Source organism: Malaya genurostris, chromosome 3 (genome assembly GCF_030247185.1).
Source record: "Malaya genurostris strain Urasoe2022 chromosome 3, Malgen_1.1, whole genome shotgun sequence".
NCBI classification, from domain to species: Eukaryota; Metazoa; Arthropoda; class Insecta; order Diptera; family Culicidae; genus Malaya; species Malaya genurostris.
In genome coordinates, this window is record NC_080572.1 from 229,929,856 (window position 1) to 230,398,609 (window position 468,754).

The 468,754-nt window shown below is 37.3% G+C and overlaps 12 protein-coding genes, 2 long non-coding RNA genes and 3 other non-coding genes across 21 annotated transcripts; 10 read left to right on the forward strand and 7 right to left on the reverse strand.

Annotated features, from left to right (window-relative positions):
- The first annotated feature begins 10,383 nt into the window (after positions 1–10,383).
- LOC131437277 (PRA1 family protein 3) lies at positions 10,384–11,590 on the forward strand. The gene is made up of 3 exons (XM_058606518.1): positions 10,384–10,513; positions 10,586–11,048; positions 11,119–11,590. Exons 2-3 carry the CDS (start codon positions 10,622–10,624, stop codon positions 11,253–11,255), a joined length of 564 nt encoding a protein of 187 aa, XP_058462501.1. The 5' UTR covers positions 10,384–10,513; positions 10,586–10,621; the 3' UTR covers positions 11,256–11,590.
- LOC131437276 (zinc finger protein 888-like) lies at positions 11,580–13,720 on the reverse strand. Its single transcript, XM_058606517.1, has 3 exons — positions 13,441–13,720; positions 12,648–13,384; positions 11,580–12,591 (listed from the first exon to the last, which is right to left on the reverse strand). Exons 1-3 carry the CDS (start codon positions 13,591–13,593, stop codon positions 11,679–11,681), a joined length of 1,803 nt encoding a protein of 600 aa, XP_058462500.1. The 5' UTR covers positions 13,594–13,720; the 3' UTR covers positions 11,580–11,678.
- Positions 13,721–20,389: 6,669 nt separating this feature from the next.
- LOC131438374 (zinc finger protein 62 homolog) lies at positions 20,390–22,825 on the forward strand. Its single transcript, XM_058608374.1, has 3 exons — positions 20,390–20,632; positions 20,905–21,680; positions 21,743–22,825. Exons 1-3 carry the CDS (start codon positions 20,480–20,482, stop codon positions 22,752–22,754), a joined length of 1,941 nt encoding a protein of 646 aa, XP_058464357.1. The 5' UTR covers positions 20,390–20,479; the 3' UTR covers positions 22,755–22,825.
- Positions 22,826–28,209: 5,384 nt separating this feature from the next.
- On the forward strand, positions 28,210–30,922 carry LOC131438574 (zinc finger protein 479-like). The gene is made up of 3 exons (XM_058608676.1): positions 28,210–28,438; positions 28,499–29,247; positions 29,306–30,922. Exons 1-3 carry the CDS (start codon positions 28,280–28,282, stop codon positions 30,228–30,230), a joined length of 1,833 nt encoding a protein of 610 aa, XP_058464659.1. The 5' UTR covers positions 28,210–28,279; the 3' UTR covers positions 30,231–30,922.
- A 57,137-nt stretch (positions 30,923–88,059) lies between these two features.
- LOC131436782 (uncharacterized) lies at positions 88,060–103,199 on the reverse strand. Its single transcript, XR_009230666.1, has 3 exons — positions 103,123–103,199; positions 102,937–103,044; positions 88,060–88,269 (listed from the first exon to the last, which is right to left on the reverse strand). It is a non-coding gene; the product is annotated as an uncharacterized LOC131436782 (long non-coding RNA).
- Positions 103,200–115,771: 12,572 nt separating this feature from the next.
- LOC131436719 (zinc finger protein 782) lies at positions 115,772–141,918 on the forward strand. 2 transcript variants are annotated; one of them, XM_058605591.1, is made up of 4 exons: positions 115,772–116,608; positions 138,828–139,822; positions 139,886–140,058; positions 140,320–141,918. In XM_058605591.1, the coding sequence occupies exons 2-4, from the start codon at positions 138,840–138,842 to the stop codon at positions 140,910–140,912; spliced, it is 1,749 nt and encodes a 582-aa protein (XP_058461574.1). In that variant the 5' UTR covers positions 115,772–116,608; positions 138,828–138,839; the 3' UTR covers positions 140,913–141,918. The 2 variants fall into 2 exon arrangements, with proteins under 2 accessions (XP_058461574.1, XP_058461575.1); XM_058605592.1 differs by lacking the exon at positions 115,772–116,608 and adding an exon at positions 124,379–124,989.
- A 6,683-nt stretch (positions 141,919–148,601) lies between these two features.
- Positions 148,602–148,674, forward strand: Trnav-uac (transfer RNA valine (anticodon UAC)). The gene has a single exon. It is a non-coding gene; the product is annotated as a tRNA-Val (tRNA).
- A 1,547-nt stretch (positions 148,675–150,221) lies between these two features.
- Trnav-uac (transfer RNA valine (anticodon UAC)) lies at positions 150,222–150,294 on the reverse strand. Its single transcript has one exon. It is a non-coding gene; the product is annotated as a tRNA-Val (tRNA).
- A 15,797-nt stretch (positions 150,295–166,091) lies between these two features.
- Positions 166,092–180,509, forward strand: LOC131433708 (collagen alpha-1(I) chain). Its single transcript, XM_058600256.1, has 9 exons — positions 166,092–166,695; positions 174,616–174,716; positions 174,779–174,879; positions 174,943–175,041; positions 175,099–178,745; positions 178,805–179,004; positions 179,061–179,186; positions 179,353–179,426; positions 179,482–180,509. Exons 1-9 carry the CDS (start codon positions 166,627–166,629, stop codon positions 180,246–180,248), a joined length of 5,184 nt encoding a protein of 1,727 aa, XP_058456239.1. The 5' UTR covers positions 166,092–166,626; the 3' UTR covers positions 180,249–180,509.
- Positions 166,798–166,870, forward strand: Trnav-aac (transfer RNA valine (anticodon AAC)). Its single transcript has one exon. It is a non-coding gene; the product is annotated as a tRNA-Val (tRNA).
- On the reverse strand, positions 180,493–226,744 carry LOC131433709 (coiled-coil domain-containing protein 102A). 2 transcript variants are annotated; one of them, XM_058600257.1, is made up of 7 exons: positions 226,212–226,744; positions 191,054–191,164; positions 189,598–190,374; positions 189,331–189,540; positions 188,997–189,271; positions 188,143–188,854; positions 180,493–181,134 (listed from the first exon to the last, which is right to left on the reverse strand). In XM_058600257.1, the coding sequence occupies exons 1-7, from the start codon at positions 226,305–226,307 to the stop codon at positions 181,126–181,128; spliced, it is 2,190 nt and encodes a 729-aa protein (XP_058456240.1). In that variant the 5' UTR covers positions 226,308–226,744; the 3' UTR covers positions 180,493–181,125. The 2 variants fall into 2 exon arrangements, with proteins under 2 accessions (XP_058456240.1, XP_058456241.1); XM_058600258.1 differs by lacking the exon at positions 188,143–188,854 and having other exon boundaries at positions 226,212–226,743.
- On the reverse strand, positions 199,051–199,713 carry LOC131433712 (lysozyme-like). The gene is made up of 2 exons (XM_058600262.1): positions 199,369–199,713; positions 199,051–199,300 (listed from the first exon to the last, which is right to left on the reverse strand). Exons 1-2 carry the CDS (start codon positions 199,670–199,672, stop codon positions 199,170–199,172), a joined length of 435 nt encoding a protein of 144 aa, XP_058456245.1. The 5' UTR covers positions 199,673–199,713; the 3' UTR covers positions 199,051–199,169.
- LOC131433713 (lysozyme-like) lies at positions 208,405–208,999 on the forward strand. Its single transcript, XM_058600263.1, has 2 exons — positions 208,405–208,729; positions 208,784–208,999. The coding sequence occupies exons 1-2, from the start codon at positions 208,426–208,428 to the stop codon at positions 208,912–208,914; spliced, it is 435 nt and encodes a 144-aa protein (XP_058456246.1). The 5' UTR covers positions 208,405–208,425; the 3' UTR covers positions 208,915–208,999.
- Positions 214,967–215,683, reverse strand: LOC131433711 (lysozyme-like). The gene is made up of 2 exons (XM_058600261.1): positions 215,331–215,683; positions 214,967–215,270 (listed from the first exon to the last, which is right to left on the reverse strand). Exons 1-2 carry the CDS (start codon positions 215,632–215,634, stop codon positions 215,140–215,142), a joined length of 435 nt encoding a protein of 144 aa, XP_058456244.1. The 5' UTR covers positions 215,635–215,683; the 3' UTR covers positions 214,967–215,139.
- Positions 224,852–226,114, forward strand: LOC131433710 (lysozyme-like). Its single transcript, XM_058600260.1, has 3 exons — positions 224,852–225,056; positions 225,131–225,295; positions 225,359–226,114. The coding sequence occupies exons 1-3, from the start codon at positions 224,918–224,920 to the stop codon at positions 225,496–225,498; spliced, it is 444 nt and encodes a 147-aa protein (XP_058456243.1). The 5' UTR covers positions 224,852–224,917; the 3' UTR covers positions 225,499–226,114.
- Positions 226,745–234,654: 7,910 nt separating the features above from the next.
- LOC131435640 (homeodomain-interacting protein kinase 2) lies at positions 234,655–466,734 on the forward strand. Of its 3 annotated transcripts, none has more exons than XM_058603742.1 (13): positions 234,655–235,270; positions 235,684–235,927; positions 236,218–236,825; positions 247,088–247,750; positions 394,390–394,718; positions 429,560–429,880; positions 449,824–449,924; positions 450,006–450,215; positions 450,289–450,735; positions 450,811–451,401; positions 460,466–461,775; positions 461,847–462,439; positions 462,502–466,734. In XM_058603742.1, the coding sequence occupies exons 3-13, from the start codon at positions 236,486–236,488 to the stop codon at positions 462,616–462,618; spliced, it is 5,022 nt and encodes a 1,673-aa protein (XP_058459725.1). In that variant the 5' UTR covers positions 234,655–235,270; positions 235,684–235,927; positions 236,218–236,485; the 3' UTR covers positions 462,619–466,734. The 3 variants fall into 3 exon arrangements, with proteins under 3 accessions (XP_058459725.1, XP_058459723.1, XP_058459726.1); XM_058603740.1 differs by having other exon boundaries at positions 234,655–235,119; XM_058603743.1 differs by lacking the exon at positions 235,684–235,927 and having other exon boundaries at positions 234,655–235,119.
- Positions 443,224–444,018, reverse strand: LOC131435641 (uncharacterized). The gene is made up of 3 exons (XR_009230520.1): positions 443,888–444,018; positions 443,665–443,826; positions 443,224–443,371 (listed from the first exon to the last, which is right to left on the reverse strand). It is a non-coding gene; the product is annotated as an uncharacterized LOC131435641 (long non-coding RNA).
- Positions 466,735–468,754: the final 2,020 nt, after the last annotated feature.

Genomic DNA, 468,754 nt, shown 5'->3' on the forward strand with positions numbered 1-468,754 from the left:
GTTGAGAAAGACAAAAAATCGTTCATGAAACTCTATATCTCGTAATGGAACTGTCTTCTACTTGGTTCATTAGTTCATAGCTTACAAAATTCCATATGCATTTTTCGCAGTGTATGATTATGAGTCAAAAATGTTTTACCACAGACTAACAGACAGGACACTCAAATTAGATTCTTCAATCTTTTTAACGGTAATTTCGAATATTCCTTTAGTTGGGATAGTACACGCATATGTCATGATGTCGCCACGTTACCCTATCAAAAACATCCTGTCTGTCATCTAGACTGTGTTTATTTTTTTATTTACCAACAGAGTTGCCATTCATACAGAATTACCTGTACTGTATTAATTTGTATACGTCCATGCGAATTTCATGCAGGATACAGATTTAATACATATTGCCAAAACTATATACATAATTGTGCCTACTTCTCATCCTCCAACGCAATACAAAATCGAACCCGTTTTGTTACAATATTTACTTGCTTCTGGTCTGCCGCCACTTAATTTCGGGTGAAAACTACCAACACAATAAAAAATAGTCTAGATGAACAACGTTGAATCCAACATCGCGAAAAAGTTAAATATATTATCAACGTAATCCAATAATTTATTGTGACGATTCATTTTCAAATATTTTGATGAAATCAGGCATCCCTGCAAGCAGCTGATCGGTGTTGACAAACGAGGGGAAACCAACTAGTGAAAAAACTTGTACATAACACAAGGGGTGTACAAATAGTAAATAGTTCGCGCAGTATAATATAGGTGGAACTAGTGCATCACGAAAAATTATTTTACAAGAATTTACTCATACTGTCATGTCTGTTAGTCTGTGGTTTTACCTCAGTGTAAAATTGAACCCACAACAAACTTTGACTTCGGCTCGCACACATTCTAATTTCGTATATGAATAGATCTGCGCACTCTGCATCGGTGTGAGTAACAGAAACGTCAAATTGCTCAATAACTGATAGTCGTATCGATCCTGGCTCTTCAAATTACACCTTCCGAGGCAGTCCAACGCGATCCAATTGGGCTATAGCTGTATTAGAATTAGCCATACATCCTCATTTAGCACAGAACCCAAGTAACAATTCAAATGCCTTATGGTTTTGATTATAATTTACAGGAGTTTTGTAATTGATTTTTCAATCACTATCTGTTTTATGACAACTATAATAAGTGTCTCTTTGGACAAGTAATATCATAGTTTTTAAAGCTTCTATAAAACCCTGTACCTAGACTAACAACTGGACTAAAACTAAAACAATTTGTACTAGAATAAAACCATGCAAACACTTAGGCTGTGAACCATTTCGCGATTAATTCGAACTTTTGATTAAAATCTGACACTCGTGCGGTTAATTTGATGTTGTCAAAAATAACCCTGCGATGGTGCATAGTTATTTTCGACAGACCGATGGTTATTTTCCGACACTGAAAAAAATCTTGCAATGAAAATTCTAATATTGATTCTTTAGTTGAATTTATTTCCAGTGGGCCGCAGTTTTAGCACAGACTAACAGACATGACAGTATGAGTAAATTCTTATAAAAAAAAATTTTTGTTATGCACTAGCTCCACCTATATTGTACTGCGCGAACTATTTACTATTTGTACACCACTTGTGTTATGTAAAAGTTTTTTTACTAGTTGGTTTCCCCTCGTTTGTCAACACCGATCAGCTGCTTGCAGGGATGCCTGATTTCATCAAAATATTTGAAAATGAATCGTCACAATAAATTATTGGATTACGTTTATATTTAACTTTTTCGCGATGTTGGAAGGTAACCATTTATTTGACTCAACGTTGTTCATCTAGACTATTTTTTATTGTGTTGGTAGTTATCACCCGAAATTAAGTGGCGGCAGATCAGAAGCAAGTAAATATTGTAACAAAACGGGTTCGATTTTGTCTTGCGTTGGAGGATGAGAAGTAGGCACAATTATGTATATAGTTTTGGCAATATGTATTAAATCTGTATCCTGCATGAAATTCGCATGGACGTATACAAATCAATACATTATAGGTAATTCTGTATGAATGGCAACTCTGTTGGTAAATGAAAAAAATAAACACAGTCTAGATGACAGACAGAATGTTTTTGATAGTGTAACGTGGCGCCATCGTGACACATGTGAGTACTGTCCCAAATAAAGGAATATTCGAAATGACCGTTAAAATGATTGAAGAATCTAATTTGAGTGTCCTGTCTGTTAGTCTGTGGTTTTAGTAAAATTTAACTACTCGACAACACTGCACGTTAAAAAATAGTTACTCAAAAATGGGTAAGATCTCACTCATCTATAGAAAAAGTGGAACAACTCTAATTTACACACAGAGAAATGGAGCATGTTTGAAATAAAAAAACAGTTAGTAGAATTTTTAATATGACTTATGTTCATTTCAAGCTAGAATATGATTGTTTTGAGCCAATTTCTCCCTTAAATATAAAAAATGTTCACTGCTTGATTTGCATCTAAACTTTGGCTTAACCAAACGAAAAATGTATTTGCTCCCAATGAATTTTGTGGTTGAAATAAATTAACTATTTATTACATGTCAACCAAAGTTGAATTGATGTTATCGAAATATCCGTGTTGACTCAATCCTGCTGTATTTTTATTTCAAGAAAAAAATAGGTTCAATTTATCTATGATCTTATTTGTGTACTGATATAACTAAGTTTACTGTTCAAATGAACCGTAATAGTTTTATTTGCAATAGACAAGAGCATTTTTCCCGCGAGAATAATCCAGAGAATTTTTTTATCTCCCGCGGATAAAGTTTTTTACAAGTTTTATAAATAAACGTTTTCCTGCTTCGTTAATTAACTAAGGGATTTTCAACAATTCAAGCGTATGTATCGATAATTGGAAAGATTTTGAAAATTGCATAACATTACATAACACATATTCTTTTCAAAAAATATTTCATGCAGGATCCCTATTTTGACTGATGGAGCACCGAATCGTTGGATGCTATAGAAATTTAAAAAATCAGGGCTTGATAGTGGGGTATGTAAATAATTCGATCGTCTAGCGACAAAACGGCTCACAGTCTTGAAAAAATGCAAAATTTTAAACAAATGTATATTAGGAAATTGAAAACAAATAAAAGTAGTATCAAAAATTACTTCGTTAAATTAGTATGAAAGAAATTATTTTATTCTTGAAATCAAACAAAAATGTATGGTTTCAACAATAAAAAGCGTAAGTTGAAATAACTAATTTTAAGTAAATTTATTTCAACTAAAAGGTTTTGTGAATTTAAAGCGTTACAATTATTGACTTTAACTAGAGTTCGTTTCATTTAAAACTATATTTTAAGTTGAATTTACTGTGAAATTGTTTGTCGAGAGATTGACAGGAACGCGCAGGTAAAATATTTGTTATTTTTATCCAACTGTTTATTGAAACAAACTAATCCACCAAGAAATATAAACGATCATGTTTTGTAGTTTCAATTAGCAATATTTACAATATCAAACCAGATTGTCTTTTGTCACTATTTCAACAAAAATATTCGTTGGGTGAAACCCAAATTTGGTTATTTTTACAATTTTTTTCTCTGCGTGTAGAGTAACTCCGAAGTTACTCAAATTTGAGTTCTTCCACTGGAAACGATATTTGGGTAAAATCTACTCATTTACTGAGTAATACTTTATTTGTACATGTACCAAAAATAGAGTAGCTATCACTCAAATTTTGAGTGAAATTTTATTTCACATATACCAAATTTGCAAAACATTGCTCATTTTCTGAGTGTATTGTATTAAAATATTAGGTAATTGAACGCAATGCTATATCAAGTGGTGAAAGCAAATTTGCTCAGGCACCAATCATACACTTATTCCTCATAAATGACATTTGAGCATATTCGGTTTCATTCTAAAGCACAACACGGAGTTTATCATTCCGGTTTTTGCAGACACAACACCGTTTGTGTTGAGTGACTCACCCTCGAAATACGCGATCTCACTAACAAAATATGCAACCTGTTGCTACAAATGGTTATTACAACTTTTAGACTGATCTTGCGAATAGTAACAAAAAAAACGAGTTATTGCGTTAAACTCAAATTTAGAGTAGGAGTTACTCAATATCATTGATGATAACTACTCAATTTTTGACGTTTCCATGTATCATTTGAAAATGAGTAACTAGTACTCAAACTTTGAGTAACTTTTTCTAAGCGTGTGAAGTGTCAGATGTCAACCAAAAGTTAAAATTAACCGCGAAATTGTTCACAACCTTAATATTGAACAATCCAATCAGCGTGGTCACCACGAGATAGCGTTATGGTGATTATTTTGACATATTCCATGTATTTAGAAAAATTTTTGACGAATTTTTCAATTTACTTGAGTTTGAAAGAATGCAGATGGCAAAACCTTACAAATATGGGTAAGAAAAACGATTATTCACGTGTTGTCATCGAACATATGATTTCAAATTGTCCTATACTCTTGACAATCTCGGATGAAATTTGAAATTTTCAGTCCACATGCAGATTTTATATAGATGATAAAACATGAGTAATTAGACTAGTGATAAAACTTTTGATCATAATTTATCAATTAATCTCAAAATCCAACCCAAAAAACAAAGAATATCCCAGATATGAAAACAGTACCCAACCTCACTTCTTCGAATTTGATATTTCATCTTACGATTTCTCCATAAATATCAATCGAACATACCACGGAAAGTTACTGAATCATTAATGATCGACTTTTTTACCAAATTTTCACACGTTTTTGTATGTTAGTATTCGATTCATAAGAAAAAAAATAAAAAACCGTGCATTTTGTTCGAATCTTCAAGCAAAATCTGAAAATTATCACCATCGCTTAGTTCAAAGCTCGCCACTCGGGCAGCGCATCGATCGCAAAAGATTTGGTTGGATTCTTCAATTGCTTTCAAACATTTTATCACAGACTAACAGACAGGACACTCAAATTAGATTCCTCAATCATTTTAACGGTCATTTCGAATATTTCTTTATTTGGGACAGTACTCACATGTGTCATGATGGCGCCACGTTACCCTATCAAAAACATCCTATCTGTCATGTAGACTGTGTTTATTTTTTTCTTTTATCAACAGAGTTGCCATTCATACAGAATTACCTGTAATGTATTGATTTGTATACGTCCATGCGAATTTCATGCAGGATACAGATTTAATACATATTGCCAAAACTATATACAGAATTATGCCTACTTCTCATCCTCCAACGCAATACAAAATCGAACCCGTTTGGTTACAATATTTACTTGCTTCTTGTCTGCCGCCACTTAATTTCGGGTGAAAATTACCAACACATTAAAAAATAATTTAGATGAGCAACGTTGAGAAAAATAAATGGTTTCCTTCCAACATCGCGATAAAGTTAAATATATTATCAACGTAATCCAATAATTTATTGTGACGATTCATTTTCAAATATTTTGATGAAATCAGGCATCCCTGCAAGCAGCTGATCGGTGTTGACAAACGAGGGGGAACGAACTAGTAAAAAAAACTTTTACATAACACAAGGGGTGTACAGATAGTAAATAGTTCGCGCAGTACAATATAGGTGGAACTAGTGCATCACGAAAAATTATTTTTATAAGAATTTACTCATACTGTCATGTCTGTTAGTCTGTGATTTTATTTCAAACATTATTGTCAGTTAAATTTCATAAATCTAGTTTTGTGTGTGTGCTTATTCATTGGATGACAGTTTCACTCAGAGCAAATTTGAGGGTTATAAAATACATTTATGACACATTTTTTGTGGCTTTTTGATTTATTGCTTCTTAGGTTAAGTGTAATTTGCATTATTGAAAATTTCATAGCCGCCATTATGATGCCTTATGCCGTAGCATTTATTGACATAAAAACATTCGAAATGTTAAAACGAGGAAATATGTTGGACTTTCACGATTCATTTTCAGAACGCCACGAAATAGTTTCATTCAAAATTGACGATAAATCACAAAAAAAATATTTTCATAAACCATTCGCAAAAACGAAAAAAAAAAGCCTCAAACTCGATTTTAAATCTAATATATTCTTACTGATTGCATTCAAAGCAGACATGACACACACACCGTCAAGAAAAATATCATCAAAACGACAGTTTATTCATAGCAGAATTCATTCCATCCGAATAAATTTAGTGTTGATCATAAAGCTGGTTTCAAAATTTTCTTGAATTTGGAGATTTAACACAGGTTTATGCTGATTCTTCACTTTGCTTTATAAACCTTATGAAGAATAGTCCACTTGGCAGGAACATGCTCTTGTAGAGGTTTTCAGCAGGAGTTTGAAGTTTTAATGCAAGATTTATTATGTAGCATTGAAGACAGCTACAAATATTTATTAATATTAAAAATGTTACTTGGGAAGCTCAAGATTGGTTTAAAATGACATAAGCAAGTCCAAGTTCATCCAGGGGTTAGCCAAATTTTGTGCTAGGGAACAAACCCGATTTTGATATGTTTACGTTTCGTCTTTGACTCATCAATGCATAGCAGTTCAAATTGAACTGCTGTATGTGAAACTCGGCAGTTAAATTTGAACCGCTAAGTAGACGTAAACTTTTTGCTATTTGAAGAACACTTTTTCTTTGCATCGAAATGCAATGCTGTTGTTTTATAACGCACAGTGGGTAGTCTCGTTTTTCAGGTTCTGTCAAAATGAATCATTTATTGTTTTTAATTCGATCTCAGCAATTTTTCAAAATTGGTACCATGTACACTTTGCACTTCGAAGCAGCGTAGAGAGAAAAATATGCCCAAAAACATCTCGAATGGGTTGATTACTTTGGATTGTGTCTGGGTGAATTGAAGACATTTGGGCTCAACTGAATCGAACTTGAAATTTGAAATGTTTCACAAATTTTGGAGGTCATTTTGAGAAAAATACGCTCAAAATCTCCAAAACAATCACAAAGACATCCTTCGAAGGTTTCAAGTTATTATTCATGCTGAATATGAATGAATTTGCTATTAATGTATTTACCCAAAGTAGAAATATTGGAAGAAGTTTCGCTTATTCGTAACAGCGATTATGATCTAATCTTGCAACTGTTCTGTAAACTGTAAACAAAAACTGTTTGATGCAAGATATCTCTATCTTGACAGAACTGCAGTTTTTAATTTGATTCAAAATTTTGATTCGAATCAAACAGAGATCATTGTTGGTTTTGAAGAGAGAATGAACCGTTTGATTCCAAATAATCCTATTCTAGCTTTCATTGATTCTACAGCATAAACAATCGATTCACAATTAGATCTATGGGTTACAATACATTTTATTGTATCATGACAAGAATTTTCTCATTTTCGACGATTCAATGTATTGTTTCTACGATTACGAAATTGAATTTATTGTACACGTGGTGTTCCTAACAATATGCAAACTGTACATTTGATTGCTTTCCAAGCTAATGTGTATGAGAAAATTTTATGATTTGAATTGTTACGATATTTAACCAATGATAAACTCAAGATATTTCTTATATATCATTTGAATAGGACCTCTCGATGAGCTCGGTTCACTGTCTGATTCAGTCTTTTGAAGCCAAACAACAAGCGCCGGATAGCTAGATGCGTCGTAACTATGACAATGATTGTTTATGTTTGGAAAAATATTAAGTTACAGTATGAACGATATTGAGCAATTTTGCCTTATATCCAGCAGTGCGGTAATCAATCGAATAATATAAGATGAAAATGAAATTTATGGCCGCTGACCGTCAGCATATCCCTACTAATTCATTTGACTTTTGCTACCATTTCCAAGTGAAGCTCCCGGAATTCATCGTCAGTTGATTAATCGTTGATAGTCATTTGAAGTTTTGCTTGCTCAGTTTCAAGTGCCAAGTAGTGTAGCTCCTTCATTGCCTTCGCTCTTGGTAGTAAGCAAGTTCGAACGAATAGAATTATAAATGAAGTAAAGTATTACAAAATGAAAACTGAAGGAGGAAACAATTAATTTATGTGTATTCTGTGATTGATATTTCAGCTATCTGGTTTGTCTTTAATCTATTATCTTGAACCAATTCGAATGTTTACATGAACCTCATTTGAAGGCCGCTCTCACACTATTGAAAGAGATATTTTGTTACTTCAAGAGATCAACTGACGGTGGTTAAACTGAGACTCGATTGAAGAGAAACAAGTGATGACTGAATGCTGCCCGTTCGGGCCGTCAGCAAACATTGTGTGTGTCAGAGAGTGAAGTTTACTGCATTAGAGAGATCGTCAATGTGTTCCACATTCAGTTTCAATTGAATTGAATGAAGTTTTACAGCACTGATATCCAGTGATTTTTACAATAAGAAAGTAGAAACTACTTAGAAGCATTGCTTAGAATTTATTTAGTTTGTTATTGCCTCATCCCATGAAGCATTAAAGGCAGTTGTGGTAAGAAATCATTATGTGCTGAATGTAAACATATGTTTGCTTCCTTTGTAACTTGTATTATTTCCATGACGCTTGTTAACGGAGCGTCAATAAAATTACATTATTACTGAATCAACTGGTTCACGATTACTGACCCAACACCTTCCAATGAATCGTATGGGACATTGTAATCTTGAGTTTATCTTTGACTTAACATTCTATTGTAAAAAACATGTTCAATTAATAAAGCAACTAATTTAATATTAAACATTAAAATATTTTTCAATGGTCAAAGCAAAATTGTGGAAGGTTTTGTAATAACAAATCGTATTGTTTTTCTACAAAATTTTTTATTCGGGTTGAAATGAACATGAATCATATTCAAAAATTTACTGTTTTGTTATTATAAACAAGCTCCATTTCTATAAGTGCATATAAACAAGTTACAGTTTCTCTTTGTTTACTTTCTCTTCTATTAATTACAGAGCGGTTTCCACGTTTATCACTCAACCGACGACACGACCAGGCACTCCGAAGAAAAATCGAAATAAAAAGTGTCTGTGAGTGATTTCCGTCAATTACCACAAATATAGCGGCCCCTTGATAATGATAAAATTATTCTTTTTAGGCAACACTGTTCTGGTTGCTATGCGTTATTTGTCAAGGAACCGCAATTATAGAAATAAACAAACAAACTGGAAAACTATCCCGTTCCATTGCCACGAAAATGCAAGAAAAAGGATTAATTTCGGAATAAAGCGATCTATTCTCTTGTGTGCGGCCACATATTTCCAAATCTGTTGCAATAAAATGGACACAAGACGAAACTGAATTTATTATAATGTGTATTTGCTAATAATCAAGTAAAATTACTGTTTCTAAAAAAAAAAAAAACGCGGAGCAGGATGTTTATTTTGTTTATTATGCATTCAATTGAGACCAAAACCATTATTTCGTAACACTAGAAGAACCCTTACAGAAGTTTAAATCAATGGGAAAAGAACGATAATGAAATTGCTGCGTTCTGTGATGTCGATTTGAAACACCAGTATTAAATTTAAGCTATTTTCAAAGATCCTTTATACATTGAGTCAGTAACAATAAAATGCATTTATCTATGTCATTTATCTGCTAAATCATGCTAAAAAGATTGATTGTTTTCCATGAAGATCTTTATTGGAGATGCGTTTCAAGTCTTCTCAAGAGAATTTTCCAAGAATTATCCAGATGCCATACTAAAACTATTCTAGGGTTAGCAAAAGTCATAAAACAAAAGTTTGCTCAATGGCGCGAAAAAATAGTAATGCTAATGATACGATCTTAGAAGAAATTCATAGTCGCATAATTTGAAGATTTTATGAAAACTATGCAATGGTGTCAATTCATTTTTAAATTTTTCTAATGGTGTGAGATGCTGATGTAATTGATTGGTAACTGCTTTGGTATCAAATTTCCGGTGCATACAATTACTGGTGGTGCAAATAACATAATAAAACATATCCGTATCGCAAAAACAAAGCGCTTCACTTAACTTTAAGGGCCGATTCTTGTTTTTAGGCACAGTAGTAAAATGCGCGACTGGTATATATCGATTCGGAGTTAGTTTTGTTTATCTACATAAACATGTTTTTGAATAACAGTATCCAAGGTATCTGTTATTCGAAATCAATAATTTATCAAATCGAGTTGCCAGTTCTAACAAATTTTCAAGTAATTTCGTTCTGACATTTCGAGTTACTGAGGGGTAGTCAGATTTGCGATACAGTTTTAATAGACGAGTGGCAGGTCGTGTCGTCGACTCAACTCTTTGCATGAAACGATACCCGAAACTTTCGACTTTCAAACAGAATAGTGATATCAAAGAAAATCTTTTTAATCACATCACAATAATCGAAAGAGAGAGTGATTACAGAGAAACTGTCACTTGCTCATACGCCCTTTTGAAAAATTACCTGAGATATGTCAGAAAAATCTGGAACATTGGCAACTCTGCTCTTAAGTTGTCATCAGGAGGTGAATCAGAATATCGCAGCTTTGCTACTTGGTGACATATAGATTAGCTAGATCATCCACAACAGCAATAGAATTATTGCACTCGTTGACAAATACTGGTAAGTGTAGTCGCCCATAGGAAGAAGTAGATGTTATTTTTAGAACTGACTAAATATCATTTGAATGTGCAGGATCCTTTGCATCGCAGCGAATCTTAAATCATCACAATGACCACGCAACCAGGAGGTAATTTCCAGCTGGCTCCTCTCAGATCGGTGAGCGATTTTCTTCTGGAATCGGCTCGATTTCAACTACCTAACGTTCAGGATTTCGAGAAATGGGGAAATCGAGTTGTCAAAAATTTGCTTTACTACCAAACCAACTATTTTCTGATGAGTGGAGCAGTGTTTATACTGATTGGTTTGATACATCCGTACAAGGTCGTCCTCGGGGTCACGATCATTATGGCTCTCATGTACGTGTTTGTCAAGTTCTTTGCTGCTGAGGCACGCCGTTCTCTGAGTGCCGCTGCTGGACAGCAACAACCGAATAAATGGGCAGTTCTAGGTGGAGTCCTCGGATGCAGCTATTTGGTTCTGTTTGTTTTCGATGCCGTTCTGATTGTAATGTTTGCTATATTGTTACCATTCTCACGTACGTGTCTTGCAGAGGATGATATCATCTATTTGAGTGTTTTGATCAACTGTTTTTATTTTAATTTCAGTTACGTTTATCCATGCCTCATTACGTCTAAGGAACATTAAGAACAAGATTACCAACACTATCGAGATCGTTGGAGTGAAACAGAGTCCCATGGGACAGTTTCTGGAAGCAATGGGTCTGATGCCTGATGCATTCTAACTCAAAGTTTCTAGTAGAAATACAATCAGGCAGCTTAAGTTTAATAACGAGTCTTTCGCCAGTCGGTGTTTTTCGCATTGAAAAAACAGTCCAATGTAAGCTCTACCAAACTAAACATTTCTAGTTTTGTCTGTCAATGACAAATATGCGAACTGCTTCAAGTAAGAATAACTACGGTTCCATATTAGTGCATAAATCTCGAATGAAACACGAGAATAAAAAAATAATTCTTGTTAGATACTAGTCATTACTCACACAAATCATCGCTGAAAATGAGAAATGGTTTTTTCCCATTTTAGTAATAAACTATTTTGATATCGTTAATTGAAATTTAATATTACTTGTTTAGTATTATTAAAAGCGAACACCATGTTACATACTCGTTAAAATTCAACACCTCATTAGTATTCACGACAAGCTCTCTTACTCCTTATCAACTGGCTGCCCCGGGTGATGCACTTTGCAGTGTTTATTCCGGTTATGTGCCGTTGAAAAGTATATTTCGCAGTAAAAACACTTGAATGGTTTTTCCTGCGTGTGCCAGTGGAGATGGTTCTTCAGATGTTGACTACAAATATATGACTTCTCACATGAGTCGTAATGGCATTTGTACGGTCGCTCGTTGGTGTGATTCGCTCGGACGTGTTTTATCAATGCTCCATTAGTTTTATAAGTCTTTGGACAACCTTCGTACGGACATTGGTACGGTCTTTCATTTGTGTGAGTTCTCCGATGAGTTGCCAGTACGCTACTGGTACTGCATCGCTTGTCACAGAACTCACACTTGTACCTGGAATTTTGCTCGTGCCGGAACCGCATGTGAGCTTTAGCTTCACTGGATGTTTTGAAAGATGCTCCACATTTTTCGCAAACCACACGTTCTGTACAGTGCACTCTTCGTGTATGATTTCGTAATGAAGAATTCAGCCGGAAGAGTGCACTACAAATGTTACACTTGAATTTACGCTCCTGGTCGGAGTCTGTAAAATTGTTCGTTTCGCCTAGCTTGTGAACGGAGTCTGTGTGCAATTTTAAATATTCTCCGTTGTAGAATGTTTTTTCACACGATGCACATCGATTTACATCTGACCATTGCCTGATAGCAAATTCCACACAATGTATCTGGCTTCCATCGCGATGCTTTTTCTCGTGCATCTCAAATTCTCGGCGTCCAAGGAAAGAAGTCGAACACTGACGGCATTTGTACATTTGTTTATCGTGTTTTTTGCGGAAGTGATTGACCAACTGCTTGTAGTCCTTAAAGGCTTCCGTACTGCCACATAGATGACATGGCGAATGGAGATGCATTTCACGATGCTTTTTTAATCCATTTTTGCTGCAAGAATGATAATTTATCAAATTCGAATACATAAAATTAAAAGTCCTATTTACGTTTGAAATTCCTGCTCACAAAAGGCACACACGTATTTGGCGTTTACTTGGCCATGAACAGTCAACAAATGATTCTTTAGATCTTGATCTCGATGAAACGATTTGGAGCAAACGTCGCAACTGAGCAATAGGTCGTTTGGTTTGTGTACTGCTGCGTGCGACATAGCGTTGTAGTACGAATTAAAAACCAACCCGCAGATTTTACAGTAAGTGCGGTGTTTTTCTTTTACATGTTGAGTTGCTTGACCGGTGATAACCGGTTCGCATCCCTCAAGTAAACAAGGACGTTTTCGTATCGCTTCAATTCTTTTTCGTTTTTTGGTGGGTGTTAGTGCAGTATCTTCACTAAGGACTGTTTCTTCTCCTATTTCGATTTTTATTATCAGTTCGGTACTTTGTTCGTCTTCTGCGGTTACGTATTCTGTTGTTTCAGGATACAACTCATTCAGTGGTTGTGGTACATTTTTATCGAGGTCTGAATTGAGTAAGCTTTTTACTTTCAATGATTCGTCCATCAAATCATTTAATTCCATTATTCCTAGGCGTAATAGTGTTTGGCGGGATTTCTCTGAGCGTAACAATTTTTCAAGCAAAGCACATTTACCAGTGGTTTTTGCTTCGATTATTGCAAACAACAGTCGCAAATTGGACACGGTTTCTGTTTGATACTGAAGAATACTGTCGATTCGTTGAGCACAACTAAGGCAAAGACGTTTAGGTAGATGTTCGTCAATACTCTGGAAGTAACAAACTTTTAGTTTTTTTTGAATTTGTAAGCACCGAGTTTGTGTACATTGTCGTTGCCTTGTGAATACCATTCATGTAAAAGATCCTGATAGCTTTTCGCACTGGATTCTTCGATGACGACCACCGATACTGAATCATCTTCGCTGATATAATTCAAACATGCACGACAATTATTTGTCAGATTGAGTAAATCGAACATTTTTTTGAATTTTTAGTTATGGAATGGAAGTAAGCCAGTTGTTTATTTCGAAATTACCAAGAAAATTACGAAACAAAAAATTGCATGTTCAGTTTTGTTTATGTATAGTTTTATTACACACTGATAAAAATCGACACGTTGTGCAAAAGTCTGGCAACAATGCAACAACCGTTTCCGGCAGAGAATTTCGCCTAGCGGTTATTAACGGTTCTTTTCTGTCGGATTCTTGCCATACAAGATTGGCAGAGCCGTTTTGAATCGGTTCTACATTTTAAGCGTCTTGGTTATATTTTTTCAATAAAAGATACATATGAAAGGCCATAAGTTATTGCCCTTCATATATACTAATCATGTAAAATGTTATTGCCAATAACATTACTTTCTCACTACCAAACATACCCATATTTCAATCTCATTTACCTCGTCTCAAGATTCGTTTTTTGTATGTACATGCGGGAGTGACGAATATCAAATGAAGTCGAATAAAAAAAAAGAAAAAAGAAAGGGGAGGGAAATAAACAAGACACGTACGGCGAGATAATGACGCAATTTCGCCTGGAAAATTTTGACAGCAACCGGAATGCAGCCATCCTTCTGACGGTTGCCAGAATTCCTCACAAGCGGGGATAAGTGTTAACCACTTTAAATCTCATTTTATTACTAAAATTAGTATTAAAATGTACAAATGTAAATTCAATACATAACCAAAGCAATTTTTTACGATGTCATATGCAAATTCACTAAGATGCAAGAACAGATTATTTTTCACTTAGCTTTGATATGTTTTTCCTTTGAATGTGATATGTTTTGCTATTGATTCGAACTACATGTGCCAAACACTTCATTTTCTAGTGGAAATGAGTACAGCACAAATGTATGTGCAAAACTCTTGATTCGGTCAACTGTGTTTCAATTGAAATCTATGTGAAAAACAATGTGACATTCATATGTAATTAATATAGAATCGAGAGGTAAATATATATCTTATCGTTTTGATGTACATTTCAGATAAATGTAGCATGATTTTCACTTAATATCAACAGGTTTTTTAAAAGATATTTTTTATTCAAGCTTTACGTGGCCGAATTAGCCGATTTTTTAAATAAAGCTTTTTTTGAAATGGATCTCGTTGTCACTCTTTTTCTAGGATGAGAAGAGCTTCCATTTCCCTCCTGCGTGGGTTGAGGGACACATTGTTCGTGACTCGTCTCGTCATCCATTGCTGCATCGGTGGTTTTGTTGTTGAATTCCGTCTTCTTTTTCGTTTTCCTTGTTGTTCGCAGTCTTGAGCTCGTTGATAGCTGCTGTAGATGCGCCTTGTTGTACATTGGTTGCAGTTGGTGGTTGGTTTGATGGTGAAACAGGAGTACTACGCTCACTAGTTTTCGTTGTTGAACGGTTGACCTTGTCTTTGGTTGAAGATGTCGTTTTCGCAGTTTCAGTGCAAGGTTTACCGTAGTGTGCAGGTTGTTCTCATAACTGACATGTAACCAGCTGATTTTCATAGGTAATCAGCGTTTTACACGGATGTGTCCCGCCTTGACCACAAATGATGTAAGATGGAATTACCTTACGTAGTTGCTGTGCACCTCGTTGTTAACCGAAGCGAATGCAATTGCATCGCTTTCACGTTTAAACATAATGTACACACAGTTAGACGCCTTGTTGAAAATAATCTCACTTACATTATTAGCACAGACTAACAGACAGGACATTCAAATTAGATTCTTCAATCATTTTAACGGTCATTTCGAATATTCCCTTATTTGGGACAGTACTCACATGTGTCATGATCAGAGATGCCAGATATTTTCAGAGAAAATCTGTATTACCTTGTATAAAAAATTTGTATTTATCTGTATTCACTATTGAAATGAAATCACAGACTAACAGACATGACAGTATGAGTAAATTCTTATAAAAATAATTTTTCGTGATGCACTAGTTCCACCTATATTGTACTGCGCGAACTATTTACTATCGGTACACCCCTTGTGTTACGTAAAAGTTTTTTTACTAGTTGGTTTCCCCTCGTTTGTCAACACCGATCAGCTGCTTGCAGGGATGCCTGATTTCATCAAAATTTTTGAAAATGAATCGTCACAATAAATTTTTGGATTACGTTGATAATATATTTAACTTTTTCGCGATGTTGGAAGGTAACCATTTATTTGAGTCAACGTTGCTCATCTAGGCTATTTTTTATTGTGTTGGTAGTTTTCACACGAAATTAAGTGGCGGCAGACCAGAAGCAAGTGAATATTGTAACAAAACGGGTTCGATTTTGTACTGCGTTGGAGGATGAGAAGTAGGCATAATTCTGTATATAGTTTTGGCAATATGTATTAAATCTGTATCCTGCATGAAATTCGCATGAACGTATACAAATCAATACATTACAGGTAATTCTGTATGAATGGCAACTCTGTTGGTAAATGAAAAAATAAACACAGTCTAGATGACAGACAGGATGTTTTTGATAGGGTAACGTGGCGCCATCATGACACATGTGAGTACTGTCCCAAATAAAGGAATATTCGAAATGACCGTTAAAATGATTGAAGAATCTAATTTAAGTGTCCTGTCTGTTAGTCTGTGATGAAATTTCTACAATGAAATGATGTTGAACGCTAGTTCAACAGATTATAGTTAAAGAATGAGATTTTCAATGAGCATTTATTTTTCATATCATCGTAGTTCACAAAAATATGTAAAGACGAAATTTAATATGAATGTTTTTTGCAACCACAATCAAATTTCAATTCCATATATATTTCTAGATTTACAATTTGACATAATACGCAACTTCAAGTCAGGTCATACAACTGAATCGAGCTGGTGGATGGCATTAGCAGACCAAAAGAAGGATATGCTTCCCTCTTTTGGTCTGCTTATGTCAGCAAGCCAAAGGGCCCTGCTAATTCAGCAAGCCAAAGGGGCCCTGTTAAAGTGCAAGTGATAAATCTGCTCAGCTTTCCATCTGACAAGATCCTTTAATTTACTGTAAGCACAGACTAACAGACAGGACACTCAAATTAGATTCTTCAATCATTTTAACGGTCATTTCGAATATTCCTTTATTTGGGACAGTACTCACATGTGTCATGATGGCGCCACGCTACCCTATCAAAAACATCCTGTCTGTCATCTAGACTGTGTTTATTTTTTCATTTACCAACAGAGTTGCCATACATACAGAATTACCTGTATTGTATTGATTTGTTTACGTCCATGCGAATTTCATGCAGGATACAGATTTAATACATATTGCCAAAACTATATACATAATTGTGCCTACTTCTCATCCTCCAACGGAATACAAAATCGAACCCGTTTTGTTACAATATTTACTTACTTCTGGTGTGCCGCCACTTAATTTCGGGTGAAAACTACCAACACAATAAAAAATTGTCTTTATGAACAACGTTGAGTCAAATAAATGGTTATCTTCGCGAAAAAGTTAAATGTATTATCAACGTAATCCAATAATTTATTGTGTCGATTCATTCTCAAATATGTTGATGAAATCAGGCATCCCTGCAAGCAGCTGATCGGTGTTGACAAACGAGGGGAAACCAACTAGTAAAAAAACTTTTACATAACACAAGGGATGTACAGATAGTAAATAGTTCGCGCAGTACAATATAGGTGGAACTAGTGCATCACGAAAAATTATTTTTAAAAGAATTTACTCATACTGTCATGTCTGTTAGTCTGTGCTGTAAGTGCATTACTCGCTTTGGTCAGAATCAAGTTTGGCTCTGATTTATCGTGCTCACTCTGTCTAAATGTTTTTTTTTTGTGTTGATCATCAAATATCTGCAGACCAATTTTTACTTCAATTTGTGATTTGTCCGTTGATTAATAAACTTTCATCTCGTCACTGCAATCAAATACTAAAAGATAGCTCAGACAAAAACAATTTGATTTATCTTTTCTAACTTCTTGTGAAATCTGTATAACCTGTAATTTCATGCAGGATGCAGATTTAATACATATTGCCAAAATTATATACATAATTGTGCCTACTTCTCATCCTCCAACGCAATACAAAATCGAACCCGTTTTGTTACAATATTTACTTGCTTCTGGTCTGCCGCCACTTAAACTCGGGTGAAAACTACCAACACAATAAAAAATAGTCTAGATGAACAACGTTGAGTCAAATAAATGGTTACCTTCCAACATCACGAAAAAGTTAAATATATTATCAACGTAATCCAATAATTTATTGTGACGATTCATTTTCAAATATTTTGATGAAATCAGACATCCCTGCAAGCAGCTGATCGGTGTTGACAAACGAGGGGAAACCAACTAGTAAAAAAACTTTTACATAACACAAGGGGTGTACAGATAGTAAATAGTTCGCGCAGTACAATATAGGTGGAACTAGTGCATCACGAAAAATTATTTTTATAAGAATTTACTCATACTGTCATGTCTGTTAGTCTGTGTTATTAGCGTCTAGATGCATTCGTTCTTTAAGTAAGATTTCAATTTCATTTGCTGCTGGTCTAACTTTGCAACGCTTGAAATCTATACAAATTGAATTTGGTAGGCCAAGTTTCAGGCTTCGTTAAATCGTATTTGACCATTCTATACACTCTATTGTTCACTGCACTGCATTGTCTTTGTTTCTGTTGTTTCGACCGTAAACGATTTTCGACTGTGTCGGGTGAGATGCGAGCACGAGCTGGATGAACAGGTTTTACCATCATAACTTATAAAGTTAAGTGCATGAATTTCATGTGTTCTACAAGTAGTTATCTGAAAATAAAAACATCTTATGAGGTATACTAAAAAATGAATTATTTCTTGGTGAATTTCACAAAAGTTCGTAATAGCAAGTGATAGTTCATCTTTTTGCTTCGATTATTGTGTTGCGATTGATATTCGAGGATAGTTGCGAGATGAGCGTGGGAACGGTTTAGAAACTAATAGAAATGAAAGTAAACAAAAAGGAACTGTATCTGTCTAAAACGTTGTTTTTAATCACCAACAATTTATTTGAAATATATGTCGTAAAGTTACACACTTTTACGAGGTGTGACAATAAAATAATGATACTGATTTTATTGTCGTGCTTGTGGTTAGTCCGTGATCTCCTCTTCCCTTCAAACCTTCTCCTCTCCATTGATATATTTATCGTCGCTCTAGCATGTTTCGCCTGCTGTGTCGTGTTGAATAGACGTGTGTTAGTGGTGCTCGTCACAAAATATAAGCGACTCTTCTCAAGAGTAATGCGACTCGACAAAATTTGGCCCCAGATTGAGCGAAATAGTTTCGCAAACGTACACTAAAATTTTTAAAGTGCATGATAATAGTGTTAAAGCATAGAAGACGACGCGCGGTGCGGGAGACCAGTCGAGGTGCGGAGTTACCGAAGTTAAATCGAGGCAACCGTAAATCACGTCTACTATCACCAAGTACTCGAAAGATCATAAGCGTGTCCCAGTACCCACATTATCAGATCCGAATGGATTCCGAATCAATTCCGAATCGGCGAGAAATTTTCATTCGGAATTCCATGTGGAAATCATGTGGAATTCCGAATCAATTCCAACTCCAGTGCAACAACCGATTCCGAATGAATTTCGCCTACAACCGGTTGATTCGGAAATCATTCGGAATTGAGTGAGAAGATGCGGACTCAAATGTCATTTCGTCTTCTTCTTCTTCTTCTTCTTTCCCGATTTTGCACGTTTTCGTGCTTATTTTCAGTTTGTTTTTAAACGAAAACATTATATAACTGAATATAAAAATATAAATCTTCATGTTTTTCGGATATAGAGAACTAGTAAATAACCAATTCTTCTTAGAATTCTAACATAAACTGTTGAAATTCGCTGGAAATTAACAAAACGGCCTACCTTAGTCAGCATCATCCATTCCTCTAGCTGGAGTGTAGTGAAATGGCTTGAGTCGCCTAAATTTTACACTAACACATTCATAAAATGAGCGAATATTCAATGACATTTATAATGTCACTGTCAACCAGGTTGATCGAGCAGCCAGCTCAGGCGAAAATTCTAGCACTGAACCGATCGAGCACTAAAAAATCATGCAGTCGAGTAAGAATTCATTGCTCATTCCGTCATTCCGATAATGTGGGTATTTGGTATCTAAAAGGATCACCATATTGCAATATCCGCCCACCCAGTGACTATTTTTGTTCCCTAGAACAAAATTTGTGGTCAAAGGAACCCATTTTGGGTTGATTACGGAGATCCAGGCGGCCGTGGCGAGGGTAGTCGATGACATCCCAGTCGAAGCGTTCTAAGGCTGTGAACCATTTCGCGGTTAATTTTAACTTTTGGTTGAAATCTGACACTTGAGTGGTAATTTTGTGTCGAGTAGTTAAATTTAACAAAAACTGCGGCCCATTTCAAAATTTGACGAACGGAAATTTATTTAGGTTTATTTTCCACTGGAAATAATTTTAACTAAAGAATTAATCGCAAACGTACACTAAAATTTTGAAAGTGCACGTGTAGTGTTAAAGAATAGAAGACGAGGCGCGGTGCGGGAGACCAGTCGACGAGGTGCGGACGATGACGGAATGTGACGAGCCGACTGAATGGTACTTAACTCGTTTGGAATTCAGTATGATTTCCAAATGGATTCCGAATCAGATACAACAACCGACTCCGAAACGATCCGAGTAATATTAATTTCAACAGCTTCATATTTCTGTCGAGTTAACTGGGTCAGAAATAAAAAAGATAGTGTACTTTTTTTTTCAGTGCAACAAAATCAATTGTTTTGAAATTTTAAACAGCTGACAGAAGAGCGTTCATAATCATAAAAAATATGTAAACAAAAAAAATCAGACTTCAAATTTTATTTAATAATGTTCTTAGGGTTTCAATTATCCTGAAATGCAATGGATATTTTAACCAAGTTACCTACCCTATGTCGTATTTGTTTCAAGCCAGCCCGTGAATACAGCATTGCAATATCTGTGGAGGGAGCACCTGAAGGATTATATTCAACGTATGGAGATTTATTGAATGAAATTAGTTTTATTCCGCCACAGGTATGATTTTCGAATTATTATTAACATTAGAAATATTTGCCCTTCCGCTCAGTTAGTTTAAAATAAGAAAGATGACAATGTTCTAAAAAAATCATCCATCGTCTAGCCCTATAGAATCTAATCCAATGAACACAATGATCAAAACATTTCTTAATTTAGTTTCACAATGAGAACGAAAGGCTCTACGAGCAGTAAGCTTGAACAAATAATCAATAGCTCCTTCAAATGTCTAATGTTTATACGTAAATTCTATATTGTATATATATTTTTAGGAACTCGCAGAAGAACTTCCTTCAAATCTCTGTGGTGAGTGTATTCTCAGGCTGAACGATTTTGTCAAATTAAAACAGCAAAGTACAATTATTTTGCGTTTTTCTGTCGCTATGCTGAATGGTACAAGAAGCAACGATTTTCAACCTTTGATTGATCTACTCCGTACAAACAGTGAACTGCTAAAGCAACGGTTATGTTCACTGAATAACATTAAAGAAGAAGAATTTTCAGTCCAACAAATAATCAATAATTTGCTTATAAAAACGGAGCAATCGAACGAAAAGCAATCATTTTCCGAGACCATGGAGGTTGAAGAAATTGAAGTTAATGAATTGGATGAAGAATACACATCGCCCACGGAATTTTTCGAAGATGGAATGTCAGAAACCGAAGCAGAAAATGTGAAAAAACGAAAACGCAAACGAGATCAAACAGCACCAAAATCGGAACGAGAAGTTATCAGGAGAGACGGATGTCGCTACAAGATGTGTGGATTGAATGGTTGTAACGTAGAATATCAGCTTGGAGATCGTGGTTTATATTTGTTACACGAAAGGACCTTTCATCGGTGGGCATGTAATTTGTGTGGGCGCGTGTTGGCATCTAGGACTTCGTTTCGAAATCACGTATTGCTACACGATGGAGAAAAATCGAAATGTGAGTTCTGTGAACGGACCTTTACCACGAAAGGTAGCATGATGACCCATGTACGAGAATATCACAATACTTCCGGTGTTAACTTTACTTGTTTTTACTGCGGAATGGGTTTTATGGAGTATGTTGAGTACTAATTTTGTAGAATATGTCATATTTTAGGTTTGTTCTGGTTTCTTTCAGACAGAAAGATCATTTCGCGCACATGGTCGAACATCGTGAATGTAAACACTGCAATAAAAAGTTTTCAGACACGGCCAGTTGGATTGCTCATACACGAAGAAAGCATCCAGATATATTATTTACATGTGATCAATGCGATCGGACATCTTTGAGCCAGTTTTTTCTGGATCGCCATAAACGCATGAAACATTCTGCAGAAAGTATCATTGAACAGCAACCAAAACGGTTCACCATCATTGCTATCAACGGGGCATGCTTTCATAACTGTCCGCAGTGCAATGCACAGTTCATAACTGAACCATTACTGTTGCAACACAACGAAGAAGCTCATAAACGTACGGAGGCTGAAAAACAGGACAACACCATAAAACGTAGACCTAAGGAAGAGCGAGAAAAATTCGATTACCGTTATAGCTGCGACATCTGCGGTAAACGGTACAGATTTAAGAACTCTTTGTGGTCTCACAAAAATAAAGAACATCGTGGAACAGAACAGAAAGCAATTTGCGATATTTGTGGAAACCGATATAAACACCAATCGTATTTAACGGCACATCATGCCAAAATACACGCCACAGAATTCCCATTTAGGTGTCATCTTTGTTCAAAAGCATATTCGCAAGCTTCTTACCTAAAGGAGCATATGAAATCTCACGATCCGGAGAAAAGTTTCAAGTGCCATCATTGCGATTACCGGGCGAGGCAGGCACATGTTCTTCAAACACACATAACTCGAAAGCATACTTCAGAGCGGCCGATTCGTTGTCCAGAATGCGACAAAGGATTCATTTGCAGTGCAGATTTGCGGAGACACATCAGCGTACACAGTCAAGAGTTGCCCTTTCGTTGCGAAGAGTGTGCTGAAGCGTTTCGGCGTAAATGTGACCTCGGCTGGCATCGGTCGAAAGTGCACCTGGGGCTGGGATCTAAACAACGAAAGCAGCGGGATGATCTAAAAGGACAAACAGATGGTGATCTCGACATCTCGGAACAGAAATTAGATACTGCCTAAATATTGATGAAAAGTATAGTTTTGAAATAAAACTAAGTAGATATTTTTCACTATCAACTATATTTACCATATTCGAAATTAAATTTTGATTCAAACCGAAATTGCTATAAGCGTCAATTCTCTTGAAAATACGTCGCTGGATGGTGCAGTAACTACGCTATATTGCAATTTAATTTGGGTTTATAGTGCAATAGACTTTTTTTCACCGAGTTACAAATGAAAAACAACATCCAGACGCTACAGTACGGGTGAAATGTTTTTCTTGCAAAATACTCAAATTTTCTCCGCACTAACACGATACCACGTGTTCCTTCGTTGAGGGTTTCACCGGAAGTGAATCATGAACTAAATCCGTTTCCCGCCAACCCCGCCCCAATACACTGTTTACATAAAATGGATTTAAACATTATGGAGAGACTTTCGATCACTTTCGAAGGGCTAGCAATCCACGTGTACGGTGTATTTAGTTTATATTCTTCTAGTTTTATATATCAAAAATATTTTTGGTCCTACCGACACTCCAGCTTGCTTCCAGTGTCTTATTACCTACCAATCGCAAAACAACGTATATCTATCAGTTTTGCTCAAATTCAGTGAGAATAAAGCATAAAACATCGGGAAACTTTTTCACGGGCTCAATATTCCCCACTGGTGGTGATCAACGAGCGACAAGGCACCACTTTTGCCAGTTGTTTATTGTTTATTATTGTAAAATCAACAGACACATTGTAGTCCTAATGATAATTTCTAATACTAAGTAAAAAATTTGCTTGAATTGTTTTCCGTGAAAGGTTGAATTCAAATCCAGATGATACACGATTGAACGATCTTTGCAAGCCTATAACGGCACCGTTTGTTCCATAGTTGGTGCGACGTAGAGGTAGTCGAAGAAAGGCGTTGTTACGGAGAGCACGGGGACGAACATTAATATTAACCTCACGGAGCAAAGCGGGGCAGTCAATCCTATCACTCAAAATATCAGCTATCATCAAAGCACGCGACAGCTCTCGTCGTACTTGTAGTGTGTCAAGACCAATCAGCAATCCGTGACTTTCATAGCTCGGCAGTTGATGTGGATTATCCCAAGGTAATCGTCGAAGAACAAAACGTACGAATCTACGTTGTATAGATTCTATTCTATGAGCTCCATTGAGGTAAAGAGGGTTCCAGACTACTGAGCAATATTCCAAAGTAGAACGAACGAGTGTACAGTATAGAGTCTTCAGGCAATAAATATCATTGAAGTGCTTAGCCATTCTAAATATGAATCCTAATGTAGCGTTTATGCCTCGTTTACACTTCTGCTGGTTCCCAGCATGCTGCTGTCAGTGTTCTGCCCTCTTAGGAAAAAACGTTCTACTGTGGTCCAATGATCCAAAGTATTAGACCAACGAAGGACCACCGTTGAACGTTTTTTTCCTAAGAGGGCAGTACACTGACACCAGCATGCTGGCAGCCAGCAGAAGTGTAAACGGGGCATTACACTTCTGCTGGCTGCCAGCATGCTGGTGTCAGTGTACTGCCCTCTTAGGAAAAAAACGTTCAACGGTGGTCCTTCGTTGGTCCAATACGTTCAATCATTGGACCACCGTTGAACGTTTTTTCCTGAGAGGGCAGTACACTGACACCAGCATGCTGGCAGCCAGCAGAAGTGTAAACGGGCCATAAACAGCGTGAAGCTTTCGCAACAATGTAGTTAATGTGCTGTTTGAATGATAACTGCTCATCGAGAAAGATGCTGGAGGGGGCGCTGTCATGAGGTAAACGTTTAGTCTCGAGTACGATGTGTAGCGGAGGATGATGTCGAACACATTTCACTAGAGGAGACGGCGCAACGCAAATGTTGGGTGCGATATCGGTTTTACTGGAGAAGCAAAGGTCGAGCATTCGGCCATTCTCATTAACGATGTGGTTGAATTGCCGCAGCAAGTTGAGATTATAACCATCGAGCAAGGTAGTTATGCTAGCGTGAAATGCTGAAAGTGCGGGATCAGCAAATAAAAATCCAGCAGAAGTGGCACACCAATTCAAACTAGGGAAGTTAAAGTCTCCAACAACCAGGATTTCGTCGATGGGCAGCGCTTGATTAGATGCAATATCATGCAATGACTCGATATGTGACGTAATCAGCGACACATCACGACATCGATCCGGAGGAATGTAAATCACGCAAATGAAAAGCGAGAAATCAGCCAGTTGAACATGAACCCACACCTGCTCGACACAACGTCCCGGTGTGCTCTCAACCAGTTGAGCTTTTAAACGACGGTGAACCGCGATGAGCACTCCGCCTCCTATGCTCTTCGAACTGTTATGGGAGCTGCGATCGGTACGGAAAATTTCATAATTTGACCCATATCCCAGGACGGATATCGTATTTTCGTTGAGCCACGTTTCCGAAAGAGCAGTGATGTCGTAACAATCATCCGCGCATGCCAATCGGTAATCGTCAATGCATGTATTAACGCCACCTACATTTTGGTAGTAAACATACAAAGAACGACTGAAAACGGAAAGCGGGTCAGTGCTGGAAGCGTTCACACCATGCTCATACTTGCCGTCAATAGTGGTTTGGAAGACCCCTTCCACGCTCTCACGCACAGGACCGGGACGACTGGTGAACGCAGGCTGCAGAGGCTCGACTGTGGAGGGCGTATCAGGGGCTTCCATGAAGCAGATTTCAGTGCGTCCCAGTGCAACATCTATTTGTGCGGTACGCTCAACACTAGAGCAAGACGGCAGCTGATTAGGTACCGGAGGATGACAACTGGAAATGCGAAGCAGGTCAACACTGGAAAGCGGCTCATCGTAACTATACTTGCCATGAAGTGATGTTCGGAAGATTCTCTCACCACACTCGCACACAGGACCGGGACGACTGGAGTACGCTGGCTGGAATAGCTCGACTGTGGCAAGGGGCTCGAGAACTTCCACAGTAGCAACTACATCGCGTCCCAGTAAACTCTCCTCATCGTACGATCACAAATCATTTGTTATTCTAGGTGGTGTTCGCAACAACGACATTGATGGCGAAGAACCGGGTACCATTTCTGCGTCTGTAGCATCGTCGGGAGATGGCGGTAGTACACTGATTGGCGGGCACCAGATATTCTGGTTGCGATTGTCCTCAAACTCGCGGAAAAGTACACCTTGGGGCCACGAATCTGGATCAAGTGCAGCGTCGCGAAATTTAGGAAGCAGCCCGACTTTGAATGAAACGAAATTCAGGCTATTGACGTCGATTCCTTTTTTTACCAACGGTACAACCTCAATCTCGTCTTTACAATTGAGACCGTCTCTAGTGATCTGTTCTACCATTTCTTTGGTAACGCTAGGATGAAACCGGGACAAATAAATCCACACTAACGGAGATGATGAAACCGTTTGAATGTTGCAGTTATCAACGTGTTTCCGCCCAGAAAATAAAGAATTGGCGGGTTCGTATCCGTCTTCGCGACGACGCTTAGCAGTGGGATGAGATAAATCAGTGTTTGTAACACTCTTATCGTTTTTTCGTCCCGGCGTGGAAACAGATACTTTGCGGGTAAGACGAGATATTTGCTGGCTATTTTTCGAAATTTCGACCTTCAGTTCAGCACACACCGATTCCATTCTCTCGGAAATCGCCGAAATCGCACATCCAACAGAAGATATAGACTCCCGGAAACGAGCGAGTTTCATCAATTTGCAGCACTGATCACACATCCAAAACAAATTGGGGTTTTCAGAAAGTACCTTCAAGAACGGTTTGTTGAATCCGGCACACTTCATGTGGACCACATGATTACAAAAACCCGAGCACGAAATGAAATCCTCATCAGAAGTGACGGTTTTAGCACACCGATCACATGCATTGGTCATATCGCAATGATCTGAGACAGATGACATTGAAACACAGATGGCGCTGCAGTCACGTAAAAGCTCTGGGAACTGGATGTCTTACTGATGTGTTGACTATGATCAGTTATATTGTGCACTCAATGAATCACCAACGGCTGCAAAAAACTGATCGAAAAACACTCTCCAAGCGCTGCACTCCAGAACCAGACAGAAGCCAACCAAATAAGCAACCGAGTAGCGCACCACGAACAGAATATAAACGTTCAATAACCAAAAAAAAACAATAGTTTACTAGAGCTCACGGCACAGCAACAATGGCGGTAAGTTGTTTACAAACGTATTTGCCGTTTAATCCCTTTATCAGAATCTCTCGTGCTAGAACTAACTATGGCTTTAATGAACCTTTTTCGAGTATGTGCCGCGTATTCAGTACTTGCTCTGATGAATTTGATTTCAATTTATCTCGTAATACCATTAAAACCCGTTTTCTCCGAATCTTTTCCCGCTAGTTTTATTAAGATAATTAGACGATATCAATATTTGTTAGTTAGCTTTGTAGTTTAAATAAGGGTAATTTAAGATTTCGTTATGTTTCAATTGGACAAATGTTGATACAAAAGATGAGAAGGTTATATGCCTGCTGGAGAAGGAGAACAAAAAGCTCATCCCCAGCGGGCTTTTCCCTTACCCCTAAATAAATAAATAAATGTACGCAATGTTTACTAGATTCTTCAAACCTGAGACCGTTCCGAAATACGCAGTTAAGTTATATACTTTCAGTTACGACGCATGTAGCAAAACCGTAAAAAAATAAACCATTGATTTTACAGTATAAACGATTGATTCACATGTAGATCTATGGAGTACAATACATTTTATTGTGTCTTGACAAGATTTTTTCATTTCTAACGATTCAATATATTGTTTCTACGATTCACAATTGAATTTATTGTACACGCGGTGTTCCAAACAATATGCAAACTGTCCATTAAACTGTTTTCCAAGAAAACATGTATGAGAAAATTTTATGATTCGAATTGTTACGATACTTAACAGCCTCTACATTCTATTGTGAAAAGCATGTTCACAATTAATTGAATAGTGTATGACAATACATTAAAATATTTTGCAATGGTCAAAGTAAACTTGTGGAATGTTTTGTAACAACAAATCGTATTGTTTTTCTATAATTTTTTTTATTCGGGAAGTCTTGGCATTACATTCCTTTAGTGGAATTTGGCCTTTCTGTTTCAACAGACTTCGCAGCCGATTCTTAGCGTACAGAGCCGTTGCATGGCGCTGGTCTTACAAGCCAGTTGTCATATGTTTGAGCCTCAACCTGGAAAGATTCATAGTGTCAGTAAGATCATAGTACTAGCCATGGTAAGTCTGTTGGAATAGAAAGGAGAAATTGAATGTAATGCCAGGACTTTGCTTTTTACGACGCATGTAGCAATCAAACGCTTGTTATTTTGCTGAAATGATAAATTGAAAAACGCATACCAACTTTTTATTGAGTTTATATTTGTTTTTATCTCAGTGTCTTTTTTATCGTTGTACGAAAAATCAATTGACTTACCCCTCGGTTGTTTTGATTTGCCGTCAAATCATCGTGTATTAAAATATTTGGAGTCTGTATGCAGAGTTTGTAATTTCAAATAATTTGATTTAAACAAAAAATTCCAATGAGTGAACTATTTAACATTGCAAAAATAGACTCGTGTTGTCAGGTTTGTCTGAAAGAGAGTAGCGATGTGTCCCAAGTAACATTGTTTGATCAATTTTGCACCACTGCCAATCGAATTCGGGATCTTCTGACTGAAGTATTCTTGAAGCCTTTTTCGGTATTATTAGAATAATTTACCAGTGTATTTCAAAATATTTCATTCAACTTTTAAATTTAGCTTGTTAAGTCTGAAGAGATGCCAAGTTACCGCATTTGTCAATCCTGCTGCCTCAAACTGGAAGATGTTCATTACTTTAGAAATCAGTGCACGGAAGTGTATCAATTTTACACTGCAGTAGATCTAGCGAAATCATCTTCCAGTGAATTACCTTTAGTGAAACTACTGGAAGAAAAAGATAACTTCAGTCTTCTTGGGCATTTAGAACAATTAGGCATAGTGTCTAGATCGGACCTTACGATTGATGAGATATTGGTGGAAATAGGGTTTGTCAAAGAGAAAACATACAATGAGCAGGATGATGCTGCATCCAATTCTGATGTTAAAGATTTCAAATCTCAGGATAGCGTCATCGAGCCTACAGGAAGTTATGTTTCAGATTCAAGCGATGACAAACCTCTTGTTACGATGAATAGAAAAATTGGCGCGCCTAAACAGGTGAAATCTATTGAACGAGTTGATACTTGTGCTATTCCAGACTGCAAGGAGTTACTTGGTAAACAGCGTTTTGCAGATCATTTGAAGGAGTCTCATATTTACGGGTGCAAGGAGTGTGGTCTAGCGTTAATATCAAAGTATACTATGGCGAAGCATGTCACGCTTCATGTTAATAAACCCCCATCAGTAAAATGTTCCTTCTGTGACCGCATGTTTTCTAGTGTCGCCAAAATGCGCTGTCATGCAATAGATGTTCATCTGCAGCGTCCAAATAATTACGAATGTGAAGAGTGCGAGGAAAAATTCGAAAGGTTTAATTCGTAAATTGAATATTAAATGTAATTTTTTAATAATCGTTTGATTTTTTAGTCGGAAACTACTAAATGCACATCGAGTGAATCATTTGCCTAAAAACTGTTCTGTTTGTCAATTAAACTTCGACACTTCATACAAGTTACTCTATCACATTACAAAACATCACCCTAAACAACTACTTCGCTGTAGACATTGCTCGCGCAAATTTTTGAACCAATCTTTGTTTGATCGTCACACGTTAGAACACTCCGAAACCGTGGAGAATACTTTAGAGAACGGTTACGAACTGTTAACCGTCAAAAAGATAACTCTTTCAACGTGCTTACAATGCTCTAAACAGTTTATCACGGAGGCACACAAACAGGCGCACATGTCCACACATGATCCAGCGAGTCGACCCAAAGTGATAATCAAGAAACGCTCTAAAGAAGAACTGAACAAATTGGAGTATAAATACCACTGCAATCAATGTAATGCTTCATATCGCCTACCAAAGTCGTTGGAGTCGCACATGAAAGCTCACACGACCACACCGTTCGTTTGTGATATTTGCGGAGCTTCACTAAAGACCAAGACCTATCTGCAGCAACACATCACATACCGTCATTCGAAGGATTTCCGCTATATCTGCGACTTTTGCCCGAAAGCTTTTGCCACTAGTTCTGACCTGCAGCGTCACCGGCGGGTGCACACAAATGAGCGGCCGTATAAGTGTGACCAGTGTGAGGCGAGGTTCAAAACTAACGACGGCTATCGGAAACACCTGCGATCACACTCGGGGGAAAAGATCTATCGCTGTGATCTGTGCGATCGCAGTTTCATGTGCCACAGCAGCCTGAAAACACACAAGACTTCGCACACGAACGAAAAACCGCTCAAATGCTTTTATTGTGAACAGCACTTCAATGTGCACAAGAATCGACGGAGGCATATTCTTCGATTGCATCCTGGACTGCCGACTAGGGAAGCACCCGGATGAAGAATATTTTGCCGGTTGTCCAGAGTTTTTTTTCATCCTGTTTCAAAAAGTCTATTTCGAACAAATGTTGAACATTTGGAAATAAACTTTTTTCAGCTAAAGATAAAAAAATCTGTTATTTTCCTAAATTATCTTCTTCGTTCACCAAACTGTTAAAGAACTAGGCAAATCTGCACAACAAACTGTTTTACAGCTGCATGATGATTGCCAAGGATTATCCGTCGTTCAGTAATAAAGCTACGGTTCATCTGTTCTGAAGTTTCTCATAAAAAAACTTGTGGTTTTGTTCAGTGCAAAAGTAATCAAACTTAACCTCATGCATACTAATCAAATCATTAGCATTTTTCAAACACAACGAAAGAGTACTTTTATATCTTGGCCGAAATAATTGACATAATAAACCGCTTACGACCAAAACGATAAAAACAAAAAGTAATCCAGTGAACAAAAGACAATTATGAAATGGACAAAATTTACTAACAAAAGGCATCAGCACTTTATTCTTTAGTAAAAAAAATGTTTTACTTAAGGAGCAAATAGACGTCGATCAAAAGCAAATGAATTTTCTTCAACTATACAAAATCAACAGTGTTATATACGTTTAATCATATTCTAAGCGCAAATAAATTGAATTCGCTAACGAAAGCCATAATATGCACAATTAAAAGCATGCACAGGTCTAACCGATGAAAAATATCTTCATTTCAATCGAAACCCTGTGCGTCGAGCTCTTGCTTCTTCGCAGTATGAGATAAGCAAAGATAAAGGCCTATAATTTCCGGAGTTTTGTTCCGATAGGCTCGAAAATTTGATAAAATATTCTTAAAAAGTTTTACTGTAAGAAAATACAAAGAAAAATTTAACGATTTTTCAACCCGCCCCTTAAAGAAGACTATTCATTCTTTTGTGATTCATGATCTGGACTCAATGTTCCCATTTAAATCGCTGGTCACCTACGACAATCTAAGCTGGCTAAATGTCAGGAAGCTGTTCACTACTGTAAGTCTCGCAGGAACTGGTAGGTACCTGTGAATTACTAATTTTAGTACTCTGTAATACGAAAAATATGGTGAAATATTCTACGCTACCCGTTTCGAAAAAAGAAATCCCAGTTATTTCGAGGATCGAGGAAATGTGAAGTTGACTTTCTTTCACTATGTTGAAAAGCATCTAGTCACTGTAGTTTTTTTGTAGTCATTTAAGATAACTACAATATAAACAAAAAATCTGCTTTAATCCACCTAGTGGTGTAATGATATTAATGATGAACATGTTTTCATACATAAATGTGTGGTTTTTTGTAGAATAATTTTCTGTGATTCTTGAAAAAAAAGGTTTGTCCATCAACTAGTATAACCTACAGAGTGAAATAGTTCTCAGATCGGTAAGACCATCTCTGAGAACACGAAGTGAGTTCCACTATTGGTGGTAGTTCCGGAACCGGAATCCAGGAACCGGTAAAATCAAAGTCGGTTCGAGAAAACTGACTGGAATCCATTTTTGAGTCAATAGTCACAATATCCGGTCGTTAATCGAAAACCGAGAATCAGGAAGCGGACATCAATTTGTTCGGCTGTCTACTGACAATAACTATAGATTGAAATAGTTTTGAGGGAAGCTTAAAAATTAGTTTACGTGTTTTATTCACCGCTTTGAGTGACGGATGAAATTCAGTAATTCAAGTGAGGAAATAATTTGAAATTGTGAATTTTACACTAATCATCCTGTAATTCCGGAACCGGAAGTCGGATCAAAATGAAATTCAGGAACATTGTATAAGACATTCATACCTTTATACTTTCTAATTATGTTAGAATCGGTTCAGCCATCTCTGAAAAAAGTTATTGGACTTATTTTCATTTTTTTGCATATATCATCCCGTAATTCCGGAACCGGAAGTCAAGATCAAAAAGAAATTCAGGAACTTTGTATGGGGCTACAGAACCTTTCATTTGAATTTAAGTTTGTGAAAATCGGTTCATCCTTCTCCGAGAAAAGTACACAATGAACTGAGTCGAATGGTATATGACACCCGACCCTCGGTTAAAAAGTCAGTTTTCACAGTGGTTGTATAACCTTTCTATACGAAAAGGCATTTTATGAGATTCATAATAACTGAATGGATTTGTCAACTCATGAAGTTGTAGTGAATAGCCATATTTTTACTACTTGTATTGTATATAGCGGACCTTACACGATCATTAAAGTGTCATTACTAATGAATTTCAATGAACGTGTACCCAGAGCGGCCCTGGCCCATCCCAAAATAAAAAAACATATAATTATTAAGAATGTCTCAGACATGTGTTACAGAAATAACAAGACAGTAATAAACGTAATGAAATGTAATACAATATCAGTTCCAGTGGAAAAGTTTAAAGTGTATGTTAAAAACAGCCGTAAAAGACACACCGAGAATTAGGTACATAAGCATTCTTCATTACATAATATTATTTTTTAATCTTTGGGCCCCTCCCGAAATGAAATCCTGGGTACGGGCCTGTGCAGTAAAGGCGAGTTTTCTATGCAAATTTGAAATATCATTACTTAATCATCATTAAAAATGACAAAAATAATTCTCGTGTAAGAGCCGCTTATGGAAATTACCATGTAACCGAGTTAAAGAGTTTTTGAAGAATTACATAGATGCACATGTGATCAGTCGACCACAACAAGTGTCACACTCGGCATTAAGAGCGTGAGCTTATGAACAGAATAAGCAGTACACAGCTTATGCCAAAGAATTTGATCTATAATTTCACTACAGACGAGAAAATCCATTAAAAGATCATTTTGGTTATAAATTGAATGACTAAATGAACCGTCTTAAACAACATGCACAATCATGTTTCCCTCACATTAGTCAATACTCATGCTTCATAACCATTCATAGTTAGTGTCTGTTTTACTAGCAAACAAAACGTATCGTAAGCCCATAGCACTAAATCACTGAAAATATTCTGTATATCTATGTGTCGGTTTTGCACGATACGCTTTGTGCGATGATTCGTTCAATTCATGTGTTTGGAATTTTGCGCCCATTATTTTGGCCCTGCATTCCATTTTAATGCTCGTTCATAATAAACATTTTAGAAACTTTGAGATATTTTAGGATATCTCATTCTACTACAAAAATGATCATAATCTACTGAACATATTTCCGATGGTATGTAGAAGAAATTATGTTGCAACCTTAACAGTTCGGCTGAAAAGTTCGTATCGTTTAATAGAAACACACATTTTTTGCCAAAATTCGTTTTTATTATTCAACATAATTGCCATCAGAGGCGATATAGCGATTATGGCGATCTTCCAACTTTTCGATACAATTTTTGTAGTACGATTTGTCCTTTGCCTCAAAATAGGCCTCAGTTTCAGCGATTACCTCTTCAATGCTTCTAAATTTTTTACCAGCGAGCATTCTCTTGAGGTCTGAGAACAGGAAAAAGTCACTGGGGGCCAAATCTGGAGAATACGGTGGATGAGGGAGCAATTCGAAGCCCAATTCGTTCAATTTCAGCATGGTTTTCATCGACTTGTGACACGGTGCATTGTCTTGATGAAACAAAACTTTTTCCTTCTTCAAATGAGGCCGTTTTTTTTTTTTAAATTTCGTCCTTTAAACGCTCTAATAACGCTATATAATAGTCACTGTTGATGGTTTTTCCCTTTTCAAGGTAGTCGATGAAAATTATACCATCCCAAAATACAGACGCCATAACCTTACCGGCCGATTGTTGAGTCTTTCCAAGCTTTGGGTTCGGTTCATCGCGTGCAGTCCACTCAGCTGACTGTCGAATGGATTGCGGAGTGAAGTGATGGAGCCATGTTTCGGCCATTGTTATATATCGACGAAAAAAATCGGTTTATTTCGATATAACAGCTCCAAACACTGCTCAGAATTATCAATTCGTTGTTTTTGATCGATTGTGAGCTCACGCGGCACCCATTTTGCACAAAGCTTTCTCGTATCCAAATATTCGTGAATAATATGTCCAACACGTTCCTTTGATATCTTTAGGGTGTCAGCTATCTCGATAAACTTCACTTTACGATCATTGAAAATCATTTTGTGGATTTTTTTCACGTTTTCATCGGTAACAGCCTCTTTTGGACGTCCACTGCGTTCATCGTCTTCGGTGCTCATATGACCAGTACCAGTTTTTTTTCCATTTTTTTTTCACAATAACAAAAGTAGCTTCACTCAAAATGCAATATCTAACAAACTAATAATCAGACAGCTTTTAAATTTATACACGTATCTTTTGAAGGTTGGTACTAACTGAAAATGGTGTGGATTTAATTCTAGTGGCGCCCTCTCATAGAAACGATACGAACTTTTCAGCCGATCTGTTAGATACAACAACAGATATTCTAAATATTGAAAAGGGCCCCATAGTAAAGTCACAGACTAACAGATATCACAGTGTGAGTAAATTCATATACAAATAATTTTTCGTGATGCACTAGTTCCACCTATATTGTACTGCGCGAACTATTTACTATCGGTACACCCCTTGTGTTATGTGAAAGTTTTTTTACTAGTTGGTTTCCCCTCGTTTGTCTACACCGATCAGCTGCTTGCAGGGATGCCTGATTTCATCATAATATTTGAAAATGAATCGTCACAATAAATTATTGGATTACGTTGATAATATATTTAACTTTTTTAGCGATGTTGGAAGGTAATCATTTATTTTTCTCAACGTTGCTCATCTAGATTATTTTTTATTATGTTGGTAATTTGGTAATTTTTATTAAGTGGTGGCAGACCAGAAGCAAGTAAATATTCTAACAAATACATTACATACATTACAGATAATTCTGTATGAAAGGCAACTCTGTTGGTAAATGAAAAAAATAAACACAGTCTAGATGACAGACAGGATGTTTTTGATAGGGCAACGTGACGACATCACGACATATGCGTGTACTGTTCCAACTAAAGGAATATTCGAGATGACCGTTAAAATGATTGAATAATCTAATTTGAGTGTCCTGTCTGTTAGTCTGTGGTAAAGTAGCCATAGTCACGACAAAAGAGTGTATCAATGCCACCGTCACTCATTCCTCTATGACAAGACGAAACAAAATTAACGTCTACAGGGAGAATCAGTTGAATTTCAGCTCCCATTCTTTCATCGATATATTGAAAATCTGTGACGTTTGGCTATTAAGAGTGTCTAAAATATGATAAATCGAAATAATTACATCCCAGAACCATTGGAAACCAAAACTACCATAGATTCGAGCACCAATAGTTAAAAATCATTGTGAATCGTTTTCTGTCATAATCGATTCTCAAAGCTTCGGTTGACTATCGACATTGCACAGTATACGATTTTCAATGAAAACCAAAAATGACTGGAAGGGGAAATGAGTGAAAGAACACAATTTTGAAACTACTATTCCGTTCATGTCGTTGGCTGGACATGAGTTTCGTTCTTATATTTTGTGTGCAAAGTTGAGAGTGACATTTATTTTCGTCATTTTCGTTTATTTCGAGTAATCGTGGTGTTAGTATTATATGGGCTTAATTCTTATAACTTGTACACTAATAGCTTAATTAAATAACGAATTAATTAATAAAACGTTGTTTTCTACAGACCGCACAAACAACCTGCATTAATTCTCGCTAATCCAGGAATGTGCTTATCGAATAATAATGTAGCATCTTTAGTAGTCTGCCACCTAGTCGACTGTTCGCCGCGATCTTTCAAAACGTTCCACTACGTTCCGGAACGATAACAAAATTCTCCTGCCTAGAAATATTCCAACTATAACAATATTAACACTTATCACACGATCTCCTTAAGTGTTCAAGACAACTTTATTCCCATGTCGCATAAATCACACGAGAATTCGATCGGAATAAAACAAAAACAAACTTGTCATTTTAACAGAGATACCAGGTAAAAAATTTCAAATATCTTCAAACAGGGTTGGAAAAGTCTGTACATCCGAAAAAAAATCTGCATTACAAAAATCTGCATTACAAAAGTCTGTAAATTTTGACGAAAGTCTGCGAAAAACTCGATTTTCAAAAGTCTGCAAAAGTCTGCATGACAAAAAATGTCTGAAATCTGCAACTTTACAGACAAATCTGCAGATCTGGCTTCTCTGCAATTCAACCAACAGCAAAACAAAAATCTAACGTGAAGTGAATGGTGCACCCAAAATTGTGGCTCATGCGAAAGTGCAACAATAATCGAGGTGGTACCTCGTGTCGATCGTGGTAACATCTGCTAGTGATCGCCACGCTGGTTGAGCAAATTTTACATACAGTTCATATGTGAGCCTGTATATCTGTTATCTGTGACGAAACTAATCAAACCATTGCACAGTTGCCAGTTACAAACATTTTCGCATACACTTCATTGTCGAACTGACAAACCTGGGGATATTATTATTTATATTTCGTTGTAGTATAACTAACGCAACGATTTTCATTCTACATCTAATTGATTGCATTAAACAGGCTTAGTAAATCTTGTAATTAAAATTGTAATCAATGGTTTTCAATGAATGGTATGAATTTACGATGAATTTGAGTACGATGTCCCATTTTGTATAACAAATGACTAATTCGACATCAGATATTCTCAGCGCTGTTGTTTATATCTTGTCTCTAGACTGTTATATCTTGCATTTCTTCTAAGAACATATGACGGCATTCATTACAATCAAATGAAAAATATATTTCATTATAACGAATGTGGCACGTTCGTGTTATGCCACAATTGCACTCTTTAATGTTATTGCAGTTCCACCCCTTTTCTAGACTTGCTTTCTGCCTTATGCAAATGATTATGTTGCGGAGAGTAGGAACAAGACGCCTGTGAAAGCTAGTCTTAGGACATACGCAGCTCATTACCGTCCGGTTTACCCAACCATTGCCATTGTAGACGAAAGAGAATCGGATTCGCCGCCACCGCTGAAGCGGCCACCCTGCGCCGGTGGCGGCGAAAGGAACTTCCACCGGTGGCTGGCAATTGCATGTGTGCAGTTTTCATTCAACCGCGGCAAGTGCAGTGCTGGTGCTGGTACTGCGTACGCAGCGGATATGACGATGTGGCACGCACATCAAGCACTTGCGGTTGATCTTCAATGCTTGCAAAATTGCGGTTCCACGGATGGCTGCCGTTGCACTTGGCCCCGCCGGTAGTCAAGTCAGTTCTAAATTTAACTTTATCCATTTATGCGCACTTTCCGTTCTAAGGGACGGGTTCGGAAAAACAACAGGCAAGAAAAAAAGGTGGCTATAAACCGCCCGACTGGCGACCGACAGGAAAAACTTCTATTTCAAAGGGAAAACCTGCTCTAAAGTAAACATTTGGGCGGCGATACAGATTGGCCCCGGCTAAAAAACAAACAAGCTGCACTCTTTGGAGATCTGGTTCCGATGCATTTCTCCGAAGTTCACGATGTAATGGCGGTGCTGCACGATGCTATGGATTACAAATCTACATGGTCGGGCGGCATCTTGGTAGGTAACTGCACGCAGGTTGTACGTTATAGGAAAAAAGAGAAGCATACCATATTTTAAATCGTAATTTAAACAATTTTATTTGAATAGAGTAGAAACCTTTAGTCCGGTGGTTCCTAACAATGACCGAAATGAAAGATGTTATTGAAAAAAAAAACATTCGTTTCCTCACAAAATCACATATCAGACATATTTAAAAAAAACTATATTTATATTGTTCAAGTTTACTGCAAAGAATTTAGCTTGCATGACACTCGGCGTAAGCTATGAAAAGACGGCAATCAATAGCATTTCATGTGTTAATATAGAAAAAAAATACTAAAGAATTCATAAGTTAAGATTTCTCTTCTTATAGAAGACAAAATTTCCTTATTGTTATTCATCATAGTCAAGGTTGAGAATCGGCCTGTCCATTGTTTTTATATAATATTGCGATTTTGAACAGTTTCTTCAATTGATACTAATCGAATAAACAACAAATGTGCATTTTAGGTTTAAGTTAAATGTATAATCAATAAAAAACCTTTTTTTAATCCACCTACTGGTGTAATGATGCCTTTCTCATATTACTTATGTTTTTAAATCACTAGAAGATTCGGTATTTTCTTTTTCAAACTTGTATAAAATCAAAAAAAAATCTTTGGTGTAAACTACCATCATCATTTCAATGTGTAATGTTAATATATGTCAAGTTAATATAGATTTAAATGTGGCAACCCTGCATGCTATACAAAATTTAACAAAGCACGTTAGGTGGGTGCGTTTTCTTCTACTTCCGTACCAGCACGTACCAATGCGCACCGATTTTTCATAATTTTGTATGAAAGTTTGAAAGTTTTGATACTAACTGCCCTATAATTTCGGAACCGGAAGTCGGATCTAGATGAAATTGCACAGTGTTTTTAAAGACAGTGAGAGCTTTAATTTCAATCATGATTTAATCGTTGCTGAGAAATCGAAGTGAGTTCCGTTTTTGGAGCTTTTCTTTACTATTACCGGTGCTTTCGGAAGCGGAAACCGGATACTAGTAGTCCCAAAGTAGATTTATATATTCACCAACTAACAAGATCTGCCAACTAGATGAATTTACCAGGAAATTTTATATAAATGTGCTCCTCGTATCGCCATCGGTTGTGAAAAAATACTCACGAAATTGAAAATTTTTACTAATCGCACTTTAATACCGGAACCGGAAGTCGGATAAGGATCAACTTTTAGGAGACTTTTCAAAGAGTTTCAAGACCTTTCATTTGCATCTTGAATCTTAGTTTGATAAAAAACGGTTAAAAAATTTCCACATATTGCCTTGTTTCTTTCGGAACCGGAAGTCGGATCGGATTCAATAGCGATCTATGGGACCGTAAGACCTTTCATTTGAATCTGAGTTTGCGAAAATCGGTTCAACGATCTCTGAGAAAATCGAGTGACATTATTTGTCACATATACACATACATACATACACATGGACATTTACTCAGTTCGTCGAGCTGAGTCGAATGGTATATGACATTCAAAAGTCGGTTTTCAGTGTGATTGTATAGCCTTTCTATATGACAAAGACAAAAAAGAAGAGACGTTTTTTTTCAATTCAATTTTTTTAATTGTTAAGAGTTTTGAAAGTATTGAAGTTTTTTTTTATCAGTGTATATTTTCATAACAGCGTCTAATCGACACTATTTTTGAACGATCAACAATTTCCGAGGTATAACGATTATAAGAAAAACGGTGCAATAAAAAATGAATCTGTTTTTTTTTAAAAAGCCAAAATATTTTTTGAACACACAAAAATATAACGCTGGTTATCTTTAGAAGTTCGATGGTGAATTTAAAAATTTTCATTTAGGGGTTAGCCAAATTTTGTGCTAGGACACATAATCGTTTTTATTATTTTTGCGTTTCGTCTTTGACTCATCAGTGCAGAGCAGTTCAAATTGAACTGCTTAGTATTAATAAAAACGGTTATGTGCCCTAGCACAAAATTTGGCTAACCCCTAAATGACCAAACCTGCATCGGCCATAAAAAGTCGAAAACACGTTTTCGTTCGGCACGTCAGAAAAGACATTGCACTTCGTTGCAAAACAACAAGTGTTCTGTAAGTAGCAGAAACTTTACGTCTGCTTAGCGGTTCAAATTGAAGTGCAGAGTTTAGCACTAAGCAGTTCAATTTGAACTGCTCTGCACTGATGACTCAAAGACCAAACGTAAAAATAATAAAAATTTTCGTTGGTTCTTTTTCGCAGAACTTTAAAAGTTGGAAGACTTTAATTGAAAAAGAGGTAATTCCTTTCAAGTTAAAAGGTAAATTTGTCCATCTTTGCGTAAATGTACTGCATGTTATGAAAATATAACATGTTTTTTTTATCAACAGCTAAGTTTTGTTATGCGAAAAGCTGAACAATAACAAGTAAAATTGTATTTGATGGAATTTCATATATTTTTGTTTTCCTCATATAGAAAGGTTATGTCAATCACTGTGAAAATCGGTTGTTGGACCGAGCCCCGAAAAGCCGAGTGTCATATACCATTCGAATCAGTTCGTCGAGATCAGCAAACGTCAGTATGTAATTTTTTTGACCTAAATATTTCCAGAGATGATTGAACCGATTTTTACAGACTTAGATTCGAATGAAAGGTCTTATGGTATTCTACAAAGTTTTTTAATTTTATTTGAGTCCGACTTCCGGTTTCGGAAATACAGGGTGATGTGTACAACAAATGAAAATATGTGCACTAACTTCTCTCAGTCATATGGTTGACCCGATTTTCACAAACTCAAATTCAAATGGAAGGTATATCATCTTGATACGACTTTGTTTTCTCTCTTGAATGGCTCAGACCTACTGGTCCATATTAGACTGGTGTGAGTGATAGGATGTTTCAATTGACATACGAATTAGCAGTTATATTTTGATTGATTCAAATGAAAATATTTTTGGCCATATACAAAACTCGATAGATTCTATGAAAAAGTTTTTGGCTTTCTGAAAATATGAGTAATATTAAATAGGCATCTAAAACTACTAGATGGATTAAAACAGGTTTTTTCATATGTTCATTGATTTTCCATTTTCCATGTATTTAAAACCCATCACAAAGCTTACTTACTTTGCGTATTGACTAGGAAGTTTATCTAAACGATTTAGTCCCCTACAACAAATGATGTGTAATGGAGACTTTTACAATCGTTTCTGGGACTGGAAGGAAAAACCTTTTTTAATTCATCTAGTGGTGTAATTGTGCCTTTCTAATATCAATCATAATACAGGGTCCGGCACTCGAAATGTAACCAATTAAAAAGGCCATAAATTCAGTTTGGAAAATTACTTTTACTTAATTCAAAGTACAAAATGTGTAAAAATAATACAAAATTCAGAATCAATTCACTTTTGCTCGATATGACCACCTTTTGCCTTGACTATGGCCTTGAGACGGTCAAAAAACGAATCGCAAGTTGCCGAATGTGACTTGCAGGTATTTAGGCCCACTCGCGGACAATAACTTTTTTCAGCGCCTCGAGACTGGTGTATCTTTTAGTTCGGACTTTGCTCTCCAAAATGGCCCAAAGAGAATAATCCATTGGATTCGCATCTGGTGAATTCGAGAGCCATTGTGTGGACGTGATGAAGTTCGAAACGTTCTTTTTCAGCCATTATTGGTTCACTCGAGCTTTGTGAGACGGTGCCGAGTCCTGCTGAAACGTCCATGGTCTGCCACCGAAATGTTTGTCTGCCCACGGCTTCAAAGCAACCTCCAGAATACTTTCCCGATAATATGTCGCATTTACCTTGACGCCAGGCTCGAAGGTCTGAAGTTGGTTACACTTCGAGTGCCGGACCCTGTATCATTTATAATACTGTGGTATTCTTAAAAATAATTTTCTTCGATTCCTGAAAGAATAACCGTAATCAGTTTGTTTGGCCGTCTACTGATAATGACTACCGATTGAAGTTGTTTTGAGGCCGATTTAGAATTTTTTTACGTTTTTTGTTTCGCCCCTTTAACTGATGCTATAAAATATTTAACACACTTTACCGTATTTCAGAAACAGGAATTCGGATCTGGATGAAGTTCAAGAGTTTCATATGGGACCACAGGACGTTTCATTTGAATCATAGTTTGTGAAAATCTATCATACCATCTCAGAAAAAAGTGAGAAAGTAATTTGAAATTGGAATTTTATACGCAACCACAATTCCGAAACCGGAAGCCGGATCAAAATGAAATTCAGGAACTTTTTATGTGACCATAAGACCTTTCATTTGAATCTGATTTTGTGAAAATCGGCTCAGTAAGTACACATATATTCCTTTTTTTTGCACATTTCACCCCATAATTCCGGAAGTCACATCCAAACAAAACTCAGGAATTTTGTCTGGGATCGTAAGTCCTTTTATTTGAATCTTAGTTTGTGAAAATCGGTTCAGCCATCTCCGAGAAAAGTTTGTGTACTTATTTCCACTATTTTTTGCACATTTTACCCCATAACTCCGGAATCGGAACTTGAATCCAAATAATATTCATGAATATCGTATGGGATTACAAGGCCTGGCTGTATGATTATCTTGTGGATTTTTTTTTCAAAAGTTCATACTTTTAAAATAACATGACATTAAAATAAAAAACTTTTAACTTGAAAGTATTTTTCTTATACAAACAATACGCTTTCAGATACTCAATTTTTCGATTCTTTTAAATAAAAAGTCGACTATCTACTCTTAGAAACACATTTTATGTTTTGTGTTTGTATTAGAAAAGTTATTATGAGAACAATTATTGCTTTAGACCTGTAAAATCATTATCAAGAACTAATAATTGTTCCAGTTATAACTATAAAACTTTTCCAGAGAGGGCGGGTATAGCGTGATAGGTAAGTCGATACCTTTCACGCAGCCCGCATGGGTTCGATTCCCAATCCCGCACAAAGGGCCAGAAAGTTTTTCTGACCCGAAGAGGTGAATGACCTCGAGGCTAAAACGTTTATAATTGAAACAAAAAAAAACTTTTCAAGAGACATTAACCTCAATTTTTTTCATGAATTTATTTTGAGCCTAGTTTTTGATTTATTGGAAATGTGTTTTACTTTTTTTTCAGTGTGTAAATATTTTAAAGTGCCCAATCGAATTTTTAACATTTTTTTCTTGAAAACATTTTGCTACCAATAACAGCCTCCGAGTTACAACGATTTGAAGAACTTTTCAAACAAAATTACATTCCCCCCTCTTAAAAATTAATCTTGAGTCAAATTCATCCCTTTATCCGCGCAGAGCAAATGGTTTGTCATCCTGAGGATGTGTGCAGAGTTTCGCCAAATCGAAGCAAGTCGCTCTTGGTTATGCTACCACTGTTAAATTCTCTAACTGTTCTTTGTTTTTACAAACATTTTACTCAAATTAACGTCAAATGTTGGTTTTTTAACTATGCTAAAATAAAAAATATTGCGAAAAAATGAAAGATGTGATTATATTTTCATTTTATTTTTTCGATTCACTTTCGAATTATTAAAAAAAACATTTACCTTTTGATTTGATTTCACGTTTCGTCTTTGACTCATCAGTGCATAGCAGTTTACGGCTCACCATAAACCGCTAGGCACAACTTTTTAAGAGTGCTCAAATGATTTTCAACAACTGTTGGACATCATCTTTATCGAGTTGAGACTATTTGAAGAAGGTGCATGTCGATCAAACCGTTTTCTCTGTCCATGCAAAATTAGAGGTTTGTCATACTGGAAGTCGCATACATAGTTTCATCTAAATCGGAGAATGTTGATCATGATTTTAACATCTTTTCTGCTTTTAATTGCTATGTAGACGTCATCATTGTTTGAATCAGGATGAATTCGCCTGGCAGTGCACATTCTTTAAATATGAATTAGGTAGAACGGCTTGTGTCGGTTGGTAGGGGTTACTTGCTTGTGACAGCTAGATTCCTGATATTTGGATTCAAACAACATATTGTTGAAATTGTAAAAACAATAAGAAATCAAAGAAAGGATTATTATAACAATTTGAAACAAACAATACGTAATCTCGAACGTCTTTACAGGTTGAACAGTAGGAAATAAAATATGTTTTTTGCTTAGAGGTTTATTTACCATCTCATTCGTTAGGCAAAACTAAGCTGATGAGGGTTTCATACCTAACAAATAAGTGAAGAACTTTTAGCTGGATAGATTGAATTTCAAAGATTTTGTTTTCTTAATTTTTCAAAACAATTATGAGATTACGTTGATTTGGGACAAAAGTTCTCCAACGCCCTCGTAGGCAATCGTAGGCTTGTTTGAAAATCCCCATGAGATATAACTATTCATTCAGATTTTTTTTCAGATCAACAACTCGAATAACTCGAAAAACATTCGGAAGCGATCAAAAGTCGGAGATTGTCAGTAAACTTTAATTTTACATCGTTGTATCTAAAACCAGTGTTTAGAACATTTTTTGTTGTACATGCCTCTCTTCAAAATTCTGTCTTTCCTTGCATTATTTTTACATCTTGACTTACAGCAGAACATGTCAGCTTGGAGTGAAATCAATGTTTAGTTAAGCAACGTCATCGCACGGCATCACATTCAATCAGAGCGGCACATTGTCAGTCATGTCAAATGACCTTGACAGACTGACTAAAATCATCGTTAATTGTAATCGCTACGGTCAAAGTGTCTGTCAAATGAGGTATTCGATAGTTCTATGACTAAGTAGAAGTATACTCAGTCAAAGACAGACGACTGTTTTGTTTTTCACTCATTCTTCTATTCCCTGTTGAAGTAAAAAAAAAATCCATGAGAGTACTAACATAAACATAAATTGATAAAGTTCATTGTTCTTTGCAAAAAGTCGTCGGACTTCGGAGTTTATTGGTATTAATGAATTTAATTCAATGTTTATGCTGCTTGATTAATATTTAGTCACATCGTAATCAAGCAGTGACAGGAGAAATGAAGATAATATCAATCGCATCGGCAATCAATGAGCGTCCTGGTGAGTGTAATACCAAGAGAATTAAAGTTATGACAGATCGGCTCTCAGACACTCAATATATGATGATTGGTAGAGGTAGACATTTCTCTCCCCTACTTCTACGTACGAGATTCGATGCGGACTCACCTGAAGGTGTCGTACTCGTCATAAAGTGTGTTGCTGTGAGAGCTGGATACCTTGATAGTATGATGACTTTGTTTACAGTGTAATAAACTTCATCAGTTGTCAGCTACAACATGTTAGATAAAAACAAAACAATTTAGAGTAAATAGATTTTGAGTGTTATTTTTAAAATAAAATTTGAAAATCTTTCTGGACATGTAGACTTTGTCCCAAAATGTCACATTGCATGGTTTGTTCTTCCAAAATTGATCTGGACTGCGTCGCTTCTCGGCTGGTGCCAAAAATTTCATTCAAAAACAGCGTCGTGTTGATGTGGCCAAAGAGATGATTTCCAACACAGATAGTGACCCCACATTCATGGAATGCATCATAACTGGTGATGAGGTGTGGATCTATGAATATGACGTCGAAACCGCACAACAATCGACCGAATGGCGCTTCGAAGGCGAGCCGTTGTTCTAAATTTTCATCCATTATAAAAATCGCCACACGAAAATTTTTCAACTTCTTTGTATAGACGCCAAACAAAAAATAATCGTACGATATGCGTCAAAATTTGACAGAATGTGTATAAAAGTGTTGCCGGCGTAGAGAGAATAAAAGTTTACCGATTGGACAAGCGCGGGAATTTTAAAATGAAAATTCCGGTTCTTTTTTGATCATAAGGTATGAAAAGTGAAATCACTAGTATAACATTTTCCTGTGGGTTTTGTTATTTTTTGACAAGAATTGTTTGATAAAAAACTGATAAAAAAGTTAAGTCCTTTTCAAAAGACAGTCTAGATCAATTTAAAAAAAAAACAAAGTATGCAAAGCGGTTTTTTGTGACAAAGTCTACATGTCCCGAAAGTTTCAAATCGTTAAGTATACTTTTTGGTCATGAATAATACTTATGCATAATTTGAATTAAATCAAAAGTCACAAAATATCAACCTTCGGATTATCTTTATTTTATCTTTTATTTTATGTATCTGCTCGAATACACAACATACGCATAGTTTTGCTCTTTCACAATCATTAATGCTAATGAAATTTGAAAAAATTTGTTCCGAAGAGAGAGTAAATTCTAGTAGTTGGCTGACATGGTCCCGCAATGGACGTGAATCCAGCCCGCGATTGCACCGTACACAGAACGGATAGCATAAGGAATACCAGTTTTGAGCGAATTGTGCCAACTGCAGCCTCCGAAAGCGCACTTTGTCACACCACACGTGCTAAAAATGTACCACCCCGGTTCGACAGCCGCCACCGCCACCGGATTTTCAGATGCCGTTTTTCGTTACGGGCCCGGTGTCGAGAAGCAATAATGGCTTACTCGTGTACATACGCACCATGCGCGTGTCCTTGATTATCGCATGTCCGCTGCACCGACTGGCAGTGCATGGACCTGGAGCGGAACGGAACTGAGCAAACGGCGAAACCAAAAGACGCAGCAGCCGCGTGCAGCCACAACTCATTAAAAGTGTGTTTAATAATAAAATCCGGGCTTGCACATTTGCTCTAATATGTTTGAAACAAAGAGGTAAAACGACAACCACAGCATCATTATGCCGCGAAACAGAAAACGGCGGATGATTATTGCAAATGTCAGCTAACTGTTGCATTTGCCGCTCCAAGTGATGGCGAAAGTTGAAATTGCAAACACTTTTTAGTTTTCTTTTGCATTTGCAGCGGATGCCGAGATCTTTTCAAAGACACCCGTCTTTCAATCGCTGCTTCAGCTGCCGATGAAGGAGAATGTGTTCGTAGATAGTAGCATGCGAAAGCTAAACCCGGCAGGATGATGTTAATTGCAGAACCTTGATGCCAGCTTAGTTTCGGAACAATATCCGAGTTCACCATAAAATTAGCTAGACATTTTCGGACAACGAAGTGCAACATTTAATCTCTCGAAGGCTAATTTTAATCCCGCTGTTGACCGATTTAGAGTTATGCCCAGAAACTAGGCCGGAATGCGTTGTGGACTAGTCTTGGGTGTTCTTGAAAATGAATTCAGCTATGTTTGCTTTGCTTGAGTTTGATAATTGTCACGATGGCACGTAATGGGAAATTATACAATAACAGAAAATTTGCACGATTTCTATAGTAAGTCGGCGTTTGTTTAGAGGCATTTGCTCAAAGCATTCCTTGTATTCGCCGATCAAACAAAATTTTTGCACTTTTATCAGGTGTAGTTGAAGTTCATACTTAGCACCCTGACATACAATATTCATTAACTTTGCACCCTAAATTCAATATTGATCAAAGTAGTAGAAGATGAAGAACGGAGAGTTCTCCTGATACAGTGTTCCCTCCAATCAAAAATGAAATACAAACCGCTTAACAGATTAACAATATTTAATTGAAAAAAAACATTGAAAACTTCGTCTATCTTTAATAAATTCTTTTTACCTCTGTTTGAAATGTTTAACTGCTCCTATTTCCTCGTTTACTTTGATTATTATTGAATTTAAGTTGCAGGTTTAATGAATACTGTATGTTAGGGTGCTAAATATATATTGGAGAATGAAAGAACATGCTTTTCTTTAAAGTATGTTTCATATAAATTTAAGCGAATGTAAGTTGTGACTAATAATTTTTCGAATAGTGTTTTGATCATATTTTCAAATTTTGTTGAAATTGGTTCCACATATTTCCACATTTTCGAGATATTGACACTTGACTATGTAATATTTTGAAATTAAATTGTTCAAAAACTTTTTTGTTTGTAAACTTAAAAATATGTAACCTTTGACAAAAATATGTATTTTGATAATTAAAATATAATTGCAGAACATTTGAAAATTCTAAAAATTCATTGAAAAAATTTATTATGGAAAAACTTTATTCTGGGGGTTTCTAATAAACAATGCATCATATCTCGACACCAATGCATTTTAAAGTGTTCATGTGTTACCACGATTATAGTGAAACCTTGATGTAGATAAAAATAATCTTTTTGAGCAACACTGTTTAAGTTGCTACGAACTCGTTACCAAGGAACACTAGGAGCTTAAATAAACAAACAAACTGAAAAAAATGATCTGCGTTCGGAAATTGCCCTGCTTGGAGTAAATTGAAAATATGTTTTATTTTTTCCGATCAGGGCTTATTATTTTTTAACCTAGCATATCTCTAAAAAACGCATTTTTCTGCTCTGTTCTTCGATTTCTTAAAATCCGTCGACAGAGTAAATTTTGAAATAAAGGTTAAAGATTTCAATAGAAAAATAACTTAATAAATGCTTCAGAAGGAATATATGTAATTTTTTTCTTATGTATTAGTTTATTGAATGATGGTAGTGAAAATTTAACGAAGAGTCACCCTGAAAGGATTTCCGCAAATGCACTAATGTGGATCTTTTGAAAGCGTGCAAAGTACAGAAAGTATAAAACAAGTAGAGCTTTCAGTTGTTTCTCGAACTTCGATTAGTTGAGTTTCATACTTCTCCAGAGTCACCTAAAATCTTTCGGAGATACATACAATTTATGAGTTAAAACACAACTGTGAGACAAATTTTTGTTTCTCTAAGTATGATATCTTCTTGTTTTCATGCATTTCACTGTATACACTTGAATCAAATGTTTTTATTTCTCCCTATAAACAAATTCCAAAAAAAAATCAGATCACATGTTTCTTGTTTACATTGATAAATGGAACCAAATGCGTAACCAAGGTTATGGTAACTGTTTTTCGACAAACAACATTGTTTCGACTTGTGTTGCCAGTTTCGAACATTTTTCAAATAATATCATTTTGACATTTCGAGTTACTGAGGGGTAGTTAAATTTGTGATACAGTTTTCAAACACGAGTGGCAGGTCGTGTCATCGTAAATGCTCTATTTCGTATTGTGGCAAAATATTTTTTTTAACTCACTTGTAGGTGGATTAATGACAATTTCGAGTATACTTAAAGAAGCGGACTACATCAAACAGAAATTCTTCTGAAGACATAAAAGATCCAAAATCAACCCCTGAAGCACAAATAAAAAAAATGCATATTTTGACATGATTGGGACCACTGTGCGACGGTCAAATTCTATTCGGTAGTGGCGTGCCATCTAGTGACTAATAGTCATTACAGTGTTAACGTTGTTTCGGCGACAGTGCGCCATATAGCTGAAGATTGCAGAAGCCAATTTAACCATTCATGTTGGTTGAAAACAACATTTTATTTTTCTAATTCAACTAAAAAAATATTTGAATGCAAATGAAATGTGTCTTAGCTAAGAACTGACAACACGTTTAATAGATTAATTCAACTAAAAATATAGCCATTCCAACTAATATTACTATCATTATTAAAGGAATGAGAATTAAGTTATCTAAATTAGTAAAGGTAAGATTTTTTAGTTGTCTCAAAAAACCAACCAAAATCATAAAATTAGCTAATTTTTTCCCCAAAATGCTAATTTTGGTCTTTCCGTGTGGAGTAATCAAAGACTATTGTCTGGTTAAGGAGCAAGACTCTTTGCAAGCGTATGAGTAATGCCAACAATGTGTGCATAAAAACAAATTCCGGCCCTTCTTTTCCTGATTTTACTCAATAAATCTTCCATGCACACTTAGAAAATTTCGCAGTATTCGGTAATTTTTTACCGAACTTTCAACAGCTGAACGTTCGGTAATCAGTTCGGTAATTGAATTGATTACCGATCGTTCGGTAATTGCTGAACTGTCAAACAATTACCGTAGACTGTAAACCAAATGGATCTAACAGATTGTTCGGTAATTTTTGTTTGTTTGATTTCCTTTGGTTAAAATTCTGGATTTTCGGATTTCAAAAAACAACACATATTCACAAAAACGAATGGAGAAAATGGTTTTATTTCACGAGAAATTTACAAAGTGTCAGATGTTCCGACTGTCCGGAATTATGAGCGCCTTCCAAAACACTGCACAATCCGTCGAGTTCAACAAAAATTACCCTTGAACGATTTGTGTTGGCAGCAAGTGAACAAGTGATACAAAATTATTTTCTGCCTACAAGTAAACAAAAAGCTGTTAGTGGCTCTAATGTCTTAAAAACTTTTATCACATGTACCTCAATCCATTCGATGAACCCTTCAACATTTTTTTCGTTTGGTTAATAAAAATACACTCACTGAATATTTTAATAACTGTTTGACAGTTAGTTTCATGACAATCAGTTTTGACAGAAGTTCGGTTATTGGAAGATAACTCTACCAAACGGACAGTACGATTTTTACCGTATTCGGCGACTATTCAGGTTTACCGTGTCAATTGTATATCTAATACAGAATTCTGTAATGAAAATTCACGTTAAACTGATCGTTCGGTGAAAATTTGGATAATTGTTGTAAAATAAAACCCATGTACCAAATATCGGTTATTTCTATAGATTACTGAAAGATCTCGTCAAAAATATTACCGAACAAAGGAATTAAATCTTAGTGTGTATGGTTGAAAAATAAACCAATCGGTTCATACTGCTTCAAATTGCAATTCAAGAAAAGCGAAAATCTTAGTCTAAAACTCTTCCGTTTTCCTTAAAACTGCTCGAGAAAAATTATTTCAGTTTCAGCTTACTTCCACTGACACATTTGATAAGCAACAAACACATTTCTATATGGATTTCCTCTTGCAGAAATTATTGCGATATAAAGATTTACGTATCTTCTATAAGTAAACCCGCAAAAAAGGAACTTTTAATTTAACACGCGAAAGTTAATGGATATGGAATGTTGTCGAAAAACTATTTATTTTTCCGGAAAATTGCTTTTGTTACAGAAAATATTTAGTTTTGTTTATTTTGTGTAGCGCAATGTAATACGAATGCATTGAAGCAGTGTTGCTAACTTTTTTATTAGGGAATTAAAATCTACATTCATAAAATGTAAGTAATTTTCCATTAAACGTTGGTGAAAAATTGATCAAAAGTGATATTTCATTCAAGATGTCAGGTTACATTTGATAATAAATTATTGTTAAAAAAGATTGTTTGAAACTCAATCGTGCAATCCACTTTGAAAAACTTGGTGCACTGCATATATGAATACACAGATCTATGGCATACGTACCAAATAAAATGTACGTAATACACAAATTACCAACACAAGTTAACTTGGTTTACTCTTGATCCTTAAACGCTCTCTTGTTACTAACTAGGTGGCGCTAGCACCTAGTCGACGCCGTAATATTAACCAAATGTCATGACCAGGGATGCAAACTGCCTCCCTTTTTTACCTTTTTTTTATAAATATAAAAAATAGGTATAGAATTCGCTCAAACTTTAAAAAAAAAATTCCGAGGCCCGGAGGGCCGAATGTCATATACCAATCGATTCAGCTCGACGAACTGAGCAAATGTCCGTGTGTGTGTCTGTATGTGTATTGTCAACTAAGAGGTCGAGATCTCAGAGATGGCTGGACCGATTTTGATCAAACTAGTCGCAAATGATAGATCTCCCGTCACCCAGAACGCTATTGAATGGTTTTGAGATCGGATGTTTACTTTGTTTTGTTTTGTTTTATGTCAAAATTTTCAGTTTTTTGACAGTATCTGTCACATTTGACCTTGAAAACAGAATATGTTTCCAGACTTAGATTCCGCATGGTAAAAGCTATCCAACAAGCCATAGATTGTTAAAATCCGTTCGTTTTTAACGGGGATATCGATATTTTTGTGTAAGCGACTTTTCCCCCTATTCCAGTAGTAGGAATTTTGAGCGCTGTATGACAAAGCAATACTTGGGAGCAACGTAAAACACGATTTTTTATACTGTTACATACAATTGTTTCTAAGTACCAAAAAGACTGTGTACAGTATCCTTTTTCATGACATTTTGCCTCGGACCGATTTTAGCACGGTTCGTTTTTGGCAACATAATTGTTCGAATATGACATATGTAAACCAAATGATGGCAGTATTTTCAAGTTGAAAGCAAGCAAAGCAAAGCCCTGGCATTACATTCCTTTTGTGGAATTTGGCCTTTCTGTTTCAAACGACTTCGCAGCCAATTCTTAGTGTACACAGAATCATTGCATGGCTAGTACTATGGATTCTACTGACACTAAGAATCCTTCCAGGTCGGGGCTCGAACATACGACAACTGGCTTGTAAGACCAGCGCCCTATGCATTGAACCACCAACCCGGGTCAAGTTGAAAGCAATTCCATAATTATATTGATTTAAATCAAAGTTTAAATCAAAACTTTCATATTGATTTAAACTACTCACAGCAATAAATGCTGGAATAACATAACAACCATGTACCATTCGCATCAGTTCGCCGAGATCGGCAAATGCGTGTGTGACAAATAATTTCACTCAATTTTTTTGCTCCTAAACAAGGTTCCTGAATTATGTTTGGATCCGATTTCTGGTTCCGGAACTACAGGATGATATGTGAAACGAAATGAAAATTGTGGACCCATTTTTCTCGTAGATGGCTGAACCGATCTAAAATTCAAATGAAAAGTTTTAAGATCCTGTAAAACATCTTTTTTTTTTTTTTTTTTTTTTAAATAACTATTTATTGGAATATGAGTTAAAATTAAATTATTAAGATTTAAATTGGGTGTTCAGCCACAAGTGGTGACTTTTCAGCCCTGTTATATATATATATATATATATATATATATATATATATATATATATATATATATATATATATATATATATATATATATATATATATATATATATATATATATATATATATATATATATATATATATGATTTGGTTATTACCATGAAGACATCATTTGCTTCCGCAATTCTGAGATTTTTGTGTAGGGAAAATTCTAAACCTACTTGTATTGTGTAATGGGGAAAAGGAACTTATATACTAACTTACTAACTAATACAGAGAGCGAATCGATTCAATTGAAGATTGCATCGATTTTTGTCGGAATTTGCTTATAATATTATGTGACATTACATCTAATGGTTCTATATTTGTGAGTCTGTGTAACTCATTTGTACTAAACCAGGGAGGACGCTTCAGAATCATTTTCAGAATTTTATTCTGAATCCTTTGAAGCGTTTTCTTCCTGGTGGAACAACAGCTTGACCAAATTGGTACCGCATAAAGCATGGCTGGTCTGAAAATTTGTTTATAAATTAACAATTTGTTTTTTAGACAGAGCTTAGAATTTCTGTTTATAAGAGGATATAAACATTTAATATATTTATTACACTTTGCCTGGATTCCTTCAATGTGATCCTTGAAAGTGAGTTTTTTGTCATACGTTAAACCTAAGTATTTAGCTTGATCAGACCATGTCAATTCCAAGCCATTCAATTTGAGAATGTGATTATTGTTTGGTTTAAGAAAAGAAGCTCTTGGCTTGTGAGGAAAGATAATTAATTGCGTTTTTGCTGCATTTGGTTTAATTTTCCATTTTGACAGATAATCACTGAAAATATTTAAACTTCTTTGTAGGCGACTGCAGATCACTCTTAGATTTCTACCTGTGGCTAACAGACTTGTGTCGTCACAGAATAGCGATTTCTGACAACCAACGGGTAGATTTGGAAGATCAGAAGTGAAAATATTATACAAGATTGGAGCTACACTCGAACCCTGCGGAACACCGGCTCGTACGGGTAGCAATTCAGATTTACAATTCTGATAGCTAACCTGAAGAGTACGATCAGTTAAATAATTTTGAATCATTTTGATCAAATAAATAGGAAACTGGAAATCAGACATTTTTGCTATTAAACCTTTGTGCCAAACACTGTCGAATGCTTTTTCTATGTCTAGAAGAGCAACTCCAGTGGATAACCCAGAAGATTTATTTGATTTTATCATGTTCGTTACTCTGACAAGTTGATGAGTAGTTGAATGTTCATGACGAAATCCAAACTGCTCTGGTAAAAAAATTGAATTCTCATTTATATGAGTCATCATTCTTAACAAGATAATTTTTTCAAAAAGTTTACTGATAGAAGAAAGTAAGCTAATTGGGCGATAACTTGATGTTTCTGCTGGGTTTTTATCAGGTTTTAGGATAGGAATTACTTTAGCGTTTTTCCATCTTTTTGGGAAGTAAGCTAATGAAAAACACTTGTTGAAAATTTTAACCAGGAGTCTCAAGGCAACATCGGGAAGATTTTTAATAAGAATATTAAAAATTCCATCATTACCAGGAGCCTTCATGTTTTTAAGTTTTCTAATAATTGATTTAATTTCATCAAAATTCGTCTCAATAATGTCATCGTGTGATAACACTTGAGTTGAAATATGATCATATTTCAGTGAGACTTCATTTTCAATAGGACTCACAACGTTCAAATTAAAATTGTGGACACTCTCGAACTGCTGAGCAAGTTTTTGAGCTTTTTCGCCATTTGTAAGAAGTATTTGATTTCCTTCCTTGAGAGCAGGAATAGGTTTCTGAGGTTTCTTAAGAACCTTAGAAAGTTTCCAGAAAGGTTTAGAATATGGTTTAATTTGTTCAACTTCTTTAGCGAAATTTTCATTTCGCAAAAGAGTAAATCTATGTTTAATTTCTTTTTGTAAATCCTTAACTATGTTTTTCATAGCAGGATCACGAGAACGTTGATATTGTCGTCGACGAACATTCTTCAACCGAATGAGCAGTTGAAGATTGTCATCGATGATAGGAGAATTTAATTTAGTTTGAGCTTTGGGAACTGAAAGATTTCTAGCTTCGATAATATAATGATTCAAATTATCAATTGCTGTGTCGATATCCGCAGAATTTTCTAAAATAGTTTCATGATCCACATGATTTTCAATGTGAGATCTGTAATCCAACCAATTTGCTCTATGATAGTTGAAAATAGAACTAATTGGATTAATTATAGCTTCGTTGGAAAGTCTGAATGTTACAGGAAGATGATCTGAGTCAAAATCAGCATGAGTAATCGGTTCACTACAAATGTGACTTTGATCTGTTAGAACCAGATCAATTGTAGACGGGTTTTTCACGGAAGAGAAACAAGTAGGATTACTGGGATGAAGAACTGTAAAGTAACCAGCTGAGAGTTGATTATGAAGTATTTTACCATTACTGTTATTTTGCCTACAATTCCACTGGACATGCTTAGCATTTAAGTCCCCTATTACGAAAAATTTCGATCGATATCTTGTAAGTTTTTGCAAATCGCCTTTAAAGAAATTTAATTGTTCGCCGGTGCATTGGAATGGCAAATATGCTCCAGCGATGAAATAAATTCCATGAATGGTTTCAACTTCGATTCCCAAGCTTTCAATAACTTTAGTATTGAAAGAAGGTAAAATTCGATGTTTAATTTGCCGTTGGACAAAAATGGCAACTCCACCACCAATTCCAGTAAACCTGTCAAATCGATGAACCACATAATGTGGATTACTTTTCAATTTTACATTTGGTTTAAGAAAAGTTTCTGTCACAATGGCAATATGAATTTTGTGATCTTTGAGAAAATTATAAAATTCATCTTCACTCGATTTCAAAGATCGAGCATTCCAATTTAAAATATTCAAATAATTATTTAACATCACTGTTAAATTTTAAATTCATTATAATATTATTTGCAAATTTCCATCCGATTTGAAATGCTTCAAAAAGTGATGAAGTCGAATTCATTTGGATGATCATTTGAAAAAGTTGATCTTGTAGGTAGATCATTTTATTTTCAGTTATATCGCCTAAATCGACTTCATTTAAAGAAGCGAATGGCATTGAAGGAATATTTGTAGGTAGACTGCCATTAGAAGAAGATGATTTGGCCGGTCTACCTATTAATAAATTGTTTTCGTTAGAAGAAGAACTGCAAGGCGGTCCTGTGTTTTGATTATTTACATTAGAAGAAATAGGAGATAGATTTCTACCTAATATACCAGCATAACTGACATTAGAAGAAGATGATGACGAGGTCGATCTACCTGTCAATAAATTGTTTTCGTTAGAAGACGAATTGGCAGGTGCCTTAGAAGAATTTTCAGGTATGTTCTGTAAATTTAAGGTCGTTGATTTGACTTGTTGTCTAAGCGAACGAGCGTTTAAAATTTTTTCCCTGACAGGACATTTCAAATAATTGGATTTATGATTTCCATTGCAATTTGAACATGAAAATTTATCAGTGGTTTCATTCATTGGACAAGCGTCTTTCGAATGCGATTTACCACAATTCAAACACCGTATATCCATATGACAATTTTTGGTTCCATGACCGAAGCCTTGGCAACGACGACATTGCGTTAAGTTTGCAATACGATTATGCCGTTTATAATGTTCCCAATGAATTTTAATGTGGGAAATGTAACGTACTTTTTCTAAAGTTTTCAAATTGTTTACATCACTTCGATTGAAGTGTATTAGGTAAAGTTCATGGGAAATTCAGAGCGTGGTTTAGAAGTACCATTCGCTCTTTTTTTCATAAGTATTACTTGGGAAGGGGCAAAACCAAGCAATTCTTTTAGTTCATTTTTAATTTCATCAATACTTTGATCATTTGATAATCCTTTCAAGACAGCCTTGAAGGGTCTGTCTGATTTTATATCATATGAATAAAATTTATGAAGTTTTTCGGACAAATATCGAATAAGACGTTCGTAATCTTCCAATCCATCCACCAAGACTCGACATTCTCCTCTTCGTCCGATTTGAAATGAGACTTTTACTTCCGGGAGAAAAGTAGAAAGCTCAGTACGGAATGCTTTGAAGTCGGAAATCATCACCGTCACTGGTGGCATAGATTGATGTTTCTTCCCAGAACGACAAGCGTCCATTTTGGGAATTTTTGAAGAATTTTCTTCTATGTCGCTACAATCGGATTCAGGAAGAATCTCGTAAATATTGTTAGACGGCATAGGATCAACGGAAGGGAAATCCGTCCGTTGTCTTTTATTTTTACATTCAGATTCTATAAGATCGTGAATGTTATTAGAAAAATGTTGAATAACGGATTGTGATTTATTCCGTATTGAATTATTTTTAGCCTTAGGCTTGTTGCCTTTCCGGTTGGACGCAGGCATTTTTGAAATTAATGAAATTTTAAATTAAATTAACTAGGCTAAATTAGTCTTCGATTAGACTCCTAGCTAGCCTTAAAAAAGGCTGATTAATTTCTTAGTCACTCTAATATCACTCTTTGTATCACTTAGTCACTCTAATATCACTCTTTGTATCACTTAGTCACTTAGTTAGTGATTCAGGTAGCCTTGAAAAAGACTGAAGCCTTGAATCAATGAAACTCTAGGTAGCCAGAAAAAAAAATTCCAGGAGCCAAGAGCTATACGCGTGCGGTGCGAACGACTGTTCAACACCGACCCTGTAAAACATCTTGCTTTTCAGTCAGATCCAACTTCCGGTTTAGGGGATACAGGATGATTAGTATAAAAATGTCTATTTCACATAAAAATAATCAGGTTTATCGGGTTTGCAGATTTGGATAGTCGATAACCAAATAAACTTATTTCAGTTTTAGTGGTATTCAGTTTACGATTCGGATTTAATTCGCACTACGATTTCTCAAAGATGTTTATACTGATTTTCAAACATTTTGAAACAAATGTAAACTAAACAGCTACTCAGATGAATTTATCTGACTTCGGCTAAACCGATTTTCAAATTCCGGTTTCAGTATCGAATCGTTTCTCGAAGCTCAATCGTTTTCTAAAAAAGCCAGCTCTACGAAGACAAAATTAATTAATATTTTTCAATTCTGACTTCCGATTCTGGAATTATAGAATGATGAATTTTTAAAATTCAAACCGGCCCTGGAAGCACCTTAAATTACCTTAAACTCTAAAGTGGAACTTACTTCTACATATCATGGAATGTTCAATCGATTGTCACACTTTTTGATTCAAATTCTATCTCTTTTAGGTTAAATCCGGGTATAAATAAACGATATAATAATAATAATAATAATAAATTCTATCCGATTTGCAGTTTTGATATTACAGAGTAATGAGTAATTAAAATCTCAAATTGCCGCTTAAATCGACGGTCATTAAAATAATGTCACCGAAGAATATTCATGCAAAAAAACACATGCGGATTGATAAAAAAAGGTATCATCTCACTGCTAGGTGGATTAAGCACGTTTTTATTACTGTAGTATGTTAACCCACATTTACATTTTCTATTATTCGTACTGCATCCGAACTAAAATTCTATTACAGTAGGCCTGCGAAGCAGTGTCGCGTTGAAAACTACCGCTGCGTGAAGTAGGTAGAAATTCTATCTTTCTAAATTTTACTGCCTCCTTGTTCGCGCTACTGTAGCACAAAAAATGTAACTCGCTACGGTAGAAAAATGTACTTTACCGCGGTAGTTAACAATATCAAACAGTAAACGCAGCACATTGCCTATATTCTTCGCTATTTCAAAGATGATTTTCGCTTATTCAGAATGTTTATAAAGTAGTATTGTTAATATCATTTATTTAACCCGGGTTTTAAGCTTTTGATCGCTGCCAGGAGATATTAATGGTTGGTTTTGCCAGAAGGTATTAGTGAAGTATTTTTCTCGAACCTAGTGTTATAAAATATCTAGTATATTTACATACCTAGAGCCACTTCAGTAAACTCGAAGAAAATTAAATCTCTGATACACAAATAATTTCAACTGCACTGACTCTGTTAAACGGAAACCTTTATGATAATTGATAGGTTAGGTTAGGTAGAGATAACAAGCACGAAGTTTGGGCCACCCTCCTCTAATAAGAAAAAATCGGTAAAATATTGCTGACTTTCAAATAACTCAACAATAAGATCAGTAAATAGTATCATTTACCGATCGATCGGTAGAGCTGAGCTAAGACTGTTTTTTCATAATTTTATACTGAATTATTTATCACTCCATACTGAAGTTTGGGGACATTTACATAAAAATTGTAAATATACGAGATTGGTAAGCTGTAGAGCCTTACTGCTATGTTGGTCGGTTTGGATGAAAACCTGGTAAAATATCATCTTTGGTCCCACAAAATCGATTTATTTAAATGTGCTCGAAAAAAACATTAGGTTTACTGCCCAAAACATGGAAAATATTCAGATATCGAAGACTATATCTTTCTGAAATTGTTATTAGCTTTTCAATTTCGGTAAATTATGTAATTATCTGAAATTTAGTTTGTGCTGATGATGATCGCTAGAAAGCATCCTAAGTATATTAGTAAAACAAAAGTTTGTCATTTGTATTTTTTATCCTCATGTTTACCGGAATCAATTGAAAATCAACCCACCTTTTATAGATTTTACGATGAATTATTCTTTTGCTTTGGATTTACTGAAAAAAAAATTTTTTGACGAAAAATGATTTCCACTTCCAGCCACTAAAATTCTAAACGTAGCGAAATACTTAACGATTTTTTTAAACTTGACGTTTGATTTTTCTAGTTGGGAGAGAGTTGTACAAGCAATACTGATCGTTCAATAAAAATACATTTTTAAAGATAGTAACATCGACAAAAGGTTCGAAAAGGTAATCAAATTTCTTCTTGTCCTTTTTTTATTAAACCTAGCTTCTATTGGGTTGTAAACACAGCCTAAATATATTGTATGCATGGCTAGATTACAGGAAAAGGCTTCTGTGTTTCCGTTGAAGAGAATTAAAAAAGTTCTTTGAATAATCCCTTAGAAATGCATACGTTTGAAATAAAGATATAACTTGAAATAAAAATGCAAGAAAAAATGAAATTGCTCGCTTCAGAAAACTTGATTTTTTCTTAGTAGGGTAACTGTACCTTCATTTATTTCAGCTCTGTATCTCAATAAGTTGAAATACGATGCATTCTGAGTGCATTCGCGAAGGTAATAACACCACTATTATGCACAATTATGCCGTAATCTGATTTTCCAGAACCGAAACAAAAATATTTCATCCGATTTTATCATAATTTGTTGATTGGTAGTCGCGTAATCCTCAAAATAACGTGGTCTTGATACCAGATAACGAATTGCATCGTTCAAAAAGATTATCAATAATATCAACGAATTCCTAGTTCAATAAAATATAATTAGTTGTTCAAATAGATAAATAATTCGTTTATACGCAAAAATAATACTTATGCATGTGAAAGATCAATTTAATCAACATTTCACTACGCACCTTCTGAGCAAACACAGTAAAGTACAGCGGTAGAATACATTTTCGTCCGCAGCTGTAAAGTATTTTTTCGCCCGTAGTAGAATACATTTTTTTCCTTGGCGGTAGGAAGCTACAGTACATTTTAAAAAATTACGAGAGTTTCAAGCAGCAGTACAAGGCCGTACCATCAAGAAACGGTAGATTGAAGTAGAAAAAAATTTAGTTTTACCTGTAGCGTTCTGATTGTCGCTGGTACTTTCTCTGCGGTAAATGTACCATCGAGCAGTTGTAGCAGGCTGTAGAATTTTGAATGTGTAGAATGTACAAGGATAAATGTATTCTACCGCAACCGTTTGCATCCCTGGTCATGACAGACACACGGGGAGGCTTGGAGATAAAAATCATCTTTTGACGAATTGTTAAACTGCTTTAAACTTGAAACTGCTTGTCACGTCATTTTTTCAAAATTTAATGTGTTGTCACAAGACAAAGGGGCGAACATTTGGATATAGAGAATGGGTTTGATAAAGTAATCACATTGAAAAATAATCATATGGTTTTTATTCCCAGAAGTTTTGAAAAGAAAAATGGAATGGAGAAAAATAAACAACCGAAATACTAGCAGAAAAAAAAACACAAATCTTCTTCAGTCAAAGATCAAGTTTGTGTGCTGATCACCGCATGTTCAACCCACAATACATGCGCTGATGAGTGCTAAATTGGTGTCATAATTTAAAAGAGGTAGGCGCAATAAAATACCGCAACATCCCTACATTTTGATTTATATGTGACAGTTCTCGCTAAGGAAGCAAAGTCTCCAATTCTACCATTTCAGTATAGCGAGCCAATGCTCGTCAGTTGTCTTTATCTTTGCATTTTATAGAATGATAATTTCCACTAATGATGAGACTTTTAAACACATAGCCATTCTAGCGACATGAGGAAAATTAGAGGACATGTTGTCGGAAAATGCGTTGGCCCGTCTGAGCGAGTGTCACCGTAGAATCGTTCCGACTAAAGGTCAATTTGGATCTGATGGATGCTCATGGGTAACGGACTGACTTTTTACTATTCACATACCTACCTTTTTCTATAGCAAGCCGTCTTAGTTCAGGGTGATGGTCCCGGTGACGACGGTTATGACTACCAGCTATGATGAGACGCACATAGATCTGTCGGCAATTCTGGGTGTGTAAGAGCCGTAATGCTGCCACACACCGTGAACCTAGCATATACATAGGATTGTATTAACAAGATGACGTCTCGGCTGGCGATAGAAATGTGAAGGTTATTTATGGGAAGGGTTAAAGTACTGTTGGTTGGACTGGAGGTATATTTTTTCTCTTACAAAAAGAACTTATTCTGCCAAGGACCACGCAGAGAATAGTGCATCTAAACAACAGTTGGACGTTCACCCGGTTGTTACTCATTTTGCGAGCCATGCAAACTCCTTTCCAAACAGTAAAATAATGTGTTAATTTTATGGCAGAATAAGTAAACATTTTACAGTTTATAGTTCGTGCATGTTCGGCAGGTACCGATGAACAGTGATGCTCAATAACTAATAGTACTAATAGTACTGAATATATGTTATTCTGATTCAACAAACTCATACGTTAGTGCGGATCATTTATCTATGCCCGGTAATAATTTTAGAAACTGAATAGCTACTAGCTAGAGGCAATCAAGGAAACCGGGATAGAAGTTCATTCACCTCTCAGTAAGAAAAGCCAGCACAGGTTCATCAGCTTCACGGTTCAGTGGCCCTATTTTCTCCGAACACATCCTATACAGCATCGTGTCGGCCACGTAGAAGTTCTGGACTATTTATAGCGCCAATTCCAAAAGTCGATGCACTATACTAAACTACATGTTACGGTTGTTGCATAGTTTTTCTGTAAACCGCACACGGCAATTGCGGGGTCTTATTCGATGTGTAGAGTGGTTTGCCTTGGAACGGAGTACTTCTCCGCAAAAGTAGAAAATTTTCATCGATTGGAAAATGCACTTTTCACCATCTGCCTGCCGGGACCCTATGCGGTATGTAGATTGCAACCAGATTTCGTAAACAAGCAAACAAATAGCGGGGTGCGAGAGAAAAAATTCCACACTCCACATAAGCTCTGTTGTTGTCCATGTAGGATCCATGCTATTTCATTGCGCAAGTGAACAACTCGTTCGCTAGTTCGTTGGTTGGGATCTTTCGGAGAATCAGGCTGATGTTTTGGTTTTGTTTGGGTGCCAAGCCAATGTACCAACAACCAGAAAAAAGAGGAGACTCACAAAATAAACACTGTAAAATGATAGGCCCATTAGAATGGTTGACGAATCGATGCCGGGTAAAGTGATATCAAAAGGCAATATTTTCGTGATCGGATTGAAATCCATTATCTATACAAACATTAGCGTAAAATGGGGTTAGCCCCCTGTAGTCTGCGTCAATTAGTGATTTCTTCAAATTAGCTCTGGTGACACACTCAATGGTATTGTGACAACGATTTGACGCATCTCATGTCCGTAGTGTGAGCAGAATCATTTTTAAATAGTCTCTTATACGACATAATGATAATAATAATAATAATAATAATAATAATAATAATAATAATAATAATAATAATAATAATAATAATAATAATAATAATAATAATAATGATAATAATAATAATAATAATAATAATAATAATAATAATAATAATAATAATAATAATAATAATAATAATAATGATAATAATAATAACAATAATAATAATAATAATAATAATAACTTATTTAGACCAGTCCAAAAATCAGAATACGAACTGCAGTACTACTCAAAATATTGTAAAATTCAAGTATTATGGAATTTAATTCTTCCAGAACAGAAAATGACCTTCGAATTAGGAAAAAGTGCAGAGACCATCGCGTTAATTTTGCTTGCATGTTAACAAATCAATTTTTGTAAATATTTTCAAAAAGTGTAGATGAAGAATTTCATTACATGTAAACTAATCAAAAACTAAAAATTTAAATTAAATCTCACCTCAGCCACGTCAAAGTGATATTCTACCAAAATTGCAGCAGCCAGTGTTGGTGATTGCCGAAAATTTGACAGAAGCTGCTCGATATTTGTATATACAACATTTTCAGTCCGGTAGAAGATGCTACAAGAACTCGAGTCTCTCAATGCATGAACCGCTAGAGAATTTTTCTACATTTTTTCGCCCCACTTCATACTCTGGGTGTTTCACGGCCCTTAAAAAAATTTACAGTCTGAACTTACCAAGAGAGAATCGCAAGTTGACAATTATCGCAGAAAATCGAATCGATGATTCAACTTGATGATTCTCATACTAGTTAGGTGCAATATTTCAAAACCCTTGTGTGAAGTATTCACAGACATTTTCATAGACACAACTTATACAAAGATTATACGCGCATAATTAGAATCAGCGGCAATGGTAAAAAAATTCTATCGCAATTAGCAACTGCCCGTATAGAATCGGATCGCGAAACGAGAATAAGCGACCGTTTGTTGCTTCAGAGAGAATCCCCACAGAAGCGAGCTAATTCTCAGTCAGGTCATCGAGAGAAAATTGCTCTCGCACTTGTGTCTATTCTATGTTAAATGAACCATGCCAGTTTTTTGTTGCTGCGATGATATCCGTCTCCCTTTGATGGCACTGATTGAATCGTGTGAAGAGTTGCTAGTGAGCGTTCTTTGATACGATAAAAGCCATCCTTGGCAGCAGCCATTGCATTTTCCGAAATATTTTACTGATTATTCCTGAATTCGCAAAAATTCGGAAAATCATACCGATACACGGTTTTGTAAGTTACCATATCTGACATCTAGAGTAATCCCTCGCCGCGCAGTAATTTAGTTTAAAAAATTAGAGGGTTGTATTCAAGACACGACCGAGCACAATAACATTAAAAATGGAACGTTTCTAGGGTCTTCATAACATATACAAAAATAAAGAGATGATGATACACTAAACTAAAAACTTTTTCAATTGAGTAATTACAAACTTGCTCTAGTTTAAGCGCTTAGATTGTTGGCGAATGATAAAATTGACAATTAGATTCTTTCTTGATAATTAATTATATTCAATTTTGATCCCTTTCCACAATTTTTTACATTGTTAAGATTTTGAATAACGTCCTTTAACTAGAATTCAAAGTTACTTGTAAGCTCAATTTTAGATACAAACAACCTAAAGATTTAATCCTGAACAAATGAAACTGTTTTATTTTATGACAATAATCTTCGAGAAACGTACAAACTTATTAATTTTATAAACAGTTAATCCATCCAAGAGAAGATTTTATTTATTTTAACGAAAAATGTTGTACCAGTAAGCTCAGTAATAGTGTAATTTTATTAAAGTCTTCTTCAAAATCGTCGATAATCTTCGGAAAGTGTCGGTAAATAATATGGCAACAATACGAGGAAGAAAAATGTGAAAGAGTCCGCATAAAATATTTAGTTACATTGATTTTCGCTTTGGCATATTAGGAATATACGAAATGGATACGCAACAAAATTCAGAAATTTTGTTCATATTGTAACTTGATGTTATTAATACATGAATGAACATTGTCATAGTTACAACACGTGTTTTGAAGCGAATAATAATTGAACTGAAACTGGCGGTTAACCAAATTCTACGAGGGTTGCTATTCAAACGATACATGTAAAATCGCAAGTAAACTTACCTTTAGTTTATCTTTGATACTATATGATATTGCATCTAATTGTACTGTATATGTGAGCCTGTGGAACTCATTTATACTACCAAACCAAGGAGGCCGCTTTTAGATAAGTTTCAGAATTTAATTTTGAATCTTTTGAAGCGTTTAATTCCTGGTGGGACAACAACTTGTTCAGTCACATTGTCACGTTTTGTTCGTATGGGAATGGAGATTTAAGTATGCAAACCGATCCGTTGACAAATTAAAACATTTTTAAGCTTACAATATTGAAGCTTTGGAATCATTTAAATGAGAAAAATCCATTAACAAATTATCGAAGAACAAGCGCTGCAAATTAGATCCGAATTAGATCTATTGCCGATAATACTAAATTAGCCTGATAGTTACCAGAGAACCAACATAAAATACTCAATTCAAATAAATTTTTCAATGGAATGCAATTTAAATATTCAAATGACGTTTTCTCATAAGTTTAAGTTAAATGTTTCCGAATCGATTGGTTGTTGAATTTTATTAATCCATCAACAAATGACTGAGGTATGAGCGTTCTAAATTATGGCAGAAAAATGTTACGCGATTAGTTTTGCATGTTTTAATTTGACACCCAGCCTCGTGAAGCGAAGTGTAAGGCATTTTTAATGGCAAAATCGACCAAAAATTTGCTAAATACATGAGATATTTCAAAAGAACCGATAACCACGCTGATTCGGTTCTTCAATAGCTAGATGATATATAATATCTTCAAGCGAACACGGTGTTGCGCAGACAATAGGATATTTCACCAATACATAATGCAAAAGCGACAATCCAGCAAGTGAACGCATATACAATCCAGTCATCAGCTCACCGGACGAGCTACTTGTTTCATTCGCAGTCAAACATCAACTAGGCAAAGAAATATTGTGCAGCCTATATTTATAGATTTCTCTTCATACTACGTAGAACGATGCGGTGTTTTTTATGCATGACGCAAAGCCTCCTATGCCGAACAAGAAGTTGACGTCATTTTGTAAAGCAGGGATTGGTGGATGAAAACATAGGTCGATTCCAACAATTTTTTCAATAGTATGCTATTGAAATACTGAAACGACGTCGTCATACATGTTTAAGTTAAAAGTTTCCGAATCGATTGGTTGTTAAATTATAACAATCCATTCACAAATGACCGAGTTATTAACGTTCAAAATTATGACACAAAAAGGTTACGCGGCTATTTTTGAAACTTTTAATTGACACCCGGCCCCGTATAGTGAAGAGTAAGGCATTTTTAATGCCAAAAAACACGATTAAAGAGTACTTACTACTTACATTTTGTAAGCGGTGTATGTGATCTAATTGCCGAGTAATCTGCGATGCGTAGGAGATGCGCATGGTTTTGCCTAAGTGGACTTATTCTGGTCTCAGCAAATAAAAATCAATCCGATAAATAATCTGCTTAGTGAAGACATTTAGCCTTCGAATTTTGAGATCTGTATTGTCATCAGATCGGATAATTTGTTATGTATAGAATCATTTACAGAATATTTCAAACTATTGAAGGAGTAACCTAAATGTGAACCAAGTATGCTGCACTTTATTTCGATACAATTTCTCAAAAACAAAAATCTTTCTTTAAGAATGCCTCGGTAAATCAATATTTCCTGATCGAAATTAAATTACGCTAAAATTTTATTGACAAGAACATTTTTAGAAAATCGACGAAAATCTAAAACTTTTTAGAAGCGAGTTACCGTCAATTGTGATACTTACAAAATGTGGTCACCATTTCGAAACTTTTTCCACCTGATCAAATTTGAATGGAGGAACATAACTGTGGTTGTCATATTTGTTACTTCGGACTTAACTACAAGAGCAATAACAATTGAAGGCAGCTTCTGAAACTCAGAAACGTTTTGTTCTTTTTTTTCAATTCCAAATTTATGCTCATGTTTATATGCCTACTAGAAAAATGGCAAAAAGAACTTTGACGTAACATAATTTTGACAACATGATATAAAACTTAGCGAATCTACCGTACCAATAGATAGGACAGAAAGATAGAAAAATTAATCATATCAATGAAAGCAGTACTTTATTTTGAGGGAATTTAAATGAAAAATAAAAATAAAAGTTTTTATGTCAAAATTATATATCGGAATATTGGATTCATGTTTTGGCTGATTGTTCCAAGAAAACTCGTTGTTTAATCCGTGCAAAATTTATTTTATTTGTTCATTGTCTAAAAGCAAATGAAACTAAAGAACAATTTTAGACGAAGTTGAAAGGCGCCTGGTTCATAGCAAACCAAATTCTTAGCCATTTGTACGATTGTAACATAGGAGTAAATATATCTTATGTGGGTGCATAAGTGAATAAGGGCATATGGGTAAGAATGAAAATCGATCGATATTCACCATCAGAAATAAAAACGTAATCAATTCAATACCTATTCAATGGATCTATCTTCTGAGAAATGTCTAAACGCAGTCCAGGATAGTTGAAAAGGTGGAGCAACTTCAGTGATCGGAAAACGTTTACAAGTTCGATTTCTGTTTCTGAAGAGAACCTTTTCTTGCTGATTACTTTACGTTACAACGAATAAAATCAAATGAATCTCAAGGAGTCGTTGGTTTTACTGCGGCCCTTCAGATTTTTTGTAAGTCCGACAACCGAAAATCGGGTAGTCATCAAAGTAGTCCTAGTTTTATTTAGTTCAAAATTGATGTCGTTTTTGCATGATAAATCTGGACTTAAACAAGGGTAGTTTCTTCACTTAGCAACGAGACTGTAATATAAGGATCATTGTTCGAAACTAAGTCGAACTTCAGTTCAACGCCGTTGAAACTAGAATCGGAACTGGCTTGAAACAAACGGTTTGACAGCAGTCCGTATGAAAAATAGGTTAGGTTTGCCATCAAACGAAAACGACATTTTCAAAATGAAACAAATAAGGAAATTCGATAAGTTACTTTTTAATTTTCAGTTAGTGGATTAAGTAGAATTTATTCACAAAACAAGTGTAATTGTGACAATTTAATATGTTTTTACTGCAAGGAAGCTGATATGCTAACGATTTAATGAATAAGCCATAATAATTAATTTTCTACTTGAAAACAATCAGTTATGCCGAGAAATATTCTTCTAAACTGTACTTACAGCTTATTTTTTCGTGCAGGGTATATCGAGAAATATTCCATATATTTGGAATTGTTTGGTTCAGTGTACTGATTGGGAAAACTGTCATATGAGCATTAAAAAAATTGTAGTGTATTAGTAACCTTTTTTGCCACCGCACTTTACACTTCACGAGGGACATGTGAATCGCAGGAGTGATCCATATTGATATATAGTATATTTGTTGAAAACTTTAATAGCCCTATCATATGGCGTTATTCATTGAGAAACACTGGTGGCGTGAATTGCTCTGGTTTTGCACTTTCGAGCAGAAATGGCAATGAAAAACCGTCAATATATTGCATTTCTGCTCGAAAGTGCAAAATCAGAGCAATCCACGCCACCTGTGCTTTTCAATGAAAAATGGCAATAGATTATCATTGATTGCTAGCAATTCGGAAGGTTGCCAAGAATCTTCAGAGTTCCAGAGCTTACGCGATTTGATTGCAGAGCGGACAAAACAAACTATTAGAAATATAGAAACTAGGGTAAAATCAATACCGAACAGGATATCCGTACTTTAAAGAACCAGATACTTCCTCGTGTTTTGGCCAGCGATGTAAGATCTAGGGAAATCTCCGTAGATTTAGGGATCCGAATATTTCCTACCAACAACTTACAGTACGATACGTTCAGTCACGTACCTAGAGGGAGAGCCCGAGGGGCCCTGACCCCTCCCGAAATCAAAAACAGATATATAATTCTTTAGAAGGTCTCAGACATGTGTTACAGAAATAACAAGACTGTAAACGTAAAAAATGTAATACAATAACAGTTCTAGTGGAAAACTTTAACGTGTCTGTTAAAACACACTCCAGTAGCATTATTTTATTATCTTTGGGCCCCTCCCGAAACGAAATCCTGGGTACGGGCCTGGATACGTTACAACTATATTCTCATAAATTGTCACACACATAAAAATTTGAGAGTTGTTATTAGTTGTCACAGTGTTTTGATCGAGACCGACTTTTTTGCGTCATTTTTTGCATTTTTATCAATACTACTTCTACCTAAAGCGTATAGAAAAATTAGTTGTGACTCAACATGAAGTTATGATAATGAAAAATTTAACATAGTTAGAAATGATCGCTCAGTATCGATTTCAATACCTTCGTGGATCGACTATACTATCAAAGATTGTTATTTCGAAAAAAAGAGTTGCTGTAACGAACACCAAACGTGATGACTCATTGACTGATTATTCTGCTTGACAGCTCGCTTCAAAATAAGCGTAATCTGGTGAATGATTAATAACAATAACCACTCTATCCCTCTAATCGTAGACTTAAAACGGCATCTACACCAAAATAGTTTTCTCTCTCTCTCTCTCTCTCTCTCTCTGCAAACCAATTCAACTAACTGTTCTAAAATACCACATGGAAAGCTAGCTCGTTCTAACAACTTGAAGATTTCCCAAAAATAGTCTTCTTGGCAGTAACGTGCGCCGGTAGCAGCCGATCTATTTAGTGGTAGCTGCAACTAGCGTACCCGACTGGAACGTGATTACAAAATCAGAATCTACGTTAGACAGCTCTTCTGTTTGGAAACTGGAACCGCCACGATTTTGAAACAACAGAAATAAAGACGATTTTTTGGAACTTTCGACATTGATTTTTAAACAGCAGAAACAATGGTTAATATCTTGTCAATACGTTCAAATTATTGATGATTGCAAGTTCGTTGAATTTGCTGTACTTTAAGGATAATTGAAATACAAGGGGAGGGGGAAGAAACCTGACTCATTTATTTCAGCAATTTTCCAATTTTCGTCCAAAAAATAAATTTCCGAGAGGGGTGCAAAACCTTTGGGAGTGCTGAATTTTTATTGATGAATCATGTTTCGGTCGGGCGAATAATTTCCATGGGAAAACAATTGAAACAATTGCGTTAGAAAACCGATACCATAACCGTTGGCGATCCAGTGAATCTCCCTAGACCACTTTGGAGCACTCGTGTTCGCTTTAGTCCATTGTCGAGTACTCATTCTGTTCTCTGCCATGTATTAATGGATTCAGGTTTCACCAACAGTTATTAATCGAAGCCAAAAGTCCACCCGATTTCGCTCAAAGCACGCTTCCGATGTGTGCTCGCGTTTATGTTTTTGGTCAGGAGTCAGTATACACTTTGGCATCTGCGGCATTCCACCCTGTATTCATCCTAATGCCTACGCTGGCTCGTGTACCTTCACATTTCGATCGGTATTCATGTATCTTTTTTTTGATATTGATTTTGATTGGGAAATTTTTGTTTTGATATTGATTTTGATTTGGAAAATTTCTGTAAATTGACGTCTCGATGAATGCACTTTAAAGGGGCGTCTAAATTCACTATAGTTTACAACCCAAAACATGTAACAATAAAACATCTGATTGACTTCACAGCTAAATTGGCTGAATTTGACATCGAAATTGATGCTAAATTAAATTTTTATGTTTACAAATGATCGCTTTTAATAAACCACGAATTAATCTGAAATTTTAATCAAGCAAGAAGACTCGCACTGACAACATCAACGAGAGCACTTTTGTATAAAGTGTGCAAGCATCATGAGAACGCGTGATTATTTTCTTTCACCTCTAGCACTGGATCACACCAAATTGGTAGATAAGAGCTCTCAAATTTTCTTAGTTAGACGTAGATATTTTCACCGAAATGTACGCATAAGAGAAGCTTGGGGCACGCATATTCAGCAAAAATACAATTTATAGTTCATATTCATAATCATATATTTTTCCATGCTTTCCAGTTTCATAGCTAGATCAGTCTGTAAATTTAAAAACTAAATCTTAGAAGTGTTCGCTCACCAGCACGCGCCAGTGGTCACTTGTGTGTATTTAGGCGAGAGCGCGTGAGAGCGACTCATGCGAAGAGAATGTGGTTCACTCGCGCCAGTTTTTTAACAACAAACACACACAATAAAAGTCTGTATATTCTGTATTGCACTAACTTTTCTCGGAGATGGCGATTTTTGCAAACTAATATTAAAATGAAAGGTCCTGTGGTCCCATACAGAACTTCCGAGAATTCGACTTCGGTCCCATACAGAACTTTCGAGAATTCGACTAGTTGTGGGGAAATAAGTGCAAAAAATTATAAAAATAAGTGCACCACTTTTCTCGGAAATGGCTGAACCTATTTTCACAAACTTGGATTCAATTGAAAGGTCTTGTGGTCCCATAAAAAAATCTTGAATAATTTTAAGATCTGACTTCCGGTTGTGGAATTATGGGGTAAAATGAACAAAAAAAAATGAAAATATCTGTACACTAACTTTTTCGGCTGAACCGATTTTCACAAAATTAGATTCAAATGAAAGGTCTTATGATCCCTTACAAAATTCCTGAATTTCCTCTTGATCCGACTTCTGGTTTCGGAAGGTAAAAATTCCTATTTCTAATCACTTATTCACTTTTTCAGAGATGGCGTGAACGATTTTTACAAACTTAGGTGAAAACATGAATTATGATCCCATGCATAACTTCTGATTTTCATTCGGATCTGACTTCTGGTTTCGGAATAATAAGGTGATGAGTATCCAAAAGTTCAAACCGTCTTATGAAGCGCACCGGTAAGTACATACAGTGGTACGGATAAAGAAAACACAACACCGCCTGAATGAACGAAACATGCTGTGTTCGAACACCGCAATTTCGTACGCGCGGAAAAGAAAACGAAAACCAACACCGAAGCTCGATTCAGAAAACACATGAGCCCAAGTTCTCTACCGTTTTGAAGAAAACAGAATCACGACACAGACACGAATGTGGTGTATGCTGTGATCAAAATTGATAAAAAAAAAACTACAAGGATCAGCCCCATGACCGTTTATGTTTTATGACCGACGAAATTACACCATTATCTCAAATATATGCAATTATATCTTTGTACATACTTGCGATTTCGATAATTAAGCTTGTTTTCGCCAAGCTTGTGTTCAAGTTTTTTATGCAAGCAGTTTTTTAGCGTTAAGTTCCTCTACCATTCTGCGATTTCGGTTGAAGCGATAAACTATTTCTCATTATCAATCGAGTTCATCTAATATAAATTAGAAATTAATCTTAAGCACTCAAAATTTATCCAGAGGTAGTTGTCAATTTCTCATGGGGAAACGAAATAACATGGAATTCCGAGCTTGCATGATACAAGATCAGAGTATACCAATTAAAGGCTTAGGCCAGTGTGTTTTAGGGCGTTTTAAAGGGCTATTTTCACGCATCGAATCTGATTTTCTCAGAAACGGTGACGAATATAAAAAAACCCAACTGACAATCTCTTAGAAATTTAGTTTAGATTATTCTGTGAAAATATCAGAATGATTGTTTGACTTTAGCGGTCGGGAAAGTCTTTTTTCTGAAGGAAGAGTTGCATAACTGAAAACGGCAACTTTCAACTTGTTCATTGAATATCTCGCCTTCAAAAGCATGGATCAAAAATCTATCCTAACAATGTCTAGATAATTTAGTTTAGATGCGATTAGTGCATAAAAACATATATGTTATCGCGATAAAAATTAAGTGAATGTTATTTTTGTAATGGTAAGTACGTTTCTATGGCAGCACCATTTTTTTCTGCTCTTGTATCCTGGTAACGTAACGAAACATGAGAGAGAAATAAAATCGGTTCATCAAGGCTGCCAAACAAGCGGTAGCTTTATTGGATTTTATGTGATGTAATCAAACTTGTAACCGAAAATATCAAAACTTTCTTGGCCACCCGGCCACATCGAGAGTCACTTTACACATTTAAGAGAGAGCATGAAGAGAAATGTAACACGTACAGCGAGCGACACGGTTTTACGCTAACAACTGGCATCAGCCCTTAAAGCTTCAAATCGTTTTATGGCACGTTTTTGTCTTGCTGTCTAGCAACAACCTACCTTTAGCATGCTAGGAGTAGGACTGAAACGTTAGCTTTAATTTCGCTTCTATTTCTAGATTCGCGTGCTGGTTTATGCAACTGATTAAAAAATAATACCATTTTTAGCTCGAATTTCATATATAAAAGTAACATAGGTGCAGGATTTCGCTTGGTTCGTTTGTTTTCGAATAACTGGTTTAATCGAAATAAAGCATGAGAGGTAAGTCAAACAACTGGAATTAAAACAAAGATTTTTTTCTCTAATTATTATTTGGAATGAAATAATTTTTTATTGAATTGGTTTTTAGAGGGTATTGAAAATAAAACAAATTACTTAAAACTAGCCAGTAAATTCTTCCAGCATGTAGATCTTATTAGCTTATAACCAAACAAACTAACCGAGACTGAACCGGTCGAACATCGATTCAAATAAATATCTTAACATCCTACAGAATGAGTTTGAATTTTATCCGGATCCGACTACCAGGATAATGTGAGATAAAAATATCCTTCATATAGTTGACGACACAAAAAGCTACGAATTTTCGAAGCAGATTGTAAAACTATACGAACTTGTAGGTCTGGCTTTTTAATTGCCTAAAAAACTTACTGCAATTGCGGCAGTCTCGCGATTCTGGTTTCGGAATCAGTTATTCAAAATGTCTAATATGAAAGTTGCATCGATTTCTCGTGAAATGTTAATGAGAAAGGTTTCATAACTGCACTAGGTTGATTAAAATAGGTTTTTGTATGTTGATTTCGGTCGGGACTCAATGCTAGACGAAACAACAAACCGCAGGCGAATATTGTCAAAAACTGGCCTTTCGAGAAATCGACCAAAAAGGTGAGTTAGCAAAATAATTCGTGAATGGTGGAGTTCCAGAATAATCCGATGTCATATTGTGGTATTAAATTGTGATACTTTGTTTCAATCGGGACAGTTATGGCGAACCGCCGATGCGCACTGCTTTCCACTGCATCAGTTCGTTGATCGTTTCTGGATACTCTCCTGCAGGATAGCCGGTGTGTTCAATGAACATTCCTTCGGTGCGGTCGAGCTCGAATTCGAAAACATGGCCGTTTGCGTCGCAAGGTCAAAAACCTGTACGTAATCTGCTTGGAACATCGAACTTAGGGCAACGTGATGCCCATCACTATTTATAGTGAACGCATGTTTCCCTGAAGAGCGGTGAGAGTTTGGAATGCTCGGGAAAGTTGTCACCGCGTGTCACAACTTGCGAAGCGAATTTAGCATTTTATGAGTTCATTACCTGACTGATTTTCTATACTTTGGTACCCAACTATTCCTATATACTGACGGTGACTGTATAGTGCAACTAATCTCGGGTTTCTTGCCAGCAGATGTTCTAAGAAGAAAAATGGCAAACGGAAAGCAGCCGACAGCCAGCAACTCAGTACTGGATAATTCATGGGGCGCACCGTTTGGATGTCGTCAGTGATTTTATGGCCATGTGTTGTAAGGAATTACCATGCAGGAAATAAGGAAATATCATTGCAAAACGGAAAAGATACTACTCGGTGATGGGAAATGAGAAATTTGTACCTGTCACATCTAATAAGGAATGCAAAAGATGGTTTATAATCAGAATGGAGCTTAAGTTTTCTCTGCAATCTTTTTGCACTTTTTCTTTATTATCAAAATCATGTCATTTTCATCCGGTGAAATGTAGCGATGAAAACTATCGGTTATATGCATAAGACGACGTATTTCAAAGAACACGATTTCCATGAATTAGATTTCTGAAACTTTTTTGACCTCATGCAAGATGTTCTGTTCCACGACCGGGAAATGACACTTTCTACAGAAGCAACTGCCACTGCCACAACACGTTCTTCGAGGGAAGGTAATGTGATACCCTCATCATCACGAATGTAAATGAATCGGAAATATTGAACTTTCAATCACTTTTCAGCACTCATGCTTGACGATGATAGAGCTCTCGTGATTGAAAAGACACGAGAGGTAATTTGTCAGAATTTTAACCCGTTTGCGCGTATGTACATGCACCAGACGTCAGAAGCGGAAACCAGTTGTCATCAGTCATAATAGCTTGGATTTTCCCGGTTAACCTCGGCCCCCGAGGCCTATCTCTAGCTGTCAGTTTTACTTTCCCCATGAACGGAACCATGCGCTTTAACCCTTTTCCTTGGCCGGGATCATTCGCCCCGGGTGAGAGCAATTCCAGCTAACGGGGAAACAAAGAAGGACCTCTCGCGAGACCTCATTACACTTCACACTTCAGTCAGCGGATTTCTGGAAGCCGCTATGCTGAATCATGTACGAGTTTAGGGAGCAATTAAAGTTTTATTTATGGCCTTTTAGGTGATGGAAATGCTCGGCGCGTTCGAGTGTCACAGGAACTAAAATTAGACTTAGCCAAGAGTTTGGTTTGGTGCTTTGGTGTTGGTTTCCTGGAACGTGGCAGATCAATGCTTGCCTCGTCGTACCAACGGGAATCGAAAGTTAAAACATTTTTTAGGAACGAGACATAGCAACTGACTGTTTGGGCGCAACAATAATAGATCACCTTGAATCTCGCATCTCCTTGGAAGAATGCACCGTCGGCAACCAAGCAAAACACCGAAAAAATGCATTCAGTTTCATCCAATTCTTGCGCCGACTGTGAAGGCCAACTTGGAGATAAATCTATACACTTTTAGATTTTCCCGGGAAAATGTGGCAACCAAAAAGAAAATCATTCCTGCCACCGGAGTTGATAGTCGAAACAAAAATCCCCCGGGTCTACCGACCATGGAGGCCACGGTTTTTCGAGACTGCAGACAGATGGCGCATTCTTTCTTCAACTGCAACGGTTGCCAGAACTGAATCACGCCCCACTAAGTTGATATAAAAAATCACGACTCGCTGTAGCTCGAGTGCTGCTCTAATGATGCGAATCATGTCTAGAAATTCATAGACGGCAAAAAACTGTGCATCCGCACATGGAACCTTCCAGAACCTGGTAGCAACGTTTGGATTATATTCTAACAAAAATCCCATCCGAGTGGCGCGCGCACAAAGGCGCGTTTTGCGCAGACGAACCAAATATTCGGGACGAATTTTTAAAGTAGCCCAAGTGATTTCCACTCTCCACAATAGATCACATATCATAGCTCTTGAATGTTTGTTTTTGTCTTCTTGAGAAGACAGAGGATTTTGTCGCGTGCCAAGCAGATGACGGCTCTTATGCTGCTGGTGTTTTTGAGAATGCCAAGTTGGCTTAACATTGGCTTGGGGAACTTTTCTCGTATCGAGTGGTTTTCTCTGGAATACTATGTCTGCCCTGTTTGGTTGGAAATAAACGACTTAGACGTTTACAGTTAATGGTGATTGAGACGGAGCTCTTGGTTCACTGATTAGCGTTTTTGTTCACTTATGTAAAAGAACCGAAATTCTACAGCAACGAGAAATATTAAAATGTCGAAGAATATATGATAATATTCAATGGAATAAAAAATGTTGAGGACTTTCTTGAACGGGAGAAGACTAAAGCAACGTTCAGAAAACACGGTAAAAAGATGTTCCGAGCAAATGTTCAAGAATACCCCTATTGTGCTCTTGCGATAAGCTGAGGTTAAACTTACCAAAAAGGGAGTTCATATCATTCAAAACACGATCGGGCGACATTTACAATTTTCTCTCTGGCTCGGTTACGGACAAACATTTTTATTTTTAAACGGAATCGGGTCGGGTCAGTCAAGACCCGAGTTACACTGGCCCCTCCCGAAATCAGAAACAGAAGCTTGAGAAATATTGAAGGGCTATTGATCCTGAAGATTACCCCGTGAGTTGCGTGATGGTCAAAACTCCACTGCCGATAAAGCACGCAGCGGCAGGCTCTTCGAAGCTGAACAAAGTCAAAACCACATAAAATGGAAAATGAAACTTTGGTAAAATTAATGACAATAATAGCAATACATAAAATACATAAAATAGTAGTTTAATTTTCTTCGCGTGTCGCCTTCGGCTCATCAGTGCTTAAAGCAGTTCAAATTGAACCGCCATCTCCGCCTAACAGTTCAATTTGAACCGCTAAGCAGACGCAAAATCCACACTATTTATGTGACCCTTTAGGGATATGACACTAGGTGCCATATCCTATCTGACGTCTCGGACGAAAACGAGTGACGACTGACTACTGACCGCCGCAGAATTTGAACATTTAGGGGTTTTTGGTTTGTACGTAAAGTACATATTTAGTTTCGATTTCTAGTTTAGTTTTTGAAGCTATATACATTACGAAGTTTTTTGAGACCTATCTGAGTCAACACCTGAGTAAAGATACTGCGGGAAATTTTTTTTTGTTCCGATTCTAGAAGTTTTAACCTTGAGGTCATTCGCCTTTCCGGGCTAGACTGACTTTCTGACCCTACGTGCGGGGTTGGGAACCGAACCCGGCGGGTTGCGTGAAAGGCATCGACTTACCCATCACGCTTTACCCGTCCCCAATTTGGAAAAATGTTCCATTTGACGAAGCGTTTCACACGATATTATCGCGTTTTTTTAGTTAAAAAAGTTAGAAAGCGTTATATATGATAATTTTCTTGAATTGAGGGTTACAAATCATATGAGTTCATTCAGTAATAGCCGTTCAACCGAGAAGGTTGTGTATAGAAGCGTACAGTTTAATAACGCTGGTTAGTTTACACGCGTTGAATACGACAACGGTTGAACTACAGGTAGATACCTGTTGGCAGCAGCCGTTAAAACGTAAAATCGTGCTGCATAAGAGAGCCCTAGTGCTGGTGAAGGAAACAACAAAGGGCGTTTCCCGAGCTCTACCCAGGCCACAATATACAGCCACAAGTGCTGAGCAGGAGAGTGCAAAGGCACATTGAAGAAGAAGAGTGCAAAGGCACACAGAAGCAGGAGAGTGCAAAAGCACACCGGTGCGAAGGCACTTCGGTGCAGAAGCATATCGGTGCGGAGCACAAGGAAGAAGGAGACAAGACAACTCGGTCTTTCCACTGCCATACAACACGCAGGTATACACCGGTGACCTGCGCTGGTTGCAGCTGGCGAAGACAAAAGTAAATCGGAAATCGAGTGGTGCTGGATGTCAGGTAGCAGTAGCATCACATCCAACAATCAGCATCCAACAAGAACATCTAGAGCAACGAGGATCTACACGGCAGTGCAACGGAGATAGACAACAATTTCAAGGTAGAAGTTTTTTCTTTTCCTTTTGATTGAGTACTGTGTAGTGTTGGTTTCAAATTTTATTTTAAAGTTTAGTTAAAAATTTTAATGTAATGGATGAATCCATGGACGTAAATCCTAGCATGAATCCGATACCCCCACGAACGAAAAAATATCAGGAGAGCTCTTCTGGGCCTTGGATAGTCTTTTTTAGACGTATATCAAAGCCATTAAACATTTACCAAATTTCTAAAGGTTTGACATCACGATACTCTTCAATCAAAGAGATCATAAAAGTAAATAACGATAAAATTCGTGTTGTGGTAAATAATTTGAAACACGCGAATGATATTGTCTCTTCGGAACATTTCATTAAAGAGTATAAAGTTTACATACCCTCCAAAGATGTCGAAATTGACGGTGTTGTTACCGAAGCGAGTCTTTCGGTAGATGATTTACTCAAGCATGGTGTTGGTCGTTTCAAGAACTCTATGCTTGAGGGTGTGAAAATACTGGAGTGCAAACAACTGTACTCAGTAGTTTATGAAGAGGGAAAAAAAGTTTATCGCCCATCAGACTCGTTTCGAGTGACATTTGCCGGATCTGCGTTGCCGTCCCATGTCTATGTCGATAAAATTCGCCTCCCTGTTCGGCTTTTTGTTCCAAATGTAGTGAATTGTACGAACTGCAAAAAATTCGGACACACAGCTACTTACTGTAGCAATAAACCAAAATGTATTAAGTGTGAAGGACCTCATAAAGATAATGATTGCAACAAGGAAATTGAAAAATGTATTTATTGTGGGGAAAGTCCTCATGAGGATATTTCAGTATGCACTGCATTTAAAGTGCACAAAGACAAAATTAAGCTTTCTTTAAAAGCACGGTCTAAGCGCACATATGCAGAAATGCTTAAAACGGTCATTGATGTCCCCCCTTTGGAAACCGAAAACGGGTTTTCAAATCTAGAGGAAACAGAGGACTCTGACTCTGACGAAAATAGTCAAGGTAATTCGTTTATCACTACCCAAGGGTCAGTTAAGAGAAAGAAGTCTTCTTCCAAATTACCAAAAAAGACACCTAAAGTTTCATCTTCAAAAAAGGATCCCCGTGTTAAACAAAAAAAGTCAAACCCAAAGACTGTGCCTCCTGGTTTGTCAAATTCACAAACCAATCCAGGATCTAGCACAGAAAAAGGTAATAATCCTGTGGGCTCCATTTCACAGCCACCAACAGGATTACTGAAGTTTTCGGAAATTGTTGAATGGATTTTCTCAGCATTCAATATATCTGAACCCTTAAAGACCCTCATAATGGCATTCCTTCCAATAGCTAGAAATTTTTTGAAGCAGTTATCAGCTCAATGGCCAATTGTCTCAGGTTTTGTATCTTTTGATGGATAATTTATCACCCGCCGCAAATGATACAATCACTGTCCTGCAGTGGAATTGTCGAAGCATCATGCCAAAACTTGATTCATTTAAAATTTTATTGCATAGTCAAAAATGTGATGTATTTGCTTTATGCGAAACATGGCTTACTTCAAACATAGCTTTAAATTTTAATGATTTTAACATTATACGTCTCGATAGAGACTCTCCGTATGGTGGAGTGCTTTTGGGAATTAAGAAATGCTGTTCCTTTTATAGATTAAACATCCCTTCAACTTCTAGTATAGAAGTTGTTGCTTGCCAAATAAACATTAAAGGCAAAGATATTTGCATAGCTTCGGTTTATATTCCTCCAAAAGCACAAGTTGGACAGCGACAGCTTAATGAAATGGTTGAAGCCCTTCCTGCTCCACGATTGATTCTGGGGGATTTAAATTCGCACGGAATGATGTGGGGTTCCGTTTACAATGATAGCAGATCATCTCTAATATATAATATTTGCGACAATTTTAGCATGACGGTACTAAATATGGGTAGCATGACACGGATCCCAAGACCTCCTGCACGTCCAAGTGCATTAGATTTATCTCTTTGTTCGACTTCAATTCGACTAGATTGCACCTGGAAAGTATTTCCTGATTTACATGGTAGCGATCATTTACCAATCATCATCTCAATTAGCAGTAACAAAGGCATTGCTAATTCAGTTAATATTCCATATGATTTGACAAAAAATATTGACTGGATTAAATACCAAAGTAATATTTCAAGTGTCTTAACTTCAATGGAAGAGCTCCCCCCACTTGAAGAATATGACTTCCTCGTTTGTTCGATTCTGGAGGCCGCAGAACAAGCCCAAACCAAACGATTTCTTGGTCCATCGTCTAACAGAAGGCCTCCAAACCCTTGGTGGGACAAAGAGTGTTCAGATGCTAAGCACGCGAAACAAAATGCTTTCAAGACATTTTTAAAACGAGGAGGAGGAACTCCTCAGAATTTTGAAAATTTCTTGACTTTAGAAACCAAGTACAAGAGCATACTTCGGGCCAAGAAATGTAGCTATTGGAGACATTTTGTCGAAGGTTTGTCGAGAGAAACCTCAATGAGCACTCTTTGGAATACGGCCAGACGAATGAGGAATCGTAACGTGGGCAATGAGAGTGATGAATACTCGAACCGATGGATATTTGACTTTGCTAGGAAAGTTTGCCCAGATTCTGTTCCTACGCAAAGCATTATACGGGAATCTCCTCCAAATAATGGTTTTATTAATAACCCATTTTCAATGATAGAATTTTCTATAGCACTCTTGTCTTGTAACAATAACGCCCCTGGGTTGGACAGAATTAAATTCAACTTGGTGAAGAATCTGCCCGACCTCGCAAAAAGACGTTTGTTGGAATTGTTCAACAAGTTTCTTGAGCAAAATATTGTTCCGCCTGACTGGAGACAAGTGAAAGTTATCGCCATTCAAAAGCCGGGGAAACCAGCTTCCAATCACAACTCATATAGACCCATTGCGATGTTGTCCTGCATCAGAAAATTGTTCGAAAAAATTATTCTACGACGTCTCGACACTTGGGTCGAGACGAACGGTTTGTTGTCAGATACTCAGTTTGGCTTCCGTAGAAATAAAGGGACGAATGATTGCCTTGCATTACTTTCGTCTGACATCCAAATTGCCTTCGCTCAAAAGCAACAAATGGCATCTGTATTTTTAGACATTAAAGGAGCATTTGATTCAGTTTCCATTGATGTTCTTTCAGACAAGCTCCACCAACATGGACTTCCAGCGGTTATAAATAATTATTTGCACAACCTTTTGTCAGAGAAGTGCATGTATTTTTCACATGGCGATTTGGCAACATTCAGAATTAGCTACATGGGTCTCCCGCAAGGCTCATGCCTCAGTCCGCTCCTCTATAATTTTTACGTGAATGACATTGACAGCTGTCTAGTAACCCCATGTACACTAAGACAATTGGCAGATGATGGCGTGGTTTCAGTTACTGGACCCAAAGCTATTGATCTGCATAAACCATTGCAAGATACCTTAGATAACTTGTCCGATTGGGCTGTTCATCTTGGTATCGAATTCTCTGCGGAGAAAACAGAGTTAGTCGTCTTTTCAAGAAAGCATGATCCCGCGCAGCTTCAGCTCCATATGATGGGAAGAATGATCCAACAGGTTTTAACTTTTAAATACCTCGGGGTGTGGTTCGATTCCAAATGCACGTGGGGAGGACACATTAGGTTTCTGATAACAAAATGCCAACAAAGAGTAAATTTTCTTCGAACAATAACAGGATCTTGGTGGGGTGCTCATCCGGAAGATCTAATAAAATTGTATCAAACAACGATACTTTCAGTGATGGAATATGGATGCGTTTGCTTTCGTTCCGCTGCAAACTCTCATATTATCAAACTGGAGCGAATTCAGTATCGTTGTTTGCGAATTGCTTTAGGGTGCATGCATTCGACACATACAATGAGTCTTGAAGTTCTGGCGGGAGTTCTTCCATTAAAAGATCGATTTTGGGAGCTTTCATCACGCCTGCTAATAAGATGTGAGGTGCTGAATCCCATGGTAATTAATAATTTCGAACGACTAGTCGAGCTTCGATCTCAAACAAAATTCATGACAGTATATTTTAACCATATGTCACAGGAAATCAACCCTTCAAGATATATTCCTATCCGTGTCAGCCTCCTAAATGTCCCTGACTCAACTTTATTTTTCGATACATCCATGCAGCGCGAAGTGCGTGGAATCCCGGATCATCTACGTTCGACGGAAATCCCAAAAATATTTTCAAGTAAGTTCAGGCATATTGACTCTGAGAAAATGTTTTACACGGACGGATCGCGAATTGAAGAAGCGACAGGGTTTGGTATGTTCAACAATAATGTTTCGGCCTCATTTAGGCTTCAAGAACCTGCATCTGTTTATATAGCAGAGCTAGCAGCAGTTCATTATAGTTTGAGTGTAATCGTCACATTATCTCCAAACCATTATTTCCTCTTCACAGATAGTCTGAGTGCAATTGAAGCCATTCGCTCAATCGCTGCTGGCAAAAATGAACCGTTTTTCTTGGGTAAAATAAAACAGTGTCTGAACGACATATTGAATAATAATTATCTAATCACTATAGTCTGGATCCCGGCTCATTGCTCCATTCCAGGCAATGAAAGAGCCGATAATTTAGCCAAACGTGGTGCTATTGAGGGTGAAATTTATGAGCGACCGATTGCTTTCAACGAATTCTATAGTTCGTCTCGCCAAAGAACACTTGCCAGCTGGCAAACATCTTGGGATAGAGATGATCTGGGTCGGTGGATGCACTCAATTATTCCGAAAATATCGACAAAGGCATGGTTCAGGGGACTGGATGTGAGTAGGGATTTCATTCGTGTGATGTCCAGACGCATGTCCAATCACTACACGTTAGATGCACATCTCCTTCGAATTGGGCTCTCCGAGACTAATCATTGTGCTTGCGGAGAAGGTTATCGGGATATTGATCATGTCGTTTGGACATGCGTGGAGTATCGTGATGTCAGATCTCAACTAATAAATTCTTTGCGTACCCAAGGTAAACTATCCAATATCCCAGTTCGAGACATTCTTGCTTGTCGTGACCTTTCATACATGAAACTTATTTATCATTTCATAAAGAAAACTGGAGTTTCAATTTAATAAAGGCCCCTTTCAAGACTTAGTTCTGATCCCAGCTGCGTCCATGAGTTCAACCAATAGCTAAATTAGAATAAAAATAATGTAATGATACAAACAAACTCGAAACAGTTTATGAAATTATCAACAAAATGTCTGAAAATAACAGCTTATTTTATAATTTATAGAAGTTAATCGTTTGGTTCAAATAATATTTCCGAGTAGATTTCATAATTAATGACGAGTTACCTAAGATGATATTTAAGTAATAAGAGAATATGTTTTAATAAATGCAAAACGTTGTGACTATGTTAGAATTAAATTAGGATAAGAATATTATGTAAAAGTGATGCTACGGCGAAGAAAAACTTATGTAAACTGCCTTAAGAAATAAACGTATTTATGAAAAAAAAAAATCATATGAGTTAGTTTGTTGAAATTATGAATGTCAAATACCGTTATAAGGGTTAGATTCTAGCGGTAAACGTGTTACGATGTGTTACTTTGAAGGAAGTTATAGGTGTTACGAAGCGTTACATGCGTTATTGTTTTTGTAAGTTTAAGGTGTTACGAAGCGCTACATTCATTACTTTTTTATAAGTTAAAGGCGTTACTTTTTTCCTTTCTCATATAGAAAGGCTATACAATTACTGTAAAAACCGACTATTGAGCCGATGCCCGAAGGGCCGAATGTCATATACCATTCGACTCAGCTCGACGAGCTGAGCAAATGTCTGTATGTGTATGTGTGTGTATGTTACAAATATTGTCACTCGCTTTTATCGGAGATGGCTTAACCGATTTTCACAAACTTAGATTCAAATGAAAGGTCTCACGGTCCCATACAATGTTCTTGGATATCATTTAGATCCGACTTCCGCTTCCGGAATTACAGAATGATATGCACCAAAAATGTGAAAATAATGCATTGAAAATGTGAAAATAAAGTCACTCACTTTTCTCAGAGATGGCTAAGCCGATTTTCACAAACTTAGATTCAAATGAAAGGTCTCACGGTCCTATATAAAATGCCTGAATTTCATTTGTATCCGACTTCCGGTTCCGGAATTACAGGGTATGATATGGTACTGATATGCACAGAAAAATGTGAAAATAATGCATTCAAAATAACAAAATAATGCCACTTACTCTTCTCAGAGATGACTGAACCGGTTTACACAAACTTAGAATAAAATGAAATCAAATGAAAGGTCTTGTAGTCCAGATCAAATGAAAGGTCTTGTAGTCCAGAACAGTGTTGGTGATTGCCGAAAATTTGACAGAAGCTGCTATATTGCTATCTATATTGTATACAACATTTTCAATGCGGTAGAAGATGCTATAAGAACTCGAGTCTCTCAATGCATGAACCGCGAGAGAATTTTTCTACATTTCTTCGCTCCACTTCATACTCTGAGTATTTCACGGCCCATGAAAAAATATACAGTCTGATAATGATCGTTGCTGTGTGGAATTTCCCAAGAGAGGATCGCAAGTTAACAATTATCGCAGAAAATCGAATCGATGGTTCATCTTGATGTTTCTCATACTAGGTTCCAATATTTCAAAACCCTTGTGTGGAGCATTCACATACATTTTCATAGACACAACTTATACAAAGGTTATATGCACATAGTTAGAATAAGCGGCAATAGTAAAATGATTCTATCGCAATTATCCACTGCCCATACAGAATCGGATCGCGAAACGAGAATAAGCGACCGTTTGTTGCTTCAGAGAGGATCTCCACAGCAGCGTGCTAACCTTTGATTCTCAGAAATGTCATCGAGAGAAATTCGCTCTCGCACTGGTGTCGATTCTATGTTACATGAGCCATGCCGGATGTTTGTTGTTGCGATGTTTTCCATTTCTCTTTGATGGCACTGATTCAATCGTGTGAAGAGTGAAGATTGAACGTTCTTTGATACGATAAAAGCCATCCTTGGTCCAGAATTCGGATCTGGATGATATTCAGAAACTTTGTATGGGTTCCTGAATATCATCCAGATCCGAATTCTGGTTCCAGAATTACCGGATGATATGCATCAAAAATGTGAAATTAATATCACTTAATTTCCTCGAAGATGGTAGATCCGAGTTTCACAAACTTAGATTCAAATTAAATGTCTAATGGTTCCAGACAAAGTTCTGGAATTTCATTTGGATCCAACTTCCGGAATTACAGAGTGATATGCATAAAAATGTGAAAATAATGCACAAAAAAATGTGAAAATAATGTCACTCACTTTTCGCGGAGATGGAAGTTCTTAAGATGTCCCAATTTTCGTTCGGTTCAAACCCCTGGTTTTGGGGATAGGGTGCTCAGTATGAAAACGTCAATTTCAGGAATAACACATGGATCAATAAGTCCCGAGACTAACAATGGAAACAACATTTTTTTTGCAAATTTTCTTTTTATTCATCAACATAAACACCTTCTAGGGTGATACAATGGTTCCAACGTTTTTCCAATTTTTCAATACCATGTTTATAAAGAAATTTATCTTTCGCTTCAAAATAAGCTTCAGTTTCAGCGATGACCTCCTCATTTGAGCCAAATCTTTTTCCCTGGAGCATTTTTTTAAGATCAGCAAAGAGCCAGTAGTCACTGGGGTCAAATCTGGCGAGTATGGGGGGTGGGGAAGCAGATCAAAGCCCAATTCGTTCAATTTCACCATTGTTTTCATCAACTTGTGGCAGGCTGTTTTTGTTCCATCGAAAGCAATAGCGGCACCCACTTGGAAAAAACCTTTTTCATGCTCAAATTTTAATGAAGGACAGTAAATACACTTCCATATGATATCTGTGTCATCTCAGCAATCTCACGGAGCTTCACTTTACGATCTCTCATTATAATTTTTGTCACTTCACTCACATTTTCCGGTGTAACGGCTTCCACAGGTCTACCCGAGCGTTCCGCGTCATTTGTGTCGGTACGACCACGTTTACACTCGGCGAACTACCGACAAATCGTTGCTTTTGATGGACAAGAGTCCGGATAACATTTTTCAATCCATTGTTTCGCTTGCACGGTGTTTTTACCCATTAAAAAACAATGTTTTATCAAAACACGAAATCCGGTTTTTTCCATTTTTTAAACAAACTACAAAACGACTTTACTCCAACCTCGATAACTCAGCTGTTTCTGGTCGGATCGATTTAAAATTTTGACCCGTTTCAAGCAAAGGTTAGTACTCTAGAAAGACGTGGTTACTGGTTTACTACGAGCGCCATCTCTGCTTTAGTCTCGGGACTTAATGGTCCATGTGTTACTTTGTTCATAAGCTACCTCTTTACATTGGCTAGTGATTTTCTTTAAATTGCAGACCATGAGACTCCGCAGACCAAATAAACTATTGATAGTCCCATAAATGATTTGCAAAATTTTATCCTGGTCCGACTAGCGATACATTTTTTCCCACATTCATATCGTCATACAGAACCGTAAATGTTAGTATACCGTTGAATGAACCGAATGTCACTATGCTGATATCCAGCTTTCGGTTCCGAAAGTACCGGCAATAATAATCAAATATGATAAAATGGAGCTCACTTTACTTTCCCACATATTATTGAATAGATTTTCACTAACTTAAATTCAAATGTAGTGTATCAATGTAGTAGTATTATGAAACAGAAATCTTCAAAACTTTTTCTGAACTGTAAGAAAGGCATCACTAGGGTGATTAAAACGGGTTTTAGACGTTACGAAGTGTTACAAGCGTTACGTTTTTGTGAGTTATGATGTTACAAAGCATTACAAGCGTTACTCATTTGTAAGTTATAAGCGTTACATGCGTTACTTTTTAGTTGATTTAAGACGTTACGAAGCGTTACCTTTGGTAAGTTACAGGCGTTATAAAGCGATACTTTTTGTAAGTTACAGGTATTTCAAAACGTGACATGCCTTAGGTCACAAGTTGTGTGAGTTGTAGGCGTTACGTGCGTTACTCTTTCGTTAATTACAAGCATTACGAAATGTTACATTCGTTACATTTGAAAATTTCATGGGTTGAAATCGAATGAATTAAAAAAAATAAAGATAGATTGCAAAAGCACGACTCGAAACGCGAAACATTAGATCACAAAGCACATCCGTTAATCGACTGAGATTTCTGCTTGATGAATAATTGAAACATATAAACCCATGCAGCGTCACTTAGTAGCCGAGTGCAAATTACACAGCCTACCTCGTTTTACGAACCCCCGTTTAGTTCGAAAATGGAAGTTTCGGTGTACTGGTCGGTCTTCAAAGAATTATTAATCTACCTGTTCACGTCAAGCACTACGTGATGTGTTAATGTGGTTTTTTCTTGAGAAAACTGACACTGACGCAGGGTAGTTTCATCAAACAACCACTTTTCACGAAACTGTGTTGGTTTCGCACTTAGCAACGGGGATGTGAGCAACCCTGATATAAAAACCAGGTTCGAAACTGATTCGATTTTCAGTTCAACAACGGCTTGACAGCAGTTAGGGTGGAAACTGCGTTGGGTTTGGCATCAAGCGAAAACGTAGTTAGTTACTAGAAATCGCATCCTCAATTTTCTTTGCAATATTTTTTGCAATATTTTAGGCAATTGATTTGCTCACAGTAAAGTTTCTCCTAGAAGTAACAAAGTTACAAGGATTTGGAGAAATTTCAATGTAAAAATACATCTGCGCTTTCTACAATTCCGCCTTAAGCTGAGTTGGTATCTGCATCCGTGTAACACAAATGGTTTGCTATATCGAAAACGTGTGCGAAGAGTTTCATCCAAATCGGAGTATGTGAAGCCTGAAGACGTGCTACCTTTTTCAGGAATTACTCTGAATGAAGATCACAAACAACTTAGAACGTTACGCCAACAAGTGTAATAACAATTCTCTGCAACTATTTTTGTGCACCCTGAATGAAACTAGAGAATCAACATTTTTCTAAACACCACTAGACGATCCGGAATCTCCATTCCTATTCGGCGGGTATTATATAAACTGTAATACAAAATTTCAAAACCATAATCTAGCTCCGAATCGCCGTGTGTAACGCAATAGCCCCTAGAGCAGTGAGAACACATAGCCTTTGATCACGAAGATGAATGCATTTCCGCAACCATTAAGTGGCAGTAAGTGACATTTCCGCTCATCGGTCCGTCTATCTGTTGTATCCTAATTCGATACCATTACTACAACTGTCACCATTGCGACAGACATGTGAAAAAGAAATTATTATTCCCCGACCGCCCATGAATGATGTACTATATATTAATACTTTGTTTTGATTCAATTTGTTGTAAGTAATTTTCCTTCGGCTACGGTTTGCTGTTGGTTGTGTGCGTACATACTGCAGGCCTTCATTCAGAAAGGAGCACAAAGAAATTCAATTTGTTAGACAAGACAATAATCAGCTGGCGAGACGTTATTCGTCCGTCGGTGTAGTCTTCGTCATTGGCACGGCTGAACTGGGCTGAGCGTCAGTGGAGACGGAGGGTTATTTGTCCATCGATAAGTTTCTTCGGAATAGGCTTATGTGACCAACTGGACTGTTAGCCTGTAACGAAAAATGTTCGGTAATTTTGAATATCTTCTTAAAAAAAACATGTAACTACTGCCAACCAGTGCAACACAAACAAAACAAAACAAAGGATATCGGGTACGGTATTGTTATATATCTAATTCATTCTGCTCTAGCATCAACTAATTCAAACTACCACAGCTGTGAATAAGTTGTACCACCACACACTGTTTAACCGATTTAATGTCTGTTTACTTGCCTTCGCCAGAATGGATGTATAAAGAAACCGGAATCATCACACAAAATCTCCGTCGATCCATCGAAACAAGAATAATTACAGAATTTTTTTTTTGGTTTGATTGTATGCAATATATATATATATGGATCTGAATCTAAATTATTATACAGCTCTAGTTCAAAGCAGCCCTAAACTGTGGTGGCCCATTATTTTTTTTACTCCTTTTACGAAACTTTGGGGAATCGAACGACCAACCAGCATTCGTGTGCCACACAACAACAATATCGACTACCGAAACCGTTCTGTTCTGTTCGGCAATAAAAGTTTACGCGTTATTAAAAGCGCATAAAAACGCCGTCTGCTACCGTCATCACCGCTCAGCAGCCACCAGCGCCGAGGATGAGTACCGTGCGTGAAAGGATGATCAACAGAAAAGGGTTTTACCGGGAAAAGGGCGAGAGATACCGAGAGAGAGAGGAAAACGCAGAAATGCGACTGTAACAGATAAAGTGCGGAAACGACGTTTTCCTCCGTTCCGTGTGGTTCGATGAAATCACTTGTTGAAATGTATGGAAGCAGGTATCACTTTATGTTATTGCCAGAGTGCAGCCACTAGTTGGTGGGTGATGTTCGAAGAAAAATGATGACGACGACGACGACGATGATGATGATGATGATGGCGAGGGAGAACACTAGTAGTATACACTACCGTTTGGCTGAACAGGAAACGTGACTGTTGCATGTGTTTATTTTAAACACATCGCTAGGTTGTTGAACCTTGCCGCAGCAGGAAATCAGGTTTAGGCATGTGTTTCGGATCTGTTCCGCGGAGTGATTTGTTATAGGTTACTGAACTGATATACAAACGCATAGTGTTTGTTGAATATCATTGAAGTGGTTGATTTTTACCTTTACTAGAGAGAGACGGGGATTTGAGAATTTGTATCAAATTTTAGCATACTGATATATTTTACTACAGTTTTGAGAGCACATAATACTGCATCAGCCCATTTACTACTTAATTCGTTGATTCTTTTGATGTTCAATTTATTATGAGTCAAAAGATTTCAGTATATTTTGTTCATTTGATATTATGTTAACAAAAATTTTCCATTATGAGCTGTTAATGTGGTTAATGTCAGTAGCTGTCCTTGTATGACTTCGCTTTTATATGAAAGCTGTTTTAATCCAACCAGTAGTGTATCGAAGGGAACCTCGGGCGTAATGTTTTAGGGGAGCGACAAATCAACCATTGCACCAAGGGGAAAAATGGACTAGAAACGCGACGATTTTTTTAGAGGTATGATGCAGATACCACAAAGCAATTTTTTGGTGTAAAATCGATTCCATGTATTTAGAATGGCTGCACGAAACGCCATCATTTCACCCCAAGATCCCTTTCCGTACTGTATTGTGTTCAAGCCTAACTATATAACATAAAACCGAAGTACTTGCAGAAGAGCGAATAGAGTGTTTCTGATGTAAAATAGTCTAACAAATCGATTGCACATAGTTTTTATGACAGCAACAAACTCGTCGTACCGTTTTACCCCATTTCTTTCCTAGCTATAATATTCAGTTAAAATATGATCTACAATACAAAAGCAGATGATTGGTAAACGACTGGACAATGCGCAATTCAGGTCCCAATGTGATTCATAGCCTCTTGTCCAGTAACTCCTATTCCTACCTCCCCGCGGTGCCGGCTGGGGTACGAGTACCCATAGGCAAGATCGGGTAACCAACCCCGGTGGGACCTTGGTCGTATGCTGACATGGAAGGGGGGGAGAGCAAGCCTACCCGAGCGTCTGTTCCCCATGTTGTGGGATTCTAAACAGTGCTGACACGATGGCCCTCCGACGAGACCTGAGGTTGGTACAGGCCTAACAAGCTGCCCGGAAAACACTTGTTACGTATAATCAAGGAAGAAATACGACTCGGAATAATTGGCAAAGACCTACGCGACGAAATAAGGACTACGATTGGAAGCTTGGCACATGGAACTGCAAATCGCTTGGCTTCCCAGGATACGACCGAATGCTGTATGATGAGCTTCAAATCCGCGGCTTCGATGTCGTAGCACTGCAGGAACATTGTGGGCATCGAGCGGCTACCTTCTACCAGAGCTGTGGGAAAACCAGCGTTCTAGGAACGGGATTTGTAGTGTTGGGCAAGATGCGCCAGCGCGTGATTGGATGCCAGCCAATTAGTGCTAGGATGTGCGTATTGAAGATCAAGGGTCGTTTCTTCAATTACAGCATCATCAATGTGCACTGCCCACATGAGACGAGACCCGATGATGAGAAGGAAGCATTTTACGCACAGCTGGAACGAACCTACGACAGCTGTCCACGGCGGGATATTCATCCCGCAAAGATATCCACAAAGCCACCTGGAGATCACCTGATCAACATACGGAAAATCAAATCGACCACGTTCTCATCGCCGGGCGATTCTTCTTCGACTTCATCAATGTCCGCACCTACCGCAGTGCCAACATTGATTCTGACCACTACCTTGTCGCACAGGAACGCCGGGACTCAATCTCGAGCAGCTACGTAGCGTTCGTACTGCAGAGGAATACGCGCAACAACTGGAGCAAGTGCTACCAACGGAAGAGCAGCTTGATGCGGCGACTCTTGAAGACGGCTGGAGGAAAATAAGGTCCGCCGTGAGTAGCACTGCTTCAACCCTACTAGGTACGAGGTTATCGAATCGAGGAAATGACTGGTTTGACGGCAGTTGGTCGAAGAGAAGAATGCAGCAAGGGCGAGAATGCTGCAACATTGCACTAGAGCGAACGAGAAACGATACAAACAGGCACGGAATAGATAGAACACGGTTTTCCGGAGGAAAAAGCGCCACCAGGAAGATCAAGATCGCGAAGCGATGGAACAGCTGTACCGCGCAAATGACACACGGAAATTCTATGAGAAGGTGAACCGCTCACGTAGAGGCTTCACGCCACAGGACGAAATGTGCAGAGATACCAGTGGTAACCTTCTCAGGAACGAACGTGAGGTGATCGACAGGTGGAAGCAGTATTATGACGAACATCTGAATGGCGAAGCACAAGATACAGAGAACGGAACAGGGACCAATCTGGGTGCACGCTCAGCCGACGACAGATTCGCAGACCCCGATCTGTCGGAGATAAGTGAGGAGATCGGCTAGCTGAGGAACAACAAAGCCGCGGGCAATGACCAGTTACCAGACGAGCTGCTCAAACATGGAGGAGAGGCACTGGCAAGAGCACTGCACTGGATTATTTCTAAGATTTGGGAGGAGGAGATTCTACCACAGGAATGGATGGAGTGGTACAAAACCGTCTACAAAAAGGGCGATAAACTAGATTGTTGCAATTACCGCGCAATCACATTGCTCAACGCCGCTTACAAGGTACTCGCCCAAATCCTATGCCGTCGTCTATCACCAATAGCTAAGGAATTCGTAGGGCCGTATCAAGCGGGATTTACTGGAGCCCGCGCCACTACGGATCCCATATTCGCGATAAGACAAGTACTCCCGAAGTGTCGTGAATACAACGTACCCACGCATCACCTATTCATTGACTTCAAAGCGGCATACGACACAATCGATCGAGAACAGCTATGGCAGATAATGCACGAATACGATTTCCCGGATAAACTGACGCGATTGGTCAAAGCAACGATGGATAGAGTGATGTGCTACGTCCGAGTATCTGGGACGCTCTCGAGTCCCTTCGAATCTCGGAGAGGGCTACGGCAAGGTGATGGACTCTCTTGTATGTCGAGCGAGGATCGACACGAGTGGCACGATATTCCGAAAGTCCGTACAACTGTTTGGCTTCGCTGACGATATTGATATTGTGACACGTAACCTTGAGAAGATGGCGGAAACCTACATCGGACTGAAAGCTGAAGCTAGGCGTATCGGACTGGCCATAAACGCATCAAAAACAAAATAGAAATAAGAAGAGGCCCTAGAGAAGAAACACTACGCCTCCCACCACGAATATTGATAGACGGTGACAATATCGAGGTGGTTAACGAGTTTGTGTATTTGGGCTCACTGGTGACCGCCGATAATGACACCAGCAGAGAAATACAGAGACGTATTTTGGCAGGGAATCGTGCGTACTTTGAACTCAGGAAAACCCTTCGATCGAGAAAAGTACGCCAACGCACGAAATTGATCATCTACAAAACGCTCATTAGACCGGTTGTTCTCTATGGCCACGAGACCTGGACTTTGTTGGCAGAGGACCATCGCGCCCTCAGTGTTTTTGAAAGAAAGGTGCTGAGAACCATCTATGGCGGAGTGCAGATGGACGACGGAACGTGGTGACGGCGTATGAATCACGAATTGCAACAGCTGCTAGGAGAACCACCCATCGTACGGACAGCTAAAATCGGACGTCTACGATGGGCTGGGCATGTCATAAGAATGTCGGACGACAGCCCAGTGAAAATGGTTCTTGAATCTAATCCGACTGGTACAAGAAGAAGAGGAGCGCAGCGAGCAAGGTGGATCGATCAAGTGGAGGGTGATCTCAGAAGCGTCCGTGCCTTGAGTGGCTGGCGACGAGCAGCCATGGACCGAGTTATGTGGGGACGTATTCTTGATACAGTAAAGGACAGCCCAGGCCTATAGCTGTTAGGTAAGGTAAGTACAAAAGCAGATTCAGTACGATCTATCATTATTGGTTCCTATTACGTACAAAATATCTGTGGTCCAATTAAATACAATGGGAGTGACAGTAGTAGCCTGTTGACCTCATTTTACCCCAATTTATTCAATCAATTGGTTTAATTTTCTTTCACTTTCTTTTATTATGGAGAAAGACCTAAAACTAACATTCTTTCTTTCTATTATTATGGAGAAAGACCTAAAACTAACATTACAAATGGATTCAATGACCGCACGTACCGTGGTATACCGTTTTACCCCAGTTAATTGAAAAAAGTCGTATTTCTGATTAAACTTTTTTTCACGTACCAAAAGGAGGCTGCCCAGTGAAATTTGTAGACCCGCATAAGTCCGATCATCGGTCCGATTATCGGACCGATTGAGCACGATATAGGGCCGATCGTAGCGCTTCAATCGGCCCGTCATCGGACAATTCTGCACCATTTGCATCAACCGCGTCGACATAAAAAAAAGCTTTATGTTTACATTATGCATCGCTAGAGAAACAGAGCGAAGGAATATCAAACAAGGCATTTTCGAGCCGACATCTTCCCGATAGGGTGTGAAAGAGTGTTAAACATTCTTTTGTTTTGATCATAGAGGTTTTAACCTTTAGGTCATTGGCCTCTTAGGGCCAGAAAAACTCTGACCCTATGTTCGAGGTTGGAAATACAACCCCGATATATCTCATCACCTGAGTAATCAGACATCCGCTCTCTGCTTTGGTATATCTTCACTCTTTTGTTCTACCGATACACTATGCAAGCTCGAAACGCAATCAAAAGCTTTCTTGCACGATGCGTCCGATGTTCGGATTTACTGGGTGGTTGCAGTTAATTATTATCGTTTGATATTACAGAGAAAACACTAAAAAGTAGCAATTGGGGTAAAACGGTAAACAATGCTCATGCGGTCATTGAATCTATTTGTAATCTTATTTTTAGGTCTTTCTTCCTAACATCAATCAACCGTAGTTAGTATCCTATCGGAATACGAAAGAAAGTTCATCCAGAGATACAACTTATAAAATGAAATGGGGTAAAGGGGGTTAGTACTGTCATTCTCATTATGTGAATTTTTTTTCTACGTAATATGGACCAATATTGATAGGTCATATTGGATCTGCTTCGGAATTGTAAATCTGAATTCAACATAAAATTATGTTTGTAAAAAAATTGCGGTGAAACGATGTAGCACGATTCAGGCGAGCATGGAAACTATCCTTTAAATTTTTTTTGTGAGATTGTTTGTGAAACATAAAACTGTCTTGATCAACTATAATTGGTCCAAACACCGATCAGTAGAACTTTTATTTCTGTAAATGCATGGAAGAAGATGACTTGAGGTAAAACAGAATAGAGGTATTTGCGGTCGATCTTTCTAAAAACATATAAATCCTACCAATTGGAATAGTTTTCTGCACATTTGGCGCATCAGAAGTCGGATCCGGTTAGATTTGATGAATTTTTTATGGGATCAGAAGACCTTTTATTTGATTTTAAGTTTGTAAAAATTGGTCCAACCATCTCCGAGAAAAGTGAGTGCACAAAAAGTTATATACTCACAGACATTTTGCGACAAGCTGAGTCGAATTAGACCCTGTCAGCTTGGAACGAAATCAATCTTCAGTCCAACTTCAGTGCTTAACCCAAAAACATATTTTTTTCTACAAGCTATCGGGAATATGATCAGGAATTTGTAATTCAATATTCTACAGTATGAGATAATCATAAATAACTCAAAAACAACCTTTTGCGCAATTCAGCTGGATACTGAATACTGGATCTGTATTCGGGAACTAAATTTTGGATAGATGAATTATTAAACTAAATTGCGAATCTATTCTGGTACATCTGACTTCTAAACTTAATGTCAGGTTTAGAATTTAGCGTCAAAATGTAGTTTCAAAATTCTGTTTTAGAATTGATATGTATTGTATTATTATATTCTGTAGTATTGATATTCCCAAAGAACTATATGAAGTTTAACTACAAGGTAAATCTACAAAAACAACTACAACAATGTTGCATTTTAACTGATATTTGAGCGGCCCTTTGGTCGTGAATACGAGTTACTTTACTATGGGTTAAGCTCAATCGTAAATATCTCTTGTTGTGTTGGCAGTAACAATTTTTTTACCATACCATCAAAAATATGTTCAATAATTCATGATAAAATTTTCAGTAGTATGATATATCTAAAAAAAATTACTCAAAGTTGAAGTTTTCTAAAATGTATGGTATGACCAAGCATTAAGGTGTAATTCAGTGGTAAAATAAGGTGCGCCGAATTCCAAACACATGAAATGGACGAATCATCGCACAAAGCGTATCGTGCAAAACCGACATATAGAAATACAGAATATATTCAGTGATTGAGTGCTGTGGGCTTACGACACGTTTTGCTCGTTAGTAAAACAGACACTAATTATGTTTATAAATCATGAGTATTTTTAATTGACTAATATGAGGGACATATTTCATCTGAGTGGTGTGATACTTGTTGTGGTCAACTGATCACCTATACATATATGCAATTCATTAAAAACTCTTAAATATAATATAATTTGGCTATTGATAACGATATAGGGTAAGGGCTCCCTATTTCATCTCATTTGTAAGGACGTCGACTTCAAACCCCAATTTAGCCACTAAAATCACTGTAACTATTTCATATTACTGCTTCATTCGCCTTGCTCCACGTTAAAAATTGATTCACATTCCTTGAAAATTCAACTAATATTTATAAAACAGCTAAAAACACTAATGATGTTTTCACTAGTCTGCTCCTAATTTCATCTCAATGGATTTTTATCCATCCTATCGTTGATCTTTTATTCATCCTATAAATTAGCAATGGCGCCAGCAATCAAAACAAAATATTCCACTATTACACTCTCACCCGCATTCGCATGGCTGCCAGATGGCTGACTAAATGCTGTCAGCTGGAAAAATATGGCTTGCAGACATTCTGGTGACCGACTTCCTTACCGCTGCCACATATACAACTCAAACGATACAACCGTACCCACCAGGATTTTTCCACATTATTATTATTGGTAAAAAATTTACTCGTTGAATTATCTAATTAATGGGGCAATGACTTACGGAGATCTAAAGAATTATCTTTTAACATCATTTTATTAGTGAAAACAGATAGAACAGATATAGACTTTCTATGCAAAGTAATACATATTTTCTATGAAAATATTTGGCATCTCTGTGCACAGCCGATGAAACACACACACACACTTCACAGCGTTATGTTGGCGTATAGCAGAGATGCCAGATATTTTCATAGAAAATCTGTATTGCTTTATATAAAAAATCTGTATCTATCTGTATTCACTAAAGGAAGGAAATTTCGGAAATAAAATGATGTTTAAAGATGTTGTTCCATTAGATTATTGTTATAGAATGGCAGATGCAAGGAGCATTCCTTTATATCGTAAGTCCTTGCCGCACTGACAAGAACATTCAACGACGAAATTTAATTGTTTTTGGTATCAACCACAATTGAATTGTAAATCCATATACTTTTTTCGTTTGAAAATGATGACTTGGAATTCAAACGCCCAATACGCAACGTCAAGTCAGGTCATACAACTTTTCAGTCTGACAATAAAGTTTCATGACGCTGCACGAAAAAATTTTCATTTTAATATGGGCAATCAAACACGCTCAGACGGAAAAGTTTCATTATTTCTTTCTTACTTTTTGTGGTATCTGTATAAATCTGTATTTAATTTGAGAAATCTGTATAAAATCTGTACTCTGTATTAAATCTGTATACGCATGTAAAAATCTGTATAATACAGATAAATCTGTATAAATGGCATCTCTGGCGTATAGCGAAATGAAACCAGTGGTACTAGATTTGCCACAATGGTTATTTCATTAGTATTTAACACGTTCTTTCTGGTAATATTCGAAGCAGAAACAGTTTTATTGAAATATTAATATCAATAATATAATTAAACTAATGTCACGGATACCAAAAACATACTTTTTGATGATAATTTGAAGAAGATAAACAATTTTTGTTTTGTAACATTATGAGATAACTTGGCAACTTTGCGAAACCAAATGAGATGAAAACAAAGCGCAATCAAGTGAACGAAGTGAAAAACTTTCATCTCATAGTTTTGAAGACTTTTATTGCTTGTCGGGTAAATTTTGAAGTTTTTAATCGTTAACTAAACAAGTGGCAAGTGAACATAATTAATTATGAAGTCATCCAGCATTCAATGGTAGTGTAATTGTGCGAAATAGTGATCATGTTTTTAAACGAATCGATTAGTAGATATTCAGAAACATGACGAACTGCAAATCTTGAGACGAAAGTGTGTCCTAAATTGAAAAGTGAGTTTATTTTATATGAAAAAAAACGATCGCCGAAGAATTTAAAACCATTTCTTTCAATAGGAAAGTGTGACAATAGCTTTTCAAATCATTTTAAAACATTTCACAGTTTGCTTCCGGTAGGTTGTAAAATATTATTCATGTTCAAAGTTATGAGGTGAAGGGATGAGATGGAAATAGGAGCTCAGATGAAATAGGGAGCCGTTGCCCTATTAAAACTTTATTAGTAGACAAATCCGATCAGTTATTATGAATGCTTCATAAAATGCTTTTTTTAATACTCTTCTGAATTTCGAGGTGATGGTCTTTCGTGTCTGCTATTCAACATTGCTTTGGAGGGTGTGATAAGAAGAGCGAGGATAGACACGAGTGGCACGATTTTCAGAAAGTCCGTCCAGCTACTTGGTTTCGCTGATGACATTGATATTATAGCACGCAACTTTGAGAAGATGGAAGATACGTACATCGGACTAAAAGCTGAGGCCAAGCGGATCGGACTAGACATCAATGTGTCAAAGACAAAGTACATGAAAGGCAGGGGCTCGAGAGAAGATAACGTCAGCCACTCATTATGAGTTCTGATTGGTGATGAAATCGAAATGGTCGACGAGTTCGTGTACTTGGGCTCACTGGTGACTGCCGACAATGACACCAGCAGAAAAATTCAGAGACGCATACTGTCAGGAAATCGTGCTTACTTTGGACTGCGCAGGACGCTTCGATCGAGCAAAATTCGCCGTCGTACGAAGTTAACTATCTACAAACGCTGATTAGACCGGTTATCCTCTACGGGCACGAGCCCTGGATGGAAGACGGTACGTGGAGAAGGCGAATGAACCATGAACTGCACCAGTTGCTGGGAGGACCAACCCTCGTCCAAACGGCCAAGGTCGGGCATGTTGTTAGAATGTCGGAGAACAACCCGGTTAAAATGATTCTCGATAATGATCCGATAAGAAATGGTATAAGAAGAAAAGGCGCGCAGCGGGCAAGGTGGATCGATCAAATTGAGGACGACCTGCGGACCCTTCGCAACTACCGAGGCTGGCGGCGAACAGCCATGAACCGAGTTGAATGGAGACGCCTCCTGTATACAGCAGAGACCCGCGTGGCCTACGACTGAAAGAATAAGAGTAAGTAAGAATTTCGAGCTACCAAACTAAAAAAAAACAAACCGAGCAGATTCTAAGAAATTTTGTTTCATTGTATCCTCTTATTTATAATATAAATAAATAATAAGTAATAAATACTAATTTTTCTCTATATGTTCCAGATACAACAATTTATTAAATATGTTTTGACATTTCCCAAAAGGTGCCCCTGAAAATACAAAAATTGGATTGGATTGCATTATAATTTCAAAATATGAATAGGTATAGAATGCGCTCAAACTAATGAAAAATTTTCAGCAGCGTGGGCTATTCGTGTTCACGTTATCCAGTTATGACTCTGACATTACTCACTCGTTTTTTATCTCAAGCTCAATATAATGAAGTAGTTTGTTATTATAACGATCAGGTAGTCGATATTTTCATGATAGAGTAAAAATATAATATATTATATCCAGAATATGAAATTTATTTCACTTGTGGGGGTCCGCTGAGATCTATAATGATTACAAAAAGGTCTGTGATACGCAAAAGGTTAGGGGCATTTTACTAAACTAAAACAATTTTACAAACGAAAAACCCCCAAAATTTCTGCAGAAAACGGAAAAATCCTTCTAAATTTGGCTCCAAATAATTTTAATTTACTGCTTATATCAGTTACTAGCCAAACGAACAGATTTCAGCTATGAAGGTTCTTAGTTCCCGGTTTCGGAAGAACCGGAAGCAGTGATCCAAAAATCAAAAACAAAACTCTCTCTCTATTTTCTTAGAGACAGCTGAGTCCATTTTCTCAAACTTATACCGTTTTCGTATATTGATCAGAGCAGCCCGAGAGCTGACCCAGAGTCGCCAAAACAACTTTTGATGAGTTCGTTTTAGCTGGGATCGCTCTAGATCGGACTCAAATCGCGTAGTTTCGCTCTGCAAATTTTCTCAGGTCGCACTACACATCCATGCGAGTTTGTTTATTTTTTCTTTTTTATATGAGTTGTTGTTTAGGGAGCGTACCACGTGTTCGTTTTATTCGGAGTCAGAGTCGCCCGCGTGTAGATTCTAAAACGAAAACAGTATTAGACTCAAATAAAAGGTTTCATGGTCTCATACTGGCCCGTACCCAGGATTTCGTTTCGGGAGGGGCCCAAGGTAAAAAAATAATGTTACTGAAGACTGCTTATGTACCTAATTTTTGGTGTGCCTCTTACGGGTGTTTTTAACAGACACTTTAAACTTTTCCACTGGATCTATTATTGTATTACATTCGTTTACGTTTACTGGCTTGTTATTTCTGCAACACATGCCTCAGGCCTTCTAAATAATTATATACCTGTTTTTGATTTCGGGAGGGGCCCGGGCCCCTCGGGCCCCCCCTCTGGGTACGTGACTGGTCTCATAGACTACTATTGACTTTTGTACGTACCTACTTCTAGTTCCGGGACAATAGGGTGAAGCGTGCTTAAAATTTCAAGCCGTCGCTGAGAGCGATAATGCAAATTACCAAAGGATTTTTCCAAACTTGACTTAAAACTGCTTACAAATTCGAAAGGTTATGCTAGTTTATGTCCAAATAAACTTTCTTGTGCTCAGTTAATATTCAAAGAATAGTTTTATAAAGAATCCCTTAAGAAAATTTATAAAAATGTATTTCTTATTAGATCGTTAATTAGGTTTTTAATTAGGTCGTTACAATTACTTCAGTGATTTTTATCCGGTACGAATAGCAATTTTACGTAACATACTACAAGATAAGGTCAAGTAATGATTTAATATTGGTTACCGTATTCGTTGTGATTCAACATAGAAATACGAATACAGTGTCGGTCGAACGCTTCCGTACATTTTCTCGGATAATAATATTAAATCAATAAGTAGAATCAGTAAAAAATGCTTCAGTTTAAAAACATTGGGTATAGTTAAGTCTGCGCTTATATGCAATTTTGTTTCGTTTTGGGAAGTATACGCTCTCTACCAGAGAGAATAATTCCACACTTTGTCACGGCAGTGTATGCGTGGAAAAACATATGCAAATAGCTACCATTATAACCAGTGATTTAAATATTCATTAAATTACAAAACATGCAATTTTATTCATTGCGTTTGATTAACTGTTTTAGCTTTGGTATATAAAAAACTAATATTAATCAAAAAAAAATTCTACCTGAATACATTTCGCCTTTTTAGATCTTAATTTCATATGACGGGAATAAAAATATGAACATTATTTTGTATGTCGATGTTCTAAAACCCAAAACATTGGGCCGTATGAATAAAATGTAGTAAAGTTTGTTGTTTGTAGTATCTTCTCAAAAACGAAGTCCACAGAGTAAAACACGTTTGGTTTGGTTTTAATTTTTCTACTTCACTTTATCAGCAAACACACGAGTAGCAACCTCTGGAGCTACCTACCGAAAAATTGTAGTAAATACTACATGTTCGAACGTTGTTGTGTAGTAAAGTCTCTGCTTTTGACAGGAAGGTGATCCACATGTAGCATTTACTACCGAAATTCAAGCATGCTACGTTTTATTCATGCGGCCCATTGCCTGTGATAGATCAACGTCACTAGTAGATAAAGGTAGAAGGTAGGATGAAAGATTTTTCATAATAAGACCTTCAAAAAAATCGTACTAATTGATATTTAGTATAAGCGAGAAACAAATTTAAAAAAATCCTACAGAAGACTAAGTCCGTTTTTCATAAAAAGTGAATGGCAGCCAGTCAACACATTACGATATATAATACATTGTGACCTGAAATCGAAGTAGGGAAAAATGCATCAGTAGAGTATAACGTTTGTCATTGATGCAATACGGCCGGGACAGCCTGTTGTTTCATATTGACGTTATCCCATTTCATGTAGAAAAAAAAGTATCCATTCTCCTTCCAGTGCATTGAAGCCTTTCTAATACACGTATAACGTGATTATGGTGATTGATGACTTGTGATCTAAAGCCAATAAAATCAAATTTGACAAATTTTCAAAAATTAGTATTTTTAATAATTTGGCGGTTCATGTGTTGCTGTGCTTACCAACTCATTACTTGGACGTTAGAACAGAGAACCGTCCAGAATTGTTTGAGATTTTGTTATCAGTTTTTGAGACTTATGAGTAACAATAAAGGATCCTCAGAGACTTGATTCTATTGTTGATGTTTCGGATGATTACTTAACACTTCCTAATGAGAAAAGCATAACAAGAAAGTGAAAGTGGTTGTTGGTTGTTGATGCGCCAAAAATTGATGATACATTCTTTAGACAAAAAATTAAATATTATTCTCGTCACCATCTGGTGCACTTTTTGCTAGTTGCCAGCTTCTGTTTGGGGAAAAATTTGGGCCACCACCTCGGTCGCTGTCGAAGTCGCTATAAATCAACCCACTTTCGATACAACAAAGAAGATCCGCCCGGTTGGATATGTTGGCCGTTCCGCTTGCATACGCATATGCACACAGCACGAGCGAACCGAGGGAGGATGTTGTGACAATCTTAAGCGCTGACATCCGTGAAAAAGAAAATTGTGCTCCGTCTGTGGCCGCGGACACCTAAAGCTGAATCATGTGTCCGCTCCAGATCCCGAGAGACGGTTTAATTTTGCCAAGTCTGTCCGTTTTTTTTTTCGACTGCAGAAAATCAAGGGCAATTTTTTTTTTCGGGCGTCTCCGGCATGGAAGGTGCCAGCGGTGACGGCCACCGACTGGTTTATTAGTCTTCCAATTATGGATCACAATTGTGAACTGAAACAGACAGATTTTGAGGCAGGATACGAGCATTTCGTTGAAACATTCACTCAGGTTTAAGCGATTTTTCGCGTAGGAGAATTAAGGATTTATGATTATTCTTAACAGATGTTATTATTATCCCAACAAGCGAAAAGAGCTAGCCAGCCATGGGTGGGGATTTTGAATGGAATGTTTATTATTATCAGATTGCTATTCTTATAGATTCTTTATTATCTTCGAACCGTTCCGTTAAAAAGATTATTTGAATTGTGTGTGACATTAGAGCAATATTAGACTTCGACGAAATTTCCCTAATAATGTTGCTTTGGTTCATCTGAAAATTGCATGCTGTTGCGCGAGAAAAACCACTGACCAATCAAAATTTACCCGAAACACCGACTAGTCAGTGGTCTTTTCCAAGAAGTGGGGTTTTGGCTATGACGGCTCTACAGAGAAAAAATAAACCACTTGGCAAAAAACACGGAACACCGTCATCGTTCGTAGTAGTTCGGCTGTACACGAGCCAAGAGGTAGGTGAAAATACACTGTATATATTCATTCATGCTTATAAATAAAATTCAGGCATATTCACATTCGATGATATTTACCTCCATCAGAGTACTTTTTTTCTACTACACCGTGGGGTTTGAATGTAGTTTTTCGAACATCAGATATTTTATTCAGAATGTCATCACATGCTCGTAAACAGTAAGCACCTGACTTGCGTTGACAAACAGCAGGAAAGAAAAAAAAATGATCACAGTACGCTTTGACCAATTTAAAAACATAAATACCGTCAATTTGAGAGGGTAGCATTTGCGATCCAGCTTTCATACTGCACAATTTTTGGCAACCGTCAGGGAAACACACCTGTTCCGAAGAAGTTCGAATCGTGTACTGCAAAAACCTGACCGGTCGGATTGAAAACAGATCATGTGCGAATCAACTCTCACATTGCATCTGACCAGGCGGTGATCGTTGTGCGTTTGAATGCGAGTATCGTTTTCGCGATGATGGTCGGGTTAATGTTTGTGATTTATAACCTGCTCGTAAAAATGCTCAATTACGTGGCAATAGAGTGGTAAAACGGTCGTGTGAAAAGCTGGCGGAGATTTTGGCCTCGAAGGTAAGGTTAGATTTTAAGCACGCCACCAGATTTTTGTCGATGATGATGAGAGGGGCGGCATGGGAGTTTTATTGACTGTATGAAATTGCAAACACCCAAACGGTTGAGATTGGCTGGTGCTTAGGCAGTTTAATTTTGTGTGGAAAATTTTCTGGCAAGATGCGAATCACTTGTCCGATTCGTCGTGGGGACTAAAGCAAGTGTATCAAATTCATTATCTCATGCTGGTGGAATCTCTGAAATGGAAGAAAACTAAAGAAACTCTAGCTATTCAAACAACGACTATTTCCATTCCACTGTTTGTAGTCATCCCAAACCTTCGTGACATATTACAGCATATGATAGGTAGCTTAAAGGTAAAGTGAGAATCTGAAAACTAACATATCTGTTGATTTTGTCATAACCATACAGGTAAACGAAATTGATGTATTCGAATGCTGTCACTTGGCTGAAAACGAGTTAATTATAAAATAAGTGTTCCATGTGATCGATAGTTATTCCTACAGTATAAATGTTTTAATTTCATCTGCGATTTATGTATTTTCGGACAGTTCATGTCAATGCAATTAACTACGCTTCACACTTAAAAATAATTGCTGAAGTAAAGCGATAGTATTTATAAGGAGTGTATCGATAAGTAGTTAGCAACATTCAAACAGTTATTACTCTGAAATGGCCTAATTTTCTGCAGCGTGTTTTGCGGTGACATGTTTGTTTACATGTCAATAACAGCTGCGCAATCGATTGGTTTCGGTACGGTTTATCGTTTCAATGATGAGTCGAATTGATCCGGAAACGCGAAAGAAAATTCTGCACACTTGGTGCTCAGAAAGTGGTGTCACGTACAATGAAATTGCAAAACGGGTAAAAGTGCACCACATCAGTGTCAAAAATATTACCGAGAAGTTCGGTAAGACCCTTTCCATGAAGGATTTGCCCCGATCCGGTAGGAAAACGGGTCCCAGCCAGCCCGGCCGGGACTTAAGAGTGGTTGAGTACATCAGGAAAAACCCATCGGCGTCGACGCGGGATTTGGCCAAGCAGTTCAACACCAGCATCGGGATGATTCAACGGATCAAAGTTCGGAACTCCCTGAAAACGTACAAGAAACAGAAGGTGCCGAAAAAGTCTCTGGTACAGCAAGTTCAGGCCAAAACAAGAGCGCGAAAACTGTATAACCGGATTCTACAGAATAAAGACGGATGCATCCTGATCGACGACGAAACATACGCCAAGGAAGACTCTCGAGCGCTGCCCGGACCGCAATATTATACGAAATCGGTGTACCAGGACGACGCTGACACCACGGTGGCGATGGAAAAGTTTGGGCAGAAGGTGTTGGTCTGGCAAGCAATTTGTACCTGTGGTTTGCGGTCGTCGATTTTCTTCACGAAGGGCACAATTAACGCCAAGGTGTACGAGGAAGAATGTTTTAAGAAGATGCTGCCACTGTACAGAAAGCATAAGGCTCCTCCTCTCTTCTGGCCGGATTTGGCTTCAGCCCACTACGCCAACTCCGTTCTATAGTGGTTGTCAAATGATAATGTACAATTCGTGGAAAAGGACATCAACCTACCGAGCTGCCCGGATCTTCGGCCAATTGAAAGGTATTGGGCAATTGTCAAGCGGGACTTTCGGAAGGAAGGTACAGTGTCCCAAAACATGCAGGAGTTCTAAAAAACTGGACAGCTGCCACCAGGAAAGTCACAAAAGTAACTGTGCAGAATTTAATGAAGAATGTCAAGTCCAAAGTGCGAGTGTTTCACTGAAACTAGGATTTTTTTCAATACAATCAGTTAAATGGATAAATATGTAATTTTTCTACAACATATCGAAAACGAATGTCAAAATATGTTTGTTTTCGCTTTTTTATTCAATAATCAATGTTGCTAACTACTTTTCGATACACTCCTTATTTTCATGAAAGTCCACCTCTAGCATTAGGCTTATCAGCTACATTCTTGAAAACGGAATCTTGAATCTTTTTTTGCATTTCTATATCATCTGTGAGTTTAGTGATAAAGCTATAAGCAGCTACTTAGGCAAAATTTCGTTGTTCTAGCGGTGAGCGATTATCTTTATTTTTTTTATGAAAATTCCGTAATGAATTAACTATCACGTTGATAGCATTTTTATGGAAAATGTGTGTGTCATGTCGTTTTAGATGGTAACATACTATTTACTATTTTGAGGCTTTCGCTCAATGTAAAAAGATTATGCGTTCTCATATTTATCGTGAATATGCGGATAAAAAAGGAATTATAACTAATCGCCTTGAAATTAATGCGGATTTTGCAAAAATATGTTTAAAACAATCAATTGCAATTCTTCTCAAACACAATTTTTGAGGGACTAAATCTTAAGATACTCAAAACTTTCACAAAAATGCGTTTTTTAACCATGCGTGTCGAAGATTCCGATGCGTTTGGGGGTTTAAGATTGTGTAATGGCACTAAGCTAATTCAGGTCAAAGAAACGTAAGACCGTTGTGTATATTTTGCATACGTGCCTATTGATGATTGACATCTTGTGTTTTCTAACGTCTTCTGGGACATCAAACTAATGATGCTGCCATACGTCTCGTCATTCATAATGAGACAATGTGGTTTTGTCAATATCTATGTGTACAGGTTCCATGCACGTGATTTTCCCACTGAATTCTGCCGTTCATAACGATTCGGTGCCTTTGGAAATCTGTACGTGTGTTTTTTCTTGTTTTGCCCAAAAGTTTTACTGAAATGCAGTTTTTTCCAAAAGAAATGTTTGGATTCCTCTTGAAGGCTTGAACTTGCTTGTAGTAGTTCGCTTGTGATCCTTTTTACTAAACGGAAATCCATTTTTCCGATCAAAAACGTTCACTGCACCGATTTAAAACACGAAATACCATTCATTGTGCGATTCCCAGCTTCCTGTCGTTGACGCGATGGGAGAGATTGGGATTTTCAAGGTGCACGAGCGAAATTATTGTTCTTCCAGCTTCAGATACAATTTCATTGAAAACGGTATCTGATTTTGCAGTCGCTTACATAAAATTATCGATTTCGTTTAAAATAGTGAACGGGGTTTAACAATCTATAGTTTGTTGGAAACCATAATGAATCAAAATTTCTAGTTGTACAATATTTAATAGGTCAACTTTGACAGGTATTGTAAAAAAACCGAATTTTAGAATTTACAGTCTACAAATCTCAAAACCTTGATCAAAAACTTTCCGGAATTTATTCAGAAAATAAAAATACAAGATTTCTCATCAAAATTGATACTATCCCCTTCAAAGTACTCCCCATCGACTGCAACACACTTATGCCAGCGCTTGATCCAATCCTCGAAACATTTTTTTTATATTCAGTTTTCGGTATTGCCATCAGAGCCATCAGTGATTTTTTGCATTCCAAGGAGCGGTTTCATGAGTTGACCGAATAGGAAAAAGTCGCAGGGAGCCAAATCAGGAGAATTCGGTGGTTACTAAATGGTTTTTCTTTTCGTTTGTAGCCAAATGTTCACGGATAACGATGGCATTGTGTGATGGTGCGTTATCGTGGTTCAAGATCCATGAGTTGTTTGCCCACAAATCTGGTCTTTTTCGGTGAATTGCTTCAAGCAAACGTCTCATAACGCCCAAATAATACTCTTTGTTAATCGTCTGACCTTGTGGAAGGAATTCATGATACACCATACTCTTGTAATGAATAAAAACTGTGAGCATTCTTTATCGACTGAAAACGACATGGTTTTTTCGGTCGTGGATCATTCGGTGTACGCCACTGACTGTTTTCTTCAGAGTATCGTTACCGGAACACTCTTTTAACATTTGCAATATCGTCGAGTCATTGAAACCGTTTTAACACAACATTTAATGTATACTCGTTGTTGCAAATTCAATTCCATTTTGAAAATTGTACAAAATCGAGGACACGAACAATCGGAGATGTACTCAATACAGCGTAACTTCTACAAATGTCCAGGTATCAAGCTGAAAATTTTACAGAATATCAATGACAGATGTGACAACCTAAAAAAAAATAATCGGGTGACTAAATGCGTCACACGGTGGTGATTTCGGGAACTTTATGATGGCTTATAGCCTCTTTGCGTGCTACTGAATGTTATCAGGATGTAAGAATCCCCTGCAGATATTTTTTCAAGGCGATGAGATTTCCAGTCAAAACTAAAGCACTCGATGAGAATGATCGGAACACCAAAACTTTGCTAGTTCTGAAATTGTTGTAAATTTTGTTAATAAATTTCAAAGATAATTCTCATGAGTCATGAGAAATGGCAAAGAAGTTTTAGAAAATGGAACTGATATCTCATGCAAATTGTTTCAAATCTGCTCTAAGTACTCTTACTGTACTAGTTTTGTTAGCACAGAACTACAACCACGATCCGTCAAACATCAAAGAACATCAACAAATTTTGCATTTGATTCGGTGACACCACGGTATCCGTACTGACAGGTGAGCCATTCCGCCCGTTCCAAGATATATGTCCTCAAATTAGAGACACCTACTGAGCGTAGACAGATCCCTGCGTGCCGAAAAGACATTCATCATCGAGGTGCGGCGTTATTTTTCACGAACCGGAGCAAAGTGTCAACAAAATTCATCTTACCACTATTCGAGTCTGGTCTGAGTCGCGTGCGTGTGTGGGATGCCACCTCGAAGCCATCCTGTTTCACTATTTAGAGTAGAGCGGCAGAAAAAAAAACCTACACAAAAACGCCTTCGCATGGAAAATGCCTCCAGCATGAATTTTCTCTATGCACCCACAAAGTGCAACATGCGGGCAACGATGCTGAATCGTGTCTGTTTTCCACCGTTCGCAATCGTTCGTGGCCGCGATCAAAAGCGAAGCCACACACTCTCTCTCTGTACCACCACCACGGCAATGCAGGAGTGCAAGATGCAAAAAAATAACAAAACATTAGAATTTAGGGATTCCACATTTAAATTCTTCGACTAGAAAGTTGGTTTTAATGATGTGTCATTGTGCAGTTGTCTGAAAACGGTTTCAGAAATTTTCAAGTACCATTCCAACTTAATCATTTCAAAATCAAGATCATTTTAATTAAAACTTCATGACCACCCCGCGGACGCCATTACTAGGACACATCTGCTGATTCCGACGGCGAAGAGAGCGTCCCCACACTAGGAACGTTCGAAGCAGAAATAATCCTCAGCACGAGAGCATATCTGGATTCCTTAGTGTCCAGGTCCACCGTACCCACACTGCGCAACAGGCAACAACAGAAAAGACGATCAGGCGAGATCGTGCTAGATCGGGAAAAGATCGCGTTGATCCGCGTGCGCACAAACGAAAGTGTAGCATGTTTTGCTTTGTTTGCGTATTTGGTGGTGTTATGAGTACGTTTGTGTGTATGTGGTGTAAGTAAACAACTCAACTGCTGAGATGGGCTTGGCTCTGCGCATGTCCTTTACTTGCGATGCCGGTAGCGCACCACCATCTGTTTTTAGGGTAACCATGTGAGTATTTTTTAGGTTTTTTTTCTTCTTTGTTATTGGTTGCATAGTGTGTTAAAATGTTGAATACGTGGCGAGCAGTTTCGATTAGTTAGATCTGTTTGACAGAAAGGTTACATACAGAGAGCGGGTTGGGATTTTATCGAAACTAATGTCTTCGTTTAGGCTCTGAGATGCGATATCACAACAAAACCAGTGCGAAGTTTCGTTACAACGACACAGAGTAAATTCTTTTATTTCTTCTCATTTTTAGCCAATGCATCGAAGAAATATCAGATTTCGCTCTCATCAATTGTTCCAAAGTATGAGAGAAATCGTGGAGCTGAGATGACAGTTACCCTTAATTTCTTTTGAACTAGATTGCGAATAGATCTCAATATATTTCAGAAAAGGTTTCAATAACGCTTAATAATATACTTTAATATACTTTTTGTTTGAGAAAATAGACGGTCTCACTTTCAACCAGCGACGATTATGCCTCGATTGGGTAACATATCGATTTTTCATTGTCGCTGTTGTTATCATCATAGGTATTCCTTCGAACTTATTTATGTTGTTATTATTTATTCATGAGTATTTCGAAGTGGAACACATTTTTGTTTCCTCTATGAGGGTACGCTAATTACGGTCTCTAACTCGGCCAATTCTGTATTCATTAGAAATATTATTATTTCATTTTATTTTTCTTCGCGTTTCACCTTCGGATCATCAGTGCATGGAGCAGTTAAAATTTCACTGCCATCTCAGCCTGGCAGTTCAATTTAAATCGATAAGCAGACAAAGCAGCAAAGTTTACACAATTTTTGTTATACTTTTTATTTTTTTTAAAATTAAATGTTAATTCAGTTTTATTTGCGTACAAGCTTCATGTGGCTGATTGAACGATTTTTTTATTGGAAAAAAATATTTCATAGGATCTCGTTGTCATCCTTTCTGTTTGGGGAGAAGAGCATCCATTTTCATCCAGCGAGGTTTAAGGGGTACTTGGTACGCGGTTCGTCTTATCATCCATTGCTTCATCGTCAGTGTTATTTTTGTCATTTTTTCAAAAACTATTAGTGTGAGTGGTTCACATTTTCTTTCCATTCTCATTGTTGCTCGTAGTTTTGTGCTCGTTGATAGTTGCTGTGGGTGCATTTCTTTGTACAATGTTACCGTTGTTGAACGGTTGTCCGTGTCTTTGGTTGAAGACAGGCACGTACCCAGAGGGGGGGAGGGGGGGTCCGAGTGGCTCTGGTCCCTCCCGAAGTCAGAAACAGAAACAAAAAAAAAATGTTTGATACGAAGCGAACAGTGTCAAAACTAATTAAAATGAAAATAAATACAGGGTAAAATAAACTACAATAATAATAAGACACTTAATTGTTCTGGATGGCTGGAAAGAGAAAGTGCACGAGCTAACCATAGTTGGGCAAGATTCTGCAAATGAGAAAAATATTCTGCCGCTGGATCTCGCACATACTTTATTTAAACTAAAAAGATGAACGCAAGTGTACTTTGAGTACATGTTTGACTGAATTCATTATTATACGCCAGAGAAATAAATGATTACTCGACAATGGACTGAAGTCGTTGCGGCACGACTGCTTGGAAGGGAGGCTCAACGGGTCGGAAAGATCATGATGCCGGTTTTCTGGGATTGTCATAGTATACTTTTGTATTACTAAAGTGATTAAAAACGTAAAGCGAAATCGCTGTGAAAGGGCCTTATATGAAGCACATGAGCATCATTATCATAGTTAAAATCAACGGTTTAATGCTCCAATTACTGGTGGATGGGTACACCTAGTTCACCTGTTTTGGCCTCCTAGAGCTGTTATCTATTCACAGACCTGGAGTCATCTCTGAGAAATCGATGTGAATTTCGTTTCAGAATTTTAAACCGCTACTTCCGGCACCTGATATCGCAATCTGTACAGCTAAAGTAAGTTTGTATGGCCATCAACTAATATGACCTACACATTTAGAAGATACTTTCCGTTCTCCACGAATCGAAGTAAGGGAGCTATCTCTAGAAATGGACATGGAAAAGGTCTTAGACATATGGTATTGAAATGGCATGACAGTAAACGTTAAGAAATGTAATACAATAACCTTCTCTCGATCACAGTCACAAATTTTATTTAAATACCTAATAATGATAGTTCCAGTGTAAAAGTATAAGGTGTATGTTAAAAACGTCGGTAAATGACGCACCATAAATTATCTACTTAAGCAATTTTAAGTAACATTATTTTTTCATCTTAGGGTCCCTCCCGGAACGAAATGCTGGGTACGGGCCTGGTTGAAGATGTCCTTTTCGCCATTTCAGGTCACAGTTCACCATAGTTAGTAATTTTTTCACAAAACTGACATGTAACTAGCTGATTCTCGTAGGTAACCAACGATTTTCAAGGATACCGGAAAAAAATCCGCGTAGGAGTTATATCCTTTGATGTCTCTGACGTAAACGAGTGACGGCTTGAAGCACTGGTGAGCCGAAACGCAATGGAAAATGAAATGAAATATGTGCTTTTTGCTTACTTACCGTTTACTTCGTCACCAAAAACCCCTGAATATTAATTATTCGACTACTACTACTACCACTACTACTAGTAGAGAATTTATCACAATAAACAAAAATATATATTTTAAACAATCAGGGATTGAAATATTATTTAAAAGCGATTCACCGTTCAAAGAAGAAGTGAAACAATGAAAAAATCTGTCTTATGAACATAAAAGCATTCGCATTACTGTGCCAGTCTCCGAAAATATTCGTGGTTCATAGATTCTTCGAATATTTACACAACAAAAACTTTATGTGGTGAATAATGCGCAATCGACTTCATAAGTTTTAAATCATTCTTATGTAATAATTCACATTCATTATAATGCATTACGATAACAGATATTTGATTGTAGTCTATTATTGAGAACTTTTCATAGACTAATCGTTTAGTTGTTTTATACAATCGGGATTGCGGGGAGTGGCATGATGGTATGAACGGACTATTACGAGTAAGTATTGCTCTAGTTTAGTGAGTCTCAAAATGAAACCTGATCTGAAAACGCTGAAAAAACATTAAAACAACATATTTAGTAAGAAGATATGTGTGCTAGATCAATAAAATTGCGGAAATGGTTCTAGTGGAACAATTTTACTGCTTACAAATCGCCATATTCGAAAAACGAGATAAGGGATGCGGACAAATTGAATTCACCACATTCCAGACGACATATTGCATTAGAAAACCAAATACAAAATTCATAAAAGCCTGTGAAGTCAAGAAAACTACAAACAATAACTAAGCGAAACACTTTCAATAAAAGCACCGCTAACGAATCACCACATCAGAATAAACGATGAGAAATGCGTATTACTTGAGCTCACCACCTCAACCTGTAGTGTTGATGAACGAGAAATAATATGAAAGTAAAAAATATTTTTTCCGGAGCTCGAAAGAATAGATAAGAAAAAATTCTTTACGTTTCGTCTTAGACTCGTCAGTGCGGAGCAGTTCAAATTGAACTGATTACTGCAAATTTAAACAGAAGTTAAAGCACTTTGTTGAACGAAGCGATAGTGTAGTGAAAAAGTGTTCTGGTAACTGAAAAAAAATCTTGCAATTGTGGCCTTTTACAACATAGAAGCAGGAATCCAGTTGATCTACTGTTGGTTACATTTGGTTGCCGTCGGATTCCTCACAGCCTCTCTTTACTAAATGTATCTCCTTTTGGACTCCAACCTCTTAAGACAAGTATGAAGATAGCAGATAATCTATTATAATAAAGGGTGATTTTTTAAGAGCTTGAGAACTTTTTTAAACAATAAAACGCATAAAATTTGCAAAATCTCATCGGTTCTTTATTTTAAACGTTAGATTGGTACATGACATTTACTTTTTGAAGATAATTTCATTTAAATGTTGACCGCGGCTGCGTCTTAGGTGGTCCATTCGGAAAGTCCAATTTTGGGCAACTTTTTCGAGCATTTCGGCCGGAATAGCCCGAATTTCTTCGGAAATGTTGTCTTCCAAAGCTGGAATAGTTACTGGCTTATTTCTGTAGACTTTAGACTTGACGTAGCCCCACAAAAAATAGTCTAAAGGCGTCAAATCGCATGATCTTGGTGGCCAACTTACCGGTCCGTTTCTTGAGATGAATTGTTCTCCGAAGTTTTCCCTCAAAATGGCCATAGAATCGCGAGCTGTGTGGCATGTAGCGCCATCTTGTTGAAACCACATGTCAACCAAGTTCAGTTCTTCCATTTTTGGCAACAAAAAGTTTGTTAGCATCGAACGATAGCGATCGCCATTCACTGTAACGTTGCGTCCAACAGCATCTTTGAAAAAATACGGTCCAATGATTCCACCAGCGTACAAACCACACCAAACAGTGCATTTTTCGGGATGCATGGGCAGTTCTTGAACGGCTTCTGGTTGCTCTTCACTCCAAATGCGGCAATTTTGCTTATTTACGTAGCCATTCAACCAGAAATGAGCCTCAACGCTGAACAAAATTTGTCGATAAAAAAGCGGATTTTCCGAATGGACCACCTAAGACGCAGCCGCGGTCAACATTTAAATGAAATTATCTTCAAAAAGTAAATGTCATGTACCAATCTAACGTTTAAAATAACGAACCGATGAGATTTTGCAAATTTTATGCGTTTTATTGTTTAAAAAAGTTCTCAAGCTCTTAAAAAATCACCCTTTATAATAAATAATTAATAAAAAACACTCGCTGCTGTAGATTGTTTAATGACACTCAGTTCGGAAGATTATTTCGTTGATGGTACCAATCGTGATATCTGTTGGCTCATCTTACCACAACTTCAAAAGGCTTGCCAAATCTTTTGTGATGCAATACTGTCATTGTAATCATTGCACTCTTAGTTAATTTCCGTAGAATTTTTACCAACTCACAAAAAAATTTTTGTTCTTGAACTAGCTATAGCAATTTAGAACTAAACCTGGTAATTTGGAATTAATCAATTTAACCACTTAACACTAAAAGGAAATATTTCTCCTTTTTATGATAATCGTTATCGATTCTTCAATTATTATTAAATCGATTTTTTAACTGAATGTTGAAAAAGTTAATGTCTTTTTATGTGCCTAATTCTCGCCATTTGCGGGAGGTTTACTTTTCTGTTACAATTCGAAAAAAAAAAATGCAGCTGAAGCGCATCGAATGCTCTCAGAAACTTACGATGATGTTGCTCTGAGTAAAAAAACGTGTCGGGAGTGGTTTCAATGTTTCAAAAATGGTGATTTCGATGTCGAAGACAAACATGATGGTGGAAGAGAAGAAACCTTCAAAGATGAACAACTAGAAGCATTGCTTGAAGAAGAGCTCTTGAAACCGGATGAAACCATCACAGGAGATCGCTACCGAACGCAACTGATGCGCCTTAGTCGCGCGCTAAAAGAAAAGCGGCCACAGTATCAAGAGCGACATGGCAAAGTCATTCTCCAACACGAAAATGCTCGGCCTCACGTCGCAAAAGTGGTCAAAAAGTATCTAGAAACGCTGAAATGGGAAGTCTTGCCCCACCCGCCGTATTTCCCAGATGTCGCTTCTTCTGACTTGCACCTATTCCGTTCGATGGCACACGGCCTGGCAGATCACCGAAGAGTTGGAAAAATTGATTGCTTCATGGATAGCGTCAAAAAAGGACTCCTTTTTTCGAGTCGGGATCCGAAAATTTCCGGAAAGATGGGAGAAAGTTGTCGCTAGCGACGGACAATACTTTGAATAATACATCTGTAAGCACTTTTTCGCAATAAAGCTTCAAATTTTGGAAAAAAACGGCGGAAGCAAAGTTGTACACCTGATAATGCAATCTGATTCACAGTATGCGTGATCATGCTCATCACCTCACCTCTCGCAAAAATTTAGAGAGTGTGCTACAATTTAAGGTTTATTTTCTGAAGGCTTTTGTTTAGAAGCAACAATTTCATCATTTTAAAATAAATTTGAAAATTTCCTTAGACTATCCGATTTTCATAAAAGTTCTCGCATCTTCAAACCATTTTCTGAAGTTTTCACTCTTACTTCAACTGAACAATTCGTTTCTTTCCGATACTAACAAGAGAATAGTTAGTTTGATTAGAATCTAAAAATTCTGACATCGCGAAAAATAAAATTCTATTTCTAAAATCTATTCTTTGGGTAACATAGAAAATATGTTTTGAAAATGCATGGAAACTGTTTCTGAACTGTCAAAACAAATTTGTACACTAACCTATTTAATTTTCTAGTATTTAACATAGGAGAAATGAAAAATTTTTATTCACTGCTTCAGGATAAAATCTTACCAGTGTTTAAAAACAAACCAATTTGAAAGCAAAAGCTGAAACCGATTAGATTACTAAATAATTAAAATATCGATACCATAAAAACACTAAAGTATTTCATTCATTTTTAAAGTGCCCGTTTTCACCGCCGTTCCCCTATATGCGTTCTGTTACAATATAAAAAATATCTTCGCGGCAGGAGCCTTCATCAAGGAGAGCATGGGATGGTGTTTTTTTCATCCTTCTTTCGTGCGATATCCAGCGCTGCAATTGCTACAACACATGTAAGCTAATTCTCCGCGATCGGAGTGAGAAAAAAATCGGAAAACAAATCCAAGTAGTGTTCGCTGTGGAGGTACAGCGACTGTCTGTCTGTCTGTCTGTCTGTCTGTCCGTATGCCTCTCTGCCTACCGCGCTCGAAGATCGTTGCGCCCGTCGAGAGGACGACTTGTAGCTCATACGCTTCGAAATTTACGTACGTGTGCGGCGATCACTGTGCCGCTGTTGGTGATGATCACGGAGCGATTTTCCTCGTGCTTCTTAGAAGAAAATTCAGCTCCTTGACGATTAGTTCGTGCCGGAGCTGCCAGGAGTAAACATCGCAGAGCAGTTTTCCTCTGCTTCAAGACCGATCAACTGTTTAGATGTGACTTTGGTTCACGCGTTTCATTTCACAAACGAACAAAGGTGATCTCGATCCGGGCGTGATTGTGCTAGATTTTCCAATCTTTTATAAACAAAAGGGGTTTGTGTGGTTTTTGTGTACGCGCAGAAAGGAAACCGCCAGGAAACTGCTTGATGAACGTCGCCGAACAACGGCACGATTCGTGAACAATCGATCAACGGCACGTGCGTTTTCCCCCGCAAAAAAAAAATCATCAACGGCAACGACCGCTCTCCACATTTCTGGTTGGATTATGATCGTTTGACGGAAGCTTCAAAAGTTGAACAAATTTCCCTTGTGTCGCCGCCGGCGTTTCTTCGCGGAAGATCTCAGTCCGCCGGGCCCAGCGCCTAGGACTATCGCACGTACGGTAGTGACCTGTGGCAACGACGGCGTGCGGATGTCACGGAAGAGTTCGCGGTGAAATGTTGTCATCGTAATTTTTCACATGCTTGTTTGGACAGTTGGACGCGATCGCTGCCAAGCCAAAGTCGATGGTGGTGAACCTCCCAGATTCGGGTGGCAGAAAGTAAAAGTGTAAAATTTATGTACTATTCCGAGCGTAGTGCTGAACTGTGGAAGGAGTGACATTTTTACGACAGGAAAGAAAAGCCGGCAATTTGTTTTCGTGTTTCATTTTGCGCTTTACAAAGGTACTACTAATTGGTAAGGTACCGGGGGTACGCGTAGTGTGAATCGGTTCTGATCGAGCGACGCAGGCGTTACAGGTGAGCAATTTTGAGTTTACATATATTCGAAGGAAAGTTCGTAATCATGGACAATTTCCGGAATGCGTCATTTGCGTGTTCTACTTGTGAAATTCGGGAGAAAAAGAATTCAAAAGTGATAGGCAGATGCTTGAAATGAATTTATATTTTTACTAACGGATCAGCTGCTGCTGCTGCCGCTGATACAACACACGGCAACTGTGCGGGTGACGCATTAGTTTCAATATGATGTATATTCAAGATCGGACTTGAACTTGGTCAGCGTGATTTATTTATACGTCGATGACTTAAGCGGGAAATTAGATCGTTTGAAAAAATGATTAAGTATTCGGCACTTGTGATAGAACTGGGCATTGGCAATAAAGAGCAATTATATGATAATTTGAAGGCAATAATTTAGGGAATTTTGATAAATTCCATAAATTCACATGAAGTTCAGGTCAATCGTTGTATTGAATAATGGCAATGGGATTTTTGGTGGTAAATTTTTTACTGCATTTCTTCCTAATGGCGGAATTGAGTCTAGTTTGTGAAACACACAATGATAATTCAGAATGGTTTTAAGATTTTTTTGAAATAAAAAATCGAAGGAATTTAATTTTATACTAAGATCTCATTGTTCGAGCGATCAGTAGAATTTTATTCTGATTCAATCAGAAGTTGAGCAACGTGACAGAAAAAAATATGTTATCAAAACCTCCATCGTTAACTTGAGATTGTGGCCGTGTGTTGTCTTGATGAAAAAATACTGACTCCATTATTTTTACGTTTCGTCTTTGACTCATCAGTTCAGAGCAGTTCAAATTGAACTGCTTAGTGCTAAACTCGGCAGTTCAATTTGAACCGCTAAGCACTGATGAGTCAAAGACGAAACGTAAATAAAATAAAATCGCTTATGTGCCCTTGCACAAAATTTGGCTAACCCCTAAATGACTGACTCCATGCCTGGATTTTTTTCTTCATTTTGTGACTCAAATCTCGCGAATAAGTTTTATCGTACAATATTTTATTGCTGGTATGACTAACGATCGCATGTTTTTTTTTTTACAAAAAACAGTACATTTTGCGTAAAAAAAAAATGCAGTACATCAACTTTGGAAAAAAGTACATTTGACAGCATGCATTTAATCTCACAAAAGTGAATAAAAAACAAAAACATATGATTATCAGATGATTTCTTTCCATAATTTCAATAATTTTTTTATTTCTCTTTTTTAAGGTATTTTTTAGTTCAATATAAACCAAAAAAATGCACGAATTAATCACCAATTTGCACAAAAAATCACTTTTTTTTAACTTTTTGGTGGAGGCAATTTTCTACTGTTTCTAATCTACAGAATGTAGTAAAATTATTGTGATGCGCTCTGAACAAGAACTAATTATAAAAAAAAACCATGATGAAAAGGAAAGAAAGAGAAAAATCCATTTATTGTTTGCATGTATTTATATTGGGAGCGGGTCATTTCGTCGAAAGTCGTTTCGCCGAAAAGGTCCGTCGAAAGCGGCAGTCTCTCGCATACAATCCTGTAACCGCCTCGTTTACCCGGTCTACTCAAAGCTAGGTTTCTTTGCTTGAGTTGGGGTCGGACAGTACACGAACCAAAACGAGCGAGCGTTAGTCGGCAAAGTGATCCTGACCCATTTATACTCACTACGTGTTATCACTTTTCATTCTGACATTTTGTATTGCGGCAAGTCGAAATTCGATGCGTTAAAGATTTAAAACTCTTTAGTAATTTCTGGTACCAACAATAAAGTATATTTTAATGGGAAAATACAGTCCAAATAAAAATACAGTATATTTAAGCAGTGTTGGTGATTGCCGATAATTTCACATAAGTTGCTCGATATTTATCTATATTGTATACAACATTTTCAATCCGGAAGAAGTACCCAAAAGAATTCGTGTCTCTTAATGCATGAACCGCTAGAGAATTTTTCTTCATTTCTTCGCTCCACCTCGTACTCGGAGTATTTTACGGCCCTTACCAAAATAGATACAGTTTTCCAACTTAATGATTATCATACTAGGTTACAATATTTCAAAACCCTTGCGTCGAGCATTCACATACATTTTCATAGACACAACTTATACAAAGGTTATATGCACATAGTTAAAATAAGCGGCAATAGTAAAATGATTCAATCGCAATTATCCACTGCCCCTATAAAATCGGATCGCGAAACGAGAATAAGCGACCGTTTGTTGCTTCAGAGAGAATCCCCACTGCAGCGAGCTAGCCTTTGATTCTCAGACAGGTCACCGAGAGATATTCGCTCTCGCACTGGTGTCTATTCTATGTTAATTGAACCATGCCGGTTTTTTGTTGCTGCGATGATATCCGTCTCTCTTTGATGGCACTGATTGAATCGTGTGAAGAGTTGCTAGTGAGCGTTCTTTGATACGATAAAAGCCATCCTTGCATTTAAGGGTAAAAAACAGTACGCAATATTTAGGTAAAAAATACTGTACAATACTGTAAATTTCAGTACGGATACGAGCCTTAGGTATTATCAATCGGATGTAGCTCGTAGTATGACATTATCATTACATTATCTACGTGTATATTTCACACCGATGTCGATTTTTAGAACCCAATATCTTAAGCATTACTGATTTGTTGCCCAATTACGGAGACGATCCGAATAATATCGAATTGTTTTACTTTGTATTTTCCTTCCAAAACGTATAAGCCGTCTTAAATTTAGTTCTACTTGTATCAGTACTCAACGAGAAAACAAAATTTAATAAACGATCTTCTGCATTCCCGCCATATACAAATCCTTGAAGATTGCGCACATCGACTAGCCGGCGACTGTTCCAGGTATGTTATTTGGCATCACTTTAGTGTTAACTCTCTGTCAATATTTCGTTTCCGGATGTACACAGTCAAGTACTCGGTAACTATTTCGGCAATAGAAATAAAAACGCGGATAATTCAAGCTCTCCGAAATTTGCCAATTGTTAGTTACTGCCTAAATCGCCAGTGTAAATTTGACTGTCTGTTCGTTAAAGTATTTTCTGATTGCTCGACAAAAAATGACGAAAAGTATATTATGATACTTTTACGTCCGAGACATCAGGAAAAATATGACATCTCAGTGCAACATCCATAAAATTTTACTTAAATAGATTATGATCGAAAATGTGTAACACAGATGGTACACAGATTTTTCAAGTTGAAACACAGATTGACAACTCTGCTCATGAGTGCTCTAAAAAGTGCAAATTGCCACCTAGCAGTTCAATTTCCCACTATGCAGACATAGTGGGAAATTGAACTGCATAGTGGGAAATTGAACTGCTAGGTGGAAATTTGCACTTTTTAGAGCACTCATGAGCAGAGTTGTCAATCTGTGTTTCAACTTGAAAAATCTGTGTACCATCTGTGTTACACATTTTCGATCATAATCTGTGAAAATCTGTGAAAAACATTTTGAAAATCTGTCATTTATATGCAATATTCATACAAATCTGTAGAAATCTGTGAATTTTGAAAAAATCTGTGTTCTGTGTTCAGAATCTGTGTGGCAAAATAGGCAAAAAATCTGTGGTTTTACAGAAAAATCTGTGAATATGGTAACTCTGCTCATGAGCCGAAGACGAAACGCGAAACAATTCGATTCAAACAGAAAATTATTTCATTTCCATTATAAGTCGATCTAGTTCTTTCCACTAACCAAATCTTCACTCAAAAATAGTTTTTGAAGAATCCATTGCCGAGTTATCAGCAAATGAACGTATGGAAAATATAAACAAAAAACAAAGTTGGGATTTAATTTATTAAAAATTAGACATACTAATATAACCAAACATATTATGGTTTTGAATTCAGTCGGATTTTTTATCAACAAACAATTAAAAATAATATATAGCTAATCAAAGAAGAAATTTACTGATGTAATTTTCACTGAATATGTCGTGAGTTCTTACATCTCCTCTTCTTACTAGTTAAAAAATTATGACTATTTTATTATTAAAGCAGGTTTCTTGATTTTTCGACAAAAAAATGGCATCTCACCAAATCTTAAGAGAATCTTCTCAACGAAACTTGATGAAAATCACATTTGTTACAGAATATTCAATAAAATCTCATTCTGTCGCTCTGATTTGGCATTATCTTATGCAGAACATGATAGTTTAAAAACCGATTTTTTTTTATTCAATATTATAATATAATTTTAAGGCACACTGCTCAAGCTCTTAGATGCCAAGGGTATTTACTAATCTTAATTACGACTAACTTAAAACTAGAATAGTATCGTTATGTAATGTAGTGGTAGCGGATTCTCGAGAATTCAGCTTTCAGCTGGCGATCGGTAGTGGCCGGTGAATTGAATATTGCATGAGGGTCTTCCATATGGCGTTGGCGAATATCCATGTTGGCCGCATCCTTCGGTCCGTGTGGGTCCGCGGGAAACACCCCCAGGCTACGAAGGCCCGGCGGGTGGCCCGCATGCTGGTTTTCAACTGGAGCGGTCTTCCTTGGACGATGATGGTGATGTTACGGAAGAGAATGAAAAAAAAAGTAAATATTGTGGAAACGGGGTAAAATAAAAACAGATTTATATCGGAACCACGTTAATGCAATAGAAATTTTAAGTACTTAAAATGAAGGTCATATATTACATTTAAAAAATAACAAAAATATTATTCCGATTTTCTTTTGATGAAATCCCGAGATTTTCTTCAAATACCAATTATCACATTTTGGATATTCTGTTGACTAACCTGAGCGGCTAGTTGAGTATGTTTCGAAGAAATCCTCATCATTGTCGCGATACTACTGTAGCACTTCTCTGCTTCCCAAATCAGGCTAGTCTAAGTGTAGAGATGGTCGGGTATTTTTCAAGCCCGAACCCGACCCGTACCCGATCGAAAATAAAAAATATTAACTCGCACCCGACCCGAACCCAAGATTATTTTTCCAAATCCGAACCCGACCCGTACCCGGTAAAAAAATGAAAATGTTTACACGTACCCGACCCGAACCCTAAATAAATCCCGAAACCCAAAAAAAAAAACAAAACCCGACCAAATTTTTTAACCCGAATCTGACCCGTACCCGTTGAAAATGAAAAAAATGGCACCCGCATTCGACGCGAACCCGACAAACATATTGTTTTCCGGACCCGAACCCGACCAATACCCGTTGGGTACGGGTTCGGGTCGGGTTTCGGGTACAAATAGCCGAAACCCGACCACCTCCTGTCTAGTTGTGAGCTTCCATGTAAGGAGTGTATCGAAAATAAGCTATCCACAATTTTTTCTTTCAAATTATGATAAAAAACGATATTTTATTCAAACTAAAAATTGATCTTTTATTGTACGAGGTTAAACTTGAGCATAATGAAAACCGGATGAAATTTAAGTTATTCCTTCACGAATTTTCGAACTTTTGATCGAACGCTCTTCATCAAGTTCCGGACAAGTGTTGCATCGCATTTTCTGGACGCTTGAGAACAAATTTTTTTGAACTCCTGCATGTTCCCAACTGCTTTACCAGCCTTCTTGAAGGCCTTCTTCACGATTGTCCAGTAACGGTCGATGGGTCTGAGTAAAACTGAGGGCAATTTGGTGGATTGACATTTTTCTCAACGAAATTTATACCCCTTTCCTCAAGCCAATTGAGAGTTGTTTTGGCATAGTGAGCCGAAGCTAAATACGACCAAAACAGTGGAGGTGTACTATGCTTCTTATATAAAGACAGCAATCGCTTCTGGAGACACTAAGATCGATAGATTTCTGCATTTATAGTTCCGGTAGTGTAAACAATGGTTGACTTCAAACCACAGGAACATAGTGCTTACCATACCAGTACCTTTCGACCGAATTTCTCCACTTGAATCGACCTGTCTGCATCGCTTACTCGTACATCTTCCCCAACGACGACAGTAAAGTTTTGTGGACCTGGAAGGGTTTTTGAGTCCTCCTTTACTAAAGTCTCATCGTCCAACAAAACGAATGCATCCGGACACTGCAAAAGATGCGAATACAATTTCCGGGCCTTCTGTTCCACACTTTGTTTCGAGATTTTCGGCTTCTTGTAGGTCTTCAGGTGATTTCGATTGTTGATACGATACCATTCCGACACTCGTTCCTGTTCTTTTGGCCAAATCACACATTGACATTTGATTTGTTCTTCATGATTAGAGATACCACTTTCTGGTCCAGTTTCGGGTTGGAAGAACCGAGTTTTCTGCCTCTTCCTGGTAGCTCATCCAAAGAATAGTGTTCCCCAAACTTTTTAATGATGGTTTTAACACTGACATGATGAATTCCAAACCGCTTCGCAAATTTTCGCATAGTAATACCCTTCTCGCTTAGCCATGTGTCCAGAACCTTTAATTTCACTTCCTTTTCAATACGCGACATTTTGAAAACGCAGAATTTCAACCGCACACACAAGTAAACAAACGAAAGCTTACAGCCACCACGCACAGCATGCTGTGATCTGAGCATAAAAAACCATTACAAATACATGCGTACAACACAAATGTATGTGGATAACTTATTTTCGATACACTCCTTATTACTTTAATTATCTAGTAAAGATATCGAAACGTTTGGTCTACTAACACTAACTTTTCTGATCTACTCTAATTGTTTCTATCTTTGTCGATGTTACGCATGAGAATGTATCAGAAAATGTCTGATCAAGATTTAAAAAAAAGTGAAAGTGGAAATAAAGTATAATATTTAGGTATTGTAGAATTTGATTAAACAAAATTCGAGAAAATTGATTAAAACTTTATTGGAATCGATAGAATGATCAATATAATTTAATGTTTGAAAATGATTTCATGCAAAGCGGAGCCCGCATTAGATGGCCCAAGCGTAAGGTCCAACTTTGGTACACTTTCTCCAACAATCGGCCGGTATTTCACGAATCATGCCACCGGCCCATAATCCACACCAAACAATGATTTTTTTGAAATGCATTGGTATCTCTTGCACTGCTTCTGGTAGGTCTTCACTTCAGATGCGACAGTTTTACTTATTGACGTATCCATTCAACCAGCATTCAGAATTGAGGAACACATCACATGAGCACTCATTGCGATTTTAGTGTTTTCTCGACGGAAGATTGGCTTTGACAGATTTTTTTATGCGTCAGACAAAGGTTCCCTCTATCAATAAAAAAAAACTTATCGATCGCAAGCTGTGATGGACACGCTCTTACTTAACAGACTGTAATTTTCAATAAAGGTTGTAACTTTCTAAATTCTTCACGTTTAAAATGCTGAAAAGTTTCATTATATGACCTTCTAAGATCTCAGATTGAATTTGAAACAAATAATTTAAAATTAAAGTGGTTTTTCATTGGAATTCAATACGAATGGAATTTCCATTCGTGTGCAGGAAAATTCAATTACTAATTAATATATTTGGCTTCGACTCTGGTGAGCAAAAAATGTCAGTCTGACACTGTAAACAGCATTATTATTTTCCTAATGGTGTTGCTTACGTTGCACGAAAATTTTCACACGTCAGATATGCGGAAAGACGAAAATATCTTTCCCTGTTTTGTTTTCCCGAATAAATTCGTTCTAAAACATTCCCATCAATGTCTGCCCTAATGGCCCCTCCCACCCTGGATGGCAGCGACGGCGGCTGGTGGTCAGTGCGGTGGTCGATTTGCTGTTAATAAGGTAGTATTGTCTAACCACCATGAAATCTTCATCAACGATGCGGCCTGCAGCTAGGAAGAGTGTACTCAAAAGCATCAGTTAACGATCAACGGTGGCGGTGATTGATTTGAGTGAACCAAACAGCGTTCGAAACCACCCTCACAGTAGCTTAGTAGGCCACAGGTGGTGGAGTGGCTTGGTGAATAACTGTTGCGCGCCGGTGGCCGTTAAAATATTACGCATCGGTCCGAAAAATATCGACATTTCGAGGTTCGCGCCACTCGTCGCACGTCGGGGCCTTTACCGCGTTTGCCATCGAGAAACGAGAAACCAGCTGAAACGAAACGAACCGATCTATCGAGTGGCAGAACAGTGTCCTATTTTTATCCTGACGGGGGCGTTTTATTATTAATCTGTTATTTATACCTTTCCAGTGGTTTTCTCAATCGGACGCTATTAACTTTGCTATTGGTTATTTTGGAACACGACCGTATCCACTTAACTCGACGTTTGAAAACGGCGGTCTGCCATACTTCGGTGGGTACGTGAAAAACGGTTTCAACACGAGTAATTGTGAGCTGGCCAATAATTATATGTACGTGTCAATTGAGAAGGCCATCTTCTGGACTCGATGTTCGATGAAAGTGAGCTCGCTGCGAAATCGTCGAACACTTTCAATCCATTTGTTTACAACCGATCGATTCCTTCAGCGCCAACATTCCGAAGTGTTGGAAGCTGAATGATATAAGGTAAATAACATTCTCCAAACGGAACTACCGTAAGTAAGTTTGGTTTTCAATCGTAGGAAAAGCTATTTTTAGAATCACCCTTCTATCCAACCACGTTGACCGATAATGCCTTGAGGAAGCACAAAGAGCATTGCATATCGTAACTTTTCAATTAAATATTATCGGATCGTTAACTTGATTCACTCTTACCAACAACGTGAGAGTAGTTTCGTACACACACGCACACAGAAAACTTTACTAGAGTACCGTGTTCAATCAAAACATAACCTATATTGAACACAATAATCGATTATTCTCAGACAAGAAAAACAATAAGTACTTTTTCGATCATTGAACAAGATGAAATAGCTTTGCTCTCATTAATGGAAAAAATCAAAATACCCAATTTAAAGGCAAACTTGATAGAAACAAGAACAACCGCCGCACTCCGGTGAAATCGAAAAAAAATCCCGAATCCTTCCTCTTTTCAACAAGTGGATGGATGATGATCCGATGAGCCGGTGGCTAAACCTCGCACGGTTTGAAGCAGATCAAGCGCGCAGATCATTGCGGAAAATTTTGCTCCTCCACCACCACCTTACCAACCCGACATCCAGGGCACCACGGTCTACGTCAAACGGTTGTGAACGCGGAAAATCAGGGCAGTAAAGTGCGACGTGCAAAACGCTAAAGGTGATACAACCTGCTAATGCCGATGGTTGTTGATTTTTGGGGGAAAATAGAGAGCAAGCTGTTTGAAGATGTTTTTCGCACACTTGCTGATGAGCCGATTCCCGCAGAACGCTGTACAGCCGGTGCAGTGCGGTCGGATGTTCTCCTGCCGATAGCCAACCGAATCGACGGCCATTCGGCAACACTGGGTCACTTTTTAACGAGTTCTCCGTGAAAAGGCAGAAATGCGTCAGAAGCGCTTTTATTTTGGTAATTTTCAAAAATTGAGCACGCCTCGAATCCGAAGAAGGGGTACCGACGGTTGGAGGTACATTCCGGAAAAAAATAGTTTACAAGAGCTTGGAGTTAGTCCAAAACTAGCGGAACGTAAAGTGACGTAGATGGTTGGGGATTTTCAACCACTGTGTGGTTTTGCTGATATTTCGGAAGCATTCGGCTGTGGAAGACTCAGCTGGGAATCCATCGGAAAGTTTTTTTTTCGGTATCGAGCAAGGTTACAGCTGGTTTACTTTTCCGCGAACGGAGACAGCAAAATGTTGGTTATTATATTTATTACGGAACAAAATTGTGAGAAATAACAAATGATGCAATTTTTTGGAAATATCTTCAGAAATGCTTGTACAATGTGGATGGTTTCTACAAAAATATTTCATCCATCAATCTAGGAAGCTATCCGTCAGGATGGGCTCCTTTCAACGTGGTGGACCAGGAAGTTTCCGTCAAGCTGCCTTCGAATCCATCGGAACATCTGGCCACACATCGAATGGCAGAACCGGACATTATGCAAACTTTCCTCGGAAAGTTGGTTCATTTTCTTCGAATTCTATCTGCTGTTCTCTTCTTGCCGTAGATTGAATTAACATTTTTCCACTGTCACTCATCACCTTGTTTCACACATTTTCGCCTAACGACACCCGTGACACGTATCATCACTCACTCGCCCGGGAACTAAACTACAATGTTCGCATTACATTCAAGCCGTGCCGGGAACTTTGTTTGGTTTCGTTGATTGATGCGGCTCATAATTTAAAATCAACGTCCGGCATTCGTCCATGTGTGAAGTGTGCGTGTGTGGTAACAATTGGCTGTTTTGATAATGTTTCACTAATAGCATGAAATTCCTCTTGCTCGGACATGATTTAATGAACGCCCCTGGAGGTCGACGGTTCTAACTAATTTATTAGGTTGTTAGTCAGCGTGGACACATGAATGACATAATTCGATCAAACTTTCAGTTTATGATCGATAATCAGAACAAGAATCAAATTACATGAATTCAAATTATTCTTCGCAATCCGATTTAAATCTGAATCTTTATTTTATTAGTCCTGTACACTTGAGCGTCGGCAGTGAAGTCTGTTAAAATAGAAGATCAAGTTTCGTTTTGGAATGTAGAACCCTTATTTCGCTTTTTATTCAAGAAACGTGACTGATTTTTAAAGTTTGTGATTCCTAGAAGTAACCATGAGATAAGAGCTATATTCGAAAAGTGAAAGTCGTTTTGTCATAAAAAAATATAATCATATGAAATAGGTTTGATTACATTTGATGTCCAACCAATCTACTTCACTTGTTCACACAATCGCCAGTTACTTCTATGAATTTTCCTAACCACTTTGCATAGAACCGCCTTCCAGTTGAACCACATTTCAACTGTGAGTGAGCTATAGTGCATCCAAAGTGAGGAAACTTATTAGTCAGGGCACTAATTGTCAACTGATGATTAGATCACAATTTTTCTACAGGTTTTTATACTCCGGTACTACTCCGCTTTCCGATAAAAACATTTGTTCATGCATTTTTCAAATCATTACACCAACTTTTCCTTTACTAATTACAGTAGAATCATTTGCACACAAAAATTATTCACAGCTAGCGGAAGTAACGATTATCGTGGACACTGTTTCTTGTACGCACAGATAAGCGCATGACTGCTGAATCAAACGAACACATGAACTAGCAGTACGAGTAGTGCATGTACAAATATGCACAGCTGTTTTAATCTGTCGAGTATGAAACGGTGCTTATTTTTCCAAGACACCTCGTATTTATACATGGAATTCACTGCACCCTAGTTTTTGTTGAATTTCGTTTTTCAACATTGATCTAAATCAAATATAAAATGACTTATAGCATGTTAGCACTGCGCAATGCAACAGATATCTGAGTTCTTTGAGTTTTCAAATCTGAATATCTCGAGAATGGCTACTGCTAGGAAAAATGTCACCAAATTGTTCAAATTGTTTAAGCTGTTCTGGAGAAATTTGTCACTCCCAAAATTCAAATCTTAACACAAATTATTTTTGGCATTATCATTAATTCATTCGAGTTCGAATCGTATTTAGACTGCAGAATTATCAAAGGATCTAAGTTATTCGCATTTTACTCCAAATTTGTACATTTATAAATTGAACTCAGTACTTTGTTTGAGATAATCTAATAAAGCTCAAGTACTCTCTTGTTTATTTCTACTCACGTATAGCCATAAAAGTTGTTGGAATAATTCAAACGATATGCGAAAACTTCAGAGAAATGCTATTTTTGTATCTACATTCTCCTGAAATATTTAAATCGAGTTACGTTATTTTAAGTTTTATATTTTTGAAGGACGTGCTCAAATTCTAGTGTTGCACTTTGAAAAAAAAAAACAAACTACTATTGTCAGTAGAGTCAACAAAAAGAGTTTGACATATTTGTGGTCCCGAGCGACATTCGAGCACATTGCAGTAATAAAAACTTCGAAATCGTAACAATATATTTTACGGTTCAACAACTATATGTTCTTCTATTCCATATCGAGCTCTTAATGTTTTTATATCGGTGCAATTTTGTCTTTCGAAAATCACGCAAAAAACGTCCAAACAACTTTTCAAAAATTCACCACGTTATTCTAGAGCAATTTTAAATCAACCGTTGTGCTTGGAAATTATCATTAGAAACCAATTTCACTTTCTTGGTCACTTTGAATACAGCAAAAAGTAGTTCAAAATAGGTATTTGTATTGTAATTATTACACCTTAGTAAAAATTGGGCGAGGTAACGGATATTAGAATTTAATTGTGATAAACAACGTGAAATCAATTCAAAATTCTACCGAAAGGTCAACACAAGAAGATGATTTATCGTTTCAACGTGAATTACTATTATGTTTAGAGTTGGGCAGATTTAACGTTTGTGATTTCGGTGATAATTTGACTTTACCACTTATATTGCACCTCAATCACATTTTCTTTTTTAAATGACAGTTTAACGCATTGTGACAGTCTGAAAGTTGAGTTTCAAATTGTGAACTAATGAAGATCCACGTTATATCCGTTATAATGTATATTAATGTGTTTGTCAAATTCCGTATATTGTTTTCGTGTGTCTATACAGGACTATTCAATACAGGGTCCGGCACTCGAAGTGTAACCAATTAAAAAGGCCATAAATTCAGTTTGGAAAATTACTTTTACTTAATTCAAAGTACAAAATGTGTAAAAATAATACAAAATTCAGAATCAATTCACTTTTGCTCGATATGACCACCTTTTGCCTTGACTATGGCCTTGAGACGGTCATAAAACGAATCGCAAGCTGCCGAATGTGACTTGCAGGTATTTAGGCCCACTCGCGGACAATAACTTTTTTCAGCGCCTCGAGACTGGTGTATCTTTTAGTTCGAACTTTGCTCTCCAAAATGGCCCAAAGAGAATAATCCATTGGATTCGCATCTGGTGAATTCGAGAGCCATTGTGTGGACGTGATGAAGTTCGGAACGTTGTTTTTCAGCCATTCTTGGTTCACTCGAGCTTTGTGAGACGGTGCCGAGTCCTGCTGAAACGTCCATGGTCTGCCACCGAAATGTTTGTCTGCCCACGGCTTCAAAGCAACCTCCAGAATACTTTCCCGATAATATGTCGCATTTACCTTGACGCCAGGCTCGATGAAAACGATTGGAGAGCGCCCATCTGCGGTTACAGCGGCCCAAACCATTATCTGTTGCGGGTGCTGCCTCCTGGTGGCCAATCGATGACTCAAATTCTCTAGCATGGATTGAGTGGAAATTATCCAATTCTATACAGAACAATTTTTTAGATTATCTCCACTTTTCCGATGGATTTTCCTTAGGCGGAAAACATAAAAAAGAATTACACATTCCCGTGCAACCATTCTGGATTGATGCCCGTACATATTTGTTTGCTTATTTTCAGTGCAGTAAAATTTCATTCAATTCAATTGAAACTGAATGTGGAACACATTGAGGATCGCCCTTCTGCAGTAAACTACCCACTCTGACAAACAAAACTTTTGCTGACGGCCCGAACGGGCAGCATTCATTTCATCACTCGTTTCTCTTCAAATCGAGGCTCAGTTGACCCACCGTCAGTTGATCTCTTGAAGTAACAAAAAATATCTCTTTCAATAGTGTGAGTGCGGCCTTCATGTAACCTTCGAATTGATTCAAGATAATAGATAAAAGACAAATTAGATAGCTGAAATATCATTTACAGAACATACATAAATTATAAGTTTCCTCCTTCAGTTTTCATTTTTTAAACTATTCTCCATTTATAATTCTATTCATTTGAACTTGCTCACTACCAAGAGCGAAGACAATGAAGCAGCAAGCTGAGCAAGCAAAACTTCAAATGACTAGGTACGATTATTCAACTGACGATGAATTCTGGGAGCTTCACTTGAAAATAGCAGCAAAAGTCAAATAAATTAGTAGGAATATGCCGACGGTCATCGGCCATAAATTTCTTTTTCATCTTATATTATTCGATTGAAAATGAATTTTTACCGCACTGCTTGTTTTATTTCATTAAAAACTTTAACCGTTTCTGGTCATTCGCCGATGCCCGTACATAAATTTTGCAACTTTGTTTTATATAAATAGAAGATTAGAAATAAAAATATTCCATCATGTGCATTTTGATTTTTTCTATAGAAAGGTGAAACCGACTTTTGATCGGAGTTCCGGAGATTCCTAGTATTATATACCATTCGACTCAGCTCGACGATGAAATATAATGGTATAAACCGACAAAACGCATTTTTTTCTCCGCTCGATTTTGTCCTAGATGGCTGAACCGATCTCTACAAACTTAGATTCGTTTGAAAGCTACTGTTGGATTGTGAAAGTTCGAAGATTAAATGGCTGTCGCTTCCGGTTCCGAAGATATAATGGTATAAATGACGTAACCAACAAAACGCATGTTTTCTCTCCGCTCAATTTTCTCGGAAACAGCTTAAGCTCGTTTGAAAGGTTCTATGGGGTATCATTGATCAAGTTTGAAGATCAAAAGGCTATCACTTCTGGTTTCGAAGATATAATGGTATAAGCGACGTAACCGACAAAAAACCCGTTTTTTAGCACTCAGTTTTCTCGATCATATCCAATACTCACCCTTATTCTGAATAACGACATATTGATTATTATATCGAATGTGGTTCGATGGAATCCTAGCTACCTTCGATATTGCTAGGTTTATTGGAAATATGAATGAAACACGATCGAAAAATCAATACGTCGTTATTCAAAATAAGCTAAGCTGACTAACAAGCTTAGGCTCGTTTGAAAGCTCCTATTGGATCATTGATCAAGTTTTTAGATCAAATGACTGTCCCATCCGGATGTGTAATGGTATAAGTGACGTAAACTACTAATCTATTTACCGCTCAATTTCCTCGGGTATGGATGAATCAGCTTTTTTTATTTTGTTTTTCGGTCAGTTTTAAATTATTGGGAAACTTTTGTTCCAGTGTATATTTTAGAGGGCTCAAGCGATTTTCTATATCTTCAATTCTATATCTATTATATATCGTTACACATTATTAATATTGCAAAAAGGATTCATGCATGAAATTTTAGAGTAATTCTTTAACAGCCCGATCAAAAATCGGTCATTGTTTCATGCTTCTTCTTTGACTCGTCAGTGCATAACAGATAATGTTGAACTGTAGTACCTGTCAGCAGTTCAACATAAACAGCCATAAAATTTATGCTACTTGGAGAACACTTCATTAGCTTGCTCCGAAGAGCAATGAACGTAAAACTGGTCGATTCAGGTAGTAGTCCTCCTAAACTGTTATACACAGACGAGTGGAAGACTAAACATAAAGTATATCAAAATGGTACAAAACTTGGTTGACCCCCTAATAAGTCAATGATATATTATCCTTAGATAGAATTCCTCGAAATATAATCTGAAAATGTAAGGTCAACGCTATACGGTGGATGTGTCATAGTTTCCATAGCTTTAGCTTCAACGATTTCTAACGCCTCATAAAAAATGTCAAGCGTTGTCATGATGAAAAACGACACCTGTGCGACAACCCATTCTTTGTCTGATTTAGTTTGTTGAAACTACAAGTTGTTGGCTGGACTGCATGATATCAATTCAAAATTAACCTTTCCTTGATTATTCCGGCTTTTGATGGGATTTGAAATGGTTCATTTCACTTGCTTCACGCTATTTTGAACAACGCATTTTTCTATCGTTTTTTATACAATTTGCAGTTTTTGTTCTGTTGTAGCAATAAATCACAGATACTGATGCATTTAGTGGGGTGAATTTCCTAAACTTCCAGAACAGTATTGTTATCATCTGCAAAAAAGGAAGAATAAATTTACCAACTCATGCAATTCTGGTAGAACTGAGAAGTGTCTCCAAAACTTTAGTTTGTATGCCTAATCCATACCCGATAAGTTCTCTTCGGAATCAAAGTACCAAGTTTCCAATTGAATTTTTCAAATTATAATCGTATCGAATGAAATGAAGAAAAACCATTCGATAGCCACTCGGCACTCCTTCGCTCTCATCTTCGACTCTGACGGACGGCAACCTGTAGCCATCTGTTTAGTGTGAGCAGACGAGGAAAACCCCGGCTACGGGCTATATGTACGGTTGTACACAAAATACTTCGATGCGCGTGTATAAAAACAAAGATTGGAACAAGACGGCAGGCGGAGAAGTTACCCACGCTTGGCAGAAGGAGGAACGTTCAAAATTTCGGGAGTGCAATGCGCCTCGAAGCGCCGTCCCGTCGTGGCCGCACGAAAAATACATAAAGTGGAAATTTATGAGCTTAGGTATGCGTACAGGAATACCTACCGCGCATTTGCGTCGCTTCCTGGATGCGCAGCGCGGAAAACACAATTCTCGGGGGAAAATGATGAGCATCTAGCACGCAGCTTTTACTGCGAGATACGTGTTTATTTTGATTTTGACCCAATCGGCGGGGAAAACAATACGAGGGAGAGAGAGAGAAAGAAAAATTTAGAGAACGTGTACACCGGGAATGGAGGAGAAATATTGGTTTAATCTAAATAGATATGATTTTTTAGAAGCCATTTGTTTTGGTTCATCGTACGATGACTTATGGGTTTGAAGCTTTACTTCCGAGAAAAAACAGAAACGGAAGCCTCTTGAGATAATTCTTTCGAATGAAAAAAAAATCGTGGAAGAAAATGTTTACCGCATGACGGTGCATAGCTAAGAATAGGAACGAAATCAGTATCGAAGGAAATATATTTTCAGAAGTCTTATCAACAACTTAGACTATGTTCTCTATAAGATCCTGTTAATTTGAGACGAGTTGTCAAATTATTCTTACTAAAAATCAATTTTCTGCTTCGAAAGCATAGTATAGTCTAATCTGTATTAGTATTAAACAACTTCAGTTACTTGGCTAAATGCTAATATGAAGTACTTCGATTTATTTGGAAAATTTATAATGCCGAATAAATATTTGTTTAATCGTCACACAAATGTAAACTACCGGCATTCAATTTTAATGTTTACTTAAACATTTTTCATTATTTCAACGATTTGGTTTTCAGTTTTTGTTTTACTTATTTCCGGACTCATTGGAATCGATCAATTGACAGTTTTTATTATAACAAGGCAACATTTAATTATCAGAATTACTTTTGGCAGAACATACCTTATTTTTTGTTTACCAGGCTAAATGACGACTTGTAAGATGATGACTGAGATCATAAGATTTTAGTTGTGAGGCGTTGCGGCGTTTTCGGTGGTTTTCGAGTGTTTGTAAGTTGATGGACATTGAACATGCATTGCACATGAAGCGCATACAGTAGACTGTTTGTGGACTGACTCGATGCGTTTTTCATGTATGACAGTTCTATCCTTTGCTGCCGCATTCTGAAATCAGCCTGACAAATGTTGTATATAATTCATTTAATATATTCGGGTCTGAGAAAATACGGCTGAAGCGTTTCATTAAGTCTTGCATCGTATTTGTTTTATTTGCAATTTCATAACAATATGCCACAGAAATAAGTTTCGAGTCTAAAACTACGTCCTTTACAAATTTTCATGTTTCTACTGGTCGGTTTCCTAAATATATGTCGAGTCATGATTTGGATCCTTTCTTAACGTTTAAATAGATAGAACTTCTGTTGCATCAAACATTGAACACGGTAATTTCGTGCTGGACGAATTCAGCGTCTGTACTATATAGAAAGAAGTGTACCCGGAGGAACACCTGAAGTAGCACAGATTGATTTGGAATACCACCTTAATCAAACAATTTTCCACCGTCTGGCGCTCTCAGTCACCCGATTAGTTTTGCCTTTCTCATATAGAAAAGTTATGCAATCACTGTGAAAACCGACTTTTGAACCGAGGCCCGGAGTGTCATATACCATTCGACTCAGTTCGTCGAGTACGCAAAATGTCTGTGTGTGTATGTGTGTATGTGTATATGTAACGTTTTTTTGCACTAACTTTTCTCGGAGATGGCTGAACCGATTTTCACAAACTTAAATTCAAATGAAAGGTCTCGTGGTCCCATACAAAAAATATTATTTGGATCCGATCTCCGGTTCCGGAGCTATGGGGTAAAATGTGTAAAAAAATCAAAATATGTGTTCTAACTTTTCTCATAGATGGCGCGACCGGGGGTAAAGTGTGTTAAAAATTTTATACCATCACTGAAAAGAGCGAAAAACCGTAAAAAGTTTTCTAAATCGACCTCAATTCTTTTCCAATTGATAGTTTTCATCAGTAGACGGTCAAACAAACCGATTTCGGTTATTCTTTTAAGAATCGAAGAAAATTATTTTGAAGAATACCACAGTATTATATATGATAGTATGATTGATATGAGAAAGGCATCATTACACCACTAGGTGGATTAAAACAGGTTTCTTTTTTGTTGCCACGTCTGTCATTGATATTCTATCAAATTTTCAACTTAATACCTGGACATTTGTAAATGTTACGCTGTATTAAGTACATCTGCGATTGTGCGTGTCCTCGATTCTGTACAATTTTCAAAATGGAATTGAATTTGCAACACCGTCAACAAAGCGTATTATTTGGACGTTATGACGAAAACTCCCTTCAAAGAACGTTCACAACGTCGAAATTCTCCGAAATGCAAATTATTCTATATTAATGCACACTAGAAATGATATATCTACTTGAATCTCTATATTAACGGCACATATCTTAATTGAAAGAAATAATTGACAGGTCTGCAACAAGGTTTTGTCTGCCAAATTGGATGTTTTTATGTTCAAACTCTCTCTAGTTTAATGTGAAACAAAATTGGTAACTAAGAAGGAATTAGGGAAAGGAGTATATTCAGATTATGTACTATTCAAATTTTGGCTGCCAGAGTCAGAGGTTCAGAGTTCCCGAGCAATGTCGTAAGCTCGCGTCGTGATTTGAAAGTATTCTTAGTATTCGTAGGATCGTAACACTGGCCATTTAGTAAAGTTCCGCATCGGATTGTATTACCCTTAAATTCGATTGGCCTTTTCTTATGGAGTGAATCAAGTGGTTTTATTATTCATATTGTTCCGAGATAAGTGATCTTCTCGGACGATGGTGATGTAGGCTTTGGATGGTGGAATAATTCCACCAATAGTTTAGGAAAGCTACTTTATTCTACGGGTTATAACAAACAACTGAACTATATACGATCTGCAGGCGCAAAATTAATAAAAACTGATACATTTTGGTTTTATCGACGATTACGTATTCTAGCTAAAGACTGTCCCAGAAAGTATGGACGCAACCAAAAACCGCTGCCATTTCGCAATGGTTCAGAATCTGTCAATTTTTATGGCTGCTCTTCTCTACCGACACTGTAATTTTATTTCTTTGTTGCATCACAACGAATACGGTAACCGATATGAAATCATTACTTAATTTTGTCTTATAGTGTGTCACTTTTTCATTGTCACATTTTGTTACGGTAACCAGTTGGCGAGTAAAAACAGTCAATGCGAGCACGTCGTAAGAGTTAGATTACCGGAAAGTTACGTTGGATCTTATTGTAACTTAGTATGATGAGATGTCAATTCGTAACATTATTTTGACTTTATTGTCACTATCATATTACGACTTGTTCTGTCGTGTTTGTCATGCGACCAGTATGCAGCATCTGTTTTATTTTTATTTTTTATGAACAAGTTACATGTGCTACTTGGGTAGTCTACAATGGCTAAGTAGCAAATGTTGAGAATAATATTCTGTTGTTGTAGTCTAATATTATCAGTATATCGAATAAAATTTGAATATCTAACACTTGTGAATTATTTACACCGAAATCAAAGTGCGTCCATACTTTCTGGGACAGTCTTTAATACAAATAATAATATGTTATCACTCCAGAAACTGATATAGTATGATGGGCGATGGATTGTACATAAATAAATACTAATGTCATTTATTTATACCAGGTGTTAACCTTTTTGGTCGTTTTCCGGGTTTTTTTATGAACAATAATGATATGGGTTCCTTTTTTGATGAACAATAATGATATGTTCCTTCAGTTATATGGAACTGATTCCCAATTAAATTCAAAATTTGACATTTTGAGTAAGACGAAATTTCATTTTATCAACTGTATTCAAATCAGACGAAGAAATATTCATGTTGGTCTTGAAACCAAGACTAAGAGATTACAGCTTACGCAAAATGTACTGTCCTAAAATGGAAGAATTATTAGGAATGTTTGACATTGTTTTTTTTACTTAAAAAACAAGATCCATAACTTCTTGTGTCATTTTTTCTTTGACGAACATTTATAATGCTCAAATTTTCATTACATATTCGGAAGAGATCTAGGCCATTACTTCTAACTCTTTAAATTTTCATGCATGTAATCAAATTAAGAATGATATGTTTTCTGGAATGTCTTATGACATAGATTGATATTTTAAATATTCCGAATAATGGACTTAATATCATATTCACGAATACGATCGTAGTACTCATGCAATCATTCTGTACGCTAAGAATCGGCTGCGAAGTCTGTTGAAACAGAAAGGCCAAATTTCACAAAAGGAATGTAATGATAAAACTTTGCTTTGCTCACCAACTCTCAATCCAATAATGCGTTTGTGTGTTGTTGTTTGTCTTGTACATGACAGGTTGTTTAGTTTGATTCTAGACAAATTGTTGATACACCCAAAGAGATCGAGGTTTACTTTTCATATTCTTATTATATTACGGAAAAATGACGCACATAAGATTCAAGTTTTAAAAAAGTAGAGTAAAACTCTAATAAATATGTCATTAACAGAAACGAGATGAATTACTACTGTCATCCCCCTTGGCGTTGCAGTCGATGGAGAGTACTTTGAAGTGGACAATATCGCTTTTGATGAACAATGGATTGTATGAATAAAATACAGTAAAGTCTGTTGTTTGTAGAATCTTTTCAAAAACAAAGTCCACAGACTATAACGCGGGTTGGTATGAATAAAAAACAAGTTCGAACATGCTTGTTAATGCTACTTCCGAATTTAACCATTTACTGCATACCGTATCGACACAGAGCCGGAAAAGCTGGCATAAGCATGCACAAAGCCAGAAACGTACTTACATCTGTAAAAATGCCACTTTTTAAATTTTTGTACTTCACTTTATCAGCAAACACACGAGTAGCAACCTCTAGAGCTACCTACCGAAAACTTGTATTAAATACTACAGTTTGTAGCATGTTCGAAGGTTGTTGTGTAGTAAACTCTCTTCTTTTGACAGGAACGTGATCCACATGTAGCATTTACTACCGAAATTCAAGCATGCTACGTTCAATTCATACGGCCCGATCTTGTATTTTTAATTTTCTGAACAAATTTCGGGAACTTTTTGATCAAGGCAGTATACCTATTTTTTGGTAAAACAGGTTCCGTCAACTGTAATTGAATAACGGAAATTTGAAGTAGCGCTGAGAAACAAATGAATTATACGAGAGCGATCTTGTGTTAAAATCATTCAGCACAATTTGATGCTATGTATTCATAAAACACACCATGTGAAACGACGTAGCAGTTTGTCACTATCTTAAAACAAAACGATCTCCGTGGCTGTAACAATTTCTTCAGGACAATTTTTTTAACTGACAAAATGGTCTATCAAATCATCTGCCTGGGAACGGTCTTCAATTATTCAATGCTAAAATTAAAAAAAAAAAAGGAATGGTACAGAAAATTTATAAACAAATTGATATGAAAAGAAGCATTTCGAATTTGTCGGAAAATGGTTAACATGTTTGCTTTGATCTAAGAACTAGTATAATCCATCAAGCAATATTATTCATTTAATTGGTTTTTGATGTTTTCAAACAAAATTCATCGACGTTAAACTTTCATACGATCATTATTGTCCTGGTGGCCGTCTAACTGATCCCGTAGAGAAATGTATGAATATTTTGTCAGAAACCTCAACGAAAACTACTCATAAACGTCATTCGTGGTTGATCCAAGACACCCGTTTCGAATAAAAAAAAAGGCATATATTTGTATACTTCAATATTTCCAAACGATCACGATTCTCTCGGAACCAATTAAATCTAGCAAGTACCTTTTCACCTTCGAAAAAGTACACACCTTAAACCGAGTGGTTGTTTAGGAGAGTCTATTAATAATCACAAGGAAAATGAAGATCCCAACAGGAAGAGGGAAATAGAAGACGGTGCCGAACCGCGCACCATATGAAAACCATAAATTTCCTTTGATGATGTTCACCTCTAAAAGCAATCGCCGTCAGTTTTCAGCGAGGGGACCGGTTTATTTCACGCCCGTCTAGTTCCGGGAGTACGGTTTAGGAGAAGAAGCGCGCGCACACGATTATTTACGTTCGTTTGTGGATCTGTTTTTACTAGATTTTAATTGCTTTCTCCCCCTTCGATTTCCGTAGGTTCGCGTCACGATGGTTCAGGAAATGCCGAGTGGCGTTCCAGAGGAGCTCTATAATCTCACTCAGCTGGCAGAGGTGTCAATCGCAGCTGGAAAGCTGAACACCACGACGCTCGTACCAGGCGAACAGCCGCACCAATATCAACACCATCCCTATCCGGTTCAGTTTGGTGCCATCAAGTACTATACTCAGCAGCACCAACAACATCAGCATGAGTCAGCGGCTTATCATCCTTCTGTGGAATACTATCATCACGCAGTTTCTTATCACAATCAGCTGCGAGCAAATAGCGACGGACGGAATGCTAATCTAGATAGCCCAACACTGTCGCCGCCATCTCCAGCTCATCAGCCACCACAATCGTACTCGGCTACCAAGAAAAAGTGGAAAACAAACTGGGAGATCAATCGGAGCTTGAAATTGCAGCAGCAACAACAACAACGGATTAACAAGATAAAAGATGCAAATGATGGGACGGATTTTGACGATTCGTACGAAACAGGCAGCCGTACTTACTACACCTCGACGATAAGGACGGTTGATGGTGTAGGTGCGGGTGTCGGATCGAGTCCTTCAAGACCGGGTAGCAGTATCAGTAGCAACAGCAGTTGTGCCCATGCTCTGACCGAGGAACAACAGTTGGTGAGAAGAAATTCTTGCGCTTCCGAGGAATCGGAAGACTCCAGCTATTCGTACTCGCACAAAGTGTTTGATAGGAAGAAATCACGAACGCTTTCATGGAATAGCGGTAGCAGTTACAGTCACGGTGAAGAAATACAGCCTCCGAAGAGCGAACGAGATTTGTGCCGAAAAGAATATCCCGTAGAGTACAGAACAGATGAGCGAGAATATCTGAAGGAATTGGGTGAAGTCAGTGGCCGCAGCGGTAGCAGTGGCGATGAAATCGGTTCCTCAGATGATATACACAGTTGTCCGGAATGTGGCAAAAAATATTCAACATCTTCAAACCTGGCCCGGCATCGACAAACGCATCGGTAAGTGATGTTAAAGGTGTCATATTCGAAGAAAAAATAACCATCCATCATTCATTGTTTCAGATCGCTGCAGGATAAGAAAGCCCGCCGCTGTCCTCATTGCTCCAAGGTGTACGTTTCAATGCCAGCCTATTCCATGCACGTTCGAACGCACAACCAAGGATGCCAGTGTCCTACGTGCGGAAAGTGTTTTTCCCGTCCTTGGCTTCTGCAAGGTCACATCCGTACTCACACAGGTAGGTTCCCGTTTCGATGTCGCGTAGAAAAATGTTGTTGACCGGAGACGGTGACGCGAGCATTTTGGTCAACATTCGTCGTGTTCTAAAAATATTGCCGCCATCCCCTGTACACATACACACACACATTATGTGTGTTAAATGCCAAAAAAAATGAAAAACGATCTGTTAATAATTTTATCTTTCCTCTACTTTCTCTTTTCAACATTCGATCTGCTGCCGTCTGAATTTCTCTCATCATCTGATTTACGTCCGCAACAGGTGAGAAACCTTTCAAATGCAGTGTATGTCAAAAAGCATTCGCCGACAAGTCAAATCTGCGGGCGCACGTCCAAACTCACTCGAATACGAAACCGCACTGCTGTTCTCGATGCGGGAAGGCATTCGCACTTAAGTCCTATCTCTACAAGCACGAGGATTCGTCGTGTATGAAGAGTAAATCCGGCAAACACCCAAAGCAAGGACACACGAAAGTTCGAAGAAAAGTCGAAAAGGATCGATCGTTGAGTAGTTTGGAGAATCGACCTTACTCGATCGGCATCGTACAGAATCAGCTACCGCCTGCAAGCCCTCTGGATTTGGCCCTTCAAACCGAACTGCAGCTAAAGAAGGACGCAGTTAGAGCGAAAATACGGGAGGTTTTGGAAGACAATTGTAAAAAATCAGCCCAACAGAAAGCTGCCAACGATAACCGGATCAGTGTCATTCGAACGACCGCCAGTACGCACGAGGTGTACTACAGTCGGCAAGAAGAGCATCAACGCCAGCAGCTAGAAGGCGTTCAATCAGGATTTGGGAGCGAGGGAAGCAGTAGCAGCTACGACTATCCCAGAAACTATGCCGTTATGGCATAGCAACCGTTGATACTCAAACATATTGTTCATTGTTGTTTAATTGGAATTTAACATTTGAAGTGAAGACCGGAGCTAAAAAATTAGTCATCCACATTTTGTAGATCTGTAAGATTTCACCCCATGTACGGCAAGTGCCAGAGCTTGTATTTGTCCTGTTTGTAGAAATACTCGAAAAGAACTGTGAATTCTATCGTGCCTTTTTAGCAATAGTTTGTATTAACCGTACAGTGTACATACTCATCATCAAACGTAGTATTGGAAGTTAGTATTAGCTGTATATATTTGTCAACACTGTAAAAAACAATCCCAGAACAAAAATGACGAGAAACTACAGCTAGTTGTACCAAAAAATTGATAATTTCGCCAAGTTTTGTCGAGCGAAAAGCATTTAGAAACGATTGCCAATTTTTCTGTACATTTTATTTGACAGTTTCGGTGCTTTTTGTAACAATTAGAGTTCACACTTGTAAAGTGGATATGTTATAGTTATTCTATTTTACTTTGCCCATTTACTTTTATTTAAAAAAAAAAGGACGAGAACGTTCTAGTCTTTTACAGTTTATCTTTAGTTTATAATTTTCATTGTAAGCTATCTGATTTTGTTTTAATTTGTAATTAACGTGCTTTGAAAAATCAACCAATGAGTTATTCTAATCATTTGTATGCATTTTGGTAGCAATTTAAGTTTTTTTTAGTGTACTTCTCGACAAGAGATTCTCAAGCTGATAACAATGGTGCCATAACTGTAGTAGTGATAGGTTTGTAGTAAAAGTAAAGCAGGTTAAGTTTTTCTCTTCTTTTTTCGTCAGTCAGTCGAACGAACGGCCGGACATTGTGCAATATCGAGCAGTACAGCGGAAGAAATGGCCGCGGTAGTAGTGATAGGGACTTTGTATGTATTATGACTACTAAATGTAGTGTGTAAACTTTTAGACTAGATTACAACTTGACAAGACTTATTAAAATAAAGATTTCAATCGCAGAAGGAACAAAATGTTTTGTTTTGAATTGTGATGAGAAAGTTACATTTTCTGAAAATCTTCGATACAAACTGAAACAAATACATCACTTATCGAAAACAGTTGTTTTTTCTCAAAGTTATTCGAAGTTTACATAAAGACTATCCCAGAAAGTATGGACGCACTGTGATTTCGCTGTAAATAAATGTTAGATATTAAATTTTTATTCGATGTAGTGATAATATTACACTACAACAACTGAATATTATTCTCAACATTTGCTACTTAGCAATTGTAGACTATTAATTATTAACTTTTCGTTTGAGTGTTTGAACAGAATGATTTTACAAGGATAAATTTTTTAATATTACCATTTAATTCCTGTTATCCATTGTAGACTAGCTGGCGCACCTTCTTGCAAACGTTCCTCATTAAATTCCGTACAGGCTTCTTGGCTACAAATTTTGACACTCTTTTCCAATCTTTTTCGAACTAATTAATGGTTTCGGCTACCGAGACATGTTTCCTAAGATGTGCCTTCGTTAAAGCTCAAAATACCTCAATTGGTCGAAGTTGTGGGTAATTTGGTGGATTCATGTCTTTTGGGATGAAAGTGACATTTTTGGTAGTATACCATTCCACCGTTGATTTCGAGTAGTGGCAAGAAGCAAGATCTGGCCAGAAGACAACAAGATCCTTGTGGCTTCGAATCATGGGTAGAAGTCGTTTTTGTAAACATTCCTTGATGTATATTTCGCTGTTCATTAAAGCAGTGGTGATGAAGGGTTTCGAGATCTTACCGCAGTTGCAAATTGCTTGCCAGATAGCTTTCTTACCAAATTTTTCGACTTCAATCGATGTCTCGGACTGGTTTAACACTTGCCCTTCTCGCACCGTATAATATTGTGGTCCCGGCAAGGATTTGTAATCGGGTTTCACGTAGGTTTCGTCGTCCATGATTATGCAGTTCAAATTTCCAGTAAGAATCGTATTGTACAGCTTTCGAACACTCGACCTGATCGATGCTTCTTGTTTCGGACTACGTTTAGGTTGTTTCTGCTTCATATAGGTTCGAAGATTCAAACGTTCTTTAGCACGAAAAACATTTGACTTTGAAGTGCCCACTTTTTTTACAACATCCCGAACTGAAACCTCCTTCTTTTGCTCGAACACCTTCAGTATACGTTTATCCAACTGAGGGTTAGCAGGACCTTTTTTTCGACCCGTTTTCGGTTTATCCTCACAGGTGTTATCCTCACCAAACTTCCTGATTACATTTCGCACGGCTTTTTCACTTACTCCTTTCATTTTTGCTATCTTTCTCAGTGACAGTCCGCGTTCTGTGCACCATTTGTACACAATTTTTCGACATTGTTCTACTGAAAGTCCACGCATTTCGAAACAAACTAATGAAAACGAATAAACAACTGCACAAGTGGTTAGAGAAGAGTGTAAACAACAGGATGCAGCCATAAAAATTGACAGATTCTGAACCATTGCGAAATGGCAGCGGTTTTTGGTTACGTCCATAATTTCTGGGGCAGTCTTTACCGACATAAAAGATGGAGCACCCTGTATATATCATTGACAGATTCCTGCCGACTTTTGTAAATATTATGCTGATCACTGTGACTATATAAGAGCAAATTCAGCAGCTGGAAGTTTTATATGGTCAATCTATAATAGAACTGAAACTAGAACAAACGTATCTCCAGCAAGCCTTTCTAGTTTTGTTTATTCGAACAGTTCTTCTGTCAAATTTAAAACTGGCATACGATGACGTTCGATTTTCTCTATATTTGAAACTCTAGTAAAACACTAGTGGGGATGCAAGTTTTTCTTGTTATAAAATCCAGATTTAAATTTTAAAACTGACATAAATTATGCATCTAGAACTAGAACACTACTGAATATGCCCTGAAAAAAAATATTTGTAAAAGTTCGATTTCATTATTCAATGTAATCTCGTTCAAGAGCAATACAATCATTCCAACGTTTCTCTTCTCCAACTACTCGATGCCGTAGTTGTAGAAGAATTTGTCTTTGGCCTGAAAATAAGCTTCACATTCAATAACTGCTTCTTCATTTGAGTTGGATTTCTTACCGGCGAACACCTTTTGAAACCAGCGAATAGTCAGTAGTCACTGGGAGCCAGAACTGGACATTACGGAGGATGAGGAAGCAATTCGAAGTGTATGTAATTCATTTAATTTAATCATCGTTGCCATCGACCTGTCAATCGACGCATATTCTTGATAAAACTTTCTTCGATACACGTTTTTCATTGATTTGTGCATTAAAATGAATCAGTAACTATCGTTACTGATTGTTTTTCCTTTCTCAAAATAGACGATGAAGATTATACCCACGAAACGACCTGCCACTCGTCTATCCAAACTGTATCGTAAATTCAACAACCCCTCAGTAATTGGTAATGTCAAAACGTAATTCCTTGAAAAAATGTTGAAACTGGCAACACAGGTAGATAAATTATTGATTTTGATTTTGATATTGATTGACATTGCAAAACAAACTGCAAATCGGATATTTTAAAGCGAATAATTGAAATGGATTTTCCGAGTGGGAGATCCTTTTCCCGTGGGAACTGCTTCAGCATCATAGCAGTGGATCGACTAGTCGTTTGGAATAGCTAAAAGAATGCGATTGAATGAAAACAGTTTTCTACGGATTTAAAATCCTACATTCAAGCATAAATAAAATAAACCTAGATTCACCAAAAGCGCCGTCTGGTGTAAAATGGATGCGTAAATGCTCCTGAAATGCATGTACAAAGTTGCCTGCGCACTTAACACAACCACAATAGCTAATGGAAAAAAGTACAACCGTTTTACACAGAAGCGCTGTTAGCGTCTCCGTACAATGGGAAATCTATATTTATTTGATTTAAGTCAGAGTTATGGAATATTTTTTTCATGAGTTGAATTGACAAAGATAAACTCAAGATTACGAAGTCCCATATAAATTAAAGAAAAAAACTTGTTCGGTAATCGTGAATCCGAGAACTCAGTAATAGTATACTTTTAGTAGCCCCTTGTTGAAAAGCGTCGAAAAAATACCATGGTTACGCTGCAAAACCAAAAGAAAATAATCAAAAGTTGGCAGGTTTTGCGTAAAGAAAATTTTGGATCTGATTGCTTCTAAAGCAGATTAAACCGTCTTAAACGAATTAAATATTAACCTAGTTGAACATAATAACTTACTTCTACATTCAAATACAAACAACCACAGAAAGTGTTGTGAGATTGTTCGATATGATGCATATTTGAACACGATTAGTTACTAATATGAAAACACACATCATCATAGTTACAGTGCATAGAGCGGCTGGGCGTTTGTTGTTTCGGTTCAACTAATCATTGAACCAAAGATAAACTCAAGATTATAATGTCCCATATGATTCATTGAAAAATTTTGGGCCGGTAATCGTGAACCAGTTGGTTCAGTAATAATGTAATTTTATTGACCCTCCGTTAATAAGCGTCGACTAATTCCGACGAAATGCCATGGAAACAATACGAGTTAGAAAGGAAGCAAACATATGTTTACATTTAGCACATAATGATTTCTTGCCACAACTGACTTTAATGCTTCATGGGATGAGACAAGAACAAACTAAATAAATTCTAGACAATGGTTCTGCGTAGTTTTTTCTTTCTTATTGTAAGAATCACTGGATATAAGGCAAAATTGCTCAATATCGTTCATACTGTAACTTGATATTTTTCCAAACATAAACAATCATTGTCATAGTTACAACGCATCTAGTGATCAGACGCTTGTTTTTTTGCTTCGAAACACTGAAACTGATAGTGATCCGAGCTCATCGAGGGGTCATATTTAAATGGTGTATAAAAAATCATAGACTATTCCATCTTGAGTCAATCTTTGATATTAACATTTACAGTCAGCCCATCGAAAAAAAATTTGGTGAGCTGTGAGTGTACTTTCTATTTGCAAGCGATAATCAGTGATCATAAGATAACGCAAAGAACTTTAGTAAGCTTTAAAGTTAAACAATTGCTGATGGAGAAGCGAAAATAATTTCTTAATTATACTTCTAATACTTATAGGAATAATTCATTATTCTTCTAAAATCCGTGTATTGCATTTATTGTCAGAAGAAACCAAGTGAGGGAGAAACGTTTTCTTCAAGCAAAAATATGCATAAAACAAAAAAATATCTGGTAACTTTAAAAAAACTATCTTTTTCTTTTGTGCAACCGAATCAATATAATACTTTTCGAATCAGTCACGTACCCGGATGGGGGGGGGGGCTCCCGAAATCAAAAACATATAATTATTTAGAATGTCTCAGACATGTGCTACAGAAATAACAAGACGGTAAACGTAATACAATGCAATACAATATCAGCTCCAGTAGAAAAGTTTAAAGTGTATGTTAAAAACAGCAGTAAAAGGCACACCGAGAATAAGGTACATAGGCAATCTTCAGTAACATTATTTTTTAATCTTTGGGCCCCTCCCAAAATGAAATCCTGGGTACGGGCCTGTTTTGAATTATATTAATTATACTATTTTCTTGCGTAACTTTCATCTTGTGATTGAAAATGTTATCAAAAGTATTGATTTTGTTTTTTTGGCCATGCATCGATTGTGGCACAACGAATTAGAAGAAGACTTTGAATACGAAAGATTTTTATAGAAAAAACGTAACGTGGAATTTAAAAGTTGCTTTTGTTTCCTTTTTATTCATTTTGCTTTCTTTTTGAAAAAAATATTGATTTTATAAATTTGTTTCTTGAACTTTGCCTCTGTAATGATTATTAATGTCCCACTTCAAGAACACTGCAAAGAATAGAAATGAATATGAATGAAAAAATATGCAATAAACAGGTTGTTCAAGATAATGTTTGTAGTGTTATGATAGTGTGTTTACTAACAAAAGAATTAATGCTTTAAAAAAACATTTCGTCGTTTTAATCGTACTGATGATGGTTGTAGCATTCATTGATCTACATCCTCAAGTTGTTCTCAGGGATTCACTGAACTGGAGGGCATCAAATTAAAAACTTATGGAACGATTCCACAACTTTCTTAAAATGTTTATTTATTTATTCGGGGGATCCTTGGTAACTAGTTCATAGCAACTTAGGCAGTGTTGCTCGAGAAGATTATTTTTATCTTTATCAGGGTGTCGCTGGCCGGACAATTTTAATGCAAATTTTTATTCGGAGTGCCTGGTCGTGTCGTCGATTATACCATGGGCATTCCAAAATACTGAAGACTTAAGCTTCTCAGTTGACTGTAGTGCATTTGGATGCTTCGGACGTGGTTCACCGGCTGCAGTCCACTCAGATGATGATCGTTTTGCTTTCGGAGTGATGTGATGGATCCATGTTTCTTCCATTGTCACATATTGACAACAAAAAATCTGATCGTAAACATGTCCAAACACTGCAAACACACCAACACGACTGTGACTGTGACTGTGATCGACTGTGAGTAAACGCGACACCCACTTTGAAATAACCTTTCTCATGGTCAAATGTTCACTGCCTTCTGATATCTTTACGGTATCAGCTATCTCACGAAATTTCAATTTACGATTAGATATTACCAACTTGTGGACTTTTTTACATAAATACGTTCATATTTCATAGGCAATATACATAAGTTTTTCTTCGCCGTGGCATCACAATACATAGTACTTTAAACCTAATACATTTCGAATATCATATTAGTATGTTGGTATTCATTAGTTAATCTAAACACTGTTTTTATGAAGCGATTTGCTAGTATAAATTACATTAAATAAAATACATTCATTTTGTACATGATCTTATAACTATTTCAGGTTTGTTTGTATCAGTTCATCACTTTTATTTCATATAAGATTGGTTGATCTCATGGAAGAGAAAATAACATAAAATAAAATTTAATTTGGAACTCTAATGGACTTAATGAAATGATAAAAAAGTTTCATTTAAGGAAGGTCACGACAAAACATAAAATTTTAACTGGAATACTCTAGCCATGGAAACCCCAAGTCATCAAAATCGCAAATACATATAAGTGATGTAATTAGATTTCAGTTTGAAATATCCTCAAAATGTTTTGAACAGTTGGTTCATGAAATGTATAAAAATCAATTTCTAAATTAGTAACAAAAGAAATTCATTGAAAAATTATTATTATTATATCGTTTATTTATACCCGGTTTTAACCTTGTTGCGATCGTTCACCGGGTTTTCATTCAAAAAATTTTGTGAATTTCATAAGACTTTCTTATGAATGGCTAGAGTGGAAGTCTTGAAGAATTTCTCCTCTCTATCATAAGACTAACTTCTGGAATAAATTTATAATCCTTATGCCTGAAAGTCATAATAATGACTTTCGAAGATCATTGTGTCTGAGTATACGTTAACTGTTCAGCTATTCCTAATAAAAATGCCGACATTAATCCACAAAAGCTCATGCTTATTCAGCATTTATGAAGCTCTATTCACTGAACTATTAAGCTTTCATGCTGAATATGAAACAAGTCACAAAATTAAGCTCAGCGATCAGCACTACCTGATGCTTCACACACACGCGCGCAAATTAAAACGAAGCTTTCACTATACAACGGACGAAACGGATGCATAGAGCGCATGCGCGTCACTCGCTCACCCTACCTATGTTATTTTTAGCGTTGCCTTCGAAGTAAAGCATAATTTCATAATGTGCTAAAATCACCCTCAGGAGTATGGGTTCCATAGTGTAGCGGTTATCACGTCTGCTTTACACGCAGAAGGTCTCCAGTTCGATCCTGGATGGAACCAAATCTTTTTTGCTTTCGTTTATGAATACATGATACGAATCTATGTAGTTTTTTTTATCTCTACGGCAAGCTAGCGTGCGACTGTTGTCAGTATAAATATTATCGCTTACGACGTTATTTTTCTGTTGATATGCAAGGGTAGCATCATAGTCGTTTGTCACCAATCAACCGAGAGGCAGACAGACGACGGACGACGCGTGGCGTGGATGACAAACAATCGATCTGATGCTTTTTGCGTTAATTTTCCTTGGCGCTAAATTATTTGCGGCTTCTATCAGCGACGAAATCTTGTTCAACCTACGACTCAAGATGGATGGACGGGATGGTTTGTCATGCGACAAGATTTTCATGACCTTTGAGACGCAGATTCCGCATGATGAAAAACTTGACGAGCAACCTTCGCACGTCATAAACTTTATTATATGGAAATTTATATCCCAGTTCTTTTTTTTTCTTTCTAATTTTAGTTGAATCATTAAAACGATACAACAATGTAATATTTATAGTGTGAGAGATTCGTGCGGCGTATTTACTGCGGGGCTTCCGCAAAATGACATTTGGTATTGATAACCTTTGATGAATGATTTATTAAATAATTGAATCAATTTCGACACATACACGCAGAAAAAAATTGTACAAACAAATATATTCTGGGTAATGCTGAAGCATTTTTTCAGTTCATATAGTGACAATAACAATTCTTTATTTTAACCAACCAACATGTGTTTAAAACAACCATATTAAAAACAAACATATTTTGTTTGATGGGCAACCAATCGTTTAGTTGTTCTTAACAACCGGGATTTTTCTGCGTGTAGAATAAGTTCTACGCAAAGGTCAGAGACGTTCGACACATATATGATATACAAATTATAATAATTGAACAGTGTGCGGCTTTTTAGTAGATTATCTTGCGTGGTTATCAGAAAGTGTTGAATCTTACATTACACTTAAATATTATTCATATAACTCGACGATAATCCTCATTATATCATTCGTTTTTGGTATCAGGTAATTCTTGGAAAAAACAATAGCTCATGAAAACGAATATTGCTAAAGTCTTCGCCGAGATTTGTTTGACAAAAACTATGTATTCAACGTTTGCGAATCTGAGCAACTTAGTTATACTCATTCAAGCTCTAGCAGTCACACCGAAAATGCCCAAAAAATTGAGTTACAGGAGGAATTTGAAGTTTTTCAAGTAATAATATTTTTTTACTGCTGGGAGCATATCTCCGGGTATGTGTCTGAATTACATCGACACGTAAATAACCACATGAAAAAAGGACACTCCCCAGCATCTAACTTTTTGGAAATACAATACGCGCTATGCTAATCACACTTTGAAGTGCAAAATCAAGGAATACACATTTCCAAAATAGAAAACCATAATCAATGAATGAAAAGGAAAATTCGAAAACTTTTAAAATTTATTTTTTATTTCAAAAACAAAAAAAATACCGAAGTCCGTTAGTTGAATTTGAATATTAAAGATTTATCTGGTAACACAAAAGGGTAGGGTATTTCATGAAGATGCAAAAACGAATTTGGTTCCATCCAGGATCGAACTGGAGACCTTCTGCGTGTAAAGCAGACGTGATAACCGCTACACTATGGAACCGTGTGCTGGGCGGTGGTTTAAATTACCATGTAGGTGGATTTGGTCTATTGATATTGTTTTGAGAAAATTGGCATCTTTGAATAAGTTGCCCCTATCACTGGCTACACTCTTCGACATTATTTCCTAATAATGGATTACTAGACAGACTTCAGTGCCTTGTTTTCTTTTCAGATAACTTAATTTTATAACTGCCATTCTCATCTTTCAAAATACTAGGTCTGATGTTTCCATAAAAACTATATTTTGAAAAAATTTTCGCAACTCTACCATACCATTCGAAGTAGTCCCTTTGAGCCACTATGAACGGTTCCAGCGCGTTTTCCATGCTTCGTAACATTTTTGGAACGCTTCGACTGGAATGTCAGTGATTAACCTAGTCGCGGCCGCCTGGATGTTTGTAATCGACTCAAAATGGGTTGCTTTGACCACCGATTTTGTTCTAGGGAACAAAAATAGTCACCAGGTGACATATCGGGCGAATGAGGCGGCTGTTGCAATAAGGCAATTCGGTCGATTGTTGAATTCTTGAAGAAGCGTGGGACTTTTTTTCTGTGTATACATTTTTCAGAGTCCTCTGTCGGTTCCTTGCTTCTTCTTCAGAGCCATGTTTCTACCAATAAAAGTTTCTGAGATATCGCGATTTGAAGAATTTTTTTTGTTATTTTATAATCAGTCTTGGGTTAAATTGGTTTCTCCGTACATGCCAAACACATGGTTTTTCATACTAAAGGTGATTTCATCCAAATCGAAGAAAGTCGATCCTAATTTTGCCAGTCAGGTTTTGGAACTGCACGGTAAATGAAACAGTGGAAAATGTACGGTTGTATCAATATTTTCCAAACAATCTGTTCAAAAAAAATATTTCGATTTCGCTTGATACCAAACCTAACCCAGTTTTCACTCTAACTGCTGTCAAACCGTTTGTTTGAAGCCAGTCTCGAACCTATAGTTTCAAAAGTCGTTGAACTGCTAATTGAGTCAGTTTCGAACCTGATTCTCATATCGGGTTGGCTAAAACATCTCTCCCACCCCCTCCCCATCCTAAGTTCAAACCTAACTCAGTTTCGTGAAAATTTCAGTATTCTCAACCGAAAACGACATTAGTAAGCGTTGATTTGAAATAATAGTTCGCAGGCATTATAAATCAAGGCAGTCTACGAGCAGATAGTTTTTTATGTATTTAAAACAATCACTAAATCAAATGACTAACGTTTCATTTGCGTGCTCATTTGTATTTTTCATGCGTTAGGAGACTTAAACTATGTTAATCATCGATCGACTTTCCACTTGCTGCAATTACGGCCTCCAAAAGCTTCCTGAACTCACAACAGGTCTGGATCCATTTATGTATAGGTACTAACAGGGAGGTAAGTGAATTGCCGATTTAAATTTCCCTGTTTGCGAGATAAAAATTCCCGGTTTTTGGAATAGGCTCAAATCACCTCTGTTTAGTTTTGTTTTGAATATTTCTTCAATTCAAGCTTTAAACAGATATCCAATGTCCAAAAAATAATATTTTAATAGACCCGCTAATTGAGGATTGAAGTACATTGCGGATATCTAAATGCATAAATACGAAATATTCAAAAGATTCAAATTGGATGTTTAGCCACAAGCGGTGACTTTGCAGCTTTATTATGTATATGATTTGGTTATTACCATGAAGTCATCATTTGCTTCCGCAATTCTGTGATTTTTGTGTAGGGAAAATTGTAAACCTACTTGTATTGTGTAATGGGGAAAAAGAACTTATATACTAACTTACTAACTAATACAGAGAGCGGATCGATTCAATTGAAGATTTCATCGATTTTTGTCGGAATTTGCTTATAATGTTATGTAACATTACAACTAATGGTTCTATATTTGTGAGACTGTGTAACTCATTTGTACTAAACCAAAGAGGACGTTTCAAAATTATTTTCAGAATTTTATTCTGAATCCTTTGAAGCGTTTTTTTTCTGGTGGAACAACAACTTGACCAAATTAGTGCTGCATAAAGGCTGGGTCCTGCTCCACGTTTGATTTTAGGAGATTTCAATTCGCACGGAATGATGTGGGGTTCCGTTTACAATGATAGCAGATCATCTTTAATATATAATATTTGCGACAATTTCAACATGACAGTATTGAATATGGGTAGCATGACACGGATTCCAAGACCTCCTGCACGTTCAAGTGCATTAGATTTACCTCTTTGCTCGACTTCAATTCGACTAGATTGCACCTGGAAAGTATTTCCTGATTTACACGGTAGCGATCATTTACCAATCATCATCTCAATTAGCAGTAACAAATGTATTGCTAATTCAGTAAATATTCCATATGATTTGACAAAAAATATTGACTGGATTAAATTCCAAAGTAATATGTCAAGTATCTTAAATTCCATGGAAGAGCTCCCCCCACTGGAGGAATATGACTTCCTCGTTTGTTCGATTCTGGAGGCCGCTGAACAAGCACAAACCAAACGATTTCTTGGCCCATCGTCTAACAGAAGACCTCCAAATTCTTGGTGGGACAAAGAGTGCTCAGATGCTAAACACGCGAAACAAAATGCTTTCAAGACATTTTTAAAACGAGGAGGAGGAACTCCTCAGAATTTTGAAAAATTCTTGGTTTTAGAAACCAAGTACAAGAGCATACTTCGAGCCAAAAAATGTAGCTATTGGAGACATTTTGTCGAAGGTTTGTCAAGAGAAACCTCAATGAGCACTCTTTGGAATACGGCCAGACGAATGAGGAATCGTAACGTGGGCAATGAGAGTGATGAATACTCGAACCGATGGATATTTGACTTCGCTAGGAAAGTTTGCCCAGATTCTGTTCCTACGCAAAGCATTATACGGGAATCTCCTCCAAATAATGGTTTTATTAATAACCCATTTTCAATGATGGAATTTTCTATAGCACTCTTGTCTTGTAACAATAACGCTCCTGGGTTGGACAGAATTAAATTCAACTTGGTGAAGAATCTGCCCGACCTCGCAAAAAGACGTTTGTTGAAATTGTTCAACAAGTTTCTTGAGCAAAATATTGTTCCACCTGACTGGAGACAAGTGAAAGTTATCGCCATTCAAAAGCCGGGGAAACCAGCTTCCAATCACAACTCATACAGACCCATTGCGATGTTGTCCTGCATCAGAAAATTGTTCGAAAAGATTATTCTACGACGTCTCGACACTTGGGTCGAGACGAACGGTTTGTTGTCAGATACTCAGTTTGGCTTCCGTAGAAATAAAGGGACGAATGATTGCCTTGCATTACTTTCGTCTGACATCCAAATTGCCTTCGCTCAAAAGCAACAAATGGCATCTGTATTTTTAGACATTAAAGGAGCATTTGATTCAGTTTCCATTGATGTTCTTTCAGACAAGCTCCACCAACATGGACTTCCAGCGGTTATAAATAATTATTTGCACAACCTTTTGTCAGAGAAACGCATGCATTTTTCACATGGCGATTTGGCAACATTCAGAATTAGCTACATGGGTCTACCGCAAGGCTCATGCCTCAGTCCGCTCCTGTATAATTTCTATGTAAACGACATTGACAGCTGTCTAGTCACCCCATGTACACTAAGACAATTGGCAGATGATGGCGTGGTTTCAGTTACTGGATCCAAAGCTATTGATCTGCAAAAACCATTGCAAGATACCTTAGATAAATTGTCCGTTTGGGCTGTTCATCTGGGTATCGAATTCTCTGCGGAGAAAACAGAGCTGGTCGTCTTTTCAAGAAAGCATGATCCCGCGCAGCTTCAGCTTCATATGATGGGAAGAATAATCGAACAGGTTTTGACTTTCAAATACCTCGGGGTGTGGTTTGATTCCAAATGCACGTGGGGAGGACACATTAGGTATCTGATAACGAAATGCCAACAAAGAGTAAATTTTCTTCGAACAATAACAGGATCTTGGTGGGGTGCTCATCCGCAAGATCTAATAAAATTGTATCAGACAACGATACTTTCAGTGATGGAATATGGATGCGTTTGCTTTCGTTCCGCTGCAAATTCTCATATTATCAAACTGGAGCGAATTCAGTATCGTTGTTTGCGAATTGCTTTAGGCTGCATGCATTCGACACATACAATGAGTCTTGAAGTTCTGGCGGGAGTTCTTCCATTGAAGGATCGTTTTTGGGAGCTTTCGTCGCGACTGCTAATAAGATGCGAGGTACTGAATCCCCTAATTATTAATAACATCGAAAGGCTAGTTGAGCTTCAATCTCAAACAAGATTCATGACAGTATATTTTAACCATATGTCACAGAAAATCAACCCTTCAAGATATATTCCTATCCATGTCAGCCTCCTAAATGTCCCTGACTCAACTTTATTTTTCGACACATCCATGCAGCGCGAAGTGCGTGGAATCCCGGATCACCTACGCTCTATGGAAATCCCAAAAATATTTTCAAGTAAGTTCAGGCATATTGACTCTGAGAAAATGTTTTACACTGACGGATCGCGAATTGAAGAAGCGACAGGGTTTGGTATGTTCAACAATAATGTTTCCGCCTCATTCAAGCTTCAAGAACCTGCATCTGTTAATATAGCAGAGTTAGCAGCAGTTCATTATAGCTTGAATGTAATCGTCACATTATCTCCAAACCATTATTTCCTCTTCACAGATAGTCTGAGTGCAATTGAAGCCATTCGCTCAAACGCTGCTGGCAAAAATGAACCGTTTTTCTTGGGCAAAATAAAACAGTGTCTGAACGACATATTGAATAATAATTATCAAATCACAATAGTTTGGGTCCCGGCTCATTGCTCCATTCCAGGCAATGAAAGAGCCGATAGTTTGGCCAAACGTGGTGCTATTGAAGGTGAAATTTATGAGCGACCGATTGCTTTCAACGAATTTTATAGCGCGACTCGCCAAAGAACACTTGCCAGCTGGCAAGCTTCTTGGGATAGAGATGATCTAGGTCGGTGGATGCACTCAATTATTCCTATAATATCGACAAAGGCATGGTTCAAGGGGCTGGATGTGAGTAGGGGCTTCATTCGTTTGATGTCCAGACTCATGTCCAATCACTACACATTAGATGCACATCTCCTTCGAATTGGACTATCCGAAACTAATCATTGTGCTTGTGGCAAAGGCTATCGCGATATTGATCATGTCGTTTGGACATGCGTGGAGTATCGTGATGTCAGATCTCAACTAATAAATTCCTTGCGTACCCAAGGTAGACTATCCAATGTCCCAGTTCGAGACATTCTTGCTTGTCGTGACCTTTCTTACATGAAACTTCTTTATCATTTCATAAAGACAATTGAAGTTTCAATTTAATAATTGACCCTTTTGAGGGTTAGTTTTGACTCCTACTGCGTCCATTAGTTCATCCAATAGCAAAATTTTAATAAAAATGAACAAACTCAAAATAGGTTACGAAATCAACAACAAAATGTATAAAAATTTAAACTCATCTTATAATTTATAGCAGTTAATCGCTTGGTTCAAATAATGTTCTTAAGTAGATTTAATAATAAATAACGAAATAGCTAATATGATATTTAAAAATTAAGAGGAATATGTTTTATTAAACTCAAATCGCTGTGACTATAGTAGTATTATATTAGGTGAATAATTCTATGTAAAAGTGATGATACGGCGAAGAAAAACTTATGTAAATTGCCTTAAGAAATAAACGTATTTATGAAAAAAAGCATGGCTGGTCTGAAAATTTGTTCATAAATTAATAATTTGTTCTATAGACAGAGCTTAGAATATCTGTTTATAAGAGGATATACAATGATTATTGTTTGGTTTAAGAAAAGAAGCTCTTGGCTTATGAGGAATGATAATTATTTGCGTTTTTGCTGCATTTGGTTTAATTTTCCATTTTGACAGATAATCACTGAAAATGTTTAATCTTCTTTGTAGGCGACTGCAGATCACTCTTAGATTTCTACCTTTTGCTAACAGACTTGTGTCGTCACAGAATAGCGATTTCTGACAACCAACGGGTAGATTTAGAAGATCAGAAGTGAAAATTATAAAGCCTTTTTCTAGTCATCTAGAAGTTTTGATTACACGTTAACCGATTTCTTTCGAGCACACATAACTGTTTTTATTCTTTTTCGGTATACATATGATAACTGAATATGATAAACCAACAAAGAAAATAAATCAATAAAGAATAACAATCCCTAAAATGGGCGCTTACCACTCCAACAACAATCTATGCCTGAAATTTCAAAGCATTTTGTACAGAGCTTTCTTCGTTCCTTCCGGAAGTGAAAATTTCAGTACGGCGGTAAAATTATAAACATGATGGCACAGCGAACCTAACCAATTATTAACAATGTCTCATCAGACAAAAAAAAATTCTTATGTAATACAATTCAATTTAAAATCATTAGATGTACATATAACAAAGATTTAATAAAACCATTCGGCTGCCCCGATTGGTTCTTCTAAAACAAACAATAGGTACATCCGTCATGTCATACGAAAGCATGTTTACGAAATGCAGCATGTTTACGTTTCCAATGCGTTGATGAACAAATAAATCAAATGATAGCTGTAAAAACGCACAAGATATCGATCTATTTTTCCTAACATAGCATCTCTCGTGAAGTAATCAGAAAGTACGAGTTCTTCATGATGAATTCTCCGCTGGTTGTTGGCCAGTTTTATTTCCAATAGCCCAACTAATCTATGAGAAATCCTTCTACAATTGGTCTGGTTCTTGCAGATCAATGTAACATTTGTAGTGAACTGACTTTGATTTAGATCATCTAACAGAGTAACATTCAGGGTTTTAAATTAGGCAATGATTACTTCAATTAGTTATATTTCCTATTTTAGAACTAATCGACTAGGACACAGATCTCATATCGAAAGCAATGTAAACCCTGAAATTTATTGAAATTTTAATAAAAATTTTCTTGATGTTAGCTTGAGACTTTGTCATCAATTTTGCAAGTGTCTTAAATACTTTTTCTAAAAGTTTGATAAAAATCCAACTGAAGCATCCCAGTTATCCTTATTTTTCAAAATGAGCTTTAATTGTGCTGTTATTGAGAATAACTAAGAAAGCCCTGATGCTTCCTGATTGATTTAAAACTGCTGTTAAACTCTTAAAAATTATTGGAAATCTGGGGTGTTGGTTCAATTTCCAATTTTAGGGTGTACAATGCCATTTATTGACTATTCACTCAGAACACAACATCGATCAATTGACCGCCCCCGTTAGGCCACACCAAAAGCGACCCTTTCTTGAGCATTTGGCATCGCATACACTCTTACCAGTTGCTACCTCATTTTGGGTCAAAACCTACCCAAAATCAACTAAAGTGCATCTCCCCAATTTTAGGTAACGAGTGATGACCTCAAAATTTAGGTAAATGTAAGTTTGCCCAAAGTGTTATGCCATAACAAAGCACGCTACCCATTTTCTACGATCATGTCAAAGCTTGTAGCTTATAGAAGAGCTCGACCAAATACAAATTATAATACGGAGTGCTCTAATGAATTTTCGTGGACACGTTTTGTACTTCGCGGTACACTCTGAAGGTGCAATGTCAGAGTGACAATCTACTTAAATGATATTTTTAAATAACTAGCAACGCTGAGGGCTGAAAATCAATTCACCATGGATACTGTTTATTATGACGAAAAAATGAATCACGCTTGGAGACTAAAAGAAAATATTTGTATGTTTGTTGATCACGATATTAATTTTAAATCTTTTTATTGTAGGATTCACAGGACACGACGGAACAAATACAATTCTTATCTGTTTAATATAGGAAATTAAAAGTTCATCCGCGGTCAAAGAGATATGCCTTTACTCATGTCTAGCCAAGTTACAAAATTGAATTATGAAAGTGTATACACCCAAACAAAACTTTCAAAAAATTAAATCACGATCGTAGAGACAGATAACAGATACCAATAATCATGTATCAAACATCCAGACTCAAGTAATCAGTGTGGAATCGTAAGATAATTCGCACGACCCCTTAAATCATCGTCTAATCTCTAGATGGTTTTATCATTATCGTAATATTCACTTGTTTATGACGCTCCTAAATCGAATACAAACAACTTTGTTTAATCTGGTTTGATACCTAGCCGTGATCAACAAATGATTCTCTAAAAATTTGTATGCAATAAGAAACATACAACCAAAACTTTTTGTGGGGGCACCCAAGGAAAATTTCGAAAATAACACCGTGACTCATCTGGACATTTTTAAGCTTGTCATGCTTATCAATTCGCAAACACTTTTGGTTATCAACTTAACCATACCAACAATTCGTGATACCAATCTAGATGATGACGTGAAATTGTGCACTAGCCTTAGAGAGAAATGGTAAAAAAGCCCTGCATACAACTATTTAATATGTACATTCATTCTAACTATCTGAATTGTTTACCATTTTCCGAATCCAGAAAAAAATTTATTTATTTGAATTAAAATTCGGATTCGAGGAAACTTTTTTGATATCTTTTTATTTGTTATGAAATCATAAATAAGCAAATATAACCATAGCAACATTAATTGAAGTTGCCAGGTGACTTCACTTTGTCGAGGGTTAGTAGAAGGATGGACTAGAATGTTTTGTGAACCAAACATTGGTGATATGTTTGTATGGGATTTAGGCGTATTATTATTTGTATTTGGCTCGACAATGAGTGATTTCACCTCAAAAAATGGGGTAAAAGTATTTTCAGTATATGACAACATTTCGGGCGCAATAGCAGTAATTTTGACTGTGATATTACCTTTTATTTTCCCAATAGTATACGATTGGCTGGCATACACCTTAAGCTTCAAATATGTAGTAAAAAGGAAGGCGCCGAATGTCCCGAATGTGTATTTTTTACGATAAGCACGCACAGTTTTCACAGTTGAACTATTGTTTTCAACATATATCGCTATGATATCTGTCCTCTTTTTTGACGTAAATCATTCCATAAGTAAAATGGCAAAGACAGACATTTAAAAATCTGTCTAATTTGTCAAAAACGACTGAAAAACATTGTTCATTGAAACCAGAAAGTCTAGAGAACTTCATTATGGTGTTCTACAATAACGATATGAGGTCAAATAGTGCAGCTGCTAAATTGGTAACCTTTGGCCGGGTTTTCCGTATCATAGCGTCGTAATTTTCCATTTGATCATCAACACCCCGGTCGGCGCAAATAAGTCGAGGGTCTGTAAAAAAAAAAACAACAAACAAAAATGAACCTAATCACATCTTGATCTCGAAGACCGTTTTCTTAATTGAATTAGATCCATAAGTCAAGCCGTAGTCCGTTTGGTTTCAAAATCCATGGCCGCGCAACTCGATATGGCCCTAATCGGGTGTTACCATTCACCCGGCAAGTGCAAACTCGGTCCGGCTTATTGGTGGAAAAAGTGCTCTAAATATGGTAGTGAAAAATGATCGCTGCTTTATGAATCCTCTGCGTCCCAATCTGCACTTCCCCACTGTTCAACTTCACCCGATAGCGGGAACATAGGTTTCCATTGTACTCGGATAGTGTGCAGTACGAGGGAGGGATTTGTGATACTTTCTGGCGGAGAGTGAGAAAATTAATACTGTTTGTTTTATTGATGGATTCTAATTAGCTCATATCAATTATTAAATTAACGGCTGGCCCTTCGACGAGAAGCGCTTGTGATTTCCAGCTGTGGTGTGGGAGTTTGAGGATTGAGTTTAGTGTTCTCGGCTGTCAATCGAAGTAAGCTATTTCGAAACTTTATTAGCCAGATGTTAACGTCATTCCACCCAGTGGTGATAAATTAGTTACGAAAAAAGAGTTAAGTTCGTCAAAATTATTTTTAAAAAATTGGACGAGAAATACTCTTAAATTCATAGACTCGTTATAACCATCGAACATTCTATTGCATTCTTTTCTTCGATATTATTTATAGACTGAAGTAACATGCTTTGACATGACAGTTAACAAGGTTAAATAATAAAATCATAAATTATGCTATAAACGCGTCCACACTTTTTTGAATCTGAATAGCAGGAGAAAATTTATATTAGGCTATTAATCTTCCGCTATTACGCGAAGATGAAACCTATCAAAGGTCAATGTCGTCTGTCGCTTCAGAAGCAAAAAATATACGAGCTAGTGCTCGTGGAGCAAGTTGATAACACTAACCAAATCGCGTGTGTGACCACTATAATTAAAATTTTGACATTAAATCGTTTCGGATTCAACTGTTGATATGTTTCATCTTCAAACATCAACTATGACGAAACCAATCACAAATTTTGATACAAACCGTTTACGTTATTGTTATAAATTGAAATGCGCTGATAAAATCAATTAGGTGTGTGTTCAGAGTTACTTATGTGAGGCCTCTCTGAATTGAATTGCTTCTTCGCGGTAAAGCGAGCGACAGAATGAATTATTCTCGGAGATGATTTGATTACTCAGAGAGACGATGGAGAATGGTAATGTTGAGTGTTTCGTAAAGAATTTGTACATACTAAGATAGAGAGAGGAGAGGCGTTTCAAAAACAATTTTCCCAAAATAATGCTCACAATTAGGAATCTTCTCAAAATATCAAACAACAAAACCATTTTGTCAATAATGGTATACTTTTATTTTGATTTTTTACATGAAACTTGCAACAGTCACCTATGTTGTTGAAACAGGAGAAACAAAGCTGTTGTTTCTTTCTAAAGACGAGTGGATGATGTTAGAGACATAACTCGACTGACGCAAATGCGAATGCTACTGATAAATGAAGCATATTAACACAGTATCAAGTATCAATTTATCTGCATGATCAAGTTTATATATATATATATATATATATATATATATATATATATATATATATATATATATATATATATATATATATATATATATATATATATATATATATATATATATATATATATATATATAAGATACAAGTATTTACTTAATCCCAATACAACTTAATAATTGACGCAGTAAGACAGAATATCTCGAAGAACCTATCGAGGCCTTTCGCCGTACACACTAAAAACAGATTCACGAGCTCGGCATATTGAAATACCGAATTAGATCGGCAACCCGACATTTAACTGATTGTTCAGTAATCCAATTTTTTTACCAAAGTTTTGTAAAATTTTGAATTTATCAGTAAATAACAAATATACCGAAATCTGCAAATCCGTTTGCCGAGATTTCGAATAGTGAGTTAGCTTTTACGGAAACTCGGTGAGACATCTGTCATCTAATGTGTCTTGTCAGTTTTGCAAAGAACCACGCCGCCATTGTTCGTGGTGTTGGTTTTTTTTTGTGATTTATTTTTCTTTTTTGTGTGTGTGAATTAAAACCAACATTAACAAAACATCCCCTTTCCACAACCTTAGCTTTTCAGATAATTTTTTCGTACAATAATATAGAAAAATCTTTGTTGAATATTTATATTTTGCCGAGACGATTACCGCGCAATCGGCTGTGCAAATCTCGGCATTTTTTGCCGAGATTCAGCAATAAAATTTAAGTGTGTACAATCAAATAACAAAGCACAATTAATCAATTGCTCACTGAGCAGGTCTCAAATTTTTACATCGTATAAAGTGAGAAATAGAAAAAAACAGTATTGAAACTGCACTTATTGATGTAACTCATGTCGTTTTCGTTTGATAAAACTGAATCTTATCCAAGGTAGTTTCATCAAACAAACATTTATCACGAAACTGTTTTGGGTTCGTACTCGATTTTTAATTCAATTATGTTGAAACTAGGTTCGAAACTGACTTCAAACAAACGGTTTGACTGCAGTTAGGATAGAAATTGGGTTAGGTTTGGCATCAAGCGAAAACGACGTCAGGGAATCATCCAAGTAGCCAATTTGCATAAGTTCAAACTGATTTCAATCCTTTTCATTGATCACTCGTTTAATGAACGATATCTAACATCCAAACCATTACCAGCACAGCTAAAAAATCGTTTAAATTTGCGTATTCTAAGACTTATTTTTAACTGTTGAAATGTGCAAGTTTACTTCGTTATCTTATTTACACAATTTAAAAGGGTCAGGGTTCGTAATTTCCTATTACATACATTTTGATTTGCGACCCTGCTTCCTAGAAGTAGTTAAAGTTAGTGTATATAAAAGTTAAAAAGTTAAATAAATGTAAACTTTGTAAGAATAAGTCCAAATCGTGTTAAATTTATAAGGAAAAGACTAAATCGTACACAGTCTTCAACAAAAATGTGTGATTTCACTTTTCAGTTTTAACGAAAAAGCTTCTTATATCCGAAACTTTTTGTGTTAGGCCTATAGTTTCTTCGGTAAAGTACGTTAGAAGTTCTAAAACTTTGTAGAAAACATCGATTTTTCTATCTCTTAGAGTAAATTCAGCAGCTGGAACTAAAACTGAAACAAACGTATCCCCAGCCAGCCATTCTAGTTTTATTTATTCGAACAGTTCTACTGTCAAATTTAAAACTGGTATACGTTCTATTTTTTTGAATTTTTGAAACACTTAAATTTAAACATTTAAATATACTGGCAGTCCCAGCAGCGTTTTATCTGTGTTTCAAATATAGAAAAAATAGAACGGCAATGTATACCAGTTTTAAATTTGACAGTAGAACTGGTCGAATAAATAAAACTAAAACGGATTGCTGGGGATACGTTTGTTTCAGTTTCATTTACATTATAGACCACTCATATGAATCTTGCAGCTGCTGAATTTGCTCTTAAGGGGAAAAAGTTGTTGAAATGGACTTTTATCATAGTAGGCTTTGTAGATTTTTTATTGTGATAAAATTACGAGGTACATTTATGGCGTTTTCGTTTTTAAATTGCACTACACCGGTGCAGTGCTACACTGAGGCATGAATAAACGAACAAAAATGACGAAAACATAAACAGTAACCATTGACTACAATACATGATTCCATTGCACAGAGCTACACCAAACTTTTGATGAGTGCTACACCAGTGGTATCGGTGCAGAAAAAGTGTAGCACTGGCGTAGTGCAATTGGTAAAAACGAACGGTTTCAGTGCAGCTTTCGCTACACCAGTGTAGTGCAATTTAAAAACGAAAACGACATTAGTTTCGTGAAAAGTGTTTATTTGATGAAGCTACCCTGAGTGAGTTTTAGTTTTTTCGAACGAAAACTATTTAAGTTTTAAGGTCGTCATAAAATTTTAAATTGTTGAGAACTCGAAATAAATAAACCGGAATATTTCGGAAAGCGCAACTTTTATCGAAATTTCGATTAAATTACGTTTTGCCATGCTTTGTCGGTATTGTTTTTCAAGGAGACCAACATTGAGTTATAACACAGACTAACAGACATGACACTATAAGTAAATTCCAGCCATCTGACACCGGTATGTGAGCACCAGCCATTTGAAAGTATACCGATTACGTTGAGCCCCTCGCGTTTCGAGCCCCAAACACTGCGATGTTTTGATACTCATCGCGACTCTCAAATTGTGAAAATTATCTCCACTTGATGTCCCAAAACACTGTCTGCTGTATTTTAGGTAAACCGACAAGTTATTGTGAGAGAGTCGACACAAAATTCACTAATTTTTTAGCACTAAACAAGGTAAACGCGTTAAACAAATGCCTTACTGTTTGTTTGTTTACGTTACATTCAGCTGATTTTGAAGTTCCGATTTTGATCTCTTCAAGATGGCATCGTGACAGGAGGCCGGTAAATTCTTCTAAAAATAATTTTTCGTTGGGCACTTATTTCCCCTATATTGAACTTCGCGAACTATTTATCATCGGTTTACTCCTTGTGTTACGAAAAAGTTTTTTTACTAGTTGGTTATAGGATTTTTTTTCGCACAAGTTATAGGAAGATTTGAGATAAAAAATTGGAGTAAATGGCGTGGTAAGTTTTGTTATTTTTACTATCATCAATCGATTCAATTGAGTGTGGTATCTAGGCGAAATTTATTTCGATTTGACACATCTTGTTTACTTCTAAGTATCACGATCAGCTTTAAGAAACTATGTCAATACAGAGCAAACGGAGCAACGTAAACAAGATCACACTGCATTTACTGTTGAAATAGTTTTCATATGTCATATGAAACGTATATAAAAATTTTGTGTTTGTTTGATACCAAGTTCGATTACAAAACCTACATTCATAATGTAATGTAAGTTTAAGAAAATTGTGATGCTCGTTTTGTGTACATCTTCTAAGACAGTTACTCCCAAACTGTAATCCGTAAGTATTTTTTGGGGGCCGCCGATCAGTTTTCATGATCATGAGCATGTGATTCTAGCAGTATGTATTGTCCTAATTTCAAAATATTATAAGAATGGTTTTTGTCAATATAATAATGTTGTTTTTCAAACTTTTGTATAATTTTTCGTTGATAGTATGAATTTATTTTGAATGTGGGGTCCATGAATAATCATTATGGTTCCAAAAAGGTCAGCGAGAACTTGAGAATCACTGTTGCACACACTTGAAACCAATTCTCGAGCTCAGTAAAGTAAAATGCCGAGACAGATCGGTAACACACAATTTTGCTGATTGTTCAGTAATCAATATTATGTTTTCCGAAATTCGTTTAAAATATTTACTGATTTTTTGGCAAAGTGCATCTTTTTGCCAAAATTTGGCATAACTTTTTGCTGAACTCATCAGTGTGAATTACGATTATGTCGGAATCCGCAAATACGTTTGCCGAAATTCCGAAATATGAGTTAGCTTTTGCCGAAATTCGGCAAGACAACTGTCATTTATGCTTTACATTTTCGTTTGGAGGGAAGCAGTTAGAAAATAACGCAATATTTTGCAGGAGTTTTCCGATGATCACTCGAAAAAACTGAGTGTATTTTGGAAATAGTGAAGATGTGGAAGATGTGAGAATCTACTATCTTTTTAGTGAGTACAATAACTACAAATTGTTTTTTTTTATTAAAAATCGCCTTCTATATAGCCTGCTTATATTGTCAAGAAGTTATTACGGGATTTACAGTCAAGAAGTTATTAAGGGATGCCGAATTACGAGACGTCACGACTAGTGGTAATATCAGACGAATGTTCAGAATTTACTGTTTTTTTGCATGGCCTTCACTGTGTTTTGCGGTTTTTTAACGCTCTTGCTTCGAAGTAGAGACATTGAGTACCACTGGTAACAAATTCATTTATCTTAATTATTGTTTTTGCATCTTTTGTATTTTTTTACGTTTATACAAACCCTTGACCACACATTGAATATTTTTGATTTCGAAAAAATAGAACCGATTTTTTTTTGTTTACTTTCAATAGCTAATTCATAAATTCCACTTACTGAACCATACAGTAAAAGTTCTGCCGAATATACAATAAACTTTATGCTGACAATTTCGGTAATAACTGACGTTTGTCTAACTTGAGGTTGACGAGACTCTCTAATTTTAATTTTTACCGAGATGATTACCGAGTACTCGGCTGTGCAAATCTCGCCAGCGAAAAATATTAAGTGTGTAAGACATAAAATTGCGTCTACTTAGCGGATTAAATTGAACTACCAGGTGGCAATGGCAGTTCAATTTTAACTGTTTAAAGTACTGAGCTGAGCCCGTGAAGAAAATAAACGGATATGTCTGCATGGATTTCTAACGAAATATTGTATAAATCCGCTATTTCAATTCTTTTGGCCCACTGTGCCGTGCATTATAAGAAGTTAGCAGTCAATTAAAACATCAAAAAATTATCATGCTCTGGAACTCTCATCAGTTCTCTACCCCGCTCAAAAGTAGCTCCACACTCCAATGTGGATTCCGAAACAGATGGCGAGCTATGCTGGGCCTGGGGGGATGGATTACTATTCGCAACCGCCAGAGATCACAAGTCACTTGTCGTCGGACTGTTCCCGGGAGCGGTCGCGTTTATTTCCCAAGCTCGGATCGGATCTAGTGATCGGTGCGCGGTCATTCAAGTGTTGTGATCTGCTGCTCCGCGAGGGGAAACTTCGGTTGAGCAGAACAAACATTGGCTACAGAGTGCTGGACCATTATCTGCCACTTAAAAAAAGTGTATTTTAATCTTAGTCGCCTATTTTGGCACCACACTTTATACTGAAGTTCAAAGCCTGGCGTTCAAGTGTTCGAGGCAGTTCAAGTGTTACATATGAATGAAGGAAGTGCATTGATACTTATTTAAAATTCAGTATTCGGAAGATAGTTCCATCGCGAGAGCGAAAACAGTCGTCATGGTAGTGACAAAGTTAGAAGAATGCTAAGTAACATGCGTGTTATATAAGTTTATATAAGCAAACGAAGTTGCATCAAGTGCTGGCAGGAAAAAACTGTTATACCAAAAGGAAACTACTGTTCAAACACTCTTCCATTGCCGTTCCGTTCGATAGCAGACGGTGAAAATGAAGCCCTTCGAATGGGCACTATTCATTACGCTATGTTTAACGGTCGAAGGAGTGGAATTCAAAAACGTAAGTTTCCATTCTCAATAACCAGGAGTGAGCTGATGAACAGGTAGTATATGTCAGCATGTGAAAAACATGAACGATAAAACGATTACGTATGCCATCCCTGTTTCCGTGGTGTAGTGGTTATCACATCCGCCTAACACGCGGAAGGCCCCCGGTTCGATCCCGGGCGGAAACAGATAATTTTTTTAAATTTTTTTTTATCCTTGATTTATTGCATGAAATACCGCTCAAGGATTCTTCATTTCGATTTACAGAACAATTAAACTAATCTGATCCGCTTTCTTCGCTGCTATTGGCTTAACGGATTATCTCTCCTTCCGCTTCAAACTTTTCTAATGCCTGATAATCGCGCTGCTCAGTAAAGATGACGAACAGTAGCCCCATTTCGGTGATGCGAAACAAGAGAGTTGTTGCAAACAGACCGCTGCGTGTGCGACTCTCATCCTTTGACCAGCAAATCACAAATTTTGAATAGACACATGATAAGAAAGGCGGGCGATTACGCGCTTGCAAGCGTGAATTAGAAATTGTACCCATCATTTGGAACAAATAGGTCATAAGAACGAACGGCAAGCACTCGACGGATGTTTGCTTGGTAGTTAGAATGTGCAAAAGAAGGTGAGCCAGTTTTCCGAAATGACCATGAAAGTCTATATTTAATCGGAAACAGGCGTAATCAACCGTCGAACTTCATGTTTATGCTTCAAAATCCGTTGAACTTGACCTGCTGAATTCGGTCGGTTTGTTGAAATTAACAATCCATTCAAAGCCATGCGGGTGGGCGACTTGGTCCGATTTGTGTTTACGTACGATCATCGGTGTTGGGAAATTGTGTATCAGCGAAATAGAAAAAATCAATTGGAAATCGGTTGAGTTTTTTCTTTGAATATAGTTGAATAAATTAAGATTGGACTGTAATAAATATATGAAATGTTTTTATCCTCATATAAACAGAATTTCTAAGCTCTGTTTTGAGAATAAATTATTAATTGAGAAAAATAACAGTGCATAACAGTTTATGTTGGTGGCAGAACAACTTACCAGATCAACATAAAGCGTTAAGCAAACGAAAAGCTAATGTTATTTGAAAAAAAAACCCTGACCGATTCAGGGAGTGGTCCTAAATGAAAATACTTAAGCTTTTTTCTTAGAAGCTGCAAATCACACTAGGGCTGACACTAGAGGTTAAAGTTCAAAACTAAATACTTTTTTCAGAATACAATATAAAGCAGAAAAACATCATCTCCCGTGGAATAACCAGAAAAAAGATCAGAAAGTGCGAGTTCTTCATAATGAACTATCCGCAGGTTTCTCACCAAGTTTGTTTCCAACTAGTTTATCTTCTTTGGCGAATCCTTCTACAATTGACCTGGTAGAACCTGATCAATGTAGCATTTGTAGTGTCCGGATTTCAAATAAAGTAATGATTAATTAAATTAGTTCAATATTCTACAACCTTAATCGTCTAGGGTACAGATATCATACCGAAAGCGATGTATTATATCTCACACATATATGAGCATAATATAAGTATAGTCTCAATATGACATTACTGAGACGAATTCTGATGAAATTAGAGCAATCATTAGCAAAACTAGGAACACGAAGGCTCCAAAGAATGTTTGATAATGTGATTAAAAATTTTACCAATGTTATCTTGAGACTTTGCCAACAATTCTGCAAGTGTTTTGTATACTTATTCTCAAACTCCAACATCCAGCAGAAGCATTCAAATTATTTTTATTTTCCATTATGAACTTACATTATGCTATTTTTGATAACAACTAAGAAAGCTCTGATGCTTCCTGAAAAATCGTTGGATGGAGCATGGGGCGTTGGCTTAATTTCCAAAGGATTGTTCAACATAGAACCTGTATGGGACAATAAGTTGTTTAAACACTTTTGCTTAATTTCTTGCTCAAACGCAAAATTTGGTGTTGCCTCCAACTTTTCACTTTATGAATAAAAAAAATCATGACGCTGAAAATTGTTACTGATATTTGGGCTAGTAATATTTGTCCGGTTTTGCACTAAAATTCCCGGGTTTTTGTCGGTCGGTTTCTAGGTCACTTGCCATTTTGAAATTATGGATTTAAATTGATATTCGAGTTTCACAAAACAACACACTTTTCCATTTCCACAATAAAAAATACCAGTTGTGGTTAAGGTTCATTATCAATATATAAGGGACATTCCACGCAAAATCTAACTTTCTTTTTTCGGTAGAGAACTCGAAAATATTCGACACGTATTTTTTTTTTAGTTCAATTGTATGGTACGTGGAATTTTCGAGATATGATTTCTTAGAGTTTCGTGTTTACAAAAAAGAGCCTTTTTTCAACAGCCTATAGTGTAAAATCTAATAAAGATACAAAAATTTGTCCAAGACATGAAATGTGCGTCTTATCCTTAGCTTTAAAATAAGCATTTTCATAAAACAACCTTTATTGTTTATTCAATGACAAAAATTAAAAATTAAAAAACAAATAAAAAAATTTCAAACTTGGGCCTTATTTTTTTGCTTTTTTTTGTTGAAAAAAGAAGCCTTAGGAGTTTAACTCAATCTTGGTAAAGTTTCACAGTGGAAAGATGAATACTTTCGGTCAACAGTTAAATGTAGTACTCCCCTCCCCCCCCCCCCCTCCCCTTTTTTTCTCGACCCATCCCACTGATATCAAAAGAAATGTAACTATCTACAAATGCAATGTAATTTGAACGACACAAATGTAAAAATCTCCCCTCCTCTTCTCCGAACCTCACTAAGCCCCCCCACCATGTTTTGTGTGCGATTCGGGACAAAGGATTTACGTGAGTAATAAAAGAGTGATGACATACAGTTTTTAAACAGTTGCAATTTGACTTTTCTGGTTAAGAAAAACTCAAAACCTCAAACCTTTTATTTTTAATTCCTTGTCTCCGTGTGGCACAACATAGTGAAACGATTGTGTTCCAGAAATAGTTTTACATTTTTCGAAACGATTTTTAAGAAATTTCGCTGCTTTTGCATAATCTTCCGAACATTTGCATATGACTGAAATATTGGATAGAAAAGATGCTTTCCTAGCCCACTCGTATAATTCATTCGCGGTCGAAATTTGACAATCATTGTTCATTTGTAAACTTGCTCGACGTGCCATTCCAGTACCATCGCATGGTCCTTCTCCATGAGCTGTCGCGTGAAAATTCCACTTATCCCTAGCAAATTGAAAACTTTTTGGAACTCATCTGTGATCGATGTCAGAAACCAATGAATATTTATAATCAATTTCAGAAACCTGTGAAAATCTGTGATCGATTTCAGAATTCTGTGAAAATCTGTGTCTTTTTTAAAATCAGTGCAGAAAATTGAAAATCTGTGAAACACAGCCTGGTATCCCTGGTTAAGCCCGTATTCGAGCGAGTTGCGCTGCGGTACGCTCCGCGCTTGCCGGTCGTGATTGAAAAATTCACTGCTCCGAAAGTATTAGGTTGATGTCAGAGTAAGCGCGGAACGCGGACCGAAGCGAAACGATTCAATGCGATGTACTGTTTTTGCACCGCATTCACTCTGACATGTTTGCTTTAATCAAACAAAACTAGGTCGCACGCGCGTCTTGACGCTTCGCGTGACGCTTGCACTCTGACAGCAACCGTAATCTTTCCACTCTGAAGCTTTGCCAAGATTGAGTTAAACTCCTCAAAGGCTTCTTTTTTCAACTAAAAATAAAAAATAAGGCTCAAGATTGAATTTTTTTATTTGTTTATAATTTTTTAACTTTTGTCATTAAATAAACTATAAAGGTTGTTTTTGTATGGAATTGCTTATTAGAAAGCTAAAGAAAAGTGTCTTGGACGAATTTTTGTATCTTTATTATCGCCGGTTGAGTTTTTCAGATCTAAACTACAGCGTCTTCTGTCACAAATAGATAGACACAGACTTCCGTCACAGATAGCGAAAGTGATCGAATTGTGTTTAATCGAACGAAGAAAAAGTCGATTTTTATCGTGAAAACTTTTTTATTCTTAAATATAATCTTCATCTAAAGCGATACATTTGACCCATCGGTCCTCTAACATTTTGATACCATTTGAAAAAAAATTTTGTGAAGGCCTTCAAAATCCCCCGTTTAGGCCATTTGCTGTGATATTGCTACTTAGGATGAAGGCGAATATACACTCAAACCTCCATTTACGAACCTTATATATGTATGTATGTATGCTTACACACTCACTCGTTTGCGTATATGTGTATATATTTATACATATAAATGATCGCTTTTACTTCACCAATATTTATATGTATTAGGAAATACAAATATTTGCACACATGCGTACGTATATCAATACATATACACATATATAAGTAACGTAAATGGAGGTTTTGGTGTATTGGAATTAATTTCATCACACGGAAAGACCGAAATCAGCTTTTTGGCGAAAAAATTAGTTGATTTTCTGATTTTAGTTAGTTATTTTTTGAGACAACTAAAAAAATCTTACTTTTGCAAATTTAGATTTTTTAATTCTAATTCTATGATTAATAATAAAATATTTGTTGAAATGGCTATTGTTTTAGTTGAATTCATCAATTAAACGTGCTGTCATTTCTTAGCTAAGGCACACTTCATATCCATTCAACTAATTTTTTAGTTGAATTAGAGAAATAAAACGCTGTTTTCAACCAACATAAAGGGTTGAATTGGTTTCTGCAATTTGCAGCTATATGGCGCTCTGTCACCGAAAAAACGTTAACACCGTAATGACTACTAGCCACTAGATGGCACACTACTACCGAAAAAACTTTCAGTCGCGACTGTCTTTTCTATATTGGCAGGTATAAATACGATGTTGGAGAAAAAGACATAAGCGAAACATAAACTTCTTTTTGAAAATTTTTCTTCTAAATCGCTGTTTTCTTCATTCGACTTCGCGAAATCGACCCTCTCACTAAAAACTTTAAGCACTCGGAAACAAAAACCAAATACAAGTAGCCCAGAATGTTGGATGATACAAAAACCATCATTTGACATATACAATTAGAGTGCAACATTCGAAACTCACTTCACTGTTCCGCGTAAAAACGTTATTAAGCACAATCGCTTCAAATGCGCACATATTCTGAATAAAAACACTTTCCAATAAGAGTTTACGTCATTTTTACATATCGTTTTAGAAATGTATATATGTATATATCGTAATACATGCGAAAAACATCTAAACAATTTGCAAGCAGTTTCAACAAGACTGTCTTTTTTAGCTTTTTAATGGATTGTTTTGCTTTGACACGTCTCATGAGTTTTTGTCTAATAAACTTGGGCATAAAACCAATTTAATTTTTTGTTTTCTTTGTCCTGTCCTTCAGTAATGATGGTGAAAGATTAATAGAAACAAATTTGCTGATTTTAATAACAAAATTAGTTGTCAATGAGAATTTCGTGTTGGATTGAAATATTGCTGGTTTGTGTCCAGGATATTCGCCAACTAAACACATTCTCTAAAAATAAGACTTTTTTCAGCGAGGTAAATTCTCAATTTTAACTAATTTTATAGTTATTTTGGAAATTTTGTTGTTAAAATCAACTAATTAAAAAACAGTAATACGAATTAGGCGCAGAGCTAATTTCGGTCGTTCCGTGCACAATTTATTGATTGTAGACTGTGTAAACTCTAAATAAATCAGTTAAACAAGTTGATTTTGTCAAAATGTTATTTGATTACAACGTTAGGACCCACTGGAAAAAACGGGAGCGGGTCATTTCGCCGAATGCCATTTCGCCGAAAGGGTAATTTCGCCGAAAAAGTCATTTCGCCGAAAGTGTCATGTCTCCTGTATAACTGATGTGGCGCAGCCACATAACTGAAGCCAAGATGGCTCGGCAGCACAAAGCCGTCGAGGCGACGCCAGCTGAGTCGGCCGCCGACCCGCCGTTGGAAGAGGCGGCCTCTTGCATACAAACCTGTAACCGCCTCGTTTGCCCGGTGTACTCAAAGCTGGGTTTCTTTGCTTAAGTTAGGTCCGAACGAGCGATAGCGAGGTCGGGCAGCAAACGAACCAAAATGATGTGGCGTAGCCGCATTTGATATTTTTCATTTTCACTTAATAAACGGAAAATACCACATACACCTATGCAATTGCTTTGATGCTTAGTAGCTAATAGTCAATAAGTTTTCTTGGGAACTCCGTTCTGAGGTTCATGAATCAATCTTTATTCAAGAAGTACAATTGTAGGTCAACAAAACGGGCGTTAACGCTGTCATCTTTAAATGACTGATTCGGCGAAATGGCTTTCGACGAAACGGCTTTCGGCGAAATGACCCTGATCCGTTGAAAATGTCATTAAAAGGCTTTCTCCATTTCCGTAGCATCAATGCACTATGGTCTGAAACGGGAAATTAGCGTGACAAAAATATTTTCACTATTAAATATTAGTTTTTTGTAGTTGGTGTCTTCACAAAAGTCGTTTGTAATCAAATGGCGCTCCTTTTGATGAGAAAAGTTACTAGGGTGGTCCTCATTTAGACTGAAGTCTGAGATCTAACTTACTTAATTGAACTCAAAAATGATTTTGTTGTACAATACAGTTATAGGAAATTTTATTTTGAGCAACTTTGTTGAAAAAAGCACCTTTCTAGCTCTTCATTTGATCGAGTTACATAAATTTTCCCGAGTAAAAGTAGGGTGGCTCCTGAAAAATCACTTTTTTGTGAAACGTTCTACGGAAAAGTTGTCTTCAGAAGAGTTGTTGAACTAATCATTGCGCACAATTTTGCCCAACCAAGCCCAGACCGAAAACTAGTCAAGGTTAAAATATCAATATTCATTAGATGCCAGATCGATAAAAATGTATCCTATGCTGTTCCTGAAAGATCATAATATAAGTAAAAATTTTAGAGAAATTCGGAAGGGTGTTATTTTTATTAACTTATTTAAATTAGTTTTAAAAATACCTTTAAAAAACTCATAAACATTGCATAACTCCTAAACGCCTTAACGTATCAACATACTCCCTTCGGCAAAATAATTCTATCAAATTAGTTCTACAAGTGTTCCATACATTGTCCTTTCGAGAAATGAGACACACAAAAAAGTGATTTTTCAGGAGCCACCCTACTTTTACCCGGGAAAATTGATGTAACTCGATCAAATTAAGAGCTAGAGAGGTGCTTTTTTCAACAAAATTGCTCAAAATAAAATTTCCTACAACTTTATTGTGCAACAAAATCATTTTTGAATTCAATTAATAAAGTTATATTTCAGATTTCAATCTAAATGAGGACCACCCTAGTAACTTTTTTCATCAAAAGGAGCACCATTTGATTACAAACAACTAATATTTAATAGTGAAAATATTTTTGTCACGCTAATTTCCCGTTTTAGACCACTGTGCAATGGGATCAGCTAACAACTTTTTACAGCTAAATGCTAAGCCGTGGTGATTCAATATTGCGCAGCAAAATACTAGTAATATCAATTTTAAAACGGAATGATGAATCAATTAAATTTTGAAATTTAAAAGGATGTTACCATCAATTATTAAAAAAATGAATTTATTTCTTTGTAATCGAAATTGACATTAACTTGAAAATCTCTTCTTTATATTATTGATGAATTGCGTTTACGTTTCGTCTTAGACTCGTCAGTACGCTAGCAGTTTATATTGAACTGCGGGTAATTAACCTCTGAAACTATTTTGGCAGAGAACTCGAAATATTGGCAATATACGCTACTGAAAAGTCCTTCGTAGAATTTTCATATATGTAGGTAGTCAGACATTGCGATACATAAAACGGGTTACAAGAATTCAAATTCGTAATCTCACTAATGAATCTTTTTCTATTTTCTTGTTTGTTGGGTACAAATATAGAATAATATTTGAAGCCGACTGAAACGAAACATGACTTCATGGTTCATATATCTAATTATTTCTCATTTCGTTTCAGATTGAACAGGTGTCCGGAATCTCAGGCGTAAGGTCGTCTTTTGACGCCACGAGAAATAGTCCTCTGAGTAGAGTTAAACGAAACAATGGTTTGAGGGGATCGTAAGTAAAACAACTTACCTATGACCAACTTACCCACTGACACGATATTTCGCCTGTTGTAGTTTTAGGGGTCAAACACAATCGCAGTACTTACATTTTGGAGATAGTCAAGACGGTAAGGCGGAGGCCGAAGCGACACAGCATGGATCCCGAGCGGTAGTAGGTAATATTGAGTACCTTTTGAAAAAGGATATGTCATCTGATCTTGTTACGGGAACTATTTCAGTTGGTTCTAACGGTATGGGTCAAGCCCAAAGTCAGTCGATGGGAGGCGATTGTAGTTCCTGCTTAGGAACCGGTGTAGATGGAGGTAGCTATGTGTATGGTATGTTGGTATGATATTTTCTATCCTGACGGCATATCAATTGAATTTTATTTAAAGATTCACGACCAGATCCTCTAAAAGCTTATGATGGCACCGGAGACACGGGGTTCAGACCCGGCGGAGATAGTTTCGGAACTTTTGGACAACCAGGTATTTTACGCCCTGCTGGTGGCCTTAGGCCTGGTGATGCATCCGGGTCAGGAGTAGGAACGGATGCATTTGGTAGGCCAGGAACGGGTATAGTGGGTCGTCCAGTTGATCTTGGTGGAACAGCTGGCGGAGACAGTTATGGAAGACCAGCACCTGGTGGACGACCAGGAGAAGATTATAATGGAAGACCTGGAACAGGAAGACCTGGTTCAGGTGGCGGAGAAAGGCCGGGTGGCCCTGTTGATTCATTTGGAAGACCGATAGGTACGGATGGCCGACTGGTTGATTATACATCAGGTGCCGATTCATTTGGAAGACCTATTGGCCCAGGTGGTCGACCTATAGATAGAACAACTGACTCGTATGGTAGACCTACCAACGGTCAACCTGGCGCGGGTGATCAAACTGGAAGACAAGATTTTGGCCCTAGTCATTCACGTGATGGTGACTCAATTGGAAGACCAACTGGATCTGACGGACATCCTGGTTACGATGGTCGTTATGGCTCTGGATCACCAGGACAAGATGGCAGATACACACCTGGTCCCTCGGGGCTAGGTGGAGGACCTGGCTCAGTAGGCAGTCAAGGCGGAGGGCCTGGTCCGATAGGCAGTCATGGTGGAGCAGGAACTACTGGCTTACCAACTGGTGCTCCAGGGTTTACTACAGGAACAGGAACAGCTGGTGGCCCAGGTGTTATTGGAACACCTGGAGTTGGCTTGCCTGGAACGACAGTAAGTCAAACACCGGGAGCTAGCCCTGGTTTTCCAGGAGGTCGACCTATCGGAGGACCTGGAACAATCGGAGTATCTGGAGGTTCTGGTGGACCTAGCTCGCCAGGTACTCCAGGATACATAGGTAGTCCAGGTTCTACAGTCCCGGCAAGAAACGGTCAATCAAGAGGTCCAGATGCTCTCGGTGGACACATAATCAATGGAAAACCTGGGGGTCAACCAGGAATAACTGCTGTACCTGGAAGCACGAGCCCTGGATATTCTGGAACGGGGCAAGTAACTGGTGGACCACAATCTCATATTGTAGGACCACCTTTACAAGACATTAGCTCTAGAAGGGATCAGCCATCTACCTATCATAGTGGTGCTCATTCTGTTACTTTACCTGGACACGATCATACTGTTGTCAACCCAACTGGAGGACTTACAGTGCTAGTAGGTACTGGAAGTCCGAAACAAACTATTATCGGATCGGATAGTCGTTTGGATGGACAAGGACCAGTAAAAATAATTCCTGGACCACCAGACAGTTTTGGACCACCTAAACAAACGGTGTATGCCCACCCGGGTGGTGTTACAGTATTAGTGGGCACGGGAGGACCGCATCAAACCGTGCATCATTTACCTGCTCCTGGCACTGGCTACCTCCCTGGATCAGCTGGAGGTCCGCAACAAATCCACACAGCAGGATCTCACTCCGGAACAGGACAACAACAATACCCTGTTCCTGGACAAATACCAGCAGCAATATCTCCAACAGGACAGCAACCAACTGGACCAAGTAGTGCAGGTCAATGGACTGGTGGACCTGGATCAGCATGGTATCCAGCGGGTTATCCTGGAATAATTAGTGGACAATATCCAGTTGGTGGTGGACCCATTCAATATCCTGGAGTACAAGGCACTACGAATGGGATAGGGCAATATCCCGGAAAGTATCCAGCAACCGTTTCCGGTGACACAGTACCTACCGGAGTTAGTGGACCAAGCATATACCCAGGACAACCAGGAAGATATCCAACAACATCATTTCCGGGAGTATCTGGAGGGCAGTATCCGCATACCGATTTAACTGGCAAGGTACCTGGATATTATCCGACTGGAACGGGCTCTAGTCAATATCCTGGATCTGCAGCACCATCTCAATATCAACCTGGAGTTGGACCACATCCGGGAAGTTTAACAGCTGGAACTGGTGTACAACAAACAGGAGTAGGGATAGCACCTATTGAAGCAGGAAAGTATCCCGTCGGAACAACACATGGCCAACATGTAGGCGGAACAGGTACAGGAACTACCAGTGGACAATATCCAGTAGATGTGGGAACACAACATCCCGCACGCTTAGGCCCTGGTTACCATTCAGGAGGTGTCGGTACTGGCCAACGTCCGGCTGGAGGAAGTGCACAGTATCCAGGAGATACCAGTCAATATCCGGGAAGTGGCCCAACCGGACAACAACATCAAGTTACTGGAGGTGGTATCGGTCAGTATCCAGGAGGCGTTGGATCAATCCAATATCCAGTAGGCAGAGGTGACCAATATCCGGGTCAATATCCAGGAGGAGTCGCCACCGGACAGGTTCCGGCTGGTGGAACTGGTGTAAGTCAATATCCAGGAGGTGCCGGTGTCGGTCAATATCCAGTGTCAGGTACCGGTGTCGGTCAATATCCAGGAGGAGTCGCCACTGGACAGCTTCCAGCTAGTGGAACTGGTGTAAGTCAATATCCAGGAGGTGCCGGTGTCGGTCAACATCCAGGCAGTGGTGGACCAGTTGGTGTTAGTCAATATCCAGGCATTAGTGGAACTGGCCAACATCCAGGTGGTGGGGGAACACAATATCCAGGTGGTGCACAATATACGAGTGGAGCACAATATCCTGGTGGTGCACAATATCCAAGTGGTCCGCAATATCCAAGTGGTGCACAGTATCCAGGAGGAGTTGGTGCTGGTCAACAACCCGGAGGTACCGTTAGTGGAGCACAATATCCAGATGCTACAGGAGTCAGTCAATATCCAGGCAGGGCTGGGGCTGATCAACATCCTGTTGGTGGGGGAACACAATATCCAGTAGGCGCACAGTATCCAAGTGGTGGCCAATATCCCGGTAGTAGTGGAGCTGTCCAATATCCAGCTAGTACAGGTGCGGGACAATACCCAGTTGCTTCGGGAGCTGGACATTATCCGGGAGTAGGTGATAGCGGACGGTATCCAACAGCTTCAACAGGTGCTGGACAATATCCTGAAGGAGTAGGTGCCGGGCAATACCCCGGTGGAGCAAGCCTACATCCAAGTACTGGTGGAGGAATAGGTGTGGGTCAGTATCCTGGAACGGGAACGGGCGTGGGGCATGTTACGGGAGGATATCCATCTGGACAGTCTCCTGCTTCGATCGATCAGTATCCAAGCACATTAGCTCAAGGTGGATCAGGAACAGGAACTGGATCAACTGGTGTTGGAGAACCAGCAAGCATTCAAGTAGCTGATGATGATGATGATTCATTCTCACAGGCCGAATCATCAGTAAAAAATGGTGAAGTTATCGCTAGTGCACAGGGACGTAAGAACGGCGGTACAGCACAGACTCAAGTATCTGGTACGTATGATGGAACTGGTTCCTTCAGTGCCAGTGCTCAAACCAGCGATTCCGACCGAGCCGCTCAGGCTCAAGTATCCGGAGGAAAGGAAGGTGCATTAAGTTCTGCCCAGGGAACCGGCGGGGTCGGTAAATCGCAGTCTCAAGTGCAGGTTAATTCAAAAACCGGTGGAACCTCGGCAACTTCCCAGAGTGGAGGATTAGGGCATGAAAGTCAGTCGGAGGTAATGAACGAAATCGATCAGTAATAGAGAAAGTATTATACTAAATCACTAAATTGCAGGTTGTGGCTAATGAGAAAGGTGGTCTAGCGGATGCCCAGTCTAGTGGTCCTGGTCAGACCTCCTCTCAGGCACAGATCGGTTTTCGGCCACAGGCGGAAGAAAACAGTCAACAGAATATTTTCAATGGGGGAGGTCAAGCATCCGCTCAATCTGGAGCCCATTCGGGGCAAAGTCAGTCTCAGATTAGCGGAAACTTCAAGTATGTATCAATAACTGTAATATGAAACATATACTAACGGTAAATCTTCTCCGAAGGTTTGGAATTTCCTATCACGGAGCTGCCCAGGCTGCCTCTGGAACAAAGGAACAGGTATCGCGATATCGGGAAAAGGGCAAACAGCTATTCCATTCGATTGGATTGTTCGGCAAAACCAATAACGGGTACGATTGCATCGATTTTTGTAACCATTAGAATACAAATGACATACATAACATGCATGGCTCATTCATAACAGTACACTCACATCGAAACTCACAAAATCGTATATTTTTTCTCTTTCTGGCACACAATCACAAACACACACAACCATACCACAAAATACACCAGTGTTGCAGTTCGACGTGAGTCAGACGTTGTGGATCCGAACGGATTAAGGTTGCGAACTTCCCAGCAAAGTCAAGGTTTGTTTCTAGTACTCCATAAATAACGCATATAACCTCTAAATATCATTAACAGTTACCGACTTCCATAATATACTTCCGAAACCAGAAGAAGAAGTCGAGTATGAAGAAGAAGACGAAGAATATGAAGAAGAGGACTATGAAACTACAGACCGTGGCCCGATAGGAGTCGAAGCTAAATCCCGACGAACTTCCAATGACGACGAAGAAAAGAAAACCACTATCGTAGAGCTACCTCCCCCTACCGTCCCGTCTTCGTCAGTGACTACAACCGTCCGTCCGAATCGGAACTACAATGTAAACAATGGAAATGGAAAAACATTTTCACAAAATACGTCTAGCCAGAAGCAAGTAACTTCCATATCAGATTTGGAAAAGTACCGACTCGTGCAAACACAAAACGGAAAAACTACTGTCCACGAGACATCGAGTGAAAAAGTCCCCGAAGGTTTCACTGGCATCAGCGGTGGACAGAGTTCTACCGGTGCTGATCCAACGACAACAACTGTTCAGGTTACAAGCTCTACTCCTAAATACCATACCCGTTACCTTCCATCGAAGCACTTGGACTCGACAGGAAATCGTATTGCGACGGAGAACAAACAACAGAATCCAGACAGCTACATATCGGTGACCAAACAAGTCACCGGAATCGATGAGAACAGCAAGGTACCGGCGATCCCCGGTAAAAACTACGAATCAACGTACTACACTAAGTCGTCTACGTGCGGCTATTTTACGTTCTCCTGTAACATTGTCTACGGAGCGACTGGCCGAAGTAAAATCTGCCGACCGAAACCTCCGACCAATGGGAAGTGTTAGAATAGTAGAGTGTGAAAGATAAGATCGTTCTAGTGCCTAAGCAAACCAAACAACTCACATAACTGCCATTTCAGTAGATATTCTTAAAGTACACTAACATAAGCTGGAAATCTTATTTCTAACAACTGCCAACATAAACGCCAAAATGTGCCCATCTGTGCACGTCAGTTAGGCTGTAGTCAACGATTTGTTTGTAATGTTTCTGTACCAAACCTAGTGATCCAAAGATAGTGAAATAAAACAATTTTCAACTTAAAAGAAGTGTTCGAATTGGTTTATATATTTTGATTTACGTTTACACTTAATGTTCTGAGCTTATCAAAGTTAAACTTTCGGTTCCAATTAAATGCTTCACACTAAACTCTTGAGAAAATCAACAGGTCACTAGAAATCAAGACAAATGGGATCCCAACCGGATAGTCGCCGCGCAACTGGTGCGAAGCATGTCACTTTTTTCAATGCCAATGATTAAATTTGAGTTTTGTTTTGTAGTGCATTTGAACTAGTGTTACTCTTCTCGCATTGATTTGATATAAATACTATGTCGCGAAATTGCTAATACTTAGTCCCAACCAATCAACAAACCGGCAATGCGAGTGTACGTGATGGCTACGCAAAACTTTCGTTTAAAAATGTATATATGACATATCACAAATGTGAAACAGGCATAAATGCTACACGAATACAAATAAAATTGTAAGTTGAGTAAGTATACCGTATAGTAAGTATACGAATGAGAATCGATGATTTTCGTTTTGTTGAAAATTTTGTTTTGTCCTAACAGCATTTTCCACTCATCTGGTGAGAACTAGAGTATGATGCACTTCAATCATCGCTGTTGTCATCGTTAGCTGACAGGAGACTAGTTGAGCCGTAATTACGGAGTCTGTGAACGAGGATTGAAAGAGAGCAGAATTCAAAGATTTGAACAAAGGCTGTAGAGGGTTTAATTCTTAAAGCTAATTACACTGTGAAGCCATTTAGGAAAGTAGCTACATTTAATTAGTCAAATTTAACATGCATAAAATTATTACGAAATCCCAATTAGAATATTTGTTAGTTTGGTTTTCATATCATCATCCGGAAAATGAGCTTCAAGAAGTTAACAGATCGGCTGAAAAGTTCGTATCGTTTCTATGAGAGGGCGCCACTAGAATTAAATCCATACCATTTTCAGTTAGTACCAACCTTCAAAAGATACGTGTATAAATTTGACAGCTGTCTGATTATTAGTTTGCATTTTGAGTGAAGCTACTTTTGTTATTGTGAAAAAAATGGAAAAAAAGGAATTTCGTGTGTTGATGAAACACTACTTTTTGATGAAAAAAAGTGCCGCCGATACCAAAAAAGGCTTGATGAGTGTTATCCAGACTCTGCACCGGGCGAAGCAACAATTCGTAAGTGGTTTGCAAAATTTCGTACTGGTCATATGAGCACCGAAGACGATGAACGCAGTGGACGTCCAAAAGAGGCTGTTACCGATGAAAACGTGAAAAAAATCCACAAAATGATTTTCAATGACCGTAAAGTGAAGTTGATCGAGTAGCTGACACCCTAAAGATAGCAAAGGAACGTGTTGGACATATTATTCACGAATATTTGGATATGAGAAAGCTTTGTGCAAAATGGGTGCCGCGTGAGCTCACAATCGATCAAAAACAACAACGAATTGATGATTCTGAGCAGTGTTTGGAGCTGTTATATAAAAATGAAACCGATTTTTCGTCGATATATAACAATGGACGAAACATGGCTCCATCACTTCACTCCGGAGTCCAATCGACAGTCAGCTGAGTGGACTGCACGCGACCGGTAAGGTTATGGCGGTACGGTTATGGCGTCTGTATTTTGGGATTCGCATGGTATAATTTTCATCGACTACCTTGAAAAGGGAAAAACCATCAACAGTGACTATTATATAGCGTTATTAGAGCGATTGAAGGACGAAATTAAAAAAAAACGGCCTCATTTGAAGAAGAAAAAAGTTTTGTTTCATTAAGACAATGCACCGTGTCACAAGTCGATGAAAACCATGCTGGAATTGAACGAATTGGGCTTCGAATTGCTCCCTCATCCACCGTATTCTCCAGATTTGGCCCCCAGTGACTTTTTCCTGTTCTCAGACCTCAAGAGAATGCTCGCTGGTAAAAAATTTAGAAGCAATGAAGAGGTAATCGCTGAAACTGAGGCCTATTTTGAGGCAAAGGACAAATCGTACTACAAAAATGGTATCGAAAAGTTGGAAGATCGCTATAATCGCTGTATCGCCTCTGATGGCAATTATGTTGAATAATAAAAACGAATTTTGGCAAAAAAATGTGTGTTTCTATTAAACGATACGAACTTTTCAGCCGAACTGTTAGATACATTTCTTTGTTTTCGTTGTAACGATGGTTTTGAGATAAACTTTTGACATATTGAACACTGATAAGGTTTGCTTGCGACCCTAAATACGCATATCTCTGGAAATATTTCATCAACACGTGAACTTTTTCGCAGGCTAATGAATGAATATATGTCTGTTCATTGTATAAAATCAATTTCTGGTGATACTACAAATTGTTTAGATCGAAGATGGCGTCGAAAATCCGGATTTGTCAGTAAGAAAACTTGCACTGCTCATAGCGTTCTTAAATCTCTCGACACTCATTTGACAATAATCAAGAAGATAATCCGCCGGGAGCGGAACAATAACGAATGTCAGGAATAACCAGAAGGAAGCAAAGATGAAGCAAACATTGCAGAAGAGATTAAATCTGTCGGTTGAAAATAAAAATGTCTCCAATTTTCGTTCAATGTATGAAGTTGTTCAAGGTGAAAACTGTACTGAACTGAAATGATAAACCAAATGTTACGGCTAAAATCCGGGCTCGCATTTGTATCGCGATTATTTGACTTCCTGCGTTTTCCTGCGTGATAATGGACGATGCAACTTATGCGCTGGTAGGCTTTAAGCAGCTTCCCGGAATGGCTTTTTAAATTGCCATGCAACGGAACAGCATAGGCAAGCTTTTTAGGACAAAGAAAAAGGCCAATTGTTCCAAAAAATATATGGTTTAGCAGGCAATATGCACTTGTGGTCGAGCAAACCAAAAAATCGCCACTACCGGAACGGTAAACATGGGAATATACCATGAAGAATGCGTAAAGAAGCAATTGTTGCCATTCCTACGCAGCCATGACGCTTCCTCGCAATTCTGGGCTGCTTTGGCATCTTGTCACTACGCCAAAGATGATTTGGAATGGTACAAAAAGAATGGAATCCATGTTGTACCGAATCTAGGCGAATCTACCTAACTGGCCGGTATTATACAAATGAGGTACATGTCCTGTAAACGATATAAGCGGAACAATAGTTTCAAAATTGTGTTCTTACTTTACTTTCATTAACCCTTTCAGTCATTTTTCGGATTCCAGCGAAATGAATTTTTCCTGTTGAGACTAAAATCTATTGCATCATATTTTATTCACTCTTTATAGATTTTATTCACTCGTTGGTGAATTGGTATTGATACTCTCTTTTGGATCAACGAGAGACGGAAATGCGTCGTCTTTCTTCGTTTGTTTTGGATGCGATCATTTACAAATGAGACAGTAAAAATACGAATATGAATACGAGACAGTCGCCCTTATTCTGAATAACGACGTATTGATTATTCGATCGAATGTGGTTGAAAAGTTGCACGCGCAAATATATGCAGCGTGTTAAGCCCTTCAACCCCGACTGTGACACTACAGACAATCGAATTGACGTGAATACGAAATAAATTGACACGCTTCATTCAGCATTTTTTCGATATTAAACAGTTCCGAGTGTTTTTTCTGGAATGTTTGAGGCGAAAGGTGCACAAAACAAATAGGTGAAATAATTCTCTAACTGTTTTTAACATAAGTATGCTTTGCAATTTTAAGCAAATTAGCGGAATCTCTCTCTTTCGATGAACAACACATAAAGCGAATTAATTCAACGCATTTAATGCTTGTTGCATGAGAGGGCTAGATTTAAATATTCGCGTCACTTCTCATTCACAACCAAGAATGCGGGGCTGATTCGAGCAAAAATTAAATAAACAAAACGATATATTTAATGTTTTTCTGGCGTGAATATATTTTACTTTACTATGGGACGCCTTTTCAAAATTTGCCAGCTGGGAGAAAGATTTTTGCTCCGTGCCATCGGGAATATGATCAACACTTTATGGTAGAATTTTCAGTAGTATGAGATAACCAAAAAAAACCCAGAATTGAAGGTTTCTGAAATGTCTAGTATCAGTAACGATCATGATGAATTAAGCGATATATCATTCCAGTGTAACCTACTGAGTAGGTATAAAAGGAAAAAAATGACCCACTTCATACATTCTAGCCTGTGCAGTTAAATGAACAGAAAGTTTTGGTCAGTGCACCAAGAGTACGTCATTTCAGAATATAAATTCAGTTCCTGGATTCACATCCAGTAAATCCACATTTGAGCAAAGCAAAGTCTTGGCATTACATTCCTTTTGTGGAATTTGGCCTTTCTGTTTCAACAGATTTCGCAGCCGATTCTTAGTGTACAGAATCATTGCATGGCTAGTACTATGGATCCTACTGACACTAAGAATCCTTCCAGGTCGGGGCTCGAACATACGACAATTGGCTTGTAAGACCAACGTCCTATGCACTGAACCGCCAACCCGGGACATCCACATTTGAGGCAAATAACATTAACAAAATTAAAAAAAAAACGTTGAAAAAACAATCATTTACAACTTTGATCCCCTTATCGGAAAATTTGAAAAGAATATCGGTGGACTTCAATTCAAACATGGCACATCCACTTAAATCGAAATTAAAACCATTTGGCTTAGATTTAGTTTTCTTTAGGACTAATTACCAATTGGAAACTTTTCTAGGATCTACTAAACTGCTCATACTTGAATATCAGTCCCATATGGAAAATCGACATGTCAAGAACAAGACGATTAAAATTTTATTTTCGAATTTTTTTATTTACCTAATGCTAAATCACGGTATTATTACATGAAATATCGGTAATACACCTTCGCTATTCCAATATTGCAACAAAAGAAATTATTGAAATTTGCACTGAATGGGACTGATATGCGGGTACTTTGCATATGGGACAGACATGAGTTGATATTTTTTCACATTTTACCCAACAAACCCTCAACTTTTATTGCAATTTCTGAGAGTATATTGAGAATAAATTGCGTTCCTCAAGCTAACTCAATATTGGCGAAAATCGATATGGGACTGATATGCGAGTATGGGCAGTAAAGACCCTACTGATAAATCGAAAAAATCTCTCTCATTGTGATAAAATATACGTTAGACAAACAAAGAGAACTTTAGATACCCGGTCCAAGTAAAACATAACAGAAATAGGAAAAGCATCCAAGGAATGGGAATTCCCTATCCGAAAATCATGATTTCAATTCTAATGACATAAAAATCTTAAGACCAATTTCCAAGTTAGAAAATTAGGATTCATTCCACTTCTTTACTAAACCGAGACCAAGGATATAAGACTTTTTCGGTTACTACCCACATAGGAGACAAACAAACACACAGAACACTCTTCCTATCCTTCCAGTGACGTGAATATAGTAGAATCAAATGGTGTTGAAACATTATTTGAGTGCATTAGTTAAAACAAACCTTCTGTGTGCTATTAAGCCTCAAATGCTCAGGTTGGGCTCTTATTCGCTTTTCGAACGTCGTGGCGAGCAGTCGCCTTCAATCAGCAGCAGAAGGGAACTGAATTAGTAATTAAATTTCAGAGCTAAATTCAGAACCTTGTTTCTCGCCCATCTGAGTTTTGAACCTCATTTCAGGGTCAGAATTTAGTTCCAGATTTTAAATTTAAATTCAGAATTTAAAATTATTTTTTTCATTAAGGGTAGGAATTATAACTATTGTCTTTTGGGTCCTTTTGAAACCTATGACTCTGAAACTGAATCCTAAATCTGGATTCTGGAACAGCTTTCTTGATTAGGTTCTGAAACTGAAACAGAATTCTGATTCAGGATTTCTGCATTCATTATTTAGAATTCATGAACACAGTCAGGACATGAATTTTAGAACTGACTTCTGAACCAGAATTCAATTCCTGAATTCAGTTTCAGAGCCTGTATGCTGGACCTAAACCGGAACATGGATTCTGGAGATAGATTTTGGAACTGTTAATTAAGGCCATAACTCTGGAGCTAAATTTATGACCTGATTTCTTGATAGGGGTTCCGAACCTTAATTTTGCAACTGAATTCTTAACATGTCCCAGGTTTCAAATTTAGTTTTGGAATTCAGTTCTGGCCCAGAATTTTAGTTCTAGTGTTGCTAAATAAATCGGTTCTTTTTAGAACCATTAAAATATTTCCAAACGATTATGCGAAATTATCCTCTACTACTCTACTGTATTTATTCCATGTATTTTAATTGTATGGTAGAACATGTTTGTCGTGAATAAGTCGTACTTTAGTAAAGATATATCGTTACAATTCTGGGAGGGAAGCAATAAAAGCTGCAAATTTCACACAATATAATACGGAAATGTAGAAGAAGCATGTCAGTTTTATTCGTATTCACGTCATCCAGTTATGTTTGTGACATTACCCACCCGCCTTTTTTCTAGTTGTATTTTCTTTACCTGATTCCGAGATTTTTTTTCCGCACATGCTTGATCGATAAACCATTCACGAAGAAAGTCAAATGATACCAAACTAAACAAACGACTAGGGATGTCGTAATATCGATCGATTAATCGAGTAATCTATTAATAACCCAGATAATCGAGTAATATTTAATTGATTACCTTAAAATGAATATTCGATTATTGAGCTAATCGAATAATTAAAAAAATCCCATCGAATGAATAATCGAGTAATCGAATAATAACCCAGATAATCGAATAAATTTCAATCGATTAGTTTCAAAATTATATTCGATTATTCAATAATCGAGTAATTCGAAATTTCCGACATCCCTACAAACGACATAAACGGGGGTATTTCGTAAAAAAAAATTACGTTATTTGGCTAAATTACGTTATTATGGCTATATTCGGAACGGATGTGAAGAGTAAGTGCAAGAAAATGAAGTTTGAGCTCGTTTAAAAATCCAAGATGGCGGCTTCCGGTTTCTTAATATTCCTTGAAACCCCTTATAATATGGGTATTTTCAGAATGAGATTGATAAGTAGATGTCGGTAAACGATGTTTGAGGTGGTTCTCAAATTCAAGATGGCGACTTCCGGTTTCAATGTGGGTATTGTCGTTCCGTTCCGAAAACACCCATATTGTAAGGGTTTTCAAGGAATATCATTAAACCGGAAGTCGCCATCTTGGATTTCCAAAATACCTCAAACATCATTTTCCGGAATCTACTTTTTAAACCCGTTCCAAAAATATCCATATCAATATTACGTTATTTGGGATTTAGTTCGTAAAAAGAGTTACGTAAAAAGAGGTAACGTATAAAAAGTGTTCCTTATTGAAGGATTGGGTGTAGTTGTTTCAAATCAAAAGGAATCCAAAATATAATGAAAAAAACTTGTGATAGTACAAAACATGGTATCTTATGGATATTTTAGGCATCTTTAGTACCGTTAAGTAATAACTATAATCGTCCAAAGTATAGGTAGTAGGAACACTTTCAAACTTTTAATGCTACATACAAATGTTAATGACTAAATCATACAAAAGCCCACGAAGCGATTATCGAAATGTGTTTAGATAAACTGGACTAAAAGTCTACAATCTTTCTTTTCTCCTTTTTTCCATTAATACAAATGCAAGTCATGAGTGATAGTGGCCGTTACTGAATCGATTTTGAACAACTGACTCCCAATCCATGCTATCTAAACACATTCCTTCAAAAACCACACCCAACTTACTTCGTCATCCTCGGATACCTTCAGCCCATCCAGATTGATGTTAGTCACCTTGGTAATGTTCAGCTTACCGCCGCCCGGTCCCCCAAGCCCTCCTCCAGCTCCAACATCGCCATCGAAGAATTGAATCGTTTCGTTAACAATACTGGACTGCTTGGCGAGCACGGGAACACCATCCGGTTCGGCCCGTCTCGTCGACTCAATGGCAGCACTAAAATTACTACAATCAAAGAAACCACCGCCAGTGACGGAAGTTGAACTGGCCGAGCTGGACTGTCGCTTTGGTATTCCCGAAACGGAAGAACTCGTTGGATTGTTCTGCTTGGGAAAATTGATCCCGCTGCTGTGACCGGCCGAAGAACGCCGAAAGTTCGCATTGGATGTACCACCGGACGGTCCAGACGGCCGTGAAATGTTATCAAATTTTTGTTTGGCTCGTTCGAAGTCGAACATATTGTTAAGTGATTTATCTTTCATCTCGAACGGTGTGTCATTGCTAATGTAACTTGGTTTGGCATCATAGTATGAACCGGACAGAAAGGATGGTTGGGTTTCGTTGGCTCTGTATTTCGACTGCAGCTGGCGTTCGTTATAGTGACGGGTGTTATCGAACAGTTGTTTCAAGTCATTAATGTTTGGCTTGTAGTTGGAGTTGGAGGAAAAGTTGGCTTTGTTGGAGGCCTTATAATTATTTTGATCTTGTAGCGTTTTCGGGCTACATGGGGTTAGGTTAGGTGCATGTGAAATTTCAAAAGCGTCAGCAGCGTCCACAAAGTGATGTGATTGTTTATGGAAATGTTTAACGCACATCTACGAATCAAGCCTACGGGGTTATCTAGTTTAGGGTAGGAAATTACCTTGTCTGTAAATGTTGGATCTGCACCTGAAGACCTTCCGTCTGGCCGGACAGTTCTTCGTTGGTTCGCTGTAAGCGACGAACATGATTGCAGGCAGAGTCCAACTCGTCTTCTGCACCCGCTAGCTCACGTTTCAGTTCTTCGACGCGGGAACGTAGCCGTTTTACCTCCGTTTCGTACTGTTCGGCACGTCGTACCGCATGCCCAAGCTCCGTGTTCGCCTCCGACAGCATTTTCTTCATTTTGCTATGCGAATGACGAATGTCGCTAATTTCCTGCAATTTATAGATTCGACAAATTATTTTTCAAACAATGTAATACACAGATTTATCACCTTATTTTTGTCCATTAGCTCCTGCTGCATTGCTCGGAACTCAGACTCACTGCTGCTACCCGGTGGACGCCCCTTACGCTCCAGACGCTCTTGAAGATCGTGACATTCTGCCCGGAGTTTTTTGTTCTCTCGTTCGAGATTCAGTTTTTCCGTCTCGAGACGCTCCCGTTTTCCCCATTCGGCTGCATTTTCCGCCTGCATGCGCTCCAACTAAAATAAACAAATTTTATTTATCTATAGGTCCCTCCCACAGGAATTCAACTTTACTTCTGTTCTCAAATCGCACAATCTCCTCTCCAGTGTTTCTCTAGCAGCCACTTCTTCCTGCAGGGAGTTGTTCGTAATTCTCATTTCAACTCGATGCTGCTCCTGAAGCGTCAGTAGCTCACGAACTGCATCCTGTTTGGCGGCACGCAACTCTTCACATTTGTCCCTCAGTTCTTGCATGTCCTGCCGAAACTTTTCGAAATTTAAATGAATAGTATTTTTCTCCTCTCGCTCAATCTGGATGGTCTTCTGGGCATCTTCGAGTCGCAGTTGCAACATGGAGATCTTTTGCATCAGATAGTCCTCATCGTAATCATCCTTCGACAGCTGCTGAATCAGTCTTCTTTCCTCTGCAACCTGCTCGCTTTTATCCTTGAATTCTACGGAATGTTTTGGCATGGCGCCCCCTTGCAGAATGTACTCCTCCACATCCAAATCATCCTGTCCGCTATCGTCCGGCAGATTGTTCAGCTTTGTCACCAGTCCGTCGTCGCTGTTGACGTTTTTCAGTCCATCCGATGAAATGTCCGGCGAACCGTTGTTGTCCCGTCCATCCCGTTCCGGTTCGTCTGCCGCGTCCAGACTGGCCTTGTTGAACTGCCCGGCATGTTTCATCATCAGCATATGCACTTTTTCCATCTCCTTTTTTAGCTGCCCGATTTGAATTTCAAGTTCGCATTTTTCCCGCTTGTAGGAATTGGACTCTTTGATGGCGGACTCGAGACTGCTGCGCAGCTGTTTGGCCTCCTCCCGGGCCTTGTTACGCTCCGTGCGGACCTGTAATGGAGGAGTTTTGAATGTTTGAGGAAAAAAACAGTAGCGGAAACGGATTTCATCATTTCAGTGAATGTTATTCATATTCTGTTCCTTTTTTAGTGACGGAATTAACCTCTATGGTAGACAAAAGTTGACCGGTGTCTTTCTCCAGCTCTATCAAAGCTTCCTCCAAGGAACTACGCATGGCTATTTGATCGATAAAACGGTGACAATATCCGCAATGAGCAGACTTTTATTGTGAAAGCGACTGACTCGAAGAAAAACTGTTTATCAAATGAAACAAGCAAAAAATGTCCAAGCAGAAGGATGGAGCAACGAAAACAAATTTGCATATACACCTACAACCCACAATACATGGAAGGTTCCGTAGGAAAACTTGCTACCCTTAATGCTAACTGGAGAGGGTGAACCTCTTCTACGGTGAAATTTTTTCCATTATTCAAATAAAAGTACCAGAAAGTATAACATTTATAGCAAAAATCGGAAAGAAGAACACAGATTCCATGTTTCCAACGAATAGTGCACTATCAATCATTCTCCTGTATAGACACTCGTCACGCAAGCTAAACATTTGAGTTTAATATATTTCGTTCCTAAATTTCGTTTTTTAAATTCTGTTTTAGGTGCCCCAATTGTATTTTGTACTCTTCCTGTGTGGTGGTCATCCGTGTGTACTCACCTTACTCCATTTTTCCCTCCAGTTAGCGGTGCAATCGGACCACCATTTCATGGTCTTTTCCATCTGGGCTGCCCGAGCTCGAGCTTCTTCTAGTTCACGCAAACGTTGAGACTGAAATGATAAAACAAACATATTGATAAAATAAACATATTGATATTATATTGAGTATATTTTAAGGAATATAAGTTGTGTGTGTAATTGATCATAAAGAATTTTATATTTCGGAATAGGGATTCACAAAAAAAATTGCCATAGGGAAACACGAATATAAAATTCCCCATAACTAACAATACTAGCTCTCAGACAATCTATTTGTTTTTTGATTCTTCTTCGACTATCCAGTGCATAGCGGCCCAAATTGGATCGCTATGGCAACTCAGTCGTTAAACTGAAACCACTAAACAAATGTAAAAATATTTAAAATCTTTGCTGATATGTCGAGCGAAACGAGATGATGACTTGTTGATCGCCGGTAGCAAGTAATTATTTTGGGGCTTTAGGTTACAGCTTGAATAACAACGCAGTAAAGAAAGAAAATGAAGTTTTCAAATTTGATCAGTATCTAGCAGGAAAAACAGATTGAAAAAGGACGGGGACTCGAACCCGTAGCTAGCTCCTAACTTGGGAAATTGTTTTGCCATTTAAACTGTCCTGCATATGAAATACTTGAAGAAAAGGCCCATTCATTAGAAGAACCAAGCATGTTTCGCTTTACTTGGCCACCACAGCATTCAATTTTAGTCCTATATCTATGGAACAACAGTCAAGAGAAGGCTTTCTTCGTTATTCTGCTGAGTTGAGATTTTGTTTTTGTCTCTTTTGCTGCCTATTTGGTTCGAGCCCCATCTCTGTGGTAACATTTTCGCGGTTTTCATTACAGCTATGCTGATTAAATTAAAAAACAAGCTCAAGATGGCTCTACGTCTTAACAAAACTAAAAAAATCGTGGAAAATGAAGTACTTTTCCGTTAGCCGGGCGCAAGAAAAAGTATGCCCACCACGGTTTGCTTTGATGCGTGAACAACTCAAATCCTGCTGCCGCTATCTTTCTAACTAATTTGAATGTAACTTACTACGGTAAATGTACCTAATTAAGGTAAATGCACCTAACTTTGAGTACACCCGACAAGCAAAGCGGTTACAGGTTTATAAATGTTCCTTCACATAAATATCAATGTCAATAAAACAAAACCGCTTACGTTCGGGACAGAAGAAACCAAGTACAGTATTTTACAGTGAACAATAGAACGACCTCGAAATGAGTGAACCAAACGAACAAAAGCTACCGCCGACACGAAAGAATACAATTGTTATTGACTTCAGGCAGTGCAAAATTCGACATTCGATACGAGAACTTGAAGGTTTGCTTAAAAAGCAAATGCATCTTAACATTAAACGTGTGCATTTACGTCAATGCAATAAGACAAATAATGCTGTTTACATCCAGTTTTATAAAGAGTTGGATGCAATTCAATTCGGAAAACACAATAATAATGTGCATTATGTGGAGCACGAGAACATTAAGTACAACATTTCCCGGTATTCTAAATGGCGTACGTTTGTTAGCTTGAAGAGGCCTATACCTTCTTATGTAACTTTCGGTCAGGATACAAGAATCCCGTGCAAATCACTTGTTACCTATGACAATCAGATGGCCACATGTCAATATTGCCAAAAAGCTGTTCACTACGGTAAGCCATGTGATAAACTGGACAAGGGGACAACCACACCAAACGACAACGGTGCTTCCTTTACACCAACCCCAAGCAACCACAGTACACCTGTGACAGCCACCAACAACAATGAAGCATCCCCTTCAACGAAACCATCAGTATCCTCTGTAGAACAAAGTACACCAGCTGCAGTTAACAACTTACCCTCCAACCAACTAGCAATTGCAACCAATATACAACAAGGTGCATCTACAGCAACTTGCAATGAAACCAACAACAATACCATCGATGCGGCAATGGATGACGAGACGAACCACGAACGAAGTGCCCCTCAATCCTCGCAGGAGGGAAATGGAAGCTCAATCGGCCACGTAAAGCATGTACGCAAATAGGTCTAAATAAAAATATCCTTTAAATAATAAAAAGTGACGTAGCCACATAACCGATGCCAAGATGACGTGGTGACGCCGGTTGAGTTGGAGGCGGCGGCCTCTCACAAGCAAATCTGTAATCCACCAATTGCACAGTGGTTCAAAAATTGAATTTTACGCTCTTAATTGAAAACACGTGGTTTTTGAGGTACAATATCTTCAGCAAAGTTGCTCAGAATGATAGGCACCATCTTTTGAAAAATAAATATGATTAATCCCCCTTAAAAGTGAAATAAAAATATTATTTTAGCTCAGGGTCAACATAAAGGCTAAGTAACTTCGACAAAGTTGTGCAGAAAGTCATTTTAAACAAATTTGTAGAAGGGACTACATCCGTAACTTGAGTGTAATTTATGATATAATGTATTTTCTGAAAAGAGTGTCCTAAAATAAGTTTTTGTAAGAAAACTCATATATTTTTAAATTCCATGAGTTTTTCATGTTATACAAAGTTTTTCATCATGAAAAACTACACAACTTTCTAGAATATACTATGCCGCTATCATTTTAGTTTAACGAAATAGACCCATTTGTCATGTTTTTTTTTTACATAATTCTAACTCGTCTATCATCAAAAGCCGCAGAAAGGTGCAGATGAGACCACTTACATATAAAACTAGGTACTTCAAAAGATCTTTCATACCGTGAATTACTCGTCTGCGATCGTCTGCAGGCGAGATATGTTCTTTTCAAATATCCTTGTCCTTGACATTTGCAATGATTTATAGTTTTGTGTGTGCATGTTCATTGATTGACAGTTTCACTCAGAGCAAATACGATGGTTCTAGAGTACATTTATTATACATTTGTTGTGGGCTATTTAATTTATTACTTCTTGGTATTAGTGAAATTGGAATTAAGGCAAATTTCATGGCCGTCATTTTGATGTTTTATACCGTAGCATTCATTGAAATCAAATAAACTCCAATACACAAAAAACGAAGAAATGTGGACTTTTATAATTCAGTTTAAGAGCGGGTCATTTTGCCGAATAGGTCATTTCGCCGAAAGGGTCATTTCGTCGAAAGGGTCATATCGCCGAAAGTCGTTTCACCGAAAGGGTCATTTCACCGAAAGGGTCATTTCACCGATCATGTCTCCTGTATGTTACACACAAAGCACAATGCCGCCGAGGCGACGCCGGCTGAGTCGGCCGCCGTCCCACCGTCGGAAGCGGCGGCCTCTTGCATACAAACTTGTAACTGCCTCGTTTGCCCGGTCTACTCAAAGCTAGGTTTCTTTGCTTTACTTAGGTCCGAACGAGCGGTAACGAGGTCGGGCAGCACATGAACCAAAACGATATGGCGTAGGCGCATTAGATATTTTTTTCATTTTCACTTAATAAACGGAAAATACCACATACATTTGTATGGTAGATACACCTATGCAATTGCTTTGATGCTTAGAAGCTAATAGTCAACAAGTTTTCTTGGGAGCTACGTTCTGAGTTTCATAAATCAATCTATATTCAAGAGTGCAAGAATCAATCTTTATTCAAAAAGTACAATTGTAGGTCAACAAAACGGGTATTAACGCTATCATCTTTCATTTGTCTTTATTTTAAATCAATTGCAATTACAGATTTTAAGACGCTTTCAGGACTCGGCGAAATGGCATTCGGCGAAGTGGCTCATTCGGCGAAATGGCTTTCGGTAAAACGGCTTTCGGCGAAATGACCCTGATCCATTCAGTTTCAGAACGTATGCATAAGTTTTGATGTAATGAAACAGATTTATACAAAAATAACGATGAATATAAAATAAAATGATAAATATCACTTAATTTAGTTTAATAACTTTTATAAATCATAGAGTCTTTCGCAAAAACTGAGTTTATTTCAAGGCGATTCTTATGTTTTCTATACATTCAAAATAGAAATAAAAGCGCATGAAGTGTTTACATTCAAAAAAAGCCTCAAACTGAAAATTCGTGCAATTTTTTAAATAAAAAATACACCTTTTTATTTTCCAATTTAACTCATAAGATTTCATTTGAACAAAGCAATGAAAAATCTCATGGAGGGAATTTTATCGTTGTAGGGCTTCGGAGGATATATCCAAGTAGTTGGAGGATAAGTTTTCAGCGGTTTGAAAAACAACAAATAACCATTAAAAGTTCTAGATTATACTCAGCTCTCGACTTCTATAAAAAATATAAATAAAAGATTTTGAAAAATTTTTTTTTTAATCGACTCTGAGACTTTTTGAGATTTCCGAAATTTTTTGTTGATACCAAATGTCTTAGAATTGTCTGAAACGTCGGGATCTAGTGTGATCTTGGGCAATTTTTTTTTCAACATCGACTCTGGGACTGAACAAATTTGAGATTTCCGAAATCAAAAATTTATTTCAATGCCAAAATTCTTAGAATTGCTTGAAATGACGAGATAACACCAGATCTCGACGTTTCAGGCAATTGTAAGATATTCGGTATCGAAAATAAATTCGGAAATCTCGAAAATTCCCAGAGCTGTTTTGAAAAATAATTTGATTGAAAAAATCTCGATTTTGGGAATCTCAGCTGCAGGAGTCGTTTTTTCCTAAAATAAATTTTCGAGATGACACTAAATCGCGATGTTCCATGCAATTCTAAGACATTTGGTATCAAAAATAAGTTCAAGATCGAACATTTTCAAACCTTAACCACCGGGCGGCACCATAGGGACTTTTTTGAGGTGCTCAAACTTTCGAGCACCACCGCTTTACGAAATTAGAGATAATCCTAAAATATTGCCACCCTAATAAACAATCACTAAAATTTGGCAATTTTGAAATTTTGCCTCATCAGAGTTATTAGTTTTAAAATTATTTTTGAGAAATATGAGCAATAATCACGATCAAGTGGCTGCCACTTCCGGTTCTGGAGATATACTGGTATAAGTGACGTAACCGACAAAACGCGTGTTTCTTTCTATCCACACTTTTTTCAGAAAGTAAGCAATGACCAAGCTCAAATGTATTTTTGCTAATACTGTTGGTGTCGAGGATGTTATCGAATATGCGACGTAAGCGTTGAGTCACGCTTATCTGAGCTATACCGACGCTGGCCACGTCCGAATGCATATCTACTCGGATAGAAATATTCGAAAAATATTATCATTTGTTTATTGCTTTGGGTAGCCGGCTACCGTGAATAAAGACTGTCCCAGAAAGTATGGACGCAACCAAAAACCGCTGCCATTTCGCAATGGTTCAGAATCCGTCAATTTTTATGGCTGCGTCCTGTTGTTTACACTCTTCTCTAACCACTTGTGCAATTGTTTATTCGTTTTCATTAGTTTGTTTCGAAATGCGTGGACTTTCAGCAGAACAACGTTGAAAATGATTTTATCGCGTTTTGTATGAATGTGTGCTTCCTACTAAAATACAAAATTCATTCCGAAACTCGTAAAACTCGGGACAGCTGGCTGTCGGAAGGTTTGCTATGAATTCATACATTTAATTCATTGTGTTATGTTTTTTAATTGACTGTCGTAATGCTGGCAAGATATCACTAGATTATCATCAATAGAACAACAACACCTTACGCGGTACGAAGTAATCTACTCCCTAACCAAAATAATAGAATACCAAATGGATTCTTTTCGCAGTCTAATTTACATACGTCCTAGTTAAGCCCGGTCGCAGGAAATATCTGCACGGTTAAAAACTTCACGAGCGCGTCCTAAACTTTGCGTTTAACCCGAACGAAAATAGATCCATTGATCAAACGTTCCCCGAATAATCGACGGAGTTTAGTTTAGCCCGATTTCCAGTAAGAAGAAATTTATTAAGACATTGCAGTTGAGAAAAATAAGAAGTATCTACGCGAGATGAAATATCACAACTGAGAAAAAATATAACCCGCAGATGGGTTTGTAGTCATTTTTACACTCTCAGCTTAAATCACACGATTGGCTCGTAAATTTTCACACATTCCATTTCAATATGATAACACCGACAATGATATGCAGATGGCGCTTCGATCGTACATAGTTTAATTTTGGACGATAAATTCTCAGTACCGGTCGCTTGAACATTTTTTAGTTTCGCGAATCAGCATTATTCAATAAATAACACTTTTCACTAATCAACTTGCTACAGCTGCACTATCACTCAAAATATCTGTTTCGACTAATTAGGGTAAGGGCTCCCTATTTCATCTCAGCTCCAATTTCCATCTCATTCCTTCACCTCATAACTTTGAACATTAATCATATCTTTAAACGTATCTGAACAAAACTGTGGAACGTTTTAAAACATTTATTCTAAGTTTTGCCACACTTTCCAATTGAAAAAAAAATAGTTAAAAAACCTTCAACGATCGCTTTTTTCATTTAAAATAAACTCACTTTTTGATTTAGGAATCACTTTCGTCTGAAGTTTTACAATTCATCATGTTTCTGAATATTTACTAATCAATTCGTCTCAAAACATGATCACTATTTCACATAGTTACACTACTATTCAATGTTGGATGACTTTATAGTTAGTAATGTTCACTTTCCACTTGTTTATTCAACAATTAAAGACTTTTGAAATTACCTGATAAGCAATAAAAGCAATGAAAAATATGAGATGAAAATTTGCACTTAATTCACTTGATTGCGCTTTTTTTTCATCTCATTTCGTACGGCAAGGTTGCCAAGTTTTCTCATAATGTTAAATAAAAAAAAAATTTTTTTCTTCTTTAAATTATCATCAACAAGTATTTTTTGGTATCCTTGACATTAGTTTAACTATATCATTGATATTTATATATAAATAAAACTGTTTCGGATTCTAATATTACCAAATAGAGCGTGTTAAATGCTAATCAAATAACCATTGTGGCAAATCTAGTAGCACTGGTTTAAAAGGTAATAAAAAACGATCCAAAATATTTTAAACGTCGAATTGATTCCAAACTGTTTCTTTTAAATATCGTGTGTTGTGTCATAGTTGGCTAAAACCTTTGCAATGGAATCAGGAGCACAGTAGCGAACATATCAGAAGCGTTTTTAGCTGATTTTTTAATTATTATTCTAATTTCCAAGGAATGTGAATCAATTCCCAATGTGGAGCAAGGCGAATTAAGCAGCAATATGAAAAAATCGTTGTGATTTTGGTGGCTAAATCAGGTTTTTAAGGTAACGTCCTTACTAATGAGATGAAATAGGGAGCCCTTACCCTACTTTACTGTAGATTGTTCGATACACATTGAAATTAGACTTTCTCGAGAGCAACACTTAGGCACCGCATCGTACTCCTAGTGATGCCAACTGTCCTCCTGTTAAGCCTAATTTATTTAAAATCTGTTGAAAGTAACGTTTTGGTTTGTACATGTCTGGAATTAGATTAATTTTTTTTCATACTGTTCCAAATTTTTTTAGAATGATTTAAAACTAAAGTAACATGATATTCGATTTCTGTTGAAGTAAAACAATGCTTTGAATTCTGTTTATAAAAAATCAACTTGTTGAACACATCAGTAGCTGACACGTTAGCAGCAACTTGAATTATTTACGTTATCAAAATCGATGGGATTATTACAAGTCAACTTCTAGAACGAAGCAGAACAATTTCATTAGCTATTTGATCGTTTTAAAATAACGGAATTTGTTTCAAAAATATTTTTGTTTTTTTTTTAATTGCTCGACATTCAATCAATAAAATCAGTTGAAAGAACTAAAACGCTTCTTATATTCGACTCACGTAAAAACGCTAAACTGACGGCATGAAAAATTCAACTAGATTTTTTTTTGTTTTAACCACAAGTTCTGTTGTTTTGAAAACAAAAATGACAGTTTAGGAAAAAAAATCAATTAGTGGTATTGAATTTTAATCAATCGAATCCAGAGCAAAACAACTAATTTTTTAGTTGTATGGCGATCGCGGGTTGTTCTGTGCGCTGTAATTGGAATAAAACTCAAAAACCAGTTCAAGTTTATATTTTTTCAAAGCATTTTAACTCGATTTGGGGTAATTTATCATTCCGGTCTAATATTCATCCGTGTCTGTTTGGCAACATATATTCCATTGATATCCTTCTAGATTAACAGGACGAAAGATCTTTGACGCCGTTCTTGCATTTGGCTTTCCATCCGTACCATGCCGAGTAACCATGTCGGGCATAGATTTTGTTGGCGCAAGTTACTGCTTGACTAATATCATCGGTTAAGAACGCTGTACCGAAAAATATAACATAATTTTTTTGTTCGCAGTTGTAACAGTAAACAGATCTGTAAGCTTACCAGAACAGGCGATACGGCAATCATTTCCGGCCGATTGGAATCCGGGGGTGCTGCACCAGTAGTTATTGTTGATTTGAAACAATCCGTAATCGGTAGATCCGTTCTTATTCTTATTGGTGGCGGTCGTACGCAAGCCACTCTCGGCCTTCGCCAGACAGACGAAGTTGTTCACTTTGGACCTATCGAAACCGTATTTGGTACGGAGTAGCCGAGCTAATTCACACTCGCCGAATGTTTTGGCCTGGGATCCCTGGAACACTGCCAAGGTAGCAACAATGGCCACCAGAACGGATAACGGCTGCATGACTGTTTCTTCGAATTGCAAGATCGATATTAAATTGCTACAGACAGGTTCTACTGGGCTTTTAAGATGATATTCCAACTCGCCCGTTGTGTTTAATCAAATGGTTTAGAATTCTGTTGTGGACTGTAGTATTGAAATTTTTACTTATTTGTGAATATATAAAATTGAGCATAATGGTCGCACGTGTTGTTTGTCCAGCTATTCAAATATTTTCAAAATAGGACAGGATACCTCTTAATTAAAATAGACAGGGTGGTTTGATACAAAATTGGTCAACGTCAACCTGACACATTCTTTTTCCATCATGCATTTAACACATTTGAACGCTTTTCCTTTTTTAAGATGTGAGTAGCATTACGACTACACTTTGATTTTTACATTTATTCTTCCGTTGTGAAAATGACATCGAAGCAAGTTGAGCAACGCGGAAAAATTTTGCTTGCGCGTCACGAAAAATCAAAGTACTCGCACACCAAGTTAGTAACATCAACTGGCACCTGTGTAATGCGAGTGTTCGGAGAACGTTTGTCGACATCCATGAAGACTAATTAAATGGGTTGAGGTTCTTGGTCTATCAAACCAAACCCTTCATCACGGTTCCACAGAAGTGTCTCTCTACTGTAGTGGCAGCTAGTTGAATCTAGCCAAAATTTGATGAATCGTAACAAAACTTTCACTTCTGAAAGAGAAGAGTTTTCCAAACGAAGCACCACCAAGCACAATGAATCTTAAATGTCTTTACCCAATGAATGGTAGGAAAGAAAATAGGTCTATGTTTGGGTATGGTTAATGGGTGCTTAATATGAGGCCTTTGACAGTGAAAAGTGTATATTATGGTACCAACAAAATTGCAGCTTTTGATTTCCTACAGGAGCAGTGCACCAAAGCTTCAGCACAGTTTGCTTTCATATCACGTCCAAGACAGTGATGATCGAAACAAAATAAAACAATACAACACAGGGTATGAACAATAAGACGATTTTGAAATGAGTGAACGCAACAAATAAAATACAAATACGAACAATTCCGTCGATGTTGACTACAAACAGCCTCGCTTTCAACCTGTGAGACAATAATTGAAAACCTTTGTTTAAGGAACAAATGTATCTCGATTAAAGAAAGAAACGTTTACTACAGTTAAATAAAATGAATAGCGTAATCTATATTCAGTTCTCTACACTGCTTAAGCTCTAAGATGCCAAGGGTATTTTCTAATCTTAATTAACGACTAACTTAAAACTAGAATAGTATCATTAGACTATGTCATCTTGGGTTCTCGTAAATCCAGCTTTCAGCTGGCGATCGGCAGTGGTCGATGAATTGAGTGTTGCATGAGTCTTCCAGATGGCGTTGGTAAATACCTATGCTGGCCGCATCCTTCGATCCGTGTGGGTCTGCGGGAAACACCCCCAGGCTACGAAGGCCCGGCGGGTGGCATACTGGTTTTCGACTGGAGCGGTCTTCCGTGGGCGGTGATGGTGATGTTACGGAAGAGAATGAAAAAGAAAGTAAATATTGTGGAAACGGGGTAAAAAGAGGATGTGGGAACAAAATGTCTGAAAACGACAGAAATCTAATTAGTTGCATCGAGATGGTGAAGAGACAGGGAAGGGGAACGAAAAAGTTAGTGACAAAAAATGATCTTGTTAGTTCCAATGAAGATGTTGGGCAGGGACGGGGATGAAGAGAATCGGGGGGATGTTAGTGTCGAATCTGTGGGTGGAGATTATACTTTCTGATCAAGTCATAGATGTACACGACATGTACATGTGCATGTGTATGATCCTTGCTTCAGCCACTACCGACGAATTCATCCGAAGAACCACGTTGCAGTATGAAGAGATTATTTCCACCCAAAATGAAAAGTCGAAATTTTTTTCTCCCATATCCTCAAAGGCATACGTTTATTACGTATGCGCTTAAAGAAGGCTATAAGTTCTTATGTGACTTTCGGTCAGGAAACAAAAATTCCATGCACACCACTTGTCACCTATGCCCATCAGCTGGCTATATGTAAAATATAGTTAGAAAGCTGCTCACTGCGGTAAGGCCTCCTGCGACACAAAATCATCTACCCTCAAAGACAATAATACTTCCTCCACACCGTCCCAAACAATCACATTACTTTAAGAACAATGTCTTCCATTCGAACTTAAGTTTCTCAAAATATCTTATTTCCGTTTCCGGAAACATGGTGATGCGTGTTAAACAATGAAAATAATGTCACTCTCATTACTCGAAGATGGCTCAACCGAATTTATACTATCTTAGATCTAACATGCCATAAGAATATCCCGATTTTCAGATTCAACATCCGGTAGGGTGCTTAGAATGAAATTGTCAAATTCAAGAGTATTTTTTCATAAGTAATCATGCGACGAAGAGCGAATTCTTCAAATCAAATTCAAATAAAAAGGACCGATAGCCCCCTAAAAATGTGCTGAATTTTATCCAAGTTCGACTTTTGAGTCTAGAATTACAAGGTGATAATTTTTTTCAAAATTTCCAACCGCCATAGAAAATTGTGAAAAAATCCAAGTTAGGCTCAAAACTGATCCAATTTGTTTATTATATTAGTTTATGGACATACGAACTGTCATTTATTTCAAATGGTACAAAACTGATTCATTTCGTAGTTCATGTAGTTGATGGTTGAATGGATCATAGGATCAGAATTAGTAAAAATGACTATTTTTATTTGTTCAAGTCCTGATAGTTTGGTTTTATTTGGTCATTAAAATGACTTTCTAGAATAAGCAATTAAAAAAAAACTTTTTGCCTAAAAGTTGTAAAATTAAATTTTTTGCTACTTGTAAAATAATAACACACAAATTTTTTTCGTGATTATTTTATGCAATTTTTGAAAACAATTGTTTTTTTCTTCAATGTTCTGTACCACAGAGAAAGCGAAGAAAATATTATAATGAAACAAAGCATCGTACAACCTAAATCCATTCAATATTTTTTGAGCCTGCAATGTTTTTAGAAACATGTGATGAAAAATATGACCCACGGCATGGTTTTTTTCATACGCACCGGGTGTTGCGTTGCTTTTATCATTCGTGAAAGTGTAATTGCAAAATTCCGGAAGTAGTGGTCAAAATCTTTCAAATGAAACTCATGTCATTTTCTCATATATGATGGGATTGATTTTCACTTTTATTGAGCTTAAATTCAAATGCAGTATGTAAATGTAGTAGCACGGAGAACCCTTCGATCATAAAATTGCGATATCGCAGTTTTTGATTTTTACGATAGTTGATTTAACTAATTTCTTTTTGATTCAACCAATATGGTTTTTGATTTGCATATATTCAAGTAGTTGAAAAATATGTTGTTTTGAATGCTGTCAAATGCCGGAGACAGTTGAAAGCAAAACAATAATCGCAATGCGAAATCAACAACTTTTTTAGTTGAAATCTGTTCGCGTCGCTTCCAAATGTCAATGAAAACAACATCGATGGTTAAAGCGTTTGGTGAAATTGTGTTCATTTGATTTGAGAAATTTATGATTCCATAACAAGTGTTTATCTAACAGCGGTGTTGTGATAAAGTTAACCTTGTTTAAGATGAAAAAGATTTGGTGACAAATTGGAAAATGTTAATGAATGATCATCTCGTAATCTTTCAGGTATGCGCAAAAATTTATGCCTCAAATTCGATCATTGATTTACTTCCAGCAGACTGTTTTACTTCCAGCTGTTTGATACCGATGATGATGTTCATGCATTAGCAATAAAACGCTTTTTGACATGGATTTTATTTATAAAAGTAACAGGAACGAAGGGTTTCAAACATACAGAACGCACTGCGTTTGAATTGCCGTCGCAAAATTCCAATTCACAGCGGTTGATGCACCCAAGCTCATATAAATTGACTAAAATTATCAGTGCATAACTTTAGTTCAACCGTTTGAAGGCATCATCTTCCAATACTCATTTTAGGTAAATTTAATAAATTTCGCAAATTTACTCGCCCCTTTGGGAACTTTTGCTGATTGAAAACGTTTTTCTACATCAATAATTTCCGATCGAATCAGAAGTATTTTTTTTTTAGAATATAGATCTTTACTGATCACGACTTGACATGATCATGATCATACAAAAATAAAAATTACTTAGAGATCAGATCAGTTCTGATTTCGTAATGATAATTTATTCCTTGGTTAAGATCACTTAAAATCAGCAGTGATCGGTGGTTTTCCCAATTATTACATACATGTCAATATAAAATACCGTTTATATTTTAACAACGATATTTATTTCATGAATCTCAGCATACCGAACTTATTTCAAATCGATCATGACGTATATCAGTAAGTATATTTTGATTATTTTCGCAAATCAATAACATCGTTCTAGTTGATTCAACTATTTGCAATGTCTAAAACAAATAAATCCGATTTATTTTTCAACTAACTGAATTTTGTTTCAATAGCAACACCAGTTCTTTAATCTAAAATATTTGTTGAAATTGAAAGGTATGTGTCCTCACTAATTGACAGCATTTTTTTTCAAACAGTTTAATTAGTTGTTTCAACCATCGTTTCTGCTAATCGAAAAACAAAAATGACAGTTTAGTTATAACAACAACCGATTAGTTGTACCAAATTTTAACCAATCGAATTCAGAAAATAAACTAATATTCTGGTTAAAGTGGGATCGCGGGTAGTTCCGTGAATATTATGCATAAGAAATGTTCAAAATTTACTTTATAAACTTCTTTAATTTGTAGTAAAGACTGTCCCAGAAAGTATGGACGCAACCAAAAACCGCTGCCATTTCGCAATGGTTCAGAATCTGTCAATTTTTATGGCTGCGTCCTGTTGTTTATACTCTTCTCTAATCATTTGAGCAGTTGTTTATTTGTTTTCAGCAGAACAACGTCGAAAAATTGTGTACAAATGGTGCACAGAACGCGGACTGACACTGAGAAAGATAGCAAAAAATGGAAGGAGTAAGTGAAAAAGCCGTTCGAAATGCAATCAGGAAGTTTAGTGAGGATAACACATTTGAGGATAAACCGAAAACGAGACGAAACAAAGGTCCTGCTAACCCTCAGTTGGATAAACGTATACTGGAGGCGTTCGAGCTAAAAAAGGAGGTTTCAGTTCGGGATGTGGCCAAAAAAGTGGGCACCTCGAAGTCAAATGTTCTGTGAGAAGCAGAAACAACCAAAACGTAGTTCGAAACAAAAAGCATCGATCAGGCCGAGGGTTCGAAAGCTGTACAATACGATTCTTGCTGGAAATTTGAACTGCATAATCATGGACGACGAAACCTACGTGAAACTCGATTACAAATCCTTGCCGGGACCACAATATTACACAGTGCGAGAAGGGCAAGTGTTAAACCAGTCCGAGACATCGATTGAAGTCAAAAAATTTGGTAAGAAAGCTATGGTCTAGCAAGCAATTTGTAGCTGCGGTAAGATTTCGAAATCCTTCATCACCACTACTTCAATGAACAGCGAAATATACATCAAGGAATGTTTACAAAAACGACTTCTATCCATGATTCGAAGCCACAAGGATAGTATTGTCTTCTGGCCAGATCTTGCTTCTTGCCACTACTCGAAATCAACGGTAGAATGGTATTCTACCAAAAATGTTACTTTCAACATTTCGAAAAAGCTTGGAAGAAAGTGTCAAAACTTGTCGTCAAGAAGTCTGTGAGGAATTTAATGAGGAACATTCGCAAGAAGGTGTGCCAGCTAGTCTACAATGACTAAGTAGCAAATGTTGAGAATAATATTCTGTTGTTGTAGTCTAATATTATCAGTATATCGAATAAAATTTGAATATCTAACACTTGTGAATTATTTACAGCGAAATCAAAGTGGGACTGTCTTTAGATTTACCTGACCAAATTTGGTTTCTTTTTTCATATTATTCCAAATCTTTAGGACTACAATTTGATTGTTCATTAAAATTACTATACTAAGGACTGAGGCCAGTATGTTTCAGGGTATTTCAGGATGCTATTTTTATGCTTCATATCTACTTTTCTCTCAATTAATGTCAAATATAAACAACTGACAATGTCTTAGCCAGTTAGTTTAGCGATCGGGAAAAAATTAGGAATCTTTTTTACTGAAGGAAGAATTGCATAGCTAAAAACGGCATCTTTCAACTTGTTCATTGAATATCTCGGCTTCAAAAGTATGCATCAAAAATCCATCCTAACAATGTCTAGATAACTTAGTTTAGATACGAACATAGGTGTTGTCGCTGTAAAAATGAAGTGAATGTGATTTTTGCGGAAGTGGTTCGATTTCTATGCATCCGCCATTTTACCTGCTTCAGTTTCCTGGTACCGTAATCCTAAGTCACCAATACTGTACCAATACGGTTTTTCGCCTTGATGTGATGGTATAAAATTTTGCACACACTTTACCCTATATTGCCGGATCCGGAAGTCGGATTCGGATGAAATTTAAGAATTCCGTATGGGACCACACGGAACCACCCGCGATCCCATTTCAACCAGAATATTAGTTCATTTTCTGAATTCGATTGGTTAAAATTTGGTACAACTAATCGATTGTTGTTTTAACTAAACTGTCATTTTTGTTTTTCGATTAGCAGAAACGATGGTTGAAACAACTAATTTACCTGTTTGAAAAAAAAAAATGCTGTCAATTAGTGAGGACACATACCTTTCAATTTCAACAAATATTTTAGTTGAAATAACTGGTGTTGTTATTGAAACAAAATTCTGTTAGTTGAAAAATAAATCGGTTTTATTTGTTTGTTTGTTTTGAGATCAGTAAAGATCTAAATTCTAAAAAAATACTTCTGATTCGATCGGAAATGATTGATGTAGAAAAACGTTTTTAATCAGCAAAAGTGCCCGGAGGGGCGAGTAAATTAGCGAAATGATTAAATTTACCTAAAATGATGCCTTCAAACGATTGAACTTAAGTTATGCACTAATAATTTTAGTCAATTTATATGAGCTTGTGTGTATCAACCGCTGGGAATTGGAATTTTGCGACGGCAATTCAAACGCGCCATTCAATCGCAGCGCGTTCTGTGCGTTTGAAACCCTTCGCTCCTGTTACTTTTATAAATTAAATGCATGTCAAAACAGCGTTTTATTGCTAATGCATGAACATCATCATCGGTAACAAACAGCTGGAAGTAAAACAGTCTGCTGTAAGTAAATAATAATCGAATTTGAAGCATAAAATTTTTGCGCATACCTGAAAGATTACGAGATGATCATTCATTAACATTTTCTAATTTGTCACCAAATCTTTTTCATCTCAAACGAGGTTAACTTTATCACAACACCGCTGTTAGATAAACACTTGTTATCATAAAATTCTCAAATCGAATGAACACAATTTCACCAAACGCTTTAACCATCGATGTTGTTTTCATTGACATTTTGAAGCGACGCGAACAGATTTCAACTAAAAAAGTTGTTGATTTTGCATGGCAATAATTGTTTTGCTTTCAACTGTCTCCGGCATTTGACAGCATTCAAAATAACATATTTTTCAACTACTTGAATATATGCAAATCAAAAACCATTTTGGTTGAATCAAAAAGAAATTAGTTAAATCAACTATCGCAAAAATCAAAAACTGCGATATCGCAATTTTATGATCGAAGGGTTCTCCGTGCACAGGACCTTTCATTTTTCAAGTTTGTGAAAATCGGTCGCGCCATCTATATTTTCATTTTTTTGCACACTTTACCCCATAACTTCGAAACCGGAAGTCAGATCAAAATGAAATTCAGGAATTTAGTATGGGACCTAGAGAGCTTTCATTTGAATCTAAGTTTGTGAAAATCGATTCAGCCATCTCCGAGAAAAGTTAGTGCAAAAAAAACGTCACACACACAGAGATTTTACGTACTCGACGAACTGAGGCGGATGGTATATAACACTCGGCCTCGGATCAAAAGTCGGTTGTCACAGTGATTGCATAACCTTTCTATATGAGAAAGGCAAAAAGGATTTGATAATGAGAGAAACATGAATATCGGAATTTACAATCACATATTACCAAATAAAAAAAAGTTGACCAATAATGGTCAACTCTCGCTAGCTATAGGACATGTTTAAACGAACATACGAGTTCAAATATATTCATGATCAATATTCACGGGATAAAAGTTGTTTGTTTATGACATACATCATTTCGATCATGAGAACATGAATTATGGTAACAAATTCATGAAATAATTGTTTCTTGATAATTTTTTACAATCAAAATTTAAAAAAAAATTACTACCTCGATGTTTGGCAAAACACGCTTGATAAAATGCTAATTGAAAAATCATGTAGTAACATCGTGTTAGAAAAGCATTGTTTTAATAAAGTTAGAATTATTGCTATATTATATTAATACCAAAAGCAAAACTCTCTCGTTTTCATTTCGTCAAAAATTTCACTAAAGAAGATTAGATATTAAAAAACGGGATAACGCGAATGACTGACTGCAATTATCTGCAGCATCTTTTACGTAATGTTCATATTTTCGAACACACACAGATTTTTGCAACTCGCTGGATGCGCTTGCAATAAAAACCTAATTTTGGGTTGCTTTCTTATCGTTGCGTAAATATTTTAATAGCTGTGCAAGCTATGCAGATTTTGCAAATAAAGTATCGTTTTTATGCAGCAACTCATTGCAAAGTTTAGAAATATTTGATCAACGACACACAAACATTTTGTGTTTAAAAGCAGTTGAATCTGTGTGAGGTGAAATCACAAGTGAAATTGTAAGTCTAGTGAGCAGTCATGCATAGGTTCACCGTTTTGGTTGTCGTTCTTACGGCTTTGACAGTACTCCAAGGAATCCAGGCTAAGACCTTCACCGAGTGTGGGCTAGCCAATTTGCTTAAATCCAAATATGGTTTCAGTCAGACAAAAACAAATAACTTCGTCTGTCTGGCGAAAGCCGAGAGTTCCCTATCTACGACCGCCACCCATAAGAACTCGAACGGATCCACCGATTACGGACTGTTTCAAATCAACAACAACTACTGGTGCAGCACCCCCGGATTCAAATCGGCCGGAAATGATTGCAACATTCCATGTTCTGGTAAACCCTTCGGATATTTTCGCTGGTGGTACTGACATTCTTATTATTCCACAGACTTGCTAACCGACGACATCACTAAGGCAGTAAAATGTGCCAACTTAATCTACAGCCGACAGGGATACTCGGCCTGGTACGGATGGACAGCCAAATGCAAGAGCGGTGTCAAGGATCTCTCCTCGTGTTAAGCTTGGATTGAGTGAAATGATTGAATGTATTTACTTCGCTACAAGCTATATTATCGATGAATATACTGCAACTATGAAAATTCAAGCAATTTTTCTTCTAATCAAATCCAAAGTAAATCGATATTCGAAAGCATTATTACATACTATTATTGTCTGTTGCTAAAATTTGTTTTGAATATTTTAGTAGAAGTATTAGTTGTGTTACAGATAAAATTAGTTGTATATATGGAGAACACTCTTCCGATACCGAGTCGATACTTTGAGGTATCGATACTTTCTTTCAGAAATCGGGTATTTTTGGTATCAATATCGCATCAGAGTGATACTGTTAGTATCGATACTTTTGGTTTCGATACTTACAGTATCGAAACAAATTGAAGTCAATTCCTTTTACGACGGAACATTTTTTTTTGTTTCAATTATTGAGGCTTTAACCTTAAGGTCATTCACCTCTTCGGGCTAGAAGAACTTTCTAACCCAATGTGCGGGGTTGGGAATCGAAACCAGGTGGGCTGCGTGAAAGCGACGCTATCAGAGCTAATAAAAGTCATTTTCATTGACTCACAATAGACGAAAGTGTCAATAAATTACTGTCACTCTCAGCTTTGCTTGCAAACTATGAGAACTAAATCCATATCCAGCCAATGACATAACCAAGACAGTAGTTTCAAAATTGTGTTTTTTCTTTCCTTTGCTCTTATGTCATTTGCAGTGTCGATATTCAACCGAAGCTGTGAGAATCGAAAACGAAAGAAAAAGGTTTCACAATGACTTTTACTTGTTACTGCTCGAATTTTTAGTAGTTTTAGTTTCTAAAGAGATTCTGGGATGTAATTACTTCGATTTGTCATATTTTAGTCTCTCTTTATAACCAAACATCACACATTTTCAATACATCGATGAAATTGAATTGAAATTCTGCTGATGCTCCCTGAAGACGTTAGTTTGGTTTCGTCTTGTCATAGAGGAAAGAGTGCCGTTGGCAATTATACTCTCTCTTTTTTCAATGAGAATGAAGAATGATTCGTCTCTCTTCATTTGTTCTGGTGTCGGACATTTACGAATGAGATAGTAAAATATTGAAAATGAGGCTGTTGGATTGAATTCTTTCCCGTCCCGGATGGAACATTTTTATTTCTTTGGCTTCGACGTAGTGCCAAGCTCGCGCATGTATTGGTATGACGTGGAATAGCCGTCGTTGAAATTCGTTCTCGATAATTTCGCTTTGTACAACAGGTGCGCTGACAGAGAATGCAATTTGCGAAACACGCTCATAAGGGTCATACTCTCAGAGGATTCAATCATTTGAATTTTTTCACTCATTGCACTCTCTTTCAGTGCGCCTAATAGCGATGGAATAATAGCAATAGGAATTGGCTTATAGTGTAGTATTCGTGTATCGGCATAATGGTTATGACATGTAAATTGTTGAGAAAATAAGTGAAATGTGAAATCAACCCAAAGTGGCGTGCGGAAAACCTTTGACGTGGACCAAAAGTCGCGAATGGCGAAGTACAATCTATGTGGCAAGGAAAATGCGTATATGTACTGGTGATAAAACAAATTTATGCACAGCAAAAAAAAAAGAATTGTAACAATCTTATCAAATGCAATAATTTTCAGTATTCAAATTTTGCAGAAAAATCACACTTTATTACATCGAAACAACGTATTTAGTAAATTACACCCGCTTGACGGAAAACTAAGACGATTCTGGTAGGAAATTATGCTCACTACTGATGTACAGCGTTTACGATATAATATCACAACAATCTTGGTGTCGATCCAAATGTTGTAATATTACACGAAAAGATGCATAATTTCTCATCATGTGATTTATCTGCAATATTTCTTGAAAACAGAAAATTGTTGCATTTGATGTTCAGTACGTCTAATTTTTTTTCACCTTGATTGATAATCACGTTGAGATTTTCCCAATTCTTGTTTTGCTGTGTGGAAACACCTTTCTGTACATCATAAAATAACGCCACAGTCGACAATTTTATTTGATTTTGAAATGATTGCTGCGCAAGTATCAATTGATACTTACAGGTATCGATATTTTATTGCCTTTTGATACCTTGTATCGATACCCGAAATTTCGATATCCCGAGCGAAACTACGCGATTGGAGTCCGTTCTAGAGCGACTCCAGGTTGCTAAAACAAACACGTCAAACGTTGTTTTGGCAACTCTGGGTCAGCTCTCGGGCTGCTCTGATCAATAAACGAAAACGGTGTAATATTCGATTTTTCAACTAATCGAATAATTCCGAAAATGCAATAATACAAAATGAATAAAGTCGTTTGGGAACACTTACTTTGGCTGACCATATCTCAGTAGTTAGTGGTTCGATTTTAATTGTTTTCACCATTTGAAAGATAATTTCTAATAATATAAATGAACTATTCAGAACTATATTCTTCAATTACCTATAGATAATGAACCCTTCTTCTTTTTCTTCTTCTACTTCTGGTTGAGATGACACCGAATGATGGCACAGCAAAGCAAAGTCTTGGCAATTTGTGGAATTTGGCCTTTCTGTTTCAACAGACTTCGCAGTCGATTCTTAGTGTACAGAATCATTGCATGGCTAGTACTATGGATCCTACTGACACTAAGATCCAGGTCGGAGCTCGAACATACGACAACTGGCTTGTAAGACCAGCGTCCTATGCATTGAACCGCCAACCCGGGACGATGGCACAGCAACTTAGGCTATATTGGCAGGTAATTTTCGTTTATAGTCCAATGGACTTTCTTTTCACTGGACTAGAAATGAGAACCTCACTGCGTGACAACGTCAAGTCGCCAAAGTACGGATAAAAATCCTTTCTTTCTTGCGAAATACTCAAATTTTGACTGCACTAACATGATACAACGTGTTTACTCGTTGAGAGTTTCACCGGAAGTGAGCAATGATCCCGAGACCGCGAACAACAATGACAATGAAAAGGAAGCAGAAACCACCCACAACAGTACGTTTGACAACAACAACAACAACAACACCGACGATGAGCTAATGGATGATAAGACGAACCGCGAACAAAGTGCCCCTCAATCCTCGCTGGATGGAAATGGAAGCCAAGAAAAAGGGAGACAACGAGATTTAATAACAAACAAAAAAAAAACAATCTTAACTAACAACAAATGGCTCATTCGGCCAGGTAAAGCTTGTACGCAAGTAGGCCTGAATAAATGTTTGCAATAAATAAAAAAAAAGTCCAGGTATAAGTTATCATGAAATTCAAAGCGATGACATACGTATTTTTAGATTGCATTTTATACTCGTTACAAGAAATGAAAATTTAAGTTTAATATCTACAAAAATTTTAAAATATCAAATGTTTGACACTGTACAAGGAAATCAAACGACAGTCCAAGAATTTTTGCTCATTGAATAGCTCCAACTAAAATTTGTGAAAGAGAATTATTTTCTGTTCACAAAAAAATTAAAAAAATCTTATTTTTACAGGAATTTCGCCTTAAGTTCATTTGCCTCTTCGGACCAGAAAAACTTTCAGATCCTAGGTGCGCGGGGATGGGAATCGAACCCAGGTGGGCACAGCGTGAAGGGCATCGACTTACTCATCACGCTATACCAGTTCCCTTAGAATCTTAGAGATATCTATTACTTAGATAGCAATACTGAGAATAAACGTTGTTGAGTGTATTTGGAACTTGGAATTTCTGGGCTATTTAATGCTAACATCTTAAGCATTTTTGTTCACCCATCGATTGAAATTAGCACCAATTAAAATTTTAGCTCGGGTTGGTGGTTCAATGCATAGGGCGCTGGTCTTACAAGCTAGATGCCGTATGTTCAAGCCCCAACCTGGAAGGGTTCTTAATGTTCGTAGGATCGTAGTACTAGCCATGCAATGACTCTGTACGCTATGAATCGGCTGCAAAGTCTGTTGAAACAGAAAGGTCAAATTCCACAAAAGGAATGTAATGCCAATACTTTGGTTTAAAATTGATGGAAGGCAAATATTTATTACTTATATTTTCAAAAATATCACTAGAAGATTCTATTAAGAATTTTTTTTCAATCTTGAATAAAATAAGGAACTTTCTTTGGGTACAAACTAATATAACAGTCTCAATTTGTAAACAGTTGTATCAAGTCAAAAAGAATTTTTCTTTATTTCGAATCGTCGCACTAAATGATTAAACACACTTTACTCTATAGTTCGGACCCGGATGAAATTAAAAGGCAATCTATGATACTATAGAAACTTTTATTTGAGCCCGTTTGTGGAAATCGATCAAATCATCTCTAAGAAAATTTAATGATTTAAACTTTTTGACCGCACTGTTTCCGGTACTTCTGGAACCGGGAACTTGGAACCAGTATAGCCGAAGTCGGTTCGTTAGTAAGTAACTAATATAACCTAAATGACGGTGTGAAATTCAATAGCAACCTGTGGGACTATGGGTTTTCTTATTTTATGAGTGACAATATTTGACACATGCTCACGCACATACACAAACAGACATATACATTGCTCAGCTCGATGAACTGTTTCGAATGATTCAGGACACTTAGCCCTCTGGGCCAATTTTCACTAGTCAATTTTTCAAGTGATTGCATAAACTTTCTTTATGAGAAAGGTAATAAGTGTACTTTCATAGAAAAGCATCGTTATCATGATCTTGTAATAACACTAACAAGTAAATACAAATTGAATAAAAGAATTAGAAATTTACTTTTTTTCACCTGAAAAATATCAATTTTAATGTGGCATCCCTGAACGCTATACGAAATTGAACAAAGCACGCTGCGAACGGAGCAAGGCCGCATGTACCGTCGCGTACTAGTTTTGCATCGTCATTTTAAATGACAATTTCAATGTTTTGACACTCCTCGCCCTATAATTTCGGAACCGAAAGTCGGATCAGGATGAAATTGCTGAAGTCTGTCGAGCTCTTCTATAAGGTACTTAAAATTAGGTCATTATCTACTCAAACTTTGACTTTAACGTAAAAAAAGGGTAGCGTGCTTTGTTATGGCATAACACTTTGAGCAAACATTACATTTACCTAAATTTTGAGATCATCACTCGTTACCAAAATTTGGGGAAATGCATTTTAGTTGATTTTGGATAGGTTTTGACCCACAATTAGGTAGCGTCTGGTAAGAGTGTATGTCAACATCACGATATAGAATTTACGAAATTAAGTATGGCGCCGGGATCCATGCAAGTAAACGGAATTTTAAGGCAGAGCTACTATGTATTTTCGTGTATGTAGCATAAATTTACAAGTTATCAAGCATTTCTCTCATGATAAATTTGAAATAGAACAATGTGCTCAGTATTCGCAACCGGACGTGATTCGTTGGGTGATTCTGCAACGGCCGATGTTTACATTTTTTTTCCTCACATCTTCTTGTTTTTCCAGAAAAAAAATGACAACCGCACTCACACATAAAAAATGCATTTGATATTTTCGTATTTTTGAAAGGGACGATCGCAACAATGTGCAACCGATTATCCCAGTGTTTTTTTCTTGTTTTCACCAAAATTTTCATCAAATTCAGCTCTGTTTAAATAGTTTTGAGATGTTGAGATGAAAACTCGGAGAAAAGGGTTGGATATCGTTTCGGTAATCATGAACATCAACGAATTCTTTAGCAACACGCAAATTGATTTCTAATATCTTAGAGATTTGAAAAATAGTGAACTCAATGTGCTCTTTAAAATAAGGTTCTTCACAGAGGATGAGCGTAGTTTGTGAAGTATTGTAATAAAAAATAACTGTCTACTGTTTTGTGGCCGAAAATGATGACGTAGCATTCGGATGCATTCAAATAGCATTCTGTTGAAATTATTTACACCAATTTGTAAAATTATTTTCGATTTTTTGAATATCGAGCGGCTAATGTTCGAATGCTAGAATGTAGACATGCCAGACTGCCAAACTTTAGCTTAGCTCGGTTCAAGTTGAAATGCTATGCTACATTGGCAGTTCCATTTGAACTGCAATACACAGACAATACGAAGACGAGACTCAAAGAATATTCAAAGTACTTTTGTACGCGTTGAGAAATCTTTTAAGAGTAGCAACATTTTATTTATTGCCAATCAATCTGTTCCGAATGCAATTTGTTAAAATTCTGGGCAGGTGGTTTTGGTTATAATATTAAAATCCGATATGTTCTCAGATCTGTGCTTGAATAATAAAAATTGCCTGAATGTATGCTACTAATTCCTGCCACCCGGACTTAACAAGATGAAAGATCCTTCACACCACTCTGACATTTCGCCTTCCATCCGTACCAGGCCGAGTATCCCTGTCGGCGGTAGATTAAGTTGGCGCATTTTACTGCTTTAGTAATGTCGTCCGATAGTAAATCTGTGCAACGAAATAACAAGAATTTTTGGCACTGTCAGTGAACATATCCGAAAGGCTTACCAGAGCATTGGATGTTGCAATCATTTCCGGCCGACTTGTAACCGGGGGTGCTGCACCAGTATTTGTTGTTGATCTGAAACAACCCGTAATCGGTGGATCCGTTCGAGTTCTTATGGGTGGCGGTCGTCGATAGGGAACTCTCGGCCTTCGCCAGACAGACGAAGTTGTTCACTTTGGACTTATCAAAACCAAACTGGCTACGAAGCAGCCTAGCCAATTCGCACTCGGTGAAGGTCTTGGCCTGAGTACCCTGCAATACTGCCAAGGCGGCAACGATAGCGATCAGAATGGTAAATTGCTTCATGACTGCTTCTTAGTCTCGCGAATTCGGTTCTGAGATACCGAAGATGAGATTGGACGGATTTTAAAGGTACAGTTTTGGCTGATTGTTTGAACAAATGGATCGAAATTTCGCTATGAACTGCGGTACTTTCAAAACTGTTTGTTTGTTCCGTGTACAAACAATTAACGCTTTCGATGGAATCTGCGTCATAGTAGCAGCTATCCAAATATTCACTCAATGATTATGCTGTTATTTTCCGAAAAATAATTGTATGTTTAGCAGCTTTAAAAATGTATATGATAAAGGGTAATTTTTTTTGTTGGTATCTTTTTGGCAACACTGTTTTTGACAGATCACGCGTGAATCGTGTTTTGTGTCACTGTCAAACTTATTCAGTTTGGTCCATAATTTAATCATGAATCTTCGTTTGGTCTATAATTCAATCAAGAAAGTTGGAGTAAGATTTCAAAGAATAATCGTGTTCAGCGACGAAGCTCATTTTTGGTTCAATGGATGCGTCAACACGCAAAATTGCCGCATCTGGAGTGAAGGCCAGCCAGAAGTCACTGTTTGGTGTGGATAATGGGCCGGTGGCATTATTCGTGAAAAACTAGCCGATATGTTACGAGACCGAGAAAAGGAGGGTTCTTCCAAAAATATTCATATCGGCAGTAGTGGTTTGCAACGATTTTTTCGTTTATTGAATTGTACAAATAGATATCAGCAATAATAGTAAACTCGGATTAGAAGAAAATCGATTTCAAAGTGATTACTACTACTTTTTTAGTGTAAACTACGATTAAACACGGAAAATTTTTAGAAATGTGTGAAATCGAGTAAGGATAGGTTTTATCGGACCAATATATTTTTAAATAGAAACCAGTGTAGTGTTGATTTCTCTAGTACTAGATTGTCTAGCGATCTAGCACCATTTATGTTCTATACGTAGTTATTTCTGGATATTTGAAAAATTCGCACAATAAATTGAGATCAACATTACCACCTCAGAGTAAAAACTTTTTCTTTCGCCTCTACTATGATTTTTCAAATGAATTTGCTCGTTTTTGAAAGAAATCGTTAAAAAGGCGAAGTGGTTACAAACTTTCCTACCGATTTGACAGTTCTTACTGGAAGTATCATCTGTAAACAAGCATCGCCTCTAAATTTCATATTAGCGTCATTGTGCCAATTGGCAATCTAACGCCTAAATCATCTAAGTTTCGTTTTTTCTAACCTTTCTTAGGATGACGATTGAATTTTCTATTGTCGAATTTTAGGATCTGTTAAAAGAACTGTTCATTTGAAAATGTAAGAAAATAAATTTTCTTTTATTTCGTGTAATCACTTTTGATTTTATTGGGAGATGTGTTGACAAAGATTGAGATCCGGAATTGGTTTCGGTTCGGTTGAGGTTTTTTTTTGAACGCTAGAGGAATAAATCAAAATGCGGTAAAACACTATTTCTCATCATAGTATCGCTGTTTTGGTTCTGTTTGCGCATCTTTACGGTCTTTTAAGTAACATTTCATGATGTACACGAAGAATAAAATCATTTGAAAATGATCAACATAACATTTTCCCCCATTAGAACTAAAAATTTTCATCGATTAAAACAGAATATTTGGTACTACAAAAATAACAGACGCTGGTCCGCAAACTTCATTGTTCGAATTTACAGACTTTTTCAACCCTGCCTGTACACTCAAAAAAATAAGGTGGTAACAGCTACTATATGGGAGGTTAGTTTAACCATACGAGTATAGTGGTTTTCAGCACACAATAAAATCAGATGATGTTGACTATATGCAAGCTCATTTTTACTATGAATAGTTTTGGCTCTAGAATAGTAATATTGAACTGTATATGGTATGAATAACAACTACAATTGTTTTTTTTTTACAATTGGAATGTTTAGCATAACCGTGAAAGCATCTTATTTTTACATTGTACTTATTGTTTTAACTAGTGCTATGGTATTTTTAACATTTCACTTCTGGTTTGTTCGAAACACAAAATTATGGTTATTTTGGCAATGGTGAAGATCATTCGAACATGCGAAAATGTTCAAAAGTTATATTAATTGAAATTTCGATGCAAGAATAAAAAGAATACATTAAAACCTGCTTTATTTTCCTAATACATTTTTACACTGATTTAACATTATAAAAGGTGATTTTTTTGAGGTTATGATTTTCATGCATTATTATTTGCTCAGTATGCTCTGACATTTCATCATGAATAGACTTACTAACGAGCAACGCTTGCAAATCAGTGAATGGGCCCTAGAAAAGTTGGCAGAAAATCCACTTTTTTATCGACAAATTTTGTTCAGCGATGAGGCTCATTTCTGGTTGAATGGCTACGTAAATAAGCAAAATTGCCGCATTTGGAGTGAAGAGCAACCAGAAGCCGTTCAAGAACTGCCCATGCATCCCGAAAAATGCACTGTTTGGTGTGGTTTGTACGCTGGTGGAATCATTGGACCGTATTTTTTCAAAGATGCTGTTGGACGCAACGTTACAGTGAATGGCGATCGCTATCGTTCGATGCTAACAAACTTTTTGTTGCCAAAAATGGAAGAACTGAACTTGGTTGACATGTGGTTTCAACAAGATGGCGCTACATGCCACACAGCTCGCGATTCTATGGCCATTTTGAGGGAAAACTTCGGAGAACAATTCATCTCAAGAAATGGACCGGTAAGTTGGCCACCAAGATCATGCGATTTGACGCCTTTAGACTATTTTTTGTGGGGCTACGTCAAGTCTAAAGTCTACAGAAATAAGCCAGTAACTATTCCAGCTTTGGAAGACAACATTTCCGAAGAAATTCGGGCTATTCCGGCCGAAATGCTCGAAAAAGTTGCCCAAAATTGGACTTTCCGAATGGACCACCTAAGACGCAGCCGCGGTCAACATTTAAATGAAATTATCTTCAAAAAGTAAATGTCATGTACCAATCTAACGTTTAAAATAAAGAACCGATGAGATTTTGCAAATTTTATGCGTTTTATTGTTTAAAAAAGTTCTCAAGCTCTTAAAAAATCACCCTGTATAAAAACAGCTTCTCGCGCCCACTCTGCCTTCGGCTTAAGAGTTTATTTTTTGATCACCAACTCGTTGGTCTCTCTAACAATTTGATGTTTCCTTTTTGTTTCTGTTATGAAATTGATCATATAATAAACCAGACGAGTTTTTACCATCGAATTTCTTGGGGAATAATAACGTTATATAAAAATTTCTAATAGAAGTATTTACACAGAAACTTAACGTCGCAATTTCGTCGTTGGAATATGAAATCTGCGGCTCTAATGAAGCATTATGTGACACTAAAAAAAGGAAACGAGTTAATTGACAATTTGTATAGTCGCACTAAGAAAATACATAGTCGATTGAAGAACACCATACGACGATGTTCTTTCTACATAAATTATGTTGATTTGAACAATCTGTATAGTGCTTTCAAACTTGAAAATATCTATCCAATTATATGTTTATTCATGGTAACATTATTATATTCTGAAGAAGAACTTACTCACATGGTAGTCATAACTATATCACTTCTCAACTTTATGATGACCGAGAGCTCAATTTCACCTTACTTGTAATTGTCATTGGGACTTTTTCGTTCTTATTTTAATGATTGGCAGAATTACCACGCCAGAAAAGTCACAAAGACAAATACTATAGTCAAGTAGTAGATTTTTTATTCTAGTGCTTATTACAATGCAGATGGTAGATAATCTGATATCATGGTTGTTACTATTATTTGAGTGCATAGTTGAAATGACTATGAGGAACAGGTTGCAGCTACTGTAATATTTTTCTGAGTGTAGATATTTCAGTTGTTTTTCAAAGAAGGGCCAATCTAACATTGACAGTCAATTGAGAAAAACATCGATGAATGTTTCGGCTTTGGTTTCAAAATCTGTTTAGTAATTATCTCAGATCAATTTTTTATTAGTCGATGAATGGTTGGTTTATCTTTAAAAGGCATGCAAATTTTTCCACAGAATAAATCAACATAAAAAGAGTTTCGCTCTTTTTCGATTTGTTTGTTTCTATGCTTTCTGTGAGCTACGACTTTGCGCATTTTTCGTGAAATAGGCTGGTTTCCATGACTAAGCCAAATCTGCGCGTAATTTTAACGTGTCATTTACTATTTCCAGTAAAAAAAGGTTCGGAAACCATCTAAAATAAAGAAGTGACTGTTTCTCTTTGTTACTTTCTCTTTCCTGTATTACGGCGTATACCTATATTTTCCAACAAATTCTCATGTACAGTCGAAAGTTAATGCTTTAAGTCATTATTATATGTAAAGTGTTGGAGAGAGGGACCATAATAATCGAAAGAGAAAGTAAACAAGAAGCAACTGTCATTTGCTCTAAGGACCTTTTCTTGTTTTTGTCTTCAAACAACAAAGTGAAATAAGAATCTTTTGGGCAGATATTTGATGATAAACATTGAAATACATTTATATTACAATTTGAAAACAAGTTTGATCTAATATTCAAGCAAGTCATGTCATCATGAAACTTTAGTGTCAGACTGAGAATTGTATGAACTGACTTGATACTGCTTATTGGGCGTTGGAATTCCATGTCAACTTATGAAGTCAATATTTTCAAACTAAATAAGTATATGAAATTACAATTTAGTTGGTGTTGATAAATATGACCTATTAAAATTCATCGTTGAATACAGCCGGAATTCGTTAGATGGAATATTTGCATTCCATCTAACGAATTGTGTTTGTTAGTCGGATTGACTTAATTCAGTAATTAATCTCATCCAAGTCAGTCGATATAACAAAACCGCTTACGTTCAGGACGGAAGAATCCAAGTATAGTATTGTGTAGTGAACAATAGAACGATCTCGAAATGAGTGAACCAAACGAACAAAAGCTACTGCCGGTACGAAAGAATACAATTATTGTTGACTTCAGGCAGTGCAAACTTCGACCTTCGATACGAGAACTTGAAGGTTTGCTTAAGGAGCAAATGCATCTTGACATTAAATGTGTGCATTTACTTCAATGCAATAAGACAAATAATGTTATTTACATCCAGTTTTATAAAGAGTTGGATGCAATTCAATTTGCAAAAGACAATAACAATGTGCACTATGTGGAGCACGAGAACATTAAGTACAACATTCCAGTATATATGGAAGATAGTGCTATAGAACTGCGTGTGCATGATCTTCCCTCAAGCGTCACCGATTCTTATATTCGCAAAACTATGTCCCAATACGGAGAGATTCTATCTATCGGAAAAGAAAAGTGGAAGAACTTTTTCGTCGGTATTCTAAATGGCGTACGTTTGTTACGCATGCGTTAGAAGAGGCCTATACATTCTTATGTGACATTCGGTCAGGATACAAGAATTCCGTGCAAATCACTTATTACCTAAGACAATCAGATGGCCACATGTCAACATTGCCAAAAAACTGCTCACTACGGTAAGCCATGTGATAAACTGGACAAGGAGACAACTACACCAAAGGACAACGGTGCTTCCTTCACACCAACCCCAAGCAACCCCAGTACACCTGTGACAGCCACCAACAACAATGAAGCATCCCCTTCAACGAATCCATCATTATCCCCTATAGAACAAAGTACACCAATTGCAGTTAACAACTTACTCTCCAACCAACCAGCAACTGCAACCAATGTATAACAAGGTGCATCTACAGCAACTAGCAACGAAAAAAAGACGGAAATCGACAACAATACCATCGATGCGGCAATGGATGACGAGACGAACCACGAACGAAGCGCCCCTCAATCCTCGCAGGAGGGAAATGGAAGCTCCTCTTCCCCTAGAAAAAGGGTGACGAGATCCAACTAAAAAAAATTTATTCAAAGAATCGGCTCAATCGGCCACGTAAAGCTTGTACGCAAATAGGCCTGAATAAAAATATCTTTTGAATAACTTAATTCGATTTTATGATTGCCTTTTTCAAAGTCTCTTGTGAAGTAGTTTTATGTGTAAGTGGTATAACGTGAAAACCCCATATAAACTACAATACCTTAAGTTTTTTTTTACAAAATCTGGTTTTAGGAGGCACTTTTTTAGAAAATACTATATACAATTCTACTTGAGTTACGGAAATAGTACCTTTTACAAATTTGTTTGAAATGGCTTTATGCCCATTTTTTTTAAGTAACTTTGCCCCTATGTTGACCCTGAGCTTGAATAATATTTTTATCTCACTTTAAAGGGGATTTATTACATGAACAATATTTTCAATACAACTATCATTCTGAGTAACTTCACTGAAGATACTGTCTCTCGAAAATCACGTTTTTAATGTGTTAAAAATTAAGAGCGTAAAATTTAGCTTTTGTACTTAGATTTATTGACCCCTTCATCATAATGTCATTCGAATGTCAAACGTCAATATACTTTTGAAAATAAATTTTAACATTGCAGTGCTTTTTAATTGGACCATGTTCCAACTAACGAATACCCAATTAACGAACACTCTAACTAACGGCACAGACTAACAAACATGGCACTATGAGTAATTTCTTCTGAAAATAAATTTTCGTGGGGCACTGACTCCACCTTTGTTGAACTGCGCGAACTGTTTACTATCGGTACACCCCTTGTGTCATGTAAATGTTTTTTTTACTAGTTGGTTCCTACCCGTTTGGCAACACAGATCAGCTGCTTGCAGGGATGCTTGACGCCATCAGGCTTTGTATAATATTTGAAAATGAATTGTCGCAATCAGTTATGGGATAAGGTTGTTAATATATTTAACTTTTTTAGCGATGTTTGAGAGCAATCATTTATTTTTCTTAAAGTTTTTCAGTAAAATATTTTTTTTGGGTACGTGAAACCGATTATTGGTTTGTGGTTTTTACATAGGTGACATATGTATTCTTTTTCGTTAGTTTTTCGTACGGACTGTTTAAAAAGGTCATTATCGGGCCCAACGTAAAATTAACTTGTAGTAATCTAGGCTATTGTTGATTGTGTTAGTAATTTTCATCCGAAATTATATAGCAGCAGGACAGAAGTAAGTAAATATCGTAACAAAACATGGGTTCGATTTTGTATTGGCACATTGTAAGCCGGGAAACTGAATTACCGGTAGTGACACCTGCCAATGAAAAATGGAACCAAGAAAGGAGGAATTTTCATATCGGCAGTAGTGACTTGCAACATTTTTTTTGTTGATTCAATTGTACAAATAGATATCAGCAATAAAAGTGCACTCGGATTAGAAGAAAATCGATTTCAAAGTGATTACTACAACTTTTTTTTAGTGTAAACGATTAAACATGGAAAATATTCAGAAATGTGTAAAATTGGGTAAGTTAGGATTTTTCGGATCAACATTTTTTTAAACAGAAACTAGTGTAATGTTGATTTCTCGAGTACTAGAATGTATAACGATCGGGTACTATTTATTTTGGATACTTTATCTGTTAAATCCAGTCATTTAAAACCAAGTTCAATTCTAAATAAACGTTAGTTTTCGCATAATGAATTAAGATCACCATTACCACCTCGGAGCAAACACTTTTTCTTCAACTTCTACTATGATTTTTCAAATGAATTTGCTCGGTTTTATAAAAAAAAATCGTTGAAAAGGTGGAGTAATTAGAAATTATCCTACCGATTTGACAGCTCTTGCTAAAAGTATTATCTCAACACAAGCAGCGCCTCTACATTTCAATTTTGCGATAATATGCCAATTGCGTTAGAGGATGCTAAGTAGGCACAATTAGGGATGTCGGAAATTTCGAATTACTCGATTATTCGATAATCGAGTATAATTTTGAAACTAATCGATTGAAATTTATTCGATTATCTGGGTTATTATTCGATTACTCGATTATTCATTCGATGGGATTTTTTTAATTATTCGATTAGCTCAATAATCGAATATTAGTTTTAAGCTATTCGATTAAATATTACTCGATTATCAGGGTTATTAATCGATTACTCGATTAATCGATCGATATTACGACATCCCTAGGCACAATTCTGTATTTAGTTTTGACAATATTTATTAAATCTGTATCCTGCATGAAATCTACATGGACGTATATAAATCAGTACATTACAGACATCTGTATGAATGGCAACTCTGTTGGTGAATAAAAAAAAGCACAGGCTAGATGACAGACTGGATGTTTTTGATAAGGTAACGTGGCACCATCATGACATATGCGAGTACTGTCCAAACTGAAGGAACATTCTAAATGACCGTTAAAATGATTAAAGAATCCAATTTGAGTGTCCTGTCTGTTAGTCTGCGCTATCGGTGCACCAACTAGCGAATTCACGACAAGGGCTCACGAGGATATGAAGAATGAATGCTCATTGAATCTGTTATTCTATAACTTTAATCTATAGGAGTAACATCTTTTTATTGTAGGAATTTCATTTTATTTGTGAATACAGATAAATACAGATTTTTTATGCAAAGAAATACAGATTTTCAATGAAAAAATCTGGCATCTCTGGTCCGCCATACCCAATTTCGTGAGACAATTACAAACACAGCCAAAACCGCCCTATCTCTCCACCAGTGCTAATTCTACATCGTGAGGTCAATGCCCTTTTTTGTTCGATCTTGTATTATTATTATATATTAACTGATTTGTTTTTTCCTAGGTTTCCTCCAACAACAGGTTACTTTTTTCGAATGAAGTATGTCTAAATATGTTTTTGTTCTCGAGCGTTATGGTTTTCACAGCGACTGCCGAGAACAGTCTCTGGGTGGCGAACTTTTCCCGCACTAGTCGCGAAACTATACAATATGCTCATACGTTGAGAGTCACACCGGAAGTCCGCTACCTTTTCGGCTAGTGTAAGAGACTAACTCTCTGCGAGCACCGAGTCATCCGGAATCGTACTTCAAAGTAAATGTTGATTACTTATCGGAAAAAGCTTACGATTTCTACTTTTTCACATCGCTGTCACATCTGCAATCGACTTCTAACTCTGCGTAACATAAAAAATAGGATTTTTTTTGTACAAAAATATGTAACAGAAATTTCAATAAGGGCGCCACCACATCCTACCGGAGAGAGATTCAAACAATTTATACTAAAACCGTCAACGTCGTGGTGGGGATTCACCAGTAAGACTAGCATCCATGCAACCCAGAAAAAATCCCCTGTTCGGTACACAAGCGGAACACCGGTACAGATAAGACTGGGACGAGTATCAGTAATCATGTTTGAGAAGTTTATGTGGGTCCATATAAAAACAAACTGTCAAGCTTTTTTGTGCACAAAGAGAGCTGTTTTCGCTCAACCTCATCACGCGTACCCGTGAGCATGAAGCTGCTACCAGCAACGAGTCTTTGCGTCCTGGTGACTGTTCTGATAAGTCTCGGCGAAACAAAAAAGTTCGATAAGTGTTCACTAGCCAAGGCGCTGCTAAATCACGGATTCAACAAGGCAGATTTAAAGAATTGTAAGAAACTAAACGTAATCCGAGTTTTTGGCAATTGAAAAACTTGTGTTATTTTTCTTTTCGCTCATATCAAGGGGTTTGTTTGGTGCAAAACGAGAGTGGCATGGACACAACGAAAACTAACAAGAATCGCAACGGGTCCAGCGATTGGGGTCTCTTCCAGATTAACGATCGGTATTGGTGTGATCCGCGGGATAAAAATAAGAAGAGCTCCAACGAATGTAAGACTCCGTGCTCAGGTAAATGGTGCTACATTATTGGGTTCTTGAATTACGAGTGATTTTTTAATGTCATGTTTACAGCCCTTCTGAAGGATGACATTACGATAGCTTCGGCGTGTGCCAAGAAAATCTTCAAACGACATGGCTTCCGGGCGTGGTACGGATGGTTAAACAAATGCGACGGAAAACCATTACCCGATTTGTCCAAGTGTAAACTATGATGAACTAGTAGAACTCAACGACATATAGATAACTATTACTCATACGAAATTCGCATCCATGATGGTTTTATAGTGCGAAAAATAAAAATAAAAACAAGACATAAAAAATAGAATAACTCTTGCGTTGCCCGTCCTGTGGTCAGTGAACACATGGGAGAAAGTAAACCTAATAGCGTGGTGTAGGTTCTTTTTCAAGAACATTTCGCTCATTTGGTCCCCTACGTATATAGGATGTTATTCTCGACAGCTTAATGTGTCGATTCGCGACAGTTGAAGTGATTATTGTGTGGCATTTTATTCGTTTGCTCGAGCCGATCTGATCATCTGAACATCAAGTAATAGTGCGTATGTTACTGAATGTGGAAAAAAGTGTTTAGACTGATTCAACTTAGTTGTCTAACGGCAGATACGAATCGAAACCGAGATAACGGCAGCCAGTGCTCGAGTGAACGGTGCGGTAGAAAGAAACTTGAAACGGTATTCAATCAAGATACGAAAAATTCTCTAGAAAAAATGGAACATGTTTTTGATTTCAACCCGAACAATCGAGTTGATGATGTTCATAAATGTAAGTGCGAATAGAAATGTTGCTATTCTACCAGATAAGCGAAAATAATTTCATAATTGTTTCAGTATTTCCTTCAACAATTACAAAAGGTTTACATCTATTGACAATGACTACAGAAAGGATTTCATATTTTCAAATCACTAACCTCCCGAGCCTCCCACTCGGTGTCACCGAACTTTGCCGACATGACTTCTGAATTGCCACCGGCTGGTGGGTGCCTTCTGGGTGCACTTTGTGACATTGTAAAACCGTATCAACTGTCCCCGCTAGACTGACTATTTTTCTTCTTAACACTCGGCACTGGGATCACTCGCTACTAGCACTAGCATTTTACATCTCAGGCCAAAATACACTGCACTACCAAGAAAATTACGGATATTTTCTCAGATTCATAATATTGATTTTTCCTACAGATTCATATTGTGCTTTGAAGATTGACTCTTCCGTGGAGTCTGCGGAAGTTCGTTTGGGAACCGATTACACTTTCCGTAGGATCTACCACTGCACAACGCACATATCCTGTTTCTCGTGCACATACGGTATTAACTTCAGAATCTACCGTTCACTTACTATGTTTACCACTGGTTTAAAATCTCAAAATAACAGCAAAAAGAACTGTTTCGTAAAGCTGCCATTTTTGTGTAAATCAAATATTGTTTTGGCGTATGACAGTTCTCGTTCGATGCGTGTTGCGCACAGTGTAGTGTTCCACACTGTACATATTATAGCGAATCAGTTGTGGAACCTATTGTGGACAACGTCTCGTTGCCATAAACAGCACTAAGGGATTTTCGCGGTCATTGAATGGATAATGATTGCGAGTTTATCTGTCAACATTCAAAGAAAATCTCGGTTGATTTTTCATTAGGGCGTATAAGCAAGTAGAAGTTCCTCTTTGTTTACTTTCTCTTCTATTAATTACCAAGCGATTTACACGTCTATCACTTAACTCTTTGCATAGAATGATGCCTGAAACTTTCGACTGCCACTTGCTCTTACGGCCTTCTGAAAAATCAACCGAGAATTTCCATTTGTAAAACAGATTTATCTGTCAAAATTCAAGTTGAATTAAATTTCCATTTGCAAAATCATTTATTTGTTTTATTTATAATTTATTTACGTCATTTTTTCAAGCGAAAAATTAATTTTAGGTTGAGAAAAATCATTTTTTACTTCTGTTGTTTTTGCAGCAACCAAGATTCTGTTTAAAAAAAATTGCTTTGTTTCGATTTCAGCATGTGAGAAAATATTGTGTTGATCCAATGTTGATCATTTTTAAGTGGTAATTTTCGTCGCATAAAAATTAACTTTAAGCACCGCTCAGATGCGCAAACCAAACCAAATATGCGATATTATGATGAAAAATGGGTTTTTACTGCCTTTTGATTTATTCCTCTAGCGTTCAAAATAACCTCAATGGAATCGAAACAAAATCCGGATCTCGATATTTGTTCACATGTTATCTTATAAAATTAAACATGAATTAATTAAACATGGCTTATACGAAACAAAATATAACAACTTTTCTTGCAATTTCAAATGAATAGTTCTTGTAACAGATCCTAAAATTCTAGAAAATGATTAAAATTAAATTAAATTTAATCATCAGAAAGAAAGGTTCAAGTAATAAAACTTAGATGACGTGTTAGGTAAAAATTAGTTTTGCGTTCGATTGCCAATGAACCTTTCTGATAGCTCACTTACAACCACAAATGCTCATTCGTCATTTTGAAATTAGTTTGTTTTCATCACGAAACACCTAACCTTCAAACAGTTTTAAGTACGATTCAGACGACAAGTCAACTTCCGTCAACGTTAACGGGCAGGTTAGATTAGTTAAAGGCTTTCATTTTTGAAATGTATACACGTTCTGTACGTAAAAACGTTCCGTGAGGTTGGCATAGCGTGTTAATAATTGTTACATACAGCTCCTATGGGTAAGGGATAAACAGTTTCGGAAAATCCTTTTTTTTACATTTTCTTGTAGTTTAACATTTCAAAAATATTGTAAAAATATTCAGTGTAAGTTACCCAAAATATTTTTTTCTCATTTTTTCAGAAAAACGTGTTTCTCTGAAAACCAATTTTACAAAGTCCGTGAACACGATCCTGCCAAATCTACTGAACCGATTCTTTTCAAACTTTGAACATACTTTTTTGGTAAAAAATGCCTCCCCTACGTTTTTGAAATTTTTCCATTTTCATATTATGGTAATTTTTCACTTCAAAATTGGCGGAAAATTCAGCGAAAGATCGTTATTTGGCTTAAATGTCCCACGAATTGTTGAAAAAACCAAAATAAATAACTCGTACTTTAAGTAAATTGGAGAACATTTTTGATTTCGGATCATTCTACGCCAAGTTATCGTGTTCACCGCGCAACGTGATTCTTAAAAGAGGTTTGAGAAATGTTCTGTTACCGCCTTATTTTTCGAAATTATGTACGGAAATTCAAGTAAATATTCTTAAAATGATGCTTTATAATGTAAAAAAAGTTTGAATAAATTTGCTTAAGCTGTTTCTCTGAGGAAAATTATAAAAAGTGATGATGAAATAAAACATAGAAGGCGTTGAGTTGTTTTGAGTTTTGCATTTGAAAACAAATAATTAAATATGAGAGATTTCACAAACGTGTTTTAAAATCTAGCTTCATACGGAGAGGAAATAGTTCCGTGGGACAGCTTATGATTGGTTGAAATTAACATAAGCAAGTACTCGACTCGAGTACTCGAGGATTCGTAGTGTCAGTAGAATCGTAGCACCAGCCATGCAATGGTTCTGTACACTCTGAATCGGCTGCGAAGTCTGTTGAAACAGAAGGTCAAATTCCACTACAGGAATGTAATACCAAGGCTTTGCTTTAAGTACTCGACTTCGAAATCAGGGTTGCTGCATTTCAATCTGCATTTTTGAGGAGAAAAATCTGTAAATCTGTATCGGGGGATCAAAAACGTTATTGTGCTTGTCAGAAGAAATCAAGAACAAGGTCTCTCGTCTGGTCACAGCTCTAGCGAAGTTCACAGTGCACCAATGTTATGTAGAACTTAATCCGATATTATAGGAAATTTTACTGTTTTTATAACATTCGTTTTAAAACCCATTTATTCTACACTATAAGCTTAAAACGTATCCAGAAAAAGTTTTTCTTTTTAATATGAGCCCGATAGTAGAAGCAAGAAACGAACGTGGATCATAATCAAGGCAACAAAATACGGATGATGTAACGTAGTACAATGAATGAATTTAAAATGACAGTTTCACTCACGTCGCTCGGAATTTCCTCTGTGCTAGACCAGAGCTGCAAATTGTCAGTCATGTCAAATGACCTTGACAGACTGACTAAAATCATCGTCAACTGTGATCGGTACGGTCAAAGTGTCTGTCAAATGGGATATTCGATAGTTCAATCACAGACTAACAAACATGACAGTATGAGTAATTTCTTATTGAAGAATCCAACCAACTCTTTTGCGATCGATGCGCTGCCCGAGTGGCGAGCTTTGAACTAAGCGATGGTGATAATTTTCAGATTTTGCTTGAAGATTCGAACAAAATGCATGGTTTTTATTTTTTTTTCTTATGAATCGAATACTAACATACAAAAACGTGTGAAAATTTGGTAAAAAAATCGATCATTAATGATTCAGTAACTTTCCGTGGTATGTTCGATTGATATTTATGGAGAAATCGTAAGATGAAATATCAAATTCGAAGAAGTGAGGTTGGGTACTGTTTTCATATCTGGGATATTCTTTGATTTTTGGGTTGGATTTTGAGATTAATGGATAAATTATGATCAAAAGTTTTATGACTAGTCTATTTACTCATGTTTTATCATTTAAATAAAATCTGTATGTGAACTGAAAATTTCAAATTTCATCCGAGATTGTCAAGACTATAGGACAATTTGAAATCATATGTTTGATGACAACACGTGAATAATCGTTTTTCTTACCCATATTTGTAAGGTTTTGCCATCTGCATTCTTTCAAACTCAAGTAAATTGAAAAATTCGTCAAAAATTTTTCTAAATGCATGGGATATGTCAAAACAATCACCATAACGCCATCTCGTGGTGACCACGCTGATTGGATTCTTCAATAAAAATAATTTTTCGTGATGCACTAGTTCCACCTATATTGTACTGCGCGAACTATTTTCTATCTGTACACCCCTAGTGTTATGAAAAAGTTTTTTTACTAGTTGGTTTCCCCTCGTTTGTCAACACCGATCAGCTGCTTGCAGGGATGCCTGATTTCATCAAAATATTTGAAAATAAATCGTCAATAAATTATTGGATTATGTTGATAATATATTTAACTTTTTCGCGATGTTGGAAGGTAACCATTTATTTGACTCAACGTTGTTCATCTAGACTATTTTTTATTGTGTTGGTAGTTTTCACCCGAAATTAAGTGGCGGCGGATCAGAAGCAAGTAAATATTGTAACAAAGCGGGTTCAATTTTGTATTGCGTTGGAGGATGAGAAGTAGGCAAAATTATGTATATAGTTTTGGCAATATGTATTAAATCTGTATCCTGCATGAAATTCGCATGGACGTATACAAATCAAAACATTACAGGTTATTCTGTATGAATGGCAACTCTGTTGGTAATTGAAAAAAATAAACACAGTCTAGATGACAGACAGGATGTTTTTGATAGGGTAACGTGGCGCCATCATGACACATGTGAGTACTGTCCCAAATAAAGGAATATTCAAAATGGCCGTTAAAATGATTGAAGAATCTAATTTGTGTGTCCTGTCTGTTAGTCTGTGGTTCAATGACCAAGTAACATTAGAAGTATACTCAGTCAAAGACAGGTGACGCATTTTGTTCTCTCTCTCTCTCTCATTCTCCTATTCCCTGTTGAAGTAAAAAAAATTCCATGAGAGTACTAACATAAACATAAATTGATAAAGTTAATTGTTCTTTGTAAAAAGTCATCGGATTTCGAAGTTTATTGGTGTACATGAATTTAATTCAATGTTTATGCTGCTTGATTAATATTTAGTCACATCGTAGTCAAGCAGTGACAGGAAAAATGAAGATAATATCAATCGCGTCGGCAATCAATGAGCGTCCTGGTGAGTATAATATCAAGAGAATTTAAGTTATGACAGATCGGCTCTCAGACACTTAATATATGATAATTGGTAGAGCCTGGTTGGCAGCAGTCCAGTGACATAAACTTTCCAATCTTCGTCGTGCAAATTTACTCGTTGATAGTGACATTTAGCAGCTCTGGCTGGGAGTTGAACGATATGACTTAGGGTTGCACGTTTAACGCTGAAATCTCACAACCAACACACACGCAGAGAAAAAAATTGTAAAAATAACTTATTTCGGGTTTCACACAACGAATGTTTTTTTTTTTAAATAGTGACAATAGAAAATCTGATTTGATATAGCAAATATTGATTCTAGAAACTGCAAAACAGAACAATAAATTTTTCTCAGCGGATTAGTTTGTTTCAAGCGACATTTTGATAAAAATAACAAATATTTTACTAGAGCGTTCCTGTCAATTTCTTGATAAATAATTTCACATTAAATTCAATTTAAAAAATTAATTTTAAATTAACGAACTTTAGATTAAGTTAATCATTGTTGCGTTTAAAATTCACAAACCTTTTAATTTGAAATAAATTTTCTTGAATTAAGTTATTTCAACTAACGCTTTTATATTTTGGAATCATTCATTTTTGTTTGTTTTTAATAATAAAATGATTTCTTTCAAGCATATTTACAAGGTAATTTTTGATACAACATTCTATTTTGATTTATATTCGTTTTCAAATTTCTGAAAAGTATTTTTTAAGTTGAGAATTGTTTTAAAATTCCTCCGTTGTTACAAGATGATCGATATAATACCATGTCGCAATCAAATCTAGTTTTTTTTTTAAATTTTTATAGCATCCCATGATGCGGTGCTCCATCAGTCCGGACAAGATAGAGATCCTGCATCAGGTATTGTTTCTAAAGAAAATTTGTTATGTAATGTTATGCAATTTTCAAAAATATTCTTAAATATAAAAAATAATATATAAAATTTTAACTAAAAAACGCGTAAAAACTTTTCCGCTGTACAAAAAATGTTGTAATTTATTCACGCGGAAAAACAATCGCTCTGGTTTATAAGAAATGAAACTATTACGGTTCATTTAAACAGTAAATTTAATTGTATCATTACATAAATATGGGCTTTGATAAATTGAATTTATTTTTTTCTTGACACACAGATATATCAGAATCAAATCAAATCTGATTGATACATAATAAATAGTTAGCTTATTTCTACAAAAAATAACTCAGTATTAACAAAAATATTTTTGGTTTGGTTAGACCGAAATTTTGATTCAAATCAAACAGAGATCGTTGTTGATGTTGAAGGGAGAAATTGATTCAAAAAATCATATTCTAGCTTTAAATCGAATAAAAAAAGTACTAACTGTTTTGTTATTTTAAACATGCTCCATTTCTCTGCGTGCACTAGTGAAAGTATAAAGAATTGAAATGATTTTTTGATGATTCCGATTGTTGACGAAAATTACAAACATTTAGTGATGTCTAATTTTTCGTATTAATCGATTATTAGGTATTCGATTATTAAAAGAGGAGTCGATTAGTGTAATCGATTACTATAAGGCATTAATCGATTAATGCAATTAATTGATCAAATTATTCTAAACAGAATCAGAGCTGCCAAATGAAAATCTACGTTGAATACCTAGGACAGGACCAGACAACTGGCTTCTTTTTCAGAAAAATATTTCTTTTCTTATTCCGGTTGCTCCCTGCTGTAAATAATAAATGCCTCGCGATTACTGTTGCCAGTAGAGATAATTATTCATTCTGAAAACTTTCTCCCCTTATAACATGCAAGTATTTATCATTTGAAAACACTTAGACAAATGTTATATCGGTCAAAAATATATCTCTGGATTCATTTTGATCAGATGTTTGTTTTGAAGAAAACGTTTAGTTGAAACAGCTTAATAAAAATTTTCTAAAACACTCAATTATGGGTAATTAATTTTTGCAGCTTTATTAGCGGCCCTTACACGAGCATTAAAAATGTCATTTTAAATGATGACTAACTAATGATGTAATTCAAATTTGTTAGAAATTTCGTCATTAGTGCACCACTACACGTTCATTAAAATGATATTTTTTTTAACTAATGACATTTTTAATTACTCGTGTAAGGGCCGCTATTAACTAAAGTATTCAACATATTCTATTTGAGAAAAATAATAACATACAGAAGTATCCAAAGATTCGGTGCTATTCTCAAACAACATAATTCCAGTGATTGTTAAATGTACTCGTATACTTTCCGCATTGATAGAACTTAAAAACAAATTGAACTTAAATCCTATTGAAATTAATAATTTTGAAAAGATGACCCGAAAAATAAAATATCCAATATCAAGCTACATTGTTATCGACGATACTGACAACACTTTTTCTACCACCCTGCAGTAATATTGATTTCAACAACTTGTACTTGCTTATGTGAATTTCAACCAATCACGAGCTGGTCCGAAATTGGTCCTAAAAGTGGATTAACAATTGTCAGATCCTGTCCTAGTTGAATACCAAATCTTTACCATTAGTGTATCATACAGCAAGCCAAAATATGAGAAAATGTGGTTGAAATGTCTAGAAAGTTCAATAAAATCTATGATCAAACGGATGGAAAAATGTATAAACATTGTAACCGTGGGCAGAATGGACCAAAAATCATTATTTAAATTTAAATTCATATTTCCTTGAATTATGACAGATGAAACTGCAACTCTCATCATAGCAACGTTTAGCCTTAGGCTGCAGAAAGAGTAAGCGCAAGAAGCTGAGCCGAGTTTGGTGCTAGCGAAAACAGGAAACGTACAAAACAGAGGGACCCTGTCAGAGTGAAAGCTGAGCCGATTTCTCACTTGTTCTCTAAAAGAGACCTTTTGATTAGCTACTAGTATCATTCTCGCTTATAATTTGCCAATGCTAGTCACCAGTTCGGCTTCGCTTCTCACACCCACTATGACTGCAGCCTAAGGCTAAACGTTATCTACTAAGGCTGTGAACCATTTCGCGGTTAACGGTTCGATTATTGTGATTATGAAGATTGTCTTGGATTTTACAGTTCTGTTTGAAAGTCGAAAGTTTCGGGTATCATTTTATGCAAAGAGTCGAGTGGTAAACGTAAAAACCTTTTGGTAATAGACGATAAAGTAAACAAAGCGAAAATGTCACTTGTTCTTACGGCCTCCTGAAAAATCAAGCGAGAATTGTGTATACAGATAAGTACAGATATTTTGTTCATATTTCTATGAAAATACCTGGCATCTCTGGCTGTCAGTCTGACAAGCGGCTAAAGTTTGGTTTTGCCAACGTGCTATATTCTGTTCCACCCCTGAACTTGTTTTTGCAATTATATTGAAAGTTAGCCGCCCTGCATAAGTGATGCGGTCGTCAACACCATGAAACTCCAGACAGCTCACACACGCACACACACACTGACAATACACGTTAGGATTAGTGCGTTAGTTCGTCCGTGATCACTTTTCATTCATTCTTCAGGCGACTTTCCACAAGCACGTACGCGTCGCGTTTTGTCGTCGTCCGTTCGGTACATATAATTTTCATACAAAAATTGTGAGCAAAAGTTAACTCTTCGTGGTCGTCTTATCTTGTCACTGTGCTTCGCGTGTGATAATGCAGTGCATCGAATGTACGAAAAAATAAAAACGAAAAAGTGCGACGTTAAAAAATGAGCACTGAAAAAGTACAGCTTTTCTGCAGCTCGTCACTCTGAAGTGCAGCAATTTTTTTCTGGTAGCACAGCCCAGCAAGTGTCTAGTAAAGAAGTTTATTGAAGATGTTGGCAAAATTTTGTGCATGAAGTGTTTTTCGGATTGTGGCAGATTGCCCGTGCGGATCACGAATCGAGTGTGAGGTGTTGTGAAAAAAATGGTGCCGGGGACAAAGTGCTGAATTGAAGGGAAAATGATTCCTAGTTTCTGGAAAAGAAGGGCGTGCGAAGAATAAATGGTAAAGGAAAACAACGGAACGTAGGCGAAATCGTATTGGTTTTCCCATACAGTACCGAATATCTTGGAAGATTTCGATTCAGTGCACAGGATTTTCGGAAGATTAATATTTGATTCTGAAGATCAAGATTCGGGCCAGAGAAAGTTGTGAGGTGGAGAATTTAGTTGCCATATGTGAACGAAAAAACCTCATTTTTTGAGGTTTTTTATTCGTTTATTGAAACGGTGACATTTTTAGCCGAGCCCGTGCTTTTTTGAGAAATTATTCGTGATTAGAATTGAGATGATTATAGAATATTCATTTGTAAATTTCCATCTTGTTAATTTTTGAGGAGTAGTGCAAGTGAGATAGTCACTGCGATTGAAGTCAGTCAGGAACATAAACGAAAGAGAAAGCACTATTGCCACCGTCGCTCTCGTTTGTTGATTTGTGTGTGTGGGGGGATCGACGTTGGACGTCAAACGTCATTCTACTGCCTCCGACGATTGTCAGCCGTCGGCGGCTCGTGTTTCAGACCAAAATGGTGGCGAAGTTTTGTGAATAATATTTTTTCCTCCGATTTAGGTTGTATTGCCTGTGTGCGTGTGCGAATTCAGTCGGTAATCTACTGTAGTGTTGGTGTGAATGTGACCATTCTGTGTGATGGCCGATGTTCGCCATTGAGTAGAGTATAATAATAAATAAAAATTGTGAAAACAGCGGCCGAAGCCAGCATCAATAGCAGAGCGCGCGTGAGAGAGTAGAAACACATCACCAAACAGCAAGAACAGCCGCCAATAGTGGGATTCGAAAGCGCAGTGTTGATCATGTAAGAGAAAACTTGTGAAATAGTTAGTTGTAAAAGTTGAGACAATGTAACGATCGTGGATAAATTTTGCGAGAAAGATGAACGGCGAAATTGGAAACAATCTGTTCAAAGATTACCGAAGAACTGCTGTTATTATTACAGCCTTTTTCGTTTTATAAAATTAACATATTGAAACATTTCAGAAATGATGAAATTTGAATAAATTTTGGATATCAACAGATCTTCGATTTCGCTTCCGTATTTCTCGCTTAAAAAATGTGATACACCATACTAATGTTTTACGTATTTAGTGTACAGTGTATTTTAAATGTAACTTGTAGTGTTGTAAATATTTGAAGCCATGGTGGCCGAAATGAAAGCTATTTCTTTGAGAAAGCAATCGACATTCTGCACAGAGTTTTTAACAAATTATCGTATTCTATGTGTGCTTTCTGTAAACCAGTGACTTCTGGAGTAACAAAAAAAACGAGTCAATGAAATGAAGGCAAATTGCACCTGATGATCGGTAAATTTCATCTATCCAAAACGAGAGGAAAAACTTTCTAGGCGGGGCCGCAAATGAAAACGTCCCATTTCCGCTCAAACTACGACTTTTCCGGTCGCCCAACAGTAGTTTCTTCGTCGCGGTTGCTATCTGCGTCACCGTCCTTGCGGTATTCTAATCAAGAGAATCAGCACTGTTCGACAGCAGCGAATAGTTGTTTATCTCATTGCGATCGACAACAGCAACAACAACAACAACATCGGCACGATCAGTACGTTGAGTTTCGCGAAGGATTTCTGCGTCGAAGAAGTAGAAGCCGAAGCGGTCCCGAAGAACGTTTTATCCGGGAGGGATTCCATTTGTTGTCACCTGTCAGTCGGCTGGCCTCTCCGCAGCGAGCACTAAACTGCGAAGGTAAAACTCGTGAGTTTTCCTCATTTTACTGTTCGTTTTCGTTTTGCGTTGTTCTGATGAAATTTTGGTTTGGATTCGCGTTGAAAATATTTTTTATGTTCCGTTGGTATTTCTTTATTAAAACACTTGAGCCTGGTTTTGGAGGTTGGTTTTCTAATATGTAGATTAACATTTGGGATTCTGGAATGGCAACACATTTTTTTTCCGTGTAACATGCGTTTCCATTCTCCAGATAGTAGGTCACAAATGTCAAATGTCTTTACTGGGCGAGTGATAGAAAATGAAATAGATCGATGATCAACACCAACGCCGAATGCGCATTTGGTGAACTAATTGTTGCTCGACTGTCACTAAACGGTGGCGAGAGCACATCTTCTTCAACAAAAACGGTTACAGTAAATAATGTTTGTGTCGATTTTTTTCACATATATCCCATCAAAATGAACGGAAGCTCAATAATGATTTTAATTTTCTTATATTCGTTTTTATTTCATTTTAAATTTGATGTTTAAACGGTGTAAAAACGACTGCGTATCTTTTTTAAAATGCACTCTAGTTTTTTTAAGCGGAGAATGAGGTCCGCATGGAGTTTTGAAAACATGTCATAAAAATCGCAAAAGTAAGGACAAAACAAAAATTTTCTTTGACGGGTTACTTTTACTTTCATGAAACATCGAGATCTGGTGTTATCTCCGGAAATTTTTTTTTAAAGAATATCGACTTTGGGACATTGAAAAAAGAATTTTTTCTAAGCCAAATGTTTATAAAATGCATGAAATGTCGAGACTCTCAAGAAAAAAAACTTGTTGAAGATCTGGAAATTTGCCTGCAAAAAGCGCATAACTTTGGAAATTTGCATAACAAAAACCGCAAGACTGTAGAAATTCACATAAAAATGATTCGCATAACTTGGAAAATTAAAAAAAAAGTTTGACTCAAAATTCGCATAAATTTTGTAATTCGCCCAAAAAAACGCATAAATTTGAAAACTTTCATAAAAAAACTGCATAACTCTAAAAATTCGCATAGAAAAAAACTGCATCATTTCAAAAAATCGCATAGCTTTGGAAACTCGTATTTAAAAAAAACGCATACCTTTCAAAATTGACATAAAAAAACGCATAACTTCGAAAAATCGTATAAAAACCGCATTCGTTTGGAAACCGCTAAACTGAGACAAAAAAAACTCATCTTTCGAATCGACTCTAGTATCAATTTGGTTTTGAACTTCTTCATTAGAATTGAAGATCTCGACGAACTGATTCGAGTTGACATTTGGCCCTCCCGGGATTCGGTTCAAAAGTAGGTTCTCACAATGATTGCAAAGCCTTTCCAGATAAGAAAGACAACTGGAATTTGTTCAATTCTGTCGTTAGTTGTTCTTTAAGAAACAAAGACGTGGAAAAAATAGACAGTTCGTAATTTTGCATCACGACAATGGTTTGCCATGATCACAAGTAACAATACCAGCACAGTGGTTGTCGAACTGTTGATGTGGATCGAAGCAACCTAGATTTTAGATAGTTTTTGATTGCATTTTCGTAGTATTTCTTTATTCACAATACAACGCAATTAGTTTTTGTGTAAATTTTTCAAATCTTACGGTGTTCAAAAAAAATTTTATGGTGTTCTGAAATCAAACAATGCTCCAACCAACAACAACCTAGAAATCGGGGACTTTTTGGTGCAGTTACTTCAACTGAATATAACCAATAGTATTATCTACATTCAATTCTATTCGCATTACTTTGGAAATTTGCATAAAAAATTCGCATTACTTTGGAAATTTGCATAACAAAAACCGCAGGACTAGAAATTCGCATAATTTGGAAAGTTAATAAAAAGCATGACTTTCAAAATTCGCATAAATTTTATAATTCGCCCAAAAAACGCTGAAATTTGAAAACTTGCATAAAAAATCGCATAAAAAACTGCATCATTTTTAAAAATCGCATAGCTTTGAAAACTCGTATTTAAAAAAACGCATACCTTTCAATATTGACATAAAAAAACGGATAATTTCGAAAAATCGTATAAAAAACCGCATTCGTTTAAAACCCGCTAAACTGAGACACAAAAAATCTCTTCTTCCGAATCGACTCAAGTATCAATTTGATTTTTAACTTCTTCATTTTTAACTTGTTCGACGAACTGATTCGAGTGGTAGTTGACATTTGGCCCTCCCGGGATTCGGTTCAAAAGTAGGTTCTCAATGATTGCAAAGCCTTTCCAGATAAGAAAGACAACTGAAATTTGTTCAATTCTGTCGTTAGTTGTTCTTTAAGAATCAAAGACGTGGAAAAAATGATGGTGCGCATGAGTTCGTAATTTTGCATCACGACAATGGTTTGCCATGATCACAAGGAAGAACACCAGCACAGTGGTTGTCGAACTGTTGATGTGGATCGAGGCAACCTAAATTTTGGATAGTTTTTGATTGCATTTTCGTATTATTTCTTTATTCACAATACAACACAATTAGTTTTTGTGTAAATTTTCCAAATATAATTTCGAACATGTTAACCAAAAACATGAACATCGTTCGCATTCGTCGTTGGTGTTGACCATCGATCTATTTTATTTTATATATTTCGCCCGGTAAAGACATATGACATTTTTTGGCTTAATATCTGGAGAATGGAAACGCATGTTACACAAAAAAAATCCATTGCCGTTCCACGACAAAAGGGCCTTTCTCTTTCTCAAATTACCAGATGGATTACATATTTGATCCTCGATTCTTCGCATAATTTTCAAGTCAAAACCACAAGTTTTCGATTGATATTACAAACTTTGAAGAAATTTCAGTTAGGCTCTTTTGTCTCGGAACAATTGGTGTTTCGTTCATCTAAGCTTACATTTCATTCCGATACGTACGAACCTTATTCTGATGTGTCTAAAAATGGCGCTTCTACTTATAGATTCGAGCAATTGTACATTTTTGTCTTTGCTTGAAAATGTTTCGCAATTGGAAATGCACAAATCGAAGTAATGGAATCGGCTCATGAAGATATATGGTACAAACATTTTCCCCAAGTATTAAGAAATAGTTGAGGTAATATCGTTGAAAGGCTGACTACCTAACTTGTCATTCTCGAAATTATTTCTGTAGAGAGCTCTCCAGTATAATAAATTAATTAATATTAATAAACAATCAGACTCAAACAATGCTCCACCTAGAAATCGGGGACTATTTGGTGCAGTTGCTTCAACTGAAAAAAACCAGTAGTATTATCTACATTCAATTCTATTAGGAATTGAAAACAATTCAATTTGCTCGTTTAGGATCAAGATGCATTTGCTTCTTCTGCAAACCTTCAAGTTCTCGTATCGAAGGCTAAAATTTGGTTTCGCTTTAAGTCAATAACAATAGTATTCTCTCGTCGTAGCAGCTTTTGTTCATTTGGTTTGCTCATTTTTGGAATCGTATTTGATTTTTGCGGGCCCTAACATGGATGAGATGTTAAAACGAACTGATATTTTTTGTTTTGTCTTAAAAATTCATAAAACGTTGAGATCTGAGACGTTGTTATCTTGAAACAAATTATTTTGAAAAATATCGGTCCTGGAACTTACATCAGATCGCGACGTATTACGCATTCCTAAGACATCTGACATACAAAAGAAAATTCTATTTCAGAAATCTCGAAAATTTTCTAAGTAAGCAGAGTCGATTTTTTTATGTTTACACCAGATCTGGATGTTTCGTGCCTGTCTAATGCAAGACAAAACGCAAAACTTCGAAAAATTGCCTGAAAAACTTTTTTTTCACATAAAACCGTATATCTTTGAAAATGTGCACGCATAAAAAACTGCATGAAAAATACTTGTATGCTATACAAAGAGAAACATTCTTTCTAACCAAAACCCCTAAATGCCCCCATTTTGCGGCAACCGTCGTCAGTCGTTACTCGTTAACGTCCGAGACATCAGGAAGAATATTGCATTTCGGTGCAAATTTCCTTAAAGTGTTACATAAATAGCGTGAACTTTGCCACTGCAATTGAACTGATGAGCCGAAGGTGATTGAATCGTGAAAAAAAATAAAATTGAAAAACTACAAGGATCAGCCCCATGGGGTTGTTCGAGCCATTTGATGTGGAACAAGGCAACCAAAATTTCAAATGATCTACTATCAAACATCTCAACCTATCGTCACACTTTTCAATCCGCAATTTCAGGGGAGTCTGCTTAGATTGATCTTGATTAGGAACCATCACCAAACATTGTTTGTTTTATAACCGACCAAATTACATCAATATCCCAAATGTATGCAATTATATCTTTGTGCATACTTGCGATACGATTTTGATATTTAAGCTTCTCTTCGCCAAGCTTGTGTTCAAGTTCTGTATGAAAGCAGTTATTTTTATTGCGTTTCTCTACCATTACTACTATTCTGCGATTTCGGTTGAAGCGATAAACTTTTGCTCATTATCAATCGAGTTCATCTTATATAAATTAGAAATTAATCGTATGCACTCAAAATTTACCCAGGGGTAGTTGTCAATTTCTCAGGCGAAACGACATAACATGCAATTTTATTCGATCTTGCATAACACAAGATCAGAGCATACCAATTAAAGCTCCAAATCGTTTTATGGCACTTTTTGTCTTGCTGTCTAGCAACAACCTGCCTCTAGCATGCTACGCGTAGGACTGAAATGTTAGCTATAATTTTGCTTCTATTCGTAGATTCGCGTGCTTCCAACAGCTTCGCTTTTGCATCGATTGACCAATCAGAGCGATGCTTTCCCTTTGATATATCGCTTACTTCCTATGGCAGGGAAATCCGGTATGCCGGAGATTTTTAGCAGACAAAATAGGACACTGCTTGCTACTAATCAAAATTTCAATCATTTATAGTTGAAAATACGTTGCTTGATATATTCAAATCGCATCTTAGAAATATTTCCAATCAAATAATGAAATAATATTAATAATTGATACAAAATATACTGAGCTGTGAGTATTTAAAACCTGACCACATTTCTACGTGTATTTTTCCTTGAGTTTCTGATTTGCACCCCTATATAGAAAATAAAGATGTGTTCCACATCAAAAAAAAATTACATAGTTTTGATAATTCTCATCAAAAAGACGCACAACTTTGAAAATTCGTACAAAAAAAAATCCGCAAAAACTTTGCAAATTCGCACGTCTTAAAAAAAATTGAATGTACTTAGTGTGGCAAGCCATTTGCAGTTGTGGTGAAAAAAATCAATTGTGTCTTACAATCGGAAATGTGAACAGAAGAACATACACTCAAGTCTTTTTATGCGTTATTTTATATGTTTTTTCTGCGAATTTTCAAAGTTTTGTGATTTTATTGTTTCGTTTTAGAAATGCACGAAACGTTCTGATCTAGTGTTGTCTCGAAAAAAAGGCGGGTGGGTAATGTCAAAGACATAACTGGATGTCGTGAATATGAAAACAACTGACATGTTCCTTAACACTTCCGAATATCAATTAGTTGATCAATTGTAAGAATTATGCAAGCATCCCCCTTTTTTCACAATTTTCGCAAAAACCAAGAAGGCTTCACTTGATCTCGATTACTGTGAATTTCACACAGCGAAAGGTGCACAAATCAAATCAAACAGTTCTAGATTTGCACTAAACTGAGGATGTTTACCTTCGATTTGCGAGCAAGAAATCCTAATAGTTCTTTAGAAAACTTTTAGTGCCATGAGAACGGCTGATTCTGTGTGATGCTCTCCACCGTTGTTTTTTCACCAATGCAAATGACTGGCAGCTGTGACGTAATCGCTCTTGTCGGAAGCGAAACTAGCTTTGCAAACGACACAAAATACATCTGCTCGCAGTGGAGATAGAATCCAAACTGATCCAATTTTTGTTAAGAGGTTTCTTTTTACGTGATTTCGTCTGTAGCTTTTTCACTAATGGGCGGTCCTAACGGCTATAAAAATAGCATTTGCATTGGATTTGCATTTCATTGAAAGAAACTATCAGGATGCTGTACGGGATTCATTCCTGCCTTTCAGAAGGACCAAATTGGAGAACTCACTACGATATAAAGCACTGTTCGGAACATTTTTCTGGAACGATTTGTTGTACAGCAGCAGATAATTTGTTCTCTTCCTCAGAACGCGTTCTGATTGGCTGGTGTCAAATGAGACAGGTTTTTCAATAGTGAAATACTTCAATGCTATACACGTTTAAGTTGAAAATTTCGATTCTATTGGTAGTTAGATTATATAAATCCTGTCACAGATCACTGAGCTATGAGCTTTGCAAATACGACAAAGGGAAACGCGCCTCATGAATTATCCTCTTTGATACTCGATAATTTTGATAATTTAAATGATTTGGGATTATGTCACACAACTGAAAATTTTATCATAAAATTGTGAACATATTCCCGATGGCATGTAGCAAAAATTATGTTGATTCGTTAGATACAACAAGAGATATTCACGATCAAAAACTTATCACTCTCTCAGAGGGTAAATTTTGAAAAGGCACCGCATAGTAAAGTAAGTCGTATTCACGACAAAAATTAAGTCGATTCTCTGGGACTCTTTTTAAAAAATTTAAAAGTTAGATAACATCAGATCTCGGCATTTCATGCAGTTTTAAAACATGTGGCATCAAAACGAAAAGTTTCGATTTCGGAAATCTAAAAAATTTCCAAAGTCGATATTTTTTAGATTTACGCATTTTTAAGACATTTGGCAACAGAATTTTGCTTTTGATGCAAGATTTCAGCGGATTTTGAATGTGAATTCTGAGAGTTATGCGATTATTTTGAGGCTTATTTTCAGACTGTAGTACAAGCTAAATTCTTTTGTAAAAGAAATATGTTTTGTCATTTTTAAAGTTTCACGATTTGATGCTTTTCTGACTTACGCCGAAGATGTTTTAGCTTGGTAGGAACAAAATGATGTACTGAAGCTCGACCAAATTTTGCTTTTGAAGCAAAGTCAATATATCTAAAAAAATACCGACTTTACGTAAATAATTTCTTCGGCAAAAATGCTCGAAATATGTGTAATTTAAAAATCAAATAGAATTAAAAAACATTCTTAATCCACCAAGTTGTGTAATGATGCCTTTCTCATATTACTTATATTTTCAAAAATATCACTAGAAAATTTTGTCAAGAATTTTATATTCAAATATGAAAAAAATAAGAAACTTTCTTTGGGTATGAACTAACATAATCTTTTCAATTTGTAAACAGGTACGTCAAGTTAATAAGATTTTTTTTTGCATCAATTTTTCAATTGATTGCATAAACTTTCTATACGAGAAAGGCACGACTCCTATAGAAAAGAATCGTTATCATGACTTTGTGATAATACTAACAAATAGGTACAGAATGAATAAAAGATTTACATATTTTTCACCTGAAAAATATAGATTCAAATGTGGCAACCATGCACACTATATGGCATTGAACAAAGCACACTGCGAACGGATCAAAGCCGATGGTGTTTTCTTCTTCCATACCAGCACGTACCGACGCGTACCGATTTTGCATCGTCATTTTGTATGACGATTTGAATGTTTTGACACGAATAATTTCGGAACCGGGATTCGGATCTGGATGAAATTTCACAGTATCTTTTAAGATAATGAGAGCTTTAATTGGAATCATGATTTGTGCAAATCGATTTAACCGTTCGGTTGAGAAATCGGAGTGAGTCCCGTTTTTTGCCTTTCTCATATAAAAAGGTTATGCAATCACCGTGAAAACCGACTTTGAACCGAGGTTCGGAGGGCCGAGTGTCATATACCATTCGACTCAGTTCGTCGAGTACGCAAAATGTCTGTGTGTGTGTGTTTGTATGTGTGTATGTAACGTTTTTTCACATTAACTTTTCTCGGAGATGGCTAAACCGATTTTCACAAATTTTGTGGTCCCATACAAAATTCCTGAATATTATATGGATCCGACTTCCGGTTCCGGAGCTATGGGGTAAAATGTGCCAAAAAAATGAAAATATGTTTTCTAACTTTTCTCATAGATGGCGCGACCGATTTTTACAAACTTAGACCGACTTTTACAAACTCCTGTGGTCCCATACGTAATTCCTGAATTTCATCCAGATCCGACTTCCGGATCCGGAAATATAGGGTAAAGTATGTAAAAAATTTTATACCATCTCTGAAAAGGACGAAAAACCGTAAAAAGTTTTCTAAATCGACTTCAAATCTTCTCCAATTGATAGTATTTATCAGTAGACGGTCAAACAAACCGATTTCGGTTATTCTTTTAAGAATTTTAAATTATTTTGAAGAATACCACAGTATTATATATGATAGTATGATTGATTATGAGAAAGGCATCATTACACCACTAGGTGGATTAAAACAGGTTTTTTAGTATTTCTTCACTATTATCGGTGCTTTCGGAACCGGAAACAGGGGACTAATAATCCCAAAGTAGGTTTAAATATCCATCCAACTAACAACAAGATCTGCCAACTAGATTAGATGAATTTGCCAATAAGTTTTATAAAAATTTGCACCTCGTTTCGCTATTACTTGTGGAAAAATTCTCATGAAATCATGAAAATTTTTCACTTATCGCGGTGTTAAAACGGACTCGGAAGTCGGATCTGGTTTCGAATTTTCGGAGACTTTTCTAATAATTTTAAGAACTTTAAGCTTCTTAGTTTGTGAAAATCAGTTAGGAAATTTCCGAGAAAATTAGTTGCGCATTTTTCACTTCCGATTCCGGAGATATAATGGTATATATGACATAACCGACAAAACGCGTTGTTTTTTACCGCCTCAATTTTTTTGTCAGCGATGGCTGAATCGATTTCAACAATCTTAGCTTTGTTTGAAAGCTATTGCTAAAGCCATGGATTAAGTTTGAAGATCAAATTACTATTGCTTTCAGTTCCTAAGATATAACGGCACAAGTGACGTAATCGACTAATTGTACTTGTCTCATTGGCTCAAACTTCTCGAAGATGATCAACGAATTTCGATAAACTTATGGTTACTTCCAAGCTGCAAAAAAAATTTAAATTATGTCAAAACATTCCCGGATCGGAAGATGTAATCACATGTATGACTTAACCGACAAAACGTAATGTTTTTTCAGTGCACCAAAATTTCTCGACGATGCCTGAGTCGAACTCGAAAGTCTTAGACTTGGCTTGAGAGCCATTATTAGGCTTTTTGATAAGCTCACAACACGACCGTTCCACGCATAACTGTCCCATATTTTATGGGATTTCCTATCTATATGGGACAGTTATGCGTGGAATGCAAGAGTGCTATTGGCTAAGGGTAAGTTTTCATAAATCAGACTATTTGAATGGCAAAAGAAAGGCATAAAGCGTTTTTATGTTTCGGATAAGCAGGGTGACATGTCGAACGTCACGATTGTGGTCCTTTAGGGTTTAGTCTAATTTTGTGCTAAAAACAATTCTTCAAATTTGGTTTTTTAAATCATGTTTCCCATTGAATTAACGCGATTTGACTTCAATTGGCTATGTCAATACACGAGTTGTTGAAGAAAAACATAAATGGTGTGATTTTTGCTATTTAAACTCTGGGCAGCCGACTGCCCAGAGCGTGAATGAACTGACAGACTTCGTATTGAGTATTTTTTTGTGAAATGTTGTAAATTTAGGTTACTGTTGGAATGGAAATGACCGGTTTGAGACTTTAAATAACGGTGTTCTGGAAAATAGATATTTTCCATAACGTATTAATCTTGGAATCGACTCGAAGTTCAAATGAGAACATTTTGAAGGCAAAACTTTTGTCACTTGAGCATAGATTATTTGGAACGTTTTCAGTATATTTCAATCGCTAACCGACCAGACTTGACGAGTGAAGGTTTATCACAATAATTAAAAAATAAATGTAATTATTCTTTAAAAGTGGATACAAATTTGTAAACCTAATAAACACCTGCAAACGGAGGTGAGAACGGAGAGGAGATCACCAGAATAATTAATTAACAGTCTTCTTCGCTTATTTTACTTTGCCTCTCGCTGAAGACGACGACGACTGGCTGGCTTTCCTTTTCGAAATTACCATTTTCGCTCACCAAAAAAAAAAAAACCTGCGCTCGGACGGTCCGGAAACGATTTACCCTTAGGTTATTTTGTTTGCTGTTATTTTTTCTGGTTTCGGTACAAAACATTTGGTTCTTTATTTGTGGCTTCAATTTTTTCCCAATATATTTTGTCGATTCCTTCTCTACCATGGTTACCTTCGTAATTAATTCATTCTTTGTTTCTTTTCTTTTGCTCGTCCCACCACGGAACCCGCAGATCTCCAGTGTACCGCCGTTGAACGAAACGCCATCTTGCGGCATCAACTGTCACCGTACGACAAACACTCGCCGACACGTGGCAATGACGAACCGGTCGTTTCCGGCATAACCGGAAGTAACAACAGTAGCAACAGTAGTTACCGTCGTCATCATCATCATCATCATCGTAGAAACGAGGCTTGGTTGGAAAGTCTGCCGTCGAGCAGCTATCGACGTCAGAACATCACTGGCGAGTATACCTCGGAAGAAGTACCATCCGTGCCGAATGTGGTTATAATCGACGGTAGCCAATTGTGGCATCAACAGCAGCAGCAGCACCAGCATCCGGTGCCGGTATCGGTCATTTACGAAACGTCATCGTCACGGTACGATGGTGGATTGAATTCTCATCGTCAGAATCAGCAGCAGCAGCAGCACCACCACCACCATCAACAAACGAATAACGCGAATAACCTGCTCGGTAACCTAAACCTAAACCTCCACCACCACCACCATCACGACCATCGGCCAGCTGCTGACTCTTTGGCAGACGAAGACTGTCAAAGCGAGATCAGCCAGCAACAACAAATCGAAACCACCGGTGCCAGTGGTGGACACATCAAGTATTCCGGAGCAGCAGCAGCAGCGGTTCCAGTCGCAGCCAAACGCAAACGTGATACAGGTAATTAGCATCGGAGATGATACCGCGAAATGTTGCGCCCGCCCGGTTCTACCCGAGCGATCCGGCCAACGAAGCATTCACGGATTGCAATAACTGTTGTTTGAAACTGAGCCAGAAGGGGGGCCCCGGTACGGGATCCGGAGATGATTTTTAATGCAAATCTATGGTACTTTATTAGTGGCGTTTCATGTCGCAATGGCTTATTATTAACATTTGCCTTCGGGTCGTCGTGGGATACCATCACAGTATGCGACTTCGGGGAGCTTATGCCTCTTTATTTTGACGTAGGACTACGTCTTTCTTTACTATGTTTACCCGGGTGCATCTTCAAAATTTCACAACACGAAAGTGTAACGAAATTACTGCAGATTTGATTTCTTAATAATTGTTACCCTGATTGAGTATTTTCTCTAATTTTTTCACGAAACGGATGGAAAAAGATGTAATATTGTTGTTAATACCACATTTATTATGAAAACATTGTTTAAATAGTGAAAAAAAAGGTCCAAACATGAAACATTCAAATTAACCGAATCTATAAATAGACCCTGTTGCGCGTTTGCTAGCTTCCGTCTATGATAATCCATAAACGGAGCCACGTCGTGTGCGCAGGCTGCCATCTACGCCAAGAAAGTGGAACTACACCCAACATTATTCAACATTATGCTTCAGTCAAGGGCGAATATGAGGTTCCGTTACTCAAAACTAAACGCAAAAAAAAAGAACAACTAGTTTTTCTGTGAGCATATCTGTTGGACGTTCGCAGTGTGATTTTCACGTCAAACAAGAGCGATTAAGTCATCTAGCTGCTAGTCGTTTGCATTGGAGAAAAAAAGTACGGGTGTGTATCGTCAGAGATATAACTGGATGTCGTGAATACGAATAAAACTGACACTCTTTCTTTTACTTCCGAATATCAATTAGTTGATCGATTGTGTGAATTGGGCAAATTTTCCTCTTTTTCACTACTAGAATTTTAAACGATACACCTAAACTAAAGTACAGATTAGTTACATTAAACATTCTGAAACACAATTAAATATTACGAAATAACCAATATAGTTCTTTATGATAAAACAATGGCGGTTCTGAAAGGAACCTTTCATTAATGGCTTCTGGGTCGGTGCTATGTATTTCATATAGCAAATCAGCAGGAAGTTCTACTACAAACTACAAGTGGTTGAAAAATGGGTCGTATACAGTATAGTGTGGAAAATTTCGCATAATTCTTTTGGTATACAATTATCGATCTAAATAACATCATACAGAATTTTGATGTCAATTATTTCATTTCGGATTTACATATTTCAGTGAAAAAAGTTATCAAAATGCCGTACGAGATAAATTTCTGGCATTCAGAAGGGCTAAATTGTGTAATTCTCTAAGATATTAAACACTGTTGCGAATTTTGCACAAAGCTAATCAAATTATCCTAAAAACTGGCTCTGTGACCTGAGCGTTAAACGCTTTGCACACGCAAAAGGTCTACTTCCATTGCCGACTGCTCCTCCTGTTGACCGCAGTCCAAATGAGAGGACGACTTGATCTTCCCTCAAGCGTTACCGATTCATATATTCGCAAAACTATGTCCCAATACGGAGAGATTCTCTCTATCGAAAAAGAAAAGTGGAAGAACTTTTTCCCCGGTATTCTAAATGGCGTACGTTTGTTACGCATGCGCTTGAAGAAGACCTTCTTATGTGACTTCCGGTCAGGATACAAGAATCCCGTGCAAATAATTTGTTACCTATGACAATCAGATGGCCACATGCCAATATTGCCAAAAAGCTGTTCACTACGGTAAGCCATGTGATAAACTGGACAAGGAGACAACTACACCAAAGGACAACGGTGCTTCCTTCACACCAACCTTAAGCAACCGCAGAACTCCTGTGACAGCCACCAACAACAATGAAGCATCCCCCTCAACGAAACCATCAGTATCCCCTATAGAACAAAGTACACCCACCAGCTGCAGTTAACAACTTACCCAACTTACCCAACGCCTGTCAAATAAGTAGCGATTGTTTCGCCAATAACAGTGATGCCGAACCAATGGACGGGAGCGTGAATAGCGAACCACTGCTCCCCCTTCATTCACTAGATAACAGCGAAAGCGCCTCTCCTCCAAGGAAAACAATTTCTACAAGATCCAGCAAAAAAAAATAATTTTTTTTACTGTAAAACGGCCACGTTAAGCTTAAGTGCAAAAAAGCCGAATAAAAAAAAACTTTCTAAAAAAGCTCTTAACCAAAACTGGTTCAGTTTGAAATCGATCGGAAATCTGAGTAGACGTGTGCGACTCGCTCGCAAAGTCAGTTTCACTTCAAACAAGAGCGATTGCATAATCTTGCTGGTGGTCGTATGCCCAAGAAAACGAAAAGTGGACAACGATGGAGAACCTTATGCAAACGCAGTCGTTCTTATGGCTCTGAATGTTATCTAAAGAACTTCTAAGATAATTTGATTAGCTCTGTGCACTTTTCGCTGTGCGAAATTTGCACCAAACGAACGTTAACTATCGTTTTGCTGCATCGCGTTCGAGAAAAATATTCCGAACAGTGTTTAATATCGTGGATAATTCTACATTTTGGTCCTTCTGAATGCTAGAAATGAATCCCGTACAGCATTTTGATGGTTTCTTTTACTGAAATATTGAGATAAATGAAATATTGAAATATATGAGCGATTGTGTCATCATCCAGCTGCTGGTCGTTCGCATTCGAGCGACGTAGAAAAATCAATTAATCGGCCATTCTAAAGGTGTTCCAAAGAACTATTAGAATTATTCTTCTTTGAAATATGCAAATCGGAAGTAAAAATAATTCGGCTCGAAAAAATCTAATGAAATACTCAGTATAGTGTGAACCGTGCGGACTGCGCATTATTCGAATGCAAATAAAAAACAACATTCTGTTATTTTGAGTTCAAGCAAAATGCACCGAGCAGTGTTTAATGTGGGAAAAAATTCCACAATAGAAATGAAACTCAAATAAGGAGTGTATCGAAAATAAGCTATCCACATACATTTGTGTTGTACGCATGTATTTGTGATGGTTTCTTATGCTCAGATCACAGCATGCTGTGCGTTTGGCAGTCAGCTTTCGTTTGTTTACTTGTTTGTGCGGTGGAAATTCTGCGTTTTCAAAATGTCGCGTAAACACATGCCTAAGTAAGAAGTGTATTACTATGCGAAAATTGGCGAAACAGATTGGAATTCATCATGCCAGTGTTAAAACCATCAATCATAAGTTTAAGGAACACTTTTCTTTGGATGAGCTATCAGGAAGAGACAGAAAACCTGGTTCTTTCAACCCGAAACTGGACCAGAAAGCGGTATCTCTAATCATGAAGAACAAATCAATGCCAATACGTGATTTGGCCAAAAAAGCAGGAACGAGTGTCGCAATGATCCAGCGTATCAAGAGGCGAAATCACCTGAAGACCTACAAAAAGCAGAAAATCTCGAAACAAAGTGTAGAACAAACGAAGCGAGCAACAACAAGGGCCCGGAAATTGTATTCGCGTCTTTTGCAGTGTCCGGATGCATGCGTTTTGATGGACGATGAAACTTATGTGAAGGAGGACTCAAAAACCCTTCCAGGTCCACAATACTTTACTGTCGTCGTTGGGGCGGATGTGAACGATGCGAACAGATCGATTCAAGTGAAGTAGCTCGGTCGAAAGGTACTGGTATGGCAAGCAATATGTTCCTGTGGTTTGAAGTCAACCATTTTTTACACTACCGCAACTATAAATGTTTTGTTTTGGCCGGATTTAGCGTCGGCTCACCATGCCAAAACCACTATTAATTGGCTTGCGGAAAAGGGTATAAATTTCGTTGAGAAAAATATCAATCCACCAAATATCCCTAAGCGTTACTCAGACTTACTGGACAATCGTGAAGAGGGTCTTCAAGAAGGCTGGTAAGGCAGCTGGGAACATGCAGGATTTCGAAAAAATTTGGGCTCAAGCGTCCAAAAAATGCGATGCAACACTTGCCAGAAACTTGATGAAGAGCGTTCGATCAAAAGTTCGAAAATTCGTGAAGGAATAACTTGAATTTCATCCGGTTCTCATTATGCTCAGGTTTAATCTCCTACAATAAAGGATCAATTTTTAGTTTGAATAAAATATCGTTTTTTATCATAATTTGAAAGAAAATTTTGCGGGTAGCTTATTTTCGATACACTCCTTAATATTATGACAGTTTCATATCGGAAAACTTTTATGAAGCAACTTTCCAAATGTTTTAGTTTTGAAAAACTAACAAAAACAAACGAAAGCTGACAGTCAAACGCACAGCATGCTGTGATCTGAGCATAAAAAATCATCAGAAATACATGCGAACAACACAAATGTATGTGGATAGCTTATTTTCGATACACTCCTTACACATCTTAAGGCCATCGTCCAAGTACCATGCGCGCGGGTGGTTTTAGGATATTTTCGATGGAAATTTCGAAAAATTTGACAAAACCAAAAACATACAGACCTTTGAAATACTTTTATCTATCTACAGCGTGAAAATGACTGGAAAATTCGGAGGATTTTACGAGTCTTATCAAAAATAGCGCTGAAAAAATTAGCTTTTTTTGTAATTTTTCACAATTATTTGAAAAAATAATTCGATGGAATGAAATATTTTTTTCAAAAAAAACCTCATGCTGGTAACAAGGATCAGATTCGAAAACATTTTTGGAAAACCTTTTCACGCTTTTCATGGAAAATCAACGAATTTCATATAACCGATTTCGTGGAAATTTTTGAAATTCGTGGATTTTCTATGAAAAGCGTGAAAAGGTTTTCCAAAAATGTGTCCGAATGTAATCTGTGTATCCATAATAAAGTTTATTTGAAAAAAAAAAAAGTTTATGTCATCGCTTTATTTTTCCATATAATTGTGAAAGATCACAAAAACACTTATTTTTCAGAGCAATTTTTGATAAGACTCGGAAAATCCTCCGAATTTTCCAGCCATTTTCACCCTGTAGATAGATAAATGTATTTCAAAGGTCTGTATGTTTTTGGTTTTGGCAAATTTTTCGAAATTTCCATCGAAAATTTCCTAAAACCACCCGCGCGCATGGTACTTGGACGATGGCCTTAAACAGTCAAACGGTATCAAACCAATTGTTTATTTCTATACATCTCGAATGCAGTCCTACGTCAATCTCGCGGTTATGTCGCTGGGATTACCTACTCTAAGCTTTTTTTTTATTTGCCTTGTGTCATTAACCACGGGGTGCCATCGAATGAAATCTTCATTTGCTATGGATCCGTTGGATTCTCATGTTTAATCTACCATAATTACCGCCGTGTCTTGTGCGAAGTTGCGAGTATTTAAATACGCTTATTTATGTCACTGCAATGCTTGCAGTTAATATTTTATAGCGATCAGTGATTATATGCACGCAATTTATTAACATGAAAACGAACCGAAGGTTCCATCGCCCTGCAGAGAAAAAGCTCCAATGCGATCGAAAATTACTGCAACAAGTTAATTCAAGCAAAAAGTCGCAACTCTTGTTGCCACGGAGCTGTGGTCATACGACGAGTCCATTCGAGATGTTCATTCTTCATTTTGTCATATCAAATCATCACATCCAGGCGCCTATTTTTCTTCACCGATTGCAGCTCTCCGGATGGCCTTACTTTGCATACTGAGCAGACTACAGAGAGAATAGAAGTGAAAAAAAAAACAGAACAAAAAAAAAACCTCAAACGAGTCGCTGGCACTGGCACGACGACTGAGACAACCCTGGGATGAGTGAATGAGTGAGCAGATATGGAATGGTGAATAGGTTGGCAAAGTAAAAAAACAGAATATTTATAAATTGACTGACCGAAACTTGACCAACGTTGTTATTCCCGTTCTATACAGTTGATTAGCTCGGTTTCAAAGCCGGATACATGTCCAGAAACAGTTTTGTGCACTTCAAACTTCGGAACCGAACCGACGACAAACGACGATCAGAATTCGAGCACTCGTTGTTCACGTTGTTGAGAGAGAAAGAGAGAGAAACGAGTCACCAGAGTGACATTGATGGGCAAAGTTTGGTGATTTATAGACTATTTGCTGAGTCTGTGTGTGTGTATCAGTGGATGTTGACTTCCAGTTTCCGAGATTTCGATTCTATTATTCAAATTATTTCCCTGCTTGTGCACACCTCGGGACTGGTCGAACCTTGAAATTGGGTTAGTAGCTGAGGTGTTTAGTGCCCTGCCTGCCTCTCTTCTTTTGTCTTTCGGTCGAGTGATTTGTGTGTGTGTTGTAAAAGGGGATTTTAATTGAACTCCTACACGGAAATTTTCAACGGTGCCGACCATTTTTGGGTAGTTCGTCCTCGGTCTGCAAGAAATGGCCTTTGCGCGTTGATTAGTTGTTCTTCTGGTCATTGTCGATTGTGAATCGTTTAAGCTTGGATTACCTCTGTTCATGTGACGCCGCGGTCGGTTGTTTCGAACGAACCTGTTTTTCAATCAGACCTTAACGCCGTGCTGTGGATCTCCTTGATTTGATTTGTGTAAACTCCCTGAGCAGTTTCGTTCGAACTTTGAATGCGTGCTTCTGGAAGGTTGACTAGAATCATAATATTTCGAACATGGCTTCATCAGTCGTTTCGCCTTTCTCATATAACTGATGTTTTCATAAATATTACTAAGAGATTCTTAAAAACACGTTTCTTTGAATCTTAAATAAGAACAACAATTTTTTTTACTATTGGAAAGTTGTTTTGTTAGTGTAGTGTGTCGTCTCTACTCAGTATTGTTTGGCAAATCATCATGAATGAATGCATCTCGATACCGAACCATGATCAATGCATATTCGTTGCCAAATCTTCCAGATATGGATGTTGACGAAATGTGGTTTCAAACAGGATGGTGCCACTTGTCATACTGCGCCCAAAACAATCGACTTATTGAAAGAACATTTCAAGGACGAAATTATTTCGAGAAATGAATCGGTGAATTGGCCTCCGCGTTCGTGTGATTTGACGCCACTCGATTATTTTTTGTAGGGATACGTGAAGTCATTGGTTTATGTGGGTAAACCTGCATCAATCGTTGCCTTGGAAACCAATATTCAACGTGTCAGTGCTGAAATACGCCTTCAATTGCTTGAAAAGTGTTCGAAAATTGAACCTCCCGAATGACCTTTGTGAAACATAGTCGTGGCGGCCATATGTCCGAAATCATGTTTAAATGGTAATTTGAAGGGAAAGGAAAAAAATATTCTTTACCCCTAAGTTTATGCTAGGTGCACATACCCATTTATGTTGAGCCGTCAGGTCGCAGTAGCACTTCAACATAAACTGCTACTCACTAAACTCAAAACTCATCACGCTTGCTTGCCTTTTCGTACCCGCAACGACGACGGTTTTGAGATAGTCAGGCCCATATCAGTTCTGATAACAGAGGTATTTTGGCCCACTTTAAGATTCATTTTATTTTGGCTCATTTTGTAAAAATATTCACCAAATGTTGTAATATCTTTGAAAACCCCTTCCGCAATAGGTAATTTAATGTGATTAGCTTCAAATTGATGCAACATGGGTTATTTAATATCGATTAAATCCATAAAGTTTGTTAGGAGGGCCACAATATATGAAGTGGCTAAAATACCTCTGTTACCCTATAAAAGGTAAACTTTGATAGTTTATTTCTTCTTGTGCGTTAGACGGAACTGGTGAGGATCTACCACCAACATCAGTAACAACAGACCTTCTGTATGGTAAGGAGTGTATCGATAAGTAGTTAGCAACATTCAAACAGTTATTACTCTAAAATGGCTTAATTTTTTGCAGTGTGTTTAGCGGTGACATGTTTGTTTACATGTCAATAACAGCTGCGCAATCGATTGGTTGGACAGTCCGGCCGGGACTTAAAAGTGGTTGAGTACATCAGGAAAAACCCATCGGCGTCGACGCGGGATTTGGCCAAGCAGTTTTTTTTTTTTTAATAGAGGCTTTAACATTAATGTCATTCGCCCCTTCGGGCCAGAAAAACTTTTTCTGACCCTATGTGCGGGGTTGGGAATCGAACCCAGGCGGACTGCGTGAAAGCCATTGACTTACCCATCACGCTATACCCGTCCCCCTTGGCCAAGCAGTTGAACACCAGCATCGGGATGATTCAACGGATCAAAGTTCGGAACTCCCTGAAAACGTACAAGAAACAAAAGGTGCCGAAAAAGTCCCTGGTACAGCAAGTTCAGGCCAAAATAAGAGCGCGAAAACTGTATAACCGGATTCTACAGAATCGACGACGAAACTTACGCCAAGGAAGACTCTCGAGTGCTGCCCGGACCGCAATATTATACGAAATCGGTGTACCAGGACCTGGACGACACTGACACCACGGTGGCGATGGAAAAGTTTGGGCAGAAGGTGTTGGTCTGGCAAGCAATTCGTACCTGTGGTTTGCGGTCGTCGATTTTCTTCATGAAGGGCACATTTAACGCCAAGGTGTACGAGGAAGAATGTTTGAAGAAGAGAATGCTGCCACTGTACAGAAAGCATAAGGCTCCTCCTCTCTGCTGGCTGGATTTGGCTTCAGCCCACTACACCAACTCCGTTCTACAGTGGTTGTCAAAAAATAATGTACAATTCGTGGAAAAGGACATCAACCCACCGAACTGCCCGGATCTTCGGCCAATTGAAAGGTATTGGGCAATTGTCAAGCGGCACTTTCGGAAGGAAGGTGCAGTGTCCCAAATCATGTAGGAGTTCAAAAAACTAGACAGCTGCCACCAGGAAAGTCACAAAAGTAACTGTGCAGAATTTAAAGAAGAATGTCAAGTCCAAAGTGCGAGCGTTTCACAGAAACTAGGATTTTCTTCAATATAATCAGTGAAATGCATAAAAATGTAATTTTTCTGCAATATATCGAAAACTGATGTCAAAATTTATTTTTTTCGCTTTTTTATTCAATAATCAATGATGCTAACTACTTTTCGATACACTCCTTATATACACATAATAAAATGATCTGCCAACGAGATGAATTTACCAATAAGTTTTATGAAGATTTACACCTCGTACCGAAAAAGGAAACACTCATGAAATGGAAAAATTTAACCTTTCCGCGCTGTAATTCCGAAACCGAAAACCGGAATTTTCGGGGACTTTTTAAAAAATTTGAAAAAAAAAAAAACATTTGCATCTTAGTTTGTAAAAATCGGTTAAGAAATTTCCGAGTAAGTTGAGTGCGCTTTATCTCATAGATTTGCACATATCACCTTGTAACTCCAGAACCGGAACTCGGATGAAGAAAAACTCATAGCTTTCTGGATGAGAACCTAGATTGAAATTATGACAATTTTCATGTTACATATTTTCCACCCGGAAAGCATGGTACGGCAATTCACAGGAATTAATGCCAATTTCAACATTTCCATCAGCTCCGAGCAAATTTCCCGCCCGCTCGGTCGTTGTATCGCACAAGCAGTATCGACACATCAGTCACACGTGCAAAGACGCTCGTCACCGGGGTTCTTGGTTGGTCGTGCCGTGCGGTGGGTTGACACAAGACACGACCGAGGAGCGAGAGCGCCTGCCTGGCGGGTGACCTTTTCAAATTCCGAAATAATTACTTGGTTCGTTTGAGCGGCAAGGAAAATCAAATCAATCTCCTGCTGTTGATAGATTCTATTAGCTTCTTCGACCTATTCGGCTTCGGAAGGCAACTAGGGGTAATGGTGGTATGGTATGGCACGAGATTCCGCCGAGGAACCGAACTCCAAAGGAATCGTCGGACTGGAGCTGTTCCGACGAATCCCATCTCCGTTGGAGCTATTTTGTAAAAAGCTTTTAGTTTCACTGTAGCTAGTTATCAACGCTCATTAACTTGAGGCATGCATCGTAGACCGATCCTTATGGGTTTTGGTCCTTTCGTTTCGTTTCCGAACAGAATGTGGGGGTGTCTGTCAATGGTGATGATTGATTTGGGTCTCTAATCCAGTTCGTTGCTGCGGGTTTGTGGGATCATTTTGTCAGCGATGATAGCGAAAAGTTTTTGTTCGAGAGAAACTGATATAGATAAGATTTCCCCTTTCAACGTAAAACGGCGCCTAGTATCTTAACGTGTACAGCTGAGTGGAAATTTCACAACTTTTCGCCGAACCATTCCGGCTGATGCAAATCGGCTTTCATTTCGCGAACAACAATTCCACTGCAGCAGTGTGAAGAGTTAATAAAAAGGTACCCGAAGCTTTAACCAGCAAAAAAAAAGCAAACTATTAGCGCTAAAGTGGACTATCGCTGCCAGGCTTTACTCGTTATTGTTGTCTGTTAATTCAGGTTTCACTCACGATTGTGAACCGACTCGACTGTCGTTCCCCGAAAGTGTACCAAACTTGGTTTCTTCGCTGTACGACGGTTGGTTCTGTTTTGTTTTTCTTTCGTCAGATTCGGTCCCGATTTTTAAACCTCCTTCCATCGACGTCGGTGCTGTGTGTTTGTTTGTGGTGCTGTACGGCCATTTTTTTTACAAGTTTTGTCGAAATCTACTTTAAATAACAGCTAAACCTTTGAATGAACGTGTTTCTTACTTCAGGTTCGAGTTCGCTATACGGCCTGGTATTGCACAACGAATGTTTTCTAGTATGACTTTCTTCATTGAATTTAGGTTGATTTTTGACAGCTGTCAGTGTCTCCGAACTGTTTTATTTGAACAAGATTTTATCTAGATTCTCGAGAATGATTCGGGCTTGCTTCACCGTAGCGCCTGTCTTCCAGTAGCATAGACAGCCTGCCGACGACTATAATTACTTGTGTAATTCTTTGATACTGTCTAGGGTGGTCCGAGAAAAAAAAAATCACAGTTTTATTGCAATATGTTCTTGTCGAAACATACAATATAAAATGGTGATAGTGACCCCAACATCTGGTTTTAGGAGAAATCAAAGCGAGCCCAACGAGGTTTCCTCGCTCGGTGAACTCTTCTTGACCTTCATTATACGCAAACGATTCACACGTGGATGGCGTGCTCACGAACTCACCACCACCAATCAACGTTGGGGCGGTGGGTCTTGGGGCGAAAAGGTGGCAACAAATGGAAACGCAACTCCTCCTAGAAGGGGTTGGTGGTAATTGCTTTGACCTGTTCTTTTCCATCGCGCGCTCTTACAGTTCCACAGCATGCCAGAAAGCAGTCACTGTTGTACTATGCTCATGCACAACACGGTTGACTACGGATCACGTAGTGTCCCCCCAGCTTCCAAGGGAGACTAAAAATAGTCTCATCTGGCATAATAATCAACTTTTCATTTTCACCGGCATGCTGCACCGTTGTCGACCGGCGAAGGGTAAGTGGATCGTTATGATGTTGTGATGTTCCTGGTGCAATTTATGCATTAGAAGCACACAATCCGGTAACAGTCTTGACGCTGTAATAACGAAACTCCGGTACTCCGGTCTCTCTAAATGCGCTGAAATTAGATTACTTGAAGAGTAATAGCAAAATTAACAAGGTACTCCTGCGTACCGGGAGTAGTATCGGACTCTTTTCTCTGAGTAATTGGAACTGTTTCGTTTAAGTTATGTGAAAAGTTTGAAATTGTAATTTTAGGGACATATGCTTTATCATTAGTTCACCAAATCGCACAATTGTCTCAACATTGTACTGAATTGGTTTGAAATAAAGAAAAATGAATTATGGTTAAATTTTTCAGATTTAATTATGATTCTCAGAATTGAATTTCCAGGTACGCTAGTTGCTAGGCAACCGACGTTTCGATCACTAGTTTTGATCTTTATCAAAAGGAATATTTTAACGTTTCACCATCTGAAAATCATAAACCACAAAATCAGAAATCAAAGCGACGCACAGTGGGAAAAAACAGGACACCCGCAAAGAAATCGGGAACCATGGAAAAAGGCAACAAATAAGAGTGTTTCTTATGTAAAAAACGTGTTTAATCCACCTAGCAGTGAGATGATACCTTTTTTTTTATCAATCCGCATGAGTTTTTTGCATGAATATTCTTCGGTGTTTTAGTTCTCATGACATTATTTTAATGACCGTCATTTTAGCGGCAATTTGTGATTTTAATCACTCAATACCCTGTAATGTCGAAGTTGCAAATCGGATCGAATTTGAATCTAAACGAGTGACAATCGATTGAACATTCCATGAGATGTCGAAGAAAGTTTCAGTTTAGAGTTTACGGTTATTTACGGTACTTCCAGAGCCGGTATTTAGGAACCAGCATAACCCAAAACAATTCGTAATTTTCAGTCCAACTTTGAAGATTTTTAGAATTGTCATCTTCTATGTCGGCTTGAATTTTAAAAACTTATCACCCTGTAATTCCAGAATCGGAAATCAGAATCGGATAAAATTCATTAATTTCGCATGGGACCATAAATTCTTTAATTTGAATTTTTGTTTTTGAGTTTTTTTTTAATTTTTTGAGAAAACGATTGGATACTGGAACCGGAATTCACAATCAGTGTAGCCGAAGTCAGTTAAATTCACCTGAGGAGTTGTATAGTTTACATTTGATTCAAAATGTTCGAAAATCAGTGCAGACTGACTAAAAAGCAAGATGTTTTATAGAATCTTAAGACCCTTCATTTGAATCTTAGATGGTTTTTAGATTTCATTTGAATCTTCGATCGGTTCAGCCAGCTATGAGAAAAAAGACACTATTTTAATTTCGTTTGACATATCATTCTCTAGCTTAGGAACCAGAAGTCGGATCCAGATGTAACTCAAGAACTTTGTTTGGAAGCACTTCTCGTATGAATTTGAGTTTGTAGAAAATGGTTGAGTCATCTCCAAGAAAATTGAATGAAATTATTTTCCACACAAGCATTTGCTGATCTCGACGAACTGATTGGAATGGTATATTGGTGTCATGTTCTTCCAGCATTCATTACTGTCAGTAGTTTAAATCAATATAATTATGCAATTGTTTTTAACTCGAAAATGCTGCCATCTTGGCCATCATCTGATTTACATATGCCGTATTCGAACGATTATGCTGCCAAAAACGAACCGTGCTAAAATCGGTCCGAGGCAAACTGTCATGAAAAAGGATGTTGTACACAGTCTTAGTGGTACTTAGAAACAATCGTGTGTAACAGTATAAAAAATCGTGTTTCACGTTGCTCCCAAGCATTGCATTATCATATAGCGCTCAAAATTCCTACTACTGGAATAAGGGGAAAAGTCACTTACACAAAAATATCGATATCTCCGTTAAAAATGGACGGATTTTAATAATCTATGGCTTGTTGGATAGCTATTACCGTGTCGAATCTAAGTCTAAAAACATATTCTGTTTTCAAGGTCAATTGTGACAGATATTGGCAGAAAACTGAAAATTTTGACATAAAACTTCGTATAACTCAAAAAGTAAACATCCGATTTTAAAACCATTCAATAGCGTTCTGGGTGACGTGAAGACCTTTCATTTGCGACTAGTTTGATCAAAATCAGTCCAGCCATCTCTGAGATCTCGATCTCTTAGTTGACAACACACATACAGACACACACATACACACACACACGGACATTTGCTCAGTTCGTCGAGCTGAATCGATGGGTATATGACATTCGGGGATCTCGGAAATTTTTTCTAAAGTTTGAGCAAATTCTATACCTATTTTTTATATTTATAAAATAAGGTAAAAATCCAAGATATTCAATGGAATGGTATTTAATGGCCGCACGAATTGCCATCCTGCTCGTTTTACCCCAAATGCCCAGCAGATTTTGGGTTTTTTGTAGTATTTGTTCTTATTATTATTATTATGTTGCTTTATTTACCCTCGGTTTTAACCTTACGGTCATTCGCCGAGGTATTTGTTCTGTAACTTGAAAGGAAACCAGGTGGGGTCTACTGAAATAGCTTGATTTTATGTAAAAATGTCTGGAGAATCGAATGTAAGAGTGTGCGGTATTCTGGAATAGCCTACTTTCATGTAAAAAAGTCTCGAGAATCGATTAGAAGAACCCACACTGGCCGCACGAAACGTTTTGGTGGCTATTTTACCCCAATTCCTCCATTTCATGAGATCCTTACTGTAAATCGTCCTTAAATCTTGGTAAAACTTCTTGCAATTTTTTCTAAATCTAGCTTATCTTATGTAAAAAAGTCTGGAGAATCGAATGGAAGAACCTACACTAGCCGCACGAAACGTTTTGATGACTATTTTACCCCATTTCCTCGATTTTATGATATTTTATTGTAAATCGGTCTTAAATTATGGTAAAACTTGTTGGAAGTTTACTAAATCTAGCTTATCTTATGTAAAAAAAGTTTGTAGAATCGAATGCCAGAGCTTATACTGGCCGCACGAAACATTCTGGTGACTATTTTACCCCATTTCTCTATTTCATGATATCTTGTTGTAAATCGTCCTTAAATCTCAGTAAAATAGTCATCAATACGTTTCGTGCGGCTAGTGTAGGTTCTTCCATTCGATTCTCCAGACTTATGTAAAAACATAGGATAAGCTAGACCATCCCATTGAATTCCTTGGACATTTTTACATAAGAAACGCTTTAGTTTGTTGACCTATCTCAATTACGTCATGAGTTACAGAGTTCTTTGCGGGTTTTCAGAGATTTTTTCCCATTGTGCGACGTTTCGATCACTAGTTTTGATCTTAATCAAAAGAAATATTTTAACGTTTCACCATCTGAAAATCGTAACCCTTCCGGAGTCACATTTGTTCCACATTTTGGTCATCTGAGTCACGTCTTGAGTCGTTTTTCTACTTTTCTTATGCTTCTGATGATTCGGGACTGCGGGCAGGTGGATTTATGTTTTTATCGATGAAATCTACGTTATAATCGCGGTATCACTGGATGATTTCCCGGCTGCAGTGGCAACTCGCTAAATCTAGCCAAAAACTTCACGGAACCTTTAATGGAAGGTACCTGGAACGACCGAAATTAGCTCTGCGCCTAATTCGTTTTACTGTTTTTGAATTAGTTCATTTTAACAACAAAATTTCCAATATAACTATTGAATTAGTTGAAATTCAGAATTTACTTTGCTGAAAAAACTCTTGTTTTTAGAGAATGTGTTTAGTTGGCGAATATGCTGGACACAAACATGAAATTCACATTGACAACTAATTTTGTGATTGAAATAAAAAATGACTCTATTTATCTGTTACCATCATTGCTGAAAGACACAATAAAGAAAACAAAAATGAAATTGGTTTTATTAACAACTTTATTAGCCGGAAGGTGGGAAGAAACAAAAAACTTCGTTTGACATATACAATTAGAGTGCAACTTTCGAAACTCACTTCACTGTTCCACGTAAAAAACATTATTTCGCACAATCGCTTCAAATGCGCACAAATTCTGAATAAATACACTTTCCACTAAGAGATTACGACATTTTTACATATCGGTTTAGAAATTTGAATATGGATATATCGTAACAAATGCGAAAAACATCAAAACAATTTGTAAGCAGTTTCAACAAGACTATCCTTTTGAGCTTTTTAAAGGATTGTTTTGCTTTGACACTTCTCATGAGTTCTCGAAAGTTGCACTCTAATTGTATATGTCAAACGAAGTTTTTTGTTTTTTCCCACCTTCCGGGCTGCGCCGTCTGGTGTACTACTTCTATTCGGTTTTTGTTTTCCGAGTGCTCAAAGTTTTCAGTGAGAGAGTCGATTTCGCGAAGTCCAATGAAGAATACAGCGATTTAGAAGAAAAAAAATTTCAAAAGAAGTTCATGTTTCGTCGACTGAAAAATTCTTTTCGGTAGTATTGTGCCATCTAGTGGCTAGTAGTCATTGCGGTGTTAACGTTTTTTCGGTGAAAGTGCGCCATATAGCTGCAGATTGCAGAAGCCAATTCATCCATTCATGTTGGTTGAAAACAACATTTTATTTTTCTAATTCAACTATGGAATGGAAATGGAGTGTGCCTTAGCTAAGAAATGACAGCACGTTTAATTGCTGAATTCAGCTAAAACAATAGCCACTTCAACAAATATTTTATTATTATTAAGATAATGAGAATTAAAAAACTTAAATTAGGAAAAGTAAGATATTTTTAGTTGTCTCAAAAAACAACTAACTAAAATCAGAAAATCAACTAATTTTTTCGCCAAAATGCTGATTTCGGTCTTTCAGTGAGTACGCGGTTTTTGAGACATTCTTCCTTGTACAGCTTTGAGTCCATCGTCTTATTCGTCACGAACACTTTACTCCGCAGCTGCATATCCCTTGCCAAATCATCAGTTTTTTTTGCGAATTGGTCCATAAAAGCCTCAACTTCTAAACTTCTCAGGTACATCTTCTCGTGCCGTCGCCATTTAGATTTTTCATCCAGAAAGCTGTCCGAAATCCATTTTGACGTAGGTTTCATCGTCAATTAGCAGGCATCTCTGGTACTTCGTCAAAACGTGCTGGTACAATTTCCGAGCTCGAGTTTTGGTGACGAAACTTTGCTTCAACGTTCTGTTTGATTGCTTCCCGATCAGATGGTAATAACAAAATTTTAACAACTGGAGTAATTTATTTCAGAAATATTTTGTAACAAATTTTGAAATATTTTTGGCTGGTAAGCTGATAAAATAACATAAATCATAACAAAAAAGACCCTAGCGGGAACAAAATCGTAACAGATTTTGAAACGTTTGTTTCACAATTATTATTGAATTTGATATAACTACAGAAGTCCGAAAGCAGAAATTTATAACAATAGTTGTAATAAATTAGATAGCAAATTTAACACAGAAAAACTATATCACAGCCAACTTTTAACATCGTTTCAATCCAAAATTGTTGAATAATTTTTTTTATTAAATGAATACTTCATTTAGTGATTTGGTTACTTCTTTTGGTTCTTTGAAAATAGAACATAATAACTGATTTTGTTATTATATTGTTATTATAAGTTTTAACTTTCAACTGGTTTCATTCGTTAGATATCTCAAAATAACACAAATTGTTATACATATCAACTGTTGATATACCTGTGTTATGATTTTGTTATGTGCGTCTGATCGTTTTGCTGTCTCGATAAGAACGATATCCTGCTCGCAAACGAATTCTTCGAACGGTACTGTGAGTAGCAGCGTCCCACTACGATGCTTACCTTGAGGCTCTCGATCTACCCTCTTTTGCTCCCTGAAACGTTTTAGCAACGGTTGATTTGGCGATTTTTAAACGTTTTTGCTTGTTTTATTACAGACAACGTTGGATTATCAAAGTGAATGTGCAGAATTGTTTCTCTCCTTTCAGCTTCCATCTGGAATAATTTTTGACTCACTGCACGAAACACCGTGAAATTTAAACCACAGAAAGTGGGTGCCTAGGTAAACAAAGCGTTGTAAAAGAATTCTTGCAGCGGTCACTTCCCGTCTGTCACTTGCTGCAGCACAATAAGTGATTCCGGATTCTAACTGGGCAGAACTTTTATAGCCAGTAGTCAGTGTGGGCCAGATATGGATCATACGATGGACGAGGAAGCAATTTGCAGTGTAATTCGTTCCATTTAACCTTAGTTGTCATCGACTTGTGAATCGGTGCGTTGGTGAAACAGTGATTTTCGACATATGAGGTCGTTTTTCCTTGATTGTTGCATTAAAATGATCTGCGGTATGTAGTTTTCGCTATTGATTGTTTTTACTCTCTCAAGATAGTCAATGAAGATTATATCATGTGCATTCCAAAATACTGAAGCCCTAATGTTCCCAGTTGACTGATGTGCATTTGGACGCTTTATCGGCTGCAGTCTACTCAGATGATAGTCGTTTTGAATCCGGGGTGAAGTGATGGATCCATGTTTCATCCATTGTCACATATCGAAACGAAAAAAAAAACGATTTTTTACTTGTGAACAACACTGCTCTGGTTCATCAATACGTTGTTATTTTCTATCGATTGCGAATAAACACGGTACCCACTTTGAAAAAAGCTTTTTCGTGGTCAAATGTTCCTCCGTTTTTTTTTCTACGCGGATTTCCGTAGTTACGCAGTCTCAAATTCTCTAAGTTCCAAAGTAAAATTTTTCAAGACATTTTTTTTTGGATTACAGAGATGTCAACGTTTCATGTATTTCTAAGACATTTGGCATAAAAAAATGTCTTCCATTCTTTTATTTTACGCGGATTTCCGAAATTACGCGGTCTCAAATTCAATTCGGTCCCATTTTTTTAGATTACACCAGATTAGAACGTTTTTATGAATTTCTAAGACATTTGACATAAAAAAATTGATTCTGGAAATTTCAAAAAGTAGATTTTTTTCAAAGGAAAATTTTTGTGGGATTACACCATAATTCATGAGATATTTGGTAAAAATTTTTTTTTTAGTTTTGTGTTTTTTTTATGCAGATTTTGAAATAAAAAAAATCATTCTGGAAATTTCAAAAAGTACATTTTTTCAAAGGAAAATTTTTGTGAGATTATACCATAATTCATAAGATATTTGGCAACAAATTTTTTGTTTTAGTTTTGTGGTTTTTTTACGCAGATTTCCGAAATAAAAAAAAATAATTCTGGAAATTTCAAAAAGTAGACTTTTTTCAAAGGAAAATTCTTGGCATAAAAAAAATTGATTCTGGAAATTTCAAAAAGTAGATGTTTTTCAAAGGAAAATTTTTGTGAGATTACACCATAATTCATCAGATATTTGGTAAAAATTTTTTTTTTAGTTTTGTGTTTTTTTACGCAGATTTTGAAATAAAAAAAATCATTCTGGAAATTTCAAAAAGTACATTTTTTCAAAGGAAAATTTTTGTGAGATTATACCATAATTCATAAGATATTTGGCAACAAATTTTTTGTTTTAGTTTTGTGGTTTTTTTACGCAGATTTCCGAAATAAAAAAAATGATTCTGGAAATTTCAAAAAGTAGATTTTTTTCAAAGGAAAATTTTTGGCATAAAAAATTGATTCTGGAAATTTCAAAAAGCAGCCCATAATTCATAAGATATTTGGCGAATTTTTTTTTTTAGTTTTGTGGTTTTTGTACGCAGATTTTGAAATAAAAATAATTCATTCTGGAAATTTCAAAAAGTAGATTTTTTTCAAAGGAAAATTTTTGTGAGATTACACCATAATTCATAAGATATTCGACAACAAAATTTTTTTTTAGATTTGTGATTTTTTTTACGCAGATTTCCGAAATAAAAAAAAATTGATTCTGGAAATTTCAAAAAGTACATTTTTTTCAAAGGAAAATTTTTGTGGATTACACCATAATTCATAAGATATTTGGCAAATTTTTTTTTAGTTTTGTGGTTTTTTTACGCAAATTTTGAAATAAAAAAAATCATTCTGGAAATTTCAAAAAGTAGATTTTTTTCAAAGGAAAATTTTTGTGAGATTACACCATAATTCATAAGATATTTGGCAACAAAAATTTTGTTTTAGTTTTGTGTTTTTTTACGCGGATTTCCGAAGTAACACGTTTTTTTTGTGCGCTGTTTTTATGCGGTACGTATTCCCCGTAGACCTCAGTGTAATTTTATATGTGACGTGACCGACAAATCCCAGAGTTTTTCAATGCAACTAAACTCCTTCCGAATATGAAAGAATCGATTTAGATTTTAGCACACAATACCAATGGCTGAGGATAGACTCTGTTTGAGTGTTTGTTTTAATGAAACTATTTAAATGGTAATAGAAAGCCATTATCACAGCACTACGTGAATTAAGAACGGTTTGTTTTGTTAATTTTTCAAGTGCTTCGCTAAGTTCTTATGAAGTTAACGAAGCTCCCCTCCTTGATAAGAGCTTCGCTAACGTGACAGGTCCCTCGCTAAGTTTATACTCATGTTCACGAATGTTCAGGAAATGTTTGTTGATTTCAAGCGTTTTAGATTTCAATCAGCAAAAAAACATTATTAGAAGAGAAAATGCATCTCGTCGTAAAGAAGGTGCAATAAATTCAACTGAACAGAACTTTCAATTTAGTATACACTCAAATATCTTATTCTGCGATTTTTTCATACAGTTTTTATGCGAATTTTTTAATGCATTTTCAACGTAATGTTGACATTTGACACAACAAAATTTCGATTTCGAGTCCCAAAGTCGACATTAAAAAGTTTTTTTTAAGATAACACCAGATCTCAATGTTTCAAGAATTTTTAATACATCCATCAACAGCAGATTTCTTTCCGTAGTTTAGCAGTTCTGTTTTGCGAATTTTCAAAGTTTTGTGGTTCCCCACATAAAAAAGATCGGAGTTGATTAACAGTTGTTCACACAGTCGAAAAGAGCAGCTGAATAGGCAGCAGAAAATAATAATATACATAGGCAATTCTAGTGTTCTCGTTCTAGCTCTCGAGCACCTGTAAGGATTTAGTACGGCGAGAGTTTTTCCATTAAACGGGAAGGGTGGAGGAGACTTTCTTCTAGCAGTCGGAATAGTGATTGTCGGTCAGGATTCTAGATTTCCATGTTAATCGCTAGTCACCCACGAAAATCAACTGGCCACTTGTCAATACTGCCAGAGCCTTTCTCATATGGTGAGCCATGTGAGAAATTTAAGACCCTATAACCTCGGAAACCCGCAAATTTTTGTTAACAAAATATAAATTTTACTTTACTAGCCAACGTTTCGGAAAAATGTACCCTGAAGATGAAAAGATATTCCTTCGAAACTGGACAAAATCTAGAAATTTTGTAAAGTAACTTTCGATCAAATAGTCAGCTTTTAATAGACTTTATTTGCATATAACGTATAACAAACCGATTCTGTTTAACTTTTAGAAGCTTGTTAACTCGATCCGTTTGATTCCGATCAGATAAAATGTTCCCAATTCAGTATCGTTGTTCGTCCAGAGAGCGTCTGTTCGCTATTGTTGATTGACTCCACGGGGTCTCCTATCATCGCTTTTCACATCCATTCCACTGCTCTCAAACGGCACAGCCCAATTCGGCATTTGAGAACATAATTAGGTTAATCCGTTCACAAAACTAACCGGTCCATCGGCACTTTTTATACCTGCTGCATAAGACACACAACAACAAAAAATGGTGTACACCCGAATTCTCACGCGTACAGAAAAGTGAAGGGAACCAACCAACCAACCCATACTACCCCACCGAGAAGAAAACGAACGACTGCTAGAAACAACAGCAGAAGAACACCGCTTTGATGACGGAGAATTGGACGGTCCGAAAACAGAAACCAAACGAGGGCCAAAAAATATGACCTTGCTATTGTTCGCAAACCACCAACAGTAGCAGCGCGCACAACAGGCCTGTGCTCGAATTGTGGAGTGATTCATAGCTAGCCTAGCAGCAACCAAGTCCAGATAATTCGCATAGGGTTGAAGGTTGGCGGCTACCGGCGCGAGACATGAACGAAACAAGTCGGGTTTTTTTTTTGTTGTTGCTCTGTTTCGATGCCACAAGCAACGGAACAGGGGTACCTACAATTACGCCCAAAGCTGCAATTAATTGCTTGGCAGAGCTTAGAATAGGCGCGCACTCGAACAAAGCACTGCCAATAGTTTTAACGGTTACCGGTTGAATTGTTATTTTCCGATCGACGCAATTGTGTTCGGAATAACCTAGCCATCGAAGACGACGACGACGACGACGTTCGAATTATTCTCAAGTCTGTTTGATAAATCACCTTGGCTGCTGATTGGAACATTCGGGACAAGGAATTGTATAGTCGAATAGTTTGAGTTCAGTTCAAAATTACAAATTAATATAGAGTGTATGAATCAACAGACGGCGATGAGATTTTTATACGTATATCCGTCGAACTGGTAGGACTGGTCGTCTAAAAGTTAGCTGATTAAACTTCTTTTTTTAGTTTCGCCTACTTCTAAGACGTTTAGTTCTTTAGTAGATTATTATCAGGAAAAAAACGTTTTGAAATCGAATTTTTGCAAGAGTGAGAAATCCAATTGAACAAATCTAATAGTGCCATATACACACGATTTCTTACCCAGAACGAAAGAGATTCGCTGCCGAAAACAACAATGTGCACTGTGACATAAAAAGCACGGAAGCGTTTTTATATTTCTGTAAAGGAATGAAAAATAGGATGACAACTAAAGCGTGTTTTTTTTTGCTGCATATCTTCCGATAGGGATAACTGTCATTCTGGTCATCCAACCGTCAAAATCAATTCTGGTTTCTTTTATTCACAAAAAGAAAAAAAATAACGAAAATCAGTCAACCAAGCCAGAATAATTATTCCTCAACTTAGCTTTACCTGAGGCAAAACAGATTCGAATAAAAGTAAATGTCTAGCATTGTGAAAGTGCAAATTTTCGAGCAATACACTTCAGAGGCTAAACTGAACTAAAGTCTTTCCAATAAAACTGTTCATTTGAATCACTTTACGAAGAAAACTCATTTTCTTTCCTATCGTATATCCGGTAAAGACGTTTGAGAATCGTTGTATCGCATTGCAGCTTGTGTATCTTCTCTAACTGAGAATTGATGACACCACCCGGTGAACAACTTTCAATGTTAAGTCTATGAACGGTCTCTAAAATGAATACGTATGCGTATAAACTGCAATTCGTGAGTTCTGATAATTGAATTCTAGTACGATAAGTAATGGCGAAAGTACTAATTTTACTTTTATCTTCTTATTTCAGGTACGAACTAGAAATTAAAGTTTAAATTTTCCACAATCAGGTGAGGTTTTTTTCATAGATACAATTGGGCCAACTTTTAATTAAATCTTGGATCATCTGGAAACATTGTTTAGCGCTCCTAGTTGTTGGATTTGGAATATCTCGATAGCTTATTTCATGTTGGTTTTAAAGATTAAAATGTTTTCTCTTGCAGTGTTAAAAACTTAGTCACGACTAATTTTTTTTGGAAAGAAGTTATACTTGGCGGAAATCATGACCCGTAAATTAATGTTGGATATTCATTTCGTAAATTCTACGTGATCGGGTTGAAACATTTGCTGAATCGACCGTGTGCAGTGTTCTTAAACATTTCTGTTGGCGACATACTATCGACCGGCAGAATAATAGCAAGCATACGAATAAGTAAGAATCGGAACATTCAAAGGGTGTACGGACTCAAACTGCATCACAAGAAAATATTCGGCAAAATTGACCCATTTCCAAACTTTCAGGCAGTGATGGCATTTCACTAGAATGATACACGCTGGTGTAAGATTTATGTCTACACTGGGGATGCAGCAAACGAACACCGCACAAAAAGGAAAGCGCATTTCTTTTCACTGTCGAATAGACAGACTTTGAATGTGTGATTGTGTTTGAAGAAGCTGGTGATCACTTGTGCGTGATAGTGATTTTTTAAAAAATTTATACAAGATAACGCTGGCCTTGTTATGAAAATCTTTTTCGCAGTAAGGAAAAGCGAAATTTTAACGATAAATTGCTGAATATGCGTAACCCACGCTTCTCTTTTGCAAACCGTACACCGGCATGTACACTTCGGTGAAAATATTTGCGTCCACCTTGGAGAATTTGAGAGCTCTGCACTAGCACTTTGGTGTGATCCAGTGCTAGAGGTGAAAGAGAATAAACACGCGCTCTCATGATGCGTGCATACTCTATACAACAGTGTGATGTATATGTGTGAAAGAGAAGAGCTCAACTGATGTTGTCAGTTCGAGGGGAGAAATTATACTTGCTCTTCGTCGCATAGAGGAGATGGACATCTCTGCTTTCAGGAAATCAAATCCAAGATATTATAACTTTTTCCATGTTTACTCAATTCAATTTCAATAGCATATTCTAACCGATTTTAACAAACTGAGGCACAAATGAAATGAAATTGATAAAAAAGGAAAATTCATTTTCATATGGATCTGACTTCCGGTTCTGGAATTACAGGGTGACGAGTTAAAAAATCGAAAATTCAATAGTTTGTTTTTATAGAAGAATGGTTAAATTAATTAAGCTAATTTCTCAAAAATATAAAAAAATATCCTGTATTTAATAGGTCTAGCAAGTTACCAATGACACAAATTCACTTAGGATATACGGGTTTCAGAATCCGGTTCCGGTATTACCGGAAATAGTGGTTAAAAACTTCCAAAACGGAGTTCACTCACTTTTCTATGAGATGACTCAACCGATTTTTTTAAACTTAAATTCAAATTAACATTCTTATGACGCCTTACAAAGTATCTGAATTTGGTCCGCATATGACTTCCGGATATATAACAGGGTGATGTTTGGTCGAAATGCCTATTCGTCGTATAGAGCGACAATGTAAAATAGGGAAAAAATCTACAAATTTGAACTCAAAACTGTTTCGATGATAACTCATGTACGTATAAGTCCTATAACGACTGGTTTTGGATTGCTGTATTGTAATGGATGGCTTTTGTCAGTCTAAAAAGTAAGGCAGACGATTTGTTTTTAAATTTGCCCGACGTTTCTACCTTGAAAAAGGCGATCAAAAACGGCCGAAACGTCGGGTAAATTTAAAAACAAATCGTCTGCCTCGCTGTTTTAGAATGAGAAATGCCGTCCATTACAATACTACAACTCATGTAAGTTGCTGGTCATACGAACCGATTTCGGCTGTATTTCGGTCCCTGGAAAACGGTTCCAGAAGTACCGGAAATGGGAATAAAAATCTCCTAAACGGAACTAACTCACTTTTCTCCGAAATGGCTCAACCCATTTTTACGAATAAAAGGTAATTCGTAACTAGAGGAGAAAATTTGTTTAAAATTTCAAACCGTTATTGAGACCTTTGCTGCAAAAAACTGAACAAAAATTTTCCTGTTTTAACTTTTTAGACTGTACTACCGGGTGGGCCATTTAAAATGGAAGCATTTGTTTCTGAACAAAATATATGAGAGAAACATTTCCATTTCGATTATAATTTCTTTGGTTTCAAAATGATATCGCGAAAATGGTCACCTTTGGCCTTGAGTACAAAATGTGCATGTTGTTCTTAGCTTATCACCTTGGATTTCAAATAGCCCCACAAAAAAAAGTCGGGTGATCTCGGGTCAAAATTACCGTTTTTTCGATATGTTTCATACGGGGAACAAGTGTTGTAACAAATCGAGCTGCTAGTCGAGCTGTATGGCATGTTGCACCGTCCTGTTGAAACCAGTAGCCATTAGAACCATTTTCACGAACAATAGGCATCACAAAATCATTTATCATGGCTCGATAACGATCACCATCAACGGTTTTCGTTGTTCCATCATTGTCTTGGAAAAAATAGGGACCAATCACCATATCCGCTCGAACACCACACCAAACTGTAACTCTTTTGGTCGTAAAATTTGACTTAATAATGCATTTATGTTTTCGTTAAACCAAACGCATGTTTGGTTTACATAATTTAGAAGTTATTTGGATTGTAAATCTGAACAATTTCAGCTCGTTCTTGTACAGTTTTATGATAAAATTGTCTTGAAATGACGCTTCCAGTGCGGTATGTCTTAAGCAATTCCAGTGAGCAATTCTTTCACTGATATCACAGTTATACCAAGCAACCCAACCCAGGGTCAGTGACATCGAATCTAGTGGTCGAAAGACGTGCCCGGAAGGTGCTTACGAAATACGAAGGATGCATCCTCGAGGACGACAAAACGTGCGTGAAGATCTATTCAGAACACCTTCTCGGATAAAAGTTATATACATCCTTTGGCCGAAGTGATGTCCCTAGCAAGTTTAAATTCATTTTCGCCGATAAATTCGCAAGAAAACTTAAGATCTGGCAAAGTATTTGCAGCTGCGGACGAAAACCTAAGTTATATTACTGAGAATACAAGCCACACGAGAAAGGCATCGTCACACCACTAGGCGGATTGAAGCAGGTTCTTATATCTTCCTCCGATTTTACTTCCTAAGGATGCTTCCGAAGTGCCTGTTTCTTGATGGCGCAGTACTTTTCCATTTGACCGCAGTTGCGGTGCGTGCTAGGAATAGAAATTTTTCGGAACGAAGTGGATCCCATCAGTCTTGTACCAATTCAAACATAATGACTAATGACAAGAAGCTAAATCCCGCCAGAAATCCGTAGAACCCTTGTGCGACCTTAGAAGTGTGAATAATTGAAGGCACTTTTTTATGTATATTGATCGCACCAGTTGTCACAAACTAAGTGCTCGCTGTCCACATGAGCAAATTGCTTGGCTAGTCATGTATTTACGTCCTATGGAACATCAAACTTATGATGGGCAGTGGAAAATCGGAGTCCTGAAAGCTAACGGAAATCTGCTTTCACGTATCCATAATGAGACAATGCAGTTTCGTCGACATCTGTGTTGAGAGCTTCTGTACAAGTGATTTTGCCACCGTATTGTATCGATTCGGCGCCTCTTGAACTTTGTACGTGTGTAGTCCTTCACGACTTGCGCGAACATTTTTCTAAAAACTGTTATGAGCATGAACTTAGCGAGGCACCTATCGCCGATGATAACGCAAATAGGCGAATATTTTGTTTCTTATTTGTTGCTAATTAGTTACAGTAATTTTGAATTTGTTGCAAATTTTTTTAAAATTTTTTTTGAGTACTTAGCTAAGTTCATATGAAGTTAGCGAAGACCTCCTTTCAAAACTATTCACTGGGCTTCGATCTGTTTTGAAGCATATTTGAAAGAGGGACTTCGCTAATTTCATATGAACTTAGCGAAGTACTCAAAAAACTAAAACAATAATTGAGCAACAAATTCAAAATTACTGTAACTAATTAGCAACAAATTAATAACAAATTATTCACTGGACTTCGATCTGTTTTGAAGCATATTTGAAAGTGTGGTTTCGCTAATTTCATATGAATTTAGCGAAGTATTCAAAAAAATAAAAACAAAAACTGGGCAACAAATTCAAAATTACCGTGACTATAAAGCAAAAAATTATTCACTGGGCTTCGATCTGTTTTGAAGCATATTTGAAAAGAGGAGCTTCGCTAACTTCATATGAAGTTAGCGAAGTACTCAAAAACATTTTTAAAAAATTTTGCAAACAAATTCAAAATTACTGTAACAAGATACCGTAGATTGTGCAATCCCCAGATTCCTGCCGATGACTCGATGCAAGAAATCCGAATTTTGAGGGGTGGGCGCAAAGCTATTTTACGTCGCGCTTGTTCATCCAAATACATCCTCCCAACGATTGTAAAACTATTAATGTCACTTGCATTATGTAAGCATTACACATTGAACTAGTTTCACCCACAATTCTTTTTGGAAAAAAACCCGTTGGTTAAAACAGTTACAGCCATTTAAAGGTGGTGCAATTTGAGTCCATACTTTGAAAGTGCTAAGAACTGCGTCATGGATTTCGATCTTTTCGGGTTAGTAAGCACCCCAACAGGTCACTGACATCAAATCTAACGGTTAAAAGACATGTCTTGAAGTTGTACAATGAATTGTTTACGAAATACAAAGGATGCATTCTCATGTACGACGAAACGTGCGTGAAGATGTTCCAATTTGTCAATAAATTCGCTAGAAATCTTTTTATTTGGCAAAGCCTTTGCAGCTGCGAACAAAAAAAAACAAGTTTCCGTATACAAACATAAGCGTCTGAAAAAGCGTATTCTTCTGTACGTCAAACTTCACAATGAACCTGTAAAATTTTGGCTTGATTTGGCTAGCTGCCACTACAGCCGAGAAGTGCTACAGTGGTATCGAGACAACGAACCAATCTTCCCAGCTGCCCTCAATTCTTTCAATATTGAGAAATATTGGACAGCAAACATAAATTGAAGAAGATTGGAGAAGACGACTCGATAAACAATACAAGATGCTGTAGAAATGCAATAACTTGCCTGGGTCCCGATCAAGCCCAAAAAATCATCGCATTCTATTCAAACCGGAGCTTAATCTATGCCATCAGAACTTCCGGCGGTCATAAAAAACCAAAATCTTTTCCTTACCAGCTATTTTATTTATCTACTCGGCAAACTTTCGCTACCAACAGTTGTATCTTTTTGTTGCATTTTGCTACAATGTTGTAGATTCCTAACCGGCGGATGTGATGAAAAAATTTTGAATCCATTTTTCTTGTATGATTAGAGTGTAGCGAATTCAAACCCGGCGAACGGGTTCATTCACTCCCTTTAGATTAGATCAGCCTATCGGGCTTATCATGGTTGCAACCCGCCCACTCCGTGTTCAAATCATGTGATGTTTCGATCACTATTGCAACTGTGCTGCTTAGCAACTTTAGAACCCGGCTACCTGCCGTTGGAAGTTGGAACACAAATGCGAATGATTGTTGGATCGCAGATATGTAGATTATTCTTTTCAAGCATCATTCATTTTATCGGGGTTTGAAGGAACTAGAAATGGAGGAATGGATTTTTTTTTAAGAGCCTTACTTTTCTCATAGGTCCCGCAATTATCGCCCAGTGCATGGCGATTGTGGCTCTTTAGAAATTTACCGCTGGTTTTTTTTTGTATGAGAAACATTCCAAACGTAGAACAACGATTAAAAACTGTACGAACTTGGAACGTTACTAACCGCTTCCAAACGATCATTAGACCGTGTGGGAAGTGAGAATTGATTTCTCTTGGCTCCGTATTTACACTGTTGTTATCGAATGGTAACTGCGTCTTCTCGACTGTTGTTTGTCTGAGAAGCTCAAAGTTTTGGTGTGAAAATCCCGCTGATTAGCGTTGTTCTGTTCGTGGTGGTTGTGTTATTTTTAACTCTTCCAGTCCGTTTCGAAATTTTAAACCCACCGTTATTGGTTTTTAAGCTGTACCCTCACCCGGTTTCGATCAAAAATGACATCAACTGTCGATGAACGTCACGCGTTTCAGATCTTCGAGGGGAGACGACAGGTTTGGAAACGGGATCTACAACAACAGAACAGACAAGCGAAACTCGAATCGATAACCTTGATATTTTATTATTTTGACATTTTCATACTCGAAACACTGTGGTGTGAACAATACTGGTCTTATCTCACACGCAAACCAATACCAATATCAGGAGCAATAACAAACACGCGCTACACGCGCTCGATTTGGCAGGTTTTCTTCTTATTGGTAGTACAGGATTTTGGATGGTGTGCTGTCGATTATCCTACCCTACCACCGTCCGTTCGTGTGTGAACACACCACCATCAGTTGCCGTTAATTATTTTGGTTTTGTTCCCGCTTCATTGCAAACTAACACCAAACGCTCTCGACGCGCTGCAGTGGTTCTGAATGGAAAGTTTCTCGCTCGAACAAGTGGTACGCAGTTTGCTAAAATGTTCATTTCGTTTAGAGTATTTGTGCTCTTCAAATGGGCACAACTCTTATCAATTCATTATAAAATTTGCTCTCAAATTCTATTCGATTTCTATTTCTAATTTAATTTTATTATATATTGAATATTTTTAAAAGGATTCCTAGTGTCAGGAGGATCGCAGCGCCAGTCTGTTAAAACAGAAGGTCAAATTCTACAAAAGAAATCTAAGCCAATGCTTTGCTTTGCTTATATTTTTAAAAAGCGCATTTTTTTTGGAACACCGGATAGGCCGAAAGCCGAATAGAACATTTCGCCGGAAGGATAATTTCGAATGTATCACATTATTTATTGATAAACTAAAAACTCTGGCCAAGGCCAGGGAACATTTATCAAATTTTTGTTTTTATGTCGAAAACCAAAGCAAATGCTTTGATGCTTAGTATTTTGTTCAATCAATCTGAAATAATTAACCGGGGAAGATGGAAATCAAATCCTGATGAAACTTGGTTGAAGACCCGCTGCAGTCCTGTAATAAGCACCGTTAGTTCCACAATTAGTGCGACGAAATTGCAAGCGAAGGAACAAAATGTTACGAAGAGCACTTGATCGAACGATTAAGTTGATTTCACTAAGAAGTGCCATTCTATCAGTTAAAATATAAGATATTGTCATGGCTTGTTATAAATCACGTCGAACATGCGTTGTTTCAATTCCAATTAACATCACTCGACTTTCATAATTCGGGAGCTATTGTGGATTATTCCAAGGAAACCAGCGCACTGCATAACGAAAAGATCTCCGTTGTATCGATTCGATCCGATTGACCCCATTGAGGTAGTAAGGGTTCCATACCACTGAGCATTATTCAAGAATAGAGCGAACCAACGAACAGTACACAGTTTTCAGGCAGTAAATATCATTGAAATTTTTGGTTATCCGTATTACAAATCCCAAGCATTGGGAAGTTTTTGCAGCTATGTAGCTAACATGTTGCTTAAATGTCAGTTGCTCATCGAGGATAATGCCAAGATCTTTCACGCACAAGTCGTCCTTTCAACTGAAGTATCACCAATGCAGTAGTCAAATCGAACAGGATTCGTGTGAATGTTATGATCGAAAATTTCTGGGGATTTAGATTCATTCGATTGATCTCACGCCAGTCAGCAAAAATGAACAGTTGGCGTTCCAGGAATACGACATCATCTATTTTCCGAATTATGTTATACATTTTTAGATCATCAGCAAATGAAATCCACTGTCCTTCCAAGACAAAATTCACATCGTTAAAGTAAAGCAAACGTATCAGTGGCTCTAGATGACTGCCTTGTGGGATTCCGTAACAAGCGCAAAACTCATCAGATACGCAGTCACTGATTTTTACGGCAAGACGTCGGTCGCTTAGGTATGACCTAATTCAGCGGAGTACGTTCGAGTCAAGTTTAGCAATGGCGATAGCATGATATATTTCATCGAAGGGTACCAAGATATCCGTGTAAATGACGGTTATCAAACACCAAGGGACATAGAATTTGTTACATAATTCGTAAGCGATAGCAGATTTGTAGCATAGATCCACGTTGAGTCTGTACAATATACTGTTTACAATGGTTGAAACATGGCTCAAGAACGATCATTTCAAAAAGCTTGGGGATGGCGCTGAGAAATGTAATCCCTCGGTAGTTGTCGACAAGGTTTTCGTTACCTTTTTATGAACTGGAAACATAAAAGAGGACTTCCACAGATCGGGAAATATTCCGGCATTCCGGTTTCAATTCTAAAATCGATGAAGTGTGATTAAAGAATAAATTCGGAAAGCTTGATTTTGAAATTACTGCACCATCTACCAATATTGCCTTGCTCTATAGAAAGGTATTAGAATTGCTGGAATAACCGACTTTCGAACGGAGCCTCGGAGAACCATAGTGTTATATACCATTCGACTCAGTTCGACGAGATCGAAAATGTTTGTGTTTGTGTGTGTGTGTGTATATGTGTGCACTTTTGGAAGATATTTTTACCGCTCAATTTTGTCAGAGATGGCTGAACCGATTTTAACAAACTTAGGCTTGTTTGAAAGCTACTGTCGGGCCATTTAGCAAGTTCGAAGATCAAATGGCTGTGACTTTTGGTTCCGGAGATATAATGGTATAAGTGACGTAACCGACAAAACACGTTGATTTTTGCCGATCTTATATATGAGGGTGCCCAAATTTTGAGATCACCTCTATTTTCGTAAAGCTCTAGTGCTCAAAAGTTTAAGCACCTCGAAAAAAGCCCTCATGCAAAATTTAAGCTAAATCGGACATGCGTAAGGGGTGCTGCTCGGCGGTAAAGTTTTGAAAATTTTTAATCTTGAAAAAGCACCGTAGGGGAGCACATGAAATTTCCAAAATTGATAACTTTTTTAATGCCAAAAGTTTCAAAAGTCGAGATTTAGTGTCATCTCAAAAAAAATTTTTTTTGGAAGAATCAACTTTCTGGAACTATTTTGATATTTACTCATAAGTCTAAAAAAGTCGATTTTTTCAAAAAAAATTTTTTTTTGAGATGATACTAAATAACGACGTTTCATACAATTATAAGCCTTTTGGCATCAAATTTTTTTTTTTGATTTCGGAAATTTCATGTACTGTTGTTTGAATTTTCAATTTTTCAAGAGATATGAAAAATACACTAAGTGGACTAAGAAGGGGTTTTTTAGATTAGCATCACTCTTCTCATATAAATAGGCAACGTAAATGCCAAGCGCTTGATTAGAAAAACGATACCGAGTATGTGACATAAACACTGAAGCATGCTTTTGTGAACCACTCGAATCAATCTGAATTAATTGGTGTCAAAAATAGGCCAAAATTAGTGTCAGAAATTATTTCGTAAAATAATAAAAAAATTCATGACCACTAGGTAGATTAAGAAGGGTTTTTTTCTTTTTAGTATTCGAATTGTTATTGAAACAGTGCATTCATTCAAAAAAAGTGAAAAAGAAGAATTGAAAATATCGAAATAGTAAAAGCATTATCTGCAGAAAGTTAAAAAATATGCGAAAATGAAACTATCAATATGAATAATAATAGAAGAATAAAGAGATATGTAAACAAATCGTGAGGTCAGTTGGATGAATTACTAACAAATATTACCAAAATTAGACTAAACAAAGGGAACAAAAATATAAAAGGCGAGGAAAAACAGTTGACCTAGTTTCCATTACTAATTCTAATAAAACTGGTAATGATTGGTGGTAATGCGTTATAGAATAATCACAAATAGTGCAAAATTCAACAGTAACAATGATAAGTCATAATCTAGTTGAATTAATAAAAAATCATTTACGGCTCGTGTTCGACTCATCAGTGCATAACAGTTTATGTTGAAATGTTAAGCCACCTAGCAGTTTAACATAAACCGCTAAGCAGGCGTTTCTGCTATTTGCGGAACACTTTTTTTGCTCTCACTTATTTGCCGAACAAAACGTGTTTTCGACTATTACTGGCCGATTCAGGTTTGATCATTCAAAAGTAAAACCTTATATTGTACCTAGGGTACATAACCATTTTAAATCATTCTTCATTTTCGCAAAAAAAATTATTCTTCACTAACACAGTGAAATTGCAACAATAATTAACGAAAGTAAGAAGTTTTCATGTAGTAACAAAAGTTAAATTTGCGCCAAATTTTAAAAAATCCGATACACTAGGTCTTTTTACGCGGTATTTTATGCGTTTTTTACGCGGATTTCCCAAGTTACGCGGTCATATTTTTGGCATTAAACGTCGAGATCTGGTGTTATCCCGAAAACTTTTTTTAAGACAATTCCTCTTACACTCAGAAAATTTTCGATTTTTTCAAACAATTTTTTTTCAAAAAAAATTGTCCAATAAGGTGAAACAGGTTACGTTCGGCACGCCAGTTATGACGTTGCACTACGATTCAAAACAAAAAAGTGTACTGTAAGTTGCAAATAACTTGACGTCTGCTCAGCGGTTTATGTTGAATTGTTAGGACGTATAACAGTCAATCATAAACTGTTATGCTCTGACTAGACGAAGACGAAACGTGAAGAACAATTGAAAAGGGAAAAATATTAAGATCATACCGCTGGCAGGATATGATTTGGGCTTCACTGATGTTACACCTTGCGTGAGTACCGAAAAGTTCACTGTATCAAGGGTCGTCTGTTCCTGTTCGGACAAGAGTCTTGTTTTTGTAAATTTCCCGTTGAACTAAATCCAACAGTTCCATTTTACTGATTTTTGTATGAGTTTTTCATTTAATAACATCAAAAAACCTGTTTCAGTCCACCTGGTGATGTAATGATACCTTTCTCATATTATTCCTGATATTCTATTTATTATAGCAGCATTTATCAAAATACTACAAATTAAAAAAGTCCAGAAAACAGCTTTGAAGTTTTTTTTTTGCATAATACTTCTACATTTAAATCGATTCTGTCATGTATGCGAAAATTAAGTGAGCTCCATTTTAAAGATTTTGACCACTGTTTTGACGATTTTGACGGTACTTCCAGAAACGAAAACGGGATACCGGTGTAGTGAAATTCGATTCATTAAAACATCAACTAATATGAACAACAAATTTAAACAGTTTTGAATCCAAATTAGTAGATTTACGATTTTCCATGATGGCTTGAAATTTAAAAACGTAGCGCCTTGTAATTTAAGAACTGGAAGTCGGACTTGGATAGTTTTATTTGCATTTGATCTTATGAAAATCTTATTTGAAATTATTTGGACATAGCCTATCATGATCTGCAAACTAAAGAAATTTATTAGTTAAATTAAAAAAAATCGTTATTCATCACATGATAACTTATGGAAAAAATACTCTTGAAATTGTCATTTTTACTCTAAACTCCCTATCTCCGGAACCGGAAGTTGGATCTGGATAAAAATCCGGTTATTCTTATGACATCTAAAGAACTTGCAGTTGAATCTAAGAGGGTAAACATCGAAGAAGCAATTTCCGAGAAAAGTAAGTTACATTACTTTCATTTCTTAACAAACATCACCCTGTAAATCCGGAGCTTGAGATCGAATCCAGATGAAATTCAGTTGTCTTATACAGGACTATAAAAGCTTCCCTTTGTATTTAAATTTGTGAAAATCGGTTCAGGTTGTGAAAATGGTTCAGTATCCTGTAATTCCGGAACCAGAATTAGGAATTCTAATTCATGAACTTTGCGTGGAACCATAAGACCATTCATTTGAATTTAAGCTTAGAGGTCTCCGGGAATTCGATCGGAAATTGGGGTTTCCGTCAATTCTATATCCTTTCTATAAAGGGAAAGGTAATTTTGCCGAAAGCCGTTTCTTCGAGTGTCATTTCGCCGAATTGTGCAATTGTCTTAAAATCGTAACTGGAATTGATTTAAAATAAAGACAAATGTCGTTTACGTATGTTTTATTTACCTACAATCGTACTTCTAAAATATATTATCTGGTTTAATATAGCTGATAATCTCTTGATTAATTTTGATTCGATTGATCTCTGATCCTCACAACGGATTTTCCAAGCAAAATTGTTGACTTTATAAGCTACTAAGTATCAGAGCATTTGCTTTGGTGTCCCTACCAGGTAAATGTTTGCGGTATTTTCCGTTCACTGAATGCAATGAATGTTTTATTGACTTACAATGATCTTATGTGGCCTAACTATCTAGCTGAAGCAAAGAAACCTAGCTTTGAGTAGAGCGGGCAAACAAGGCGGTTACAGGTATGTATGCTATAGGCTGATTAATTAATTAGGAGACATGAAAACAAATAAATATTTTTGATGAATAACCAGAATTTGTTTTTTTTTTAAATTAATACTTGGATGTATTTGAAGTTAGCCTTTCGGCGAAAGGACCCTTTCGACGAAATGGCACTTGGCGAAACGGCTTTCGGCGAAATGCCCCGTTTCTTTATAGAGAAAGGAAGAAAGAAAGCAAATAAATAACTATAATTATTTATTGTGGAACACAAAAATAGAAGGGAAATTCTACCTCATCCGCCGTATGACCACATAATTGACTCCATCCGACTACGATTTATTTTTTGATCGATACATAATGTTCTTATTTCTTCTAGAGCTCAATTGAGTCATTTTGGAAGGTATGACAATTGATACGAATGAATAAAAAAAAAACGACGTTCATTACAAATCAGCAAGAGTAACATTGTCCGACAAAAATCGATGCAATCTTCAATTGAATCGATTCGCTCTCTGTATTAGTTAGTAAGTTAGTATATAAGTTCCTTTTCCCCATTACACAATACAAGTAGGTTTAGAATTTTCCCTACACAAAAATCTCAGAATTGCGGAAGCAAATGATGTCTTCATGGTAATAACCAAATCATATATATATAACAGGGCTGAAAAGTCACCACTTGTGGCTGAACACCCAATTTAAATCTTAATAATTTAATTTTAACTCATATTCCAATAAATAGTTATTTAAAAAAAAAAAAAAAAAAAAAAAAAAAAAAAAAGAGTAACATTGCGACCACCGTAACCACGGTTGAGATTATCTTTCAGTTCAATTAAACATTATAACAAATTACAAAAGAAAATATATGATTTTTTGAAAATGTTAGACCCTACTAGCTCCCTAGAGCAATAAATTGTTTGATTCGAATCTTTAGATAATGAACTTTGAACGCGTTTTTCTTGAAAGCAGGTTTTGAAAGTCCGTGTCCATTGTTATTCAAAAACGACTGCACCAATTTTTATTTCAAATTTTGCACACACTTTCTACATGTCAAATACCAGACTCCAACGTTTTCCTTTTCGTTGTTTATTACTTTTCGGAGGTTTTACAGTTACGAAATGGCGGAGTTTTTTTTGTTGTAAAAAATCGTATTTTTAACTTTGGACAACCACCAAAAATTTTAAAAAAAAATTAAAAAAATCAAAAAGAAACGTTGGGGTCTAGAAAAACATCTACTCAATCTATGCTGTTTTGGTTTGTTGATTTCGGGTTAGTCTGCGCTAAGATACAGTGGACACCGCAAATCATGATTTTTAAGAAGCGTCCGCAAAAATAGCACTTCACCGACTTATTCCTCAATATTTTTTCTCCAAGAAAAAACAAAATGTTCATCAAATGATGCTTTGTATTGTGCAAAACGTTTGATTTTATTTTGTAGAACGATAGTTCTGGAGAAAAATCGCAAAAATGATGTTTTTTAGACCCCCAACAAATAGATAGTTTTGATGAATAGCCAGAATTTTTAGTTTTTTGATATAAACTATGTTATGTATTCGAAATTATCCTTTCGGCGAAATGACTCATTCAGCGAAACGACTTTCGGTGAAATGGCATTCGGTGAAACGGCTTTCGGCGAAATGAGAAAGGAAGAAAGAAAGCAAAAAACAATAATTTTTTTTGTGGAACACAAATTCTACCTCATCCGCCGTATGACCACAGATTTGACACTATTCGGCTACGATTTGTTGTTATTCCGATGTTCTTATTCCCTCTAGAGCTCAGAGTTGATTCAGAGCAAAAGTCATTTCGGAAGGTATGACAATTGATACGAATGAATAAAAAAAACGACGTTCATTACAAATCAGCAAGAGTAACATTGCGACCACTGTAACCACGGTTGAGATTATTTTTCAGTTCAACTCAACCGATGTTGGCTTGTAAACCGATATCCGAAACTGTAGATCTGCGATATTGCTCTCTGTCTGCGGTCACTTTTGCCATATTATCTATTACTTGTTTTGTCAAAGGGGTTGGTGGGGGGGTGGAGGAGGTTGATCCACTGCCAGTCGACTGTGTTGCGAAAGATGTGCTGCAAACTCCGGCTTGATAGATCCGAGATGTACATGTTTTTTTGAAAGTTGCTGAAAGATGGAACGGAATAATAATGATTTCAGTTGCCGCGCTGCTTGCCATAAGCTACGGAATTACAAAACTTATTTTCGTTTAATGCAGAGCGCGCCACCCAAATCACTGGAAGAAGTCACGTACATATATTCACATTTTATAATAAATTTCATTGAAATAGAGAAGGGGAAAAACGAGATATTGTGCAATTTTCGATGCAAATGAACTCCCCTGGGTCGGCTCGGCGCAATGTTTCACTTGCGCGCTTCGCTATAAAATTACGTAGCGTAACTGCACCGATGTTGATCGCAGCTCAGTTTGCGTACTGATCCTACTCATTTTTAGCTTTCGTTTGAGTATCAAATCGAGGTGGTACCAATTCAAAGGTAATCCTGTCTTACAAGACCAAAACAAGTACCGGCACCCTACATGTGCCAATAGTGCTGGATCGACGACGCGAATTTCGCTTGTCTGTCAGTCGGGCGGCACATGATTCGCACGACTTGTGAGCGAGGGAGAAAAAGATGCGAGATTACAAATGGCTTTATTTTGGGGCCGCGCACATATAAATCGACATTACTTTGCCCAGGCGGGCGCTGGCTGACTGGCGCTGGTTGGTTGTTGGTTGGTTGGTTGGTTGGTTTGCGAGCCAGGGCCAGTCAGAGCGTTTCTGTCGGTGTTGGAGCTGGAGTCGGCGGTGATGGCGGCGGCAGCGGCGGGCGGCTACGGCCCATGGTACACTTTGCTACGGCCTGAGGCAAACTTGAATTCAGCAGAAGAACTCGACGGTGAATGTGTTGGAGTCTACAGAAAACAACAAATTAACGCACGTATCGTCGCATACATATGCATGTACATTCGGTGATGCACATGGGCACAGTAATGGATAAATATTAACGTTTCGGTGTAATTTACTCTGATTATGCGTGTGTTTTTTTTTTTGTTCCTTTCATGATCAGGTGTTTGCTTATGATATCTACACAGTAAGAGAGAAACGATAAAATGGTGAATTTGTTTGATCTTCCAATGCCCAAACATTGTAAGGAGCTTCAATACTGATATTCGAAAAAAGAATGGATAAGTTAAATTCAATTCAACACCAAATTTACATTTTATACGTGATTTCGTTCGCAGTAAAAATGCTAGTGATATTCAAACTCACGGCCTCCTCCCTCATTCGTGCACTTTCGAGGTGATTTATGCTTTCACGGAACACCGAATATCTTCATTCGATTACGGCACACTTTCGTTCGATCACTGCATGGCATATTCAAACAGGCATACATTGTCTTATATCAGCAACGATCCATCGATCGACATCTGGTTACCGGTTGGTCAAAATTCGAACTCAAAACCAGCGTGATTCGGTATTCAACTTATGGTTGTCAATCTGACAACGAATGAGAATGTTGCTGTAGTGAGAATCGAGCATGAGCTGAACAAGTGTTGCTTCGAAAGTCTACTAGAGTATGTTATCAGCTCTACTCAACTTAACTGTTTTGGTAAAGAAATTGAATATAAGTGTCTTAAAAGAGTTTTTGTTGTGAATACGACTTACTTCACTATGGGGCGTCTTTTAACAATTTTCCCTGTACAAGAATGGATAGAACTTAATCGCGAATATCTCTTGTTATATTTTTATATAATTACATATTTTTAAATATGGTCAGCAATGTATCATGAATATTCCGGTAGTATGAGACAACCACAACTAACTCAAAATTGAATCCATTTTTTTACGTTTCGCATTCAGCTCATCAGTGCGTCAGCAGTTTATGTTGAACTGCTAACGCCACCTAACAGTTCAACATAAACCGCTGAGCAGACGTAAAGTATTTGCTACTTACAAATCACTTATTGGCACCGAAGTGCCATGTCTATCCTGAATCAAAATTGAAGTTTTCTAAAATGTTTGGTATGAACGAGAATTAAGGTGAAATTCAGTGCCAATATAAAGCGCACAAAGTTCCAATCGCATGAATCGAACGAATCATCGCACAAAGCGTATCGCGCAGAACCGACACATAGAAATACGGAACATTTTTGGTGTATGAATGCAGTGGGTTTATGACATGTTTTGTTCGCTAGTCAAACAGATACTAACATGGTTTGGTAATAAACCATGAGTATTTTTTATTGCCTTTCTCATATAGAAAGGCTGTGCAAACACTGTGAAAACCGATTTTTTAACCGAGACCCGGAGGGCCGAATGTCATATACCATTCGACTCAGCTCGACGAACTGAGCAAATGACTGTGTGCGTGTTTGTGTGTGTGTATGTGTATGTATGTAACAAAAATATGCACTCACTTTTCTCGGAGATGGTTGAACTGAATTTTCACAAACTAAGATTCAAATGAAAGGTCTCGTAATCCCATAGCCTGCTATTGAATTTCATCCCGATCGTACTTCCGTTTCCGGAGGTATAGGATGATATGCACCAAAAAATGGAAAAAAATATGCACTCACTTTTTTCAGAAATGGCTGGATCGTTTTTTACAAATTAAGATTCAAATAATAGTCTCGTGGTCCCATAGCCTGCTATTGAATTCCATTTGGATCTGACTTCCGGTTCCAGAGTTACATGCTAATATATTAAAATTAGAGAAAAAGTGTTCATTCAATTTTCTCTGAAACAGCTCAACTGATTCTCACAAACTAAGATTCAAACAAAAGGTCATAATTTCCTAAAAAATTCTAGAACATTTTATTCAGATCTAACTTCCGGTTCCGGAACTAAAGCGTGGTAAGTGGAAAATTACGAATTTCATTAGTATTTTTTCACAAACGATGGTCAAAAACAGGCACAAATCTCATAAAACTGTCTGAAAAATTCTTCTAGTTTGCAGAGCTTGTTAGTTTGTGGGCATAAAAGCTTAATTCGGCCTTGCTGGTCCCCCCTTTTCCTGTTCCGGAAGCACCGAAAGTGGTGTAGAAAAACATAAAAAAATGCACTCACTTCGATTTATCTGCGATGCTTGAGCCGATTTTCACACGTCTTGATTTGAAGTAAAGCTCATATTATATTTAAAGCTACTGTGAAATTTCATACGGATCCGACTTCCGGTTCCGCAGTTACTGGGCGACGAGTGTCAAAGTTTTCAGATCGCCATATAGAATGGCAATATGTACCACACCGGAAGAAAAAGAAAACACAAAACAAACGATGCGTGTTTTGTTCTATTTCGTACACGTTATGAAGAAATCAAAACAGTTACGGGTGTCTGCTACTAGTGTGTAATATTGGTAAAAGACGGTTGATAAAAATTATAGCTATTTAAGATCAGTACTATCGAAAGAATCAACGAATTTAAATTTATTTGAAAAATTATGAAATTTTCACATCCGGTAGTGCAGTAATACCGTACCGGTGATGTAATGATGTCAATAGTAATAATAAAAGTAATAATCCTACTACATGGTTTATGCTGCTAATTCATGCTGTTTAGCTTGACTTACATATGCAGAAGTAACAGAAACGCAGGTTCGCTTCGTTTGTTAGTTCTAAGACATGTTTAAAAAAAGTCCCAGAGTGAATTTTTTTCTAAAAAAAATACGGAATGAAGCCTGATCTCGATCGAAATTAATTTTTCGAATGACATCGAATGTCATAGAAAAAGTCGCAGTCTCGAGACTTTAAAAAAATCAGCAAAATAGCCCCTTCGTCGAACTTTTCCAAAAAATGTTTGTTGGAGGTTGTACTAAATCTCGACGTTTTATGCAATTCTGAGACTTGCATAAAAAAAATTATTGATTTCGGAAATCTCATGTACCATGGTATGGTGGTTTTTTAAGATCGAAATTTTTCAAACTTTGACTCTAATTCAATTGCTTTCCCAGTCAAAGTCTTGATATTAAATTTCGTTGTGGAACTTGACTTCCTGTTTCAACAGACTTCGCAGCCGATTTCGTAGCGCACAAAACCATTGCATGGCTAGTGCTTCGATTCTACTCACTAAGAATCCTTCCGGGACGGGGCTTGAGCATACGACAATTCGCTTCCGAGTCCAGCGCCCTATGCATTGAACTGCTAACCCTGGGCGATTGCTTCGCTATCATTAAATAACCGAACTTATACATCACTAATCGTTTTATTCACTTGAAGCTAATTCAATTGCTTTAGATCATTGGTGTATTTTCATTTCAATCAATATTTCCATTTATTGTACAGAATGTCGAAAACGAGGCCGTTTGGAAAATTCGAAAATTTAACATCCAACTAGAAAAAAAAGATAAATTGTGTCGGAGAGAAGCGGAACATTATATAACGAGTAATATATAAATATAAATACTATGTATAAAAAGCATTTAAAGTTTAATCCACTGGAAACCGAGTTTTGAGCCAAGGCTAAGAGAGCCGAGTCCAATAAACCATTCGAATCAGTTCGTCGAGATTGAGAAAATCTTTGTATACAGTGCCAGAAATTCCTAGAAGCGCAAAAACTCCTGAAGATTCCGAACTGACAAAAATCCTCAAAGATTCTCCATCGGATTCAGGTCCGGGCTTTGCGCTAGCCAATCCAAAAGCAGGATGTCTCGTTTTGAAAACAACTGTTCTCATACCTCGCTTACATGGATCGCAGTGTTATCTGGTAGAAAAACGTGCTTAATCCACCTAGCAGTGAGACCTTTTTTTTATCAATCCGCATGTGTTTTCTGCATATATCATTTTTCGGTTTTCATGAAATTACGGATTGACGGATTGAAATTTCTATCACTCATTACCCTGTAATTTCGGAACTGCAAGCCGGATCAAAAAGAGAAATTGTATGTAATCATAAAATTATTACTTTGAAGCTAAACGTGTGACAATTTATTGTCGAAGTGAGTTTTATTTTATTTTTTTAAGTAATCTTCTATGATGGTTTGAATTTTAAAAAAACCTCATCACCTCGTAATTCCAGAATCGGAAGTCGGAATCGGAAAAAATTCATCAATTTTGTATGGGACTATAAATCTTTAGATTTGAATTTTTGTTCATTAAATGCGCTTTGGGGAAACATTTTTTACATTCTTTGAGGAAAGTATTGAGCTCCTTTATTCCCGATACTGTCAGAACCGGAATTCGGACACCGGTGTAACCGAAGTCAGTAATTTTATTAACTGAGGTATTGTCAATCATTTCAATTAATTCAAAATTTTTGAAAATCAGTTTGAGAAATCGTAGTGCGTTCCAACTACAATTTTTGAATATCTTCCCGGATCGAAAACCGAATACCGGTAAAACTGGAATAGACGAATTTCGTGTTAAATTGTATTTACAGCACCCTTTCAGATTTTAATGAAACTTGCTGTACTTTGTCACAAAAAAAAACAATTCAAATACATTGTTTTTCCAAAAATTTTCTAGACTGTTTTTTGAAAAGGGTCAAACTTTTTTTTTATTAATTTTTTTAGATGACTATGACTTTCATTGGTTTAGTTTTCGATACAATTATACTGAAAAAATGAGTTTGGACAAGGAAAAGTTTTTTCTTTCGAATATCTAATTTTCCCTTAAAGTGCCCAACTTGAATTTTTGACTGTAGACAGGGAACATAATCTTGTAACAAATTTCATCCAAACCAAAAATGAGGTTTTTTTTGCATATCGACTTTAAATTTATAAAATCGTTTTTTTTTTTGGTCTAGGAATCGATTAGGATTTTCTCATGATTTTTTTCGAGAACTTGACTAATTTTGTAAAAACCACTCATACAACACTTGCCATTTTTTAACTACAGCCATCTGAAAAAACTTTGGACCTTTTCAAAAGACAGATTATTGTTAGATAATCAAAGTATGCAAAGTGTTTTTTTTGTGAAGTCTTCATGTACAGCAAGTTTCATCAAGATCGGAGAGAGTGCTGCCAACATTTGTTCGAGTTAGTGTGAAATTCGTCAATAAGTTTGTTTGGTCATTGACTATCGAAATCTGCAAACCCGATGAACCCGCTTAATTTATATGAAAATAACATCTTTACACTAATCACTCTGTATCTCCCGGAAGTCGGTTCTAATGAAAACACAATAAGTTTTTATGGGATCTCGATGGGCGGGTAGGCTCTGGCACTTTTTCTTGTTTTTTGATGTAGTAAATACTCATACTGCAAGGCGGCAAGAGCTCTGCTTCGGTTGACACGAAAATAACAAAACAACAACAAAATACAAAGAAAAAATATTATTTTTAGAAAATGTTAGACCCTACCCACCTCGTAGAAAAATAATTGTTTCTTTCGATATCATAGAATTAGCAATAGCATTAGAGTTCGCCCCTGTGTTGCTACTCCATAATTGCCGGATACGTCCGAATGCAGATATACTTGGGAGGGAAGGATTGCTACTTCAATTCATATTGCTACTAAAAACCGATGAATCCTCTGCATTTACACATGCATCACAAAAAGGGGAGTTTTTTGTTAGTAAGTTTTCGAATAATATTATCATGTGTTTATTGCTCTAGGTAGCCAGCTACCGAGAATACGTTCCAGTTTTATCGTGTTCGTTCCGAAACTAGTAAAACTCTGGACAGCCGGCTGTCGGGAGGTTCTATATCAAATCATACGTATAATTCATTGTGTTGTGTTTTGTTTTTAATACACAACAGCTGTAATACTGGCAATCAATCAATCAATCGAACAACAACGCCTTACGCGATACGAAATAATGTCGATATCTACTCTCTATCAAAAATAATAAAATATCTAATGGATCCTCTTCGCAGTCTAAACTATATTTACGCAAGAAATATCTGCACGATTATATACTTCACGTCTTAAACTTATCGCTCTCCTTAAACTTAGCGTTTAACCCGAATGAAAATAGATCCATTGATCAAACGTTCCCCGAATAATCGACGGAGTTCAGTCTAGCCCGATTTTCAGTTAGGAGAAATAGGAATATTGCAAATAAGAATAGGATATTGCAAATAAGAGAAATGTGCATTATGTCTAAGGAACGATCTCACCAGTATCCTGCTTCTCCTATTCGCATTGCTGTAAGCATCGCGAGATGACACACCTCTACTGAAAAAATGAAATAAAATGAATACTCGCGGATGAGTTTGCTGCAGACCAATTTTAGATTTTCAGTCTGAATCACACGATTGACTCATAAATTTTCACACATTTCATATAAATCGGATAACACAGCATGATCAACATGATGCAGATGGTGCTGCGATCGGTTGACATAGTTTAATGTTGGATGGTAAATTAGCAGTATCCGTCGCTTGAACATTTTTTAGTTTCTCGAATCAACATTATTTAACGAATAACACTGAAAACTTTTCACTTATTAATACACGCTTGCGACAGCTGCATTATCAATCACAAATAACTTTTTGCGCCAATTACTTTACTATAAGTTGTTTGATACACATTAAAATTAGACTTTTTTAAGGGGCTGGGGTCCACTAGGAGAGTGATAGTACCTATTAGCTCTCTCCGGACAGTACCAGCCTAGATGCCGTGTGGAATCCGGCGAAAAAAAAATTAACCAAGAATAGATCCACTGGGTTCCTGCTTCCATGTCGTAAAAGGCGACAATTGCAGGAGTTTCTTTTTCCTTTAAGTTATCAGATATTTTCAATATTTCGCTTCTAATTACTCTATTTTACTAAATTATCTCTTCGTTCAACCTATCAATTTTCGTCTACCTTAGGAGAAAAGTTTTATTTGGAATGTTTTCTTCTTCTATGTTTTTCAATGTCTTTCAGGATTATAAATTGAATGATACAAATCAACTATTGCGCAAATCCGTTGATATTACAAGGTTAATAACAGAGATAACATATATCGGTATAGTGAATACATAGTAAAAAAACACTTGATATTAATATTTCAAACAATAAATTAATATTTTTCCCGGTAGCCGACTGCCCAGATTAACCAATATAACCAATTAATAATTTCAAGAAATAATTAAAATAATTTTGCGGAAATAATAAAGAATCAAGACGCGCGTGAAATCTGTTGACCTTACTTGGTGATTTAAAATGATTTTATAACAACTGTTTAGAATATGTCAATGCAATGAATCAACTATTTTGTCTAAATCCTATTCACTCGTTTATTTTGTATCATGTAATTTCATTTACAAAAATTAGGGAAGTTTTCATTCTTTACGCGATAGTATTGCAAATTTTTCTTCAGTTTCCTCGAATAAGAGCTGTGAATCAGGACTTCCCGGGACTTCAATTTGGGATATTGTTGAAACGTTCACTCGGGAAGTCAGTGAGTTTAGTGGTGCATCCGAGCATCTTGAAACCAGAACATACTAGATCGCACGCGAATACTAAAATTACTGAAATTTTTACTAACAAATATCCTTCTCCCGTGACACTTGTGGAGTGCGCAGTAGTATATACGGCCTCTAGTAACAACAAGTGTTGGACTAACATCCCTTCCCATTCCTTAGACGATCTACGTTCGGGCCTGGCCGGCGCCGGTACTGATCAATGAATTCTGGGGTTACCAGAAGCTGTACATTGAAGGATGATTTACCAGTCCCAGATTGGGTCATCTAGAAATTCCCTGTACAATTTCAGCTAATCCCGATCAGTAACGGAGTAGCAACCGGGGGTGATCGTTCAAGCTCAAGCTCATTGAAATTAGACTTTTTTGAGTGCAACACTTGAGCACCGCTTCGTCCTCCTAGTGATGCCAATTCTCCCTCCAAATTGTTTCCTTTGGTTTCATAGACAATAAACTTTAAACATGTTTTTCTGGAAAGCACGTTTCAAAAGTCCTTGTCCATCGTCGTTTAAAAACTACTTCACCAATTATTTACAATTTTTGCATTATTTTCTGTGTATGAAATATCTTAATACCTATAACTTTGGGCAGGTTGTACATTTTTTCGTGAACAATCGCAGTTTTCAATCATAAAATTTAGAAAAAAAGGGTGGGTGGGTAATGTCAGAGACATAACTGGTTGACGTGAATAAACTATGGTCTTTTTTATGCGAATTTTTAGAGTTATGCGTTTTTTTATGCAAAGTTTCAGAGTTATGCGTTTTTTATGCGAATTTTCAAAGTTATGCAGTCTTTTTTATATGCGAAGTTTCAGAGTTATGCGGTTTACAAACAACAAACAAACATATTCTACCACACAATTAAATAAGGCAGAACAAACTTGAACAAAGAATTACTGGGTTGTCCAATTTCTATATTCCGCTGTTTTTCGAAGAATGAAGTTCAGTTAAATGACTTTCGATAAAATGATCCTGACTTGGGTAAACCTAAAAACGCTCTCTCGCCCGCAACAAATGAGTGTTTATTTTAGGAAAATTCTTCCGAGGATTTGATCAGGGCACATCTACAATTCAAGTTCGAATATAGGTTTGTCGTTGCGCCCAAAGCATCCGTAAATCGCCAATATTCAGAGTGTGAGCGAACCAACGACGAATTACTCTGGCTCAACTGCTGCTCACCCCCGCACCCGAAGGCATACTTTTGTTTGAGTGTAGAAAGCGTGTTGATTGCAATTAAAACAGAAAATATTCACACAAGCGCGCTTAGCGAACAACGTTGTTTTTTTTTTCTTCAATAGCCAAATTAGCGCGGACGATCCAAGTTGTGACGCGACGACGTAGCCGCGGCTAACACCAGCAACATAATTTTATCCCACAACGATTCGGAATCATGCAAGAGCAATAAAAAAAAGCGCAAAGAAAAATTCGCTCTATGACGCACGTATGTATGGAAAAACGAGAAAATCGATTTCTATATGGTCGCATACCATCGTGGTAGTCTTTTTTTTGCGAGAGACGAGTGCACCACAACCTGCTGCTGCTGGTGGTGGTGGTGGTGGTGGTGGCTAATGGATGCGTGTACAAGGAAAGTGAATCGTGAGTGTGGTGGAATATGTTATAAGAAAACTCGTAAACGATAATGGCATTCTGTCCGGTTCGGCACTACAACAAGAGAGACCGACTGTTGATTTTTGATGATACGTGAATCAGCGATTTTCCTTCGCCCCAGGGTTCGATTCTTTTTCGATTTAAGCTTGCAATAGCATTATATCGGAAATTTGAGAATATAAATATTCACGCTTTTCACCTGCTCCTCGTGCATATAGAATGAGAAAAATTTTCGGATTTGGTTGTGATTCCGAAATGTAGCAGTGAAAAATTTCGACACCCCCGCGGCATTATCTTGTTCCGTCTCTTCCTTGACTTTCCACGTTGCATCCACCGGGGTTTAGCAGGCGGGATTTCATTCCTTGCGCTTCTACAACCCACTCGAGACAAGCAGCTGGATTCATAGGCAGAAGATTTTGTTGTGCTGATGGCTGGATTTTTTTTTCACTCACATGAGAAAACGACTGTTACTGGCAAGAACAACACCAACAACAACAAGTACATACATTAGAGACCGTTCGCCCTGCCAGTAGTGAACGAGCCGGTTACTGACACTAAGAGCAAAGTAATCTTGGATCACATCGCTTCAGGGTCTACGAATCTCTGTATGGCTCGTGTAGGTTTTGCTGTACTAGATTTCCCCCCGGAGCGTAAAGGATATTGTAATGGTTTGGATGTATATCTCCGATGTTATATTCGTTGCGTGTGAGGCCCCTTGGAAACGGTGTAGGCGTCCCCGGGAGCTGTAATATGAATTATTGGATTTTCACTATGGCTTCCGTGGTGACGTTCAGTGATAGGAATTAAACCTCCAGTTGAAATATGATGTAATTGAATAAAAAAAAAATTGGCGCAACGGTAATCGCAATATAGCTACAGGTCTTTAACCTTTAGTAATAATGACGTCAGAAAAAAACGGTGTTGTTCGAAGTAGAATCAAATTTTACGAGATTCATGTTGAACTGTTATGGTGCTCTTGCAATTCAGTTTGAACTGCTTTGAACTGAGAAGTTGAAGACGAAACGCAATGCAAAAAAACTTGTTTTAATCCACCTAGTGGTGTAATGATACCTTTCTCATATCAATCATTCTATCATATACACTAAGGTCTTTTTTTATGCGGTTTTTTATGAAACTTTTTTTATGCGAATGTTCAGAGTTCTGCGGTTTTTTCATGCGAATTTTCAGAGTTATGCGGTACGTAAACTCGCATAAAAAAGACAGTATTCTTCAAAGTAATTTTCTTCGAATCTTGAAGGAATAACCGGAATCGCTATGTTTGGCCGTCTACTGATAATGACTACCGATTGGAGCAGTTTTGATGTCGATTTAGAATTTTTTTTAAAGTAATTTGTTTCGCCCCTTTAAGTGATGGTACAAAATTTTTAACACACTTTACCCTATAATTCCGGACCCGGAAGTCGAATCCAGATGAAATTTAGAAGTTTTGTATAGAATCATAAGACCTTTTATTTGAATTTTAGTTTATAAAAATCGACCACACCATCTTTGAGAAAAATTAGAACGCTTATTTTCATATTTTGCACGTTTTATCCTATAACTCCGGAACCGGAAGTCCAATCCAAACAAAATTCAGGAATTTTGTATGGGATCATAAGATCTCTCATTTGAACCTAAGCTTGTGAAAATCATTTCAGCAATCTCTGAGAAAAAACGGTGCACTTATTTGAACAATTTTTTGCACATTTTACACCGTACTTCCTGAACCGGATGTCGGACCCAAATAATATTCAGGAACTTTTTTATGGCACTACAAGACCTTTGATTTCAATCAAAGTTTGTGACAATCGGTTCATCCGCTTCTAGGAAATTAGAGTGATTATCGGTTTGGAGTACACGATCACTGTTTTTTATACTTCCGGAATCTGAAACGAAGATCCGGTATACCTAACGCTCGGATATTTGTTTTCTTGAAATACAGTACATTTTACAGAAAAAAACAAAAAATACAGTACATCGGCTTTAAAAAAACAGTACGTTTTACAGTACACATTTTATATAAAAATGATGACTAAAACAAAACTATTATCAGATACTATTAATTAATATTCTCATTATTTTTTTTTTCATTTCTCAGCTGAAATAAAATAAATATTTAAGTTAAATAAAAAAAAAACAAAATATACAAATCATCCAAGTTTTATTGACTGCATAAAATATGCGTTCCACTGATGCTGATGTTCCTGGTAAGCATGAAATATACTCAACTATTATATCAATGTCTTTATACTCGCAATCTGCACGTTTAAGATGGTTGAATATTTCCATCCAGCGATTCACAATTGAAACGTTGCCATTTCTCAATTTTGTGATATTTTCATGACGAAAAGGAGAACGACAAATTTTTCGACATTTCCATTCGTTCTGTACTATCGTCTCACAAAAAAGGGCCGAGCTATAAATGACAGATTGTCTTTGTTTATTTGACGATTCGTAAAATACCTGATTGATTTATTATTTGATAATTATTAACACTTTCTGAGTGCAATTGAAGCCATTCGCTCAAACGCTGCTGGCAAAAATGAACCGTTTTTCCTGGGCAAAATAAAACAGTGCCTGAACGACATATTGAACAATAATTATCTAATCACTATAGTCTGGGTCCCGGCTCATTGCTCCATTCCTGGCAATGAAAGAGCCGATATTTTAGCCAAACGTGGTGCTATTGAGGGTGAAATTTATGAGCGACCGATTGCTTTCAACGAATTCTATAGCTCGTCTCGCCAAAGAACACTTGCCAGCTGGCAAGCATCTTGGGATAGAGATGATCTGGGTCGGTGGATGCACTCAATTATTCCGAAAATATCGACAAAGGCATGGTTCAGGGGACTGGATGTGAGTAGGGACTTCATTCGTGTGATGTCCAGACTCATGTCCAATCACTACACGTTAGATGCACATCTCCTTCGAATTGGGCTCTCCGAGACTAATCATTGTGCTTGCGGAGAAGGTTATCGGGATATTGATCATGTCGTTTGGACATGCGTGGAGTATCGTGATGTCAGATCTCAACTAATAAATTCTTTGCGTACCCAAGGTAGACTATCCAATATCCCAGTTCGAGACATTCTTGCTTGTCGTGACCTTTCATACATGAAACTTATTTATCATTTCATAAAGAAAATTGGAGTTTCAATTTAATAAAGGCCCCTTTTAAGACTTAGTTCTGATCCCAGCTGCGTCCATGAGTTCAACCAATAGCTAAATTAGAATAAAAATTATGTAATGATACAAACAAACTCGAAACAGTTTATGAAATTATCAACAAAATGTCTGAAAATAACAGCTTATTTTATAATTTATAGAAGTTAATCGTTTGGTTCAAATAATATTTCCGAGTAGATTTCATAATTAATGACGAGTTACCTAAGATGATATTTAAGCTATAAGAGAATATGTTTTAATAAATTCAAAACGTTGTGACTATGTTAGAATTAAATTAGGATAAGAATATTATGTAAAAGTGATGCTACGGCGAAGAAAAACTTATGTAAACTGCCTTAAGAAATAAACGTATTTATGGAAAAAAAAAATTATTAACACTTCGCATAAGTCTCAAGCAAAATCTTTAATCTTTCGAATGTTATTAGAAACTGAGAAAATTTTCTATAAAAGCGCAGCAATAATTGAAAAAGAACGTCAACAAAAAGAGGCTCTCATTTGCAGATATGCCCTTCTATCGTGGACCGATAAAATTTACCGTTTGCTGTGTGCAGAGATGCCAGATTCACAGATTAATCCCTGGCTGTTTGCATGTATTTATATTCGCTATGCGATTGTGATATGCGTTGACATCAAATTGTATGGAATATTCTCAACTATCAAGTATATCCGCATATCACTTGATATCAGGCATTATTTTTATTTTATTGCCACAGAACATAAACTAGATTCGGTATACCAAAATTCGTAGCGTCAAAAGAATAAAATTGTGTATTTATTTTTTTCTGTTTAAAAAAACAGTACTTTTGAAAGGCAAAATACAGTACATTTTAGAGTGAAAAACAGTACGAAGTATTTGGGTCCAAAATACAGTACAATACTGTAAAATACAGTACGGATCCGAGCCTTAGGTATACCCAAAATCTCTGTATTTGGTCATCAAATAACCCAATCTGTTCAATTGAGAAATTAGGTGGCTATTTGAATCTATTTGATGGATTTTTTTCGTGACATGTATAAAAACGCCCCTGAAAATGAAATTTTTATACTTATTAGTTTGTAATTCCGAATCTGGAAGTCGTATCCGGATGAAATTAGGTAAGATTATATGGGGTTGTAAGGCCTTTCATTTGAACCTACGCCGGAAGTCCGATCTGGGTAATTGTTGTTAGCATAGAGGTCGAGATATCAGAGATGACTAAACTAAACTAGTATCAAATGAACGGTCTCCTCGTCATCCTGAACGCTACTGACAGTTATTGAGATCGGATATTTACTTTTCGAGTTATACAAAGTTTTATATCTTGAATTTTTAGTTTTTCAACAATATCTATCAAAATTATCCTTGTTAACAATGTATGTTTTGAGACTTAGATTTTACACGGTAAAAGCTATCCAACAAGTCATAGATTGTTAAAATCCGTCCATTTTTAACGGAGATATAGATATTTTTGTGTAAGCGACTTTTCGTCTTATTCGCCTTGATGATAAAGCGATGTTTCGGAACAAAGTGAAACACGATTTTCAATTGTTTCTTAGCACCTAAAAGACTAGGCACATCACCCTTTTTCATGACGTTTCGATTTTAGCACGGTTCGTTTTTGGCAACATAATCGTTCGAACATGTCATATGTATTAGAAAGATGGAAGTATTTTTTATTTCAAAACAATTTCATATTTGTATTGATTTATACTGCTTGCAACAATGATTCCTGGGAGAACACAACTTCTTACACCCTTATACCAGTCGAAGAAGTTCGTCGAGATAAGCTATTTTGTGTGTGAAAAACTATTTCATTAATTTTTCTTGGAGATGGCTACATAGTCCTATGCTCCCATTTCATTTGGATCCGACTTCTGGTTCCGGAGCTATGGGAAATATGTAATGAAATTAAAATAATGTCACTCATTTTGCTCGTAGCTGGCTTAACCGATTTCGTCCATCTAACATTCAAATAAAAGGTTCTAAGGTCCCATCAAAACTGCTAGTTTTTTTAATCAGATCCGACCCCCGGTTCAAGATATAAAGGGTGACTAGTGTAAAAATTTCACATAAATTTATCAGGTATATCGGGTTCTCACATATTGTGAAAGTCGACGACCAAATAAACTTATTTCAGTTTTACCGGTTTTCCTTTCCGGAAGGTACCCAAAAATTTTATTTGGATTGCACTACGATTTCTCAAAAATGGCTACACTGATTTTCAAATATTTGAATCGAAAGAAATGGATTACAATCCTTTAGGTGAATTTAACTGACTTCGACTATACTAATTTCCGAACTCTGTTTCCGAAATGATCGGGGGAATAGAGAAGCCAAAAGAAGGCCAAAACGAATTTATTAAACAAAAAATTAATTAAAATAAACTTATGATCCCATACTAAATTGGTAAATTGTTACCAAATGTCTTCAAAGTTGGGCTCAAAACTATTTCAATTTATTCGTCATACTAATTCATGGAAACGCGAACTATTGTTGGTAATGCAAATCTCTGGATACCGCTTCTGGAAGTACCATAAATAATGATAAAAACTTTCAAGAGGAACTCACTTCTACATCTTATGGTATGCTTAATCGATTGTCACACGTCTAGATTGAAAGGAATAATTTTAAGGTTTCAGTCAATTTCTATTTTCTATTCGTCTTGCAGTTCCAAAATTTTAATAATTTCATCATTGAAATAATTACATGAAAAATAAAAACAACGAAGAATATTCACGCGAAAAACACATGCTGATTAATAAAAACTGCTAGGTGGATTAAGCACGTTTTCAACAATATCACTCACAAATAATCCTTGTAAACAAAATATGTTTCGAGACTTAGATTTTACACGATAATAGCTATCCAACAAGCTACAGATTATTAAAATACGCTCATTTTTCATGAAGATATCGCTATATTGAGTGCAGTATGATAATGCATGATTATGTTTAGGAGCAAAGTGAAATACGATTTTCAATCGATTTGTATTTAAGCTTGTTCATATGAGTAACATAAGCAAAGTAGTCAAAAAACATTGAGCAACAAATTCAAAATCACCGTAACTAATTAGCAACAAATTATCCACTGGGTGTCGATTTGTATTTAAGCTTATTCAGAAGGGGTGCTTCGTTAACTTCATATGAACTTAGCGAAGTACTTGCAAAATTAAAAAAATGGAGTATCAAATTCAAAATTACCGTAACTAATTAGCAACTAATTGGCATCAAATTATCCACTGGGTTACGATTTTGTTTTTAAGCGTATTTAGAAGGAATGCTTCGTTAACTTCATATGAACTTAAAGAAGTAATTGAAAAATATGAAAAGAAATTGAGCAACAAATTAAAAATTACTGTAACTAATTAGCAACTCATTGGCAACAAATTATCCGCTGGATTTCGATTTGTTTTTAAGCTTATTTTGTAGGAATGCTTCGTTAACTTCATATGAATTTAGCGAAGAATACCAAAAAATTAAAAAAATGAGCAACAAATTCACAACCATCGTAACTAATAAGCAACAAATTATTCACTGGGTTTCGATATTTGTATTCAAACTTATGTAGGAGGAGTGCTTCGTTTACTTCATATGAACTTAGCGAAGTACATCAAAAATTAAAACAAAAATAACAACAAATTCAAAACCACCGTAACTAATTAGGAACAAATTGTCCACTGGATTTCGATTTGTTTTCAAGTTTTTTAGTAGGGATGCTTCGTTAACTTCATTTGAACTTATAGAAGTACTTGACACAATTAAAAAAAATTGAGTAACAAATTTTAAATTATCGTAACTAATTAGCAACTAATTGGCAACAAGTTATCCACTGAGTTTTGATTTGTTTTTAAGCTCATTTAATAGGAATGCTTCGTTAATTTAGTATGAACTTAGTGCAGTACTTAAAAAACTTGAAGTATGTAATGTCATGGACATAGCTGCGAGATTGACGTAGGGCTGCATTCGAGGTGTGTATAGATGTTAACTGATTTGATACCGTTTTTTGACCATTTAAGATTTTGTAGTCCTGAAAAGGCCCAGTCGGTTTCGGAATATTGCGCTTGTATTCTAGAGCGGCAGTTTAAGACAGTTTTCCAAATAAATTCTTTACGTTGCTTCCGGTGTCCTGAAAAGGACCGTTAATGGCTTGGGAGTCTTGAAAATGACTGTTTGACTACGGATGATTACGTTTGTATTCCAGGAAGTAGGGCGCCATTTCAAGTCGGTCAGTAGGTTTGTGCCTTGTCCTGAAAGAAAGCGTTACATAAATATGATTATACACTGAGGTCTTTTTTTATGCGGTTTTTTTACGCGACTTTTTTTATGCGAATTTTCAGAGTTATGCGGTTTTTTTTATGCGAAGTTTCAAAGTTATGCGTTTTTTTTTATGCGAATTTTCAGAGTTATGCGGTTTTTTTTATGCGGTAGGTAAATTCGCATAAAAAAGGTAAAAGACTTCAGTGTAACAAAGTCGTACAATCGCTCATATATGTCAATATTTCCGGCATCTTAATGTTTGAGTGAAAGATACTATCAAAATGCTGTACGAGTTTCATTTACGGCTTTCAGAAGAGCCAAATTAAGGAATTCACTTCGATATTCGAATTCTGTTCGATATATTACTTTTCGAAAATTTTACTCAAACGCGAAGCAGCCAAATGTTAGCTCTACTTGCACTAGTTTGGTGCGAATTTTGCACTGCGAAAAGTACGCAAAGTTAATCAAACTTTTTTAGATTTGCACTAAAATGATGAAACAAATGGTTTTACCTCCGATTTGCAGAGAAGTAATCTTAATAGTTCTTCAGATAAAATTTAGAGCCTTAAGAACGGCTGATTTTGATTAATGTTCTCCATCGTTGTCCACTTTTCGTTTTCTTTTTCTCCACTGCAAACGACCAGCAGTTATATGTCGCAATCGCTCTTGTTTGAAACGAAACTCACACTGCGAACGTCTAACAACAGATATGCTCTCAGAACAACTATTTGTTGTTTTTCTGTGTTTAGGCTTTAGAAACGGAGCCTCATATTCGTCATTGACTGAAGCATCAGTTGAATAGTTTCGGGTGTAGTTCCATTGTCTTGATGTAGATGGAGGCCTGCGCACTCGATGTGTTTCCGTTCATGGATTATCATAGACTGAAGCTAACAAACGTGCAATGTGATCTATTTATTGATTTGGTTGATTTTGATGTTTCGTGTTTGGACCTATTTTTTCACTATTTAAATACTGTTTACGTAATAAACGTAGTACAATTTTACACCTTTTTCCATTCGTTTCGTGAAGGAATTAGAGAAAATACTCGAACAAGGAAAAAGTTATTAGGAAAACTATTCTGGAGTAGTTTCGTTACACTTTCGTATTGTGAATTTTTGAAAATGCACTCAGATGACGTAGTCCTATGTCAAAACATTGAGCAACAAATTCAAATTTACCGTAACTAATTAGCAACAAATTATACACTGGGCTTCGATTTGTTTTTAAGCTTATTGAGTAAGAATGCTAAATCGTAACCGTAACTAATTAGTAACTTGTTAGCAACAAATTATAGGAACAAATTTAAAATAACCGTAACTAATTAGCAACTAATTGGCAACAAAGTATACACTGGGCTTCGATTTGTTTTTAAGCTTATTTAGTAGAAATGCTAAATCGTAACTGTAATTAATTAGCAACTTATTAGCAACAAATTATACACTGGGGTTCAACTTGTTTTTAAGCTTATTTAGTAGAGGTGCTTCGTTAACTTCATTTGAACTTAGCGAAGTACTCAAAAAACATTGAGCAACAAATTCAAAATTTCCGTAACTAATTAGCAACAAACTATCCACTAGGTTCCAACTTGTTTTTAAACCTATTTAGTAGGGGTGCTTCGTTAAATTCATATGCACTTAGCGAAGTACTCAAAAAACATTGAACAACAAATTCAAAATTACAGTTACTAATTAGCAACAAATTATCTACTGGATTTCAATTTGTTTTTAAGCTCATATAGTAGAAATACTTCGTTAACTTCATATGAACTTAGCGAAGCACTTGAAAAATTAAAAAAATAAGCCACAAATTCGAAATTACCGTAATTAATTAGCAACAAATTATTATCCTATTTGTTCAGAATATGAAAATTTGTATCGGGTTGTTTTATCTTTCAAACCGGGAAAAAACGTGAAATTGAAGTCGGCAATTCACTTGCCACCCCGGTTCGTCGTTCGGTCATTAAATTCCAAGGTGTGAGAATGTAAATGCTAATGACTCCATGCATCCTTTGATCATCGAAGTTCCTGTCTATGCTAATCAGCATAACAGACAGACAGCTCGGAAAGCAGTGTTATTGGTGGGCAATTTTGGTTTCGTGAATTCCATTTCATGTCATTTCATTCCTTGAATATGTTAAAATTCTCGTTCATCATTAAACAACCCCCTTCATTAGACACTTTCTAAGTAAGACTTTCGCGGCACTCAGAATGCTTATGCAAATATGTTTTCAGTTGTACGCATTTGTTGCAACTTCAAGAAACTGAATTATAGTCGTCTCGCATCGGAAGTTCAATCCGCATATTCGAAACGAAACAAGAAACCTAATCAGCCCGAACAGACAACGAACACAGTCGGCTCCAATTGTTCTACTGTTGTCGAGTTATGGAGAGTGGTGCACGAATTATGTCACTCGTCACCAGTAGTAGTAGCTTGTTGGTAGTTGTTGCAAATTTCCGACGTGGATGGAATTTCCCGAGTAGGCAATTTTCCACTTTGCCATCACGAACCGAATGAACCGGTCATGACGCTAGATAGAATAACAAAGCGCAGCCTACTGTGCCTCGTTGGTGAAACGGAAAATGATGGGACCATCATGGAAGTAGTGAGGGGGAGAAAAGTTGGGTCCTTCCGATTACTCATCGCCTTTGTCTGTCCTCGAGGATCGAGCTGGCGAGAATGACGCAATCATTGCTGAATAACTCCAGGCAGGTAGGATTTTCCACTGTCGTGGCGTGCCGGTTTAAGGGCCGGGGGCTGTTGGGTGCGAAGTGTGCACACAAAAACGATGAGAAAAATCATGACTAATAAAATGGGCCCGGTTGTGTCCCGGTTACTTCTTAACAATGGTAACCTTCTGTGGAAGACTCGCAATCTCGCAGGGAGAGGGCGCACACGAAAACGCTTCTGCCGCAGTTTTACTCCATATTGTTATGCTACTTGCCTACCTACCTGAGCCGGCGTTTTTGAGCCTCTCAGACGATTTGGCATACAAAGTATGGTAGTGAGTTTTTACGACATGGCTTTTATTGCTCCCTGCCCCCTCGGGAGTTAGTGCGATGCTTTCATTCTATCGGGAAGAGAAAGGACCATGTGTGTCGATTGCACTAGAGGTACTCAAAGTTGGATTGTGTTGGTTGCCGCACTCCTAGCAGTTGTAGTGGTAGTAGAATAAACGATAGCAAACTCAACGTTGTAACTGTTGAATAATGAAGTGGATTTTCGAAATACGTTACCAGTTTCAAATCCGAATAGCTAGACATTTTGATATGGACAAACGTAACCCTGGCAAGCTATCTATCTAGTTCATTTTGGTTTTAAATGAAAATAGTTTATTCACGTGTTTTAATAGTTCTTAAACGGAAACGGAAACGAGTCAAATGAAAATGAATTTTATGTTTCTCAAATGGAAAAGTATTTGCTTACGACGCAGCTTCTCATTCGAGGAATATTCTTTAAAAGTTCAAAATACACAAAAAGTGGAACTGAAGAATCATGAATAATTAATCAGTTTTGATGTTAATAAATTACAGATCTGTTAACATGATCGTGCAACGTATTTTATGGTTCCCCTTTTTTACCTATTAAAGATAGGTCCATTTAGAATCCGGAATAAAAATATCATCTGTATCTCGGTAACGAATTGACGTACAAGTACGGTTTATACGTAAAAACAAAGGTAATTCACTGTACTTTAGGAAAAGAATATCAATACAAATCAGTTCTCTTTGTTTCTAATGAAAATTTGCACTTTCTTCTTGATCCCTCCCAACAAACGCTGCACACCTCCGGAGTCAACTTCCTTGACACATTTGTTCCACATTTTGATCTTCTGAGTCACGTCCCGAACCGTTTTTCCACTTTTCTTAAGTTTCTCTCTCTCTATGGGTCGGAATTTGAGCGGATATTTGTTTTTATCGATGAAATCTATGATCACAGATCTACAGTGGCAACTCACCAAATCTAACCAAAACTTCACGGGACCTTCATGGGCTTTAATGAAAGATCAGCATCGATCTTATTCGTCCATCGTCTTATTCGTCACGAGCACTTTGGTCTTTACTCCGCAGTTGTATATCCCTTGCCAAATCATCAGTTTGTTTTTGGAAAATTTGTCCCTAAAAGTATACATAAACTTAGCAGAAACATCTCCTCGTGCCGTCGTCATGTAGAATTTTAGGCCAGGAAGCTATCGGAAATCCGTTTTGACGTAGGTTTCATCATCGATGAGCAGGCATCCTTGGTACTTCGTCAAAACCTGTTGGTACAATTTCCGAGCTCGAATTTTGGTGACGAAACTTTGTTTCAACGTTTTGTTTGGTTGTTTACTGGTTCAACAGGAACGGTATCCTGCACGCAAACGAATACTTCGAACGGTACTGCGAACAGCAGCGTATTTTTGTGCGATTTCATTATCTGATAATCCAGGGTTTGCTTTGACGGTTCTCAACACCTTCTGGTTCAGCTTGCGGTCATATGCCCCACTACGACGCTTATCTTAAGGCACTCGATCCACGCTCTTTCGCTCTCTGAAACGTTTGAGCTCATCATATACGGTTGATTTGGTGATTTTCAACGTTTTTGCGATTTTGCGTCACTTTCGGTTCCGGAGATATGATAATACAAGTGACATAACTGACAAATAGTGTTTCCTCATGTCTGTTTTGGCAAACCAAAGCCTATTTCAACAGTCTTCGCAGAAGATTCATTGCCTACAGAACCATTGCATTACTGGTGCTACGATCCTGCTGACACTAAGAATCCTTCCAGGTCGGGGCTCGAACATACGACAACTGGCTTGTGAGACCAGTGCCCTATGTATTGAACCGCTTTAATTATGTTTTTTTCAGTTTACTTCACAATATAAAATCATAATCGTTTCGATAGGATTTTTTATCGAATTCTTTAAATTTGTTTTATACCGTTCAGTTTTCTTCTTTTAATTTATTTTACGTAAGCGTTTTGATTGTACACTCGAAGATTTCTGTTTATTTTTTCACCGTTGCTTTTGTGCATGAATGCGCTGGTATGTTTTTTCCATAGCTTGATGAAAACTTGAACTCGTTTGACACGATTAAGCTAGTGGATAGATTGTCATGAAATTTAGTATTGAACCATTTGGAGGCTTGTTATCAAACGAAAATATACACGGCTCGAAATTTCTCGTCTTTTCTGAGAGAGGCCCGGGACTTTTAATTCGATGTAGTACTGTACGCTAAGAGTCGGCTTGTTCTTTACGGAAATTACGTGCCAAATAGCTTCAGAAATCTGGATGACACAAAACTCATAACTTAGAAGGTGCTATCAAAAACATAACTTATTAAAACCGTAGAAAAATAAACTTCAAAAGCCCGAATGGAATTAGCAAAATTTGCATAGAAAAAAATCATTGCTCTCAATAAAAAAAACTCTTTAATTTGCCAAGTGGTGTGGTAAAGTCATTCAATCAATCTCATTTAAACATTTTAACATATTTTTTCATTATGCTAGTTTTAGACACGAGTTCAGATTGATTCGGGCTACAGCTCTTACGTCGCATATCCGACAACATTATCCACACTGAAAGTATTAGTCATAATACATTTGAACTTGATCATTGATAACGTTCTGAAGAAAATGTGCGGATAGAAAAAATCGCGATTTGTCGGTTACGTCACTTATACGAATTCATCTTCGAAGCAGGAATAACTGCAATTTGATCTTCGAAGTTGATCAATGATCCAATAGTAGTTTTCAAACGAGCCTACGATTGTTGGAATCTCCATCTCGGAGCAAATCAAGCGAGGGTAAAAAAAATCCGGTTTGTCGGTTACATCACTCTTGTCTTGCCTACTTAACATCTCAAGATTAGCTTCAAACGGGCCTTAATTTCTTGAGAATCTGTATAGACATCGCGAAAAAAGGAGAGAAAAAAATCGTTTTGTCAGTTATGTCATTATATCTCCGGAACCGGAAATAACAGACAATTGTTCTTCGAACTTATATCCTTACATCTCCGGAAGCGAAAGTGAGAGCCAATTGATTTTCCAACTTAAAATTGGTTGAGTCATCTCCGAGAAAATTGTGCGGAGAGCAAAAATTTCGTTACGTCGATTACGTCACTTTTACTATTCTATTTCTGAAACAGGAAATGATAGTCTCCTCATCTTTAATCTTGATTTACTACTCAAAAGCAGTTTAGGATTGTTGACATCTGATAAGATATCTCCGAGAAAATTGAGCGGAGAAAAAAATAGTGCGTTACAAAGTTACTCAACTTTTGATATTCGAACTTAATGCTAATGTCATCTAGATATCGATTTTTTGTTGTTGATGCAAAATGTCATAGAATTGCATGAAACGTCGAAATTTGGTGTTCTTCGTCCCTTATCAATAAACAAATATCCGTATATAACATTGAAGATATACATAATTTTAGGATTTATTCGAAATTTCAGTTTCACGAAATAACTAAGATTTTTTTGTTTTCAGGTATATTCGATTAGGAATCATAGTTCTTTTACGTCATAATGTGATCGTACATTTCTGCTATTGTGATGGCAAACTACTGATGTTAGGTAAAAAAAACATTGCATTCACGATCGAGGTTGAGTTGATAGGTAAAACATTTCAACAAAAATTGTTATGTACCATCTGAAAATTTTTCATGATATTGATTGCCGTATTGGGAAAATAATGATCAGAAAAGGTTCATTCCATTATCACTTGTGAAAAAATAAGTTCAAGACATTTTCTAAAAAAGAACGCAGTGACTGAAAAAATCACTTCCGAGATTCTCATTCATGAAACAAGCAAACACAAAAGTTTGAAACTCAAAGCTCAGAAGTGATTTTTTGTGTCGGCAAAATTTGATGACGCATTTTCACCCACAGAACTATCGCTAGAGAGATAATCGAAAGAGTGAAGAGTCTACGATGAGTTTTCGATGTTGAATTTTCACTACGCACTACGACACCGAAGTGATTCGTGCAAGATTTAGTTATTATATTTTCATCAATAAAAAAATATGCTGAATAAATTCGCAATTGAATCGCAGCTGAGAAATAATTACTGCGATATGTTCGATGCACCATAAACAACAATATTATATTTCCAAATTTCAAATAGTGATTATAGCGACGAAGGGCTGTTTTAATGTCAGCTGGTTGATTACACTGCACTATTCAGATTAAACCTAATAAAACGCTATTTAGCATAAATTTGATTTAAAAGTAACAGGAGTGCAGCATTTAGTTTACTTACATGCTACACATTCTTTCTACGACAAAGCTGAGATTTTAATTTGAATTAATCTGGCACGATTTCTTTACATTTCCGAATATCAATTAGTTGATCGATTGTGTGAATTACGATGGGTGTTTCTGAAAAAAAAAAACGTTTTACGGAGACGTTCGTTTTAAATAGCGACGAGTTGAATTTAAATTCCGCATTCATCATCTATTTCCAGGCTGACCTGTTGTTCGTGGGTGCGATAGTGGTATGGTTGGTACAGATACATAGATTAAAATATTTACATCTATTTTCATGCACATATTTGGAGCAGGAAATTGAATGTAATGTTACTCATCAGATCTTTACTTTTCAATAAACTTTAAAAGCAAAACTAAGCGTAATTTGAAATATGTTGAAAAATCAAGTCGTTCTAATTTACTTTTACATCAATTATGGTTTTCAATACTATTTTTGATGTCCAAAGTATCATGAAATCACATGTCGTGTAGATCATTATTTTTTCTGTGTAGAGCGTTTACAATCGATTATAATATTCCAAGCGAAGGAAACAATTATTACGAAATATGTCTACGATTATCTACTTTGACAGTTTTAGCAAACACGAGATCAATACATGTGCCTGTGCCAACTTGATCAATGAATTTATTGTTATCTTGTTTTTATGGAATCTATTTTTATATGACCCACAACTATCATCGGCTTAATTTTGCGAATATATAATAATAAATTACGTTTGATGAAAAAGGGTGAATTGCATGACTGATGAACGATTCTACTGACGCATTTCACATCTAAAATTTATTTGCAGTATTCAGATCTAATATTCGTAGCGTGAATTTTGTATCAGAATTCAGAAGTTGAATTCCTGAATCAGCATTCTAAATTCAAATTCCGATTATAAATTAGGTAACTAAATTCAATTACTAAATTTAGTCAATTAACCTGTTACAAAAATCTAGTTCCAGAATAAGGGTTCAGTTCTAGAGCCTTACTTTTCAATCTGAAATTGTATTCTGGAACTAAACTCTGAAACTGAATTCAGAAACTAAGTTCTAAACCTGAAATTTAGTTCAGAATTCCTGTGGACCAGTATCCAGGTTCTGATTCCAGAATCCAATTCAGAAAGTTTGAGAAAACCTATTTTTTTATTATCTTTACGTTTCGTCTTAGACTCGGCAGAGCATAACAGTTTATATTGAACTGTTATGCCACCTGCAGTTCAACATGAACCGCTAGGCAGACGTAAAGTTATTATTAGTTATTATTTATAAATATGCCAAATTCCCCCTGACGTGTCAAATGAAAACAAGTTTCAGCTAACACTGACCGATTCAGATGGTCATTTAGGATGGTCACCTTGTTTGTGCTATGGAACATAACCAATTTCATTATGTTTAGTACAATTCGAAATATTCACGATTAAGTGTTACTTATTCTTACACAGGGTTAATTTTGAAAAGGTACCCCATAGTATAGTAAGACGTATTCACGTCAAAACTGTTTACTTTCACACTTCGTCTGAAAATGTATGTGAAGCATTGTGCTTTAGAAGTACGGGTGCATAACCTGCTCTCAGTTGCACGTGATGGATATATTTGAAAAATCATGTCACAGTACGAAGAAATGATTTACATCACAAAGAAAGTGTAGAAGATTTTTCTATCCGTTCTATCCTTAGTGGCGTTTTTGTTACGCATAGCACATGGGCTGAAAAGTCCCGAACATAACAAAGAGGACACGATTTTTTTGGTTCAAAATTAACTTTACTCATCAACGTAATCTCCATCAAGAGCCGCTCTAACATTTCAATAGCACCTTTATAGAACGATTTATCTTTTGCCTCAAAATTGGCCTCAGTTTCAGCGTTAACCTCTTCGTTCGTGCGAAATTTCTTACCGGTTTTTCAGGTCTGCGAGCAGCCAGTAGTCGCTGGGAGCCAAATCTGGCGAATACGGTGGATGTGGGAGCAATTCGAAGTTCAATTCATGTAGTTTTGTCATTGTTTTTATTGACTTGTGACACCGTGAGTTGTATTGATGAAATAAAAAATTCTTCTTTCTCACATGCGTCGTTTCTTTGCAATTTCAAATCTTCAAACGTTCCAATAACGGTATATAATGTTCACTTTTAATGGTATTTTCTTTCTCAAGATAGTCGATAAATATTACATCCACGCACATCCAAAAATACCGAGGCCATAACCTTTCCAGTTGATTGTTGTGCTTTCGGGACGAGATTTACCAGTTGCTGTCCACTCAGATGACGATCGTTTGGATTCCGGAGTGGAGTGATGAATCCATATTTCATCCATTGTCACATATCGATACAAAAATTCCGGTTTGTTGCGTTTAAACATGGCCAAACACTGCTCAGAATCATCAGCACGTTCTCGTTTTTGATCACGCGACACCCACTTTGAACAGAGTTTTCTCATATTCAAATGCTTATGCAATATAAAGTTAGGATACGCAACTTCACTTTTCGATAGTTCAAAACGATTTTTTGGATTTTTTCTTGTTTTCTGATGTTACCGCCTCATTTGGACGTCCACAGCGTGATGCATCATCGGTGTCTCTACGACCTCGTTTGAAGTCAGTAATCCCACGTTTTATTGTTGTTTCTGATGGAGCGGAGTCTACTCTTAGCACCAGAGCTTAAAATTGTCACGCAATCTCAATGAAAGAAACCATTCCAACAACCTTATTTTCAACATTTTACTGTCTCATTCGTAAATGACCGACACCAGAACAAACGAAGAGATACGAAGCATTTTCGTTTCTCATTGAAAAAAATGAGAGAGTAGAATTGCCAACGTCAATCTTTCCTCTACGACAATACGAAACCAAACTAACGTCTGCAGGGAGCATCAGCAGAATTTCAATTCTCATTCTTTCATCGATGTATTGAAAATCTGTTACGTTTGGCTATAAAGAGTGACTAAAATATGACAAATCGAAGTAGTTACACCCCAGAACCTCTTTGGAAATCAAAACTCAAAGCTTCAGTTGAATACAGACACTGCATACTATGGGATTTGCACTGAAAACAGCAAATGAAAGAAAGATCACAATTTTGAAACTACTGTTCCGCTTATGTCATTGACATGGATGGATTTCGTTCTGATAGTTTGCAAGCGAAGCTAAAAGTGACATTGATTTCTCATCATTTTCGTCTATTTTGAGTCAATGAAAATAACTTTTATTAGCTCTACTTCGCACAATGACTCACAAACTGATGAATAGAATATCATGAAATTTTAACAGCTGTATTTTAAAGGTTAGTATTAACTGAAAAAAAAAGTTGACTTCAATAAAACTAGCGCCATCTATGTGTTAGGCCCGGGATTTTTCAGCCCATGTTTTATGCTCGAGAGAAGCTATACCTTCTTATGTGACTTTCAGTTAGGATACAAGGATTCCATGTACATCGATTGTCACCTACATCCATCAACTGGTCGGATGCCAATATTGACGAAAACTGTACAAACAGTCATTTACACCAAGGGATAACGGTACATCTTCTACACTAGCCCCTAACAACTCCAATACTTTTGAGAGAACGCGTTACAGCAAAAAACATTCTCGAAACACATGAATGGTGTCACATATTGCCACCTATAATTTTAGTTATTTCAAAATTTTACAACATTATTTCCGTTACTGATCATTTCGAACAGAATAAACGTTCTGGCCAAATTCGAACAATAATTTCAAGATAACTAAATTGTTCACTCTTTCCACATATTGAATACACAAGAATTAGAATTCTAGTTATAAGCTACAATATTTTGTTGTTGTTACGACATGAGAGCATGAACGTAAGATGAATATTAGCTAAAAAATTTCCGCCTTCGCATGCCACATTGTCTCTAAAGAATGATAATAGTGTTATCAGCATCGTAGTGGACGCTTATCTACTTATCATTTCAAATGTTGAACTTCTCTAGTAAACAACGCCTCCCGTACCGTCAATATTCAATCTTATATTTTATGATACCGTGCAAACGAACAGCAGCAAACTCTGACATTCCAGCTGACGTTTATCTGTGTATCTGTGCATGGTACAAGTCAATCGACTCAAAACTGCTTCTGTAGTGTCACGTGCCAATGTTTCCGGTTGGTTTATGACATAGTTTACCCTAGTTTTTGGGATCAAACGAAATGTTTCCTAAATACCGGAACGGTGCCACAACGTGAAACCCTGAGAAAATCTGATCCGCTCCGTAGCACAAACCTTCCAACTTGAAGCCTTCGGCGGCAAAAATTTACTTAACATACCATCTAGAGTATGTCGGAGCATTTTCCATTTCAATATATGTATTATTATGGTTTTCACACACAAAAGAAGAAAGCACATCTCGTAGCTTATATTAAGATAGTGGGACAGCCCGGTGAGTTTACATCATGGGCATAGACGAACGGAATGCCCTATCGCGCTTGGTGCGCGGGTGAGTGGGTGCGGGTCGGGTCGGGCTCTGAGTCGAGCTTGACAGATCGAGGTTTTGCTGTAACTACTAATACGTCTATCGGTCCTCTTGCATATGGTTACACGACTGGGTTAATTTCTACAATAACGCGAATCCAGGGCCCGGCGTCTCGCCGTGCGCTAGAACCAGGGAACAGACGAACGAACGAACGAACGGATAAAGTGACATTTGTGAAAAATAATGAAAATTTATTTATCTCTTTTCCGGGTCCCCACAATAACACCACATTCCGTACTGGTTTGGCTCTCATGTTTTCTTCCTCGGTCGGTCGGTCGGTTCCCGAACCTGACTTCTCTCTAGAGGACTGGATTGTGCATCGTTACTATTTATGTGGTCTTTCGCATTTTCGCGATATTTACGTGTTTTCGCTGTTGCCAGCATTGCTGCCAGTGCTTGTGTATGATGTGTAGTTGTGTACGGGCGTATGTGTGAGTGTCTGTCCGAAGAGGATTGGCGAGAACCGGCAATGGTGGAGATTGTTTGAACAGCTGCACCGGTTTAGCTGCAAGGCGAATAAACTTTTAAGTACTCATACAGCGGCAGCACCGATGAATAGCGTGCGTGGTCATAGCCCTTTGCTTGCCGGACCATGTTGATTGTTCTATGTATTTATCCGGGCCAGTTTTTGGATTTCTAGCTCGGCAGAGCATGCTTCGAGTTCTGACTGGATTCAGGAAGAGATACTGCTATCGAAATGAATTATACTCAGAGCTTGTGTAGAATAGTAGGTAACCCGATAGTACACAAAAAAACGAAATTTTGAAAATTGCTGGAATCCAGAACCAGGTTAAGAAGGGAGAAGGAGAGGTTAATTCGTTCGAAATAATTATTCGGATCTCGGAAAAAAGTAGAATTTCGGTGCCCCTCACTAATTAAAATAGGAGCATTCATTCGGTAAACTATAAATTAAAACAATTTAGAGGCAAATATAGAATATGTTTTGCGTCCAACAGACGGTTTGAGACACTTCACCCTGTAACTCAGGAACCGGAAGTCAGATTCGGATGAAATTCAACAGCAATGAGGCCATGAGGCCTTTCATTTCAGTCCAAATTTGTGAAAATCGGTTTAGGCAGCACTGAAAAAAGGAAGTCAGTTTTGTCAGTTCAAGGGGAACGTGCCATTTGAGCCAATTTGTTACATCACCATATATATAAAATAGTCGAGCAATTGATTTTTTTTAAAATTATCACCCTGTAATTTCAGAGTCAGAAGTCGTATCAAGATTGAGATGGATAACAATCTGTAGGATTACAATGCCTTTTTTCGCCTGAGTAAATTGAGGGAATATTTTTTGTATATTTTTACATATCATGTAACTCCGGAACCGGCAATCGGATCCAGATAAATTTCGGTAGCGTCATATGGGAATGTAACCCTTTCATAAAAATTTATGTTTGTAATAATCGGTTCAGCCATCTCCTAGATAATCAAGCGTTTATTTTTTTATACACACACAGAGCGAGAGAAAACTTGATATCACGACAAACTGGTATTGGGAGTACAAATTAGTCCGGTCCGTTTTCAAAAGATGGCTCTGGTTGTTATGAATATTGAACAGTAACAGCTGATGTCGATAGCTTCAAGAGGTTAGACATCTGTCATTAATATGCAGTTCATATTGCCTCGAGTTTTTTTAAACTTCCGTCGTCAATCAGTTCATCGTACACAGTACGGTCAAAATAATGTTTGTTGTCATCGTTTCAATAGTGTTTATCATATATTCGATTTAACAAGGAGCAAAGACACATTTGAAATTAAAATATCTATGTTAGGTTAATGAGCAATTTTGTGTTTAATAAGCAGCATTTGCGGGAACAGTTTTCTGTTTTAATTGGAAGCAAAGTGCAGCTTAAGCGCATCAAATGCTGGAGGATATTTATGGTGGTAATGCTCCAACTGATAAATTAGTTAGGGAATGGTTTCGACGTTCCAAGAATGGAGATTTCATCGTTGAAGTCAGACCTCGCTCTGAACAAAAAATACTGAAACAAACAGTTGGAGGCATTACTCGAAGAAGAATCGAGTCAAACGCGAGTGGAGCTTGCAGAATCATTTGAAGTTTCTGTACATTTAAAATCCATGGAAATGATACAGAAGCAATGCAATTGAGTGTCTTATGAGTTGAAACCGAGAAACATTGAAAGGCGATTTTTCACTAGCGAACAGCTAGTTCAAAGGCAACATAGAAAGGGATTTTTACATCGAATTGTTACTGGGGATGAAAAATGAATATTCTATGATAACCCCACGAAGAAAAATTACGCTATGCCCGGTCAATTGTTGTTATCGACCTCAACATCAACACCAAAGCCGAATAATCATGGTTCGAAGGTCATGTTGTGCATCTGGTGGGATCAAAAGAGTGTCGCGTACTATGAGCTGCTACGACCAAGCGATACTATAACGAGCATTCGGTATAGGTTGCCATTGATGCGTTTGAGTCGGCTGGAATACAAGTCTTTAGTTTCCTTGATAGAGTTATTTTCTCCCATGACAACGCTCGGTCTTATGTCGCAAAAATCGTGAAAAAATATCAAGAAACGCTCAAGTGTGACATTTTTCCGCACCCGCCGTATTCTCCTGATATTGCACCTTCTGATTACTGGTTTTCCGACGGATGCTGCACGATCTGGCAAGATCTTTCGCAGAAATCGAAAATTGGCTTCAAACTTGGATCACCTCAAGAGATGAGATATATTTTCGAGATGGAATTCGGAAATTGTCAGAGAGGCAAGGATGGCTTTTATCGTATCAAAGAATGCTCACTCTTCACTCTTCACACGATTGAATCAGTGCCATCAAAGAGAGACTAATATCATCGCAACAACAAACACCCGGCATGGCTCATTTAACATAGAATAGACACCAGTGCGAGAGCGAATTTTTTTCGATGACATTTCTGAGAATCAAAGGTTAGCACGCTGCTGTGGGATCCTCTCTGAAGCAACTATTGCCGCTTATTCTAACTATGTGCATATAACCTTTGTATAAGTTGTGTCTATGAAAATGTATGTGAATGCTCCACACAAGGGTTTTGAAATATTGCAACCTAGTATGAGAATCATCAAGTTGAATCATCGATTCGATTTTCTGCGATAATTGTCAACTTGCGATTCTCTCTTGGTAAATTCCACACAGCAACGATCATTATCAGACTGTATTTTTTTTTCAAGGGCCGTGAAATACTCAGAGTAGAAAGTGGAGCGAAGAAATGTAGAAAAATTCTCTTGCGGTTCATGCATTGAGAGACTCGAGTTCTTGTAGCATCTTCTACCGGATTGAAAATGTTGTATACAATATAGAGAGCAATATAGCAGCTTCTGTCAAATTTTCGGCAATCACCAACACTGCAGAGAGGTGAAAAAAAAATTGTAACTTGCGATGGACGATACTTCGGTTAATCTTTAAATTCTATTTTGGTTTGAAATACACTGAAGTCTTTTTTATGCGAATTTACGTACCGCATAAAAAAACCGCATAACTCTGAAAATTCGCATAAAAAAACCGCATAACTCTGAAAGTCGCGTAAAAAACCGCATAAAAAAAGACCTCAGTGTAAATGCATTCGAAAAAATGGACCGAATTCATTTTGTACTCTCAATGTATGACATTGGGCCCTCCGGGCCTCGGGGCAAATGTCGATTTTTACATGCAAATGTCGCACATTCTTTGTATATGAGGCAGGTACAAAATCTTTCGTTTCTATTTTAATTCCTTGGAAGCACCGAAGATGTCGAAATTTCTCTAAGCGCCAATTAATCAGTGAGTGCTACTCCACAAATGCATAACAATTCAACGGAATTCCACATACTTCGATTTTGACATAATTTGCATACGTTTTCAGTATAGCAAAGCATTTGTTTTGCACGAATGGAGAGATCGATTCAATCGTTTGGGAAAATATGATAACTATTTCCGGTGCCCTTCTGGAATTGGAAACTAGGAACCAGGATAGCCGAAATTAGTTTTTGTGGCCGTCTACTGATAATGACTATTGAATGGAATAGTTTTGAGACCAGTTTAGAAGAAATTTTTACGTTTTATGTTTCGTCCCTCTTAGTGATTATAAAAAATTTTAACACACTTTACCCTAGAATTTCGGAACCGGATGTCGGATCCAAATGAAATTCAAAAGATTTGTATAGACAGAAGAAGATTTGTATTTGTATGTATATCATAAGACCATTTATTTGAATCTAAATTTGTAAAAATCAGTCACGCCATCTCTGAGAAAAGTGTGTAAGAATTTGGAATTATGGAAATGGTATTTTTTCACTAATCACCCTATAGTTCCGTAACCGCGAATCGGATCCAAGTGAAGTTTCAGAAGTTTTGTAAAGGGCTCTTGAAACATTAATTTGAATCTAAGTTTGTAAAAATCGGTCACATCAAATTTGAGAATGGTTAGTACACATATTTTCATTTTTTGGCGCATTTAACCCCATAGCTCCGGAACCGGGAGTCAGATCCAAATTAAGTTCAGGAATTTTGTATTGGACCATAAGAGCTTTCATTCAGTGTCGTCTCGTCCTCATGTGCACCTCGTGCACTGCACAACCGGCCGAATTGAAGGAATGATCTGCGTCCCCAACCCCATCCAAATTCATTTTTTTTAATTTTTATTTACACGCATCTCATATGCATCAGATTTAAAAAATTTCAAGTATCTGTTGTCGCTGTGTTAGTGTCTTTTCCGTGCACATGAGTTACTGCACAGATTCAAGAAGAGAAAGAATTACTCAGCTCAGCTCTGAGATTTGTTTGTTTAACAAAAAATCCCATCCGAAACTATATCGTTATCTCATTGTATTGAAAAACACAAGCGAATCCCGATTCCTCAATCTTTAGTTTTCACTTACAACGAACTGTTACATCTGCTATCATACCACATAACCAACTAGTCATTTTTGTCACGAGACGCCACTGCTTTCATTTGAATCTAGATTTGTGAAAATCAGTTGCGCTATCTCCGAGAAAAGTTGATGCACTTATTTTCACTTACAACGAATCCATCATTCCGGAACCGAAAGTCGGATCCAAATAATATTCAGGAATTTTGTATAAGACCAGATGACCTTTTGTTTGAATCTAAGTTTGTGGAAATCGGTCCAGCTATCTCCGAGAAAAATTAGTGCAAAAAAACGCTACATACACACATTTTGCGTACTCGACGAACGGAGTAGAATGGTATATGACACTCGGTCCTCCGAGCCTCGGTTCAAAAGTCGGTTTTCACAGTGATTGCAAAACCTTTCTAGATGAGAAAGACTAAAAGTGAAGGGGTGACTTTCCTAAATTGAATTTGTTAGATTACATTTCTAATTCTTGATTTTTTTTCCAGTGTGCGATTTTCGAAGCTATGCGGTTTCCTTGTTTCGTCATGAAAATTAACGAAATTTTTACGAAATGTGTTATTTCGAAAAATAAATTTAAGTTAACTTTCTGGGACTTTTTCCTATTTTTTTATTTTTTATGCGAATTTTAAATTTGAATTTAGCTGTAAAAAGGCATTAATTAAATTATCGCCAAATGTTTATTACAACAAGTTTGAAATGAAAATAATGCAAAAAGAGGGAAGGGGTTTTTATTTTATTTTTCCGGTCAAAAAAAGCATTCAAGTTTTCTAGTGTACAATTTGTTTAGAGTGTTTAATCGGATTTCTACCACTTTTTGTTGCACACCACTCGTGTACAAATAACGGTTTTGCAAATAAGTCGTGACTCGAATCTGCCTCTTTATCCCTGCAAAATTAATTGCTTGCCCTACTTTAGCCATGCACAATATTTCATCGAAATCGGAGCAAATCGATTGTGAGTCAGCCACTTTTTCTGTTTAACTTTCCAACTTGAGGCCAGGCTCCTCCAAAAAAGGTGTTTTTTTAAATCTATTTATTACCTATACAATGTTTTAAAATCATACATTTTACTGTTTTTCTGTTTATTTTTTTTTTTCAACATGGCGACTCTGCAAACAGCTGCTCAAACTTGTTCGATTTGTTGGTAGGTGTCATGATTTCTTGGAAATATTCTGTATCGAATCAGCTATGATCGGAATTAGAATGAAAAATTTTCACCGAGAAAAAACAAAATGCGGCCATTTTTCCGTTTTAGACCCTTATTGTGCACTTTTGATTGTTAGTAACTTTTTTAAATAACCTTTTAGTCTGTTAATACCAAACTTTAAAAAGACAGCTGTTGAGATTTCATGATATTCTATTCATTAGTTTGTGAGTTATTGTGCTAAGAGTGATGCTTTTTTTTTTATTATTTTCAGAACAATGGATAAAAAAAATTGTGTTTAATTTTATACTTTAATTTTACACTGCTTCTTGATGGAAAATAGACCGTTCAAGCAAAGCAATGGCTTGAAAAGTGTTATGGAGACTCCACTCCATCAGAAAGCACAATAAAACGTGGGTTTGCTGACTTCAAACGTGGTCGTAGAGACAGTAAACGTCCAAATGAGACGGTAACACCACAAAACGAAAAAATAATCCACAAAATCGTATTGAATTATCGGGAAGTAGAGTTGCGTGAGTTAGTTGACATCGTAGAGATAATAAAAGAACGTGTTGGCTTTATATTGCATGAGCATTTGACTTTGACAATGCTCTGTTCAAAGTGGGTGCCGAATTTGCTCACTGTTGACCAAAAACGAGAACGTGTTGATGATTCTGAGCAGTGTTTGGCCACGTTTAAACGTAACAAACCGGAAATTTTGTGTCGATATGTGACAATGGATGAAACATGGATTCATCACTTCACTCCGGAATCGAAATGATCGTCATCGTCAGTGAGCAGCAACTGGTGAATCTCGTCCAAAGCACAACAATCAACTGGAAAGGTTATGGCCTCGGCATTTTGGGATGTGCGTGATGTAATATTTATCGACTGTCTTGAGAAAGAAAATACCATTAACGTAAATATTATATAGCATTATTGGAGCGTTTGAAGGCTGAAATTGCAAAAAAAACGACCGCATATGGCATAGGAAAAATATTATTTCATCAAGACAACGCACCGTGTCACAAGTCTATCAAAATAATGGCAAAACTACATGAATTCAACTTCGAATTGCTCCCACATACACCGTATTCGCCAGGTTTGGCTCCCAGCGACTACTGGCTGTTCACAGACCTGAAAAAAGTGCTCGCCGGTAAGAAATTTCGCACGAATAAAAAGGTTATCGCTTTAACTGAGGTCTATTTTGAGGCAAAAGATAAATCGTTTTACAAAAGTGGTATTGAAATGTTAAAGTCGTGCTGAAATGATTGCGTTGCTCTTGATGAAGATTACGTTGATGAATAGAGTTAATTTTTAACCAAAAAAAATCATGTTCTCTTTGTTATGTCCGGGACTTTTCAGTCCATGTGTTAAGAATTTTCACTGGATCGATTACTTTCAGTTCAAAGCGTGACTGTGCTGTCTCAATGTCTTATTTTGACCCCCTGAAGGCTGCAACCAGCGGCAGTATATTACCCATCTCCTGCTGGCAGAAGCATCAGTTTTATCGGTTGAAATACATCATCGGAATAATCCCATTTGTGGATGGCATGATTGATGACGTCAGGCATCTGGTGAACTTTACACAGAAGTACCTCTATCGAGTACCATTCAATGCCACCGCAGCCATCTAACGGGAGTCGCGAAAGGAAGCAAATAAAAAAAGAACACACACACAGTAATAGTTCTTTGCAGCCCTAGAAGAGTGCATCATCTTTTCAAGAGAAAAAGCCACAAACCGAGCTCAAACGCACTTTAAAAGACCATCTTTTATCGTGAATATTATCGTTTCTTCCGCTTTCCCATTGCTTCGTCTGTCATTTTTTTTCGTAAAGTTCTTTACGAGTGACTATTTGGAAAATCGCTCTTTTTCCTTAGATGTCGACCGCCCTCTGCAAGAAAAAAAAGACAAGTGCTAGGGCGTGGGTATTTGTGCAGTACCGCGACCCGTAATTATGCCTATTAATCATTGACGGAAGCAGTTTGTTTGTGGTTCACAACAGAGAAAAACTTTTTACTGGTAAAAACTTACTGTACCGAGTGACGTGTTTCGTTCCACGATACTCCTTGCCGGACCTGACCTGGACCTGGCTTGGCAACAACGACGAAAACTCTTGCCTCGTGAGAAATTTCCTTCGCCCGTGATTATGTGATGAAACGAAGCACGATCCTTTCCGGAGAAACCCTTTTTCCCCCATTCATGCGGACGTCCACGTTACACAAAGAACGGTTCAGTTTTCATCACCTGCTTACGCAACGAATGTCCTTTCTGGGTCAACGACAGCGTAGTAGGCAGCGACCGGATGATACATCAACCCATCGTCGTAAATGATTGGTGAAAGATTGCGTAATTTGGTGAGTGTTGGGGTTTTTTTTTGGCAGCTATAAACCTTTGACACGTGTATCGGATTTGTCAAGATTACTAGACGATACGATGCTAGGGGACGGAATTGTTACGTTTTGTTGTGACATTATAATTCGATATACACACCACAAAGGTTACGTGCAGACGGACGATATATTTCAACACCACAAAACGGATATTACTAAGCTAGAAGGTGTGGTGATGATGTGACACCGAATATGGCGAAATCTCAATACACTGACGTCTTTTCTAAAGCTTGCTTCATTTAGAATTGGAACAAACTTTTGCTCATATTGTGGCGCTCCTGGTGGACGGATTTGGAAGCTCTTGGCGCCCACGTGTCGGGAATTTTGTCAGCTTCACGTATGATTTTTGACATTCCGAAAATCGACTGTACTTTGTAAACAATCAACATGGAAGCCGAAAGAAGGAAAAAAAATTGTGCACAGTTATTTGGAAAATCCATTGTGGTCTGCATCTAGGCTAGCTAAACAGCTGAAATTGCCCAGAAATACCGTATGACGCGTTATCAAACGGTATAAGAGAACATTGACGACGATTCGGAAGCCTCAAGCCGATCGTCGGAGTCGAACTGACGACCGGAAATTGCGTGGTAAGATTTTGAAGACGATTAAGAGGAATCCTAATCTGTCGGACCGTGATTTGGTCAGAAAATTCGGTGCTGCCCATAGTACCGTGAGGAGAACTCGACTCCGGGAAGGAATCAAGTCGTATCGAGCTAGCAAACAGCCAAATCGGACCATGAAACAGAATAGTGTGGTCAAAATTCGTGCTCGGAAACTATATGACCAGGTGCTGACCAAGTTCAACGGGTGTCTTCTGATGGACGATGAAACCTGTGTCAAGGCTGACTTCGGTCAAATCCCAGGTCAAAAATTTTACTTGGCAACGGCTCGGGGGGATGTTCCAGCCAAATTTAAATTTGTTTTTGCCGACAAATTTGCAAGAAAATTTATGATTTGGCCGGGCATTTGCAGCTGCGAATTTTGCCGTTCATTCGATCCCACGACCATCCTGTAATGTTTTGGCCAGATTTGGCAAGCTATCATTACAGCAAAGCCGTTTAAGAATGGTATGCAGAGAAAGTGGTCCAGTTTGTTCCGAAAAACTTTAACCCACTCAACTGCCCCCAGTTCCGCCCTATTGAGAAATACTGGGCAATCATGACGAGGAGACTCAAGGCAAAGGGAAAGGTTGTCAAAGACATCAATCAGATGACGACCTGGTGGAATAAGATAGCTAAAACGATGGACGAAAAAGGTGTGCGCCGCCTACTGGAATCCGGAATCAGAACAAATTGGCTCAAATGGCACGTTCCCCTTGATATTTGGAGATTTGTGCCTTGCCATCAATTTGTTTTTAGCATCATTTTCCCGATATATAAGAGGGAAGGATTGAAAGGAAATGGTAAGGGTTGGACTAGGAGGATGGGAAAAATTGACGACACAAAAACACATAAAAGCAGAAGTAAATTCTGCACCCCTAAGGGATGCTGAACAATCTGCTGAGGATCACATTTAGTGGAAGTAGAAGGAAATTCTGAACCTCTACGAGGTCCCGAACAGTCTGCTGTTAATAAAACCTCCAACCCCCGAGAGGATTTAGAGATCTTACAAAAGCGACACCATTCTGCACTCCCGGAAGAATGCAGAACGACTCGCAGTATGTACGAGAAGAAGTAAATTCGGTACCCCTCAGAGGATGCCAAACAATCTGCCAAACCCTATTTAAGGTGAATACAGAAGGGATTCATTCACTCCAGGAAGAACGATGAACCCTTCTGACTATAGCTCCTTACCACATTGGGTGAGAAACGAGAGAATATCCTTCAATTTTAGCTCCGCATACACAGACTCAACCATGTATGGAGAACCAAAAACCCGGATACGTAGCTGCGTCAATGCGGGACAGTTACATATCAGATGATATGAAGTACCATAATCGCATTCACACAAATCACACGAATAATACTCAGCACGTTGAATAGTAGCCATGTGATAATTGAGTTTGCAATGTCCAGTCAGAGCTCTGACCAGAATACTTCAATGATACTTGGAGAAATGCAGTAGACACTTTGACATTTTCAGATTTAAATCTGGTAGAAATGCTTTTGTCTGAGCGCAAGTTTGCAAGCTGCGCCAGTAGCTGGCATGTTTGGATGCAGCCCAAGAACGTATCTTGTGCTTTATCCAACTAGTTGAAAGTGGTAAAGCTGGTTCAGGACCAACGAAATCATTCGTTGCACCAGCTCTAGCCAACTCATCAGCCCATTCATTTCCAGTAATACCAGAATGGCCGGGTACCCATATGAAGTAAACAGCATTTGAAATGCTGAGGTCTTCAATTTGAGTTCGACATGCGATCACTTGATTCGACCGTGAGTCATTCGAACTGAGTGCTTTTAAGGCTGCCTGACTGTCGGAACAAAAATAAATACGTTTACCACAGATCCTCTGCTGAAGTGCCGATTGTACTCCACACAGAATTGCGTAGATTTCTGCTTGGAACACAGTACAGCATCTACCAAGTGAATGAGACTGCTCCAGCCTATTTCACGACAGTAGATACCAGCACCAGCACGACCATTCAACAGAGAACCGTCCGTAAAACAAACTATGTGTTCATCAAGTTGTCGTTCCAGACAACCAGACAATCATTCCTAACGAAGAGGATAGCTCACATTGAATGTTTTAAAAGGAAAACTGCTTGTGAGAGTTAGGTCACTAGGAGCGAGTAAATACTCATCCCACGGAAACATTTGAGACCACAAGCGAGTGTGACTGGTAGCATATTCTAATGGGTTACTGTTCCAAAGCCCTGTAACCCTAAGACGGTATGCACAAGATAATGCTTCTTGTTTTAGGAACACATGTAGTGGTTTAATGCACAGTAGCGCCTCTAGAGCAGCAGAAGGAGTTGTCGTGAATGCTCCTGTCATCGCCATTAGGACCATCCTTTGGAGATGATTTAGCTTTGACTGAACTGTCGCGACTTCTCCTTTCTGCCACCATACAAGACATCCATATGCTAAAATTGGTCTAACGATAGTTGTGTAGATCCAATGAATATATCTGGGTTTGAGTCCCCATGATTTTCCAAAAGCTCGTCTGCATTGGCCGAAAGCCATGCAAGCTCTTTTAATCCTGAAATCAATGTGAGCAGACCAATTCAGTTTTGAGTCAAGAATAACCCCGACGTATTTAACTTGATCGACCACAGTGACCCCTGAACCAAAGAACTGCAACGGACGAGCTCCTGTAATTATCCTACGATGAGTGAAAAGCACCATTGATGTTTTGCCCGGATTTACAAATAATCCAAACCTGACAACACCATTGTTCAACAGATCGCAGGGCTTGCTGCATTAAATCAAAGAGAGTGTTAATGCTTATACCGGTCATCAATATATGATAATCGTCGGCAAAACCATAAGTCGGAAATCCAAGGTTATAAAGTTTCCTTAACAAACCATCAGCGACTAGGTTCCATAAAAGTGGGGATAGTACACCACCTTGAGGACACCCACAGACACTCAGCTTTCTAATCTCTGGCCTACCGAAGCGATGATCAAAGAAGTTGATTGCTAAGCATTGCGTGTATCCAGTAAGGGAAAAACCCAAGATATTCCGTTCACGACTGCAATGTTTAACCTCCTGCAGCCATTCAGCCATCGGCACGGAAATACACCTTGACTTAGGAGTTCCTATTTTTGTGGCCTTTTACGACATGGAATAGGAAACCAGTGGATCAATTCTTGGTAAAAAATAATTCCGCCGGATGCCACACGGCTTACCTGTTTGGTGGACTTATACCACCGGTACAGGTGGACCGTAGCGTTATTCTTAGCAGTTGGGAAACCGCTACCGACACTACACGGCTATCTAGGCTGCTCAGAGAGGGAAGTTAACATTGATGGTCAACTTCCATGGATGGCCGAGCAGCCGTTGGAACCATGAAACAGAATAGTGTGGTCTAAATTCGTGCTCGGAAACTATATGACCAGGTGCTGACCAAGTTCAACGGGTGTCTTCTGATGGACGATGAAACCTGTGTCAAGGCTGACTTCGGTCAAATCCCAGGTCAAAAATTTTACTTGGCAACGGCTCGGGGGGATGTTCCAGCCAAATTTAAATTTGTTTTTGCCGACAAATTTGCAAGAAAATTTATGATTTGGCCGGGCATTTGCAGCTGCGAATTTTGCCGTTCATTCGATCCCACGACCATCCTGTAATGTTTTGGCCAGATTTGGCAAGCTATCATTACAGCAAAGCCGTTTAAGAATGGTATGCAGAGAAAGTGGTCCAGTTTGTTCCGAAAAACTTTAACCCACTCAACTGCCCCCAGTTCCGCCCTATTGAGAAATACTGGGCAATCATGACGAGGAGACTCAAGGCAAAGGGAAAGGTTGTCAAAGACATCAATCAGATGACGACCTGGTGGAATAAGATAGCTAAAACGATGGACGAAAAAGGTGTGCGCCGCCTACTGAGCCGTGTTACAGGAAAAATTCGAGAATTCCTTCAAAACCGTGACGAATAATTTTATCCGTATTTTTTCTTAAAAGTATGAAGAAAACGCTACATTTGTATAAAAAAAGATCTTGAATACAATAATAAATAACTGAAATACAGGCAATTGTCTTTGTTCCAATTCTATTTGAAGCAAGCTTTAAGCGGATTTCCGAAGTTATGTGTTTTAACTTAATATTTTGATTTTCCCTTTCCTTTTGTCTTAGAAAGTAATCATGTCCTGTTTGTTACCCCTGGGAGCCGCAAACAGTGTGGACAACATCGCCTGCACACCTAGTAATTTGATTGCATATTAACTGTAGCTCTCTCTTAGATTGCGTTTTAGAATAATTTAATTTAATTTTGAAACTTGAATAAAACCAAAAACTTTTCGGTATAAATTACCATCACCTTTTCAATTTGTAAACAGTTATTTCAAGTTAATAAAGATTTAAATGTGGCAGCCCTGCACGCTAAACAAAAATGAACAAAGCTTGCTGTGTGCTAGGCGGGCGATTTTGCATCATTTTGTATAACAGTTTGAAAGTTTTGATACTTATTGCCCTATAATTTCGGAACCGGAAGTCGGATCTGGATGAAATTGCACAGTATCTTTTAGGACAATGGAGATTTAATTTGAATTATATTGTGAAAATCGGTTTAACCGTTTCTAAGAAATCGAAGTGAGTTCCGTTTTTAGAGCTTTTCTTCACTTCTACCGGTGCATTTGGATGCGGAAACCGGGCACTAATAGTCCCAAAGTAGATTTATATATCCACAAACTAACAAGGTCTGTCAACTAGATGAATTTACTATTAAATTTTATAAAAATGTGCACCTCGTTTCACCATAGCCATCCTCATGAAATTGAATTTTTTTTACTAATCTCACTGTGATACCGAAACTGGAAGGCGGTTGTGGATCAACTTTTCGAGAACTTTTTGAAGAATCTCAAGACCTTTCTTTTGCATCTTAGTTTGTAAAAATCGGTTGAGAAATTTCCGAGAAAATTGAATGCACATTTTCTAATAGATTTGCAAATATTGCCTTGTAATTTCGGAACCGGAAGTCGGATCGGGATAAAATCCAATAGCGATCTATGGGACCATAAGACCTTTCATTTGAATCTGAGTTTGTGAAAAGCGGTTCAGTCATCTCTCTACACACAGAGACATTTGCTCAGTTCATCGAGCTGAGTCGAATGGTATATGACCTTCGGCCCTCCGGGCCTCGGTTCAAAAGTCATATCATCTTGAATCAAAATAAATTATAATCGAAATGAAAATAAGTAAAAATTTTTTTTTTATAAAGATTGTTCCAGAAAGTATGGACGCACTTTGATTTCGCTGTAAATATTTCACAAGTGTTAGATATTCAAATTTTATTCGATATACTGATAATATTAGACTACAACAACAGAATATTATTCTCAACATTTGCTACTTAGCCATTGTAGACCAGCTGGCGCACCTTCTTGCGAACGTTCCTCATTAAATTCCGTACAGACTTCTTGGCGACAAGTTTTGACATTTTTTTTCCAATCTTTTTTTAACTGTTGAATGGTTTCGGCTACCGAGACATGTTTCCTAAGATGTGCCTTCGTTAATTCCCAAAATTCCTCATTTGCTCGAAGTTGTGGGCAATTTGGTGGATTCATGTCTTTTGGGACGAAAGTGACATTTTTAGTAGTATACCATTCTACCGTTGATTTCGAGTAGTGGCAAGAAGCAAGATCTGGCTAGAAGACAACAGGATCCTTGTGGCTTCGAATCATGGGTAGAAGTCGTTTTTGTAAACATTCCTTGATGTATATTTCGCTGTTCATTGAAGCAGGGTTTCGAAATCTTACCGCAGCTACAAATTGCTTGCCAGACCATAGCTTTCTTACCAAATTTTTCGACTTCAATCGATGTCTCGAACTGGTTTCACACTTGCCCTTCTCGCACCGTATAATATTGTGGTCCCGGCAAGGATTTGTAATCGAGTTTCACGTAGGTTTCGTCGTCCATGATTATGCAGTTCAATTTTCCAGCAAGAACCGTATTGTACAGCTTTCGAACCCTCGGCCTGATCGATGCTTCTTGTTTCGGACTACGTTTTGGTTGTTTCAGCTTCTTATAGGTTCGAAGATACAAACGTTCTTTAGCACGAAGAACATTTGACTTCGAAGTGGGCACTTTTTTGGCCACATCCCGAACTGAAACCTCCATCTTTTGCTCGAACGCCTTCAGTATACGTTTATCCACCTGAGGGTTAGCAGGACCTTTTTTTGACCCGTTTTCGGTTCATCCTCAAAGGTGTTATCCTCACCGAACTACCTGATTGCATTTCGCACGGCTTTTTCACTTACTTCTTCCATTTTTGCTATCTTTCTCAGTGACAGTCCGCGTTTTTCGACGTTGTTCTGCTGAAAGTCGCATTTCGAAACAAACTAATGAAAACGAATAAACAACTGCACAAGTGGTAAGAGAAGAGTGTAAACAACAAAGCACAGCCATAAAAATTGACAGATTCTGAACCATTGCGAAATGGCAGCGGTTTTTGGTTGCGTCCATACTTTCTGGGACAGTCTTCATATTTTGTTCGGAAACAAATGCTAAATGGGTTTGAAGAAGTGACTTCGTTTAGTTTCATTTTTGATCGATTCAAGATTACAAGCTTAGTTTTCCTGTTTCTTGAATGATCTGCGAATTATCACTTCACGATAATTTTTTACAGTTTTTACAGCTTTTTTTAACTTTTACTGTGGAACCTAATTTAATGAAACCAAAGTTAAACACAAACCTGTCGACTTGCCACGCAGAAAGTTCAATTTGCTACTCTCGCTCCGGTTGTGTCTATTGACGTCATTCCAAATCGATGTATATTTTTGTTGTTTATACTTCGTTTTTGCGTCTCACATAATTGTTGACTGCATTCGCCATAGTTCGCTCGTGTTTGCTTCATTTACCGACCATGCACGGCCGAAATACTAGTACAACTGATACTTCGGAGCAGTTTATTGGTGTCACGCTTTTTTCTTTGTGATCTTCACCCCTTCACTTGTCTAAACATTGCTTCTTGTTAGTCGAAGGTGTGAGCAAAATCGCTTACTTTACATTCCTCATCGTGAACTACGAACTACGCTATTTTGCATGGGCTTACCTTTAAAATATGATTTTTGGTACCACCAGAAGTCTATGATTTTTCGTTTAGGCTCAAGATTTAGATCTACTAAATCTAACAGTGTGTTTCACTTTAATGTAATTTGAACTATCCATCTTACGTTGATTGTCAGAAATATGATCGCTAACTGCAAGAAACCCATTTCCAAAGGTATTTGGAAGCGTTCTGTGAAAACACCTCCCTGACATATGAGAGCACTTTTCGTGTTACATCAGAGCTCAGAACAGCAGCGGCAACCGAAAACGCAAGCAACAGAATCATCTTTCAAAGGTTATAGACTTTTTCTGCGAAACAAAATCTTGCTGGAAATCATTGTATTATTTAGCACATTTTCCTTTACTGCTGCTGCTGCTGCTCCTTCCCGATCCGTACATTTCATTCGTCCATACTTGAGCTACAATGAAATCGTTTGTGTCTATGTTTGGTATGGTACTTTTGCTTCGGTTCGAGCATAGAAGAAAACATCAAAAGGCATCAGCATCGAAGTTCTAAGATTTCAAACTACGCACTAGAGAAGATCTATTCAACATTTTATAGCGAAAGAAGAGCACACCATTGCTCTTTCCGGGCGGGTTCGTGCGGTGCGATGACTTTTCAAAAGTTTGCTTTCCATCGATTCGTCTGTGAGCGGTTTTCCGAGTTATAGCAAAGCATATTTTTTGCTCTAGATCGCATCATGTTTTTTTTGTGGATCACTTCTAGCACAGATTGGTTGCTTGCTTGGTTACGTGCACTGTCAATGAGTAAGCCCGTTAACGGGTTCGGCTGTCAGGCCACCTTTCTGAAATTCCATCCACTTGAACCCCCGGAGCACAGGTGGTTCCGGTGAACTTCAAGCCATTACCGATAAATTGCTTCATTGCAATTTCCTAACTAAAAAGGGGGCAAACTCTCATTCTTCATGTTCTTGCCAGCTAGCTAGCCAAGCCTAGCTCTAGCATGCAAGCGTTACAAGCGGGTGGAAAGATGAATTGCTACGCTTCTTCGGTTGACTTCTCCGTAAATTGTACGGTACTAGCACATATCGTTTTGCAAGTACTTATGAAAGATGGCAATAATTCATGTTCACTTGTCACCTACTCTGTCGGTGCATACCGAGGGGGAAAATGTTCGGTCATTCATCTACATTTGACTTAGTTCCAATTCTTCAGCTGAATGTATGGTTGACATTGTGAGAGAATATCCGCTAAAATATTCAATTGCAACGATTTGCTCGTCTCATAATTAAAAAATTCTTCACTTTTCGGACACTTGTTATGTAAGTTTGCTAGTATTTCAAGCAACAAAAATCACACAGTAGCGGATGGTCTTTACTTGAATAACAAACATTGTTGCCCTAATAACGGACTGAGAATTTAGCATTTGAAATTAGTACTAAATATCGATAAATCCTGAAGACCTAAATTCAAATATCTTGAGTTAAAATACCATCAAAATTGACAGATGCATTTCAAGTGTTGGTCTTAAAATAGCGCTTCGCCGTGGTCACGGGAGTTCGCTGCCTATCCCGGGGTTTCACGCACTTTACCCAAAATTGTGAGAAAACGGAGAAGAAAACAGAAATTCCAAGAACATACGATTCTAGATAATTAATTTTTCTATCGATTCGTATATAAATTGTGCCTGATAAACGTTTTTAACGAAAGATTTCGTGCGAGTTTTAAAAATTCAATGAGTTTTTCCTTATTCTTTCGCACGCACACAATGTCAACGCATGCATTGGGGTGTGTAAAATGCCACATGCGGTAGACGCTAAGAACATTTCTTTTGTTTTCGTTGTCCGTTCTCTCTGCGTAAACGTTGAATATAGATGAGTAGACAATGTAACTAAGTGTTACTACTTTCTAAAATAATTTCTATTCATGTTTCAGTAGAACCAGAAATCAGTAATGATTTTCATCGCTACTAGCTTTGACGCTTTGTTGAAAACGTAGCACATCCCTACATATGCGAGTTGTTTATAGCGAGAAAAGGAAAAAAGAAAACAAAATGTTTAACAAAACTCGCACGAAATCTCGCGAAAAAAAAGCTTTCTAGCTGGTATTTTTCGCCAAATGCATAGTAAGATCATTTACCTACAATCGTATGTTTTTGATTTTTCGTGAATCGGGCTAGTATTGGAGAAATTTGCAATTTTGCGTGAAATTTCGGCGACAAAGCAAGAGGAAGCAGTGAGTTGTCTCGCTTCGACCTGACCACGGCGAAGCGCTACCTTAAGAGTATTTCAGAAAGAGATGGAAGTTCGTTGAAGCACCCGCTTATGTTTTTTCAACATGTCGTTCACTCATTTGAGCTTCAGTAGTCGATGAGTGCGAAAGTGTCGATTTTTTCGCCAAAAGTTTCTTGTTCTAGTTTTTTTTGGGTTGTAGAATATATTCCCTGGTATTATGTGAGTGTTTTTAGCTAGTTAAGAAAATTAAGAAATTTTTATGAGCCGCAAATGATCACTAGACTCGTTCTGAGTAGTAAATTTATGATTGTTTTTTTTTTACCTTTTTTATATAAATAAAAAAAATAGGTTAGAATTCGCTAAAACATTAGAAAATTTTTTTTTGTCATATACCAATCGATTCAGCTCGACGAACTGAGTAAATGTCTGTGTGTGTATGTGTGTGTCACCCTGAACGCTATTGAATGGCTTTGAGATCGGATGTTTACTTTTTGAATTATACGAAGTTTCATGTCAAAATTTTCAGTTTTTTTGACAATATCTGTCACAATTGACCTTGAAAACAGAATATGTTTTTTGACTTAAATTCCATACGGTTATAGCTATCCAACAAGCCATAGATTGTTAAAATCCGTCCATTTTTAATGGAGATATCGATATTTTTGTGTAAGCGATTTTTCGCCTTATTTCAGTAGTAGGAGTTTTACGCGCTTGATGATGAAGCGATGTTTCGTAGCAATTTTTTCAATACTTTTTTATGCAATTGTTTCTTAGCACCTTAAAGACTTTGCACAGTACCGTTTTTCATGACGTTCCGATTTTAGCACGGTTCGTTTTTGGCAACATAAACGTTCGAAGATGGCAGTATTTTCAAATTCAAAACCATTTCTTTTTATTGATTTATACTGCTTGCAACAATAATTGCTCGAAGAACACAACTTCTCAAACCCATACAATGGCGTACCGAGGAAATTTGCCGCCTCCTCGTTGGTTTAGCTAAAGTCCATCTCCGGTCCCAAGGATTATTTTGCCGTCCCTTTTTAAACGTTGCGCCCGGGGCGAGTGTCTCCTTCGTCCCCCTCTAAATACGCCACTGCACCCATATACCATTCGAGGATGTTCGTCGAGATGAGCAAATTTGTGTGTGAAAAATACAGGGTTGTTACGGTTGCGCGGATTTTGCGGTTTTCGCGGATTTCGCGATTTTCGCGGATTTGACGCGGTTTCTGTTAAGATTTTGATGCTACGGCGCGGATTTCGCGCGAATTTCAAAAAACATCATTCCACAAAATTCTTTGCAAATTTTTGAAGCTTGTGAGTTTTATGAAAGCCTAAAAATTAAAGATGGGCGAACGTTTCAGCAATTGGTCGAGATGGCCGAATTTTCACCTTGATAAAACTAAAAATTACTAGAAGGCGGTTCTAGCAAATGTTTTCTGCAGTGGACAAAATTTCGATTTCGAGTGATACAAGCTGCTATTTCAACAGAGCTGTTACCAGGAATTAAAAAACTTTTCGATATATGTGATTGCGTTTTTCCATTCCAATGCGGATATCGTAAGAAGATTTTCGCACTCAAGGATATTGATGTCTGATGGAAGATATCGTCTCAGTGAAAATACATTCAATAATGCAAAGAACGTAATAAATGGAATGCGATTCTTCAATAATATGGTAACAAATTTTGTGTATGATAAAAATCGCATTCTTAAAGCAAAATTTACTCGACATGCTTACGAAGCGAAGTCTGACAATAAAAGATACGAAGAAGTTCTGGGATTCCATCCGTGGTGATAAGGAAGTGTTCTAATAGTTTGTTGGTTCCACTATCCAACATTTTCAATTGTTCTTTGCGTTCTGGAATTTTTCCTGAAATATGGAAGAAATCCTATGTGAACAAGGACATAGTATCCAACTACCGTGGAATTGTTGCTTTGTGCGCTGTATCGAAGCTGTTTGAAATTATAGTTCTGGATTTTATAACACATAGTTGCTCTGACGACATATCAGAGACTCAGCTTGGATCCATGCCAAAGCTTTCAACTTCCCGTGCTGCGTTCGACGAAATCAATCATCACATAAGGATCTCCAAGTTAAGTAGACTGGGATTAAACGGATCATTTTTAATTGGCTTCGATCATATCTAACTGGTAATGAAATGATAGTGAAAATAGGAGCCTGTACAACCTCACCATGTGCTGTTACATCTGGAGTTCCTCAAGGAAGTCACCTTGGACCGTTCATAATTTTATTGTATCTCAACGATCTAAATTTTCGATCAATTGCATGAAACTATCGTTCGCCGATGATTTTCATATTTCATATTTCAAAATGATTTAAATGCCACTAAATGCTCCGTCATCTCTTTTCAGGAATCAGAATCAGAACAAATTGGCTCAAATGGCACGTTCCCCTTGATATTTGGAGATTTGTGCCTTGCCATCAATTTGTTTTTAGCATCATTTTCCCGATATATAAGAGGGAAGGATTGAAAGGAAATGGTAAGGGTTGGACTAGGAGGGGGTCGACGATCAAATAAACTTATTTCCGTTTTACTGGTTTTCGATCCCGGAAGGTACCCAAAAAATTTGATGTGGAATGCAGTACGATTTCTCTAAAATGGCTGAGTTTCAAAAATTTCGAATCTAATGATTAATTAGGCGAATTTAACTGATTTCGACTGCGTCGATTTCTGAAACGGCCAAAACGAATTCAATAAACAAAATTTTAAATTAAAATTAACGTATGGTTCCATACAAAATTTGTGAATTTTATCCGACTCCGACTTCCAATTTTGAAATTACAGGGTAATGAGTTTTTATAATTCAAACCGTCATAGAAAATGACGATACCAAACACTCTTCAAAGTTGGGCTCAAAACTATTTCAATTTTATTCTGGGGTTAGCCAAATTTGTGCTAGGGCACATAACCGTTTTTATTACTTTTACGTTCCGTCTTTGACTCATCAGTGCAGAGCAGTTCAATTTTCAATTCATTCGTCATACTAATTCATGGACATACGATTTTGATTTATGCTGGTCTCTGAATACCGTTCCTGGAAGTACCATATGTAATGACCAAAACTTTAAAGAGGAACTCACTTCTACATCTCATGGAATGCTTAATCGATTGTCACACGTTTAGATGGCAATGAATAATTTTAAGGTTTCATACAATTTCTATCTTTGATTTGTCTTACAGTTCAAAAATTTTTATTACAATTCATTAGTTTCATGAAAACTAAACACAACGAAGAATATTAACGCAAAAACCACATGCCGATTGATTAAAAGGGTATCATTTCACTGCTAGGTGGATTAATCACGTTTTTAACAAAAGCTTGCTGATTGTGATGTTCAATTCATGTAGTTTTGCCATTGTTTTGATAGACTTGTGACACGGTGCGTTGTCTTGATGAAACAATATTTTTTTCTTTGCCATATACGGTCGTTTCTTTACAATTTCAGCTTTCAAACGCTCCAATAACGCTGTATAATATTCACTGGTAATGGTATTTCCTTTCTCAAGATAGTCGATAAATATTACATCTCAAAACACCGAGGCCATAACCTTTCCAGCCAATTGTTGTGCTTTTAACGAGGTTTACCAGTTGCTGTCCACTCAAATGACGATCGCTTTGATTCCGATGTGGAATGATGAATCCATGTTTCATCCATTGTCACATATCGACGCAAAAATTCCGGTTTGTTACGTTTAAACATGGCCAAACACTGCTCAGAATCATCAATACGTTCTCGTTTTTTGGGTCAACAGTGACCAAACGCGGCACCCACTTTGAACAGAGCTTTCGCATAGTCAAATGCTCATGCAATATAAAGCCAACACGTTCTTTTGAAATCTTTACGATGTCAGCTAACTCACACAACTTCACTTTTCGATCATTCAAAACGATTTTGTGATTTTTCAAAATGTTTTCTGGTGTTACCGACTCATTTGAACATCCACTGCGCTCTGCATCATCGATGTCTCTGCGACCACGTTTGAAGTCAGCAAAGCAACGTTTTATTGTTGTTTTTGATTGAGCGGACTCTCCATAACACTTTTCAAGACATTGCTTCGTTTGAACGATATTTTTATCCCATCAAGAAGCAGTGTAAAATTAAAACACGAAATTGTTTTTGATCCATTGTTCTGAGGATAACAAAAGTAGCGTCACTCTTCGCACAATATCTCATAAACTAACAAACAATTGGATTACAAACAACTTTTGTGAAGACACCAACTACAAAAAACTAATATTTAATAGTGAAAATATTTTTGTCACGCTAATTTCCCGTTTCGTACCATAGTGCAGTGTGTGGGCCTTGTTAGTTTATGATCAATATTCTTAAGTAGACTCAACACTGTTTGCAAATTGAAGTGGTTATGTCATTTTACCCTAGGCTTTGGATGATGAGCTACAGGGTGCGTACCCCCGCTTGGTGGATGGGGGTGGGAGTCAATTTACACTTCGCGTATTTACAAAGTCTGACCATACCGAGATCGATCGTTAGCTTATAAATTATTATTAATTATTGTGTTGTCTGAATCGATCACGGAGTGGACAGGACTAATAATGCTTGAAATTGACAATAGGTCATTAGGTGGTTTCGAGCATTCTTATGCCTGGAATTGGTCACCAATTTGAATTATTTTGATCCAGTTGGGATGAATATTAATATATCATATTCGTCCTGAGCTTGGTGAATTTAATTCTAAAAGGAGGACTATTGTTATCAGGAATAGGAGTAAATTGATATCCTATGAACCGTTTAAGAACTTTCAAACTTTTCCGATCCGGCTCGGTATCGGTAATGTTTACAAATTGCAATGATGACGAAACTGATTAATCAAGTGTGAATACACTCTCATATCGGGAAAGGTTTGAATGTACTTAGATTTCTCAAACTTGGACACAGATGTCACCTTCTAACTAAGAGTGTGAGATGTGTGTTTCTGGAAGAGAGCGGTTCACGTGGACCATTTCATCCAATCACACCTAGTATTTCTTCACGAAATACATGTAGTTCTTGTTTCCTGGATGCGTGCTCAACACTAGAAGGCCCAACACTTAGTTTAGACCTAGACTGCTCAAAGGCAGTCAGAATGATGGAAAGAGAGAAAGTCAATAATATAAACTGTGACAGAATAAATAAAAGCTAGTGCAGTATTCCTAAGTGCATATATCGGTAAATAAAGAATTAAAAAAGTTCACAGAATTTCACGCGGTCCTTCCATTGTTTACATATTGTGACTTTCCTGGGCAATCTAGTGTTAAATGCGCATCCTTACATTATATAATTTAACAAGCTTACTAACACCTAATTTTCTTTTATTCTTATCACGAGAAAATATCAAAATAAAAGATTATAGACAAAAACGATATGGATATACTAGGATGCTACAGGAATACCAAAAGGAAATTGAAAACAAATCAAGAGCCCCAGTGAAACGACGAAACATTGGTATGTTATTGTAATAAATCTTTTGATGACATATTAACTTTTGGTAAGTCACAATATTTCTATTTTTATTATTACTTTTATTATTATCATTATTATTATTGTTGTTGTTATTGTAATATTATAAATATTTATTTCTTTATTCTTGATAAATTATCACATTGAGATATTAACAGGTTTCTCCGGCATAATAAAAAAGCGATGCAATGGGGAAAAGGAAATGTAACGTAACTTCGACAAAGATAGAATTAATCAGAGCAGATTAGAATGGATAGTGTTAGTAGATCAAACATATCTACATCACATTGCCGTTTCAACCTTCCGAGTGAACGGACGTGCTTTGTGTTTACTGCGAAAGCGTTGAAAACCAGTGCCGTGTGTGATAAAGTGACCGGACGATCAAAACTAGATTGCTATTGTGTAATAGACAATAGTGCTTTTTCCTGTGAGAGGTTTTATGCACATTATATACTGAAGCAGTGTATTGTTGTGAGCGGACGATCGAAACAGTACCGTTAGCCGGTGATTGTTCGATCGATCAAAACAGGCCCAGCGGTGTACGTGATATCACTGTGCGGATTAAAAAAGAGTGTGCTTTTTCCTCTCGGAGGTTTTTTGCACACCATCGCAGCGGCGATACGCCGATCGACGAGTGCTAGGCCTTGGTGGCCCCCGTTGGATTTAAGTTAAGTATCATTATTTAGTTTTTTTTTTTTTTCCTTCCTGCATTCGACTGTTCTATTTCTCCCCGATTCACTTATTTCTGTGCGGAGGTAGCTCCGCAACATGTCTAGTGTAAATTCTGACCCCCCCGTTCCCGATGATCAAATGGAGACTTCCCTTGACTATAAAAAGTCTCGCATAAAGAGCTATCCGGATGGGCTCGCACTACCGGCCGGTCCTTATGCGGTCTATTTCCGGACCAAATCGAAAGAAAAAAAATTAAATATTTTAAAAATATCGCGGGACCTGTCCTCGCGATACAATACTATAAAAAGTTTTGATAAGATACGTCCAGACAAGCTCAGGGTCCTGTTTACCAGTTCAAAACAGGCTAATGAGCTCGTTCAAAATGATCCTTTTACGCGGGAGTACCGCGTCTACGTGCCAGCTCGTGAAGTCGAAATCGACGGTGTGGTCACCGATTCGAGTTTGACTTGCGAGGACGTTCTTAAGTACGGGGCGGGTTGTTTTAAAGACCCCTCACTTAAGAATGTCAAGATACTGGATTGCAAGCGATTGCATTCAGTATCGATCGCCGGGGATGGAACAAAGTCCTATCCCCAATCAGACTCTTATCGTGTGACCTTCGCCGGTTCTGCTTTGCCCAACTACATCCTCTTGGACCGGGTTCGTTTGCCTGTTCGCCTATTCGTACCCCGAGTAATGAACTGTACTAATTGCAAACAACTGGGGCATACAGCTACCCATTGCAGCAATAAGCCACGTTGTGCTAACTGTGGGGAAGCTCATGCGGACGGCTCTTGCGGTAAGGATGCTGAAAAGTGTCTCTACTGTAAGGAGGGTCCGCATGACCTCTCTGATTGTCCCGCTTACAAACTGCGAGGTGATCGAATGAAGCGTTCCCTAAAGGAGCACTCCAAGCGTTCTTTCGCAGAGATGCTTAAAAGTGCCACCCCTCCTAAACAGACAACGAACCCATATGCCTGCTTGTCAACTGACGAGAGCGATTCTGACGACCCTTTGGAAGGTCCATCTTCGGCGGTCCCTCATAGCTGTAGGAAAAGAATAAATAAATCCTCTCATAAGCTACCTAGTAAGGGTTCGAAGGTGTCTTCCGAAGGGCTTCGAAAAGTTACAGCTAACGGGAATCGGGACACAACACCGAAGCAAAAAGCTCCTGGTCTCGGAAAACTCAATTCCGAGATGGAATTCCCACGACTTCCCGGGACTACAAAATCCCCAAGCGTCCCAGAAAATCTACCAGAGAACCAACTAGGTGCTGGACTTATCAAGTTCTCTGATGTTGTGGACTGGATTTTTACAACTTTCAATATTTCAGACCCTCTTAGAAGCATTTTAATTGCTTTCATGCCAACAGTAAAAACATATTTGAAGCAGTTGACTGCAAATTGGCCCCTTCTCTTAGCGATTGTATCCTTCGATGGCTAAATCATCCACCGAGGTCACGGATCTAATCACTGTTTTACAGTGGAATTGCAGAAGTATCATCCCAAAAATAGATTCTTTTAAGTTTCTAGTAAATGATCTGAAATGTGACGCATTTGCATTGTGCGAAACTTGGCTAACTTCTGAAATATCCTTAAACTTCCACGATTTTAACATTATTCGCCTGGATCGAGATGTTCCCTATGGAGGAGTACTTTTAGGGATCAAAAAGTGCTATTCTTTTTATCGAATTAACCTCCCCTCGATACCAGGTATTGAAGTTGTCGCATGTCATGTTACAATCAAAGGTAAGGACCTTTGTATTGCTTCCATCTACATTCCCCCTAGAGCCTTGGTTGGGCATCGGCGGCTCAGTAATATCATAGAGCTCCTTCCCGCACCGACGTTGGTTTTAGGAGACTTTAACTCACACGGTACGGGATGGGGCTGTCTTCACGACGATAACAGATCAGCTATGATCCATGATATTTGCGACAACTTCAATATGACAATCTTGAATACGGGAGAAATGACACGGATTCCTGCACCACCAGCAAGACCAAGTGCGCTGGATTTATCCCTTTGCTCGACATCGCTACGGTTGGATTGCACGTGGGAGGTAATTCCTGATCCCCACGGTAGTGATCATCTACCGATCGTAATATCAATCACCAGCGGCTTAAAACCATCGAAGACAATCAATGTTTCGTATGACCTCACACGAAATATTGATTGGAATAGCTATGCGACCTCGATATCTGAGAAACTTGAAAGAACTCTACAACTTCCTCCGGAGGAAGAGTACACGTTTTTGGCTGGCTTGATTCTCGATACTGCGATTCAAGCTCAGACGAAACGTGTACCCGGCGCAAAAACTAACATCCGTCCTCCCAACCCGTGGTGGGACAATGAGTGCACAAATTTAAACGCGGAGAGAGCCTCCGCGTATAAAAAATTCAGAAAAAATGGAACACCTGATAATTACCGGAATTACGCGGCGTTAGACGTTAAAACTAAGAACTTGATTAGAGCCAAGAAACGCGGTTACTGGCGTCGGTTTATAGACGGCTTAACGAAAGAAACATCTATGAGCACTCTTTGGAACACAGCCCGACGAATGCGCAACCATAACACCACGAATGAAAGCGAGGAATACTCCAACCGCTGGATATTCGATTTCGCTAAAAAAGTATGCCCAGACTCTGTTCCGGAACAGAAGATCACCCGCGCCGCGACACCAAATACAAACGAATCACCGTTTTCGATGGTAGAGCTTTCACTTGCACTTTTGTCATGTAACAATAAAGCCCCGGGATTAGACAGAATAAAATTCAACTTGTTGAAAAATCTGCCTGACCCCGCCAAAAGGCGCTTGCTGAATTTATTCAACAAGTTCCTCACGGGTAATATTGTCCCACACGACTGGAGACAAGTCAGAGTTATCGCCATCCAAAAACCAGGGAAACCAGCCTCCGATCACAATTCGTATCGGCCGATTGCTATGCTTTCCTGTATCCGGAAATTGTTCGAAAAAATGATTCTGTTTCGTCTAGACAATTGGGTCGAAACTAATGGTTTACTTTCAGATACACAATTTGGTTTCCGCAGGGGCAAAGGAACGAACGATTGTCTTGCGTTGCTCTCAACAGAAATTCAAATGGCATTTGCTCGTAAAGAACAAATGGCGTCAGTTTTCCTAGACATTAAGGGGGCTTTTGACTCAGTTTCTATAAATATCCTATCTGAGAAGTTGCATCAGCATGGTCTTTCGCCAGTTTTGAACAACTTTTTACATAATCTATTGTCTGAGAAACACATGTACTTTGCGCATGGTGATTTGTCGACAATACGATTCAGCTACATGGGTCTTCCTCAGGGCTCATGCTTAAGCCCCCTTTTATACAATTTTTACGTAAGTAATATCGATGAATGTATCAACACATCTTGCACGCTAAGACAACTTGCCGACGACAGCGTTGTGTCTATTATAGGACCCAAAGCTGCCGATCTCCAAGGACCATTACAAGATACTCTCGACAACTTATCATCATGGGCTCTTCAAATGGGTATCGAGTTCTCTACGGAGAAAACTGAGCTGGTTGTATTTTCGAGGAAGCGAGAACCAGCACAATTACAGCTTCAACTAGGGGGTGAAACCATAGCTCAGGCCTTCACATTTAAATATCTCGGGGTCTGGTTCGACTCCAAAGGCACCTGGGGATGTCACATTAGGTATCTGAAACAAAAATGCCAGCAGAGAATCAACTTTCTTCGTACAATAACCGGATCATGGTGGGGTGCCCACCCAGGAGACCTGATCAGGTTGTATCAAACAACGATATTGTCCGTGATGGAATACGGATGCTTCTGCTTCCGATCAGTGGCGAACACTCATTTCATCAAGCTGGAAAGAATTCAGTATCGTTGTTTGCGTATTGCCTTGGGTTGCATGCAATCGACTCATACGATGAGCCTCGAAGTGCTGGCAGGCGTTCTTCCACTGAAAAACCGGTTCTGGGATCTCTCATATCGTTTGCTCATTCGATGCGACATTTTGAATCCTCTGGTGATTGAAAACTTCGAAAGGTTAGTTGAGCTTAACTCTCAAACCCGTTTTATGTCCTTGTATTTTGATTACATGGCTCAGAATATTAATCCTTCTTCGTTTGTTTCCAACCGTGCTCATTTCTTGGATACTTCTGATTCTACTGTGTTTTTCGACACATCCATGAGAGAAGAAATTCGTGGAATTCCGGATCACGTGCGCCCTCAAGTGGCCCCAAATATTTTTTATAATAAATTTAGAACAGTCAACTGTGAAAAGGTGTTTTACACTGACGGATCAAACATCAACGAGTCCACAGGCTTCGGCATCTTCAATCAAAACATCACCGCTTCTTACAAACTCAGTGATCCGGCTTCAGTTTACGTCGCAGAATTAGCTGCTATTCAGTACACCCTCGAGATCATTGAAACCATGCCCAAAGACCATTACTTCATTGTCACGGACAGTCTAAGTTCAATAGAAGCTCTCCGGGCAATGAAGCCAGGAAAGTATCCCCCATATTTCCTGGGGAAAATACGGGAACATTTGAGAACTTTATCTGAACGGTCTTATTTAATATCGTTAGTCTGGGTCCCTTCGCATTGTTCCATTCCGGGCAATGAAAAGGCAGACTTATTGGCTAAAGTGGGCGCATTGGAAGGTGATATTTATGAAAGACCAATCTGCTTCAATGAATTTTTCAGTATTTCTCGTCAGAAAACTCTCGAAAGTTGGCAAACTTCATGGACGAATGACGAACTGGGACGATGGCTACACTCCATTATCCCTAAGGTATCGACGAAACCTTGGTTCAAGGGGATGAACATGAGTCGTGATTTCATTCGCGTTATGTCACGGCTCATGTCAAATCACTATACATTCAACGCACATCTCCGGCGTATCGGGATCGTGGAGAACGGGCTCTGCACCTGTGGCGACGGTTATCAGGACATCGAGCATGTCGTGTGGTCGTGCGTAGAGTATCGTGACGCCAGGTCGAAGCTACTGGAATCCCTCAGGGCCCAAGGTAGACCGCCTGAGGTGCCGGTTCGGGATGTGTTGGCGAGTCGGGATAGTTCATATATGCTTCTCATATACCAGTACCTCAAACACATTGATATACAAGTGTAATGTGTTATTCCTCGCTCAGAAAATATAATCTCCACCTACAGGTTCGACACTAACATCCGCCCGATTCTCTCGATCCCCGTCCCTGTTCACCATCTTCATTGGAATTAACAAGATCTTTTTTTTTGTCACTAACTTTTTCGTTCCCCTTTCCCTGTTTTTTCACCATCTCGATGGCAACTAATTAGATCTCTGTCGTTTTCAAACATTTTGTTCCCACACCCCTTTTTTACCCCGTTTCCCACAATATTTACTTCTTTTTTTCATTCTCTTCCGTAACATCACCATCACCGGAAGACCGCTCCAGTCAATGACCAGCATGCGGGCCACCCGCCGGGCCTTCGTAGCCTGGGGGTGTTTCCCGCGGACCCTCACGGACCGAAGAATGCGGCCAACATAGAAAATTACCATCGCCATCTGGAATCATCTCATCCTAAATTCAATTCACCGGCCACTACCGATCGCCAGATACTATATTACATAATGATACTACTCTAGTTTTAAGTTAGACGATAATTAAGATTAGTAAATACCCTTGGCATCTTAGAGCTTAAGCAGTGTGCCTTAATATTATATTATATTATTGAATAAAAAAAAAAGTATCTACATCTGTTTAGAAACTTTAAAGTAATAATCGTTTGTACCGCTTCAGACATATAAGACTATTTAGGAAAGCAGGGACAAGACCGAAGCGGATACAATGCGAAATTTGCAAAGTTTCATCGACGAGGACATTTAAGACACAGAAGCAGCTGGTAGGATGACAAAATACGAATACGACAGAGACGCACGACTCAATGATTGACTGGTTACAGGGTGAAGCACACACTTCCTGCTCAAGTGACAAATTCTCTGGCGAACTTGCAATAGAAGATACTCGTATCTTTCGTTGCAAATTGATAGCCGCAAAGGAATCTGTCGCTTGGGTTACATGCTGGAGGATTTCCTCCTTCGTTACTAGTGTTCATTTGGGCACCATAGCCTAGTTCGTCTGGTATGGAAAGTGTGGATCGTTGTAACCACCCCCCTCGGCCAGAGCAGCCCATAAAGGGAAAAAAAAAAAAAAAAATATTCTTAAGTAGACTCAACACTGTTTGCAAATTGAAGTGGTTATGTCATTTTATGCCCAAAATTTGTTGACTTAATAAGTTACAAAGTACACTAATCTTTAGGCTTTCAGCCGAATGACTTTCGCTCGAAATATAATTTGGTAAAATGATCAAGTCACGCTTCTATATTAACTATCTCTTCCAAGTGTAGTTTACTTTAAAGTGTGTTTACTTGTCGAATTTCAATTCAATTGCATTTTTAGAATATTTGACATGTATCAGGGACAGAAACTGATGCTTTGACATGCTGCCAACAATTTATACAATGTTTAATTTAATCACTTTAATTTTACCGCGAAATAATTGTGATGTATATATATATATATTTAAATTTCATTTCTCTCTTCTTTCTATTTGCAGGTAAACCATGGCTCTCAATGCAATCCAAATTGGATCGCTGAATTTTTCCATATTCAACGAATCCGTCCAAGAATGAACATTCTGAAAAAGGTAATTAACTGCCAGTGCATTGTGAATCTTCCTTAATTTTTCAAACTCGATCCATGGTTTGATCATTGCTTTGTGTTACCTTAGTAAAAACCTATTTAAATCGCTGCTGCCGCTTTGGACCCACATTGTGACCTCTGACAGTACGCTGCTTGTGCCTCAACTTTCCGACATAGTTTATTCACACACCATCTTTGTCCCTGCAGTCGAGCAGCTCATCACCGCATTTCGCGAGAGATGTTTGTTGGTTGGTCTACGAAGGTTTTTTTTTCGTTTCGTGGTGTTGTTTCGCGCGAAACGCGGGCGGGATCGCTTTCTCCGCATATTAGTTGCCTGTGGTGGAACGTTTTTTTTGCGTACTCTGCCGTGTTTGGCAAGCGTTGCAGAAGAAGTAAAAGCAAAATATTCCGCATAGCTAGCGCTGCCTTTCTCCCTTCGAGAGTTGCCGCTCGAGACAAAACGCCGACCTCGTGGCCACGGTTTGTCAGCTCAGACATGGCGGAGGGGAGGGAAACAAAACAAAAGTTTTCCTTCACGGTGCGAAGTAGTGTACTGCCAAATGACAGATATTGATGCTGAATTAGCTCAAGCTCGACAAACAATGGAAGCTATATCTCTCCGGTATAATATAATGCATGCTCATTTGAAAATATTTCGCCTTTCTTCCAATCCTTCGTTGTGGTGATGGTGATGTGATGGTTTTGGTTGCAGGCATAGCACCCGACACCCCAGACATTGCGCGGGGTTTTGTAGAGCTCTAGATCCGAACCAAGTTGCCAGACCTGTCAAAGACACACCATTTCTATTTCTGCTCCGTTTCGACTCATCTGCCACAGACATGTCCGGAGCAAACGGCTACGGTCGGTACACGTGAAACGAAGTGCCGTGCTGTGAACCGTGCTAACGACATGAACATTACTTGGCAATTGTGAGTTGATTACGAATCGTTGTATGGAAATTTTACGGAGTGTAATTATTTCAAGTTTGAGCATGCACTGTTGTCTCTAACTGAATAATGAAATGCGTGAAATGTAATCTAGGAGTATTTATCTCGTTGAATTCGGCTCCGCATATGAAAAACTCACCTACGTTTGCAAATACTGTACTCCAAATGTGATTAATTACTAATTTTGTGACCTTTTTGAGCTTCCTATCAGGTGTACAACTTTGCTTCAGCCGTTTTTTTTTCCAAAACTAAAAGCTTTATTGCGAAAAAGTGCTTACAGATTATTCAAAGTATTGTCCGTCGCTAGCGACAACTTTCTCTCGTCTTTCCGGCAATTTTCGGATCCCGGCTCGAAAATAGGAGTCCTCTTTTGACGCTATCCATGAAGCAATCCATTTTTCCAACACTTCGAAGGATTGAAAATGTTGATTTGCCAGGCCGTGTACCAAGGGACGACATCTGGGGAATACGGCGGCTGGGGCAAGACTTCCCATTTCAGCGTTTCCAGGTACTTTTTGACCACTTTCGCGACGTGAGGCCGAGCATTGTCGTGTTAGAGGATGACTTTGTCATGTCTCTCTTGATATTGTGGCCGCATTTTTTTAGAGCGCAACTAAGGCGCATCAGTTGCGTTCGGTAGCGATCTCATGTGATGGTTTCACCCGGTTTTAAGAGCTCGTAGTAAATCACACCGAGCTGATCCCACCAAATACAAATCATAACCTTGGCGCCGTGAATATTCGGTTTTGCCTTCGACAAAGTAGCATGTCCGGGCTTTCCGCATGATTTTCTGCGTTTAGGATTATCGTATCGAACCCACTTTTCATCACCCGTTACGATTCGATGTGAAAACCCCTTACGATTTTGCCATTGAAGCAGTTGCTCACATACAAATAGACGACGATCGATGTCCCTCGGGTTCAACTCGTACGGCACCCAGTTTCCTTCTTTCTGAGTCATGCCCAGGGTCTTGAGACGTTTTGAAATGGCTTGCTGACTCACTCCCAATGATTCAGCAAGCTCTTTTTGGGTTTGGCACGAATCTTCATTAAGCAATGCTTCTAGTTGTTCATCTTTGAAGGTTTTTTTTCTTACACCACCATCTTTGTCTTCGACATCGAAATCACAATTTTTAAAACGTTGAAACCACTCCCGACACGTTCTTTTACTCAGAGCAGCATCACCGTAAGTTTATGAGAGCATTCGATGCGCTTCAGCTGCATTTTTTTCGAATTGTAACAGAAAAGTAAAACTTCCCGCAAATGGCGAGAATTGGGCACATAAACAGACATTTTCGAGCGTGAATAATACGATAACAAGAACAACTGTCACTGAAACGGCGATGACAACTCGTTAGGCACTGTACACACTCACTTTAAAAGCATTATCATCTATGTATTTTGACCAGCCTCAGTCAGTACAGCCACCTATCGGAAAACGCGGAAGCAAAGTTGTACACCTGATATTCCGAAATTTGTACCAGAAAGTGATGATTTACGGAAAGCATTGATTAATTTTGAAGAAAAGTTCTGCTTAGTCGCATCGAATGCTTATTGATGCATATGGTGATCATGCTGTATCAGATGTGAGAAATTAAGAACGTTTAAGACCGTAAAAAAGTTTGAAGACGACAAACTGCAAGTAATTTGGGATAACAATATTACATCTAGTCAAAAGCACATGACAACAATGTTAAATTTTGCAGAACAAACAATTTTTGACCGTTTTAAAGCTATGGAAAAAGTTCAAAAGTGTGGAAATTGGGTACCACATGAATTGAATAAAAGGTAAATAGAAAACCGCAAAAACTCTTGTGAAAATTTGCTTCGGCGACACGGAAGAAAATAAGTTTTTGCATCGAATTGTTACTGGTGATAAAAAATAATTGTATTTTAAGAATCCCTAACGGAAAAAGTAATGGGTTAATCCGGGACAACCATCAACATCGACTGCAAAACCAGATCAATTCGTCAGGAAGGCAATGCTCTGTGTTTGGCGAAATCGGAAAGATGTAGTGTATTATGAGCTACTAAAACCGGGTTAATACTAATCGATACAGACAACAAATGATCAATTTAAATTATGAATTGATCAATATACGACCACAATGGGTCAGAAGATTAATTTTGTTACAAGACAATCCACCTGCGTACAAAGCAGAACCGGTTCAGGTTACAAACAAAGCACTTGACTGGAATGGGTTACCCCATTCGCCTCATTCACCTGACTTGGCCCGTTCCGACTACCATTCAAAATTATTGTTTCATTTCAACAAAATAAGCGCACTTTATCCACCTGGCAGTGAGATGATACCTTTTTATCGATACACATGTTTTCCGCATCAATAATCGTTTTTCTCTCAAAAATTATGACTAAAAAGACTGGTCATCGATTGCTTTACTAAAATAAAAATTAAAAAATATATTTATTAAAACAATCAAAACAATTTAACAAAATGCACATATTTTTCGAATAAATTTGAGTGATATGAAAATCTCGTTTTTCAGCGATTGTAGTTGAAGACAGTTACAAACTTTAAAATTATAAAAATGTGTAGATTATCACTTCGAATTCGAAGATAATTCACAATTTCCAATATAAGGAATGACACGTCCCAGTCGAGCAATTATGTTGCCAGAAAGGACCCGTGCTAAAAACAAATCGAGCCAAAATACTTTGGTAAAAACAACTGTATTCGAACTTTCAATCACCTTGTGATTGTATTAGAAATTGTGTCTGATTTTGATTTCAAGTGTCATTTAATCATGCTTCGTTCAAAACCCCAACTATTGGGATATGGCGAAAAAATCGATATCTTCGTGAATTTTTGACGGATTCGAACAATTTATGATTCGTTTGATTGGTATTACGAAGAGGTATCGAAATTGGGAACAATTTTCAGTTTGTTTCTGTGACAGATATTGTCAATAAACTGTACATTTTTTACATAAAAGTTCGCTTAACTCGGAAAGTATTAACGAAAAAATTGTGGATTGCAAGAACGTATAAAATATATGTCAATTTTTTTTTACTCACCCTCTGTTTGACAGATGGACTAAGACAGATCTTTTCCGTTTTTATCGTTAATTTAACATATTATCAATATATATATTGAGTTGAGGTTCCATACCGTTTTTATAAAATATTATTGGCTATGGATCTATGCAAAAAATATATTCCTGGTTTGTAAGATATGAGCTTGAATACACCTATACTTTACACCAAAATGCTTAGAAATACACGTACATGTATAGAGACCCAGACTAATCAGTCAGTCCAATAGCTTGAACTGTCCGGCATTTTTCCCACCGGATCTTTAACCACCTACTCTAAGGTCTTTTTTATGCGGTTTTTACGTGGCTTTTTCTAACGCGGACTTCCGAAGCTACGCGATTTTTTTCTATGCGGATCTCCGAAGTTACGCGGTTTTCTTGTTTTGTCTTAGAAATGCATGAAACGTCGAGATCTGGTGTTATTCCGAAATCAACTCCTGATACGAAATTACACCAGATCCAAAATTTTCGATTTCGGAAATCTCAAAAAAAATTTAAGTTCCAAAGTCGAATTATTTAAATTTTTTTTTTTGAGATTATACCAGATTTGTACGTTTCATGCGTTTCTAGAAAGTTGGAATCAAAAAAAAAATTCATTTTTGCGATTTTTTTCTACGCGGATTTTCGAAGTTACGCGTTCTCAAATTCTCTAAGTCGATTTCTTAGAAAAAAAATTCTTTAGTTGTGCGGTTTTTTCGCGGATTTCCGAAGCTACGCGGTTTTTTATGCGAATTACCGAAGATGCTCGTTTATTTTGTGGGATTTTTGTTATGCGGTACGTATTCCCCAGAGAAAAAGAGACCTCAGTATATTTTGCAATCAAACTTCAGTTTCCCGTTCTAGGGAAACACTACGAAACGATCGATACTGTGTCACTGTTTGATTGAATTTGAATTTTAATCTACATTATTCTACCTAAAAGTATCCTGATTGGGGAAATCTCTTGTTTGACATGTTCATAACTATTATGAAAAAGTCTACTTTAACTACACATTGCTTGCCATATGAAGTATTTTTGTTCATGAGAAATCAATCATAGATATATTGAAAAGCTTAAGCCAAATTAAGAAGAATTTTCACTTTGATTGAATGATGTGTAGTGCGTTATACGAAATCTGTTTCTGTTTCCCAACTAGGAACGCTTCACTCGAACCCACTCCTAAAAAGTGGCTGTCTTTGTTTTCACTACCGTAGGCAGATGTTTACGGGAAATCAATCCGTAATTATTTTTTTCTTCTTATATATTCAGTAGTTTGGTGTGAAGTCACCATTCTTGATTTTAAAACTACCAAAGCAGTAAATCAAACCGATAAAAACAAACGAATGATAACATACCAAAGTTTTCGGGGAAAAATATTGCTCAAAGACCTCTTCCACGACTCTGCGATCAACATTAAAAATATTAATGTCGTTCAAGAGGCTTGTGCGATTCATTCAAAATTATTTCGTTCCATTTTACATCATATTATACACTTAAAAACTATGTTGAAAAATCAGTTGAAGATCATTTCTATCTGTCTAGTTTTAAATTCAATCTGCAAAACCAAACTCAAACGACCAACAACAACAACAAATCGGACGGATGCTTGAAGATGGACTGGAAATCTAATCTAACGGTTAGCACTTCGCTATCAATCATTTACTATCGGGTAGACGACGCTGGCGACAGCGGCACCGAATCATATTATTCCGTCAGGAAAAAGTTTCTTTTCCTGCCGGTTGGTCCCGTAAGCTTTTGCATCCCTTTCGTTTGCTTCGTAGCTCTGATTTGATCCTAGGGCAGAACTTGATAGAATCATAATTTGATTATCTCTGAGTCGCGCCCAGACGGAGGATTAGTCCAGGACGAACGGTGGGGGGAAGGTGACGGTCATAAAAATTCCATCTTGAAAAGACCTACCGAGAAGAGCGTGGGTTGCATTCCGTGAAAAGAATTCCCGACGAATAACACGATTTTTGGCAGACATCTTACCGGGAATCATGCGCACACAGTCGTTGGAGCCTCGATGAACGGATTTGTTCCGGTCTAGGGGAAGCTTACGGTGGCACCAAAAAGGTGTAATGAAATTATAGTGTGCAGATTTTGTATGGTAAAATTTGCAGATTGCTGATTTCAGATGAAATTAAAAAAAAAACGATTTTTGTAGTCAGGATGGAATTCTTTACATTTTTGCTATACATTCCTTGATAAATACCGTGTAACCTAAGATTCCAAGTTTTTTTTAGATGTTTTAGAAAATATGTAGATATTTACTGCTACAAATTTTAGCTAGGGTCAAGGCACAAATCTCCAGAAAATTGGGGGACCGTACCACCCGAGCCAATTTGTTCTGGTACAGGGAGATGTTAAATCAATCGAGTTCTGATGATCCATTTCGTATACAGAGTAAATCGTGTTCCAAGTAACTGTTCCATCGATCAGCCCCGCCCCAATGTGATGTTTGCATGAAATGGATTCAAACACGACATGAAGAGTTTCGATTCCTTGCAATAAGCAATCGATGTATCCAAGTTCGTATTTCTTAACAATCGTATCCAAATAACTTCCTTCTTTGGAACCAGGCAATTACAAAATCAGGATATAGAGTGATATTGCACATATTTGAATATTTTTCCTATAGACGCTCCTATGTAAGACACTAATAATGAGAATAGGAAAATTATTTATTCCCAAACATTTACTCTTACTTATAAAACGTATTTTGCTTTATACGTAGAAATTTTTAGGGATGAGAAGAAAAATGCAATTCTATGAATAATAGACAGAATATTACAGACGGTTGATCAAACCAAGTATGGATAAATTGAAGGCAATTTAAATCCACATTAAAGGGTTGAAATACACTTCAGCAATAGGACGACTAGACTTGAACTATTCGAATGATTTTTAATATTGTTGCGTTTCAAATGAGTGATTACATACCAATTCGCACCCTCTCATTCTGCTACTAACGCAGAAGGCGATAGTAGCAGAAGTCGACACCAGTCCACTGACCAAATGTCATCATAAACTCACGGGGAGGCATGACTTAGGAACTTGTGAGCACTTAGTTTTCTTACCTTTTGAAAACCGGTTCCAAAGTCAATTTTTTGTCTCTCACAAATGCGTAGTTGTGAAGCATAATTCCTCGATAAGTGCCGATAAGATATTTCTAAGATTTTAAAATTTCCTTTAAAATAAATATTTTTTTTGTATATATGAAATTTTGTTTTTCGTGAAATTGTAGCTGGTGTCAAATGTAATCTAGTATATAAAAATTAAAAATATATGTCATCGCTTTGAACTTAATGATATGTAAAAATGCAGTGTCCGATGATTTGTTCTTGAACTTTCGGTTACTTTTTTAATCAAAATTTTTGTTTTGCCTTTTGGAAAAGCAATAGAATTGCTGAAAAAAAACCGACTTTCGAACGGAGCCTCGGAGTTGCGTTATAAATCATTCGACTCATCTCGACGAGATCGGAAAATGTTTGGATGTGTGCACTTTTAAAATGTTTTTTTTTTATCGATCGATTTTCTCGGAGATGGCTTAACCGATTGTTATTATTATTAATATCATTTATTTTAACCCCGGCATTAACGTTTTGGTCGTTCACCGGGGAGTGGCTGAACCGATTTCAACAAGCTTAGGCACGTTTGAAAGCCACTATTAAAACATTGATCAAGTTGGAAGATCAAATGGTTGTCACTTCTGGCTCCGAGAATATTAAAATAAGTTGCGTAACCGACAAAACGCATTTTTATAGCTCAATTTTCTTAGAGATGGCCGAGCTGATTTTCACACGCCTAGGCCCGGTTGAAAGCTACTATTGATTTGTGGATCAAACATGAAAATCAAATGGGTGTCATTACTGGTTCCGGAGATATGATGGTATAATTAACGCAACCGACTAAATGTGATGTTTGTTTACCGCTCAATTTTCTCGGAGATGGTTGAACAGATTTCAACAAGCTTAGACTCGTTTGAAAGCTGTTATGGGACCATTAATCAATTTCGAAGATTAAATGGCTGTTTCACTTCTGGTTCCGGAGATATAATGGTATAAGTGACGTAACCGACACCACGCTTTTTTTCTAGCGCTCATTTTTTCTGAAACGGATAAGCCGACTTTAACAAGCCTAGACTCATTTCAAAGCTACCATTGAATTATGGACTAAGTTCGAAGATCAAATGACTGTCTCTTCTGGTTCCCGACATATAATGGTAGAAGTGACATAAACGACTAACCGCATATTTTCAATCGGTTGCATTTTCTTGGAGATGACTCAACGAATTTTTAATAAATTTTATTTTATTTTAAGGCTAACAATGTCAATAAAAATTTGACGGGTTCGGCGAACTTTTCCGGTTCGTGAGATGCAATGTTATATGTGACGTAACCGACAAATCACAGTGTTTTTCAATGCAATAAATTATCTCGGAGATGACAGAATCGATTAAAGGCTTAGAATCGTTTGAAAGCGATTTTTAGCGATTTATTAATTTTCAGTTGGTTTGACGTAAAGTTGCCATCACTAAGTTCCGTTTTTTTGCAATGACTGAGTGGAAACATATATTGGAGAAGTCAAATGAATGGAAGACGCTCAGAGACTGGACTCAAACCTGCGTTCTTATGCATTCCATGCATACGCGCTACCATTTCGCCACCCTAAGCCCCCTTGTGATAGACACGGCTCTGAAACACGACTAGGCATGATAGAACCATTCATTTGACTTCTCCAATATATATTTCCACTCAGTCATTGCAAAAACATATCGGTCGGTATTTCACGAATAAAGCCAATGGGCCAATTTTGCTTGTTGACGTATCCATTGGAACAGAAATGGGCTTTGTCGCTAAACACAATTTTTCGATAAAAAAGTGGATCTTCGTCCAACTTTGCCAGCGCCCCTTTATCAATAAATTATAGACCAAACGACGATTCATGATTAAATTGTAGACCAAACTTAACAAGTTTGACAATGACACAAGACACGGTTCACGCGTGATGTGTCAAAAATAGTGTTGCCAAAAAGATACCAGTACAAAAATCATCCTTTACTTTTTTTTTCTTCAAAAGTCTGGTTTACATTTTTCAAGATAAGTTTAAATAGACTTTGATTGTTTGACAATGACAACGATTCACGCGTGATGTGTCAAAAATAGTGTTGCCAAAAAGATACCAGTACAAAAATCACCTTTTACTTTTTTTTTCTTCAAAAGTATGGTTTGCATTTTTCAAGATAAGTTTTAATAGACTTTGAATAGTTTGACAATGACAACGATTCACGCGTGATGTGTCAAAAATAGTGTTGTTAAAAAGATACCAGTACAAAAATCACCCTTTACTTTCTTTCAAACGTCTGGTTTACATTTTTTAAGATAAGTTTTAATAGACTTTGATAGTTCGACAATGACAACGATTCACGCGTGATATGCCAAAAATAGTGTTGTTAAAAAGATACCGGTACAAAAATTACCCTTTACTTTTTTTTTTCTTCAAGTCTGGTTTACATTTTTCAAGATAAGTTTTAATAGACTTTGATAGTTTGACAATGACAACGATTCACGCGTGATGTGTCAAAAATAGTGTTGCCAAAAAGATACCAGTACAAAAATCACCCTTTACTTTTTTTTTCTTCAAAAGTCTGGTTTGCATTTTTCAAGATAAGTTTAAATAGACTTTGATAGTTTGACAATGACACAAGGCACGATTCACGACTGATCTGTCAAAAGCAGTGTTGCCAAAAAGATACCAGTACAAAAATCACCCTTTACTATTTTTCAAAAGTCTGGTTTACATTTTTTAAGATAAGTTTTTATAGACTTTGATAGTTTGACAATGACACAAAACACGACTCACGCGTGATCTGTCAAAAACAGTGTTGCCAAAGAGATACAAGTACAAAAATCACCCTTTACCTCGTTTCAAAAGTCTGGTGTACATTTTTCAAGATAAGTTTCAATAGACTTTGATAGTTTGACAATGACACAAGGCACGATGCACGCGTGATCTGTCAAAAACAGTCTCCCTTTACTTTTTTTCAAAAGTCTGGTGTACATTTTTCAAGATAAGTTTCAATAGATTTTGATAGTTTGACAATGACACAAGACACGATTCACGCGTGATCTGTCAAAAACAGTGTTGCCAAAAAGATACTAGTACAAAAATCACCATTTACCTTTTTTCAAAAGTCTGGTTTACATTTTTCAAGATAAGTATAAATAGACTTTGATAGCTTGACAATGACACAAGACACGATTCACGCGTTATCTGTTATAAACAGTATTGCCAAAAAGATACCAGTAAAAAATCACCCTTCACTTTTTTTTTCAAAAATCTGGTTTCCATTTTTAAAGATAAGTTTTGATAGACTTCATTATCCATTGCTCTAAGTACATTTTATTCTCAGCAAATTTACCTTTCTAATCGTAATGACATTTTTATAAATCGGTAGAAAAATTATTAAGATATAGTCAGTCAAAAAAAGTGTTCCAACTTTTTTTATCCTTTTTTTTTTTTAAGTTTTTTGGTTTTTTATGCGAGTTTTTAAAGTTATGTGGTTTTTTATGCAAATTTTCAAAGTTAAACGGTATTTTAAATGCAAATTCTCATCGGACTTAGGTTCTACGATGTTTCATTTTATTATAGTATTTTGTCCGATTTTGCAAAGGTCCGGCACATTGAAAAAAAAAAGTTTTCAAAAACTGTATAAAAGTTATTAAATAATAATGTAAATTTTTTTGAATTTATATCCAATACGTTTATAATTATTGCATTGTCTGTAGCCTGTGAAAGTTTCATTCAAATATGTTTGTTTTAAAGCTGATATGATTTTGTTGTGAAAGTAACCAAAAATTTCGTGTTACAACTTGAAAAAACTTTTTTCAATGTTTGTTTTGGCAAATACTTTTAATGTCAAATGAACCAAATTAGCAACAATTTAACATAAAATAAAAATAGTTGTTTTTTTCCTGCGCGATTTTACGAACTCTGACTCTTTTGCGTTTTTCAATGTCTTGCAGTTTTTTATACGAATTTTCAAAGTTGTGCCAATTTTCGTATGTGGTACTTATCACAGGGCTTGAGTGTATATATAAAAAAATATTAAATACAGATCGGAAACAGAGTAAGGGTATTTAGTATATTTAGTAGTTTTGGGTACATAATTCTGTACAGTTTTCTTTCGTGTTTCGACTCATCAGTGCCAAGCAGTTCCACTTTAACTACTTTTGCTACTTAGCATTTCAGCTCGAACTGCTAAGCAGACGCGAAGTTTACTCTTCTTGAGTAAATATGCTTATTGAGTAAACTCTTGGAATTTGAACTTCCTAAACAGAAAATTTAACTCAAACTTCAGTACGCTCCCTTAAAATAGGCCCACAATGCCCTAGGGGAAAACGGTAACCATTTTCACGAACAGTAATTTCGTTCTATAAGTTTCCTCGTGTTCGTTAGCTTTTTTTGTTTGTTTGCGAAATGGAGTTTCTGTTTCGTCGGGCTTGTTTTATATCAATTAGCTTAGGTTGGTTATTTGGTTAGGATAAGCTAACTTGTTCCATGATAAGAGCAACTAATTTAGCCGAAAACACAAATGATAGTCAGGTTCGTAATAAAACGAAACAAAAACACGCTTCTAATGATGAGTTTTATTAAGGCAATACTGTTGTCTCGACATTGTTCTGTGATTAGCTTACCGACTGTCGTGTATTTGCCAACTTTTAGCGGCATCATGGTGCGCTGAGTTTTTTGTTTTTTTTTTCGTTTACACCACACACAATCGAAGGTGTCGCAAAAGTTTTTTTTCTGCGCTGCAAAACCAGATTATACCACAAATACGATGTTTAGCAATAATAGGGCCAGCCAAGCCGGTCGTTTCATTAGTGTCTGCGGTTGGTTGTTGTTGCTGCTGCTACCACTGCTGCTGTTGGGCTGGCCCAGTTGGACATGATTCTGTGTGCAGGCACCCTTAATTGATTGGCAACCGGTTTAGGTACTGCCAGCAGCCACTCTGTGGTAGGTGGGCGCTAGTTTATTGAGTTAGCCTTACCCACTTAGGCCAGTGCACCACACCGAACACCGGGGAGATGCGCGGCGTAGGCGTTTCTAATAAATTTGTGCACTCTGGCAGTCGCAACAAGCAATGATAGAAATTTTCGCATCGAATCTGTTTCCCCCAGTGTGCTAAACTTTTTATATTTGCCATCGGGATGGGGGCGAACGGCGGCCGCAATGATTTCCCCCACTGCAGAGAGGAAGCGAGAGCGAGACAGAAAAAAAAGAGGTTATAAATTGCATTGCCAGGAGAGAGTTCCGTTGAGGGATTTGCTGGTTCCGAGAAACACGAAGGCGATAGATTTTCCTCGTTCACTGTCGTACCCGGTAAACTAGTCAGCAACATTGGATGGGGGCAATTGGATTCGTTTGTTTATTTTATTTATGGAACCCACGAACTATGATGAATAATGACGTTTCGTTCGGTGGGGGGAGAATATGGTTACAATGTTGCTCAGGTGTACACTTCGGCGACCAACATGGTTCTAAGTCTAAGTCTGCAGTTAGTTTGACGAAATGCAACTCATGCCCAGTGGATTAAACTCGCATATTAAGCTAGAAATCGTGAATAGTACTTTGTTTTTTAAATTAACATAATTAAAAAATTTTTACCGAAGCATACATCTATGTGATTCGTCTGGATGTTTTCAGAAAAATTGTCATTCAATAGACGCCTACAGTTAAAGCACATTACATAGATCGTAATCGTTTCTACTTGTAAAAACTTTGAAATCGTTACTGCAAGAATTTTAAAATATCAATTCTACAATTCTCAATCAAACTGATCAATTTTTTAATTGCCATGGGTATTTTCTATCAGTAATCAGTAAACTTTACCTTGGCGGATTTTCATTTTGAATTTCATTCTAAGTAAGTTCTTGAGTAACAGGGAAACCTCTCCCGCAACTCTATGATCAACGCGAGCAATATCGACGTCACTGTTTTTTTTTGTGTTCGAACTGTAAAACCGATTATAAAACTTGGATTTCAGTCTTAATCAACTATATAGTGTTGCTGCAAATTTCCTAGGAAACATGTCCTAAGTGTTAACCGACTTATCGGCCACCAATGAAAATTGATCTTCAATGACAAATTCTCTTTCTGAGCGGCCTAGATAGCCGTGTAGTGTCGGCTTACCTGTCCGAATGGCATAAGTCCACCAAAAAGATGAGCATGAGCGTGTGGCATTCGGAGGAATAATTTCAATCAAGAATTGATCCACTATTTTCCTGTTCCATGTCGTAAAAGGCCACTAAAATGGGAGCTCGCAAGTCAAGATTTATAACAAGCTTTATCACTGTCAACTAGTTGGATAAAGTACAAGATTCGTCCTTGGGTTGCATCCAAACATGCCTGCTACTGGCGCAGCTTGGAAACTTGCACTCAAACAACAGAATTTTTTACCACATTTTAATATGAAAATGTCAAAATGTCTACTGCATTTTTCCAAGCATCGTTGCAGGATTCTTGTCAGAGCTTTGACTGAACATTGCAAACTCAACTATCACAAAGCTACTATTCAGTGCGCTGAGTACATTGAGGTCTCTTTTTATGCGGGGGGTACGTACCGCGCAAAAAAAAAGCGTAACTTTGGAAATCCGCGTAGAAAAATCGCCTAGCTTCGGAGCTTTACCGCGTAAAAAAACCTAAAAACTAAAGAAAAAAGAATGTTTTGATGCCAAACATCTTAGAATTGCAAGGAACGTTCAAATCAGGTGTAATCTAAAAAACGTTTTTTTTGTAAAAATTTCATGCATCGGAGTTTCATGCATTTCTAAGACATAACAAGAAAAACCGCGTAACTTCGGAAATCCGCGTATAAAGAAATGTTACGCGTGAAAAAGATCACAGTGTATTATTTTTGTGATTTGTGTAAATGCGATTGGGTACTTCATATCATCTGATATGTAACTGTCCCGCTTTGACGCAACTACGTATCCGGGTTTTTGGTTCTCCACACATGACTGAATCTGTGTATGGGGAGCTAAAATTGAAGGTTATTTTATTTTTTCTCATCCAATGTGGTAAGGAGTTATAGTCGGAGGGGTTCATCGTTAGTCCTGGAATGAACGAATCCTGTCTGTATTTACCTAAAATGGTATTAGCAGATTGTTTGGCAGAGTGGTGTCGGTTTTGCAAAATTCGTTTGGGGGTTGGAGTTGTTAAATGTGAATTTTTGGCGCCTGTAGATAGTTCGCCATCCTTTCGTGAAACAATATTTCACCGAATCATAATATTGTATTGAAATTGATTTCAAATGAAGAAAATAGAAAGATGTTAGTATTCCCGCCGGTTTTGTTGGCCCAAAATGTCGTACATCTGGAACATTGACTATTTTATACCGAATAATTTTCTCACGCTTCTTCCCAAAAAAGCACTAGATTGGAATTTACGAGAAAGCTAGTTGCCTCTACTGATACTCTGAGACCCTCGCGGGGAAAATAACCTGCTGGTTGGATTTTTCGGCTTCCACTACAGTAATCTGATATCCAAAACTTTGGTTAGAGCATATTTATAAAACATGTGTCTATTGAATTTCGTAAAATAAAAAAAAGCCTTCGAAAAAAATTACAAATTTTTATCTATTTTTTCATGTTTTTTGGTTATAAATGGAAATTATTGTGAATTTTTTGGCTTTTTTAAGTTTAACTAGAGAAGATCGGTAGCAAATTTAAATAATATCGGGTGAGGATTTTTGAGCTACCACGCTCGCCAATCTGAAAAATCTGAATCTAGTTTGGAGAAAACGTGTTCGAAGTTTTGACACACAGAATTTCTATAATTATGGTGACTTACCAATCACTGCAATTCCGAGGCAATTCATAACTACTTTGGTGCGTTTGGAGAACTTTTTCTTCTTATTTAAAAGAAAAAACGTGATTAATCCACCTAGCAGTGAGATGATACCTTTTGTTTTTATCAATTCGCATGTGTTTTTTGCATGGATATTCTTCGATGTTTTAATTCTCATGACATTATTTCCCTGTAATGTCGAAACTGCAAATCGTATCGAATTTCAATCTTAACGTGACCATTGAACATTCCATGAGATGTCGAAGTAAGTTCCACTTTAGAGTTTTTCGTCATTATGTATGGTACTTTCAGAGTCGGTATTCAGGAACTAGCATAACCCAAAATGATTCGTATGGCCATAAGTTAAAACGCCAAACAATTTACATCTTCTATATCTGTATGAATTTTAAAAATTCATCATCCTGTAATTCCAGAATCGATTAAAATTCACCAATTTTGTATGGGACCATAAGTCCTTTAATTTGAATTTTTGTTTTTGAAGTTCGATTTGGCCTTTTTGAGAAAATGATTGAGCTTTGAGAAACGAGAAATCAGTTAAATTCACCTGAGGAGTGTGTAGACATCTTTGAGAAATTGTAGTACGCATTAAATTTATGGGTACCTTCCGAATCGAAAACTGAATACCGCTTAAACTGTAATAAATTTATTTTGTAATCGACTATCCAAATCTACCAACATGATTTTTTTTATTCAATAATATAATATATTTTTAGGCACACTGCTTAAGCTTCAAGATGCCAAGTATATTTTCTAATCTTAATTAACGACTAACTTAAAACTAGAATAGTATCATTAGATTATGTCGTCTTTGATTTTCTAGAATCCAGCTTTCAGCTGGCGTTCGGAAGTGGTCGGTGAATTGTATGTTGCATGGGTCTTCCAGATGGCGCTATCTATGGCCGTTTCCTTTCGGTTCGTGTGGGTCCGCGGGAAACACCCCCAGGCTACGAAGGCCCGGCGGGTGGCCCGCATGCTGGTCATCGACTGGAGCGTAGTTGCCAACAAGATAAACCTGATTAATTTATGTGAAATGAACATTTTTATACTAATCACCCTGTATCTCTTAAACCGGAAGTCGGATCTGACTAAAAAGTAAAATGTTTTATAGGATTTTAAGACCTCTCATTTGAATCATAGATGGTTCTTAGATTTCATTTGAATCTTTGATTGGTTCAGCCATCAACGAGAAAAATGAGTTGCATTATATTAATTTTGTTTCACATATCATCCTGTGGCTCCGCAATCAGAAGTCGGATCCAAACGTAATTCAGGAAACTTGTTTGGACGACTTTTCATATGAATATGAGTTTGTAGACAACGGTTTAGCCATCTCCGAGAAAATTAAGTGAAATTATTTGTCACACACGCATTTGTTGATCTCGACGAACTGAGTCGAATGGTATATGGGAGTTATGTTCTTCCAGAATTTATTGCTGTAAAAAGTTTAAATCAAAATAATTATGGAATTACTTTCAACTTGAAAATGCTGCCATCATTTAGTTTACATGTCATACTCGAACGATTATGTTGCCAAAAACGAACCGTGCTAAAATCGGTCCGAGGAAAATGCCATGAAAAAAGATGCTGTACACAATCTCTTTGGTACTTCGAAACAATTCTATGTAACAGTATAAAAAATCGTGTTTTACGTTGCTCCCAGCATTGCTTTGTCATACAGCGCTCAAAATTCCTTTTGCTGGAATAGGGGGAAAAGTAGCTTATACAAAAATATCGACATCTCCGTTAAAAATGGACGGATTTTACCAATATATGGCTTGTTGGATAACTATTACCGTGCGAAATTTAAGTCTGGAAACATATTCTTTTTTCAAGGTCAGTTGTGAATGATATTGTCAAAAAACTAATAATTTTGACATAAAACTTTGTATAACTCAAAAAGTAAACATCCGATCTCAAAACTATTCAATAGCGTTTTGGGTGACGGAGAGACCTTTCATTTGCGACTAGTTTGATCAAAATCGATCCAGCCATCTCTGAGATCTCGATTTCTTTGTTGACAACACACATACAGACACACACACATACACACACGGACATTTGCTCAGTTCGTCGAGCTGAATCGATTGGTATATGACATTCGGCCCTTCGGGCTTTGGAAATTTTTTATAAAGTTTAAGCGAATTCTATACCTATTTGTTATATTAATAAAAAAAGGTAAAAAGTCATCGAGGTAGCGAGAGTCGAACGCTAGTGTAGTGTAAACAGTACTCGAGTGAAGACGAAGCACTAAAATGAGTTTTTAGATGATAAATAATGGAAATTTATAGGCTTGTTTTTCATATGACATATTAACTATTCATGAATTTTTTTTATTCTGATCAGTATCTAACGGGGAAAACAGATTGAAAAATGACATGCGAATGCAACTATGTTATGAAAACTGCGAAAGTGTTACCGCAGATTCGATACTCGAACCCGTAGCTAGCTCCTAACCGGGGAAATTGTTTTACCAATTAAACTATCCTGCATATGGACACACATGAAGAGACAGCCCAATTGATAAGAAGAGCCAAGCACGCTTAACTTTACTCGACCGCTACAACATTCAATTATAGTTCTATCTCTATGGAAACACATCCGACGGAAAAACAACACACCCCGCATCACAAGTCTATCTTTACTTCTGCTTTGCCGTCAGATGCTAATTTGAGATTTCATTTCTGTCTCTTATGCTGTCTATAGGATATGGCAATGCAGGAAGTGTAAGATAGACTTGTGATGCGGTGTGTGTTGTTTTTCTATTGGATGTGTTGTGGATTTATTCAAGCGAATTTGGTTTGATCTCGATTGTTTTTTCAATCGACTATAAGACTGAAAAGAAAAATTGTCCCTACTTTTCATGCATTTCTGAAACGTTTCGCATAGATTTATTTTTGATTTCGAAAATTTCAACTTTTTAATAAATCCCAAAGTCGATATTTTTCAAGCACATTTTTTCGAGGTAACATCAAATGCCGTCGTTTCATGAATTTTGGCAACAACATTTTTTCCCTTAGTTTCGCGTTTTTTAATGCGCAATTTCAAGGTTATGCGATTTTTCTCTATGCTTTTCGTATTCCGCGCATGAAGAATGATTGCAGTGTATTTTAGCTGTTTGCTTTACCTAAATTGACCTTCATAGTGAGATTTTGGGGTAGGGAAAGTTGTGGGCAAATGGCATGTCATGTGTTCATTTGTCGTCGGCTAGTACGAATGTGCCGTTTTTTGACAAAAATCAATTTTTTTTTACTATTTTTTACGTTTCGTCTTGTTTTTTTTTTGTTCAGAAATTATTGGGTTGTAGAAGATATTTCCTCATATTCGGTGAGTATTTTCACCTAATCAAGATGCTATAAAACGAATGGCACTAGTGGTTTTTATGATAAAATATTTTTTATTTATTTTATGACTTCGCAAAACCGAACCAACGCGGTGGGGTGACAATGGCAACCATTTCTTGGAACAAAAATGGCCACTAGACCCGGTCTGAGTGAATTGCTAACCTAAGGCAGACAGCGATTCAGGTTAAGAGTGGATCGTTTTGGTGAAATTTTGTCCTTTTTTATATCGTTTATTTATACCCGGCTTTAACCTAGTTGCGGTCGTTCGCCGGGAATTTTGCTCTTAATTTTAATTCTGTTTTATTTCAAATATTTTGTTTACGTCATTTTTCATATTTCTCTAATAAAATCAAAAATTTCAAGATGAAATAAGATTTTTCATGAATGAAACATTAAAATTTCAATTTCAGACAGCATTTGGTCCTGTCTGATTTTTTCTTGCACTGAGATGTGACTAGTCGTTTTCGCCTCACCCATTTTAATGTTTTCCATCTTGAAGATTGTGTCCGTATAAGAGGGGATATGACCTTCACACCGTATGCGTTTTGTAAGCGACCATTTTTACCCCAACTTTCGCTATACGAATTTCAGACGATGAACATTTAGATATTGCTCTTGATAAATAACAAAACCAGCAGTCGAAGTTTTTTGATTTAAAACACCACTAAAGTAGAATACATCACAATATTACATTGCATTTGCGTTTCAATAATGTATGCTTTGTGGGATATTTTCAGTTCTGATAGTAGTAACCCATTCGGCGAAACAGCTTTCGACGAAATGGCATTCTGCAAAATGACTTCCCGGGCATCTCGAACGCAAGTTCTACGAAGTCACGGCTCAAGTAGATGTTTGATCTAGCGAGCGATTTGCAGTTGCAGCATAAATGCTTATAAATTGTGATTTTTAAGGGGTATAGGATTTGATATGATCAGAAATCAATCAATTTGTCGTTTTAACTCTAGTGTTACTTTTGAGAAGTGCCTGAGCCAAAATTTCTAGAATTTTTTTCGAAAAGCTATATCTCATAACCGTTTTGTTCTATTGATTTGGTGTTTGCAGCAATGTTTTAGCTAATTATTGGGACTATACGGAGAAAGCATACGCTGTGGAAAAAATGCAGGGTTTTTCTGTGGTTAAAATAAAACCTAAAAACAATTTTCTCAAAAAATATGTTCTTTAATTTTTTTATATGTTGTAGCTGATGAAGCTTATTGCACTATAGCTCCAGATGGTGAAAAAATCGATCAATAAGGAATAATTTTTGAAATGTTATAAAATTGTTGAAAATTGTTTAAATATTTTTCTATGTTTTCCGATACGATTTTATGAAGGAACGCAAAATGTTTTTCACCGAAATGGTATTAAACAAAATTATGTTACCGTTCTCTGGATTCAGTGAAATTTAAAATCATGATTTCTGGAAATTTATAGCTTCCGACCGTTTTCGAGTGTTTCTCAAGTCCTGTTAACTTAGGATCAATTTTTTTAGGAATAGATACTTGGTCACTTCTAGGCTTGTAGTAATTCTGTAATTAGCAATTTTATATGGTATTAGATTCCCCAGTGTAATAGTAATGTAGTTGAGCAACCCGTGACACCAAAAGCGCTGTCTGGTGTAAAATGGGTGCGTAAATGCTCTTAAAATGCATATACAAAGTAGCCTGCACATTTAACACAACCACAGTAGCTAGTGGAAAAAAGTACAACCGTTTCTCACTAGGAGAGCTGTTAATGTCTCCGTACAACGGAAGATCAATGTTTATTTGATTTATGGTATTAGGTTATAAAGGGTGATTTTTTAAGAGCTTGAGAACTTTTTTAAACAATAAAACGCATAAAATTTGCAAAATCTCATCGGTTCTTTATTTTAAACGTTAGATTGGTACATGACATTTACTTTTTGAAGATAATTTCATTTAAATGTTGACCGCGGCTGCGTCTTAGGTGGTCCATTCGGAAAATCCGCTTTTTTATCGACAAATTTTGTTCAGCGATGAGGCTCATTTCTGGTTGAATGGCTACGTAAATAAGCAAAATTGCCGCATTTGGAGTGAAGAGCAACCAGAAGCCGTTCAAGAACTGCCCATGCATCCCGAAAAATGCACTGTTTGGTGTGGTTTGTACGCTGGTGGAATCATTGGACCGTATTTTTTCAAAGATGCTGTTGGACGCAACGTTACAGTGAATGGCGATCGCTATCGTTCGATGCTAACAAACTTTTTGTTGCCAAAAATGGAAGAACTGAACTTGGTTGACATGTGGTTTCAACAAGATGGCGCTACATGCCACACAGCTCGCGATTCTATGGCCATTTTGAGGGAAAACTTCGGAGAACAATTCATCTCAAGAAATGGACCGGTAAGTTGGCCACCAAGATCATGCGATTTGACGCCTTTAGACTATTTTTTGTGGGGCTACGTCAAGTCTAAAGTCTACAGAAATAAGCCAGTAACTATTCCAGCTTTGGAAGACAACATTTCCGAAGAAATTCGGGCTATTCCGGCCGAAATGCTCGAAAAAGTTGCCCAAAATTGGACTTTCCGAATGGACCACCTAAGACGCAGCCGCGGTCAACATTTAAATGAAATTATCTTCAAAAAGTAAATGTCATGTACCAATCTAACGTTTAAAATAAAGAACCGATGAGATTTTGCAAATTTTATGCGTTTTATTGTTTAAAAAAGTTCTCAAGCTCTTAAAAAATCACCCTTTATAAAATAATATTCAATTTCATCAGTTATTAAATTTTCCTCAAAAAAAATTACATCGATGATAAAAATAAAGTAGCTCATGACACTGTAGTACACTGAAGTATTTTTTATGCGAGTTTACGTACCGCATAAAAAAAAACAAAAAAACGCATAACTCTGAAAATTCGTATAAAAAAACCGCAAAACTCTGAAACTTAGCCTAAAAAACCGCATAAAACAAACCGCATAACTCTGAAAATTCGCATAAAAAACCGCATAAATCTGAAAATTCGCATTAAAAATACGCAAATATGAAAATTTGCATAAAAAAGTCGCAATAAAAACCGCATAAAAAGACCTTAGTGTATTACCTTTTGCATAGTGGGCCTAGAAGCAAACATGATTAACAAGAAATTCTTGCTTACAAAATTATAAAATCACGAATTAATAACAAACAAAATGTGACATATTTATGAATCATGAGAAGACTCTTTTCGAAAAGTTAAAATACTTATCAAATTACTTACAAGGGATACTATTTTACACAACCTAATACCTTATAAAATTACTATAAGCATAGAAGTAAAAGATTATCTATTCTTTCAGAGCAAAATTGCTTCTAAGTTTACTAAACTCGAGAAACATTCGAGAACGAGCGAAGGTAATGGATTTCCAGTAATCTGTAATTTAAATTCGCTATATCTTTAGAAAATTTAGCAAAACTTTGTTTAACACCCTTTCGATTGGAGATTTTGCGATCTCTCACAAAATTGTGTCGGAAAACATTTAAAAAATATTTGAACAAGTTTCAAAAATTTAGTTACATTTAAAACACTGCACTAGTTTTTGGTTCATTATTTCTTCATCTTGAACTGCAGTGCAGTAAACTTTATCAGTTGTCAGTTATAACATGATGATTTTCCGTAACAATCTGCTTCTGGTAGGAAAGGGCTAAGGGTATTGATACAACCTTCATAGGGTCTCTCGCTGACGATATCCAGCCAGCGACTGGCACCAGTCACCAGAAGGTGACAAGCGATTATAAATACACTCTCCTACTCAGTGCTTGAGCGGAAAATAGGTATAAAGCGAGAAGACTAGTGTTTGATGAACAGAGAAGATGTTTGGATGTATGGTACCGGTCGGAAGACGGCCAGGATGTAGACCATGTTCGATGTATGTTCTGTCATGCCTAACCACCGTATTTCAGAGCTGTGTCTATCCCAAGGTTTAGGGTAGCGGAATGGTAGCGCGTATGCACAGAATGCATAAGAACGCAGGTTCGAGTCCGGTCTGTGAGCGTATCTTTTTCCAAAAAATCATCTTTTCTGTAAGTTTTTCATTCATTTGGCTTCTCCAATATATGTTTTCACTAAGTCATTGCAAAAACTGAGTTATAACATATCAAGAAGAAGAAAAAAATCAAAAATATTTTTTAGTTTAATTTTTAGAACAAAAAAATATTTACATATTTTTCACAGTGTATGCATTCTCCAAATAGTCTAAACAATTACCTAAAACATTGCCGTAAACACCAAATCAATCTTACAATAGATTTTTGAAATATTCCAAAAACTTTTTGCGTATGCCCGTCTCAAAAGTGAGGTTAGATTTGAAATGGTAAACTGATGATGCAAATTGTCATTTTCCAAATAAAAAATATTCTAAAATTGAATTTGAGCTCGCTAGAAGCTCTGTTATTTATTGTGTTTTTGCAGTCCTATAGAAAAAAGGCAGAAATTTTTTCAAATAAGCAGTGGAACGTGTCACTTGAGCCAATTTATCTTGTTTCATAAAAAACTGTTGTTACCGGCAGTATTTGCCTTGCATTTTGTTTGACATTAGTTAAAATGATTCATTTCGTTGAGAGCAACCTTTCGCATGTGCTAACCATGTGAACGTGATACACACACACACATGTAGCCACAGACGTAGATTTTTCCATGCGGCATTTTTAGGTGACGGTCGCCCAGTCATCAGTCATTACAATCACCAACTAGAAAGGTGGAACACACCTGCAAGATACACTTATTTGCTTTGTCATATGATAACATGATTTATCCTCGACATTCGCATCACCATCGCCGGACAGGCTGTCATTATTTCGCAACACATCAACCGGACTGACGATCGACAATAACAACAAGAGTGTGTTTGCTTTCCAAGGTGAAATAGTTGCCGGTACATCTGATAGCAACTTTGTCACGTACGCCAAATTTGGATTCGTTCTTCGCCTTTTTTGGTCCTGCTGGTAGACGTTGAGCTTAGCCTATAACAAGAAACTAAAAATAACCGTACCCCCACCCTCCACCACATCCACAAGCCTGACGACCTGACGGGGTTCGGTGGCGGGTGCGGGCTGATGTGTTGTTTTGGAAGAGACCGGTAAAGAAGCCCACGAGCCGCCTGTCGGCACTCGCAGCACGCCAAGTTCGCGTGTGACCTCGCCCGGTTTACTTCTAATGGCCCGACTAGAACAGGATCTATAATATGTAATTTTATATATGGTAATTGGAGAACCGAAAAACATTGACTGTCCGACGTGTACTCCAATACATATGTACGGATTCTGCTGCGCAATAGTAATATGGACTGTTTGTTCGAGCTGTGCCAAAACGACCGCTGCAGCCGCTCCGGCCTATCTCGCCTGTCACTCGATTCCGGAGGCAGCACACAATTGGAAGAAGGCTTGCCGGTTTGTCGGAATCAAAACAACTCGCATTGTGTGTGTGTGTGTATGTGAGTCACGTTGCGGCGCTAGGCTATTGACGTCAGGTGGAGTCATGTTGCGGGATGAGTTAGCCACAGTTAGAAACAACAAAAAAAAAACACATCAACTGATAAGCTGTTTCTAATTTGCTTTGTTGTTATTTTGTTAATTGTCTTGGAATGGAAGATTCGAATTCTAATTGTGTATTTAAGGATTGACTCGGGGTTGTCCCGTTCAAATTTGCTTCTTTGATGCTGAAATTATGTGGGAAGGTACATATTCAATATTGAGAGTTCGCTGCTGTCTTTTGCAAAAAATGGCTTAGTAATGGATTTAAAGTTTATTAATGTTTAGTAATGGATTAAAAGGTACAAATCTTCGTATAATCAGGGGAACGTGCTACCTAAGTCAACTTGTTCTGATTCGATACCTATTTAAAAAAAATCATTTACATAGGTTACCATCTTATGGTAAACTTCCTGACCGTATGTGCGGGGCTAGGAATCGAGCCCAAGTAGACTTCTGTTGTGCGGTTTCTTTGCATCTTCAGAGTGGCTCAATTGACATTGAAGTTTTATAAATTAGAGAAGGTTTGCTGGCACGAACTCAGTTTGAGTGAGTACTTTTCCGCATTCGAATATTGGAATTTATATTCATATCAGCAACAATTATGTCTTTGGCTCTAGCGGTCTGTTAAACAAGAACGGTTGTTTTATGATGCGCTACGTTTCGATCACTGGTTGTGGTCTTTTTCAAGGGAAATATCGTTCCTTGTCTGAAAATTGTGTACCCAATAATAACGCCACTTTCAAAGATCTATTTAAAGACTGTCCCAGAAAGTATGGACGTACTTTGATTTCGCTGTAAATAATTCACAAGTGTTAGATATTCAAATTTTATTCGATATGCTGATAATATTAGCCTACAACAACAGAATATTATTCTCAACATTTGCTACTTAGCCATTGTAGACTAGCTGGTGCACCTTATTGCTCATTAAATTCCCTGCTCCTCATTAAATTCCGTACAGACTTCTTGGCGACGAGTTTTGACACTTTTTTCCAATCTTTTTCGAACTGTTGAATGGTTTCGGCTGCCGAGATGTTTTCTAAGATGTGCCTTCGTTAATGCCCAAAATTCTTCAATTGGTCGAAGTTGTGGGCAATTTGGTGGATTCATGTCTTTTGGGACGAAAGTGACATTTTTGGTAGTATACCATTCTACCGTTGATTTCGAGTAGTGGCAAGAAGCAAGATCTGGCCAGAAGACCACAGGAACCTTGTGGCTTCGAATCATGGGTAGAAGTCGTTTTTGTAAACATTCCTTGATGTATATTTCGCTGTTCATTGAAGCAGTGGTGATGAAGGGTTTCGAAATCTTAGCGCAGCTACAAATTGCTTGCCAGACCATAGCTTTCTTACCGAATTTTCGACTTCTCGCACCGTATAATATGGTGGTCCCGGCAAGGATTTGTAATCGAGTTTCACGTAGGTTTCGTCGTCCTTGATTATACAGTTCAAATTTCCAGCAAGAATCGTATTGTACAGCTTTTTGAACCCTCGGCCTGATCGATGCTTCTTGTTTCGGACTACGTTTTGGTTATTTTTGCTTCTTATAGGTTCAAAGATTCAAACGTTCTTTAGCACGAAGAACATTTGACTTCGAAGTGGGCACTTTTTTGGTCACATCCCGAACTGAAACCTCCTTCTTTTGTTCGAACGCCTTCAGTATACGTTTATCCAACTGAGGGTTAGCAGGACCTTTTTTTCGACCCGTTTTCGGTTTATCCTCAAAGGTGTTATCCTCATCGAACTTCCTGATTGCATTTCGCACTGCTTTTTCACTTACTCCTTCCATTTTTGCTATCTTTCTCAGTGAAAGTCCGCGTTCTGTGCACCATTTGTACACAATTTTTCGACGTTGTTCTGCTGAAAGTCCACGCATTTCGAAACAAACTAATGAAAACGAATAAACAACTGCACAAGTGGTTAGAGAAGAGTGTAAACAACAGGACGCAGCCATAAAAATTGATAGACTATTGCCCCATTGCGAAATGGCAGCGGTTTTTGGTTGCTTCCATACTTTCTGGGACAGTCTTTATATCAAAATTCCCATAAGTCGAAGAAAATGCAGGTTTCAATCTACATACATGGCTAAACTACAGGGCGAACCTTAAAATCAAAATTGCACTATAAACATTAGGGTTTCTTTTTCTGTTTTAACTAAAATATTAATGGTTTAGCTGAACTCTGATGTTGTTTTCTTTTAACCAGTGAGGTAACAATTCACCAGAAACATTTCCTATTAAAAAGTCAAATTGCAAGTAAACTTTTTTTTTATGTAAATGACGTACTTACCATTTCATGTATGTGAATGTGTACAAAACAACATAAGAATCGATTGTAAAATAAGTTCATAGCGCTGCTTGAATAATCGAGCAATGTAACCAGCTGTTTTGAACTCATACACTGAGGTTCCTTTTTACGCGGGGGATACGTACGTACCGCGTAAAAAAACCGCGCAAAAATCGCGTAACTTTGGAAATTCGCGTAACTTTGGAAATTCGCGTAAAAAAACGCGTAACTTCGGAAATCCTCGTAAAAAAAACCTCCAAACTAAAGAAAAAAAATTTTGATGCTAAATATCTTAGAAATGCATGAAACGTCCAGATCGGGTATAATCTCAAAAAAAAATTTTTTAAGAAAATTGACTTTGGAACAGGAAAAATTTTGAGACTTCCAAAAACGAAATTTTTTTTGATGCCAAAAAAAACCGCATAACTTTGGAAATCCACGTAAAAAAAAACTGCGTAACTTCGGAAATCCGCGTAAAAAATACCGCGTAACTTCGGAAATCCGCGTAAAAAGAAACTGCATTACAAAAAAACCGCGTAAAAAGAGACCCCAGTGTACTGCAAAAAGTGTATTTGGGGACAGTTTATGAATCGTTCGTAAACCGAAGGGACCGAAACTTGGCACTTTCGTATCCTCCCGTCCCTGTTTGTAAGCTTTCGGAGACTAATTAATTACCGCCTCCTTTCCTTCACAAAAAGTCTACATAATCTTATCAGTATTACATATAATAGTGGACAACTTGTTTCATTTTAGTATTTGGAAAAAAACATTTGAAGTTGATTGGTTTCCGGAGCATGTTAGAAAAGAAAGCTAGTTCAAATTTCAAAATCGACAAATCATGTCAAAAATGATTTATACGTACACTACTTCTACTATTGTTCAAGGTATTCCTTTGATCCGGCAGTCATTTGCTTAAATGTGGGTACAGGAAACAATGTTAATTACCAGCTGTGACGTTGGCGATTAAAACAAGTTTTGTGTGTACGAAATTATAATTCATTGAGAGGTCTTTTCCTACGCGGTTTTTTAAGGTGTTTTTTCACCTGACACATTTTGTTCTAAGGTTACACTGGAATCAAATAAGGGAGCGAAACGTACCGCGTAAAAAACCGAACACGGAATCTGAAAGTGGAAGAATGAAAGATTATTTTCGTTTAGTAGTTTTCCATCATGGAACACTTGAGTTTCGCTCACCGCGTTTTCATTTATGACTCATTTGTCAGTTAAGACTAAATTTGGGTTTCACACAACACACCATTTTATTGAAATAGTCCCAAGAGAATCTGGTTTGATAATGCCAATTATGTTGCTTGAAACTACACACACGGATTTCCGAAGATAAGTGTTTTTTAGGCAGACTTACGAATAATTTTTTGAAAGAACTTTCAGACTTAGAAAAGAATCGACTTTCAGACTTAGTTTTGAGATTTCCGCAATTGAAAATTGTGTTTTTGATGCCAAATGTCTTAAAAATGTAACAAGTCGAGATCCGGGGTAATTTCGATTTTTTTTTTGAAAAGTCAGTGAGAAAATTTCGGGATTACATCAGATCTCGATATTTCATGAATTTTTGAAGGTAATTGGCAACAACAAAATTTTTCTACAGCTTTGCGTTTTTTTCCGCGAATTTCCGAAGTTATGCAGTTTTTTTACGCGGATTTCCGAAGTTACGCAGTTTGTTTTTTTGAGCGTTTTTTCGGTACGTATTCTTTACTTACCTTTCTTTAGACCTCAGTGTACACTCGATACACATCAGTCGGTGATATGTGATATATCAAGAATTAAGGTAAAACAATCTTAAAAACCTCTTCTTAATCCTTCTAGCTGGTTAAAACCGGTTCAAGCATCTCCGGTAAAATTGAGCGGAGAGAAAGAAAAGCATTTTGTCGGTTACCTTATATCATTATTTCTCCTCCCTGCCTTTCAACGTTCAAAAATTGCTGCTGGTGTGAAGTGGTTCAGGGTTGCGCAAAGGAACCTGACACATTTTGTTCTCATGTTACACTGGAACCAAACAAGGGAGGGAGAAACCGAATACGGAATCGGAAAGTAGAAGAATGAAGGTTTATTTTCGTTTAGTAATTTTCTATCATGGAACACTTAAGTGTCGCTCACCGCGTTTTCATTTATGGCTCATTTTTGAAGAATCAGTAATAACTAAGTAATAGCTAACTTTGGGTTCCACACAATGAAACACAACACAACATTTTATTGAAATAGTGCCAAATGAATTATGTTGCTTAAAACTACAAAACAATATAATTAAATGCCTTAAGGGGTTACACCACTGCAGAAAAAACAGAGAAAGACTTTTTTTCAGAATTATTTCGGGATCTAAAAAAATGGAGTAATCCGAATTTTGTATAAAGCACTTTTTAATATGTATATTTAAGTACAAAAAAATGATCAGTTTTAAAAATTGAAAAACAAAATGGCGGCTTGGCGGCATTTCCGCGAAAGTGCTGCATTTTGACGGCCGGAAACATAAGTCAAGTAAATCTTGACCAATCGATTCAAAAATTTTACAGAATATTCTCAATGGTTATGTCCACAGAGGTACGTAAAGTTTTAGAAAATTGTGAATATTCGTTTTTGAACAATTTTGTGATGAAAAAATGCGGTTTTATTTTCAAAGGGCTGCCATTTTACAGAAAATCAAGATAACTATCGAGAATATTCTGTAAAATTTTTGAATCGATTGGTCAAGATTTACTTGACTTATGTTTCCGGCCGTCAAAATGCAGCACTTTCGCGGAAATGCCGCCAAGCCGCCATTTTGTTTTTCAATTTTTAGAACTGATCATTTTTTTGTACTTAAATATACATATTAAAAAGTGCTTTATACAAAATTCGGATTACTCCATTTTTTTGGATCCCGAAATAATTCCGAAAAAAAGTCCTTCTCTTTTGTTCTACAGTGGTGTAACCCCTAAAGGCACTTAATTATATTGTTTTGTAGTTTTAAGCAACATAATTCTTTTGGCAACATAATTCATTTTTTTTGTACTTAAATATACATATTAAAAAGAGCTTTATACAAAATTCGGGTTACTCCATAGTTTGGATCCCAAAATAATTCACCAAAAGAGTCCTTCTCTTCTTTTTTCTACAGTGGCTCCGTAATAATCGAAAGAGAACGTGAACAAACCGAGGCTCTCAATTTTAGTTAGGTAATTTTGTCGTGGGACGATCGAAATATTCACCCTGGTACATCCGACGAACGACCAGAAGGTTGAAGGCGGGTATGAATAAATGATATGAATAACCCTGGTGGTATAGTAATTTTAATATTATCCAATGATTCGGTGCTCCATCAGTTCTGTCCTAACAACCTTGCGTTTTGTATAGAAAACCTAATGTTATGCAGTTTTCAATAATAATGTAAATTATCAATACTTACTCTTGAATTGCTGAGGAGCTTCAAGGAAACGAAAGAAGCAGATCATTTTTTTTCTTTCAAAACGCGTTCATACTTGTTTTGTTCATCTGGGGGAGAAAAAATCGTTAATCAAGTTTCGAGATCAAATGGCGGAGAAATAATGGTAAAAGTGGGTTAAAAGACAAAACACATTTTTTTCTATCAGCTAAATTTTGTCGGAGATGGCACAACATATTTCGATAACGTTAGGCTTGTTCAGAAACTACTATGAGCCTAATTCAAAAACTACTTCGATCAAGTTCGGAAGTGTTTTGGCGACCATTTCCGGTTCGGAGAATGTAATTTTATAAATGACGTAACCGATTAATCCCAGTTTTTTTTTCAAAACTTTATATTTTCTCAGAGATACCTGAATTGAAAATCTTATGATGGTTTCTGGAAGCTGCTGTCAGGAACCTACATAATTTTCATGGCGAACTCTTTTGGTTTCGACGATATAATCGTATAAGTGACGTAACCGACATGTCCCATTTTTTCCTATCTGCATTTAATTTTCTCTGAGAATAGGTTCTCAAACTCGAATTGCTGATACTTTCGACTCTTCGAATGTTACCAAATAAGTGATGGAAACGTTAAAATGCGCTCTTGTGAATTACTAGAAACATTCTGAATGGACACGAATAAGTTTTAACTTATATAAGGTCGTGTAAATTCATGTCTTCTGAGACCAAAATTTTCAAGCATTTAAAATCATACATTTTTACGATTGATTTGATTCGTGAACTTGCAAATTTCATAAACTTTATCTGTGTAGTAAAATTTGTGTCAAAATTAGCACTATGATAAAAAATGTTATTATGAGACTAATTGAATGGCAAGAGAAAGTTAGCACTAGGTGGTTTACGAAGAGGTTTTCTTTCTTATTCTACTCGATGGCGGTTTTATAGCACAAATAACTCGAACCATCCATATTCCGGTTTCTGAATGATATTTTCCCCTTTTTCGATCGTGGTAAAATTTTACTTCCTCTTCCTTCTATTTTGCGATTGATCATTTCGGTACCCTGCAATTATCTAGAAAGCAGCAGGTGACGCCTGGAACCCAACCCATCTTTCGTATATTTTTTACGATTTTATCATAAAATAACCACACACTCCATATGCGGGTCTGTGCGAATAAACTGTCTCTGGTAGAAGTCCGTGCGTATGTAGGGCGCTCCTGAAGTTGGCTATCTCCGACGGTGGAACATTTTTACCTTCGGTTGTAGTTTTTATTTATTTTACCTGTTGTTATTTTGCCTATAGCTTTTTATTTTCGCTCCTTTCCGACCACAATCACCGCTCCACCGACACCACCGGTCGGTCATCCGGTCCACTTTCTTGGATCGTGATATTGAGATTAATTTATGTATGTAGTTTGATTGACGCGCTCGTCCAAAAACTTAGCAGCAGCAGCAGCAGTTACTAATTATCACGCCTGTCACCGGTCATCACTGGTGCCATGTTCTGGGAAGTGTTTTTGTCATCAACTTTTTTCTTGTCTTTGTTTCATTTGCCATTGACGAAAGTTTCTGCGCAATTTGTGCTTCTTCCTGCTCAATGAATTCGTTGCAGTGAAGACAATTAGCAGCGTCGGTTGGAATCGGTAGCATTGAAATTGGATGTTTTCTCTGGAACCACCACCGCCGCAACATCTTCTGGTGGTTCCCGCTGAGTATGACTCGGGGAATATAGATCGATCGATTAGCATGAACACAAATAATGTTCATTGGGCTGGAGTATAATTCGATGAAATCGTTTTTCTTTGTTTTTTACTTGAATATGCAAGATATACGATTTGAATTGTAAACACAAAAAAGAACTCAAAATGTTCACATTCTGCGACAATCAGTCAGTCATTAATTGATTGCGTTCGAGACATACGAAAGCGGTTTAAATTGAACTGTTAGGTGGCTATCGTTGCTCAATTTGAACTGCTAATGTGCTGATGAGCCGAAGGCGAGACGTGAATAGAACTATTGGGAGTACAAATTAATTTGGTCCGTTTTTTTGGGGTGAAAAATGTATTCCATCTCGAAAACCTTGCAGGCAAATTCCATCTCGAAAACATATCTCGTCTTTCGAGGTGATCCTAGTTTGAAGCCAATTTTCGATTTTTGCGAATGAAGTAAACTGATGACCTGCCAGATCGTGCTGCATCTGTCGTAGCAACCAGTAATCAGAAGGAGCAATGTCAGGAGAATACGGCAGGTGCGGCAAAATGTCTCTTTTAAACGTTTCCAAATATTTTTTCACGACTTTTGTCTCATGAGGCCGAGCGTTGTCATGCAGAAAAATAACTCTATCATGTCTTTGCTTGTATTCCGGCTGTTTTTCTTGTAATGTAAGGCTCAGTCGCATTAATTGCAGCTAAAACCGATCGCCTTTTTTAGTATCGCCTGGTTTTAGCAGCTCACAGTACACAACACCCTTTTTGTTTCACTAGATGCATAACATGACCATCGAACCATAAATATTCGGCTTTGGTGTGGATGTTGAGGTCAATGACAACAATTGACCGGGAATAACGTAATATTTCTTCTTCTTAGGGTCATCATAAAATATTAATATTTCATCCCTAGTAACAATTTAATGCAAAAAATCCTTTTAGTTGGAGCATTATCACCATAAAGATCCACAAGCATATGGTACACTTCAGTTGCACTTTTCTTCCAATTAAAACAGAAAATTAAAACTTCCCGCATATGCTGCTTAGTTAACACAAAACTGCTTATAATTAAACCAGTGAAAAATAACTCGATGCAATATGAACTGAATATTAATGACAGATGTCCAACTTCTTGAAACTATCGATATCAGCTGTTACTGATCAATATTCATAACAGTCAGAGCCATCTTTTGAAAACGGAACGAACTAATTTGTACTCCTAACATAATTATTAGTGTATTAAATAACATTATCACGGTTTGTGCTTAGTGTGCATGACTTTCTTCACTAATTTGTACGTTTACGTTGAACTTGCCGTCATATTTTTGTTTTAGTTAATGCAACATACATTGAAACTTTCATTTACGTTAACTTTTTTCACGTTACGTTCTTCTTTTTACGTAACTCTTTTTACGAACAAAATCTCAAATAACGTAATCTTTTTCTACGAACCAAATCCCAAATAACGTAAACTCTTTTTACGAACCAACTTCGTAAAAAGAGGTTTTTGCGTACAAGGAAAATCATTTCCGGCTCGTTTACATTCCAATGAAACTACTACAACAGTCGTATTTTCGGAACGGGTTTGATGAGTACATGTTGAAAAACGATGTTTGAGGTGTTTCTGAATCCCAAGATGGCGACCTACAATATATTGGCATTCCTCAAAACCCCTTACAATATTCCTCAAAACCCCTACAATAACGGGTTCGATGAGTAGATGTCGGAAACGATGTTTAAGGCGGTTCTGAATTCTGCTTTAGTTCCTTAAATGTAGAATTTCGCTTTATTTAGGGTACTTGTTCAGCAGTTTCAACAGTCTTGTTAATCTTATTTGACTGGTATTTTTTTTTTGCTAAACCCGGCTATAATTTAAATCTGCCGCAGATATTACACTAAAGACTCAAAAATGTAAATGCCTACTCATGAAAACCGTTTCAAAAATATGCATATTGTGAAGGTATTCGAACAGTTCGAGTAATATCGACACATATTGTAAAGGTTTTCAAGGAATATCAATAAACCGGAAGTCGCCATCTTGGAATTCAGAACCACCTCAAATATCGTTTTCCAACATGTACTTATCAAACCCGTTCCGAAAATATCCATATTGTAAGGGTTTTTTAGGGAAATATCAATAAACCGAAAGTCGCCATCTTGGAACTCAGAACCATCTCAAACATCGTTTTCCGACATCTACTCATCCAACCCGTTCCAAAAAGACCCATATTGTGAAGGTTTTCAAGGAATATTAATAAACCGGAAATCGCCATCTTGGAAATTGATGCGTTCTAGAACATCCTTTTCCTACAAATACTAATAATTTTTGTTCCATAGTTATCCATTATATTATACATATCTAATAATGAACATACATAGGGAAAACTTTATTTAAGTTGAAAATTCCAAATAACGCATACTTTTTTTACGTCATAATTCGATTTACGAAGTCCCGATTAGTACGTAAATGGAGGTTTGGGTATAATTTGCTAAGCAGACGCAAAGTTGATGCTTTTTGTAAAACACTTATTTGCACACCAAAGTGCAATGTCTTTTCTGATGTGCCAAAAGAACCAAACAATTTGTCAGCGTACTGACCGCTAATAGAGTGTAGTCGCTCTAGGATTTTGGGAAAGTGCCAATTCTTTCGACATGTCAGGAAAGACATTGTTCTTCGGTGTAAATAAGTGTGTTTTAAAAAGTATTATCTTAACGTCTGCTCAGCGGATTATGTTGACGCGCGAAGTGGCAGTGTCAGTAGCATAGTGTGGTGAAGAACTACACTTGTTACACGACCATACTTGGGGACTCGAATTTAGTGTTCGACCCCCTCAAGTAGAAGGTAAAATGGAATTCATTTCTTTCTTCTGATCATGCCTATAAGAGCCTGCCTAGGCTAGCTTTTCCGTTCTAAATTTATAACTGATTCAATCTAGAATACCTATCCGTTTTTTCATTTCATATCTTTCGTCTCTCTCAGTTAATGCTTGCCGAAAAGAACCAATTAAAATCGATATAGTAAAATTAATTTTCTTCTACAATGCAAATGTAGCCTAATGTATAGAAAGTGTATGAAATTCTACTGCATAAATTCAACAGTACAATTTATATACCATTTTTTTCCTCTCAGTGCGAAACAGTCAGAATCGCATGATGACTGGACAAAGCACAATATTGTCTAATGTGTTATGATTCCTCCGGTGTGCCCTAGTCCTTCGTTGATATCACTTGTGGTAGCTAAATTAGTGAAAATGTGAACAGGAAAGTTCATCGAGACTCATATTTTTGGTCGCAAATTTTCAACTTACACGCGCTTGGTCAGTTTGTGTACTGACCAAGCAAGTTCTTATGCTTATGCTGGACAAAACGTTTCGAGTGCATGTTTTTGTTGCTGGTGCACTCTCTGTCCGTGATTACTTGCAGCGTAGGTTTTCAGCTAAATATAAACTGCGTTTGCTCTGCTGCCAACTGGTTGTGGTTCATCTGATAGTAAGTTCCGACAAATTAGAACCGTCTATCTGCTTCGGTGTCTTTGGAGGTTGCTGTTGTTTGATGAATAATACCGTAGGAAAATTTCTCAATCCTTGAGCCATTGAAGTATATAGCGTTTATTTTGTGTGCTACTGTGAAGGAATCGAGGTTCCTGCAACAAACTACATCATGTCTGACGAGAGTGTAGAATTCCATCTGCCGATTGATGGAATTCGGGTGAAATTTTCGAAATTGGCCTCTTAAAATTTCGTTGCCAGGCGGAACCGGTTTGCGGCAGCTGCATGGTCACCTTCGCTTGATTTTTGCACATGTTTTCATGTGGAACGTGCGTCTTGAAGAGTGAAGTGAAATTTCCAGCGTACACAACATACGGCAGTAGTTATTTCAAGCATCAGGAGGCAGTCTGTTAGAGACCGCATGCATTCCTCATGCATGCAGCTAAGGATTCGTGCTTCGTCCCGTTTAGATTGCAAACGTTCCGTAATATACAAACGTCAGTGTGCGTTCGAGACTGGCATCTTCGGCGAAGCAGTGGTGGTGCATTGATAGCTTGAAAACGGGTGCGAATGATGGCAACAATCGTTTTTGTTATTCTTTGAGCAATTGTTTTGTAGATACGGCTTCGACCGTTTCTGTTGTAGTATTCTTTGTCTTTTTTGTTCTTAGTTTTCACGAAGTGTCCGAAAAGAATTTTTTAATTTGATTCCATTTCAATTTGCAGGGAAACTGAGTTTTTGCGTCGATTTTAACACATTTTCTACTTGAAAAAATGATGAAATGTATAATTTCTCTAACCTGTGAAGTAAAAACCAAAGATGTCTATGTGCCCAGTTATGGATTCAGACATATCTTGATGTAACTTTTCATCTAGTGGAACGAAGCTCTCGACGTTCCAATTCGAAACACTCAGGTTCGTCATAATCTTCCCTACACGAGCTTCTTAATGTCTTACGTCCTAAATAATAAATATAGAATATATTAGGTGACACAAACTTTTATCATTTCTAACGGAAAGAGTTAAAGAAAAATTCACCGCACTTCGCTTTAAAAGAAAAATTCCATTCAATTCCACTATATTAAAAGAAAACAAACTTTACTATTTTTCCACTAATGTCATGAAATAGTAACCTCCGTCGGTGTATCAGTTCTAAGTTTTTTCGCTGCACTTGTCAGTATGAATCATTCACAATACTTGTACAAGCAGTTACTTATTTCGATTTCAACTTTTTCAGTGCCTAAATATTCAGACGTGTTTAATAACTTTTGATAAGATCATAAGTGGTGGTCGAAATGCGTACCTATTTCTACCAGTGCACAGTGGTCCGTAACGAAAAATTAGCGAGACAAACATATTTTCGCTATTGAATATAAGTTTTTCACAAAATTTTTTTGCAATCAACCGACGCATCTTTTGATGCGAAAGCTCATTAGGGTGGTTCGAATTTAGATTTGGATCAAAAATCTAACTTCTGTAATAGAATTTAAAAATTACTGCACTTCACAGTACAGTTGTTTTGGGGACGGGTATAGCGTGATGGATAAGTCGATGCCTTTCTCGCAGCCCACCTGGGTTTGATTCCCAACCACGCACATACGGTTAGAAGCTTTTTCTGGCCCGAAGAGGTGAATGACCTCAAGGTTAAAACCTCTATAATTGAAACAAGAAATTTTATTTTAAGCAACTTTGCCGTAGATCTTAAAATACCACTTTTCACAAAATCTTAAAATATCACTTTTCAACCATTTTTGTGAGTAGTTTTACGAGAAAACTGTTTTCCGAGGAGTTATCAAGCTTATTATTATCAGTACACAACAATATTTTAGCTACTGTGGGTATGAAGTAAGAGAATATCACCAAAAAAAAAAACTTAGCAGGGTGCATAAATTTCCTATAATTTCAGGGAAAATATTTTTTCCTATGATCCGCAGAAATATATAAACGTCGAGTCGAGTCTTTTTGCTTTGATTGCCTTTCATTATCAGAATAGTAAAATAAATAGTTATTTATGGTATTCTACGGAACGATTTCTTGTACTTGGTTAGCACAAGTGGAAGTTGCACATAACACATTTATTATGTATTCTATTTTCTATACGTCGTCTTGCACAAACTTTTATTGTGCAATAAAGATTGATAGTTTTTTTTATTCGTTCAGAAAGCCTTGGAAATAAGTTTTTTAACATTCAGTAAAAAAACATCAATTTAATAATAATTGAAGAATCGATAACGATTTTCATGAAGGGAAAAATGTTTCCCCATGAGCGTTAAGGGGTTAATATGAGCTACCAAAAACTAGTCAATCTTCTAATATCAATAGGCATCAGATGCCAGATCGATATAATTGAATCTTACACGGTTTCTGAAAAGTTATAAGATAATGAAAGATTGAAGAGAAATCTTAGAGGGTGTTATTTTTTTTAAGTCATTGAAATTAGTGTTTCAATTATCTTACAAAAAATCGAAAAAGTCGAATAACTCTTAAACACTAAACCATGTCACTTTCAACAAAATGATGAATTCAAATAAGCTCCATAAATGTCTCAAACATCATGTTTTCAAAAAAGGTAAACAAAAAAATACAACCGAAAATAGGTTCTTCGTTTTACAATTTGAATATTTTTGTATTAAAGATTGATTCTTATTATTATTATTATATCGTTTATTTACCCCCGGTTTTAACCTAATAATGGTCGTTCACCGGGTATGTATCAGATTGGGGTAGGGGTTTGGGGGTGGCTGGGAGATATAAGGCGGAGTCGTGCCTCGGATAGTAGTGAAACAGTGCTCTGGTGGTCGGTGGTGGTAGAGGTTGAATCTAGGTGGGGTCCGTGTAGTGGTTGAAAGATAAGGGGGCCTTGGTCGACATTCCGCCCCCCCCCCCGCGGATGGCCCATGGAGCAGTGTAGTTTCTCGACTGGGTGTGCGGCAGCGGCCGGGTGGTCCGGGCAGTGGATGCTGAGTCTTCGCCGAGATTCTGAAAGAGAAGGAGGAGGAGGAGGGATGGGGTAGTTGAGGGGGATTTAGTTGGGAGGGGAAGATACTAAATTTGGTTTAGGAGGCGGGCGTCTTTAAGGAAAAGGATTAGTGTAGTTTCGGAGACGGGATCGTTGGAGAGAGCGTTGCGGATAGAGGAGCTAATGTTGTATTGGGATCTAAGGTTTTGGAATTCGGGACAGTAGGTGAGGATGTGCTCTACCGAGAGCCTGACTCCACAGTGTTGGCAGGAGGGAGGGCTGCCACGAGCGATGCAATGGGCATGTGTAAGGCGGGTGTGGCCCACCCTAAGGCGGGACAAGGCTCTCTGTTCCGTCCGATCTGGTCGATCAGTCCATCGGATCACCTCCCCCTTGATTTTGGGGAGGTATCCTCCAGAAGATCTCCAGTGACTTACAAGATGTTTCTGGAGTCTCTCCCGGAAGTAGGTGATCAGATCTGCGGCTGGGACCTCCGATATATATCGTGGTGACTGTCTGCCCATGGCCGCTAGCTCATCAGCTCTTTCGTTCCCCGGGATCCCGCAATGCCCAGGGATCCAGCACACAGTGGTTTGGTCATTGGTGTATTCCTGAATCGCCTGGACGAACGGGTGCCGGCATCTTTCTGCCTCCAAGGCAGTGATAACTGACAGGGAGTCCGAAAAGATCACGGCTTCGGATCCCGTGGGGATAGCCTCAATACAAGCGAAGATGGCTGCGGCCTCCGCAGAGAATACCGAGCTTTCCGGGGGTAGGCTCCGGTGCAGGGTGAAGTTTGGTCCCCACACCCCGATTCCGGTACCATAAACTGTTCGAGACCCGTCTGTGAAGTATGCAGGGATACCTGTAAACCGGTCAGCGCAGATTTGGAGGAAATTGCTTCTAGCTTTTGCTGGAGGGGGTTTGGCTCCGAGAGAGAGTGCCAGGGAAGTGTCGGTCTTGGGAAGGTCTGGTTGGTACCAGGGCCTTTTCCAAACCCGATGTAGGCGAGCCAGTTTTGGTAGGTTGCTTCCGGTGAAACTTTTGAACAACCTTTCAGCTAGTTTCTGTAATAGGCAATCTTCCTCTCCGTGAGCTCTTTCTAGCCACCCCAGTGCTCGACGGAATGTAATCCAAGCGGAGTACCAGCGGAATGGGTATACACCAGCTTCGACGCATGCGGCCACTGCTGGGGTGCTAGGAAGTAGGTTTGAGGCAATCCTGACAGCCCTATTGTAGGTGGGTGAGAGTATCTTGATTAGATTCTCTCTGCCCACCGCCGTCGCCTCTATCCCGTAGGTTAAGCGGCTCCATACCAGTGACTGGGCTAGAAGTAGCCCTTGGTGTCGATTCCATCTCGGGTGCCCAGTGCTTATAGTACGGATCAGTCTAAGACGTGATTCACAATCTTTTTTGACTAGACCAAAGTGGTGCGTGAAGTTCAGTTTCTGGTCGAAGTTGATGCCGAGAATTCTGGGGTGCTTCACGAATGGTACTTGGACTGTTCCTATTCTGATTGTGGAGTCGGTTTTCCTATGACCCCCTCGACAGAAGTGTGAGAGGGTGCATTTGTTTGGGGCAATGTTGAATCCCACCCGGTTTGCCCAACGCAAAATAGCATCGGCTGCTTGTTGGGTAACTTTCCTGGTTGCTATAGAGGAGTTTTCGGCACTGATAATAACAATGTCGTCAGCATAAACGAAGATATATATTTTAGCTGGTAAGCGACTGAACACGGAGTTCATTCCCACTAGGAAGAGGGTTACGGCTAGAACCGAACCCTGGGGAACGCCGTTGCTCTCGACGAATGTTTGGGATAGAGATCCACCGATGCAGACTTGGAAGTTCCTCCCTTGGAGGAAGTCTTGTAAGAAGGTGCCCATTCGTCCATTTATACCCCAGTCAACCAGTTGGCGAAGGATTCCATCCCGGTTGACTGTGTTATACGCCTTTGCGATGTCGATACAGAGGGCATCGACGTGAAGGCCCTGGTTTATTTTGTCTAGTATAGTATCGCAGAGTGACCCGAGGTGGGCACCTGTGCCTTTACCTTGACGAAATCCAAATTGCCTTTGATCTAGTAAATTACGCTCTTCGAGAAAATTGACGAGGCGTCTGTTTACTAGTCTCTCCATTGTTTTACCTACGCAGGAGAGAAGGCTAATTGGGCGGAAATTGCTGGTAGAAAAGGACCCCGCACAGCCTTTGGGGATTGGAACAGTGATAGCTGTTTTCCAATTGTTAGGAATTTTACCTGAGGACCATACCTTGTTGAAGAGGTTCAGAAGTGTAATGCGACCTGAGGGCGGAAGATGCCGGAGCATATCGTAATTGATAGTGTCCGGGCCCGTCGATTTTCCTTTTGCGGAATTGAGAGCGAAGTTAAGCTCCTCTGCGGAAAAAGGTCTGTTCCACACTTCGTTCTGGTCGGGTTGGATGGTTATGGGTGGGAATTTTCGAAGTCTGCGCATATGAAGGAATGATTTGGGAAGTGAAGTGTCGGCAGAGAGCGATTGAAAGTATCGCCCGAGGTGTTCTGCAATCTCGTTCGGGTCTGAAGTATGTAGCCCGTTAACTTCGAGAGAAAATCCTTTTTGCCTTCGCTTACCGCGTAGGGCGTTGACCCTTCTCCACAACTCCGTTGTGGAGGAGTCCGCTGAGATGCCCTCGAGAAATCTTTTCCAGCTGTCGGCTTTCGCCTTGGCTATGATTTCTCGGGAGGAGTTTCGTTGGCGGCGAAATTCTTGCGCCTTTGCATCTCGTGTGACGTGGTCTAGTGGGGTTTTCTTTAAGGCTCTAAGTGCCTTCCTACGGGAACTCACTGCAGCTGCCACATCCGGAGACCACCAGTGGACTGCCCTTTTGGGTGGGTGCCCACTGGTTCTCGGAATGTTAGCCTTTGCCGCCCTGAGGATAATGTCTTCCAACACCTCTACAGAGGCTTCCCGGTCCGGGGGGACTAGGGCCTCGATGTTGTCTTCGTAGTCTTTCCAGTTGGCTCTGTGGGTGATCCATCTTTTCCTCCGCGACGCGGGTGGGGGACGTTTGTTCAGGGAAATATATATCGGTAGGTGGTCACTGTTTCCGGTGTCCGTCCATGTTGACCAGCTGCAAGAGCTGACCAACGACCGAGACGCCAGAGACAGGTCTAGTGCCGATGTATAAGTGCCTCTGAAGAATGTCTTACTCCCGTCGTTGAGGATAACGGCGTTGCAGTCTTCGACTGCGCGCAAGATTTCCGCTCCACGTTTACTACAGCGTGCCGAACCCCATGCGCTGTGGTGGGCGTTAAAATCTCCCAGAACAAGGAAGGGAGGGGGGAGTTTCTGAAGGAGGTCCTTCAGTTTTCCGCCCACTCCCTTCACTTGATTCGGGATGTACACCGACACCACGGTGCAAGGGGTTGGAAGCTGTATAGTTACGGCCAGCGAGAGGAGACTGGAATCAATTTTACAGACCTTGAATGGAATGTCGTTTCTCACGGCAATTCCAATGGTCTGATAGATGTTATCGCCAGTGGCTGCATTCCAGGAGTAACAGTTTGAAAGCCAAGGACCAACGTCTCTGGTTTGCCTAATGTGGGTCTCCTGGAGTGCGATCACGGCTGGGTTGAGGGTGGAAACAAGGAGTTGGAGATCACTCAGGGCGTTCGAGAGACCATTTACGTTCCATTGAAGGGCGAGCGTAATCTGCGTTGATCGGTTCTGAGGGTCAATCGAAGTAGAACAGTCATTGGACCTGGAAGAGATGTACGATGGATCAATTGAAGAGGTGGTGAAGGGTAGAGGGGTAGAAAGGTTTGGGCTGGGTGTTAAAAAGGGGCATGAGGGGAGATGGTCCTGCATGCCGTCGGCTGTTGTGTTGTTGACTGGGTTGAGAAGATGACGTGGGGACGAGCGAGGGGGTCTGTCCGTGGGTGGGTTTGTCTTTCGGCGGTTGCCGCTGTCGAAGGAGTGGGGCCGGTGTTTCTTACAACAGGCTGTCGCCTGCCAAGAGCAACCGGGGATGGGACTGCCGCGCTTTTCTCGCATTCGTCGTCTCTGGGTGTCCCCGGAGACGGGGTGATCCGAACTCCCGTCCTGGACCACACTGCCCACCGAAACTGGTGGGGAGGCAGGTACAGGAGAACGGCCGCATTGAGTTTTCTTTGTGCCTGGCTCGAGTCCGTTGGGGGATTGTGATTGTCTGGGCGGACGGCCCGCTCTCGTCTCCGACCGGCTCTCAGGGGAGGGCTCGGGGGAGCTCCGCTGGTCATCCGGTGGTGTAGGGATGGGGTTAGGGGGATTTAATGGTGGACTTAAGAGACTGGTTATTGGTAAAGATCTGGGTAAGGGGTTCCTAAGATCTAGTTCTGTGCTTTTAGGTTGGTTGAAAAGGGGTTTTAGTGTGTAATGCATGTTGGCTTTAATAATGTGAGAAAGGGGGGGAGTGTGTCGCTTTTTAAGGGGGGCTTTATTCAGACATTTCCATCGTCATCCCTTCTCGGGTGGGGAGTTCGTCACTGGAGATGCTGAACATGTCGATAGAAGAGGAAGATGAGTATAGGGGCTGTTCAGTGTCGTTGTTCGAAGTTTGGGTTCGGACGCCGGGTGGGCTTTTACTTTTAGATTTTTTGCCTTTTCGGCTCTTTCTTTGTTCTTCCGCCGGCTGGACCGATGGAGAAGTTGCGGATTGCTGGGGGTTGTTTTTAGTTTTGTTTTTATTTTTGTGTGGGAGCTCGATAACTGTGGTTTGCGTTTGGGGTAAGTTGTCGATTAGTACGGCTGCCACCTTCGCGGGGGTGGGGCCGTCGCTAATCTTTTTAGCCAGTGGGGTTTTGCTTCGAGTTGAACGAGGGGTTGATTGTTTAGCCTGCAGTTCAGCGACTTCTTTCCGCAACTTCTCCATCTCGAAAGCGGCGTTTTGGAGCGCGTCTTTTAGATCTTGGATCTCTTGGGCTTGGGTGTTGTTGGGGGTGCTGCTCTGACCATCAGGAGGGTTGCCTCGCTCAGCTCGGAGTTGTCTAATTTCTGCACGAAGGAGGAAGATGGTCCGGTCTTTTTCGTCGTTCTGGCCGGACAGCCGCTCCCTCACCTTGCTGGCGTAGGAATCCCCGAGCTGGCAGGCCTTCCTGAGGGCGCGCGCTTCAGGAAATGATATTCCTTTGTCAGTTTTAATTTTTACGATTTCCGTTTCTTCTATATATTTTACACATTTCCTGAAGCGCGCGCTGTGGTCACCTCCGCAGTTAATGCACTTGGGTTGGTTTGGGCATGGGCTGCCCTCCGGGAGTTCGTGCTCTTGGGTACAGGTCAAGCAGATCTTCCGGTTCGGGCAGAATTTGCTTCCATGCCCAAACCTTCCACATTGGTAGCATAACATTGGAGACGGGTAGTAGGCCTCTACCCGGGTCCGAACCAATCCGATATACACATGCTCCGGTCGGTAAGAACCGGAGAAGGATAGCACGAGTAAAGGGGTGTTCACGACTATGCCGTCTCTTCTGGAGGTGATCCTCCGGACTTCGCAGACTCCCTGTTCTGCCAGGTCTGCGCGGAGTTTCTCCGTATCGACATTCACCGTGTCCAGATCTCGGACAAGGCCCTTGGTTACGTTGAGGGTTGGGTGGGGAACAATTTCGACCGCTTGCCCACTCTCGAGTGTTTCCATACGGAGTAGGGCTTGATAAGCGGCTCTCGAAGTGGTACGGAGGACGTATCTCGTTCCTCTAGCTTCTTTGGTGGCGGTTAGGACCTTACGGGGGTCTGTGCCGAGGGCACGTTGGACGCTCCGCATGATCATAAAAGGATCGCTCGGCAGTCGGGGGTCAGGGACTCCCTCCTGCGCAATGGCTCGCATAAGCAGGGTCTGCCTGTCGATCTCATCCCCGGATTGTAAAAACCCAGGGAGTGAGCGACTTGGCGGTAGAACCCTGGAGGACGGGCCTCCACCGGGGGGGTCAGGCCCCGGCATGGGTTGGTTGGGGGTGGGAAAGGGTGTAAAAAAGGGGAGGAGGTGGGTTCGGGATCAAAATACAATGGAAATATATGTTGAGAAAAGAATAATAATAATAATAATATAAATTATAGAGGGAATAAAAAATAGGGACTTGCCTAGGAATTCCTAATTTTCAGTCCCGGCGTTGACTCAGCATGTGCCGGGGAGACAGGAACAATGGCAACTGGTATCCGATAGAAGGGATGGCAGCTCACCAACACCACTAACCACATCCACGTGGTCGGGTATGGGGTTTTCACTCACTATGCCTACTGATCGGCGTCACTACCACGATTGCACGACCGTATCCACTTTGGTCGAGTATTGTTTGGTTGACACTATACCGTCTAAGCGGTTGCACCAGCACTATTACACCACCTGTCACTTTTCACTTCTAATATGGCCACTCTGGGTGGCTGAGAACGTGCCCCGGAGCAATAGCGCAATGGCTGCCCGGAGCACGTGTTACTGCTGTTTCACTAATCGCGAACTTTGAAGTGGTTTTCGGGGATGGAACGCGGCCACTTTTTACACTTTTTCGGGTGTTGACACTAAAATTTGCGTGAAAATGCCACTAATTCACGGAAAGATGACCTATCGGCGAGAGACCTTCCGTTTGGAGCTTTGGAAACAATCCACACGCGGAGAGCCTAAAAGAAACAAACCGATCGGGTCGAGTGTTCGGTACGAACTGAAGATTGATTCGATTGATGTTGAATTCATTATTACAAATTTCGCACCATTAGTAATCAGAATGAATATGACACATTTTGGTTATGGTTGACAGTTTAAAATATAGTAAGTCTGAAGCATCTTAATTATTATCAACAACTAAATATTTTGCTTGTTCTGGAAAATCCATTTTTGCAAAAACTGCTACAAAATTTACCAAATTTCCATTTATTTTGTCCAATTTGTTGAAAATAGTGGGATGAATTTCGATGTTCCATTTGAAATTTAATACGTTTTAATCCGATATAAGGCTTGTTCGCAATAAAATCTGGACATATAAAATTGGGAATAAACAAATTTGCTATTAGCTCAATTCAAGATGCATTTTTGCCTTTCTCATGTAGAAGGCTATGTAATCGCTGTGAAAATCGACCATTTATCCGAAGCCCGTAGGGCCGAACATCATATACAATTCGATTCAGCTCGACAAACTAAGCAAATGTCTGTGTGTGTATGTTTTTTTTGTATATAACAAATAATTTCACTCAATTTTCTCGGAGATGGCTGAGCCGATTTTCACAACTTTAGATTCAAATGAATCGTCTTCTGGTTCCATAAGCTGCTATTGAATTTTATCCCAAACCTACTTCCGGTTCCGAAATTACAGAATGTATTTATATGCACGAAGAAAGGAAAAAAAAAGTCACTCACTTTTCTTAAAAATGGCTAAACCGGTTTTCCCGAGCTTGGATTCAAATGAAAGGTCTTAAGGTCCCATAGCCTCCTATTAAATTTCATTTGGATCCGACTTTCGGTTCCGGAGTTACAGGGTAATATGTGAAAATTTTGAAAAATGGTCAAAAACTGGTAAAAATCCCATAAAACTAGGCCGAGTTACATATAACAATTAAATCATTTCGTTGAGTTCACAAAATGTCGGTGTGTATGTAACATTTTTGTGTACTAACTTTTCTCTGAGATGGCTAAACATTTGAATTTCTGATTACATACTTACGATCTTCAGATGAAGCGTGACCGATTTCCGCAAGCTTAAGCCTTATGATCTCATACAAAACTTTAGAATTTCATCCAGATACGACTTTCGGTACCGGAATTACAGGGTGAAGAGTGTTACAAATTTTATATCCTCAGCGGCAAAGCAAAAAGCGTAAAAAATTTACTAAGCGAAATTATTCTAATCGTTAGTAACGGCCTATTAATTCAGGCTATCCTGGTACCCGATTTCCGATTCAGAGGAACCGAAAATAATGTACTAATTCGCAAAAATGAAATTCAGTTTATTTTCTCAAAGATGGTTTGACTGATTTTTACGAATTTAGGTTCAAGTCTTATAGTTAAATAAATTTTTTTTTAATTACGTTCAAAACTGTTCCGATGTGTAGATCTTCATTGTTACTTACCATACGCACCAACTTCGGTTATTCCGGCCCTCGGAATCCGGTTTCGGACGTATTGTAAATAGTGGACAAAAACTGTAAAATGGATCTCTCTCAGTTTTTTATCAAGATGGCCAAATCTATTTTCACAAACTTATAGATTCGAAAGATAAGTCTTACAGTTTCATACTTGAATTTGTTGTGGGTACTACTTCTGGTTGTGTAACTACAGGGTAAACAGAATTTGTTATCTTGCTATATTCAATGAACAGTTATTTTTAGACTTCTACAACAATATGTATGTTGGTATGAGTAATATGAGAAAGGTATCATTACACCACTAGGTGGATTAAAACAGATTTTATTCATTTAATGGTGCACTATTAGGCTTCTTAAAATAAATTACAGTCGCAGGCTGCATGAAGAAACAACGAATTTTTGTGTTAACTCCGGCCATTCGAGTCTATGCAGACTTTTCTGCAACCAATTTAGCTGCTTTTGTCCAAAATTTTCGAAATTTTTCTACAGTTGAAGCTTGTTCATATTGAAAGAGTTCTCTCTTCAGGAGAGCCCAATAACGCTCGATACCTCATGATCAAAAAAGAACCGGAATTTTCATTTTAAAATTCCCGCGCTTGTCCAATCGATAAACTTTTATTCTCTCAACGTTGGCAACACTTTTATACACAATCTGTCAAATTTTGACGCATATCGTACGATTAGTTTTTGTTTGGCGTCTATACAAAGAAGTTGAAAAATTTTCGTGTGGCGATTTTTATAATGAATGAAAATTTAGAACAACGTGCGTGCATCAAATTTTGTGTTGCAAATGGATTTAAGTGTTCCGAAACGTTGAAAATGTTAGAAAAGGCCTTTGGTGAAAATTCATAAGGTATGTTAGGAGGACTCCGAGCAGCTAGGTGGACTCGCCTTTTTCTGACAACATGGACTCTATTCGCTTTATACCATTCCCAAACATCTTTGGCGTAGTGACAAGATGCCAAATCAGGCCACAATAGCGGGGGAGCGTCATGGTTACGTAGGAATAGTAATCAGGCGCGTATACAGGGACGGAGGGTTTCGGGCCCATCCCTGAAACTCAAGAAATGTTTAGGGGAGACAGTGGCTGGACCGGACACATGGTTAAACCGGACAGCCTAAATAGGGGGTACGCGTCTGACGGTTCTTTGTTAAGCGTTCCGGTAGTGATGAAACTTTGGCTTGCTCGACCACATATTGCTTGCCAAACCAAATATTTTTTAGGGAAACTTGGTGTTTTTCTTTACCCTGACATGTTCCTCTAAGCCGTTCCGTAGCATAGCAGTATAAAAGGACATCTCGCGAAGCTGCGTGAAATCTTCCAGCACATAAGTTTCATCGTCCTTTATAACGCAGGTAAACTTCGTCAAATATTCGGGATGCAACATGCGAGCCCTGGTCTTAACCGTCACAATCTGATTATCATAACGTTTCGGTTCATTTTTCACTTTGACGACTGCATACCTTACCCGTTCTGGGAAGTATGCAAGAAAGTTTGTCTTACCTTCGCGTCCTTCTGGTGGTTCCTGAGATCCGTTTTTTCCCATTCCGGCATTCATGGTTGTTGTCAAACATGCATCGAAAGATTTAATATCGTTATGGACAGTGCATGCAAGAAAATCAATTTTTTTTCTACAAGTTTTCTTACTGACAGATCTGGATTTTTATTGAGACGGCACAGAATTGCTTTTCGCACTTGTTCTTCTTGTGACGCCATCTTCGATCTAAAAGCTTGTAGTTGATTTTACATTTATTTAGATGAATATACATCTGCGAAATATTTCACACTTTGATAAAGTGTTTCCAAAGATATACGTATCAGGGCTAATAAATGTCCTTTTTCATTGACACAAAATATACGAAAATGGCGAGATATAAATGTCACTCTCAGCTGCTCTTGCAAATTATGAGAACGAGATTCATGTCCAGTCATTGACATAAGCGGAACAGTAGTTTCAAAATTATGTTCTTTCCTTTCAGTCATTTGCGGTTTTCAGTGAAATTCCTATAATATGCAGTGTCGATATTCAACCGAAGCTTTGACAATCGAAAATGGTCTCACAATGACTTTTACCTGTTGGAGCTCGACTGTGTAGTTGTTTTGGTTTCCAAAGAGGTTCTGGGGTGTAATTATTTCGCTTTAATTTATCATTTTTAGTCACTCTTTATAGCCAAGCGTCACAGATTTTTAATACATCGATGAAAGAATGGGAATTGTAATTCTACTGACTCTTCCTGAACACGTTAATTATGTTTCGTCTTGCCATAGAGGAAAGAGTGACATTGGGAATTATTTTCTCTCATTTTTTTTTAACGAGAAACGAAAATGCTTCATCTCTCTTAGTTTGTTCTGGTGTCGGTCATTTACGAATGAGACAGTGAAAATAACGAAAATGAGGCTGTTGGGTTGGGTATTTAAGAGTACCTAGATTTTGTCGCGAGCTAAGCTTACATTTCTTTTAAAATCGTTCGAAATGTTCGTTAGATATCGTTCACCGAGCTTCAAATTGTCACGCATTCTCAATGTAAGAATCAAATCCAACATCCTCGTATTTGTTTTTTCACCAACTCATTCGTAAATGATCGCCTTCAAAACAATCGAAGAGAGACGAAGCGATTTCGTATCTTATGAATCAAAAAAGAGTATCAATGTCTACGTCACTCGTTTCCCTACGACAAAAAGAAACCACAATAACGCCTGTAGGGAAAATCAGTCGAATCTCAATTCTGATTCTTTCATCGATACATTGAAAATCTTTGACGTTTGGCTATAAAAAAGTGTCTAAAATAAGATAATTCGAAATAATTACACCCCAGAAATTCATTGGAAACCAAACTTTTATAGAAATTGTGAATCGTTTTCTATCATTATCGATTCTCGAAGCTTCGGTTGAATATCGACACTGCGCAGTATACGATTTTCACTGAAAACCGAAAATGACTAAAAGAGTAAACGAATGGAAGAACACCATTTTGAAACTACTGTTCTGCTTATAACGTTCGCTGCGCATGGATCTCGTTCTCATAATTTGCAAATGGGAGCTGATAGTGACATTTTTTTCTCGTCATTTTTATCTGTTTTAAGTCATTGAAAATGATTTTTATTAGCTCTGATCGTTTGACAATTTATCCCACTTTGAGCAACCATATCTCAGGAACAATTCGATAATTTCACATAAATTCTATAGTGCCATAAAAATAGAATATTAAATAACCCATCCACGCTCGAAAAGAAAGAGAAGCTCCCATTAATACCCATCATTTCTTGGAAAAAAGGTCATACCCAAAACGACGAAAACATCTAACTGATATTAATATTTGATGTTCAACTTTATTTCCACAGTACCACACCCTCATTAGTTAGATACAAATTTTAATCCGCAATTTTGCAGGTTCTGGATTTCATTGAAAAAGCTCGAATTATAAGTGCGTAGGTGCGCTCGGGTCGGTCGGTGTCCCGAAGAGGGCTGACGACAAGTTTTCCTTTAAATGGTTGTCGAGGTTGTGGAGCTTTTCTCCGCTGGCGTCTATTTTTAGCCGCTGAGCAGTCGACGCTTTCCGATTTATCATAAAAGCGTACAACGGTTTTGCTTTGTAAACATAATGATTTATTGGCTGGAGCCATGAATAGAACAAATTGCCTCATTCCAACAGAAGCTAATGCGGAGTTTTTCCCTCACTCTGGAGCTGGAAAAAAAGTTACATAATTTCATTTCGATGCGTTAACATTCAGTCAAATTTGAATGGTTTTGCATATATTCAGGAGAATACTGATAATTGCTAGTGAAGGTCTAACAGTTGGCTTCGCCTTTAATCTGTCGGGCTCAAGTGTTGCAATATTTCGCGTGCTGTACAAATAATTTGTGTTTTGAAATCTCTCAGCACTATTTATTCAGCAACAACTCGGCAAGTTAACTCTGCATGAACTGTCCTACTGAAGGCCCTTAATCGATTTTATTATGATAAGGGACAATAAAATGGTTCGGTCGTAATAAAACTGCGAAGCTCTGTTTGGCTGTGTGTATGAATTTGTATATTACAAATAAATAATATCAATCATTTCTCGAATCGGGTCGATATTCATTTGTATTCTTTTTTCTTTCATTCTCTTTCCAGCTGAGTGCGATTGTGGTTGTGTAGAAAGTGCTACGGTTGTTTTGGCCAGTGCCACTCTCACCAGTACCACCATCAACACCAATAGTAATAACAATAGCTGCACCAACACCACGCGCAAAGACAGCGGCGGCAGCGACACCATAGTTGCGGCTTCCTCGGGGGCTATGGGTGCCCCATCCAACGGTACCAAAACGGCACATTCTAAGGTGGCTACGGGAGGAGGTCATGCCAACACGCAGACCTCCAGCAAACGCTCCAGCAGTGGCGCCGATGGGGACTACCAGCTGGTGCAGCACGAGGTGCTGTACTCGCTTTCCGCACAGTATGAGGTAAGTTATTAGTTCTACCGGTTTGCCTGCCGGTTGAGGTCTAGTTATTGGCAGGATTGCTGAAAAGGACGAACAACCGATAGTGTTTTAAATTCCGTTTCTGAGCGAAATCGGCGCGGACTTGAGTTTAACACAGTTCAATGACCTTCTGCTCTAGCAAGAATGGGATAAACGGCTGGACAATTCCCAATTTCCATTGGAAACTTTGTTACTCGTGTTGCCCGTCCCTCCGCTATTCTATTCTATTTCGATCCCAGTTCAATTAATTTGTATTTATAACCTGATTCATTATCCAGTAAAAATAGTCAACCACGGCTTGCGTCAATCCGGGCGGAATATGGAAACCTTTTTCAACACACCTGGTGTTGTCTTTCTCATATTACTGTGGAATTTTTCAAAACACTTTTCATTGACTCTTGAATAAAACGAATAAAGTTTGTTTGGCCAACAAATAATATAACCTACGATATAAAACAGTGTTGAGCCAAATTTAGAAGAATTTTTACGTATTTCAGAGTCGTTACTCTAAGTGACGATTTGAAACTTCTAACACACTTCACCCTGTAACTCCGGAACCGCAGGTTTGATCTGAGCAAGATTGCGAAGAGCGATTAGTTGGACGTTGATATGCTATCAAGAAAGCACGTGCAACATCTCGACGAACTTGTAGTGTATCGAGACCGATTAGTAACCCACGACTTTCGTTGCTTGGTAGTTGGTGAGGATTGTTCCACGGTAAGCGCCGTAGAGCGAAGCGTTGGTTTTAAATAGCTCAATTTTCTCAGAGATGGATAAAGCGAATTTAAACCCCAGGCTCGTTTGAAAGGTACTGTTTGAATTGTGAATCAAATTCTACGATCAAATGACTGGCACTTCCGGCTCCGGAGATATAATGGTATAAGTGACGCAACCGACAAAACGCACTGTTTTTTATCGCTCAATTTCCTCAGAGATGGCTCAGCCGATTGTAATAAGTCTATGCTCATTTGAAAGCGACTATTGAGTTGTGGGCCAAAATCAAAGATCAAATGACTTTCACTTCTGGTTCCGGTCATGTAATGATATAAGTGTAGCAAAGGAATATTCGCACATTTTTCTTCGGTGTAATTTTCTCGATGATGACTCAAAAAATTTCGATAAACTTAGGCTTAATTGAAAGCTCAATCAATCAAATTTAAAAGGGTAATGGCGAACATTTCCGGTTCGAGAGATGCAATGTTGAATATGACGTAACCGACAAATCCCAGTGTTTTTCAATGCAACAAAATTTCTCGGAAATAGAAGAATCGATTTCGAAAGTCTTCAACTCGCTACTTTTAGGTTATTTGATAAGCTCACAAAGCCAATGGCCGAGGATGAAATCGGATCAGGGTCATTTTGCCGAAAGCCATTTCGCCGAAAGTCGTTTCGCCGAATGGACCACTTCACCGAATGCCATTTCGCCGAAAGCCATTTTGGCCGAATCCTGAAATCGTCCAAAATCGTAATTAGAATTGATTTAAAAAAAAAAGACAATGAAAGATGATAGCGTTAACACCCGTTTTGTTGACCTAGAATTGTACTTCTTGAATAAAGATTGATTCATGAACCTCAGAACGGATTTCCCAAGAAAACTTGTTGACTATTAGCTACTAAGCAACAAAGCAATTGCATAGGTGTATCTACCAAGCAAATGTATGTGGTATTTTCCTGTTATTAAGTGAAAATGAAAAAATATCGAATGGGGCTACGCCTCATCGTTTTGGTTCAAACTAAAGCAAAAAAACCTAGCTTTGAGTAGACCGGGCAAACGAGGCGGTTACAGGTTTGCATGCAAGAGGCCGCCGATTCCATCTTGGCTTCGGTTATGTAGCTACGCCACATCAGTTATACAGGAGACATAACATACAGGAGACATGACCCTTTCGGCTAAATGACCCTTTCGGCGAAATGACCTATTCGGCGAAACGACTTTCGGCGAAACGACTTTCGGCGAAATGGCTTTTTTTGCAAGTGTTTTAATGAGAATATTTAGCTGGCGAGAGAAATGCATTACCACACCACTAGATGGATCAGGAAGGGTTTTTATTGTCAATTTCTGACACAAATTTGGGCTCATTTTTTATGCAATTTCATTCAGGTGGTTTCGGGTAGTTCACAAAAGCCTGCTTCAGCGCTTATCATTTATTCGGCAACATTATCAGCAATAATACATTTCAACTTGATATGGAAATAATTGTGCAGATATGAAAAAATCTTGCTTTGTCGGTTATGCCACTTGTACGATTATATATCCGAACCATGAAGTGTCCCCGAGAAAATTTAGCGGAGAGAAAAATCTTTGAAAGGTGCACACACATACATACACACGAACAAACATTTTCCGATTTCATCGAGCTAAGTCGAATGGTATATAACAAGAGGTCTCCGGTGCTCCAATCAAAAGTCGTTTTTTCCGGCAAATCTACTACTTTTCTATAGAAAATGGCAAAAAAGATGTGTCTTGCATTGTCGCTCTAAATAAGGGTTTGACATTTCAAACACTCTTCATCTGGAGCCGGAATAGGATCGTAATGAAGTTCAATAACCTTCATTTGAGTACAAGTTTCTTTTCGAAAGCTTTCGATCACTATTTTTGGTTCCTTTCGGAACAGGGAATTCCGGTACACCTGAAATTCGTCTTTTTGGCCTTCAACTAACACGATCTGCACAATTCAAGAGTTGAACGAATTTTTGGTCGTTTCTTTAAAGTCGGAACGCGCTGTTGAAATTGAATTTTGTATATTTATTAGCCTGTAATTCTGGAACTGGAAGTCGCATCTAGATATAATTTTATACCATTATGTGGGATCGTAAAAGTGTTCATTTGAACTAGAGATGGGCAAAACCGGTCAAAATAAATAAGCAAATCTCTAAGTTTAGCCTAGGATTGTGGAATTCGGTTCAGCAGTTTTCAAGAAAATCGTGTGCACATTGTTTTCATTTTTCAAAACGTTTTACCCCGTTATTTCGGAATCGAAAGTCGGATCCAAATAAAATTCAAAAGCTGGCTACGGCACTGTTGGGACACTCATTTAAATCCATCCCGTCATCGATTGATGGGTTTTGAGAGAATTGATTTTTCATGTTTTTGCACATATTATCCCGTTACTCCCGAATCGGATGGTCGATCCGGATAAAATTTTGCAGTTATTTTCTTCGAGAAAATCGGGATCATATTTTCGCTACACATGCACCACACACCGGCATTTTGTGATCTCGGCGAACTGAGTTGAGTGGCATATATCACTTCAACCCCCGGGCTTCGCAGTAGATGCCTAGTTTTTCTCTATGAGAAAGACAGAAAGGCGTTACATTCAGAAGCCGTACCTTTTTATGGAAGCTAAATTTCCATCGTAGTTAAGTTTTGGAATTCTAGCGCATTAGCGGTGCGTTTTAATGCAGCCACCAATAACAAGTACTTAGCACGTTTAACTGACTGCCGCCATTTACTGAAAATGCTCGGTTAAAGTATGTCGCTGATTCCAGCAGTGAACCTAATTTAAAAAAAAAAACATGAATAGTGGTAATTAACCTACTCTCGATACGAAAAATGCTTCCGTATATAGTAGGTGACCGAAACAAAAAAAAACTCCATCCCACAAATCACAAATGCCTTGTTTGTCAGCGAATTTCAACAATCACCCACCTCTCCGAATGCACCACAAAAGTGAGGTTCACCTCCACGAGAACAGGTTTTCGCATGCCACCAACAACAGCACAAAGTGAACGGATTTATGGGAAGAGCGGCTTCTGATGCCCGAATTAGTAGCACTGAAAGTAGAATATGGTCAGAGCCGCCGATACGGCTGTAGCTGGTTCGAGTCGTTGGAAAAAAAATACGGTGAAATTAAACAATGAAACCATGAAACCATGCAAGCAAATCACTACTTAGCACAACCATGAATGTGAGTTGAATGTAAAATCGATAACCGAAACGAGATTGAACCTACGGTTGAGGTGCCGAAAGAAGCTTATCTTCAGTTTCATATCTCCATACCAACCTCGGTGAAGGCAAACTGATTAATTATTCTAAATTGATTGGAATAGCTGCAGTCTTATCCAAATTGTCATATTATGGAAAAATAAATCGTCACTCACACCAAGGTTGCTGATTCGAAAATATGGTTCTTACATAAAAAAAACCAGTTTATTGAATGTTCGAGTGTTTGTTGTTTAGATTCTTGGAGGCTGTACGCTTGATGCATTGGCATTAAAACTTTACACCGAGAAGCGATTTCAAAGTTTGTCGAAACAGCGTCGAAGTTGGGTTCAACCATAAAATTATGTTTCAATCGTTTCGAAGAAAGTTGGCAATTGTTGGTTACCAGGAATTGAATAATTTGTCAGAAAATAAATGCTTGTTTTTTATGCTTACAAATGATATGTTGAGACAAGTTTGATGAGTAGATGTCGAAGTCAAAGATCAATTAGCAAAATTTTCCAGGATCTAGCATTACATGAATCGTGAGACCTGCTTGACGAGTAGATGTCGAACATCCACCGTTGACGTTCAGTTTAGCGATTCTTTCCATACCTGAAACTAGTTGACTTAGAATATGAACAGTACGATGGTTATCAAGAAGATATGAAATAAATGTGTCATTTCAATATTAGACGCATCATACAAAGCTCGAACTCGAGTCGAGATAATCTAATTAGTAATTTCAATAATTAACCAAAACGGGAATTTTTTTTAATGCCAAATGTTTTAGAAATGCATTAAACGTCCAGATCTGGTGTAATCTAAAAAAAATCGACTTTGGACTTTAGAAAATTTGAGACCGCGTCACTTTGGAAATCCGCGTAGTAAAAAAATCCGCAAAATAGAATAATGTTGTTATGTCGAATATCTTAGAAATGCATGAAACATCCAGATCTGGTGATATCTAAAAAAGTAAGAAAAAATCGACTTTGGAACTTCGGAAATTCGCGTAAAGAAAACCACAAAATGTAAGATATTTTTTGTTGATGCCGAATGTATAAATGTAGGAACTTAAGATTTTTCAGATTTCCGAAATTAATTTTTTTTTAAAGCCAAATGTTTTAAAAATGCCTGAAACGTCGAGAGATCGAGAGAGTTGACTTGAAAAAAAAAATCGGGACAACACCAGACCTCTACGTTTCATGCATTTCTAAGACCAAACAAGAAAACCGCGTAACTTGGGAAATCCGCTTAAGAAAAACCGCGTAACTTCGGAAATTCGCGTAAAAAAACGGGTAATTTTGAAAATCCGCGTAAAAAAACTTCCGAGAGTCGCGTAAAAAAAAAACGCATAAAAAACCTATGCTTTTATTGGCTGTGTAACATAAGGGACAAGCATTATCATGTTGCAAAATCGACGTCCCTTGGCTTCAATTCATTCGGTACCCGATTGCCTACCGTTCCCGGATCGTTCCCATTGCTTTTGAACGTTGACAAATACTTGTTTTATACTTTGTCTTCGACTGATCAGTGCAGTAGCAGTTTATGTTGAAACACTGCTGATGCCACCTCGAAAACAACTTTTTTTTATTTATATATTTATTCGTCAAACATAAGTACAATACACATAATAGTTCACAATAGTAATACTTATATACTAGGCATTATTTCTAATGTTTAGCAGTAATTTTAACTGATTTTTTAACGTACTGAATTCAGTTATATCACAATTTTGATTGTAACAACGCATCATTCGGTGAATTATTCCATTTTTTGCATAATTTGTTCTATAAGTTTTTTTCGAAAAATATGTTACAATTTTTTAAGTAACGAATAGGTAGGTGCAAAAAACTTTATTTGTGAAAGTAATGTTGCAAATTGCATACGTTGCGAAATAATGTAGATAATGAAGTAAAGCATTGCTAATTCTCGGCGTTTCTATATTGATAAGCATGCAACGAATTTTACATGGCGGAAGTGGGAATGTGGTCCAATTCAGTCTAAGAAGAGGGTTTTGTTTTTGGACTGATTCTATGCGCTCTTCTTGCGTGACGTTGTATGGATTCACTACAATATTTCAGTATTGGCCTAACGTACGTGATATATAACGATTTAATAGTGTAGGGGTCTTGAAAATTATTTCCTTTGCTTCATTATGTGCTAAATGAATCACAAATACGGAATATTTCTGTATCGATGCCGTTTCTTATTTCCATATAAAGCTTCATGTCGTCTGCATGAATAAGTATTTTGACATGTTTAAGTAAGAAGAAAATGTCATTAACATACAAAATGAAAAGGAGAGGGCCTAAGTTGGAACCTTGTGGGGCACCACAAGTGATATGGATTCAGTTCAGAAAATTTATTTTGAAAGCGAACAACTTGCTTGCGATTCGCGAGAGCTACGATTTGAGCCCTTTTGGAAAGTTTGGATCGACACCATTTTTTGAAGTTTTAGTAGCAGCAACGGTATGTCAATGCGGTCAAATGCTTAACTGAAATCAGTGTATAATATTTCTACACGGTTGCCTTCATCCATTGCATTGATTTCATTGAGCGTAGCTGGGAAAATAATAGTTTATTGCTCTGACACGATTGTATTCCATCATCTTTCGAAAATCGTTGAAAAGCTTTTTCGGGAATCTTTTTTATCAATCACCACTCCAACTTTTTAAATCATTCATCAGTTTCCTCGTAACGTTTTTTGTGGTAGAAAATAAAAATGAATGACATGCTAGAAAAGCTAAGAATTTTGAAAAATATTCTTTAACGTTTTGAAAAATCAGAAAACAAAAGTTTCAGTGTACGAGGTCTGTTCAAAAAGTATCCGGAATTCTCATTTTTCTAAAAAAATATTTATTTATTCGTCTACATCTATATGGTCCCCTTCAAAGTAATCCCCCCTAGATATAATACACTTATGCCAGCGTTTTTTCCAGTCTTCGAAACACCCCTGATAGTCACTTTTTGTAATGCTCTGTAGCACTCTCAGCGATTCTGCCTTTATCTCTTCAATCGATGAAAAACGCTGTCCTTTCATGGGTCTCTTCAACTTTGGGAACAGGAAAAAATCACACGGAGCGATATCTGGTGAATAAGGAGGTTGGGGCATGATTAAAGTCTTGTTTTTAGCCAAAAAATCACGAATAAGCAACGATTAATGAGCAGGTGCGTTATCGTGGTGCAAAACCCATGAATTGTTTTTCCATAAATCGGGACGTTTTTTTCGAATTGCTTCACGCAAACGTCGCATTACTTCAAGGTAATACTCCTTATTGACGGTTTGACCTTTTGGCAAGAATTCTTTATGCACTATGCCATTATAATCGTAGAAAACAGTAAGCAAAACCTTGACATTTGATCATGCTTTTTTCACTCTTGGTGACATGCTTTTTTCACTCTTGGTGACGTTGGGTGCTTCCACGTGGACGATTGTGCTTTTGTTTCGACATCATAACCGTACACCCATGTTTCATCACCAGTTATGACCCTTTCAAGTAAATTTGGATCGTCGTTGAAGTCGTTTAACAGCTCCTGAGCGATGGTAATGCGTTTGTTTTTTGATCAAAATTCAGCAGTTTTGGAACGAGTTTTGCTGCCACTCGTTTCATGGCCAAAACATTTGAAAAAATATGATGGCATGAGCCAACTGATATGCCAACTACATCAGCAACTTCTATAATAGTGATTCGGCGATCATCCATAATCATTTTTTCCACTTTTCCCATATTTTCATCGATTATTGACGTGCTGGGTCGACCGGAGCGTTCGTCGTCTTCAACGTCTTCGCGGCCATCTTGGAAACGCTTATACCACTCGTAAACACTTGTTTTTTTTCATAGCAGACTCACCGTAGGCTCTCTGTAACATTTCGCATACTTGGTTACACTATATTTAATTTTTCACGCAAAATTTAATACAAATTCTTCAATTCTTCCATTGTTTAAACTAACAAAAATCGCCGAGCTCGAAAAAACACGTCTACATCAGCCGCTACAAGACAGAATGTAAACAATGAATACAGCTGAAAATTTCACCATACATTTGGGACATATGTACCAACACAATAAAAAAAAAATTAACCACCGGACTCTCCAGACGCGCGCAATTAAAAAATTCCGGGAACTTTTTGAACAGACTCGTATATTTATTTTAGAATGTTTTGCAACGACCGAGTAGAAACATATATTGGAGAAGCTCGCAGAAAAGATAATTTTTTGGAAAAAGATTCGCACAGAGACAGGACTCGAACCTGCGTTCTTATGCAAACCGTGCGTACGCGTTTACCATCCGCCAACCTGTGCTGTGGTAGACACAGTTCTCCGGCAAAACTGGGTTGGTAACGTATGTCAAACTACGGTCTAAATCCTAGCCGCCTCACTACCGGTACCATATATCCAAACAATCTTTGTTCATCGGTATGCACGGTTTGCATAAGAACGCAGGTTCGAATCTTGTCTCTGAGCGTATCTTTTTTTCAAAAAATCATCTTTTCTGTGAGTTTATCATTCCTTTGGCTTTTCCAATGTAAGTTTCCGCTCAGTGATTTCAAAACTAACCTTAGTTGTGGCAACTTTATGTCAAACCAACTAAAAATTAATTAATCGTATTTTTTAGAAAGTTGAATTGATTACCTGGAACTTCTTCTTAGACACAATTTCTGTAGAAGCTATAGATTTCGAGTTTTATTTGTTTAAAAATATGGCGACTTAAAACACATACCCCTTTTCCAAAAAATAATCTTGAGCGACAAAAAATCTCTAGACTAGTAAAACATACTTTATTTGCCATCATACATACAAAGTTTCATGCAAATCAAAGGGGGTCGTGCCAAAAGCCAGCCGAGTCCGCGAAGTTTATGTATTAATTCAAAAAAACAATGCATTCCAATTCAGTTCTACATCGATGATGGTTTCCAATAAAACTTTCGATTCAACTGTTGTCTGTTCCATAGTAGTTTTGATTTACATGACTTGAAGGCATAATTTCAATTGAAAAAAGTGATTTGATTTTGTCAATAAAAAGTACTCATATACATACTTGTTTGACCATTTTTTGTATCTACCCACCTTAACATTGAGTGAATAATTTTTCAGTTCTTAACGAATAAATTTTGTTCATTGCTGTGATTTGAAGACTTCATGAATGTAGTAAGCAGTGTTGGGAAAATCATGATCAGAAAAAGTTCATTTTAGTATCACTCGTGAAAAAATTAACTCAAGAGATTTAAAAAAAACTCGATGACTGAAAAAATCATTTCCGAGATGCTAATTCATGAAACAAGCATCCACAAAACTCTGAACCGGTAAGTTCACAAGTGATTTTTTGTGTCAAAAAATCTTAATAAGGAATTTTCACCCACAGAAATATCGCTAAAGACATAATCGGAAGGGAGAAGAGTCTTCGATGATATTTCGATGCATAATTTCCTTCACGATACCGAAGTGATTCTCGTGAAAGGAATAATTATTATATTTTCATCGATAAAAGAATCTCTACTGAATAAATTTGCAACTGAAAACAAAAAATGCAATATTTTCGATGCACCAACTACAATTTTTTTCTATATTCCAAATAGTGATTATAGCGACGAACGGCTCTTTTTATACCACCTGCTTGTTCACACTGCACTATTTAGATAAAACCCAACAAAACCCTGTTTAGCATGAATTTTATTCATAGAAGTAACAGGAGCGCAGCATTGTCAGCATTTCTGAAACACTCAAACGTTGCGCCTGCGCCTGGCGCATTTGAATTGGCGAAGCGATAACCTGCGCTCCTGTTACTTCTACGTACGATATTCAAGTTAAATTAGATGATATTTTTAATCAACAGCATAACCTGCTTTGTGATTGGTTTTTTTAATAATGTTTTTACTATTATTATAACTATTATTAACCACAGCACTTGCCGCTTTTATTGATGATATTACTCCATCACCACGGTAGTGCCGAATTAATTTGAAATACATCACCACTATTGATCCCTTGAGCGCCCTTCGCGCACTGAACATTTTCAGAAAGGTAAAGTTATTGTTCATCTCCGAATTTATTCATTGTATTTTCTGCAAAGGGCTGAGATATAACGGCTATGAAAGGCTAAGATATAACGGCTAAATCTTTTGTTCAAGAATCATATCAGATATATTCAATGTGCGAACTTTTTTCTTAAATATCATCGAGCATAACGTTCGCTAGTAAACTTTCCACAGTTGATTTATTGCCATGTGAAATCAGTTTCATTGAAAATCGCGTTTGTAAAAAATCAGTACTGAACTTACCTGCTGTGAGTTTTCTGATCGATGATTTTTTGGTCTGAAAATCACTTCTGAAAAATATCAGTCGCGATTTTCGAAATTTTGATTTATTTTCGGTAGCAAGTCTTGAATAGTGACCTGGTGTTCAGTGAATAATCCTTCTAAAAGAGGAACTTTTTTTTATAATTTCATGTTAGATAACAACTATGATGTTTTTGCTATAATCTCGCTTCTTTCATAAATAAAAATGAATCAGAATAACTTTAGAGATATCTATAGAATTTATGGAATTTTTTTGCTTGAGAATATTTCGTTTATACGTGACCTTGTAGTAAATATTAATGTAGAATTTCATTCATCAGTGAAATTTTTCAACCTCACAGGAATGAAATCAATTTCAACATTCAATGTATAACCGAACTGACTTCAACCTGGCTGCAAAGAAAATTCCGCAGATTTGTCCTCATTTTCCGATTTCAATTAACTAAATTTATCATCGCACGAACAGCAGAGGCGCCAGTTCGGCGGATTGCCGTGCCGTGCCATCCAGTTTACACTGTCATGGTAATAATTTCGTTCACCTTTAGCCGGCGGCTTAGTCAGAACCGGAGCATAACCGCAGTTCCGCCTCTGCATGCCTACCTGTCTCACTCTCGAAGCTCTGACGCGGTGCGCATGGCAAACATTAGAATGTGGAAAATTTATTTTTCCCAAACCGTGACACACCAAGTTAAAAAAAAATACAGCAAATTTTGTCACTCATTTCACCGGTCACTACCAATATTTCCAACTGTTGAGCTCGGTTTCGGTGCCGACCAGGAGAGTCAATTTTTCGATGTAACCAAATGCCAATAGTTAACCAGCCGAGTTGGTGTGCGAGAACTACGTGCTGTTTGTGTTGTTTGGCACTATGGTATTCCGTCAACAAGTCATACTTTGATAACGTGAGGAATTTTCGGTACGGGATCTTTCGTTGTCTGTTGCCTATGCGGGCTCGCCAATACGTCCTTGAGCGGCGGGATGTCACACTCAATCACAAAATGAGGTCACCAATGGAATCGCACTTTTCCTGTATATAGTTGCACTTCGTTTTTGTTCTCTTTTTGTGGAATAACTGGGAGTGTGTGACAGTTTAATAATGGATGTGTCTAATTGAACGGAATTCTCATTCAGGTTTATGAAAAAAAAATTTAATCCGTTGGATTGGTCCAAATCTATCAGCAATAATACATTTCAACTTGATCGTAGGTCACTTTCTGAAATAAAAACAAAAAAAAAAGGTTCGATTTGTCGGTTACGTCATTTATACGATTATATCACCTGAAGTGACAGCAAATTCATATTCGAACTTAATCCACAACCCAAAAGTATCTTGCAAACGAGTCTAAGCTTGTAGAAATCAGTTTAGTTCTCTCCGGAAAAATTGAGCGGAGAGAAAAAAGTTCGTTCTGTCGGTTACGTCACTTATACTTATACACTATCAATCATCCATATATTGCAATATGGTAGCTATTGAGGAAAAACATGTTTCCTAACTAAAACTTTATCTGGTCCAGTACTGATACTTTGTGGCAAATATCAGGCACCTAGCGATAGTGTATTCTGTAGAATCTTCTCACAGATTGGGTTTCATTGGATTCTTGGATGATTATGACTTTCAGTTTAGTTTGGTTTTCGATGAAAAAGACACTTCAGTTTGGACAGGAAAAAGTTTTTGTTAGAAAAACTTATTTCCCTTCAAAGTTTCCATATTGCAATGTATGAACGGTTGGTAGAAAACCTATCTAGAGACAAAATTTCTTTGAAATAAAAAATAGGGTTCTTTTTTAAATTGAATTGAAATTTTTAAAATTGATTTTTTAGTGTAGAATTCGATTCAGTTTTTTTTATTTAAATAGTAATTTTGCAATAAAGCATTCGGCGCTAGCGGTCTAATTTAGAAGAACGGCAATTTTATACTGCCCGACGTTTCGACCACTGGGCATGGTATTTATGAAGGGAAACTGTAAATTTTTTGATGATATGAGATTGTATGAGATTTTAAAACTTTGTGTTAACTCGTTGTTTTAACATCCTTCTCAGAGAATCTTATGCCCCCGAACGATTGTTTACATGATAAAATATACTCTGCCAAAAACAGCCTTTCTTATTGAATAGACCTCTAAAACCGAATACATAATTATTGCCTATTACAAACGACCGTTTTATCATATTTTAAACAAAATTCTTATGAAAAACATTTGTAAACTTTGTGTTAACTCACTATATTAGCGTTCCTCGTCTGAAAATCGTATACCCACGAACGCAACGCCGAAGTCGAAGACATAATTGCTTATTACACACACAATCATTTTATAAAATTGTATTTAAAAATTTTGTAAAAATCATTAGAACAACAACCTGGGTTGGCGGTTTAGGTCATAGGGCGCTGGTCCTACAAGAAAGCTGTCGTATGTTCGAGTCCCGACCTGGAAGGATTCTTAGTGTCAATAGGATCGTAGTACTAGCCATGCAATGACTCTGTACGTTAAGAATCGGCTGCGATGTCTGTTGAAACAGAAAGGCCAAATTCCACAAAAGGAATGTAATGTCTGGACTTTGCTCGACTTTGACTAGAACAACAACAATACTTTCTTGTGGAATTTGTCATTTTTCGGCTAGGGCCTTTGAAAAAAAAAAAGTGATAACATAAGTTTGACCCTTTTCAAAAGACAGTCTAGTTCAATTTTGGAAAAATTAAAGTATGCAAATTAGCTTTTCGTGACAAAGTCTACATGTCCAGAAAGTTTCATTAAAATCGGAGAGGTTGTTGCTAACTCTAAATACGATTTGGCGCGAAATTTTTCTATAAATGAAAGTTCTCGTAGTTCCATTATCGGTTATTAAATTTTGTGCTGCGGAGTATCGAGATAAAATGGGCAATAAAATTTGAATAAAGTGCACTCGAATACCTCGTTCTCAGTGACCGCAAAATCAATTTTTCATGATTTTAAATTCACATGAAAAGCCCCGTAGCTTCATAGTCAACTATCAACTTTCATTCGGATCCGACTTTCGGTTACGGAATAACGAATTAAAATGTTCATAAGAAAGTGCGTTTGTTGTTCCTCGAGAAACGACTGGATGGATTTTCACAAACTTAGATTCGTATAAAAGGTCCCATACACAGAAAAAAATGAAATTTAAACGACACGTAATCCAATAGTACTATGAAATATACATCAGTTTAATCGAGAACCTGATTTAAAACCATGATTGATGTAAAATTAAATTGGAATGCATTGATTTTCCAATAAACAAGACTGCATGTTTGAAAAAAAAAACGCATAGTTTTGCTTTCAAATTAGATTGAAAAAAGAAGAATTGTAAAGTAACTTTCCATTCAATTGCCTGCTCCAAAAAATGCACAAAAATTTAAGTAAATTAACAAAATATTTTGATCTGTGGTTTGCTATGAAATTTTATCCAGATCCGACTTCGGGTTTCGGAGTAACGGTAACGGAGAAGCTGTTGGGAAAATATTCGCATACTAAAATTCAAATGAAAGATCTGATGGTCGGCTCCGGATAGACGGAGTAAAATGTGAAAAAGAGTGAAAAACGTACACTTGATTTTTTCAGCCACCGCTGAACCGATTTTTGCAAACATTGATTAAAATGTAAGGTCTTACGGTCGCATAGTCTGCTATGAAATTTTATCCAAATCCGACTCCCGGTTCAAACAGTGACGATGCAAAGAGCTACGAAATCTAAGAAATGGTGATAAAATCTGTTCCAACATACAGATCTTGTCAGTTGGTGGTCGGTCTCCGGTTTTAGGTTCCGGAAGTATCGAAAACCCGGGTTGGCGGTTCAATGCATAGGACGCTGGTTTTACAAGCCAGTTGTTGTATGTTCGAGCCTTGACCTGGAAGGCAACTCAGTATCAGTAGGATCGTAGTACACTGGGGTCTTTTTTTATGTGTTTTTTTATGCGGTTTTTTCTTACGCAGCTTTTTTACGCGGAATTCCGATGTTAGGCGGATTTCCCAAATTACGTTGTGTTCTTGTTTTGTCTTACACGGAGAACCCTTCTATCATAAAATTGCGATATCGCAATTTTTGATTTTTGCGATAGTTGATTTAACTAATTTCTTTTTGATTCAACCAATATGGTTTTTGATTTGCATATATTCAAGTAGTTGAAAAATATGTTGTTTTGAATGCTGTCAAATGTCGGAGACAGTTGAAAGCAAAACAATAATCGCAATGCAAAATCAACAACTTTTTAGTTGAACTCTGTTCGCGTCGCTTCAAACTGTCAATAAAAACAATATCGATGGTTAAAGCGTTTGGTGAAATTGTGTTCATTCGATTTAGAGAATTTTATGATAACAAGTGTTTATCTAACAGCGGTGTTGTGATAAAGTTAACCTTGTTTAAGATGAAAAAGATTTGGTGACAAATTAGAAAATGTTTATGAATAATCATCTCGTAATCTTTCAGGTATGCGCAAAATTTTATGCTTCAAATTCGATCATTATTTACTTCCAGCAGACTGTTTTACTTCCAGCTGTTTGATAGCGATGATGATGTTCATGCATTAGCAATAAAACGCTTTTTGACATGAATTTAATTTATAAAAGTAACAGGAGCGAAGGATATCAAACACACAGAACGCGCTGCGTTTGAATGGAGCGTTTGAATTGCCGTCGCAAAATTTCAATTCCCAGCGGTTGATGCACCCAAGCTCTTATAAATTGACTAAAATTATCAGTGCATAACTTTAGCTAAAACATATAAAACCGATTTATTTTTCAACTAACAGAATTTTGTTTCAATAACAACACCAGTTATTTCTACTAAAATATTTGTTGAAATTGAAAGGTATGTGTCCTCACTAATTGACAGCTTTTTTTTTTCAAGCATTTAAATTAGTTGTTTCAACCATCGTTTCTGCTAATCGAAAAACAAAAGTGACAGTTTAGTTAAAACAACAATCGATTAGTTGTACCAAATTTTAACCAATCGAATTCAGAAAATCAACTAATATTCTGGTTGGAATGGGATCGCGGGTGGTTCCGTGTAGAAATGCATGAAACTTCAAGATCTGGTGTTACCGCAAATTTTTTTATGTCGATTCTCTGACAATTGGAAAATTTTCGATTCTTTAAAAAAAATGTTCAGATTACATCAGATCTGGACGTTTCATGAATTTTTAAGATATTCGGCGACAAAAAAAAATTTTTCTTTAGTTTTGAGGGTTTTTTACGCGGTTTTTGTGGCACGGGTTTTTTTACGCGGTACGTATCTCTCGCATAAAAAGAGACCTCAGTGTACTAGCCATGCAATGATTCTGCACGCTGGGAATCGGTTGCGAATTCTGTTAAAACAGAAAGGTCAAACTTCACAAATAAACTAAGACTTTGCTTTGCAAGTATTGAAAACAGTGATGGCAAGTTACACAATTTTCTTTATCTTTTATGTATTCTGTGTAGAATACTGAATTAAATGTTTTCTACGTAGAAAACCTCGAGCATGTAGAAAATTCACAAACTTCACAAATACACAGTCTGAATAATGTCCTGAGCATTGAAAAATATATGCATAAGAATTCTCCACAATCAGTTTCTGCATATGTTCAAATGTAGTGCGAGAAAAAATGTAATGAGAGTAAGAGAAAATAAAGAAAGAGCGATCACTCACAAAAACACACAGTTCGAAAATATCTTGTGATTTTACATTTTATGAAATGATGTGATGTGATGTGATGTGAAGTGAAGCCACCATCAGTTCAAGGACTTGCCAGTGGATGCGGGTAGACTTACAGTAGCCCCGATATGACTCATCCACTCACCTTCTTACTATAGCTGTTACCGAAAAGCGAACAAAAAGGGTTGGGCGGATACGTAAGTAGAGTCACTTACTCGTATTCCGCGGGAATAAAAGATGCTCTTCCAACCATAATATCCAGTGCATGGATGAAGCATATCGCTATACATGCTTGAACCCGCCTGATGGTTTGTTTGAGAAGGGCGCGTCAGACTCATTTCAAACCTTCAGAAGGAAACAAGTTTCCTTCAAGTGACTTGGGCTGGCTATCCACAATCCCTCGTCCAGTCATCAATTCGTCCGATGCCCTGATGCTCCCTCCCCTTTACGCCTCCGTGCAAAATGTTTTATATTGATAAATACAATGAAACATAGTGTAATGAAATTAATATAACATAAAATGATATAATAGATTACAAAATAATATAATATAACATAACATAATATAATATATTTTAATTTAATATAATATAATACAATGATATAAAATAACAGTTAATGTAGTGTAAGTTATGCTCTTATCTTGGCAATACTGCAGGAAGTAGAATATTTCTCTTCTAATAATAATAATAATATCCACATCTATAAAAATAATATATGTTATTATTATTGATGACAAATTAATAATAATAACAATAAATATAATAATGAAAATAACAATAAAAAACAATATAATATAGTACAATGAATTATATAATAAATAATAGAATAAATAAAATGATATGTTGCGATATGCTATGATATTATATTACTTGAATTTATATGTCATTTCTCATCCTCTCATTCTGCCATCAACGCATTCCATCGACCATTTGTCACCACAGACACACGTGTAGGCATGAAGCTCAGCTTGTGACGACCTTGACATTTAGTTGAAAGTTACTTTAAAAATGATAAATTATAAGGAAAACAAATTTATATTTTGCGCAGAGGTACGTAGTACTACTAATAATAAACCCTATAATATAATATAATATAATACAACATAATGCAATACAATATAACACAATACAATAGAATACAATATAATATAATATTCTATAATATAATAAAATATAATACAATATAATACAATATAATATGATATAATGCAATGCAGTATAATACCATACAACATAGTATATAATAACATAAAATAGTGTAAGACGATAATATATGAAATAATATGCTATGATACAATATAACAGGTAATATCGCAGTGTAAGTTACGCTCTTCTAATAAAAATAATAATAATAATACATGATGTAATAAACAACACAATTATATGTTGTAATATACTATGATAAACACTGCACTTTAGGATGGGCTTCAACCTACAAGCCATTTCGCACCCTCTCATTCTGCTACTAACGCAGAAGGCGATAGCACCCAGTCGACGCCGTTCTATTGACCAAATGTCATCATAGACGCTCGGGGAGGCATGAGATAGGGACTTGTGAGGACTTAGTTATCTCACCATTTGACGACCATGATTTTACATTTTATGAAATGCACATAAATGGAGCGTTACACTTTACGGAAATTTATGCGCAAGGTTATGTAAAATTATGTTATTTTACAGTTACATGGCTTTAAATTTAATGAAACAAAAAGCAACAAAATAACTAAGCAACTGCGCTACTTGAACCGAGAACGATCGGATCACAAAGTACGTCCGTTATTCGACTAATCCACTGGAGCACATATTTGTTGGGCATAAATAAATTCATTCAGTCGTACTTGCTAGCCGAATGCAAAAAAAAATTAAAATGCATTTAAAATTCATTCCAATCCGACATAAAGTCATTACAAATGGATTTTTCCGTTTGACGAGTTAGGTTTTTTTATTTCCATCGCATGAGAGATTACGTCATCTGTTAAATTCATATTTTTTCTGTGCCTAAATAGAATCGTATTGAAGTGAATGCTGGTGTGTGTGTGTGGTTAACCTATCCCAAGCTCTACTGTCTGGCAGCGGTTTACGAAAAAAAGATTTTTTTCCTTCGCTTTTAACCTTCGGCTCGTCAGTGCTTAAAACAGTTCAAATTGAACCATTAAGCAGTTCACATAATTTATGTGACCCTTTAATGATATTTCACAAAGTGTATTTTCCTATCTGATCTCTCGGGCGTGAACTGCTAGGTGGAGATGGCAGTTCAATTTGAACTGCTTTAAGCACTGACAAGCCGGAAGTAAAACGCGAAGGAAACAAAACAAAATATGTACATATTGTACAAATCAAATAAAAACCCTAAACGTTTAGAAAAAATATAATTCCTTGTGTTCTGTTTACACATGCAAATAACTCTGGACCAGGACTCAGAGAGGTGTTAACTCAATCGAATTCCGATAAGTCATTTCGTAAGAGCACATCATGTTCCGAGGTCACCGTTCCATCGAGCAGCCCCGCCTAAATGAAATGTTTGCATCAAATGGATTCAAACATTACAGAAAGACTTTCGATTCCTTGCATTTGGCAATTAATCGACGCGTAATTAGTTTATGTTCTTCAATTATACGAATACTCAAGTTGCCAAACCTTCAGTCTTATGAACCAGCCAATTTAACCCTTGGAACATAGTATACATATGATATTGTACGACTCTGAATTTTTTTTCTGTAGACGCTCTTGCATAAAACACTAATAGTAAGAATAGAATTATTATTTATACACGAAAAGTTATTCTTATGTCTTAATTTTGCTTTATGCGTCAAATTATATAAGGATTGTATGCAGAAGGCTAATTTATGAAATAAAAGGAATGCTGTAGACGGTTTTTATGAAAACAAGTTGACAAATGAAAGTTACATTAATACCTTAGCGCTCAAGGGAAATATTTTTCCGTTCTATAAAAAATGTTATCGATTCTTCAATTATTATTAAATCGATGTTTTTTTACTGAATGTTAGAAAAACTTATTTCTAAGACGACAAATATGTTTCTGAACGAATAAAAAAAAACTGTTAATGTTGTTTGCACTAAAAAAGTTTGTGCAAAACGTCGTATAGAAAATAGAACACATAACAAATGTGTTATGTGCAACGTCCACTTGTGCTAAAATAGTACACGAAATCGTTCCGTAGAATACCATAACTAGCTATTTATTTTACTATTCTGATAATTAAAGTAATTGAAGCAATAAATTAAATTACGATATAATAAACCTAACTCTTCGTTTATTTATTTCTGAGGATCATAGGAAAAAATATTCCCTTGAAATTATAGGAAACTTATGCACCCTGCTATGTTTTTCTGGTGATATTCTCTCACTTTACATCCACAATAGCTAACAAATTCGTCCTGGACATCTTATGGCCGTGAAAGGGTTAAGAGGTTTAGCACACTGCAGCAATAAGACTACAAGGCGCAATGCTTGACCTATTTGAAGGATTTTTAAATATTTTCGAGTTTCAAATGAATAACTACATACAAACCAATTCGATCCCTCTCTTTCTGCTACTGACGCAGAAGACGATAGCACCCAGTTGACGCCGTTCTATTTACCAAATGTCATCATAGACACACGGGGAGGCATGGGATAGGAACTTGTGAGCACTTTGTTATCTCACCTTTTGACGACCAATTATTGAAAGAAATGCTGTAGTGTCAAATTTGATAATTGGTTTTTTGATTATTATAACGTGTTTCTGTCATCAATACGACTTACTTTACAATGCGACGGCTTTTTAAAATTTACTCTGTACAAGAATGGGCAGAACTTCATCGCGAATATCTCTTGATGTACTTAACCCAACAACATAATTTTTTTTCTAGAAGTTATCGGAAATATGATCAGGAATTTGTGATTAAATTTTCAACAGTGTAAGATAACTATAAATAACTGAAAAACTCAGTTTTCTGAAACTTTTAGAAATAATGAGGAAAATTCATAACTCTTGCTTGCTTTTTTCGCACCCGGTTTTGAGATAGTCAGATTCGATTATCTACTGGACGAGTATAAAAGGTAAACTTTGATTGAAAATCGGTCATTTCTTCTATTGCTACAGACGGAACTGGATGTCAAGGTGAGATTCTCCCACCAACATCAGCAAGAACAAACCAGATATAAAGCGTGAAACGCTCAGGTCGCTCTCTCATTTTTAATTCGGTCGTCAGGAGGAGCAGTCGGCAATGAAAGCAGACCTTCTGAGTGTTGTAAAGCCTCCAATGCTCAGGTTACCGAGTCAGTTTCCCTTCATAGAAGATCGATCGCGCCATCCTGCTACTGGTCGTTTGCATTGGAGCAAAATACAACGAAAAATGAACAATGAGGAACATTATGCCAAATCAGCCCTTCTTATGGCTCCAAATGTTATTCAATGATCTGTAAAGATTGCTTCTTTGCATGTCGGAAATTAAAACCATAACGGTAGTGCTAATATTCGAAATTTATTTTGATTAGCTTAGTGCAATTTTCGCAGTGGCCCTTTTGAATGGCAGGAATAAATCCAGTACGGCATTTTGATAATGTTTTTCACTGATATTCAAGTCCGAAATGAAATAATCGACTTAAAAATTCTGTATCGACATCAAAATTTGCTATTTACACAGTTCGAAAAAATCTAGTGATTTTACATCTTATAACATGCACATAAATGGAGCGTCGTATTTCACTCAAATTTATATTCAAGAACATGTAAAATTATGTGATTTGAAAATCACATGGCTTGAAATCGAATAAAATAAAAAATAAAAGATCGATAGAAACAGCGCGACTTGAACCGAGAAACATTAGCTCGCAAAGCACGGCAGTTATTGACAGTGCCATAGAAGCACATATCTGCTCGATGAACTATTGATGCATATAAATCCACATAGCGACTAATAGTAGCCGAATGAAAATTACACTCGTAGCTTGTAAAATTCTATGGGAATGGAATATTCAATCTTTTGACAAGTTAAATTGTTATGAATTGTGTCGTTTGTAGAATTACGTCACCTGTAAAATTCATAATTTTTTTCTGTGTAGAACAATTATTGTATACCCAAAGAATTATGCGAAATTCTACTTCACTGTATACGGCCCATTTTTCAACCAGTTGTAGTGTGTAGTAGAATTTTCTGCTGATTTGCTATATAAAGTGCATAGAACCGACACAGAAGCAATTTATAAAAGGTTCTTTTCAGAACCACCATTATTTTATCATAAATAACTATACTGGTTATTTCGCAATATTTAATTGTGTGTTAGAATGTTTAATGTAACTAATCTGTACTTTAGTTTAGGTGTATCAAACTCTAGTTGTGAAAAAGTGTAAAGCTTGCACAATTCAAACAATCGATCAACTAATTGATATTCGGAAGTATAAAGAAAGAGTGTCAGTTTTATTCGTATTCACGACATCCAGTTATGTCTCTGACATTACACAGTCGTTATTTTTTATTCTGTCTGATTTTAAATTTCATCATTGAGATTGAATCACTGAAAAAACCAACAACTTTAAATGTTTTTAATCCGTCAATTTTTTCCTTTCTTGTCACCGAAAAAAAAAACATAAATTGTATTTAGATTCATTTTCACTTGTTGGTCAATTAGTATGAATAATAGGAAACAAGCCAATAGAAAACAAGTCCATGGAAACAGTCCGAAAGATCGGCTTATGTTTGCGCACACCCTTTCAAAACGCAGACGACGGTCGTTTCGAACAGTTCTGAAGCCGTCTAATCTGCTAAAAATCATTGAAGTCGACATCCAACGTTGAGATCAGTGCAACACATTTGAGTTCACATTTGAGAGCCCATCAAGATAACACACAAAAGCGTGACATCCAATGTCGCGAATTAAAATTCAAAGCCGATTATTTTGCAATTGAAATGCAACACTGAACACAATGAGAAACGACGAGGTGATGGAAAGCGTAGCCCGTTCGGTTCTTCTGCCGAATGCGAGAATCTCCGGTGGAAACGCAAAACGGTTTCCATCAATGGGCAACTGGCAATGTGCGAATAGATTAATGCATCTCCTCTCGCTGTTCGTTCGGCGACTTCGGGATGTGTAATCACTGGAACTTTACATGTTTGGTAATAGCAGCTCTTCGGTTGAACACGACGACACCGCTGGTAACATTTAGTCGAAGATCTCGGAGCCATACGTCATCTTTGCTCACAAACAAGGCTATCGTTTCCGAAGAATCTCAGAACAGCGTCCGATGAACTCGCGATAGAGGTGAGAATAATGAGTTCGACAAAAGGGGCACCCCAAAAGTTCATGAATTTTGTAACTTCAGATTCACGTAGCCGGACTGACGCTTTAATAAATACTGTACGATAGCGTTTGTATAAAAATTAAGTCACACCCAACCGGTTCGGTTCCATTTCAACAACAACAACTACTCGGCAGTTTTGCTGTCTTCATTCAATCGATTTTACAGTTTAGTTTGTCTTTGATGGTCTTTTGCCGTTTGTCATTCGAACGTGGCTTGCTTCCAAAACTAACAACCATTTTTTTTGTGTGTGAACCCATCGGCTATCAGTCGGCAGCAGAATGGTGATGAATTACGTCTCTCCTTTAGGCGAAATTTACCGGCTGTTTGTTTGTCCGTTCTTCTGTACCAATAACTCGCCAGCATATCTCGCTCGTTAATAATCTGTTTGTTTTTATGATACTTTACTGTGAAAGGCAATTGGCCTAAATATGACACAATGTGCGTGAGAAGTGTGCGAAGTGGTCTCTATGCGAGCTGAACACATTTATGGATGGCAGTATCAGGACTTTATTCTGAGCAAATCTCACGTAACAATATTACAAATTTGAATCACTGTTGTTTGTACTTATTAAGTTTTTATTACTGGTTATGGATCGTACAATTAATATTGTTTATAAACAATAAACGTGGAATACGCAAAAAATAAAGCTAAACTAAAATCATTATACTTGGTAAGGGAGACTGTGGCAAAATTGTCGAAATTAATAATCTGCATTATCTCTCGATAAAAAGCAAAGCCTTGGTATTACATTCCTGTAGTGGAATTTGACCTTCTGTTTCAACAGACTTCGCAGCCGATTCTTAGTGTACAGAATCATTGCATGGCTAGTACTATGGATCCTACTGACACTATGAATCCTTCCAGGTCGAGGCTCGAACATACGACAACTAATTTGTAAGACCAGCACCCTATGCATTGAACCGCCAACCCGGGTTGAAACAGAAACGCCAAATTCCACAAAAGGAATGTAATGCCAGGACTTTCCTTTATTATCTCTCGATTGATAACAGTTACCGACGTGAAATTTCTATTATAAATAGCTTTCGGTACCAAGAACTGTTGACAAAAGTTTCGAATCGTTTCCATGATAATACCCATTGAAAGTAAAGTATTTGGAGAAGTGTAAGTCAGTCAAGACAGGCTGCACACTACTCTCCAGACTTGGCCCCCAGCGACTATTATCTATTTCCAAACTTCAGACGGAAGAAATTTGCTGATGTAATTGCAGAAACGGAATTCTATTTTGAAAGACCGATGGGTCAAGTGTACCGCTCTAGGTGGAGATTATAGTGAAGAATAAAAAAGTTTTCACGGTAAAAAATCGACTTTTTCTTTGTTAGGTCCGGGACTTCTCATTCCATGTAGTATCAGTGATATTTCGTTCAATTTGTGCTTGCAGTAGTTCTTCAGTCTAAGCCTTCTTTAAAAACGTCACGGTTGTTCAACATCCGTTTCAAACTGAAATTTGTGATTGTTCGAATACGAAACAAGTAGTTTCCGATTGTAAACACTTTATAAAAGCTAGCGGTTCGCCCCCATACCGGTACCAAATAGTTGAGCTGTGAATGTGTGTAGACAAAATAAAAGACAAACGATTTAACTCTCCACAACATACCGCAGTAGGACGCCATCTGTTTTTCAACCACTCTGACATGATGATTACAGGTCTAAGTGTATACCCAAATATTTGGAAAAACAAACAGTCCTCTTCCTAATTATGTAATGCCCAATTATGGGGTGATGATGTAATAGTATTATTTTCCTTGTATGTACAACAGAAGATCATATATTTAGTTTTTTGATTCACTTTAAAATACTGGTGTAGAATTTTTAAATCGGTTTCAATTGAGGTAATAATAGTATTCATGGGATAGAAAAGCACTGTGTCGTCAACAAATAAACGTGGAGTTTCTGTCGGATGTAATGTTTCTAAATCATTTATATATAAAAGCAACAGCAGTGGCCCTAAATTGCTACCTTGTGGAACACATAGGCTAACAATAGAGGAGTTGCCTCTTTGAAATCTAAGGATAGAGACTAGCTCAGAAAGTACGGACGCAACCAAAAACCGCTGCCATTTCGCAATGGTTCAGAATATGTCAATTTTTATGACTGCGTCCTGTTGTTTACACTCTTCTCTAACCACTTGTGCAGTTGTTTATTCATTTTCATTAGTTTGTTTCGAAATGCGTTGACTTTCAGCAGAACAACGTCGAAAAATTGTGTACAAATGGTGCACAGAACGCGGACTGTCACTGAGAAAGATAGCAAAAATGGAAGGAGTAAGTAAAGAAAGCCGTGCGAAATGCAATCAGGAAGTTCGGTGAGGATAACACCTTTGAGGATAAAGCGAAAACGGTTCTAAAAAAGGTCCTGCTAACCCTCAGTTGGATAAACGTATACTGAAGGCGTTCGAACAAAAGAAGGAGGTTTCAGTTCGGGATGTGGCCAACAAAGTGGGCACTTCGAAGTCAAATGTTCTTCGTGCTAAAGAACTTTTGAATCTTCGAACCTATAAGAAGCAGAAACAACCAAACAAGTCCGTAGTCCGAAACAAGAAGCATCGATCAGGCCGAGGGTTCGGAAGCTGTACAATACAATTCTTGCTGGAAATTTGAACTGCCTAATCATGGACGACGAAACCTACGTGAAACTCGATTACAAATCCTTGCCGGGACCACAATATTATACGGTGCGAGAAGGGTAAGTGTTAGACCAGTCCGAGACATCGATTCAAGTCGAAAAATTTGGTAAGAAAGCTATGGTCTGGCAAGCAGTTTGTAGCTGCGCTAAGATTTCGACCCTTCATCACAACTGCTTCAATGAACAGCGAAATATACATCAAGGAATGTTTACAAAAACGACTTCTACCCATGATTCGAAGCCACAAGAATCCTGTTGTCTTCTGGCTAGATCTTGCTTCTTGCCACTACTCGAAATCAACTGTAGAACCTAAAATGTCACTTTCGTCCCAAAAGACATGAATCCACCAGATTGCCCACAACTTCGACCAATTGAGGAATTTTGTACATTAACGAAGGCACATCTTAGGAAACATGCCTCGGCAGCCGAAACTATTTAACAGTTCGAAAAAGATTGGAAAAAAGTGTCAAAACTTTCTGGGACAGTCTTCAAAATACCAACCGTACTTTGTTTATCAATTTCGCACAATATTTCGTCAACTAACAGTTCGGCTGAAAAGTTCGTATCGTTTAATAGAAACACACATTTTTTTGCCAAAATTCTTTTTATTATTCAACATAATTGCCATCAGAGGCGATACAGCGATTATAGCGATCTTCCAACTTTTCGATACCATTTTTGTAGTACGATTTGTCCTTTGCCTCAAAATAGGCCTCAGTTTCAGCGATTACCTCTTCATTGCTTCTAAATTTTTTACCAGCGAGCACTCAGGAAAAAGTCACTGGGGGCCAAATCTGGAGAATACGGTGGATGAGGGAGCAATTCGAAGCCCAATTCGTTCAATTTCAGCATGGTTTTCATCGACTTGTGACACGGTGCATTGTCTTGATGAAACAAAACTTTTTCCTTCTTCAGATGAGGCCGTTTTTTTGAAATTTCGTCCTTCAAACGCTCTAATAACGCTATATAATAGTCACTGTTGATGGTTTTTCCCTTTTCAAGGTAGTCGATAAAAATTATACCATGCGAATCCCAAAATACCGGCCGATTGTTGAGTCTTTCCACGCTTTGGGTTCGGTTCATCGCGTGCAGTCCACTCAGCTGACTGTCGATTGGACTCCGGAGTGAAGTGATGGAGCCATGTTTCGTCCATTGTTATATATCGACGAGAAAAATCGGTTTTATTTCGATATAACAGCTCCAAACACTGCTCAGAATCATCAATTCGTTGTTGTTTTTGATCGATTGTGAGCTCACGAGGCACCCATTTTGCACAAAGCTTTCTCATATCCAAATATTCCTGAATAATATGTTCAACACGTTCCTTTGATATCTTTAGGGTGTCAGCTATCTCGATCAACTTCACTTTACGGTCATTGAAAATCATTTTGTGGATTTTTTTCACGTTTTCATCGGTAACAGCCTCTTTTGGACGTCCACTGCGTTCATCGTCTTCGGTGCTCATATGACCAGTACGAAATTTTGTAAACCACTTACGAATTGTGGCTTCGCCCGGTGCAGAGTCTGGATAACACTCATCAAGCCTTTTTTGGTATCGGCGGCACTTTTTTTCATCAAAAAGTAGTGTTTCATCAACACACGAAATTCCTTTTTTTCCAAAGTAGCTTCACTCAAAATGCAATATCTCACAAACTAATAATCAGACAGCTGTCAAATTTATACACGTATCTTTTGAAGGTTGGTACTAACTGAAAATGGTATGGATTTAATTCTAGTGGCGCCCTCTCATAGAAACGATACGAACTTTTCAGCCGATCTGTTAACTCAATGATTGCAGTCTGTATGCTAACACATGGATCAATAAGTCCCGAGACTAAAGCAGAGATGGCGCTCGTAGTAAACCAGTAACCACGTCTTCCTAGAGTACTAACCTTTGCTTGAAACGGGTCAAAATTTTAAGTAGATCCGACCAGAAACAGCTGAGTTATCGAGGTTGGAGTAAAGTCGTTTTGTAGTTCGTTTAAAAAATGTAAAAGCCGAGTTTCGTGTTTCGATAAAACATTGTTTTTTAATGGGTAAAAACACCGTGTAAGCGAAACAATGGATTGAAAATTGTTATCCGGACTCTTGTCCATCAAAAGCAACGATTTGTCGGTGGTTCGCCGAGTTTAAACGTGGTCGTACCGACACAAATGACGCGGAACGCTCGGGTAGACCTGTGGAAGCCGTTACATCGGAAAATGTGAGTGAAGTGACAAAAATTATAATGAAAGATCGTAAAGTGAAGCTCCGTGAGATTGCTGAGATGACACAGAAATCATATGGAAGTATATTCACAGTATTCATCAAGACAATGCACCCTGCCACAAGTCGATGAAAACAATGGCGAAATTGAACGAATTGGGCTTTGATCTGCTTCCCCACCCCCCATACTCGCCAGATTTAGCCCCCAGTGACTACTGGCTCTTTGATGATCTTAAAAAAATGCTCCAGGGAAAAAGATTTGGCTCAAATGAGGAGGTCATCGCTGAAACTGAAGCTTATTTTCAAGCGAAAGATAATTTTTTTTATAAACATGGTATTGAAAAATTGGAAAAACGTTCGAACCATTATATCACTCTAAAATGTGATTATGTTGATGAATAAAAAAAAATTTGCAAAAAAAGTGTTGTTTCCATTGTTAGTCTCGGGACTTATTGATCCATGTGTTAGATACTTGTCTGAAGCCATATTGACGCTGTGTAGAGAACAGGAGTTTTTATTGATGAACGCGGACAGGGTAGAAATAGGCAGTCAGAATAATAAATAGTTTGAATTTGAATTTGTTAAATATCTCACAAACATCTTTACGGCTACTGAATTTATTTCTAAATTTCCGACCAAACGTATATTTTAGATTAGATTTGAAAGGTTAACGTTGATAAAAAGTGTACAATCGTAAAGCCAAATGAATCTTCGCCATCGAAAATAGTGCTCTTTTGTTACTATATCAGTGTTACCAAATTGCGTATTTACTAGTGAGGATATTACCCAACAGGCAGCTTCAAAAGTACTCACGGTCGAACAATTGCATGCACATACGTTATCTATGATGCACCGGAAGAAAACCGTAATTATTTGAAAATTATTTTAGAAAATTCGGTTAAGCCCTATAAATTGATTTTCATATTTATTCTAAACCAATTGATAATTGCTGTTGTAAGCATTGTTCGATCATGACTGATAGTCCGTAAATTTCTTTCCGTGCATTGTCAAGTCAAGGGTGTCACTGGGCGACAGCTTGTTCGCCGGTCAGTGACCCCCGGCTTAGCTCCAACTGAATGATTAACTATTAATGAGTGCATCAATTGCACTGATAAGAATGTCTCAAGCTGTTGACTAAACTGTTTTTCCAATAAACATGGGGAAAGTTTTCACCTTATCCAACGAGGGAACACTCTCATTTTTTTTCTCAATCACTGCTAATGAAACTCATCATCGTACGGTTCGTTTGGAGCGATGCAAATTTAATTAAATTTCTCCGAGGTACCGCCGTCTACAAGGCGAACCCGAGCTGCAAGATCTGGGAAGCCATAAATTGGATCCGTTAGCGTATGTTCAATTGCGCAAATGATGGCGACGGCGAGGACGACGATGGCGACGGACCCTCCTGCTCCTCCTCGTCATCCTCCAAAAAAAAAAACCCCAACTCCAAACTCCTTGGCGTCAGTCACCGTGAATGTACGAAAGTGATGAAAAGCAGTTTACTCTGGTGAAGCGAAGAGATTATCACTTATCGCCCTGTTTGGTTCCCGGGCCAAGTTTCTCGGCGAGTTGCTACCGGACTATTACCGAGTGCGATAGCAATATTGTACACAATGTTGGCATTCTTTGCTTTGCTGCTTTTGCGATACACTTTTTTTTCGTTCGTATGTAGCCTGAACAATAACGAACGTCTGATAATAAAATTTTAAATGTATGAATAAATAATTTCAATCACGCGCGGCGGTCAGTGCAAGGGAAGAGGTGCGATTTTTGCACCCAGTATGGAGAGTCCGCAATAAGGAGTCCACGGAACGATTTCGCTTCAAAGCGGTGAAATAATGAACAAATATTCATGGCGGAATAAATTTGTTCAGTTGCTATTGTGTGCGGTATTTACACAATCGAGATTGCTGGAGCCAACATAAGAGCTAAAAGTTGGTCAAACAATTACAGACAAGTATGCTTCAGATGAAACGATGATCTGCATAGTGGAATATAAAGTATCAAATCCCAATAGTAGTAAAATCGGATGATCAAATTGTTTCGTTCGAAAACGATGCTAATGAAGATACTGTTGGGTTTTATAAACTGAAAAGAGAACCTTTTGATTGCAAATTAAGTGCCCAGCACAACGTGGGAAGTAAAGACGAAATCACAGATTTCTACTACCAAAGGTGTAATAATCTTCTAATATATTTTTGACGATTCATTGTGAATTTGCGTTATAATGTGAAAATCAGGATAACCGACTCTAGAACGGATCCTCGGGGATCCTTAGTGTTAAATACCACTCGACGAGATCGGAAAATGTTTGCACCTTTAAGATATTTCTTCCTGCTCAATTTTCTCGGAGATGGTAGAACCAATTTCAACAAGTTTAAACTCGTTTGTATAATACTATTGGGCCATTGATCAAGTTCGAAGATCAAATGACTGTCACTTCTGGTTCCGCAGATATATAGTATAAGATATTTATTTAGATGTGAGAAACTCAGAACGTAGAAAATCATACAAAAAAGTTTGAGGATGCCGAATTGCAGGCGAAATATTGGATGCAAATCACATCATAATCAAACGCAGCAATGTTAAATGTTGCATAACAAACAATTTATGGTCGCTTGAAAGCTATGGAAAAAGTCAAAAAGTGTGAAAATCGGTATCAAATGAACTGAACCAAAAAATAAACCCTATTCTAAATCCATCTAGTGATGTGGATAAAGCCTTTCTCTTCCTTTAAGCGGTCTCATTAAAATATTTTTGTCGTTTTATTACACGCTTATTCCATGTTACTCTCAAGTGAGTAATTTGTACTCACTTTTGCTTATTTAGTTCAAATGTCAAAAAGTGAGTAATATTGATTTAGAAGACTGAGTAACTTCTACTCAGTTTCTAAATTCACAACTTGAGTAAAACTTCTCACAGTGCTTTGAAAACGTTGTGTGGAAATTTACGTTGACTGATTTTTGTATATCTATTGAAGGAAAATAGAGCAGTTGGATCCGCGGTAGATGAAGAAGTCTATCGAAAATTAAAAGGTAATATTGTTATAGCTTATAATAAGAAAAATTTACGCAGCTGTTTTCATGATTGAAGATTTTCGCTGCCACATTTGTGGAACCTTCGTTGCGGGATACGAGAGGGAGTTAAAAGCTCAGTGTCGAATTCTGTTCGGAATACGCGTGCCCACTCCATGATGGTGAACTTTTTTAGAAGGTGTGCTTTATAAAATTCTAACGCACAGCACGAGAGCCACTGGAAACAGTTTAGTGCAAGCGTTTAAAGAAGCTTCCACCGCAGAAGACATACAATTAGTTTAATCGTAGTTATACTCTATTCTATTCGTAGTTATACTCTATTCTATTCGATCTATTCGATTATAGTTCTATTCGATCTCTATTAGCCTTAAGTGTTATATTCTTAATTTTCTTTTATTTTGACATGTTTCTCTAATTACTTTCTATGGAAAAACTACAAAATGCAAAAAAAGAGAACTTCTGAGAAAATATTTTAAAAAGGTTGCATTGTTTTCAATGTACACGCAGTTTTGTTCAAAGCAAAGAATTCCTTAGATAATTCGAATGATATTGGGTATTATTTACTCACTCGAGCTAATTTTCCCATTCGTAGCACTGAGTAAATGTTAATCAGAATTTGACAACTACCATATTTACTCAAAAGTGAGCAAACAAGCGTTACTCAGTATAGAGCAGTTCCCTTTTAACGAAAATGAGTGAAATTGTACTCACATTAGAGTAACATTGCAGATCTCTACGGTAAAGTGTGTTTAATCAATTAGTGCGACGATACAAAATAAAGAAAAATTCCTATTAATCTGACATAATTGTTTTCAAATTGAAAAGGTTATGTTAGTTCATACCCAAAGAAAGTTTTCTTATTTTATTCTAGATTGTAAAAAAAAATCCTTGACAGAATCTTCTACTGATATTTTTGGAAACAAAAGTAAAACGAGAAAGGGATCATTACACCACTAGGTGGATTAAAGAAGGTTTTTTAATATGATCTGATTTTTTGTTGAAGACATGAGTTTTCCTTCTAATAATACATTAAATATCATTTAGGGGTAGCCTAATTTTGTGCTTAGGGCACATAACCGCATTGAATTTCTTTTACGTTTCGTCCTAGACCCATCAGTGCATAGCAGTTATAATTGAACTGCTTTATGCAAAACTCGTCAGTTCAATTTGAACCGCTAAGCTTAAATATGTTTTTTTAAACTTACTTCTAAGTGAATAATTGACAGCTTTGATTATATCAAAGGAAGCGGACTGTTGCAAGTAGAAATTCTTCTGAACACTTAGAAGCTCCAAAATCAACCCTTGAAGCACGAAAATGCGTTTTTTAATTTAACTCGGACCACTGTGGAACGACGTGATTGATATGTTTGAAATGTATTTTATGACAAAACTTTTGAACGGCAGCCCAAAATAGAATGGTATGCATTCACGTCAGAAAAAAAAAACAATTACTCCTCTGTTGTTCACGAAAGTTTTAAACGTAGGTCATAATATCCAAGTACATACACACTTTAAAAAAACCCTGTGATTTTACATCTTATTAGATGCACATAAATGGAACGTCGAAGCTCACGCAAATTTACGTGGAAGAACATTTAATATTGTGTCTAAAACTCCATACATGAAATTCATTGAAATAAAAAAAGAATACTGAGCGCAACCGTCACGACTTGAACCGAGAATCATTGGATCGCAAGTACGTCTGTTAATCGACTGAGCCATAGAAGCATGCATCTGCTTGGCTGGTAAAAGGTGCATTTAAATTCATAGAGGCGCACCTGCTAGCAGGACGCAAGTTACAGTCGAAACCAGTAAAATTCAAGCTCATCTAACATTAAGTTATTACAAATAAAATTTTCCATCATTTGACAAATTAGGTCTTTATGAATTACATCGTATAAGGGATTAAGTGACCTATAAAATTCAAATTTTTTTGGAGTGTACACTGCTAGAAAAAATGAAATTTACGCTTGACGTAAATTCAAGTATGCCGTAATTTCTTCGGTGTTGCCACAATATTATATCTACTAACATGTAAAAATAAATTCTACGTCTGTATCGATGTAAGCATCAGCTGTGATATGACTTCTCTTTACATATTTTGAATTGTGAATGTAAGTGACTCACGACACTCCATTTATGTGCATCTGTTAAGATGTAAATTTTTCTAACTGTGTAGACTATTATTATTATTATTATTGTTATTATTATTATTATTATTATTATTATTATTATTATTATTATTATTATTATTATTATTATTATTATGTATTAATTTTATCCCGGTCTAAACCTTAAGGTCGGAAGAGACTTATCACATCACAAATATCAGCTGTACAACTTTGCTTCCACCGTTTTCCGATAGGTGGCTGAGGCTGGTCAAAATACATATATGATAATGTCTTTAAAGTGAGTGTGTACAGTGCCTAACGAATTGTCATCGTATGTTTTCGTATTGTTCACGCTCGAAAATGTCTATTTATGTGCCCAATTCTCGCCAGTTTTACTTTTCTTTTAAAATTCGAAAAAAAAAATGCAGCTGAAGCGCATCGAATGCTCTCAGAAACTTACGGTGATGCTGCTCTGAGTAAAAGAACGTGTCGGGAGTGGTTTCAACGTTTGAAAAATGGTGATTTCGATGTCGAAGACAAACATGATGGTGGAAGAGAAAAAACCTTCAAAGATGAACAACTAGAAGCATTGCTTGTTGAAGATTCGTGCTAAGCCTAAGAAGAGCTTGCCGAATCGTTGGGTGTGAGTCATTTCAAAACGTCTCAAAGCCCTGGGCATGATTCAGGAAGAAGGAAACTGGGTGCCGTATGAGTTGAAATCGAGGAACATCGAGCGCAGTCTATTTGTATGTGAGCAACTGCTTCATAGACAAAATCGTAAGGGGTTTTTACATCGAAGCGTTACCGGTGATGAAAAGTGGAATCGATACGATAATCTTAAACACAGAAAATCATGAGGAAAGCCCGGGTATGCTACTTCGTTGAAGGCAAAACCGAATATACACGGCGCTAAGGTTATGATTTGCATTTGGTGGGATCAGCTCGATGTAATTTACTACGAGCTCTTAAAACCATCACAGGAGATCGCTACCGAATGCAGCTGATGGGCCTTAGTCGCGCGCTAAAAGAAAAGCGGTCACAATATCAAGAGCGACATGACAAAGTCATCCTCCAACACGACAATGCTCGGCCTCACGTCGCAAAAGTGGTCAAAAAGTACCTGGAAACGCTGAAATGATGTCTTACCCCACACGCCGTATTCCCCAGATGTCGCCCCTTCTGACTGCCACCTATTCCGTTCGATGGCAGACAGCCTGGCAGATCAATATTTTCAATCCTTCGAAGAATTGGAAAAATGGATTGCTTCATGGATAGCGTCAAAAGAGGACTCCTTTTCCTTTTTGGGAGAAAGTTGTCGCTAGCGACGGACAAAATTTGAATAACACATAAGCACTTTTTCGCAATAAAGCTTGTACTTTTGGAAAAAAACGGCAGAAGCAAAGTTGTAAGTCTGATATTAATAGTGCACTGTTACTCTGAAATTTGCGTTGGGGGCAGGTGATAGCGTGATGGGTATGTCGATGGGTCTTTCATGCAGCCCAACTGGGTTCGATTCCCAACCCCGAAAATAAGGTCAGAAAACTTTTCGGGTCCGAAAAAGTGCTTTTAATGTGGAACACATTTTTGTTTTCTATATAGGCGTGCAAATTAGAAACTCAAGAAAAATACACGTAGAAATGTGGTCAGGTTTTGAACAATTACAGCTCAGTCAATTTTGTATCAATTATTAATATTATGTCACCATTTGATTGGAAATAATTCTACGTATTGATTTTAATGTTCATAGCCATGTATTTTTAATTGTATATCATTGAAATGTTGATTAATAGCTAGCAGTGTCTCATTTTGTCTGCAAAAAATATCCGCTAACTGCTTGCATACAAAACTTGAACACAAGCTTTCCGAAGAGAAGTTCGATCGATATCCGTATCGCAAGTATATACAAACATATAATTGCATACAGTTGGGCTATTGATGTAATTTCATCGGCTACAAAACAAATACAAATCACGACAAATAGAGTCTATATTCTTGGTTCGCTTGTTCGGTGTTGGTTCCTAATAAAGATCATTAAAAGAAGACTCCCGTGCATTTGCGAATTTAAAAGTGTGACGATTAATTGAAAATGTCGATCATTAGAATTTTTGGTTGCCTTGTTCCACATCAATTGCTCGAGCAACTCCATGGGGCTGATCCTTGTAGTTTTTTCTCACGGTTTTCAAATTTAATCTTGAGTATTTGTAGAGAACGATTTTTTTTCGTCTTCCATTAGTCAGTGTAAGGCAGGTTAATTCATGCTACTGGTGTAAAGTTTGAACCTTTTAGAATTCATACGCACTTTTAAATGTATTGAACAATCGAAATTTTATTAATTTAAATTAAAAGTTTACATTTCTGAACAGGAATCCTGTTTCAGTAAATACACTAAACAAAAATACCATGAATTGCACCAGTTATTGATCTAGTTCAAATCCTGTTCAACCATAAATAGATGTTGTTCATTCTAAATATCGACCGGTTTAACTATCGTGCCACCCACAGCAGCTAATCGATCCGATTCGATTTTTTAATGTGATTGACTCAATAGTACTACCATGGAATTACGGAACTCATTTGCAATGTGATTATACATTCAGTTTAATGTGACGCAAAACTCTAAATCATTTTTTTTCTCTCTCGTCTCTTTCAGGTGTTGGAGTTCCTCGGTCGGGGTACCTTCGGTCAGGTGGTGAAATGCTGGAAAAAGGGCACCAGCGACATTGTGGCCATCAAGATCCTCAAGAACCATCCGTCGTATGCGCGCCAGGGCCAGATCGAGGTGTCGATACTGTCCCGGCTCAGTCAGGAGAATGCGGACGAGTTCAACTTTGTACGGGCGCTCGAGTGTTTCCAGCACAAGAATCACACCTGTCTGGTGTTCGAAATGCTCGAGCAGAATCTGTACGACTTTCTGAAGCAGAATAAATTTTCGCCACTGCCCCTGAAGTACATTCGGCCGATTCTGCAGCAGGTAGGTGTTTTTGCGTCTGATTTCACTCTATTGGGCAATGGGGGTTTCACGACTTCAAGTGGGGATGTAAAATTTCCCTATTTTCTACCTGACCTGCAGCAGTCTGCGGAAAATGCCAAATATTCCGGAAATGTAATTTTCTGAAGGTGTAATCATTTTTTCAAAGGCTGCATAAAGACAGGTTAAAATCATCAACCAACACTGTTCGTTGGAGAACATTCTCCCGACTTGTTCAATGACTCCACGAAACGTGACTACCGCGGTTCCTGTAAGAGAGAACTGTTTCATTCAACAACCAAAAAAAGTAGTTGAAGTGAAGTAGATATTATAATGTCGTTGAGAAGGAAAATTCACCATCTACATGGCAACAGCACGTGACTCGGTCGGTCGGCAGTCAACGAATCGATTTTTTCGTTCCGAAAAGTATCTCATCATTCTAACGAAAAACCATTCTCAGAAGAAAGAAAAAAAAAGGCGGGTCCACCCGAACACCCCCGTCCGATATGCAAACAAGCACGGCACTGTGCACAGCTTAGGCTCGTTTTGGACCAAAATTTGATCTGGTGTTGCCGGGAAAGAAACGTACCACCCTAGGGTACGATGTTGGCACTGAATGCGGAGACCGGAAACGAGCGAAGTTGCAGGACGGAAGTGGAAAAGTAATATTCGTTTTTTTTTGTTTAAACACCAGCGTCTCCGGTGACTTGTTTCTGCCATTTTTTTCTGGCATAATTTAAAAAGTTTTCACATCATTCGAGGTCCCCCGTTAATGAAGGACTTTGTACGAAAACTCAAGATTTCGTTCCGTTCGTTCTGCTCAAGACCACACAAAGCAAGTGTTTCGAAATACGGCTTCAAATATGCCGTTACTGAGTCACTCGGTGACAAACAGCACGTACACTTGCATATTTTTCGATAAAGCAGAACGACCATTCCTCGTCGGAGTACGAAAACACCGACACGTGGGTGATAAATATCATCTGGGTTGGAAATTGCAAATTAGCCTTGGCTACTTCGAGTCCGAGTTCTGTCGAAGAGAAGGTACTGTTATAATAGCGGTCAAAGCTGAATATATGTGCTTTTTAATCAACACCCACAACCACCTTTTTACCGTAATAGACAACTAACCGCATGTTCATATTTGCTACTGTTCTTGTTGTTGTTGTTTTCTGACCGAGCAAGGACGCATGTTTCTCCGATAAAAGTTAGTCTCCGTTGGGTAAAGCACAACGTTCATATTCTCACGCGCAGAGAGACCCTCCGGAAACCCTTGTTCTATTTCGGTACTAAGAATACTGTTAAGTACAATGTTCGATTTGGTTAACCACTTAGCAGTTATATCAGTAGCACAACAACAATAGTCGGTCGGTCGGTCGGTGCGAACTGGGCAACCTCTAGAGCTTGGTCGGCTGATAATAATTTATGTATTTACTTTGCTTCTTTGCGAACATATTTGTCTCCGGTGTGGTCAGACGCCCAGTGCGACTAGATTGATGATGATGATAATGATGATTATACTTATCTGTTGTTTGGCTAGACGGCGAAGAAGATAGTTAAAAATAATCGGCCACGTTCACAGCACCGTGTGGAAGCACATTCGCAGACTATCTTGATGACGAATGTGTCGCGAAACTCCGGAAATTAGTTACCATATCTAGTATTTGAGATTTAATTTTCTAACATACATTTGTTTCCAACGTTGGGTAGGGAGAATCACTTATTGCAGACATAAGTAATCGTCACTGTTAACATCACCATAAGCCAATTACATTAGAACTATTCCAGAAATGGGTAGTAAGTCATCGAACTTCACATGCTCTGATCTAGGTGAAACTTTGAACTCGTTTTCAGTATGACAAACCATGGAAGTGGGTCATTTCACCGAACGTCGTTTCACCGATAGGGACATTTAGCCGAAAATGTAATATCGAATACATCACATTGTTAATTTTTTTCTGTTTTTTATGCCTCATGGATAATCCAAGTAACATTTTAAATATTAATAAATAGTTGTACACGGGCAAACTTTCGATTCTATAAATGAGTCAAACATGTCATGATTTGGGGAAAATAGTATATTTTCATGTTATGATAAAACACTATGATTTAAAGTTCGCGGGTCATGATCCATTTGGACTTATTTCGCTGAAATTTAAGCGTAACGCACTTGATGTTGTTGGGTATAACTTCAGGCGTGTTTCTGCTACGACGGTTATTTTTGCAGCATAAATTCAGGCGATATGTTTACAAATATGAAAATTTCGAATAGGATGTTAATGAAATGTGTACCAAATTTTTCGGCTTACGCTAGCTCTCGGAATGTTATTCTAACAACAGTCACATCAAATATGTAACATAAGAATACATTCAGATATATTCATACAAAATGTGATGATGTCTTATGATGTCAATTTTCGGTTCATTATATTTATGTTGTCAATTTGACAGACGCCGGTGGGTAAACCAACACAATTAGGAAATGAAAATGGCTCAGTATCAAGTAAATATTTTCAGTAGTTTTTCACGGGCCAAATTCCGATTCTTGAAATGAGCAAAACGAGTCATGATTTGGGGAAGATAGTATATTTTCATGTTGCGATAATACACCATGAACAAAAATTCTCGGATCATGATCCATTTAGACTGATTTCGTTGAAATTTAAGCGTAACGCACTTGACGTTGTTGGGTATAGCTTCAGGCGTGTTTCTGCTACGATGGTCATTTTTGCAACATAAATTCAGGCGAATAGGAATTGAATGAAATGGTGTGATGGACGTATATTTTACGTGATTTTAACTAATGTTTCAAATTATATACATTTGAATAGCAAATCAGCGAGAAACACGGGGAATTTCTTATAATCTGAATAATTACCTATTAAAATATTATGTTTTTGAAGAACGACGACGCCTAAAATAATGCGTTTACTTGCTTTCATTGCTGCATTTTTTGTTTTGTGTTTCAGAATTTAAACACTTGAACAAATTGCATGTAAAAACACATTTGCATCAAGCCTCTTAAAAACAAACTCTATGTCGTATTCTTGCAAATACCGCGGAATGATTTTTCCTTATTTTTGTTTTCAAAACATTGTTTGAAAAATCGTCTTTTTTAAATATTTAGGTGAATCAATACATCTCGGATACGATTAAACCCCTAAGGCTTCCTTTTTCGACAAAAAAAATTAGGCCTCCTTTTTCGACAAAAAAAATTAGTTTGATTTTTTTATTTATTTATTAATTTTTAATTTTTTTTTTTATTAAATTAACTTTAAAGGTTGTTTTATGAAATCGCTTATGTGAAAGGTGCGGAAAAGTCGCACATTTCATGTCTTGGACGAATTTTTGTATCTTTATTAGATTTTACAGTATAGGCTGTTGAAAAAAGGCTCTTTTTTGAAAACGCGAAATTTCAAAAAATCATATCTCGAAAATTCCACGTACCACATTGAAATAAAAAAATACGTGTCGAATATTTTCGAGTTCTTTCCCGAAAAAAATAGATAAAAAAAAATTTTGGGTGGCTGATTTTGCGTGGAATGCCCTTTTATATAAAATGTAACGTTGATATTTGCCAAATGGAAAGCGTTGCCGTGCTTTGTCTTTTTCGGTTCATTATCATAATGTTGTCAATTTGACAGACGCCAGTGGGTAATGCATCGTAGCACCAGGGTTCAAAGTGATATCCGGGTAGAAAATTGGAGTTACGAGCTTTGAAAGAAATGCATTCCTCAAGTAACGCATTTTCAGACCATGCTGAATTTTCATGGGAGAAGGCTTATTACTCATGGTTTCTTGAGAAGTTGAAATGATTGGTTTCATGATTTTCTAATCATAACAGCAGCAACAGAATTCTTTCCGTGTAGCTGATTAATATTTTCCTAGAATATGTGTGTGTGTCATGTCGGTCTTGAAGGCAATCAGTAAGAATATCCTAATTTTTTATGACGAGTTTGAGGCCTTTTCTGAACGTAAAAACTTCATGCGCTCTTATTTTTATCGCGAATGTATGAATAAAAATAAGATTTATAGCTAATCGCCTTGTAATAAATGCGGTTTTTGCGAAAGTCTTCATAATCGATAAAAATTATTTTTTGTGATCCGTCATTTTTGTATAAATATGTACAGTTGCGTCAAAACTTGTGCATACGTTCTGAAAATGAATCAGAAAAGTCCATCATATTTCATCGGTTTTGTAATTCGGAGCTTATTTGATATCAATTAATGCTACGATACAGAACATCAAAATGGCGGCCATGAAATTTTCCGTAATACGAAGTACACTTAACCTAACAATTAATAAATCAAATAGTTATAAGTGTACTTTAGAATGATCAAATTGGCTCTGAGTGAAACTGTCATTCAATGAACTCGCACACACCAAACTATATTTATGAAAAAAATGAACTTGCAATAAGGTTTTAAAGAAAATATTTGAAAGCAATATAACGGGCGTACGCATGGTTTTATTCTAGTTCAAGTTGTTTTGTTTATAGTTCAGTAAGTAGTTCGGGTAGAAGGTTTTAGAGAAGCTTTAAAATCTGTTATATTACTTATTAACATAGGCAATTATTATAGTTGTCATAAAACTCGTAGTGATTGCAGAATCAATTACAAAACTCCTTTAAATTATAATCAGAACCATAAGGCATTCGAATTGTCACTTGGGTATTGATGTGGCGCAGTGCTATTTACCGGAGAAGCAAAATCAATAGCTAATTCAATATACTCAAGCCATTAACACACTGCACCCAGTCAAAAGTGACTATCTAACGAGCGTAAGCTTTCAGTTTCGTCATCTACTCACTAATCAAACTACTTTCTTCGCTTACAGTCAGGGGTTGACTGAGCAAATATGTTTTGGACCATATATTGATAGATTCCGTTTTGTGCGATAGCTCATATTGCGCAAAACGGGTAACAGGCCGACAGCATTATCGTAAGTTGTGATTGGCTCTTGAAAACATAGGTCAAGTATTTCAATGGTATACACACTAAAAAATTTTGAATATTACTGGTAACTCAATCTCGATGTAATTCTTAAAGACGTTATTTGTCAAATGACGGGAAATTTCATTTGCAATGACAATATTGGATTAGCATGAATGTTACTGATATCGACTGTAATATGCATTCTATTCTGCTAGTGGGTGCAACTGTAGGAATTTAAATGCATCTTTTGCCAGCCGACCAGCTGATTTGTGTTGCTGTTAGTCGATTACCGGACGTACTTTACGATCCAAGGATTCTCGGTTCAAGTCACGAGATTTTAGACACAATATTTAATGTTCTCGCACGTAAATTTGCGTTAACTGCAACGCTCTATTTATGTGCATCTATTAAGATGTAAAATCACAGAGTTTTTTTTTGGAGTGTGTACCATTGAAATACTTAAACAACGTTGGCTCAAATGTTTAAGTTGAATGTTTCCGAATCGATTGGTAGTTAAATTATATGATTCCATCAACAAATGTCTGCGTTTTGAGCGTTCAAAATTATGACAGAAAAGGTTACGCGGTTAGTTTTGCACTTGTTTTGGCATTTTTAATGCCAAAATATTTGTATTATGAACACTACTCTTTGAAAGTCAATTATAAAATGAATAATTTTTCTGCAAACGACTTTCAACAGCGTTAAGATTCATTGCATTGCTAGTACTACAATCCTTTAGACACTTTGGTACCATGATTTTTGATGTGGAACACATCTTTATTTTCTATATAAGGTTACAAATCAGAAACTCAAGGAAAAATACATGTAGAAATGTGGTCAGGTTTTAAACACTTACAGCTCAGTCTATTTTGTATCAATTATTAATATTATTTCATCATTTGATAGGATATATTTTTAAGTTACGATTAGATTGTATCAATCCACGTATTTTCAATGATCAATTATTGAAATTTTGATTAGTAGCGAGCAGTGTCCTATTTTGTCTGCTAAAATCTCCGGCATATCGGATTTCCCTGCCATAGACGACGGTTTTGAAGGAGTAAGCGATATATCAAAGGGAAAGCATCGCTCTGATTGGTCAATGCAAAAGCGAAACTCTTGGAAGCACGCGAATCTATAAATAGAAGAAAAATTATAGCTAACGTTTCAGTCCTACGCGTAGCATGCTAGAGGTAGGTTGTTGCTAGACAGCAAGACGAAAAGTCCCGCAAAACGATTTGAAGCTTTAATTGGTATGCTCTGATCTTGTGTCATGCAAGCTCGGATGAAATTCCATGTTTTGTCGTTTCGTTTGAAATTCTCACCCTACCCTAGGGTTTTTGAGTGCTTAAAATTAATTTCTAATTTGTATAAGATGAACTCGATTGATAATGAGAAAAAGTTTATTGCTTCAACCGAAATCGCAGAATATTAGAGAAACTAACCGCTATAAAAATAACTGCTTGCATACAAAACTTGAGCACAAGCTTGGCGAAGGGAAGTTTAAGGTCTGAGGACAGAGGGCCACGTGTTGAGTTTTAAATCGACCACGTGGCTCGCTCAATTCCCTTTGGGCATCGTATTTTTCTTGTACTCTCTCGTATATGAGCAAACTCTACCGGGTTGCCAGCATACATTTTATTATTTTGATGAGAAGTTTTATCACATTAATCTATCGTATGGGTTGGACATTATATAGATTCCAATGAACAATCAAAAAATATTCAACTTTCACAAAGATAGAATGTCTGTGTGTTTGGCAGCCTTGTGGAGCCAATTTTGTTTCTCTCTCCTTTTTCAGAATGCTATCAGGAAACCAAAGCAAAACAAAAAATGGTGGATGCATGAAACTGACTTTGTTTCACAGAAAAATACAAGACTTTATTTTTACCGCGATAACATATATGTTTTTATGTACTAATCGCATCTAAACTAAATTATCTAGACTTTGTCACGGTAGATTTAAGATACAAGCCTTCAAAGCCGAGATATTCGATGAACAAGTAGAGGTATGCATTTCCGAGCGTTCCATTTTTCTTCAGTCAGAAAAAAATACAACACGACCGCTAAACTCAATGAATCATTCTGAAAATTTCACAAAATATTCTCAACTAAATTTCGAAGACATTGTCAGGTGGGTTTTTCTACATTTTGCACCGTTTCACACACACCACAGTATAGAAAAGATCTCTGCGTCACTGCAAAACATGAACGCGAGCGCACTTCGGAATTGTTTTGAATGCTATTTGCCTCGAAAATTGAAAAAAATTATCGACTGCGAGTATAACTGTTCTTTAGGGGAACGATTTTGAGATAACATAAAACCAGTAACAACACCACAAGCTTTATGCCGGAGGCCTTGAGAAATAAAAAACCAGTGAGAATTATTAACCCTAGCTTCTACTTATTAAAAGTACATTGAAAATGGCTTACTTCTGAAGGGAATCAGAAACCGGCAAATGATTAGTAATTTTTGCTGTTGAACACCATTTGTGTACCCACTGCGGTGGGTTGCCGGTTATTTTTTTTTTTCATTTGCCACATCCGAGAAGCTACGGGTTTTTGTTTTCTTGCGAGGGGTAGAAGGTGAAGTGCAAAACACGACCGTAGTGAAAGCTACCGCACGAAGGCTAACCCTGCCGGACTCGATGCTGTCGATGATAGCCCGAGAGCAGCTCAGTTCGTTTCTTTGCCGGCTGTCTTATTCCGGTTGAACTTGTGCCGTTGTGCGTCGTGTGGAAGCGCGGCCCTTTTTCCGTTCGAGATTGTCGCGCCGCCGTTTGGTAGATTTTTTTTTATTTTTTGCAATATGTACTTCAAATGAGGTCAGCAAATGTGAAAGCAACTCTCTTCTGGTTTGTTTGACTGTGGTTTTGTCCGTATTTTTTTTCTCTCTCTCTTTCCTTTAGATAGGAAACACAGCAACTCCTTTCTCTTTATCTGTGCGGTGACCGATCGGCGCGACGATGGTCGAATCACTGGGAGAATGTGTGCTATGCTTGATTAATTGATGTGTGGCAAGCACAAAATTAAGCATTGGCTCCAGCTGCTCGATCGTGAATCCTCAATTTGCGCTGCTGCAGTTGTCAATACCGATTGCGTATCAATATGAAATGTTCGAATGTTGATAAACAGCATGATTAAAATGCTAAATGACACAAGTTTATTGCGTACATTGTGATTACTGGACTATATTGTGGTTTCTAATTCATCACATGTTTTCCAAGTCGAATTTCCAGTGATTTTGCCAACTGCTAACGAAAATAAGTGGCCAACAGAATTTTCATTCAAATTTTATTATCTCCATTTCTCATCCGCATCTCAAACGGACTGGTGGGAAGCATAAATACATAACAACATAGAAAAAAGCATAAATACATAACTCATAGAAAATTCCGGCCATGTTCGACGCGCCTGAATGTGACAAGAAAAGAGCCATCTAATTAGATTAGCTACAGCTCAGTGTATCGATTATCGGCGGTGCATGTTTATATGTGTTCAGATCTTAGAAATAAACCGTAACATGCGGATAAGCGGTCGCTAGACCAACAGTGAAATATTACTTGTTTTAACGGTTCGTCTTCGATTCATCAGTGCGTGAGCAGTTTTTATTGAACTGATGAATCTCGTTACTTGTTTAACATAAACTGTCTACGCACTGGTAAGTCGAAGACGAAAAATCAAATAAATACGGTGATGGGCACTTGGTGTAGAACAATTTTTATGCTCTAAAATTACTGAAAAATATTAGTCTTGCAACAACTCCGACCACGGAAAGTCTGTCGAACAGTCTGACTAACCGGAACGGTCTTCATTTTTAAATTAACCCTCCGTCTGATAGATATTTTTATACCTTCGGTCTGACTGATGGGCCTGGTCACATAACACAGTATAATATAATATAATATAGCACAATATAATATACCATTACACAATATATTCTCACAATATACTATAACATAATACAATATAATATGCTATGATACAATGTATAACAGTTGATGTCGCAGTGTAAGTTATGCTCTTCTTTCGTCGCAGTACTGCAGGAAATATAATATTTCATTTTAAATAATAATAATTATAATAATAGTAATAGTAATAATAATAATAACAACAATATATAATATAACGTTATATAATTCAATTCAATATATAACAAATAATGCAACAAACATTAGAACCACATGTTGCAATATATTATGATAAATATTGCACTTCAGGATGTGCTTCAAACTACAAGCCTTTTCGCACCCTCTCATTCTGCTACTAACGCAGAAGGCGATAGCACCCAGTCGACGCCGTTCTATTGACCAAATGTCATCATAGTACAAAACAATATATGTCAATAGTTATAACAAACCAATTAGGCTATCACTTTTTGGTTTTGCGTAGAATATTCTTAAAAGTAAGTCTAGCTAAATTTGAGTAATTGAGCTAAATTTGCGAATTGTTCTTTCTGATTATGGAAATGCTTATGCAATATTTAAACCAAATCAAGAAATACAAAAAATAACTTTTGAATTCAAATGGAAAGGATCTTTTTAGGGTTACGATAGTGTCATCACTTCTCGCTATAATTATCAAAACAATCACACCTCCCCCCTCTCCTTTCGCTATTATAATAAAGAAATATGCATGACTCCATTCTTTACAAAAATTGGTTTTAAATAGACGGAATTAATGATGATATAACAAACAGCTTTTAAAAACACTTGAAGGGACGCAAAACAAACAGCAAAATATTCGCTGCCTCTTGTGAGAATCGAACTCACGACCGCTGGTTTACAATACTGCTATATTATTCAACTAATAGTATTTAAACAGCACATGTTTTTCTAGCGTGTATAATTTCATATGTGAGATAGTAAAAATATAATAAATATAACTTTCGAAGATTTCTATAGTTAATGAGCAACATATGAACAACTAACATGACATTGTAGATTTACATCAATATAATTACAATGCGAGAAAACATTTTGACTTCAATATACTTGCAGCCTGGAGCGATGCAACCAACAAAGCAATATTGAATTCACGACTTGCATAGATTTAGCATTCTTCTCGATTTTGCTACCGATATCACACATACGCATTTAAACTAAAGCGAATTATTCCGTTTATAAATTGAATCAGCATCGTTGCAAAATAATTTGTATTTCATTTAGTACTTCGAAATCGGTTATATGAAATTCATTGATTTTCCATGAAAAGCGTGAAAATCTTTTCCAAAAATGTGTCTGAATGTCATCCTTGTAGCCAGCATAAGGTTTATTTGAAAAAAAAATCATGTCATCGCATTATTTTCCCAAATAATTGTGAAAGATCACAAAAACACTCATTTTTCCTACCTATTTTTGATAAGACTCAGAAAATCCTCCGAATTTTCCAGCCATTTTCACCCTGCAGATAGATAGAAGTATTTCAAAGGTCTGTATGTTATTGGTTTTGGCAATTTCCATCGAAAATTTCCTAAAACTTGGACGATGACCTTAAAATTTCACGAATAGAATTAGTTTGTGAATTATTGTGCTAAGAGTGACGCTACTTTTGTAATTTTCAAAACAGTGGATCGAAAACGATTTCGTGTTTTAATTTTACACTGTTTCTTGATAGGATTAAGATATCGTTCAAGCGCTCCGCGGCGTGTTGATGATTCCGAGCAGTGTTTGACCATGTTTAAACGTAACAAACCGAAATTTCTGCGTCGATATGTGACAATGGATGAAACATGGATTCATCACTTCACTCTGGAATCAAAACGATCGTCATCTGAGTGGGCAGCAACTGGTGAACCTTGTCCAAAGCACAATAATCGGCTGGAAAGATTATGGCCTCGGTTTTTCGGGATGTGCGTGGTGTTATAATTATCGACTACACTGTCTTTTTTATGCGAGTTTACGTACCGCATAAAAAACCCGCATAACTCTGAGAATTCGCATAAAAAAACCGCATAACTTTGAAAATTCGCATAAAAAACCGCATAAAAGAAAACCACATAACTCTGAAAATTCGCATAAAAAACCGCATAACTCTGAAACTTCGCATAAAAAAAACCGCATAGCTCTGAAACTTCGCATAAAAAAAACGCATAAAAGAAAACCACATAACTCTGAAAATTCGCATAAAAAACGTGCTTAATCCACCTAACAGTGAGATGATACCTTTTTTTATCAATCCGCATGTGTTTTTGCATTAATATTCTTCGGTGTTTCAGTTTTCATGACATTATTCTAATGTCCGTCGTTTTAAGTGGCAATTTGCGATTTTAATCACTTTTTACTCTGTAATGTCGAAGCTGCAAATCGGATCGACTTTGAATCTAAAAGTGTTACAATCGATTAAACATTCAATGATATGTCGAAGTAATTTCCACTTTAGAGTTTACGGTAATTTAAGGTACTTCCAGTGCCGGTATTCAGGAGCCAGTATAATCCAAACCGATTCGTATGGCCATATGACGAATAAATTGCAATATTTTTGAGTCCAACTTTAAAGCTTTTCGGGATTGTCATCATCTATATCGCTTAGAATTTTAAAAATTCATCCTCCTACAATTCCAGAATCGGAAGTCAGAATTGGATAAAATTGGATTTATTTTAATTTGAATTTTTGTTTTTGAAATTCGATTTGGTTTTTTTTGAGAAAACGATTGAGCTTTGAGAAGCGATTCGATACTGGAACCGGAATTCGAAACTCGGTGTAGCCGAAGTCAGACAAATTCATCTGAGTAGTATTTGTTTCAAAATGTTTAAAAATCAATGTAGACATCTTTGAGGAATCGTAGTGCGAATTAAATTTTTGGGTGCCTTCCGAAACGAAAACTGAATACATCCAAAAATGAAATAAGTTTATTTGGTTATCAACTATCCAAATCTGTAAACCCGATAAACCTGATTAATTTATGTGAAATAGACATTTTTATACTAATCACCCTGTATCTCCGAAACCGAAAGTTGGATCTAACTGACAAACAAGATGTTTTATAGAATCTTAAAACTTTTCATTTGAATTTTAGATAATTCTTAGACTTCATTTGAATCTTAGATCGGTTCAGTCATCTACGAGAAAAATGAGTTACACAGTTTTAGTTTCGATTTACATGTCCTCCTGTATTTACATGTAGCTTCGGAACAAGAGGTCGATTTACATGTAGCTCCGGAACAAGAGGTCGGAACCAAACGTAATTCAGGAACCATGTTTTCGAGCATACGACTTTTCACATAAATCTGAGTTTGTAGAAAACGGTTGAGTCATCTCCGAGAAAATTGAGTGAAATTATTTGTCACACATGCATTTGATGATCTCGGCGAACTGATTCGAATGGTATATGGGTGTTATGTTCTTCCAGCATTTATTGTTGTAGGTAGTTTAAATCAATATAATTATGGAATTGTTATCAACTCGAAAATGCTGCCATCATCTAGTTTATTTATGTCATATTCGAACAATTATGTTGCCAAAAACGAGCCGTGCTAAAATCGGTCCGAGGCAAAATATTATGCTGTACACAGTCTTTTTGGTACTTAGTAACAAATGTATGTGACAGTATAAAAAATTGTGTTTTATGTTGCTCCCAAGCATTTCTTTGCCAGACAGCGCTCAAAACTTCTACTGCTGGAATAGGGAAAACAGTCGCTTACACAAAAATTTCGATATCTCCGTTAAAAATGGATGGATTTTAACAATCTATGGCTTGTTGGATAGGTATTACTGTGCGGAATCTAAGTCTGAAAATATATTCTGTTTTCAAGGTCAATTGTGACAGATATTGTAAAAAAAAACTATAAGTTTTGACATTAAACTACGTATAACTCAAAATGTAAACATCCTATCTCAAAACCATTCAATAGCGTTCTGGGTGACGGGGAGACCTTCATTTTTTGCATCATTTTTTTCATCATTTGCGACTAGTTTGATCGAAATCGGTCCAGCCATCTCTGATATCTCGACCTCTTAGTTGCCAACACACATCCAGACACACACACACACACACACACACACACACACACACACACACACACACACACACACACACACACACACACACACACACACACACACACACACACACACACACACACACACACACACACACACACACACACACACACACACACACACACGGACATTTCGTCGAGTTGAATCGATTGGTATATAACATTCGGCCCTCCGGGCCTCGGAAAAATTTTCTAAAGTTTGAGCGAATTCTATACCTATTTTTTATATTTATAAAATAAGGTAAAACCGCATAACTCCGAAACTTCGCATAAAAAACCGCACAACTCTGAAACTTCGCATAAAAAAACCACATAACTCTGAAAATTCGCATAAAAAAGTCGAATTAAAAACCGCATAAAGAAACCTTAGTGTATCTTGAAAAAGGAAATACCATTTACAGTGAATATTATATAGCGATTATATCGATACAATTTATTTACCGTTAGTGATGTGTCGGAAACATTCATTAAATTCTGTGACAATTTGGCACTGAACAGACTGAAACTTTTCCCCAAAATTTAAACATCCTGGATTGAGAAGACCGAACTCTGTGGTGATCTGAAACGGAGAAAATCCATTTACAAATTATTACAGCCACCTAAACGATTAAAACTACCACAGACAAATTGACAGAAAATTCATACTAGTTGGTGAGACCAGCACCTTATACTCTGAACACCAACATTGAACATTTCTCATATTTCAATAAGAACATTTCTCATATTTCGATAAAATACCGCGATTGTTATTGTAAACTATTCATGAACAAACACACTCATAGTCCTTAATATTAGTGTTTGTCTGTGGTACAGGCTCAACGTTATTTAGTTAATCGGTACGAAGTATATTACCAACTTTCCATTAAATGCTGATGCAGCCGGATAGTCTTTTAAATAAGATAACAGGTTATCGGTCTTACGTATATTCTGCCGATCTTGGAACGTAGCCATCCAAAGTTCCTCAACTCGTTCTTTTGTTGCTGGTTCTGGACAGATGAATTTTAATTCGCTTCTCTAAAATTGTCATACTATGTAAAAACAATATTTTAAATTTTAAAACATTATGTATACAAACCATTTGCTCTATTTGATCTTCGGATGCTGTATTTATCATACATGTTGAGTCAACGTTTTCTGAAGTAGATACATTTTTCTTCCGATGGATGAGTCGTTCATTAGATTTACGTACCAGGTACCATATGATAATGCAGCCTGCCTGAATGTTTATTTAGTCCTCTTGCATGGGGCTGAAACCACAGTGCTTGTGGGACAGAATCATTAGAAGATGCTAATACAGGATACGATTTCACCAGGGACATTGCCAACATATTTTTGTGGTATGAAGATGGACGCCTATGTCAATGAAAGCCATTACTAATATACTAGATATATTTTGTGAGTACTTACAGGCCATATGTTGATTTTAGAAATTCGCAAAGAATATTGTTTATGGACTTCAAACAGCCGTCGGAAGGCTTCGCACCTTCTTTTAAAATCTCTATAATATCTTTGCCTGCTCGAGTTCGTTTGAATATTTTGTCGATATTTATTTCCTGCAACCAGAATGCGGATTATACATTATCGGTTGTATGTAATGGATTGACTGTGAAGATCACGATGTACTGATAATCAGGCAACCACATTTGTCTATGTGTTATTGTGGGCGTTTTTTTCGGAAGTGAGATAAAATACGAAAAAGAAAAACATAAACATATGACGACACTGAACCATATTTAATATTGTGAGAAAATTACAAGCACAATCAAAAAAGACATAGGTAGTCACCAGTACATTCTACATCGTGAATGAAAATAATTTCAACACGCTACATACTCTAAAAATATTATCCAATAAAACAATTTGTTTCTTTACTCAAAACGTGTAGCTCCTACACAATTGCCTGTATTCTATGCACATGTACTGATTAAGATTTAGATCGATTTATTAATGCAACAGAGTAATGCTCGTGAAATAATAAGTGCACACATATTAAATCATTAATTTCATTTTTAAAACTAACTCACCTCTTCTGAAAAAAATGTCTCGATATGGTTCGTCAATCGAATTTGTTCCATTGTCTCCGTCACTTTCAGTATTTCCGGTTTGTTTTTTTTCTTCAAAATCGGATATTTGTTTATTTATCTCCAACTCCTCTACTATCGAATTACTTTTTAATTCCTTTTGAATGAGCTGAATATTTTTAATAATTTTTGTTTTTAAACGTAGTCGGACAAAATCTGCCTAATTCAATTCCATGAACGTATCGAAATCAGTGATTCCTTCATCAACTATAACGAAAAATAAGTTTCAATAAGATGCACCTTTTATTTAACACCCAAGAAATAAACTAACAAGTCATGTCGTGACGTTGTGGGTACGACCTTTTTATATAAAACACTAGGTATTTTACCTGTAACTGAGTAATCTAACATAATCGTATTCTAGGAATTCCTGCGCTGCAAATTATGTAAAATCGATATGTCACATTAAAATATTTTTTGAAATTGTTATGGGTAAACATTGAAAATTGTTATGATTTCAATAATCTCTGTTGTAGTAGCGCCGTGATATATATTTATTAGATTGTCCAAAAGGTTTCCAAATTGCAAAGGTAGTATGTTGAAAAACTGCATTTATATTAACTAATGTATCTGCCGTAGTTACGTGGACTTCATATGATTGGAAAAAATCGTCGTATAAAATCGTGTCGCATAATCTCAACAGGAAGAAATGACCATCGTTCGAATTAACAAGTTCTTTGATTACACCATACGTTGGGAACGGCTCATTTCTGTGACTCTTTAATGCAACCACTAAGTTCATGCGAAACTCCACACCGTTTAGCATTATTGAAGAAGGTGTGTAAATCAGTTGTGCATTTTCTCCTAAATGAGAACCTGAAAGTGTTTTGTCCTTGTGCATAATCGGTCCAGATTTATAAACAATGTTGTTTTTAAGAGGATTATCAAGAATGTCCAACACTGTCCGAAAACTTTGTCGTTCTGCTAAGCTTTTGCAAATGTTTTTATAATTACGATACGTGCCTGCTTGTTTTTTTAATGGTTTATTTTTTTGTTCAAAAAGCAGAATTGTTTCATGCTACCGCACTGGCGAATGCATTCCTCGTAGTGATTCATATGATGCAATTTGTTGATGCGTTTATCAAACATTGAAAAGAAAATATTTTGGAATAAACGGATATGTTCATTAAGCCAAATCAGCATGTTTTCGGATACAACTGGCGATAATAATATACGGGTAATATTTATAAGGTGACCTATCATAATTATGTGTTTGCAGTCTTTAGGTATCATATCTCCAAATAAAAACGGGAATGCTCGCAGTAGTAAAAAATTTTGAGAGGCAGTTTGTCTCAATTTGTGTTTATGAACATTAGAAAGCATGTCATCTGAAATATTTGGTGAAGGCCGATTTTTACCATCAGCGTATCCGTAATGAAAGTATGCAATGCGATTATTGATAGTTTCTTTAGTAAACTGTAAATCTTTTTGTTTGTACAAATAACTCAAAGTTAATTGAATAGTAAGAGGAATTACTCCTTCAGCCAAATCATGCATTGTATCCAAGGCATAATTTTGTGTAATATGGAAGTTTTCTAGATCGTTTAGGATACACCCAGTAGTTTTCAGTCCGCAATCTGATGGTTTTATATCACCATGTCTAACGGCTTGTAATTTTTCATTGTACCATTCCACTGTTCGATAAGGAAATTCCGCAAATGGGTTTTCTTGAAATACTTGACGAGGAACCGTGCAGATTCTACAGAAATATTTTGCTCCAGGACCAAGAAGACCGAACACGTCATGTGCTGCTAATGTATCTCCACAAAACACAGTAACTGATGCTCGCAACTCGAATTCTTCTGCTCCGTAATATATTTTTACTCCCTTTTCAAGCATTTTAAGATCCGTAATCAATGGTTGTAATATTTTGCTGTAACCATATTTTTTAACTTGACTTGACAGAGCATAAATAGTCGGGAAAATAGTTTTTGGAGATGAGTTCCATTGCGGAGGAAAATTTTGAATTTTTATGCAAAAGTTTTAAATTTTGTTCTTTCCTGCCCTTGAGCTAAGCGCATTTCCAATTTCTACGTCTTGATACAAAGATAGTCGAATGGAATGCGGATATTTTTTGGAATATTCGTTCTGTTCGTAAAAACGGCCCGTGCACGATGAACTGTATTCTCTAACACATGGTGTGGATTGGTTAAAACTAGCCTCTTTTGATAGAAGAGATCTGGTTACCGGATTTCTAAATAAAAGTTTCAATGTTTGGATTATGGGCATATACATGAATGTCTCGTTGACGCGAACAGTTTTATTGACACCGTCAACACAACGAATAACATCTCGACTTCCTACACACTTAGCAGATGGTTGAGGAACATTTATAGCCAACGATTTTAGGAATAACTGTTGTCTCTTATACGAACGAACATTTTCAAATAGGTCAGGCATTTTAAATTCATTCAGAAATTCGACTGTAGATTCTGAATAAGTATCAATTTTGCATCTTTTTAAAAACGAAATAGTTTGTTCTTCAAGATAGCTTGTAACAAGATTGACAATATTTTCGCAGATCAGTACAGTCTCTTGTACTTTGTTGTGGGGTATTTCAACATTTGCCGTCATTCGACAAACACTTATGGCAATGATCTTCTTAATTTCAACTAAAGTACGGGAGGCAAGCTCATTTTTGCTTTCAATGATTGGATTAAAATCTCGCACACTATTATCCAACTGATTAATATCAACGCTAGTAATACTAGTTGACTTTTTTGATTTTTTGCCAAGAGAGGATGTGTTCCTTTTATATGTCTTTTCAAGGATCCCATATGCTGATAACGCATTCGACAGCGAGGGAAAGTACAATCATAAAATGAGGCATCCGGTAAAAAATGGTTACGTTTTATGTGCCACGTAATGTGCCGTACGAGCCCTTCCACGTATCCCGGAACAGGTTTACGACAAAAAAAGCAAGTGATACACTCGTCAGACATTTTCGTACTTTGCTAAAAATGAGAAAACTTTGAAAATATTATAAATATACTTACTGAACAGCTTCTTTACTTCTTCATCCGCAAGTAAGTCCAAAATATTGTCCATTTTAGCTGCAGTCTGCACTTTTTCGAAAAAAAAGCACTAATTTTTACCACTGTTAGTATTATTTGAACTTTAAAATGGCGGATTTGACAGGCTTTATTTTCTCCGAAAGCGTTCAGTGAAAATTACTGAAGCTCAGCACTGTTTACATATTTTTTCAGTGTTTTTTCATTAACCACTGAGAATCGGTGATTTTTTTTACGGAATGACTTAGACGTGATGACATTTCAATGTTTACAACATGCGTCAGTAAAACAAAATACAATTTTTCAGCAAAATTATCATGGAATTACTGACAACTCGTGCATATTTTACTGATGTCGGTAAAATGGAATTATTTAACGATTTTTTTCTGCTAAAATTTCTTTTTACAGATTAAAACTGTAAAAAAAATTACCGAACATCAAAATAAGAATTCAGTGTGTACAGTCTTGAAAAAGTTATATTGAAATGCAAATAACTCTTAGTGGTCAATGAAAGAGGTTCTGCAGTTTTCTACTTCCGAAAAATAAACGAGCCACTGTCCATAATGAGCTATTCCTTTGTTATTCGCGTAGTTTATTTGGTTTGCCAGCAAACCAACCTAAATTGCTCCATTGTGCGACGGTTTCTCTTCGTAGTTGTTTTTTTTTTGTCTGCTTGTCGGCAATTACCTTAATATTAAAATTGGTCCAAAGCCAAATCGATTTTCTCGCTCGTATACGGAGAAGAGATAAGTACTTGGCTTCCTTCGTTGGATTGGATTTCCATTTAGCTGCTATAACTGTGCGTCGCCGCGCCATCATGGCCGTCAGCCAGTATGATTACTGAATTCTCGGTGAACATTGCCAATCCATTTAACAGTTTAATAATCCTTCCGTCGAGTCCCTCCCGGTCGCTATGGCATTAGGACAGAGAGAGAGAGAGAGTAATCGAGAAATGGAGGAAAAATGTGCATCAATAGCGAAAACCGCATAGCACTCCGGCGTAGTTATCGCGCTGTGCACACTGGCGGTCCTGCTGGGTAAGGAAAGTTTACTTATTTCGTTCTACTGCCTGGCTCAGTACAGTTCACTGAACCCTTCGTAAAACCACTCGGCGTTGGTTGAGATTATTGGGCCAGTAAAACTTGTGGCGCCAGCTGGACTGTGCGAATTTTATCACACTGGTTTGATTAGTTGTAAGCTTGTAAAAAAGGGTAACATATGATGAATCGTGTAATTTGAAAAATTGGATCTTGTGTAGTTTTGATAATGTGCCGTAACGGCTCCTTCTGGTAGATTATCAAATAACTTTCGTGTTCGGTTCTAATTTGCAACACTTTCGATACCGCGCACCGCATTTGACATTCAAACGGAACAACGTTCGCGCGACTATGTAAATGCACAATAAAGCGATTTCAACCCGATAACATTTAGCTACAACTGATTAGATGTCACACACGCTCATTTATATGGGCTACAGTTTGTTGCCGAATTCGTGCCACCGTCGATAATGCGGCTGTGGCACGAACGGTAAAGTATGTACACACTTGGGATGACGAGGGCAAAAAATAGAAACAAAACAAACGGTGCCGAACCGGTAATGTATGTGATTGCTAATATTTAAATTCGGTCCAGTTAATAGTTCATAATTACTTATTTTGATCCGGAATGGTAATAACAATGAGGGGCTCATGCGGACGAATCCCACAGACACAATGGACTGGAATAGAATTACGATTTCCTGGTGCACACGCACTGAAACTAAACCCACGCATTGTTGCGGCTAACACCAAACTCATTTGAATATCAAAAGTCGTGAAACTCTGATCCAAATAGGTTTGCTGCATTGTCATTCAGTAAGCTCATAAATGATTCACGCAACTCATTCTCATCGGTTCTATGTTCTCTCTCATTCATTACAGGTTCTAACGGCGTTGTTGAAGCTAAAACAGCTCGGTTTGATTCACGCTGATCTGAAACCCGAAAACATCATGCTGGTCGACCCAGTTAGGCAACCGTACAGGTGAGTTCCGCACAGGATGCGTTATATATAAACATATCTTGATTGCTCATTAATCACTGTGCATCGCTTCCATAATTACAGGGTGAAAGTAATCGATTTTGGTTCGGCGTCGCATGTTAGCAAAACGGTGTGCAATACGTACCTGCAATCGCGCTACTATCGCGCCCCGGAGATCATCCTCGGTTTGCCATTCTGCGAGGCCATCGACATGTGGTCCCTGGGTTGTGTCGTGGCGGAACTATTTCTCGGGTGGCCACTATACCCGGGATCCTCTGAGTACGATCAAATCAGGTAAAACATGAGCCACCTATAAAAAGCAGTCGTTGGGGAGTAAGATCTAATGCGTTCGTTAATTCTCGTCTAGGTACATATCGCAGACACAGGGTCTCCCAACCGAACACATGCTGAATAGTGCCAGTAAAACGGCCAAGTTCTTCTATCGGGATGTCGATTCTACGTATCCATTCTGGCGACTGAAAACACCCGAAGAACACGAGGCAGAAACAAACAACAAAAGCAAAGAGGCACGCAAGTACATTTTCAACTGCCTGGACGATATCGGACAGGTAAATGTGCCTACCGACATCGAAGGTGGGCAGCTGCTCGCAGAGAAAACCGACCGGCGAGAGTTTATCGATTTATTGAAGCGAATGCTTACGATCGATCAGGAACGACGGATAACTCCGGGTGAAGCGTTGAACCATCCGTTCACGACCCTGGCGCATCTGGTGGATTACGCCCACTGCAACAACGTCAAAGCGTCCGTCCAGATGATGGAGGTGTGCCGAAGGACGGACTCAATGATCCACACGTATGTATTTAAATTAGTTCCAACGCACAGCGGGACCCATTTTCATTATTCGATTTTTTTTCCTCTTTTTTCCAGTTACAATCTTAGCGTTCAACCAACGACAGCCACGTTGGTAACGAATTTCGTCCCGAACGCTACCGAGAACATGACCATTACGTTCAACAATCAGGTACAGCGAATTGTGCGTGAGCGGGGTCCCACGTACGATAACCACCTGTATCAGATCTATCGGGGACGTGGCAGTCAGTACAGCAACGCTCGGCCGGACGCGTTCCAGCATCAGCTAGTGTCGAGTATCCTCTGCCCGCCGGGCTATCAGACGATGCCAAGTCCGACGAAGCACGTCGTCGTCGGTGGTACCTCGATGCAGCCTCCGCTGCAGGTTCCCCCGCAGCAGTACGTCAATGTTCCTGTTCCCGTGTCGATGGTAGAACCGTCATCCGGTCAGCGCATGCTGCTGACCAACGCGGTTCAACCGAATGTCGCCTGGCCCCAAAGTGGTCGCCAGGTAGCGATTGTGCCATCGTGGCCGCAACAGACCGGACCGCACTCGCTGATCGTGGACTCGGCACCGTTTCTCAACGTGGAGGAAATCTATCCGAAACCGCACCTGAACATCCAGACTAGACACGAACCGAAGAAGGAATCACCGGTGCATCATTTGGTGTAAGTAGTCATTTTTAACTAAAATTTTCTGTAACATTTCGAGTAAACGAGAACTCTAATGTCATTTTAAAATTTGAGTTATTTCACCTCTGTACAGCCGATTACCGAGAGAGCGATTGAAAAATATGTTAATTTTTTATGGTGGCAGTACTACATGGAGTAAAAAGTCCCGGGCCTCTCACAGAAAAGACGTGATAGTTTCGAGCCGTATATATTTTTGTTGAGAACAATCTTCTAAATGGCCCAATACCAAATTTCATGACAATCTATCCCCTAGTGTTTGAATAACAGCTGAAAAAGACGCAGCAGCGCATTCATGCATTAAAGCAACGGTGAAATTAAATGATTTGCGGTACGGATTGGTCCACCAACCTCCGTATTCTCCAGACCTGGTCCCCAGTAACTATTATCCTTTTCCAAACCTGAGAATATTTCTCCAGGGAAAGAAATTTTCGTTAAATGCGGAGGTCATTGCAAAAACGGAAGTCTATTTTGAAGGCCTTGACAAACATTTTTTTGAAATGCATCAAAATGTTAGAGGACCGATTTGCTCCGAAAAGACCTCGCTGTTTTGTCTATGAGCAAGTTCAATGTCCTCCAGTTGACTCGGCTCGAATGGATCGAATACGAAGTTGAATGCGCAGACAATTTAGATTAGTCTTACGCACAAATCATTGTTGAAGAATTTGCAAGTTGAGCCAATTGGATTTTTATTCTTCAAATTTAAGTCTTTCAAGACGAAAAAAAAACAACAAAAAATACGAAAAAATGCCCTAAAAAGCTATTCTTAGAAGACGACGAAAAAAGATAAGAAACTCTTGAGCTAAGAGATAGTTTAGTAAAAATGATAAACCAGATTAGAAACATTGAAGAAATTCGGTAACTGAAAGTTAAAACAACACTGTGATGCGGAGCCCAAATTGTAACTCCATACTTCAGAGTACTGCGTACTAGTGCGATGTGAACTGTCTTGAGGCAATACACGTCGGTGAAGTTTTAAGTGTTTCGTTTGATTAGTCCCAAAACTACTGCATAAGCCTTCACAGTAACGAATGAAAACAATTGCACGAAGCTTGCAATCGAGAATAATACTCAAGTCTTTAATAGACGAAACTCGCTTAACTGAAGCCATCATCATTGAGTATTCGAAAATAATTGGAGACTGTGCCTGTGAGAAAGTTATCAGGTGTACAACTTTGCTTCCGCCGTTTTCCGATAGGTGGCTGTACCGGCTGAGGCTGATCAAAATACATAGATGATAATGCCTTTAAAGTGAGTGTGTACAGTGCCTAACGAATTGTCATCGCCTTTTCAGTGATAGTTGTACTTTTTTTCGTATTATTCACGCTCGAAAATGTCTGTTTATGTGCCCAATTCTCGCCATTTGCGGGAAGTTTTACTTTTCTGTTACAATTCAAAAAAAAATGCAGGTGAAGCGCATCGAATGCTCTCAGAAACTTTCGGTGATGCTGCTCTGAGTAAAAGAACGTGTTGGGAGTGGTTTCAACGTTTTAAAAATGGTGATTTCGATGTCGAAGACAAACATGGTGGTGGAAGAGAAAAAACCTTCAAAGATGAACAACTAGAAGCATTGCTTGATGAGGATTCGTGCAAAACCCAAGAAGAGCTTGCCGAATCGTTGGGAGTGAGTCAGCAAGCCATTTCAAAACGTCTCAAGGCCCTGGGTATAATTCAGAAAGAAGGAAACTGGGTGTACGGCACCAGTTGTTGAAACCGAGGGACATCGAGCGCCGTCTATTTGTATGTGAGCAACTGCTTCAAAGACAAAATTGTAAGGGGTTTTTACATCGAATCGTAACCGGTGGTTCGATACGATAATCCTAAACGCAGAAAATCATGGGGAAAGCCCGGGCATGCTACTTCGTCGAAGGCAAAACCGAATATTCACGGCGCTAAAGTGTTGATTTGTATTTTGGTGGGATCAGCTCGGTGTGATTTACTACGAGCTCTTAAAACCGGGTGAAACCATCACATGAGACCGCTACCGAACGCAACTGATGCGCCTTAGTCGCGCGCTAAAAGAAAAGCGGCCACAATATCAAGAGCGACATGACAAAGCCATCCTCCAACACGACAATGCTCGGCCTCACGTCGCAAAAGTGGTCAAAAAGTACCTGGAAACGCTGAAATGGGAAGTCTTGCCCCAACCGCCGTATTCCCTAGATGTCGCCCCTTCTGACTTCCACCTATTCCGTTCGATGGCACACGGCCTGGCAGATCAACATTTTCAATCCTTCGAAGAGTTGGAAGCTTTTAACTTTGGAAAAAAAGGCGGAAGCAAAGTTGTACACCTGATATCACATTACATTTCTTAACGTTTACTGTCATGCCGTTTCTGTCACACCAATCCAGGATTCTGGCAATATCCATTTGTAGAGCACAGCAATCCTCAAGGCTTGTAATGATGCGATAAATGTTTATATCGTCAGCATACATAACTTTAAATGATGACAATTCACTTCAAAAAACACGAGAAGAAAGTGGTCCGAGATGGCTCCCTTGAGTAAAATCAAAAACTTTCTCTCGGTATAAACTACCATAACAATTTCAATTTGTAAAAAGTTATGTCAAGTTAATATAGATTTGAATGTGGCAACCCTGCACGCTATACAAAATCGAACAAAACACGCTATATGCTAAGCGGTGGTGTTTTCTTCTTCCGTACCAGCATGTACCGATTTTTGATCATTTTGTATGACAGTTTGAAAGTGTTTACACCCATCGCCCTGTAATTTCGGAACCTTAAGTCGAATCAGGATGAAGTTGCACCGAATCTTTTAAAACACTGAGAGCTTTAATTTGAATCATGATTTGTGAAAATCGATGCATTCGGAGGATTGAAGTACTTCGACACGAAGTTGGCATCATTAGCCTTGAACTACTCCGAGTAATGGCACGAGACAACATCCGATCAGAAACAAATTAATTGCCAAATCATGTATTTTATTGGTAAACTTTGAAATCTTCCGCTTTCTAACATCAAAGTTTTAATGGTAAATGAAAAACAGGATACCCGGAAATTGCCGTAAGTCTGCTATCACGTACGTCTCATAATCCATGATGAGACAATGCGATTTTGTCAACATCTATGTGTAGAGCTTCCGTGAACGTTATTTAACCCCCGTTTTCTGCCGTTCATTCCGATTCGGTGACTTTTGAACTTTGTACGTGTGTAGTCTTTCACGTTCTAGCCTTTCTCATATAGACAGGTTATGAAAATCGACTTTTGAACTGAGGTCCAGCGGGTCGCATGTCTTATACTATTCGTTTCAGCTCGACAAATGAAGCACATGTTTGTGTGTATGTATGTAACAAAAATATGCACTCACTTTTCTCGGCGATGGCTGAACCGATTTGCACAATTAGATTCAGATGAGAGGTCCTATGGTCCCATAGCCTGCTATTGGATTTCATTTGGATCCGATTTCCGGTTCCGGAGTTATAGGGTAATATGTAAAAATCAAGTATAAAATGTGCACTCAATTTTCTCGGAAGTTTCTTAGGCTATTTTCACAAACTGAGATTCAAATGAAAGATCTTAAAATTAATTCAAATTTTCTTGAATAAATATCCGGATTCGACTTCCGGTTTTGGAACTAGAGTGCAATAAATGGAAAATTTTCTATTTAATTTCTTCTTCATTTTTGCACATACGATGGCAAAAACAAGTACAAACTCCGTAAAGCTGACTGATAAATTCTTCTATTTTACAGTTTGTGGGCATATAAACTGGATGCAGCACTAATAGTTATCCAGTTCCTGTTCCGGAAGCACCGTAGGTAGTGAAGAAAAACTCCAAAAGTAGAACATACTTCGATTTCTCAGCGATGTTTAAACCGATTTTGAAATTGAAACTTATATTCTCTAAACAGCTACTGTGAAATTTCATCCGGAACGTACTTCCGGTTCCGCAATTACAGGACGATGAGTTTCAAAGCTTTCAAACCACCATATAAAATGACGATACAAAACCAGTAGGCACCGGTACGTGCTGGCATGGAAGAAGAAAACAACAAACAATGCACACAGTTTCAATTGTGTTCAATTTCGTACATGCTATAAAGAAAACGAAAACCAACACCGAAGCTGATTACTCACTCACGTTTCTCAGATATAGCTTGATCGATTTTCACAAACTTAGGTTCAAACCAAAGGCCTTATGGTCCTTTACAAATCTTTAGAGTAGCTTTCGGTTCCGGAATTACAGGGTGAAGAATGTTAACAATATTATATTGTCACTTTAAGCGGCGAAGCCAAAAACGTGGAAAAAATTCTAAACTGGGCTCGACTGTTCCAACCGTTAGTCATTGTTAGTAGACGGCCTATCAAACTAAATCCAACTATGCTGTTTCCCGATTTCCGATTCCCGAAGCACCGAAAATAGTATGAAAAATATTCCGAAATGAAATTCAGACTGTTTTCTCAGTGATGGTTTGGCCGATTTTCATGAACTTAGATTCGAATCAATAAGAACATTCCTGAATTTTGTTTAGATTTGACGCCTGGCTCCGGAGTTATTGAGTAAAATGCGCAAAAAATGAAAATATGGTATTACTATCCTTTTTCAAAGATGACGTGACCGATACTTACAAAATTAGATTCAATGAAATGGTCCAAGAGTCTTACAAAACTTCTGAATTTCACTGAACTATAGGGTAGAGTGTGTTACAAATTTTATACCATTGCTTAAAGTGGCAAACAGTTTTCTAAATCGGCCTCAAAACTACTCCATTCGATAGTCATTATTAGTAGACGACCAGACAATCTGATTCCGGTTATTCTTTCAAGAATCGAAGAAATTGTTTTGAAGAATACTACAGCATTATATATGACAGTATAATTGATATGAGAAAGGCAACATTACACCACTAGATGTAGGTTTGATTCAAATACATTTGCATTGATTTACTTTCACAAAAAAAGCTAACAAACGCCGCGAAAGTGTTGCAGGAATCCATTCATTGAAATGATATGAAAATTCACGGCTCTGGTCCTCACCAGGCTCCAACCCTTACGCTGCCAGTAATCGAATGCAAATCGAAAATAGAATTTAATGAACATCCAGAACGTTCTCGGTTTGTACGAAAAGCACTTATTTAATTTCGTTTTCTTCGTGGTACCGCTCTTGCAGTTCATTTTTGACTAGTCTGTCACCACTTGTTTACGCCCGGGACATCAGAAAGAATATTGAACCTCGGTGCAATATCATTAAAAGTGTTATATAAATAGTGTAAAGTTTGCCTAGTTTGCTTAGCGGTTTAAATTGAACTGTTAGGCGGACATGGTCGTTCGATTTGAACTGCTGAAGCACTGAAGAACCGAAGGCGAAACGTGAAAAAACGATAATTCAATGGCCAATCGGCGTGCACGGCATATTTTACGAGCAAGTGTTGGCATCGTTTAACTGTACACTACCCAAGTAACAATTTTTGTTATGCTAGCTTATTTGTGACTAGTTTGCAACCAGAAGTTTGAGTTATTGTTACTAACATCTAACCACTTGCATGACTCGAAAAGCGCAGTTTCTACTAGTTTCAATATCGGTTAAAAATAAGTTGTCGTTACGTTGTAATGCTATACTGAAATAACTTATTTTCCATTACTTGAAAATAACTTATTTTCAAGTAAACTTGTTGAAACTTTGTTGCCATCGACATTATAAACATTGAATGAATCCGTAATGTTTTCCTATCAACAATAAAAAGACAGTATAGTACTTGAAATTACCAATTTTTATGCAAAGTACAAATTTCACAACGATTTTAAAACTGTCGAGCGGAATTAAATTATAATTCACTGTTTTTTATGCGCCTTCAATCAAAATCTGTTTATGAAGATATGAACAATAAACAACGAAAAAACCTTATGTTCAGAATGCTCAAAATTAATCCAAGTAGAGTGATTTCTCATTATTTTAAATTCATATATATATATATATATATATATATATATATATATATATATATATATATATATATATATATATATATATATATATATATATATATATATATATATATATATATATATATCATGATAATTATAACGTCACAATCGATGTTTAATCCCTATATTGTTTTTTTTTAGGTTTTTTAGGTTGCATTTTCGTTATCATTACATTGGGAAAACCTACCAATAGCTATCTGAATCAATGCAGAAATTGTGTGTTATAATCTTATAATATCTAAGTTATTCCTACATCAATTAACCGTAACGATTTACATATACGCTTACGTATTTATAATGGTTTAACCTTTTTTCAACTAGTAGCTAAAACCAAAGCTGTGATTAAAGATATGTTAGAATCAAGTAACGATAACTTACAAATGATACCTAGTTCAATGTTTATGTTATAAAGAAACACTGCCGTCACCTTGTTTTAACCAGCATTACATGAAAAAACATGTTTGTGCTCTTGTTTCAACATAGTTGGGCTAAACGGTATCAGAACTAGTTATTAATTCAATACGACAAAAAGATGTGGTGATTTGGAGCATAAATAACTATTTCGTAACTAGTTGTGTTATGAAGAAACATTGATGTCACCTTGTTTCAACCAGTATAACATAAAAAACATATTCGTACTCTTGTTGCAACATAGTTTGGACTTAGTCGCATCAGAACTAGTTGCGGATTGCTACTTGGGTAATGCACGGAACCATCGGTGATCCTAATTCAACTATTGGGAGTACAAATTAGTTCGGTCCGTTTTCAAAAGATGGCTCTGGCTGTTATGAATATTGAACAGTAACAGCTGATGTCGATAGTTTCAAGAGGTTAGACACCTGTCATTAATATTCAGTTCATATTGCTGCGAGATTTTCTAAAAAAATTGTTTTTCGCTGTGGTAATCATGAGCACTTTTCTGTTTACCAAGCAGCATTTAAGGGAAGATTTAGTTTCCTGTTTTAATAAGAAGAAAAGTGCAGCTGTAACGCATCAAAAGCTTGTGGATGTGTATGGTGATAATGCTGTAACTGATAAATCATGTAGGGAATGGTTTCGACGTTTCAAGAATGGAAATTTTCAGAATTGAAAACAGTCATCGCACTGGACAACCAAAAAAAATTGAACAATTGGAGGCATTACTCAATGAAGATCCGAGTCAAACGCAAGAGGAACTTGCAGAATCATTGGAAGTGACTCAACAAGCAGTTTCTGCACGATTAAAATCTTTGTGAATGATTCGAAAGCAATGCAGTTGGGTGCCTTATGAATTGAAACCGAGAGATATTGAATGGCGATTGTTCACTTCCGAGCAGCTGATTCCATTTTCATCGAATTGTTACTCGGGATGAAAAATGGATATTCTATGATAATCCCTAGAAGAAAAATACTATGCCATACCCGGTCAATTGTTGTCGTCGACCTCAATATCAAAACTTAAACCGAACATTCATGGTTCGAAGGTCATGTTGTGCATCTGGTGAGACCGAAAGGGTGTTGATACGTTTGAGCCGTACATTACGAGAAGAACGGCCAGAATACAAGTAAATACATGATAAGGTTATTCTCCTGCATGACAACGCTCGGTCTCATGTCTCAAAAGTCGTGAAAAAATATTTGGAAACGCTCAAGTTGGACAATTTGTCGCACCCGCCTTATATTCCTGACATTGCTCTTTTTGATTGCTGGTTGCTCCAACGGATGCAGTACGATCTGGCAGGTCAACGGTTGGCTTCGAACTTGGATTACCTCAAAAGACAAGACATTTTTTCGATATGGAGTTCGCAAATTGCCTGAGATATGGCAAAAGTAGGAACTAACGATGGGCGATACTTTGACTAATTATTTTGCTGAACTCGATTGGTTCCAATTTGGTACAACTAATCGATTGTTGATTTTTCTAAACTGTCATTTTTGTTTTCGAAGGGACTGAAATGGTAATCGAAACGACTATCGATCTCCCCGATGAACGATTATAATTATGTTAAAGCCGGGATTAAAAAAGTAGATATAAAAAAAACTAATGATCTAATTGAATTTTCCACGCTGGCAGTTAAGCGAAGGCACACGTCAAATCAGTAATCAACTGAGTTAAAAAAAACTACCATTTGGAAATTATAATTGGCCGGACATATTCGATCGATTTGTCGGTTACGTCACATATACGATTATATCTTCGGAAGTATCTGCCATTTTAGATGCGAAGTTGATCACCTATTTAATAGTAGTTTTTAAACGAGGCTAGGATTGTAGAAAGTATTCAACAATTGCGTTTAGTAGCTTACGCCATTTCTATCTATATCTCTGGAACTAGAATTAAAAGCAAAATGATTTTCAAACTTGATTCCCAAAAGTAACTTTCAAACAGGCCTAAGTTAAAATCTCTGAGAAAATTGAACGAAGAGAAAAAAATGCGTTTTTCGGTTATGTCACTTGTACCGTTATATCTTCGGAAGTGACAGTGAATTGATATTTGAACTCGATTCACAGTAAAAAAAAAGTATCTTACAAATGAGCTTAAGCTTATTACAATCGGTTCTGCCATCTCCGAGAAAATTGAGCGAAGAGAAAAGGATTGGGTGTTTACCTGACTCTCATGCCATTACAGAACCAGAAATGAAAGCCATTGTATCTTCCATATCATTGCCCAAAAGCGGAGCTTCCTGAGTCTTCTTGAACGATTTTACCACACGGGTCACGGTCGAATCGTCGATTCCAAATTGTTTCACGATCTACCTGTGGAAGTGGTCTGGATTTTCCACAACCTCGATTACTAAAGATTGCAACGAAATTGGGCACATGTAAATATTACACTCTAAACTAGTTTTCCCACTATGTTATCAAGTTTTACCCATCTAATAAAAAGTTATACACAAAAGACAGTGTTGCATTTTTTTCGAGTACAGTCTTTAATGTTCCTAATTTCGTTTTCCGACGCAATAAGCAAGAATTTCTTCCATACAATCGATAAACTGTGAAGTTTTATTGTTTGGAATGTAACAAAGAAATAGAATTTTATACTCTGTTCAAGCTATTGGATTAATTTTGTTGCATCATTTAATCAATGCTCTCTTTTTCTATTATTTCGTTTTTACAGTGTCTCGCGTCACGACAAGAAGGAGAACAATCAGCTGTCGCCGGTGAAGAAACGCGTGAAGGAGAACACACCACCGCACCAGCAAAGGTACAACAATCGGACTCACATGTGCCAGCAGTATCACGATGTGGGCGGTTCGTCATCGTCGTCATCCTTCTATCATGGTGGTAGCAACAGCAACCAGCTACAGCAGCAGGTCCAACAGCAGCAGCAGCAACAGCAACAACAACAACAGCAGCAGCAACAACAACAAAGCCAGCAACCATCCCATCATCACCATCAATCGCACCAGCAGTCGCAACAGCAGCAACAACCAGCGCCACCGCCTCCAATGCAGCAGGTCAGCGGTAGCGGAAGTAGTCATCATCATCACCATCACTACCAATCGATGGAACCGAATCAGATGAGCAGCAGCGGTGGACTGGGCGGTGGATCGAGCAATGTACAAATGCACCATTCGTCGTCCTCGTCTTACGGCGGTGGCGGCGGCAATGGCAGCAATATGATGATGGGCAGTGGAAGTATTTATCATGGATCCGGAAATGGTCATCATCACGGTGGAAGCAACAACAGTCACATACACCACAGTCACAGTCATAGTGGTGGATTGGCAAGCAGCAGTAGCAAACAGCAGACGATTACGATTCACGATACTCCATCGCCGACGGCTGTTATCACTATTTCGGACAGCGAAGATGAAACACCGGAGGTGAAGCAACAGCATCAACAGCAGCTTCAGTCTTCTAGCAGCTCAAAGTCACAGCAACATCAATCGACCAGTATGTGCGGAGGTGGACCGGGTTCTAGCAGTGGCCTACATCTCCGAGGGCATCCCTCGTCAAACAGTGGCAGCTCTTCCTCCTCGAATCAATGTCGAGCGAACATGGGCATGAGTGGCAATGTGGGAGGAAGTAGCAGCAGCACGATCAGCTGCGGTATCAAACCATCTTCCTCTTCGTCGAATATTCATCACTCATCTTCTTCGTCGTCGCTGGTTGCATCAAGTCAGCAACCACCACCACCCAGCTCGCACCATCATTCGCAGTACCACATGCATCATGCTCCGCAGCCTCACTTACATCCACAACAGCAGCAGCAGCAGCAACAACCACCACCGCAACATCACACCAGCGTGATCAGCAGTGGTAGTCAGGCCAGTATATGTGGGGGTGGCAGCAGCAGCAGCAATACAGGAACTTTGTCCAGTCGACAGAGGAAGAGCACGGCGGTTGCTTCCACTTCGACAGCATGCGTCACCGTAGGCGACAGCGACGGGGAGAATGATCGTCGTAATACGCCTAAACATCAAAGTAAGTGTATCCTTTTCGTTCGTTGGACATTTGACGTTACAATTCTAACATATACCGGGTTTCTATTCTAGCCATAAAGTACGAACAGCACGTGGGACAATCGCAGAAGAAGAGACTACTGGCGATGGCTCAGAATGAATGTCTCCTTTCGTCCACCAATCAGTTGCACGTACCAAAACAAGAACCTACCGAGTTTGTAGCGTACGAATACCCTCAGATGGACAAGCGTTCTTCGTGGGCTCCACCGGGTTCCTCGTCCCACTACGGTGGTAACAGTAGCGGCAGTGGCCACAAGCGCGAATCGTCCAACTATCTACCATCGTCATCCTCGTCGTCGTCTATCAATCAGGGTGGTGGAAACGGTGGAAACATGATGGGTGGCAGCAGCATGGGAGGATCGACTATTGTGGCAGCCCCTCCCCATGCGCACGCGAAGAACACTCCCACCGGAAGCGGCTCGTCTTGGGGTGCTCCCGTGTACCGGCAACATCAGCAGAGCTCCAACACTCCGTTGGGAAGTTCGCCGGGAGCGATTCTTCAGCAGCAGGATATCTACGCCCAGGGTGACATCTATCGACGGTCGGCAGTGTTTGTGTCGCAGGCACCGTACCAAACGTACAACCGCGTTGTGCCTCCACCAGCTCACAACGCATCCAGCAGACAGGTTAGTAGAACCGGAATCGTCGGATTTACGTGTCCCTTGAACTGCTGTTTTCTTTCCAACAGGTTCTTCCTACGCATCCTCTTCCGGCACACATACAGTTCCCGACACAGTACAGCCAGTTTGCGCCGCTGAGCCCAGCCCAGATTGCTAACAAACACTATGCGTGGTTCGGCGAGTAAAAAAAAAACAAACTTCGCAACGTTACCTCTCTACAAACAACTCACAATACCGCAACGAGTTGGAGGTACATTTTTGTAGCGGCAGTACTGTTTTGTTTTTTTTTTAAAAATCAGAATGAAGTTGGTAACACTGGAGAAAATATTGGCTACGTAATAGGCTGCGATTGGCGGCTGATCGTCGCTGCTTGAATACCGCCTCGTTAGGAGAGTAGGCTTTCATTAGTATTTTTTTTTTTTTTTTGAGAGCAATTTTTCAGCGGAATGATATATTTTTAAGCGTCTTTCTTCGGAGGTCCATCAGGTTATAATACTGTAAACAAGTATATTTTGTTGTTGAAATTTGCGCCTGTTTGTTGTTCTCTCGCAGCAGAAAACGCAGACTGCACTCGTGAGAGAAATTGGTTGGCGATGGATCACAAACACACAAAAACTATTAATTTAGGAGATTTTTTTTTCGTTTGTTTAATCAATTCACTTTTGCTATGCTAAACAAAACTCTAGGATATAGGGACAAAGATTGTCATTTTAAAATCACCTTTCCCTCCTCTTGTATAGTTCGAGATATAAACACACACACACACACGTACACAAACGATTCACAGTTCTAAACCTTTAAACATTATAAATACATATGTGTGTGAGCAACTACTAAATAGTGATAGAAAAAGGAAATGTGTAGTGTCTAGTATTTAGGAGCCGGTTGCAACCCCGCCCTTTCATCCTTGGCTTCACTCTTAGCCACTGATTCGGCGGCGTAGACTTGGAACGAAACCAGGTTGAAGGGCGAACGGGAACTGAAACGTGCTGAATGTGATTTTTTTTATCTAATACTTAGATATAGTTCGAAATTGTTTGAATTTTGTGGCTCTGTTAATGCAAGCTAATCCGCGAATGTGTGGGCAAATCGAGCAAACGAGAATGGAAACAGAGCAAAACGAGTGTGTATTAATCAATCAGGAAAGGGAAAATTAGCATGAGTTTGAAATCGAACCTACATAGATCTCATATTATTCCTGCATTTCTGAACTGTTCACCGAAATGAGGGAAAAATTAGCTCGGCTATCCGTTAACCCGGAGAGACTCGTTCGGTCAATTCGTTCCAGGAATGCCTCCAACAGCTGATTTTAGGCTAAACTGTTTGCAAATTCGGGTTGAATTATGATTTATACTTTTGTTTTGTTTTAAACATAATCCTATGGCTTTATTGTGCGACTAAAGCAAATCAGTAGGGGTTAGGTCAGCCCACGTAAACACACACACACACGTAAACATACCCACACCAACAAACACTCAAACACACGTTTAGAAGTCAACTCTTTGTAAATATAGTTCGTAGTTTTTGGGGAATTCGTGGGAACGAGCAGAAGGAAAATACTGAAACAATAATATATTTTTGTGCATATTTTATATTTATATATATCTGTAGCAAGAAAAAAGCATACAAAACAAGAAAGTCGGAAAAAGTCGGACGCATATAATAAAGGAAATCATTGTTTTGAAAATATGAAAGACGGCGTTATGATGTCGCATGAATTAGATAATTGCAAAAGGAAAACAAACAGACAAATAGACTGGTTTTTGGAGTTGTGAGGGGGGTCTGGGGTTAGGTGAAATCACTCCGTGATTAGGTTGTGAATGCTTCTAATTTTATGGACCATGAATTAAGTTAGGATGCAGTGAGGACAAAACGTTTCGGCACATGGTTTCGTTCGTTTCAATTTTTTGACTGCGATTTCGGCTCAGAAAGTTGGAAGGTTGGGTTTAACATTGCTGCGAAACCTTAGGCAAAAATGAATTCGCTACATGAGTTTTTTGTTTAATTTCAATTGGTTTTGAATAGTGGCCTATTTGCAGTGTTTTTTGTTTCAAGTATATGGTATATTTTTTGTCAAATTTTTTCCGTGAGATAATTGAGTTTTTTTTTAATTCGGAGGACAGCCTTACAAGTGGAACTAATATGCTGCATATGTTTCATAGAAATAGTATTTCTGTTTGTACAATGATTAGTCAAAACACGGGTAAATTGAGATTGAGATTTGCTCATTTTCGGCTAGTATTTGTTGATAAAATATTTTCCATACTTTGACATATCAGATTTTATCCAAAACTAAAATCTTATCTTTTGTTTCAAAACCGTTACTTAGCCCTGATTTTAACCTTACTTGTAAATTTCGTATTTTTATTGTTACTAAAGACATTCGATGGTATCGTAATTAGCAAATACGTAAGGATGCCATAGAAACATGACTATGAACCGACCTGAGTGGCGCCCGAGTTCAGCTGAACATGATTGGTTTCTTCTGTTAAATTAAATTGTTTCTTCTTGTTTTTAACATCCAATGTGGTTTAATTGGCAAAACAAATTCCCCGGATTAGGAAAAGTTTCGGGCTCGATTTCCACTTTTACGGTACCTTTTTCGCCAATTCTCTTTTCTCTCTTTCATTCGTCAGCTTTTTGTCGTGAATACGACTTACTTTACTATTGGGCGCCTTTTCAAAATTTACCCTGAACAAGAATGGGTAGAATTGAGTTTAACGGAGCAACATAATTTTGTTTTATAACATCGGAAATATGATCTGCAATTTATGTCAAAATTTCCAATGATATGAGATAATCACAAAAAACTCAGAATTAAAGTTTTCAAAAATGTTTGGTATGAACGAGCTTTAGGGAGAAATTTAGTGCCAAAATAAGGCGCGCAAAATTTCCACCACATGAATTGAACGATTCGTCGCACAAAGCGTATCGAGAAAAACCGACACATAGAAAAACCGAATATTTTCATTTGTTGAGTGCAGTGAGCTTACGACATACTTAGACAAGGGTTTGACAAGTAAGTTATTAAAATTTATGTCATATTAATTCCCAATTTAAATTTAAAAGATGGCAAAAATCGATTTGTTGTGGATTTTTCAATTTATGAATGAATTTGAACATTGTAATTTTGATTTGAGTGGCTTTGTGCCCTACACAACCACTCATTATTTTGCTTTTATGTGCTCCGCCTTATAATTGTACCGTTACAATTGTGTACGTAATGCATAGAAAGTTTGCAAAATTCTCACATCCAATCAACTAGTACATGCGATTATCGATGTTCGAATATTTGGAAATGAAGCATGTATTCCCTGACATTACCCTCCCGCCTTTTTTTATTCTTTTTTTAGTTGAATACTGGAGTAAAATTTAAAATATTTGCTTTTCAATTTGGAATTTTCTACCAAAAAATAAACGCAATAGTCCCTGCTCGCATATCAGTCTCAATTCGATTTTCGCCATTTTTGAGTTAGCTATCCTTTATAAACTTTTAGAAATTGCAATAACAATAGTAAAACGTGAAAAAAAGTCAACTCCTGTCTGTCCCATATGCATACGGATATCGGAAAACTCTTTATAAATTTATCCGTTGATTGTAGCATTAGGGACAAAAAGCTTATTTATTTTGCCACATCCACAAATTGCTTGTCAAACAGAAAAAAAAATCGAAAGAAGTATTTTTCTTTGAAACATTTCCGATTCAGTGAGGCCCGTAAATGTGTTAATAACGCGGTTAAAGGGTAAATTTGGATTATTATTTACTCTCCTAATTATTGTGGTGCCGCCGTGTATTTGTTTACAGTTTAAAAGTTGATCAAAGGTTCATCATTTGAGTTTAAAAATTGCAAGTCGCTCCTTAATGCTGGAAACGTATACAGGGCAATCTTTTTAGTTCTTTGTACTATGGAACACGTTTTTAACAGGTACTTTTTCGTCATTTTTGAATTAATTCATAATTCAGTCGCCAAAGAAAAAGAAACAAACCACCGGCAGCTGTCAAAGATGAACTTGATTCATCAGCAGTTCAATTGTGTCGTCATTGTGTAAAATCTAGATAGGTTTTGCACGATGACGACACAAATGAACTGTCGTTGAACCAAATTTATTTTTGACAGTTACCGTGTGTTTGTTTCGTTTTGCGACTGCAAACTAAGAATTGGAAAATGACGAAAAAGTGCCTGTTAAAAACGTGTTTCCCAGTGAAAAGAACTAAAACGATTGCCCTGCATGCATTTCCAGTATCAGGGAGTGATATTTGTATAAAAAGATAGTGTGAGGCGAGTTGCAATTTTTAAATTCAGACGATGAACTTTTGATGAACTTTTAAACTGTGAACAAACCACCGGTGGCTGTCAAAAAAAGTTCATTCTGTTCATTTTTTGAGGGTATGTCATGTTCGTGTAAAACCTTGATGCTGGTAACGCATACAGGGCAATCTTATTAGTTCTTTTCAGTGTGGAACACTTTTTCGTCATTTTTCAATATTTAATTTGCAGTTGCAAAACAAAACAAACACACGGCAGCTGTCAAAGATGAACTTGACTCATCGGTAGTTCATTTGTGTCGTCATCGTGTAAAACCTAATTAACACATTCAAATTAGAATGAACACATAAACAAACCACTGATAACTGTTTAAATTAGTTCATTAGCACGTATTTAAACTAGAATGATCGCAATGAACACACAAACAAACCACTGAAAGCTGTCAAAATTGATTCATTTTTGTTTATTTTTGTGAGGTTATGTCATGTTCGTGTCAAACCCAATTAAAAGATGACGTCACGAATGAACACGTGATGAATAAAGTTCATTCTTGACAGTCATCAGTTGTTTAGTTACATGGTCAATTAGGTTTTGCCCGGTGACGACACAAATGAACTGTCGATGAATCAATTTCATCTTTGACAGCTATCGGTGGTTTGTTTTCACTGGAATGACAAGGAACACAATGGAATGATACCAAAATAACATGGAACAGCATGGAATGATATGGGATGAACATGTAAACAAACACTGAACACTGATAGCTGTAAAACGGTGTTCATCCAGCTCATTTGGAGAGGTTATGTCATGTTCTAATCAAATTTTTTATCGTGACGTCACAAATGAACAAGCATTCTTCCTTGACAGTCCAGCGGTACTGTTTACAAGTAAGCTGAAAAATATTCATTTAACTTATCGCAAACAATCATCTTTACACTTCGCAGCTAGCCCTTTTATTTAATTAATCTTCAAAACAAATCAAATCTAATCGGCAACAAATGTTTTCAAACTCTATTCAGGCCAGATGAACCGTGATCGGTTTCAACCGTGTGTCAACAGACAAACAAAAAAAAACTCTTTTTACAAACAATACTGCCGAACTGTCAAAATGCGTTCATCGGATTGAAGTTAGCAGTGACGGTAAAAAACCTAATACTGGTGGTTTGTGTTACATTTCTAATATCTCGTATTCAAATTAGAGTGAACATGAATGAACAAATCACCTTCAGCTATCAAATGATGTTCATTTAGTAAATTTTGTGAGGTTATGTCGTGTTCTTGCAAAACTTAATCAGACATACAAACAAACCACCGGTACATGACAAACATCAATTTTATTCATAAATAAATCCAAACGTTTTGTGTTTTTGAAATAATAAAATCGATTAGATTTCGTTTTGATTCTTAATGTATTTACCCGAAATCATTATTTCAGAGTTTTCTACAAATTCGCGTATATTACTTGTCTCAGATTAGGTATTATACCGTATGTATTCTACGTAGAAAACGTGTACAAAAATCGAACGTTCTGCATGCCGCCAACCCTGGTTTCCAACATTTTCCCGCTAAAAATCTGTTCATCAGTTGATGCCCGCAACTACTCCAACATCTTCACACTTGGATTGTACCATTGGTGTAGCAAATCCAAGCATGCCATCTTTCTCGTATTACCCAAACCTGAGTCACTGTAATATTTTTTTTGACAAAAAAGTCAGGGATCTTGGATTGCTCAAGCAAAAGAGTAAGAATGAGGCACTATCAAAAAAATGGCACTTTTGTGCGAAAATGTCAAACAAGACCAGTCCTCGACGTTGTTTTCCAAAGAAAGGTTAATAGTTGACGTAAGAACAGTGATGACATTGAATCCGTAATGTAGAAAACAACTAAAAAAAAAAATGTCATCCGATATGTTGACAACTATTCAAGCTTTATATTGAACATGACGTGTCGTTGGAATGACGATCCGACGAATGATCATAATTATCGGAAACCTGAATCCATTCGCCAGCATACCGAGATTTACATACGTCATCTTCAAAATACATTCGAAGCT

What these genes read in the sequence shown, in the direction of transcription:
- LOC131437277 (XM_058606518.1), top strand. Translation starts at nt 10,622, where the DNA reads ATGACCACGCAACCAGGAGGTAATTTCCAGCTGGCTCCTCTCAGATCG. An exon ending in TATATTGTTACCATTCTCAC is followed by an intron (nt 11,049 to 11,118) that starts GTACGTGTCTTG and finishes TTTTAATTTCAG; the next exon opens with TTACGTTTATCCATGCCTCA.
- LOC131433712 (XM_058600262.1), bottom strand. Translation starts at nt 199,672, where the DNA reads ATGCAGCCGTTATCCGTTCTGGTGGCCATTGTTGCTACCTTGGCAGTG. An exon ending in TTGCCGTATCGCCTGTTCTG is followed by an intron (nt 199,301 to 199,368) that starts GTAAGCTTACAG and finishes TTTTCGGTACAG; the next exon opens with CGTTCTTAACCGATGATATT.
- LOC131433710 (XM_058600260.1), top strand. Translation starts at nt 224,918, where the DNA reads ATGAAGCTGCTACCAGCAACGAGTCTTTGCGTCCTGGTGACTGTTCTG. An exon ending in CAAGGCAGATTTAAAGAATT is followed by an intron (nt 225,057 to 225,130) that starts GTAAGAAACTAA and finishes GCTCATATCAAG; the next exon opens with GGGTTTGTTTGGTGCAAAAC. An exon ending in ATGTAAGACTCCGTGCTCAG is followed by an intron (nt 225,296 to 225,358) that starts GTAAATGGTGCT and finishes TCATGTTTACAG; the next exon opens with CCCTTCTGAAGGATGACATT.
- LOC131433711 (XM_058600261.1), bottom strand. Translation starts at nt 215,634, where the DNA reads ATGAAGCAATTTACCATTCTGATCGCTATCGTTGCCGCCTTGGCAGTA. An exon ending in TTGCAACATCCAATGCTCTG is followed by an intron (nt 215,271 to 215,330) that starts GTAAGCCTTTCG and finishes TTCGTTGCACAG; the next exon opens with ATTTACTATCGGACGACATT.
- LOC131433709 (XM_058600257.1), bottom strand. Translation starts at nt 226,307, where the DNA reads ATGTCACAAAGTGCACCCAGAAGGCACCCACCAGCCGGTGGCAATTCA. An exon ending in AGCTAATGGACAAAAATAAG is followed by an intron (nt 189,272 to 189,330) that starts GTGATAAATCTG and finishes TATAAATTGCAG; the next exon opens with GAAATTAGCGACATTCGTCA. An exon ending in ATCCAACATTTACAGACAAG is followed by an intron (nt 188,855 to 188,996) that starts GTAATTTCCTAC and finishes AACCCCATGTAG; the next exon opens with CCCGAAAACGCTACAAGATC.
- LOC131436719 (XM_058605591.1), top strand. Translation starts at nt 138,840, where the DNA reads ATGGTTCAGGAAATGCCGAGTGGCGTTCCAGAGGAGCTCTATAATCTC. An exon ending in CGGCATCGACAAACGCATCG is followed by an intron (nt 139,823 to 139,885) that starts GTAAGTGATGTT and finishes TCATTGTTTCAG; the next exon opens with ATCGCTGCAGGATAAGAAAG. An exon ending in TCACATCCGTACTCACACAG is followed by an intron (nt 140,059 to 140,319) that starts GTAGGTTCCCGT and finishes CGTCCGCAACAG; the next exon opens with GTGAGAAACCTTTCAAATGC.
- LOC131433713 (XM_058600263.1), top strand. Translation starts at nt 208,426, where the DNA reads ATGCATAGGTTCACCGTTTTGGTTGTCGTTCTTACGGCTTTGACAGTA. An exon ending in TTGCAACATTCCATGTTCTG is followed by an intron (nt 208,730 to 208,783) that starts GTAAACCCTTCG and finishes ATTATTCCACAG; the next exon opens with ACTTGCTAACCGACGACATC.
- LOC131433708 (XM_058600256.1), top strand. Translation starts at nt 166,627, where the DNA reads ATGAAGCCCTTCGAATGGGCACTATTCATTACGCTATGTTTAACGGTC. An exon ending in GGCATGAAAGTCAGTCGGAG is followed by an intron (nt 178,746 to 178,804) that starts GTAATGAACGAA and finishes ACTAAATTGCAG; the next exon opens with GTTGTGGCTAATGAGAAAGG. An exon ending in AACTTCCCAGCAAAGTCAAG is followed by an intron (nt 179,427 to 179,481) that starts GTTTGTTTCTAG and finishes TATCATTAACAG; the next exon opens with TTACCGACTTCCATAATATA.
- LOC131438574 (XM_058608676.1), top strand. Translation starts at nt 28,280, where the DNA reads ATGAGTGAACTATTTAACATTGCAAAAATAGACTCGTGTTGTCAGGTT. An exon ending in TATTCTTGAAGCCTTTTTCG is followed by an intron (nt 28,439 to 28,498) that starts GTATTATTAGAA and finishes TTTTAAATTTAG; the next exon opens with CTTGTTAAGTCTGAAGAGAT. An exon ending in TGCGAGGAAAAATTCGAAAG is followed by an intron (nt 29,248 to 29,305) that starts GTTTAATTCGTA and finishes TTGATTTTTTAG; the next exon opens with TCGGAAACTACTAAATGCAC.
- LOC131438374 (XM_058608374.1), top strand. Translation starts at nt 20,480, where the DNA reads ATGGATATTTTAACCAAGTTACCTACCCTATGTCGTATTTGTTTCAAG. An exon ending in TTAGTTTTATTCCGCCACAG is followed by an intron (nt 20,633 to 20,904) that starts GTATGATTTTCG and finishes ATATATTTTTAG; the next exon opens with GAACTCGCAGAAGAACTTCC. An exon ending in TGCGGAATGGGTTTTATGGA is followed by an intron (nt 21,681 to 21,742) that starts GTATGTTGAGTA and finishes GGTTTCTTTCAG; the next exon opens with ACAGAAAGATCATTTCGCGC.
- LOC131435640 (XM_058603742.1), top strand. Translation starts at nt 236,486, where the DNA reads ATGAAAACGTCCCATTTCCGCTCAAACTACGACTTTTCCGGTCGCCCA. An exon ending in CAAACGCAAACGTGATACAG is followed by an intron (nt 247,751 to 394,389) that starts GTAATTAGCATC and finishes TTCTCTTTCCAG; the next exon opens with CTGAGTGCGATTGTGGTTGT. An exon ending in CGCTTTCCGCACAGTATGAG is followed by an intron (nt 394,719 to 429,559) that starts GTAAGTTATTAG and finishes CGTCTCTTTCAG; the next exon opens with GTGTTGGAGTTCCTCGGTCG.
- LOC131437276 (XM_058606517.1), bottom strand. Translation starts at nt 13,593, where the DNA reads ATGTTCGATTTACTCAATCTGACAAATAATTGTCGTGCATGTTTGAAT. An exon ending in ATTCACAAGGCAACGACAAT is followed by an intron (nt 13,385 to 13,440) that starts GTACACAAACTC and finishes TGTTACTTCCAG; the next exon opens with AGTATTGACGAACATCTACC. An exon ending in TGTGAGCAGGAATTTCAAAC is followed by an intron (nt 12,592 to 12,647) that starts GTAAATAGGACT and finishes TCATTCTTGCAG; the next exon opens with CAAAAATGGATTAAAAAAGC.